Here is a 487,587-nt window from a genome sequence, read left to right as displayed (position 1 = left end):
ATTCGTGTTTCCCACCGTTTCACTATGTTTCCGGATGTTTGAGCAATAAAAGGAATCAGATGGGACCAAGTGTTGGTAATAAACAGTAGTATTTACCTTTGTTGAAGTGTGGGTTGCCCCCCGAGTTACAGGACCTGGCAATGTGTGGGGTCATAATCCTTCCTGCTGAAAGAGGCAGGGTGGACTCTGCTGAAGAGCCCTGTCCAAGGGTCCTCTGTGGGAAGAGTTTCTCCAAGGCTTGAATCCACTCTCAGGTCTAATTTTGTTCTAATTTATACCAGTGTAACACTTGAATTTCTGACTTCTATCAGGTTAAATGAAAAAGGTGTCTACTTGCTTTCTGAGCAGTTAATAATGAAGAATACTTCTGCTCTATCTGGGAAAAGTGCTTGCATGAAGTTATAGAAGTACTGTGGATAGCTTCCAGTTAGGCAAAAATTCACAAAGATCTGGGGGAATGCTCTGGTACTTTCTGTGGAAAGGACAGAGAGATGCAGGATTTCAGTACTCTGAACATGGCAGTGAGTTTTAAGACACTGATAACATTTCAGCTCTAATCTGTAGCTATCAGGCTGCAGCTGGGTTCACCAGTGTGCATAGAGCCAAGCACAGTATTTCCAGCATGCACAAGAATGATGTAACCCTCTGAGCCACTGGACACCCACTGCATTCCCTGTGCCATTGCCACTGCTGGGCACAGCACAAAAAGCCCATATTTGAGAGACAGTTGCTATTCAGAGCAGCTTAAGCACCTACTTAGCTCCTCTTAAGTCAAGATTAAATGTCAGGTACATGTTTTGGGACTTTCCTGAGTCACATCAAATATTGGGAGGGGAACTTGCCCACTGAATTAATTGCTAATCCTGGTCATTTTATCCATGCTTGCAACACCCCAATCTGCAACTGTTTGGACCTTCAGTATCTTTTTCTCTGAGACCTGAACATAAAAACAGACTAAGTATTCAATCTCCAGAAGTCAAAAAAGAAGCAAAGAAGTGACATTGAACTTGTGCAGGAGTGCGATCTTGCACAGTTTCCTGGTTTCTGCACAGATAAATCAGAGTGCTTCTTTTTTTGTTGCATATGGGTTTTGATCTTGGCTCCACTATAACTTCTCTGGCAAGGGAAACATCATACAGCAGTAACAAAGCCATCATTATTTATTTATTGAGCACTCTCTGTGTGATTGACATTTACAGTACCTAGAGGGAGACACAGGCCCTGTCTCAAGAGTCTTGCAGCCTAGAATAACAACACAGCTTAAAGTCATTGGCCAGACAATCAGAGCCAAATATGTGGACCTCAAGCAATTCACCATTTAAAAGTTTTGGGGATTTTTTTACAGACCGATACAAAAAGTCTTAGAAGATGAACAGTGTTGGGGAGAAAATGTAGACTGATTCCACTGCAAAGTAGAAAAAGCAGATAAATTCCTTTTTTTATTGCACCCAGAAAGGCGAAGGACGCCTGAAGAGCCAGGGGATGAAATCTTCAAGACTACTGGATGTTGGTGCCCCAAATAAGTAGAATTAAAAAAAAATATTGAAAATAACTGCATATCTCTGCAGTCTGAAGTAAGAATTAGAAACATATTAAATGTTGGTATGAAGTTGAAGCCACAAAAACTCTTCATGCTCTCTGCCTCTCTCCCTACCTATATTGTATTCTCCCAGGCAGGTAAATCCCATCTAAATCTAAATCTAAATCTAAATCTAAATCTAAATCTAAATCTAAATCTAAATCTAAATCTAAATCTAAATCTAAATCTAAATCTAAATCTAAATCTAAATCTAAATCTAAATCTAAATCTAAACTAGTTCTCTTGTTTTAACTCAAAGCCCAAAGAACACATTGCAGCACAAAGGGAGCAGGATTATCTCTGGGGTCTTTATGAAGTGGAAGGAAGCTGCTGCAGAGATTGCAGAGCAATCAGTTTTTTCTGAACTATTGTGCAGCCTGTCAAACTAGGGAAATAAAAGCCCCTATGTACTATCAGTAATCAGTTTCACCAGTGATGCTGCTTCAGTTCAAATATTATTTCAAATTTGAGACATCCTACTGGTTCTCCTCTTATATGATTGCCAGTAATGCTGTCATATTGTATACTGCTTCTGGTATTCCATGTGCTAATGGAAGAAAAAATAAATTCACTAAATCACACACTATCTTTTAAATTCTGAAAATAAGCTATCAGCTTTTTAGAAAATTATAATTTAAAAAATATTTAGTATTATTCCCTCCCATTTGTTGAAAATCAGTGCGTTTTCTAATTGAAATCCTTAAGAACTAATGACCTTGGCACATTAAATGTGAATCCTGGGATAGATTCATGTCCAAAGCTAGCAGGATCCTTCTTGGTAATGGCTCCTGCAGCTGGGAAATGCAAATGCCTGGAACTATTCTCAGAGGGCAGTTTATTTATGGTTCCCTCTGTGCTTGACTAGTTTTCTTCATGAATGCTTTTACTAGGGGAACAGTAAAATAAAATCTGTGAGCACAAGTTTCTCAGCTGCTCACAGGTCTCCAAGGAGTCAGAAAAAGAGGTCCCTCAAATTCTCTGTGTTCTCCACCCAACATGTACACGAAGGTTTTGGTCCTGTGACACAACACTGATGTATAGAAAGAAAACACTGTGCAACAAGAATAGAAGTCATCACAGCTACAGGAAGTTCACAGGATGAAATTTTGAACAGGAAGACTAAGTTTAACCCCAATTGCCCCGTTCATGTCTAGCCTAGAGCTGGAAAGAAAAAACACTTGTATGATGGCAGTCACTGCTTCCTGAACAGCTCCAGACTCCCGGGAGTGAACATGCGAGTACTCCCACTTTCAGAGACCTCAGAACATATCAGGTTAATTTATCTCCTGCAAACATAATCCCCCCCTCTCAGGAACTTGGGGAATAGGGCCTGTCCAGTTGGTTTTTCTGGCAGTATTTTGTCCTCAAAAACTACATAGGAACATATTCATATTCAGACATATATTTAACATCCTCAATCCAGAAGGCACTTAGTCACACGATTAACTTTGAACACGTGTTTCTAAAGCAGAAAATTTGTTTAAATAATAAAAGGAATTCAAGAAAATGGTTGATTTCATCATCTGGCCAGAATTAAAATAAATAAACAGATCTTTTGAGTCACCCTGATTCAAAAAAAAAGGTTTTTTGACATGAAGGAGAAAAAGGGTGATGGAATCTGAACTGAATATGAATAATTTCATTGTATTTCACATGCTACCAGTCCTTTCTTCGCCTTCCCTTATATTGCATTCTACAGCAGTCAAAATGATAAAGGAAGTACTTTTGAAACAGAAAATATTCAATCACATTTCTAAATGGTGTCAGGCCATAGCTGCTTACTTTGCAGGTAAATAAATAATTCGTCAGCAAGTGTTCATCTGCTCTAGAACCGATCCCAAAGTGGGATCTCAGTTACAATGAAAGCAATTTGGTAGAAGTCAGAAGAGGATTAAAAATGGAGAGGTCTCTCACTATGGACTGAGAAGCAGCAATGTCTTGCTGTCCCAAGTGATAGCAACCATCTACAGAAAAATAGTTTGCCTTATAAAATAATGCCATAGATTGTGTTACTTGTTCTTCTGTAAACAAAATGGTTCCCGTTTGTCCTTGCAGGTGTGATCTGCATCTGCGCTATTTCTAGTACAATGTGAAACCACACAGCACAAGCTGCTCTTAAAAGATAAGATGGCAGAGACCTACTTTCACTTCTTTTTAAAGCAAAAGCATCACATCAAAAGTAAATTGAACTTTGTGTATGAAAATTTACATTCTATGTTAGGAAAATATTTAGATGTAGACACTTTAATACTTAAAGGAAGTAATTGACTTTTATTGTTATTTTTATAATTTTGTGTTGTGGGATCATAAATGCTGCAGTCTTAGCAAAAGATGTGCTAAACAGAGGTGCTCACCCTACTGTTTCCTGTTTCAGTGAATTTGAAATTATAGTGTCACCATTTATTTCAACGGAAGTCAGTAGTGTAAAAATAGAAGGCGAATTTCACTCACTATGAAGAATGAAATTAAATTAGGAGGCAACAGCTGGGAACAAGCTACAAATAGGTAAAAAGCCACCGTTCAAAAAGCTCAAAGTAAGATTGAGCAGGTAAGGCTGTCAGAGCAACTATAAGCACAGAAGTATTTTTTTAGATGGGCAGTGTGCATGTCTGAAAAGATTATAAATAAACATGTCTTTCTCCATGAATACTCAGCTTGTGCTTGAAAATGAAACTGATCATCACTGTTTAATTTTTTCGTGCATATAATGTTATATGAATCAATCTGTACATTTTTTATTAATTACATTTACTTATTCCTCTGCACATTGTAAATCACTCTCCGGGTTCCCTTTGCTGAAAACAGTGCTACACTGTTACTCATGAAAATAGTTTGACCTTAAATAAGTAGTACTTGATGGAGGACTGCGACTGCAGAGGGAAAATACATCACTTTATATGATGCCTTTGAGTAATGTTTCTTCTACCAGTGTGGATCCAGCTTCATATGCTTCCTCCAGAGTTAACCTCGCAAGATGGCAAGGCAGTCAGTGCAGAATCTGGCCCTGGCCAACCACTGTCCATGATATTTAATTGTCATGACAATTTTCCCAAATATTGCCAAAACATCTTGTGAGAGGAATTTTTCAATTAGTTTCAGGGGACAGCAGTCTCTACATATAAGGATAGATTTAATTTCAGCTTCTTATGTTGTTTCAAATGTACACAGAAAACCAGAGTTTCTAAAGTGTTACTGTGAAGTCCTTGAGGTTTACAGCATTAAGCTGCTAATCCACAGCATGGTACTTTTAAGTGTGCTTCAGTGGTTTAATTATCTTCTATTTTAGTTTTGGATGGCTTGATCTACAGATCAGTGAGCCTATCTCATTGCCATCACTTATATGAGAAACCCTTTGAAGCCAAGGGCATTACCATATGACTGAGCTCCTTGGAACCTGTCATGTACATAAACAGTGGAGCCTGAGCAGTCAGATAATGTAGAGGAGGAACTGTGTCTTCTGGTTCGGTCCTTGGGTTTCTTACTCCCTATGTAAAGAAAGATACACCAGGGACAAGTGACATAGACATTCAGAAAAGCTATTTTTGGACCCAAGTTCCCATATTTGCAGCACGTTCCTGTTTTAGAAGTAACAGCAAGCTTTGCTTTGGGGGCAAGCGGCACATCTGCAGCCACAGGGGGAAGAAGGGAGCTCCTGTGGTTTATATGAGTCATTGTTTTGTCTTAATGGAAAACCTATAAAATATCAAACTGCCAGAGAGTAAAGATGTTTCGGGGGTTTATTAGTTTTACAGGCCTTATAAAAATTACTGGAAAAACATAGAATTTTAATAGCTGAAAACTGAAAAGGTTTCATTCTCTTAAACTCAGCCTGTTTGGATCACAGCGACACTACACCTCAACAGCTGGGATGTGGCACATTAGCTGCATAAATTCCCCAGACTCACTCGTTTTTGTTTAGCTGTCCCCCAAGTTCACATGAAAGCTTGTGGCTAGACTTCCCCTTTGAACATAATTTCCTGAAAATATTTAGATCTCTGGATATAGCTGAGGTTCTTCCCTAGTCAGAGCTTGCTTGATGATTTCTGAGTAGTGTCGTCATAGATTGAAGTTTGCAGCTGATGAAACCACTCAGGAATATTACAAGTCTAGATATAGATATATGTTTATCTACACTGTATACTCAAGAGGCTTACCAGGCATAATTGCCAATCAGGACCGCCAATTTAAGTGAGAATTTAAGTCATATATCCGTATTTGAAGAGGTATCACAGAAATTATAGACTAGACTGTGAACAGAGATGATACCCATCATTAGGGGTTACAGAATGGAACAGATACTCTGACTTTCAGACACAGGGGCCATAATGATTAGCTATATCCAGCAACTATCAGCTGTAGCAGGTAGTAGAGCTTTGCCTTTGTCCAAAGAAATCCCAGCCAGGTAGATCCTGCTGCTTTCTGAGCCTTTTCCATTACAGATATAAATACCCCCCCCCCCAAAAAAAAAAAACAAACAAACCAAAACCCAAACAAACAAAAAAACCAACCAACCAACCAAAACCAAACCACCCCACAAAACCAAACAAAACCAGCCAACCAAGAAAACAACCCCCCCAACCCCCCCCAACAACAACAAACCCAAAACAAGACAAAACCACAAAAAACCCAAAACCAAACCAAAACAAACACCCCAAAACACAAAAAATAAGTACAGCTCAGTCTTTTGTACCCAGCCGGAATACATGCCAGGTGCTTCAAATGGACAAAAGGAAGTCCTGCTCATCACTGAGACACAAAACTTCTCTGGACTTACCTGGATAATAAATAAACTACATGGAAAGTAAATCTATACTTGTGTGAGAAAGCTGCACGGTATCACAACTGATATCTCATTCTCTGTTATGTATTAGAAGTTTGAAAGATTTTTATTTAAAGTGGAGCATGACTACCCTGGGGCCTCTTCTACCAATTAGCCAGCTGCAAATGAAGTACAACATAGATCTCATCCGGTGGATGCAGGGATTTATCCTGCAGCCAGATGCAGAGGTCACCCAAGCAGAGGCACACTTTATAGTGACATCAAGAGTCTTGATTTGCCCTTCTCGTTCTGGAAAGCAATCACACTGCAGTGACTACAGGCAACTTACGCAAATACAATTATGTCAACACAATTGGAGAATTCTGATTGTGAAAACATGAAGCCCCATTATTTTGCACCAAAATGGCTCAGTTCCTGATAGAAATGCAGGACGATGATTAGAAATTTATTAGTGAGCCAGGGTGACTCACAGCTGTATTTTGTTGATGGAGATTATAAAAGCACCTAATTTTGTCATTCTCCTTCTGAAATGTATGACAAAGTGGAAGAAGCTTGGCTTAGTTATGTTAAAGCTCAAAATTATTTCTTACTCAGTTTATAATGATTTGTTCTCAGACTTCTATCCTTGCAAAAATAACTTTTTCCTTCTAGGTTTGGACATTTAATGCCTTTTTATCATATTATGGGTAACAAGATGCGTTTTCATATTTTGTTCTGCAAACTCAAATGGCAGAGGGGCTTTTTTTGCGTCATTGTTTCTTCCACCAGAGGTCAAAATAAATCTATCAGTAATTAAGCCTCATCAAGTGGCCGAAGAATTTATTACTCCTTAATAAGCTTGTTACTAGACTAAGTGGAAGCAATGGCCTAGGTGAGACAGCTCCTGTTATTTGTTGCATGGTAGCATTAACAGCAGACATTAATACTCATTTCTTACTAATGCTTTCAAATTCATTATAAATGAGGAAAACAAAATTAATGGGTTTGAGTTTACAGTGGATTTCCATTAGGGGCTTGTATTCTAACTGCCAACACATCTGGATTTCCTAGGAATTAATGGGTTTAACCACAGTGTCGTTGTTGTTTATGGAAAATAATTGATTAAGTTGTGTAAAAGGTTTTGTAAAAGCATTCAAAACAATGGGAAAATTCCCAGTTGCCTCCTCTTGCTTTTAGCACAATGATCTATAACTCCTTGTGCTTGATCATAAATTGATGTGTAATTTTCACAGATTGTGATATAGGATATATTTATAGTCTCACAGTAAAAAGAATTAGAGAAACGAGACTTTGGAAAGGGAAAACCTTTGTCAAAACACAGATTCACATGTGTTGCATGCTGTGACGAAATATAGTTGCAGTACAAAGAAGCAGTTACACATCTTATAAAACAGCACTGAAAATGAAAAGACAAACCAACTTGTTGTCCATATTTCTGAATTATTTTGGTGTCATGCATTCATTTCTCACAAGTATTTTGTGTGGGATGGAGAAGCATGGGTTACAAAGAAGGAAGAATAACTTTAAGAGCAGAATTTGTCAGCACAATATAGCCCTGGAAGGGATTTCAAGAGGTCACTTGCACCAAAGCTGGTTGACAATCTGACTCTCAAAATGTTTGTGCAACCCCTGTTAAGACTCCTTCAATTATGGCAATGTCACACTGTTCCCATGTCACTTAGTCCTTTAGTATCTTAAGATAATGTTTACTTTTTAATAGCTCACCTGAACATTGCTTCATTTTGAACCCATCATTTCTTGCCCTACCTTATTAGGTCATAAAGAAACTATGTCTTTCAGATATGGATCTACAATCCGTCAAAGGACTGATGGAGGCCTGTGCAAGACAACTCTACATAGTTTGATAGGCTGAGAAACTTTGAAATACAGCCAGTTCTTGCAGTACTAAAAGATGCCCTGCATGCTTTGTAATAACAGTAACAGAGCTGGACCATATGCTGAGCATATAGGCAAAGTAATTAAAAAAGTATTACAGCATTTAAGCATTACAGCAGACGTGTATAATAACTAGTAGGAAGAACAGCATCCAAACAGGGAAGGGACTGATCAAATTTATGTAACAAAGGTGACGCAGTGTTGTGGGACTTAGTGTTGACAATATGATCTCCAGTATATTATCCTGATTTCGACTTCTGTGCATAATTAATAAAATAACCTGAGCAATTAATTCAATCTTGAATAGTGTCTGAGCGAATGACAAGTGAATATAGGTGACAGAAACACACAAGCAGTCAAAATTAATATGGTTTAGTGTGTGATTGGCTATGGAAAGTGTTAAATTGAAGGGAGATCCTTTGTCAACAGTAGCCAGCAAGGGAGGATGTACTGGTTTTAATTGGGAATAGAGTTAATTTTCTTCACAGTAGCTGGTATGGGCTATGTTTTGTATTTTTGTTAGAAAAAGTGTTGATAAAACAGGGATGTTTTCATTATTGCTGATCAGTGCTTATACAGTATCAAGGCCTTTTCTGCTGCTCATACCACCCCACCAGCGAGGGGGTTGGGGGTGCACAAGAAGTTAGGAGGGGACACAGCTGGGACAGCTGACCCCAAGTCACCCAAGGGATATTCCATACCTTATGGAGTCATGCTCAGCATATAGAGATGGTGGGAGAAGAAGGAAGGGAGAGACTTTTGTCCCCTCCCCAAGTAGAAGCTTTCCTGGGGATGGCTGAACACCTGCCTGCCCATGGGAGTGGTGAAGGAGTTCCTTGTTTTACTTTGCCTGTGTGAGCAGCTTTTGCTTTGACTATTAAACTGTCTTTATCTCAACCCATGAGTTTTCTCACTTTTACTATTCCAATTCTCTCCCCCATCCCACTGGGATGGGGGGGGGGAGTGAGCGAGGGGCTATGTGGTGCTTACTTGTTGGTTGGGGTTAAACCATGGCAAGGGCTCTCCAACACTTGCCTTCCTGTTAAGAGAATGTCTACTATATATTCTGCACAGAAACTGAAAAGCCTTGCTTTATCTTGCCTCGCCCTTCCTTGTAAAGGCCTTTCTTCTCCTCATATATAGCATGTACCCACAGTGGAGAGGGAGAGAATACACAGCGTGCACTCCTAACAAAGAAAGAAAAGCCTTGTCTCAGGTCACCTCATCTCACTGAAGCTTTTCTGTCTGTACATAGAATAACTACAGAGAGTTTTCACCTCACCTTGTAAGGCCATTTCCCCTGTGCAGAGCACACGTTACCTCTATATGTTCCAGGATACATATATTCCTAAAATACCATATATTACCTATACAGATAGAAAACTCTTAGGCAAAATGATGGGAGGTGTGTGTATTCTACATGTACATGTCTGTGCCCTGAGTCAGGGACATGGAGCAGCCTCACAGAATGGGTCAGTTTGGAAGGGACCAGAGGGGGTCACCTGGTCCAACCTCCCTGCTCAAGCAGGGTCATCCTAGAGCACATTGTACAGGATTGCGCTCAGGGTCTTGAATATCTCCAGTGAGGGAGACTCCACAACCTCTCTGGGCAATCTGTTTCACAGTCACCTGCACAGTAATGAAATTCTTCCTCACATACAGGTGGAAGTTCGGGCCGGGCCGGGCTGTGCCGGGCGGGCCGCGGAGGCGCCGCCAGGGGGCGCTGTGGGCGGCGGCGCTCCGGGCCGCAGCGGCGCGCGCGGCGCTCGGGCCCTCCCGCGGCTCCCGGAGCCTCGCTCGGCGCCCGGCGGTGGATCGGGGCTCAGGAGGAGGAGGAGGAGGAAGAGGAAGGGGAAGGGAAGCGGGACGGAGTGAAGAGGCGCCGCGAGGAGACATGTCCGCGCCCGCCGGGCTGCCGCCGCGGCCCGCCGCCGCCGCGTTTTCCCCGGCCGGGCCCGGCGGGTCCCGGGAGGCCGCGGCCCCCGCGGGCGGCGCTCCCCGCTGCCACAACGGTGAGGGGCCGGCGCGGGCGGGAGCGGCCCCGGGGGGAGCGGCGCTGCGCCCGCACGGGGGGAGGCTCCGGGGGTGCCGGGGGGCTGCGCGCCCCTCCTTCCTCCCGGCGGGGCGGGAGGGGCCCGGACCCGGTGGATCCGGCCCGTAACGAAGCTCTTGGGATGAAAGGCGGCGAGACTCGCCGGGGCCGCTCGGGAAAGGCGCGTCCCCCTGCGGGGCCCGCGGCTGCGTGCGGGGAGAAGTCGGGAAGGCGCGGCCTCTCCCCGCCTCGCTACACGGAGTCGGGAGAGGGGATCCGCGCTTCGCTCTCCTCGCGGGTTCGGATCTGCCCTGTGCCGTGGCGCCTGCTTTGTGGCGTTTCAGGAATGCTCTGGAGGCCAAGGCACCTCCAGGCCTCGGCGCTGGCTGTAGAGCGTGAGAACGGGCAGAAAATCGCGTTATTTTGGGTGAGAGTACTCGCTTCCTAGCTGTTCATGAACTTAAAAGTAGTAGGTGGGTAGGCGTTCACACAACTGGATCCCGGAATTTGAGTTGAGCGAACAACATTAGGCCAGTGAAATGTGGGTCACTGAAAAACAAAGGCAAAATAGTTTAAAGTCACAAAATACTGACTCGCATTTCAGAAGGTGAGGTAGTGAGACTGGCTGTGCTATGAATGAGAGTAATGAGGATACACTTCCTCATTTTTAAATTGGTGCACTATAAGATCAGTTCTTTATTAATACACCACGTTAAGTCTTCAAAATCCCTGCATGATCATCTTCTCCATGTAATGTTGGTTTGGTATCTAAATTTGGCCTCTTGTTTGCAACAGAGATCTAGCTCATACTGTTAAATCCTTTATTTTGTAGCTTGGCTGTATTCTACACAGGTGTTTTTTCTGAACAGATCAGTGTGCAGGGTAAGGACCTACAGAATTTTTTACTCGTGAATTTTTCTCATCTCCAAAGGGGTAGCTAAGTGATAAGTACTTAAATGCCTATAAAAAAGGTGTTGGGGAGTTCACTGAAGTGAATGAAAAGGAAGGTAATTAAACGGTAGATTTTAAGATACTGGTGCCCGGTTGTGTCCACTGGTATTGTAATGCTGAGTTTTGTAAAAATGGTTCAGAAAATGCCAATTTATGAGGCTTTTAATCAAAAAACATACTGTTATCAGGATACAGCTACTACAGCATCAATAACCTGGAAGTGTGTTTTACAGAAACAAATAGAAGCTGACATACCTTCTTTTTGGGTTTTAAGCTTAATGAAACAGTAATTTTAAAGAGCCATCGTTACTGTTTGTTGTTTTAATTAATTAAACCCATGTTACTGCTATTATTTTTAGAAACAGCTTGTGTAAAACCAGAGAGTAGACATTTATTTACTTCAAAACACTTTTTCTTTAATTCTGAGACATTTATACATTCTTCAGTAATAGTCTTGAATTTTTATTGTATAACTTTGGCTTCTGTGGTTTTAAGATGTCTTAGTGGTGTGTGTTTGACTTGTAGTCAATAACTGAATTTTTCATTTTGTGCCATTTGGCAATAGCATTCCATGGTGTGTCTGTCTTCTTGTAGTACTAATCTTCTGGAGTTATAACACAAGATTTGAGGCTTTTTTTTTTTTTTAATTACAATAGGGCAGGCAGTAGAGGGGAATAGTAACAGAAGAAGACTGTAGTAGAATTTTCCATTCTGTCTGATAGAAACTAAATTTCACAAAGAAGATTGTCATTGCTTTTGAAATTTAATTTTACATCATTATAATGGAGTTTAAATGCAAAGTACTGAAGTGACTTGAGCTATTTCTGTATTGGCTGAAGGAAAATACTAGTGCATCCTCTTGGATGTTTGAATGTTTAATTTCATAAAATGTGAATTTTTCTTGTAAAGCCTTGTGTTTACTACAGTCTGATGGAAGAGGGTCTGCTTTTTGCAGAAAGCAAGTGACCTGTTGTACATACGGTGGTATTACAAAGGATGTTTTGTTATTAGGAAGTTTGCCTGGTTCAATGACCAAGTCCATTTGAGATCCTCAGAGACTTTAGGTTTAGTATAACTTAGAGGTCTTGTTGGGTTTTTTAAGTTATCTTTTTGTGTGTATTTTATTATTTTTTCCTTCTCTCTTACAACATTCTCAGTTTGATCCTGTACTGAAATCTTTGACTTTGGATCTTTTGGATAGTTTCATTAAATTTAATAAAGAGAATAGAGATGTGAAAGATAGGAAATCCCTGAATATTTTGTGGAAATGGGAAGCTGGGTGAATGAAGGAGTAGACATCAATTCGGTGACTGAGCTGTTGGGATAGCTCAGCAGTGGCTGAATTTGCTGCTTTGTTTGCCGGCAGTTGACAAGGGACAGCGGTGCTGCCCCCTCTCCACCGCTAAAGGACGTGTGAGGAAGCCGTGGGAGCCTTCTCTGGAGGTGGATAAAGGGATGTTAAAAGTTTCAGAAAGCCAACAGGTGTTCTTGGATAGAAAGGAAGTTGGTGCTCTAGGACACATAGACTACATGCAGGTAGGGTATGAGGCAGATGGCTAAATTATTCAGCTGAGGGAATGTGTGGATGTAAAAACCAGACATGACACTAGCAAGCAAAGATTTACTAATTCACATAGCAGTATAGCCATAGCACTGCTGCTTTTTTGTGGGGGTTTGGGGGGTTTTTGTGTGGTGGCTCTCCCCTCCCTTAAAAAATATTAAGGTTTTTGAGGTTCACCTGTTAATGTCAATGTAATTATACATTATAAGATTATATAAAGTATTCATTTGTCTGTAGCAGGAGAGGTTCACAGCTTTCGTTAAAGAGATGATGTTTCAGAAGTACACCTTCTGTATGCAGCTAGGTTTTTCAGCTTCTTTCATGGAGTTTTTTGAGATATTTGTCAGGTGTTTAGGGAGGAAGGTGGATTACCTGAGATGTCATGACGGATTGGGCAGTTAACCAGATTTCAAAATTATACTGAAGATGCGTCCCTATTTCCAGTGCTGAAAACTGACCAATTATCTAATCATCATTAGTAGCTTCAGCTACTAATTGCAGTACAAGAATTACTTTCTGCTCACATTCTTTATAATCAAATGGACAAAAAACTCACTTCAAATAAAGGGAGTAATCTATCATCTGTAATTGTAAAACTTGTTTCAAAGGACCAGCCGTTTGAAATCAGAAATATAATTTTTCAAATATTAGGCTCACCTGTCTTAGTGAGGTCTTTGTGGGATTTATACTCGTTTGTGCTTTTAACTGTATAGGTATTTCTTCACTTAAAAGTGTGAATAAAAAGGACTCTGCATTCTAGATGCAGAGACTGGTATCTTGTATTGATAATTCAATCTCAACTTATTGTGTGTGGAGTTAAACGAGAGCTAGATACTGGAAGACTCACAGTAGATGATTTGACATGCAACCTCTTATTAGAAGTCAGGTACTTCTAAACCAGTTTCTAAATTATACCCGCTCAGTTTATTCTGCATATTTTAGTAGAACAAATGCACAGACTCCTCAGATAAAATACCTTCTCTTGCCACCTTAATTGTCATAGCAGCTTAGAGCAGCAAGCCTTAGCAGACATAAGTTGTGTATTTTTGAGTTTGCTCTTTTGGACGTTAAAAAAGCAGGTCAAAAGTCAGGCAAAATTCATGTAGCCGTTAATGACCTGCTCACTCAAAATCATTATCCTTTAAAGGAGAAAAAACTAGGAGCTGTGTGGAGCAGCTCCCACTTTTTAAGAAAAAGGTGAATCAGAAGCATAGCTACATGGTCTCCTCAAAACTCTAAATGTAATTTTTTTTTTAAACTCCTTATACTTTCCCCCAAGTGCCTCTCTGTCTTTTTTAGCCAACAGTCCAAGTTACTGTTCTGCATTTTTTTAGTTCCTTTCTCTTAGCCCAACTTCCTGCATTGTCAATTATGAAAGGGCATTTTTAATTTTATCAGAAAGCAGTTTTGGGCAGTATGTTCCTTGCTTATAGGGGTCTGTTAACAAATTCATTATTAAAATTGCCTTGCAAGTTAATCATAGGACATCTGGGTGTTACTTGGACAACAGTGATTTTTCAGAATTTCCAGACAAGAGAAGTAATGCTTAAGGTTTGTAATCATTGTAAATATAAGGAGGTAGTCAACTATTCATTATTACCCCAACTGCTGTTTAATTTGTGAGTGGGCCAGTGCTGTGTTTGTGTTTTTATTGACCAAGGGGTGGGAAATAACCGTAGTCATTCGGCTTGATGTAAGCAATAAGGGTTGGTAATTTTCAGGAAGTAAGTTATCCAGATAAATGCATTTCTGGTTCTCCAGAAAATAAAAATAGCGTTAAGAAAAGAATATGAGGAAGAACTTCCAGATTTACCATTGATAACTTGGCATGAGAAAATCAGCTTGGACATAGTTAACATTTGGTCTTTAGGAAACAAGCACTTACTTGACCCTTGCTGGACCAGTATGTAATTAACCTGTAATGTTGCAGAATTAGCTGTAGAGGTAACAGAGGTCAGTGTCTCTGATATCAACATCTCTTATGCCTGATGTAAGTATCAGGCAATGAACTGAAATGACATGCTTTGTCAAATACTCTGTAGTTTCATAAAAATGACAGTCAGTTTTCCCAAAAGCGTAATACGTAAGAACATAAAAGACAAATATAACTGCCTTGCAGCACTTAGTCTTGGTCACTGTATTGAAGATTTGTAAGGAAGAATACCTCCATTGTTACATATTTACATACTGGTTTGATTGCAGCTTTTCATTTTCCATATTCAGGCAGTTTCTTTAAGGCATACCCTTGTATTCAGACACTTAGAAATATCAGTTTGGTGCTTACTGTTGCCCACTATTTGTTTAAGTATTAACCTCCTAAAAATATTAAAAATACAAGCAGGAGGCAAAAGAATCTTGGCATGGAAACCTCCTTTGCTAATGGAAGCAATCCATTCTACTGCTACTTCTGTGTGTGTTTGCAAATTATTTCAAATATTGTATCTGCATGTGTAATACTTGATTTATTCTCTTGCTGCTGATGGGAACTGATCTCAAAAATAGTGACAGAAAACAAAGAGAAACCAATTGTTTGTTAGTTCAAGTACAGAGTCCATTGGCACTACTAGCAGATGCACCTTTAATGCATTTTCTCTTCTTTCAGGTCCTGTGCAGAGTCAGATGCAGTTTCCCCCTGGCTATGGCTCACATCCTCCAAACTACAGTGCGCCTTCAGGACACTATTCCCAAGTGCCCAATAAAGCTGCTGCTTCACATCTGGATCATCAGTATAGAGCCAGTTACTACCCTGGTTACTATTCAGCACCAGCACAAAATGTTATGACACCTTCTGTGGGTAGCAATGTGTTGAATGCACAGGGATCGCAACAGTTGTACAACAAAACTCCTCCCCATACAGGGGGGTCAAGTGATGGACCTGTTCAAGGAGCAATATCATCTGCATCTTACTTACATATGAGTGCTCAGCAGTCATATTCAGCATTTGATAATCACTACAGCACTTCTGTCAGCTCTTCAGTTGCATCTCAGGGATTTCCCCTTAATTCCGATCACTATGCCATGCCCGTGGTTTCTGGTGCCATGTATCCTAATGTTCCCTATCCTCCTGCGGCTGCTGGCAGTGCGTATGGGCAGACATTTACCTCTCAGAGTCTACCTGCTGTTGGACAGTTCAAAGAGACAAATGCTTTTTCTAGCCAGAGTACATCTGTACCTCATTCACTTCAACAGCATGTTCCTGCGGGATATAATACAACTTTATCAACTGTTTCATCTGCCCAGTCTGTTCAAGACAACCTCTGCAGGAATCTCCCTGGATCCGTTGCAAAAGTAAACAACCAAATAAAACCAGGTATTGTATTATTTGAAGGATAGTGAACTTCTAGATTTGTCTGGGAGACATCAGTAATCATGTGCTTTTGTTGGCTTGTTCTTGTTCACTATGTGAAATTCTGTATTGTAATTTTGAGTTCTGTCCTTATTCATTCTTGAAGCTTTTCCGATTTGGTTGCCTCAGTCCTCACAATAGCAGCTACATGTTTCTATTGAGACTACATGTTTCTATTGAGAGATACAGAATTTATATAGATACACTATTTAGAGAATGCTTTTAGTTTGTTGGTGTATTTTTCATGTGAGTGGCCTCAGAAGGGAGTTTTTTCATGCAATTGTGAATGAGTGTATAATTTCTGAAATATGTCAGTTAATCACAAAGATACTTTTTTTCCTTTTCTGGCTAGATAATTTTTTTAAGTCATGATTTAAGTTGTTCCTTTAAATTTTGCCCAAGTGAACACACGTGCATTTTTCACAAAGTTCAGAAAAAAGTGGAACCCTACATGGGTTTGGAGGCAATTGGTTTTTTTTTTAATTAATATTTTTGATAAGCATTTGAACGAGGAAGTTGTAGCTGAGTGTTCTAAGCAACAACTTAATGGTATTAGTATGGATGAATAGAGAGATGCTATAGAGAATGAAGTTGTGAAGGTGCCAGCCAAGGGCAAGTACATTCAACCCTCGCTTCTGTTTATAGGAAAACTTAGTACAAGTTCATGAGGTAGGTAGTACTTAGTAGGAAGCATGGAAAAGAACAGAGATGTGGGAGTGCCTCCACGTTGAAACATCTTGGTCTGCAGCTGAGAGAGCAAGAGCACCTGCAGGAAGAATCTTGTTTTCTTTCTACGCTGGGAATTTTCTGACTTCATGCAGTTTTGACTTCTGTACTGTGCCAGACTATGGCTTGCTACTAAAAGAACTGTAGAATGTTTCCTTTTTGTGCTACATATTTCAGATTATAGTGTAACACTGAAATTGTTTTAGGAGTTCTTGTAGCTGAGGTTTTTCTAAGACCAAGGACTTAGGAAAGAACATGGCCTTGATGATGGTAAAGCTTTGTCTGGGAAAGCAATTAAGCTTGAATCAAGCTCATTCAATCCATAGCTGGAATTTGGTTTCAATATTACTTTCCCCTGCCCCAGACTAAGATGTAGAGTGTCATCCTTAGCTCAGTTTTATTACTTTGAATACTAGTAGATTTGAATTCTGTCTTGACGAGGGGCTCTGTCTGATCTTCTTCAATATTTTAAAACCATGAAACAAAATACGGATTAAAAAAGAAAAATAGGGAGCTCCTTGAAAAGCTTCTAAGTTAGTGGCATTTCATGACTGAGCATAAAAATTAATTCTTTCAAGGACAGGAGATGTAAAACTCTGGCCAAAAAAATTGAATCTTTGAATGTGGAATCTGCAACTGGACTTCACAGAATGCAGATATAATTCCAGAACAGTACAATTTGCAGTAGATATATGAAAACAACTTATTGTTTGTTCAAACTGTTAGTGTTTCATTTACAGAACTTTTTAATTTCAATGCTTATTAATTTTATTTCCTTTGGAGGTGTTTTGAAATCCGTGATTTGTTCATAGCAATATTTTTCTTGAGGAGGAACTGTTTTAAAGGTGGAACAGTGGAGCTGATCAGACCATGAAGAGAAATATGAGCAATAGATAGTCTTATTTCTGAACCACTCAGTGCTGCTTTCGACTGGGTGATTGAGTTAGTGCATGGCCTCAAGAAAATGTAGTAATATTACACTTGAATTTCAAAGAATTAATGATAAAATTGGCTGTGTTAGTGATGTGTAATGGATATACACTTTACATTATGAAAATAAACACTGACCCAGTGTTTGTTTTACTTGAATAACACTGCAGTATTCGGTTTGTTTGCCAGACCGTGGGCATCAATAGTTAAACCACGCTCAGACTCTTCCTGAGCTTGTAAAGCTGCTGATGCAAGCATGCCTGTGTGGACATAAAAGCTTGCACAGTGGACTGGATTGTGGAACTGATTTATCTGGAAAATAATTTTTTTTCTCTTCCCTCTGAATCCTGGTGCAACCTCAGCACACAAATGATTCTGTATTTACTGACTGTGAAAGAACAAGTAAAGATAGCAACTGATAGCTAGGCTGAAGGAAGAGCTGGGCAAGTTTATTACTACATTTTAAACACTTGAAAATGTTTTAAACCATCTGTCTGTGGCTAAACAAACTACCTCCCATGATATCTGACTTAAATATTTCCCAGAGCAGTCTTATTGTTCTCGGGTGGAGTAATTTTATATATAGTATTCTAATTGTTTGCAGCCTTTAAAAAAAAGGAGTTAGATCTTGAAAATTACTTGCCAGTTCTTGTACATCCTTGGAGAGTGTCCGAGTACAATACACAAGGAACATAAAGAAATCATGAATGAGTTGTCGGAAGGAATTTTTTTCTGAGTATTTCATCATCCCTGCTGTTCTCCAGGAAGGAAACAATGACGGAAAACAGTTGCTGTCTGTTTTTAGCAAAATTACTTGGAAAAAAAGAAAAGTTAACACTGAAATTCATAAATGTGCTGCCTGTGACTGTTTGTGTAAAGAAATTTTGATACAGTATCCTACTATTAATCAGGGTGCCAATAAAACAGTTTGCCATCATTTCTTCTATGCTGTGGAAGATGAACCCTTACAAGCCTTGAATTATAAATAAACAAATCACAGGAGGATTATCAGTCAGAATACTACTGTCTTAAGCTATTTTTCAGTAGCAGTTTTGTGCAATCAGTGAGCATTCTCATCTGTGATGAGAGTGAAACTTTCTTTACGTAGAAGAATGATGTGTTTTTAATAAAATCTGTGTGTTCAAACAGGACTTACTTAGGAAACTTAGGCTGGCAAGAGTTTTTCAGAAGTTGTTTGATTGCTGAATTATATTTTACCTGAATCAAAAAAGTCGTGAGCATTGGACTTTATTTCGTTGCTTTAATAATCCAGTTTTATGTATGGCCTTGCAAAGTCCCCAGAATGCTGAATCTGCTAAGATCAAACCCCTGAACTGCTGTGTGTCACGTACTAAGGACATACAACTGCAACAAAATCGTTTTCTAAAACTTTGACAACCCCTGTCTGAAATAGCTGAAGTATTTTCAGTGAAGCTTGCGGAGATTTCACTAGAAGAAAATAAATATATTTTAAGATTATTTTTTTCCTGGAATTTGACTGCTTTTGAGGAATAATAACCAGTGAGGATAATTTTCTTTGCTTTAGGAAGTATAAAGTAGAATATAAATATCTCTAATTTGAGATTTTTCTCCTCCTTGGAGATTTAAACTAGTTTCATCCTGCAGAATCATCCTCCTCTAGCTTTAAATTCTGTATTTCAGCAGAACAGTGTTGGTAACAATCTGTCCAGGAGTGTTGTTATGCTATGTAAATAACATACTTTGTATTTAGGCCTTTTGTCTTTCTAGGTCAGTAGCTTTCTTTAATGTTTTTTCCAGCTTATTTCAGCTAAAATCAGTGCACTTTGCTTATTCTTGGTACTTTCCAAGTCAGCATGGATGTCAGCCAGAATGCCTAAATTTTACTGGACTCCTCCCTGAGGAGAGGGAGATGGAGAACTCCTCCTGCAGGTGGCTGGTATGGGTTTCTTTGCGTCCTGGCACGGACAGTCTGCTTGAGCAGGAGACGCTCTTAATTTCATTATCTCGTGCGCATACTTCCCCTTATGTCAGAGCAGGATGTAAAGTCCTTGCTGCCCCAGTTTCTTAGGAATGCAGGCTATAATCCTGTAAATCTGCTAATACAGGTGTGGTTGAAAAAAGGGGAAGGACCGCAGCCAGTACAGAGTAAAGTCGAGGAAATAGAACACTGTTAAAAAACAAGCTGCAGGAAGGTGGTGCATCTCTCACTAGAAATTGTATGTTATGTTGGGTGCAGGAAATCAATATTGCAGCTGGAGCAACTCAAAAAGGATGACTTGCATCTCTTCTGAAAATTTGAGAAGATACTGTGGTGATAAGCTTTTTAGCTATGACCTGTAGGTCTCATGTGAGAAATTAAACAACTTTGTGATGATGTGTAGGGAAAAATGACGAATTGCACTGCTAATTTGCCCAGTTGTGCAGATTCTTTCTGTAACATAGCTTTTAGCTGTAGGTATTTATACTTGATCATTATTAGTGCAAGAGATGTTAATGGTTGAGAGGCATAAGGGGAAAACATAAGTGCACATTGAAGGGGAGAGGAGTTGAATGTGAAAAACAGAAAATACTGTGTCACTGAGAATGGATTTTATATTTATCACAACCTGACAAAACTCCTTGACTTCTCATGGTATCAGCTGGTGGGAATATTTTATGGCCTGATTGTGTTTGTCCTGGATAAGCTGATGGGAAACTTGTACTCTAAACTGGTGTTCAGTGTAGCTTTGTCTTGAGCTAAAATAAGGCATCCTAAATTGATCAGTACTTATATATGACAGACTTACATGCAATCGTCTTACTGACCAGAGGAAAAAAAATTGATAGCGTAATTTCTCTAACCATAGATTATTTCATGTGATGATAGTTACCAACAATGTATTTTTAAGTACTGACTTTGTCCGAGTGTTTCCTTGGTTACTTATGGCTTTCAAAAACTTCAGTCTTCAAATACTGTTTAACATGTAATTTTGCAAGTTGGATTTTTGTACAGAGAAAAGAATACATTTTTTTGCTTGGAGTTTAAAAACTTTTTTTTACAATACATTTAAAGATCCATGTACTTTTGAAGAATATTGGATAACCTTCGTTTGAGAATAGATAATAGTATTTGGCAGGAAGTTATTATTTGGCTTTGAACGTGTGACACAGATATTGTAGCATTTAGCATTGTTTACAGCAGTGCTGCAAGCACTGCTCTATTGACTTGAAGTATGGAAAATACCGTAACCCTACAGAAAACTCTCTGCTACAAAGCCTGGGTAAGCACGTTAATGTGGCAAAGAAATTCCCTTGTTTTAATTGCATATCTTGCTTGAGAAAGCTATGTAGTCACTCTAATAAGAACATTTCTGCTGACAGGTGTTGCTGCCGTTGAAAATCTGCAAGACAATGTGTAGAAACAGAGGTTATAGCAAGTACATTTCAATTAAAAAATACATTTAATAGAAAATTGTATGTGTGTTGGGAAAATACATAATTTTGATTTTGATAACACTTGTGAAAAGACTGCATGTGTGCTCAGCATTGTATTTGAAAATTGCAAAATATATAAAAGTTCCATTAAGATAGTGAAAATGTTTGCTGTTAATTTTGACTGTAAACAAGAAAAACAGAAGGATCATTTTAAGCCACTTCTTCACCCTCTAAAGGAGACCTCAACAACCTCAACCTGCCCATAAAGTTCTTCCAGATGTCACCTCCATTATTAAAGGAAAAGTCAGGGACTCGATGAACTACACAACTCTATGTGCAGAGGAAGCAAAGTTGATATTACCTCTGCATCCTCTAGTGAATTCTGTAACTTTAATGAGTACATGGTGAATTTTGTTCTTGCTTAATTTCTGTGTCTGTTTACTGAGTATTATTGGTCAAACCATTTCCTTTCTGTTCTTATTTTTAACAGCTTGGTCTGTCAGAGTTTTTCTAGAAAGAATCACATAATATGAGTTTTTTCAGTTTCTAAGCAAAGAACGACCCTTAGTTAAGAGATAACTTAATGAAGTATGTTGTCCTTACCTGATAGGAGTTTCAACCAAACTGTGTCAAATCTCTCAAAGCATTAATCTGACTTTTTTTAAAGCAGATTGTCTCTAGTCCAGATATCTAAAACACATCAGAAGTTTTTGGAGTACTCAGGGTTGATTGAAACAGACTGCTTGGAATCTGGGTCTCATAATTGAGTACCAAAGTTGCAAAATGCCAGCAATATGAAGGAGGCAGAGTACTGGTCTGCTGCACAACAGACTTTGAGGTTTCCTGTCTGTGGGAGGGATGTTGAGGGGGAGTTATTTCAGATAGACTACATTCTGCTTAACTGGGAAGAGTAACTTGTAAAAGCATAAAGTTGTGGGCATGTATCAAAAATTAGCTTCTGCTTAGTCTGGATCTTACTACATCATGCTTTCCTTTTTGCTGTTAGTTGACAGAGCAGTTTGTTCATTATAACGGAGTTTTAGCATTACAGATATTTAATTTTTAGAAGCAACCAACCTGTCCATATATAGTTTGAAGGCATCTCTCTTTGAAGTATTGTACTGTTTTTTGTAGTTACTGTGAAATCGAATATGATTGCTTGTGTTGTGTAGTTGTCTGTGCAAGTACATACAAAGGGTTCCTGCTCTCTGCTGTTGTTTTCAGGTGGCATTGATTCTTCACAGCCCGTGCACTCAGTGAGCCAGAGTGTTCCATTTACCAAGCCTGGGGTTGGAACATCTGCTTCCTCTGCTGTGGTCTCATCAGTAAGGTCACCTGCTCCAAGCCTCTCTTCACAGCCATCATCTTCACCATCTGTTACACAGCCACCAGAGCTGGCCCTTCAGGAAGGTACTAAATGGGAATGGGAAGTTAAAGTACAGACTTCTGCTCTGTTCCACATGCACACGTGAATGCTGGAAGTTTTATTGCTGCTTTTCTGTATTTGTCTGACTGGAGCACATCTCTTGCTTCTCATCAGGCTCCCCTAGTGTTCTTGTTCTACGTCACATTGGTTCTAGCTTCTCTTACCACTTAACGTTTGATTTTCTTTGTCCATATGTTGTCTTTGGCTTGTTTGTCTTGTTGGCAGTCTCACGTCTCCTGCTCAGAAAACCATTCTTTTAGTTCCCTTATTCTTCTAAAAAGCTGCTCGTTACTTTAACTTCTTAGAAGGTGGTCTTAAAAGTAGCTTTTGTCATTAGTCTGTATTGAAAAATGAAGTGTAAATTAGCAATTTGCACTGGGAAACAGTGAGTTTGAGTATTAAGTTCAAACTGATTGAATTGTTTTATTCCATAGCTGTAACTGCCCATGAAAAGATGCTGCAAGAGTTCTTGTGGGAAAACAGAGTTTTTGTACAAGCTCCTTCCTATTCTGATGTTGGTATCATCTTGACAAAGAATCAGTTGGGTGTTGACCCTTCTTCAGTCATTTTAATTTTAGACTGATGTTTTGACTTACCTCTTGATTGTTATGTTTCTGTATCTAGTATTCCAAATCTAATTTACTGCACATTTTTTGTCCATGTTTTCTCTTGATAATTTCAGAATTTGAAATTCTTATAGGTAAAGAACTCTGTGTGAGAGGTGGAAGCAGGCATTAGTTTTATCCAGAAAAATGTGATATGTCTAATGTTCAAAATAATTCTCAAAAGTACGATGTGTGATTGTCACAGCATATTTTTTTATTCTTAAATTTCAAAATCCTCTGACATAAATATCTAAATTACCCCTTTTATTCCATTTCCTTCTTTTTCTGGTGGAATGGAGAATATAAGTTTTCTGTGAATCATCGCTGTATATCTTACAGGCAAAAAAAATAATTGTTCATTGCTATAAAGTCCTATGTACAGTGTACCGTTCTAAGAAAAATAAATCAAATTCTGGAACTGTGGTTCTTGCACAGTTTTATGATTGATTTTGGTGATAGGTAGAATTTGTGTTGTAGGTGTGCTTGCTAGAAAAAATATACTGCTTCATCTTCCAAAGAAATAGCAGACCATGTTTCTAATGAGAAAAAGGATTTTAGCTGTTTAACTGTGATTGCCTTGGCCTGCAATGTGTATGTTCTTGCAGTGATTCCTGTAAAATGTGTGAACACCTGGTACAGTAACTACAGTTCACTGCGGTCACTGCTGAATTCTTCACTAAGTTCAAATGCTTCCATTTAAGTGAAGGTTAATGCAATACAGAGCTGAATGAGCACACTTTAAAACCAACAGTATGTCAACATTATAAAGATAAGTTGTCAGGAGTTTGTATTGATCTAGTTTTATTTACATCAGTATAATCAATAATAAATCCATTTACATGCCATTGCACACGTATCTTTCTATGTTTACGTATGGTTTTATGAGCATTGGAAGACTTCAGACTCTTCCTTAGTTTCATTTGAGGAGTCTGAAATACATACTGTGCTCCTGTAATATTTTTTAAACAGCAGTTAAACGTGGTAAATTTATTTGTGGAAATGAATGTACCGAAAAAATAGAACACACATACTGAATATTTTTCTGGGTTAGAATTCCAAGTGTCTTTCTCATGAAGAGATTAGACGGACTGATTTTTTTTTTTAATTACTATAGAATACTATTGTCTGCACAAAAGCATTCTGAAAAACCAATTGGAGTTAATTTTTAAAGTGGATTTCATTATTTTAGGCTCCTATCGGCGCATTCCTATACAGAATTTAAAAATTCTAGTTGTTTACTTGGCTGTGTCCTAACAGGTCATAAACCTTAAAATGTATTAAAGCCTGTTTAATCTTACATAACTATGCATACAAATTTGATGCAAATAAACTAATTTACTTGAAAACAGCATCGCAGACATAAACCTTGAGATTTTGTGTCCTCTCTGGATGTTATTTGTAGACTTCCTCAGGTTTTATGTTGATGAGTGGAGCTGATGAGTAAATGAAACTAATCTAAAACAAAGAGTTTAAGAACAGAGAAGAGGAGGGCTCATTTTGTATGAACTGCTGTTTCTAATATTAAGATCTTAATGCTGTAGTAAATTGGTTGAAAATATGAGGGCTATGAGTAGAGACAGTTAAAGAACTTCAAAATATAGTTTGTATTTGCATGTAGTTATTTCATTTGTTATTTTTGGTGGGACCTCCATTAAGAAACTTAAACCATATAAAATGTGCACTTTATGTTTTAAAGTCTTCTGTGACATGGGTGATTGAACTTTAAATATGTAAATAGTTGGGTTATTTCATGGGCAAATAAGTCATTATACCAGTTTATCTTCTGAGTCCTCTCACCTATATTTCTATGTGTCTGTAAATTGTAGTGGGATAAAGCCTTAGAGTACAAAATTGTTATATTACAGATACAGCGGTCTCAGGGTTTAGAAATTTCCAGTCCAAGAAATTTGTGATGATTTAAATTATGTGGTTGCATTTTGAGTCAGATTTATGGAATAACCTGACTCAAAATAAATAATGGTTTCAAAATTAGCTTTTGCAGTTTTAAAAGTGGGCGATTTTAACGTTATTGGCAAATATGTAAAAGATACTAAGCAGAACTGAGTTGTCACAACAGAAAATATGATTAGGCACATGATGGCACTTGGAACTGCTGTCTGCAGCCACCCGTTTTGCCCTTCAATTTGTTTTGTCCCCTGTGTTGATCTATTAGTAGCATTGCTGGGCAGTGAACTAGAATGGGTCATCCTCTCCACCTGAGAATGACTTTTTAAACTCAGGGTTGGTTTTTTTTTCTGGACAGTTGTACTAGCACAACATAGGAGTATCCTAAAGGCAGAAAATTGTGGTACTGTTGGCAATAAAAATAAATCTATGCAAACTCGTAAGGCTGATAAACCATCCCTGCCTCCAGAGGAATCACAGTGACATAGTTCATGATTCCTAAACTTCTGTGTCACTAGCATGTATTTTTAATCTCTTTTTTTTCTGTATTCTTTCTGAACACATGCTGCATCCTTTATGTTAGTGTACAGTAACTGGAAAAAGGGGAGTTTTAGAAATAGAAGGTTGTTTTGGTTTTTTCAAAGAAATAGTCTGAAGACTTCAAAGTAACATGAGTAGAATGACTAATTCAGTCCTTTTCTCTCATCTGCGCATGCTTGGAATTTTTGCATTGTCATGCACTTTCCAGGTAGATATCCTTTCTTTCTCCTTCCTATCTATGTGAGTGATATTTATTAGAGATCTGTCTTTGCATCCTCACGTTGTGTGCATCTTCTTTTAATTTGGCTCTCTCTGTTACACTGCATTTCTTCTTGTCATCCTGACATTTTTTCCCTTTTACTTGCATGTTAATTACTTCAACTTGTTTTTTTTCTCCTCCACAATAATGCAGTTGTTTTGTCTTATTCCTTGGTAGCTCTCCCAGGCCTGAGAAAAGACACAGTCTCCTTAGCTGTAGTCTGTTTTTGCACAGGGAATGATTTTCTTGTATTCTTCTTATCAAGTGCATCCAGTAAACTTCATAATAGATGAGACTAGAAATCAGTCAAATTATCCCTGTGTTTTAGCAGTATGGAAAAACTGAAACACTGTATGTCCTCAGTTCCACTTGAGATGATTTTGCCTTCACCATTGTGACTACTTGAATTATGGAAGAACTTTATTGGAATTGTATGAGTATTAATGCAGTAGATAAAGGAGTATGTCATTCTTTTCTTGCCCTAACTTCTCTATGAAAGTTCAGCTTCTCAAGAATATTGTTATATAGTTTTACTTTCTTTTCTTTTTACTTCAGGTGTTTAAATAGATACTCTTCACCTTGATTCTGTCTTTTTTTCTGTTTTGTTTTTTTCTTAAGTGAAATTGAAGTGCTCCTCTTGGGTTCATTTGCTAACCCTTTTAAAAAAAGCCATGAACCTAACAGCATTTATAGCCCACAGTTTAAACAAAATAAAGGTTGATATAGTTGATTTCAGTGGTGGATCGGGATATTGTTATTTACCAGGATGGTTTCAGATTATGCATAACATGGCACTTCTCTAGTGCTTTATAGTATTAATATCAAGAATTCTACTCAGTGGTACCACAGTGCTTTACAGGGGAAAAAAAACCTCAAACTCCTAAGAATCTGAAAAATTTTGAAGAGTTTTGAAGAATTAGGATATTTTTTTGCCATAGCAATCCATTAGATTGCTAAGAGACAAACAGTGATCACTTGCATTTTTTTAGGATATCACTGTCTGACTACAAGCATATTTAAAATCCTTACTAACGCTGCCTTTTTACAAGAGAAATTTAAGATTTCTTTGAGATGCTGAAATTGCATCAATAACATATAGGAAATTATAAGCCATTGCTGCATGCTTTACTCTGTTTTAAAATGGTATATTTGTGTGTTGGTTTTGTGTATTGTTCACATATGTTTAGAGTAGATATTATAAAAGCAAACAAATTAAAAAACACCAAAAAAATCTAATAGGTTGTGCTTTGAAGGTGACAGCAGTTAACTGTTGTTGCATTGTCTCCAGATATTAGAAGTGAATAGTGTATTTAGGTACTTAAATATGGGTCTGTAAGTCTGAATTTAGGCATTAATTTAAAAATAAGACAACCCAAATTTTCAGGTTTGCTTAGCTTAATTTTCACTGATTGTGTTGTGCTCTCTTTATGTGTGTTTGTACTCTTGCATGTGGCAACAGCAGTATATTTCATTCATTTCTGACAGTGTTCAGAATTCCAGCATGAAGTATTTTGGTCTTAAAAGGGGCAGGTGTACCAAGCAAAAGTTAATACTAAACATTTTCATGACATAATTTCAGTTTATTTGGAAATAACTCATTCATTTCTTTGTATTAATTTGTGAAAGTATCCCAGTGGACAAACTGATATTAAATAGATACATAGGAAGTCTGTTTGTGTTTAACTTCCTGATACACATGCACATACACACGTATAAAGTTTTCTGCCAACTTCCATGTGCTACTAATACTTTGCTGTACTAGCCCACTAAAAATTGCTTCTAGGGTTGTAGATTTAACTTTTTGCATGTTGGGATTTTCTGTAGAACAGCTAATTTCTCTTACTTTTAATGCAATGATTTGTGACTTTCGTTTCTCGTCTTTCCTGTCTGTCTGACTCTTATGTTTGTGCTTTCCACTTCACAGGCATGCAGTATGGTGGATATGTTAATAATCAAGCTAGCTCTGCACCAGCTCCCTTGTCATCAAGTTCAGATGATGAGGAAGAGGATGAGGAGGATGAGGAAGCAGGTTGGCTTTAGCTTTACACCAGTATCTTGTTCTCTTCTTACTCAAGGTTTTCTCCATATTTCCATCCCGTGAAACTTTTTCTTCCTTTAAGACAAAACATCACTCTGACTCATCATGTATCAAGTTAACTAGAAATTTCCCAACTGTTACTAGTGTAGTAAATGAAAAGGAGTTCAGTGGCCAACAAATGGGTCTTTTTTTTGGTCATATTAATATCTGATATTTTATTGATCTAACAAAGTAATATTCACAACTTGCAAGACTCACATTTTTAATATTTTGATTTGGAATGGGTTTTAAACTCTTAACTAGCTGTAGAACTTAGACTGATAATTGCTTATGTTAAGCAACGAGATACCATACATTAAACAAGTGTTTACCTTTTTTCTCATTTTATGCATAGGGAACTCTGACAATTAAGGTAGTAAAGTCAATACTGAAAGGTAGTAAGCATGCTTTATATGACAGTAAATTAATCTGTGCTGGATTTTTTTTCTCCTTCTAAGGTATATCTCCATGGTCAGGCATATAGGTTAAATTTTAATCTGCTTGCTTTGTAGGAAAACTTAAAAAAAAATCAAACTTTTTAAGAAGTTTGTGCTGATAGATTGAAATATATTACGTACTTGATTGCAAGGATTCTGCCTGTGCTTTGTCAGAATGGCTTGGTTTTGTGAGTTTGATATTTCTTCTCACCTTAGTTTCTTGAATTATGGTAACATTTTTTCTTTGAGCTTATAGAAGTCTTTACTGTCTATATGAGTGTAAAAAGCTTTTTGAGAGAAGCATTAGACTACTACCCTTGTTGATAGATTGAAGTAATAGCACATACCTTGTGTTGATATACTGCTCCTGTTTGTGTGTGCTGGCTTTTAGTATTGATTTGGAATAGCAAACTTTTGTAGCTTTTCCTATAAGCTTATAATTCATGTTGTAACTAGTCAGAAAACAAAATAAGTGTCATATTATTCAGAATTTTATTAAAATAATTAAATCATCAACTAGAATACTGTGAAAATAGCTTAGTGTACTCATACTAATTCTGTGAAGAATGGAGCAAAACAATTATGGCATTCAATCATAATTAAGAACAGTGTGCTGGGTTCCCATGCCAAGGTTTCTGTCAAAGAATGCGTCAATTGTGTTTTTTTTTTCTATTGATTTTAACCTTTCTCTTATTATGTTGTTCCCTAAACAAAGTTTCATACTCCCTACCATCTTTCTCTCTCAAGTTCTGTACTTCACTAAAACTTGTAGCCTTGGCAGTATCGTTGTATTTAAATTTATCTTTTGGAAAAGAGTGAAGGGGCACCCAGGTTCAATACATAGGCTACCTGATTAATAAGCATCCTGTCACCAGCAATTAATGTTAAGTCCTAAACAGATTCAGTAGACAGGTTTCTAGCTCAGTCTGTCACAGCGGTTTTATGAAAAATAGATGTAGGAAATTGGGTTGCTTATGATTGTGCAACTTCTCAAGTTTTTTGTTGACTTAACAAAGGTATGTTTTGGGTTTTCTGTAGTAGGACTTAGCAAAGTTTTAAAAGCCCTACTTTAAAAGTTCCTGCTCAGGGAACAAAGTAAGGAATCCTGTTTCCTTCAGTTTCTAGAATAGAAAGATAAAATCCTCCAGGATTTAAAAAAGAGGGAAAATCTGAAAACTAAGATTGTATCAATGTCACAGTGTTAAATTTTATTTTAAATAATATATTATTTTTAGTGTTATGGGGTTTTTTAATAGTATTGGGGTATTATTTTAATAGTATTTCTGTTTCTTAGCTAAGTGCTTTAAAGGCACTTAGCTAAGTGCTTGAAATGCTCAAAAATAATCTATACTGTCATGATGGTGCCATAGTATTGCTGTGTCCAAAATGTCAGTGATGTTATGTTTCATAGGTAGGAGTCTCTTGGAAATCTCAGTTGAAGGGCAATCGAATCTCAAATGTCCCACCACTGAAGTTCTCCCTTGAAATATTTTCAACTTTGCAATGGAATGCGTGGTCATGGTTGATCCTTCTGAGTAGAACAGTATCAGTGAATCTTTCAAGTCTGTTCTGCCACAAAAATTATACATGTGATTCTCTTTTTTTTTTTTTAAATTTTAATTCTTAAATAGACTCTTTCTTTCTGTCAGACTTCATGACTTCATGTGCTTTAAGGAGCAGATACATTTTATCTCCTCGGCCCTTTTTCTTTGGAAATGTGTCTGAAATGGCATTGGAAGAGATGTTTTCAAATATTCTTTTGTTTGCAATGTTTTACAATAAAATATTGAAGATCTATGCATAGGTCGAACTAAAAAGTAAGCAGTAAGAATTTCTTTAGTACTAACAGCTATGTATGTACTCATTGTGCTTTTTTTATATTGTCTAGTTAAATTTTGGTACTTACTTTTACATAGTTACTTTTACTTTTGGGTGAACGAAAAGTAATTGTTTATTCTGTCTGAAGCTGAGGCTTCTTGTCAATGATAATGGAAAATAGAAACTTTAGATTGAAAGGAAACCAAGCTGTGAATTACAACAGGACATAAAGGAGGGAAGAATTAAATACTTGACAGTTTGGCTTGAAGGTGGGGATGGTGCATAATCACTCTGAAGATGATGGGAATCTTCAGCTGTTTGCAGTTGTGAAGAAAGTCATGAATGGATATTTTTAAAATGTGCACGGCTTCAGTTGAGGTACTCTAGAAAGAGCTTTTGGTTTAATAGAAAAAAAATTTATTTCAAGAAAGAATTTTTTTCATTGTTTTTGTCCTTTTCCTGTCAATCTCTCTTGCTATTTGTTGAGTATGTCCTTGTTTGTTTTTTAATATCTTGTTAATTATATCTTCCTCCCTCTCCTTTTTGCAGTGGTAATAGTCTTCATGTATTAGGACTGAAGTGGTGGGGTTTTTTTCTAGGATCTTTCTTGTCAGTTTCTTATCAAAATTTTAAGAAAAAAATTCTCAGTCTCTTATTTATCAAAAGTTTGGCATTTCTGAAGTACCTAAAGTTAAACTGCTTTCCTCCCCCAGCACTTGATAGTTCTTCTACTACAAGCAGTGCCTCTCCTGTTCTGAACAATTATGATGCCCTGGAAGGAGGTGGCTATCCAGGTAAACTCTTCATTTTGAATTGTTTATTTAAATACTTAAACGTGGTTTTTTATTATTTCTGGTGTTGTTTATTGTTAGTTAACAAGCAGATGAAAGGAAATGCCTATGAAAGGAATGAGGGAAATCATCAGAGAAAACATACATGCCTTTTTTAGTCACTTCACAGTTTGAACGTTGAAGCTGACATAACCATTTAAGAAAAATTGCCTGAATCGTGTCATACTTTCCATTATAGTATTGAGGGTAGTACTGAAAACATGCTAAATGTGAAAGCAGCATCTTTCTCTAGATCATACTGTGTGCCTGATTGTGTTGACAGTAGGAGCTTCTAATAGTGACTCACACACCACAGAAGTCAACACACCACCACCAATATCAGCTTGCAGAGATGCTTGGACTAGGTTTTCTTCTTCTCTTTTTCTTCATTTAAAGAAAATGGCTGCTATTTTGCTAATTTTTAGCTCTAAAGATATCAGAACTGTCAGGTTGTTTCTAAAGGAACTTGCTAACTGACTGCCTTGGTCTTGAAATCTGTAGAGCTGCCATATTAAGAACAAGTGGAAAAGATGCTATTCAAAGTATGTTAGCCAGTATTTTAAATGATAATTGGATTAATTTGGAAGGCCTACCCCTCTGGCTCTTTTTTTTCTATATCCCGGTGCTGCAGGGATATACAGGACAAACTTTCATCAGAGTTATAAACTGCAAAAGAGACCAATTATGCATAATTTCTCCTCTACCACTTATAATACTGTGAAAACATAAGGCTCATCTGACCAAACTATTCTCTAAATGTAGATACAACTTTTAATGAAGTCACTGTAGAATTATAGAATGATTTTAGCCTTATGTTTGACAGTATTCAGAAGTGGTAGAGCAGAGACTAAGCATGAATGGTCTCTTGTGGTTTATATCAAATATATATGTTGTAATAAAATGTGGTTCTAAGAGGTTTTTTCTTTTTTTATTCAATTGAAGTACTTTTCAGGTTGCCTCTTTTTGTAAAGCAACATTTTGTTAGTAGTGACTATAAGTCTGTGGTCATTTTCCCATATATGTCATCTTTGTCACTGCAATTGCAGTAATCTTCCTTGCTAATTGCTTTTTTCAGTGCAGAAAAATAACTTGATAGGTAATGAAAACACTTACAAATGGAAATGTTGTTTGTAAAGCATTTAGGAATTTACGTTTAAATTAAGAAGGAAATAGTAAGTATATTCAATACCTTCTGTGTGATTTCTTTTGTCCATTCAGATACACGTTCTGTGACCAGCAGTCCAGTTCCTGCTCCATCAGTCCCGCAAACATCAAAAGCTTCAAAACCCTTTGGTTATGGATATCCAGCACTGCAGCCTGGCTACCAAAATGCAACACCAACTACTCCTGTGCAGCCCAGTAATCCAGGACACCATCCTGGTTTTCAACACTATCCACAGGTTTGTATTTTTAATTGAAAAGTTACGTCATCAAATAACTTCCTTGGAAAACATTTTTCTACGTGTTGTGTTTCTCCTTTTATTTTCATATTTTCTATTTTATTTTTATAATTTCTGAGACAACAAATGTTAAGTATAATATTGATGTCGTAGTTCTGGATCTAAACTCATTGGAAGGCTTTTGAACGAAAATTTTAAGTGTGCCTCGAAGTAGTTAAGCTGAACAAGTTTGTTTCACCAGTTATTAGCAGGTTTAAGGTTTGGTGTTTCAGAGAGCTGAACATCACTGATAGGAAACCATAAGGAAGTACTTGATCTGCATGTATTTGAGCACTACTATAGGCTATGATCTCAAGCATTAAATGACCTCATGAGCAAGGCATGGCAAAGGGTCCACATAAAAGAGCCCTGTAGAGTTTGTGCTGGCTGCGTGTGTGATGGGGCAGGCTGACTGCATCTGCTCTATTTTCCTGGCAAAGAGAGCACCAAACACCCAAGAAATCATGTACAATCACCTGACTCCTGTCATACATGTGAATCACCTGAGTGCAGTGAAATCTGAAGAAGAGACAAACACTGAGGAAAAATAGAAATGCTGAAGCAGTGCAAAGAAATGTATGTGTGAAGAGGTCAACAAAAAGAAATGTGCTGATTTACAAATCTTACTTTCTGAAATAAGGGCCAGCTGGCAAATAGAGTGAAACTGCTGTTGTAGGTGATCACAATTCCTTAGTGATCTGAGTGTAGTACCATTACTTACTATATAATATCCAGGAACATTACAGAGGTAATGTAAAATGTGACCTGAAAGAAATTATTCATTGTTGGGTTTTTTTTTAATTGAAAGGATTGGTTTCATCTTCACTATAATGTGAGATGCAGGTAGGCTCTTTTCAGGATCACATAGTAGAAGAACAGCAGTTGCAGCAAGTGAATTCTAGTTGGACACATAAAGAGAAAATTCTTCAGGAATGGAGTGGGGAAGCAATAGAACAGATTGTGTTGTGAAATTGTTAATCCTTAGATATTATCAAAACTCGACAAGTCTAAACTAACTTTCAAGTTTTTTTTAAACAACATAAGCTGACTTTTAAGATAGCCTTGTTTGAGTTAGAGATTAGACTACCAGACTGCAAAGGTGCCTTCCAACCTAACCTTTTCTCCTCTTCTATGGTTTTAGTTTAAAAATAAATATATAAAAGCAGTGTCTGTAACTTGAAAAAGTTACATTGCAACAAAAGTTACATTGCAGAGTCCAGGGACGGAAATTGTTTCAGCCTTTCTAGTAATTTGTTTTCTTATGCCTGGAGAGATGGAAGGATTATGTGTGACTGACTTCCTGTGTTGATTTGTGTCATGAATTTGAATTTTGTCCGATGATACATATTTAGAAGGTATGTCACATTTGTCTTAGCATCTTTAAATTTCTACCATACGACCCTCTTCTTGTTTGTTTGGGTTTGTTACTAAGTGCTGCTGTATCTTTTTTCAATATGTGTCTGGAAGAAAGGGGACTACAAGAGGGTTTAAGGTTGTTATTTAAACATGAATGTGTGTTTACCTGTTTGTCATGCTCTTACCTTTTTCAGCAATATCCAGGTGTGAACCAGCTGTCCTCTTCCTTAGGAAGCTTAAGTCTACAGCATTCTCAGCAGCCAGAAAGCTTGAGACCAGTAAACCTTACACATGATAGAAATATTTTGCCAGTGTCTTCAGTTCCAGCACCTGTGCCTAACTTGAATTCTGATCTTAGGAAATTAAACTGCAGTCCAGAGTGAGTGTACTGTGTCTAGAACAGTATCTTACATTTTTCAGTAGCTAACAATTAAAGTGTCAAAAAATGTATAAAGTGACTCCTGAATTTAAATCGTTGTGATGAGTTAATAAAAACTCTTTCACTTGAAAATGAGTTTATCCTCTGCATCCTTACACAAATGTTGAAACTGTCCTACCATCAGAATACATTATATGCAGCGGGAGTATAGCTTATTTCTTTATATTTTGAGAAGTCTGCTTAATCTTCACCTTGTTTTATCCATTTAAAAAAAAAAGTTTTAATAAATACCTTAACGTTATGCAGTAGAATATTTTTGTAATATTGCACGAGATTTTTTCTGGAAAAGTATTATGATCATGCCTGAATACACTGAATAATGTATCCTTTCACCTCTGATTAACATGCTGTTTAACAATAGAATTAATTAACAACTATCCCAAGTCAAGTCCAACCGGGTACAACGGCAAGTGCTATTCCCCAAAGATTTTATTTGTAATTCCAAAATAAGTATTCTCTGTTGCCCCAAAGTGACTCAGCGTCCTTACTGCTCTAGTGACAACACACAGTCCCACCAGAAAACAGAAATCGGAAAGCTGAGAGCCTAGAAATCATTCTTAAGTATGGATCACTTTGGAGAGCACTATTTCTGCATTGGGTTTTTTTAGTGTCCCTTAAATTATCTTGAAGTCTATCCTCCATGTTACACAAAAGAAAAGATTTTGACTCTACTCAGTATTTGGGATCCTTTTCTACCATTTTCTTATGTGAATATTGCTTTCTGAGAACTAGTAAATACTATATTCCTTCTGTAGTTCCTTCATTCGAAAAATTTTTATAATGAACAGAAAAATACATATTTTTACATTGAGTGTTGTACCCAAAGCAGTTCTGATTCTTTAGTGCAAGTTGGTATACTTGCACTGCTGAACTGCTAAACTGGGGAGTGGGGGACTGGGTTTTTTTGTTTCTTTAGGAGGCCTTTTTTTAAATCTCTTTGCATTTTGTTTTTTATTAAATCAGCTTTGTAAAACACAGGATTTCTTAAATTTCTAAGTTCTTTAAAATCTGGTGTTAACACAATGTTTTTAACATCTCTTAAAATTTAATTTTCAATATAATGTTTTTATTTCCTTTCAGCTCATTTCGATGTACATTGACAAATATTCCACAAACACAGGCTTTGTTAAACAAAGCTAAGCTTCCTTTGGGTTTGTTGCTGCATCCCTTCAGGGACCTAACGGTAAAGTTTTGTACTTCTTTTTTTTTAGAGTGTGTATTTAATACGTGCATTTGTCTTATTTTCATTCAAACGAAAAATGACAATGAACTGTAAATCCTAATTTAACAGAAATACCAAAAACTTGTTTGGGACTTAGGAGGAAGGGAAAAAAGCCTTGAAATTGCTACTTCATTGAAATTCATAAGGGAGAAGCTTTGGAGAAGTTTTTCCTTGTTGTTGGAAATCTTTGCTTGCCTGTGGTTCTCCGAAGCAGTGAATTACTGCTCTGTGTGTTGGGCTCACAACTGTCAGGTAGCTCTTGAAAAGGTGTTTACAGAGCCCTCTTGTGCTCATGTTGAGTGTATTACTGGCCTGATAAATGCTTTCAACAGAAAGTAAGCACAGTACAAGATTGAAGATGTATTTATAACTGTTAAGCATCTCCTCACCATCTGATTTATTAGTATTTATGTAAAAAGGTGAATGACTGTCTGGTCTAACTTCTTTTTATAAAATATGTGTTATTTGTGTAAAGTTTTCTATCTGTCATATTTAGTCACTCAAAGTGGTCCTGTCTTTCATAATTCTTCTTGCACAGTAGCTCTAATTTAAAATACTTTCATTTAAAATCTTAATACATCTTTGATTGTGATATTAGATTGAGACACTAATTAAATGTTATTTCTTTTGATTTTAATGGAGAAGTTATTTTTAGTAAGGCATCATAATTACTCTGTATGAAAATAAACTAAAAAGCTAAAAGGAAAGATGATAGAATACATAGTCTTATGAAGGTTTTATGAATTGTACTGCACATTTCCACGAAATGTATCATATACCTTTGTGACAGCTTTCCATTGTTTCTTTGTAGCAATTACCAGTAATAACATCAAGCACAATAGTAAGATGCAGATCCTGCAGGACGTATATCAACCCTTTTGTTTCTTTCATTGATCAAAGGAGGTGGAAATGCAATCTGTGCTATAGAGTTAATGATGGTAAGTTTCTGTAGCAGGAGATGCTTGCATATATAGTATCTCTTTCAAGCATTTGCATCATATCAGTCCATAGGAAACTTTAGATTAAAATGTAGATTAAAGTGTCAGTGTTCTTATGATCCAAAGATTTTAAAAAAACATCTTAAGTCAGATGTGTTGTGCATTCTTTTGAAGGAAAAGATTGTTTTGCAGTCTTGTGGGAGATGAAGAAAATGTATTCACATAATGCTGATTACTTGTATAATGAATTCAGCTTATTCCATTGACTGCTGTTGCAATATGCAAATGGAAACATGATGACAGCTACTACTGTCTGCAGTCCAGACCAGGGGTTATGAGAAGCAATACAGATTGCTGCTTGGTGTGAAATGCTCTATTTGCATTGGTGTTTTATAGTTGTGATGTAGTGCTATTTAAAATAAACTTTCTTTTCTTTCCAATTACTTCACTTGGATGTTGCTTGAAGTGTTCTTTGAAGTGTTCCTTCATTTTATGTATCCGTCACGTGAATTTTTTCCTGTTGTGATAATTGAAATGTGTCCACATTACTTTGCTTGTAGCTTCAATAATGTTTTTTATTTGCTGACAAAAATATAATCTGTATTACATTTTTTTTTATAGTTCCTGAAGAATTTATGTATAATCCTCTGACACGGTCTTATGGAGAGCCTCATAAACGGCCAGAGGTGCAAAATTCTACAGTGGAATTCATTGCTTCCTCAGACTATATGGTAAAAAACGTTTTTCATGGTAACTTGAGCAAGAGCAATTGCATTTTAATATGAAAGCATTTAAAATTAATGTTGCATATTGCTCCAGTGGTGTGTATTAATTTTCCTGTGAAGGTCCTCTTAACACTAAAGATTATTTAAAATTCATATTTTGAGGTTTTGCTAATGCAGACATTCAGAGGCTTGTCAGTTAAAGTCAGTTCAGTGTGTATTGTCATCCATTTTAGTTTAATGTGTCACAGTCAGATTTGAACCCAATGCAATGTAATTTCTGGCTTTCCCCATTGTTTTGAGGAGGTTTTGAAAGACCAGTAATGGAATAACAAACAAATTAATTTAGCTTCAAATTTTCAGTTAGTAATTGTGACAGAAATTATTCTTATCAGTAGTCAGCTTACAATTGCTGTGATAGTAGTCTTGTCTCCAAAAAAGTTAAACAACACCTGGGAAAAGGCCCTGTTCATAATTGACATTATTAACAGCAGCAAAAATAAATTGTTCTCTTGTCTTTTAATTGAAACATTGTAGCAGAGACATTTGGCAGTAAATAAACAGAACTCATTACAGAGTTGGGAAAAGGTTGTAGGTAGAATGTTTTAACCCTGTTTAATGCATCACAGTGAAAGAACAGTGGAGTATAGAAGGGTGAATTCCATATCTTTCATGAATGTCATGTCTGAGATGACTGTTGGAAGGAGGGACTAATACATCAAATTTTTTTTCTGAAGTATAACACTGTATATTTATTACAAATGGCAGTTATTAACCAGTGGGAATTGTGGTTAAGTCTGTCCACATGTTTCTTAGTAAATTGCTTTTATTGCATACTGTGTACTTTGCATTTTTCTAAGTATTCCCTTTTCCCACTTCCCTTTCTAATGATTAATCAATTTTACCATTTCTTTGAATATGATTTTTAAACATTCTTTTATTTATTTTTTTTTTTACTTTGTAGCTTCGTCCTCCTCAGCCTGCGGTATATTTATTTGTTTTAGATGTGTCACATAATGCAGTGGAGGCTGGATATTTGACAATAGTCTGCCAGTCATTACTGGAAAACCTAGACAAGTAAGAGTATAAACAGTTTTTTCAAATCAGCTGACATGTTGTTATGAACAATAGTAATTTACAGTTTTGAAAAAAACTTGCATATAGTGTCTAAACATCCTGTCCTCAAAGAGCAGAAGTTCAGTTGCCCGGAATTCTGAAATGCAGCTTACATCTCTAAAAAAACAAAACCAACCAAAGAACCCAAACCACCAAAAAACCAAAAAACCCCAGCTGCTGAAGCAATTTACATGGTGAGAGCTGTCTTCCCTGAATGTGATTAAAGATGTATCTGCATATAATTTACTTACTTATCTGCAAAAAATATTTAGCTGTAACTTCTAGCAGCATGTTAATTGTACAAAGATCTATGCACTGCAGTGTTCCCCTCTACCAAGAGCAACAAAAATGAACTAAATTACAGAGATTAAGTTGTCTGGTTCTTGTGCTGAAATAACTAAGGTGCTGCATGCTGGATCCACCTAGATCTACCTGTGCCGCTTTCTATCTGTTCACATTTTTGCACTGGGACAGCATGCATGGGGTTGTTGCTGGTGCTTTTTTAGTGAGGCCTAATAAGCTTCACTGTGTTCATGTCTTTTGACAACTAATCCTGTGAAGGCTCGAAAATTCCTTTCTACAAATTTTTCTTGGGGAACTTGATTTTAGTTTCTCAGGAAGAAACCAATATGTACAATAAAATTCTTCCATTTATTAGTTTAGTCCTTCTTTGTTCAGTTTTTTATGGGTATTTTGTTAACAGATCTCAGAAACACGCAAAGTCTATAGGAAAATCAGTACATCCAGTTCATTTATATACCTAGGTGGTAACAACAATAGTCACCTTTTTTGTTTTTGGTCACTGTCATGCTTTTCAGCACTTGCTGATGTTTTATATTCTATTTGAAAAGTTACTTTTAGTTTTTAATTTTATATTTTTAATGCCATTTACTGAAATATGGTCCCCATGAGCAATAAGTAAGTTGCATTGTAGAGACATTGGATTTTGGTTTAGAGTTGTAAGTACTCTGTAACTACATTAGTAAATGGGTTTTTTGAATTATGAAAGAGCAGAATGCACTGTTTTCTGTTGAAGAACTGCCTTCTTTCATGTATCAGTATAATGTTTAAATGAACCTATTAGGTTCTCTCTTGGAGCAAAATATCAGTATATTAGTGAGTGCTCATCTATAACATTGGTCTTGTAAACCGTACCATTATCTCAGCTTTTCAGAAAATACTGAGAGAATATTGCTTGTATTCATGTTTCAGATCTCCTTTCTTATGTTCTTCCTTCACTCCTGTACACTAGAGCTGAGTTTCTGCTAACATCAGCAGGAGCTCTGAGTATGTATATGTATTGAGAGAGAGATTTAGGGCTTAATAGTTTATTTTTCAATGCTTCAGGCTTCCTGGAGACTCAAGAACAAGAATAGGGTTCATAACGTTTGACAGCACTGTTCAGTTTTACAACTTGCAAGAAGGTTTATCTCAGCCTCAGATGCTGATTGTCTCAGATATTGATGGTAAGTAAAAAGAAAATGGAAGCTGAATTTTTGAGAATCTATTATTTATTTTTCCCAGAAGAAAGATTAGAATCTCTCAACTATTCTGGTGTTAGGTCAATGTTATTGAATGTATAGTGAATATATTTTTGAAAAGTAGTCTTACACTAACTATAGAGTAGGTGATGTTTAAAATGTGAAATTCAAAACTTAATTTTGCTTTGAATAAGACAAACTTTGTATAGACCGTGTTTTTTTCTCTAACACACCTATCAGAAAATTAGACTATTTCATGGTATGAATAGCAGTGGGCAATGAAATGTTTTGTTCTATTTTAATGTTATTTTTTTCTTTAATGTTATTTTCCATTCTCCCTGCAGATATTTTCCTGCCTACACCAGATAGTTTACTTGTAAATCTCCATGAAAGCAAAGAGGTATGATTGCTTAAAATATATAATTAAATTTAAAGAGTAAACATTCAAATTAGATGTTCCTGTTAAACTTTGAATTCAAACTTACCTTCATAATATGTAGTTCCAATGCTAATTTTTAATTATACAAGTATTACGTGTAGTTTGATACATCATAACTTCTAAATTTATGCCTTTATTTTCCTTAATGTGTTAAAACTAAACTGAAATATTTGGTACAGATTGTGTCACTTCAGTTATGGTAGTAGAGCTTTTTAGAAACAGCAGAAAATCTCAAGCTTGTAAAGTCTTATAAAACACCTTTCAATCTGTTCTGCAGCTGATAAAAGACCTATTGAATGCATTACCAAATATGTTCACTAATACAAGAGAAACACACAGTGCATTGGGCCCTGCTCTTCAGGCTGCATTTAAACTGATGTCTCCAACGGGTGGTCGGATATCTGTCTTTCAAACTCAGTTACCATCCTTGGGAGCGGGGCTTTTGCATTCCAGAGAAGATCCCAATCAAAGGTCAAGCACAAAGGTAAAAAACTTCCTTTAAAATTCTTTTCATGAGACTAAGTATTGACCATGTCTTTCTGACTTGTGTAGTTCTGCAGATCAATGCTTGCTTTTTGTTTATAGCAGTTCACTAAATTAAATTATGTTTATACATTTAAGATCACACATGTATGTGTGATGTTACTTGTTTCAAAGTGCACGAGCTGTCTTTTGGACCTTTGGTTCATAGTTTTCCTTGGCAAGGAAAAGAAGCTGCAAATATTTCTAACTTGGTTAATGTCAACCTGAGTTTTTGATCAGTGTGGATATTTAAATTGTAGACCTAAAACATGGTTTCTTGTTATTTTTATGGCCTTGTAGTTCACAGCATCCAATAAGTGGTACACAGTTGCATGAATGTTTATTTGTATGAGCATGTAAACTTCCTCGAAAGTAGGATCATAACTGGTTGTAAACGCAAACTTAAATAATACGGAACATAAGGAAAATAGTTTCTGAAGGTGGGAATACCTGTAAGTTACTATTTAAAGGAAACTTCCTTATGATACTTTGCTGCTGACTAGTATGTCTGTTGTTCCATGAACTCTTAAAAAGCACGATTGTTGTCTTAACTCTTCCCTGTATAATTTATTCACTAAAGGTGGTCCAGCATCTTGGTCCAGCAACGGACTTTTATAAGAAGTTGGCACTGGACTGTTCAGGCCAGCAGACTGCTGTGGATTTGTTTCTCTTAAGTTCACAATATTCTGATCTAGCTTCTCTGGGTAAGGAGTACCTCATTCCCTCTTTCTGCACTGTTGTCTTACTTTAGAAGCATAGGCTGCTTCAGGAATTTTTAAGTCATGTAAATATTTTTGCACTTTCAGAATTGCAGCTCATGCTGCAATGGAATTGACTTTGAAGTAGATAGCAGTAAAGAACAGAAATATTGTATTGGTGGTATCAGACAACTTATTCTAGGATTTCACAGTTTTAAATGAGAATGTTCTCTCCTGCTCAAGAACAGGAAACAGCCAGATGGCAAGGAATAAATAAAGTTTAATTATAGGGGTAAGACAGAGTTTTCATCTTTTGATATTAATCCAAGATTTGTGCACACACTTAATTTTGCCTCCACACCATTGACTTTTTCTGCAGGCACTTCAGTCTTAGCTGCCAAAGGAGGTGTTTATTGAGCTCAGTGTATAATTAGGTCATTGTGTATTGAGGTGGCTCGTGACTGTCTTCAGTGGCCTGAGGCTGGGCCAGTTCTCGTGTTCTTATAGGTGTGGGTCCTAGGAAGAAAAAGATGAATAGATGTGATTTGTGGAAGGCTGGACACAATTTTTGTGTCCGGACTTCATGTTACAATTTTACCTCTTAACCATATCTTTTCTTCCTTCACAGCTTGCATGTCCAAGTATTCTGCTGGATGCATCTATTACTATCCATCTTTCCATCGTACCCATAATCCTGCTCAGGCCGAAAAGTTGCAAAAAGACCTGAAAAGATACCTTACAAGAAAGATTGGATTTGAAGCAGTTATGCGCATAAGATGTACAAAAGGTATGTCTTAAATACATGGAAAAGTTGGTGTAAGCGTGTTAATGATCATTTTGAATGTGCTTAAGTCTTGAGCAACATCAAAGTTCATGTTATTTCTCTTTCTCTGAAGAGTAAGGTAGTTGCTTTCTCTATGTAAGTTACATTCGCTTTTGGCATTTGTTGCTTTGCTCTTTAGTTGATGGCACGATCTTGCTTTAAATTGACATGTGTAGTGTAAGGGCATCAATTTGGAGCGTTCAGAATCGAGCATGAACTCTACAGGATCGTGCTGAAATGTCTAATGATTCATGTAATTGATTTTGCATGATAGAATTTTTACTGTTTTCTTAAACCTAGCTTGAGGGCTGTGGATTTTAGTTATTGATAAGAGTTTTCCATGCTGTTTTAAATTCATTCTGAGTTATTTAATCTGCTTCTAGGTCTTTCAATACACACTTTTCATGGGAACTTTTTTGTACGATCTACTGATTTGTTGTCCCTTGCTAATGTCAATCCTGATGCTGGATTTGCAGTACAAATGTCCATTGAAGAAAGTCTAACTGACACATCATTGGTTTGTTTTCAAACAGCTCTTTTGTATACTTCCAGCAAAGGTAAATAAATTCAAATTAATTGACCAGTGGGCTTTTTCTATAATATAATGTTTGTGTAGTTGGTTCCACAGCCTTCTACCGTTCACTATACCCTAAGAGAATCTTTTCAAGGCTAGTGAGCCTACTTGGCAATTAATCACATAATGGGAATCCTTATAAAGTCTATTTTGATGGGATAATGTGATTTAATCTCCATCTTACATCTGATTCAGCAAGAATCCTTTACTTAACAAGTGGTACCATTGTTACACGCAGTAACATGTTGGCAGGTACTTTGTCCAAATTCACAGACTTATGATGAATTGGAACGAGTTGCTACTACATTGGGTGGGCATTAAAGAATAGCAGCTAATTTCTATAATGGAAGATTCCACCAAATTTTGGGATGGAAATCCATGTACTTCATTTGTAGGATCAAGACACTGGATGTTGTAAGTCAACTTGTGCTGCTTTAGAGCAGAATTTGAACAGGTTGAGACAGGAATGAGCGACAGTGTTAAATCAATTTCCTGACTGGTATGTTTTTATAAAATGGGTGCATCTTAGATGAGAGGAGATATGCAGTAAAGACTGCAGGAGATAATTCACGATGGTTTCCTCTGATTTCTCTTAGGTGAACGTCGCATTCGAGTGCACACACTTTGCTTGCCCGTAGTAAGTTCATTGGCTGATGTATATGCAGGAGCAGATGTACAAGCAGTTGTCTGCCTCTTAGCCAACATGGGTGAGTACAGACCAAGAAGATTCAAGTATTTCTTTGTATGTTCTTAATTTTTCCAGCCATTTAAATGAAATAGTAAATGAAGCCTGGGTATTAAACTGGAGCACACTGAAACCTGAGAATGCAAAAGATGACAAAATCAAAGTTATATCAAAACTGTGAACCTAAATATTCCTCCTTCTGAATACTTAGTTGACCTTAACCTTTTAAAAGGAACCTTGTGTTCTTTAGAGTTTATTAAAGAACAAAGAATACTTGGATCAAAACTCTCATTTTTGTATCATCATCATAATTGTTATCTCAAACTTAAGCATTCTAGGATTACTTAAGAGACAGTGATTCAGTTTAGTGAGTTGCTGGAGACTAAAAGGCAGCTTCTGAAACAGTGTATCCAAATACTAGTTTTGTGTCCTTCTGTTGTTGGTGGGTTGAGGATTCTTACTTGTCCCAACTTGCGGGTCATAAGTAGATGTTTCATAGACTGATCTCTGACACCGAATGTGTGTGACTCTGTGCAGCATTTTAGTATAAGCTATGTTGTAAATTAGTAGTGAAATCAATTAGAAGAAATAAATAGTACTTCTACATCTTTTGAGGCTGGAACTAGATGATCTGTAAGGTCCCTTCCAACCCAAACAGTTCTGTGATCTCCTCTTAAATGCGCATTCAGTCCAGCAGGTGGCTTCCTCCAATCAAAGAATTTGCAGCCCTTGCTCAACAGAGAAAAGTGAAGCTGCATTTACACTTATCACAATTATGCCACTGAAATAATGGAGAAAATAACGGGAAATTTCTTGGGGGGGGGGTGTGGAAATCAAAATTAATTGCTGCAAATCTTCTCTTGGAGGTTGGGCAGCAGAATTTCAGCAATAGCTAAGTTATTTGTATAAGATTTAAAACAGGATTTATATTTAGTTAACTGTATATGACAGCTTTAAAAATTTCTTTCAATTCTCCAAGACTAATAACTATGGAGCTGAAATTAGCCACACTGTATTTTTAAGAATTGTGAAAGTGAGTTCCAGTATGGACAGTCATCTGATTTGCTCCTAAAAAATTTAAGACCTCAGGTGTGGTTTTGGGTTGTTTTTTTTTTAACCTTTAAAGCATAACCCAGAAGCTCAACTAATATTTTCAAAATTCAAGGGAATGAATGAGGCCATGTCTAATAACTTCTTCTATCCTTCTGCCCCAAACAGCTGTGGATCGCTCCGTTTCATCTAGCCTTGCAGATGCGAGAGATGCCTTAGTTAATGCCGTGGTAGACTCCTTGGCAGCATACATGTCAACTGCCTCAAACCTGCAGCAGTCCATGCTGATAGCACCAAATTCCCTCAAGCTGTTTCCACTCTATATTTTGGCTCTTCTCAAACAGGTATGTATAATCTAGTGGATTAATGTTTGATATTTAATTCTTTGTTCCATTTGAGGAATTCTTCTGTTCTAGGTCAAGCAGTGTCTGCACTTTTCTAAAATTAATGAAAATTGTGTTGTTATCTTTATGCTTACAGGACTTTCATGTAGAAGATGACTATATTAGCTTATTTTAAATTACTGGTGTCTGAACCATTTGTTAGTTTATTTGATTTTGATTTTTTTATGTTTTGTTTTATATTGGTTTACAATGAAAATAAGGATATCTGTACTGTTACAGTTAGCATTTCTCAGATTTTTGGCAGCTCATTGGTGTAGATTGGTGAAAGCTGCTTATTAGTACTTCTTCAACTTTATTTTATGGAGGAAAAGTTAAATATTTTTCAATACATATACTTTGTACTTTAAAGTTCCAAAAAGAAAAACTAGTTTCCATGGAGATAAGGTGAAATTTATTACAGAAATTCAAGTGATATAAAGGTCACATAGAACTAGTTACTACTTTTTTTTTTGTGATATCTCTGGATTACCAAACATCATGCATAAAAAGAACTTACTGCAGAGTTTTGTTATGAATAAATCTCACAGCTCAAAGATTTTCATGTCTGAGAGTTGTTTGTTCTCTTATGATGAATAAACCTTTATGCAAGTTTGGTAAGAGATGTAATAATAATCACTTATTTTCTTTGGCTTAGTGATTACTTCAGCCTCTGATACACTGATTATGATCTTTTGGTACTTGCATAAGTAATGTAGTTAATGATGGGTAAAAAACAGACCATTTATTATAAAGAAGATCCATGTAAAAGACAGAAATAAGAGTGACTGAGAAAACAAGTTGTTTAGGGGTTGGTTTTTGGGGGTTTTTTTTGTTATCTTTTTTAACCCAAACCAAAGTACTTGTGGCAACCAAGGAGGACTGATGTACTTAGCTTTGCTGTAGAAGTGAATATGAACTTTGATTATAGGAATATTCTCCATTGAGTCAGAACATGATGTTTACTTGATTGTGTTGCTTCTCGCAGCAATCATTTAACAATTGCTTTTAAAGGGAATCAGAAGAATTCAGTAGGAAGGAGTTACAAAACAAATTTTATCCTTTGAGAGCCTAGTTTTCACTATAAAACATGAAAGTATATTTCCCTTCCAAAGTTTTCCCTTAACAATGAATTCTTACTACTGTAAAATCAGAGTTAATCTTATGCACATAAGTATCTTGCTTGGACTCTGCTCATCTCATATCTTTCCATAATAGGTTGCATTGGTGAGTTTCAGAGGGCAGTAGCATTTGTCAAGAGTGAAAATGAGAAATGCTGGCTCAATTTCATGCAAATTTTAGACAAATTGAGGGGGAAATTTAATCCCCTTTATCAGTAAGGAGGGAGAATGGATTACGTTTTAAACTTATTTTATTCAAGCTCTATGATTCAGATTCTGATCTATCTCACTAAGATACATTTCCTGTACAAAAGCTTTGCCATCTTTGCTTGAAGCTTTCAAAATTCTGAAATGCACTGTTTAGATGTGACATAAAATACAGGGTTTGTTTGAGTAGCAACACTGTTCTCTTACAGAAAGCGTTCAGGACAGGCACGAGCACTCGCTTGGATGATCGTGTATATGCAATGTGCCAGATGAAGAGCCAGCCTCTTGTTCATTTGATGAAAATGATACATCCCAACTTGTACAGAATAGACAAGTTGACTGATGAGGTAATGTATGAAGCCTGTTTGTAGCATTTTCTAGTTTTAGTGGCCTGTTAAACCCAATGTTGTGCTGCAATAATTTAAGTTGTTATTATAATATAAGTGGAGAATTTACCATAAACTATAAAAAATCAAGAAAAATATTTGTTTTCAAGTTTTGAGTTGCAAGTACAGTAGTGTGTTATGAGCAAAACTGTGGTTTTCCTTCATCTTGTTTCACTGACCACAATAATTCCATGTTTTTCTATTATACAAAGAAAGCAGAGAAGATTATGCATTGGAAACACCTTCAGTATGCTTTTGTGTTTTACACCTGTCTGGGGGAAATGGGTGAAGTATATCTGATGGATGAATCTAGGTTTCATATACTGAAATCAGATAAAGTTGCCTGCAATAACAACAGTGGTTTCTCAGACTAAAGTGGATAAAACAGAATTGTACTTCTCGTTAGTCATGATCAGACTGAGAAGGTATTTCATGTATGAAACCAGATTTTATTAATTCAGCTTTTACAGAGGTAGTCTGGGAAATGGATGCACTTTTTTAATAGTAAGAAGTAAGACGGGATTTTATTTGAGGTCAAAGTTGGTTATAATTGCAAAAATAAGGGATTTTTTTAGGTAAGTTTTTATGAGTTTGTAGTTGCTAGCTTTGGAAAAGTATGTGTGGGAGTTTGGTTTTAAGTGTTATACGATAAATTGAGTCGTTTCTCTGGCAGTGGTATTGTTCAGCACAGCCTCTGACCTATTTGTAGTCTCGGAGTTTCTTTTGAGGTATTTCATAAACTCAAATGGGTGAGTCTAAACTCAGTGCTCTTCAGAGGAATTGATTAGTTAGTCTTTTTATACTCCACCCTTCCAAACATTTGAGAAGCTAACTTCAACTAACTTTGTTAAGTTTTTTTTGAGGCACTTAGATTCAAATGCTCTATTGTGTGCATGTCCTGTAAAGAACCACCAGTGTCTTTAGCAGATCCTGTTTTATTAGCAGAGGCTTTCAGATCAGTTATTTTTAGTACTATAATACAAATAATAGGGCTTGTTTCACCTATTGAAATTAATTGACAAAACGCATTTTAAATCAAATAACAGAGTGCTAATCTGTCAGTATTACTTCAGTTTAAAGTATTGGTGACAGAGACTGCTCTTAAATTTCTTGTTTCTCTAGAATATTATATATATTACAGAATTATTTTTTAATGTTTTTGCTTGTTTTCCTTCCTCTTAACACTTGATTCTTGAGACCATTGAGTAAAGCCCAGAACTTGCCCAAGTGGAATTCAGTAGCTTGATTTTCATAATTATGCATAAATCCCCCAAAACGTGTAATCTATGGCATTACCGTATGAAATTTTTAAATAGGGATTTTAGTTTATTTAATTATCTTTTACTACAGGGAGATGTACTTAGTCTGTAGACTGTTTTTCCCTACATTATTTGTAAAATGCTTCACAGGTTCTTAAGATACCCATCCTATTTTTGTATTGGAGGGGGAAGCAGCTTTAATCTGAAAATACTGGGGATTTGGGTTGGGGGAGGATATTTTTTAATAATGTCAGTGCTGACAGCCAGATTGTTAAATCAGATCGGTCATAGTGCTCTGTGGAGGAACCTGTGGATCACTTCAAGCAGGATGTTAAATCAAGGAACTTGCTGTCAATTGAATGCAGTAAAATAGTGAAGCCTCATAAGGAAGTACCATTTGATGTTGTTCAGCTCTTGCAGCATTTCTAGTAAAGTTGAATGCAATGAAAAGAATCAGTTGACACTCAAGTGTCAACACTAGAATTCTTTTGAAATATTGACATCTGTAGCATCAGAAATGTTACATAAGCAACTTAAATGAACTTCCACTATTATTTTTTAGGTAATAAAGTAGGCTTTAGGTTAAGTAACATTCTGGAACTGCTTGGTGTACATAATCATTTTAAGATTAACATGGTATTTTGTTACATGAGAATCCTCAAAATTTTACTAGAGATTAACAGTGGTTTTCGTGTTTTGTTTTACCTGGTTAAAGGTAAAATTCTAGTGTTATTGAGTATTGGTTTTTGTTACAGAGTACAATACATGTAAATGACAGAGTTGTTCCTCAGCCACCTCTTCAGAAGTTGTCTGCAGAGAAGTTGACAAGAGAAGGAGCTTTTCTTATGGATTGTGGCTCAGTAAGTTAAAAAAGTTACAAGTTTTACACACTTTTTTTTTTAAAGAAAAAAGAGGCAATGCATGCACTCTTTATTAAAAGCAGTCAACTCTCAACAATAACAGTGTAGTGAATCAGCATTCCAGGTAACCTGACAGTAATCTGTGTTTCAGTGAAAGACTTTCATATTTTGATCCAAGGAGTATCTTTGAGGCTTCAGAGGCTGATTTGTTTTTTTCATGATAGACTGGTCAGAATATATCAAGAGTTCACATCAAGGTGTTTTTTCTGGAATTAATGTATTTTTATTTTCCAAAATCTCTTTTATGGTTATTAAAATGTATATACTACAGTCTTTAATAAAACACTTTTCCTTGATGCAGGAACCTTCCCAGCTACACACAAATAAAGTGGTTTTATACAAAAGTGAGGGAATTGTGGAAAGTGAACAAAATCTGTAGATACATTTTAAGGTATCCGTAGAAATTACACTAAAACATACTTAATTGGATAAAGCATTATGCTACTCAAATGACAATCTAGAAAGTGCTTGAAACCTTTTATGAGTTCAGGGCTGTGTGTGAATGTCAAACTATCATCTGTCTTCAGATGTCTGAAATAATTACTATAATATGTTTTGGTAATTGATGCTTTACTATGACTTGCTTAGATTGGGAAGTCAGTGTCTGACAGAATTTGAGGGGGTAACATGGGAAGTTATCGCATTAACTGATGTGTCCTGCATCCTCATTCTTTCAGTATTTGCATTCTACTTATATTTTTTTTATGTTTAATGATCTATTCTAAAAATTACCAATGTACTAATAAGTAAATGTGCAAATAATGAATATAGACATGTATACATGAAGTGCAACTGGAGTGCTCAAGTGATTCATTTGCATAAAAGTTATTATTCTGGTATTATTCCTATTACATGACCACTTGCCTCTAAAATGTATGCATGACCTTTACTAAAACTGATTCTGTTATCTTACAGATTTTTTACATTTGGATTGGAAAAAACTGTGATAACAGCTTCATAAAAGATGTCCTTGGATACCCAAACTATGCATCAGTTCCACAGAAAATGGTAGGCATTTGAGTTGAGCTGTATAGTGCTTGCTCTTGGAATTTATATTTAATCTCTTTATTTCTGCATTTTCAGTTTTTAATTACGTAACTGTGAATTAGGGGGGTTTTTTATTGGGTACCTTCTAACTTGACAGCTTCATAGGAGCCAAATAGAAGTTGTCAGATGTTTTTAAGGAAAGAATGTAAACATTTTAAGTTTGGTATTTGTGAAATTCCGGAGTTGCTCTATACATAACTCCTTTTATTTTTTTATGGAAATGCATGTGCATTCACAAGAATAGGAAGGAATTTCACAGAATGAATACAAAAATTATCTATTCGGATGTGTTAATGGTTTATATTAGAGTTACTTTATTGATACCATGGTTTTCAGAAGCCTTGTGTTCTCTGAATCTGGTGTCAGATACCAAATCTATGGTATGACACGATAGGCCTGTAAGTAAGGGTAAGAGTTAAGTTTTGCTCAGCTTCCAAGCCTTGAGTTAATGTTAAAAAATGCTTTTAGCTATTAGAACATCAAAGACCCTTGGATGTGCTTTTTGGTGGAGGGGGTTTTATGTTATAACCTATAGTCTAGTGAGTGAAACAGAGCAGCAAATAAAGAGAAGTCTCCTCTTCCATGAGAAGTGATTCCAAAATGTCAACAATTGGCAGGTAAGGAAGGACTCTTTTAAGACACTCTAGAAAAGTTCAGAATCAAGTAGTTATATTCACATAGTACCAAAAATGTGTTAGTTCAGAAACACAGGAAGATATTTTCTGCTTATAAAGCTTCCATAGTATCAAGGGGTGAAGTGACAAGTGGTAATTATAAGAACAGGTTAAGAGTGGTAAGCTAGAAACTACTGTAGAATTGGACTACTTATTTAGAGTTTTGTACTTTGCATGTATTGGCAATTTAAAACTGGCTCCTCTGGTGGTGGTAAGTATTAGTTAATAGAGTTTTCAGGAAGAACTTAGATAGGAGAAGGGGGATAATTTTTTTTCTAAAGGTTATATAGCATCTTTTATACTGAAAGTGAGACAAAAACTAACATAAAGTTATCTTTACTTTTAAATTATGTCCTCCATTCTACAAAGGTAGCAATGGAACTACTTTAATTCTGAAATAAAGTCTTTTATGTCATACTGATTGTCTTATATTGACTGAAGAGTTGGTTTTAATTCTGTTTTTCCACCTTATTCCCCAACCAAATAGTCCAGTATAATCTTTGCAATTCAGAAATTTACTTGCAATTCAGACTTCACTTCTTGTTTTGCTCATCTTTCCAGTGATGTATAGTACAACATGTAGGAACTTGATTGCCAGGGGAAGATAAAGGCAAGAAGACTGCAAAGCAACATTTTGAAAAGATGACTTCTCAAATGAACTTGCTTTCTCAAATCTTTTGCACTTAAAATGCGGTTTAAGTTAAAGGTGTACTTAAACACTAAAGCTGAAGAAAAAATCTGTATATATAAATCCGTGGTTGCTAATTTCTCAGTAGAAATTGTGGCTTGAGTCATGTTACGACTTTCAGGATCTATTTCTCTTAAATAGTTTTTTAAATAGTTTTGATAATAAAAGATGCTGACTTCTGTCCATTACCTTCAACCAGACGCAGCTTCCTGAGGTAGATGCACTTTCTTCAGAAAGGACACGATCTTTTATATCTTGGCTTAGAGACAGTAGACCTTTAAGTCCAGTTCTTCAAGTAATAAAGTAAGTATTTCTGTTAGATACTAAGTTGTTATTGGCAACTTGTATTTACAGTGTGTAATTAAAACTGATGAAAAGCGCGTTTATCTGAGTATCATCATCTTTCCAGTTGATATAATGCTGTTATCTGAAACTGCTTAGTGACAAAGGTCATCTTTGAATCTAGTGCAAATTCAATTACTAATAGTTTTATTGTTAGGAATTAGTTGCATATTTTTATATTAAGAATACACTAAAGCAATGGATATCCTTCTGATCAATGGAGTTAGCTGGGTTAATTTCTGTTATAGCTTTTATAATATGCATATAAAAAAAGAAGTAAAGTAAGTAATCTGTAGATGGGTAAGTAATTGTATGTATTTGTTACTGAGCTCCATAGGACAGCAGCTGATTTATGATAGATGAGGCAAGTTTTGAAGCCTTTTCAAGACACAACTCACTTAAAGAAGTTTAAATGCAATAAAATTATTATACTTGAGACTACATTTCACTTCTGGAATACTCAGTTTACTGAGCCGGACAGGAGATCACTTTTTAGAGGTCACTTTTAGAGAGTATGATGACTTGCTTAGAGAAATAATGCTGAAATACAGGACTGAAGCTCTTCAACTGTGGCATGATGGCTGCTGCTTGAATTGCAAGTAGTTCTGAGAGACCATAGTAAACAGGAGGAGCTTTGCTGCACACTGTACAATACCAGTACAGAGGATTGTGTCTCTGATAATTTTTATTGGGACAATAATTATGGATAATATAATTATGTTTACTTTCTCTGTTCTGTTTAGATTGAGATTACATGTAACCAGAGATGTAATTTTTTGCATTTTTTCATTGCCACCAGCAATATTTGTTAACTTCTGACTTCTAAAACAGAAGTATTTTTACATTTTCTTTTTTGTGTTTCTGCAAGATACTTTAAATGCTATATTTCACCTGCTTTTCTACCATTTTATATTCCTTAAAAAGATGCTGTTGTTTGATAGTGTATTGCAAACTTCAAGGTTTTTTCCTAGACTTTAGATTATTTACAATTTTAGTATCTTTGGACTGAATGTAGATTTCAAAGGACAGTAAGAAATTTTTTAGACCTTAGGCCTCTGTTTGAATTTTGCAGTGGATTTTTTGCTCAATGTTTGATTTTGCTCAATACCTTCCTCTCTTCTTTCAGAGATGAGAACCCTGCCAAAACAGATTTTTTTCAGCATTTAATTGAAGATCGGACAGAAGCAGCTTTCTCATATTATGAGTTCTTACTTAATATTCAACAGCAGGTTTGTAAGTGACCAAGGAATAAATAGAAGAAAAATTCTGACTTCAGACAGAAGCATGGGCTGAGAGAAGCATATGGGAAGTTACAGAAGTGGATGCTTGTTCTTCACAATATACAGTGACAGCACTGTTTTGGAAGCTTTACAGCTAAAGAAGTATACATTTCCAAAAGAATTTTGCAGATTTACTTCAGTCTCAAAGTGCTAGGAGTGATGAAGCTGTTTCACTAGTAAACTTTAAAATTGGTTTGTACACGTATCCAGTTGTGCAGCGGTATGGTGCTCTGTTTATTGCAAGCTGGTGAATTTATGTAGCTATGTGGGATGATATTTCTTAACAAAATGTACAATTAGGTAAAGCCTTTTTTCTTACATTTATTATAGTAGCCCTTCCAGATCCAAATCCTTAACAGAGATGTCAAAGGGCAGTGATGTATGTTGGTTGTTTATATGAATTTCTTTTTAAGAGGAATGATTCATATTTACTAAAGACTTCAGCAAATTCCCTGTGAAAGTTGTAGAGTTTCAGTAAAGTAAATCAATTGTAGAAATAAAATATATAATGTACATAAGTATTACATTTGTAAAGAAAATGTAAAAAAATGTAACTAAAAAAAAGACTTAGCTCAGTGTGCAGACTTGTTGAGTGCTCGATGATGATGAGTTGTTTTGTCCCAGGCTAGACAATGAAGTTGACTAATAAAAACATGCTAAAAAATGTATCATTGTAGAAGGAATACAGCTGCTTCTTCTGTTAATTTTAGGTGAATTTATTTATGATTGGCTTACTAATTAACAATATTTTGCTTTATCATGTGGTTTTATATTTATGTAAGTGTAACCATTTTGCAACTAAACTCTTACCGAAATGAATATTGAAGAGAACATGTTTACCACTTTATTTCACAGATCTGTGGAAGGGAGGAGAAAACACTGCATAATCTGAAATGAGCTTTTAATACAAAATTCCTAAACCCCTTCTTATGTATTATCCTCAAGAAGGCATATCTATTAACTTTGTTTTATGTTCTGTAACTACTGTAGTCTTGGTCGAGGTTTCTGTAAACTTATGTTGTCTGCCCTTTAGAGTTAGTGTGGGTAATCACTCACACTTGTTGGTTTGAATTCTGCTGTGATCTAAAGAAAAAGAAGAGGTGATGTAAAAATTAATTACCTTACATCAGTGAAAGTAAAGGCTTTAAAATGACAAAATTCAAAATGTAATCACACTTGCGTATTTCAGAAACCTTGTTCTTGCTAGGGTTTTGGTAACTCAACGGTTTGGGCTTTTCGATAGATTTATGTCACATTTTTTAATTTGATTGTTGAGATGGTTTTGTTAGGTTGTTTGTTTTTCTTTTTTAGAGACACATTAGAATTAATGCATAAAGCACAATCACTTATACTTAGTATTCTGAACTTTTATCTGTTTGTTTTAATGAAATGTGACTACAATTAAATAATTAAGTACGAAAAAAGTAAATTATGATTAGTATGATTACATTTTAATTTAATGTAACCTTGAAGATGCTAACGTATTTTAAGTGCTATAGCCCCTGAATCAGATAGTCAAGGAGAAAATGTACTAGCTATGGTTTGCAAATGCTTTAAAAGCTACAATAATTAAATTCCGCAAGTAGTGTTATTCTGCATGTTAGCACAAACTCATTGTTTGGAGAAGATACCTTATAAGTTATATTTGTGTGCTGTCCTTTACTAAATGTGTTTAAGTTACCCAAAGATTACAAAGAGAAACTTTCCATTTAGTAGATCAATATTGTGTAATAAATGTCTGCGGCAATGCTGAATGTTGTCCCTAAATGAGACCTCTAGGATCTCAGTGCTTGTTTGTAGATTAATTTGCATTGGGTGAAAGCTGAAGCGTGGGGCATCTTAAAAATCATTTATATTTGCAAAGACAAGAAGGACATGTTACAGTTTAAATGCTCCATGATAGATGCTTCTGATTTGTGAGTTTGGTATTGATATCTGGGAACACCGTATGCCATGATTAATTGCAACATATTCTGTAAAATCATTTCTTAAAGCTTTATTCTTCTATGGGGTTTTGTATATAAAAATTATGAAAAGTACATCTTGAGAGCTATTTGTTCAGTAAAATTATTACACAGCACAGAGAATATAGTTTTTTTATTATTAATTTTAGAGCATACCTCCATTGTGACTGATGTTTGGTTTAAATTTTAAAAAGACAGTCTCATGGAAATATCTTGATTTTGAAACATCTCAGGATTCAGGATACTGATTTTAGTGGTTTGATCAATAGAATATCTGTAGGCATGGCAAGAGTACCTCTCTGAGGAGGGCCTGGCGGTCGTGGTGGACAACAAACTGTCCCTGGTGGACAACAGTGTGCCCTTGTGCCCAGGAAGGCCAATGGTGTCCTGGGGTGTATTAGGAAAAGCATTGCCAGCAGGAAATGGGAAGTCATCCTGCCCCTCTACTCAGCCCTAGTGAGGCTGCATCTGCAGTGCTGTGTCCTGTTCTGGGCTCCTCAGTAAAAGAGAGACATGGAGGTCCTGGAGTGGGCCTGGTGGAGAGATACAAAGATGATGAAGGGACTGGAGCATCTCTTACAAGGAAAGGCTGAGGGAGCTGGGCCTGTTCAGCCTCGAGAAGAGATGACTGAGAGGGGACTGTGTCAATGTCTGTAGGTATCTCAAGGGAGGGTGTCAGGAGGATGGAACCAGGCTCTTCTCAGTGGTGCCAAGCAATAGGACAAGAGACGATGGGCAAAAACTGATGTACAGGAAGTTCCACCTGAATAGGAGGAGGAACTTCTTTACTACGGGAGTGAGCACGCACTGGAACAAATTGGCCAAAGAGGTTGTGGAGTCTTCCTCACTGGAGATACCCAAGAACCATCTGGATGCAATCCTGTGCAATGTGTTCTAGGATGACCCTGCTTGAGCAGGGAGGTTGGAGCACATGAGCCCACCATTTGGTCCCTCCCAACCCTCAGTACTTCGTGATCTAAAAGACAGTTTTTCTTACAATGACTTGGATCACAAGATATACATCAAAAGACTAATTCCTACCAAGGGATGTACTGTGAAGCTCAATAAGCTTATTGCCTACTGAGTAAGGTTTTGGAGAAGAGATAAGAGGTATGCTTTCATATCTGCTTAAATAAAGTGCTGAACTGTCCAAGGTAGCTCTCCAGCCATTTTAGGGATTGAACTTTTCCCAAAACGCCTTCTACACTGCAAATATAAATCATGCCTATTTGCCAGGGAAGATGTCCCCCAGCCCCAGCTAAGTCAGTCTTTGGGTGATCAGTTCAAATTCTCAGTATTTTAAATATTGACACTAGGTGTCCTTTCAATGTCTTAGTTCTAAAAGCAACATCTTGTACCTCTTTTACCAACTAAGTAGTATGGAAGTTCCTGTGGGAGAAATTAAGAACCCAGAAAGCTCTTACAATGGTAGGACACATAATGCAGCCTTCAAGAAGAGTTATTGATCTTGATTCTTTATTTTGTTCTTAAGCTTATCAGAAATAAACCCATTTATTAATCTTGCTTAACCTGGCAATGGAGAAAAGATGACCAGGTGCAAGTAGTTTTCTTTGGCTTTGGTTTTCTGTACTTTTTGTCATGTACTGAAAAGATGGTTTTGTCAAAGATCACTTGTTAGTAATACTGAGAGTCAAGAGCCTTTCAGTAATTTTAAATGTAGAGTCATGTTTTTTTAGGCCAAGTAGATCTTAAGAATTTGATGCTAAAGTTACAAGGTATGGGACACAAATGGGTTAATGAGAAAATAATTGCAACCTCAGTCAGTGATTTCTGTAGTTAGAAGTATTAGCTTATGTTTAAGAGTCTGGAAAGATCTCATTTTGATTTCAATTTTGGAGTATACTTTCTCCCTGTGCTGTATTCTGATAGTGGGCAGGATATAACCCTTAAAATACCATTTTCAGTGATGGGGAGCGTGGAGGTCTGAGGCTGAAAATGGCAACAAATGTGTCAGTTACTGTATAAAATTACTTGAGTGACTTCTTGCTTAAAAGCAGTTATTTGGATTTCAATGCATGTTAAATCTTTTATATGAAATTTTCTGGTAATTTGTTCTGAAAAATGGTGGAGGGATGTTTCCATACACTATTGCTTCTCAAATTTTCATAATTAGAATCAGAAATATTTCTGAGTTTTAACATACCAGGATTTTTGGTACAGTTGTGTTGGGAATTTTAAAAGGGGAATGGAGAGACTGTAATAATGTTTATTTCTTTACCTGTCAGCCTCTAGAATTAAAAAAAAGAAAATAATTTCTAGAAGTCTAGCATGTCTTTACTTAAACTGATGTTATGTAATATTCAAATGTAGGAATCTGGAAAAGTATGCTTACAACTATTGCAATGCACTGAGATTGAAGTCTCTATAGAATATTTTGGTTTTCCTCACAAGCTACTGATGATGCCTTTTCATGAAAAATCCAAAGGCATTCTACTTACTTGAGTGTAGCAAGAGAATTCTCACATGATTAGTGTTGTGTAAAAGATTATCACAAGAGCAATGAAAATTCAAATAACTACAAAATAGATCTTTCTTCAGTTTATGCCTCAGTCATGAATTCTTACTGTTTTCCACTTGCAGGGCCTTTGTGTTTTCCTTTACAATTTTGATAACTAGAAAAAAATTAAATACTTCACAGAATTTTTTCTTATTTTCCTTTGAGGGTCCTTAGCAAAACTGATGGAGCTGCCTAATTAGGAGTATCAGTCATGCACAAGATTTTAGCAGGTGCACACTACAGAAGATAAATAGAGGAGATGGCAGAACTCCTGGAAATGTTTCACAACCTGTTTTAAAAAAGCAATTTTGAAAAGGAGAATGAGTTTTAATCCTTTGTCTTGCACTTGTTCATGTTTATGATTATATGGTTTATATTTTCTTAAAGCTACTTGCAAGGGTTTTATTTGATTTTTCAGATGTTAAGAGGAACCTATCCTAGAGGCATCAGGAAATACGGATCTCCAGTTACACCCTTAATCATGTTACCATTCAAAGAAAAGCGAGAATTTTACAGAGGTCAGGAGTGTTGGAAGGAAGTACTGTTAGGCTAGCAATTAGTATAATACTATTTTTCTTGTGTTTATCAATGTGAGTAGAAAGCCTCTGCTTGCAAGACACTGAGCCTTTGTGGGATTCTTGAGTGAAGTGATTATTGACATAAGAATCCTCAAGCATGAGAAAGAGTTGGTGATAATTAACCATCTTGGTAATCTGTTAGCCATAGGAAATACTATTCTTATATTATTTGAAAATATGTTTAAAAATAACAAAATGTTTTAATGTTAGAAAATCATTTGGGGAGGGAAAGTAACATTTAGGAAAATACTTTTTATTGTTAACAACTTCTGTAGATATGATGCTTTCAAATATTTCTTCAGACTGTAAATTTCAGCTTTTACGAATATAAAATGTTACTAAAAGTTATCTGATCACCTAATGCAGAAGCAAAGAAAAAAAGTAAAATATGTAGCAGTCATCCGTAGCTAAGGAATTCTTTCTGCTCTTCTCTTTCTTTTTAGCAGCTGAATACAATGCCTTTGTTATCTGAAATAAAGCTTAGGAGAAGCCAGGACTAAAAGTAAAAGTAGAATCAGTGGTATACGTGCTGGATGTCTTCATCCAGCTTGCTGAGCATGTGCAGAGCTTCAGAAAGATTGGTGTTTTGACTGTCTATCAAGTTTAGCAATTTCTTGCAATATGGCTGTATTTCTAAGTGCCTTATATGTTTATTTAAAATAAAAAGCCATCTGAGTTTCCAAGCTTCCCCTTTTCCCTCATCGAAGCTAGTATTTCTAATTACCAAAACTATTTACATGAAAGAATAATTTATTCTTGAAGAGCGAGTGTGAAATCTTTCAGCCTTCTAAACACATTTTGAAATTTTTAAGTTCCTGGAAAAAGAGTGGAAACTGCCTCTGCAGCCATGACTCCGGCATCTCTAGCAGTGCACATGGATTGGTTCTGCAGGAGGAACTCAGCCACTGAGGAAAGCAGCGCACAAGGGCTCTGTCAGCTGCTCTATCACCATCATACCACAGCTGGATCATCGAGCAGAGTTGCCCATTCACCTTCTCTGACATCCTGTCTCCTTTAAGAGTAACCGGTATCCGATGGTCAGGGTGAAACTTGAGAAAGCCCTAGTGTGTAAGCTGTCCTATCCCAAGTCACGTCTCTACCGTATGTATTTAGAGATCACCTTGGTATGTAAAACCCTGTCAGCATTTTTGTTAATCGGAATAAGTGAGTATTGTTGACCATATATTGAATAATTTCTTCTAATGAAAGGTTTTGCAATCTAACTACGCAATCTGTGGAGAAAAATTTTTTTTCTTCTTTCTGAGAGATGCTGAATGCTCTGTAGCTTCTTGAGGTGGAGAGAACAGGAGGTAGTAAACTGCTCTATACCCTTCTTTCTTCAGTAAACTATGTTCTCTCCTTAATTTACTTTCTAAGGCTTTTTCTAAGGCTTTTCTAAGTTTCTCTCTGTGTTTAAATTTCTGATGGTGTTCATCTGTTCTTCCCACACCACTTGATAAAACTATACTTGAGATAAGGTGCATAGTGCTATGCAAGGTATCACAAATGGTATTGCATGAACTGATTTATGTAAAGGTAAATCACCAATCTTTTCCTTTTTCTACTCTTTTTCATCCTAACTTCTTGTTACCACAAACTTTGTTAACCAGTAATATCTGGGTCTTTAAATAAGTGTGTATGTGTTTGTGTTATGGCTTCCTAAAGAAGTTTAAAAAAACCAAAACAAACCAGGAACCTGTGAACTGTTGGCCCTCCTCAGTGGCAGTTTCCTAAATTCAGCGGAATTTTTCAGCTCCTTACTTCACAGTTTAGCACTTGCCTTTAAAAGACAACTGGAAGTAACCAAAATCACATAGAAACTATGCATGTTGTGGAAAAGGTCTAGGCAAGACTGCATGACTTCCTGAAGCAAGAGTTAGGACTTCTAGGAATGTCCTTCTGCTTTAACTTGTGAATTTTATGTGACTCAAATGTAAAATGACTTAGAAACAAGCCTTTTCTCCAATACATTGCTATGCTCCTGGCAGTTTTTCTTCTTTAGCCTAAAACAATAACAGGGCAGACAACATGATATCACCTCAAAGGAAAGGAGGACTATTATTCATCCGAAGAATATTACCACAAAACCCTTGCACAAACATACTCTGCAAAACAGGCAGATGGAGTACAATGTTCTGGGGAGGGATGAGGGTTGGAGTGGATGCTCAGATCCCTGAATGTCTACATAAAAAAGGATGTCAGAATTTTTAGAATGAATATGGTTGTGACTCATATTGTTTGTGCTCAGCTCTAGTGGTCATTTGCAATGCGTAATGTAAAATGACTTAAACTAAGAAAAAGAACTTGTGTATCAAGATGTGCATGACTTTCTGTAGTGTGGTGAATGTTTATGCTTGTTCTAGGAGTCATTTGTTAGTGTTATTTGCAGGTTTTGGACTGTATTTATTTCAGTTCCCCTCTTTCACTTTGATTGCACTCTTTTGATTACACTTCTTGATTATACTCTTCTGTGTATTTGAGTGAAGTGTGTCAAACTGTGCATAGCTATTACTAACTCTCAGATACTAGCACTGAGTTCTTAGGCAGAGGTTTCACTGAGGTGCTGTCACCAGAAGGATTGTGCTGTGTTCTGAACAGTTATTGCTTCCTATCCAACAATGATGACATTCAATTTGCATGTGCTCATATTTTAAGCCATCAGTCATGCAGAGGTGTAGTATAAGTCATTAAGGCTTCCTGAGTGAGGAAAGCCACTTTCTAAGCTTTCTTTTTAATACTGCAGGTGCCAAGCTGAAGGTTTGAGCTCAGTCTCTGACAGACTGATAAAAAAGGGAAAAGAGCCTGAAAATGGCTGAAGCTCTGTCCGGCTGGTGTATCAAGGGAAGAGGGAACAGCTGAACTTTGACATCGTGCTGCTGCTCTCTGATGACAGATTGCCCTGCCTTGAGCAGGAGCTGGGCCTGGAATGACTCCAGAATTGAAACTCTAAACGGGAGCTCTCCACCCATATCTTTCTCTTATGTTGGTTGTGTATTTCACTGGAGCTGTGGCTCCAGTGGCAGGTTAGGCTGATTTCCCTGCTTAGTGGTGCCCAAAGGGGAAGTTTCGCCTTGTCCCCCTACTCTCCCACCACCTCCATTTTGTCAGCGGCAACAGTTCATGCCACTGCTTGTCCTGAGACACAGGTATTTACAACTGGACAGCCAGATAAACTCAGCAAAGTTCAAAGTATGCCTGTGGCATTCACGTCTCCCTGTACAAACCATGCCTATTGTTTCAGCTGCCTGCAACGTTGTGAGTGCCCAGCACCTTGAGGGATGGGGAATATAAACTTCATTTTATCCGCCAGAAAAGATGTTAGTGATAGAGACCTAGAAACTAGCAGGACTCTGCTCTTTGGGATCCTGAGGTTGTAAGGAACGCTCTTCACTGAAAAGCTACATTGGTTTTCGTACCTGCTGCACAAAGGCCTAGTGGGCTGCTAAAGTTGTATTGGGAATACTTAATATTAATTAGCATACACAAACAGTAGTCTTTGCCACTGATGCTATTCTAAGTGAACTCCTAGTGAGTTGGCCTGTTGCCACCCTGAGGTCTATTTCCACGTCAGGCTGCAGCCTTTCCCTTTTAGGCCTGTTCTTTCTTCATCTGAATCTTTGGGGGAGGTGGGCTTTGAACTATATTCTATGTATTGATTTCCTGCCCAGTGCAAGCCATGTTTGTGTGTGCAATCCTAACCTGAATAATAGCTTACTGCTTAGCTGTGATTTTTTGAGGCTTTTGTGCCTATCAAGAAACAAGTGATCCTCTGTGTCATGCCTGTATTGTTTCTAAATGTGATAATTACTTTTGTAAGAATTTATGCATAAAAGAGATATTTACAAGCCAGAGGAAGCATATAAGAAAGTATAAGCAAATTCTAAGAGACACAGTAAAAAGACTTGGAAGAGGGAGGAAAAAATGTTGACCATGAATCCCCTTAATCACGACTCAGGCTTCTGCTCTACTGACTAAATACTCGAGTGCAATTTAGACAGATTGGCAACTCTGTAATAAGAGTGTAATTTATGATCCTCTGCCTGGCACTAGCACTAAGCACTTCTCATTCCTTGAGTAAGAATTTATCTCTGTAATTGGAATCCAGGTATTTCCCTATAGGGTATCATGCCTTCCAGCAATTTATCTAGAAAATCTTATGGGCATGATCCCCTGCTCTATGAAAAATACAGAGCTTTAATTTGTGTTCTGTGTGAGTTGGTGATAGGTCTCATTTCACTCTTTCTTTACTAGAGAAGGAGGATTACTATGTTAGTACTGGCAGAGCTAATATTTTGCAATGATCTCTTCTATACTTTGAAGAGAGATTTTTTTTTCCCTCTGTGCACGGGGAGGGAACATAGTTTTTCCTGGTGAAAAAGTTTGTCTTTAAATTAAGTGGCACAGTGTTGATACCATGTCCAAGAGGAGCAAAAAAACTTTATGAAAACACAGAAGTTTGGGGTTCATTCTTGTGTCTTTGGGGAAAATTCAGGCTGTTTACTAATGACTTGTAAAGGCAGTTCCTCAAGCAAGGCTTGAGATCTTAGCTCATGTTTGCTGCTGAAGGGGAGAGATTTTGCAGCAGCTTTTCATCACCAGATGCAAGATAAATCTTTCAGTATAGACATAGTTTTGAAAAGATGTATCAAATAATTTTATTCCATTCCATTTTCTATTTTGAACTGTGGTATGCAAGAGTTAAAAAACCTTTAGCTATTGGTTTTCAATTAAGATGCACTAAAAAATTTTGTTCCAGGAGTATGCTGGAAGTAGTAGTAGGAAATCCTGGTCACTGAAGGAGGACAGCCTTAGAGGGAGAACTTCAGAATATCTGCTGTAGATTTGGTATTACTGGGGAACTTTTAAGTTTTGTCATCAAAATTTGTCTGCTCTCTCTCCCTTACCCTCCAGCTCTGGAAAGGTACCTGTGAACAAAGAAGGAAACATTAAAAGTACTGTGATGGAGGAAACAAGTCAGAGGATGAGGAAAAGGGCTCTGGCTTCCCTGTAATCACATCTGAAGTTACATTTAAGCATACTTTTTTCCTTTAGTGGTGAGAACATCATTCTACAATTGGGGTCCTGATTAAGTGTTATCGGACTCCTATAGCTGGCTAATGAAGATGATTACCCTGCAATTATACTGTGTGCCTTTCCTTTCTGAACATATTCGAAATATAATGCATGGCAGTCGTATTCCTCCCTGTGGTGAGGGTAGAGCTCTCTGCTCTTGCATTTGTGTGCTTCTGACAATCCAGTTGATGAGGCATGCCTGGAGTTAGGGTGCTCTTCTAGAGCTTGATATCTGGCCCTGGGAAAATGTTTTCAATTCAGAAGATTATCCATGTCCTTTTCTCCTATCTTAGAGTTTATTTTGGTTTGGTTTTTTTTTTTACCTTGACAAAGACTTGATATGAATGCCCTGAGACTTATGAGACAGACCCTTTGCCCCTTGGAACCATTGTGACCAGAGTCCCTCTTATTCCCCCTTATTTTCATGCTTCCCTAGAACTTCATCTGGTTTTATTTTAGTAAACAGTTTTCTCTTTGGAAAATTCCCCTTAGAATATGAACTGAAACATAAGTCTCAAGTCTGTAATAATCTGCTTGTTTCCCTAGTCATTTTCTTGCTGGAACTGAGGCCAGTCATGTATGCATGATAGGAAGAGAACCCTGATGCTGTGCATGCATAAATCACTTCCCTTGAAGTGCTAGTTCCTATTGACAGAGCACATAGATACCAGAAGGGAAGAGATTAATTTGCATTTCATAGAACAAGAAAACTAAATCAAAGATAGTTTCAAGTTAATATAATCTGTTACCAACTACACTGTAAGCATGGCAGTGAAATGGGGGGAACAATAGGCAAAAATTGGGAACTAGCAAGTCATCCTAAAAGCTGTCCCCCTTGAATGCTTTGTAAGTCCAGACCCTGTTTTAGTGGTTGCACTCAAGAAACTTTGCCTTTCGCTCCTTTTTGTAGCTGTTTTAATGGTATCTGTGACCATAGTGATGTTTCACAGTATTTTTTTTATGTTTACTGTGTTCAGTGGTTATGAGCAGATAAATAAAATTACAGTTTTATGTAGAAATTTTTTGTCAATGTTATTATATATGATGTTAATTTAGATGTAAACTATGTTATAGATACATTTTGAGGTATAATTTGAAAAACCCACTAAATTACAGTGAACAGTGAGTACTTACAGTGGAAACTTTAGGACACAAAACACGTTGCTTATATAAGAAAGCAGGAGTTGCTTCATGAGATTATTGTACAGGTGTGAAAGTAAATTGTAGGACAGGTTTTTCAAAGTGTCAAAGTCATCTTTTTAAACTTGGCAGTGACTAATGTTCTCTTGGCATGAGAACGTTAGTAAAATGTTCTCTAGTTTCTCCTGCCTTTAGATAAAAACATGAGTCGTGATTCCCAGTCCCTGCCGAAGCTAACAGCTGCAAGTTGCCGTGAGCATCAGTGCTTCTTTGCTCCTTATCAACCTTTTAAAACAAAGTAAAAAAAAATAAATGTATCATTGAGCAATGACCAAAACTAAACGATCTGTTTTTTTAGTACTGACACTGAGTTTTACTCCCCAAAGATAATTTTGATAAAGCCATCACTATGTGGTAGAAGTATTAGGAAAAAAAAAAGAAAAGAAAAAGCCTATTGCCATGACCTAGTTACCTCTGCTCAATAATATCCATAAATATTATATCTCAAATTAATATATTTAACTATTTAATCCTTATTTCACCTTTGGCAACTTTGTGGATCTTAATATAATTTACATAGTAAGGTACCTAGGTTGAGAAATTAACTCTTACTTTTGCTAAAGAAAAAATGCTCCAATAAAATTTGGGTAAATAATTATGGTAAATGTTAACTGTGACTAGCACAAGTTGTTGTCTTTGGGAATCACTGCCTGTTAACACTGCAGCTGCTCTTCTGCTGTTTCCTGGGATCACATTCACTTTAATAGATCACAGTGACCCCAAAATGTGAATGAATGTCTGTGTGATTTTAGCTGCCTAAGGTTTCCCTCCCAGAGCTCAGGAGATGGACAGAAATGGGGTCTTATTTAGTCCCCCAGAGCCATCAAGCGTGCAATCAGATGTGGATTTTTTTCCCGTGATAGTGACACGCTTTCAGATCTGCAACAGCCCATTCGCTAAGATCCTTTTGTCATCATCAGGTAAAGGTGTTTTGTTTCGTGCAGCATTGCTCTGGAGGAACATCATAAAAGGCAGAGGAAACAGAGGAATGCACCACTTCCCTCTATGTTTCCCTGATCTGCTGCCAGGGGGCTGATGCACTTCCGTGGTTTGTACTGAACGTGAAAACCTGTGTTTGTGGGCATGTGGATGATATCAAACAGGTGAGCTCGAACGAATAGGAAAGGGTTAAGCCTTGCTAATTGTTTTACTGCTGTAAACAAAACTCTCATGTAAAATAGCAAACTCCGAGCGTCTTTTGTGCTTTGCCGTTCATTTTTGTGGCACCGGAATGCGTTCATTTCACTGAAACCCAGGAGTAGCGATAGTCGTGTTCTTGGAAAAAAAAAAGGCAATAACTCAGCAACAGAAAAGCCAGGTGTTCTGGTAGGACAGACATTTATGGGTATTTTAATCTCATTTACAGGAAGAGGGGGGACTGGCACCTGTAGCCGAGGGGCGGTGGGTTGGGCCCGGCGGGGCCGCCTCCTCGCCCACCGCGATAACAGCGGCAGCCCGGCACCCGCGGGCCGCTGCTGCCCGGGACCGCCCCGTCCGGCCCGGCCCGGCCCGGCCCCTCCGCGGTCGGGGCGGGAAGGAGCAGAGGAAAGGCGCAGAAGCCGCCTTGGCCGCTGGGGCAGACGCCCTCGGCTCCGGCTCGCCCACGCCCGGCGAGGAGCGGGCGCCGCCCGCCCCGAGGCTGAGCCGCTGCGGAGCGCGCCCGCGGGCGGCCCGCTCCCGGCCGGAGGAGGAGGAGGAGGAGGAGGAGGTGTAGGACCATGCTGGCGGGGCTGGGGCGGGCGGTGCGGAGCAAGTGGCTGCTCCCGGTGCCGCCGGGCAGGCGAACTGGCCGCTCGGCGGCTCAGGTAAGACGGGGTGCTGGGAGCGGGCGGCGGGCGATGTTCCCCGCGGGACAGCGGCTGGAAGAGGCGGAACTGCCCCTCGTGCCTGCTGGCCCCTCGCCCGCCTTCCCCCCGGGAAGAGGGACAAAACTTGGGGGGAGTGTCAGCCTTGCGGGGCTGGGGCCGGAGAGGCTCCGCCGCGGGGCCGTCCCGCCGCTGCCTCGCTCCCCGGGGCGGCGGTGACTCAGGCGGCGGGAGGAGCCGCAGCGCCGGCCGGGCTGGGGGCCCCTGCCCCGGGCTGGTTGGAGAGCAGTGGGTGACTCACAGGCTGCTGCTGTAAACAGCGGGAAATAAAACGGGAGCGCCAAAAAAAAGTTTTCCTTGCGGGCTGTCGTGCTGCTGCCGTGTACGCTGGAGTCCACCTGCCTCTGAGCTTCTCGTGGCTTTAGGAAGTCCCAGAGGTCCTGTGAATAGGAAGCAGGAAGACAATGACTTAAAAGATCTGCTGGCATTTAGAACGGTGCGGTGTTAATAGTCCTGAACGACTGCCTGGCGGGAGAGGAGGCAGTTTAATCGTTCATTATTGTTTTTACTGATGGAGATGCTAGGAAACATTTCTGTGATGAGACACAACAAAACCCTGTCCCTTGTCTGCCGCCCACCCATAGCAAGGAAGTGGCCTGGGTGTGGGGTGACATCCACACAAGGAAGCCCAGGGCGCTCTGGGGCGTGTTACTGAGCAGCTTCCACAGCCTGTGTCTCGACACCTGCGGTGGCGGGTGGAGCTGAGGAGTTGCGCAAAATGAACTATCTACTTTTTCCTAATATTTTTTCTCAAACTATTAAAAACCCCTTGTACTGAATTACCTTGCACTAATTTGCCTTTCTTCTGTTAATGCGAATAGCCCTTCTTTGCTTTGTCATGCGTGTATATGAGGACATTTAAGAAGGGAATTTAAGATAAATATTGATTTAGCCTCCTTGATCTTCTAAGGTTCTAACACGGCGTGCTAAAAACATCTTGCAGCTCACAGAGCATTTACACTCTTATTCAGCGCACACTGACATTACCTATTCAGTTTGTCGCCTCTGACTTCTCCAGGGTACTGCTTTGCAGACAAGCTTCGTGCTTTTCTAAGGCTCTAAAATGAGACTGAAAGCTGATAAAGCTTCAAGAAGAGACACCAAAAATGAGAGGAGGAGGAGGAGGAAAAGCTCTTGCTTTGGCAGTGCTGTCATTATAGGAAAGAGCAGAAAAATGATCGTCTGTTACTTCGTGGGATGGAACACGATAGTGATGTGACTTGGGAATTAAATTATTGCACCAAATAGATAAAGCAGAGAGATGTTGTAATGCTGAGGAAAAATTTAACTGGGAAAAGTGTTTAATCCAAGATTTGGTTTATTTCTTAATAAATTTTTGGAATAAATTAATATACACTTCTTTTTATAGATGCAGTTGATAGATCCAGTTTTCCTACACAGTTACTAGCATGATAGTTAATGAAGCATGTTTACTGATTTCCCCTTTACTCTTTTCAGGCAGTTAAAGTATTTGTTCTCGTAAACTTTAAATGAATGACCTGTAGATGTAATTTCAAGCTAGTAAAATTTTAAAAAAAAGTCCCAATTGTTATTGCAGTTATTTAGGTCTTTATATTTTGATGTGATGCAGAACATCAGACTGCATACATCTCATCCAGTGGAAGCACTGTTGCGATCGTTTCATTTTTTTACACCATTGCTGTTCAGTGTTGATATCTCTGCTGTTTGCCGCTGCTATTTCGTTAAACAAATATTTTGCCTCTAGCTCGGGAAGGAAAGGTTGGAGTGCTTGTGCGGGATTGAGGAAAGCAAGGCTTGGTCACTTGTTGCCTTAGTGTTTGGTGTGGTCTGGAGCCATCATGGGCTGCACTCTTCAACTTGTTTCATGCTGTATTCCATAATGGGAATCAGTCTGCCCATGTACATTTTGGGGCCTTGAGTGAAGGTTTCCATTTGTAAAGCTGGAGGTGGTACTTCAGTGGCTATGCAAGGTTACAGTAGTTCTTTGTGTACTTTGTCATCACATACTTTGAGATACTTAAGTATTGCTGTGTGGATGGGCAGGTGTGTAAGTACACAGGGTATTTGTGTGCTGTGTTTTCAACTAATAAATACAATGCTGTGGTGATAAACAAACCATTACTGCTAATTTGCTGTAATTTTTTTTCTGTAAAAGGAAGGATTGCTGTCCTAAGGAGCTGTATCTTAATTGTTAGCGTCTCAGCTCCACTTTTAAACAAAATCTACAACTCCTCCTATGGCTGTGATTAAATGCTTTGCCTTTGGAGTGATGCTTATACAAATTCTTCTTTATTTTGTAAAATTGAGTTTTCTGTTACGTGGATCTTTTTGTATATAAAGTGTTTAGTGCTTAGACAGACTCTAGTTACCTGGGATGTCCTGGGCTTGCTGCTTTGAAAAGAGTATGTTAGAAATCCAGACAGCAAGCTATATGCAAAAGAGAAAAGATTTAGGCAGTTTTTCAAACTAAATGAGGCATATTATGTTGTGTTCTTTGGACAGGCATTCTTGCTACACATAGCTTTGTTCCCAAGAGAGTGCAGTTCATTTTGCTGGAGTTGTAGATTTGTAATGCTGCAGTTATTTTGCATGTGATAAAACCTAAAGGTTGCCAGCTCTTTCGCTTCCTCTTCACTTGCACGTTTTAACTCCTTCAGCTCTTACTGAAAGAAATGCCCTGCTTGCACTGCTCTCTGTGAGAAAAATCTCCCTTTGCCATATCACAGTGGAGAATACATGTGTTAACACCAAATCAAAGCTTTTAATTGCTGGAATTTTGTTTTAATTCATAAACCTTCTAAGCCAGGAAACATTCAAGGGACTGGATTTAATTTATTTTTTTTCAGATGGTTCTAGTTAGTTTTTCTGTAGTGCTGAATCCTGCTGATGTAAAATTGTGTTTCTTTTTATGACTATTCATATGTGTGAGATTTTAAGTTTAGTCCACGGTATGGAGATCTCTGCCAGCATGCCCACATCGGTTGGGATGGGTGGCAGCCATGGAAAATGAAGTCTGGGTTACATGGTTTCTCTCAGCTTAAAACTAGGCTTCTCTGCAGTCACATAGCCCTGTGTCTACCTAAAACTCTTTCTATCCTGTGTGAAGGTGCTGGAGTGCTGACATTTCCTCTGCAAAAGGCAGGGCTTGCTTTGAACAAGTATTAATGATGGAAGTAAAACAGGAAAACTTGGTTTTCAAAATGTAAGTTTATTTAGCATCATTAATTCAGAATGCGTTCCATTTCTATGTGCAAAGTTCTCTTAAAACTGTGCCTCTAGCATACACTGTTAAGGGGAAAGATCATGTGTAAGCTGGCAGGATCAAATTGCAGAGGCTTCTATGAAAAGATTACGGATTTCCCTTCTTCCCCACTTGGGATATCACATATGCTTGTTGCTGAGGGGAATTTTTTTCCTAGTTGCAAATTGCAGCCAGTAGGAGACTCATTGAGTTTATCTGCAGAAAGCAGAGTAGAGGGGGTTTTATTTTTGGGTGCTTTTTGTCAGCTCCCAGTTTCATCCATATCTGTTGAAAATGTTTCTTTTAGTGCCTTCAGCTGATAAGTTTTTGACTACCAAGTTTTTTCCTCAGACTGGCTTGAACTTTTTCCTGTCCTTCCTGTTAGTTTTTATGGTTATTCTTACTCCCAAAGTACCGTAATTCTTCCAGCATTATACCTATCCAGTTTGTCCTTCAGTTTTATAGTCTTATACAGAATGATCTAAATGTGTCCTAATAGCCACAGGATTATTAGAAATGTGGTTTTTCATTTAGGTTTTTTATTTTGCCTCTTTCTCTCTTGCACATAGTCTGCTGCCGCGATTTCTAAGATTCTCTGTCCAAGGAGCAATCCCAGGATATCCCAGGCAGCTACACAGAAGCAGATTGTCATTGAGTGTCTTATTCAGCCGAATACTTCACACAAATGTGGTTTAAATCGCTGCTTTGTATTTTCAGCCTACATACGTCCTTTGGAAATTGATATCTAATTGGAGCCAAGAACTGGGCGTTATTTGTGGCCGCTGGACGTGTTTTCTCTTGTCTTTCCTTCCCTTTGAAAGTCTTGCACAACAAAAGTTAGCTAGTTGATCCAGGTCTTGTTTTCTAAAAGAAACCTCCTGCTTATGCTGGCATGTGTCAACAAACTGCTAATCTGTTTGTTTGTGGAAGTACTGTTCACTCTTACAAATACTAATTTATAAATGCTTTAAAAAAATATTTAGAAGATCTCTGACTCTTCTGCTATAGGAAATGTGCCTGTCTCAGCAAGTTCCTTTTTTTTGCTTTTGATACTGTGTCTGTGGCAGAATAGCAGGGTGGCATTGGGAACGGTCATTAGCTTTTGTCTCTTCCTCTGGCAGCTGGCTACATTTTCACTAATAAATACACTTTTGGAGAGAGATGTGATATAGCACAGAAGTTCATAATTTCTTTGTACTTCTACAGATAATCTCATGTACTGCTTTTCTGTGTCTTCTTTCTCTAGTACAGATGCTGTAGTGCCTTAGTGGGCTGTGAAATACCCTTGTATGTGCATGTACAATGCCTTGCAAAACACTTATTTCCTTAGAGGTTTATGAAATTTCTAATAACCAGCCTCAGTGTTTGAAACTGGCATCAACAGCATGACCTCTCAAAATTGTCAGTGTTGTTTTCCAGGGGGGCAAGTGACAGAAAAGTAGCAAATTGAGATGTGTAGATCAAATCAGCTGTCCTTGCATAGCATATTAGGATGCTCTTTGCCTACTCTGTCACCAGATGTGTGTCTTTTGTGGTTGTGTGAATATGGCAATTTCTAAGAAAAGGAAATGAAACCTGTTCCTGCAGGGCTGGAAAGAGTGTGGTCATACTCTTCAGAATAACAAGCTTAAAGAAGTTGGAGCTTTTGTGTGCTAAGTAGAGGCTGTGTGGTACTGCAGAAAATGCAAAGAAACCCTAAAACCGAAATGCTGGTCTAATGTTACTGTCTATAGCAGAATATGTATAATGTTTTAACAAACTTCTTGAGCTTTCTCATATGTGATATAGGAGTAACAGACTCTGCTTCCCAAAGGTTGGGAAGTACATTACTCCAGGTATATGCAACAGTCTTATAGTAAAGGAAAATAAAAATTTATGTAATTTCTTGTTGGTAACCATAGTGACAGTATTTGGGTTTTTTTAAATTTAGAATGGGAATTTAAATAGTGATACGATGAAGTAATAGCTGTATTGGGTGCTCTGTGGTTGAGAAGCAGATGGCAGAAAACAATATTGTGATTTCATTTGTAGTGGATGCCATGGTCATTCAAACAGTTCTGTAAGTGTGAGTAATTTTTTCGTTGCTCATGAGATGAAGAACATCTAAGTTTGGCTCTGTTCCTTCTAGCACTCTGAGCAAGGCTTTTGCTCACAGTCTTTACGTACCTGTAAAAAAACCCCGAAACTAAACCTCTAGAGGATGTCTGACGAAATTGCTTTGCAAGTATCTTAGATGCTCTGAAGATTTACCACAAATCACTGAAGTACTGAGTACTTAATGCTGTTGAGAAACCTATAGTATCTTTTAAGGATATGAGTCTCCTCTGTTTTTTTTTTCTTTTTACATTTTTATGTTTTAAAGCTTATAAGGCAAAAATGTAGACCCTATTTTAGAGTTTAAAATATCATAATTTCTGAAGGGGTGGGAGAGGAGGGGAACAGAAATAGAGATTTGGGGTTTTTTGGTTAGTTGGGTTTTGTTTTTTGTTTTCTTGTGGTGAGGGTTTCACCTTCTGAAGTACTTCTTACACAGTAATGTTTTTGGCATCGGAGAGGAAGCAAACAGTACACCTGTTCTCCTAGTTAAACAGTAAAATACTCATTTCCCACTTCCTCTGGAGGGGAAAGGAGCTGAAGGAAAACGAATGGAATATCTGGGTTTGAGTAAGGCTTGCTTTCTCTAGGGTCATCTTCACCCTGATGATGTACTTATAAAACAGCATCAAAGGTGAATTTCTCATTGGGTTGCTCGTTGGTGGGGCAGTTCCTACATCCATATGAGAAGGCAGGAAGCTCTTCTGAGCCTAGAGATGTTTCATGGTCACTTCTGTGCCTTTTTACATTATGATGTTAATTAAACGTCTCTTAAGGGCATGTAGCAGCAGCTCTTGCTGTGAGTTGGTTTTTCATCTCTTTTGCTCTTTTCCAGAAAGATGAAAGGGAGAGACAGGTTCTCTGTGTTGCTGCCTCATCCTCTGTCTTACTGTCAAGATATTGTGTAATAACCTGGTAATTAGGTTTGCATGGGCAATAGGTGGCCTTTCATGAGGTACCTTTTGCCACTCTTAAGACTGTTTACTGTGACATTACTGTATCCCAGGCTAATATGAGGAGCCGACAAAAATTGAACTAAACTGTTTGTTCTGTGAACTTGCATAGGGAGGCCAGGAGGAAGACAGTTTTCAGGCCCCTGCAAGTTATTTGTTGTGACTTTTTCCATTCTCAGCTGACACGAGTCCAGATCATCTTGAAATACCTGCCATCCAATGCAGGTATTCATACATGCTGTCCCAAATACACTTTGTGTTTGCCAGGAAGACTGGTCTTTTAATTCCTGCAGTGTGTGAAGAGTGGCTTGGTCTGTAACAGTACTGCTGTACACCCATTTGTGACTGATACAGTGCTTGAGGAATCTGGTGTGATCATGGTGAGGATAGATTGCTTATGGGGACTGCTTGACTCCAAGTCCATGATCCCCAAGTGCTGGGAAAGTGCGGATCTATACTCTGAAGGTCTGATCCATCACTGGTGAAATAAATCCCTCATATTGAAATGGCTCTGTAGCACAGCAGCTGAAGAAGGGAACAGAAGTTAAAATGAACATTGGTTGGCTGCGTGCCTACTAAGGATGGTAGCTTTTGTAGTCCATAAACTAATTCTCCTTTGTTCAAGTGAGGCTGAGGGTAAGCAGGTGGCTCTGTCAGGTGTCAGCAGTTTGTGCATGCATAAACAAATAGCTTTGTGCTTGTGTGATGAGGACTGGCAAGCACAACCTCCCCCCTTACTGATAAGGAAACATTCAGGAGTCCCTCAAACTGAAATGGAAAAAAGATGTTTACTCTAAAAATGTGAAAATTGTACCTTTAAAAAAATTGCATTTATCATCACAAGCACAGGCAGCACATCTTCAAAAGGACAGGAAAATGGAGTACATCATACACAGGCAAGAGATAATCTACCTTTCTCTTCTACCTCATAAACAATTTTGAAGCAATTATTTTCACATGTACTGTCTGGTCATTTTAGATCAAAATTAGTTCAGTCTTCACATTCTAGTCAGATGGAGAGAAATAAATTATCTTCTTTTAAGAAATATTTTGTTTATCTGCAAAGTAAGCAGTGATCTCATCTTCCCAGCATTGTTACCTAAAACTATTGATTTAGAGATCACAGAAGTCTCTTTAAATGTCTTGTATGTTTGCCAGAGTAGTGGAAAAATTACACTGCTTTTCTTCCTGGCATATCGAACTCAATATATCATGAGGGTATGACTTTGGCCGGAGTGCTGTGGTAAGGAGAAGATCACAGAATCACAAAATCAGTGAAGTTGGAAGGGTCATCTGGTCTAACCTCCCTGCCCAAGCAAGGTCATCCTAGAGCACATGGCAGAGGATTGCACTCAGATGGTTCTTGAATATCTCCAGTGAGGGAGACTCCACAACCTCTCTGGGCAACCTGTTCCAATCTTCCACTCCAAAATGAGTGTACGATGTAGTCACCGGTTATACTTGAAGAGTTTATGCCATACTGTTCAGAGAACAATGTTCCTATGGTTTTGTTTGCGGTTTCTTTTTTCTAGGGCCTGACCTGACCTTCTCTGTACCTTCTCATGGAAACTATTCTTTATTTATATTCTGTACTTGCTTTTTGAACCATCCACTCTCTGTCTGTGACAGCAGATCTGTGAACATTGTGCTATCTGTGGAAGAAAGACTTCTTTTATAAAACACCTTTATGCGTTTGTTTGAAATAGAATTATAAAGGTGCCAAGCTCCTTAGATGCAGCAGCACCTATGCTCCTAAGGACCTCTGTGGCCTCAGCTGCTCCTCTTCCAGCCCCTCTAAGCTAGAATCCCTGATATGAGACATAGTCATGACAGGATTCCTGATCCAAGGAGCAAACCTAGCACAAACATGGGTTTGCAGCTCGGACCCCTCTGAAGATTTCACTGACAGGGGTGGAGGGAGGATTTGTGTGGCTGTGGGCTAATCTCCAGGCTGAGCTACGTAGAGGCTGGGAGCTGAAGTGATGATTCGTCTGGGAGTGGGGCAGAGATTTTGACTAGCCTGGGGTATGTGGCAGTACATCTTCCTTTTCTACAGATACTATCTGTTTCTCCCTTGCCCTAGATAAGGAAATTAGATAAAAGAATTGTTTGCAATCAGTAAAATGAAAGTAATTACAAAAATAGAAGCCAAATTGAAGAAATATGTCTAATAAAAGTAATGCTGTGTGAGAAGTCAAAGTTAAGAGTCTTGCTGACCTGAATGCTGCACCCAAGGATGGCAATACTGAATCAACTGAGTGTTGGAAGACAAGGATCTCGATCAGTGGCTCGGGTAAATAATCAACACTATTAACATAGTTGAAACTTAAAGGCAGTTGCTTTTTGCAACTGTATTCTAAGAGCCATGTACCTGGTCTGTATGGGGAGTTTATCTTAGCTTCTCAGTGGATTGGCCCCTCTCCTCTCTATCTCTGCAACTTTTCAGAATTTTAAAATTCCAGATAAAACTACCAGAAAGTTGTTAACACACCAGTTTCTTAAAAGACAGTGTTAATTTTTAAAGTTTACACTGAGATCATGACTTCCCAGCTCTGTAAATACTTTTCCAGAGCAACACTCACTCATGCTAATATTTTTAACTAAAAGCAGGAAGTCTCTTAAATTTGGGGAGGGAGGGAATGGAAACACAGCAAATAGTGATCTTGAGCAATCTCTTTGCTGCCAGAGGCGAGAGGGTGAGTGTATCTCTTCTGCTTTCCCCTGTTTTGACTGCTGGATGACCACAAACTCTGTTGAAACAGGAAAACTGAATCAAGTCATTGAAGGTCTTTTGCGAGGAGGTTTTGTGCTCAGTAACCAAATACAGTATAGGGCTGAATCATGGCATCTGTGTTAGATGGGCCTTGGCTTTTAGTTTGCGCTTCCCTTTTAATCTTATATGCTGCTGGCAATATCCTGGATTCTTACTAGCACCTTCCCAAAGACTGCTTTTAAATGAGTCCTGAACTATTCAGGCATCATGTTACATATGTTTGTGGCACACCTTTTGGCAGTTTGCTTGTTGGTTTGGAAAAGTTTTTTAAAGCCATAACGTGTTTTCTGTAATATTGCAAAGCGTAAGCCTTGCCAAAGGTGCCACTCAAAGAGGCTGTGAAGGCTTGGAATAGGGAGTTTCCTGGGGGTTTTGCCCTCAGTTGACTTGGGAGATGACCTGCTGCAGGGTAAGTTGAAACTCATTTAAACAAAGAAAGTTCTAATAAAAATTTTGAGACAAGATTCCTACCAGAGCGTATTCCCAAGCACTGGCACCACAGTAGTTCCTTTGGCAGTCAGTTCTGCCTGGTACAGTTTCTCACCTAGTTGCAATGGCTCTCAGGCAAAAGCAGTTTTTTGTAAGGCAGGTAACACTATTTTTTTTTTTGTGGAGCTGGAGCTAGTCCCAATTTAATGTGCAGGGACTGAAACTGCTGTACTGAGTTGTCTACCTTTTTTCCACCCATTTTAATCTGTTGACTGTCAAGGCATTCTTCAGTCTTCTTTATTGTAGTAATTTTAAATAACATTATTTATCTGAAGCCATAGAGTTTGATATGCTATAGGATATGAAACTAAATTCATATTTACATCTGTGTGCTTTAATCAGAAGCCAAACACTCAGTGTTTGTAGCTTTTCTGGTATAATAAAACTAGGAATACTTAAAAGATTGCTGTTTGAAGATTGACTTTTCAGACTTGGTCTTGCAGTGCCCTGTGACTGTAAGCACACTGGAAATATGACTGAGCTGGAGTAATTTAAAGAGACATAAAATAAACCAGGCCCTATAACTGAGTTATAGGTGTTAAACTGTGCATGCTCCTTGGAGTACTTACCCCAAGCTGTTCTTCATGGCAGTGGAAGTGTAAACTGAGTATATTTTGCTATAAATCAGACCCTGATACAATTTTAATCTAAGCAAACCATCACAGTGGTGCTGGTCTTCAGCATTTCATAATGCAGCACATACTGTAGCTTGTTTTCTTGTGAGTTGTTTACCTTTCCTGCTGCAGTGGCCGTGTTACTTTTCTCATGAACGGGGATGCAACTGTCTTTGGGGATTCCCCCAAGCCAGCAGATGAAAACTGTAATCTCATTGGTATTCAAATACAAATACGGCTTTGGGTTGTTGGAAAGTAAGATCTTAAAACCATGCATTCTACCACTAACAATTATAGCTTATCTTGTCTCACTTGGTATTAACTATCAGTAGTTAATAGTTTTCTTGCCATATTACAAAAGCTTTTGTGCAAGTTATGAATATTCATAACTAATGAAAGAAGTAACTGCATACGGTAACGTAATAAGGTAGATACTATCAAAAGTTATTAAAAGGCTTAAACAAAAATGCTGATGCAGATATGCTGCTAAAAATTTTGAATGTTGTATAACATTTAGAATTCAAACCCCTAGGTACTGCTCTTGGCCTTTGTGGTGCTCCTAATAGCTTCTAGAGTTTAGGTGAGTCTCTGTGTGCATAATCCCACGACTTAAGGACTTGAGCTTTCAGAAAATGTACAGCACTTCATGGCAGCACTCAGACCAGCGAGATCTGCTAGAAGCCAGGAGCAATGTGCTGGTTCATAGGTCAGTGCATACTGCTATGGCACAAGCTGATCTTATCTGCAAGCATGCAAGAGAATATTGATGTATTTCTGTGGCACAAATTTGAAATACTCCATATGCACAAGCAATGCAAAGTTCTGGGAGCGACCATCATAAAAAATAGTCAGCCAGCGGCTATTCCTAGACCTGGAACATTCTCAGGGGATCCACTTCAGGGGGAAGCTGTAGTTGGAGGAACTTGTTTTTGTTTTGTTCCCCGATTTCATGCTCTCTACATGTCTGCCCTCCCGTGATGAAAGCAGAAAAATCCAGTGTCTCACTTCAGGGAAATTTGTCTGAAGCCCAACAGCACATAGGGAGTGAAATTACAGCATTTATTCCAAGGCAATGGTGAAAGCACAGATTTATGGACTCTTTTGTTTAGTCCAGGCTATCAATATTTAGTGGACAGTTTGTCTGTGTCTTCACTAGTTTGTTGTAGCATGCTCTGGCTGGTGTAACATGCACTCTGTAGTACTTATAACCCCTCATCAGCGAAGACCATTCAGGGTATCCATTTTTGTTTGAGTTAGTTTGATAGTGTTACTTAATGCCTCTGTTTCAGTGGTTTGCATGTAGCTTCAGAGACTGCAGCTGCAGTAGGTAAATATGGCAGACGGTAGGTTTTTAGCTGAACTTCATTCATCTTATTCTGAGAGTGAAAGACAATAAAAATATGGGGAAAACAACCTACAGAGACTAATTGGTCTCTGTATACTCTCTCTCTCTATATATAGATAGATATAGATATATAGATATAGATATATATACACTTTTTTGTGTAGCCACAGACAAGTGAGGAAAGAGTTTTTTCAGTATGTTTATTAATCCATATCAAATCCTCACTCTCGGAACTGGCACACTGACAAAGCATACCGCAGCAAAATCCTGTGGTGTCAAAGAGATTGTGACTGTATTTTTCCTTTGTACTTTTTCCAGGATAACACATTGCAAAGATTGTTATGATTCTCTATTACTTACTTGTTGTTAATCAGATATTTTTTAGAATTTTCTAGACTTTTAATAAGCCATCACTGGAAAAATTCAGACACTGTTTTGCACTCCAGGAAAATGCTTCTAATAAGGACCTTTAGGACTCAATAAGTTACTGCAGCTTCTCCAGACCGTATTTTTCTCAAGAAGTTTTATAATATGAGAAAGATTTACAAGAATCCTTTTAACTGTGTGACTGTAGGGAACTCAGCTCAGGTCCCACTGTCTTCCTTCCTGACAACAGAGCAACAGTCAGTTTGAGAGCCTGGCTGGTCCCATTTTCTCCATTTCTCTGAGAAGGATGGTGAGTTGTATAGTCCTGGGTGTCTGCATTTCATATTGCAGATGGTCTTGGATGCAGATTGGGCTCTGTGGGCATGATTATCTTTTCACTGTGGCTCATTCTGAGTGGGCTGCTATATCCAGAAAAAACTGTCCATATGGAGAGACTAGCTGGGAACCTGGAAGCAGCATATAGCTGCTCAGTGTGATGGTGCACCTGGACCAGAAAGCCTGTCTGTATTGTGTGCTGTGCATGTAGTGTGTACCTTCTCACCAGGCTGGGAAGAGAGCACTGATGCCAGAGCTTGTTTCAGGCTGTTGCCTCAGGATGCAGCTTTTTGTCCAAACGTCAAATGCACAAGATAACAGAAACAAAAAAAAAAATTCCTTAACTAAAGTAGGCTATAGGGTATAGAAAACTTTATCCTCTCTGTGTTTCTAGCAGTCAGTGTCCTCTGTGTCCCCTTCAGTCACTTGACAGCAAGCAGTTCTTGAATATTTTTGTGTGTGTGTATTTTTTTTTAAATGTCATTACTTCTCAGAAACATTAGGTACTTATTTTCTAAACAAAATATTACGGTTCTCTGTGCTTGTCTTCCATTGAGATTTGAGCCTTTGAGATGTATTTTAATAGAGGGTTTTTTCCAAGCTCTTTATACTCAAAGGGATAATACGTGCTTTTATAAAAAGTGAGATTCTTATCCTGTAGACAAGCAATTACAGATGGTCTGAAGTAAATAGCACAAGGATTTGGGACGTGTACCTGTCTGTGAATTGCTGATGGCTATGTTTTACTCTCTGGGATTGGACTTCTTAAATTTATTTTTTTTTTTAACTTGGTCAGCAGTATTGACCTAAGTTAAAGATTGACTTGACTGAACATGAATGGTGGTGTTTCAGAAGGGAATGGGTTTCAGCATCAAATTGATTTTATAATGAAGTTTGATTATTGCCTTGTTATTTTTTCAGATATTCTCTGTCCAAGAGTTTTTTGGTCTCATTCAAAAACTAAAAATACTTCCAGTTTTAGTATTCAACCTCTCCTACATAACAAAAGTCAGTGAATCGTACCACCATGATTTAACACAGAATAGCTTGAGCAGATATTGTTTTGTTAGTAGAATTTACAAACTCTGCTCGAATTAAGAAAGATGTATCAGTGAAAGTACTACTTCTGCTGATAAAAATCTATCAACTGTAGGAATTCTGCCTTTTCAAGCCTGTAACAAACAGCCCATGTCCCAGATTTGGTAAAAGCCAAGGAACTGGTGTTATCTTAGTTTAACATCTTTGAAGGAAAAGAATCAGTATAATTATTTACCTGTTTTGCGTATATGAGATGTTCCTATACTGAGAGGCTTTGTTGATGTAACTATACTATACTTTTTGGGACACTTTGACAAGCAGGAGACATAATATTTATAATCACATTTTAACTTAGAGCGGTTACTAGCTGTTTTCTGTTTGCTTTGAAAGTTCTAAGCTTAAAATAGCATACTGTCATCATGGAATCATAGAATGGTTTGAGTTGGAAAGATCATTTCTTTCCAAACACCCTGCCATGGGCAGAGACACCTTTCACTAGACCAGGTTACTCAAAGCCCCATCCAACCTGGCCTTGAACACTTTCAGGGCATCCACAGCTTCTCTGGGCAAGCTGTTCCAGTGCCTCACCACCCTCACAGTAAAGAATTTCTTCCAGACATCTAATCTCTTTCAGTTTGAAGCCACTCCCCTTTGTCCTGTCACTACAGTTCCTGATGAAGAGTCCCTCTCTGGCTTCCTTGTAGGACCTCTTCAGATCCTGAAAGGTTGCTTTGAGGTCTCCATGCAACTTTCTCTTCTCCAGACTGGACAACCCCAAGTCTCTCAGCCTGCCTTCATAGGGAAGGTGCTCTAGTCCCTGTATGATCTTTGTGGCCTGCTCTGGACCAGCTCCGACAGTTCCATGTCCTTCTTACACTGGGGGAAGCAGAACTGTGTGCCATATTCCCAGTGGGGTCTCTTGAGAGCAGAGTAGACGGGGAGAATCCCCTCCCTAGACCTGGTGGCCACAGTCCTTTTGATGCAGCCCAGGATATGGTTGGCATTCTGGACTGCGAGTGCACACTGCTGGCTTGTGTTGAGTTTTTCATTGATCATCACTCCCAAGTCTTTCTCCACAGGGCTGCTCTCCATCACTTCTCTCTCCAACCTGTAGGTATATCTGGGATGGCGACAACCCGGGTGTAGGACCTTGGGCTTCACTTTCTTGAACTTCATGAGATTTGCATCAGTCCCCTTCTCAAGCCTGTCCAAGTCCCTCTGGAAGGCATCCATTCCCTCTAGTGTGTCAACTGCACCACACAGCTTGGTGTCATCCGTGAACTTCCTGAGAGTGCCCTTGATCCCACTGTCCATGTCACGGACAAAGATGTTGAACAGTATTGGCCCCAGTACCAGTCCCTGAGGGACATCACTCGTCACTGTTCTCCACCTGGACAATGAGCCATTCATTGACCACAACTCTTTGCATGCAGCTATCCAGCCAGTTCTTTATCCACTGAGTAGTCCATCCATCAAATCCATGTCTCTCCAATTTAGAGATGAGGATGTTGTGGAACAGTGTTGAATGCTTTGCACAACTATAGGTAACCGAGGTAGATATGTCAGTTGCTTTGCCCCTATCCATCAATGCTGTGGCTTTGCCATAGGAAGACATCAAATTTGTCGGGCATGACTTGTCCTTAGTGAAACCATGTTGGTTGTTACCAATCATCTCTTTTTCCACGTGCCTTAGCATAGTTTTCAGGAGAATGTGCTCCGTGATCTTGCCTGGTACACAGGTGAGATGGACTGGTCTGTGGTTCCCTGGGTCTTCCACTTTCTCCTTTTTAAAAATGGGAGTTATATTTCCCTTTTTTCAGTTGTCGGGAACTTCACCCAAATGCCATGATTTTTCAAATATAATGGATAGTGGCTTAGCAACTTCATCTGCCAGCTCCCTCAGGACCATCAAATGAATTTCATCAGGTCCTGTTGCCTTAAGAGACTGCGAAAAACAGGACTTTGAGCCAACTTAGTGTATAAGATAAGATAAAGAGGGTAGATCCTTTAATTTCAGGCCTGAGGCCTACAGGAATACACATGATGTGCCTCCCGTGTCTATGGGGTTTCACAATTTAAGGTGTTAACCCATCCAATCTCAGATTTATCCACCCTCAGCACCTGCCCCCGGCACGTCCCTCTGGAAATGGAGGCAGGGGGCTCTGGGACCCCCTCTTCCTCAACCTCCTTTTCATCACAGCACATACAATCCTTGGAGCTTCTCCAAAGTTCTGGGCTTGAAGGTCACTGTGCCTTTGTGGTCTCTTTTTGTCCAGGCCAGGGTGCAGATGTTCTTAAGCAGAATGAAAGGCTGCCTCGAGGGAAGTCTAAACAAGCTAATGGAATTTTGAGAGAGTGATACGGGACGGGGTTTGGTATGTGCAGCCGTTAAGCTACTGCCATTACTTTTACTGGAAAATAACTGGTAAGGGATATAATACTGCTACTTCTAAAATCTACAAAAAGCTAAAAATCAAAAAATCCACAGGCATCATCCCATGGACTTGTGCACATTCAAGTTCTTTAGATCGTCTTGAACTTGATCCTCTCCTACAGCGGGCAATGGTTCTTCATTCTTCCAGTCCCTACATCCCTGCATTTGTCTTTCATGACTTGGCCAATATTTTACATATATATATGTTCTATATATACTTATATACTTACACATTTAATTTAGGGTACGGTACTTAAAATACTAAGAAATTGAAAAGAATGTTTGGAGTGATACTCTAATAAATGTTCTCTCAATATCTAGTTATGTAATTGACAGTAGATTTTGCTATTCATTGATCGTTTTCTGTATTGCAGCTGCTGACTTTTTATTAATGGGGAAGAAAAGTTGAGTGGAATTTTTTTTTTTTTTTAAATTAGGCACTTTAGAGCCAGTAGCAATAGCTAAGGTACTCCCATAGTTATATACCTGGTGTCTGTGTAGAGATGTTTCCTGATGATAGCTATATCAATAAGCTCTTTCTAGTGCTGAGAATGCCTTAGCAGAGCTAATGTGAAAACATATTAAAAATACATAACTCCATCTTTAAGATCTTAATTACAGTGAGACAGGAGCTATATCCAGTGTTGAGCCAGCTGGAAACTAATGACATCTCTTTGGTGATGCTGTGAATCAAGGTGAGCAGCTTGCCAAAAGTAACATGTCAAATTTTCTTTTGACACATCAAATTGTCTTTTTCTTTGCTAAAGCAGAGGTTAAGCATTCTGATAGGTATTCAGTGGAAGCCAGAGGTGCTGTCTCTCAAAGAAGCACAATGCTGGCAGCCAATTAATTGGCATATCTTGCCTCTAAGTGAGGCGGTGACTCTCAGTTTCTGTTCAGTGTGGAGCTCTGTGGGAGTCAGGAGCTGGGAGCTGATGACTATCAATGCACTGGGATGCCAGCCCTGTGCCAGCCTGCCAGGACAGTCTTCAGCACTAGCCATAGTGCTGCTTTTTGCACCAGCACCGTGGGATTCTGACGTCTAGTTTGTAGAAAGGACAGAGGCCAAACTGGAAGCTGTTTTTTCTTGCCCACTGCCAAATGCAACATAATCATCTGTTTTGTTGCTACCAATGCCAAAATAAATTGAACTCATGCTTGTAAAATATCTACAGCGTGATTCCTGTGTTCTTAGTGAAATACAGAAGTGAAACAGCTGATATAGTAATGAGATCTGCTTGCCATGGATCTGAAGGTATCTTTGGGAGTGCAGTCCTGGCATTACTCTTCTAATGGTGCTGGTGGCAGCTGGAGTTACAGAAATAAATGATACTTAAAATCCTCATCAAAATCCCCAGACATTTCTTCTGCTGAAAACAGTCCAACATACAGTTTTGCTGCAAATTGGAGTTATGAAAGAAAGCTGCTTTGTCCTATCTTTGCATTGGCACATAAAAGTAATAAAAATAAATTGCAGTGTTGTTTAGACCCACAGGTGTGTCCAGAACTGCACTTCAGATTAACGCTTTGGATTTGATACCTTTGTGACATTTTATTAATTATGAATGTACTTGATTTTCTTAGCAAATAAATTTACAGATTCAGACTCTGTAACTCCAGCACTTGGGTTTTTAGTGCCTGTTCTTTTCTGTGAGCTGGTCCAGGGATCCTCTTTCAGTTTTGAGTGCTGACAGGAGGAACAATTACTCTTTTTCCTAGAGAGGTCTGAAAATGCTGGATATGGTAAGTATAATTTTAACAGGCTGAAGATATAAGGAAAGAGGGAAAAGTGATAGTTGTAATGACAACCATTCGCTCCTTCAAACTCCTCAGAGAAGGAGATGACTAGGTCATGTAGTCCTTGCTGTGTGGAGCTTTGGGCACTGAAACAGAGAGTGGCCAGGACTTGTTTTGCATCCTCAGAAGGGTGCAAAGACTGGGGCTACTCTGTGCTTGCTACTGACCTTTCCCTGTAGCTGCTAGAGCCCGGAATTGTCTGATTCCTTTTTTTCATCATCTGCCCTTCCCCGCCCTGGTTCTGTGCTCAGCTGGAGAGCACTTGATCTCTGACTGTGAAGTGCCATCCTTTTGTCTCCTCTGAACAATTTCAGAGGCTAAGAATTGTTCTCTCACTCTCCTAATAGTTGAAAAAAGGAGTTTGTCTGATCTGTGCAGCTGAAGCTCATAAAGCAACAAGTGCAGAACCAACATTCAGATGATTCTTTATCTGAACAGATACGAGGAGTGACTGAAGTTCATCTCAGAGTAAATGCTACCGTAATATATTAGTAGGATCTATTAATGTCCTAGAGGAGGAGTATTCTTGCATTGCTAAATATGATATGCTCTCAGCTTCAGGCCGTGGGGGATGACAAAAGCATAATACTGAAGTAAAGTTAAGGAGAAGCAAGCTGAGAAGTACCTTGGCATGATTCTGGTAGTTAAAAATTTATCAGAAGCAGACAGCTCTTAGTCTCATTTTTCTTCAGCCATCCTTATTAATATAAGGTAATAAAGCATGCATAGAACATAGTTTTCCAGGGAAATGGCTGCAAAGGGTCTTGCTTCTTAAGCAAGGATGATTAATATCTAGTTCCTTTAAAAAAACACAACTAGAATACATTGAGTATTTATTGAGAGTCACTGGAAAACAAAGTTTCTGCTTGAGCTGTAGAGTTGATGTAGCACAGCATAAGAGTGTTCTGCTTCTGTGTTCATTTCTGCAATTTTCTGCTTGCCATAATAGGGTGGTTATGAAAGTGGACATGCATTTAGTGGTTTGACGTGGTTGGATTTTGCTGTTTATCAGCTGCAAGTTCAGCAGTCCATCTTATCTCTCTTCAGCCTTCTGTTTGTAAAAGAAGGAGTCCTGTGGACCTGATGTTAACTTGTGTTAGCATTGTATCTGTGGGTGCAGCGATTATGCAAGGCCTCTCCATATCTACATCACTTCTGCAGCCATGGTCATGAGTTTGCTGGCTTGATTTGCTGATGTTCTCCTTCACAGCCCCCTTCATGCTCACCCTGGTTTCTCCCTCTGGACTGCAATGCTTAATGTGCCTACAGAGGTCCAAAATGTCTGTTACATGGAAATGGAAGAGCAGCAGCAGTATAGCAACACCTGCTGCCTTCACACAGCTGCTAACGTGACCCTGCAGCTGCTGCTACTGAACAGAGACTGTGCTTATGTGTACCTTATGTTTTGCATATGCAGAATACAAGATGCATTTCTGAAGTGGCCAGTGGTTTGTTGCTTTGTTTTTTGTTCCCAGGCCTTGTTGTCTCACTGGTGCTGAAAACATAGAGCTGTTTGATAAAAGAGATTAATAACTACAAATTCCTCTTATGTCCCAGTGAAATCCAGTGGCACAGATGTTGAGAATCTCAAAGGCAGTTGAAGTCTCTATCCTGTGATGTTAAACACATGAGCTGTCAGCATTGTTTGAATCTAGTGTGGAGGACACACAACGCAACAAGAGGTAACTGTGCTGTCCTGGGTCCTACAGACAAATGCTGATTTATAAACCTGGCAAAGTCCTACCTCTCTCCTCATCCTTAAACAGCAGGCTGGGAGAAGGAGAGAGTTACAGTCCTTTTCAATCTCTCAAATTTACAGGACAATGTAGTCTATAAACTAAGCTTTATTTAATGAGCTCATTATGAAAGAAAGCAAACAAGTATGTCAGTTGAGCTCAATCCTCTTTGTACAGACTAGTCTAACATGATTTTACTAATTCATCATGATTTCATTTAATTCATGAGTGATTATCTTTTAGAGCCCTTACAGCTAATTTGATTAGACTTCTCTTCACAGTATAATTGAGCATCTCTGTCTCTGATTCTCAGACAATTGCTGCAGGCAGGGAAGAACAATTACTACTTTATGTACTTTGAAAAACCAACACAGTTAATATAATTTAAGTTACTTTAAAGACAACAAAGGTAACATTCACAAGTTCTCTGATTTGTAACTTGTGCACCTGTGAGCAAAGCAGTGACCTCACTGATAGCCCTCATCCTTCCTTCTCCCTCACAAAGTGGGCATCCCTGTGTCACACTGGGAAGCAAAAAAGTCTCAGCAGTCCAACTGCTGCCGGATCTGCTTCAGAAGTTGTTTGGAAGTTGGAGCTATACCATTTCCCTAGGATTCCCCAAAAATGCCAGGCAATCATAATGCAAGGATGGTGGCTGCAGGAGACAGCAAGCTACAGCTAATGACCTTCAGCCCTTCCTGCCCAAGGTGTCCTGTTAGGGCATTGCTCTTGCTTTATCCTAATGGCACTGCTCCTAGCATACATGAGGCCTTGGGGTGGGCTACTTGTCTGCCAAAATGTGAGCAGGAGCTGAGTGCAGGCAGAGAGAGACTTGCTCAGACCTGCCTCTCTCTCTCATGGTCAGGCTGAAGCTGTGTGGTCACAACAGAGTCCTTTGCCAGGGACTCTTTCTTAGAGCATTACTGCTCTTCCTTGGTATTATCCTTTGAGAATGTTGCATTTTCTGCTGGTTACAGTCACTGAAGTATGCAGGCATGACAGAAGTCTACCTGAAGCAGGCCAGAGTCCAAAGTTGAGTTGGCTGCAGTGTGTGCAGCCCCTGCACTTGTTTCTTCCGTTTGATGCAGCTGTTTTCTACGTTTAGGAAAATATCAGAAGTCTATGAAATTGGATCTGTTAAAACCAAGTTGCTGACTATCTTTCATACATTTGATCTTTGCAGTGATAGTTGTGAGACAAAGAAGAATCATAGTGTGCAAGGATGTTAAGCTGCTGTATTTTGTGAAACCCACATAAAAAGTATTTGTATTTTGGACTTTCAGAGAGGAGACATGTAAAATGTGCTGTGAAAGTGAATGAAAACATTCTTGCCCTATTCTCATTCCTCACTGGGCATCCCTAAGGGATTTGCCCACCCATGGTTGGGTGGGAGAATGTTGATCTAGCTGGACTATTGTTGGACCATGATGGCCATTTGTAGGGGTTAAGAAAACTTCTTGGTTTCAGTGTGGTTCTTTTTTCTTGACAGCTGATCTGCTATGCCATGAAAATACAGGCAGCAGATGTGACAACTCTCCAAAAGAACAAGGTCCTTTGATAAATATTAAAGTCAACAAATGCATGCACTTACAAAAGAAGTAGGATTTAGACACTACAGATTTAAAATTAAGAAGTTGTAGGTTGGTAGTTTGAAATGTAATGTTTATCTTGGTAGAATTTTTTTTCTGTTGAGTCCTAGGACAGGAAAGCACACAGCACTCTTTCACATATAATGCAGAGATGATACTCAGGTTTTCTTCTTTACTCCACCATAAGTTTTCTGTGTTACCTTAAGTAACTTAAATTATTTAAACTGTGTTGGTTTTTCAAAGTTGATAAAGAAATAATCGTTCTTCCCTGCCTGCAGCAATTGTCTGAGGATCAGAGATGCTCAATTATACTATGAAGAAGAGGCTTATAATCAAATTATCTGTAAGGGCTCTAAAAGATAAGAACATATTTCCTGCCTCCAACCTTTTCCTCTTCTGCAAAGCAGTTTTTTCAAAAACATCTTTTGGCACGCTCACTGCTTTATTATTGAGCAGCAAATACTGGCAGCTGTTATTTTCTGGGCAGAGGTGCTCTTTACTGTCTGTGCCCAAACACTCAGCAGTTGAAAATAAAACACTGGAAAGGATTAAGATGCCAGGTGTTCATTCTGTCTCATATTTAGGATGCCAACTGTGATTACCACGTAGAGTCAGGCAGTTGAATCGGAGGCTTCTTTCAGAGAATGTGAGGTGAGGAGGTGCCAAGGGCTGTCTCAGGGCACTCCCTTATGCTTTCTTGGCAGGTGTCAGTCAGCAGCTGTCTGTCACAGGCTGAAAGTGCAGGACCTATCACAGCAGCTGCTTCTCAGGCACTGGCTATAGTGAGACAGGAATGTGACCTTCTTTCTGTGATAGGAGCTAAACAGAAATATGGACTAAAGGTTTGGAGTAAAGAAGCAGCACCTCATGGAGACCTAGGAAATCTGGAGTCATATAAAAATATTTGCTCTTTTTGCCAGTTTAATTTTCAGAAACCTCTTGTGCTTTTCTACATTTGAGCTGTTTTGTTTTTGTTTAAATGCAGCTGTACTTTGAAGGGTTGAACTTAGGAAGCACATCATTAATTTAGTCTTCTAGTTTACAGTTATTTTATAAAATCCAAATGAATTACACAAATAATATGTAAAGAGCAAAGTTAATACAGGTTTTCAGCATTCTGACTCATATACAGGTATGCAATTAGCTATTGGACCCTGGCTAAATCTTCATGCTCCAAGCTGATGAGTATTGTTGGTAGTTGTTCCAGTTGAATCAACCATTAAATATTCACAGATTTACAGTCAGCATAGAAGTGAAACTGTCAAAACAACTTGCCTGATAATGACAAAGAAATAGCTATCAGAGAAGTGGCAGGCAGCTTCTGGGCTGAACTGTTTTGCTTCAGAAATTTCAGTACCATTTGCATTTTGTATCATTTCTGAGAAATGCATAATGCAAAATGTATTTTTGTTTTATTAAGAATTCTGAAGTGTTCAAACTTGTCAACTCTCTGTTGTTTTTCTTGCATTTTGACTATTTTTCCTTGCAAAAGAAAAAAGAGGAAATGGATGAATGACTCCATGTGTTATGAAAACATATGTGGTGATGGGTGAATTTATACAACTTAACTACCTGACCCCATGGTCTGCAGGCAAGTGACTGAATCTTATTTTTTTAAAGTTTTTAAAAGAGACTAATATTAATAATAGTATTGGATAAGTACGAGCAGGTAGAAACACAGCAGTTGAGGTCAGCCATTGTTAAACACAGATCTACTTTTCAGTTGAAAAAGACGAAAGGAAATGGTGCTATTATCTGATCTGCTTGACTCCATGTAGAAGGTCTTTTTTTCATGGTCCTGATAACAGGAACAGGATGTGGAAATTATCTCATCTGGAATACAAGTGGGAGCGTATTATGAAAGCAAGTGCAGACTAAAAAGGAGGGCAACTTAGAGAAATATGCCAAAGCTGCAAACTGTGCAGGAGGGATGGGAATTTTATGTCTTTGTCTGCCACTATGCACTGTCCACCTCAACAATAGCTGCTGACTGCTTTTCCTCTTCCATTGCAGTAGTTTTAATTTCCTTTGCTTGCTCACTGTAGCTTCAAATGAAAACCATAAAGATGAGAGAAGCAAGAGGCAGAGACACTAGAGAGAAAGCCCCAGCTCCTGAGGAAGCAGATAAATCAGGTGAGAAAGCAACAGATGGTCAGCATTCCCTATGCCATGCAGGTTGTGTCAGCTCTGCTGCTCTGGCATATTGCTCAGGTTTCTGTATTTGTGCATGTCCCAGCCCTCTAAGTCCTTGTCTGCAAACCTTCATTTGTGCTGGTCTGAGTGTTCGGGAAACTGGTAGCTGTTCAGCTGGTGACCTACCCAATGTCACCAGGCAGGGTTTTTCTTACTGGGGACATCTCTTACAGGGCATATGCAATTGCAGCGGCAGAGGAAGATTCAGGCACAGAAGGATGAAACAGAACTTGGACCTTGCCATTCCCTGGCCATCCTGCACTGTCTGCATGAGCTGTATGGGCATCTCAGTCCCTCAGTAGGCATGCTCCTGTCCCACAACTTTGCTGTTACACTGCTAGTGACCACTAAATTACTCTTGCATCTGTACTCCAGACGGAAGCCAATGCTTTCAAAAAGTTTAGAATACAGCATGGTTACAACTGCAGCAAAGTTCAGCAGTTTTTGTGGCTCTTCTTTTAGGATACAAATTGGTTTTTTTCTATTCAGAGGACTACTTCCTACTTGCTTTCTCTTTTTGGTTGGTTTTAGCTTTTTTCTGATCTGGTTCCTGAAAGAGACTTCCTTTCCTGGTTATTTTTTTTCTGCCGTTGTTTTGTGCTCAGATTACCGAGTGAATTCAGTTGAAATCTCTCCTGCCTCTCCCTCCTCCCTCTGCTCTATCCTTTCATTGGTTTTTCCTCTCTCTCTGGGCTCTTTTTCATTTGGCTGAGTTTCCTGTTTTGGTTGGTCAGCTGCTTGTAGTGATGAAGTTGGGCAAGCTCATCATGAAATTGTCTTGATGTTCCTGAATGCTCAACCAAGGAAATATGTTTGTGAGCACCTCCAGGCAAGCTAAGGGAGTTGGAAGAGTGTTGAAGATCGAGAGTTCCCAACAGCTTCCTTGAAACCTTTCTTTTCCTGCCCCAGGGGTCTGTCCCTCTTGCTCTGCAGAGCTCCAGCAGAAGGGTTGCTTACCCTTATTATGAAGGGCTACCTAGCATGGATTGCTCTTAACAGTCAAGTGTTAAGTCTAGAAACAAAGAAACTGAACCCTTAATTTGCAGAGATTTTTTTTTGACATCTCAGACACTGTTAGAGAAGATATAGGCTATATAGAATACCTGTAAAATTGAGGTGGTAATAGAAAAATATAGGTGAGATCTCTGGGATTATTGAAATGCAAATTGAGAGTGAGAGGGAGGTGTTATTATGGAAATGGTGTAATTGGTGTAGGATGCAAGACTAAGGTACATAAGAAGTCATGGAGAGAAAAGCAGCAAGTCTGTGGTGCTGTAGCTTGGTTTTGTGATGCCGATCACATCTGCCCTGCTGAGCTCCCCTCTGATAGACTTAAACAGTACAGAAAATCCAAACATCATTGCTGAAACAGCTTTACAACTAACATACTTCGATTTTCTACCTTTAGACCTGTAACGTGCTGTGAAAGCTTGAGCCATTTTATAGCTACAGCAACCCTCTTCTATCTACTAGGTTTTGCAGAATGTTTTGTTAAACCTACAAGTGTTTTGGATTGACTTTTTGGAATGTGAGGAAGTGAGATTTTCCTTATTTAAATTAATATCGGAGAAGTGGTTGATTGTTATACTTTCTCTGAAATGTCTACTTTGTTTTGGGCTGAATTGCTCTGGAACTCCAGGAAACATGAGTGTTGCCTTGTGGGAACTCTCTGTTCTATGTAAATTTAAGGTATGCACAAAACTGATGCAGAGTTAAAAGATCCCTTAACAGCCTTTCTTGATGTTTATATTCAGGTGGCCTGTAGTGATGTGATTATAGGTTGCATAGGGCAGGTTGTCATAGTTAGATGGCTCATAGACCTACATGACTATTTTTTCTGCAAACACGTGACAAATATTCTTCTGGTCATCCTTGTCCTTGCCCACAGGAAATGCCATGTTGAGCTGGGAGTGGGAAGTGTCAGTGAATCCCCAGCTGGTAGTGCAAGGACTGTCTGTGTGCCTGTCTCTGGGAGTGGGTGAGCCATTGCCTTTTCCTCCCTGGGGCTGTCAGTTTGCATCTCTCTTTTGTCCAGCCCCCAATTTTTCCATTCGATATACAAGAACATCGTAGCCTTCAGACCTGTACCATCTCAAGATTGAGTTGAAATTAGCTAGCAGGTTCAGGAGCTCCAAGGCTAAGGAGGACAAGCCCACTCTCCTACACAAATGTTGTTTCCTTACGAACCTGTGGTGCTTAGGTGCAGTGCAACACGTGGAAAAAGTGAATAATTTATCTTAAGAGATGCTACTGGAGGGGGTTTGACATTTTGTGGTCTGAGATGGTGGGTGGCTGGGAAAGGAGGAACAGGGATGTCTCTGCTCACACGTGTGCTTTGAAGACACATTTCTGGCTAGGCACAGGCAGTTCTGTGCTCTTAAATCTGTGTGTTTGAGCCGACCTTCCAGTGTCTCTTTGCATGGAGGAACTATTGCCTTGCTGATTTTATGAATCGAAGGAAACTTCATTAGCCAGAGGATTTTTGTTTGGTTTTAATCTCATAGGCAGAGAGGACAATCTGTTTTGCTTAGCGCAACAGTGTGCTGGAGAAGCAGAACAGATGACAAATGCAAATCTTTGTAATGCTATGTTTATATTTTTCCCCTCCTTTTGTCAACTTAATTGTTACTATTTTGATGACTTTGGTCAGGTGGATTTGGGTGATTGCTGGAATACATGATGGATCTCTCCCAATATGCAGCTGTTCACCATGCTGATAAGAGTGTAAGAGACTTCTTTTAAAGGAAAAAATTATCTTTAGGCTAATAAAGCCCTTTGGGAGAGCCATGAATGTGGCCTCAATGGCTGTGTTTGTATTCCTGGTTGGTATGAATAAATACTGTGCTAGTTTTTGATAACTGGGTGCCACATGTCCAGGAGTTACAGAAAGTTGAACAAAAGTAGCGTAACGTACAATTTAGCAATACCAAAAAAAAACCTGTATAGTTTGATATGTTGTGGAGATAAGACAAATGATAGGAAAGTGAGAATCTTCTGCAGGCGTAGCAGGCACTGAAAGACCACCTTGGAAACCAGGGAGGCTGAGTGGGGGGGAGAGCTTCTTCCTGTCACTATCAAAGTAGATGTTCAGCTGGCTAAAAACAAATTCCTAGACTGCTAAGCTCTTAGCTTGCTTATGAATCCTCTCTTGATACTGCTTAGTTTTACCCTCATGTAACAAACTCACATGCAAAGTTACTGGAAATCCAGGAAGTCTTGCTTGGGAGTCAGCTACTCTGACTGTTGAGAATCAGCAGCTCTGTGTGGCCACGTGTGGCCCTGTCCTGGTTGCCTCACTCTTAGTGGACCTAGAACAACACACAAGTTTTTCTCCTTGCTGTAGTCTTCAGGGTGTGATTCCAGATAGTGAGGATGGAATGCAAATTTTAATGTTCTGAAATAAGCAATGTTTAGCAGCAAAACAGAAATAGATCAAGTTGGATCAACCCAAAGTAATGTTATTGTTTCTTACCAGAAGAGAAATCTGAAATGAACTGGGGAGTTCAGTGACCACAATCCTCCTGGTTTTCAGGCTTTTCTAATTTAAGCTAAGGACAGGAAGGCTATACATATATATACACCCCCCCACCCCCCCTCTCTCTTTGGAATAGCTGCTAGCTGAAGTGCTTGTGATATTATTTTCCCATAGCTATGGGCTTGTTGTGCTTATCTTGACTCTAGGCAGAATAGGAGCATGAGTCTCTACAGTGTGACCTGTCATTTACCTTTGGCAGTTAACATGAAGCTCTGGATAATAACTATTACTTTGATTTGTTGCTTTAATCTCACAGAGTCTTTAATCTTAAGAATCTTACACTTAACTTTAGACTTTGCCTCCCTTTCCTTGGAAAAATAATTGAGTCATTAAGTCCCTTAGAACTTAGGAACTTTTGAACCTGTTTCATGTACATGTGAATGCTCTGGTCTTACTTGTAGGGCATTAATTATGAAAAAAAAAGTGAGAATTTTTTAAAAATTATGATGCTAGAGACATTTTACTGATTACCTTGGAAATTACCTGTGGCTTGGCAGCTTGGGACTTCAAAACAGAAAGGAAAGCAATTTAGCTATTTACCATTTGACAAAGGCTGGGCTCTGACTAGGATGCAGTTTTATAAGGAAATAGGTAATCACACATAATGTAATGGAAGTATGAGATGGCAGGTTAGCTTGGTCATAAGAAAGGAAAAAAACCTTTTTTTCTGGTTGCAGGGGATTCTTGAGCAGTCATTATGCTTGTGCTGTGTGAAACCTTTCGCTGTTGTGTCTATTGCATTTCATCTTTAATTTATATTCTTGAAGTCCTTGTCATTGACTTGAAAGCTGTCTTTCTCCTTTTTATACAAGGAGTATCTCTGGTGCTGTGAAAGGTACAGTAATCCATTTTAAATTCTGAAGTTTGGCAAACCAGAGGTGGGAATAAGTAAGGCTTAACTGAGCTATCAACATGCCAGTTAGTAATACCTACTAAAATGTAAATATCTTTAATTCATGAATAGGATGGCAATAAAGTGAGAACACAAAATTAACTGCAAATGCAGTGATGCCATGGGGTGACTGTGTAAGAGCTCTTACCTGCTGATCTTTTTAGTATCCTGAGCATCTAGAGCAAAGTACAATTACTGGTAAGATGTACAAGTTACCTAAACAATATGTTTTACAGTTTATTTTGCTGATTAATGGAGAGGTCAGTGGTAGGAGACTGTAGGTGCTTGCTGAAGTTGATTCCTTTTCATCCCTTATACTATGTAAAGCCTAGTAGAAGTTAGGGCAAGTCTCATTATTTCCATTTAAGGTACTCGGGTTTCAAGATATGGGGGACTGAGGTGCAGTAAAAAGTCCAAGGTTTTCCGGGAAGCTGTAACTCAGTAGTGTGATTTGATAACAGTTTGAAAAAAAAAAAAAAGGAAAGAAATTATAGGACATAAGAAATAAGGTCCATGATCTGGGAACAGAGAATGTAAATGACAGAGTACATCCTGTAAAGCAGCAGGATTGTAATGGCTGTATTTGAACATGGGGTTGTAGTCAAAAGATTTAGGGGCAGGTGAGGATGGGGAGAAAACCGGAAAGGTAGAGTTTTCTTGAAAGAAACTACAAGAATTGTTTCCAGAGGAAAAGAAATATTTTACAACAGAAACCTGAAGATTTTCAATCTAAGTAGCTTCTTGTAGTGTGCAGGTACCTACAAAGGAGAGACATTTCTGAGGCTACAGAGTGTTAATCTAAGCAAGTTATATAGCATCCTGCAGTTCCCCTCAGCTAGCCCTTAGCTGTGTATAAGATACTCATGCTATATATGTACATCTCACTGATGTAAAAACATGATGCACAAATGTATGCTTTCAGCTGAATCTCTTCATCCCATGACTCCTGCGTACCCTGATTAAACATAAATGTTGTAGATGATAAGTGTAGTACAAATTCCTGTAAAGGTCCATATGGAAATCCCCAGTTCTGATTGCTACAGCTTGCTCTGTGCTAGATCAAAACCCATGAGACAGGTCTTGTTAAATCTCATCCTCATAGAACAAGAGTATTGTTTAGGTTGGAAAAGACCTCTGAGATCATCATGTCCAGCCATTAAGTAGATACACATTACAGACTATGACAAGTTATGGTTGGCTCCATGGTCTGCGGAAGGTCTTACATTGAAGTACAGCTGTAAAGCTGAAGTTCAGAAACTGAAAACATTTTATGATGTACATGTGGATTTGGGGTGCTCAGTTGGAAGGCACGTGTGACTGAGGTTGAAGTCTGTCCTAACTTAAGGGTGCTTCATGCCAGGCTTAAACTCCTCAAGTGTGAAACACCTTGAGGTTAGTGTCCTACCTTAAAACTTGGATGTGGATGCCTTTTCTAAGTCTAGACAGTGAGACAGAACCTGGTCTTCAGTCTGACTGAACTTGGTCTGCCTTCCAGCTCACCTGCTTATATTGCCAGCAGGAAGAAAATTGCTGCACTGTCAAATGGCAGAGAATACATCAGCTTGGTTCTTTTGCTTTTACGGATGTTAAAATTGGTACCTTTACTGAGATAAGAAAGATACACTCCTATAATAGACTCTTGGAACAGCCTGTGCTGTCCTTGTCTGAGGGCAGATTAGATTGGGAAGAACTTGCAAAAGGACTCTAGGAAAAATGACTGAAAATTGAATAAAAGATGAAGAATGCATTAAGCAGTTTATAAAGCCATTTTCTCGCTGTAGATTGCATATCTTTTCTATTCTCCTGACAAAACCTTTGTTATAACTTGATTGTTCCAAGAAGGGCACATCTCTGAATGTGATACCCGCAATGCTCTTACCTTGCCAATATTCAGGCTTTGTGAGTGTGCACAGTGCACAGACTGTGCATGGTGTTATTTGCAATTCTCCAGGACATGTTCTGGACACTAAGCTGCTGCTGACCTGTATGGAAGATGACAATCTTTCCACATTGATAGAGAGAAACAGATGGAAAGTATTTTTTTGTTTGATTTTGGGTGGTTTTGTCCATATGCACAGAATAATATGTTAAAACTATTTTGTATACAAATTAATTGTTTTTAGAAGGTACAGGGTAAACACACCAAGGTGGAACAGCTCAGCCTTGCTCCTGAACAGCATTGCTCCTCTCTCTTGTTTTGGTGGTGTGGAGTGGCAGGTGTGCTGCCAGGGATGAGCAGATGTTTTTGAGTAACCTCTCTCTAATCATATTTAATTTAAAATTAACAGCACTCATACGCTAAAGGTTTGTGTCATAGTAGAGGCAGTGTAGGCCGTTGGATCGCTTCTTAAGCGTTTCTGACTGTGAGTGGCTGGTAGCTGTGTAATTAAATAATCTTAAAGCTTAGTGGAAACTAACTTTGGTAGACAGACATGCAGTGTGATTGTGTGTTTTATCCCTCTGGGAAGCCACACTACCAAAGCAAAAGAAAAATCCAGATCATCCAAAACTCTACAAGTTAATCCTAACTTGAAGTGGGATGTTAACTGATGGGGATTTTTCCCCTCTTCTTCTGTTGGCGGAGTCGTGGGTGTATATTGGGAGTTAGGAGAATAAATAGTGACCACAGACCATTCATTTTCTAGGACAGTGTTGTGGCTTTTTTGGAGTACAGGCTGTAAATGTGACAACCTGACATACAGGGCATTCCGTGAGATTTATTTACTTTATATTAGGGTTTTCCTTTACTAATACTTTCTCAGAATGATATACTTCCACTCAATTAGGAGCCAGTCTAGGGACAAAACTGGGCTTTAACTTTATTAATTAACAATATGAGCTGATTTACTGGAGGTAGCTTATAGAAAACTTACTGCCATAAAAGAGACTTCTGTTGGTGGTGGAGGCTAGAGATTCTGCTGTCATTGATGGTACCTCCATTTAAATGTATCCCAAAGTGCGGAGCAGGGTAAGAGATTCTGTGTTATAATCGTTGCATTATAGCAATCTGCTTGTGTTGGAAGACCAGATGACTACATCTATATTGATGTTACTATAGGCCTGAGGAGAAAAACAGCTTTTGGCTACTGGCTGCTTATTCTGCATGTCATTAAATTCTTGTTTACTTTAGCATTAAAGGGGTTCCTAAAAACACTTGGTAAACATTGCATTTAGAAAATCCAGGTTCTTGCCCTGTCTCTTGAATCAGTCTTTCAAATACATGTCCTGAGTGAATTAATAGAGGAAGAGGAAATAGAAGGGCACTTAATTAGCTGGAGTTCAAAGGCTTTGGGGTGAAAAGCAAGCAGCTAACCTGCAGATTTGCTAACTTGCACCCTGGGAGGCACGGCAGGCGCATTAGAACACAGGTGCTGGACCATCCAGGGTATACAGAGCCTTTCATCATCATCTACTGGTTGTAATTGTTTTTCTTGTGATAATAAGCCTTAGAAAAAAACATTGGAAACCTCTACAGGAAATCTTCATTTTTTTTCTACTTCCTTTACCTGCTCTATGGAAAGGTGTAAAATGTGCAGGCACATCGTACAGAGTAAGACTGAAGGGCAGAGTGATAGCTCAGTGTGTCACAGCCAGTATTGGTTGTTGATCTCAAAATATCATTGCTGTCTGTATGCTTTGTGCTTTTACTCCTGCAGGAAGAAGGTGAAAATCTGACTATGATTGATTTGATGAGGAATGTTGCAAATGAGTTCACTGAGTCACTGGTTCAGCTAAAGTGTGTTTTTAAAACACTGATGTCAACAGCTGAAACATGGAAGTGCGCAGCATCGGCAAAGCCACAGCCATTTGATGCTTTTTTATCAAAATAGCATCTTGAACAGTAGTAGGGGAACATAGACTTCCAAAAGAAAAACAGAAAATGAGGCAGAATTTTTTTTGTTCTTGACATCTGACAACACTTTGGTGTGTCTGCTTGGGGATGGCAGTGTTGAGATCTCTCTCCACAATAATATGAGAATGATAAGTCCTTGGACACAAGTCATAAAGTGCCAGGACATACATGCTTATTGGGACCTTTGCTGAACCACTGGGCTAACAGGGCTTTTGCACCCTCAACAGCATGTCAGTGTTTCCTGCCAGACTGGTTGGATTTTCTGGGCATCTCTCATGTGGCTACTCTTCTATCAAGAATACTGTTGAAGCTACTTCTCCCGGCAAAGCTCTCTTTCAGGAAAACAAATAGATGGGTCTAAGCTTGCCTGCTTACATGAGTTTCATGGTTTTAAAAATATTTATGTAGATCTCTGATAAGGGACTTTGTTCAAAGTTGTCTTCTTGAGTAAAGTGTTGCTGTGAAAAACAGCTTATTGCAAACTGTTCTGTAAAGTGTGCACGAAGGTGAGTTTGAGCAAAATTATTTTTTTTTTACTCTTTCTAAGACCCTTGTAGGAAAAGGTACAGCAAGTTAATTTTCTTATATGATGAAATATACTGTAAGTGTATTTTTGAAAGCAAAGTCACCTTGTTACCCTTAAAGTTTTGCAACATTTCCCAGATCAGGATGCCTGTCCCAAAAGGCACAGCACAAGAACAAAGATCTATTCTGTGGGGCAATTTAAAAATCCTGTGTGTGCTGACAAATTAGTCTTTTGATCTAGACTGTTTTGGGGAGCAGATGGCAGAGCTTTTGAATGCAGGCTTGTTTTTGATAAAGCACAAATACTTTTTCATGCTGTAATCCCTCCCTTTCAAATTCTTAGCCCTCTCTGACTTGTAAACTTCCTTCTGGGTGTTGCATCCCACCTTTCCTTCTGAAAATAAAAAAGTAGGTTGGGAAGAACAACAACTTTCAGACAAGCAGGCTTTATTGAAACCAGATGAAGACCCGAGATTTCCAATACTGTAAAACTTTGGACTCAGAGGAGATTTTAGTTCTATTTCTCTTTGTAGGAAGAGAAGAAGGTTTGATAAAATAATAAGACACAGTTCTTGGTGTCGCTCCTAAAAATGCCCTCAGTCTGCATAGCTGTCTTGTTTTTAGGTCTGTCCTTGCATTTGTTTGGAGGTCTGCTTGCTTTGGAAAGCAGGGATTATCTGTATATTTAGAGTAGTCCCCAGAAGACACTGCAAGCAGATGATGTCAGCTGGTGGTTCATCCTTCCAGTCTCCTCAGCACTTCTGGTGTTGCTTCTTTGCAGTGAGGGATCACTGCTACTGAAGTCATGCTTTTGGATAGAGGAGGGCGAGGCTTAATTTCAACCTGCTTTAAATGTTGGTGTTTTCAGCATCTGTTTTTATGCCTTGTAAAACTGATATGGATGCAAATCCTGATGCTTTCCTAGATACTTGGAGCTCTGCATCCGCAGGTGCCTGGTGGAGAGTCAGATAACCTTGGTGACACACAATGCAAAGAGGGTCTTTTACCCCTGTAATTATCCATGACTTGCAGAGGCTGCATGTTTTCTCTCCCCTGCGTGCACATGCTCAGTGGAGTGGAGTGTGCATGTGAGGAGGAAGAGTTTGGGCAGGGAGTGGGTGAGAGAGCACAAAGGAATAGTGAGCAGAAGTCAGATGGAGGATGCACTCTTGCTCAGTGGAAGTTGGGTGAAAGTCTCCTTAGCAAAAACCTTCTTCAGTGGTGGATTTGACCAGCTGGACCCTCATAAAAGAGGTTCTTGGTGACCAGTTACCTCAATGCATTTCTTATCACAGCTGTCATTTTGGTCACTGGTAGTGTCTGGCTGCTTAAATCTAGTGCCAGCTGCTCTTGGAACCTGAGCAGAGACAGGAAATGAAAGATCACCAGGGCTGATAAAGTCACAAAGAACAACAGGCACAGGAAACCAAAATTTTGATTGCTTTTGGGCGGTTTTATTTTATTAGTTTTTAACAGTGCTGTAAGGCAAATGAGTTTTGAAGAAAAGTTATGGCTGCTATATTGCTCTTGCTTCTTCAAGGTCACATGAATGTGCATACTCATGTTGAAACTACTGCTTTGCTGGAAGAGACATGCTGGTTACTTTTTTAAATGTTCTGAAGAAGGGGTTAAAAATATTACAGATTTTGAATTAGCTGAAGGATTGAAATGTAAATGTTGCAGTGCAGTTCTTACAGTGCCTTGTGGAACAAGGAGGAGAAGGCACATGGCCCATATCAAGACAGGAAAGCTGTGTCTCAGGAAAGTAAAATAACCTGTCAAATTTCTTTTGGCCTAGGAAAGAGACATATATCCTGAATGCTCCCATGTGTCAGAAGTATCTTCCCTGACTGAAACTGGTATATTGGTATAGGATGTTATGGCAGAATGAGTGATATGTCTGTTGCAGGGATTTTGTTTGTTTAACTTTAGTTGGGCTTCCAGCAGATGTTGCTAAATCTGAGCATGTACCTTGAATCTGCTGTTTGCATTAAGGCTGTTGTTCCATGATCATCTAAATCAGTTCTGGGACCAGTGTAGAAACAATGACAATCCTTTCAGTGTAAGCAAAGACAAATAAAAAATTAATGAGAGAGAAGATGTTTCTGTAGCTCAAACGGGCACTTGTAAGATGATTGTAGGCGGTTGTTAGAGCTCCTTATGTCTTATTTTCCTAATCATGTGGGATTGCATACAAAAACAGCACAGAAATTTAACAGCAGATATCTCCAAAATTACTTTAATGACTCATTTTAAAGAGGGAAATACCTTATGTGTACTTATTTTAAACTTGGCCTGAATACTGATTTTGGTAATCTTGGGTTGTGCGAGATCTGCAAACTAATTAGACTGTGACAGCACCTGGTTTTTTTTCCTCTTTTTCCTTGGTTTTAAACCATTCTGCAATGTCCATAGATAGTTTATTCTGAAATTACAGATTGTTAGTTCATAATTAATTAATCTGTTTCCCTTGAAGAATCAGATGGGAGTCAACATCATTCATATGCCAAGAACCTCTAAGCAGAAAAGCATATAAGTCAGTATAGAAAATATAAATAGCTGTTTCTAGTACATGCCTTCACTGAACAGTGGCTAAGACATACCTGCCCTTGTTTTCCTTCTGCTCCAGACAAGCAAGCAGCATCCAGAGAGGTGACTTTTCTTGCCCTCTTCTTCACAAACTGGGCAAGATCAGCATATGAGGAGAATGATGGATACACTGGGGATGTTGGCTCATGTAGTGACATTGGGAAAGAGAGGCCCTCAAATTCATTTTTAGTTTCCCCCGTGGTTTTTCTCCCTTCTGTTCCCCCAGTCCTTCAGCAGCTGTGTGGAGGGAGCTGTACCAGGTGTTGGACAAGGACTCCAAGAGATAACTGACCTCTCCTCTCCTGCCAAGGGAAAGACTGTAACACTATATTACTATTGAAAAGCACACTGCAAGATATGTTTTAATTAGAATGTGTTTTGCTGCAGTGTACTTAAGGGTAAAAAGCTTTGCTTACTGGAGTGTAGTGCATTTTCTTATTGTGCTTTGCTATATCAAATTTTTATCATTACCTTGGAGAGAAGGAAATGAGAATATTGGAGACCAGCATATAGCATTCACAGTAACAGTCTGCATGATTTTTTGTGAAGGCTGCTCCTGAGTTTGACTTGAGGCAGTCTTGACAGAACCTCATGCTGGAGGAATATAATACTTCAATTGTAATATTGCATGGCACTTAGAGAAGAGGGCACACAGAGTTGAGCTAACTCTTTTTTGACTGGGGTAAACAGCTTTCTACTAATAAATGCAAATTAATGGGGACTCAAATGTTGAAGAAGTGTTACAATATTTTTGCTGTTGAAATAACAAATGAAAACTACCATACCTTCCAAGATGTATATAAGCAAAGAAAACAATTTCAAATATGTGACTGTTGGCTAGCTGCACTTTGATTTAGATTTGTTACAACATTTTGGTATGGCAAGTCAAAAGTAAATAAACCAACTAAGGCAATAATTCAGTGTTCTCAGAAGGTGTCCTAATGACATCTTTTTGTAGAATTGATTTTTCAAAGTCACATCTTCATATAAAAAATATTTTTATTTCTTGCTCTCTCTCTTTCCACCCACATTACAGTCTTTACAGAACAAAAGTTATGGTTCCTGATGAGGTTACTATTTACATATGTAGTGCTGAGGAAGATCAGAGGCTTTCATGTCACCTCATGTACTGATAATGATATCAGCTTCTTACACACAACTGGTTACAAGTAAATTTGAGCTGAAATTTGCAGGAACAGTCACTCAACATCATAAGAGATTGCTTATTTGGAACAGCTAACTCCAGAAACTGCAACGTTGATAGGTTCAGTCATTTGCCACTGTCAAAAGCGAAAAATGCAGTATTTCTGTTCCTGTCTCTCCCACTCTTCATGTCTGGCTGCTTAGTTTTCCAGCTCAGCTATGCTGTTACAGTAGTCCCTAAAGCTGTGCTGGAAACCAGATTGTTGAAATTTCCCCTCAGACTTTAACAGTGGCAACTTCTCTGCTGTTAGAGACCGGAGGTACCCTTAACAGAGGAAGTACTTCTTTATACTGGGTATATATTTTCTGTTAAAAAATGCCAGTTGGTATAAAACAGAATATGTTGGATTATTTTTATCACAATTAACACTCTATGCCTTAAATTCCCGTGAATTTTCACTTGCTGGAGAGTCTATGCCTTGAACTGAGTCAAGAAATGTGGTGTGCTGTGGCTGAATGCTGATCCCAGGCACTTTGCATTAGGAAGCAAATATATCTGAGGTAAAAAGGGGGTTTCACAGCTAAATGCTGTTCATGAGCTTTCAGCTCGATTGCTGAATGTAACTGTGATTGTATTGGAGGTGTTTTATCCAGAAGTCCACATGAATGCCACATGTGCATTCAAGTTGCAGAAAGATGTGGAATAGCTTTCTTTAGCCTTTGCATGGTTAGGCAAATTAGGCAAGAGGTGCACGCAATGGCGTATAAAAGAGTTAGTATGCTGTCCTCCTTACAGTATCTCAGAGTTAAAGTTGTGCTGCAGTTAGTTCAGGTTACATATTCCTGTTACAGCTCTCACTGATGTTGCTGTGAGGGCAGTATCATTGTTTTGGTCCCATAGTTTGTGTTCCTTCTAGCTGTGGTGCTTGCTGACTAACATTTCTTTTCCAGTGGTTAGATAGGGGTCATTGCAAGTGAGGGGTCATCTCAAAAGGTGCATAATGATTTGGATATAGGGCACAAGCTAATGGTTTAGTAACTTCACTGGAACTGGAGATTTAAATCTTGAAACATAGGGAGAAAATTAACCCAGCCCTTCATGCTTCCCAGTTAATCAACCTAGAGCTTATATGGAAAGAGTTAATTGTTTGGAAATCACTTCAGCTCCATGGCTCTGTGGCTTTTGCTTTTCTGATACTTCACATATTCTTTGCAGATGATTTTAATGAATAGGCTGCATTAACAGACAATCTAAAATAGAAAAAAGAAAGCTCCAGTATATAGAGATTCTTTCAGTGGATCATGAATGGTAATGTCAAAGTCTAAAGAACAATAGAATGAATTACTTTAATGATCTAATTTCAATAAATATAGTTCAATTTAATAAGTATTTTTAACTTAATATATTAAATATACTTAGATATTTTAATATATATTAATTGTTAAATGCATAGTTTCTTCCATAAGTAAAATAAATACCCAAATTAACAACAAAAGAAATTAAGTAACCTTCAAATGCAGGCTGGCTGGGGCCCCATTGCCTGGGGCGTGTTGAATGATCAATACCCAGATATTGATTGCAAAGTTACACATCAAGAGTCTGTAAAAAATTAGTTTCTTATTATCCCTTGTATATCCCTCTGAAGAAACGACACATTTGCTGTTACATTCAAAGCTGTTGAGGTTTACTACAGACTGTTCTAATCTGTATGTTTCAGACTCTTGTGGAAAAGCAGATCATATGTTGAAAGTTGTCTCCCTGCTCTAGGCTGGGTGTTACTAAATGCTTTGGGGGTGTAGGTGTCCCTTGTAAATGGGGTGAGAACTGGCGAGCTGGGCTGTGAGTCCTGCTCTGCTCCAGGGAAAGTCTCTTGCTCTGCTGAAGAAATATTCAAGTTACCGCATGTCTCCTAGCCCTGAGTGGCATTCAGCTTTCCTGCACTCGTAATGCCTACCTTTCTTTGAATTAATGCACCTGTGTTTAAGGTATTTTGCTATTTTGTCGAGGTTTCTGACTGCCTTTGATACCTGAAGATTACAACACACAAATTTCTAAGTGTTGGAAACTCCTAGAATTATTTTCTTTAAAACCTGAAAAGCACTTGTTCCAGGTAAAAAGCTAGGGCAACATCATCATCATTTTACAGGTTTGTTTTACTGATGATTCTTTTATTTAACCTAGTACTGTATTCCTACCCAAACACTCAAGCTTGTGATTCTTTAAAAACAAATAAATCATGTGAACTGGTGAGCAGTGTTTGGCATACTGAATGGGCAGGGCCTCTTGCATTTGTTTTCCTGCCTTGTCAAAGGATATTATCTTGCAGACTCTGAAGTGCATTTACCTTCAGAAAGATGAGCTATAAAGCTCACTAGAGGGAGGATCAGTCCTTGTAATTTCTCTCCGCATTGTTTTCCACTTCCCCCAACTATCATATTTCAAATCCCAGGCCTTGGTCCAGCCCATGCACAATTTTTGTAACCATTTTAGCCAAGGATGTGATTTCCCTTCTATCTGTTACATTTAGTTTATGGCAGTAATGTCTGCTTTGTGGACTCACTGCAATAAAATTGTTCCCTCCCTATGCAGGGGGATTCGCTGTAGCAGCAAAGACTTTTGTTTTGCATGTTCCACAGTGTAGCTGGACTGCTTTAAGTAATGGGTCTAATCAGAGCAGTTTGTCTTCTGTGTTGTGATATGACTGTGTTGAAGTGTTGTGATGGTTCTCACCAGTGTCTCTGGAAGGGACAAGCCTGGGAGCTCAACTATGCAGGTTCAAAACCCTGCTGTCATCCCTGTCCCAGGGCATCTAGGATACTTATTGCATCTGAGTGTGCCTTCTTCAGTGTGGTACCAGAGGCTGGTGGTGGTGTTAGTTGCAGCAACAGCCATTCCTATTTAAAACATTTTAAAAATCTTCTGTACTTGGGCAAGCTGTATTTTAACAGCATGAATGTCAACAGCTAGCTTTTGGTGTATGGTATATAATTATGAAGCAAAGAGTAGTGACCTTGGTCCCTTATATTTTATTTGTGATTATGATTGAGGGGTAACAGACCACTGAAACCATACCCATGGCTGTTTTGGGTGGAGAGGAGAGGTTTTATCGTAGCATTTGCTTGAAGCCCTTCAGAAACACTGCAATTTTTTTTCCTTTCTTTCCTTCCCCTTCCCTTATTTCCTTGAGTTAGTTAAACCACACTAGACAAAAAGTTTATCTGTGGGTAATACCTTAATACCTTTGGCAATGATTGTGCTATCAGGATGGTTTAATTTTCTACATAGAACTGCTAAGTGAGGGTTTTTTTCTTCAGACGTATAGACATCTCTGTCAGATCACATAAAAGCAGATCACCGTGACAGGCTGGGTTACTGCTTTTAACCAGATATATCTTGCATCCTGACCTTTCTAAAGCAAGCTCTTCTGTGTCCATGCTGCAGGTGTGGCTTTGGAGGAACGCTGGAGCTTGGAGGAGCTGGGAAGGAGCACCTTACAGCACACTGGTGCCATCTGATGGTAAGCTTTCCCAGCAGATTTCCTCCCTTCCCATTAGTGTCAACAAGCTTTTGTTTGTTTTTTTTTTTTGTGAGGGTCAGGTGAGATGATGTTAGTTATGTGGTTTTATATATATCTCCCAGAAATAGAAGTACTCTATTGATTTAAAAAATCAAGAATGTTTTGTGTAATTTTCCTTAATTCATCCTGTGTTTTTAAAAACAGCTTTTAAATTAAACCACAACCTACAATATGACTTTTTCACTTAGTTTTCTTTTTTCTTTTATCCCCAGAAGTAACTATTAATTACAGACATGGTCTTCCTGTGATAACTCTTATGCTGCCCACAAGAAGTGAACGCTGTCAGTTCACCGTTAAGCCAGTGGTGACCACTGTAGGAGCATTCCTGCAGGATGTGCAAAGAGAAGATAAAGGAATTGAGAGGGCAGAAGTCTTTGCAACAGGTATCTTATATTTGTTATTCCCCAGAATAAATACATTGCTTTTCAAATGGACTTCCCCTCTGAAGCACAAGTTCAGTCTTCCATCAATTTTAGCGTTGTTGCTGTTGGGGGAGCTCTTGAATGCTTCTGGATTTTATTGTGTTTCAAATTTAATATTTGAGTCCTCTTGAAAAAGCTAATTAAAAATTAGAAGTTTAGCTTCTCTTTGTAATGCTGTCTTTAAATATGTATCACTCTTCTGATCTCCTTGATACCTTTTTCTTTCCTTATCCTCCATGATCCTTCATAAAGACAACCTGTTGGGCTTTTGAATGTGATGTCTACCAGTTGTTCAGTGTTACCCAGAGCTGAAAGAATCCATTTGCCTTACTACAAACTTGAACTCATATGAAAGAGCTAAGCAACCAGATAATGAGTGCAATAGTCAAGGGCAGCTTTTGGAGTCTTTGGGGACATTTCATTCATCAGCTGGAGTACAATGCTTTGGGGCCCTTGGGTTGAAAGGAAAGTGATTGCTAGGGTCAAAGGCTAACTAATATTTTTGCATTGATGTCCTCTTTCCTCCTTGTAGCATACTATTTATCCTGTTGTCTCAATTATCTCAAGCTCTACTCACTGTGTTCTTGTGTTCTGTCTCTTTGGTTTTCCTATTGATAAAAATTAACATCCAGTTAGTTCACCTGGTTCTCCATTTTATTTCCAAGACGATTTGTATTTTGGCGGTGCTTTGTAGTTTTTCCACAGCAGTTCTGAAGAGTCTTGCAATTCCTGTCTTGGTACTAGAGAAGGACTCAATCTCAAAAGTAGAATTGGGATATAGCTTTTTGGTCTGAATCTGGTAGAATAGGGACTTGAATTTGACTTACTAAAAGCATCTATTTTTCTCCTTCCCTGCTTATGCCTCTAGAGAGAAAGAAAAGGAAAAAAAAAAGGATAGCTGCATTCCTATGGAAAGATTTATATTCCATCAGGTAACACATAAGCAGAAGAAAGGATGGGGTCAAGGAAAGCTGGTTGAAAGTTTCGTGGCTGGGTGCATTCATAACATTCCTTTTCTTTCTGGTTGATACTACAGAGGGCTGCAGAGACTTTTAAGGGAACTGAAAATAGACTGATATTCCCAGAAGATCAGGAAGCCAGATATATAGGAGAAGCTGCTGTAGTTGCCTTTGAGAGCACATTTAGTAAAACAGGAAAATATCCCATAGAGCCATTTTTTTATATCCTCTGGAGCAATGGAGATGCGATGCGTGTGGATCCCAGTGTGTGCATGAGCTTCAGGAGCTTTGTGTACACAGGAACTTTGGTGGTGTTTTTTCAGGGTTTTTTTTAGGGTCTGTAAGGCAGCAGAAGTAGAAAATTCTCTTGAAAAAGATAATTTCCTAAAAGACTCTTATCTTCAGAAGCCACTGTAACAAATGGCTGTTTTCAGCAACTGGCCTTCCCCTTAAAATGGAGGTTTTCACTACAATGGATTTCTTAACTGGGGGGAGACAGTGCACATGGCAGCAAACAGTTAACCTCTGGGTACTGCTATTATGCAGAGACATCCAGGACAGGAGTATTTGTCATTTACTGTGGAATGGAATTCTTCTGTGAATTACATGCTTCATAAGTGACTGATGTTTGCACTGAAGCAGGAGTAGTTAGCTTTTGCTGACATACCACAGAAGAATGCGATTCAGCAGTGAATCACAAAGTCTAGCATGTTTGGCACAGACAGGCAGCAGATTCCAGAGTGAAGAGGAATTTGGGTTGTTTTCACCTGTCTCATCTGTTTAAACATGCACCTGTCCACCTCTGACTTTGGAATAGAAACATTGTCCAGTTTGATTAAAATAGTGACTGTCAAACAGTTCTCTTCTCTGTATTTGTCAAGTACTGGGCAATTGTAATGTTAGAGAACAGCTTAAATGTTTAATTTATTAGGAAACTGATACTGTAAAGAGAAACTATTGGTCAGGTACTGAGAGTTGATTTTAAACATTTATTATTAAAGACAAATTATGAAGCCTTGATTTAATGCAGACATTTCTGTGCCATTTAGCCATTAAATGAAAGCTAACCTTAACTGAAAGTATCAGTGCTGTGTATGATGACTTGCTTTCATTTTCTCTGGATTTGGTTTTGGTCCTGCAAAACTTAAGTAGACAAAAAATGGCCCTTTGTCCACATCGGAACACTTGTGTTTAGGTCTAGGATTGAAAGTAGCCTTTGCGAAAAGCCTGTGGGGAATTTTCTTAAATAAAATGCCTCCCTTTCCCCAAAACTTTTCTTCTTTTCAGTTAATAAAAGGTTGCACAGGTTAATAAATTGGTGGTGTTTCACATCCAGAACAAAGAGCCTGTCTGGCCCTTTTTTTGAAAAGCAATTTTTGCTTAAATGTCACTTCATAAATGTCACCTTAACGAGCTGTGATGCTTTATTACACTGTAAAAGAAAAAAGAAATGAGTGGATGGGCACATTAAAATTTCATATTTTGGATTGAAAGTGATAGCCTTCTGAGTTTGTTTTGCCCACACAGAGTGGACGGGCGAGCCAGCTGGTGCATTAGCTCGCAGAGCTCAGCAGTCTCAGCCTCAGCAGATGGGGCCTGAGGACAGAGGTCTGGTGAATAAATAATCAGAGGTGTGGAGTCATCTGTGGTGCCTTTCTGTAGTGGGCATGATAGGGAAGCTGGGGAAGTAGCACTGTGACAAATATTTACATACTAAAGTCTTGGTATTTTGTACCCTGTTCATTATTCATCTTGGGAGTAAAGCTGCTGTTTTGCACCGCTGCTTTAGCTCTTGACAGGGACAGGGGAAGATGCCCTTTTTTTGTATGGGAAATGAAAATCAGGTCAAACAGGTACTGTGGAGCAGCTGCTCCATGGGGGTTTTCAAACCCCCATACCACAGTGATGTGTCCAGCAGCAGTGGTGTGGGCTCTGCGGGTTCTTGGGCCATCTGAACCCTGGTGTGCTCTTGGCATCCACTGTTACGTGTTAGTGCTAATGAGTCCAGAAGTTCCTTTTCGGTAGGAGCTGTAAAATTGCATGTAAAGTTCATGGGGTACCATTCATATAATTTTTTGCATCAAAAAGAAGTAGAAAAGCATTCTCCAGAGCTATGCCTCTGTGGCTTCTGGTCTGCCTTTTACTGGACAGTGTAGCTATCTAGTTCTTACCTTCCAGTCTCTGATAGCAAAACAGAATGATTTTAAATACCATTAATAAAAATCTGTACACCACAATTGACGGGAATTGCTCCTTTTGACTTGAAGAGCCTGTTTAAGTAAAGACATAAATCTGTAACTGAAGATGAAGTCTTTGAAGGTCTTTTAATTGCCCAAAACCCCAGTAAAGATGCAAACTTGTGCGTGAGTGGAGAAACAAAAATGCAGATCCTTATGTTGCAATTTGTTGCTGGTTTATTCAGAACTTCTTTTTCTTCTGCCCTCACCAATGGGTCTGTTCTAGTCCTAATCACAGACAAGAAAATGCAAGTCTGCTTATAGTAGGGACAAGTCTGAATGATACCAGTAGAGAAAGCATTCAGGTACACTGCCTTGGTGTCGCAGAATCACTGAATATTGTGAATCGAAGGGACCCACAAGGATCATCAAAGTCCAGCTTCTGGCTCTGCACAGATCAAGCCCCAAGAATCACAACATGTGTTCCTCCTTAATGTTTAGTGTTAGTTACCAGTTTTTCTGAAAGTACAGTTCCCTTCCAAACATTATTAATGAAGAACTGTAGCACATTAACTCTCAAACATTAGCAGGGTTATCTGCTAATGTTTAAGACTTCTTATGGTAAGTGATCTAGAACTTAAATCTTTCTTCTGCAGATGGTAGCAAGGTCTCTCATGCAACCTTGATGGAGGTCTTACTGATGAATGACTTTAAACTTGTTATCAACAACACAGAGTACAGTGTGTCACCTCCTGTAAAAGGTAAGAGCAATCCTTAATAACGGATTATCTTTAGTGAAAGGCATAGGAAGTCTCAGAAAAGTGGAACCTGTCTGGAGAAAGGTATTTCTATTTGGGTTTGCTTTTTTACCATTGGATAGTCCTGCTTTTGGGGTTGGAGGTAGGGAGAGAATGAAGAAGGGTGAGTTCTTGAAATGGTTTATGTGACAAATATTTTCTTTCAGATAAGCTGAATAGTGAGCATGCTACTGAAATGGAAGATATCAAATCCTTGGTTCACAGACTGTTTGTAGCCCTACATTTAGAAGATCACCAGATCAGAAAAGAGAGAGAATTGCTACAGAAAGTGGATCACCTCAAAGAAGAGCTGTTGCCCCTTGAACAGGTTGGAAAGTGGGATTACTTCTTTTTTAAACTCAAAAGCATTTCCTTTCATCAAGAATAAGCTCTATAATAGAAGAAAATCAGCATGAATGGCTAGGGTGTATCTGGTTTGTTTGTTATATAAACAAATGTCAGCTCAAATAGAATTCAAATTATTTTCAATTCAGTTCTTTTCCCTCCTGTTTCAGACATTCACTGGGTAGAAATCACAACACCTGGAGAAAAAGTTGTCATGAACAAGCCTCAACATGGCTAGTATTGAGATTGAAAGGCCATTTAGTCACCTGTTGCTGTAGAAGTTCTGAGAGAAAATCCCAGTAGTGGGGTTGACATCATCTGTGGCTTAGGCTAGTGGACAAAAGGACTCCTGCTTTATGAGGACCAGCCTCAGTGTTACCCAGAACTGCCTAGAATGGTAAATGGAAATCCAGTAGACATAGATCCCTAGTAGTTGGAAGGACAAATTTAAAAGCAGAATTTCTTGGTGCACAAAGGCAAGAAGATCTGGTTGCTCTTGGATTTCAATTTTTTTATTTCTTAGCAGGGTAAGTCAGTAAGAGGTATCAGTAAGAAATCCTGAAAGAGGATCTAGCCCAGCAGGAGAAAACATAGTTGACGAGCTGCTTATCAGAGGAACACTCATGTTTGCTATATTTCTTTTCCTTAGATGAAAGCCAGAATCATAAACAGTGCAGATGCAAAGACCTCCAGGCTTCTATGGGTTGGCTTAGCTCTGATGTCAACTCAAGGGGGAGCGTTGGCATGGCTCACGTGGTGGGTCTATTCGTGGGACATCATGGAGCCAGTCACGTACTTCATCACCTATGGAACTGCCATGGCTTTCTATGCCTACTTTGTTCTTACTAAGCAAGTAAGTCCTTTTCTTGTAGTGTCTGGAATATTGAAAAGAAGGAAAACTGACTCTGAAAATCACAGTATTTGGGCTCTGATGAAAACAGAATTTAGTAAGTAGCCTTGACATCAGACAAGGACTTGTTTGATCCGTAATGGGGCTGGATACAAACATTACATGATGCAAAATCAATCCAGGTGCTGTTACACATGAACTGCAGACCAGCTGCAGAGCATAACTACTATCTGTAAGATTTCATAATCTAGGGAATAAGAAGTGATGAAAGAAGTCTCTCCTTTAAAATATTTGTGGACCACTTTGCATAGTAAATGGAACCTTGCTCATTGCTGTAAAGGGAGAGCAACTGCTAGTGCTGTGACAGTTTGTGAACGCTGCCTTACAGAAGAACATCACTGAACAGCAGCTTTTATTTGCTGGAGTTTATGTATAAACGGTGCAGGGTACCAAACCATTTGGAACTCTGGCAGTTGCATTACTAAAATATGCCTTATTTAGTGCCCGAAAAAAAGCTGTTGCTTTGTTCTTCATAATCTGACTGCTTTTCTGTGACTTTGAATGAATGGAGGTAAATCTAGGACAACTGAAGCGGAGCAGGAAGCAGCCATTGTGTAGAAGAAAAAAAGCTTGCTCAGATCTTAACTGAGCTTCACAATACAGACTTGTGAGTCTTCTGTGAGACTTTGAGAAATGTTTCTTTTTCCTATTTTAGCTCTCTACTTTACTCTCAAAGTAGGCATATTGATGTCGAACTTTCTGTGATGCAAACCTTTTATTGTGGAGGTATTGTGGAAGAGTAGCCAACGCTTTCTTCCATAATACCAGTGGATCTATAGACCTTGTAAGACACTAGGTTCATTGAGTGAGAAGGGGGGATATGTCTGTTTTTATGAAGAGCTGGCTCTAAATATGAGTTTTATTCCTTCTCACTGTGTTTTAAGAAGGGCTAAGGCATTCCTAATTTTTGTAAGTGAGTAGATAAAGAGATTACTACTTGGCTCTTTTGAAGAGCTGCTGGTACCGTAAGACTTTCAAATAAGTCTGTGAGAAACAGTACCTGAACTTCCTCTGACTCCCTGAAGGTTGTATCTATTTACTCCAGTGGCTCCAGTCATGAAGATCATGCTATGTCTTTATTACTATTGAAAATTCCTTCAGACGTGATAGAAATGATTCCAACCATGTGTCTAAAAAGCCCTTATGACCTGTAATAGCATAGCTTCATGTGTAGCCTCTTTACAGAACATAGGTGTGTGTTGAACTAGATAAATATTCCTGAAACAGGCTGAATTTCTAATCTTCTGATCTCTACTCAGTTTTCTTGATAACCCCAAATATATGTCCCCCTTCCTTCACCAGGACTACATTTACCCTCATGCCAAGGACAGGCAGTTTCTCCACTACTTCTATCGGAAATCCAAAAAACAGCATTTTAATGTGGAACGATACAACAAGCTCAAAGACGACCTAGCAGAGGTATTTAAACACAGTCCTTGAATAATGTGGTAGCTTCTGGCTTAAGACTTTCTCAGTAAACTCTTAGCTAACAGAAAATTGACCTCAAGGTTTGTTACTTACATTCAAAACAGTGTATTGTTTATCAGCCAGTTTCAGCTGTTCAGATAACCATACAGTGTTTGCCATTGACATATAAACTACTCCAGTAAATCATCAGAAAGGGAGACCTTCATTAATTTATTTTAAAACAAGTAAGTCAGTTCATCAGCCTATTTTCTGCATATTCTAATTAATGTTGCATTTTTTTAACCATTTTAATAGACTAACTGCATTGCTTCTGGACACAGTATTTTTGCTGCACTGCTGTGGTAACAGAGTCTCTTTCCTTCCTTGGAAGGAGATTGTCTTGCAGAGTTCAGCATTTGACATCATAATCCTATTCCTTAGGTAAAAGGCTTAGTTTTACAGAATATGAGCAACTGGATGGAAAGTGTGTGTACGTAGGAGAAACTTTTTGACCTTCATGACAAAGTCTAGCAGATCTCTCACTCCTCTGTTCTCACTCTTCCATCTCATCTTGCCAGCCCTGTGTTCAATGTCTTGTAAAAGAAAATGGGAACTAATTTTAGTTCAAAACCCATAGTTCAGGGTATAATTTCATGAGCCACATTTGACATAAAGCTAAAGTTAGATGCTTTTTCAGTGGGTTGTGAGTATGAACTTTGTAATTGTGATTTCAGGAAGATAATACTTTGGGGTGCGGGTGAGTTGGGTTGACGGCAGGATTCATGCTTCTCTCTGGAGACTGGCTGAATGCCCTCAGCATCCTCCCTTTGATTTGCTTGGTTTCTTGCCTAAGACCAGTGCCTTGTGAGAAAACAAATGTGTGAAAGAGGAGAAAACAGAGGGCTGCAGAAGGATGAACTCTCACTCTTTCAATAATAAACTCTCACTCTTCCTTGCATTGGCAGGCAGAAGAATCCCTGAGGCGTCTGCGCCAACCTCTGCACCTGAGGCTTCCCATCCAGGAAATCAATGACAAGGACTAACTTTGGTTTTGTATATATTGGAGTTGCCCTTTCAAAGCTGATATGAACATTTAATTGAAATTGAAACTGGGCATTTTTGACCACTATAGTTTTCAAAGTTGCATTAAATATCCATTAAAATGATGTGGTCACTTGATGATTTTAGTTTGTTTTATTTTGGTTTTTTTTTTTTTAAATCTTCAAGATATTTTTCAAATTTAATTAGTACAATGGAGGCATTCTGACTGCTGGTAAAGTGACAGAGATGCTTTACAGAACAAAGGCTGTCTTTTTAGTACCATGTACTATGAGCAGTAGTTCACAGAATTCTTCTTGCATTGAGTATTGAGGATTCTTTTCCTGCAACTACTGTTTCCTTTTCCCTAGCTCTTTGCATTGACTCTGTTGGTGTAACACCACTGATGAAGGTTAGACTTGATCTACAGGTAAGCTTTTTTTAGTAAATATTGCTGGAAGAACAAGGCATCTCAATATAAAATCATTTATGTTGCACTTTATTGAAAAAAATTATCAAAACATTCAAACATACATGATTTATGTAAAGCTTAAAAGTAGACATAGTAAGATGTAATATATGTGGTTCGGACCATAGAATGAACTAAAGCAGAGGCAGTAAATCAATTATTTTATCCCCAGGAAAGTGGATTAAGACATTTTGTTCAGTTTGAGTTCTCCATTGTCCCTCAGGGTTAAGTGTATGTACCAATAATATATAAAAAAAAACAACACCAAAGAACCAAAGAAAAGAAATATTCACTTCTAGGCAGTATCATAGTCAGTGTCACTGCAATTGCTGATGCAGCAGTAGTAACAATCCTATGGTGACTATCACTTGTATATACATGATGACAGAGTATGGCTGATCTTCTCCAGAGCCAAGAGGAGGAAGAAGCTGATCCAACACCAAGGTCTGAAGTATGGAGGTTTGCATAGGTTATATTCTGCAGAGCTGCCTAGAGATGTCTAGCAGCTTTAGCTTTAGAGGTACATACAAGGCAAGCTTACCCAAAGTCAAGCTAAGGTCTCATTTCACTACTGCTTGCTTTTCTCCTGAGGATTCAAAGCACCAGCAAGCTGTAATTGTGCCCCAAACGTAAATGATTGTTATAGGTTATAAACCCAGGAGTGGAATTTTTCTTCTGCTGCTCCAGCTGTGGGAAGAATGGAGTTCAAATAGGGAGGGGAAGGAGTTTGGGATTTCGGTAGCTGGCCCGGCTCATGGGGGGAGTTGCTGGCTGCCCTCACACAGGACAGGTCAGCTTTTGCTGAGCTCTCGCTCTGGGACAGAGACGGGGGAGGGTCTTGCGTGCGTGCTTTTGGAGAGGAGGCCTGGAGACCGGTGTTTCTGGCTTCCTGCCCTGGTCAGCCCTGACTGCTGGCCTCGACTTGCGGGCAGGCTGTCTTTGTCTCTGGCCCGGACCTGCTGCGTTCTCATCGGACAGTTTTTGTGCTCACCAGGAGAAGAAAGGAGTCGTCTTGGGACACCGTCATCTGAGGACAACAGTGAGTTTTGTGGGGGTGAACTGTTTTCCTTTCCCCCTTTCTTCCACTGGGGGAAGGGTCCCCATTTTCTTTTTGGCTTCTCCCGCGATCCGAGACCAACCCCCAGACCGCTAGAGCCCGACAGCGCCTCCTGCAGGCCAACACCGAGCACTGCAGGCTGTGCTCCTCCAGTGACCCAACAGCGCCCCCTGCCAACTGTGATCAGAACTGTGCTAAGGACAGAGAAGTATTCAGACTTTTTTTTTCTTTTGTTTGAAGGGGACTTCTGGGTACAGGACTATTGTTTAGTTGTTTCTATGTTCTGTTACTGTTCTTGCCAACATACATATATCTTTTAATAAAGGGGTGTTATTTCTTCCTTTTTTTCCACACTTCCTTGATTAAAGCCCCTTAATTTTTTGAATTTACAATTGCTGAGAGAGAGGAGTTTGGTCTGTCTCATAACTCATCCTCTTTAGCAAACACTGCAGTCTCTTCAAACTGAGACAATGATGTTCAAGTAAAAAGAAACCCTTTATTAATTAACCCTATGTTAATGGTACAACTGTACTCAAGGAATTAAATTCCTTTTTAGTGTTGAGAGAAAATAATAAAAAAATGTCCAAAAAGCTCAATAAAGCCACAAAAATTGCAATGTGGATGCTGCTTCCACAAATCTGAAAAGATACCCTACCAACTTATTCCCTATAAAGTGTGCTCTTGGAGCAAGATAAGTTAATCTAATGCAACATTAGAAATGTTTTGGAAGTAGTAAAATGTGCCATAGTTAGATGGCAATCAAGCAAAAGGCTTTTTACAAAAAAGTAATCTAGATACCAATTTCAGTAAAATCTGAGCACCTTCTTAGAGTTTTGGACCAGTCAGCTTTTCCCAAATTCCCTGAGCTGTAATACTAGCTTTAAAATTGCTTTAAGATTTTAGAATCTATTATGTATACAAACTATAATGTTTGATTCCAGTGATTTTGCGAACAATCTTGTAGAGTATTAGTTTCCCGAACTAAGATGGTGTTTTCATTTCTGCAGCAAGTAGTAGTTAATGGTCATCGTTAAAAAACAATCTACTTAGATTTTGGATGAAAATACAATTTTTTAGTTAACATTGAGGCAAAACAAGGGATCTGTTTTTTTCCTATGGCATTACTGTCTCTGCACACATCCACTTTGCGGTAAGATACTTTCCTGTTAACGACAGTAAGAAGCTCTGTGAACTCCAAGGAAGACCCGTGCTTCCGAAGCGTTTCACACAGATCTTGAATGTACCAGGAGCCATTTACAGTCTCACGATGAGAATAGTAGCCTAATGTAGAACAGAAATATAAAATAATATCTGAATGTAAGTAGTGATGACTCTGGGAAAAATATTTATGAGAGTCACTGTTCGCTACCATCCATAAGGGATTACTAATGGGTATAAATCTTACTTTGCCAATTATGTAACTTCACTGGAAACTGTAGATGGGAAATGGCTTTGAGATCACTTAATAGTGCTCAGCTAAGAGGAACATGATTCAGGGATTGGTAGCTTACGGGACTGTATCTGCACATTACAAGAGAGCAGATGGGAGTGAGGACAAGAGAGAACAGCCATATAGTGCAGGGAAAGTTATAAGCCACCAGAATCCTACAGTCGTGGAATAGAAGGGAATGCGTGCTATCAGCAGACAGCTCAGCAGGAAGATTGATGAGAATGTTTGTTTCTGTTTGGCAAATTAACTGCAACCTTGATAGTTTATTTTCACTTTTCCTTTAACACGTAAGGTTCTTTCAGACAAGTTGTCACTTATCAGACATGTAAAACAGATGACCTGGAACTGTTCTCATTTTTTTGACAGCAAAATGAAGAATGAATGAAGTTTTAGTCATTGGATGTAAAATATTAGAACTTACCCTGTGCTACAGAGTAGCACATGATAAAGTCTGCACCAGCGGGCAGAGTATAGACACCAGCTGCATCCACTTCAGTCTCATTGACAGTGGATTCGTTGCTACTGTCTGTTGAATCATGAGCAATAACTGGATCATCATGTTTATCACCTCGACATGCCTGTTGGTGAGAAGTATTTGTTAGGCTTCCACCTTTGCCAAAGTCACCCATGTTTAATGTGATACTTCTGAAGTTAACCAGAGGGGACTTCAGTTAGGTGTTCCACATTACCGTGAGTCTGGATCATAAAGACCCATTTACTTCTCTATCAGTTAAAATATTGGTGATGAAGTCCATTGAAAGCTCTGAGATGATCTCAGAATCACTAAGACTGGACTTAAAATCACCTAGTCCAACCGCCAAGGTTTGCTCTACAGCAGGCTATCCAGGACAATGTGCAGTCAGCTTTCAAGTATCTTCATAGATGGAGACTCCACAATCTGTCTGGGTGACTTCTTCCAGTGTTTGACCACCCTCACAGTGAAAAAGTGTTCTCTTGTGTTGAGATGGAATTTTGTATGTTTTAATTCATTCCGGTTGCCTCTTGTCCTGTCACTTGAGCACCACTGAAAAGAGCCTGTCTCCCTTTTATTTATTCCCTCCCACCAGATGTTTATAATATTGATAAGGTTCCCCTGAGGCATCTCCTCCAAAGCTGAACAGTCCCAGCTCTCTCAGCCTCTCTTCCTATGAGAGATACTCCAGTCTCTTAATCATCTTTGTGGCCTTTTGCAGGACTCACTTCAATAAGTCTGTATTTTTCTTGTACTGGAAAACCCAGAACTGGACACAACACTTAAGATGCAGCCTCACCAGTCCTGAGTAAAGAGGAAGAATTGCCTCTCTGAGACCTGCTGGCAAGCAGGCAGCACTGAATTAATGTTCTGAGCACAGCCGTCATTACATGCTGTTACACTTCTGCTCTTAGTTCAGTCTCAAATGTGTTAGATGAGGGAGGGTTTTTTTGTGAGAAGTCAGTAAGTGAGCCCAGTATTGTCAGTGATGCAGGAAGGCTACACATGGAGCATAAGGTGAGAACACGGTCAAAAGTAATGCTTCTTACTTACTTTTTAAGAACTACCACTAGAAAGAGAAAACACAAAAAAAATCTTTACAGTGATGAAGTTCCATATGGCTGTTTCCTCTAATTTCCAAAGGTAAATACTATGCCAGTTGTTCTATAAAAGAACTCAGCTGATGAACTAAGTTAATTAGCTTTTTGATGAGTATATGTTATAGATGTTTCCAAGTATTACTTAAAATTGAAATATGAAAATATTTTTCCATATTTGGTTCCGGGTTAAAAATAATAAAGGAAACCTGCATGACTCCTAATGAAAGATGAATTAATGATGTGCTGATTCTTGCAGCAGCCCTGTGCCTAAGGAAGCTTTCATTTGGAAAAAGAAAAAAGATAATACTTAGGATTACTCTGTAAACTGCTACAATTACAATCTGCTGAAGGCCAGGTTCATATATGAGTTTGCTAACTGTAATCTGGATAAGCCCTGCATGATCCCATGACTTTGCTTTGAACAAGAGGCTTGAACAGAGACCTTCTGAGGTGCCTCCCAGCTTGCATTATGCCGTGAACCAAGATATGACACAGGAGGTTACATATGGGCTTTATTTGACCACTTACCATAAAAAGTATTTTTGAGACAATAAATCCTTAAATTGATTCTTAGAGTCTACAGAGATGCCAGGTATTGGTCATAAACAAACAAAAAAAAAAATCACTACCACCACAAAAACCAACCAAGTAGTCCACAAAAAAAGAAAACAACCAAACAGAAAAACAAAACACAAACCCCAGCTTCAGTAAGGATCAGTTAAAGGGACTTGCCTTGAAGGAAGCAATGAAGATAGAGGTTTGATAGCCTTCTACAGTCTAGTGAGGTGTGAGCAGTAGGAACTGAGCTGAGACCTTCCCCAAAAATATGGCACTGCCTTCTCTGCCATTAAATATACAGTGACAGTCAATCTGACATGGGCTTGATTTGTGTTTCTCTTTATAAAATTACTTACTAAATACAGCTATAATCATGATATTAACACTACTGTACATACAGGTTTCTTAAAAAAGAAGACTCCTTGTCTGAAATATCTTTAAGGAAAAATTTCCCTTGTGGAAAGACTGCATCAGGAAAACTGACATCTCTATTGCAGAAAAACACAGGTCAGTGTTAAGTCCACTGAATTCAGAAACAGACATCTTACCTGAATGATAAATATCTTTGGTTTTCCTACTAGACTCCGGCACTTGTCTCCTCTGAACATGTCTGTGATTGTCTCAATTTTGATTTTGGCATCATATGCATAAACATGATCATTCTCGCCATGACTCAGGAACACACAAACAAAGCAGTCAGCATTACTGTGGTCATCCAGAGAGGCTGAAATAGTCAAAATGACTAAACAGTCATCCTGAGGTTTAAAAAACATTGTACATTTGTATCATTTTTAATCCCTGATCAGTCCTTTTCAAATGAAAGCTATTTTCAGATAGAAGAATAATGCAGATTTGAAGGTACATTGATTCAACATGGCTGAAGGGCCACTAAATGTAAAAAGAATGTTAACAACTTCTCCCAGCAGCAAGTACTTTCTTTCATCTTTTAGTGACTTCCTTAGTTCTTCCACAGAAGTTTCCCTTACACTGCAATAATCTGCAATCTAACCTTTAAGTCCTTCTAATATTAAAGAACTTCCTTGTGCACAAAAACTGTTTTAAGTTAGATAAATAGAGAGAATGGAAGAAAAGATACCTGGAAATTCTGCTACAAATAGTTAGACATAATCACTGTATAGTGTCCTACCTTCATAAATTTCCTGCAGCACGCCTTCTGCTTTCAGATCATCAAAAACTCTGACTTCAAATCCAAGGTCTGTCAAACTATTATTAAAACACATCAGTATTAGTACAAGTCTTGCTCAAATTATATGTCAGTTGCTTTCCCTCTCAGAGAATAAATATTCATGTTTATGCATTATTTATAAAAAAAAAAAAAACTAAAGTTGATTTTGAACTCAAACCAGTGTCAAGTACAGGTCTATTACCTCAAGTTACTTCAAAGAGTTTGCCCAAAGAAAGCTCTGGACTCACTGAAATCATAGCACTTGTGCCAGCAGTTTCTGTGATGTAGGGAATGTGCCCTAAAGCTTTTTCATTACAGCTTTCTGTACCAAAGTTGCAGAGATGCTTATGTCTACAAAATCTTTTGGTCTCTACTTAAAACACAAGATTTAGGTAACTGCTTATTTGACTATGATTTCTGAAGTTTAGATTTTTTTAAGGATGAGCAGAGAAACCAAGTTTCTTACCTGCGTTTCAGATTGTTTCTGTCTGCCAAAGTCCCACGTCTGTCTGGCATTTTTAAATGCCAAAAAAAGTGTTCATGATTGAAGATTAATGCAATTCCTCTTCTTTGATGGTTCATTTTGTACTGCACTGCAGGATCATGTGTTTGCCTGTTGCCAGAGATGGAAAACATTCTTGATACATGAGTCAGTGGCTAATTGAATTAACTTCCTGTATTTCCACAAGGTAAGAATTTTTAATTGACTAGAGATTTGGAGGAGCCAATTTCAGAAGACAAGACCTCAAAATGTAGAATATTTTAGGAAGACCCAAAATCGCTAGGTCTTTTTTAAAAGCTTGGGCATGTTAAGGGAATCAGTAAAAACAAGTGTTGGGTGTCTACTGTGACTCCACCAGATAGACTGAACAGTTTCTCTGCAAGGTATTTGTGTTTTCTCTCCTCAGGAGGCTGTCTCATTAGTAACACAGTAACATGTATAATGGTGCACTTTAGGCATGGCTCCAATTCTCCATGTTATGTGTTCTGCTAAATATTATTTTAGCATAATTGGATAGTACACATGTACTTATTTGGAATTGTAGCTGTCTGCGGTTTGCTTCAACTTATTCTAAGTCAATCAAGTGCTACATCATAAGTAATAGACTATAAACTGATGGTGATCAGGTGCTAAGAGTAGTGTATCTTGCAAAAGGAGAACAAATGTTTATTGTTTACCCTAAGAAAATGAAAACTATGGTAATACAACTGTTCATCTAAGTTTTTAGCAACCAGCCAACAAAATCTGAAGGCTGAAGGACAGAGGTGTTCTAGAGGACAGAATAAATGACCTACCCAGCTTCTAAGTAGAGGACTATATCATAGCAACAAAAGCATGGAGTACCTGTGTGTTTGGGAGTAGCATTCAACAATGTTACTGGTTTACGAGCAAAACACAATATAGAAGCGTGTAACAGCATGCTCTGGACTTGGTTGTGGACCCACAGTCATGCCAACACTTGGATCCAGAAGATCGTTTCCAAATGTTGACATGGCTGTATTTTGGGAGACAAAGCAGACCATCTTTCTGCTTCTGAAGACAGTAATTGGTGCAGAAAATGAAAACTAAAACACTTCTGGTGACACCACTGGTAATAGACAAGGACAGAACAGGTATACAGAATGACAGTCCAGGTTATGCTGCCCTAGGAATGGCTCTAGTCAGAGCCATTTTTGCCATGTTACTGTTTTTTTCCTGCTATAGAATATTCAGATTTGGTGCAATTAGTGGAAGAAATTGGCTAGAATATTTGCCTGCAGACACTACTTAAAGATCACAGTTTGTCAGCAAAATGCTTCATTTCACAACAAAGTTATAGTTATCCATAAACTATTTCTGTTTCTCCACTTCATTATGAGAAACTCCTTAATGAAACATCTTTTGGTAATGACTACATAAGAATTCAGAGAACAGGAATTTTGGATGACTGTTTAAAGTCTGGGGGTTTCAACAGTGTTGGTTGGATAACAAGTGTAAGAAGTTGGGTGCTTTATCACACTCTACCCAGTTTGAGTACTTAACATGATAAAATGCAAAGATTATAAACTTTAGCCTTGTAATTATGAATGGTATTTCACCTGTGCCAGTACCAGAATTTGTTCAGATTTTGGCAATTTCTCTTCCATAGGATTTGGCTAGATGCATGGCTGGTAGGGATTTTGGACAGTTAGGTCCCTGGATCCTGTGAATGACCATTAAAGGATGATTCCCTACATAGTTCTTTCTCTGCTCAGTTGTATTTACTGAATGGCTGAGGCAAATAGAGTTATCAGGCAGGCAGCTTACTGTTTCCAGGGCTAGAAGACGTTGCAAGGTGGAATAGGAAAAATCAATGGAATCGCTATCCCATGGTCTCTTTTCCCCTCCTTCTAGAGGAATATATTCTTGTGCTACATTCTATTACTTAGTCTGTCCATTTGTTCCTTAGATTGTGATGGTATTTTTGCCACAGTCTCTGCACATTGCCTACCATAAAACGAGTCCACTCCTAATAGTCCCTTCCACATGCCTTCACAATAAGGGCGCTTCTGCATCTGGTGTAGCTAAAACTAGAAATGTGTTCTGTAAGTTGGTGGAGTTGAATTGAATAATTCCATCATGTTCTTAAAAAAATCAGAAAACCCTGCATTCAATGATTTCAGTGCCATGGGCCATCTCTGTCTGCCACCAGAACTTTACCTTGTATCGAATGCATCTACTTCTGTGATGTTCTGATTTCCATCTGTTAGAGATCAAAAAGTGATTTAGCTGCAAAATCATTCATTGAACAGAAACAATTTGAATTTATGCATCCAGCCTTAAAGTTTAGCTGTTCATGTGAACCAAAAGCTCCTTTACACATCAGGTAAGTAGGCATGCAGTTAAACAGCTTCATTAGCATTTGTCCGCACCCACAGCTTTTGGAGGCTGTTCTGAAAGTTCTGACTCTCACAGTGTGAATTTTAGATGGTCAAGACGTGCGCATTTTCTATCTGTCTGTGCATCTGTACCTATATAGGCATAATTCAGAGATCATGATTTTATATAATTAACTTGCTGGCTGTATTTTTTAAAAGAGTCTCTAAATAGTTACAATGTTATATTATTTAAAAATACACTATTTATTAGTGTATTTTTATTAGCAATGCTGCTTTTATTAGTAATGCTGCTAATTCAAAGCTGAGCATTCTCTTAGAGGCTGGATGCAACACATGAGTCACAATAGTAGTGTAACAGTATGTATAGCTAATGCCAGCGGACATAAAGGTAACAGTGTGCGAACAATGGGGAATGTGCACATCTTGGGAGTGTGCAGAACTACAGACCTGCAGATGGTTAGGCCAAAATATTTATTCCTTTCGCTTAACCAGTGGGCTATAAAATTACAACTTCTACTGGTGGAGACTAACACATTATGAAAACTATATACTATACTATACCTGTGGTAGATAATATAGGTCTGCTATCCAACTGGACGTGGCCTGCAATTAGAAGAGGAGTCACATACACATATATTTTACAAACTGCTTTGTATATACAGCATTAGCTTTTCATATCTGTTTTTCACGTTATTAAAGTCCTTTGCAAAACTAACATAGCTCTGTGTTGATAGAGGAGAAAAGTTCATAAAGACACCAGAATAAACTTGCAGAAATCTGGACTTGGCTTTAGAAGCTTAATGTTGAAGACAACAGCACGGTAAAGTAGAGGGGTGGCTCAAAGGACTAAGTGTTACTCTTTACATTTGAGCTTCCCACTGGCAAATATCGATCAGCTGTGGTGTCTTACAGTTACCACTCCTATCCTGAATGCACAAAAAAAAGCTATTTCTTTTGCCTGAAACATAACATGGAGGTCAGACTAATGATAGAATTGCTAAAAAATGAGTGTTGATAGAACTGCAACAAAACCTGTGCCTGTGTTGATAACAGGAAGGCAGAAATCTTAGAGTGCATCTGCATGTTAAATTTACACTGTATTTTTGCATATGTAACTGAGATATGGTTTATGCTTTTGTCTTTACCTAAGGAGAGGGGGGCAAGGCACTCCCCCAAAAACAGATCATAAAATGTTATCAGACTATAACAGAAAATACTGTAATGTGGACAGAGGAAGAACAGAGGAAGAAGAGAATTCCTGGGCCGAAGAAAACTAGGGAAATACGGTTTTCCTGTTATTCAGATTCTGTGTAGTCAGTTCCTAGTCTGTAGCTTTTCAATGCCACTCTCATATTGCAGCTTCATTCAAGTAAACACTACTTGAATTACCATGATTCATGAAAAGTGTTCTGCTTGTCTTACACAGCCTTGTTCTAAAAGCTGATTGCTCTCAATGGGACTACTTGTCTTAGATCTCTCCTTGCTTCAAAGGAATCAAAAATCAGGTATGCACCCAACCCCCGCAGTTTTGCTGCCCTCTCTTCCCTCGAACTCCTCTTACACATCGGCGATCTTCCCCCTTCCCTCGACCTGCGGCGGGACTTCCCCCTCCGCAGGGCGCGCTAAACTTTACGTGCAGATCCATTTCCGTGCACATTTATTTCCTCGTCGGCCGCCGCCGTCTTTGGCTCCTCACGTCCCACCTTCCCCATTCCCTTCCTCCTCGGGACGGAAGGGAGCGAAGGCCCCGCTCCCCACGAGCGCCGGCAGAGCCCTCCGGGCGGCGCTGCCACGCCACGGTGCCCGTGGGACCCCTCTCCCCCAGCCCCTCGCAGGCACCCCGGCATCCCGCTGGCTCCGGCCGGAGCCCGCACCCACCCGCCGCGCCTTCCCCGCCGCCCACCCACCTGCCGGCCGCTCCGGCCCCGACATGACCGCGGACAAAGGAACTGCTGCTGGAGCCGAGTCGAGTCGTGTCGTGTCCTTCCTTCCCGTGCCGTGCCGGGGTCGGCCCGCCCCCTCCGTACGGGGGCGGGCGTTTGTCGCCCTTGGCTCCGGCCGCCGCCTCCGCAAGAAACGGGGCGAGTGACGGGGGAAGTGTCCGTCGGGCGGGACGCGGCCGGGAGAGCCGAAGGGTGATGTGTAAAAGTGTGCCCTGCGTTACCTGCGCTCCTGTGATGGGCACCTCAGCGGCCGTCCTTGGGTAACTGCACCGCCGTAGACAAAATTATCGTCCTGAAACGTGGTGAGAAGCTCCTTTATTTATTGAGGTTTTTCAAAACTGCCCTCAAGGCCCCCTTATGGGGAGCTTTCCTTTCCTGTAAAACTCCTGCTCCTCAAAATGCATTTTCTCTATTCTTACATCACCTCTCTGACGATTTCAGAACTGTGAGGAGTGTGACAAGATATTGAAGAGAATGCCGAGGTATCTTAACAAGTGCCGATATTCCCAACTAGTTAATTATATGGACTTACTGTTCGCTGGATCAGTTGCATAAGACACAAGTCTCTAAACCAAAGCCAATGACAAAAAAAAATTTCTTCTCTATAAGAGTTTTACAGTTCTGTACAGTGGAGGGAGTCTGAATTTTCTATCCAGCCTGTTTCTAGGCAGGGTCTAGGATAAACTCGTGTGAGAATATGCACTTAGATAGAGATTGCTGCTACAAGCACAAAAGCAGGCAGATCTAGAGTGGGATTTTAAGCATTTTTACCCAGTCCATTTGGTTTTATTTTCCACAGGTTTCTTGCATGGGTAAATCTTTTAGACAAGATGTGTCCCTTTTGGTTGAAGAAGCCATGGCTATTTCTAATTACCATTGCTTATTTTCCCCTTGTTTGGACTTGTTACCTTCAGTCTGCCAGGTAGGCAGCTGGATCAAGATAAAACAGTTGCTTAAATTGGCTTTGTGTTTACTTTAGTTAGAACATGATACTATTGTAAGAGTTTTGCATCTTCCACTGTGTAACATTTAGACTCCTATCAAGCAGATTCATTTTTTTTTTGCAATTTCTAATCCTAGCTCTCTCAGCCCATGCTAGAGAATCCTGTGTGAAGTAGCAGCTGTAGAACCTTAATCTAGGACTTTGTAAGAGCTTTGTGTTCAGCAGTTTGAACTCGTATCAGCCATGTTCCTCAGTCCAACAGTTTGCTCAGATTGTAACACCACAACCTTTTTCTCTGCTTTGTTTTGCTGCAGGCTAAGAGCCATCAGACACCACGTTCAGATGACTCACCAGTAACTCGATTGCAATGTATGAAGCCTCAGGTAGCGTTTGGCCGGTGTGCGTTATATGCAAGTTTTTTGTTATACATGCCTATGCGTGTTTTGAAACATGTTTTGAAACACTTTCACATTGTTGCAGTAGCTCCACCACAAGTGGGTAGTTTTTGGAAAAAGCGTTATGGATGGATTAGAACTGCAGTCGGAAGAAGGAAGTTGGATTGTGCTCACCACCCTCCGATGTATGCCCAGCCAGTTCCCAGGCAGTGATCAGTGCCGCTCCCTGGCCAACTGCCCCTGCCACCCCCCCCAGTTTTATCATTTAGCATGATTCCATATGGTGTGGGGATATCCCTTGGGTCAACTGGAGTCAGCTGTCCTGGCTGTGTCCCCTTCCAGCTTGTGCACTTCCAGCCTCCTCCCTGGCAGGGCAGTATGAGAAGCTGCGTGTTATCAACAATATTCTCATCCTAAATCCAAAACACAGCATTGTATCTGCCACTAGGAAGAAAATTAACTATTCCAGCCAAAATCAGGACAAGCATTACATTTTTTACATATATATATAAAAAACATATATATACATATATAAATATGTAAGTTAATTCTGGGGGTGATACCCCTAAAATGAAGGCTAGCTGTGGTCTGCAAAATGCATTTTGTATAATTTGCAGGTAAATATAATCCAGGATTTCTGCTACAGGAAAAATTTGCACAAAGTAAAGATTCCCTGGAAAAAGTTAAATGCTTTCTGTGGTTTGCAAACAGAATTATGAAAGTGCTATCCAGCAGGATTAAAGCTCTTTTTAGTGTTATACATGATTTGAAGGAAACTCTGGAATACTTTCATGGTACAGGTGAATACAGAAGGGAACAAAAACCAGCTCTTTCCAACACTGAAAATTTTCTGTATAGTCATGATTTAACCCCAGGCAGCAACTAAGTACACATGTACACACACACACACACACACAGGATGGGGAGGGGAATCAGAAAAAGTAAAACTCATAGGTTTAGATAAGAACACTTTAATAATTGAAATAAAGTAAAATAAATAAAAATAATAAAAATGAAAATAATAAAGAGGAACAAAACCCAGGACAGACAAGTGACACACAGTACAGTTGCTTACCACCCACTGATCGATGCCCAGGCAGTTCCCGAGCAGTGATCAGTGCCTCTCAGCTGACTGGGATATGAACTTCCCCCCATTTATGTAGTGAACATGACAGTCTATGGTATGGAATATCCCTTTGGACAGTGTGGGGCAGCTATCCTGGCCATGCTTCCTCCCTCCCTCTTGTGCACCTCCTCACTGGTAGAGCATAGGAAACTAAAAAGTCCTCGATTTAAGGTAAGCGCTGCTCAGAAACAACTAAATCATCAGTGTGTTATCCACATTATTCTCACACTACATCCAAACACAGCACTGCACCAGATACTAGGAAGAAAATTAGTTCTATCCCATCCAAAACCAGGACATTTAAGCATTTAGTTTAAGCCCATCTGTACCGAACTCAACAGCTATTTAGTTGAATTACAGCATTTTGGACTCAGTGTGGTACTTTTTTTCATTTTAAACAAGCAGTGCCATTACCATTCCCTGCTTTGGTGTTAAAAGATTTTTAGGGTTACAACCGTGGAATTCCAGAGTAATTCAGAGTTGTTTCAATTTTATGGTAGAAAATAAATTTCACCAAATTTAGAGGAACCACAAGTTCGTCAAGCACAGTACTGTAAAACTCTATAGTAATACTTCTCTTGCAGTGCTATTTCATATCCACAAATAAAAAAAAGAAACCTTGAAGCACGGCTAAAGAATTTTACCAGGAACTTTTTTAATGAGGCACATTCAATGTCATGTACAGTAAGCTCCAGTGACAAACCAACCAAAAATACAACTGGCCAAGAAAAAAACATATAAAAGTCCTTCCAGAGAAGAAATGACATTACAGTCCATCAGTCCAGTAAATTTTATGCATTTAGCATGGTTTCTATTCCCCGTTCACAGATGCAGTTATTTTAATTTTCACTCCTCTCCTGTGGATATCTAAAGCAGAATCAGGGCCGCATGAAAGCAAATCATTATAACAGAGAACCTGATGCAGCAGTTAAGGACTAACACCTGTAGATCGGCAATGAAAGCTGAGTACAGAAAACAAATCCCAAATAATTCAGATATCAAGTGATTTTAGCTAGAGAAGTCAGAGAGAGAACAGATGACAGAAGTACAGGCTCAGATGTTGCTCAGCCTCACAGAGGTCATGGGAACCGATGACAAAAATACAGGCTCAAATAACCATCAGCCTCACAGAGGACATCTTAAAAAGGCTTGCTGGGCTTACTGATCTTAACCATGGAACTTGCTTTTAGTTTTCATCAGAACATACTAAATGAAAGATGAATACAGTAGCCAAGTTGTGCCACAAGACAAATATAAATGAACATGTTGGAACACTATATCCTTTTCGTGCATATAATACACAAAATGTTGTATTTAAAAATAGACATTTGATGAATTTTTAAAAATAACATAAACTACATTTCACCATTTTGTCAAATCAAAAGTATATCCTTAGATTGCAAGCTGTTCATTTTACTAGTCAAGCCTTAAAAGGATCAACATATTTGGTCTGAAAAGTGCTGGAGAAGTAAGGTTGATACAGATTCAGGTAGAAATATGTAGTTCAGATGTATACAGGCTTGGGGTATTTTGGTTGCTTTTTTAAGAACAAACCCAGGACAGCATATATCAGAGAGAACTGAATGCAATTGTACCAGAAACATGGAAGTACAGGCTATTTAAGATGTCATACTGATGCACACAAAACACTCCTTCCTGTTGGATCCATCAGATGCATCTAGTAAACCTAAAATGTGACCTATATTAAAAATCATCTGAGAACTCAATATAACTCTTCAGTGCCTCTGATGTCCCCATTATGGAGTTTTCTTAAAAACTTTAAAATGGCACTAGTGTTGCATACTAGTGCTGTAGTTGTACACTAGTGCTGTAGTGTTGTACAATAACATGCCCTGAGCACGCATACGCCAAAAGAAACTAATTTCAGTTTCCAAGATTCTGGCATAAAATAGAAGAGAAAGAAGACTTGTTTCTTTTTTCCATTAATAAGAATATTGTAGTGATTTTCAAATCAGTATATTCATGTCAGTGTTTAATATATTACTATCTGAAAATCGTAAAGCTTTGTAACCAAAGACTTGCTTCAGTTCATCTGAATCTTCATTGTACACCATGAGAACTCAGTATCTTCTTTCAGAGATCTGTCTTATCCTCATAATGACACATACATGCAGCTCTCTGGCTGTCCAGGTATGGTTTACATCCTAAATGTATAACTGCATCAAACAACAGCTGAACAGTTGATTCACAAGCTGCAAGCAAAGAAGAATTCAGTTAAAAGTATGCTTTGAATGGAATATGAAACTAGCAGAAATAACTGGCAAAGTGAGAATGACTCTAAGAAAGAAGCAGTCTTCTCTGGGCATGGCAAACAGATTGTTAAATGAAAGACTGAACCAATACAGAACCATTTAAGTTTTGAATTAAGATTTTTCACATGCCAAACAAAATGAACAAGAAAATTCATTGCATATGGAATATTAACTGTGTTAGAATACTGAGTCTTGGGAAGATGAAAGAACTGGTTTACCCCCTCACTCTTTGCATCCCAGTTTATATAGAGGTTGCTATTTTTAATATCAGCTCAACAGAACTGAACAAATATTCACCAGTTCTGACACTAAAGACTAATGCGATGAGTTATTTGCAGTTAAATGAATTTGAGCAGTTCAAACACAGGCTTGTTCTAAAGCCTTACTGCTCTCAGTGGGATTACATACTGTGAAAGTGACAATGTCTAAGTTAAAAAGTAGTTGTCATATATCCATCGGATGCAGGCCAACAACCAGAAGGAGTATCATATCATCTGTTACTAAGAAACCTAACATTTATTCACTAAGGGACAGCATTAACTACATCCACTATGACAGTGTATTATTCTAAAATCTTATTTCATAAAAGGAAATTATTCCACATTTTCCTACAGTTTAGTAGCAATCATACGTAGTAGATGTTTAGAAATCACCCAGCAGAACAGTCAGTATTCAGCCATGTTACAGTAAATGCAAGAATTATATATGCATTTGGATCCAGTATGCCCATATTCTTAATTCTAAATGGGAAACATTTTTTTCCCTCTAAAGTTAAAACTAACCTTAACTGAAGGTTAGATTTAACCCAGATCATCTTCCTATGCTGTGTCCTTGCTGTGCTGTACAAGTGTCTGGGCTGCACAGCAGAGGGACAGAACAAGGTGTCTTTCAGTAACAGCATCAGCTTATGAAAATGTAGCCTTATTGTGCAGCACAAAGATTTTTTGCCAAATTAAGCTCAGTTAAACCTGAAAAAAAAAAAGAAAGGGTTTTTCACACTTACCCTGGACACTCTCTGAGATTCCAAGTGTTTTCTGCACATTTCTGCAAATTTTTGAGAGGCAGGACTGAAACTGCTCATCACAATCATTTTTTTTATTGCCACAAGTGTCATAGCATCTGTCGTGTTGATTGCAGCACTTTGTCATTGAAGGGATACCAATGTCAAACTGTGAAGAAAATCCACACACACACACGTACTCCACTGGTATTCCAGTTAAGAAAGATACAGCCTATGAATGGACTGTAACAGTTAGGAATTACAAACTAATGTGACCAATCCAGCTGTCCTTCACTTATCTGTTTTGCTGTTCACCTCTAGTAAGGTGTGGTGATTTGACCCCAGTCATTAGCCAAGCATGCAGAGAGATGCTTGCTCACCCCCTGCCCCACCTCATGGAATGGAGGGGAGAATAGGAAGAGCAAAAGCATGAAAACGTGTGGGTTGAGATAAAGACACTTTAATAGATGAATAAAGGCAGAAAAAGATGTCCCAAAATAAGCAGTCCAAAAGCAATCATTCACCACATCTGACAAACAGAGAGGATGCCAAGCCAGACTGTGAGCAACAGCCTCCACTGAAGTCATACGTAGGCTTTACCACCATCCCCTCCCCACCTTCTCTCACTACTCTAGTTTTTATTGCTGAGCACCACTGTGTAGTATGGAATATCCCTCTGTTCAGTTTGTGTCAGCTGTCCCAGCTGTGTCCCCTCCCAACCTCTTCCCCAGCCCCAGCCTACGCTCTGGGGTGGTGGATGAGCAGAGTGGGGTTGAAAAGACGAAGTCCCAAAGCTGTGCAATCACTGTTCAGCAACAGCCAAAACCATCAACACTGTTTTAGCCCAAAATCCCAAACAGTGCCATGCAGCCTGCTATGAAGAAAGTTAACTCCATCCTACCCAGACATGGTACTCAAGGGTTATGGTTTAACTCCAACTAGCAACTAAATACCATGCTGCTGCTTGATCACTCTTCCTGCCTCTTCCCCACTGCCCCCCAGTAAGATGAGGAGGAGAATCAGAAAAACACCCCTCAGAGGTTGAGATAAGGACAGTTTAATAATTGAAACAAAGTAAAATATAGTCAATAATAATGAGGAGGAGGAAAAGGAGAAAGAGAAACAAAACCCAAGACAGACAAGTGATGCACCATACAGTTGCTCACCACTCACTGACTGATGCCCAGCCTGTCCCCAAGCAGCAATCAGCCCCGCCTGGCCAACTTCCCCCAGTTTATATATGGAGCATCATGTTCTATCGTGTGAAGTATCCCTTTGGCCAGTTCAGGTCAGGTGTCCTGGCTGTGCTCCCTCTCAGCTTTTTGTGTACCTCCTCACTGCCAGAGAATGGGAAACTGGAAAGTCCTTCGCTTAGGGTAAGAACTACTGAGCAAAGGCCAAAAACATCAGTGTTTTATCAACACTATTCTCATACTGAACCTGCAACTCAACACTACACCAGCTATGAAGAAGAAAATTAGCTCTATCCCAGCCAAAAGCAGGAGAATAAGCTAACTCGTATTTTCTTTCTAGCATTAAGGAAAAAGGATTAGTGTCAGTAAGGACAGCGAGAGTCAGAGCCAAACCCTTGACTCTCACAGTTGTGGTTATTCAACGCTTTCAAGACTGCGTGAACAAAACACTAAATCAAACATCAAAACCTGAAAAATTAATCATCAATGTTACATTTTATGCTTATAATATTTGAAAATGTTTACACTATGTTCATTTACAATACTAACATTTTCCATCTGTTGTTACCAGAGCGCGTGTTGGAGCTGATAAGAGTAGGGACATTGTATATGGATCCATATGTATATGGATGCTGTCTCATTCTTGGAATGGAGGAGGGAAAAAATCATCTACGGTGAGGAAAATTGATGTATAAAAGACAAGTCCAAAAATGGAAGTACCTACCTGAACTCCAAATAGAGGGGATCCACAGCCATTTGGTGGTGATGGTTTATATCCATAGCGAGGAACGGGCCTTGATCCTGAAAAAGGTAATTTATCATGCCTCAAATAGACTTTTTGCATGTAATTTTTGTACTGTTAAAACTCGCCACAGGCATTTGTAGGGCTTAAGACAGTATCACTCATATTTTTAACTTAAACATATACTTAGGCATATCAACAATCCTTTCCAAATTACAACTTTAGTATAGTAGGCAATTTTTTTAAAAAACGGGGACAAGTCACCTGAGCAAGTGTCAATGTTAGCTTAAAAGTTAAAAAAAAAAAAAAAGAGGAAGAGCTTAAGTTACTAAAATTGCTGTGTCAGTTAAGTATGCAATATGTAGGATTATATTTAAGAACAGAGTACTTCATTGCCAGTTCATCAGTACTTCTATGCTTTATACACAATCAACAGTAGTGCTGATTTTTTTAGCTTAACCTTTAAAATTAACTGGAACAAAACATTTTTATTTCTACAGCTGTAATCTTAATACAGTTTAAATTAGTAGAGACTGCTAAAGTCCCAGCTCCCTGAATACTCATTAGTACAGCAAGCCAAGGAATTCTGCATTGCAAGTTAAGGAAAACCGTTAATTTGAAAAATGACCCTCCAACTTGTTTTGGTATTGGAAACAAACTGAGGCCACAATTAAAAGTGATGGAGAAGAAAAAACACATTTGAAAGGTTCATATTCTAGTACAGCAAGGAAATGTCACAGTGTCCTGGCCACTCTTGTGGAGCCAGCCAGGGTGCCACCATCGAACTCATTTCCTGACTTAAATCCAACATAGTAAAATGGGGGTGAGCAATTCCATGGACACAGGTTACAGTGAGCCTCCCGTTTCAAGAGCACCAGTGAAAAGCCTGGCAAGAAACCCCCTTTCTGGAGCATTGCCCACCTGGCCTTGGGATGGGATGGCTGGGGAGCCACTTTCAGGCAGTTTATCGCAGAATCACAGAGGTCAGGTTGGAAGGGACCACAGTGGGTGATCTGGTCCAACCTCTCTGCTCAAGCAGGGTTATCCTAATAATAATAGTCTCATATAATAATAGTGTAATATCCTAATAATAATCTATCAGGTCATGCCAACTTGAGCTGCCTCAATTAGATTTTAGGCAAATTAGGCAGCTAAAACGCAGGGAAGAAGCACAGATGTCCTCTGCTGGTAGCAGCAAGATTTACAAACAGCAGGATGCATTCCTTCGGCCGGCAAACGTGGCTGCCATTAAAAGCTGTTATTTAAACGTGACTCTGAAACAACGCATTCCACAGCTCACAGTTAGGCTTTTCTGTTCCAAACTGAAATGCTCAGGAGTGTTCGTAAATAACCCTTGGAGGGAGCAATCCTTTCCACTCCACGGTTTTTTTTTACTCTACACATCAGCTACGTATTTGACAGTTTGTCAAACGCAAACGTCGCTATTTAAAAGTCACACCGAGAGCACTGCTTACGTGTATGTATGTTTTTATATATGTTACACACGTATTTAAACATAAACACAAGCGTAAGAACTTGTTTGCTGAGGCTGACAGATATATTTATACACACAGACACCGGTAAGAACTTGCTGGCGAGGCTTCCCCTGGGAGCGGCGCTCGGGGCCGGCGGGAGCGCTGCCGCCCCATCCCCGCAGCCCCGGCCGCTCCGACCGGGGACAAGGGTCGCCGTCACTCTCTCTCCCCCTTCCCATCCGCTCACCGTCGCTGCACTTGTACTGGCAGAGCCCGTCCTCGCCGCCCAGCAGGTCGAGGGCCGCGTTGAGGTACACGTCGATCTTGTGCACCCCGTTGCGGATGGTCTTCAGCGTCATCCTCCAGTCGGGGGTCTGCGGCGCCTCCTGGCCCCGCGCCGGCCGCAGGGCACAGCCCGCCACCAGCAGGAGCAGCAGGAGCGGCGGCCCCGGTAGCAGCAGGGCGCGGGCCATCCCGAGCCGCGCCCCGCCGCCCGCCCGCCCGCTACGGCGCCTCCGCTGCCCGCCCGGCCCGGCCCGGGGCCACCGCCGCCATCGCCGCCACCGTCCCACAGGCACCGCCCGCGGGGCGGGCCTTCCCTCATCCGCCCGCCCAGGGCAGGAGGAGGTGCCGGCCCAGCGTCCGCCCCGCTGAAGTGTCGGATGCTTCGTCGGGGGAAGGTCAGGGTGGCCTGTGTGCAGTGCGGGGAGCTTTTCCGAAGCTGTCCAGGGTCAGGTGGCTGGATGCGCTTGTATGGTACCGTGGCGCTGCCTGAGCAGGGCCCTGGGAGGTACCGGTGCGATCCGGCAGTAGGGAACCGCGGGAGTCTGCTATTTGGGAAAACCTTTATTTGATGCCTGTGTTAGAAGTAGAGGACTTGGCTTTGCTCAGTGTGAAAGAGACAACAAGAGTCGTCCAGAGAAGGGCAACGAAGCTGGTGAAGGGACTGGAGCATTAGTCTTACGAGGAACAGCTGATGGAGCTGGGGGTGTTTAGCCTGGAGAAAAGGTGGAGAAGAGGAGGCTCAAGGGTGGTGTTATCGCTCTCCCAACTACCTAAAAGGTGGGGATCCGACTCTTCTCCCAGACAGCCAGTGGCAGGACAAGAGGAAATGGCCTCAAGCTGCACCAGGGGAGGTTTATGTTGGACACAGGGAGAATTTCTTCACTGAAAGGGTGATCAGACATTGGAATGGGCTGCTCGGGGAGGTGGTGGAGTCACTGTCCCTGGAGGTGTTTAAGGATAGACTGGACATATTAGTGCTATGGCCTAGTTTACAAAGGTGGTGTTGGATATGTTGGACTCGATGATCTCAGAGGTCTTTTCCAACCTGGTTGATTCTGTGATTCTGTGAAAGGCTGATTTTTGAGCCAGCCTTCGCGACCCTGCATGCGTAGGGTCGAAGGGAAGGTTTTGTGCCAGCCATGTTGGGGCTTGGAGCAAATGCTGCCTCTGGCAGCATCGTGCCCAGACCCACATACTGCTGTCCCTCTGTGTACTCACAGGGAGAACTTGGATTAGAGCAGCTAGAAAAACATGACCCTTTGGGAAGAAAAAAAAAAGAAAAAAGGCTTTAAAGACTATATGCTTGAAATGTTAAAATTTTAACCTAAGTTTATGATGATGTTCAATGTGGAGGAAACTGATCTGGTGATATTTCCACATGCAAGTGATTCAGTTTCTGGTAACATCATCATCAAAAGTGCAAGACAGGGTTGTAAAACAGAGCAAAATGAAAGTATATCTATTAAACATTAAAAGTCCAGTCTTGATTTGCTGAAAAAAAACCAACAGACCAAAATGAACTTGCTTGCCGAACATCCTGTTTGGTTTTGAGGATTTCTTTTTAATTAATTGTATATTTTAATTCTAGATGCTTCACAGATGAGCTGAAGTGGAACCACGAAAACTCTGATTTAAGCTGTGTGGAAGACCTCAGAAAATAGTAATATTTGGCCAAAAGTTAAATGTGAAAAAGAACAGGAAGTGGGAAGAAAACCAAGAGACTTTCAGATCAAGAGGCAGAGTATAAGGATACATATTCTATTTTTTTTTTTTATTTTCAGCCTCAACATTTAATATTATTTGTCGTTAACTGAAGATATTGGTCGAAAAAGTTCTTTGCAGAAATTAATTAAGTCAAACAAAAGAGGGAGCTCTTTGTACACCTGTCCAGCTTTATCCTATGATTACTTTACCAAGACCATGTGGTATATTCCTGTGTAGGAATATACTTAAATGCTTTTCTAAACAGGAAACCTTATTGAGGTTGTGTGTGTGTGTGTGTGTGTGTGAAGAGAATCAATTAATACCCATACTTTAGTTATTGATGATTGACAGTGCCTTTACGTGACAAATTCATGCTGATGTGCGGTTTTTACAAGACTGGAAGATGAAGAAAAGTCAGTGAAAATGTAAAAATGTTTGATTGTGCTGAATTATAGAAAAAACACACCAGAACAACTGTGTTGTGTGAACATATGCCATTAATTCGACAGGATAATTAATGGAGTGGAATAAAGTAAAATAAATATTAAAAGTATTTGTAATTAGAATACAGTGAGGAATGTTCTAAAACTATTGAATGGTTTGATACAACTTGCTGAGATAGTCCTGGAGCTATTTGAGTTCTGTGTCAAGGATACCAATCCATAAATCAAATTCTAATACTTTAAAAATCTTTTGCACACTTTCTGTATATAACTCTTGCTGGTTGTGAGGGTATTATGTATAGACTGATGTTTTGCTTATGACAGCAAAGATTTTAACTTTAGATCTGTAACTTGCTTTTGTAGAATTAATTCTATATAATATATTGACTTTTTATATATTTATATTATATAAAATGTGTGTGTGTATAAATATATATATACACAGAGAGTAAAACTATTTGGTGTTAAGACTTTGTTGGATACCTGAGATATATATATATATATATATATATATACACACATAGACAGAGAACTTAAGATAGTAAAGATGCTTTTTATTTAAGTTGAAGATTTAAGTTTTAAAATTCTTCTGGTTTTTGTGACCAGCTGTCAAATTAATAAAACTCAGAGCTACAAAAGTGCCCCAAGCTAGATGATCAGATGATATATATTAACTAGATATAAATTGTCTGAGACTGTAGATGAAAAAACACTACCACTAAGCAGATGTATTATTTGAGTAATTGTTGCATTACAACAAATCCCATGGTCATAGTCAATCTCTTGATTAACAGATGGTCTGAAGTCTACTTCCACAATAAGCCTAAAGAATCTTCCAAGCAGGGGCAGAAGGTTTCTAGTGACTTAGACCTCAGTGTGATGTAAGACCTTTAAAGTACTCTGGTTGCTGTCCTTTCTGCAAGTTCACATAAGGCCAGTGCACTCATTTCCCAACCACTGCTTCCAGTATGGTCAGTTTTAGCTAATTAAACAATGGCAATTGAAATGCAATGTGAAAAGTGGAAAAGAACCCAAAATAACAACAAGAAAAAGATATTTTAATATCCTTCTTTATTACAGACTTTTGCTGTGGACTTGTGTCTGTAGAATTCTCTTCCTACAGGCTCTGCAAAATTATGCTATTCGTAGACTGTAAAGAATTTTCAAAATATATTCTTTAAAGATTTGTAGTAATTGTTGCTAAGTTACATGACTGCTGATTGTGAAAAAGCACTGGTGTTTGGTTTTGCATGGGTGATATGAAGGAAGTATTGAATATAAGCTCAGATATTGTACCGTGCAATGAGACTCCGTGTCACATGGTGGCTAATCCAGTCATAGTAGCTGGCAACCTTTGTGTACACGCCAGGGTGACCAGCCTCCCCACAGTTCTCACCCCAACTCACAATACCCCAGACATACGCCACATTTTCTGCATCATAACAGACCAAGGGTCCTCCTGAATCACCTTTGCAGCTGTCTGTGGAGCCATCATAAGTACCTGAAGCAAAAGAGGAAATATAAAGCAAAAATAAGTTCCTATACAAGCTAGAGCACAAAGTAGAGCTCAGGAGAATTTTCAGGTGCGTGTCACTTCCTGACAGATATTTGCCTAATTGTCACCAGTAAAGGAGGTTCTGAACCTCTTCAGTCTATTATTTCTCATTTCTTTTTAAGTGCTGGATCTCTCTTTACATTTGTGGCCGGCCCAAATTCTCCTCATTTGCTTTGTTGTCAGTCATGTGAGTCTTGTTTCACCCTGTGCCAAAGAGAAGAATTCAGCCACATTGCCTATTGTGCTCTAGAACAGGCATTTGCTTAAATATGTTGCTGAATCAGAATCAAATGTAGTAAAGGTGGGAAGGTCAGTGCACTGTAAAGTGCTTGTGTGTCTAGAAAACACAACTCAAATTACATGCAGAAATTTTTCTACATAATTATAGAAACTTGTCACACTGTCATCTGAACTCTGTTTATAAATACATATATAATGGTGGATGCTGTAGCATTTTGCCAGTAGTGATACTGTGGTAATTGGGTTTTTGTCTTTCCCAAGTCTAGAAGATTCCCAGCCATTATGTCTGACCTTCTAAACTGTAAGTTTGATGATAGAGAGATTATAGTAAGAAAACTGATGCTTGCCTGCACATTCCATTTTTTTAAAAAATCGTCCTGGATACAATGCAGAACAATTCTGAAATATATTAACATTTCCCCACTTGAGGATAAATTGTTTGGTATAACCTAGAAGAAAAAAAGAATATAATTTTCTAAATTTAAAATGGTAGTACGTATGAGACACATTTAATATAATAAATTGAAAGTTACATATTTAATTATTTACAGAATATTATCTTCATTATTATAAACCAGAAACCTTAAACTGCCAGTAACATTTACCCCATATGAATTGCAGTACCTTGGTCATATGTTTCAAAATAAAAGCAGTGTGGTTCAATTGCGATGTTAACTACAGTAGTTTCATTTTGTGACATTTTCAACCCTATCCATTTCCATGTCTTCCTCAGGTATTTTTCCCTGTGTTTTCCATATCAAGGTTTTCTTGACACTTGGAAAATGGTATATTGTTTTGTGTGAAATGGAGATGTGGCTGTAATTCATTCTTGTTACATTTTTTCCAATCCGTCTCTGTCTTTTTGGGATGAGTGGAGCAGTTATTGAAGATACAGGTGAACTATGTATTCACAAGTCTAAGGAGATGCTCTGTTTTGTTCTCTGTCTCTGCTAGCAATTCCCAACATGGCATTTGCTGGCTGGACTGCTACTGAGTATGGACAGGAGAAACCTCACAACCAGAACGTGGTAGCCCCAGTGCCAGGCTGTAACGCTGTGATACAAAACAAGTGCTTCCCAAATCTTTGAAAGCATGATTACATTTGGCTTATGGGTCTCTGTGCAACTTCTCTGGGCTAAACTCAAACATGGTTGAGATGGGATATGCTGAGTTTCATAACTGTTGGCTGCAGATCAGATCCTCTTGGGACAGAGGACAGGCTGTGACTGTGGGCCCCTGAGAGCTACCAACCGCCACTTGATAATATCCTTAACAGGTCTCCACAGCTAATATAAATATTAGATGGAAAAAACGAAAATTTCTTATTGTTAAGATAGTTTTCATCCAGGAGTGTCCTCCATATCAATTTACTAAGTGCTGAAACAGCAGAGGAAGTAGTACAGAAAAGAGAACCAACAGTGATAGCTGAATGTCAAACCACAGCCTATGTTTTTTGTACTCAGCCTCTTCTGAGTGCTTTATGCACAACTATTCTTCAGCCTTTTCAAAATGAAAGCTCACCACAACTAGAAAAGGAGTGATACAAATAGTACATTCTTGTAGCAAGCACTAAAGCAAATACCTTTCTCTAGTCCCCATCCAGAAATCTTGCATCTGTCACCAGTCTTGAACATATACTCTGACCAGGGGATACAGGCAGGTATGCTGTTGTGGTCTGTGGAGCATTCTCCATTCCCAGAACCACTCAGCTCCAGCAGAGCAATGTCATTTTCATAAGTTGATGCATTGTAATTTTCATGAATTATCAGTCGTTTTAGTCTAAAAGTATGTGTCTCTTTGTCATACTGTATTGTATTCAACATTCCAACCCAGACACGGTAGAGATGGACTCGATTTGCCCTGGAAAAAAACAGAGAAATAAAATACAATTTGGTACTTAACACAAGCAGTATATGTCAACTAGTTTAAAGCTGTAAACTTATGCATTTTATCAAAGTGTCTCTAGAATAAAAGGTCATGTTATATGCATATATTTTCTTTCTGGGCTTGATGTCTAGATTTTTCTGAAGTATAGTAAATGCAGGACAGATGACCCATGCTGAGTACTGCAACTAATACAGAAAAAATGTTAAAACCCAGGCTCTGTGTTTAGTGCTGTGACAAAGAGAAACCAGGTGTTTATGCTGCTCTGAAAAAAGAGTGAGCAGATGTGGATGGGACTGGCAAATCTTCCCTGTCTGTTCTTGCTTGTTCTGGGGAATATATGACCCCAGGGACATTCTCAGGGAACAGATCCTGGACTTTCCCAAGGTAGAGATGGGGAAGAGAGGAGATCCCTTGTATTGCATTTCAGCCAGAATGGTTACCTTGAACCTTTCCTGCCTGCTTGCCATTTGACTGAAGTATGCTATGTCTCTCAAACTTATTACTTTTTAATCTTTCTATTCACTGTCAAAATACTTTGTTTTCTCTGAATATTCCTCATCATTAATGTGAGTGAGTCAGTTTTTTAAATTGTTCTATTCAATAGGCAAATAGAAATTAGCAAACAGGTAGCTGAAAAGGGCAATAATATCCAATTCAATCTTTCTGCCTTGCAATAAGAAAATAATTTCATAGCTTGTCGTTTTTACCTGACACAGTGTGCAGCAGTCAGAACCCAACAGCCACCAATATAAACCCCTCCACAGTACACTGTTGTACCTTCATTGCTGGTGTCTTTAATTGCCACTTGCCAGGGGAATTCACCCTATTTAAACAACAAACACAAATAATGAGAAATCATTATTTGTACTATTCTAGTGCATAAAGGGAAACACATCTCTTGATATCATCTCACCATCTTGACTATGCCTGATTGTAAATTATAGATCTGCTGTGCAGAAGTTGTAAATTGGGCTACATCAGATATAAAGGATATATATGATAAAATCCAGTAATTTTATTCAATCTCCTGACTTTGTGCGATGCCACCTTCTCTCCAACTTTCAGTCATGAAACCTCTTGTAGGCAGAGAAACAGAGGTAGAATCTGACTGCTTTGATCTAGTGCAGAATTTTTGCTGTATTCTGTTTCAAGGACGCAAATTTTAATGCCATTTTGCCAGAATTGTTATTTCTAGCTATAGTATTAAGTGTTTTTCTGATTAATTTTCAGTGTGTACAATGCTCAATTTTGCAGCTCCATATTTTACTTTACAAATTTTACTTCTCTTTACTTTTCATTCACTGTGATGCCACTACTGCTGCAAAACAAGAAATAAATGTTGTAGCTGATTTTGTTATTTCCATAAGTTTAACAGAAAGCAAATAATGCCCATTTAAATCAATGCTGAATGAACTCATATGAGGTAAGGTGTTTTTTTTACCTTTCTTGCAGTCTCTCCACCTATGATTCTTTTCCGTCGAGTTAATGTGTGATTTGTAACACCACAGTGTGCTTGGGGAAGAAATGTCTTTATCATTCTTCTTTCTTTGACAAAAAGGAAAAATGTACCTCAGATATACATTCTCTCTCTTTGGAGACAGGTTTATCTTTATCTTGAAAATCTGAGTGCTGTGAATATGCCAGTAGCTGAAATTGCAGGAAAGCAAAGACTAAAAATTTTGGCATCTCTTTTTGCTTTGAAAATTGCTTGTGTCTTAGCATCACATTACTTCTCTTCATTTTCCAATGCTGCTTGCATTCAGGCAAATAATTTTAAAGCTATTCCCCTAGATTTGCTGGGAGTGTACCTCCACCAGATGCCAAAACATACAGATGTGGGTCCTCAGCCAGGATGAATTATTATGGTTTTCTTGAATTTAGTGAAAAGCGAGACAAAGAGTAAGCCCCAGAGTGCATCTTACTAAATCACAAAGTCCAAATATCTGAGTGTTCTGGATCTGACCAGCTAGCTGGTAGCTGAAAGTCACTAATAAGAGGGTATGCTGTTGTTTTTGGAGGGCTAGTTACACTTACCTTTATCCATGCTGTCATTTTCAGCCCCTTTTTCTTTGTCTGCAGTAAAATAACAAAATATTAAAATTATTGGCAAACATTTACTTGAATATATGTTTGTGTGCCAAAATCACGGTACACTTTTTAAATGCATATGGAGAGCATATGCTTGAGCCTGGTGCTTGCTGTTTCCTTTCCTTCTAGACACTGTTTGGCTGCCTCAGCCTACAAATGACCTACAATAGCAGATACTCATTTGTAACTACATGACATCTACTCTGCTTGCCAAGTCTAGGGAGCCCATCTGCAAGGAAACCCTGAGAAATAGCCTTTTTTTGGTTTTTGATCTGTAAAGTGATATACCATTCTCCTCCACCAGGAAACAACATTCCTCCTCCTGCCCCTTATGAAGCTTTCTAGAGCCCAAAGGAGCATTAGATAACAGGTCTGGGGTTTTTTTTTTCCAGTTTAGATTATGGTGTTGTGTACTGTGTGCCTCCTTTAGCAGAGTAAGGGAGGGTATTCAACATGAGAGGTAAATTAAATGCTTCCTGAATCTGGTCTGTAAGGTTTTATCCAAAAAAAGTGCTCATTGAATTCGATTCCTAAATGGGGGCTGAGCATTGTGTCTGTTCTCATATCACTGACAGTAATGTTTACATTTAGAGTTCAGTTTACCTGTACTAATTACCATTTACCGGTAGTGTTTACTTTTTTGGCTTTAGACTTTGTCTCTTATCAGAGCAAAGAAAAACATTCTAATTTCAAAACAAAGCAAAATCTTTTCAACAGAGAGGGGAAGAGCACAGAAGAATTATTATATTGACAAACTAGTTGAATTCCTCATCTGTGAAGAAAATATTCCTGCTCCCCCTCTCAACACTTTCTTCACAAATAAGGGATACCAGTTTTATAGATGGCCACGTAAACAAAAGACATAATCTGCCTTAAGCCTCCCAAAACATCTGTTTCTTCCTTCCTTTAGTCTTCTTGCTATTTTCTAGAAGGAAGAGGAGGAAAATCACATAACCTTTTCTTCCTACTGTGCATAACATAACATTGGGAAGACTAATTCTTGCATGCATTTTGGTTCTGCCAATCTGATAAATAATTTAATAATATGCATTGTGTAGTCTCTAGTTATAATTGAGCAGAATTTAAAAAAAGAAACAAAAACACCTTTCAGAAGGAAACCTGCACAGCGAACTCGAGCTTCATCCTCTCCTGTGAGGCAATCAGTTTCTTGGTTGCAGACATTCTTATTTGGAATACAGATATTTGACCGACAGTGGAAGCTGTTGTCTCTGCACTCTGTAAAATAGGAGAATTACAAATGTAAATCACAGGATCATATGATTCAGCAACCTCACCTAGTCAGAGAGCTTTTTAAAATATAAACACAATATAATACCCATGTTGCAGGGGACTTGGCAGCTCATAAATAGATCACAAAAGCAGGCTCTGTACGTGTAAACAAAATGAGTACTTGGGTCTTCTCACTTTCTAATCTTGAAGTTTTAAAACTTGAAAAATGTGGATCTCTGTTACTGTTTCAGCCCTGTACTTCTGGACTTGGTGTCACTTCGTGCCAGTTTCATCCATAACACATGCCCACACTCAACCTCAGCCAAAGGACTTTCAGTTTTTGCAGCATTACTGATCATCTCGAATTAGGAACTGATGATGCTTGCGCCAAATCCCAAATCAGAGACCAAGCTGACTTTTGGTTGAGTGACCTAAATGCCTAAATGCAGGGTTAGGAATCAAGAATCCTATTATGAAGATACTGGATGTAATAACTCTAGTTCTTCTAAAATTCTTGATTACATGAAAAGGTATTATGAACCTGAGAACCCCCTTCCTTTTAATTTTTGTGATCACTTTAAAAGTTATCAAAAGCAAAGCAGTGCTTGAATTGATGTCAGGGGCTTTTGAGCTTCTTTAAAATCTTATGTCAATCTCCTATTTAAGGATATTTGTGTCTAATAGAAGATAAGGTAGTTCTCTAAATGTGTCCAGATATGGATTGTATGTTCCAAAGACCACTGAACTCAGTTGAAATATTTCTTCTGATTCCAAGAATAATTGTTTTCTGCCCATTCAGCTGAAGCACCACTATATTTGCCATGTGGAATCCAAATAAATGTCCTCCAAATAGATGAAATCACAGGTATTTATTACTTTTTTTCTAAATACCTGTGAATGTGTTTTCACAATTATCAGATTAAATTTACTTAAAACTGTAAAACTAGAAAATCAAGGTTGTGGAGGGATAATGATAGGATTTGTAAACCACATTACTGTTTGGCACGTGAAACCCAAATTTTGGGAGTATTCTCCTGCATTCAGGCCATGGTAGAGCCATTTCATGTTTCTAATCAGCATTTTTACAGCTGGAATTGCAGATGCTGAAAGAATGACTGTTCAGTGAACAAACAGTGTGATGGGAACTGTTCACAGATATTCTAAAGATAATCTCGCATTAATAATAAATTTAAGAGATATCTTACTTTGGTTTAAAATCAGTTCATTGGAAAAACAGTGTCTTTGTTTAATTACTACTGATTTTTCCCAACTAAAAATACATTTTCATTTTAACATGGCTCATTTTTTGTATCAGTATTTAACAGCCTCTTAAATAATCTCATTGTATTTCCTCATCCTCTGAGGAAATCTAGGTTCTCAGAGATCACTTGCCTGCTTCAAAAAAGTATATTATGCCTGCTTTTTTTTTGCACTTGCCTATACATAAACTGTGGTTTGATTGCTTTAATGTAGTGACTTATTGGAAGAGAGACTTAAGCTGTCACTGGAAAAATTCTTTGGCAGTGGTTTTCTGCTGAAATGATTTTGAAACACCTGAGAAAGGAAATCATTACCTCTACAGCACAGTTCATCACTTAGGTCTCCACAGTCATTGATTCCATCACAGGTTTTACTCAGAGAAATGCACTTCTTGTTGACACAATGAAACTCACCATCTGAACAAACTGTGCAGCAAAATGAAAATGAAATTAGTGTGGCATTGACCATAGGCTCACAATTGCCTAGAGAAATACTCTGCCTGCATATTTTATTCTGTCAGCAGTTTGGCCTATCAACAGTAGGCATGTTGGGGCCCAGTCACCTAAATAGGAATCTTTTTTTATTGTTTTGATTGCCTTCTCATCAAGGTTTCAGCGTGGCCACTTATTTTCCTCCTCCAACTTTCAGTAGCCTGGCAAAAGGGAATTTAATTTCTTCTAGGGAAAGACTAAACAAGAAACAATCAGTTCAAACCCACTGTAAATTATTCAAGTGATTAAGATGTTACCCCTGTAGAAAGAACTCAACAAGAGTCTGTGAATAACTCCTTTTGTAAGAAAAACTTGAGACGATTCATAGCCCTTCTAAGCAGCAGCATCTCAGGGTGATACTTATCAGTCCCAAAGAAAGCTCACTCCAGAGAATGAAAAGCTGTTAGAATTCAAAACAGGACCCTGATTCCCCGTTTATCTATGAGAAACTGAGGAGTCCCGAAACTCCCCAGAAGACACCAGCAGTTCCACTATAGTCATGCCTGTCTGGCTACAGTGCTACTCGTGTGATAATTGATCTCCCTCACAGAGAAAACAGTGAGTAGGAAGTCGTCACCTGTCTCCTCACCAGTTAAGCTGGGAGAGATAAGACTTGTGGGATACCTTGGTACCCTTGGAAGGGATGGGAGAACAAAGAGAACCATGGGTGACATACCTGTAAAAATATTTAAGGAGCAACAGTGACTCTCCAAACTCATAAACTCAAGACTGTCATGACTCAAGATTGCCTCAATTGTCTTAAAGACTGCAAAATGATTATTTCAAAAAAGTCAGAAGTTTTCAGTGCAGGTTTGCTGTGGCTGAGAGTTCGGCAAACTAGGTTCTCATTATATAAAATAAACTCAAAATGTAAGAACTCCATAAAGATATTAAACTAAAATATCTACTAACCTCTGAGATTTTCATAGCACTGGAGGCTAACAAGTCCCTCATTACTATCTCTTGATTTCATCTCTGTGTGACATTCAGCAAGACTTGTCTCTAGGCCCCTGCAAGTTATTTGCAGACAGTGCAATGAATTTAAAGCAGATTCTGTGATGCTGGAAATGGCTTGATAATATTCAGCACCTCTGTGGAGATATAAATAATAATAACAACAAATTATATAATTTCACAATGGATTGTCCACTGCTTTTATTGTTTAGAATTTATATTATTTTCCTCATTGCTAAAGAATTTTGGTCATGCCTAAGAACAAGAGCAGACTTCCCATGGAGTTGTCTCGAGGTAAATAGGAAATGTTTATTTTGGAAGAAAAAGTGAAGTGCTAATTTTTGCAGGTTGCTGCATAGAACTGTCCCCAAATGCATATGTAGCTCTATGACAGTCACTGTGTATCATGATGGATAGAAAAGTCTCCTTATGTAGCAGAAGTTGTAAGCTCAGATCTCTATCTCTGTGTGGACACAGGTGAGCCATAAATTGGAAACCATCCTGTATGGGGTTATCAAAACCAGTGCATATTGAGGAAGCTTAGGCCACTGCAAGGCTGAGATTAATAAATTTTATCTTTCTTGGTTTTAGCTGAGCAGTATCCTCCCAACAGTGTATGTGCACCCTTCCTTTCAGAAATATGGATTGAGTAAATAAGTAACTTGAGACACTTTCAACAGGACTCCAGGGTTGAATGCTCTGTCCCAGGGCACACCCTTCTCTGCTATCTAAAGAGATACTGATCAGGAGTAGGAAATACTTGCTTCTCACCTAGAACAGACAATTTAGGGCACTGCAATTGCATCTCTAGTGTTCGGGTAGAGTTGGGGAGACAGCTCTACCTGACTAAGTTAAATTAGTTGTACAGGTGTAGAATTATTATGTACAGGATATAGAATTGACTCTTTATAAGGAGCTGAATACGCAACTTGGGTCATCAGTGTGTTCACAGGAAAAAGAACAAGCTGTGTGTGGCTTTGGCCCTACCTGGGGCCAAAGCAACCTGTAGCAGCAGGGGCGAGGGGTGAAGGAAAAAACTCCATGTTCCATGTAGAGAGATCATTGCTCAAAGCTACTCTGTGATCCGTGCACTTTCCCTTACACAGACCTGAGAGAACACCTCCACATTGGTCTTCAGCTTTATTTTAGAAGTAAAACAGTTATGGTTTGTACAGTTGTAACCTGTAATAGAACACAGAAATCTGTGTTTTGGCTTTCACTCTGAGGTGTTAGTTTAAGAAGTTTTGTTAGAATATTGGAGCCAATACTCGCTCATGAGTTTTCTGTCTTAACTGCTGGCTGCATGTGACTGACAATTCTGTAAGCATCACTACTTTTTCAGATCCCTTGCAGTTATCCAGAGATAAATTCCCCAAACTTACAATTCAAAGCCAAGGTGCTTGCAAGCCACGTTTGCTTCGTTCATAGTCCATTCAGTAGCACATACAAAACTGTTGTCCTTTTGATTAACAGGTTTTACTTGAAGCAAGTTTAGATTTCCATGATCCAGAGAGACTAAAAATGTTTCTAAAAAAAATTCCCAAACAATATCATATTATATAGAAGTATCTAGTGGAAAGACAGCACAAAACCAAATCAGGACTAATTTTGTACTTACAGCCGAGGTTCATATGGAAAGAACAGTAGATTGGGAATCAGAAACTTCAGGTATTATTTGTGAATTTTCTGAGGATTGACTTTGTGTCTTTGAGCCTGCTATTTTTTCAAAATATACCAGTTTAAGGATAAATGAGGATAATGGACACTTAAGAGTAGCTGGAGGTCTACTGAGAACAGGCTGCATTTTAGTATAATGACCTTTTTTAGGGAACTTTCGATAACCAACCAGTAACACTTGAAGTGAGGTGGCCAGATCCTGTTTCTACTACCTGTGTATCAAAATGTCTGCTGTGTACAGTGAAGCTAAAGTCCTCAGCTTAACATAGTGAAGCCATATAGAGAGTGCACCAGGACCATATGGAGGTTCTCCAGACCTTTTCAGTAGAATAGACAGAATTGAATTTTGCCACCCTGAAGGTGATGGGCTGAGTTGCTACTTCTCTGAGGAAAGGGTGTGATGGTACTGGGACAGTACTAGCCCTGGCTTGACAAAAAACATTTCGTGGAGGTGAGGCTGGAGGATGGGCAGGAACTGCCTCTGCTAAAAGGTATCTGCCTCTGCTAAAAGAGGCACCTGCCCAGTTCACGGGAGCTGTTTTTCCCTGCACTCAGACAGATATTGAGCCAACAAAGCAGCTTGGTGCAACATAAAAAGCAGGTGAGAACAAACAGCTGATTGTCAGTGCAAAAACTGTTGGTGGTTTGAGGGACAACAGCTTTCTGTTTGGATGGAATCCACAGCATGAAGATGGCTGAGGTGAACGTGGCTTACCTTCCCCCATGCACTCCCACACACACCTCAGCAGCTTGACTCCATTCCTTGGACACTTACTCCTGTGAGGTTTGTCCCTCTTAAAAGATACCCTCTCTGTTAATGTTCACAGCAGGCCCTTTCCCACTGCCTCCCCCCATAGTCAGCACCCTGCTTAGAAACCTTTGGGCTCTTTCCCATGTCTATTTCTTCCCTTTCTACCTGGGCCTGTCAATCATTTTATTTTTTTATGAAAATCAACAGATACTGCCCATTTTCAATGACTTTTCATTTTCTGTTTCATGTTGTGGCTAGTGCAAGAAACGGAACAGACTTTCTGAGCTGTAAATAACAAGCATCTCCTTAACCACCAATGTTTGATAAATTTTGGAAAAGGAGGTGTTAATACCTTCAGGCATGCATTTTCCCTTGTGCAGAAACTTTGCTTTGGGTTGTTGACACTCATAGCTCTTTAGCTGACAGTAAGTATGGAAGTTCTTTCCATTGGTAGAACAAACAGAAGAGCCATTCTTTGGGCACTGGTAGGGAAGCTTACAGAGGCATTTTCCCTCCACGCATCGTTCCCATGGGTGACAAAAAACTTTCTTACAGGACTTGTGGGTGTACTGGTTGCTTAAGCATTCTCCTATGAGGTACGTGTCTTGCTCAGCTGGCTGGGTAGGTTCAACCTGCTGAAACTGGTTTTCTTCAGCATTAGATGCTGCATTCTGCAAGGCACAAAAACAATCTAATTAAAAGGGATTAAGATTAGGGACTGCACCAAGAGTTTTGCAGATCCCTCAACAAAGTGTCCATTCATAAACCTTTTCCTATCTAAGAACCACAAAGTTGCTAAATATCATTTATGGTGTTTTTTGTCTTTGGCCACCTCATCTTTCTCAGTTTCTCTGAACATTTTTTTCTTTTTGGATCATTTACCTGGTGTGATCTTCTCTCTTACTGGTCTCCCACAAACTTTATACTCTTTACTCTTCAAACATCAGCTGAAATGCACAGCTGATTATAAACATTTTTTAAGCCATTGGTTTATAACACATCCCAGCAATGGGACTGTAAGCAGATCAAAACATAGGGGGACTTAAACACCAGAGAAATAAAAAAAATAGAAATTTGATTTTTTTCTAAGACTTTTTTTATTGGCTTGGTTGACCTTGGATTTAAGTATCACCTGTAAATATTTATGAACTACAATTAATGATTTGTTTTACTCTGTGACTGCTCAAGTAACAAGTGTCTTAAAGAAATTTGAAAATTAAATGCCCTTTCTTATCAGCTTTTTTCCTGTATCTGGCACAGCAGTGGATTTGCAGTGTGGTTGGTGGTCATCATTGGACTGCAAGCACAGATTCTGACCCTCCCTCTGACAGCCTCTGTTTGAGTGGCTCTGCAACTGTGTTCATGCAGCTGTCTTGTGACTTCATTGCAAGCTGAGTGCTTTTGCTTACTAAGATCTGTGGGTAGGATGAATGATGAAACATGAAAAATATATATGGATGGACTCTGCATAAAAATGAGAGAGAACAGTGAGTCCTCCAATGTGATTTATCAGCTTCAGATGTGTCAACTGAATCAATATAGCTGAAGTTTAAAATTCTTGTGAAGAAATTCTGGCCACAGTAAAGTCAGTGATTATGTTGTTGGGGCAGAATTTAATCCAACAACCCTCCTTTTAATGGTTGTATAATCTTACTAAACTCTTCCTGCTGTTCTCAGGTGAGTAGAATCCAAAGTATGAGCCAGATCCGGCTTGGCATAACTCCCGTATTGTGCTTGGTGCTTCTCCTGAACGGGAACAACAGGTGCTGATTTTTATCTCAGGATTTCTCTAAAATACTCGGGTCATGCTGAATGCTCAGCTCAGCTCAGCTTTCCAGGACACTTCTGCCTGAAGACAATCCTCAGCAAACCTTCTGGCAGTAGGATGTACCATGCTGCCCTGTGACAAGACTGTAATCTTGTTTCTAAAAAAAATGGGGGGGGGGGGCAGGGGAAATAGCAGTACCTTTATGTGGTCAGCCATGCTTGCAAATTTGGTTTAGCGTAAGGTCATGATTAAAATCTTTCCCACAAGCCTGTTAGCATAAGCCCCAGATACAATCAGTACATGAAAGAGAAACAGCAAGCTTCAAACATTCAAGCTGGTCTAAAACTAATGTAGGAAACCCAAATACCATGAAAGGAAACTTAAAAAAGAAATCAACTGGTTTTGCTTTTGTAACAATAAACTGTTTTAAAACCTTTTTAATAAATTGCTGCTACCACAATAAAACATATCTTACCTCTGATCCACAAAGACAAAAGAGAGAGAAGAAAACCAAGCAAACTGGGAGCATTCGCATGATGAAATTTTATCTCCCTTTGTAGACAAATTCCTCTGGCTGGGATTCTTTAGAATATCAGCTGTTAGATTTGTGTTTAATTTTTAACCATTAGTAAAATATTTTAAAGTGCACTCAGAAATAAAGTACAGGAGCCGCAACTATTGACTGATAAATCTGATCTCTCCAAAGGATCCCGCCTCGGCTTGACTGGTTTTATGAGATAACAAAAACAAAGCTCTTGAAGTAAATGATTAAAAGGAAGCACTTGTTAAGGAGACACATTTCTTTTCTTTGGCCAGAGGAATCCGATCCAAACATTGCACTGGTTCTCCCGATTGTAGGCATTATTTACTATATAATATTTATTATATATTGTGAAGGACAAATGCTTTTATGTACAATGTGTATATGGAGAAGCCCTCCTATCCGTGTGATGCCCATTACACGCTCATCCGTGTCACAAGCCCCCTTACACGGTTAGTGTTGAGAATTTTCCAAGCGTTTGGCAGATGCTTTTGCGACAGTGTCGGTCGACCGGTGCCGCTCCACTTACGGCGGCAGCCGCGTTTCCGGCAGCGTGGGCGGTTTCCTGGCGGGGACGGTGCGCACGTGCAGGTACAGCCCGGTCCGTCTGTCTGTCTGTCTGTCTGTCAGTCATTCCTCAGGGAATGGCGCCAGGAGGGGCCCGCGCGGCCCCGCGCCCCGGCTGCAGGCCCTGTGAGGCGCTGCGGGTGCGCGCCCGAGCCCGAGCGACGGGGCCCGTGGGAACCTCTCGGAGTTTAAGGAGGCCGAGCGGAAGGGCCGGAGCGACCCCCGGTACCGCCACAGACTGGGGGGGTGGACAGAGAGAGAGCAGACCTGCCGAGGACTTGGGGGTGCCGGTGGATGAGAGGCTGGGCACGAGCCGGCAATATGCGCTCACAGCCCGGAAAGCCAAACACATCCTGGGCTGCATTAAAAGCAGCGTGGGCAGCAGGGCAAGGGAGGGCATTCTGCCCCTCTGTTGCGCTCTGCTGAAACCCCACCCGGAGCGCTGCATCTTGCTCTGGGGACCCCAGTACAGGAAAAACGTGGAGCTTTTGGAGCGGGTCCAGAGGAGGCCACCAAGATGTTCAGAGGACTGGAGCACCTCTCCTCTGCAGCCAGGCTGAGAGAGCTGGGGCTGTTCAGCCTGGAGGAGAGAAGCCTCCGGGGAGACCTTACAGCAGCCTCCCAGTGCCTGAAGGAGGCCACACCAGAGCTGGAGAGGGGCTTTTTACAAGGGCATGTAGGGGTACGATAAGGGGAAATGGCCATAAACTGAAGGAAGGTAGGTTTAGATTGGATATTAGGAAGAAATTCTTTACTGTGAGGGTGGTGAGACACTGGAACACGTTACCCAGAGAAGTTGTAGATGCCTCATCTCCAGAAATGTTCAAGGCCTGGTTGGATGCGGCCCTGAGCAATGTGGTCTAGTGGAAGGTGGGGTTAGAACTGGATGATTTTTAAGGTCCCTCCCAACCCAAACCATTCTATGATTCTATGATGTTCTCACTTTGTGCCACTCCTTTGTGGGGCTGGAGAGCTGCAGTTTTCTCCTGGGGCTGGAAAGTGTCATGTTCAACCCTCATACAGACCAGTGAAGAGCATGCTAATCACTGCTAGTCACTTTTTTGCAGATACATGTTGCAGTAGATGACATCTTAGTTGTAAACTTGATTTTTCACAGGCTAAAACCGTAGCACGTTTGTAGTGAGTATTGAAAAGGACTAACAACTAAATTAACAAACAAGGCTCACAGGAGGCTTGAGTTGGTACAGCAAATCAAACGTGAGATATCTTTTGCATTTAAAACAACTGATTTTTGTCCACAATTTAGGAGGCAGTAGAGGATGTCTTTTCGTGGCAGAGGAGGTGGAGGAGGAAGAGGAGGTGGTGGCTTCAACCGTGGAGGAGGTGGCGGTGACAGAGGTGGCTTTAATCGCGGTGGACGAGGTGGCTTTGGACGGGGAGGTGGAAGAGGAGGCTTCAACAGAGGAGGATATGACCAGGGCCCTCCAGAAAGGGTAGTGTGTAAGTTACATGGAGGGATTATATTTGTTTAATTTAGAATGACTGGTCCAAATCCTTAGCTTGTTTGTTCTTTATTTCAGTGTTGGGAGAGTTCATGCATCCCTGTGAAGATGACATTGTTTGTAAATGCAAAACAGAAGAAAACAAGGTGCCTTATTTCAATGCACCAGTGTACTTGGATAATAAAGAACAGATTGGCAAAGTGGATGAAATCTTTGGACAGCTGAGAGATTTTGTATCCTTCAAAAAATGTGTGATATGCAGTATTTATTTTTTTAAAAGTGAATTGGATATTAAATGAGATTTCTCTAGGATTTTAAAATCATTCAGAGCTTGGCTACCAGTTATATGTGGACAGACACAAGTCTGGCTGCAACTGTTAATGTCAATAGGTGCTCATTCACATTAAATGCCTGTCTTAAAGCCTTTTTGATATGACAGGGTGCTTTCAGTCAGGCAGAGGTTTTCGCTCCGTACCAGTACTGGGGCTGTGTTTTGGATCCATGGTGGTTTAAGTTGTTACTTTTTCTAGCTAACTGACCAAATTTTCTGCTATAGATTACTCACCCATAACAGAGTTGGATCAAGGGTGTGGATTTTTTTTCCCTCTGCATTAGGGGACCTTGGTCATACTCCAGCTCACTATTTAATTATAAAGTGAGTTTATGCTAGGATGTCCTGTTGCTCATTGTCCAGTTTATTACTAAAAGCGGGCTTGTGCTGGGATGTCCTCTGTCAAAGCAAGCTTGTTGACACAGGCACTGGGCCCATTCAGTTGTCACTGCTGGATTGACAGAATCCATGACAAAAGTGGGATGCCTGGGGGAGTAACCCTATAACATGGCAGTAAGACAGCCTGTGTTGGTTTGTTGAGCATCAGTCACCAGCTATATGCATTTTCCTCTCCCACATGAAATGTGAAGTAAAACATGCAGGTTTTAAAGCACTTTCATGCTCTGAATGTAATAACTAACAGATCTGCTTTTTGTATGACAATTGCTTGAATTGCAAAGACTTGCTTTCTTCCTACAATAACATATGAAGCAAATACATCGCTGGATTTTGCAGCTCCTTGCTTCCCCATTTAATCTTCACTTTTAATTAAGCAGAGTTGGCCAGCAGCTCTTTTTGATCTTAGGAACTGCATCCCTAAGTCCTTGCGTATTGGAGAGCCAAAGGATTTGTACAAGAGTCCTTGTGGGATTACACAGTCTGCCAGTTCCCTGTAGGATGAGGCTGGGCATGGGATTGGTCCAGCAGTCCCTGCTGGCTTTTACCTTCCCACAGGCAGGTATCCAGCAGCAGCAGCACTAGCAGAGCCCCTGCAGCATGTGAATTATTCTAGATAAGCCTTGAGGTCACCCTGAGGCTAAGGGGTTCATCACTTGCTATGCTGATTTGTTTTTTAAAATTATGATTTTATGACTCTTTGCACTGTTGTGTTCTTCCGTATGCCTTAATACATGGAAGGAAAAAATTATTTTACCACAAAATACCGTATTGGTAACTATTAAAAAATTTGAGAGAAATTGGTTACAGTTTCTGCAGATCTTTAAGTTACAATTGTGATGATTTTTAGCTTAATTTAGAAAATACTAATTTAGAAAATGTCTGAATATGCCTTCTGCATAATAATAAAAATCAAAATTTCTAATGTTTTATTACTGCTATGCTCCTTAAAGAAACTAACAGTATTTTTCAGTGAAACTGTCTGAGAACATGAAAGCCTCTTCATTTAAAAAAATGCAAAAGGTGAGCCAATCTCAATAACAGCATTTTACTGTATGTCATCAGTTAGATAAATCTTGTCTATGTCAGCAAATAATAAAAGCTTTATTAAATTTTTAATAACTTTAAAAACTGATTGGCCTTTGTAAACAGTCTTTTATTTCCTCTTACTTTTCAGTTTTGTGTCTGTCTTGTTCTTTTTCCCTGCCCCACAAGAAAAGATGTAACAAAAGAAAATCACACAAATATCTATATTTTAGTAACTTTATAACACTGTGATTTATTTCTTGTGTGCTTTCTGTATTTAGCTATTTGCAGAGGACAGTTTGACATAAAGGGGTAAGAGGAAATTGTGGGTATTTGTAAAGGGAGATATTAATGTGCTTTTTGGTCTTGGTATTTTGAAAGCCTAATGTAACTCTCTTCCTACAGTTTTACATTGATCCAGCAAAGCTACTACCTCTTCAGAGATTTTTGCCAAGGCCCCCTGGAGAAAAAGGTGCTCCCAGAGGAGGTGGTAGAGGAGGACGTGGTGGTGGACGTGGGGCAGGAAGAGGCGGTGGTAGAGGTAAGATCCCAAGAATGGAAGTTGCAGAATGTTTGAGTTATTTGGGATGGCATATCTTGTTTTCTTCATTTGTTTTGTGGGGTATTTGTGTTCTTTTGTTTTTTAAAGCTGCTGTTGAGTACCTGAATATCAACAGCTATATTGCAAAGAAAAATGTTACTCATGTTTCTGTTTGACTCAATAGAAAAGACAGTGATATCTTTCCAATGGCAAGACCAATGGCTAAATAACAGCTCCAATGCATGGGGAGGAGAGAATGCTGATTTATATCAAAGACAGAAAGTGTGACTACTAAGCAAACTTGTGGTAAAAGGTTGTAGATAATACACACTCAAAACTGTCAGTGAAATCTATACTTTTAGTATATTTAGAGTCATAGAACCATGGAATATTCTGCTTTGGAAGGCACGCACAAGGATCATCAAAGTCCAGCTCCTGGCCCTGCACAGGATAGCCCCAAGAATCACACAGTGTGCCTGAGAATGTTGTCCACATGCTTCTTGAACTCTTTCAGGCTTGGTGCTGTGACCACTTCCCTGGGGAGCCTTTTCCAGTGCCCAACCACCCTCTGGGTGAAGAACCTTTTTCTAATATTGAACCTAAACCTCCCCTGACACAACTTCAGACCATCCCCTTGGGTCGTGTCACTGGTCACCACAGAAGGTGCCTGCCCCTCCACTTCCCCTGAGGAAGTTGTAGAGGTCTCCCCTCTGTCTCCTCTCCTCCAAGCTGAACAGACCAAGTGCCCTCAGCTGTTCCTCATACAGCTTCCTCTCAAGGCCCTTCACCATCTTTGTTGCCCTCCTTTGGACACTGTGTAACAGCTTTTTATCCTTATGTTCTAAAAATCCAGTCTGGATATCAAAATACTTGAAATGCAGTGTTTGAGAGAGGAGTGAATCACCTGGTGAATCTCATCCTCTGCTTTTTGAACATCATCTGCCATGTACTTACTCTGCAGTTAAAGCTGGAGTTTATTTTTTCTTACATCACAGTTTCTTGTCTGTTCTCCCTACCCTACCCTTTGCAGCAGGGCACAAGTGTTTCAAAGTGGTTTGGTTTGTTTGTTTGAACTAATAAATAATAAGTATTAATAATTGTAATCAATTACTGGTTAATATATGTAGTTAGTTTTGTGCTCTTGTGAAAGAAGTTAATTGTGGAGTTTTGTTAGTGTCTTTAGTATTTTGGACATGGTATATCAGATATCAAACAATACCTAAAATGCTGCAGATGGTCCCTAGAAGAGACAATTGAACTGGTAACTGTCCAGCAACTGACAGTTTCTGTTTTTTGTTGTTGTTCATTCCCTTTCAGAAGCTGTCAATGAAATAAATTGTTATGCATAACAAAGAATATGCTTCTCAAAGGGTAATTTCTTTCTTATGTTTAGGAGGATTTGGAGGAGGGAGAGGTGGAGGAAGAGGAGGAGGAGGAGGATTCAGAGGAGGCAGAGGTGGAGGAGGAGGATTCAGAGGAGGAAGAGGTGGTGGAGGAGGCTTTCGGGGTGAGTGTGTGGTTTTTACTGTTCAGTAATAATAATGGCTCCTGATTTCTAAAGCTTATAAATATTAAACAGAATGTTGTAATTTTTAATGTATTGTAGATGTTTATAGTTTTATGTAAAATGTTTCAGTGCATCCCAGTGGCTTAAACCAAAGCACAGTATTCTGCATTTGTCGATGTGTGTATAAGAACATGTCAGATTTTTGCATTTAGATAGGGCTGTGAGAACAGACAACAATGATAAATTACTTTATTCTATCAACTCATTCAGTGTTACGTATATAACTAATTTGCTTTAAATGCAACTAAGATGTGAACTGTTTGGTGTATTTTTTCTTTCCTCTTAAAATAGGAAGAGGACATTAAAAATGGAGCCATGAATATCTCCCCGCTGTCTTACCATGTCATCTACAGAAGGGAAGAACCAGCAAAAATTTTTGTAAAGGACCCTGAAAAAGTTGTTTTTATAAAGAACTTGAAACTGTAAGATGATGATTATTTTTACAGCTAGTGACTGTTGATCAGCACATGAGGAGTGTAGCCCCAGGCGAAGAGCTGAAGACCACTCAGAATATATGGACACTTTTCTAACTAAGCCAGGATTCAATGTTATTCTTAAACTGTTTGTTTCTGACAAGCAGCAGTCAAAGCTTGACTTCGTGATGGAGTTTGGAGTAAACAGTCAATTGAAATAGGAAGACCCTACAGGTTCACTACATGCACATTCATCAGTGTGAACCTGTTACCTGTGCGTGACTGATCCCTGGTTCTCATCCTCCTTTTATATAGAATCTTCTGGGTTGCTCTGAAATGGACATGCTTTTTAAACAACCTTTGTGAACCTTTTTTTATAAACTAAACTTAAATATTTTGTGTTGATAGTTTTTTTTTAAATACATAATAACGTACAAAAGAAAAGGAAGATAGCAAAGTGTATTTTGTGATTTTTTTTTGGTACAAATCTCAATGAAAGCCAAAGGCGTTAAGATATGTGCTTCTTAGCAGCTGCTGTCTAACGAATAAGACAAGCTAGTACTATACTTGAGTCACCTAATTGTATATTAAAAAGCTAAGGGTTTTTAACTGTCGTTGCACACTCCCTTAGCTTTTTTCTTTTGAGGTTTTGATATCCTGGCACTGCACCTCTGTGGTGCTCTGAGCTTGTGTAGGGCTAAGATTAAATAGCCCATCATTGGGCTCCTCTGCACACAGTGCTTTTGGTTATGTATTGCTTAAAAAAAGGCATGAAAAAATCAGCATGAGTCTTTGGACTCTTGAAATGAATGCATTAGGATTTTTGGAAAGCTAGTGACTGTCTCTCCTTATGGACAGAGGAGACCAGGGTACCTCTCTACTCTTGAACTTTGGAAATAAAGTAAGGGGTAAAAAGTAGAATCTCTCTGGACTTCATCTGAAGCCAGGAGTATCTTCATAGACTCTCCTACCAAGCACTTCTGAAAAGGGATCTATAGAATAATGTATGTGCAAGTATTTTGAACATCTTGTTCCATGTGAAAAGAAATACATTTCAGAACTGATTGTACTGTTACACTTTTTAATTGATGAATGCAGTACCAGGCAGATGAATTATATTAGCCTTCTGCTTAACAAAAAGAAACAGGTAGTTTTTCAGCACTAGAATTGGACAGTTACTGGTCATTTTAACAAATGTGACTGTTAGTTTTAATAGTCTCTGGAACGAAACTTGAAACAAGGTGGAAAAAAAATATTAAAGAATTCACTTAAGTGGGAACAGATGCAGCATAGGATAATAGGTAATAATATTCTTCAGCTTAGAAAACCCCACAAACATTGAATTTCTGCTATATCTGGTTTTGTGAGAAGAACTGAGTCTAATGTTTAGCCACAGAACTATCTGGAACTGAAGGATTCCCATTATTTTCGGGGTATTGCTACAGTCTTAGCTTTAACCAGGTCAGTTAAATCCAGAATTCTCAGAATGTTCAGGCTTTTGTTGCTGTGCATTGCTAGGCCTAGGTGACCTAGGGCATTGACTGCCCTTCAACTGGACAGACTCCTATGTGAGGAGTTACCGGTTGCATTTCAGGCACACCACATTGCAGTTGAACAATAGGGACCAAGTCAGCTGCAGTTGTCAGTGCTTCTGTCGTTTGTAGCTGCATCTGCTGTGCTGTGTTCACTGATGTTTCAGTAGCTAGTTGTGGGCAGCTGACCCAGATTGTCTTTCCTTATTCATCTGACTTTGGAAGACTAACACAACACAGTCCTCACTCTTACACCCAAATTCATGCTCTGCTTTGCTATTCGCACTGCATGCTTTAGAGACGTGTTTTTTCCTGGGGTATCAAAACACTCCTGACATCCCTTTTGAATTGCATGTTGTGACAGCTGATGGTTTGGTTGCAGTCAGTGCCACCTTCCTGCAGCTCAGGACAAGATGTGTATGCTTTGAATCTCTCAGCAGATGGAGCAGTGAGTCAGCTTGAAGCACGGCGAGGCCAAAGCAAAGGCTTTGACATCTGTGTGCAGAGGGGCTACAGTGCAATATCCATTGCAGCTCTGGGGGAAGGTTGACCTCTTGATTATAGGGGACAGACTGCAGTCCCAACTGAGAAGTGCATGAGGATCATTATGGTATGGCCTATGCATACAAACAATGTTGGATGGATTTTATACAAATATACAGAGAAAATTTATAATCTTAGATCTTTTTGGAGGTTGTAGGATGTTAGGATATAAGAATGTCCTCAGTGATTGGGTGTGAATATGAGGAAACTAACTATTGTGTTTGTCATATTATGCCTTTTTTTTTTCTTCTCCACTGTGGGGAAGGATGGTGTTTGCCAGGCACATCCAGTCCCTCTTCTGCCTTGTCTTCTCTGTGCCATGACATGACCCTGTCCTCCTAATGTAAGGTGCTAACTGTAATGGATGAAAATTCAGTCTCTTAATAGACAGGTCTTGTCTGCAGTGTAATGCTGTAATGAACTAAAATACAGATTCTCTAATTTTATATGACACCTTCTCTCTTGTCTTGAATTTTTATTCAAATCCTATCCAATGATTTGGTCATTGTGCTCCTAATCCTAGTAAGTGGAATGTTCCAGTTTTATATAAGTGCTTACAATTATCCTAGGCTGCGTCTGCAGAGAATAGGAAGGGGGAAGGGGGTCTCACCAGTACCCTGACAGAAGTAAGTGTGTTGCAGAAGTGGGAAGTTTCAAGTAGCTGTGGTGTCTGGGGAAGAAAAGTCACAGTGCAGTCTGAAGTGAGAAGAGTGGGGTAAGGTGTTAGTGGTAGTGCAGGCTCTTCATGACTGATGTTCCCTGGGTTTTCCCTCACTGGCAGCATTTGGGACAAATGCCTGGATCATCTAAAGAGCTCGCCTGCCACCTGCTCCAGCAGTGCATAGAGGGTTGCTGTCCTGCAGTATTCCTCTGAAACTCAGGTGGGCTTCAGTACACTTCAGTGCTTGGCTGCCCACCCAGGACACAGCAGTAGTGTTGTCACCTGCCTGTCTCCTCCTCCACTTGTCAGTGTCTGCACATGCTTGCTGTTGGCAGGGGCAGAGCATCCAGTGACCAAGTCCTTTTTGTGGTCGCAAATGAATGTGTTGGCCACCTAGGCATAGGGTCTGGCTTTCAGCTGATTTTGAAAATAACAGCTGGTAAATCACTAGGATCTGATTGTTTAAAGGTATTCAGAAGACCTGGAACTTCTTGTCCTTGCCACACCAAAATTCTGGATTTATATTTTTCTCTGTCTTGGAGGGATGTTTATTCACCTTGTGTTTTCTGCAGTTGCTGGGATAGGATGGTTCAATGTTGTTCATAAGATCTGCTGTGTTACTTTGTCGGAGAAATTTGATGAAGTGCAGAAAATGATTGGGATATTTTGATTTAAGTCTGCGGCACTGACCATTATAGAACAGAAAGGATTCTCTCTGGGACTGACTCACAGCTATGGACATTTGCCTGAAGCAATGCTGGACTGTCACATACATACTGCAAGTTATTTGCAGTTGTGCAAAGCATCATCTTGGCAAAAACCAGTAGTGTCTCTAAGAAAAAAAGGCACAGCTACTGTGTGAAGGAGGGCAAGTAAAAAGCTTTGTGGAGTCACGTATTTTTCAGGGTGTTTTCTTCTGTCAGCTGAAAATCTCTTTTGAGTCAAGCTTTTCTGAACAAAAGTTTAAATCTAGTAAAAATCAGTGAGTGAGGGGAAAAAGTAAGTTATTAATTTGTTTTCCATGGGATTTGAACTATTTGCATCCATGAGAAAAGGGACGTTCTGCCTTAGAGAGCCCTCTAGCCATGGTTGCATAGTAAACGTGGGAGGGGTTGGGTTTGGGGTGGGTTTGTAGCCTGGTTATGTCCGAAAATAAGAAAGGTTTGGGGTTGGTTTAGGTTTCTAAATTTTTTTTTTTTTTTTAATGCAGAAGTTACATTTCTCCACTCTCATCAGTCATGGATTGAAATACATTTTACACAAAGCTGTAAGCAGCTTGCTAAACCCTTGATGAGTTTTGCATTGTCAAACATGTATATATATATAGAGATACCTACAAATTGAAGAATGGACTTAAATAGAAGTTGTGATTTTCTATTGATCTGAGACATGTGGGAAGGAAAAGCATCACTTGAGTTTATTAAGTGCCCCTCTGACACCAGTAATACTATCTGCTATTGGAGGATAAAACAACTTGAGGTTTTGGATTTTATTTTCTTATACCAGTATAAATAAGTAGTGTGGTAAGACATATTTTAACTGGCTTAGGAACTGGTTCCAACTTTCTGGATTATTTGTATACTTCAATATTTAATTCCTTTTTTTATCTTTTTGTCTTTGTTTCATGAACTACAGTTTTGTAGAAAAAAATACTTTTAGATTAATGATGTCTGCCTATAATTTTGACTTTTCTCTCAATTCCAGTTGCTGTAAAGTTAGTCAAATTTACAAAGAGATGGAGACAATGTGATGGTACATAGAATGGACTGCACATATCAGAAAGTTGTGTTTTAATCAACAAGTATAAAATTTCTATGGTCTCGTTAGGTGCTACTCTACGTCTAGAATCCTGTCTGAATAAAAATAGTGATGCTATGCTTTTCTGAGATATTCAGCATTGCAAACTGACTTCTGTGGAAGCTGCAAGATCTGAGGTGCTTTTGAAACTCTTGCCAAAGTGTCAGAGGAGGAAAGCAAAGATATCAGATTATCACTATGCTTTTATCTTTTGAGGCAGGACTGTGGTGCACTAGGGAAGTGGCTTCGTTGCCAAATGGATCATCATTCCTTTTAGATCTCTCCCACCTTGTTCCTGCCTCATCCTCTTCTGACAAGAAAAATACTGTAATAATACAAGTACCCTGAGAGCTGTAAGAGTGAGTGTAGATCTGGGGTATTAAAGAAAATGTTTGCTGGTAGAACTGTGGCGTGATCGTGTGTAGTAATGATGACTACATGTTGTGACTGCACAAGTTTTATATAAAAATGTTCTTTTATATTCAAATGGCTGAAAGATGCAGAATGTCTGTTTTGGAGAGCTGAGGAGTGGGAGGGAATGCTCTATGAGTGTTTGACAGGTTAGGGAAGGGAGAGTTATTCAGATATACTTCCTTTCTATAGGATGACTGTATTCCTCAATACTGCGTCTTTCACTGCTGCTCGGAAGTTACAGCTCTAGCCTGGGACCTGCTTGAACTGCCTGTGAACCACATACAACTGAAGAACTACTGGTTACTCATCCTTGTCACTTTTATACCCAGTATGAATACTAACTGGAGGCAAAAACTGTGTGAAGTGGGACTGATGGGAAACAGCTGGTTTCTGATACTGCATATGAACTCTTTGGGCAGGGATTTGTTGCAGCTAATATTTATGCAGGATTTTTTAAAAGGTCTTTAGTTTGGTGTGCTGGTACCTCATCATTGAAGAGAAAACAACATGAGCTTCTGCTGTTTAGGTGTTTGAAAAATGCCCAGTAATTTTCTGCCCAGTAACATGCCTTGGAAAATTTGCCCAAAGTAAGCTTACAGGCATTGCAATTAGGAGAGGGAGGGTGTTCTGGCTTGTAAGGCATATTCAACAATCATTTTCTACCTACCAGGCTATTTTAGAAGTGTAGTGATTGAATTTTCTGAAATGCTTCACTTTAGAAAATACTGGAATGTGTTTTTCTTGTGTCTGTGTCAGCTTGAGAGCTTAACTCAAACAAGGAATTTTGAAGAAGTGGGTCTTTAAAGATTTGAAGGGATGGGCTTTAGAGTAAAACGCATCCTGCTTTTTAAAGAAACTGACATTTGTGTCTTTGTGTCATACTGCAGTTTTTTGTGCTTTCTATGATGATGGGAATTAGTTCCAAACCAGGCTGATGATCAACTGAACTGAGTCAACTTTTGTTGAGATTTCCAAAGATTTTGTTGAGATTGCACAACAGGTTTGAGGGAAAAAGTTTGGGAGCATGTGACAGTTAATCTCTTTAGCAGTAAGAATGAAGTTTAAGCACACTGTTGGAAATTTATTCAGTTCTGTGCTGCTCTTTGTTTTAAATAACAATCTCCTGCTTAGATTGGGAGCGTAAACTTCTTTCCACTTTAGTCCAATTAAATCATGCTTGGAAGCTGTCAGTGGTGGGGAGAACTCCGCCCTACCCCCCTTCTTTTAATTGTTCAATGAGTCTGTTGAATAATGAAAGAATTTGCCTGACAGGGTTGTAGTGTTTCCTCGTCTTGATGAATTATTGCAGAGGATAAACGACACACTTTTGTCGAAAATGCATTGGAATGACTCATCCAATTCCTCAGAAAGTGACAATGAAGCTCATTCAGCCTTTACACAGACTGAGCACAACATAGTTGCAGCTTACTTAATAACAGCAGGTATGAGCATTGGCAAATTGTTGTATAACTTTTTAAAATAGAACTTGTAGATCTGAATGCTCATTTTGTATAGTAACAGTGATGGTATTTCATTTTGTATTAGACAACTGTCTGATGGCTTTTCTCCATATTTACTGACAAGTTAGCAATCAGCTGCCTGACTGAAATACGCAGAAACATCTGAAGTGTGCAGAAACATCTAAGTTTTCTGCTCTATATTTGAAGGCAGTGTTGTATCTCAAAAAGTATATTTTGTTGATATGTAATTATAGAAGAGAGTGAGAATTAATTTCTGCCAGCTTGCAAAAGAGATAAAAATAGGGCATAGCTGTCACATCTTGCATTTTTCTGCGATGTGCTCGAAGCTATCTTGAGATTTCTCCTGGGCCACATGTTCGTAGTAATATATGTGTAGTCTGAGCATGTGAGCGGGTGTCTGTTAGGGGGATGTAAGGGGAAGGGTTGGAATGTGACTTAGAGGGAGGGAACTGGTCATTAATCAGAGAAGAGCAGACTCCAGTTGCAGCTGTATTTTTCACCAATGACACATGTTAGAAAAACACACTGTGACTTCAGTGGTCTTTGGCTAAATGATTATAGAATTATTTTTTCTTTTCCACCTTGAAAACTTTCTCATTGTGTAACCACAACTGTTTCAATAGTGCTTTTCTGAAGCCTTGAGTGCTATAGCAATGAAATATCCACCTAACCAAAACCTGAAACCTACTGTGTTTAAAAATAGCCTTCTGTACCTTTGTTACAGCAAATCAAGGCAGTTTATCAATATTTTATTAATAGACTGTGCCATAAATTTTCTATGTTATAGTTAGATTTTAAAATACTTAAAAATATTAATTTAAATTTATATGAAATAATATTGCTGATGGTCACATTTTATTTAGCATATCTGTCTGAAGTCGTGAGTATAAAATTGCTGCTCTGGTAAGGAGGATATTTTTGGATGCAAAGACAATAATTTATTTCAGGTCTTTAGAGAAATTTGTAGAACAGCTACACATATCAGTAGACTTTTTTAAAGAAGCTGTAGAGATGGATAATGGTCAAATATTGGAAGGCTAAATATGCTCTGCAACACTGTCACACTATTTGCAGGTATTGGAACTATTTGGATCTATTAGGTGTTGCAAATAAGTATGATACCTGTTATATTTTGATTAAAATTTATTGTATTGTATGTAAGAAGATGATATTTTGAGATAGTTTTGACCACTCGGTGTTAGGGATCAAATCTAACATAGGTGATCATAGAGTGTCAATGGAATTGGCCAGAATCAACCCAGCTCTTCTTTCTTAATCTTGCATGGTAATTAAATGTCTTAAAAAAAAAAAAAAAGTTGGATTACTTTGTGGGTTTGGGTTGTTTTAATTTTTTTTTCTTATTATAATTGGGAGAGTCTAGTAAATCTTTCACTTTACTTTCTTAATGAGAAATGTTTTTGACAGTAAGGTCTATTACATATTTGCTTACCCCAGCAAATCTCACATCTGGAAAATTTAAACTGTGTTAATAAGCAGATGGCTAAAAATAAGAATGAAGTCCAGGTCCAGTTTTCATCATTATGCTACTTTTTAAAAGGTTTGAATGCCTCTCTTTTGTGTTCTAAGAGGGAAGTAATTGTTAAGTGTTGCATTCTACAGTGGTCAGTATGTAATTTTTGTGATGACAACGGGGATACCGGAAGCAATACTTCCTCATGGATATCTTTCTGCATATAGTGCTGAAATGCTCTGGTATAATTTAAAAATGCTAACTGGTAAATTCCGTGTTAAAAGTGGACCTAACCTTCATTGTTTTGATGCTACTATGTAGCATTGCCAAGTCCAATGCTAAACCATGTCCCTAAGCACCACATCTACACATCTTTTAAATATCTCCAAGGGATGGTGACTCAACCACTTCCCTGGGCAGCCAATTCCAATGCTTGATAACCCTTTCAGTGGAGAAATTTTTCCTGATATCCAAAATAACTCTTCCCTGATGCAACTTGAGGCCATTTCCTCTCACCCTATCATTTGTTATTTGGGAGAAGAGATCAACCCCCACCTTGCTACGCCCTTCCTTCGGGTAGTTGTGGAGAGCAATAAGGTCCCCCCTGAGCCTCCTCTTCTCCAGGCTAAACACCCCCAGCTCCCTCAGCCACTCCTCGTAAGACTTCTGCTCTGGTCCTTTCACCAGCTTCATGCCCTTCTAATGAGCACTGCTTAACTGTTTTGCAGAGAAACTTTGTTCAGTTACTTGACCTGATTCTCAGAAACACAGAAGAGAGCATTTCTTATATCTACATGTTTTTTCTCACTTTATTCAAGATGGAATCCATCCTCAGTCTTAAATTTTACTCCTCAAAAGCATTTTTTCCCTATTATTAATTTGATTAAATGATGCTAACATTTTAAGTGAATATAGGCTTAGCAATTTCCACTTTTCCCTATTTTGGCTTGGTTTGATTCCCTCCCCCTCCTTAAAATTAAGACTGGACTCTGAATCACTAAATTTAAGTGTGTCTAGCAGGATCTTTCCTTCACCCTGAGGATCTGAGTTTACAGTCCTGTTGTATGTCTGATTTCATTCTTGATAGCTGTAATATCTGTTAAAGCATGCCTCATAAGAAGCCTATACTATTTTATAAACTTGTAATTCCCTTTTGCTACCTCTCTCCCAAGAGATGACATACTGTCTGTGAGCAGAAGAGCTGACAGAACTGGCACTGTGAGTGTTTTTTCCTATGATGTTCATTTCAGTTCAGATCCTCAGCTCCTTGTTTTTGTTGATTTTAGGAGCACATAGCATCACAGTGTCATTCCTGAAATATGTGGATATATGAATATGATAGCTGATGGCATCTGTGTGGCCAAAAGATGTTGGACCTTCAACAGGAGGCCTGCACCTGAGAACAGACATGCTTGGTAGTTTTAAAAGAGATAGCCAAGAGTTAATTTTGCCTCATTTGATTTTAAAATTACTGAATCTGATGAGCGAATTTATTTAATGTAGGATTTTGGTACTGATTAATAAAATGTTGCAGTGAATATGAGTTTTAGGTATAATAAAAAAGGTACCAACATGACTGTGAAAGAAGATGGATCTGCTTATGGAAGTCCACATTCAGTATGACAGCCACTCAAGCTCCTTACAGAATTATGCCTCAGATTGGTGATGATGAAAACTATAGTGTTTCAATACATAGGTGAAACTTTTAAGGTAAAACCAAACCAAAACAAACAAGAAACTAAACCAAAACAAAAATTCAGAGAGGCATTGCCATGGATAATGTGTTATTAGACTTTTAGCAGTATAACATTCCACTATTCACTTGGCAATTTAAGGTGCCCAGGCTATACAAATGTTTGTAAGTTTAGGATTTGCTTCAGTGATACTGTAGCAGTTGCGCCAGTCTAGGGAATCTATGAACAACTTACAAATTCCTCTTACTATTTGCAAGTTATTTTTTTAATGTCTGTCTTTGCTTGAACATGTTTGAATTCCATTGTGTTGATATGGGCTGTGAGTCTGTCTCTGCTGAGGTGCAAGGTGGAGTATTTAACCTTACCGTTTATTAAAGCTTGTATTAATATTGGGTTAGTAAAAATTTAGAGGATGAGAATTTGCCCTGGATACCTCTAAAACAGGCTGGAGTCTGAAGATAATAAAACCACAACCATAAAGAAAAATGTTTTGTGGGAATGCCATGTAAACTACTCCAGGAGTCATGCAGTAGGATTTGGCTAGGAAAGGGGAATGACAGGAGAAAAGGAGGTTGTGGATGCTTTAATATAGGATCACCAGGATCAGAAAAAGCTTCCTGGTGCATGGAGTCCCGAAGAATGTCTTGGGCACCCTGAAGAGCATTACGTACAAGGCAAATTTCAGAGGGATGGAATGTGAAGGGAGGAGAATGTACATTTTAACTTTAGTACTGTTTTAGTACTTTGTTACAACTCTTTGGCTCCTGGACATTTTTTGTGTTGCCTAAGAATAGATTTCAGACACAGTTTGAGTCAAACCAGACCAAAAAGGTGTAAAAATACAGAGGTTAGGGAAGCAGAAGCAAGTTCAGTCCAGAGCTGGACTTTTCCCAGGGCTATGACACAGCCCTAGAGCTTGTCAGGTAGAGGAAACAACTCTGGTGCAGGCCCAGCCATGCCACTGTGACAGACTGTGCAGATCACCTAGACTGCTTGACAAAGCTTAGAAAATAAAATTTGCAGCAACCTGAGCCAACTCTGAGGCTGGAAAAGCTTTGGGACCTCATGAGCAGAGAGAGCAGTTAGTCTGGCTAGAATAGTGATACCAAAGTCAAACCTTCTACATCCCTTTTGCCCAGGATTATTGTCTGAATGCTGGTGAAAACTACCTGCTGAGAATGGAAGACCTCAGATGTTGGCAGGGGCCTCTTGCTAGATTAGGTGTATAATTTTTTTCCCCAAATTTTTTTTTGCCAATCACCAACTGTATTCTTTTTTATCATGGAAGTCAGCAATATGCTTGATGGGCCAGAGTGTTTGAAGTGTAATCCTAGATGCATTTGACATTGACCACAGCATTCTGCTGTGGTTTTTGTCATTGTATCGAAAGTCCCAAATTTGGCAAATGCTCCACTGTTGGCACTTAATGAATCCAAGTGAAAGGTGCTTAATTGGAAAAGCTTTTCTCTCCTTTTCAGGTGTCTATCCTCCTTGCAAAATTGCACTTGACTGACTTGCTTGTTTGGGACTTATATATTGCAATAGGCTGCATTTTCTTCTGCATGTGTATTACTGGCTGCTGTGTATCTTTTGTAAAGTTTCCCTTTTTCTGTTTTTACAGGAGTGATAAGCATTTTCAGTAACATTGTTGTGTTAGGCATCTTTGTTAAGTACAAAGAGCTTCGGACAGCAACCAATGCAATTATTATCAACTTGGCTTTTACTGACATTGGTGTTAGTAGCATTGGTTACCCCATGTCTGCTGCATCAGACCTGCATGGAAGCTGGAAATTTGGATATACTGGATGCCAGGTATTGCAATTCAGTGAGAGAAAAAATTTGAGCACTTAAAAGCGAACTGACAAATAAGTAGTAGCTCTACTTAGTGTTAGCTCATTTAAGAGGTAAAATGGAGATGCAGAATTTGAGTGTAGACCTGAAGTCGATGTTCTGTAATGTCAACAGTTTCTGGAGACAGTGTTTCATATGAATTTCACTTTAAACTTATAATCTGTAAACATTAAAGTAGGGACTTTGTAGTCCCTACTTTATTCTCAACTAGAGATTTTAAATTAGCTTTAAGAAGGCTCACAAACTCAATCCCAAGATGAAGATGGTTATAGAAGCACATGCACATTTGATGACTTACTTGACAGTTAAAAGACTTTGAATGTAGCTAATGTTTCAATGATGATCTTAACAGATCTAATGAGTTCTCCTTGGAAATACATGTTCTTTTGGACAGGACTATTAGGATATCCAAAATGAAGACCTGCAAGGCTATTAGTCTCCATTAAAGACTTATCCTAGTTTTAATAGCCATCTGCTTTTAAGAATAGACTGACTGGAAAAATTATACTTTCATAGCAGAGAGATGATGCCCTTCACTCACTGTGTACTGGGATTTAAATTTACATTATTGATAGGCTGTTTGGCTTAAGTGTCCAGGAAGATGGGTAGTAATGTGAAGGCATATGCTAAAAATGTGTCTCAAGGCAAACATTAGCAAGACTATACATTTTGGATGTTTATAACAATCTGACATCACTTGCCTCAGGAGACAGTTGCTTCAAGCTCAAAATTCAGTCACTGTTTGACAGGAGACTTCACTTTCAACATATTTGGATCTGGACTGACTTGTAGTGTGTTCATGTTGATGTGAATTCTCACTGCCAGTGCTCTGAGAGTTAAGATCACTTGAAGCACAACTCATGTCAACCTAAACCAAATGAATCCTGTGATCTGAGATCCCTGAATGTCATGTGATCCTATTATAACTGCTGGTTGCATGTGGTCTGGCTCAGGGCTCTGTATTTCTGGAGTGCCAGTGGTAACATAGCCTTCCCTGTCATCCTTCCTGGTCAGGCTTCCCATGGGATGATGGGGCAGATGCATATAGAGCATACTGGGATTGAAGCATGTGTCACTCTGCAATAGATCTGACACACGTAAAATGGGGGTAAGGGGGTAAATCAGCGTGCCATATCTGTGAAATAAGTGTAGTTATACAACAAATAAAAGAGTAATAATTCAGAACCTCATATTTGCTAAAGCTGTAACTCTTTTTGGTGAACCAAAAACTTTTTGGGTTTCCTTAACATATATTGAAAACACAAAGTTAACACTTCCAAACTCTGAATCTCAAAATTTACTTACTGAAGTATGGCGTTTCTTTGATTTTGAGACTTCTGCCTTTAGGATTTCTGATGTGCACACAAGCAGGTTGCTTTTGAATGCAGGTTTACTTTTTAATGGGCCAGCTTCGAATTACCTGCATAGAATTAATTCCTTCAAGATGCTGCTTATGGAAGAGAGCTCTGGCTGAATGTGATGTGTTGTAGTACCTTTGATTCAGTACACAAATTTGTGCTTTTACCTTTGAAAGATTTCTCAGGAAGGATTTTCTTGTTTGTTTGTTTTAATTCCAGATCTATGCTGCCTTAAATATCTTTTTTGGGATGGCGAGTATTGGTTTGCTCACTGTTGTTGCAGTTGACCGTTATCTGACAATCTGCAGGCCTGATATAGGTACTGTACTTATAGTCAAAAATCATTTGCTGTTGAGCTTCTAAGAAATCAAAATCTGATTTTATTTTATTATTTTCTCATGAATGACTCCATAGTCAGTGCTGGGCATAATTTGAACCTACAGCACTTAGTTAAGTAAGTTATCTAGTTGGCGTGGATGGTACTGCTTGTCAAAACAAAAAATTCACAATTAGGCTGTTATTCTGTTTATAAGTTATATTTTCACGGCTGTTTGCAGTCTTTAGAGGGCCACATCCTCATACAGAAGCACAAGAAAAGCCTCTAGCTTTGGGAGGTTTTGACCTCTGTCAAGCTGGTGTGTGTCTTTACTATTGTGTTAACACCACAGGGGGTGTTTTTCTCTCCTCTGCCACAGCTGTATTGTAACAGTTAATTCCTGCCTCTGCAATCTTCTAAGGATGTACTTGAATGCACTGTTGCATAATAAGCTTTTTGGCATGGGGTCAGGATCAGGTGTTGCCTGTATGCTGAGAGTTGGAATGGGTAATGGTATTTAAGTGGCTTTAAAGGCTGGAAAAATTGAGATGTCAGTCAGCAGTGTGAAACAGGTATGCTACAGTGTTTGGGAGTGTAAACCTTTGAAAGGGTCACTATTAACCCATTATGTGCTTACTGGAAGCCACTTATCAGTCTAGTTTGACATTGGAAAGAAGCAATAGATGACAACTGTTTGTGATTGTATGTGCTTGGCCACAGGAAGAAGAATGACTACCCGTAGCTATACAGCTCTAATCCTTGCTGCTTGGATAAATGCAGTCTTTTGGGCTTCCATGCCTATTCTAGGCTGGGCTAGCTACGCTCCCGATCCAACTGGAGCAACGTGCACAGTAAATTGGAGGAAGAATGATGTGTAAGATTCCCCTTCACTCTTTCTTTTAACTTTGCTGTTTTATTGAAGTCTAAGATTATTTAATTCACCACTATACGAGCATAACTTCTTTCTAAAGTATGAAGCCTAATTTTTAAAAATAATTTAAAACAATGAAATAACATAGAGCAAGTCTAGAAAAGAAAAGAAACCATAACAATTGAGCCATGCTTCATAACTGCAAGACTTGTAGTTGATAATAAAAACTAAAGACGAATTTCCTTATTATTTAAAAGCTTATTATAAAATTTCATAATCAAAGCAAAATACCAAATTCTTTAGCAACTTTTCCTGGATGGCTATTTGTAAGTTACTCTGTTTTGTTTTTCTGTCTTATCAGGTCCTTTGTTTCCTACACAATGAGTGTAATTGCTGTTAATTTTGTTGTGCCCTTAACAGTCATGTTTTACTGTTATTACAATGTTTCCCGGACAATGAAACAATATGCCAGCAGTAACTGCCTGGAGAGCATTAACATAGATTGGTCTGACCAAGTAGATGTGACAAAGGTAAATGACTGTGGGGGTTTCTTTAAACGTGTTCTTTTGTGTTAAAGTCTTAGGGGCAAAGGAGCAGTGCAGCCTTTTAAGCATTTCTGTTTCCTACGTTCTCCTTTTTCTTTCATACTAAATAACTGAAATTGAGCCTTGGTGTAAACTCTTGGCTTGACTTTTAACACTAGAGTCTCTACTTTTGGTCTAATACTCTTTCCAGATGAATAGCTACTTTAAAGGCTGGGAATATCGTGAATTTTTCTTGCCTGTGCCCTCTTGCCATTCCTCAGAAATATACCTCAGAGGTGCCCTAGAAGAATTTTTACTCTCTGTACCTGCAGAGTCCTTAAGCTTTCTGCTAGGTTCCCAGGTGTATTTGGTCTGAAAAGGATTGGTCAACTCTGATTTGAACTAGGAATGAAAGTGCATTTCTAGCATTCAAGCTGTGTGATTCCAGTCCCTTGTTCTTTTCAGTCTAGTGAGCTTATCTCTTTCTTATGTAAACAGAAGCAAATGTGAGTTATGACGTGAAATGAGGTATCCTGCCTGGAAGGTGGACATTCTTTTAATGTACAAGAGTCCTTGAGAAATCTTGAAGTTCACTAGCTCCTTTGATTTTGTGTAAAGATGTGATTGATGGTTGGGCATGATGAAAAAGTGAGAGAGAATTGGACAGAAGAGTATGTACCTATGTTTTTGAGTTCCTTATCAATGCAAACTTAACATTCTTTAGAAAACTTTATTATTGCTAAATTCTGAAAATAGTATTTTTACCTAAAAAGAATAAATTGAGCATTTTGCTTTTATGGAGAATTTTCAGAAAGCTTGAAACTGAGGATTCAGTTAAAAATTTAGACTCATGTTTGTGAAGAAAATACATTTTTCTGGGTTTGCATTTGAAGACACAAAGTTATGTTTAAAAAGAAAAAAAGATTGAAGCTATGGAGCTAAGCAGTATCCTTCTGTATATTTGGACTGCTTGCTTTTCACAAATTAACATCTTCTAAGCTTTCTGTGCACCAAACTTCTAAATAAAAGTGTTATTTCTAACATTATTATCAATGGGTATTACATTTGTATTTAAATAGGAATCTTCTGTGAGAGAGTCACTGCTTATTTGTTGGTTATTCTCTAGAACAGCTCATACAAACTAGCTGTTTACTTCTTGTTTCTCATTTTGTTCATCACCAAAAGGCTGAATTAACAGCACTAGGGAATCCTGTACGTAAAAAGAGCCCTGCAGTTTTGTTTGGTTTTCTACTGGTTTGTTTTGTCCTCTTGATTTGAGCTTTCCATTCCAGTTTCCATTATTGATTCGTGTCCATAACAAAAGCCAGAGAAGTCTGTCTCAGTTGATACCACGGTAGCCTCCTCCACTACCGCAGTTTGTCGCTGTTCAGGTTTAGCTGTGGCATGTTGTGTTCTGCTGTGTGAACCCCACCATGCCCAGATTGTTCCCTCTGACAGACAGGCAGAGAATATCAGATATCTCCTCAGTATGATACCTGAACATGGCTATAATTCTTCATTAAACCAAGCAGACACTTCTGGGTTCCTTCAGTATAGGTCCTAGAATATTTACTTTCTTTTATTTCACTGTACCATAGTTAAACCATATGAAATGTTTTTATTAACAGCCTAATTAAACATATGGCTTAGATTTTTCTCTCTGTTCATATTTATTGTTTGTAATAGCATCCCTGAGTGTCCTGCTATGGGGGTCATAATTCATGTGTGAAGTTGTCTCTGGTCATCTAAACTCCTGATGGAGAGATTTAACATAATCAGTAGCGCTGACTTTGAAGGAAGATTGTACGTAATGAAATGACTATGCCAGATACATGGCAGTGAAGTGTGCTATTAAATCCCCTACTATTAAAGTGAGATTTCATTGTAACCTGTCAAAATGTGTCAGGTGTGCTTATTCATATATTATTTCATTCAGGATAGATCTGTTTTCACACAGCTGCATGTGCTTTTGTTATGAAGTTATGTTATGAGGTCTTCATCTTGAGGTAATACTGGTTATATGTCTATTCCTCTTGTTTTACAGATGTCTGTTGTGATGATTGTAATGTTCTTGATGGCATGGTCTCCATATTCTATTGTGTGTTTGTGGTCTTCCTTTGGAGACCCAAAGAAAATTTCTCCTGCAATGGCCATAATAGCTCCTCTTTTTGCAAAATCTTCCACATTCTATAATCCCTGTATTTATGTCATTGCAAACAAAAAGTAAGTGTTCCTATAGTACCAGTCTATTTCATGATTTTAGCATATCATCTGACTATAGAAGGATCACCTGTAAAATATGAGAAATGATTAGTGAAGAGCAAAGGGTAAGCCACTGTTAATTTACCAAAGATGACCTTTTGGACAGGAAAGTCTAAAATAAATTGTTTTGATCATCCTCAGAACGTACTGAATTAATAAAATATTTTTGAGAAAACATTAACATAGCTTTTATAAGAGTTTTGAAAGTCCCTTTGTCTTTTCTCAAGAGGATGCATTATGGAATTTGGGTTGCATCAGTAGTAGACTGGTTTTAATGACTGTGGCCAAAATGTGTGTGGCTTAGTGACACGTTACTTACCAAATCAAACTACTTCTTGTTTGATTTGGAATGTATCATATTCTGAGTTATTAGGATGGATTGACCCTTTTCATTAAATTAAATAGGTTAAACCTATTCCAATTTGAGCAAGCATAACACATGCTCTAATCAAGCCAGTGCCTCTGACTGAGGAGTGGGTTTTGCAAAGAGGCATCCTTCCTTCCTCTGCTACCAACCTTCAAGCAGAGCCTGTGATCTCTGTCTGGGTGAACTTACCTGATCCTGCTGAATCGATGAAAAAACATCTGGGTTTCTTCCCTTTCTATAAGTTCATCTTTGTTGTGGATGTACCCTCTCCTGGGATAAGCAAAAGCTACTGTGATCCCTGTTGTAGAAGAAACACTGAAATTAATTGTATATTCCTGTACATGGAAGTGAAAAAGACCCAGAACCTTTTGAATTCCAAATACACAGTTTTTATTAAGTGAGTTTGAAAACTATTGTAATAATTAAGGCTATCTTATGCAGCTTTTCTTTGCATTTTGTTCTCCAGCTAATGATATTTCTGTTTTTCCTTTCTTGTCCTTTGCAGGTTTCGGAGGGCGATCCTGGCAATGGTGCGATGTCAGACAAGACAAGAGATAACTATAAACAATGCTTTGCCCATGAGTGTATCTCAAAGGGCATTGACATCATAGATCTCCTGTCATTTGCCTGCATAAATTATGTGGAAAGGAGTGAAATCTGGGTTAAAGCTAATTAATATTTTGGAATAATAATCTGTCCCAGCCAGCTGTTTTTTGTTAGTCACAGTAATCCTTTTACATAAGTTAAGAAGACAGAAAGACAAAACCGGCTAAGACTTTAGTTTTTGAGAGTGAGGTTTATTCGCCCAGTATATGTGTCCCAAATGAAAAAGGCCTCTGTGACTCTTACAGAGTTGGGCAAGGCGACAAAGGGGCAGGGAGAGACTGAAGCAGGAGGTGCTTAGGTTCAGTAGCCCTAGATTTTACATTTGTAATTCCTTTCATGAATTACTTTCCACCAACTTCCCTTGAAAGTTTTCCAGACTTGAAATATTCTGGATTCTCCCTATGGCTGTATATTTCCATACCAAGTGTCCATGTTGATATGCTTTGCAAAGGTCTGTGAATATGCTAGGATGTCAAAATATCTAGCCAAACGCTATAGAATCTTTTAACAGCTTTTAGGATTTTGAAGGAGTTTCAGGGTAACCAATTAATTTGTAGGAAAGAGAGCTTTTTTTTTTTTTTTAGTAGCATATTTCTAGTGCTTGTGACTGTACAGCAAATCCTGAAAATGAGACAAAATGTACCCTAAAGCTCCACACTTGGGAGGCACATAACACTGAGTAAATGTTGTAAATGTTTACGGTAATTTCTCATCACTTTTAAGTCAATCTTTTGGTTATATAGGTCTGATGTGTAATTTTCAAGAAATACCTTTGGCAATATGAGCAATGGATTTATTCAGGATGAAGAAAATGACTGTATAAACCTAGCTTCTGTGTGTGCATCTGAAGTTTGGCTTTGTAGTGTGTAACTTATTTAAATATATGTGTATTTTTGCCAAAAACCTGTTTTTATGGGATTTTTTAAAAGCTGTGGAATCCAGGCTTCCTATTAATTTGTAATTTTTAGTATTAAAGAAAATGCCTCACAATATCCTCATGGTGTACTAGACTTCCTCCAGGAACCTTGGAACACTTTATAGACAGTAACTAATGCACCTCCTCGTAGAAGAAGAAGAAAAGAGATATTTTATTACACACAAGCTCTACAAGCTACATATTAACATAGCCTTAAAACACACTGGATGTGATTTGAAGCAGCGTGTGTTCTGACAGAGTAAAGAACGAGCTGGTTTAACTGATCCCATTCAGGATACATTTGAAGGTTAAGCAACTACAGATCTCGGCTAATCTCTTGTAATCTGCTGTTACTAAATGGATGTCTACATGCACGTTCGTAGCACACTGCACATGAGTGCTTAGGAATAAAGTTTTCAAATTTTTTCATGTCAGTTCTGCTGGGAGGAAGCCATGTATCTGTTTATTTACTTCTACTTCCTAATGAGCTTTTTTGAAGAAGTTCTTGGGTTTTGTCCTTCACAATGCACTTGCGTTTACCATGGCAGAAGTGATGGCACTGGAACAAGGTATATATTTTATTATTTGTTATATAGGGCAATTTATAAGAAAAAGGGTTAAAGAAATTGGAGATAACATTCTCATACATTACCAAGTAATTCTAGAATAGTTGAAATAAACACATATTTTACACTGATGTTCTATGGCTAGCAGCATTCCTGAACAGGAGCAGATGGTGATTATGGCTTTGTACTTGGCAAATAGCTACTCTAAATCTTCATTTTTTGCAGAAGGCAATTTCTTTCTGCTCCTTGATTTTCCTGCTGTTGTAATGTCCTTTCCATTTCTACAAACTACTTAACTACTGTAAGGTGGCTCTGATTTAAATAAAATACAGTAGTTTGTTATTTTTTTAATCTAGAGTAAATAATGTAATTTTTGATAATAAGGAGGTTAATTTGAAATGTGGTGACCTGGTATTATCATGTCAATTTTAGGAGGTACTCTTTGTCATTGCTCCTTACTGTCACAGCCTATCTGGTATAAAGCTGCATGAGAAAAAAGTAAAATAGAGGAAGAATCTAGAGAAAAGGGGGAGAAAATTAGACTTACTGAGGGCAGGGGAATCTTCAGGCTAGTATGTGCAAACAATATACCCCAAAGAAATGAAAAAGTATACTGACACCTGAAAATGCTGAGAAATCCATTTCACTGAAATCAATTGGAGCAGAAAGTTCTTAGCATCTCTACAAAGCAAGTAATTCATAAGTAGACATCAGAAAGAGAGAGAGAAAGCTCTTCTTTACTCAAATATGCTTTGGTATGTTTTGAATTATCAGTCCATTCTGAAAGGTAAGTATAGAAAATGCTTTTAATCTTTATCATACAGAAAAATTAGATTAGTAATCCTATATTCTGAATTTTAGTAAATTAGATGGCATGCAGTTCCCACCTGAGATACATGCATGCATTATTCCTTATACAAGGGCTTCTGTTTTTCAGTTGTCAATAGAGCGAGGGATGCACAGAGGACGGTGCTTACATGCTTTAGAATAAAGCAAATCTAGATTTCATGGGAAAGAAGGATCTTTTCTGTTTTGTATTCTTTTTCTCTTTAGAGGCTCCATGTTTGTGGAGTTTGTTCAGCTTTTAAATGCAGAGGGTTGTCCTTCATTTCTGGTAGTAGTGTTGCAGAAAGTAATAGCATTTGCATTTAACTCTGAAATTCAAATTTCTGAGAAATAAATGCCAGTATCTCTCTCCTTTTCTTTTTACTTTCCCCCTGGTGCTAGGTCCGTACTCTGTAATGATCCTGACATGTATGAAATCCCTGTGAATGTTCCTGTGGATACTGTAAAACTTCGAATAGAGAAAACTGTCATACGAAGGATTCCAACTGAAGCCTTTTACTACCTAGTAGATCTCAAATACCTGTGGGTAACTTACAACTGTGTAGCCAACATTGATATCAGCAGCTTTTATAACTTGAAACTACTGCACGAGTTACGACTGGATGGTAATCTGCTCTCAACTTTCCCTTGGGAATCACTGGCAGAGATGCCCAACTTACGGACTCTTGATTTACACAACAATAAAATGACCAGCATTCCCGCTGATGCTGGCCGGTACCTGAGAAACCTCACCTACCTGGACATATCCAGCAACAAGCTAACCACCTTGCCATCAGACCTGATGGACATCTGGCCCCCCTTCTCAGGAACTGTCCTGTCCAAGAACACAGACATTCTGGTGACACAGAGAGTCATTTTGGGTATGTTAAACAGCCTCTCTTATTCCTTATTAAAATGTACCTAAACGTTAAATTGCAAGTGAGAGCAGATGGGGGACCAGCCTGGGATTCAGGAGAGTGGGTTTTATCCAGATCAGTCTTCTGGTTTGCTCTGTGATTATTTATTTATTTATTGTTGGTGACAGAAAACCATAAAACTAAGATAGTGACCTCCATGTATGTTGATATCTCACGATTATAAAACTTGAGAGAACCCAGTCTATGTGAATATGGGCCATATGGAGTATTCAGTAGCCATATAAATGCAGGACTTATACAGTGTTTCTGGTGACATTTCTGTCATCTCTGTATGTGTTCTCAACTGCGAGCATGTCCATTTGCGGCTGTTTTTTCCCAATGGCTCACAAGCCAAGCAAGTAGCTGGGAGCTGATGCTCATATAAAGCCTGTCCTGTGACACAGTGCTGCAGATAGTGTTGGTGGCTCAAAAAAGGGCAACTCTGCTCTCTCCAGGGCCCCCGTTGACCTTGCATTGTTTTAAAGGTAACTGATTATCCTGAAGTTTTTCCCAATTTACATATTGAATATGAGAGAGAGTAGGAAACTGATCCCTACAACTTCAAGGTACTTCTTAGAATTTTTAAGGCAAGTATATAAGAATGATTTGGTCACACTCTGACTTTTTTAATAATTTTATCCATCTCTCTATAGTACAATTATATCAGTTCTATTTGTGGCTTTCTGCTGTATCTTACACTTTCTCTCCACTTCTTAGTCTTACAGGTACTCCCTTTCTCTTCTGCAGTCTCAGAATGTAGCTGGAACAGTTCTATCAACAGTGTTCTTTTCTGTCACTGTTTACATATAAGTGCTTGTTTTGACTTTTTTTGTAGTGTAGCAAGCGGAAGGGAGGAAAACCAGCTGGCTGTCTCTACTGCAGTAGTTCTATAAGCACTGGTAAAGATCAGCTCTGTGTTGTACTGCCTAGTATTTCCAATTTCTTGATCGAAAGCCCCACTATTCAGTGCTCATTTGTTCAGCTGTTTTGTTTTACAGCAGAAGCTGCAGTTTGAAACTCTCATTTAAATGAGATTTTATATAAGTGACTTAATAGATGCAAGTGGGCTGAACAACTTATATGCATGCAAATTGTAGGTTTGCGGCATTAAAGGATCTTTGTTTATTCAGGATTAAGAAAAAAAAAGAGAGAAAGCTGTAAAAGTAAGTCCATCTCAGTACTCCTTTCCCTGTCCCCACACTGAAGGCTACAGGAGGCAGTAAAGTAAGAGCTGACTGTGCTAGATCTAATCCTCCTCGTGATCTGATGAGGGAGTCCCAGGGGTTAATTGGTTTCCTTGTCTTACACGGCCCTCACCACTTAAAAAATAAACCAAAAGAAACTAAAAAAAACCCTAAACACCACACCCTCCTAGCATCCCCTTCCCCCTCCCCCCCCCCCCCCCCGAAAAGAAAAACTAACAAACCAACAGAAAGAATAAACACCAAAAAATCCTAAAACCACACGCACACTTCTCTCTTCCCCTCACCCCTGGCAACCATCTGCATGCTTCCTTAGTGCAGGCACATTGCCAGCCTCCTCTAGTCCTGGAAAACCCTCTAGTGCCAGCATTGAGTTCTTTAGAGACCTGAGATGTGACCTTTGGACCATTTTCTGTTATGAACTACAAATGGGTTTTAACGCAGATCTTCAGAGGGACACACCCTGTGAGTTTAAACAGCACTTTGCTTCTCTTTTATTTTTTACTGTTAGGTGCTAAGGAAGGTGCTGTGCAGCCATCACAGATTTGTATCTGAGAATGCAAAATGCCAGGTAGTACTTTTATTGTGTTGCGTTGAATAAATCTACCTTATGTAAGCTATGAATTAATTAGCTGAATTTTTTTTTTGTCGTTGACATCATAGCTTTCTGATGAGTATATCCCAGTGAAGAGAGACAGTGCTTGCTACATAATAAACTCTGTTGTGAGTAAGACAGTCCCCTTCCTCTGGAGATTTGACAGTGCAAGGCTCTTTATGTCATGGGTTATTTTGACAAATTTACTTAGTCTTCACTGAGTGCTAGTTTTGTTATGTGTATTGCAAGTTGTAGTTACAGCACTCGCCCTCACTCGCACTGTTGATGGACTGCTACAAAGCAGTTGTTTTTCAGGAATGAATGGTTGATAGAAACTATCAGGCTAGAAAGATCACTTAGGAGTTGAGATGTCTCTGTAATGCTCCAACCATCTCTAAGGAGAAGTTGGCTTTGGCACTCCTGTCTCTATGTGGCTTGTTGGAGCATGAGGGAGAAGAAATGTATCCCATAGATACTCTCCGCCTCCTCTGAGTTGGAGATAAAGATCACAGAGGTATGTGATCAGGAAGGATCACATAGGATGCAGATCCAGAGGAACTGAGCCCTTCTGGTAAAGTCATAGCTGTTCTTAAAGCCTGTGTCCAGACCACCCCCATAGCCTCCTGTGGTAACTTCCTCCAATGCTTATCTATCAGGATAGTGAGAAAGTTTCTCTTAATATGTAACCTCAATCTCCCTTACTACAGACTAAGCTGATTACCTCTTGTCCTACAGGAGATGGACATACAAAAAACCTAATTACCATCTCTCATAGTAATCGTTCATGTTTTCCTTCCCTGTTTGCCATCCTAACTAATCACACAGATTTTTTTTCACCAGTTGCTAATATAGTTAAAATAATGTGAAGGATTTTTTGATTGGTGGGGGGTTTTTGTGGTTTTTTTTTTTTGGAGGAGGAGGTGGAGGGTGTTTCTCATTTTCTACCATAGCTATCGACTCCCTTTGGACTCTTTTGAGTTTTAAAAAAACATGTCTCCTAAAGTGTGATGCCCACAATTGCGTGCTTTCATGCTTTGATGCTCAAGACTGTCCTATGTAGTTCAGCTGTCCTCTGTGAGAGCATTCAACCTGACTTATGTACCTCCTTAGAATGGTAACTGCAGCCAGAACTCTGCTAGAAGATGGAACCCAGAACAAACAAATACTGTTTTTGTCTAGTCAGGGAAGCAGCAGATTCTAATTAGTGTAAGCAATTGTGTCTTGAGCTGTCATCTCTCCCGGTTCTGGCAAGATAAGATTGCCACTTGTATTTAGTTAACAAGATCAAAACCAGCAAAGCCCCAAATTCAGATGTTTGTGCATATGTGTTTTTTACCACCAGCAGGCAATTTTATCTTCAGTGTCTTCACTGAGCATCAAGAAGGTTGCAGGTAAGAAAAAGTTCAGGTTCCTCATGTTTTTTTCAAGGACTCTTGGAGGAGCCAAAGACTACTGCCAGCGGACTGACATGTTAGCATCTCCTTATTCCAGTTTATAATCTCTGCACTAAGAGGTTTGGATTTTTTAAATACCTCCCTCTGTATGATGTTCCTCCATGTGTGCACTGTGCTAAATGAAAGTGGGTTAGGGAATGATTCCTGGCCTTATGGCCAAGTGACCCACTCTGGTTCTCATCCAGTTTAGGGCCAGCTCTCTTTAAAGCTGGCTGTCCATTCCACACTTTGTAATACTTAGCCCTTGGTTCTCTGTGGGCTCTACAGGACACTGCAGTGACTCTGAAATGTAATTCCATGAATCAGGGGTGCTTTTCTCTCACTCTAACCTGCCTGAAGCAATGTGGGAATTGCCTTCAAACCATACAGCTGTGCTCTTGTAATAAAAATAGCAGGGGTATGTTGTATGCCTTATGGAATGATAGGGTGATAGAATAGTTAGGAGGTGCAAAGCCTACTGCACTGACACTGGGGGCAACAACAGGACAGAGAGAACCACCCTTGGTGTGGTGTCATCCCTAAGCCTTTCAGGGAGCAATCCTTGGAGTGCAAACTGTCCCTGGAGCTACGTCTGGCTTTGTCTTGGAAATGCCCTTTGGAACAGCTCAAAATAAAGCCGTGGAGTGAGCCGACAATTAAGCAGTGCAAATGATCGAGGGAGCAGTGTGTGAATTCTAGCCCTCTCTTGGTTACCTCTGGAGCCATAGCCTAATACTTTGATCCAAATCACAAATGAGTTTCAGCACTGGCTGCTGTAAGAGATTGACATTTCTGGCGTGAATGATGGCAGTAGCATTTTCCATACTGTGTACTCTGATGAGTCACTGAGAGGAACAGAGGAATCCAGGATTTAGTAGAGTAGCAGTTAGATGAGATCTTGCCTCTGTTGCACATAGAGGTGCCAAAAATTTGGAATGCTGCAGGTCCCTCAGGCTCCCAGCTGGGCCATTGGATAGATACTTCTTTTCCTGAATATACTCCCTAGCAATTGCCCTGTGCAGAAAACACTGCAACACAGTGTTGGATGTGGACTTTACTGTTTAGAACCATGGGCCAAAATTTGTAGCTTCAATGGGAAAGAGCCTTGGTTGGGTTGGCCTAAGCTGTGGTGAAAATGTCTATCAGCTCAAAACTTGAATATTTTGCATCTTGCCATTTTGCAGCAGCTGAAAAGCAGTTACACAAGTTAAAGTCTGAGTCTGGTTACTGATTTACAAAGTAAATTTTGCTCATAGCTATTTCAAACGCTAAAGTCCATATTGACACAGCACGGGGAAAACACTGCTTACTGAGAAGACTACAAAAATGTGCATGGACATATACATGTATTTGCTGTTGTACATGCAAGCATACATATAAAATGTGTGACAGTAAATATAAAATATGCTAAATCTAGAAAGAGAAAGGTTTTTAGAGCAATTTATATTTAATATTTAATGTTAAAATAACACTGCATTGGTATATTGCAATGCATAAATATTTATCAACATTTGTTTTGCCTTGTCTAGTATTTCTTTCTCAGATCAACAAGCTGCCTTAATATTTCTACAAAAGAATTCAGCGTTTATAAAGATTTTCATCAAAAACATGTGCCATTGGAGACTCATTATTTTTATTTTTGCTTCTTAAGTAATAAGGGGATTCCATCTTATTCCTTTATTAAAGTTTTCTATTCTTTTCCATTTTCTTATTTTTCCCCTTTTAAAACTTTTTCTTTATTCTTTCACATGTTTGTTCTCACTTCTACCATCTTGTAAACACAAACTGTTAAATTTCAGAATGCCCCTTGTAGTTTGGAAACTAGGTTTACATCCACATTTCTGTTCTCTTCAATATCTAACTGAAATATAATCAAATTCAGTGTTTATCTTTGCTTCCAACTCACTAGTGCTTTCGTCTTTGCATTTTGGGAATTCACATGACTTGATGCTTTACAATGGCTAAAAATAATGTGAATGCTGTCAGATATTGGCAAGACACAGGTAAATAGAAGGAATGTGCTGTGGAGGCAAGGAAGGAACTCCTGTAGCTGTATATGTTATCTGTATTTATGTAAGTCCTGCTTTTTAGCCAGTTCCACTGGGAAGCAAGATGGATGGGGGAGATGAGCTGGCTAACTGATGTAACACTCTCTTTGCACTACACGCAGAAGTGGAGCCGTCTGGGACTACAGCTTTACTCTGAAGTTAAAACCAGGATTTCAGAATGACCTGAGATGGCCAAAGCTGTGTCCCAGACTGGACTAATCAACCATCCAGTCTAAGGACTGTTCATCTTTTCTTCATCATTCCTTTTATTTTGTCAATTTCCGATACTTACTTTAACAACTTGGGTTTTCTTCAGGACACTGCAAGAATAAGAAAGCCATGTCTGTATAAAGGGTGGTCTGGGGAGTGGTGGAGTCACCAGCCCTGAAGGTATTTAAAAGACATGTAAACGTGGCACTTAAATACATGGTTTAGTGCTGGACTTGGCAGTAGTGGGTTAACAGTTGGACTTGATGGTTTAAAGGTCTTTTCTAACATAATCATTCCATGATTCTATTTCAATAACAACTTTCGAGTGCTTTGAGTAGGTTAGAAACAGTAATAAACCTCTTCCTTACCTGCAGTAAAGTTTGTAGGATGCAGAAAGCTGGCAGAAATATTTTCTATGGCGTTTAACATAATGGAGAATCCGCTGCCTAGTATGTGGGAGGGGAGCTCTGCTGATGCTGCAGATCTGTCCTGATTAATGCTGTGGGCCCAGAGTTCCTGCTCTGCTCCCTGCTTGAAGCACAGCTGACCCCTGCTTCTGTCCTCTAGATAGCACAGGGGCCATGCCAGGAGTTCACAAGCATTTTTCACATGCAGTGTTTGCTATGGAGGAACCTCAGCAGTTGAGGCCCCTCGTTTCATGGGAATCCTGCTTTCCCTCTTATACCTTAGGGGAGTTCAATATTCAAATGCTCATATAGTCTATTTCTAAACAGAGTGAGGAAAATTGACCTCTTATAAGCAAGTGAGAATGAAAAAAAATAAAGAATATTACAGGAGTATTTTCTCTAACTACAAGCTTCCCTAATTGAAAAGATGAGCAAAACTAATTACATGAATGTGCTCAATTGAGCAGAATTTTTATAAGCACAAACAGCTGATGTGCCTAGATATGGAAAACACACTTGGATGGCGTCTCTTTTCCTTGTGAATTTATGTGTGAAGATAATAGGTAAAATTTTTATATTTTGGAGGTGTTTGGGTTTTTTTTGTTTGTTTGGTTGGTTGGTTTTTTTTGGTTTTGTTTTTGTTTTTTAGGAAAAGCAGTTCTGATACAGTTTCGTTGACTTCTCCTTCTCTGTTCTAGCAAGCAATAAGTAGTGAATAGATATAAAATCTCTTCTGTCTGGAAGGAGTGAAATTGGATTGTGATGTCAAAGTCACGGAATCTCTTCAGGTCAAGTCTTGTTTTAAAGAGTGGGGATTAATTGAGATTCACCACAGTTTTAACCAATCACTACCATTGTGCTTAAAATAACCTAATCTTGGTCTGGTGATAAAAGGAAGCAGTAGTTAATTATTCATGTATTCTTTCATCTGTATGTTTTTTCAGAACAAAACAAAGCATTTTTCCATTAGGTGTTTTGATAATTCTTAACAATACACACAGCAGGTGTTTCAGGCTTTTTTTTTCTTTTAATATTGGTTTGACTTTTCTGTTGAGCTCATTAGTAAATTAAATAGGGAGGGGTTCTTACATACTATCCCTTGTTTCAGACTGTATTTATTATTAGTACTCAGATGAGAAAGGTATGCTCAAAAGTATAAGTCAAATGAGAAAATATTTGAATACATGAGTGACATGCTGTGTGGCATTTTACCTGGTGAAGTCACTGTTGGTCTATGAAGGTCAACATAGTGGAGTAGTAAATACCAGCTGAGAATTTAAACTGATATTCCTTAGAAATGGATATTTTCTTTCAGCACAGTACGTTCACAAAGGTGGAGAAGCCTCTCATTCAAAGACTGGAATCAAGAAGCAAATGTTATGGCCTCTAACAGAAGAGAAAGAGAGTTCTTGTATGCCCTCATAAAAATATTGTAGTCATCAGGGGGTTTTGTGGTCCTTCCTATTTTCTACCCCTCTGCTATTCTTTTTATGAATATATTGCAAAGGCTGTACTAAATTGCAGCCAGACTTCTAGCAATATTGTTATTTAGTTCAGAGCCAGATAAGAATTTTATTGGCCTAAAACTTTAGCTTTTATCCTTTTTTTTTTCAAGGGACAGAGATGTTGACGTAAGCTCTAAACCCTTAAATCATCATGTTCTCTGCAAGCATTGAGAAAAGGGTCCTAGAAGATCAAGATGTAAAAGCCCAAACAAGGACCAAGAGCAGAGGAGAGTGACAGGAAACAATAGTCCTGAGAAGCTGTCTTTCCAGAAGGCACAAGCAGGTTAAAATGTATTGTCAGTCTTAAGACATCTTTTCAAAGCATTTTTTCCTAGATAAATAGTAAAGTTAAGCAAAGGTAGTGCTACTACATTACTATGCTCCTGTAAACTTCAGTGAAGAAAAGGTCTAACTTAATAAACATTCACACTGTTCTTCCTCACCTCTGAAAATACTCCCCCACCAGTCAGCTGAACAAAAAAGACAAATTGAAAGATAAAAGATTAACTTAGAACAGGTCCACAATTGTCCTTGATTGTACTTTGCCGTAGTCATGCATCACACTGTAACCACAATATCCATGTATTGCCTGACAACATTTTTTTCTTCCCCCTCTTTCCTCCCTGCTTCAGGTTTTCAGGACAACCCATGGTTCTGTGACTGCCGCATTTCAAAGCTGATTGAATTTTCCAAAATCGTGGACAGCTCAGTTGTGCTTCTTGATCCATTGATTTCGTGTAGTGGACCTGAGAGCCTGGCGGGAATCTTGTTCCAGAGAGCTGAGTTAGAGCAGTGTCTTAAACCATCTGTGATGACATCAGCAACAAAAATCACTTCCCCTCTGGGAAGCAACGTTCTGCTGCGCTGTGATGCGACTGGGTACCCAACACCGCAGCTTACCTGGACTAGGTCAGACAATATACCAGTGAACTATACAGGTACAATTACTCTTTTATAGGAAATGGGAGAGCCAAACATTTTTGGGTTGCTTGTGCTTTGAGATCATTGTAATGAGTAACAATGGACCTTGCATTGCATCAAGTTGGCAATTTTATCTGTGCAACAGCTGTTATGAAATTCTTTGTCTAGTTCTTGGTCTTAACAGGTCCATCAGGCTGTTTTGATTCTGGATGTGGTGTATAATAACAATGCATATGGAAGGGAGAAATGCATGAAGCAGGGGAAGGATAAAGAAAAATGGAGATTGGGTTAGTTGGGCCCTAACTCAGAAGCTGAAAAGCAGAAAGGAGAATTTGTTGCTGAAATTTCTGTTGTGTTTCAAAATGTTCTTGTTAAAAAATCCATAGCTAAGCCACTTAAATCTCAGCTTTGTAAACACAGGATTTTCCAAATTCATGTTTTCTACGTTATTTGCAAATTTTTCAAGGCTGTCATTATCTGATATCATTCTAGCTGCTGTGACAGGTATTTATGTAGTAACTTAAAAGTAAAAATTATTTCTTGCTAATGCCAAGTGGTTAGCAGTTATCATAGGTCTGAAGAAGGTAATAGTCCAGAGTACTGAAATATCTTAAGATAAAGGTAATTTCCAACAGTGTTCTAAATGGCCAGTATGGTCAGTGCCACTTGAAGTCAGTGAGATGTATTTAAGAGTCAATAGCAGCTTTAAGACATTTGATTTTACTTTATGTACTTGTGTTTTACTTAGTGAAACTGCAAATTATGTTGTAATTACTCCAAACATTCATTTTCATTTTGACCCAAGCTGATCACTTTTATTTAATAATATAATATGACTGGGAATTCCATAGTTTGTGTTGGGAGTTTGGTTTGGTTTTGGGCTTTTTGTTGTTGGTGCTGGGGTTTTTTTTTTGTTTGTGTTTTGTTTTTAAAAGTTTAGTATATGTGATTCCTTTTGGCAGAAATAACTTAGGGGAAGAAATAGTCTAATAATGTTTACTTTCTCTTTAACTCCCATTCATAATACTCTTTGCATCTTTCTGTAGTAATTCAAGAAACTCCTGGAGAGGGTGTCAGATGGTCCATAATAAGCTTGACAGGAATTTCATACAAGGATGCAGGAGAATACAGATGTAAAGCCAAGAACTTGGCAGGAATGTCAGAAGCTGCTGTTACTGTCACAGTGGTTGGTGTAGTTACTACAACTGTGTCACCACAGAAGTATGGAAGGAAGCAAGAGGCTGAGAGACAGAATACAACTCAGGAGGAATCCAAGCAGGAACTCGAGATGACAACCACACCCCTTGCCACTACACAGAGCACAACCACAGCACTGGTTAGCACTGAAAGATCAACAAGCATCATGTTTGCTGACAAGAAGCAACCCAGGCCCATGTTTGATGGAAAGAAAAATTCAAAGGCTGTGACAAATGGAAACAAAAAGCAGACTGGGGAGATAGGCAAGAAAGGTGAGGACACTCCATTGAATACAGCAGGTATGCCTGAGCAAAACATCACTGTGAAGAATCTAAGAGTGATCAGTGAAACTGATGAAAGAGTGACCTTAACCTGGAAAACTGTCAATGCCACAGGCAACTCCGCAGTGACTGTATTGTACTCCAAATATGGTGAGAAAGATATGTTGCCTCTGAGCACTGATTCTAACAAAAACAGAGTCACAATTGATGGTTTGCAACCTAGTACTCAATATATGGCATGTGTCTCACCCAAAGGCGTGCCTCCTACAAAAGAACAATGTGTTATTTTCTCCACTGATGGGTTGAATGATGAAAGCAGTTCTGAGTTTTCTATTCTGATAGTGGCTAGCAGTGCAGCATGCGTGGTTGTTTTACCTTTGATATTTTTTTTACTCTACAAAGTTTTAAAACTTCATATGAAACCAAAAAGTGCAAAGGAAGCTGACCTTGCAAAAGAAACCTATGTGAAATTTGAAACACTCTCTCTGAAACCTCGAACAGTGAGTGCAGGAGAGCAGCTCTGGGCACGGAGGTACACCGATGAGTCGGAAAGACTTCTACTTTGCTCTAGGTCAAGCATGGATTCTCAAATGACCTTCAAAAGTGAGGGTTCTAGGTCAGAGTATCTGTGTTGAACATGAGTGAGGGTGGAAATGGAATAAACAATAGGTAAAATTATTCCAAAATGATGATACTGCATCTGGAAGCAGGTTGATGCTAAGTCGTGGTCAGAATATGATATCTGATATAATACAGTCTACTGGATGTGTAGAGTGGTGAGTAGGAGGGAGAATAGAAGAAAAATATTACCTGTTTATTTTCTTTTTTAATGTTTGTGACTTTGGATGTGAAGGCATGATGTTCTTCAAAAGATAGATACAACTTTGAAATGGTTTCCTGGTTAAAAATATTCTATTTCTTGTTTTTATTAAAATGTTCTGTTTTCTCTTCTCTCATTTTAACATATGATATCCCAATTGCATGTATCAAACACTAATCACAATCTTCATGAAAGTGATGTACTTAAAAATAGAAGGAAAATAGTTTAAACTACTTCTATTGTGGTCAAAACTTTATTTGAAAATACAAGTTTTTTCTGACATCAGCTTGTGCTTTGAGATGTCATACAGGTCTGTTTGTACAGTATCTTGGATTGAAAGTGTTCTCAGGTCAGTGAAGACTGAAGCTACGTAGCCACAGTGTATGGGCTCTTGAGAGGTACAATACACATCATGTTGTCATTTTGCAGATGCTGTTGCAAAGGGCAAAGAAACTTCTTTAGTATTCTGAAGCTCAGATAAGATATTGTGAGTAACTCTGAGAGAGGCACTAGATAATCATGTTATTTTACATCAGATGATCTTTTTGCAAAATCTCAGCCTTAGAATTTTCTTGGATGCACCTGTCTATATACCTCAATTTTAGAAATCTGTCCAGAAAATTTCGTGGTAGTGTGTAATGCCACACACACTCTTATAGGACTATATATTACACAGATATTGCACAATATTATGTACTATGCTTCAGTAATATAATACATTTTGAGATACAGTATGAGGAGGTTTTTTCCCCAGGTCATGCTGGGTGTGAGTTTCAATGAGCACAGTGAAAGTTAATTGTGAGTGTGCTTCCTAATGTTTAAAAAATCAGGAATTAACAGTAATAATGAATTCAGAGTTGCCTATTAATGATAATAAGGAATTGTCTATTCTGAGGCTACTTTTTTGATGCCTGAAGTAAATAACAGAATTTTATTGTTTTAGATTCAGATATTATGGTTAGAAGTATGTATGAATTGTGAACCACAGTTTTTCCTAAAAATTACAACTGTGTTGTTTTCTTGGACCTTTCTATGCCTAGAGGAACTGTTTGTTTTGCTAGGAAATAGGGAATTGTCATTTTCCAGAGGGAGAAATATTACTCAAAGCTACAAACCAAAGCTTAGTTTGTCAACTTCAAAACAATGGCATTTTTCAATGTCACTAGTGTAGGATTAAATTTTGCCTGCTGGAATGCTGATGAGCTTATCTTGTAAGGCATAGATTAGTGAGAGGAAAACACTTTGTCAAAAAGCGTCCAACATAAAATCATGGCAGGAAATGAACACACTGAAAAACCTCCATAGTATCTACATAATGGTGTTCAATGACCAGGACTAGCAGGATGAGTATTTGAGGCTTTGGGAGCTGTGGTAAGGAAGCAGATGAGATGTTCAAAAGTGCAAAATTAGCTTACCTGCTTAGAATTCACCTTGGTGTTCCTTTCCATGGTACTAGTATGTGTGAATTTTGACTGCAGTGAAAATGGTTTTAGTCTTCTAAGTGGAACATTTTACTTTGACTTTTTTTTTTTTTTAATTTAGGTTTTTTTAGGGAAAGCAGATTCTTTTTGTGTCAAAATCAAGGTTCGTCTGACAAGCAGTTAATGATAAACTGAGATTTTAACAGGATCTGAAGTGTTTAAATATTTGCCTTCTTTCTTCCTTACAGATAGTATAGCTGGTAGTTGTTGAAGATGTTTCCAATTAAAAACACCATGTTTGTCATTAAGGAGAGCAATTGTATTAACATTTATTTTTTAATTCCTGAAGAATATTTGATTTCAGGTTTCAAAGCTCTGCAAGAAACCTGCATCTAGTTCTGGAGTTCAAAAGTGCTATTCACCTGACTTGTAGGTGACACATCAATATATAGAACTGAGGTGGTGTGCAGTTTGTTTGAGAGAGCTCACTTGTGAATGTAAACCTTTTGGTTTGACTAATCCTGGTGGAATTAGCATGTCCTAAAGTTAGAAGTTAATCATGGACTATCAATATATCAAAGATGGAGTTTATTATAAAGGGCATGTTCTTTGAAGAAAACATGAGATAGGTGGTTTTTCCACAGTTCTTGAGACAAAAGAGTTACATAACCCATATGCTTCTGTACCTCATGTCAAAACAGCAAATTTGCTGAGGATTTTGGGCAGGAATTTGATACAAAGGCCAAATCACACAATAAAAGCATGTGCACTGCATTACCCAGGATTGGTTTAACTAAAGAGCTGATGAAATACTTCTTTTAACAGATGCAATTTTTTATATTGTCAGTTGTTAATGATGTGATATAGTTTTTGTCACCCATAATAATTTGTATAATATCTTCTGAAATGCAATACTGAATCAATCATCACTATGAATAATGATGACTATAGTCTATATTTGCCTGGTAGGAGAATTTGTGGAGGATTTAATCAATGTTTATGTATCGCCTTTCATATATTTTGCACTTTGTTAGCTCAGTTCATCCTGCTTTTCACCAAAAAGGTTAGACCTCTTTTTATACATTACCTACAATGGGTGTGTCAAAATTGGATGGCAAATGAAATAACTGAGTAATGTGAGCTGAATTCTAAATAGAGCTCACTTTTACTTGGGGCTTTAGTGGGCCTTAGTACTTAGCATACTTATCCATAATCTTGGCTTCAATGTGCACTTACTAAGCTAAACTTAAGGCATCCATGCATCTATTTTAGTCCTTGCCATTGCTCACAGTGGATTTTGTCTTCCTTGCACTATTATCAGATTCTCATACTTTTCTCAGACAGGAAATTAATTTCATGGATCCCTTGAAAATATCTGTAATAGCAAAACCATTCAGACTTGGACTACATCTAAGAGGCTAAACAAAGGACATTTTAAACTCATTACCTTTTCAAAGAAGTAATTAAAATAGAAGCTGTTTTGATGTGAAAATAAAAAATTGTTTTTATACAAGACACTGTGTTTGCCTGACCCTTTTGTCTTTGTTTATAGCTTTAGAAAATATGTGATGAGTGTAGCTGTGGGGACAAGAAGAAATTTAAAAAGAAATGAGAATACAAAAAGAAGGCTGAGAAACAACAGAATGGTAATATCCTAAAGAATGCTGTGACTGTGTGCCACAAAGTCTTTTGCTTGCAATTCTGCTGTGTACATGGCAAGGGTACTGGGGCATCTGCAGACAGGTCTAGCTATAAAAGGATGGATGATGATACTGCCAGCTTATTGCAATGATTGGAGCCCTACATGTGCCCAATTTCAGCAAGGTGGGGGGGCAGCTATAAAATTGGAGTGTGGAACAAAGGCACCAGGGGAATTTGAAAAATGTACTTGAAGCTGTTCCTAAAGTCTGCCTGTGTCTCAGTGAAAGCTGTGAAAGCTTTTCGGAGGACATTGTCTTTAAACTGAAAAAAGGGAAGCAAGTAGCTTACAAAGGTATTGCATCAACAGCAATTCCGGCTAGGCTGTGAAACCTAGATATAATATACTGTCATCCATTGTGATCTATGATTTTCTTTTGAAAATAACCAATTTGTTAGATTTGTGGCTAGGAGGTAGACCAATTTGAATTTCCTTCATGGTCCCAGATAAGATTTCAAAATTAACCTTTTTAAAATTATTTTATTGGGTGTAGACTGGAAACATGCTGACCTGGGTGCCTTCTGTCACAGAATTCATTGCATTGTTCTAGGTGTAGAAAGCCACAGAAGCTTCAGGTTAGCACTGTCACTTCCCTTTGTCGAATATGAGAAATTTTCAGTAGAATAGATGCTTTCTCTTTTCTTTACAAATCACTGAAATTTTTTTCCTCTGAATTTCAAAGGATCAAAGTTCCCTTCAGAGTGGAGGCATGATTGTGTCATTTTTATATATCTGAAAGACTCTCTTGCTAAACAGTGGGAAAATCAAGCTGAAATGTCAGTCTGAAATATCCTGTAGCAAGGAGAGATTTTTTTTTTTTTTGCAAAGCTGTATTAATAATCAGTATTCAAGATAGTAATCTTTTCAATCAAAAAACCAGAAAGCAGCTATGAAGAAAGGGATGTAATATTTCCCAACATAGAAGTAAAAAATCTGCACTTTTCCCCAATTGTCTATTTTTTATAAAGTAACATCCTAATCTTGTGTTTGGAAAGAATGTGGAATTGCTCAAATTATTGCAGCAAGTTCGGTAGCACCTGTCAGGTATATATTTTAAGTATATTGTTCTAACTTCAGGTCTGGTATTTTTGAAAGACACTTGATTGGCTTAAGAGTATTATGAAAGGATCACTGTACAAACAACTATAACCAACCTCTCATACTAGTGGAATACCAGTTTACTGATGATGTGTGAATATCTACATTTTGCAGAAGATGCTCTGACAAGAAAATACTTTATTCTAAGATATGGTGAGCAATCAAATATTCGGCACATCTTTTTTAAGGAAGTGTCAAAGGAATTCAGTCATGGTGTGAGTTTTCTTTTTTTTAATTAATGTTCTTTTATGGAAGTGACTCAGGTGGCTGAGAGAGGACTTGGTGGAATGCTTATGCCTAGAAAAGCATGTTGTTGAAATGTGTTGTCTTACTCTCTTTTAATACAGGAGAAAGGAGCTTTATGTGTGTGTGTATGTGTATTGAGGGCAGGAATAGAATATTCCAGGGTTGTTGCCTCAGACAGAATTCAAGCAGTTTCTTCTAAGGCTTTTGGTATGGACAGCTGGTACTTGAGAATGCTACTGGACTTGATGGAAAGTAAGAACAATCCAAAATGACAATTACTAGTAGACTCAATGCAACTATAATTTGTTGCTTGCTCAGTCAAGTAAACAAATGCTCTGTTGATATATTTTTAGTCTTTTCATTCATTTAGACACGCAGTTGTAGGAAACCTTTGGCATCCTCAATCAAATTTTCTAATACTTCAAAAAGTAAATTTATAAACAAATCTCCAGATCATGTTCCTGCTTTACTCTTTCTCACTTATTCTTTTCAGTTCAATATTGTTTTGGAAAAGAGGAACAATATGTATTTGTATTATTTTCCAATCTCTAAAACAATGACACCCTTGTCAAAGGAAAAGGAAATTAAATCCAATACTTGTAAGTACCTTTTTCTCTAAGAACCTGATTTAATTAATGATGCTGAAGTCTAATGCCATGGGCTGGTCAGATGGACTTCTGAGTCATGTGTCTTGAATTTTATCTTGCTAATATTTTGCCAAATGTTTGAGCCTCCAAAAATAACTTGTACCAATTATATTTTTTGTTTCATAGCCCAGTCTCTTGTGTTTAAGAGCAGCCATCTATATAGAGCGTGGCAAACTAAATTCACAATAATATTACTTTCTCTTTTGACATTACTTTTCTCTTTTCTTTGTATTTTAAATTTATCCTTATTTGACTTCAGTGTTAAACTAAACTTGCGGTGTACTGCTAGCTTCAGATTGCACATGAATGGCATTATCCATGGATATTTTTCCAGGGCATGCTCTCAGATCTTGAGTGACCTGTCCTGGTTTCTCACTGATTGGTTTGAAAAAGAATACTGCTTGGTGTATCTTGTTCTCTAGCATAGAAGTGACATGGTGGAGTGATTTCCTTCTTGGTGAAGCAGGAATGTGAAAACAGGAATCAGAACGCTCTTGCTTGTTCTGAGCATCATGCTTCATAGCTGAGGATCAGAGAAAACAATATTCTGAATTTAATTTGCCATGCTCTATAGCTACCTGCTTGCCATACTCTTATATTGTCCTCTTTCTCCTTCTGTGATTTAACTTCCACATGAACTTAAGCACTGCATTTTGCAATTGTGGTGTTTGCTATTGTTTCAATATTGCATCAATATCCCCAAAGCACTCAATTCTTGGAGTTCTATGTCAATCATTCTGAGTTCAGCCAAAAATCTGAGCATAGCATTTTTCAGTAGAAGATTGTGCAAAATTACTTCTCAGCATTAGGAGAGGAACTCTCTAGAATGGCGGAGGCATATTTTCAGGCACAAAAGTGCTGCTTATTTGTTCCTTAGCTTACTTGAACATTCTTTACTCTTTGACAGAGGAGCAGACATTCCCTTTGGATCGGGTAATTAGGAGCAGAAACAATGCAAACAACGTTTTTCTCAAGCCAGAAAAATAACGGTCTTTGTTCTGGTCAGGCACAATGATTGAATAGACATTATGTCCAGTAGCTATATGAACTATTTCTTTCAAACTGTAACGGGGACTTCATGAGGAGAGGTAACTAATAAAGTCCCTTGTTTATTGATAGAAAAAAGTGACATTTTTCTCATGTCTTTGTCAATGACTTAACTCTAGAGATTGCCTGAATGTGAATTGATATAGACAAAAGTTTGACCTGTCACAAGCTGATTAAGTTTTCAGTTTCTCACTACTGAAGATTCATGTAGAAATGAAATCTGAATCAAATTCTAGGAGAGAAAAAATGGTGATTCGTAGAGCTCATTGACTATCATAAGGAAACTAGAAGAATGGTCATGAAAGTTCTTTTAAGGGGTGATCAGCCCAAAAATATGCCAAAAAAAGGAATAATGGTTAAACAATTGTTCTTTTTAAAATAAAAGACTGGAGAAGCCCAGAATCAGCAGATGAACATTTAGAAAGGTGGTCACTACAAGCACAACATAAATGATAATTTGGTGGCTGGAACAAGAAAGAATAATTTTTAGTGTAATTATCTGTATCTGCCTTGAAAGAGAGCACTAACTTGGCACCTGATCAAACACAGATTCTAAACTAAGGAAAAGGCTGTGGTGGAGGGGAAAGCAGGAGTAACGAAGAAGAAATTCCTGCAGAAAACATGCAAATAAGATTAAGTAAAACTTTCCTGAACAGTGCACAGTTCCCTGAGTGGAAGGATCTCATTCACTATCCTTGGGCTTATAAAATCATGGGTAAGAACTGCAAGGAGAAAGAATAGTGAAAATTCACCAGTTCCAATAATGGATCCAGGAAAGATCTTCAGTAGAGTTTAGAGAAATCTGGTCTGGAGGACAAAAGACTGTATTGTTGTACGTGATTTTTTCCATTATATTTGATATTAATTCAGAAGCTGAGGTAACTGCTTTGCAACAAGAGTTGTGGATGGGAAAAACCTGGACTTAGGGTGAAGGAAGGAAAAAGGTTGGCTTTCTGAGTCTGATGAGTCTACACAGGAAAGAAGCCATTAGATTGACACCTTTGCCATTAACAGATGCTAACTGAACTGTAAAAGTTAGATGGGCCACATGTTAAATGGGAAAAGCTAGAACAGAATTTGATGACAGGTGCCAGCTAGAAACGTAGTTGGAGTGAACTTGGACAGCGCTGTCTAAATGATTTTCAGTCTTACTGAGTAGAATACTGAAACAGAAGAAAGAAATAAGATGTGGAGGTGATGTACTTTTATTGGATCTGTTATACTCAAAACATATCCTTGCATGTCTTTCTGATGCTTCCCAGTTATAGTAAGCCCTGGGCAGAATGAGTTGACAAAACTTTAGCTATAGGAAGCCCATTACAGTACAAATAACTTATGATTCACCAAAAGGGCAGGGGAACAGGCTTGGAGGAAGTCAAAGTCAAATGTCACCACCTAAAAATATAACTGAAATGATGAGATTTCTTCCTCTGAATGTCTGGAGTAAATTCCACAAAAGGCCATGCTCTTTATGAACTGCATGATGCCAACCTTGTGTGGGCTGGGGATAAAACATAGGAATAGGTTCTGAAAAGATGCTCTAAAAGATTTATTGACCACATCTTGGGAACTGACATTTGACAGTGTTTCTGAGCCCACAGCCATTTCAGCAAATGCCAATAGCTCAAGATTTAGTGGGGCAGTACTCCAGTTACAGTGAGATGAATCCTGTCACACGTTGTTTCAGGCAGTGTTCAGACACCAAGAATAAGTTTGCATAAATAGCGAGAGTGTCTGGTGAGAGGTTGGGAATGCAAGAGATTCAGAAGATGCTTCCACATCTTGATAATTTCAGCAATGTGACAGGTAGATCATAAGCCACTTGTGGTATTGATAAAATAGTAATAGACAAAGTGCCCTTTATTAATGTTTTGAATCTATCCCCAAAAATATTATACCAGAAAAGTCTGTAAGGCTGATTGACTGTCTCTTCAGAAAACCATAGATGACTGAGATTTTCAGCATAGTAAAGGAGCCTGTGGAGATGCAACTGAATGGTCTCCTTTTGTCACTGTATGAATCAGGTGTGTATAAGTAACCACTGATGACCACAGACAAATGAAAACTATTTGTGATTTTTTGAATTGGCCTCAGTAGCCATCAGGGACTCGTGTTCTGCCCAGCACTTTTCTGCAAGATAGAGGAGCTTTTTGTCTATGTGCAGGAGTTTCATAGCAGTTCCACCATCCTCAAAGTTCAGCAGCTTATGAGAAACAACCCTGTCAGCTGCCATAAAGTCTCCAGTCACAGAACTTAACATATACACTGCCTAAGTAATGATGCTGCAAAAAGCAAAGTGACTGTCATTCACAATGTAGCACAACAATTCCTTCTTTGGTGCTGGCTGACTCCTTTTTCTAGTTTTGTAGAAATACTGCTTCTTGGTAACTCTGCAATTCAGCTGGTCACAGAAAATTGCTTTGGGTTCAGTGCTCCAATCTCAAGAGTGTTACTTCAAGCCCTAACCACATTGTCTGAGTGCTGACTTCCAAGAGCTTTGTTGTATCAAAAAGACTTTTTTTCCCCTAAGCTACTGAATAGTGACATTACTTCTATGAAAACTTCAGTGGGTCAGTCGGGAGAAATCCGGACAACTTTGGAGGTAAGTTCTCACGGTAAATTAATCTATATTAAACACATGAAGCTAAGATATGGCAGTATTTTCCTGCTTGCACATTTGTCTGAATTAAACAGTATGTTTAAGTGATGGATCCTGGTAAAACCAGAGTGATGTGAAAGAAGAATGTTGTCATTTATTCGTAGTGGGTGCAGCTGTAGCAAAAATTCTCAGTAGCCAAACAGCAGTATAGGCAAACCATTCAACCTTAAATGCTTATAACAGTTTCCTCTCTTGAATTGTTCTGCACTTAATAGATTGTTTTTCATCTTATTATTAAAGCATTAGTAGTAGCTGAATACTTGATCCACAGAACACTATGACTTGAAGAATCTTTAATAACTGATAATTTTTGAAGGTATCATTTCTTTATTGATACTAGTGGACAGATGCCTGTTCTTGGCAGCAGCAGAGAAGGAAAGCTAATGTCAATTGTTAGTTAATGTTTGCTACTGGAACCTCTTTTAGACTTTAGATTGAGAAATGTCCATGTCATATGCTCACGCAGTGGCAACTTGTGTTTGGGATAGGTGTAGAAGCGCATGGCATGAAAACCATATCCTGAAGCCTTAATCAGATTGTCCTCTTATTTTGCTGTTGTGTTTACGAATGTTTTCTAAGATCTTAGAAATATTTTTCATTTTTTCTCTTATTTCTTAGTATCAGGCCTAATTTAAATTATATATGTTTTTAAAAAATAATTAAGTAGGCCCTGGAGAGCATATGATAGAGATATTCTCTTACCAAAGGACCTAATCTCTTTTGATTTCTGTGGGATAAAAAAGAAATATTTAAGCTGTGTTGATTGTTAAGACCAGAATCTGTTGTTTCCTTAAAATAGGCCTAGTCCAATGTTTTTCATGTAGTCAGTGGAGTTTGATACTGACTTCAGTGAGTTCAAGATCAGTTCCTCCTTCATGTATGGAAGCAAAGAGTTGTTACTCTGGGTATTTCATCCTGGAATGTGAAGATAAGCCTGTGATGCAGCAACATTTGAGGAGAGTCCCTGCCATTGGTTTTGCAGCAATTAATGGCTGTGAGCACTGAGAAGATATGCAGGAATGAGTGTCTTTGACTTCTGTGCCAACATACATGAGATAGGTTCTTCTGTAAGTCTCTCTAGAGATATATAGATTGTATTAGAATTTTACTGTTTGCCCCAGATATTTTAGATAGTTAGGTTTATTCTTATGACATGTTCTGCCTTGCTTGCCAGCCCAGTTCTAAATAAGGCAGTCAAACGCAAACATGCAAATGGAGAAGTCTCTTTACCATTGGGAAACACATGCAGACTCTCAGAATAGATTTCCTGTGCCCCTCTCCACTTACTAGAGTCTTATTTCATTTTGGAAAACTGGGCACCTCTGGCTAATTTTCAAAGCACTGCCCAGGAGGTACATTAAACCCTCTCCCACGGGCATTCCTGATGAGGATTTGGGTGGATGCTCCTTTTTAGAATTTTGTCCTAATGCCCAGTTGTAATATTATTACTTTAAGCTAGCTGGTGTATTCCTACTGATGGTAGTCTCTAGTTCTAGTAAAGTCACAGAAGCCTTCTCTGTATTTTATCACCTACCACTAATAGGAATTTTATTATAAAAAACTTAGCTTGCACTTTGAAAAATAAAAGTTTCTACAGTATAGTTCAATGAGTTTTGGCATAAAAGCAGTAAAAATATTAACGTATCTCCTCTGAAGGAAACATATTTTTATTGTGCCTTCCTGTATAGAAATAAACATATATTTCATTTTGAGAATAACAAATGATACTTAAAAGTTTCCAGTGCTTTGCAACACCACATGGGAAGAAGACTGGGTTTTTATTTCCAATGTAGCAAGCCTACAATTCCAGATAATTTTCTTTTTTCCTTCTATTTTGTGACCTAATTTGTTCTCTCTATGTGATCTTAGCAGGAATAAATAACAATTACTTTGCAATTTTGAATATGACCTTACATCCAAGAGTCTCAGTACACTTTATAACAGCTATTAAATTAAATAACCCTCCTTTAGGCAATAGGAACTATTGGCCCTTTTGTGCTGTATGCCAAGGTCATGCAGGAGATCTGTACCAGGGATATAGATGGAATGAAGTAATCTTTTAATACACTGTGCATATGGCTATAGCATCCACAGAATTTGTCTATGCATTCATAGACATTTTATTTTACAAGTCTAATCACTGTTGCTTTTCCTAGCCTAGTGTAAGGCAAAGGCTACGCCTGCCAGTACGTGCCAGCAACTCCAAAGGAGGTAGCTATAGCTTCCAGGAATCTGTTCATTCACCCTTCAGCTGGGCAGACATTACTTGCTGCAAGCAGCCAAGGGGACATTTTGTAAGAATGTATGTGAGCATTAGTGAGCACTTTGCTCGCTGTTTGTTTGTTTCTTATACAATCACTTGTATGCTGCTCTGTTACAAAGTGGTTTTCCCTTGTCTTTAATGCTTAATGCACTTGCTTGATCAGTCCCTGGGAACAACCCTTTGTTAGGTCATTCTGTTTTCTTCGAAACTACCATAGGAATAATACTGTTTCTGACTCCTGCAGGTAATCTCAGGGGATTCCTGTAAAGCAGCAGTTTTTTACAGGGCTCCAGAGGTAAAATGATTACTGCAAGAAACTGTTTCTCCCCTTTCTGAAATAACCACTATCAGTTGAGTCTGACCTGAGTCTCTGTATTCACCAGCAATATGGGATCAGTTTGAAGCTTTGAAGCATTATCTAAAAGCTAAATATAATTTGGGCTATTGCTTGTGCTTAGTACGCCTGCCTTTTTCCCTACTGCTCTTCTCTCCTTGTCCCTGTTTACATGGAGAATTGACAGCTGTGGCCTCAAGCAGGGTGTGTTTGGTAGCTGCAAGATTTGGATGCCAAGTTCTGGGATATCACTCACAGCGGCATTTGGGTCTGTGATAGGCTCTGGCATTGCACTGCCTGCAGCTGTGAGGCTCTCTGAGGTGGTGTCAGGTCAAGCTGCCTCCTCCATGGCAGAGCCCCTTGCTGATCACTTGCCACTTTCTGTGCCAAATGCTTCCTGATACGGTATAGGAAATCCACACCCAGGATTCTTATGGCCACTGTGGGTGGAGTCTGACCTGCATATATTGTTTTGCTTTAGTTCTGTACTGCACCTGTAAAATTGCCTCACACCGGAAATGACATTACATCAAAATCTTGCACTTCCAGTGCAAGCTTACTTTCAGAGGGCTCTGAGTAAATTCTTCAGGCGATCCTCAATGCTCAAATATATTTTAATCAGGACAAAGTTGCTTCTGGAGATCTCCTGAATCTGTTCTACAAACTGTAGGAAAATCAACATTCCCAGCAGTTTGCCATGTATTTTATTACACCTGCTCTTGATTGCCACCAAGTTACTGACGAATCCCTCTGGCACCAACTGCATGGCCATGTACAGGAAAATAACAAACTTCCACAAAGAAAATGTGGCTTACAACGTGCTCAGGAGATCATCACCTCCTTCAGAGTGTTTGAGTCTGGCAGCAACTGGGAGCATCCTGCAGCCTGCTTGCGGGAGCTCAGTACTGGGCACTGAAAACACTTCTGGTAATTCCAGACTTTTGAGTTCACCTCAGGTGCTTTTGCTGTGGAAAGCTGACTATAATAATGCCTATTTCTTCTTCTACTTCTATTTATTGTCCACCTTTTTGATTCTGCCTTTGAGATAAGCTTATGCAGATATGTGTTTCTGTAGGTATGCCACACTGGTGTAATAGATGCATCAGGTCAAATGGGGTTAACTGGACAAAGTGAATTGAATTGGTAAATGCAGTGATTCTCTTCCATATAGCCAGCAAAACAGCCATAAAACAAAACCATAAAATGTTTTTCTTGGTGTTTATTTTCTAAAGAGCATCATGGTCACAAGAAGAATGAAATCTGAAAAGGTGATAAGGAGAAAAAAGTTGACTGAGAAAGTAATTTTAATTATTCACCTACCCAGACTAAAACTAACAGGATAAAAAAAAGTAAAAATTACAATATCTGTGATAGATGAATTTCAAATAAGAACCTGTGGACTAACAGATAAATTCCTAATCTTTTACCTGTATCAGTGTAAATGATGACTGCTCAGGAACTCTAAAAAGCAGTGAAATCAGATTTCAGCCTTTGTTCTGCTAGAGCAGCTGTTCTAGAACATGCACTAGAAATTGTTTTGCTGTGAGGGAAACAGAGCTACTCTTGGGATGGAAACACTGAAAAGAGATGGGGAATATACATTTTTTGACCCTGATAGTGAAGTAATGTTACTAAGATCCTTTCTTAAATGTTCTCACATAGCAAGCTGCAAAGACCTTATGGTAACAAATGACTAACTTTATCACCAGTTTTATCTCCCCTTCAGAGAGCCAACTGACTGTTTCAACGTGCTATTTTAGCTACTCCTTTATGTCTGTTAAGATAGAGGCTTAATGTAGTCATTTAACACTGATAAATGTCATAAGTCAGTAATGTGTTATGTGGCTTCCCCAGAATGTTTCACTCTTGTTCTGGCTATCTGGATACAAGGGAGAGCATATCTAACTTTCTTTCTGGATCCTTCTGTGGATTGCAGTGTGGTCTAGCTGATGAAATAAGTGTTCACTGTATAGCAGCTGGTGAAAGGTGCCCATTAAAATATTAAATGTAAAACTGCTTAAAAAAGATAGTATCAGGTATGATTAAAAGTATGGTTTAAACATGGATTTTTTTTTTCCTTTTCTTTTACTTAAGATCAGTTTGCAATAGGAAAAAAAAAGGTAACTGTTGCAGGAAAAAATATGGGACTCAGACTACCAAAAAAACACCCATAGATGTTTGTTGTAATTGCTACTGTGAAACAGAGATTACTTACAATAACACTAGGTTTTAAAAAAACTTTCATGATTTAAAGCCCCACTCTTTGATTAATTTTACTAGTAAATTAAATTAAAACATTCTGCTAGCCAAGTATCATCTCCAAACTGTTGAAGTGATGAGTAACATCCTTGAGGACAAAACTAGAATGGCCATCATTCCTCAGGAGGAGATTTCAGGCATTCCTGGCTTTGAGGGACCACTGGAATATGCCCCTCTCTCATGCTGTACTTTGCCCTGCTCTGTCTGACAGGCAATTTAGTATTGCATAATGTCTCCTTCATCAGAATTATAGACGATGCAGGCTGAACCTGCTGAAATGATATTAACAGTACTGAATCAAGCACTGTCCTGTCACAGGAAGTATGGTGATCAGTCAGTTATCCCCACACCAACCCTCAGATCAGGCTTCAGCAAGTAGGTGTAAGGCATGGCGTTCACCAATGCTGGGTGTTTTTTCCCAAAGGCTGTCAGAAATCCTCAGGATCATCTCAAAAGTTGCTTATGTCGATCAGCTACTGCTCTGGTGGTGACACTTTTTCTGTCAGAATGACATATACATCAGCATGTAGTCCCAGGGGCTGGCAGATTTCCTTGGGCCATCAGAGAGGTTCTGGAAGCTGTTTTGTGGGATCTGAGTGTTCCTCTCTGTGCTATTTGTACTAGAGATAGCCACTATACATTTCCTTTGCTATATCAGTGAACTCTCACATTTAATGATTAACCTGTATTGGTGGTAATTGGGATTATGATGACTATAAATATAACTTTAACCAGATTAGAACATGCCTAAGGCCAGAATTAGACTTTCAGAGGCTGACAGAAAAAGGAGTCCAAGTGCTGACAAGCTAGTGTAATGTGTAGTAAGCAAGTTTAAAAACAAAAACATGATTTAAGGAATGTGCTAATTAATACAATATAGATACTGAAAGCCATGGGAAACTGTGAGAGGGCTCTGTTTCCTTCAAAGTTTAGAAGTAGCCAGAATATTCTATGCTTGAACTAGATAACAGCAGCTGTTTGCCAAGGTAGGGGAGAAGACCCGCTCCATTTGAATCACAAGCTGATCTTTACCATCTTAGGCAAAGAAAGCCTTCCAAAGCTAACCAAGATAGTGTTAAACCCAAGAGAAAGGAATAAAATCTTTATTTGTTATTAGTTCATCAGTCTCACAATTCAGCAGGTCAAATTCAACTAAGTTCTTCACATTTGATGAACTGGTATAATTTTTTGGACTGATTTGGCAGTGAGCTCTACAAATGAGACTGCTGTGCTATTTTTGTCTAATATATCATATGAGTGCTAGACCAATGTAAATTACTGTACTTAATACCTGTAGGTGAGCACAACAGTCCACTTTGTAGAAATGCATTTGAACAACTTCTCCAATGCTAAATGATTGGAAATTTAAAGGAATTATTCTGTATGTTATGCTGAATGACTTGGTGAAAAATAGTTTGAAAAGTGTATTTCATAATTTATTGAGAACTTCATGGTTTGATGTAAGGGGAGATGATTTCTTCTATCCACTTCCAAATGGATATTTACATCCCTAGTCCTAGATCATGTAATATCATATTGTGTGTCTGGTAGCTGGTTCTGATCTGAGTTATATTTGGGCTTTGAGGGTAAAAAAAATGTAATCCCACTATTAAGAGATTTTTCTTCCTGTTTTTAGCCATTCTTGTACTTCTAGGGTAGTAAAATGAATGACTTTATTAACTACTCTTTAGCTGACTGAAGTGAAGGGATCTCTTTCAGAAAAGATCACTGTGATATTGGCATCAGACAGTTCTGTATTCACTTTTACTTTAGAGAAAAAAAAGAAAAAGAAATTCTGGGATGTGCCTTTGACCGTATTTTGTGTAAAGGCAAAAAGTGGAAATGGAGCGGGGGGAAGATTGAGGGAGATGTTCAGAAAAGATAATGTGTGTAAATGAGAGGCCAAAAGAAAGTGAGTCAGACAGAAATTGTTTCTGGGTTTAAAAGGAAAGGCAGAGCTTATTCATTTTGTCTCCTTCAGTGAGTTTGTCTGAGTCTGCCCTAGAAGAGGTCAGGGATGTGCTTGGATGGCCACTCTCATGGTCTGGCAAACACTCTGCTGGTGGCTGCTCACAAAGAAGTGACACATTCCTTTTAAACTGGTTAGGTTGCCTGCTCCCAGCTTGAGCAGTGATGAAAGTTGTGTGAGGAGGAACCAATGGCTGCACAATTAGTAAAAGATGTTCATGTGGAACATAACACATTTCTTGGGCAGGGTCCTGTAATCTTAGATGGGATGGCATTATACTGTGCTTTCACATTGTTTGCCCTTTTATATACCAGGGGACTATTTGGAGAAGCAAATGGTGTTTGGCATGAGTCTGGCTCTGCATAATTTACATCACTGTTATTGTATTTTATAGCATGCGGGTAAAGACTGGGTTCTGAACAGAGTGTATGGAAGTGTGACTGCCATTTGTCAGTCTGGATTTAACTAGTTGCATTAGCTGTAACAGTGGAGACTGAGCGACCTGGATGTGCCTGCATGCAGACAGAAACATCGAGAAACAGTTACTTTATTGGAGAGTGGCCCAATTTATAACAGGTTTCATGCTTCCTATTTTCTGACAGTGCAAGTCTGGACTCTTATCGATTCAGATAAGTATGGGGAGAGAAAGGGAGGGAAGGGGAAGAATTCCCACAGACGGCACTTGTACAGCTGTAGGTTACCATCTGATGCTGCTGCTGTATCCAACTGTTGTGTTAGTATTTATTCTAGCACAATGCTGCAGAAATAAAATTTAAAAAATCAAAGGAAAGAAAAAAATGACAAACCTAGAATGCCTCACAGCAGTTAGCTTGACAAAGCCTGGCTCAGTCAACCATTTAAACACCTGCTTAAATCTCAGGACATTCAAAATTCAGCAACTCTTATAAGCACAAACTTATGCTTATGCTCTAGAGCTTTGCTGGTCTAGGTTGATGGACTGGGAAAAAGGAGATTTTTTTCAATACTGAAGAATTATGAGCTTAATGCAGTGGTAATTTGTCTAGTTTTTATACCTCAGTGGAACAGGTGTAAAAGAGCATTGCATCCCAACAGTAGAGTTGTGCAGCACTAGTGTACATACAAATGACTGCAACATCCGTGAGATATGCAGGGTCAAAACACGTTGCCCTGGTCTCTGACAGCAGGTATTTCCCTGGAAACACACAAAGGCCAAATTGAGACCTGAGAGAGATGGCTTCAACTTTGGAATGACAAACACATACCCTAGATTTGAACGTGACCTTAAGCTGATTTGAGTTTCCAGTTGAAATATATCAGAGAAACCAGAGGGGTTCTTCCCCCCCCACCCCCTCCTTTTTACGTGAAATATTTTGATGACAAAATTTGTTTCTGGTGGTACAACACATGATGATATTAAAATGAATGCAACTAATCATGACTGAACAGGAATCATATAAACCTGCTTAAAATCTCTGAGGAAAAAAACTTAGCTGAAAGCTACAGGTACTTCTCAAGCAGGAGGGGCTGCTTTTCTAAAGAGACTGTATTTATAACGGGTGGCTGGATATCTGCATGCTGGCTCAGTTCCCTGTAGTAAGGAACTGACCACATTACTATTTGCAAACACAGGGTTCACTCAAGTGGTACTAAAAAGAGAAGAGGTGGGGCAAGCAGAGCTTTAAAAAGAAAAGAGGAGTCTGTCCAAGTTTGAATGTAAAAAGCAACTGCGTTTCTGAGAAGGACAGTACCTGGAGATCTCGCTGCCTGTACTCCACTGAGAGATGTGGTGAAGAGTTTTCCAATTTTTAGGACTTATACAGCAGTTTTGCTTGTTGCAAGGAAATTTGCAATGATCCTTGCGAGCATTGCTTTTAAGCTGTGTTAAATTTGTGGCAGGAGGGTCAGGCATTTCATACTTGGCTTCCAAAAGAGAAAAAAAAAAGAAACTAGAGAGACAGAGAAAAAAAGCCCTGATGTGTGCAGGGAAGAAATCTCCCAGGAATTTATTCAAGGTTGTAGTCAGACGCAGTAAGGTCTAAAGTGACAAGAAAAACAAGGCAAAGATAAAACTTGGTATTGTGATAAGATGTCTGAGTGTAAAGTGGGAGATTGCAGAAACCTTTTGGGATTGCACATGTTCATCTTCTCCTGGATATGACTGAATACAAGCTAGTTTTTCTTTAGTGACGGCTCAAAAAAACCCTCAAGATTATGTTTCCCTTCCTTGTTGCTTTTTTGCCGGTGGTTTTTAAAATTGGTTTTGTCAACCTCTCAGCTCTGCAGCACTGGAACTGTCCTAATGGATACAGATTAAAGCCTGAAAACTCTGCTTGTGTAGGTAAGTTGCTGAACATTCCCAGATAAAGAAAACTGCATTTGTATTCTCTCAATTTAGCTTTATAATTTTCAAAGAGTTTTTTTACAGATTGCTTGTGTGTTGTACTGGCAGAACTGATAAATCAGCTTCTCAATATCTGTTGCTTCTCAAAATGAACAGAGCTCATTTTTTTTCCCAGAAATCAGCACTTGTCTGTCAGTTTAAGTATTAGAAAGCAGGATACATTTTCATATGATCGTTAAGAAATCTGAACTGTTCTCTAGTGCACAAAACTCCTTGCTGTAGCTTTCAGTGTCTCTGTAGTTTCAGTACACGTACATGCATGTATTCATGCTTCTATATATGTAAAATTTGTGTACAAATGTGGTTTTTTATTTCTATATGCATATAGAAAGAGTATTTTATTGATTATGCATTAGTATACACTTAGATGCGGGTTAGATAACTTCAAAAACTATTCTTCCTATGCTGATTGGTGCATGTAGATGTGTTCATATTAGTACGTCTCATACAATACATGAATTGCAGATGTGTTTGATACTGTAGTACTGAAGTCTGGGCGAAATGTATGACACTGATATTACTATAATCACCTCCAATGATTTAGAGCATGTAAAATGCAGGTTCCTATTCTTTACGAAGTTCAAGACAAAAAATGACAGAACCCTTCTCCCTCCCCTGCTACCTTGAGGTCCAATTTTTTTAAGAAATCCAGAGCCAATGAAGTTGTGGGTTTTGCAGTAAGGAGATAAGGAAATTCTCTGTAAGGATTCAAACAAACAGACATAATACTTGGATTTAATGCTTTTGCCTTAGATTCCTTGGGCTTCTCTTGGCCCTTGGGCTCTGACTCAGTTCTTGTCGTGATTCTAGTGATGTAATAACAGGTGCCTCCTCTGTGCATTCTGCCAAGAAATACAATCTTGTAAGCAGAAAATAGAAGTATGCATGTTAAATGATGTCATACTGAGAGAGGAGGAGCTAGGAATTTTTTGTGTACAAATTATAAACCTGACTGAAGGTTTATCTGAGAGCCAAACACACCTAGGGTGCTTCCACACTGATGCTTCAATTTAAATAAGAAGCATACTTCTGAAATTGATCTCCGTATTACCACCTCTTACTATGCTTGCTTCACATTAAAAAGCACTCAAAATACACAAACTGGATTCCCTTTAGGCAAGCTTAAACCAGGGGGTGTTCCTGTAGAAAAGCACCTACCCTCTCTGCTGTTAATGGCTGTTCAGTCCATGGGACCAGACTAGACCTGGTTGTCTGAAACCTCAATCTGAAATATATGCAGTGTATATACCATATCCTTAGCAACTGTTGCACTTTACACAACCTCTCCTGCAGATGATACTATTCATTAATAGGTACTTTGCTTCCACAAGGGAATTAGGATGTTCATTAGTTATGACTTCTGTATTACGGAATTGCCCAATTAAGAGCTCACATATGATGGGAGAATCCTGCTGAGATGAAGGGTATTGATTGGCAATTGTTTAGAGCCAAAAAAGGGCTCTAAATATTAACATGAAAAGTGCTGCAAAGACATATTTTTTTATTTCAGTGAACGTATTTTGCATATTGGTCCACATTGCTATTTCATTAATGAAGACATAACCTGCCCTGCATGTCTTTTATGTTGAAAATTAGCTGCTGTATGAATGGAGGACTCTAGGTAAAGCACCAAAACAGATTGACCAGTAGCTCAGCAAACTCTCAAAGAAATAGTAATAGAAGAAATCTTCTGCATAAAAGCTAACATCACTATGACATACTCTGAGCAATTCCATGACATAGAATAAGTGAAAAATGAGATATGTTAGGGTAATTTTTCAATTACAGACCACTGGATTACAGGGGATCAAACGAAGGTGAAATTCTGACATGAACTGTAAGACTGAAGGATGCTTTGGTGTAAGGGTTTCCCTGGCTCTTTCCTCTGTGTATTGGATACACAACTGGTGTTCTGACCAGAAGACTGGACGTATGACATTCTGGTTCAATAACTATGTGAGACAGAGGGTGCAGTGAAAGCAAGTGGGAGGAAGCTGGAGGCAGGCTTTGAAGGTAATACTAGGGATAAAAGTGGTGAGTGGGAGATGTGACTCATACCACTGACTTCTGAACAATGACAGCAAGCTGAATCGTGGCTTGGCGACCGTTCTGGGTGAGCTGTAATAGATATACCAATTGTAAAATATTCTTAATCATCTGTGACTCTGGTGGCAACCTGCCAGCCATAAGGACTACCCTGAACTGAGGAGGTGTCTGCTCTCTGTTACCGGTGACTTACCAGAAAGTGTGTAGGCTTTTCTAGATTTGTTTTCCACACTGCCACTACTGACAAAGGTCTGGGCTGGGCTCTTCTTACATTGCTAAATAGCTCACTTCTTAATTAGTTCCTTTTATTTCTCTGGATATTCAAAGATCAAAGACCTCCTCATCCTGTGGAAGTATAATGAAACCTAACCCTAAATGTCACACAGTTTTATACAGTTATTTTAAGAGAGATTATTTGAATCCTGACTTCGTATGTCAAGAGAGGAGAGACTTTTCAGAGGGGCTGTGTCCTACAACAGCAAGGTTGACAGGAGAGAAAGTATGGAAGAAGAGATCACAAGGTCAGAACAACACTAGTCTGGTGAATGAATGCATCAATTTATTGACAAGTTATGGTAGAATTGGAAGCATTTCTACATTTTTTGGCATTGCCATTTTAAATTAATAATTTATTTTAAGCTGATATCAGGACTGGGGACTCAGTCACCTTTAAATAACTCGCTTCGTTAGACCCCAGTAAAAACATAGAACCTTCTACCGCTGAAGAAAAATGGTCTGACCTACAAAGGAGCCTACAAAATAAAAACATATGCATAGTGGATCCCAGGAGAGCTTTGATTTCCAACATACTTGACAACATAAGCATACGTGGTACACCAGGGGATGGGCCTGTACCTGTTGGAATCTGTTGCCTGTGCCCTCCTGAAATACCACTTTAACAACAGTATTTTTTATTCTGTCACGTTGTATAGACTCTTTCCCTACTCAAGACCAAAAAAGTTTTCCACATGTCACTGTTTATCTGAAGAAGACCCTAGAACAGCCCCTTGCATTATCAATTTTAGAGTAGATACTAACCCCTGTTAGTCTTGGGATACTCTAGGTAAGTATATTTTCTTCTGGATGCTGCAACACTGGAGGTGTACTTTGGTTTCAGGGCTAACATTAAATACTCACTACGTAAGTTTTAAAAGTGAAGAAAGATAGTTATTTTAAAAAACCCAACAGTATTGTAAAAAAGTCTCGGAAGAAGGCAAACCAAAACCCACAGTACTGAAGTTTTACCTAATCATAGGTTCTTAAACTCTGCAGATCCTGACATTAACTGCTCAGTCCTTGTCACTTCTTCAGGACTAACATGCTGCACATTCCAACAGAGCTAGAGCCTGCAATTGAAGGTGACAACTGCAGCTATCTAGGTCAGCTCTTTTGGTCAGACACTTCTTTCTGTGTCTCAAGTTTTCCTCTTTTCTTTCTTACTGTTCACCTCTCTCCTGCCATGGAGCACTGGAGATGAGTAATATTAAGTTATTACTCTTTGTTTTACATCTTTAAATTTACTCTAATTAGCTAAATCCTGGCTTCACTTTGCTCCATACAGCCTTCTGAAGACATGCTGTTAAAACTTCTTGGCTGTATTCTGAGAAATATGAAATGCCAAAACCTTATGAGTTCACAGCTCTCCTTTCTTTGCAAGCATCTCATAAGAAACAGTAAGAGCCAATGAAATGGGGAACTGCTTTTTCTCCCCCTGTTGTGGCAGGGATAAACCTGCTAAGTTGCCACTGTTTCCCTCTGTGTCTCAGAAGAGCAGCAGTCAAGGCGTGTTTGTTTCCTTGTTTTCAGTAGTTATCTTCCAGCTAGCTCACTTCACATAATACTGCCTTGGGGAAAGATGCTCGTATTTTTACCAAATAGTATTCAGGAGTTCTTGAGCAGGGGTCTGAACCCAGAGACCAATTCATGAGAAGATTCACACTGAATTATCTGGAAATTAGATCCAGCTGAATGTGGAAAAATACTGTCTTCAGCTGTAAAAACTCAGATCAAAATAGGAAAGAGGCAAATATATTACAAGAAAGGACAGAAATGGCATCACACATCACATGATGCTTAATACTGAAAAGGGCTAAGGGGCAGACTCCAGGGCCAATAACTAATACTACAAGACTCATTGTTTTTTCAGGAGAAAATGGCAGTTATTCTCTTTAAAAACAAACTGATTATTTTCTAGAATCTAATTTGAAATCTGATTTTAAAGGGAGCTGGATGACAGCATTTGATGGATGCCTCATGAACTTGCTCTTTGAAAGGCAAGCCAATAATAGTCTGTTGAAAGTTGCATGATCCGGGAAGTAGAGGTCCATACTGCAGTTAGTAATTTACGCATAGAATTTATTTTGAAGATAAAACCTTTTTTTTTCATTCTAGTGAGCAAACTCTTGAGATCGGAGTCCAGAAAGTAAAAAAAAAAAAAGATATTGTAGTTCCTGAAAATCTTTTTTGCCCTTTCTCTTTGAGATATCTATGAGTGGTTACTAAATTCCATTTAAATTCTAAATTTGATTCTATTTTATACTTGATAAATAATAAGCTTGCTCTTGCTGTCATATCTGTGATATGATCATCTCTGTGGCTCTGGGCTGAAAGAGTCTGGGAGTTGATAACCACCTTATTGTATTCATATTGTATTTCTTACCATAGTATGGGAGCACTTCACCACCTCTCTCCTCTCAAAAATTGTGAATGATAAGGTTGCATTTTAAGACTCATTTAAAAGTGGAGAGAAAAGATACTGAGCTATGCATCATCTATTTTATTGTGGTCTGCTGGTAGCTGGAGTATCTTTTTCCATTTCTAGCTATTTTCTGTTCTTTGAGCTGTATGCTTTAAACAAAATAGATAAAAAGAATGGGCTGCTTTTTTCGTCACCCAGATAAAATTTCATTTTCAACTTTGTTGAAAAGATTATGGTGCTGCTAGATATAGTGGATTGAATTAATCCCCAGTCCAACTTGACAGGAACTAAATTTGTGTGAGGTTATTTGAGTGGATGTATCTGCACATATATATGTATATAATGTAAGTATTTGGGGCCATAATGAAATGCAAGTTCTAGCTCACTGTGGTTTCTCTGTATCCCTGACATGCATACTAATGGTTCAACCTTCTGCAACCAGAGCCTTTCTCAGGACTCTCAATAAAGTAGTATATTTGTATGCAAAGTCATTGAGAGCTGCCAACATCGTGATGACATGATTCATCGTTTTTGCTGATTCTCAAGGCATTTTTTGCATAAAGAAGCCTTTGAGAACTAAGCAGAACCTCATTCTTTCTTTCAGAGCTGGCTGTCAGGGCACTGCAGACAGCTTTTGTGTTCACTAAGCCGATTTCTTTCACAGGGTAAAGTTCCCACTGGGGGATGTGGTTGCCAGGACGCGTAAAACAGCTACAGCAGGATGCAACTCCATGCTTTCCTTTGGCACTAAAAGTGCAGATGAAAGCACTGCTAGTTACACCTGATGGATGATTTTGTGATCGAGTTCTCTTAAATCTTAAGAAACAGCTTTGTTCTGTTTCTTTTTTTCGTTTGTTTTGGGGTTAGTGTTTTTGGTTGATTGGGTTGGGTTTTGTTTGTTTGTTTGTACTTTAAGCAAAGAAGAGAGTGTGTTAAGCATAGGATTCCCTTCTGTTGTTAATTCCATAAAAACCAAACATTCACAGTGCTGCTGTGTGTTTCACAATAGCACTGTGTCTCTTGGTTCCTCCTGTTTACCACTGGAAGCGGCATTCTCCGGTGGCCGACCTGCCACTGTGTCCCTGGCCTTTTATCGGGCAGTTATTATTCTTCCATGATAGCTGTTCTTCAGCTAGAGGGATGGCTTGCTTTTCAGTATGTGTGGGATTTGCTTGATTATGTGAGTTTTGGTGATGATGAAAATGGACAGGTCAATAACCCTGAAATCTTCAAGTACAGTTGCTGGGGAGACAGTGTAAATTCTTGTAGCCTGATCAATGAGTATGCTCTTTCCTGTTTTGTACACTCATATAAAGCTGGAAAATCCATCCTGTAAATAAAAGGTCATTGTCCTCTTACCTTGGTATGTAGTTCAGTAACCTGTGCTTGGTTAAAGCATGTCTTCCCAGTCTGATCCTGACTTTAGAGTATCCTGTGATGTTTTCCATGCCTTCAGGGTTTTTCTGAATAGCTAGTTGCCTTAGTGAATTCCCTTCCTGTTAAAATTTGAATTTAATATCTGAATTTGAATTCCCTGGCTTCAGTTCTGCGCCATCAGTCATTGTTTAATGGTTCCTGATTAGAGTATCTTTTAGAAAATATCCTACTTTTTCTTTGTAAAGGTATTTATTTATGGTGATCAATCTTCTTCCAAATTTCTTTCTGATATTCTAAGCATTCTGAACTCTTTAAGTGTCTCACAGAAAAGCACTTTTCCATACATTCAAATCAGGCTTTTTATCCTTGTTGTATATACCTTCTAATTTTTTGAGTTCCTTTAACAACCTATATCTGAGAAATACAAACAGCATACCAATATAATCTGACCACTGCCATTTACAGAAGTAATTTTTTTTCCCCACGTCAGTATTTTTTCCTGTGTTTATAGGTGTTTCATGCCCACTAACATGGTAAGAGGTCACCTTTCTATCCTGTATGAACACAAATCCTTCTCAGAGAAAGCAGTTCCATATACAATCTGTAGGTCAGGCCTACCTTTTTTTATTCTTATTTAATGTGCTCTTTATTGTGATTGAATAATAGCTCAGCAGTGTTTCACATAGCTTAATCAAAAAACTTCTCTCTTTAGCAGTCTTACATCCAAACAGTTGCCTTTGTCACCTATACTTATGATTTCCACAGAGGAATAACATCAAGTTCATTTAAAAGCTACTATTGTCATAAAAGTATTTTGACTAACATAAACTACATTATAGCCTTTATCGACACAGTCTTGCACCTGCTGCGGCACTGGTGACTAGATCAGGTTAACTCTCTGGCTTAATCAGTCAGGTACGTGGTTTGAAAACTAGTGTTCAGCAAGAGAGAGACAACTGGTCTTTGTGTCTTGTACCAACAGCAGCTGGACAATGATCTGAGGTCACCAAAGCCCCCCCATATGGGCTATCACAGAGGTCTTTAGTTTTAATGCCATCCAGACAACGTTTGCTAGGAATATCTAATTTTAAAATGGTGACCTGGAGCTTGTGGTTTCTGTAGCCCATTAACACTTCTAAGCCAGTCAAACCTTTCTAGAGGGGATTTGGGGGAGTTACTCCCTAAATGCTGTGGAGAATGGAATGTACAATCCTAGTACATGAGGGAAAATATTCTCCTGAAAGCTGATTGTTTGAAGAAAATTGTGGGTTAGAATTAGAGTACTTCATAGAATTACATTGCTGAAAATATTTCTGCTTTACCTTCATAATCCGTTAAACAGAAATCGGTTGCACGTGCTCTGACTACATTTCATGCACTGCCAAATTAGTTCATCTGCTATTTGGAACATAAGGTTGTGGGAAAACTCTAAAAACAATATGAAACTTTCCCTAGTCTGTACAGACACATTCGGTGACTGTAAAGCATTTACATTATTTTTTAACAACTTTGATACTTGACAGAGAAGAAACCCCTAAACACTTCAGATACATATAGTTTCTTAAATCAGTTAAAGGATACAGGACCCAGAACCATGGTATATCAGAGATCTAGTTGGTTAGCTCTCCCTAAGTTACTGAGAATTTTTCTTTTAAAGTTCTGTGAGTTGATTAAATTGCTGTTCCTTGTAGTTAAGGTGCCATTTCTGCTCTTCTTTAAACTAAGAGAATTCTCACATGACACTCACAGTCCTAGTTTTGGTTATGAATCAATGTCCTTTAGTAACTTAATCAAGTGTGTCTTGTTAAAACAAAATTTGTTGAGTCTTTTATTCCTGCATATGCAAAGTCAGCTGATAAAACCCAGAACAAAAGCCACTGACATCTAATAGTATTTGGGCAAGGAAGCAGCTGCTCCTTATAGCAGCCCTCACAACAGTTGAAGAAAGTATACAAGAAACATGCCAGCATATGGTACTGCCAGACGTCAAGTACCTTGGAAAACTGCATCTGTTTTCAGTAGGCACTAAAATTTATCTCAATTTTGTGGGACAATTATCCGTGATATTGCCAAAGGGATTAATTTCTTTTCCCCTTACTGTAAACAATGCTCCTCAGTAGTAATATTTTTTTTTTGAAAAATAAATTCCTTAATTTAGGACTTAATTAACAGTTACTGCCTCAACCCTGATAAAACACCATAAATACGTCAAATATCTTTTAATTTCTGAAGGCTCTAGCTTAATCTGCCAGTTAAAAGTCCAGTTTCTAATTAGTTTGCTTGTTGCCTTGGTTTGGGCTTGTGGCTGTCAGAATATAGTGGGAGTTTTAGTGTTTTGTATGTGTGTTTGAGATTTGACTCAAACCAAAATGAGCTCAGCGTTGAACTCAGTGCTCTGGCAGACTGCTGCTTTGCTGTTTTGCAAAGTCTGTTAATTTGTTGGCAAAATTATTATTGTTGATAAAGGGATAAAGATTGACGGAAGCAGCTGCGAGCAGCATTTGCCTAGCAAATAATAACACAAATCAAGACAAGTCTGTTCCCTGTGTTTGGGCAATTAGAGACCAGAGTGCCCAAACACAAGGGAGAAGGGTAATTTCCCTAGACGTCAAAGGAAACTCAGAAAAACCCCAACACCCTCCAGAATCACTATGAGCATGACAATGGACAAAACAATAATTCAGAAACCAGTGCATGAAGGAATACAGCCATCCTCATCTTGCTTTTTTAATGATGGGATATTAAATTTTGTGACCAATTTATTATTAGATAACTATGTCAAAGGTACTCTTTCTCCTTGCTCATGCTGCTCTTCCAAGCTGAATTTTCCTGATCTTTTTCAAATGCCTGTTTCAGATATTGATGAGTGCCTTGAAGGTGGTTTGGGAACCTGCGGCCAAACCTGTATCAATATTCCAGGATCCTACGTCTGCTCTTGTTTGCCTGGCTACTCTTTGGATATTGACAAACGGTCTTGCTATGTGAATGGTAAGGTCACTTTCTTTTTTGATGACTGAAAAAGAGATTTAGAGATTTAGTTAGCTTTATTTTTCAAAGTGAACCATGCCTGCTGGTCCCTGCTGGACAGCGACTGGGGTGCTCTGGTTCACTGATAAAAAAACCTGTCTCTTCTATTCTGTGGGTAAGTGGCAAGGCCAAGAGTGGGTGCCACAGAAGAGTGATGCTGAAGAATGAAAAGTATAGTGGTGAAAAGATGAATGAAAATATGAAAATATGGAAACAAATAAAACTAAACAATTATTTCCTGTTTAGCCTTCTCTGCGTGCTCAGAACTGTAAACTCTCTTATCCCATTCTAACTACTTCCAGGAAGATGTGTCAGTACAAAAGATTTTGCTACCTTAGCCTCTTTCAGTCTAGTGGTGTTGATGTCTTTCCAGTGTGTCTAGGTTTTAGGGACAGTGCTGTGAAACTGTAAGCAGGAAGCCCTTATTTTTGGTTTCATCCATTAGCAGTGTCTTAAAAAACGAGTGCTACTATAAGTTATCTCTCTCCCTTGCTCTGTCCTTAACTATTTAAAAATAAATTGATTTTTAAATGTGGAAGATGCATTTAAATTTAACAGGTTTTAGCTCTTCTAAGAGAAAAATATTCACAGTTGTGGCCTTTGAATAACTTTCATTGTGCCTTCAACTAATGTTACCCTGGGAAAAAAATCAAGTTGGATTTTACTGATTGGTTTAACCCTATATTTGCATCTAGAGTATGAGGTGGGAGTGCTCTGGAGTACACTTCTCACCTCTCCACTTTCGTTTCCCAAATGCCTGGCTTTGATTCATGTCTGGGTTATGCCACAGCTCCCTCCTGATCCAGAATCTCAGGTTTTTTTTTTTTGACTAATATTTACCTGGGACTCTTGCTAATGCAGAGATGGGATGTGATAAGGCATTTTTCTGACTCGAGAAGTAGGAGATAGACTTGAGTCCCTATGCACGTAGCCTTTGGGACCATGAACATAACCAAAAATATTCCATATAGCTCCCAAACTGCCACCAACACAATAACTTTAGTTACCCCTAGAATCTTCATAATTATCAACTACATGTGACTCGCAAAAACCCAAACTGGATTTTTTATAGTCCTGCCTAAACATCTCTGGTCCCTTAAATAGAATGTTCCTATTTTTAAAAATCAGATCTTTTGTGAACTCTTCACTTCTGAACTGAAGAGATGTGAAAACAAACATGTTACTTAACTGCACAGGTATCTTTCAAAGAAAAATCCTACCTTCATATTGGAGGACTTCAACTTTTTAACACGTTATTACTAATATTTATAGTAACATTAGAAAGTGACTGATGGAAATATGGTGATGGATAAGGAGCCCTTATGCTAGGTATAAACCCTTCTGGGGGATGCACCAAGTGAAATACCGTTGTGTTTTAAAGATAGGAAGCTCTTTGGTGCAGATATTGTTTACCTGATCATTAAATCGCAAATCTGCAATAAAAAAAATTTGTTTCAATTCCTGTTCCACTGACAACCCTCATTGATAGTCACCTGATAGGAAATTCAGAGAATGTAAAGGACAAAACCAAAGTGTATAAATGCTCTTGATCAACTAATTGGCAAAAATGCAGGCACGGCAGCTGCCAAATTCCTTAGATAAATCGACCTCACTACACTTTACTGTTCATTTACCATTTATGTGAAGTAAATCTTCATAATTCAAATATGGTCACATGGGGTTGCTCAGTGCAAATAACAGCAGAAAAAAGGGAGTCATTAAAATCCTAGAAGCAGCTGCTATAATTGGGTGATAGCTTTAAACTTGACATACAAACCACTCTGTTAGTATAGGAACAATGTGCTGATCATCTTCACTGGGTTCCCCTCTGGGAACAAAAGAAAATTACATCTTGGGTGCTTGTCAGAACTTTGTTCACTTGAAGAAATCAAAATTGGTCTCAGTCCTCTGCTTTGAAAGGAGTTGTCAAACAACTTTGCAACTATGATGAAGGCAGAGCATCTGTCTAATATTTGTGAAGTGCTACTTGTTGAGTTTAAAGCATCGGGTTTTATGCTAACAGTAAAGATATTTAGTTAAAAAAGATACGAACCTGGTCAATAAAAACAGTTTAATTTTCAAAAATTTATGTGCAAGAAAACTGGTGATAGGGCAGTCTTGGTGATATGGTGCTCTATGGTGATACCCTAAAAATAACAAAGGATTTGACAAAACTTGGAGTGGTGTAATCAGCAGCCCCAATCATTATGCCACAGTAATTGTATTTCTATACATATCACCTGGTTTAAGGATGCGTCAAGGGTATTGGGACCATCCTAGTTGCTCATCACTTTCAACCTTAATTGGTTTTCTAGAATTTGGGGCATAATTGGAGCACTTTTTATTTTAATGTATTTTAAGTTACCCTTCACTCAGTATGAATACAGTTTTTGTCTGGAAGGAGTTGATGCTGTTGAGTTTTAAGTACAAGTCTTTTGTTTTCCTTCAGCCCTCTGTATGCATGAGAAACATCTACAACCTTTAGCTTTTTCCTTTGCCCTGTATTGGAATCTTTAATTTTCCTTTTTGAATAGTTAAAGTGAGACTCCAGGCCACCTCTATGTGATAAATTCTTGCTATAGCACAATAATTTGAAGTGGTTTTCTACCTGGAGACACATCCTTGACAAAACTCTTCCAACCTCAGCTGGCAAGCATGCAGTGATTGTTCTGACCTCTGACTAGGCTGTAGGATTTGGGATTAGTGGTAACAACCATTGCACTCTCAGTTTCCTAACTCAGATTTTGGACCTAATTTTCAATATTACATATAAAAGGATCATTACATTTATATCTTATTGGTTCTCTGTGATACACCTATCTTTGTAATAGAAAGCTATTATTAAAATATGAGATAGGTAGATCCTGAAGTTTCTCTTTGACTAGTATATTACTGATGAGAACTTAATGCAGCAAAAATGCAATTCTTATCAATTAATTGGTTTCTTTTTGTTTTCTCCACACCAGACCCTGCACCATTCCTGCTTTTTAGCCATGGAAATGCCATCTTTAGAATTGACACTGAAGGGACCAATCATGAAAGATTGGTTGCTGATACTGGTCCATCAACACTTATGGATTTTCATTATGTAGAAGAGAAAGTGTATTGGGTAGACTCTGAAAGGAGACTACTTCAAAGAATTCACCTGAATGGCACAAAACAAGAGGTAGAGTACTCAGTTCTCTGGAATTCTTCAAGTTAATGGGCGTAAAACCCCACTTGCTCTTTAGGTACAATTCTGCCTTTACTGTTCATTGATTAGCACTTTATTTTTGCTGTGTAATATTTCTGATCCTAAATCTAGGCTGTTTTACTGGCATTCACATTTAGTACATTCAGTATTTTCTCTGGATCAAGAGAAGGAGAGTTAAAAATGAAGGAAAGACAATTCAGACAAACTAAGGCTTTGTAGACATTAATATTTCTATCAGTTTTAAATTAATCTCTGGCATTATGGAAATTGTCCTCCAACAAAAGCTGACACAAATGCTATGAGAAGAATGTGCTTCAATTCCTACTCATTTTTTTCTCAAACCTTTCATTGGTTTCTATGGTTGCATAAATGCTTCTTTTGGCACTTCATCCTTTGTTCAGAAAAAACCATGCAGTTCATTGCATCTGATTAAGAAGGGCAGACAGGCTGTTGTGGCTGAACTTTAATGGTGTAAGGGCCTTCTTTTGTTTGAGAGAGATTGCCTGTGTTCGCGTACTCATGCGGAGTCTTCATTGATGTATTTTCACTGACTTTTAAGGATCAGAGACCAGCAACAGTGTGTTAGGAAGTCTTCCATATGTAACAGTACAGGTCTGGGTGCTTCTCAGTGTGTGAAATGCAAAAAGTTGTAGCGAAAAGATTACTCCAGTGTATTTCTTGAACAGAGCAGTTTCTCCTTTTGCAGGGTGTCTCTCTGTTCAGAGGGTGTATGTGTAAGTACAAAGACCAAATGAAAGTGATGAAAGAATAAGAAATAGCTACAGGTCTGAAAGAAAATGAAGCGAGCAAAGGAAGGAAATAGAAAGTTTCAGTCTGGCATTTTATTCCCTATAATGAAAGCCAAGTTTGGAGTAGTCATCAGGATACCTCTTGTCAACTCTTTTTTTTTTTGTTGTTTACAGAGACTATGCTACATAGACAAAGGCATTTCAGGATTTGCTATTGACTGGATAAATCAAGACATTCTCTGGGCCAATAGACAGAAAGGAACCATAGAAGCGACAGACATGAATGGGAAGAAACGCCGAGTTCTTCTAAGAGATGTTGGTCATCCCACAAGGATTATCATTGATGCTGAACAAAGGTAATTTTAAATGGATTAGTAATTTCATTGAAATGGACTCCAAATATGCAAGGTACTATGATTGCAGTTTCATGGAATCACAGAAATGGATTGTAAGGGGACAAAAAGATCATCTAGTTCAACCCCTCTGCCATGGGCAGGGAAACCCTTCACTAGACCAAGTCACTCAAAGTCCCATACAATCTGGTTTTGGAACACTTCCAGGGATGAGCATCCACAGCTTCTCTGGACAATGTGTTCCAGTGTCTCACCACCCTCTCAATAAAGAATTTCTTCCTAATATTCAATCTAAACCCACCCTCTTTCAGTTTAAAGCCATTCTTCCTTGTCCTGTCACAACATGTCCTTGCAAAAAGTCCCTCTCCATCTTTCCTGTAAGCCCCCTTTAGCTACTGGAAGGATGCTATAAGGTTTCCCTTGAGCCTTCTCTTTTCCAGGCTGAACAACCCGAAACCTCTTAGCCTTTCTTCATAAGAGACCTCTGATCATCCCTCTGATCATCTCTGTGGCCCTCCTCTGGGATCAGTCCAATAAGTCTATGTTCTTCTTAGGTGGGGTCTCAAAAGAGCAGAGGGGGAGAATCATGTCCCTCGATCTCCTGGTCACACTTCTTTTCATGCAGCCGAGGTTGGCTTTCAGTGCTGTAAGTGTACATTGCTGAGTCTCGTCGAGCTTCTTATTCACCAGCATCCCAAGTCCTTCTCCTCAGGGCTGCTCTCTACCCACTCTCCGCCCAGACTGTATTTGTGCTTGGGATTGTCCTGACCCAGGTGTAAGACCTTGCACTTGGCCTTGTTGAACTTCATCAGGTTCACACAAGCTCACCTCTCAAGACTGTCAGGGTCCCTCTGGATGGTATCCCTTCCCTACAGCGTGTTGACTGCACTACACAGCTTGGTGTTTGTTGTCAGCAAGCTATCTGAGGGTGCACTCAATCCCACTGTCCATTACACTGACAAAGATGGTCCCAATACCAATCCCTGAGAAATGTCACTTGCCACTGGTCTCCACTTGGACATTGAGTTTTGACTACAGCTCTCTGAGTGCAACCATTCAGCCAATTCCTTATCAACTGAGTGTTCCATCTGTTAAATCCACGTCTCTCCAGTTTAGAGAGAAGGATGTTGTGCTGGATAGTGTCAAATGCTTTGCACAAATCCAGGTAGATGACATAGAACACTCTTCCTCCTCCTCTGTCCCTTGGAGTAGGAAGTTATCATCAATATATTCCAGGAACCTCCTTGATTGCTTATGCCCTGCTGTGTTGTCCCTCCAACAGATATCAGGGTGCCTGAAGTCCCCCATGAGGACCGGGGCTTGTGGATGTGAGGCTGCTCCTATTTGCCTATAGAGGACCACATCCACTCAGTCTTCCCAGTCAGGTAGCTTGTAGCAATAATGTAACCTGATCCTCTACACCTTTTAATCCTGACCCATAAACTCTGCATTGGCTCCTCATCCATCCCCAATTTGAGCTCCATACACTCCAGCTGGTTGCTGACACAGAGTCAGTCTCCCCTGTCTGTCCTTCCTAAAGATCCTGGATCCTTACATTCAACACTCCAGTCTTAGGAACCATCCTACCATATCTCCATGATGCCAATATCACAACCCTTCAGGCATGTGCCCATGGTGATAGCATTGCTAATATTCTTCAGAGTCTTGCCATTTGAATGGGATTTAAGGCCTGGACATCAGCCTGTGTATTTTTTTTTCCTGATTTACTTTTCAATGTAGCATTTATCTATCTTGGAAATATTCATAGTCCTCACACCCACTCTCAAACGCCGTTGAAACACGTTACAAATGGCATTATAGGGATGTATTTCCTGAATATATGTGAAAGTTTGGGGAGACTCAAGTGTGGATATTCACCTAGGTGTGATTCGCTGTGCATAAAAGTTATACTCATGGGCTAACAGGGAGACCACTAAGACATTAAGAAACTGTAAAGAAAGTAGAGTCCAAGAAATCTAACATCATTTTTATGCCCTATGGCAATTTGCTTGTATGAAAACTATTGAGGGCTCTATTTTTATTGTGAAGTGAAAGAAAATCCCTAGTATGTTTACATGCACAGGCCTTAACGTGGACTAAATCTGACATTAGCAATGTCTTTCTCCAAACATGTTCAACTCTCAAGTAATGAAGGTCAATGTGATACAGTAATAACAGAGTTTTTCTTAGAATATGTGTCTGGCTATTACCAGTGATAGGATTTTTGTTTTAGGAGAAATAATGTAACTATTGCTATAGATTGTTTTACATTTTTGATGGTGTTTAGAAATGCCAAAAAATAAGGATTAAGTCTAAAGATGGCAAATACAATAAAGGCTGGCAATTACTCAAACTGTTTTCTAATCTTAATTTTTCTTCTCTTTCTATTTGCAAAAACTGTGAACAGAGACTATAACTTCCTTTGTTTCTTAATTTCCTTATCTGTAAAAAGCGAATCCTCACATTTGTCCAAACTTTCAGAGTAGTGACATTTCTTAAATGACAGGTGCTAGAGAAATGCAAGTAAATATTAGTAAACTGTTTAAAAATGGCAGAATAAAATTGGGCTGACCTGGAAATGTGTTTTCACTTATACATTAATACCTGTCATTACTATAGACTGTGTAACAGTGAGGAAAAGCTGTAAGGCAGAGGCTGATTCTTTCTACTGGTTTAATACAGTCCTTTACCAGATCTAATATATTTGGGGCCCTTAAAAAATTATAAATATAAACACAGTAAAGGTGGTTTTATGCTACATTGTTTTGTGCATATAAATCCTGCAATTTTATGATGATAGGTCAAAACAATATTGTTTCTCAGAATTTTTGTCCACGAGAAACCCAAGGAAAGAATCTAAACCCAAACATTAAAAAATAAAATACACGTGAATTAAGGACAAGTTGCTATTTTGGAAGAACTGCTGTTACCCTTAATCACATCAGTAAATCTGAGTTCTGATCTATGAATATCTTGACAAACAATTAGCTTCGGTGCATAACTGGTTTTAGTATTGGAGCTGTATTTTGACTGCGTTATAATTTAATAACAGCATAGTCTGGCTGCTATAACCAGCAGGAAGATAGAAATGAGAACACAAGAAATTGTTTTTAAGTTAAGTACTTAAGTGGTGTGTTCAACTAGAAATTCCAGAGGTAGATTCCTCCCCTGGGGCAGAGGGCAATGCAGACCTGCCTCAAAGACCTCCCTCTCCTCAAGTTTGCAGGTGTTCCCCATAGACTTGAGAGGTTATTCCAGTTTCCCTGTCTGAGTGCATGGCTGAACAAAGCAGAGAGACAGACAATAGTGGTTAAGCTGGGCTGATTCCTGCTTGACCTACATGAGAGAATTCTAGTATCTCTAGTAGTACTAGTAGTTCTAGTACCACACTGAGAAATTTTGTACACAGGAGCAACTAAACAATGAGTGCGTAGAAGAGATGTGGTTGTGCAAATGTAAGTTTTGTGGTTTTGTGTTCTGTATTCTTAACATGTCTCTCTCACCCACAGGCTGTTATTTTGGTCTTCAGATGGTACAGTTTCTAGCATACACCGGGTGTCCCTCAGTGGAAGCGATACGATAAATGTTTTAAGAACCACAGAAAAAATAAAGGCCATCTCATTAGATTTGGTTGACACAAGGCTCTACTGGATCCAACACGACCACCGGAAAGAGATTTCCCATATTGGATCATGCAACTATGATGGCAGAGATGTTCGTTTGCTCAAAAGTTCTGTTCGGTGAGTTTTCCTCAGCTTGTCAGAAATAAAACACTCATTTCAGGAGTGCTGTTAAGTTCTCTTCCTCAATCTTCCTTTTATTGTGTCAGTTCATAACATGAGGAGTATGAAGTGTAGTGCAAATGGCATGTAACTGTAAATTTAAAATTAATCATAGGAAAATGAAAAAAGTCACAGTTGTAAGGATAACACTGCCACTCAATACTCTCCATCTTCCAATCTTAAATGATAACTACTTAATCCTTAGAAATCCTCTCTGAGTGTTTATTAGTGGCCTTTTTCTGCAGATAGAAGAGCCAAAAGGAGAGATTAAATGATTTATCCAAGGTCACAGTGGGTGAGCTCAGGTGTCTGAGCTGTGCTGAAGAGACTGAACTAGATCAGGTCTTTCTCTTCCTCCTCTGAGTCTGTTGTCATCCTTAGCTGCTGGGTGGGGAGGCTCAGCTCTGTGCTCAGACTCTCCAGCAAGCATCAGCAGATGTGTTGGAAACTGTCCTGTGCAAGAGAATTGTCCCCCTCTGATCCCGAATGCTGGGGCTAAGCACAACTGAGGGGGCTGTTAGACCATGTGCTTTTGACTTCCATGCTCTGCAGGGGTACAGGGGCTCTGTGCTGGTCATGTGTTCAGTGAGGTGCTTGGGAAAGGTTACCCTGTGTCACTGCAGTGTCAGTTGGTAGGGCTGGATAGGCACATGTGTAGCAGGGATTGTCAACAGCAGAATGAGAAAAATATGTGGTTTAGCTGGCCTGCTGATTTAAACATGCAGCACTCTGTTTGCATATGATGAATACAAAGCTGGTTTCTCCCTACATTGACAGCAATCACATTGGATTTTTCCTTATCCTCTTCCCCTTTCTCCCTTGAATTGGCTGTTGTTCACTAGGGCATCAGCACTTTCCCTTTAGCCTGGATGATATAGATTCTCAGTTTTCCACCTGGATTATGTGCTGGAAAGCGGAAGACAGAATTACTTCTTTCAGTATCTTTTCTGCTCTCTCTCTTATTTAAAACTGGGCCTTCTTGTGGTTTCTGCTCGCTGCTATAACTGACCAGTGAATGGAAACTACATTCCTGCAATAGGAGAAGCAGCAGAAGATGGATTTCAGAACACCCTACTCTTACTTCTCCATCTCCACCTTGATTTCCTTGGACAGTCAGAATTGTCAGAGCAGGCACTGTGTATTGGGAAGAGGTGGAACTTATCTGACCTACATCCTTCAAGAAAGCGTCTATTTTAGTTGCTGGGTTCACCAGAAGTGGGGTGATACTTAAGCTTTCTCTTCCAATTGAGTCAGTCCTGAACAATAGCTCATAAAACCCGTGAGAAATGCAGGTTATCCATTTTGTGTTTATTTTTTGCAAATTTGCTGGAGTATGAGTGCTGCATTATTTTGGGAATGTCTCTGCACCTCATCTGATTCTCATATATAGAAGATAATACTATATATATATATAAGAATACAAAGAAAGGTTATTTACAGTGAATTTGACTGAACTAGATGCTCAGAAAATGTTTGAGTGAGTAAATATATAGTAATGTGCCACTCTGTGTTATCTTCTCTTGTTATAGACATCAACTGCTTGGTATGTCCCTCTTCGCTGAGCACCTGTACTACTCAGAGTTGAAATCTGGCATGATATGGAGAGCCAACAAATACACTGGAAAAGTTGTAGTCACAATTAGCCTGAAGCCATCATTTTTTCCACCAGTGGAGATAAAAATAGTACATCCTTTTAAACAGCCAGGTGCAAGAACTGATTCTCAGGATTTGGGTAAGTAAAATGAAATGGTACAGTTGTATTTGTGAGAATAACTATGTCATACACTCTGATTCTCTACAGTAATAATTTTCTTTGGCAAAATTCCATGCTTAATTGAAGTAAAGGAAAAAGTTTCCTTTAACTTCAGTGATCCACAGTTCCATTTGGTGTGTGTAAATCCAGCTGAGTATCAGGCTGGAGGTGTACCAAACATGAACCACTGATTTCATTATTCTATATACATATGCAGAGATATGTGGCTTTCTCCTTCTCATCCATCTGTTTACACAAAAGTATTTTTATGCTGTCCTGCTAAATGCAAAAACCATACAGCTTTTTAATCCTCCACCTATATCTTTGTCAAATGTCTGCTTAATTCTGAAAGTTTTAATCTAATATGCATTTAAACACCTCTGATTATTATGGCATTGAAGGATTTTAAGCACGAAGTATGTCCTACAAGTGATACTGTGGATGTCTCACCTTTGCTGTGAAATGGCTCAGTTAAGAGTCAGTCTGTCTTAGAAAGACTTGAAGTTGCTACAATAGCTATGGAATAAGAGCCTCAAGTCTCTTTAATTGATATAAATTCCAATATGAGTTGGTCATCTTGCTGCCTTTCGCTGTGGATCCAAAAATGAAGGTAGTTGACTATCAAGAGCTCACCTCACACGAGGATTCCTGCTGAGACAGTAGGAAGTGAGGGATGTCCAGGGGAAATAATGTCTTGTTCTCTGCTCTTTGGAAAGCAGACAGAGCACTCTTACTTCAGTGGAATAGCTTTTGTCACCAGTTTTGATTGGATAAGAAAGACAGGAAAACAGCATAGAGACATTTCTTTGTTGAGCAATGGTTGCAGAACTCCCAAGGGAAGATGTCCAGGGGTTCCCAGAGGCTGAAGTGATATAAAGACATGAGGATAATGTAGTGTTCATTTTTGTTTGTAATGAAAATGAAACTGTAAATATCTCTCTTGAACTATTTTAAAATATCTACTATAAAACAGGCTTTGTCTTTTTGCATGCCAGCCAACAGCTTCATATGGTACCATGCCATCTCTCATTTTGAAGACTGATCTGAGTGGAAAAATCAAAACTTCAAGGGAATTTTCCCTTTCAAATGTTTTGTTTTCAGTGCAAAGAGCTGTTGAGATGCAGAAGATAAAGTGTTCCTGGAAATCAAGTTTACACTTGTAAGGACAGGGAACATCAATTCAGAGACAATATCTGTTGTGTGCTTACTTTGAGGAAAATGGTCATCCTGGCAAACAGAAGCACTTTCTTTAACTGACACATCTGGTGCTCTCATACAGAGCAACTAGGGCAGGATATGTTTGTGGTGCAGACAGCAGCATCTCCACACATCACAGGGTTGTTACACAGATTCAGAAGGTCTTATGAGGTCTCCTTGGGTGTCTGTCACAATGTTTACCTATGCAGGAAGATAGAGGGGAAGAGACCATGACCAAGAAAGGTAGTCTCTTGAACCTCAGGGACTGTCAGTTGTGTTACGTGTCCTCTCCACAAGAATGTGCAGCATAATTTCATTGAAAATTTTCATTGACTGTGGGCACTTAGCTTCTATTCTTCTCTCGAAAGATTAACTCCACTTCTTCCACCAGAACATTCTGCGCTCTGGTGTTTATCTTTCCACTGCAAAAAGGCTTTCCCCGCTTTTATTTATATATAAACCACACACAGATACATATATATATAATATGTATACCAGCATTTTCAAATGCCTTGCAGTATATACCCCTATATTTCCAATGTTCAGTAAATTTTTGTATGACAGTAAGTGTTGTCAACAGTAGGCCTTTCTTTAAATTCCAAATAACTTCTTGTAAAAATGTCTGGGAAGTGATGGAGTAGAAAGAAGCTTAACAGGCTGAATCCAGATGAACTTTTGGATTTTGCATGTATGTTGCTTGGCTTATCCAGTGCAAGAACGGGGATGAAAGGAGGACTAATGAGCCTGGAGTTCAAATGAGATTTATAGCTGATCTTACAACAGAGAAACGTGGAGATAAAAGCATACCTAGACTAATTGGATGCTCTGTACAAGCTAAGAAAACGTATGTTGCAGTGTAGTGTCTGCTGTGAGTTATCAAACCTTCTTTAAAGCAGATAACTAGTGCATTCCTTCAGATGAAAAGGGAACTAATGAGAAGTGTGCAAGTGAGATGATTTGATTTTTTTACTGCAATTTGAATTATTTACTTTGCTACTGAAATTCCTCATGTACCCTCTTCCCTTTCTCTTTCAAATGATTTCCCTGGATTGGTCAGCGCCCATAAGTACAGAGAAGAGCATTAATTCAGCTATGGGTTTGCTGTAACCCCACTGAACAACTTTGTTATGGCAGCATCACACTTTTATTAACAGCTAATAAAATATTTTAATTGTCTCAAAATCTCAAAGACTGCCTCTGGAATTCTTTAGAGTATCTTTTCTGACACATTAATGATATTCAGTACACTTCCTTCCCATGACAAAGGATACTCGAGCAGCTTTGTCTGTGAAGCAGAAGTAGGAAGGCTTATGGGGATCTCTTGGGCACTTTTTTCTGCTTTCTTTGAAGAAACTTTGAGAATATCTTCTTGGAAATCAGAAAGATTCTGAGTTTTAAATCTGAGTTCAGCATTTATAACACTTGTATTTCTCACAGATCCATTCTGGTACAAAGATTTTCTAGACCGTGCTACTATTTTTTGTCCAAATGAAACATATGGTCATTATGATCTGTCCAGCTATTCTTTTTGTTAAATAATGTGAGTAAAAATGTGGTAATAATTCTCAGTCTTCATATGCTATCTGTCTTTTAAAAATCTCTCTCGTCTCTCTTTTTTTTTTTTTTTTCGCACGTGTGCTCTCTCTGTCATTCTCTTATTTCTGAGTATTTTATGGAGCAATATATACTACTGTGCAGGTCTGGTGGCACATGAAACCTGCTACACAGTTTTCCCTTTCATAGTCACTATAGGTATGCACCCAAATCAAACCATCCCTTACTTTAGGCTCTCTCTAGATCTTGTGCTGATGTAGAGCTGGAAATGATCATTTGCACAGACCTACTCTTAGTCTTCCAAGGACTTTAATTTTTACAGTGATTTTTTTGGCCTGATTTTAGCAACAGAAAATAATAGAAGTTATTTTCTGTTGATAAGAAGTTCCTCAGGTTGAGCAAGCAGATGTTGAGAAGAAAATACATCCGTGATCATCATTCTACTTGAAGGTTGATATGGTAAGAACTCCATTATGCTTACACTCTATTTGTTCTTTCAGAAAAAGGAACCTGTGATTTAAGTAAAGAAAAATGCAGAAGAAGAATCTGCAGGCCAGACTCAAGGACTCATCGGTGTAAATGTCCTACTGGCTTTATTTTAAGTAGAAATAAACAGTTTTGTGAAGGTAATATGTGAATCTCTCATCAGCTTTATTCCATCAGATGAAAGAAAATTCTTCTGTTCTTTTACTTATTGAGTATGAAAAAACACGAGATTTTAAAAATTCCAGTTGCGCCATTTAAGTTTTGTGTCCTTCCATGTTGTGAAATAGTCTAAAAGAGACTTATGAATGTGTCACAGGTGCCATTCTTTCGAGAAATTTTGATCTTAACCTGGGTAGGTAAAGCAGCTTCAGATAAGTAGACATGCTTCTATACGCTATTTTAATTTTTAAATAAAAATGAAAACACATATATCACCAAAGGTGAAACACTGAGCAATCCTGCAACAAGAATATTACCACTTTCAAAAAGGGCAGAAATTCTTAACATGCTTCTAATTGTTTTAATCTGGGTTGTAATTAAAAATCTAAAATTACTACTGATAATAGACAATAATTTTGGAAGCATCTTTTTCACTACGTGACCAGATTTTATAAGATGTAAAGACATCAAAATTCCTAGCTTACAGGATTTACAAACCTGCCTGAGCAGCAGCATTCTAATTCTCAGGAAATTCACCAGGATTGCTTTCTGAATTTTGACTTCTAATACACTTCTGTGTTTTGAGATTTCTACTTAAGTCATGTTTAAGCCCAATTTTTTAAAAGAATTTTTGTCTGAAGAAGGTGTCTAATGTAATTTTTTTTGGGTACAGGATTTAAATGGCATTAAAATCTGTACAGAAAGGCAGAACTTTCGAAAGTTGTTTAGGCACCTATGCTGGACACATGCAGCCTGAGTAAGTTTTGCTAGAAGTTTTTTAATGCTGATTTGAAGGAAGTCTGCAAACTTGCGTTTTTGTAATATATTAGGAAAAACATATTTTTGTAAAATGAATGCAAAAAAGGAGGTACTTCTTGCAGAGTGTTTCTTTGTTTCATTAATCTGCTCCCTGACACAGGTTGATGTTATTCGGATGCAACAAGTGTTTCTTTTGGCAGATATTAATGAATGTGGCTTTTGGAATCACGGCTGTACTTTGGGCTGTGTGAACATCCCTGGTTCCTATTACTGCACCTGCCCGAGGGGTTTTGTTCTGCTGCCTGATAGGAAAACCTGTCATGGTAAGGAACCGTAATACATAAACACTTGAAGCATCACATTGGAGGGAGTCCTCATTTAACACTGGAACTGCTGAAAGTTTTGTATGTTGTGTTGCTCACTTCTGATCCCTTATTATGTAAGTCGGATCAGCTTAAACTGGGTGAACCAATTTCAGATGTCATGTTTAAGGAAGTGTAAGCTACACGTGAGTAATCGTATAGGCCTCTTCGGGGTGGTGAGGGGGGGAAATTCAGATCTCCAGAGAGACCTCTTCGCTCACATTGGGCTCTGTGACACGTTCCAGGTGGATAAGCAGTTATATCTTTTGAAATATGGTCTCTGAATTTGACTCACTTTGGTTATCCTGCACAAGAATTTTCCCACTCTCTGAATGAGCAGCTTTAGCATCATCTTTTTTCTTTTCAGCTCAGGGCCGATAGCATTGCTAATGTGTATGACATTAATGGAATTAAATGTGTATACTCAGCTTACAAATTAGGCTTTCTAAATTAAGTCTAGAACACCAAGTGTGAAAAGGATCCAAGTTTTGAGGTTTTGGGATATTCCCAGTCACTTTTGAAGCAAAATTTATGCGTAGACAAAGGTCCTTCTACCTTGTTTCCTTGGAAATAAAATACTGGTATAAGCTCCAAGTAGGAGTGCCAGTGCACACCAGTGAGTTCAGTCTGCATCATGGCAGGATCAGGACCTAGGGTATATTAAATATCACTACTCTAGTAGTCAGTCAGTCTATCTCTTTTAGACTTCCAAGAATCACTTCTTCCTCTCTACTAAGTGGGAGCCAGGAGCAGTTTTCAGTGACCCAAATGTGGGGGTCCAGGGTGTGTGTGACAGCTGCAGAAGGCAGCCAGCTGTGACAGACGACTTGTGAGTGCTGCAGCCCGAGGCTTTTGGGAGGTGGGATACCCTTTTGTGTCCAAAACAACACTTAGACACCATGCAGCTCTGTCCTACTTTGGATGACCCTCTTGAACTATATGCCTACATTTTGAGTGGCTCAAATTAGACAGTTTTTCCAACACAGGTTAGGGATGCAGCACAGACAGTGTAACTTCTTAACTACTGCAGCACAAGACAGGTGTATCACCAACTACACAGCTTGAGAGAGAGAGATATTTTGATGTTTTTTTCTTCAAATTCTTTACAAAGCTCTTCATCTAAAGCCACAAGCTCTGGTCAGAAAGAAACTCAAGATAGTTTCTTGACCATATTCTCTGCGCTTAAGCAGTTACAACAGTCCAGTCCAAATTGGAGTTGCCCTGGAGAAGCAATATTTGCAACAGCTATGCATCATTTAAGCCAGTGTATGCAGCTGATTCAAAGAAGCAGCTGTGAGAAACTTTCCTTAGTTCCAGTCTTCCAGTGGGTGTTGCCATATGGCACCAGAACTGGGATAATGCGATGGAGCACTGCAACATGGAAGGGGGAAGGAGCATATCCTGTGAAATTGCATGAAAGAAATACTCAAAAAAAATGTTGGCACTGCAACAATTCTAATGGAAAGTAAAGGAAAGCTATTGCCAGGTCCTTAGATGATTTTACCCTTACAGCTTCTAAAATTAAAACTAAGGAATATAGTTTTGTTTCAGGAAGGTTCATCTCCTGGTTTCATTGATTCTAGCTCTGTTACACCCGGAGTAGTAGGAAAGTAGTTTTTCCTCATTCACTTTGTATTTTATACTTATTTTTTCAGTATAAATTCCTTTTCAAAACCCGATCTATTTTTGATGAACTGTAAGAAAGAAAGTTTTCAAAATTACCTCTATTTTGATAACACCTCTTCATAGAATTTTGGAAAATGTAAGTCTGATAATGGCTTCAGGACTCAGCAATTTTGGCTTTCTTCTGTCCTATAATTAGGAGAGGGTGTGGAAAAAAAACTTGGAAAAAAAGAGAAACAATGGAAAACAAACCTCAGAAACACTGCAGAGGTGTTTTATTTATTTATTTATTTATTTATTTATTTATTGTTTTATTGTTTTATTTATTTCATTTTTCCCCCCTTCTTTTACTATTTAAGAAAGTGTTAATATCTCTTTCTGGGGGCTTAGTAAAATTTTTTATCATAATTTTATATTTTTTCCCCTCTTTAAATTACTGTAGAGCTAATTTCCTGTACAAGTAATGACACTGAATGTAGCCATGGTTGCCTTCAAACATCTAAAGGCCCTGTTTGCTTTTGTCCGGAAGGATCTATACTCAAAGTGGATGGCAAAGCATGCACGGGTAAGTAACATTTTTTCTAGCTGTAGTGACTGCCAAACTCTATTTATTCTTAGCACTGAGAGCCAGAAGTGAATGAAGGCATTTTATATTCATTTTGCACAGCTGTAAATGATTGTACAAGATAGGAGGCAATAGAATGTCAGGTGCTTTGAGTGCTGAGATGAACAATATTCATCTTCATTTTTTAATAGATTTTTATTAGGGGCAGCATCCAATGTTTGCAGGCCAAATTCCTCTGTTGTCAGCACAGATCAAGGCATGTTACAGATTACTATTGCAAGAGACATCTAAAGTTTATATTTGAGGGGAAATATATGTACAAAATTAAGGCTTGGTTGAAATCTGAAGATGACTTTTTGACATCATGCAGCCCAGGTTCACAGTCATTTACCCAAAAATGGAATTTTTGTAGTCAGAATACTTGAAGCTGCTATGTTCACTAATATGTCATTCCCCATCCTAGCATTTTTCCAAATTCAGGGGACTGTAATTTTTCAAATGTATATTTTTAGTCTTAGGGATCAAGATAGCTCCATTACTGCCAGCCTCCTGCCTTGAAAAAAAGACCACCTTTTCCCTTTTAATCCCTTTCATACATGGACTGTGCTATATGCAAAGTTTCAGTCATTATTGCTGTTTTGCTAGGAACACTCCACTGAGTAAGCTCAGGTTGGCATTGAGAATATAATAGAAAAAATAAGAAAAGAATAGTTTCTTTTTATATGAAATCTTGGTTTGCTGTATCAGAAAGTATCAATTTTCCATCCTAGCATAATTAAGTTCAGGGGAGAGAATTGCATTAATTTGCTGTTTCTTTGCATGGTGTGCACAGTCTGATAAAATTTATTACTCTGCTGTAGATGGGATGATATTTGTATGGGAGAAAAATGAAAAAATGAACACATGGAAGACCTCTCTCTTCATGTGTCCCACCCTTCCATCTCCTATCTTGTGTCGTAAATTTTCAGGAAAAACTCAGTAACAAGTTACTACTAATTTGTTAACTCTTCACTGGACTTCTGCTTTCAGCAGGAGGCCTTTTGGTAAATCTGCCAGTTACTGAGATGATTTGGACTGTAGAAATCCTGAGCAGAGTGAATCATTCTCTTATACCTCTGATTATGTTGTATTTTATTTTTTTTTAGAACGGCACAATAAAATTTTACAAATGCTCTGTTTAAGGTTGTACATCTCCAGATAATGGTGGCTGCAGTCAGATATGCTCTTCTTTAAGCCCATCCTCCTGGGAGTGTGCTTGTTTTCCTGGATATAAGCTTCAGCGAGACAGAAAGCACTGCACAGCTATAGGTTGGTGTCTTGGTGTGCCTGTATATTTCTGCCAATAAAAGCAAAATCATTTTTGAGTCCTTTAAAGTGGATGGCAAATCTAGGATCCCTTTTTGTACTGGTTTTAGGTTACTTTGTGAAACTTGTGAAGTATTAGTTGTTAGGAAAGATAACCTGTTTTGGAAATAAACCAGAACAAGCACCACTATATGGTTCAGTCTCCCTCACAGAGGGTTCAGTATATGATCCAACTTCAACATTTCACTCTGGGCTCCCACACTGCAGGGATTTGTCCGGAATATGCAGGTTTTTGTGCCTTCAAATAAATGTGGGCATAGTTCCTGCCCAGTTTTACAGGACTGGGGCTGAGGTCCCTACATTTGGAAAAGAGGATAGCAAATAGCCTGTTGAAGGACTTTTCCTACAAGGATATTTCTCCTCCACTAGCCCCAAGAAGCCCAGGTATTTGCTGTGCACATTTGGATTTCAGACCCTTCTGTTCCTTCTAAGAAAAGGGCAGACCTTGGTGAGCAGCAAGGTATAAGCAACCGCCTAAGAGAGAGGAGGAAAAAGAAGTTTGTGATTTTTTTCAGGAATAAGGGAAAAGCATTATTTTTTGGAGGACATTTTTCTTGCTTTTAGTGTGAAAGACTTCTCATGTGCAAAAGTCAAGTATTCTGGCATTTATAGTGATGCTGTGAAATGCAGAGAGATGATTTTGAGGCTAATTCACTCAGTGTGAAACACAGTGGGGCTAGTCACTGCCTTTATCAAAAATTTTGAGGCTGATGCTGAGAACTTATATTCACATTTATCTTAAATTTCTGAGGCAAGTGGAATGTAGGAAAATTGCCATAATTTCTTTGTGCTTCTGTTCCTTATTTTGTCTTTTACCCTTATCTACTTTCAATGCTACCTAGGTAGTAACGCAAGTTAGAGATCACTTTGAACCTAGTGCAATTAACATACTGGCAAATTTTCATCAACAGGTCCTAAGCCATTTTTGTTATTCGCAAATGGCCAAGATATCCGCCAGATCAGTTTTGATGGAACAGATTATACAAGTTTACTTGACTGGCAGATGGGAATAGTCTTAGCACTAGACTCTGACCCAGTGGAAAATAAGGTAAGGCATTAAAAATGAGAGGATTTCGAAGTGTTGCAAGGACAAATGGCTTGAGCTTTCATGTGCCTTAACCTTTCTGCTGTCAGTGATCTGGATTACATGTTGTGCTGCTCGTTGTTCTATTGCCTGTCTAGGAACATAATAGCTACAAGCTGCCAAAAACTAACTGAACAGTTTCATCTTTTACTCACTAATTGAATGTGCTCTGTACATTGACAATGATAATTCACAGAGAATTTGGATTTCTAAATTCACTTTGGGCGTGATTTCAATTTCAAAGAACTATTGTGTGATTGATAAATTTTCTCCATTAAGATTGCAGTGTTGTTTTCTGGAAATACATTGTGGGGTTTTATTTGCTGTGTAGCGGTAAAAGCAATAGTATCTTTTTTTCTGTACAGCTAAATCTCACAACCCCTACTAAATGTAGGAGTAATCTTAACACAGATTACTTCCCGTGTCCTGACATTATTCAGCAAAACTGCTGAATGCTCACTGAGTTTATTACTCTTACAAAATATATTCCTCATGTGTAAGATATTGCTGTTGGGAAACAGGAGTCTTCTCTGCAGAAAGAACTGTTTGTCTGTGTGGCTGTATCTTTCCACCCTATTCCTTGCCTTCAGAGTTGAGAATAATAGGAGTTCAGCTGTGCTTTGCTAAACCTCCTCTGGCAGATAGTTATATTTGCCTGTGATGAGATTTATTTACATCTAAAAGCGTTGCAAAGAAGTACTGGTTGGTACAGTGAAAGTTGATGATGAGCTCAGTTAAGTTGTTGGAAGCATCTCAAGGCCCAGATGGACACAGTCAAACAAATGTAAATGTTACCAGATCTGCATTTACAGGAGGAGCATTTCAGGCCCTTCTGGAACATCGCCACTTGCTCCTGAAATAGGGCCCTGCTGGAGAACTGGCAGTTGTTCTGTGCTGTGCCAAATGTAAATCAGCTGCGCCAGTGACGCTGGGTGTGCACCCGTGTTCTTCTCCTGTGGGGAGCTCAGCGTGGCATTGGGGTGGGCAGTACAGAGGTAAGGGGACATGCAAGAGAGTTGCCAGGCTGCAGCAGCCTGGTCTGGTCAGTGCAGAGCAGAGTAGCAAGGAAGCATCCCTTTGTGCTCCCATGGTATTGAACTAGCTGATTTAATGCTAGAGGCTCCCCTCTGTTTTGTTTGACCTTGTGGTTAGCATCAAAACAAAGTTATTTGTTTTGCTGTTACCATTTCCAAGGAAAGCCTCAGCATTGTTTTTCATATGGTTCTGCCATACAGTGTATAGCTCCCTCTGGGTATTGAATACAAGACAAATTTTCTTTCCTCATCCTTGGAAACCACAAGCCTAGTTTCCCCACTAGCAGAGAACTTTTCTTTCAACCCAAAACTGAGAAGCCTCTTCTGAAAATTTTAGAACCTTACAGAATAGACACCTGGTAAAAAATTAAGGTAACCGCAGGCTGAAAGAGAGAAAAAAATAGGAACAAATTATATAACTCCTTTTCCCCTTCCCAGCTCCTTGACACACATAGACTGCTACTATCTTCTCTCTGCTTCTCCCTTTTCAATATGAGCAGCCAGTGAAATAACATTTCTTTTTGCTTCCTTAGCTGTGCTTCATGTGAGGGAGCTGCTTGCTGAAACAAAACCACAGGATATTCAGAGGGCTGTATATAGGGCAACTAGGATTTACAGCTAAGTACAAGCTGCCTGTAGAAGTCATCTTGGTTGAAGGACAAGTGCCTTTTTATTTGGTCAGGGATCACAGGTTACCTGTGCAGCTTTTTGTAAATAAGCAGTTTAGGAAACTTACAAGATGAAAAAGTTGGTTTAGAAGTGCGACTATTAGACAAGGGGAGTAGAGTAGAAAGTGAGATGGGAACTAATAACACCTCACCTGTTATTTATTTACAGATTTACTTTGCTCACACTGCCTTGAAATGGATAGAACGAGCTAATCTGGATGGCTCAAATCGTGAAAAAGTTGTTCATGAAGCTATAGATACACCCGAAGGCCTCGCTGTGGACTGGATTAACCGTAAATTGTATTGGACAGACAGAGGGTACATGCTCCACAGTGAATTTATGTTGAAGCATGCCATAGAATATTTGGAATAAATGACTGGTGATACAGAAATAGCTGAGATATCACTCTAATTCAGTAGTGCTTCACATTCTGATTGGTTAGTTTTAATCTCAAGTATATACAGTTGGAAGGTTCTTCAAAACTGAAATGCTGGAAGTTCCCTTTGAGTCTGCTATTGTATTTTTATCTTTGTCTTTCCAAGAAGCAAGGGTTTGGACTCAGTTGCAAGGAATCTAAAGCATGTACCACATATATACATATACGCATGTGCGCATGTGCATGTGAATATATGTTTACACTCATTTATATACACACACTCTGTGTGTGTGTGTGCACATATAGGTATGTCTTCACATATACATATAAAAAAAGAATATTACTGTATCGAGTATGTCTTGGGCAGAAGTCAGTGTTGTTGGCAGCCCCTTTAAACTATTGGAGGGTCTTTGTCAATTATCTCTGCTTTTAGCAGAGGAATGACAATATGACTTTAATTTCAGCTGATACCTAAAATTACATGCTGAGAGAAACAAAACTGACCTTTGCTGAAAAGGCAATGCCAGATCAAAACACACAATGAAGACTCCTTGAAGAGTGGTCATGATGTTTCAGTATGATCCATAATTCATTACTCAATAGAAAGTAATTTTGAATGTTCAGATCACCCTCCTTCTCCCTTATAAAAATGCTGCTAGTCCATTTCCTTGCTAATAGGTGCAATCTTGTCTACCTGATCGTGTTCCTGTAGAAATATGCCAATGTTTCTTGTGAAATAGAAAATTATGGTGTTTCTCTGTAGGACAACAGTCCAGGGGTAATCTGAGAAATGGAATTGGCTTTCTTTTCAATCACTGCATTTATCTGTTTGTATTGCATATTTGAAGGAATATATTTCTCCTTCCATCTCTGTGTGGCCTTTCTTTGAAGTTTTAGATAGGCACGGAAGGCTGTAGGCTTTCAGGTAGAGGCTGGTATTTGTTTGGCAAAGTGAAGATTGCAGCAATAAAATTAGTTTTCTGGAAAAAGGCTGAATTTGAAGACTGGCAAACTAGATTCTATACTTGACTTGGCCCCATGTTTTATGAGTGATCTTAAGAACTTTATTCTCTTTCTTTCCTGAAAAATAGATGTAAAATGATTGGGGATTTCTGGATGAAAAATGCTGCACAAAAGTACTATTTAGAAAAATTCTTTTTACATTTGATAATGGTATTTGGTTAGGAGCTGGTTTTCCTCCTGAATCCCTTTAGAACTAACATTTATCTGTTAGTGATCATACTTCCAACTCATTATTTGCCCAGAGAAGGAGAACTTAATGTCTTCTGCAGAGCAGCAGGTATTTTATCATCATGCCTTGGACCAAATAATGAGGCTGTAACTTGAATTACTGGTTGATAAAACAACTGGACTCCCCACACCAGCGGGATTATTTTCTGTCATTGTAAATTTATTTATTACAGCTAAACTAAATTGATGTAAAATCTTAGTACATTCTGCCCGAGAAGGTAATTAAAAAGATAGCGGGGAGGACTTAACTGTGCCCTGTGTATTGCAGGAAGGCGTGCATCGAAAGGAGCAATCTGAATGGAATGCAAAGAAAAATGATCATCTGGGAGGATATCTCCCAGCCCCGAGGGATTGCCATTCACCCATTTGCTAAGTAAGGAGTGAAAAATGCAGTTAATCATGAAATACTTAGGGAGGGTTTTTAAAAATGACCATGCCAGCCTTGCCCTTTTGAGAGTCAAAATGTACATTAGTCTCCTGGTAGGTTAGTCATTGCATTGCAGAGCTGTGTGAACTGCATTGTTTCATTGCTGGATTTCTCTTTTGAGTTGAGACATGTTCATTTCTCATACAGATTTAAAAGAAAATACCAGAAGTATTAATGATATTGTATGCAGTTTAAGCTAAAGCTGCATGAGCAACTAAAGTCACTCTGACAGTTTGTAAGCACCACACTACAAACTTCGATGGTTCCATATCTAATAGTGTAAAGAAGGTAGTCACTTTTAACCAATAGTATTTACAAAGTAGTTTTTTGACCATGGTTCAGTTTCTTAGGAAACTAAACCTAATCTACTATTGTGGAGATTTGTTGATTTAAATGCACCTTATAGCTTCTTAACTAGTGTCGAGATGATCACAGGAGATTTGGGTGTTTAAACTCTTGATGCAATTCTGTCCATCTTAATCAATGGCAAAGTCCATGGATTTCAGTCAATATGTCTGTAGTAGGAGCATTTTAAATCTGTTGATTTTTTAAATTATTTTTTTGATGTTCATATCCTGCTATAACTAAGCACCCATGAATCAAAGAATGAAGCAAAGTTGGGGAGGGTGTTTTGTTAGTTTCCCTTTGGGCATAAAAGACCTGAAAGAATTTTTCGACAGAGGTTGAATATGATAGAGACATTTTGCAGGAAAACTTTGTAGAATGAGTAGGTTCTGAAGGATTGTTTATTAGAATTATTGGTAGATGCAAAGTGTACAAGAGGAAAGGGAAGAAAAGACATCACTAAAATCTTCATTTTTTAAAAAGTTAATGGCAAAAGGATGAACAGACATTATGGTAATGTCCATAGTTGTAAATATTGAAGAGAGATCTGAAACACAATTAAGACTATTGAAAATACTGATCCCTGCATTGGCTACAGCAAAACTACTTCAGTAAATAAAGCTAAATGAATCTGTGGGTTATTTCAGTAAACCTGACAGAGGCAACTTATGCCTGGGAAGACTAGAGCTCAAACTTCAGAAGTAATTTGTGATTTTGGTATCCTCATTTTTAAGTTGCCATCTAACACTCTCTGTTGAAAAACAGTGAGTAACACATAGGACTTTAGAGGGAGATCCTGAAAATCACGATTTTATTAAAAGAAGAAAATATACTGGTTTATTTTTTAAAACCAAAATAACCTGTGTACTCTTGCTTGTTTTCCATGGGTAGTGGGTAATTTTGGTTCCACTTGTGTATTATTACGCCATTTTTTAGACAAGGTGATGGCTAATGAATTGTCTTCTATTGTCTGGGTTTGCTAAACCACTATCAACTGTCATGTGGAAAATCAAAAAGCAGATATAAAGATCTGGCAATTAGCATAGGCAGGAGTTATTTTTCAAAGGTTTTGTGCCAGTGAATAGAGGATTCTGCATAAGTCCCAGTGTAATCACCTGGAGTCTTATGGCAAGTGTGAAAAGACCAGAAGCCAATATGTTTGCTCGAAGCATGCACTTTTTCTCCTGTGACTTGGGGCTGTATTGCTCTGATCTGACCTTTCTGCTTTGAAAGAACTCCATGGAGAGGAGGACAAACATTTGCTTACTGACTTCCCGTATTCATTTTGTTTTCTAAAGGAGATTATTCTGGACTGACATGGGGGTCAATCCCAGGATTGACAGCTCTTCATTAGAAGGCATCGATCGTCGGGTTATAGCCAGCACTGGTCTGGTGTGGCCCAGTGGAATAGCTCTTGACTACTTAGCAGACAAAGTGTACTGGTGTGATGCTAAGCAGTCAGTGGTTGAGAGCGCAAATCTGGATGGTTCTGGTCGTCAAATTCTTGCACAGAATGATGTAGGTGAGGTTTTGGCATTGATAATTACCTACTGCTGCTTGTCAATCTGTGTGTGTACCTGCACATGTGCATGCAAATTACTGGCCAGCAGCTGTGCTGTAGATCCCATACAACTCTGTGTTGAGGTTAATGGCCTCACTTTCATTCTTTATTCTGTTACCCAGCTGACCTTTGTCCAGTTTAGCAAAAGTATGTCCTTCTAACACTCTCTGCTTTTACTAATCAGTTGCTTTGCATTGCACAGAGGACTTCTCTGCCTTCACAGAAAAATGAAAATTAGGAAAAAAGTTAAAAATGTGGTTTGCTTGTTTCATGCATGGCTGCTTAGTTTAATTCAGGTTTTGCTGTGTTTATGATATCAGTGAGTTATTTTGACATAAACTGAAAGACAGTTAATCTTTATTGTTAAGGTTCTAGAGCAGCAAACCTGCATCTGCAATATTGAACACTGGAATGATTCTAAACACATTAGATATCAAATGAAAAATGATTTATACACTTTGCTGGTAGTTGTTATGGCTTGAGCAGAGTGAGGTCTTGGAGGAATCATTGTTCTCCAGTTCAGAAGACATCAAAGGGCCTCAGCAGAGTGACTTTCCTTCGTCTCTTTCGTCTGCTGCGCATATTCTGCTGTGCACTCCACCTTGCAACTGATCTGCAAAGAAGGACTTTGAAGCCTGAACAAAGTTTCACGTCGTTCCTCCACAAGGAATGGGACAATGTCTTACAGGGAGAAAACAGAGAAGGAAAGCTAGGAGCACTGTAGAAACATGGGCTATGAGAAAAGAGATAGGCCTGGAGCAGTGTTACGGCAGTTTGGAGGTGGGAGAAAAGGACATCAACACTGTATGCAAAGAAGTGAAAGAATTGAAGGCCTATGGGGTATGAATTTAGAGAAGCAGAGAGACTTGATATCCTGATGTTTTGCTAATGCTTTTAGTGAGACCAGAATTCAGCTTTTTTTCTTGGACAGCTGTACACTGGAGGATGGGAAGGTGGCACCTCTTCATAGGCGTTCTGCTGTAACATGAATTTTTATTACACCAGCTCCCTCTAGTGCTCCGGTACTGAGAGCTCATTCAGCACTGCCGCATGCAAAATAGGTAAATTACTTCTGCTCTTCTGCTAACGCCGTTTTCAGCTGTAAGTAAAACAGCCCGTTAGCACCTGCCCAAGGCAACAAACAACACAACCACTCCTTTTGTTTATGCAACCATTTAGGTTTGCACTGCTCTGGGAAAGGTTCATGAGATTATTAATTTTTTTTGTTCTTGCCTATCTCCATCGATTGACACTACCTTTCTAATTTTAATCTTTAATGTACTTGTAAATTAAGAGGTTAAGGAATTGCTGATCAAAGCACAGTGCTGTTTGTGGATAGTGCAAGCTATAGATCCTAAAACTATAAGCAAATATTTGGGTGGGGACAGCATCTAGATCTTGGGCTAGTTGCTCAAATTTAATGGAAAGAAAAGCTAAGAACCAAGGCTGGTGATTAAGCGTGGCTCAGTGGAGGTAGTGAAGTGACAACAATATGCTCTTCAACTTAACACATAAGAACACTTAAACAGTGTCTTAGAATTTTTTTTATATAGGAGTGGGTTTTTTCACTTTATTTGCAAGGTGTATTTAAGATATACCAACACATACTCCTTCTCCAAGGTTCTAATTTATCTGTTGTTTTGTTTGCCTGTTTGCTTAGCTTTGATTTTTTTATTTTTATTTTTTTTAAACTAATACATTTTGGGATCCCAATTTCATTACTGAAATTAAACATCATCCAGTTGAGGTCTACATCAAAAAGCAAAAACACAGATCATAAAAATCAGGTGCCTACAAAACATACCTTTCAGAGAGGCTCAGACTGCAGCAGTACAGTGTTGCACACATGCAGGCTGTGAGGAAGGACCAGCACCAAGCAAACCTGCTTAAGCCATGAAGCACCCACTCTGAAACCTAGCGGACATACATGGAAGAATAGTATGTGTTCTTACATTCCATTGCAAAAAGTTTTCCCAAAGTCTAATTTGAAATCAGGAGATTTCTAAGTGTACAGAATGTTTAGTCCTATATGGACTAATGACAATTTTCTATCATGAGAGAGATATTAAAAAGAGTCAGAATCATTTTTAAAAGATCTTTATGTCTGCCCTTATATATGAAAGTGTCCTTTGGATCCTGAATTGCTGAGCTTATCTCTGGGGATCTGAGTTTTCCTAGTACAGATAATGTGCTACCAAGGAAAAGTTCCTGTACTCTGAACTTGGGGTGGAATTTCTCACACCTACTGCTAGTCATGTAAGTGTTAGATGCCTGGTTGAAGCTGTTGTCTAGCATACTGTTGTCATCAGTGAAAAAAGAGGAAGCTACCCGGATGATCCATTGCCTCCTGTGGTTTGTGTTAGCTGTTTCTGTTAGTTAGCTGGCTACATGCACATGTGGCCCACTGTATTGCACTTGTGTGTACTTTTGGCGCTTGCAGAGACCACACACTGGGTTTGGGGTCCTGCTGTGGATCTGTGGATACAGTGTCTGTAACTCCCAGGCTGCTCTGTATCAGTACACTTATGCAAGATGACAGATGACATGAGTTCCTCTCTTCCTTGTGTGAAGACTGAAAAAGGAGCTGTGTACCTCAGCAGCTCTGTGCTGGGCCACTTACTGGCAGAGGAGGGAGTCACTTCAATTCTGAAAGGCTGGTCCCAATGCTGCCTCAAGAAATAATGGTATCTGAGGTAGAAGGATTTTGCGAACTTCATCTTTTTGGAGATCACCTGAAGTATACAGACTGTACTGAGCCAGGCAATTGTCATAACCTCCTTCGCTAAGAGCATAAGTAACATGTGCCCATGGTCCATCGTTCACAGACACTTATCCCTGCCCATGAGCAAACAAAGTGAAGAACTGGCTATGGCTATGCCCAATGTTAGAAGTTGACCTGTATGAAGACTGCTTTTGTTTTCATGGTTTCTTGTGTATGTTCTGCAGATGTGGAAATGATAAATCTAATGTCTTTGTAGGCCACCCTTTTGCTGTAGCGGTGTTTGAGGACCACCTTTGGTTTTCTGACTGGGCTAGGCCATCACTAATGAGGGTGGATAAGAAGACCGGCCAAAACAGGGTACGTCTTCGAGGCAGCATGCTGAGACCCTCATCAATGGTTGTAGTGCATCCTTTGGCGAAACCAGGTATACTGCAAAAACTAAGCAGTCATTCCCTTCCAGCCTCTTCTTGTTCACTGATGTCGGTAGAATAGATATCCTTGGGGAGATGATTATCTTCTCAGAAATCATCTCTTTTAAAAGCCTTACATAGTCAGACTGGTATTTATTGAAAGCATCATCCGGGCATGTGTCCCAGGAATGCTGACAGTTTTTGTAAGTTTATGTTCATGCCCAGGAATAGATGCTGGTCAATTGCCATGAGGCCTCAGTCTTTAAATTCCTATTTATCCTAGTTTATTAGCACTCCTCACACACACAAATAATAACAAATGACATGGAGAAAGATTTTGTAATATCCATTAGTTTTGGATCAAATAATTTGATTTTCTCTTTGGAACAATTCACCTGTAAGAGAAAAAAGTAATTTAGTAGACTAGGATTGAGAGAAGGTAATCACAGGTTCCCTATGCTCTTGTAATGTTCTTTCAGGGAATGTTAGGACTCTAAATATTAAAGGAGAAATAATAAAGTGAATAAACTAATAACAAATGTGGTACATATATTAGATACAGAATATGCGAATCTGATTTCCTGCCCGAGACTAAGTGATAATATCTACGCTCTACTATATGGATCTGTTGTTAAATAAAGAATTTTAAAAAGTGTTATAGTTTTTGTCAGTCCTTTTCTCAGCTTTGCACATCTACATGAAGATGTTGACTAAAGAAGTAGCTTGTTAAGTTTCCTGTTTTTCTGCATTAGGGGCAAATCCTTGCCTTTATCAGAATGGAGGCTGTGATCAGATCTGTGAAAACAATTTTGGAATTGTACGTTGCAAGTGCCATCCAGGATTTGGGAAAACTCAAGATGGAAAAACCTGTCACGCTCTGGATTCTTCCAACTCAACAGAAGGTACAATCTTCCAGTTCCAAAAAAGACCCTCCTCAAACCTTTGAGGATCCTGACAGATAGCATTGAAAAAATTGCCCTTGCTTTAACATAAGGAATGATGGTGTGTTGTCCTGGGACAAGTCTGACCACAGTAATTTTTTCCCTTGGCATTTTAGCAGTGAAAGAGAAGTGTGCAGTGCTGACAACTATTGTGAGCAATATGTCACATTCCTCCTCTTTTGTATTTGAGGAAACCCACCAGTGAGTGGTTTTAGGAATGACTTGAGGTCAGAAACAGGCTAGTCTGGGAGGGTACCAATGTTTATTTTAAAAGGAAACCACCATGATTATTGGAAAGTAGACAAGGGATAAAAAATCAGAAGGTTAATTCAGTAGATTTAAATAGTCTGTGTCACTTTTTTCTTGTCTTTTTCAGGAAGTGTCTCTGTGCACAAGGATGTAGTGCCAATGCCACCACCAGAGATCATGCTCCAGAGCACACAGAGCAATGGGATTTTTAAGGATATGGACAGTGGGCAAAAGCAGAAAATAATTTTTTTGATGGCTGAAATCATGGTATCAGGTAGAGTCTGATGATTGTCTTCCTTATATTTACTGTGAGGCTCTGAACAGGTTTATAGAACAGAAAGAAATCATAGACCTCAAATTAAGAAAAACAATGTCAAGACTGGTGGCATTCATGCTCTTAACGTTCTTACAAGAAGTTGGGTCTATGCAGTTATGCCAGGTAGGACTGCTTTGCTTTTTTTGTTTGTTTGTCTCCATGTTCCTTTGCTATGTCAAAAAAAATTGATAATATTATCCTGGAGTAGAGAAAAAAGATTCTAATTTGGAACACTTGGGAAAGTGTCTCCCTTAGACATTTCAAGTCTATTAAGTACCTCTGAACAAAGCTGAAATAAAACCATTGAATTCTACCTATGTTTGATGACACTAGATCATTAAATTTTCTAGGTTTTGAATACATTATTCAGAAATCCTTATACTAAATGACATGTCAACAACATCTAGACAAAGTGAACAGCCCTAATGCTTGTCATCAATAATCCTGGAGAGCTAAGTTTCAAACTTTGACTGTATGTTCTGGTTTTCTTAGGTTTTTCTTGTTTAGTTGGGGGAGGGTGTTTTTGGTTTTTTTTTTCTTTGATATATACACAGTACCTCTTTTGATCTTTCCAAATACATCTAGTGGATTGGGTTTTTTTTGCTTTGTCTATGCTATAGATCAAGATGACTGCACTGCACTCGAATGTTACGTCAATGCAGAGTGTGTTTTGCTGGAAGATGGTGCCGTGTGCCAGTGTTTGAAAGGATTTACCAGGAAGGGGAACTCATGCTATGGTAACAAAAGACATTAATATAACTTTCGGAAAACTGTCGACTGTGGGAGAGGAAGAAAATCTATCTTCTTTCACATTGGCAGCTCTGCTGTGTGAGCCATGACAGAAAGGTCAATAGTATGAAAGGGATGATGAGCAGAGAGCATGAGTTGAAATGGCTAATTGTCACATGCCTGATTTGCCCCTGAGTCATGAGAGTTAATCCTAATGATATTAACAAGACATAATGGGGATAATAGGAATAAAAACATCATGTATTCTTTTTAAAAAATTACCCAATTATAAAAGCTCAGTCCATAGACATGATAGACAGTGTATAATTTAGAAGTTTGTATTAAGGAATCTCTTAAAAAATTAGTATTCCTGATGTAATGTTTATGTAAAAGTGCTGCTCTTTTTTCTTTCCAGCATTAGAGACTAACAACCATGCAACACATTGCTTAGGATGGTCTTTAAATTTTTGGACTTGCATGCACATAAATGGAAGAACTTTGTCCTCTCATAAAGGGCAGGACAGGAAGGTGTTAGAAAGAGAAAAAAATAACATTTGATGGCTAAGCATGAAGACTAGAGGAGTTTATGTTGCAATAGAAAGGGAAAAAAAATTGTAAGCTTATGTGTTCTTTCACAAAACAAACTTTCTCACTAGTCTTAAAGGTCTTTTCCATCCTGAAGGATTCTATGATTCTTTAATGTAAGGCTTTGTTTTGAATTTCTTTCAAACAGATTTTTTTTTTTTAAAGAAAGTGGTATTTGTGGAGCCTCTAGGTCTCCAGTTGACTCTCTTAGGTTCTTTAGAACATCCCCCTCGAATTTCATACCAAAAAAGACCACAAAGTCCTTCTCTTTTGATTTGCTTCAGATGCATAAATGACAAGTGACAGCACAGTCTGAGGGAGATTCACGATGTAGATGTTTCTTTTAATTGATTTCCTTGATGGTTTCATGACCCATGTGTTCCGTCTCCTTGTTTTATCTCACAGATGTTGATGAGTGTGCTGTAAATATGGACCACTGTGATCGAAATGTGTCGGGCTGCATCAATACAGAAGGGAGCTATGTCTGTAAATGCCTGGAGGGCTACACTGGGGATGGAGTCCATTGCTATGGTATGGGCATGTGTGAGGGCTGTGCTGTGTCTGGAAGGCTGGGACAGGATGAATGAGCAAGAGACATATTTTATGATTTGGGCTAGCCTTCCAACAAGCTGTGAAGCTGTCGTCTGAGCTGTTCTGGTTCATTTTAAATAATTTGGTAGGGGCATGGATACTAACAGTGGCTTCTCCAGACAGCTGACATGTATCATTTCTGCCTTTTAGATTTTTTCCTCCCTGTTTGAAGTGTGGTAACCTCAGCAACTGATCAATATGCAAAGCCTGTAGTTGTCAGTGAATATCTTCTCTCATTGTTTGTACTCTTTTTAGTAGTTATAGAAAGAGAGAGAGGAAGAGTGAAGGGGAGGAGGGAAGTGGAGGTGAAGCAGTAGAGCTTTATTGGAAATCGTTGCCATGAATATAAACGAAAGCAGGTATTGAGTGTGTCATAATACTCATCAAATAATTCCAGGTCTGTTTAATAGGCATGAGGCTCAAGGTGTGACACTGACAACTTGAGTACATTTAGAGTCCTGTTAATAATCAGACCCACTGATTTTCCCATCCAACTCTAATGCCAGGTCTCTAGTTCATTCCTTTACATCTCTTAAATTCTTAATCCATTTTAGCGGTAAATATGAACAGGAAGCCTTATCTCTCCAGTATTTGATTAGCACACAGTTTGTTCAGAGCTGTATGAGAGTCTTGGCTTCTCTTCTGTCCTTTTCTTTTTCCTTTTTTCCTTTTTTCCCTTATGGCCTAATTCAAAACCATTAAATTTGAACCAATTCTTATATAATCTTTGCTGGACTTTGGTTCTTCAACACTGGTTAGGATGGCTAAAAAATTAAGAACAATATCATTATTATTGGCAGGGTTTGGAAAGTATCAGAGGCCGAAGATTCAAGAAAGCCTTTTGCCTACAATGGTCAGAGACAGAGGTCATGTCTTTGAGAATGTTTGGAAGTGGAGATGAAAGTGCACACAGAAGTGACAAACTCCTCTTTCTTTCCCAGCACCCTATAGAAGGCACGCCCTCAGGCAGCCCTGGAATCTTTCTGTCTGTGGTATAGTTGCACAGCTAGAAGGATTGTGTTACCTTCCACTATTATTGAAAAACAATCTATTATCTTCCTGAAGTCTTGAAATCCAGAAAATAGTAAGATTCATAGCATTTTATAAAAACTACAATATTATTATGATGTAAACAGAACTGGAACTTATTTTGTGTTTGATGACTTGAAATGTATTATGAAAGCCAGAAACTGGTAAGTGCCTTGGTACTTCAATTTTAGATGCCTTCCTGCATTCACAATGCATTCCTGCATTCCATTTCTATACTGTTTTGAGCCATATAATGTTAATTTTACTGTAGAAAAAGTCCCAGTGGTTTAAGCAATCATTTCACAAAAACTGGGGTAGTAGATCTGTGATTCCTCAAAGTAGATCTGGCACATATATTCTGCTAACAGTTCATAAAATGAATCAGAGGCTGACAAACTCTGGTATGCGAACCCTTTCAAAGGTCCCACCTTTGAGGGGTGTGCTTAGGCGCTTAGGAACATGCAGGTGCCAACCTGGCAGGAGCTACTGCCGTGGGTTTTGCTAGAGAAGGCGTGGAGGCAGGGTGAGGGTATGCAGTAGGATGGAGGTGAGAGGTATATATGAGCCTAACACTGGCTCTGAGCCTGGAAACTCTTGTAATCAGGGAGCCTCTTCACAGTAATTCAGATCCTCACGCACTGAAGTGTTCACACAAACTGAATAAATCTGTAGGTTTCTAGACCTTTTCCTTCTGCCTAAACTTTTTGTTTAGGCTGAACTAAGTGGATAGTACAGGGGGCAGCTCCCCACCCCCAAACCCTTCTGCTGTCCTTTTAACTGATACTCTGAGTCATTTCATTCTTCTAACTGCAGACTGTTTGGGTGACAGATATTGATGAGTGCAAGACGGGGTCCCACACCTGTGGAGAGAACATGACCTGCACAAATACAGAAGGAAACTTCACTTGCTCGTGTGCTGATCATGCTTCTGGAACTGGCATCAGTTGCAGTGAGTAAATGGAGTGAGCAAATAAAATGAAGTGACCCTTCATTAAGAACAGCGTTCTTGGATAAATCGTTATACTTGGAAACAAGATATCCCTGTACAGTGACGTACCGACCAGATTGTGGATGCATCTAGCATTGCTTTAGGAGGCTGTTTTGAGGTGGACTAAGGAGACTAGATCTGAGTTTAGTTTGGAAATATCTACATTAAAGTTCAGTGTCTGAATGTAACAACCAATCTATCTAATGGCCTTTACAATCAAAAGCAGAAGTAAATGCTCCTTGGAAGTAATATTTTTGGAGGTAATTTCAGTCTGTGTCATTTTTCAAACGCTCTGTGCCTTCCTTCCCACTGCAGAAGTCTAGCTCAGAAACTGCACATTATTTAAGTCTCACTTGATTCTTCAGAAAAAACTTGTCTTTCAGATCCTGTCACTAATTTTTCAAAAGGGCTCTGAAACTCTTTAGAAAATCTGATTACCTGTTTGCTGAAGAGAGCTGCAGAAGGTTCAGCGCTAGTGACTATCTGACCCTCATTTCAGTGCCTCAGTTCTTGGAAAATGTGGAGCTAAGTGACTCATTGTATTACTCTGTGTCATCCCCCCTGGTCAGGGTGAATTTTACTCCAAATCAAGTGGCTATCTGATGATGGAGGGACACTGTGTGATTTTCACAGATCTATTTCTGCAGAAAAACAGAAGGAAATTATGGCTTTCTTAAATAGAACATCTTTTCAGTTACTTAAGCTTTCAGTAGTTTCAGATGTCACTCAGAAAATGGTGATTTTAAATGATGCATGACTTGGAAGTAATGCTTTCTAGGTCCCTCATCTGTCAACCTGATTGCATGTCTTCATAGGTGTTAACACACTGGTTTTACTCTTTTAGCAATTTTAGCAAGATGCAATTTTCTTTGCAGAATGCACACACACCTGGGGTTCACTCATCCCTTTCCACTGAGGCTCTTTGCCACGGCAGTTCTCCCTCCACTGAAATTTTAAAAAACAAATGTCATTGAAGGTCATGTTGCAATACAAATGGTGTGCAGCATAAAACTGATCCCATAATAGTATGAAAGCAATTAGGTGTGTTTCTTCTAAGCCATAGTGCCAGAAATTCTTTGCCATGTATCTGTTTTGTTCTGACCTATAGATTTGATACAGCATCAATGTAGGCAAGAAAACACTCCTTTTCTGTAAGAGTATGTCTGCACTGTAGGTCATGCTGTGCAGAGGTATTAGTGCTACTTTTAAAACCAGCTAGTTTGGATAGCTGTGTAGATGACAGCGTGTGCTATTCAGAGCAGGCTACAGAATCCTTTAGAGAACTGGGTCCATAGGGTTCCCTACTTCCCCAGTTATGTTGCTATCTGTATGTGAGCTAGCTCTCTGACTGGTCTTTATGCATGGTAGAGATTTACCATACCCCACAGCTGCGTAAGTAGCAAAAATCATTTGAGTGTAAGCACCTAGACAATTAATGCAGTTTCTCCTCAGAGCTGGACTCACACATCTAAATAGACAGAACTCAGTCTGTGGCTCTTTCATTGCAAATCTAAAATCAAGCATATTTAGTAATTTGATCTTAATTTATGTGTGTCTAAATTTGATAACAACATAAGCAAATAATTAAAACACAAGTAATTAATTGAAATTAGATATTTTTACCTACTTTTGTACCTTGAAGTTCTGGAACTCTTTTGTAAGATCACATTGCCAATGTGGCCAAAAGCTTGAGATGTCCTTGTGAAATCCTCTGTTTCAGAAACTACTGTTCCCCCAACTGTTGTCAACAATGAATACTCTACACACGCTGTGCAAGGTGATATTGTAGGATGCCCTCCTTCGTACGAGTCATATTGCCTTCATGGTGGAGTGTGCAATTATGTTTCTGATCTACAAGATTATGCCTGCAAGTAAGTACAGAAATTTGTAGTTTTTGTTCTAATGAATGGCACCCTTATGGTGTTACCCTTAATTAAGTGCAGGCAATGAAGAGTATGTCCGTATTATCTGTTCATGCTAGCAATTAGAATTAGACTTTCCTCTTTTCTGTAAGTGATCACTGTAAGTTTCAGTATGTGGCCATTCTGTTCACACCCATTGCAATTAATAGTAGGATTGGATTTGTTCCCTAAGGACTAGATTCTTTGCTTTGGAAATGGGAGGTAAGCTGTTAAGTGATTAGTGCTCATGGCATTATAAAAGAGGTGCTTGCTGTCTCTCCTGTACATATTGTGCTGTTGGTCTTGCTGTTCATGTGTAGCATTCAGTGGGGTGGAAGAAGACATCTCTGACTTGTCTTCTCTGATTGAGATGGGGGACCAGAAGTGGTGTCAGCATCTTCCCTTACAGTTTGAAGAGTCTTGGTCCTTGGTAGAAAGGATACAACATAACAGCCTTCTTAAAATCAGGGAGAGTAGCAATGAGACCTCAAAAATGAGACCTCCTTCTCCTCTCAATATTTTTGTGAAGCCTAAGTCTAGGTTCCCCAATTGCAGGCACTGATAAAAGGAAGGAGAATAATCTCAACTCTCTGGAAATCAGCCTTAGCCTGTTCAGTGTGGCAGCCTAGTCCTATGGGCTAATAATTTCTTCAAAACCTTTCATGCTGCCGTTCAAGTCTGTAACTTGACTATATTTGAATCTGTGCTGTATCTTTCTTCAAAATCAAGCATAAACATGTTTACAGTGGGACAAATCCAATGCCTGCCTCCTCCCTTCAGGTCTCATCTGGTAAGTGAGGACCTGTGCAGGGGATGGATGCTGTTCCATAGTAGGCAAATCTCCCTCTGTGTCTCAGTAATTCAGGTGGTCCTGGTATAACTGGAGTGAGGAGAGCAAGCTTTGTGTTGAAGGGTTTCTTTGACCCACCATTCCCCCAGGTCTTCCTTGTACTGCACTGCAGGAACCCCTGTACCAGTCCATTCCTGCAAGCAATGTCACATCCTAGGCTTTCTTATTTTTAAATATGAGTGCTCTCCACTGCCTAGAGACCTCTGTACCTGCAGAAATATGAAAATAATGTATCTCATGTACATACAACGGAATGAAGTAGGTGCTTTGTGCCATGGATTTCCTAAGCTCACCAAAGACATTACATGAGATGGACTCATGGTCATCCCAAGTATCTGTTGTGAATTTTTAGTGTAAATTTTAGAGGCATTGAAAACTATCTCCTTTTTTTTCCACCTCGTTTCTTCTGTTGAAACTAAAGACTACAAAACTGCAGGACTTTCAAATTGGATCACATATTCTTTTCTTTTTTTGTTAGATGTTAGAGCATAGTAAGAATCCAAATACACATATTATTCAGTTCTAGAAGTGGAAGCAGTTAAAAAAATTAAGGAGTGACCATACTTAGCCATGCTCTTGGGGGCCAGGCTTTGTATGTGGACCTTGCTGGCTTCCGACCTTGCTGAATTCTCACTAGATGGCAGCATTCATTCATGTAGGCTCTCATATACTAACTAGCAAAAGGAAGTAATGGGAAAATGTTATTTAGCAAAAATATCTAGCAGAAATCACATACCAAATGTGATTTGTATTTTTATTAACAAAAGATCTTACACTAGAAAGTAGATCTTCCATCATATTTGGAATTCATTGTGATATAATGTTAAAAACTTAGCATTTTTTCTGCCTTCCAGCATGTATGCATTCTAAATTGTGACAGAATGAGAGTACTTGTGATTTAATAATGAATGAAGACATAATAATTTCAGAATATTAGGTAAAAGCTACTGCTGGTTAAATCCTGTTTCTCTTGCTTGTTTGACTAGCCCTTGAACTTAAGTAAAATTAGACCAGTAAGAATTGCGAGAAGGAGTTGAGCCCATATTGCTCAGAGATTGTTACAAATTTAGTAGACTTTTAATTTTTTTTCCATTTATTATTTATGTGCCTCGTCTTGCACAGTAAAACTAGGCTGGAATTCTTTTTGATGTATTTCTCACTTTCTAGTAATTTTGATTTGAGGGTTTCATGCATTGATATTTCTATGTTGTGTTTTACAATGGTAAAATTAATCAGATAAACAAAAATTACCTGCAGAAGAACCTTGTAGTAAAACTAAATTTCTAACCCATATGAGGGATTTTTAAAAACACTTTAGTTTATTTTTCATTTTAAAGATTCAGATTAAAATTCAATTCCTTTAACCAAATCACACTGAAAATATGAGTAAGTCCTATATTGCCTACTTGAAAGAAAAGAGAGCTTGCTGCTGGAAGCAGTCAAATGGAAAATCTTAGGGAAACACTAACCACACAGTAGGATTTAAGAGAAAATTATTTTTTTCCTATTTTTTACCCATTGGAATCTGAAAATTGTAATCTCTCTGTATAATTCTGTAGGTGATTCAATAACAGTAAAAAAAACATACTTGTAATATTGAATTATACTGGTTTTGACAGCATTCCTTCAGTGTCTTTTTGTCTTCACCGCTACTAAATTCAACCAGATATTTCTATAGCAGTTGCCAATGTTAAATCAATATGCAAGGTCACTGAAGTGATGATGTGGGGTTTTTCCACTGCCACCAGTTACAAAGTGTGCTCATTTCCTTTGGCAGCTGTGTGACAGGCTACGTTGGGGAGCGGTGCCAGTTCAGTGACCTGGAGTGGTGGGAGCAGCAGCACGCTGAGAGGGTGAAGATGCGGAATATCACCATCACAGTGTGTGTAGCTGTGCTGGTCCTTCTGCTGCTGCTGGGGTTCCTGGCTGCCTACTGCCACAGGTAGTGCTTCCAAACACGTGCTGTGATCGTGTGGCACACGGGCTGAGTTGCTGCTGCCTTTCACAGAGTGCTCATGGTGAAGAACGTGAGCTGTTCCTCAGCTGATGGAAAGCACCATATCAAGCTTGCTATTACTTTGCTTTGCAGTTATTGTTTGTATGAACAGTGCAGAAAGTTCTGGCACGTCCTTGCCTGCAGAACCCACATTGGTGTTAGTGAGCAACATGGGTCTGGAGGGAAGAGGAATAGACCTTATTAGGTTTGCAGAAGAGCCATAATTTGTGTTGATGAGAGAGTTCAGGAACATGCTATCTGCTTCTTCCTTGGTTTCCCTTAAGAGCTCTAGATGTCTGAAACTGTCATGATAGGGTTTGGCTCTTAACTGCCACCTATCCCATTAGTTTGCTTTGGTTTCCCTTTCAGTGTAGAGTGGCACCTGAAAGTTTCCTTGCCATTGAGAAAAGTAGCTTATTAACCTTCCAAAGCAATCTTCCACACTGATTATTCCACCAATGAACATGAAAACAATCTTCCTGGTAGTAGAAAGAGTAAAATCGAGGATGTGAGCCTAAGCACATCTGTTGTAAAAGTACTCCCTTGCATTTTCCATGGCTGTTATGAATTGTGCAGGTTTAGGATTCTTCTTGTGATAAAAGAATCCCTACAGTCACTATTTAAGAACTCGCTCTGATGTGAAATTAAATGTCATCGATGTCCCTTAGACTGGAAAGTGTTAAGCATTTAATAAGTTACAGTCTTTTGGCCATGACCTTGGCAGACAGCTGTTCTCTGAGGCTTGCTTAAATGCATATTTATATTTAAAAGTAAACACTAAAAAAACCAGAAGGCAACCAAATCAAGAGTCTCCTGCTGCATGCTGACCTGCCATCCGTGGCAGGATTTTTGTTTGTGGTTTAGATCAATTTTAAAATTAGACTTTCCTAGACATAAAAAGTTAAGCGACAAAAGAAGTTAACTATGGAAGCTAATGTTTTTCATTCTTAATTAATGGTTCTTGACATATTTAGTCCATAAAAGTAGAGAAGCTGCCAATGTTTCTTATTTTCTATTAACTAGTGATAGAGGTTCAGAATTAAAGCTAAGTGCAGCCTGGTTTGTTCTCATAACCTGGAACTCACATTTGAATCAGTGGATACATATAGAACAGAAAAATTGTGAGATTCTTATATTTCCCATATATTTCATATATTCCATCATGACAAATAGCCAGAATATGACTCATTTTAAGGTGTGAAGATATAAAATTTCTTCCTTCCTCTCTCTTCCTGATTTATGTTTCTTTCTTGCCAAATGCTTTTGATCAATATAACTATTTACCACAACAACAACTTTTTAATTACACGCTCGACTGAATTTGAACTGCAGCTTTTATTAGCATAACTAGATCAAAATTAAACCACTGATCTAAAATCCCTATTTAACTGGAGTCTGGAAGCCAGTATTGGGGTTGAAATTGCTATATCACTTTTTCACATAATCTACTGTATTTTGAAATGTAGTGATTAAGTCTGTAATAGTCCTATTCCTTCCCCTGTAAAATGGAGATGCCTATCTCCTTTTAATTGAAGGAAATGAAGCTGGAGGTCCACACCTGCCAATTTGAAAAATGTGTGACCTGAAGGCTGAGTATTACTGAATTATTGTGTTGGTTTGTTCAATGACTATTGTCTACCGAACAGCATCGTGTTTTTCTTAATATTAGATTTATGTAGTCTGACCGTATAATACACCAAGTTTCTTATCTTCCTTGGGAAGCAAGGAAACAACACTTCCTCTCCCCCCCCCAAAAAAAAATCTGAATCACAGATTTAACATTGACAATTCCTCCACCTCAATTGGCCAAGGCTACACAAAAATTGACAGTAGGACTGGGATTAGGATTGAGAAATTCTCTGCCTCTTGCCCATGCTCAGTTAACTAGATTTCACTGCCCCATCTGCTTGTGCTCAGTTGAACCCGAAGACACCCATGCCCACCAAGTCTATCTGGCATCTGTTACTCTGGGCACTCTGCAGTAAAATGCAGAATTAGTGATCCTCTTGAGCCGAGCACCCTGTCAAGACTGTGCCTATGTGTGAGCTCTGTGCAATGGATTTTACAATTCTTGAGTAACAAATTTTGTAAGCACTGTGAGCTGCAATGCAGAATCCAAGCATCAAAACATGCACAACAGCCTTACCACGATGTCAGGAAAAGTCAAAATGGACTAATTTGCCCTATTTCTCAGCATTCTGCTCTGTAGATACACCCTCAGCTCTGACACCTGTTTGGTTTCATATCAACAGTCCCTGTCTTATCCTCTACAGGAGACAATTACCTTTTTTTTTATGTTTGAATATACAGAGATATGTTATAGAGAATCTGGGGGAATATCAAGGTTGGAAACAGGCCTTTCATATTTCCAGTAAAAAAGCAAAATACATTTACATAGTATTTTCATGAAGGGAGCAACATATGACGTATGCCCTTTCCCAGTTAGTATATAAAAGTTATATAGACAGAAAAGGAAAATTCCTAAAGAAAAAGAAAATTCCTATTTTCTTTGGTGCATGTCTATGTGATTTTATTAAAAATAGATCAAGTAAAAGGATATTGCAACCTAAGACTTCCAGAGTCTGAAGAATGTAACATTAATTTTGTTAGCTGATTCTTAGGAGGACAAAAAACATGTTTGCAAACTGAGCAAAGATGTACTGATTTGGATCTTAAGCAGTGTAAAACAAAATTTTATGTTTGGGCCTATATGGGCTTTTAATACTGTCTTATAAGTGATTGCTGTCTAACTGGAAAAATAACGATGTTTGAATTTCTGGAACTAGCCACTTAGAGCTTACTGTTCTCACCTTTTCCATCTCCAAATTGTACTCATGGATTTTTTCCTTTGCACTAATTCTGTTGGTCATGCATTTTTTCTGGAAGGTCTTAGTTCCAAACTTTTTGAGACTTTCAGTTTGTTTATTTCACAGTAACATCTGATACTGTTGCTTTTCATGAATGGTGCAGATGAATACAGAAGCGACTTTCATAACTGTAACTACCAATAGTGTACGAAAATACAGTCCAATTTTTATTTCTGAGCTTCACCCACAAATTCTCTTCATTGTATTGGTTGAAACAAATCTTAATAAGAAGAATGTGTTATAGATAGAATAATATAAGAAAATGGAAGGGTCTAGTTAAAATTATCAGGCCTATTGTTCATTCTAATGAATGATCCTTTACAGATGGCACATTAGAACAAATATTTGTTCATTTCTTACTGACTTTTGTTTTTGACAAGCTGTTTGTTTCAACCACTGTGTGGTAATTAAAATTGTGGTAAGAGTAATGCAGCCTTTCAAACCAATAAAAGAAAACAAAATATATGTCCCTTCTGTAAATACTGATAGAATAACGTGACAAAAAGCATCTTCTGTTCCTCCCAAAGCAAAATAACTTACTTCATCTTTTGTTCTGTTGCAGAAGTCAAAATTTGTATAAGAAGAATCTCTATGCAGAAGCGATAAGAGATGCCAGCAGCCGTGCTGACAATGAGAACGTGACACCTACTAGCAACAAGTCTCTGGTAACTATATTAATGTGGAGTGGAAAGGGAATCAGGAAGGATCAAAGAGTGTTAGGGATCCACTTGAGATTATCCATCAAATAATTCACATCTTAAATACATTAAATAACTGCTAGAGTCATCAAGTGCTTTGCTGTGAACCCTAGTTCATCTTACCTCATTGTTATCCCTCAAAGTTCACAGCTGCCTGGATGTATTGCAACCATTAGCCAGTGTTATTGTTAGCTTTGAATACAACAGTTGGGGAACTGTGTTCTAAATTAAGGAAATGGCAATGTGATGACATGGCGTATCACAGAGTTATTTTCACAGGAAAGTATGCCCTCTGTAAAAAAGGCTTCTTGGAAGCCAAGTATTGTTTGTGCTACATGAGATGTTGAACTTTATTTTGGAGGTTGATGAAATTAAATGTTCTGTATTAGAAGCTGCTGCCTTGTGGAGAAAATCAACCAGGATTTTATTGGATAGTTTGGAAGGATATATGAAATACTAATTTTACACTGGTGTAGCTAAAAATGCCACCATGCTCTGGTTGTACACGACTCTTTCTTTTGTCATTTTTAAGCTGCATTTGGCCCCATAAAATCTGGTCTAAGGACATGATTCTCACTGGCATTAGAATGATATTACACTGCTGGGTGATTGCAATTGGAACTTGAAGTTGACAAGTGACATAACTTGCATCTGTGGCCACTTCTATGCCTGGTCTGAGACTCCTTTCTCAGAATGGTCTCACAAGCAGTTTAGGTAGTTTCTGGCAGGAATTGTGACTGGGTAGCCACTGGAAGACACTGTCAAACATATGTCAGTAGCGCTGAATTGACTTGAACCTGATTATGACATATTGTTCCTTAGCTGGTCAACTGCATACTCTGGTGGATCTTTTATTATTAGTATTTTTCCTCCAGGTACTGGATAGCAAATGTGCTGAATCATGGCAATGTCATCATTTGTTCACAGCAGAGGCAATATGCACAGCTTGCAAAATACCTGAGGTTGGGAAAATCAGAAACATTTGTTGGGTCTGAGAACACGTTGCCTGGGAGCAGTGCTTTAGGAGGCCTGCTGCCCATCAGCTCTGTCCCCACCTGCTGTTGACCCTGTAGTTAATGCAAGTTGCCAGTGACATTTTTGCTGATGTCCACAGCTAAGCAATGGACTGAATCAACAAAAACAAATCTAACCTAGTCATCTATTACACACTCGTGTTATATTTCAGCATGCACTGGGAGATATCAAATCCATTAATAAAGTAATTTATTGCAAATGGCTTCTGTCAGACTGGAAGAGGAAATCACTGACCCCTTGCTGATTATTGCTGCTTACACAGTAATGGATTCCTCTGGTTTCATGCGTGTGATTTTCTCTGTGCTGATATGGCCATTAATTGTTAAGTTCACCAGGGCTTCATACATGAATGCACTCAGGTTAGAAACTGTAGGGTTGCCAAAAAGCAGTGGAAGCAGGGAAGTTGTCCATTTCTACTGTTCACATCAAGTGGATTACTGGAGAACTTTATGTAAAAAAAGAGATTATACTGCATCAGGGACAGAAAACCCTATATGTCCTCAACTCCTAAGGTGCTGGAATAGTTTTTTGGGTGCTATTGATCTACTCAAAGTTAATGATCTTAACGGAGGACTTCATATTGGGACTGGATGATGTGTATGCAGTAACTGTGAAGAACTCATGAATTTCACTCATTTGGTAGTCCACAGTGCTGCTGCTCCTTTGTGAGGCTGGTGAGAGAGGGTGAAAAGACTTTCTTGTTCTTGTCCATCTAGGTTAATGTAGAGCTGTTGTGCTATCACACATATCAAGTGTTAGGTACCGTGATACTGAAACTATACCTATAAATTGTCCAGGTGTCATTCACTTTTCTGTTCACTTCTGTTCTGCCAGGGGAGAGTACATTTAGCTAGGGGTACGCCTACGTATATTTTCCACGTTCATATTAAAGTTCCATAAGCCAGGGTAGTCCTACTGATATATAAACCTCGGTAAACTTCTGCATGTGCCTGGATTTTGGTGCTGTTCACAGACTTTTCATCCAAGTGTTTTATGCTGCACAGCCAAAGATATTTTGCAGAGCTCAGTGTAGCTGAATTTCCTCTGGGGGTCTGTCATATGCGGGTTAGCAGCTGTAAGCCTACAGATTTTATGTAAATGAACTGACGCCTAAATAGGCGTACCTGCTACATCTATACTCTATCCACATAAATCCACCAGTTGTCCACCAGGACCCCCAAATCCGTCTTCTGTTGGAACATCTTATTTATAGATATTTTCTCTTCCTTGTCTCTGCTCTTTAAACATCACTCCTTTACTGGGTTTTCCTCTTTCCCCCTGAACAATTTCAGCACAGTGCTTCACATTTTTTTCCTCTACCTCTGTTTTTTCTGTTTTCCCCCTGGTCTTTTCAGCATGTTTCCCCAGAGGGTCTCGTCTTCTGATTTCCACGGTCACTGTGGGATGATGGAGGGAGACTCGCTTCTTTCTCTCTGTTTGATGATTTCCGGCTGTCTGGATTCCTGCAGATCTTTTCAATACTTTAAAAATGACCCTCAGTACTATGGAGAGGGTTGATTTTCATGAGCTTTTGTTCTTGCACCTGGAAGTGTTGATTTGAAAGGCAAGAGAGTTGGTAGTTCTTTACTGGACTGGGACTGTGTGCTTACCAAAGAAAGACTGAGGTTGTCATCAACTCAAATGTTTAATTATCTGCAGGGGAAGGGCCATCCCAGAAGCCAGGATGACCTTTTTCCCTGTTCTGTGGTTGGGTGTGTGGCCCTTCCAGTTTGCCTCTTGGGTTTCAGAAAACCAATGCATTTTATATTAATTTGGGCTCTGCATATTTTGTGCATATTGTATGTATTTGCAGTTTGCGGTTGTTAAGGAGTGTAACAGTTCTCTGGAGACTAAAGTGGTTGATCTAATTGAGTGTGAGACAGCAGATCCTCATCCTGCCTGTCCTTCAGAATCTGGTGAGTAGGATTACCTACCTTATTAGGTCTCTCCTCACCTTGTACCAGCAGGACCAATGGCAGATAAAGGAGATGGAGAAATCAAAATTTTATTTCTGGCCTGTTTAAAGCTGCTGTGCACAGCAGGTGCTATGTTCATATTGCTGTTAAGGACTATTCAGTCCTTCACTTTGCAGATTAGTCATGAGAAACTACACTACAACAGTGCTTTCACACTCAGAAGAAGCCAGACGCCTCTTGTGATAGAATAATATTGGATTTTTGCATCTTTATAGACCTTCACAGGTTTGCAAGTGAAGTTAAGCCCGTTTTACTGTTGGGTAATGTATATCTGTGAAACAGTATACTTTGACAGTCCTTATTAATTCAGGCAGGATAACTGAAAATGTATGAGGAGTCCACGTCGACTCCTGTGGCAGCAACTGCAGTTCTGCTTTTTGTGTTAAACAGATGTTTGACTGCTTGGGGTGTGTTTGGTGCTTAAACAAAGATGAGATGAATGAACAACATGTGCCTCCCATCCCTCATCCAGAGACAGCAGGTAGCATGAAGCACACAACAGGCTTCCATGGCCCAGAAGTTACCAGGTGGACCATTCTGAATTTTAGGAAATATTGCCTTATAGGTGGCAACTGAATCACTTAATGCTCAAATGGTGAGAACTGATGGAGAAAGACTGATATCCTTAACCCTTTATCTTATTTACCATATATATCTCCCAAGTGCAGAAGTTACTAGAGAAGCCAGTTTACCTCAGTCACTTAGAAATACACAAAGACAAATGTTTGAGGATACTTGAATGGGCAGACATTTTGCAAGATTTTCAAAATTCCCAATCCTGTCCTTAAACATTGGGTAGTCCCTTTATTCATCAGTAGAAAATATGCCTCACATTTACTTAGTTGGACTAATATTGTGAACATGTTTAGAACTGTACTGTCCAGAACAGGAAGACTGATGTTTCCTGTTAGGAGACTGTTTTCATTTATAGTTCTATCAGATGCAGCTATTGGAACAGAAATTTCCCATGACAGGTGTCTGATTTTTACCTGAAAATTTTAGCAAAAGCGGTTCAACCACCTTAGACAAAAAGACTGGTGAATGATCTGGATTTTTTTCTTACATGTTAAAGGAAGTTCTTATACCACGCCAGAGAATAATTCTAAGATCTTTTGACTTTGAAGCAGGGACTTTAATTGTGCCAGGTGGGTAGTCTTCCTGTTATGGGCATGCCTTTCCCTGTTATGAATTAAAAGGGAAAACCACGAAAACCTAGGACAAGTAATTTCTTAAAATCAGAAGCAAGTTCTTAACTTTACCTGTTTTTATGTTCTTTGACATGAGTTAGTATTGCAATTTTCTGGACCTGATCCTGTGCTTTCTTTCGTAGCTTTCTTCTCTCAAAGCTATCATTACTTTTCTTTTAGCTTAATTGTGGTGAATCTTCTCAAATGGCTTTCAGTAACACATATCCATCTTTTCTCCAGCGGAAGAACAGCCTATAACATATGACAAAGCAGCAGAGACTTTGACTGAAGAGAAGAGAGAACAAGGACATCAGAAAGAGGTTCCTGTTGGTGAGAAATCATGCCAGACCCTGGGAGTGGCGAAGGGCCCTCCACAGGTTCCCTGGAGCATCCATCCCAAGCCCCTACTGGAAAGGGAGCCCTGCACTCTTGCCCCAGCCAGCCTGCTGATGCAGCCAGACTAGAAGAAGCCTGGGTTTGAGTGGGAAAAGAAGGAAGTCAGCAGAGAATGGGAACTCACAAAACACTGAAACAATACTCATTTTTTCACTAAAATTTAATTTTGAAAAAACCCCATAAATCAAAACCAACTAGAGAAGTCCTTGCCACTCCTTCCCTGTCATCTCTGCTTGGAAGAGTTACTATGAGCAACGTGTTGGCAATGAGTACTCTATAAATATCACTGCTGCTAACTTCATTAACTGCCTGCTACAAGGACACTGAGGGGAAAATAGACAAGTGGGTGATTTATGAGTGATAAATATTTTCTTAATGGAGCTTGTTGTGAGTAGTGGTCTTCATACACACACGGAATCTAGAAACTGCCTAGAAAATGGGTCACAAGGACAGCTGCAGAGAAACAGGAACGGAAGATGATGCAGAAAAATTAGTTCAAAATGAATGTTTTTATTAAAATACTGTTCATGGACACTATATTCCTCTCCCCAGTACTGCTGACAGGCCAGTGTAACTTCTTGGACTTCACCTGAGATGTTCTTGTATCCGCTTCCGTGAGCAAGCACCAAATGGGATCTTGCATTTCTCAGGTTTGGTGTGCTGTAGGATGATTTGTGGGAATATGTTATTAATGGTGGACGACATTTGAGGGAAAAGGTGATTCTTCCATTTTATTTCCCAGTATACACTGGTCCCTCAGAACGTAACAGGATTGTCTCTGGACCGAGGAGGTGGGTCCGTGTCTGCTTTCAGCCCTGTGAAGAGGAAAGTGCTGGAGATGTCCTGGCCTCACAGAAGTGTGTCTGGCACCAAAACCTGGTCCATTATGTAGGACAGTGCAAGGACAGAAGTGCAGCCAGTTGCTGTTCCAAAACAACAGGAGGAGTGGGTTAAAAAACCAAAAAAGCCACCTCAGTTTGGACTGACTTCCACACAGCTGATTTTTACTGCCTGTTAAATTCAAGGGAACAACTGGAAATCTAAACCAATTTTTCTTGTAATTGTCTTTCTAACAGCTACTGTTCCCTTCCAGTTATTTACTAAGAACTAACTCTCTTATAAAGCTCTGTTGTATACAGAGTTGTAGCTTAACTGTTTAACATAAGATTAGCTCAGTTGGTCAGAGCATGGTGCTAAGAATGCCAAGGTTGTGGTTTTGATCCCTGTACGGGCCATTCACGTAAGAGTTGGACTCTATGATCATGGTGGGTCCTTTCCAACTCAGAATATTCTGTGATGTTAAGTGATTTTCAGCACTTGTCTTGAATTCCTGTGCCGTTTTCAGAACATTTTGGAAGACATCTGGAAATCAGCTAAATTACTAATAATGTTTTTATTATTTGTATGGTACCTCTCAGTCCTCTGTCTTTGAAGCCTACTACTGTAACTATTGGACACCTCCTTTAAACTCTGCTACAGTGCCTACCATTAGTGTTCCTTGTAATTCATTAGCTGGTTAATAGTGGCAAATGTTATTAATTTTTGTGTTTGCTATCCTGCTTTTCTGGGTTTTTTTGAATCCTGCCAGAAGGGTTTGGGATGTTGTAATTTTTCTACCAGCTCTGTAGGCCAACATGGGAAAGAGTATTGAAAGACTTACCTCTTATCTAAAACAGTTACACACTTGAGTAACTTTGTGAAGTTAGTTCTGATTTATGTTGGTGTAAACAGTAAGAACATTGAGTCCAAGGTGTCAGAATTACAAAAATTATAATACTCTGTTGTGTAGATGGTTGTCATTTGTCTTCTAAAGTGATTTTTGCAGGTGGTTTTGAATTGTTGAGTCTGTTTTCTAATCACATTCGTTCTGAATTTAGAATAAACTTGTAAAATAGGCATTTCCAGAGTTTAGTTGGAACTAACAGCTATGAAGACTCGTTCTCCTGTGTGAATGGCAACAAGGGTATTTCCACGGAAAGAGAAATGGTTTAGAAGTGTTGGCACACTAAACTGTGTTCAGGAGCAGGAAACCACCGTGTTGAATCATTAGTATTTGGTAGATTTGATTTTAAGTTCAGTATAGTTTAATTTAATTAACATTGTTAAAAGAATCTAGTTTGGATTCCCGTCCTTTGGTTCATTGATCTTGTGTATTTTGACGGGAAAAGAGTCCAGCTGTAAAGGCCCCAGTTCAGAAAAGCATTTTGTTTCCATAAAAGTTACACAGTAAAAAGACTTTGATCCATGCACTTTGAGTTTCTCTGGTGAAGTATGTTTGTGAGCTTAAAATCCAAGTAGTGTGTTGAATGACAGTCAACATTTAGTTGGAAGTTTCCCCAATCAAAGGAAATAAAGATTTGTAACTTTGAAACCTGACTAAATAAAGATGTTTCAGATTCCTTAAAAATTAGTTTACTATTCTATCCTGGGTTTTTGTTTACTTTGCTTTCCTTCAGTCCAAGGATCTAATTTTAAGTTGATTGTATTCTTTAAAGAATAAGATTGGGAAACCTATTTTTTGTAATTATACTGTTTGGACTTTTATATGTTTCCTAAATTCAGCTCTAAATTGAAAATAATCTTTAATGTAGAACCTTGAAATGATATTTCAACACAAATATAATATATTTGGTTTATTTGTATGTTTATAAAGCTATTGATTTATAAAATAAAACAAACAAACGAACAAAATCCCTGATGTCCCTCTTTCTTTAAGAGAAGAGAACGCACAGTTCTGGTTTCAGTTAACTGATATGTATGTTGATAGATCCACTGGTTTCATGAAGTCACAGTGCATAATGTGTTGGCTCAGCATTGCAGATATGGGGTTCTTGTTCTCCACTCAGAGAATCTGTTCTAATGAAGATTATCTGCTGTAGCTCACAGGTAGATCCAACCTTGAATACAGTAAGTTTTTATGTATTGTTTTAGTTATACATTCCCACAAACCAGTTCTCCTTTTTGTGCACATTTAAATGACTGTTATGAATGTTGCTGCTTGTTTGTATAGAAATATTAACCATGGCTTCACTATGTTTTTAAATTGGTTGCCAAGATGTTATTCTCAGGCTTTACATGCAGGTGTGTTGAACTAAAATAGTTGAATCCTTGAGGTTTTTTAGGCTAAACTTTCCTTACCAAAAAAACTTTTTAAATTATTAGAATTTCTGGGTCTGTAGCAAACTTAGTATTGACCTTAAATTGGTGTACTCTGACTTTTAAAAATGAAATTAACTTGTGATATATTAAACTGTAAAAGAGGAACTTAGAAACATAGTGGGAGAAAAGCTTGACAAGTCCAAAGTAAGAAAACTATGGGCAATTTTAAAGATCAAGGGAGAAAATGAATTTGTTTAGTTCAGTAAATCCTGACTTTATTGAAGTTTACATTTCAATTCTCTAAAGCCGTATTTTCATTGTAAGCAAGTGAGGAATGATTCATTTTAATTCATAATGGACACAGGCGATGCAATGTTCTCCAGTCATAGAACTGCATGACACATCTAATTTTAAGTCCCTTTTGCAGAAACTTGCAACTTTGCAGAGGTTTATCTTTCAGGCAAAAATTTTTCACTCTTTCAGAATGAAAACATTTTTAAAAATTATGGAAAAAATAAAAAGTTATCCAGAATGGGATTAATTAGGGGAAACCTATGCCTTCTTAACATATATTGTGTTTTTGTCTTATTGAGAGTAATGTTATCTCATTATTTCAGGGTGATGCCTACACTGTTCCATTAGTCTTCAGGACACACTTGGTGTTATTGCTTCATTCTCTGATAACTTGCCATCTTTATCTCTGTGCATGTGAAAAGGAAAGAAGCTAGTGGCATTAGAAGCCTCCCCCAGAGCCTCAGGAATGCACCCCAAACACAATCTGCAAGGGCGATAGCCTAAGTTGGCTCTGATCTTTTATTGAGACTGCTGTTTAATGCCAATTTTGATGTGGACCAGAACCAGCCAACTTTGTGAAGACCATTCATCATGGGATTAACTTTCAGGCACTCCTCAGTACTAAGGTGGACTGGATTCAGACCAGTGAAAAGCCTTAGTCCCTTTTCACCAGCCTTAGGGATCCTTAATATCCTGCAATTTCAAGACTTTGGAACTTGACTTTTGAGGCAACTGCTGCGATAGTCATGTATAAAGATGCAGAAGCCCTTTTGTACTGGGACCCTGGCCACTATCATGTCTTCCTCCTCAAGCCTAGGTGTTACAACCAAAATGTCTTCTCCCTGTCTACTTTCTTGCTGGAGGGGATGGTTATGGTTCTCCCATTCTATAAGACGCAAGCTGAAGCTAAACCAAGGCTGTCAAGGAACTTCTACACTTCATAGATCAAGAACCAGTAGTCTGGCAGCTGTCTATTTTCCAGGTAAGAAGTTAGGATACAATCTCAATTTTAATTTTAAGCACATCTGAGTCCTAGACCCATGTTTTTGCTTGCACTCACTGCTGCGTGACACTATTACCTTTCCAGTATCCAGTATTATATCACATACATTCCAGGAGCTTCAGTTCACAGACAGTCTTGTCCATGTTACCCCTAATCTGTCCCTATCAGTCCGACCCCCACCGTATGCTCATTACAGGTTTTGGGATCCTGTCAATTTTCAGTCCATGGAGCAATATTGGCCTCACCCATGTGGTCTTTTTCCAAACCAGTTTGGATTGGTTTTGCAAGTAAGTCAAAGACACCACGTAAGGGAATTACTCACTTTTATGTGAGCAGCTACTGGCAACAGAACAGCTGAAGTCCTGGTCCATTAATAAGTTCCCTAGGTATTAATAGGATGCAAACAATGAAAACAACACTTAATAATTTATAAAATAATTAGCTTCTCTGGGCTTTCTATTTATTAAAGCCAACAAATTTTATGTGCTCTATTCAGTCTACACAACAGTGTGCATATTTAAATAGACATGATCTTTGTTAATATTGATTGCACAAAACAATACATTTGATTGTGATGTAATAAACAGAAAGAATGTCCAGCTGATATTTCATTGGTCTATTAACAGTAGTTAATCATAATATAGTAGGAGTAGTGTGTTATGTATAAATTTATAATTTTTTCACTCAAGAAAGAAATAGAAATATTTACATTAAGATTATAAAGACCATTTTGCTGTTTACTTCTTGTTTGCAAAAGAAAGTTGGACCCAGCTCTGTGCAACCTTTGTTCAGTGTGTGTGCCTGTACATAGTAGGTTAAGAAGAAGAAACGTGTTTTAAATGGCTCTTGAAAGACAACCATTTAAAAAAGAAATCAATAAACTAATACAGCCAGATGCTGAACATCTCACTGGAGACCAAAACCACTAATAATTATAGGAGATTGAAGAATCCCTACAGCATTTGTATGAAATAATAATAAAGTTCAAACATTTCCGCTGACCTTAGTGTTGCTCATTAAAGCTTTTAGCAGAGACCTGGATACAGTCGCATTCAAGTGAGGTGTTTGGAATTAAAATACAGATAAAAGGAAAAAGGTTAATCCAGGTCAAGGGAACAGACCAAAACTGGGATTGCATAAGATTATATTATCTTTCCTCATTTCTCCAATGGTCAACAGCAGTTAGTTTTAAGTAACACTTCTCCACAAAATCTCCTAAATGAGAGCCTAAACATGCTATTAAATGCCCATTTTTTGGCTTTGTCTGTATCTTTAATCACTGTACTATGATTTTTGACCTCTAAGAGAGTTTCGTTTGTCTAAATGCAGAAATGTGCTTAGCACCACCTTCAGAAGACAGATGTATTGCACTCACTACCGCTTACTGTATGTTGTAATTACAAGAGTCCTTTTGTCTTTTCTATACCTAATAATCTGTATGAACTACAAGAAGTACATCAAAACACACTATGAGCCCAATTTTGTAATAGAGGGGTGACCGTGACCCCAGAACTGAACACTATCAAATGTTAAGGCAGTTGGATCTGTATCTGACCTACCTTGAGGCTTAATGTAATAATAAACCAAACCTAAAATCTTCATCCAGACAGTGGCTCACTACTCTTCTTCTGCATCCCATATATCATTTACTCAAAATGCAAATTCAGGGCTTTGTGGCTGAGGATGCTGCTACCTTAGAGAGTGGTAGTGAGCACTCAGGAGCTCTTGATTCTTTTCCTCACTCCACTACTCATGGGATGACATAAGGCAAGTAACAGGTCCTTGCAAGCTTTTCCACTCTCTCCACTAGAAGAAAAAAAGAGAAGGAAAGAAAGATAGAGAGACAGAGAGAGAGAGAGAGCAGGGCATAAGAATTGTTACGTATATTCTAATAACTCTTAGTGTGACAGGGTTTTTTTGATTTTTGAAAGAAGTAACAACAGAAGGGCTACTCTTATAAACAAAGCTAACATTAAAATCAGTGGACTTGGAATCAAGCTGACTGAGATTTATATTTCTTTCTGCTCCAGAGACAGACCTGTTTGAAGTGGGTGCAGCTTTAGCAATGTGTTGGCATATTTTACATCAAATCTGAATCTTACCCCATTGTCACATTATTATATGAAAAGAGTGAGTATTGTACACCCTAACTTATTCAATATTTAATTTTTCAATGGTGTTAATTAATCTTTTTTTTTGGTAAAACTCAACCCTTTGTCTAGAGCCTGTTCACCATAGAGTCCATCTTTAACAGTTAAACTGTGCTAATCTTTTTGTGCAGAGGTGAATTCACCCTCTGTTTATATGTGTAACGATAAGCAGATCCAGATCTAAGATTTTAGAAATGCTTTACAGAGCAGAAGTACTGAAGCTCTGCATCAGCAGCTTCAATAAGCAAAACACAGGTATGTTTGCTTCACTGTGTATTTTAGGACAAAGGGAGCATTAGAATCACTAGAATGTATTGGTGCAGGGTCTTCTGATCTACAATAACACAGGGCATGCAGTGTGAAGTCTGGTTCAAGAACCTTTGCAATTAAAGATTTCAGCCAAGCTCGTGGTGTGTAAGCCAGGGTGTGTGAATGCACTGTGTACCACCCAGCTTGCTCTAAGCAAGGGAGGGAAGGGTGGCTGGGTTCTTTAAACAGTTAGACCTAACAAATGACTCGTTTTGAAGTCTTAGGAAAGAATGTGTGCTAGAGTGCACTAATACTGGCAAACAACAGAAGAGAAACGGATACGGCCAAAAGTTGGCAGATGTTCTCTTGGAATGTAAAGGAGGTGTGGGGGGGAAGCCAACAATAAAAAGCCTAGGTGTTATTCTTTCCACATGTGTTTATAGAAAAGGGATAGATTTCACACTTCACCTTTTTCCAGTTTAATGTGTATTTTTTCTTCTGGTTTCTTTTTGGCTACTTTTTTTTCCACCATCTATTGTTCTATTACAGTTCATTCAGCCTTACATTTAGATGGCTTTGTAACCTGGGTAGTATCCCTCTGCTTCCCATCTGCAAAAACAAAGGGTCATATTTGGTACACCATCAAGCATTTGCATTTATCCTGCATGCTGTGCATAGCTAACAAGCATCCATAGTCTGCTTCTTCAAATACATAAAAGCCAAATAAATGCCCACGAGGACAGGAAGCATCTTAAATGATGATTTAAGAAACAGCTGGCACATTTTGAATTTCCTCATCATAAAGATGAAATGGGAGTTTATTTATCCTGTTAATGGTCTAGAAGAGACAGAGGGAATGAAGAAACAGTGGTTAAAGGCAATGGTTCATCAGAATAACCTTTCCTGAAGACAAATTTAGATCATAGCTCATATGACATAAATTAATGTAAGTTCTTCCTTACAGATTTCTCCTCCTATTACTTCCACGTGTTTTGAGGCTCTTCTGGATGCATGTTTGTGTGTTTCCATCTTTACAGTAGCATATTTTGAATTAAAGAATTAAAGATTTAATAGAATAGATTACGTTATTAAACTATTGAATAACGAATATATAAAAAAAATACTACAAAGCTGGTTTGTTCAGAGGAACAAAACTCTTTCCAAGGGCACAGAGCCTCACTTTTGCCCCAGTCCATGGATGAATGAGGTCTGAGCTACCTCTGTGGGTGAGGTTCTGTTCAGTACTTTTGGGCAGAGAGATGATAGAGTCAATCTGCAACATGTATTCACACTGGGTTGTGCTTTACACACATGCCCACTCAAGCCAATAGGGAATCTGGATCAAATACCAACATCATCTTGTTGATTACCTGACTGAACTGTATTGACTTATCACACACTCTCTGTCTTACTGAGTGACCACCTAGCCCCATTGAAACACACAGATTTGTGCAGGCAGACCATTCATCTACTTCGCCACCACAACTAAGAAGCAATGTCCATTGACACTTTGTCAAAAAGGAATTTAGATATTCCTGGAAATGTGTAGCTTAAAATTTTCCATCCTATCAGGTGAAAGGGACACAACAGTGAATTGCTTGTTAGATGAAAGTGACATCCATCTACTGGTACTCTGAGCAGGATGATATATTTATCTTTAAAACTCTAAGAGCTAAATATAATTGTGAGTGTATGATTTGCCTTGTTGGCTGCTGGATAAAAAAGGAATTGTGAGCTTGAGGTAGCATGTCCCTACTGATGTACATCTATGATCAGTGTTGAGAAAATTGAGAGGCTGGCTAATTCTCTGCAAGATTTCCAGTCACAGCTTCAATCCTGCAGGTCATGAGATGGTTAGGGGGTTTTTTCACGTAGTGGGTTGTGTTTGTTTTGGTGGTTTTTTGCCCCCTTCAAGCCTTTCTGGTTTTTTCTTGCAGAACTTTGCAGATCACAAGAGTTTGGCTAAGCTTCAGAAGAGTCATGTGAATGTATAGAATCACAGGTGAAAAGAACCTTTCACCGGTTTGGTGAATGCTGCTGGAGCATCTGGTTTTGTAGAACTCTCAGTCTGGTTTTAGATTTTAAGAGTGTTTGCATTCATTCAGCTTTCTTCCTATACTTTGATAACTCCATTTATTTTCTTGGGAAGGGCTTTGGGGCCCAATTTTTAATCAAACTTATAGCTGAGGGCATGACTTAGCTGTAGGAGCAGAGAAAAGCCTCAAAAACAAAGATTGAAATGATCAAGAGAATACTAGATATATTGTAGAACTCTTACAAACCCCCCATAAATGAAAATCCATTTATTTGCTAGCAAAGCTGATCAATTGAAAATTATTAAATAGTACATTCAAAACTGTTTGTACAACATTAATTCAACCACTTTGTTTATGTGCATTACACTAATTTATTTTCTTTCCTCCTATGGATTTTTGTTTTAATCAAGAGCAAAATAATTTAGAAAAGATTTACACTAAAAAAATAATTTTGGTGCTCAATCCTGATTGTAGTTTGTTGGCAAAATCCCTAATGTAGTTTTAGAGAAAGGAAGCACTAAATTCATTTAAACAGAATCCCAAAAGTATTGAACCATTTTCAGATAGAGCTTAAATTCAAAAGTTGAGTTCAAACGTACCTGGTTCACAGCACTAACACCATTATGTAGACTATTAGCAATGATGTTCTGTGTTGTCCCTTTGTCCTACTTCACTATCGCTGTTCGAGCTGCTCCATCAGAAATACTCAAAAAGTAGAAATGCCCCTGATAATGTCACTTAACTCCAAAGCCATATGCCTGTTGTGCTTATCTTTCAGTAGGGGCAGCAAGACTTTTATGAAACCTGTTCACATCTGAGATGCATGCAGAAGTTAAACTCAGTGAGTTTAGGAAAGGATGGAGTTCCAACTAGAACAGTGAATTTCCTGACTTCTGATTAAAACCAGATGCTCAATACTGTTATAACACAGAGTTTTATGGGTGAATACAGCAATATTTTGTTTCATAAATGTGTGCTTTACAACAAATCTAATGGGAATTGTAAAGTAGTACCTCACAATATCAATGTTTAAATGTCCCAGCATAGTATATTAAAACCATAGCAATTCTTTGCTCATGACACAGCTGAGGTGCAAATCCATATGCTGATACCCTCTGTAAAATGTGTCAGATGGAAGATAGAAACACAGTCTCTCAGGACAATATTTCAGGGCCAAATGCAGTCTCTCATGGGAGGTCTTTATAGATCGATTTCTTGAGGTTATGAAAAATAAATGTAAACATTCTTGCAAATGTCTGTCAGCATTTAGGGCTTTGCATTATGTATAACTTCTGTCCATTTATGTCAGAAAGAAACATCACAGTGTGTCATACAGACTTTCCTATATTACATACTAAATGTATTGGTGTGTCAATGGGATTTTGAAGACAATCTTGTCTAGCTCAATGTTTGCCTTCCTGGAAAAAATTAATTGCATATCTACATCCTTCTCCAATGGAAAACTTCCATGTAAAGCTTCCCCCCCCCCCCCCCCCCCCCCCGCTTCCTTGCTCTGGAAAGGTATCCAGGCATGTAGAAAGAAAAGCAGAAGTATTGAGAGATGTACTCTTGGGCCAGAAAGGGGTGGAGCCAAGTGGGCAGCTGTCATTCCAGTTGCTGTTTCCCCTGCCTGACCTGTTAGTGCCAGTGCCACAGACCCATTCATGCCAGTGCCAGACCCAGGAAATAAGAAGGCTTTGGTTGTGTCAAGGCTACTCAAGCTTGGTGCCCCACGTTTTCACCCTATATTACATTTTATAGCAGAGGAAACTTGCCTCTGGAGTAAGGTAAGGGTTGGACTTACTGTACAGACAGTGTCCAGAGTACTGAGGTTTGATTTGTGACTGAAACAGCTGTACTGACAAAAATTCCTCATGTGAATGGATATACACAGATTAAATTTTCCTTTAATTAGGGTTGGAGGTGTGGTGTGGTGCTGGCTTTCTATGTCCACCTTTGGGTTTTTTTCTGTTTTGCTGTAGTCACTTCCTCTGCTTTCATTGATATTTCCCCAAATCTAGTATGAACATGAACCCATGAAGGCAGATTTCAGATGCACAAGGTTTCATTAAGTAGCAGATATTAGAGCGATAGTGTTTCTTCTATAGTGCTCATTCCAAAATATTGGAGGAAAAGAGCTGTCACAAAACATTAAACATAATTTTTCTTTAGAAATGTGAGTCAGGACAAAACACTACCATGGAGTGGTTACCTCATTTCAGAGTTACAGTGGTCAAATTGTTGCAGTGGTTCACCTGTAAAGATCAATTCCTAAATAAGGCATTATGCTTTTGTTCCAGTTACTGCTGGTATGGCTGAGATCAGTAGTGCTGGAACGGGTTGGTATCTTCAATCTTTCTCCTGATTTCTGTGCCAGGGTGTCTGTATTTCCATAGGGAGTACAAATGAAGGCATTATATGGATGAAAGTCTGGATCATACTGGGCAAGGTCCATCACTATAACTTTTTGATCTATGGGGGAAAAACATGTCCTTTTACTTTAGATCTATTTGGTGTTTGTGAAGACATATGGAGTGAGAATACTGGAAACCACATGCCTGCATTTATCTGAAGGTTGGGGATTACCTTCCTGACGGGTGAGAAAGAAGTTGTCTCAAATCTCATTCAAATGTTTCCTTTGTTTCAGTAAATCCTGGAAGAGCGACAAAGTATAGCAAATATGTAATTTTGACATGAAAAACAGTCTTAAAGGGCCTGAAATGAAACCACAAATTCCCTTCAGCTAGGCACAGAGATTGAGTGTGACTCTTGCAAATGATCTGTTCTCGCATGTTGAAATTCCAAAGGTTGGTCTCGCTCCTTCTTTTTCTATTTTTAATTGAAAAAAAAAGATCATTGCTCCCCCATCTCATTAATTTTGCCAAGTCTCCAGGGGTATTGAATCTCTCTTCAAAGTAACTTAAAGCAGCTCTTGTACATTATCTTAAACATGCATCACTGTCAGCTCTTTGAGGGTCCTGCATCCGGGTATCAAGCTGGGGTGCTGGTAAGAGAAGGACCTCAAGGAGAGGATCTTCATGTTCGATCAGACTCCTTCTCACTTTGACCTTTGCAGATCAAATATGACCTGAGGGACTTCATGAATCAATGCATTGTATCAACTTTCTGTTCTGATTCCAGGTTCACCACTTAACTGCTCTTTGAGGTTGGTCAATGTGGTACTTTATTTCTGTGTCTCCACTTTGTACATCTTGAGACAGACAATCAGCTCTTTGGACACATGAGACATCTCTACTGTGCAAAGCCTGCTTATGCTATGTCCTGCAGTCCCGTGCCCAGAGACTTGCCCACATCTACTCAAGTCAAGGCCAGAGCAAGATCACCTATTTAGTCTGGCAGGCTGAGCATGAGGCTGGACGATGCCATTGCTGGGCTGGAAGCAGAGCAGAAGAGTCTGGATGCTGCTGCAACACGATGTGGCTTAATAATGCTCACAATGATCCACAAATGGTAATAATAAAAATACAAATTATGGTACTGCTGTAGGATGCAGCCCTATTGTCTATGTAGAAAGTAGAACATGTGGGGTTTTTTTCCACTCATCTTCCACTGCAACTGGCAGATACGTTCTTGTTAGGAAAAAAGTGTACCACTGAAAGACCCATGAAAATTACTTTTCTGAATGATCATTTGCACCAGCTCAGTAGTCATTTTGCAAATTCTAATGTTAAATATTAATATATTTCAGTGGGTGTCAGCTGCCAACATATTTTTTTATTAGTATATAGGCTGTCACATCATTGCTTTCAGCAGTAGAAAGTGATGGCATTCTGAGAAACATAGAAAGCTGCTGTTAACTTTGTCATCCTCTCCTTCCCCACAGAAGGTCCCTCTCCATTGCATGGTATCATTTGAATTTGAGAGCAGTGTTTTACCTTTCTATAGATTTACTTAAGGCAAATATTGGTGTGATGGGAATCTGTAACAGACTTTCTGCTCACAATTGTGATGTCACATCAACTTTGTGACCACTTCACTTCTGTTTTCAACTTCTCTGGCATCACCCTTTAGGGCATGATGGAGAAAAATAAACCAAACCCAACTATAAAGTTCCTATATAAGCAAAATAAAATGCTGGATTAAACTGTCTGCTAGATCTGACTGAAAGCTCTGTAATAAGTGGCAAGCTGCTTGTTAGAGGGGGTTGGAAATGGTGCAAGGAGGAATTTGCAAAACAAGGCTGTACATCTGTGCAGGCCTCTGGAGAAACAGAGGGAGGAAGGCAGGGAGGTCTCCTCTTTTATTATCTGATGAACATCAGTCCCTTTGGTCAGACTGCTAGGCGCCTACTGGAGCTTAACCTCAGATTAACATCTGCTTCATTTCAGTGTCTGTCTGATAGTGATATCAATAAACATCATCATCTTACAGTAAAAGCTGATAATTAAATCTGTGCCTGCTGACTCACTATCTATTGTGCCCTGGGGAATAATTGCAGATAGTGAAGATTTAATAGATAAAAAAATATTTTGTATATCACTGAGTAATGAATATGAAGGTCTTGTAAGCGCGATTAACTACTTACAACGTGTATCTATAGATCATATGAAGAGCAGCCAAAGGCAGGCTGAACTTCCCTGTGTTTTTGTAGACTTGCTGTAAATGGGTAATTCCTGTTAACCAGATCTGGACCCATTACCCCAGGATGGTACCTGCAGGTTTGATCCCTGTCTCTTTCGGCTTTGCAAATATCTGTGACAACTGAAAAGAGTGCATTGGAGGAAAAACACAGGTGAGCACAGTGTCACATTGCACATACATTTGCAATGAAGAGCTCTTGCACTCTCTAGTAGGCAAATCTACTGTCAGGCTTTAGTTGGACAGACCCACTTTTGAGCTACAAAAATTAATTTTTCATGATTTTCCTCTAGACTGCCCCATGGTGTCTGGTAAACAGTCTCTTGAAGTGGTGGGGCTGCACCTACCACCAGTGACAAGGAGTAAGAAACATCCTGAAGGAAAGTGTGAGGCATGAAACACTTTGAGCAAGGCAAGGGCTGACAAGCACTTTCTAGGGTTACATGTGAGGCCCTGTTAAGAACAGAGTGTCATTCAGCAGGGAGACTCCCGGCCAGCAGAAACAGCTCTCCAAGGGCCTTCTGCACAGTAGTGGCTGAGCATCCTGCTGAAACCAGTGCACAGCCCCCAGCAAAGTGATGGAGAGATGCTCTTGTCAGCCTCCATTAATCACTCGCCTTGCCTCTTACTGTCACTGCCAGGCTGAGCTGTAGAAGACAGGAGCTGCAGAGAGCTCAGTCCCCAGCCCTGGAGAGGTTTATGTGGGTGTTCAACTCTCTGGGCTGTCAGAGTTCCTTCAGTGGTGCTGCAGGCAGGTTCAGAGTCTTAATTTGAGGGGTTTTGGTTGGTCTATTGAGAAGACAGAATGGGAAAAAGAGAGAGAAAGGCAAAAGTTGATTCCAACTCAGTATATTTTATGATTCTATGATTTCATTTTTCTAAACAGCTAGGCTACATATTTGTATATTCAGAAAAAGTCACTGTCAAGAAATGAAAATGTGAAGACTGCATTGAAAGAAGAGTACAACAGTGTAGCTCTGCCATAAGCAAGAGAAAAGAGACTTCTTTCTTGCATTTTAAATCAAATTTTGTCCTGCTGGTTTGGAAAAAAAGATAGAGCCAGGTGTAAAATCACTTGCATAAACACTAATTTAAAAATAAGTTTTTAGTGGGTAAAAGAGTAAAAATCAGTTAAAATATTTCAATTATGTGCACATTTATCTTCTTCAATCTACCTGTTCAAGACCCATTGGTGTAACTCACCTAATATCATTTCTTCTGGAGATGGACCAAGGGACACATTTTGATCCTTCTGTGATTGCGGCACTGTATCATCAAATCTACGTGAGGATTTGAGCTCACTTCTGAAATAGTGTGTGCAAGGTATTTGGGGTGCTGCTAGCAAGTGATGTATTCAGGTACGTAGAAATTCTACCTCTGCATTTGGGATCTGCTCTGCAGGATAGGTCATGGAACCAACCAAAACTGAAATTGTCCCTGGAATCATTCAGGGTTTAATTTGAAGGTCTGAATTTAGTGCAGCTTGAATTGTTTATGAGTGAGGATATTTAAATATCTTTTCTAGACATTCGTAGATTGTAATACAGTTAAAATTTATTTAGATATAATTAAAAAGCCCAAACACTGACAATCGTTCATCCCAAAACCTCACAGTACTACACTATATGGACTGTCAGAAGATTAAAGCAGAGGGAGGTGAAATATCACAGTGTTCTAAATGTGAGAACACACAAAACAGGAACCTGGGGACTCATATTTAAGGAATCTTTAGAGATCTCAGATATGCTGTTCCTACTTTAGTGGATTTCTTTCATTAAAACATGCACCGTTATCATGGATTAACACATATCATGTCATGAAGGCCTGATCCTGTGAATAGCAAAGGTAATTTGGCCCTTGATCTTGATGGGCTTTCAATTCAATTATTGAAACAATTTCTATTTAAAAGAAAAAAAAATAAATCTGTAGCTCTATGTGTGTATTTGATGCAGGGACCCAACCAGAGATCAGTGACTTGCACCAATATTTTATGCAATGCTTCAAACTGATGCCCATTTGGCAGGGAAATGGCAAACTGAGGAAAGACAATAGGACACATTTGTCAAAGTTTTCATTGGCAGGACAAATCTCCTTTGCCAAGATTCAGGCTAAAATCTTTTGCTTTCACTTTTCCCATGGGGACAGTCCCTGTGGTTCAGCCATGTGCATTAAACCACTTAGCTGCCCAAAAGTGTCTACTGAGAGAAGGGAGAAACCTTCACTCTTACCCTCTCCACAGAGGAGGGGACACTTGAGCTTTGTTTGGCTTAGCCTCTTTGTGATTGTACTTGCATTAGGAAAAGAAACTTTGTGTTTAGTGATAGATGAGAGTGGCAAAAGCCTCTGGGAGATTGTGGGTGGTCTCATAAAGTCTGAATTTCAAATCATGCTTTGCGGGATATTCAAGGGTCTTCCATACTCCAGCGAGGCCCTGGGCAACTTGGAGGGAACCAGGCGTTCCTCCACTGCTTCGAGCACATGGGGGCCCCTTGCAGTTTTGGGTCTCAGAGGCATCTTCACCTGTAAACTGGGCACTGGGAGACACACAGCCCCATCCTGCCCTGCTTGCTGAGCCTGAGGCTTGGACAAAGGTTTGCCCTTTTTCTGGGAAAACCTTTCTCTGGTCTGGGTCCTGCAAGCTGCTGTTGAGCTTAGCTACAGTGCTGCTTTGCAGCCCCGAGAGGGGCAGGTTCTGGTAGGTGCCTGTGACTGGAAAAACTTGCTAGGAAAGGTGGTCTGTGGCTCGATGGAATACCATGGGTGGCCAGGTGGGGTCAAGGCAGCCGGCCAGCATACACAAGGCTGTATCATCCATCTTCCCCCTGGCATGGGCTGCTGAGCCGTGCAGGTGGGCATGGACCTGGCCAGTGCAATGGAGCAAGAGAATCCCAGGGAGCTGGGATTAATTGGGTAACTTGTGCATGTTGCTTTGAACATATGAAAAGGTATAAAATGCTAATTATTATTAAGAGGTGTCTAACAGCCCTTTTTAATTTACTGGTTGCTGTTTTCTTTAGTGTGCACTTATAAAGGGCTTTTGGCAAAAGGGACTGTTATTGTTAAAGTTCAGAAAGTAAAATTTTGGGTCACATGTCCAGTGCTGTCTTGGAAAAATTATATAACTTGTCCAACTAAAGTGAGACCAAAATTAATGGAGCAGGACTTACATAAATGGAGCAGAGCCAGCTCATAGCCTTCGCTCTCTAATGTATACAGATCCCCCAGAAGCCTTTCTACATGACTAAATGTATTTCAGTTGTGTTTCTTGAAGGAATGGTAGCTCAGTGTGTAATAATATTGGTCATATCTATAGAGAAAACACTTTCATCCGAACTCTTAAATGCTTCGCTGACATTAATGAATCCTGGCTGGAGAGAAACATTATTTGTATTTCTGAATAGGGCACCTGAGGCATGGAGAGGCTAAGTTTCATGAGTGAGAAAGGCACTTACATCCACCTGTGCAACATGATCTCTGTGGTTGCATTTACTAATGCTGGGTGGATGCTGACACCTGTGGCTCAGCAGCACCCTCATGGACGGTGTCAGCATTAACCCACCTCTGTCTTTCTCTCATTGCCCTTAGTGTTCTCACACCTAGAGTTAAAATGCCAAACACTTTCAAAGATCTTGCAGATTTCCCGGTGCACGTTTTCACTGCTTTCAGTGGTTTCTGGTTGGGCTGGAGCTTCCATAAATTGACACAGTACAAAAAAAGTAACTCATGATACTGGGATTTGTGTCTGAACTGGGATCACTTCCCAGCTCCCAGGTTATCTGCTTGCCTTGGCCAAACGTGTCATCGTTGCTGAACGACACCTGCACATATCTCTTCTGCTGGCACCTGGTATCTGAGTGATGGAAACCTAGGTGCACAGGAAAAAAGGAGCTGTGACAGCCTCCACCAGCTCCCTGCATGAATCATCAGGGCAACATGATACCCAGACCACGCAAGCAGCACATGTGCCAGAGAGCATGAGCAAAGATACAGAGTTCAGCAGCACCTCACTGAATCTGAGCGGGGTTCTCCAAGCCGCCAACTCCTTTCAGCTCCTTGAAGCATATCTGAAGAAGCTGATGGGGTGGAATGGCAGAATCACAGCCTGTGGGGGACTGTTTGGCAAGGGAATTGTACAGGCTGTCTTCCAGCAGGTGGTTTTCTATGAGCTTGGTGAATCAGAAGGAAAATAATTTGTAAACTCCTGTTATTGAGAAGGTATCTATTTATTTTCTAGATCCTGTTGCTGGTTCCTGGGTTACCTCTCTAATTTTTGCATCTGGTACACAGCTCAAGCATGAGAAGCATTGTTCCAAGACAGCAGATGGATGAACCACTATAAAGGTAGTGGAATCTCAGGTGAGTTTCCCATTGGCTTTACACTACGCATTGTTTCCTCCCTTGTTTTCTCTTTAATTTTTCCCAATAAGTATTCCTGGTATTGACAACTATCATGTTGCAACAAATGCAAGTTGCAAACCCAGGGAACTCACTTTTCTTCTGGAGCTGTAAAATAAGGTATTATTAAAAGCCCAAGCTGTACTGTTGCCAGACAGTGCCATTAAAAAGAGGTGTGAAATAATTTGTATGCAGTTAAAAACCTATGCAGTGTTTCTCCCAAAGCTCATATCAAGGCTTTTGGGGGCGTGTTGGGAGGATTTGACAATGATGACTATATGTTTGAGAAAATGCACAGCAACAGTCTTGAATATGTTAGGGAATTTGTGCGTATTTTTTTCCTTTTTGGGAAAGGAGTTATCTACAGCAAATTGTTTTGCATTATTTTCTCCCTAAACTATCAATTGGGAAGAAATTTGATAAAATGTGCACAAGAGGAATAGAAACTAGAACTATTGTTTTGATGTGACAGGTATGAAGATGAAGAGATAGAGAACTGATTTAATTTCTATACAGAAATGTGTAACTGAAGAAAAAAGGGAATTGGAGGAGTTTGGTTTAGAAAGAAGTTCTTTTCTTTTGCAGGAAAATTCGAAGGTTCGTGCTGGGCTCTGTGTGGTGACCAAAGGCTTTTTTGGGAAAGCAGGACGCCACTGAGCTGCAACCTGTATAATTTGTCCACAGACAACCAGGAGTTAAATGTAACTCTGATTAAACTAACTTTTTAAATTGCCAAGGGGTTCAGTGTCCTTGGATTTCAGAGTATCTTGCAGACAGATCAGGAATTGGGCTCTAAACTCCATTGGAGTCATGTCATGTAGTTTTTATTTGTAAGAGAATTGTGTGCTGGAGTTTGGTTTTGGGCATTTGTACTCAGTGTTAACATCTTCTTTCATTTAATTTTATTGTTCAAACCCTTTAGATGTGGGGTTTTACACGGATTAAATCAGGATATAACAGTTATTGTTTAGACTTCCATTCAAAAGTAAGTACATTTAAAGAAAAGAAGCTGTAGCATTTAAGTAAAGGACAGTAAGGAGTGTATACCCAGAGGGGCTGTCACTTTAGATAAGTACAACTGCAAGTTCTGTAGCATGCTAACATGGAGAGCTGGTTTCTTCATGTGTTAGTTTTGTTCACTACTTGATATAATCAGGAATCCAGGAACTGTTTAACCTGACTCAGAAGAATAAAAGCTATATTGAAGCAGAATGCTGATAGGTTTTCAGGATCTATTATATATCCCATAGTATATAGGGGAAAGAATACTCCAGTCTGTATTCAGCACGTAACAGTAAACACTAATCTTGTTATTTACCATGTTCTAAAAACATATATTTTCAGTAATGACATATATGCCTGGATGACTGGGTTAATCTTTACACCTTGATTTATGAACCTGTTAACAAGCCTTCCTATTCTCTCTGAAGGAGAGTGCTATAAACACTGTAATTTAATCATAAAGCTTTTGACCTTAGCACTATCAATGGGAGGCCTTGTTGCTGGTTTAGCTTGTATAGGACTGTGAAAGTTGGTATTCCAAAAACACGTTTGCTATGAATTAACATTTGAGTGAATTTTGGCAGCTACTTTTATGTCTGGTTTTGTCTGTTCTCTGGTAAAAAACTTTATCTGGAGAATATCTGAGAGGAGTTACATTCAGACTCTAAATGCAAAAGTATTCAGTGATACAGAAATGTATATAAGCTACACAGTTATTTTTGCTCTCTCAGCCAAGGGCTGGAACCAGTCCCAGTCATGACCAATAATAGCTGAGCAAAGCTCAGTCTGGAACATTAAGTATTTCTTTACAAACTGACTTGGTAGATAATTATATATGTGCTTATTGAAATAATTGGTAAATTAAACAGTTGCAGATGTTTGCAGGATGGAGTTTGCAACTAGAGTTCTACAGAACAAAATAATTCATTTGACAATGGTAGAAAGCAAAATGCATTTGAGGAAATTACAACTGGTTTTAGATATTCTGCAGATGGAAAGAGACTCTTACATCATGGGATGTGTTATTTATTGAGAAACAGTTGTTCCAGCTCCAGTTGTGGATGAAAGACAAAATTTAAAGTGATCAAAAATTACACAGAGCAGTAAGTGTGAGATTTAAAATTCAAGTAGGAAATGGGAAAGAGCTATTTCCCCATGGTTGAATTGAGATAGTGACTTGGGATGAGATCCTTTTGACGCAGTTTTGCTTCAAGGAAGAAATGGTCTGGAGGGGAAGAAAGAGCCAAATTTATAGAGTGCATAGGGAGAAGGAGAAGACAACAGGATAAAGTTAACTTCACTGTTTCAGACCTCAGCAAATCCTCTGGATGTCAAGGAAATGTATTGTGAAAGCTTTGGTCATACCCTCTTCTGCCTGATTTTTCTTTTGTCTCCTGTTTCAAGGAATTTAAAGAGGAAACTTGGGAAATGTTTTGTTAGCTAACACTACTGACCAAGACCTGTGGGGGTTTTTTGGTTAAAAAGTCAGTGAGCTTTAAAAGTACACTTTGAAACTGGTCTGTTTGATTTCCATGTGGATTCAAAGACTGACCATCAGGAAGAGGCAGTGACTACAATAGCAGAGCAGCAAACAGTGCTACTTCCTTTGTCTCAGAGGGGTAGGATGTTCATGTTTGGAGCACAAGGCCTGAAAAGAGTGCCCTGTGTTCCTCTCTTTCAGGTTATCACTGTACCTGTGCTCTCGCAATCTCAGAGCATTTATCCTTGAGAAGGTCTGATAAAGCAAGATAGTAATATTATTCTCATTTTTCAGGTTGTGGAATCAGGAAGAGAATGTAACTTTTGCCCACTGTGACAGAAGCATATTTGAAGCAGAAAAATGAGTCTCAGTATCTCACAGTTTACTCACAATGGAACACAAATTCCAGAAAATAAGTAATTTGAGGACTCAGATTAATATACTGATAACTGTTTTCCAAAATAAAGGAATGTTATTTATTTTTATTGCTTTTCAAGTGTAATGGTTCACAGCAAATAGTATGGACTGCTCCTCCTCCAACCCTGTGATGCTCTTCCATGAAACTGTGCCACCTCTTCTACACCAATGTCTTTCCCTTCTCCCACAGCTTGATGCCCCTCTGCCATTTTTACCTGCACTGAAAATGTTGGTTAAATTTATTGTTATAATAATTACTCCATTTACAAAAGTACAGTTGTAAGCCTTTCCTTGAGTACCTTGCCTTACATGCTTTTCACTTAAGTCCTCACAAAATTACAAGTCTTCTTTCTCCTTAATCATGCGTTTCAGCATCTTTTTACTCTCACTCTTCAGTGGTTTGTGGATCTTTTCTTTCCAGTTCTTCCCTTTGCTCACTGGAGATGCTTCCTCTTTTGTCTTTGTGAGATGCTGTCACATAGCTCCAGCAAGCCACATGTAGGAGAGATTTATTGCAAACTAATGATAGCCCCTGTGTTTATTTGAGCTGCTGTCATGTTTAGTCTCCATCAAGGCGCAGTGAGTGTCTGCATCACTGCCTCTCACTTACAGGTTTTTTTAAATGCCACTTTCAGCACATGTTGTAAAACACTGCATGGTGAAGATAATCCATTTTGTTAGTTCTGAAACACAAAACTCCTCTCACCAGCCATCAGAAAGAACCTCACATAGGTTGTATAAATGACTTTGTTATGGCCAGGCTAGATACTGAACTCATAGATTTTTGCTGTCATTACCTGCTTAAGTGGAAGTGCTGACAGGAAAATTCACACTGACAGTATAGCATAACTTGGTTTACTATGAAGTCAGCATCCAGTTTTCTCCAGCAAGCATCTACAGCTATTCCACTTCTTGCATGTTAAAAGTTACTCTTGCTGAAGGCAGCAGCTCATTGAAAAAAGCCATAATAACTGATGTCTTAATCCTTTAATGAGCACCTGGAGAGGAGTTATCTCTAGGTGCAGCTTTTATGCTGGGTGTGACACCAGTGAGGAGAAGGGGCAATTGGGAAGCTTTCCTGGGAGTCAAGATCAACCTGGAAGAAGGCAGCTCATAATGATGGAGCTTGTCTAAAGAATCAGATACCCATGAGAACATATCAAATATAACTGTGGAGTTGCTTTGTCTACAGTGGCTCTTGAATGAAGGGAACATACACAACATAGCTAAATCAGAGAAAGGAAGCTATGGATTTATTTCTCTGTAGCTCTCTCAGAACAGAGTAACTAACTCTTCAACATCATGTTTAGGAAAATAATAATCTTTACTTTTACTCTAGGACTTCTCTGATGCTGAGTGATTTTAAGTTGTCAGAGTAGCCTGCTCAACTCACTGGGACACTTCGTTTTTATTCTCCACCTTTCCGACATTTTGCCCAGTTTAGACATTCCTCAGTATTGGGAGGATCATCTACACAAAGACGAAATGACTGGCAATACAAGATATCTCTTGGGGGCTGGCATCTTCCTTCACCACATAAGAACTTCCTTGGCATGCAGAAGGATATCAGGAAACAGCCTGAAACTTGGGAGTCCTCTACACTTTGGAGAAAAGACCTTCTGTCCACCTCATGTGTGGGATAGATAAAGTATGTGTTCATCAAATCATGATGTGTTTTAGAAAACCACTTCTGTGACTCATATTGCATCAGTCGGGAAAAGGGCTCCCTACAAAAGGGACAACTGACAGAGAGTTGCTTCACTGACTTGTCCATTTTCTGGGGAGGAAGTGGGACGATCTGCTAGTTTTATGTGTTAGGCTGGTCCAGCAGAGGGGGCTTTTACACAGACGAGAGACAGCTTTGTGTGTGCAGTTACCAACACCCAGGTGCAAATGCTCCTGCAGCAGGAAACAGCAGTCTGACCAGAATCCAATTACAGCATTTAGGATGTAAACACAGTGAAGGGTTTATTGGATTAAATTTGTGATGCAGGAGACATTTCATATTTTATTTGTGCCTGGACCAGTGGACTGAAGACAGCTGGTGCAGTATTGTTATTGTCCATTAAAAAAATGTTCCCTTGTTGTCACTCCACCTTCCCAATCACAGGATGTTTCAATAATTGCTATAAAATGTGCTCATGCTGATGAAACGTAGTAGCAGCTATATGATCTTGGAGGAAACAATGATATAAAACCTCAAAATATTTTAGAACTACATGCAGCACCTAGAATTATGCAGCACCTAGAATTGACCCTCTATAACATAGAAAATGCTCTATTTGTGGCTCTGAAATGTCTTGTTTGATTGTTAAGCTAGTTCCCTACACATGGAAAATTAAAACTCCATAAAATAAAACTTGGTCATTTGTGCAAGCAGGGCCTCAATGAATAAGAGAAGCTTATGACCTTATTTTTGACCACTAAGCCCCACTCCTTGCAGCCAGCCACACTGTGGGTACATTACCTTTCTCAGATTTCATTTATACATCCCAAAATCATGCTTTACAGCAGCTTCTGGCTCTGTCTCTAGTCAGATAGTGTTGCTATTTTCTTTCATGCAGAGGCATATCTGAGTTGTGACCAAAAATATTAAATAATGTATTTTCAGTTATTTCCAGCATGGTTGAAGGTTTGATATAAATAATCTTAGGTGCAGAATGAGAAATGAAAGTTCTGTTAAGGTGGCTTCTACTGTGGAGCAACCCTAGCTGTTGAAATCCAGACTTCCACTGGCTTTGTATGTCCCTGTGCAATGTATATTTTAATCTGCTACTGTTTGTAAGCTATTCATCTTCTAAGATTTCTATATGCTACTGCATATACAACAGTAAGCACTCTGGCAGACTCATCTCAACATCTTAATTGTGTTAATTTTTTTGTACTTGCTGGTTTGGTTTTGCGGGTTTTTTTCTTCCTGTAAATGCAGCCTTTTAATTTGAACTGGTTTGCAACCTGCACTGCATCCTCAAATAGAATATTGTCAAATAATATTCAAGAAGAAGAAAGTATAATTTAACAGACAAGGGTTAAGAAAAATGTATTTTAGCAACCAAATAGGAGGAAAAGAAGGAGAAAGGTGTGGGAAGAGCACCGTAGGAAGGACATGGCTGCTGCGATGTTTAAGAGTTGATAGGAAGGTGAAATCTGCATTTCATGAGAATGTCTCCTGGCAACTCTCTTTCAGAGTGACCATTTTTTCCTGAACATTTCTGCAAATTGGATTTATTTTCAGTTTGGCAAAAATTTTCATCACGAGGTCCATATACTAATGGAAAAATCCAGGAAACTATCTGAGACTTTGGACCCAGGACTCTGCAGGGCAGAGGGATTTATGCAAGGCAATGCAGGTGATACAGTTTGAGTTTGTGATCTGCTTTCATGGTAGAGAAAGGATATGATGTCTGAATGAAGAGATAATGTGCTTGCTTGGGAAAAACACATGAGCAATTTGAATTCTTTGGCATCTTTTTAAGCATTTGACTCCCCGTGGCAGAGTGGAATCCATATTTGTATGAATTAAAACCCAGCCAAAAAGAATAACAAGTTAGCATAGCATAGTTGATTCAAGTAATTAAAATCTGACAGTGCTTCTCTCAGCTTCTTTTTTCTGACTCAAATTTTTCCTACCTTCTCAGGCATGTCCAATAACAAGTAGCATAACTCCAAAACCTCCTGTGTGACTAAGTAAATGAGCTTTATTCATTAAGTATGCTTTTTTAATACAGTGAATTTTCGGTGATGCACAAAGACCATGCATGGTAATTGAATATTGGAACCTATTCTTCAAGCATAGTCCCATGCTATCTAAATTGTGGTAGTGGTTTAATCCTTTGTCTCTAGGCTAAATCTCAGTGGGAAGACAAAAGATACTCCATTATGCTAAAAAAATAAAGACACCTAATCCTATACTTTAAAACTTGCTGTTGAAAATCCACATAAATTCTGCCACCATCACTGGCCAAGCGTGACCACTGAAAAAACACCAGTTGATTTTTATAGAGTTACAGTTTTTCTATTATAATTTCCTATGTATGACAGAAAGATTGATTGTGCTTTTAATACCATTTTGCCTAGTAGCTGCTTGAGAACTTCTTTTGGCTGTTTTCTGCAAGTTGAGTTCACTTACTTGATCACATCTAATCCTCTGGAATAAACCCCATCTGTTCATTTTTAGAAAGTGAACTTTTACAGCTTTATTACTGACCATACAAATTGGTAGTCATGAGTTTTATGTTTCCTAGTTGCACTTTGTACAACTCTAGCTTTGTACAACTCTGAGCAAGTGTTGAGCAGCTGAAGTTCTTCCTCCATCAGAGGAAAACCCATTGAGGGTTGCAATAAAAATCATGGAAGCAGAGGGTTGAAAGGCAATCCAATAGCTTGTCTGGTTCTTTCTGTTCCAGGATAAGAACAACTACCTTTATACTAATGTTGTATTCTGTTATCGTATCTCCCTAATACATTCTTCAATACTTGTGGAAACACCACATCACAGCCTTGCCTGCAGTACACTGCCCTACCACTTACCACTACCGTATTTCTAACCTTGAAACAGTGCGTACTATTATAAATCCTTCACTCATTCTGTGAAAGCTTTGAAATATAATAGATGAGCCCAAAAAGGTCAAACCACATGTCTGTTTCAGAACAAAACTTTCTGAATGACCTTCCTCAAAACGGCAGTTTTGCGAAACCAGCATCACTGAAACGGTCAGGGCTTTCTGCTTTATGAATAATGAGGACTATGATCAAGAAACATGACATGAGTGTGAGTAGTGAAAAATGTCCCCTAAAGAAAAGCCTTTGTACATGGCATGAGATGAAAAACAACATTGCAACTTGCATATATGTGTGTGTTTAAAACAGGATTAGTTTCCTATTCATCTCCAGAAAAGGAGATGCTCTGTGGTTTGCATAGTTCAGAAGAAGCTCTGTGAATGATATTTCATGAAGTTTTGAAATTACTTAATAGCATGGAACAACATGTCCCACTGTGCCAAATCATTTTGAATGAAAGTCACTGGAATATAATAAAAATTATTGCTGCCTCTGCAAAATTTCTGCCTATCCCCAGAACACGTTTATAAAGAATTAAAGGAAGGAGATCACTATGAAAAAGAATTAAAATCTCAACTGATACATAAATAGCTAATCGTACAGAACTAATTTGTAACTTGGGAAGAGCAGCAAAACACTGACCCTTGTTTGCTCTTTATCACATTGAATAGTTGCTGTGTTTGGACAAATGGGAATAACTTTGCCAAGATTTCCTATAAGCTGTTTTTGTGGTTTGATACTCTAAGGGAAAAATTATACCACAGTGAATTAACAGAAGAGCTCAGGTTGTGTTACAGCTTGGTACGCTGACAAGGGGTAAAAATATGTTCAAAGTATACCTGTTATACGACTATGAGAATAGCCTACCCTTAAAATCTGATGGAAAACCAGACAGCCTATAGTTAGGGAGTGGGCAACTAAAGACCTGACCATCTCAAAGCAAAGCCCAACCAGCTCTACAGCTTAGGCGAGGCTTGCAAATGTTAGTTCAATGCAGATATTTACTATGCAGGCACGCACAAGGCATCTCCAGCACCTCAAGGTTTTCTAGGCAGACCGTGCCTAGGGCCAGACAGTCCCTACTGACTAAAACTCCACCAGCCTGGCACTGAGAGCAAAGAAACTGATGGAGGAAGAACTTCAGCTGCTCAACACTTGCTCAGAACCTGGCTGAGCTGGTGCAGCACTGTTGTGTAGCATTTCTGCGCATGTTATCCTGGCTGGATTAAAACCAAGGAGAAGCTCCCACTGCCACTGTCCCAGATTATCCACTGAGCTCCTACTCCAGTGTACTGCAAAACCCACATGCTAGGGGTATTAGCAGGATAGTGGATAGGCCCAGGAGTCAGATCTCCTCCTCTTCTTCACTATTTTGTCTCTGGATTAAAAATAAAATTGTAACAAAGCACATCTAATTTGCAGTGTTTTACACATAGATATTGTAGCTAATGCAATTAATTTAATTCTAGTGATGATCTTTGGTCTTGCTCCATGGCAAGATCTTTACAGTGTAAACAATAATTGAGTGAATAGTCTTAGAATAAGGATTCTTTCATCATTTTTCAGCATTATCATTTTAAGCTATTTTTTGGATCAATAATATAGCCTTTTTTTTTTTTTAAAGTAGGTGCTGAAATTCCATGTGGTAGTCAGGCTATTAGGAAAGACATATTTGCTTCAATATTCTTTATGTCAGATTCATGGAAAATTAATAACTGCATCATAAGAAAGAAAAAGAGTGGTTTCTATTCCCAAACAAGAGTCTGCCTTGTTGAAACCTCTGACCATCCACTTCACTTTGATTGCGTATGTTCATTCTTTCTTTGATCACCTCATTAAAAATGGAGAAATGATTGATTTGCTCTACTTTGTTCTGGCCTTAACAACTTTGCAAGCTGTGTGAGACAAACAAAGACTCCTCAGAAAAGAGGAGAAGGAAAATGAGAAGGAAAGAAAATGCTGAAAGGTCTCCTGGCACTGTGAGTTGAAGCAAAAAAAATTGATTATGACAGTTCTTTTAGTGGCAAAGCACAGACCTGCAGAAATCAAGTGTTTAACTTCTCAGGAGGTTGGTCTCTTGGTTGATGTATTGCCTAACAGCAATGCAAGCCATTCATGCTACTCTGCAGACACATTACCGTGCTTTTGCTGATCATTTCTGCAGAGGGAAGGATCAAAGATCACTCTCTCGATTCAGAAAAAAATTACTTAATCCTGCTAAAATTGGAATGATGCTCTGCTCTGCTCTGCCATGGAAAGCAATGCGAAGCACTGGGTAGCAATTTGTGCTAGTTGGTTCCCTGCTGTGAGATGAACTCATGCTCACTTGAAGACCAAGTTCTAGTTAGAGCCTCTGTTTGCTCCTCACACAACCATCTCCATATTCATTCTAGTCTTGGTGCATCCGTCTTGCCTCTGCATGAGCAGGGTTACAGTCTCGGAGTTTTAGGCCACTTCTGGCTTTACCATTTCTTAAGGGCTAATCCGTCCCTTTGGGCTGCTGACTTTCTGGACAGCTCCTTCAAGCCAAAGTTTCATAAGACCTTATTAACAGCAGTATGTAATATCGATCCATGGAATATCAAAAAGTTTTGCTTTATAAAATTTCCAAGAGAAAAAGTGACACCGGAGCACTTAGTCCTTAGTGAATTGAAAGAAATGGACTTTTTTGCCTCAGTGTAATTTTCTGAATCTTCTCAAGGGGATGCTGCCATCTTTGCCAGTTTGCAATGTGTGAGTAGTTCCCCACTGACTTGCTGGCTGGCCTCCATTATTTATTTGAGTACTTCCTATGCCATTACACACTCCCCCAAATCACATAAACACCACATTTAATGTAGAGAGAACCTTGGGGCTAGCTCATATTTTGTAGATGTAGAGGATTAATTCAAAAGCACAAGTCATGTCTGAAATGTTTTGTGCATCAGATGAAAGATGAGAACCAGTGGGTTGACCCATCTACCACGTATGTGCAATCACCTCCTGGTCTGCATTCCTGGGACAATGGACAAGAGGAGTGAGGAAGAAGTTAGGATGAAAGGGACAACAGGTGGAAGTGAGGATGTGCATCTGAAATACACAGTATTAGTAGGAGTCATGGAGGGACCTGACTGACACACCTGCAGATCAGCTGAGAGAATGTTGTCATTCCATGCTGCCAGCTCTAAGCTGATACAGGTTACCTTGTCCCTCTGGTGCTCTGAATGCTGCCAAAGAAATCATAAAGCCATTATTGTCTCTGGAGAATGGTTTTGTCCATCCCATTATGGGCAAGTAGCCCATGCTTGCATCCGTATCATACTGCCCTCTTCCATAATGGGCCAAGGATGCACTAGAGTTGCTTCCCACTGCTAGGGCTATGCCAGGTGATCCAGCTTCTCAGAGGCACCAGCAGAGAGAAATTCATCATACTCCCACCTGTCTGCTCCCTCTGTCAAAGAAAGGCAACACAGGGCTGCTAGATGTAGCCACATAGGGCGAGAGCAGGAGCGAGACACCACGGCTGTTGGGCAGGGCTTTCCCGGAGGTGTGGGAAATGCCGCTTCCAGATCCTGCTCTACTTGATTCATATCAGGATTGGTAAGAGAAGGCTTTTCTCATCAGTCAGACAAACCTCCAGTCTACTAATTGAAGAGACAGTGGGCAGAGTGGGTTTTCTTCACAGCTTCTGCATGCACAGTCCTTCCCTTTTATATACAAAATATTATTATGGAAGCAGGAATGTGAACTGTGGTCATTTATGCAGGAAAAACAGATCCTTAATCCAGACCACTGAGTGAGTCGCTCCATTGCAAATTCTCTCTGGTTTTCCAAGAAACAAATATTAACTATCCAGCAGGAAGTGTGTGTAAAAAAATTGAAATCGAAAGTGCTAGGGAAACTGTAGGAAAAGTGGCACTGAGCCAGCACTTAGGTAATTCCCTTTCTCTGGATTTGTCACGTTCAGTGCCTGTCACCTTTTTCTGCTACATGAGCATTTAGAGAGGAAAATCAGTTTAGTTAATTTTTTTTTCAGCAGAATGTCTGAGAACTCCATTCATAAAAGTCTGCAGGCAGGAGAAGAAACATGACCTTTTTTTTTTTTAATTTGAGGACTGTAAATTTTTATTCAAGGGACTGATGTTTTACTAGGTAATGAAGCAGCCTGATTAACAAATTCAGGAGTCTTTCATTTGTGCAAAGCAAAACAGACCAGCAGTCACTTTCCAGACCCACATTACTTTTAGCAGGATCTCTGCACTCAGGTTGGTGTCCCGTGGAGTATTCAAATTGCTGTTGTGATTTCTTTTGCATGTAGCAGTATGACATGGCACGACCTCTGTAACAGAGCAGGGCTGTGGCCCAGCTTTGTCCAGCAATCAGCTGGGCAGGTTCTGGGAATGCTGTGCAGCCTGACTCCACAGCAGGTCCTGCTTCTGATGCAGGGCTCCGTCTGCACCACTTGTGAGAGTCCGTGTTGAAACAGAGAGATGCAGCTTAGATAAGTGCTTCCCACCTTCCTTGGGGAGAGCCTTCAGCTGCCCCATGTAACTTCTTCTGTCACTGCTTGCCTAACTCTTATCTCACTAGGAAAGAAAGGAAGCCTATTGGCTGGTTCTTGTTTTTAATTTTCATGGTAAGATAAAATAAAGATTCCTTGTCTCTCAAAATAACTGCTGTGCTCCTCTTAAGGGGTACATGAAAGGATGATTAAAGAACGCCCCAGAGACATTCACTTTCTTCCAATGATATATGTGTTGGCATATTTGTTAGTCACTCATTTGCAGTCACTTTCTAATTCCTGCCTGATTTCAGCTCTCTTGTCTAGAAAGCAGGAATTTTTGGGAATGTGTGCTTTTTTCCTTATTAGATTGAATGAGAAGGTTGTCAAACAGGTATTTTTCCTCTGGAAGCTATGCAACTTTAAGAAGTCAGGTACTCTCCCAGTCATTTTCTCTCCCAGGTTTTGCACATCCCTAACTGTAGGCTTTGCTCATGGATCACAGAATGATCCATGGTGGACACATGCTCAGAATTACATCTTGTCCACACCCTCCATAGTACAGGTTCATCACCACACAGTCCTCCTGATGGGAACTTGTTTTTTTTCTTTTCCTTCAAATTTCAGAAAACCTCAAATAGGCTTACATGTGAAGGAAGAAAAACAATATGAAAGACAAAACACCCCTTCCTCCCTGTTGTGTTCCCAGTGAGTATCTGCATGTTTCCTTCCACCAGGGTTAACTTTGCACGTGAATATCCCTTTATGTACTTGAAAGCTTGTACAAATACAAACATACGACAATCCCCTTCCAGAGCATGAGGAAATCTTGTATGTATCCGACTATCATGAGGGAGAATAAGAAATTACATCAGGGCAGGCAAATTAAAGCCCATTTGTTACCTACTCCAGAGGCTTGTGCACTGGCTTGGTTGATCTCCCTTTGCAGGCTGGCCTGCTCAAGCTACTAATTTCCCCCTCTAGGTGCACTTCCCAGCCTCCTGTCTCCTCTGAAATAACTAACTCCCGAGTCTGGCTGGAGCACTTGCTTCTTCCCCTCCTGAGTTGCAACAGCAAAACTCTAGGTACGCTGTGATTTTAGGGTTGGTGCTCTCTGCTTTTAGCCAAGAGTTTAATAACAAATGTATTGCTAGGAAGAAAAGGTACTGGCTGTTAAACCTGAGGGTTGCTATTCCAGCCTGCAGCTGCCCTCATGGCCATCAGGGGCCCAGCTGCTGCTGCTCCTGCTCCTCTTCACTCAGGGACTCTGGGACATGGGTTCTGCTTGTGGGCAATGGACAGTCCCCCAGCACGCATTGCCTTGGCAGCAAGAAGCAAGGTTTTCCAAATGTGTGTCCTGCTCATCCTGGTCAATACAATCCATGTACTGCTGACAGGTGATGGGAGGCTGGTATGGAGGTTTCACCTTCATGCTGTGTGGCAAAAAGGAAGTTGACGCTGGAAAGGGCATGGCATTTCTTAGTTGGAAAGCAACTCAGAAAAAAAAGTGCCAGAGGCCAACTTCTTCCACACACTTTGCATTTGAAGTCAGTGCTTTTGTCTACAGATCTGTCATCCTACTCGTTACCTTCTCACCCAGTCATGCTCTCTCTTGGCAAGGCAGCAACTACTTGATGGCTCCCTGCATGGGAATAAAGTTTCTTCCAAGCAGGAGTAGAGACCTTTTTCCCTTCAATTTTAAACAAAGATTATTTTTTCAAAGTTTCCTTTAAATCCTGGTACCAGAGGAATGGGAAGAGGAGTTAACACAAGAACAAAATTAAGCTTCCCTTTAAGTTCAAGCCCAGAAAGTTGAAAACTTGGTATCTTAGGATCCAAGCTTGTGATAAAAGCTCTGAAGTATTTTTCCTGAAAAGGCAGATTACAGAAAGTTTTAAGGAGAAAAAAATGCTTTTACCGTTTCCAGGACCAAATAACAGAAGGAAGTCAAATACCCCCTCATTCTCCAAAACACCATCTTCAGAGAGAAGGAACTTGTGAAGAGCAACAGTCACTGGTCAGCCAGGTGCAATCCAGATGTAGGATTGCAGGCCATTGCAGAGCCCACTCTCCCCTTTGCTCAGCGTGTGAAAATGCAGATGACAACTTACACAGTGCCTTTGCCTCTCAAATCCCATTTTTTGAAGGACTGGAAGAAACAGAGAAAGGCAGGTCAGTAGATAATCTGCACATGGACTGTGCATCTGTGGTAATTTTGTACTGCAGAGCAGAACCTGATAATACCAGCATGGTCTCTCTTAAACCAAGAGAGGTCTTCAAGGCATTTCTTGTACCTTGTGCCATCTTCTATCTTGTCTCCAAATGGAGAGCTGCCAGGCTAAGTGAGGACATCCATATTCAAGTGAAACATGAGTAAAGTAATGAGTGGCAAGAACTCTGTTAGAAGATGGTTCATGCCTAGAGAGTAGGTCACACAAATCTCATAATTATGTACTACCCTATAATTACAACAGATTTTAATTTTCTGTCTTTGAAAACAACTTCAAGAAGCCTTGATGCAATAATTACTCCAAATTTAGGATTTGTGACAGTCCTGCTGGTGAAATATCTATTTCTAAGAAAAACATTGGCTCCCATTCATGATCATTGACATGACCACTGTAGAGACTAGCTTTAGTTAAAATACAAAAATATTTTCTTATGGATTTCTTTATATTTGTTTTGGAAGCATTCCCAGTTAATAATAATTATAACAGTACTCAAGCTATAAATGTAGAAGATACTTAAAGAACTGATAAGTCACTCTTTAATGATTGCTTCTTCCTACAGTTAAAGTTTTATAGTTTAACTTAACTTTTTTATTCTAACTATTCCTCTCTCTACAGAGTTGCAATCCCTGTAAGGTATATATTACTTAACAGTATAAACAGTCTCTGTGAAATAAAGAAGGACTATTTGTACTACTCTTGCACAATTTATGACTACTGCCATTGGTAGGCACAGGCAGGGAAGCGTAACTTGGAATAGCTCAACAAAACAGCAAGCAGGACTGGATGTTTCGCGCTGCAGCTCTTGTAAAGAATTATGAAAGTGGATAATATTATGTTACTCTTTGGAACCATGCCAAGAAAAAGAGCAACAAATGATGAAACGAGGAGGTATCTTGTAGATACCTGGAGTGTCTGCCATACTGTAGCATTAAGCTTATCAGTAGGAGTAAAGAACAGTTTGCTTCCAGCATTATTGCTTAACTTCAAAACTAAAAAGTGACAGCTGCAAAATTACCAACTCGTTGATGTCTGATACCACACTTTGCTCTGCAGGCATCTGACCAGCGCTGTGGCTTTTTAACTACTGAGAACTTTCCCACTAGAATGAATTCATGAAGGACTGACAAATGCATGCTGCATATGGAATCATACAAGCCCTTTTTGAAGGCAGCATCAGGAATAAAAACATATTCTGTAAACTTGCTTTATAGTTGGTTGCCATTTCACAACACTGCAAGTTCAAAGTTTGCATAGGATACTTCAAGCAGTGAGCTGTTATTCATAATGAAAATTATATGTTCTTTTAAAAATCTCTGATTTTAAAAAGAAATTCATTTGCTACCTTGTAAGAAAATAACTTCAAGAAGTTCTATACATCAAATATTCACCTATGAGACCTCTGCATTTAAAATATTGATATTTTATATATATAAATGCACACATACTTTTGATGAGTTTTCTAGATTTTGACAGAATTTAAGCAGCCAAGTTAGCTCCTTGTGCCTCGTACTATCACTATCATACACAGAGGAGCATGAGAAAGTGGAAAAAAAAAAAGGAGAGAAAATTAGGAAAAAAAGTTTTCTAGAGGCCCTTGTACAGTTTGGACTTACTGAAGCTGCACACAATTGAAGTTCACTCCTTTGAAAGATGGGATGCCAAGGAGCAATGCATGTCCAGCAGCTCTGGGCAGCCAGGGAGATCAGGACAGGCGCTGCTCAGCCCCTCTGGGGTTTGGAGGTGAGCAGATGGCTCTGGCTGTAGCAGTGTAGGGTACTAGAGACACCACAGCATGTGCTGGTTTTCCAAGCTGTGGCAGAGACTTTTGGTCAGAAGTGCAGTATCTGCAGTTATACAAAGGCAGGCTTAGGAAAGTCTTTCTGGGTAATGTAACAATCAATTTGTCCTCTCCAAATACCAGCAACCTTTTCTTTCTGTTTTACATCTCAAGATGTTTAATTTTTTAGAAGTTTAGTGCTTTTATCTCCCAGCATAAGACCCTCAAGCTTGTTATCCTGACTCTGTTGAGGGAGGTTGAAAGGAAAGGAAAGGAGCCTTTTTCTTGCCCAGCCTTTGCTGGCTCCTTCACTCAATCCTCCCCGTGGTGTTATATGATGTTAGGAGACAGAGATGTCTTTGTTTCTGAGTCTCCCATGCAGTATTGTCTTGTCAAGCTTGCTTTCTGTGAGCTGTGCCATTTTGTGCATGTGTCCTGGAGCCTAAAACAGTGCCACAGGTAGCTTAGAGGACCTGCTACTGGCATTCCTGCTGCCCTGCAGGGCAGCACACAGCTTTAACACAGCAGCTACCTCCTTGCCTGCTACAAATGAATCATTTCCTCTGCTCAGAGCAAAGCCCTTAGTCTCACTCACTGATGCACAGAGAGAGGCCACACCCTGGGGTTGCAGAGTAGGGAGCAAGTAATATTTTGTCAAGGCAGTGCAAGAAGTGAGCAATCCCTGGGTGCCAGAGTGCTCCTACAGCAGCAGGGATGGGTAATTTAGCAAAGGAAGGTCAAAACTGCTTACAGCTGCATGGAAGAAAGCAACCCAATGCTAAAGCTGTGTAAGACCTTGGTAGTTATCTGCCAGGGATTTCTATCTGACTTCCTCACACTGAGCAAGCCAGAGGTTCCCAGCCTCTGTATGCAAATCTGAACAAGCCACCAACATTATATGCTGCGTGGAGTGCTCCTGGACAGCTGCCACATCTCATTTCTTGTGTTCTTCTTTTGCTTGAAGGAACAGGTTTTACCTGATTTAATTCAAACAAGTCTAGGATCAAGCAGAGAAATATCAGCTCAAAGGTGGCCTCTCAAAGAGACATATATTGCATAGGACCAGATATTCTGGGAGTTTGTTCCCTGGGTGTAGTGCACACTTTAAAATGTTTAACTCATGCAAATTTTTCTCCTGGTCCCTATGATTTATTGCACTGGATTGTTTTCTACTGACAAGGCTGGCTGTGAAAATGGGGTGGTACCTCAGCTAGGACTAAGACTTTAGGCTGGAGTCTCTGAGATTTTCCGAGTTTTCTCTTGAATGTCCCATCAGTTAAAAGCAGCAGAACAGAAGCCAAGTTGCCTGTATATACCATCCTTTTCTGTTTTAAATTAGCCCTGTGAAGAATATGACTATCTATCCTACACTCAACATCATACGAGCATTAGCAGCCACCCATTCAAATTGCATGTAATAGCTTCAGGTACTCTGTGTGGGTGGGTCAAGGTTCTCTTCTGCCAATCTAAAACACCAGCTGCATGGGGTAAGTCAAGGGGCAGAAGGCCCATAAAGTGTCACCCCCAGACTGCATTTTGCAGTCAGACCACTGGCCAAGGCTGACTAGGTCTTCTCCAAGCTCCCTGGGAGCACTGGCATCCCCTCTGAGGGAGACTCGTTGCCCACAGACAGGGCCAGGGGCCCCTGGGTCAAGCATTTCTTACAACTGCAGGATGCCAGGCCCAGCACATCTGCAGATGCTCACTCTCTAGCTTTTGCATATGGGCACAGTCATGCTGGGTGATATTTGCTTGGGGCTTGCAAAAGCTCTACCTGAAGCAACAGTTTCATGAGCTATGCTGGAAGTTATTTAACGTACTTCCAGCCTAAAAGTCTTGGATGCCAATAGTTGTGAGTTAAATTCTGAAATGGCACGGAGTTGCCTTTATGAAATGCATAACTCTTTGAAGTGATAACAGGCCTGAACTGCTTTTATCTCCCTCGACAGGGACTCCATTATAAAACAGCAATAATGTTCCCAAGCAGACAGCATGCCCCCAAACAGCTGTGATCTTACCTATCTTACAGATAGAGGCCTTGAATGATCATCAGCCTTTGTGAGCTCAGTTTATCTTATAAAGCCATGTTGAAAGAAAAAAGCAGAGGAGGTGAACAGCAAAGCCTTTGCCAACTGTATTTCACTGTCTAATGAATACTTAGGAAAAAACATTTAAATGCTCTTAACAGTTCTAGTGACACCATTTGTATGCAAGTGCCGTCATCGTACTGAACAAACTTGGGATCCCTGGTATTTCTAGAAAAATTTTAAAGGAAAAAATACTGACCAAAAAAATTGTTTATGTGTGACCTTTAAGCCCCTTTTAGCAAAAGTAAATTATTCTATATAACATTCCAAAATTGATATTTTCTATTACTGATTCCTTTATTATAACTTGAGTTACTAGCATTTCTATGGTTAGATGAGTTAGATGCAAAATACACAAGAAGCCTCATGGCTCATTTTTAACAGGTAAAACTAAATTTCTGCATCATTTGATACTGCAGCTGACACAGTTAAGTGTTAGCACTTCATTAATATTTTTACTTGGAAGTGCAGTATTTCTATTAATGGTGAGTCGCATTAACATTCCTAAACCAGCCTGATCTGAACAGGTGGCACTACATTCTGCAATTTCATTCCTACTAGAGGTGCAAAACAGGGTGTGGAAAGCTTAGTGCCATTTTTTAATTTGTCATCTGGGCTGTGGAGGTGCTGCTTGTGCTGAAGCAAGGGTTTGCTCCCTACCGAGCTCTTAGGCTTCTGAAGGGCTGGAAGGTGGCAGAGCAGGTACAGATGAAGGCATTTATGTGAGTTTTTCTGCCAGTGATTTTGTGGGCACATCACCCAGAGGGAGCACAGAGATCACCATGCTGCTTGGAAGAGAATGGATAAAGAATGTTTATTCAGCATTTTCACATTAGGCAATGTGGCAAACACTCAAGAAACTTCTTGGCCAAGTCCAGCATCACTATAGGATCTGTGCTTGCTTGCACAGACTTACTGTCAGCTTTGTCAAGCATTTCAGCTTTGCCTTTGAGGCAATTGCTATGCATGAGGGACAAAGTGTAGCTGAAGGTAAGGCTGTACTGTACTCCCTGGACAAGCTGGCAGGAGAGTGTAAGCTATGGCTCTGCTGCTCCCCACCACTGTGGCTGTGTTCCTGCATGGGGTCAACTTAGGTCATTTATGCCTAGCATCTTCTCTGGACCCAAAACGTTTCTTCTTGCAGGGATAGCAACAGACTGTTGCTGGAGTGACGTGGTGATGGATATGTACCTGGCCACATAGTGCTAAAGGACAAGCATCACACAGTTTCTTTCATCTGATATCATCTTTCTGGGTAAGCAGCAGCCCATGCTCTGTGGGATGTCAGGATGATCAATTCTGCTGGGGACTTCTAGCACAAGGTCATTGCAAGTCATGGCAGCTTGGCAAAGGAAACTAGAAAGAAGAGTTAATTTCTCTGCTTGGGGCATAGACAGTGACTCTCCCTACTCACAACCTTGCCAAAGTTACTAGCATTGTGCAGTACATTCACAAAACCTGTACTCCTTTGCTTTCCACAGAATCTTAATAAAATAAGGATTTATTTACATGCTTAATCTCCACTCCTACCTCAACTATAGCTGTAAGCTAGCCTGGGTCACAGGTAGCTGCCAGAAGCATAGAGAGGTGTGTAGTGGAGCCAAGGAAATATAGTTTCTGCTATAAGCCTCAAAAAATCCTATACTCCCCACATTCTACTTTTTTTTTCTCCCTAGTTACTGGAATTCTTCCCAACAGCAGAGCTGTACCTACCTTGGAAATCCCCCTCTGCTGGGCTACACTCTCTTGGAAATCCCCCTCTTCCACTCTCCCTGGGATAATACTGAAGATGGTAGGCAGCACTTCCTGGGATGTATATCCAATTTCCTCTTCTTGCTTCTCCACTTCGAGGCTGCTCCTTGGCCCAGTTCCCAAACCAGGCCTCAGGAAGGTCACCAGGGTCTCTCACAGCCCCATGCATCCCCACTGTGGGCTTCCCACTCTGCTTTACCCTCTTCCCTCTGCCTCCAGCTTGTGCTCTCTTTGCTCAGAAACCTGTTATTTGTTGTGGGGCTGTAAGCCTGTCCATGGGGAGAGTGGTGGGGTTTCAGCAGGGATATGCTGCAGTCCAAACATTTACACTTTGGGTTCCTCCTCTATTATACAGGTGCCTGTGACATACACAGAAAGAAAAAACCATGTGATGCTTCTGTGTGGTACACAAAAATATGAACTTTGGTAGAGATTTGCTGGGAAGTGACGTGTCACGCTGTAGTCTCATACCTGGAGAACCGCTTCTCTTTTTCAATAGCTGACTTGGTAGCAATATAGAGAATGAAATGGATGTTATGGATTAATAAAACACAGAGACATTTTATTTGAACCAAAAGTTAAAATTTTATTTGGAATATCAATATACCCCAAAAAAATAAAAATAAAAATTTCCTTTTATGTAATGAAATAGCCATTTGAAAATGGTAAAATAAAGATATTTATCATACTATTTCTTCTAGTTATTGTACACATATTTAAGGTTTTTTTTTCTGAATATAAATCTAGCTTAAGCTTTAAGGCTCCAAAAAGCCTCAAGCATGTAGTGGCCCTTTTGAGAAAGCAGATAAGTCAATCAGAGCTGGGTTTTTTCAGCAGACAGGCCTTTTTGAAGCTGTCCAGGACTGGACAGATGTGAGATTTCTCAGGAAGGTCACTCTTTCAGGGGAGTATTACTTTGTACCCATTGGGAAATACACTCTAACCCCTCTTCATGCAGCATTTTACATTATGATGTCCTGGGGAGGGCCCTGGTTCCCCTTAGCTGTCAAAATAATGTGCAGATCCAATGTTATTTCTGTTGGTACAGTTGATTTAATTTAAGAAATCAAATGCTACCCTGTGATGTCTGCTCTGCTAGAAATTAAGTCAGTAATAAGATCCTGGTCCTGCCTTTACCCCTGTAAGCAAAAGGTTTCTGTGCCCATGTATTGCTGCATGGACTGCAGTGAAGCGTTGACGATTGCAGGATCAGGGACTTGTCTTTTGCTTGCTTTTAATAAAATAAATGGAATGGAAAATGTATTGAAATAAAACAGTGAAAACCCACCAACAATTCTGAGTTGTAATTCTTCCTTTTTATAGGGTTCATTGACGCTAGGCTGGAAAATATGACTGAAGACCCATGTCAGTGCCTGAGTAATGCCCCGGATGGTTCATGTCACAACTAAGCAAACAAGGGAATTTAGGTCTTGCATCACTGTCTGCAAGTGGTCTCCAGTGGGCTGAAGTAAAGCTCCCTGAAGTCACTGGACATCTCACCAACAATCTCACTTTCAGTAGGCACTGGAACAAGTCCTGAACTTAGGCAGTATAGTCTGAAATCTGCTTTGATTTATTCCTCGATCAAAGCCATCTTTATTACTTGAAGTATGAGTGTGTATATGATTTGTATATAAAGCTGTTATACTTCTGCTACTGGTTCTGAACCACAGGATAGACTCCAACTACTAAAGCTATTACAGCATTAATGCAGTATATCTCGCACTGCTTACAATGCTCTTTCGTGGTCATAATAACTGGTCTCTTATGCTCTTTGTTGCCTGAAGCCACCTGAATATTGATCCCTGAGGTACCACTGCTTTCAACTAAAATGTCACAGATTTTTACTTTCAGGAGAGAAAAATAAAATACACTCAGGACTTGAAAAAATTATTAGATGATGGATGTTCCTACAAACAAATCCATAGACCCACGTTTGCACTGAAGGAGCCACTTCCTAATTAACTTCTGCAGTAGGAATCCCTACACACAAGCCTTATTCCTCCAGCCACCTCATCCGGGGCACCTGGTGCTATGCAGCCCACTCTTTTTCCATGTTGCCTTTCCTCATCTCGGAAAGGAGTGAGCATTCAGCCTGGAAATACTTTGTCCTGGCATATGGAATGTCTCCCTCCTTGCCTCTCCTGCAACTTGTGCTCAATATTTTATGCCTACTACCCTGCTTGGCTGTTTCGAGTGATTCCTTTTGCCCTTATCTTGTATTATTTTAATGTGAGATTCTGGTGAGAGGTCTCTTTTGGAGCCAGCTGTTCCTAGTTGTGTGTTATCAGTGAGCCCAGACATAAATAATTTTTGACTGAGTTACAGAAGGTCTGCAAGAACAAGGGGTTTCCTTCTCATCACAGGCACAATCTAAAGAGGCAGCAGAATTACCCAAGTTTTTGTTCTTTTGCTAACTAGCTTAAAATATTTTCCTTAAAGTGTTCACTACACAGAAGCAGTGTTAAGGAAGGGCCAAATTCAGCTGGCAGCTGCCTAAGCATAAATCCATACCGGCCTTTCTGGTTTTATTTCAGTACGTTAAATTAATGCATCAAAACATAAAACACAGAGTTCGACACTGGCAGAGTGACCTTACCACCAGTGTAACTTTCCTGACTTCAATAGTGGATCCCATAACAGCATTTCCAGCGTCTCTTGTGGCTGTCACAGGTCCCATAATGCTTGGTAAATTTATATAAAGTTTGAGTTCCCCGTGGCATGTGTGCAAGCAACAGAATTACAACTTTCTTTAAAACAATTAGAGAAAAAAGGGTTCTGGTACTGGGCAAAAAACCTTAAAAGCATGACTCCAAGGCTCAAATCAGCAGAAATAAATAAGACCCAATTATCTTGTGGCTCATAGGTTGGAACAGCTGGAGAATTGCTGAGGTGTCACTACATTAGGGTTGACTGGCTCAGTGTTTGTACATGTGAGTGGGTTAAATGTGATGTCTAAATATTATGCATGTATGTTTTTTTGTGGGGGAAGTAAGAAAAACAATGTAACTTGCTTTTGTCTTATCCTCAAATTCTTTAATGCCAGTTACACCTTTGACTTCAGTGGAAAACCTCAGAGGAAAAGCCTAATGGAATAGTAAGGCCATAGGACCTGTGTAAATGCATGTGTGATGTCATCTCCTGAGGGAAATGGCATTGTGACAGCCAATTCCCAGAGTGACAATAAATGTACCCTAATTTACCACTGTACCTTACGTGTCTGATCTTGCTGCCCCTTCCCTACAGGTATGCTTGTCTGCAGCCTAGTCCTCCTCCAGGGTGCCCACTGAATTTGTGCTGAGTAACCCCTGCACACCAGGGGTACATGTACACTGTCTGTTGAGGAGGTCACTTGGGGTGGTGTCTGCGCTGGAGCCGCTTCCCAGGCAGCAAGGAAGCTGGCCCTTGCCCACCCAGCCTTGGCTAGTAGGGTAGTGGGCACATCGAGGAGCAGGTGCTGGGAATGGTGCAGAGGTACCTACGAGGGCTTTGGGAGGGTGGGGAAGGAGCAAGTGAAATTCTTGCTCCACTGAAGTCAGTGTCAGCATTTGCCAGCATTGCCATCCAGCACAGAGAGGTGTGGGGTTTTTTTATACCATTAAGGAAAACAGAGTATGAAACATGGTAGGTGGTTGTTTGCAACCCATCCTGTTTTCTGCTTTTGTTACACTGAGGCCACAAGTCCCTGCCATGCTGCGATATCACTTCTTATAGATAAAGTTTATGGGGTTTTTAAGTCATGAGTCATAAGCCTCAAAGTAGCAGGAGATGTGCACAGTTCCTTCCCCTCTGCTCAGACAAAAGGCAGTCAGGCACGCCAGCTCTGTTCAAAGCAAAGCAAAGCCTCCACTGACTTCACAGAGTCCAAGACTTCTGCTCCAGCTTCAGCTCCAGACACTGGACCAGTTCCATCCCCTCTTGCTCTATTTGAAGAACTCAAGACACACAGGACTGAGGGTCTAAATGGCACCATGGTGGACTTCTACCAATGCTTATCAGCTAATTGCAGCTTGACTTTAATTTTGCCTTTTCCACTTTTAATCGGTCTTTTTAACCTGCTTTTTAGCCAGGGCAAAACTAAACATGAGGAAAAAGGCTTATTTAGCATTATAATTATCTACTCCCAAGCTGTATAACAAAATGGTTTACACATTTAATTGGTTTTGTCTAATATTTCCACGTATACAGTAGTCCTATTAATGAATATCATAGCTTCATTACTGCATATCACATTTTGCTATGTTTTGTACGATAAAATAACGTCAGCACATCAATAACTTAAATAACACAAATGTAAACTCATTTTCTGCTTGTTATAATTATGATTTTAGCCTGAATAGGCTTTTGATTTGTAAGACCATTCACATAATATGGAATGTAACTTTATTTGTTTTTCTTTTGTATATAATGAGACACCGAAAGCCCTTGTCATCTCTTAACAGGATACTAAAGCAGCTCTGTTTCATGAATGACAGCACAATTAAAGCTAAAAATCATAATTAAGAAAACCCTTTTGTACTGTACAATCTCAAATTAAAGCAAGAAAGATAATGACAATCTTATGCATTAGCCAGGAAACGTGATTCTCTGCCACTGGGCTGCTTTTTCTTGTTGACAATTCACAGAATGTGTATATGGGTGTAGTTATAGGTGTGTGTATATCCTATGCAGAACAGCAGTCCCTATTTTGTTGATCTAGTTCTTCTAATTTTTTAGTTAAACTACCTAGCTGTTACAATTTAGAATACTACATTAACACATTTAACATCAAGTTTACATACTTGCGTCTTTGAAATACTAGGAACTTTTACACATTTTATTTGGCTTTGTAAGGACTGAAATATCACAGATAATGCAACCTACTTGTCTTTGAAAGAATATGGCTGTTCTCAACTAACTCTCTAAGGTTCAGAGTGAAATATGTTTCTCCTTATATCTGTAGCTGACTTCATAGAAGAAAGGATGTCCTCTTAAGTGGTCAGTTACAGTACAGATTCTGCAGAGATACATATATGTTTAATGAAGGATAATTCTCTCTGGACTTTAGAGTCAAGCTGTTGCAGCAAAATTACTTCGTTTAGACTAATTTTTCCTATACAAATCTCAAGAAAAACCTATTCCAAGTATGTTTTGTAGTAGTATCTCCACATGACCAGAGGAGGGCACTTTAAACATCTTTGCACTGCCCGGGAGGCAGATGCAGAAGCACAGTGATACCCAATGTCGTGCAGTCCTGCCACCTCTTCTAACCCAGGCAGGCACCCTTGCGTCCACAAAAACACGGAATCCATGTTGTACCACAGGGCTCTGTTCTGAAAACAGTGGGCAGATATATCACTCTCTTCTCACTAACTAGGATTTCTTCCGATTTCCCCCATTTAATTCAGTGTTGCTGCAGGCTAAATTAAGAGTAACGGATAATTCCTAAAAATCACATTAGGGGAGTTGTCTCCCTCTCCTTCCTGAACATCCCTCTGCTATTAGCCCCTGTTAATTTAGCAAATATTGATTGATTGATTTAACCCTCTATGACTTATCCTGCTGTAGAAATTCCTTGCCTTTAACTGAAAAATGCACTTGGAAAATGCACTCTCTGAGATATGTATTGCAACAGTGCATCTTTTCACATTAAACTCTTGTAAAAGTACTGCTCCTTTCCACCTTCTGAGGGAGGTGACTCTGTGTCCCAGATCTGCTCTCCTGACAGAGTACACAGCAGAGAAATCAATCTCTTCTCTTTTTCATTCATGACCACAGTGTGGAGTTCAGTAAGTTTCCATGCAGGAAACATCCTTTTCAGCTTCATTTTGGCTAAAGGTATCAACCTTCTATGGAAAAGATTTTAATTCTGCAATCTTACTGCTATCATAGACAGATTTTTTTTGTCACTTCTGCTTTGTTTTGTTCAAGTTTATGCTGAGAAATTATTAGAAAGGATTTAGAAATCTTTTTTTTTTTAAAATAAAAGTCTCTCCTCCACCCTGGGGAAACACACTGCTTATTTAACATACTTTCCCCCCCCTCAACATTATTCCATTTCTCTTTTCTTCTCTTTTCTTTTCTTTCTTCTTTCCTTTTTTCTTTTCTTTTTTTCCCCCTTCTTTCTTTCCACCTTTCTTTTCTAGAGCAGACAGGTACAAGAAGGAAGTTGTCTTTCATCAGCAGTCCTTTGAGATAGAGTAGAATTCAGTGAGTCCTCACCATGATAGGATCATAAACTTACTGGGTTAAACCAAGCTAACTTTCCCTAAGCTGCCAAGTTTTAGCTGCACCATACATATATGTTTCCTTGTGCCTTTTTTTTTCTTATAATTTTTTTTTTCTTGATGACCCTGAGCTATGGCTTCTCGTTTCTAGCACTAGTCAACCTTCCTTTCTTTTCTGGTTTTGCCAATATAGGCCTCAAAGAAAAAATGGCAGAAGAGCACAAAGTAGCTGAGGTACATGAGAGAGGACCAGATGATGTTCTGCACGTGGGAATGGCACTGGCCCTGCTGCATCCAGGAGAAGACCAGGTAATTGATCACGCAACCGATCAACATCTGAGTGATCTGCGACAAGGTGATGAACATGGCAAACTTGCGTGAGACTCTGAAGCCAGCAGCCCGCAAGGCGTAGTAAGAGTACATAACAGCGTGTACTCCATAGTTCATGGTCATGAACCAGCCGCCGCCAGCCACCATGTCCTTGTAGGAATACCAAGAATAAAGTAACACAGTAATGTGATGGTACCAGTGTAAGAAGATGAGCTTCTGTTTCCTAAGAATAATGAATATAGTATCACCTGTAACAAAACAAAAAAAAAAAAGGGGGGGGGGAAGAATGGAGAAACATATTAAACAATTCTACAATTAATGCAGTGCTCTCTTCCCTTTGCTGTTGCTGTAGTATATACTACCTTGGAGGAAGAAAAAACACCTCAGCTCTAGATCTGAGAGCTTGTCTGATCCGAGAGCCAGTTTGGCTCCTAATCTCTATGCAATTTTTAGAAAACCAGAGTATCTACATTTTCCAGAGTGAATAATCCCCATTTGAAAACTCCATAGGTTTACATGGCAGCCCTTTGCTGCAAACGTAATCCATGAAAATCTGAGGTGAGGTAGGCTGATGTATGTGTATCATCTCTGACTGTGAGACTGTCCATTATATACAGTCACTGGAAGAGAAATACAGTTCAATAGAGAGCAGAAAATCTGAAGAGGAAGCAGCACACTGTCCTCTGATTCAAATGTCTACATGGAAACTTAACCCAGTTAAAATCAGTAGAGCCTTTTGAGCTAATATGCAAAAGGTTATTGCATACACAACCCACAATACTGAAAGGTATGTTATTGTGAGGCAGACAATAACATAAATTTCTTATAGAAAGAAATTTGGGTTTTGTTGAAATGCACATCCTCTTCAGGCAAATTTATCTTACTATCGTAGAAAAGTAAATTTTATTCCTCTTTCCTGCTTTTTTTCTTCCTTCTGCTTTTTGTGATTGCAATGAGTATCTCAATTAGATATACGGATATATGCATGTTACTTGTTTTCCATTGTTATAGGCACAGTGTTTCCAAAAAGATCCCTGAGATTTGAATCTGGGGACTTATTTTGATTTATATGGAATAGATTTATATAGGATAGATTTAAGGAAATCTATATCATGAATATTAGTCATGGGTGGAAGCAGAGCTGCACCATCTGCACAAGGTCTATAATGAGCCATAATGCTACTGTTTACTTCATTAGCTTGAAGATGTTGATTCACATTTTAATAAGTAATCATATGTTCGATTTATTGTTGCTGTGTAGTTCTAGCTGATGTCTCCCAGTTTTAACAACTACATTTCTTTGGGTTTGCAGTAATTTAAGCAGCAGGAAAACAAGGGATTCTGACATAGCAAGGCAACTGGTGTCTGTCTCTTTCTAGTTTTCATGCTGATGAATTTCTTTGCTCTAATTTTCTGAATCAAATTATCCACTGAAAGGTAAAGTCTTATTTTTGCTGTACACCTGAACACAGTGATAGCTGCAGCCCTTTGAGGTTTAGTGAGAACATCCTCCAAAATGAAAGCTGGAGGGCTGCTAAATCATTGCCTCCTCCTTTCCATTAAAGCAATCCTTTCTTACACTAATAAGCTGTGAATGAGAACACATTAAGACTATTAAGTTGCCTTTGGCACGTTTATCATAAATATCCTTACCAGAAAAGCTGTTGGAAAGATAGAAGTTCATAAGAATCAGGACTGGAAAAGCTAGAGATATTATGGGAAATTTGTTTCTACTCAGAGGAAGCAGACAGCCCCAGCTTTCAATGCTTAGGGAGGAAGCACCTTACTGCTCCTAATTGTATACTTAGATGTGTATTAAAGAATGAATGCTACAGAATGGAGGCAGAACCTGACTCAAAGCTTCTTGCTGACATAGCTGCTATAGCCCAGCCTTCATTTCTGTACCCGTGGGGTCAGTGACTGACGATTATGCTACTCTTATTTACCTACAAGCAGCTCAGGAAGAAGTATGTACCAGGTTGCTTTTACCTCTTGACTGCCCTGCTATGTATAATCACTGCAGTTTATTCCTGGGCTGGGAATGGTCTTATTCAACTGCACATTGCTCTAACTTAGCCAGGCTGGAATTAATCTCTAGAGACTAAAACATGCAGTTTGGGCTTCGTTTATGTTTACTGAGTTTTTCTAAGACTTAAATGAGATTTTGACAGCACTGAGACCCTTCTTGTGCTTCCTGCATGGACATTTCTGCTCTAAATATGCACAGTGAGAGAAAGAGAGAGAGGGTACTCACCTAGTTCGGGTGCTTTGCTTAGCACAAATGCATATGCCCAGAATTTGCTGACAGGTCCAATGTAAAAACTCTGGTCACACACTGACTGTTTCAGGCCTTTGGTCATCAAAATGTACAGCATATAAGCACCAGTTCGAACAGCACCGAATATACTTTAAAACAAAAAGAGAAAATAAGACAATTAAGTGGACATTTGAAATCTATGTGCCATCACTTCAAATTATTAAGGGAAAAAGGTCATAAATGTGATGAAATAATAAGTTTGAGACAGCCTAAAAGCTGAAGCAACTCTGCTGGCTTCTAGGAATTTATTTTGAACTCAGACTTGTAAACTGGACTGCAGCTGTATCCCCTGGTGAAAGTCTGGAATGGTTTTTATTTCATTACTACAGGAATGATCCTTCAGTTTTCAGGAGCAGGGAAACATCTACTTTAGCTCAAAGCAACATGCAGAGTTTTGCTGCTGATGGCCGGGAAACTAGACAAAATGAGTTGATAAAGAGCTGTATCATCATGATAATCAGGACAAATTCCCTCTTCTGGTTTTCTCAGAGTTTTCTCTTGTCTCTCCCTGTGTTTGTTATACCCACAGGCAAACCCAGGCAGGACACACAGATTTTGATGGAGTGTCTCAGTCAGGGCTGGTGTTTTGGTGCACATGCTTGACTTCATCTCTTAATGGGTCACTGCTAACAGAGGGAACCACCAGTTGAATCAAGCCGTAAACAGCAGATTCACCCTCACTTCATCAAAGTGAGATGCAAGGTAACAGTGTTCTGTAAATTAGAAACATTGAGAGATTTGCAACTATATTAATTTAGTGCAATTACAGAGGGCATAGGTTGACATCCAGCTGATATAAGGAACAAAGGCTTCTTTCACAGCAGCAAGGAGCTCTGCAGAAGAAACTGACTCACTTTTACAGCAAGAACATGCTTGCCCCTTGTCTACCATTGTAGCTTGTTGGCCCTTTATAAGTGTTGATGAATACTAGGTGAAGGAAGTAGCTTTCAAGAAAAAGGAAGAAAAACAGACCCAATCTCATTTGAGGTTAAGTATATCTTACTTTATGCCTATATCGTATGTTCTCGTCCCTCTACCCAGCTCCATCTTATCTTCCCTCTAACTTCTTTGTGACCTTGACCTACCCTGGTTCCTGCTCTGCCTTGTTGTCTTTCATGACTATAGCCTAGCAGCAGGCAAAAGAAGCCACCTAAAACTGAAGTATAAACACATGTGGGCAATGCACGCTACCATTTATGCAAAGTATGTGAAATAAGGAACAGTTCCTCTGAAGTTATAGATTCTCTGTTATTTGTCCTTGTCTTCTGAAGTCAGTATTTAAAAAACATGTATTAAAATCACCAAGGCAGCCTCAAAAGTTGAGGTCTACGGCAGTCCTTATGGCACTTGGTCTGACCAGATGGTTCTAGTAAGCCTGCTGAACACAAATACTGCTTACTTAAACTTTTATGTGATTTGCATAAAGTATTTAGATTTTCAAATCTGCAGCATTGACATACCCAGTCAAATCTGTCTGCTGCTAAGCAACAGTGCAACTTGCTCTCCCCTGTCCACTGCAACCAAGTGGAGTACCACACTGTCTGGTGCTCCTCAGGCTGTCAGTGGCATCACAGATGGGGCTCTACAGCCAGGTCATGCCCAGGGAGAAATGCTACATCTTGGCTCTCCTACCATTATCTTCTGAGGCAACCATTGCATGTGGTTTCAACTGTGCCATCAGGAAATTCATACAAATGTGAGCACTTATGAAGCTACTATTATTATTTGCTATTTGCATAGTGGTATTTGCTCATGGGCTCTATTGCCAGATGAGTCCTCTTGAGCTATGTGCGAATTAACAACCCTCCTGCTGTGGTACAGGTATGCTGAAAAAGTTCAGCTGAGCCTGGGTTTCCCATTAGCACTGCCCAAAGCAATGCCTGCATTCCCAGGCTTAGGCAGGACAGCTACTGCAGTCTCTTGTGTTCATCCACTCCTGTGTGCAGAAAAGACAGCACAGTATTCTTAGCATCTATGCAGCCCATAGCGTATCCTCTCCATGAAGGGTTGTTTCCTCCCAGAAATGCTCTCTCAGCACACTTCTTACGTCTTTCAAGCATCAGTCCTTTTAAGTCAGCAGACTGCCAAAACCTGCAGGAGGAGTTTTGAAATGAGGTGCAACTCATTCTGTGTCTTCTCTTTGGCATTTAACATATGCACTTTTTTTTTTTTCAGGAGTTGCATTTCTCATTCCCAAGAAGACAGGAGATCCTGACAGAGATGTGATCTGATCACCTCCTGAGGCAGTGAACTCCTCAGGCTAGCCACGGCATGCTGCTGCTTGCTACTATGTTTTAGGTGGTGGCAAAACTGGGTGGAGGAAGATCAGACAGAATACCTAACGATATGCTGATTCTTCCATTAGCAAATACCTCACTGCTGACATTAAAATGTGGAGAAAAAGGAAATTTTAAATTATAAAATCAAATAGCTGCAAGCAATATGCCTTTTCTTGTAAAGAAGCTACACTGCCTTTTTAAAAAATAATTTATTAATAAAGTTTTAAACCCAAAGAGAATTCTGTGTCTTGAACACAATCCCAGATGAGAAGAGCGCTTGTTCAAGCAACAGGAAAACATTGCTTTAACTGTGATTGAGTATGGACACCCAGAGATCTAATCTGGACTGATAACAGAGCCAAAGAGTCTCCCTTTGCTGTGCTTGAGATTATATTGATGTAGTTCTTCCTGTCTTTCTGTTTAGCAAGTACTGCAGAGCTCTCCCTGGAGTGCACTTGCACACACACATTCGTTCACACTCACACACTTACTTTTCTATAATTCCAGAGGATGGTGGCTTCCTCTAGTTCTATGACTCTAGAAGTGACTCCAGATACTGCTCTACACAGTGTGAGTCAGACTAATCTGAATTTTCATCAGTAGAAACCAAGTTACATTTTTGTGTAACTCACAAGGGAAGGTCTTATGAGTAAGGAGGATAGCAAACTAGAAGTAACAGATTCAATTACCTAACTATTTAGGAAATTGAATCAGTTAATAGACACTGTGAGCAGGTAGCTGATACGAGATGTGCTGCATGCCAAAACACTACCTTGAGAACAAGTGCACGCCATCGGAGACAGAAAAAGGTCTAATGCACAATTGCAAACATGTCTTGGACCCAGAGAGCCAGGACTGCTTTTTGTGCCTCTACCACTTAATCTTGTTTTTTCTGTAAGGTAAGATCAACCAATGAATTTCTATCTTGCAAAGACATGATGTGCAGCAGAGTGATGACACTGCTTGCTCAGTAAATCACTTCTGCTTCATTCTGTCCTCGCCCTGGTCTCTGCTGTAGCTTTTGTGAAGCATTGAAATGAACTGCTTACCAAAGCAGTCTGTCTGGTGGGAATCATCTGCAGGGATTTTAGAAATAAGGTAGCAGTGATTTACTGTACAATTACAGTCTTTTGCAACTAGAGAGACCGATCAGAAACAAACTGCACCAGCTAATGCAGTGTTCTCATCTATTCAGACTCAAAATGTCCTACATTGTCCTCCCTTCAGGCAGTGACTTCTCTTGTAGATTAACAAATGTCCAATTGATATTTTTAGTGTCCATAGTATGATCAAAATATATCCATGAGTAAAATAAAAACTAATACTTTTCCCTCTCAAACTTATTTTCAAGCAAGGGTTGGTGGCTTGACTGTAGCTGGACGCCAGGTGCCCACCAAAGATGCTCTATTAGTCTCTCCCCTGGGCAGGGGAGAGTCAATATATCAAAAGGCTCCTGAGTCAGGATACGGGCAGGGAGGGATCACTCACCAGTTACCATCACGGGTAAAAGAGAGTTGACTTGGGGAAATGATTTTATTACCAAACAAATCATGGTAGGGTAATGAGAAATAAAAACTAAACCTTAAAAACACACCCTCTCTTCTCTTCTTCCTGGGTGTAACTTTACTCCTGAATTCTCTACCTCCTCTCCCCAGAGGCTCAGGGAGCAGGGGATGAGGAACAGGGGTTGTGGTCAGTTTTTTCATGCGTTGTCACTGCTGCTTCTTCCTGATATGAGATGTGCTGCCACTTCCCCTGTTCCAGCATGGGATCCTTCCCACAGGTGACAATCCTCCACAAACTTCTCCAACGTGAGTCCTTCCTGGGAGCCGCAGCTCTTCATGAACTGCTCCAGTGTGGGTCCTTTCTGTGGGGTGCAGTCCTTCAGGAACACACTGCTCCAGTGTGGTTCCCCTGTGCGGTCCTAAGTCCTGACAGCAAACCTGCTCCAGTGTGGGCTCCTCTCTCCACAGGTCTACAGGTCCAGCTGGGAGTTTGCTCCAGCACAGGCTTCCCACAGGGTTATAGCCTCCTTTGGGCTTCCACCTGCTCTGCTGGGGTCTTCCATGGGTTACAAGTGGATTTCTGCTCCACCATGGCCCTCCATGGTGGAGGGGGCACAGCTGCCTTACCACAGGCTACAGGGTAATCTCTGCTCCAGCGCCTGGAGCACCTCCTCCTGCTCCTGCATTGACCTTGGTGTCTGCAGGGCTGTTTCTCCCACATATTCTCACTCCTCTCTCCATCTGCAACCACTCTCAAGCAGTAACTTTTGTGGTTCTTAAATATGTTATCCCAGAGGTGCTACCACCATTGCTGATAGGTTGGCCTTGGCCAGCCCTGGGTCTGTCTTGGAGCTGGCTGGCATTCACTGAGGAAGCTTTTAGCAATTTCTCACAGAAGACACTCCTGTTGTGCTGCTACCAAAACCTGGCCACACAAACACAAAACAGAGGACCTCAAAACACATTCCATGCACAGGTTAGGCACAGCATTAAGGAGGGAAACTGAGGGCTGGGGAGTGGCTGATGGAAGACAATGCAGGCATTGAATACTGAAGACAATGCAGGTGTTGAATGCTGAAGCTGCTTTCTGCTGTCTCCATCGTAATTGTCAGGAAGGAATGAAGTACTTGTTTCTCAAAAGCCCAAGAGGGCAGCAGGTAGCTCAAGACCTCAGTCCAACCCCAGCTGCCATTGTAGCAGGCTCAGCTCCTCCTCACAGTGGAGGTCACTGCCCATTTTTGCTAGAGCTGCTTTCTATGCAGACCCATCTCTGCACTTGGCTCCTGACACCTCTGGACATCCCAGTCCAGGATCAACACTGTGGAACTGTGCAGAGAATGGGACTTCCACATAAAAACAAATTTAAAAGTTCAGCACAGAATATAGTAACATGTCCTAAAGGCTAATCACAGTGGGAAGTCTCTGCTCTGGTTTGCATCTTTTAAAAGAACTTGACCAAACAAACCATGCAATCTGTATATGCAGAACTAGATAAAGATGGCATTGAAGGGGATAAAAGTCTTGACTAGAGCTATGGTGAATGAAAAATATGTTAGCTACAAACTAGAGATCAGAAGTGGAGTATCTATTCAAAAGCATGCCATCCTGGGTACCCATCACCAGCAGAGAGCAGCAGGGAGTCTGCAGACAGCAAGACCCAGCTGAGCTGCACAAAATTAAGGGCTAGTTGGGACTTCAAGCAGAGCCCTCCTAACCCAGGCCCACAGGCTGTTCAACATGGCCCAAACCACCTGCACCCAGCTGTTTAACTAGTCTCTGAGGTGTCTGACTATCCTCTGCCTTGGGCGTGCTGGGCTAGTCCAGCAGTCAGCTGGCCATACACCGAGCCAGAGCTCCCACAGGTCTGGCTCCAGCTCCCAGCCTGGGGTCCAGTTGCAAAAGAGAAGAAATCTTAATTCTGTCCCAACCTACTTACATGGCGACTCACGGGAGTCCCAGCAGGTGAGTCTGTGCCCTGGGAGCACAAGGAGGTGGCAAAAACATGGTCCTCCTCTGTGAAAGCCACATTGAGCAGCTGAGATGACCACACATGCAAGTCACATCCCTCTGACTGCATCCAGCTTATACTGGAATGGCAATAAGGAAGCAGGTTCTTTAGTTTTTGTTGACTCTTCTTTTTTTTTCATTTTAGTATGTGAAAGATTTACAGAGGAAGCACTCTGAATTCAAAAGAAACTTCTAAAGGGCAACAGAAGAAAGTGGAGCTTCCTACAACCTTCCTTCATGACAAATCAAACCACGTTCAACTTCTCGTTCTGTTCAGCAGAAGTGTTTTGGTGGACATACCAAGTTTCCCTTCTGCCACTAAAGAGCTGGTCTCTTAACGTAATAAAATGACCTTTCTGTGCCCTTCTGATTTAAAACCCACAGTCCTCATGAAAGAGGAATGAGTTGTGCTGCTAATGCTGAGGCACAGGAGCACAGGAAGCACAGCAACCCCTTGGTCTGACAGGCCCGAGCGGCAGGGTAGTCCAAGAGCACACCTAGAGACAGCAGTTACTGTAAAAAGGGGCAGCAGAATATTTCTGTGCTCAGCCAGGCAACAGAAAACATGTAAAATATGAACTGATACTGAGGAAACGCAGGGAAGAAGCACATGTAAGACAACTATCAGAACTAAGTTTCTTGAAAAGAAATGCAGCTTCATCAAACATCACTGAACTTCCCAACAAGACAGTTGTCAAACCTGTAAATAAACTCCCATGAGCAAAGAAACTCAGAAATTCCCAGTATTACAAAGCAGCATGTACTAATGTGAAAGAAACATCTCACATCCTTCAACCATTCCCTTGCTGTTCTTTTCAACTCATTCCTAAAAATAAGTTTGTAACAAAGTAATTTTTCAACATGAGTGGTAGGTTTGTTTTGCAGTTCTCTAGAAGTATTTATAGAGTTTTTCCTCTCTACCTGGTACAAGTAAGCTTTTTGCCACTCACTCTTACCTGGACCCAGAGGACCAGCCCATCAATGAAGTGCAGCACGCAGATAACATTGCAGGGACAGGGCTAGATGACCAATTTCTTTAGAAACTGATGTATTTTGTTGCTGCAAATTAAGTTGTTTGTGGGAGATTTCTATCTGTCTCCCATAAAACCCTGCTTTGGCCACATGAGAAGGAATGATAGTTTTTGGTTGACTCAACAGATACCAAGGCAACTCTGGAGGATGCAGGCATTTGAGGGGCCACTTGCCTTGCAAACCAGCACAGGGAATGGTTTTTTCCATGCTTGCCACAGTATTACTTTCTCGTAGGTGACTTCAGATAAAGTTGGCAGACCAGTGTTGGGAAATGGCCCGTTCCAGGGAGGAAGCATACAAGAATAGGTCCTACCTAGCAAACAGAGCAGGAGTTCTGGGAACATGCATTTGTATGGTGACCACACACTAAATACATATGAATACATACATATAATGCCACTGTATTATAGGAAGAGATACCTAAACTATTATCTATGTAGACAGGTGAGGTAGTCAGATCACAGTGTGCTTGCTGCGTTGCTATTTCTGCAGTGATTATCAAACCAGTGGGAAAGATGGAAGATTTAATGAACCATTGGCCTGCTCCCAATCTAGAATCTGTCCTTACATTTTGTGGTGGTTTAAGGTCCCCTAGGAGCAGAGTACTCTGGGAAACTGCTAACCTTTATGGCAAAAAGAAAGACTGTCAAACAAAACTTTAGCAGCTAAACAGAAGGTTTATGGGAGTCTGCCCTCATCATCTGTAAAAAAAGAGATGAAACTGCATTTTTTCCAGTTCTCCCAGGATATGGCTATAGAGAGGGTAGTTTCTTTTTAAAGTTGAGCCAAACCAGAAGGGAATGTCCAGGTTAAAGTGTTTATCTGGGTGGTATCAAATGAGAAAAGAATATTAGAGTCTGGTTTCTGCTGACCAGAATTAACTTTTCCTGGTGCTTATTCAAAGCTTCTTGTTCCAAAATCTTTTGTGGGTAGACATGCCAGACTGTTTTGAGGCTGGGAAGTGAATTAAAACCATGAGAGTAGCCTCCTTAAGAGCCTGCCTGACAGAGACAGCACTCCTTCCACCGCAGGCAGAGGACTGGTGAAACCTGGTCACACACCAGCCTTCCAGAACACTGAAGCAAAGGGCGAGTGATAAATATGTTTCCTGCCTAATTAAGTTTCCTTAAACTTGCACGTCTACAGGCACATGTTTACAGGGTATCACAGACAGCGAATGTGGGTCCTCTGGGCCCCACTTTCTGGGGGTTTTGACATGAGAAGGAACGTAGTGAAGGAGCAGCACAACCCACCAGAATTTGCAATTGTTTTGATCTGCTTTCTGATACCTAAGCTGCTCTGGGAGGTGTTTGTGGAGTGGCTAGATTTAATTGCAGCTGTTCCACTCCTTCTTTCTTTTTTTTTTTAAATGAATCACCTCTTAACTCTTCTTGTGATTTTTTTCCAGTGATGTACACTTTCATCCACACTTAGCCAGCTCTGCAGGGGGAGGGGAGGAGCAGTACCACCTTCACTGGGTAATGTGCAATACATGATGATACAGTATTAAAAAAAGAGTTGTATTTTCCAGATGGAATAAATTTTCTGAAAGAAAGGAGGAATCAATTAAGCCTATGAAAATCTTAATATATAGTTTCACTAAAAAGGTTGTCAGACTACTTAAACGTTAGCTTAGATGTGACTCCTGTCTTAGTTTTCCTTGATGATATTCAAGAGGATTGAAGTTATGTAAGTTCCATGAATTACCATAAAATCCTGCATCTTCTTGTACTTAGATAGGTGTAGAAACTATGAAGTTGCTTTAGGCTTATCTTTGATTGCTAAATCATGATATTTGCACTGTACAGTGAGAAACCATACACTAAGAAGCCAATCATTAAGTATAAATGAAATATAGGTAATGACTGAAAGCTATCATTTGGTTGTTGTTCAGTAATCTACATGGAATTAATGGCTCTTATTTTGATTTCACAGAGTCAATGAGACCTGTGGCTACATGTCATGCAATTTGACATGCCCTCTGATCTCACAGAAAAGCAACCCGGGAAAGGATCTGGCACCCAGCATCCTAAATGGTCAATGTGACACAAGGACAGTCTATATGAAATATTCATTTGCATTAATAACTGACTAGAAGAACCAGCTTTGTAAGTCTGCACCTGGTTATTAAGAATATTTTGCTAGGTTTGTGGAAGAGGGTTTCATTTCCCAAATTAAATTAAGCAGTCTCTTGGTGAGTGAAGGATACACAGCGATACAGTATTCATGTAAGTGATGAAGTCTGAAAAAGAATAGTACTGACTATGGATTTGGTCCCTCTTAAATCTAAATGTAATATTTTTTAATTATTATATAAGCATTTAAAGAAAGGACTTCTTAACAGTGAGGTACCTTGAAATCCTAGAGAGACACTTGTTCAAATTACAGCTCATGAACTCAACCTAACTGTTATTTTCATAAGACACGGCAAAGAAAATTAATGTAATTAGGCTGTTGTTTCATCATCTTTCAACATTTCTGAAGTGCTTTCAAGCAACGACAAGGTTAGTGATGGAACGGGAGACCTCTTCCTGCAGAAAGACTGTTGTTACAAGACACTTCTCTGTTTTACCTCCTAGAACCAATTCACGGACCTCCCCAGAAGACTCTGTCTCCTCACTGAATCCACCTAAGATGAAAAGGTCATCTCCATTCTCTCCCCATAGCAGACCTTCTTGTTGCCACACCAAAATTTTGGTCTCCTCTGCTTTCCAACAGCCAAGTGACCTACCACCTCCAGCTTGGGCTGTCCCAGAGTTACCAACGTCTTAATAATATTCAGGCCAGCAACTGCTTTAGGCCAGATGTTCCTGTGTGAAGAACTGCTAAGTACAAAGCTGTTTATAAGATGGGGTCTCTTCAGGTTCAGACCTAACTTCCTTCACACTTCTGTCTGTGTTGATATCTTCAAGGCCCTTAGCATTGTATTTGTGAATACCTCATAGAACCTAAAGGCCTTTTTACTCGTGACAGCCTCATAAGGTGGTTAAGCATAAGAGCCATTTCAAAGACAGAGAGGCAAGGTAAACTGAAATTTAATTGTCCTGTCAAAAATCTGTGTCTGAGTCATGATGAGAAATGATGTGCAACGTCATGAGCTGTGGTTCAGTGCCCTACCATGAGGTCTGTTTGATGTAAGCAGAAAGAGGTCTGGCCTCATCAGTGAAAATAGTATTACTGAATTAACAGTAAATACGCTCCAGTAGGAGGAATTTTCTCCAAGAGGAATAGTTTTGACCTGCTACAGATTTTCTTTTCACTTTTTAAAGCTGCTTTCTAAACCTTCAAGTCCCAGACTCTCCATCCTAATTACCTGGGGTACACCTATATCTTTCAAGATAAATAGTTTATAGGCTTAAAAGCTATTGGTACACTTCTTAACAACAGACTTCATTGTCTGCACATTTGATAATCTGGTAGCACACTTTCAAGACCTAAAAATACAGGTTGATAGGCAGAGACATATAGACAAGTTTACAAACTTGTGCTGTCCTAGAAACACAAAGAGCTCAAAAAGTTTTTGACCTAACCAGAAGACTAGTCCTAACACTCACTCAGATCCTTGCTTTCTTGCTCTTTTCCCTTGATATGTTAGGCAAATACCAGTGTGGATTTGGCCTGATACAGCTGGACAAAAGCCACAGAGAATGTGAACCTATGGAGTCAGTTTTAGGAGCATCCCTGCTTGTATCTCCCCTCAACTGTCACACCTCTTGAGTTTGCGCAGGACCAGACCACAGCAGCTGACCCTAACCGCAGGAGAAAATATTTGGATTTTCTCCCTTGTGGAATTTTTGCAGTTGTTCTAAGCATTCTAATTGCTTGCATTAATGTTCCTTGCCAATCCCCCTACTCGCACCAGTGGACTACAGAAGAAAAGCAGGCACAGACTGGAATCCATGATGGGGGGGTGCCTAACTCCTTGCAATATGAACAGGTACAAAAGCCATGCTAGTGAGGTGAAAAATTCAATGCCAATATTCTGAAAAACTCCTGTTCTCTTTTACTAATGCCTTCAGTTGATAAAACTACAAAAATGCACTTTTAATACAGCAATTGATTCTGTGGGAAATTTATTTTGAAAGGCTTCTATCCACCCAAGTGTTTGAAGGAAAAGCCTGAAGACATAACCAGTGAGTCAACTTGGACAAAAACAAACCCCTAAATTCTCACTGTAAAATGAAAAAATCTAACGATTTCTAAGTCAGTCTTGCAGAGGACTGCAATGATTGTTTTTATACGGATTTAGGACTATCATAACATTACTGAGAACCTAAGCTGAACTTCTTTCTGCTCTATACTGTTTGCATTTCACTGGGGAAAAAAAATCACACTGGCTACAATTTTCTCATCTTTTCCTTTTAGAAAACTAATTTCAGGCACAGATGTGGAAACGTTACTGAGTCTTCTCTGGTGCTGCTAAACTATGGTAACTATTTACATGCTCATTCTATATTTAGCAATTTTAGTGTAAAACTGCAAAAGCAGAGAAGGAGGTTTGTACTAACATATTTTACCCCTTGTTAACTGTGTTTAGACAACCACGTGCTCAGTTACTACAATTCAGTTGTTAGCAGATATTTGAAAGAACTCCCTGTGTTCTCCCCAGTTTAGTATATACATGAACTTATTTGGGACCATTATTTATTCTCTTGCAATGGGCAGGGACAAGAAAAAATTATGGAAAAAGCACCTTGGTCTCATGATATACTTTTTTCCTATGGTAACTGAGCACCTTTAAAAGCACGTTTTCAAAAATTAACAGTCATTTAAGAGCACTTATGTTAATCTCATTCTTTAAAAAGAATACAGAACTCATCCTCTTCAGCCCATGTGTCTGAAAGGTTGCAAGGTATCTATATTCTTCATAATGCCTAAACCATTGTAATTAAGAACACAATTTTCACAAATGTTTTAGACTAGGAAATGTTTCTAACTTCCCAAACTCCCTTAAAGCTTGTAATGACTAACGCCTTTGTTCCCACTTGCAATTTTACCTCTCCAGCTGAGAAAGGAGAGGGAATGCATTATTTGAAAATGGTCACTTTCTTTGAGGAGGTATAACTAGCAATGGGCACCCTCTGTGGCACTTCTCTCTCTCTGAGCTCCTGTACCCATGCATCCCACAGTGAGCTCTGCTGGCCCTCTTGCACTGGAGCTACTTCACCACTCACCCTGCAGGCAGGGTGCTGCCTCCACTGCCCTGCTGCCTGCCCAGCTGTGCTGCTCTGGCTGGTTGCATGGCCATGCCGTTTAACTAGACTGGTGAATGATGCAGATAAAATAGTCTCTCCTCTACTTTTTTTTTTATAACATTATTTCTTTGCTCTTAGTCACAGTGGGGAAAACGAAGACCACGGAAGACAGGAACTTTTCCAGCCAGTCTTGGCACTAGAAAGTTCAAATTGTGGCACATGCTCTGAGCAGCTACTCTGCTCTGGGAACCATTGAAAAGGCATTTAAGACAGTGGTTTGCATCTCTGCTGGATCGTGTTTCAAACATGGTTCCTTTACAGAGTGACAGAAAATTTCAGGACTGACTAAAAATCTTGGAAATACACTTATGCTACAGTCAAGAATGCAGCATACCAATGCTGTATTAATTACCATTATTTTTACTACAAATTCTGTCTCTATAATTCACTGCTCTGAATAACAAAACTGGGTTCCTCCAAAACATACTTACACAAATAGTTGCCATCTCTGCAAGGGCACTAGAACACCAAGAATTTAACAAGCCCCATCCTTCTGATGCCTTACTGCCCAGCTGCTCCTCAGCCTCTTCCACTGCCCATTTCCTAACTGGGAAGGAGAACAGATGGATATTGCAGCTCACCCACACAGTCCTCCTTTGCCCTCCTTGAAGGTGATGGAGACTCTTTCAAGGTGGAGTCCAAGCCACAGCATTGTCAAAAAAAAGGTAAGAAAAGGGGAAGATGAGCAATAATATGTTCTTTTCAGTGTGGTTCTTGCTTATCCTAAATCTGATAGTTAGCAGTAGTGGATGTGTTTTATAATGAGGTGCTCTGGCTCTCAGTACCATGAATGTGAGCAGAATTCATGCTGATCTTTGCAGTTTTTATCACTCTTTTTGGCAGAAGACTTTTCTTTGCATAAATTCATGCATACTTTGAGGTTTGGGTTCAGTCCTATCAAAATCCCAAAGTAAAATTTGAGAGAATTCCCCTTCCATCTCTAAAAAAGACTCCCATCACTGAACCAAGCACACAAGCCTTACTTTTCAGACCTCTACCGTATCTGACCCAGATGCCTTTCTAGCAACTTTTTCAATGCAAATAATTTGAGTTTTCAGTTGGGACCAAAACCTGATGTCAGGCCAGCTCAGAGTGATTTAAAAATTGTGCAAATATTTTACATGGCTCTAAGAAATAATATACCATTTGTGCAGGTTTATATACCCATAAGCATATGCATACATGCCTGGGTGGTGTTTAGTATCCTATGCAATAAATTTTGGGGAGGGTAATGAGGTCCATTAAAGTGACAGCTTGCTCTGTGGTTTCTGAGTGAGGCCACATACTGTGTGCCTTGCATCAGCCTTTTTTTTCTCCTCAGCAATAAATCCTTCCATGTGGGTCCACTCCCTTCAGCCCTTCCCTCTCATCGGCAGATTTCTTAGTCACAACTCACCTGGCTCCCAAAACCATTTCTTTGTCTGTTTTATTGACAAAAGTGGAAAGAAAACTAGACTTAACTTATTTCCTCCTTTCCCCAGGGACCTCAGTAAGCATACTCAAACAGTGACATGTCTGCAGGGCCCTCGATCAATGGACACTGTCATCTGGAGATTTTAATCACATTAACACCACAGTAGAAGAAAATCCATCTGATATTCCCTTGCTAAAGTGGCAAGCTCAACAAATTCTGCCAATTGCTGCAACTACTACTCGTAAGGCTTATTTATATGTGTGGATAAAAATCAATCTACCACAGCCACTGCCTTCCAGTCCCTTCTCACAGAGCCTGAATTCCCTCTCCAGGAAATGCAATTTGATCCCCTAGACCTGCCTTCCCTATGACTGCAAATAGCTATATTCAGACAATCCTGAGAGCAGAGTACAAAAAAAGTCAATAAAGTGAAGTTTTGTGAGCTGGTGGAAGAACCTGCACTGCTTACAAAGCATAGTAGAAAAACAAATGCGAGGGCTAGATCTCTACCAGTAGTCTGTGTAACAGAGGAGAATACGATTGGTGAAGGTAATAGGAGTTATACTTGCATGGAGAGTCTTGCAGACTACTTGGTAGCTACACAAGGTCCTTTGGGTTTTGCTAGAGATAAGCAAGGAGCAATGGTCATGCTGAAGGGCAGCTGCACTCAATCATTACCCTAGGAACATGAGAGCATAGCATAAGCTGCTTACAGGGACACCCTTGTAATCATACACTGCTGAAAAACATATAACTGTTTTCTTAAGTGAATGAAAAACAGTTTTTCGATTCTACCCATGTATCCCTGCATCTCCTCTGACTTCCAAAGAGTCACTTATAAGTTAATCAATAGTTATCACCTATCATCTGGTCTTGCCAGTGTGCTGCTACCTGACACTGCGCCCTGATTATCTGGTTCATGGAGGTTAGGAACTTGCAGGAACAGTTTCTTGATGAAAGCTGTTACTTCTTGAGCAATAAGTCACTATTCCATCACAAAATAATAATTATTGGACTTTGGTTGTAGCGAAGTTCCCGAGAACCCTGTGAAGGCTGTATACCTGGTGAGATGATTTTCTGTCAAGAAACATTTTCTAGTTCTTAGATATTTATTTCAGCAAGTTTGGACTGTGGCTAAATGACTAAAAAGGAAAAAAAATCAATTTTCAACTTAAGCCTTGTATGTGGTGCAAAATCTCATATGAATTAAGGAATCCATCTGAGGATTTCTAAAGTAGCCCATGAGGATTCATAAGCACAGTGTACCTCTTAAGCAATCCTTAATGAATGCTTCAGGGGCATTTGCACTTGTTCCTGTGTCGCTACTGAAATTATTCTCAGCATCCAACATTATCTCAAGGCAATTTTAGAATAAGTGTAGTATTGCAGAGATTTAAATGATAATCCGAAAAAAGTGGCATTATCTAGTTCTGCAGGATAAATTAAAGATACTTATGGGATCAAATGTATCAAGTTGGCAGAGTAACTGTCATGTATTGCACTGAAATATATGTATTCAGGAGTTTGAAATTATCCTATGCAAATAAAGCCAAACAGTAATAAAGTAAAAGATTTAGCAGAGAATCAAGCCAACCAGTGGAGCCAGCCATCAGTAAAGCTGTAAAACTGGCAGATAACAAAGTAAGCAAAATCTAAGTTACAAGAAAAGACTAGCATTTGACAGAATAAAGAAGGCTTGAAGAAGCTAAAAGTTATAATATAGCTGTAATGAGCTGCTCAGATCCACAAATTTAATACCAATTGCAGGCCTGGAGCCACTGACCTTTTTCACTCTCCAGGGCAGTACTCCTGCAAGCACCTAGAGAGGTTCAGATCTCAGGGATCTGCCTAGAGTTGGTAAATAATATAGTTTTCTTATTCAGCAACCTAAGGAAGATGCTGAATGGTACAGACACGAGGACACACATTTGTTTAGAAGAAGTCAAACTTGTCAGAAAACAGTGACTCTCCTTAACCACAGCTCGACACCCGCATGCAGCCAAGCCCTGCACGCAAGCACTGTTGGGTTTGGCAGTGTTTATTAACAGCTCGTCCGCACATGAAGTGTTGGATTTGATAGGTCATGCAAGTTAACACCTCTCAGTGTTTTATTCCCACTGTCTCCAACAAGCACAAGCTGTTGGGGACTTACTCAGAAGAAAAACACACAGGGATTTCAGTTCCCTGGGGATTTCTGCACGGAGGAGGTCCTTGGTTGCTCACGAACCAAGTATTGAGGCTGAGTAAAATGCAGAAGTGCTGCCACAGGGAGACAGTAGGAAAGTTTGATTCCTTTTGAATTAATTAACTACTTTATCTCTAGTGCAGTTCCACTTTTAAGCCACCAGACAGATGTTCTTTGTTCCTCAAATACACTTTTCAGTCTGCTCCCCATTTAAAATTGAGAGACAAATCTCACTCCCAGGGGCTCTGCTTTGAGTACCATTCATACTAAGTGGTGGCCTGCAAGGGCTCATGTGGGCTGGGACAGGATGATCTCATGAGGAAGGTGTAATTCAAGGTGACAACACCAAGTGTCAACACACCCACTGATGTAAGAGAGGGGAAGGAACAGGGGCAAAGCGAGCACAGTGGTTTTCCAAATAATGTACTGAATTCACTTTGCTAAGATGTTCATTTTCCAGCAATAAAGATAAGCAAGCTAAGTCAGAGAAAAGAAAGTTTTAAAGAAAGGAAGCCCAGCTTAGCACTGAAAAAAAGAGATTTTCATAATCATTTTTAGCCAGTCCTATCCATATCTCCTGTAAACTGGAATCAGCCAGGACTCATGGTGACTCCTTGGCTCACTTTCAGTTAGGCCTGATTAGGTAAAAACAGAAAAACCAGTTTACGTTAAAAATTACTTTGATGGACACAACAGAGTCCACAGCAATAAAAGCAGAGGTAATGAAGGAGTGAGATTTTAGAAGAGAATGGGCACAGCATTTTGTCACATGGCATCAGTTACAATTCTGGATATAAGGATAGTTAGAATAAATAAGGTAGATACTGGAGATACATCTTCTTGACAGTACTTTATTGGTCTTGTCTATATATTTTTTTTATTTTAGTCTTTATATTTTTATCACCTCTATACTATTTTTTTAATGCCAGCTAGCACTTGTTTTCCACTGTATGAATTCACTCTACATAGCACTGTTTGTTCTCCTACTGGGATTACAGTTAAGTTTACGAAAAAGAAACTTTTCTTCTTCAACTGTTAAATCTCATACAAGGGATTTTTGTCTTCTCTCCAATCATTCTGAATTTCTTCTGTTCACCCAACTTTCAACTTCTGCTCCAAAATGGTAATTAAAAAGATGTTTCTTTATCTGTTACATAAGAAAATCAGGTAAGTATATAAAGATGAACATGGTCCTATAGAAATAAATTGTTAAGTATGTATACATTAAGCCTTTTACTGATTTGGGTTCTGAGAAATGTCCTACTGAGCATATACATTAATGCTTCACAAATATAGCGAATATTTCACTTGGAGTTCATTTGTTTTTAAATTTATAAGCGAGAAGATTATTAATTCACCTGAAATGCTGCTTATTTTAATGTTATCTGGTAAACATTCCTCTTTTCAGTAATTAATCTTTGAATGTGCTGTCAGGACCTTATAAAATTTCAGAGTATTTTAAGATTTTGATGAGTTGCTCAGCAACACATGAAATTAAGTTGTGTTTAATCTCCATGGCAAGTATCTGTGAACAGCAGCTCTTGCAACAGGACATAAATCTCAAACATCTTTCATCACTTTTCCTAGTTATAAGCACGATAACTAGAATGTATTTGAGAGTCACAAATCCAAGCAACTGAAATAGTTTCTTTAAGCATATATGTAGTCTTTTCCATTCAATTCAGCTCAGAACTGAATTCCTCACACAAAGACGTGTCTCAGACTGCCTTGTCAGGAGCCCTCTGTGAAACAAGGCAAACCCTTTACAGCATGGTTTTGTGCTTCCAGTAACGAAATAGTTAATACCAGTCCCATAAAAGCAAAGTGAGTCACCTTCTTTTAGTGACACTCTTTGGTTTTGTCTTTCAAGACCTGTTGCTGTGGGAAAACTTTGCTTTTGGGGCTCTGGTTAGCTTTGTGGCAGGCAGGTAAACACTTTCAAAGTTGTAGAAATTATATCAAATGTAGCTAAAAGGTGTTTACCAGGAAGACAGACATTTGGAAACTCTGTATTGACACCAACTCACTTCAACCACTGCTACAAAGCATAGCTGGGTTTGAATTAGAATCTCAGCGATCTCAGGTGATGATAATTGCTTTGTGGTAGTGTAGTTTGGCTAGATGAAGAGATATTCCTCCTCTCACTACACCCACCAGCCATGGTCAGGCTTAGCCTCTGCCTACAAATTATTGCATCACATTAGATGTTTTAGCTTCTTTGCCTCACGTATTGATATGACAGTACTCCTGAGGGAAAACAACCTTTTACTATTATTAGTTAGTGCCTTGACCCTGAAACTTCTGTTGTCAGCCCCTTAAGGATGGAGAGCACATGAAAATGCTGCCATGCTGCTGGTCTTGTATGACGATGAGGCGATCAAACATGTTTAAGCTCCCTAATAGAGATGCTACACACACAGACTCCATGGTCTATAAAAGGAATTACAAAAATCCATCCGAGATGTAATGTAATGAAAACATGAATAATTTTATATTCTTCCATGAATCCTGGCCTCAGCTTTGCTGATTTCTACAGATGTCAGAATGACATTTTTGATACACTCCAAGTAAAACATTCAATGAATGGCCTTAACTTTATGTTCAAAATGTCATGAATATAAAACTGGCAATTCAGGTTTCATGTGTTTTGCAGATTTTTAACCCCAGGAAATATTCAGAAATACAGGACTGACTGCCACTTTGATTATGCAGGTAAATCAGCAATGGTTTCCTTGGGGTTTTATGGGACTGAAGAGAGATCTTTTGTGTCAGCTTTCTAACAGGGGATTCCCATTGACACAGAGCAGCACAGGACTGCTCCCCCACAACCCTGGTACATAACCAGGCTGGGCAAAATCACTCAAATAAAGTGTAGAAAACAAAATGAAACTGAACAAAACGAAAGACTGGAAACATTTCAGACAACAAATCTTCAATGCCTGAAACAAGTCAACAAACCTGCTAAGGAATAAAAAACCAAACCAACCCCACAACCCAAGAGAAATATATGAAACTAATTTCTCAGCAAAAGATCCCAGCAGATCATGTTTTCACAGTGGTTTCCAAGTCAAAAACAAGATTTACGGTCATTGCTCCTACAGAAGTTTTCACTGAGAAGTGGAAACCTATTCCAGAGACAAAATGTTCAAAACTAGTCAACACTTTCAAAGGGAAATAAAGTTGCTTTTTTTTTCCTCAGAAGTCCTGCTGGTTGCCAGTGTTGACACAAAAATCACTCTTGACTGGGCTCCTGAATGCTCAGCAAGCTCAGCAGGGTGGTGTAGTTGTTTTGTTTATTTATAAGCGTGGCAAGTTTCCTACTGTAGCTGCTACCACATTTAAATGATCTTGGCAAGAGCAAAGCATACAGGATACTTCTGAAGAAGGACCATGTGATTGCCTGGCAGGCAATTTCCTCTTTTTTTTTCAAGACCAAAACACATCTTTTCAGCCTCTGCTAAGTGTTACTATTTCTGAGGACATTTGAAGCAGGTAAAATGGTAGGAGTGCTAGAAGGGAGACAAACAAGTAGTCCAGAAAAAAGCCTCACACTGACCTTGAGGCAGAATATTGAGGGCTCTCCAGGCAGGTTTTTCTTTCCTCAGTACAATCACTTATGGTAAATAAATAAATTACTTAGAATTTCTGCAAGGTATTTTAAAAGTCTTACTATTTTAGCATCCCAGAAAGCCAAAGAGGAAGTCTTTTTAGAGTTAAGGACCATTTTCCTGGATCTGTAGTAAGTCTACAGGCAGAACACTGGCATCTAAATTTATCTGAATTGACCTTTGGAGGAAGCAGGAATGTCTTTCAAGCCAAGCATATATAAATGAAACACCTAGTTATGCAAGGAGCCAGAAAAAAACCAGATCCAAGTTACCTGGAAAGTTTACAGCATTCAAAGTCCTTCTTCCTAAGAGAGTCTGTAAGGCTGGGAGTGACAAATGGTCCTAGAAAGCACAGTGGTGCTGAAGCACCAGGTAATGGATCTTCCAGTGAACACTTATAAGAAGTCTTCATCTCAGGTTTTAATGATTTCTTTGGCATTTCCTCTGTTTTCTAGGCAAAAAGTCAAGGGGATTTGTATGGGATTGCATGTTGCTATGAAGTTACAAAGGTTTCAGCCTCTGTCTTACTGCAAGCATTTGGAGTTGTTTTTCCCCCTTCCCTATTTCACTCTTCTTCACACTATTCAGCGCCTCAAAAGAGAAAAGCATAGTTGTAATCAACTGATGTCCACTAGCAAATTCAACAGGTTAAATGCACAGTGCTTCTGTGTAGGCCAAACATCTCACACTCCTGTTCAGCTCTTCCCTCTCCACTCTGCTGTCTGATTTCCTGACACAGAGGAAAGTGTAAGTTCTGCAGTGCTCGGGGAACGTTTGTCCCCAAAATGTGTTATTTGAGCTGATGGAGGAAGCGAACCCTGCCGTGTTGAATCTTCTCTAACTGTGCCCTTCTGGCCAGTTCTTCTCATCTGCACACGTAGAGCTTAACTCGAGTGCCCGCACTGAGGTGGTCTCTGTGGCAGATTCATCCTGGCAACTTGTAGCTTTAAAACCTGAAGTCCACAGTTTTTATATCACCCAGCATCACTCAGCAGCTTATGCTGACCATGAGTTAGCTATTTCATATGATTATGATGGGAACCTACAATTAGAAAGCAACGAATATGTTGATTTCAAAGTCATCTAAACAGTGTAGTGTAAATTCATGCTATTCCTTGATTGCTGCATTGATCACTTATGATTTTGGGATGAAATTAACTAGTGAAATTGCTTTAAAAACCCCAACATGCAAATGTCAGCCACAGACCCACTTCAAAATAATGTGATTTTTAAGTTTGCTCTATACATCTTACGCAAAGGACAGTTCTGAAATCATGCTTCACCCCCCCAGACTGGGAGCTAAACTACAAAGCCAGTGTAAGCCAGCTAGTTTCTAGTGTCTACATGCAATAAGAAAGTGCAATGAGAATGTGCATTCTGGGACCCTGCTGGCTACAAACCACTTCAAAAACTGATCCTCAAATGAAATGCTATCTAGGAACCAATTCAACAGCTGTTGAAATTCAGCCATTACTGTAACAAAGGATGACAGTTGCTTACAGGACCTTAACGTAAAATGATGTTAAACACAGCCAGAAGTACAGCACCAAATGCAACCAGATGAAAATTGTAAATTTTCACAGTGTTAGAACTTGCTCTCAAAGTTATCTAGACTGCTAAATATTTTGTCTGCTCTGAGATATTTTTAAGGTGTTGAGAAACAATTAAAACCAAGTCAAAATAAAATTCTTCTGTTAGCATGCCCTAGTTGTTAGAAATACAACTTATTTTCCCCTGCCAGAGTTTTGGGAAGTCTCAAGGTGATATAATTTTGGAGACAAAAAGGAAAAGCCATGAAAAAAGCCAAACTTCTCCATTCCTGCTTTATTTCACTTTGTATAACCTCTCAGCTAAAACTGTTCCCATGCTGTGAAAAATCATGCACCATTCACAGCTGCTCAGTAAGCAAACCTGTTTTATGTACTTGTGAATTAATACAAGCAGTAATTACTATATTGAAATTAGAAAAAGATACAGGTGTTTGATAATGGTTTGTAAATGGTCTCTATGCTGTTGAGCGATCTACAATTTACAGTCCCAATAGGCACTGAAATGGAGAATAATCCTTGGGTCATCTCTGTACTGTTACTAGTAAATTGTACCAAAAGTTCATTTGTTTGCAAGGGCTATTTTTATAAGCATTTGTTTTTTTCATTCATTTATCTTCAGCCTCATTAAAAATTAGCATATTCAGCAGCTAAAATGGAATTAAGGTTGGTCAGTTGTATTCCTGACTTCAACAACTATCCAGAATCTGAACCTGACATTGCCCAGACTCAGTGATACAGTATCACAGCCAGACAGAGTGACACACAGCCAGAGAGATGTGCATCACTAAAAACCAGCCTTTCCCTGTGGAGCCACCTTTTTGCTGCACTCACAAGCAATTTGTGATGGAATAACCAGAAGCCAGATCCTGATTTCAATTACAGTGGCCTAATATGCCTGTCATCAAAGCAGTGACTTTAGGTTTACCTCACTGTAATGGAGAGCAGAGTCTTGACTAAATATTCCATATATGCACACATAAAATTGTAATACGACTAGTAAGTGAGAACAAGACTAACATCTTAATGTGCTTATTTCCACTTGTAGCTTGCATGGTATATTGCAATGATAAGCGTTTTTTTCTCGTGCACTCCTTTATTTTCACCTTTGTTCTTCAGGAGGGTTATTGATTTCTCTCCTCTTCAAATGCTGTATGATCTGGCAAGTCAACGGGGAACCATTTCACCGGTGAGGAGTGGATCAGGATACAACCCTGAACAGCAGAACTAAAGAAATGCCATTTTTGGGAGAGCCTGTTGTTGCACCAGCAGTGCTCATGTATGTAAAGAACCCCAAAGCCCCTTGGTGGAGTGATGTCAAAGGCAGTTGGTGTGAAGAAGTGCCTACCTGAAGACGGCGAGGCTGAGAGACCAGAGCACTAGCGGTTTCCTCAGTTCAAATTTTGCTCGTTTGTTCATTAGGTGCCGACCACCAAATATAAAGGCAGCATACAGAGCTGAAAACAGGAACGATTTCTTCCTGCAAAACAAAACCAAAAAACACCTGTCAAGAGCAGAATCACCTATGGACATCACCACTAAGGGCTTGTGTATTTCCTCAAAAGAAAACTCTTTTGAAGATGTTCCTGCATCCTAGCTGAGTTTATAATTTCTGTATGAATCTACATCCCTACACATAGTGTTAGGGCCAGGTGCAGGCAAAACTGACCCTGGGGAAGTTCTGAAAAAGAAGACCCAAATTTGGTTTCCATTCTTCCCCAGTTTCTGAAGACTGAACTTCTGTGAGGAATAGAACAGATATTGCAGAGCCCAGACACCCTTCTGCAAATCCAACATGGCTGATATTTGAACCACCTGATCACATTTTGTGCCTCAATTATCTTTTTCATATAAATTCTTGTTTCCTGCAGGATCCTTGCTAGCTGGCAATTTAGTTACACATTGTTCCCTCCAAGAAGACACTTAAAGATCATGAGCACTGCAACACAACATGATGAGCCTCATGAAAAGCAGAGAACCAACAAGGAGAGGTCAATAGCTCCATAAAGCAGCAGCGACCATGCTGGGTAGCATTGCCCTGTGGCAAAAAGCCCTGCCTGTGAGTGCCAGTTCAGGAAATCCAGTGCACTTGCTGAAAGGTCAGGCAGGGTTTTGTTAAGGAACTCCAATGATACTATTCAAATTGCAAGTTTTATTTTTAAAACTGCCTGATAGTAGTCCAGCTCAGCAATAATCACCAAACATTTGAACTCTGCTGCTATAACTCATTGTAAATCAACCAGTAGAGGTCAAAAATAGATTCGGCCTGGGATTCCTTCCCACACAGCACAGTATTACACTGACTAAGACTTAATTTATGTACAGCATTAATGGTAGCCTAACTGGATGGGCATCTATTCAAGCACAGAATTTTCTCCACAAAATCTATAATTACATTTACAAATATCAATGGACTACGATTTTGCAGCAGGAGGTTCTGGTTCTTTCTGGACCCCAAAAAGAAAATGACAAACACTCTCAAGAAAGGTAACTACTTCATTAACATCCCAGAAAAGGCATCAGCAAGGTACAAGACCTTTTGTTCCTTCTGATGCTGGAACCCCAAGATACAGGAGTAGCAGACAGACCTATGATCAGGTCATGGCATGCTACCCATGATTCCTGTTGGTAGCTAGGCTCACCCACATTGTGGTCTTGAGAATTTTTATAGGATTTTCAACTGGATGTTTAAATGAAAGTGTGTTGCTTCACCTCAAGACAAAGACAAGTACATGCTGTGATGTCACTACTGGTTCCAAGTAGGTGCCACCTCCAGGTTCTTCCATTATGATTAGCCAGCTGAGGGTACCCCACAGCCAGTAATACATACAGCACAACACAGTCCTGAAGGCCAAGCAATACGTGCAGCACAGTGTGGCAAAGCACAGCGTGTGCCTGCACCTGCTCAAGGGAACTGGTACATGGAACACAAGACCCTCCCTCAATGGACATGGGTCTTCCTGCCAGGTTCAGAAAAACACATCTCTTTGGAAATACAAAGAAAGCACATGAGCCTTCACTCAAGAGAAATGAATTTTATATAAGTTTGAAAGCTAAGTGAAAACTAAGTCCAAGGAGATGGAGGCATACCAGTATGGATTCAGCAGCATGCCATTTTCTGCCCAGTTCGAAACTCCTCAGTTTCTGCTGATGTATTTATAGCTCTGTGTTGCAAGACAAAGGTAACTGCATGAAAATCCACCCAGTTCTCTGCACTGAGAAGGGAGGACCTGGTGCCTGTGGCTTCCTGGGTGAGCTTTACCATTCACGCTGGCAAAACCCCCAGAAAGACCAGGACAACCACAGGTCCAGCAACCTCTTACCTTGCACATTGAGAGAGTCTAATTGCTATGGCAATGGTTATTACAACCAGATTCTGAAAACCACAAAGCCCTTATTCATCTCATAATACAGAAAAAAACCATTAATATTCACTTCTCTGGGCTTGGATTTCACAGTCAGGGAAGGGGCAGAATCATCACATTTGATCGTATGATTGCAGTTTAGCTTGTCTGGACATCAGTAAATATTTGTTAACTAGTCTGGGTAATGACGAACCACCTCAAACCTGCTGGTATCAAACCGCCTAAATGTTTAGATAATATTTATGGGTTACAAGATAGAAGCAGGCTGTCAGTGTGAGGATGGACTGCATTCTCAGCTTCTTCCCTCTGCAATTTTATCAGCAGCAGTGTGCAGAGCAGCCCATTGTCAACCTGGGCAGGGGTGAGGGAAGGCAAAGGGAGTCTGATGGGCTGTACCCGCAGTCTGCAGTCCTGTCCTGGCTGCCCCTGGGCATCAGGAGAGATGTCTGCTCTGCATGCTTCTGCCCCTTAAATCCCCCAAAAGGCTGGGCTTACAGTCAGTGCAGACAGACAGCAATGCACATGACAAGGTATGGAGATATGCATACACACGTACAGCCACTTGAGCCAGGTCACAAGCAGGGGCTCCACAGGAGGGACCTTGCAGCCCCATGCCATGAGGGAGGTGTAAACCCCCCACCTCACAACACTGCAGTGGGAGTCCCTCATGCCAGAGGCATGATTCATGCAGGGAGCTCCAAAGCAACCAAGAGCAGTGAAGGATGCCAGCTCGAGTAGTGCAGGATGACATCCCTGTTAGTGCAGGATGACATCTCGAGTAGAGCAGGGGAAAAGACTGCAATACAGTGCTGCCATGCAACTGCCAACAGGGAACAGGCTACACAGGCTGGCATGGGAGGGCATCAGGCTTCAAGAGGAGTAGCTAGAGATAACTTTGCAGAAAGGCAGGCAAGAAGCAATTCATTTCTGGATCATATACAGCCAAGACTTCAAAGTAATGGTTTGATTTCAGTTCTAGTTCAAGAAAAAAAGATCAGTTTGATTGAGTTAGTAGCTCAGGTCTGTGTTCTGTTTGACTTCCTTCTTCCTGAGTCAGTCAGATAATCTATATATTTACAGCAAGTAACATTTCTTTTTGCTTCTTATTACTGAAACTATTTTTTGTGAGTTCAGTCAGTTTGTTGAGGTCAATAGTTACATTACACTAATTTGAACAGATGAATTTTAGATCACTTTTAACAGTTTTGTAATGAGTTCAGCATTATTTACAATGATGGTAAATTGTATTCCCCCAGTATACAGTTTTGTATCAGCAGTGGCAGACGAGAACATTTGAATGCATGCCTGATCTGAACCACTGAGAGCAGCTGCAGAGTAAGCAGTTTCAGACAAGGAAGGACACAGTAGTATCCATCACTCTGTTTTGACACCTGTTGATAACTTTTGCTAACTTTTTGCATTCAAAGGACTTTGAATTTTCCCCTCTTTGCAGCATAAAAATGGTTGAAAGAACTGGGCAGGCCAGATAATAGAGTTACAAAGGGGTTGCAAAGGTATGTACTCTCAAGATATCTGATTAACTGCATTAGATTGGTATTAACCAGTTTCCTACCAGAGTTTTTATGATTGATTTTCCCAAAGGTTCATGACTATACTCTGGTTCTTGGGCTGATGACACAAAGCAATGGTGATCTGGCAGCACTGAACTATATCTGATAAGATTTTAGCCAAAGGAGAGTAATGTCAAACAAGCATTTTGAAAGACAGAGGTTTGTAGTTGTTCTCGAGCACTGTAAATTTTCATTTCTATTATTTGAAGAGAAACTAAATAGAGCAGAACAATGACAAAAAAATTAACCTTGAGACTAAAAGAATAAAATCCCCCAAAGTAATTCAGTAGCAGACTCGCATCCAGCAATTCATATGTTTGTCTTCAATTCTGTTCTGTAGGGTAACACAGTAGACATAAAGACAGGGCTGCCAAATCCTCCACATTTTTCTGGCATTTCTGCTTCTCACAGTTGTCTCCCACCTTCCTACATTTTCAGACTTCAGGGACTAAGTACTATCTCTACTGAATACAACTCTGTGTTTCCCTGATGAAAGTTGCCAGCTCTTTCCCCCTTTATAGGTTTCTGGAGAACTTATAGAAGACTCTACTTGGGCTGCAGGTTACTACTAGAAAGGGAGGCAAGAGCCTGGGCCTATAGGCTGAAGATAAGAGACAGCTCTTCCAGGTCAGTAGCACAAAGGTGGCTATATCATGAGGCAAAGGGACAGGCAGAAGCAGTTGACATGATGGGAGAAAGAAGAGGAAGGACAAATGGCAAGCATGGCACAAATGAGGGCAGATGGCAGCCACGACACAGATGTGAAGCTGGGACAGCATGGAAGGGAAGGAGGCTTGAAGTCCTTTCTCTCCTGAAGCCCCTGGAAGGATGCTTCCTGTGTCCATGGGCACACCTATGGCAGAGGAACTGAGACAGGAAAGAAGAAAAAGAAAAGAAGTATAACTGAGAAGAAGAAGGCAGAAACTGGGGTTGATAAAGTAAGACAGAGGAAACACAACCCACCAGGAACAAAGCTTCTCCTCATTTCCAGACAGGGAGTCCCACCCACGAAAGCCCAGTCAGGCACAAAGGAGTGACAGGGACAGGTCAGCCACCCAAGCCTCAGGCAGGAAAACACAACAGTGGTAATAATCCAAAGAGGAAAACAAATAGCTCAGGAGTAAGAAATTCTGACTGCCCCAGCAGTACGTTATTTATAAAATACTGAAAATACAAAAATTACTACAGAATCCTAAAATAAGAGGCCTGAGGGTGAGCCTCATGTGCAGCAGTGTGAGACATCCCCATGCCTCTGATGCAAAGTGAAATAGCCCTGAATATTGCAGTGCTGTTGAAGGAGGTGGTTTCAGCCCAGATGCACTGTTGCCATTTTCCCCATGAAAATCGCAGACTGAGTCATTATTGTAGAGTTCTCTGATGTTAATGAGTAAACTGAAACAGACATATGTATATGTTATAAAACTGACTATTTCCATAGGTTTTTCCTTAATAGTTAAGGAAAAAATCCTTATGGAAATGCTCAAAGGATAACCTTGTCACAGATCTTTTAACTGTCTTCTCTCACGTAATACAGGATTATCTGTGTAAGAGACAATCTACATTTAGTAGAGGAGTAGTCAAATGAAGCAGTATTAGCCCCTTCTTTTTACATTTTATAGGATTTTTTAAACTTTTTTTTTTAATCAAGAATGCACATGCAAAGCTCATTTTTTAAATTCACTACAACTTCTCCATATGCTGTAAAGGGAGAACAACAGGTAAAAAAAAATCCTCTGCAATTGCCAGAGCAGAGTGCTTCTGGTAAGTAATCATGCAATTTCAGGTTCCTGATGTTCTTTTGGCCTTCTCCATCACCATTTTACTGATGTAAAAAAATAGGCTTACTGAAAAAAAAGAAGAAAAAGGAATGTTTGGTTCTATGAAATATAAGGGAATTTTCCTACTGGTTTCTTCCAGCTTTCAAGAGAATATAAGAACAATCACTTGTGTTTATAATTGAAACTGCTAACTTGAGAGCCTATAACTAAAGTGTTTTAACCTGAACCCATGTGAATCACACAGCATATCCATGTCTGCAGATCACAGGCACGGCTGGTAGCCTTGCAAAGTTACTTTCTCTCTGGTGCTTATTTAAAAATAACACATTCTGTATAAAAAAAAGGGTGTGAAAATGCTTCTCAGTCTCTCGGTGTTTCTACCTCAGAAATGCTGTCAAAACAAACCTTTCTCTCTCTCTACACTACATAATTTTGACAGAACCAGCAAAAAGAGATCCAATGTGTGGATATGTCAGATCTGCATATGAAAATATAATCTGTACTCCTGGTTTTGATTTGAGTTTCTGCAGCTATTTCCCATTGACCATACCAGCCCTAATAATGGAGAGAGAAGGACACACAGAAGAGGATATACACATGCCTACTGATTTATTCCTACAGCCCAATATCCTTTGACATTTATATTTAGCACAGCAATGATGACAGTCACACACACGTGTAGGTGACTCACTGATGATGGTCTTTGACGTAACAAGCCATCAGAGAGTAAACAGGGATGTATCTCATACCGATCATCTGATCCCTTGATTTCTAAAGACTGCCTCTCAAAAGACCATTTCAGCCTCCTCATGGCAGGTACTGTTGGATGCGCAGGTCTGTGCTTCCCCCAGTGCCAGAGCAGCTCTCCAGGCACCTCTCTCCCTGCTGGGAGCAAGGGAAGAGGAGTCAGGGCCCTTGGAAGACATACCTATCAGGGACTGTTATTCCCCCACATCTGCCTTCTCTCTAAAATCCTGTTCCTCTCACCCAAGTCATGTCATAACTGACAGACGGTACTTGTGTCATTGCCCCAACTCCTTAACCCACAGAAAAGAAAGCAACACAGTGCTGTTAGGCTGCCAGAATGACTGTTGTGGGAACTGTCCCAAGCTTGACTTGGCTGAAAAGGATGGAGGATGAGCAAGACTTGTGTGTGCACTCCTTGCTCCATAAGGGCTAACAGCTGAGCTGAGGCACAGCCTAAATTCCAGGTCCCTCATTGCCCACGTCTGAGAGGGAAGGATGAGAGCTGCAGGGACAATGACCTCTGAAGAGCAGAGTAACTATTTTTTTGTGGTATATCACCAGATCATAGCCCGCTCTGGTCCAGTGGAGGTAGCATCAGTTCCCCACCAGTCACCTTGCTGCCCTCCCAGGGAAACAAGCAGCTGTGCCCACCTGAACCTCTGCCCACATTGCATTGAATCAGATCCAGGAGCAGAGAAGCAGTCTTGCGTTGGCAGGACAGGAAACAACCCTAAAATTACAGAGGAGAAACAAGGGCACGGCAGAGTGGAGGCATGGGAGAAGGTGGCTCATGTCCTGCACCTCCCTGATGGTTGACTTTGTTTTGTTGAAATGTTTGCCAGTAGTTTGTAACACTCATTGTTCATAGAAAATACCTGTTACAGAGTACTAGCCATATACTTAAAATGTGTGCAGCTAGGGACAAAAACAGCAGCAAATTTTTCTTGCTTTTTCTGTGAGTGGGAAAATGTAAGAGAAGCATAAGGGTGAGAAAAGAAAGTTAAAATTCAGGAACTTTTTTTTCAGAGGCAAACTCAGCTCTGAAGCACATGAAGTCCCTCATTCTTTATAAGCCTTATATAGGCTTGATGGAACAAACCATAAACCCATAAAAACCTCATAAGCTACAATCCCAAATGTAAAAAACATCACAAGAGAAAAGAATCTCTTAAATAGAAAGCACTTCAGAAAACAAAAAAAAAACAAAACAAGCTCCAGAACTCTGGGTTTTGAAACCAAGTTGCCAAAATTCTGTTATCACTAGAAGGAAAATCAGCTTCATCTCTGGCTCTGCCCCACATTTCCTCCACTTTTAAATTATGCTTTGAATGGGGATACACCCAGTGGAGATAGCAGATGATAGTGTGCTTGCAGTGACAACAGCCACCCCTGAGTTTTCACCTTGCACAGACAGCAGTGGGTTGGATTGCTGGGATGAGCCCTACCATACCCTCCTACCCAGTTGGCATCCCAGATGACACGGTTCAGCCTGAGTCAAAGCCTACGTCATCCCACCTTCAATGCCCCCACTCATCCCCAGGGATGGGCCACTATCTGACCTCACTGTTCCTGACACTGATCATATGTAACAAGCACTTTTGCACAACCCTCCCAAGATTTATATTGCCAGAGGTAGGAGTTGAATCTAGCCCGAGAAGAGTCATAGGAGCCTACTGGGAAAATTATGACCATTCCTGTCCCTGTTAATAGCCTTTACAGCAGGTCAGTGTAGTCTGAGAAACTCTTAAAATTCTTAAAAAACTCTTAAAAAAACCTCTTCTAAATCCATTCATATCACTCTGACAACAGATCTATTTCTTAAGACAAAGGCTTGGGATTATAACAGTGACGAAGTAGGATGTCCCAATGTCCCCTTGGACCCACCATGGGTTTTTCCAGGCTTTGCTGAGGCTTTCAGGCAGTCAGTGGAGAGATGGCAGAAAGCAGAGAAGCTAATGTAGGTCATGGGCACTGGAGGTCTGATGAAAAGCTACAGTACTTTCACTTCTAATTTCATCAATGTAAATGTAAACCTCTGGCCTCCACAGTAAAAACTAGTAAACACAACTGCAAGTGAACTTAGGGACTACTAACCTACATCTCTCCAAGTTGAAGTCATTCTGTTTGTTCCTACATCTCATTTGAAAGCAGTTAATGAAGATGCTAGTGTAAGTATGTCATACAGACATAGCACGAAAATAACTCATCTCCAACCACCTTAGTTCTTTGATCTGCTTTATCTAATCAAATCAATCAATGATTGCAACATTTAATAACTTTACACTTAAGGGAGTGTAAAGTCCTTCAGCTCCAGGAAGCTCCCTGAAGAAACTCATAAGTGTTATTTATATAGACAAGTGCTGCTTTTTTAAACCGCTTAGCAGATATGTATTTGTTTGTTTAAGAGGACACAACACAACAAAAGTAACAGATCAATAAGAATACTTTACTGAATTTACCTTTGCACTTACAGAAAGCCTATCCATCACAGTGGCATGATCAGGTTTCTCTATTGCAAATGCAACTTGTAAACAGCCTTGGAAATAATGTCTGTTGGATCTCAAAAAACATTTAAGTAAAAAAAAAAAGTAGTCATTCAAAATGAAACATGGAAAATGCAGGGATTGCAACCAATGTGTTATTCTTCCACCTGTCTGCCCTAAAAGGCATTCCAGCAGACATTGCTTCTTTCCAGCCTTCTGCAATACAACCTCAGAAAATGATGTTCCTACAACTGTCAGTGGTTTGCCAAACACAAACAAATAAAAACTGTTCTGATTTTCCTGGGAGTGTTCACAGCCAAAATAGACATGTATGATTTTCCTGTGGAGCAGAGCACAATTTTAGAAACAGGGCATCAAAAAGTAATGTATAAATAAGCCCTTACAGTTAGGGTTTGGTGACCACCTGGAAAACATCACTCCATAACACTTTCAGTGCTGGAAAACAATTAAATTATCCTGGAGGAAAACAAACTGAGGGAGTGCCTGAAAAGCATAATAATTTACAATATATACCTACCACCCTTCTCTTACCCATCTAAAGACCTAAAACCATACAGACAGATCAGAGCAAGCCAGGAATACAATTGGTGGCCTATTTGATTAAAAGGGGATGCTGGTACTAGTGACATTGCAGTAATGGAGCTGTGGAATCAAATGTCTTGCTTTCAAACCCTGTGAATGCTCAGGTGCCCTGTGGAAGAGAAGGAAGCAAATTGAACTTATAGAAAAAGACATTTTGGTAGAGAAGCAAATGAAAGAATATCTTCCGGCATCCCTTACTGAAGAAAAATCAGGTCATCTGGAGAACAACTGCTCTGATTGGTCCCACAGTACGTTTTGATGCATGATGTCAAGCACTGTTTGATGTATCCAATAAAATCTTCAAGGACATCTGACCTTTGTCTATTGCTGAGAGAGCAAGTGACAAAGGATGCAAATGGAAATGCTGTAGTGAACCTGGACCTAACTCTTGACTGATAGGAAACCAGAAAAAAATAGGGCAATCTTGTCATAATCTTTTCAACTACCTCTCTAAAACAAAGAGCTCTACCCAACAGCCATTTTCCTTCTTAATCAACTGGGAATCAGGTAAGAACAGATACAAAGGTGTTTCAGTGGAGCTCTAAACTTGCAACAGGAAGCAGTTCAGAGTAGCTAGGGGGTAGGTTTATGTGCTGCTACCTCCTTTCAACATGATGCTTTGCCACTTGTCCAACAAGTCCACTGGCAGAGAGGGTAGCATATGCTGACTAAGTTATCATTAACAAATGGCAATTTCATGAACTAAACCTTACCACTGCTTACGTAAGAATTTTTTGCTTTTCATTCCCAGGAGGCTTCAGTCCCCAGAATAATCTACTAATAAATTTCCCAGTACTTTCAACCTGTCACAATTCCCATGTCATTGATCATAATTTACAGCTTCTCCATTAAATCCAGAATTGTCTCACTTGAAATCAGTCACGGCAGTACCTTTAAAGCAGACCCTTTCAAAGGTGAAGGAAGAGGCAAACTGGCCTGAATCCGACTAAAATTCTTTGAGGAGTACATTAAACACAATGAGAAATTCTGCAAGCAATAAACTAGTATGAGTAATTTTCTAATTACTGTCAGAATTTTCAGGATCTGACATAGACAAAATGTAAGAGGCAGGATGACATTCCTAAACCTGTAGTAGAAAAAATGAGAGCAAGGAACATAGTAAAAACTACACAATCACCAACACCCATTCCTCAGTTAAATATCACAGCCTGGTTGTTTCCTGCAGACATCCCACTTGCAGTCCTGAACCAGCCTGAAACAATCAGAATAAACCATCAGGAGTGGCACAAAGCAGTACAAAGTACATGGCATTAAAGTAGCTTATCTCTATCCTGTCAGCAATATGTTTGTGACAGCTTGTCCTGGCTTTCCATATCTGCCTACAGCTTCATGCTTGGCATAGGCCCCTTCGTCCCTCTCTCGAGGTGGTAGGACCTGCCAGCTCTCCAAACTAAAGAGTTTTGGTCCTTTTGCTTCCAGCTCTGAAGGTTTGGCTGACTGCATTCTGCCCTCAGGCACCCCCTCACCTAATCAGATGGGATCCTAAACTGCTTAGCAGTATTTCACTTTCCATCGCAGTATAAGAAGACTAGGTTACTAAAAGATTAGCAAGTATAACATTAAAGTGTTATATATACAAGAGAGTTGCCTGTCCTAGTCTCTACTAAATCTTGGTCACGGGGGACCTGTTAAAAGATAGGAGATGCCAAAAGGAAAGAAATCACAGACAAACAAGGTGATGAATCTTGACTATGGTGGAAGTGGCTGCACACACGACCTCATGAGAAGGAAAAGGAGCATTACCAGGAACACATTTTTAAAAAATTCACATATATCAACAGTCAGAACTTAATAGCTGTGATCATTAAGGGGCAAAAAGGAGAAAAATATTATCTCAAACGAATAAGAAAGCCTGTTAGCATGTCACTGATACTGCTTCAGATTCTTTTCAAACAGGACGTAGCCTCTCATGAAGGCAGAGAAATCAAGCAAGTTACCTGACCTTTGTTTGCTCCCAAAGGTCACATAACCAAAATCTGTTTTACATCTCCAAACATATTCCATTTGCTATTCTTTTTCTTAATTGGATTGTCTGCCACTGATTACCTCTGTAACTTGTGGATTTTGCTCAAATTTCTCTCCATGGTAGATTTACTAACTTATGGTTGGCCTATAAAGAGGTAAAAAAAAATAAAATCTGTTCTAGCACAAAGCCAGGCTACTCCTAAATTAATTTCTGTATCACATAGTTAATATAGTAGAATACCCTCTATCCTCATGACCTATGCTCAGCAGCTTTTTTTTCCAGTGGCTGTTGTAAGATCAGCAGTAAATCTGCCTCTTGTATCTGCCCACTATTTCTGCCGTGTTATGATCAGATGACACACGAACATGTTTACATCAGTATCTGGTTAAAGGATGCTCTATTCCCTTTGCAAAGCGAATACAAGAGTCCTTTGGCCCCTGTGTGCAGGATCTGGTAGGCAAAAGAGGAGGGAAGAAAGTGATCTTCCCAAAAATACTGTTTTCTCAGAGAATGCGCTGAGGTGCTGCAGTGCTTTGCAACTCTCCCACCAAAGCCCCCGCCAGTTGCTAAACCAAAAGAATGCTGACACACTGGGCACTCTCACTGCACCTGGTGGCTCCATCACACAACTCATGCATACCAAGACTGGCCATCTTTGATGCCTTCTTGCTAAGCTCACATGATCCAAGTGCCTACCACAGTCTGCACAGGCAGAGCACTCCAGTTCTGGGCATTAAGTACATACTAACAATAGCTTGCTTTTACAAGCCTCTCTCCTGGGGGAAGGTAAATGCTGTCTCTTTGAGGGTGGTAATGATAATCACAATGGCATATTTGCCACCCAGTTAACCTAAGTGCCCAGAGAAAAAGTTGTAATGCTGTGTATTCAACAAGTTCTTCCACTTCCATGATACTCTAGAGCAAATGGCCATTTACTAATGTTTACTGCTTTAGTTTTGTTTCTTTAGTTGTAGCCTGCTTTGAGATTAATGAGTGTAAGCACACTATAAATGCATATCAGAGACTTCAAGAATTACTCTGCATCTGGACCAACATTTCACTCCAGCATGTTTTCCAAATGGCAAACAGTCTTGGTATTGAAAACATCAAGAGACAAGAGTTTACTTATGTTTTAGGGACCTACGCCAGTGATTCCCCTCCTGTCCCACTGCAAGGGATTTAGTACTTTATTTGATTTCCCCAGCTCACTGGGAGTCCTGCCCACTGAAAACAAAAATATTTAGAGACCTCGACCTGCACAAACAACTGACAAACGCAGCCAACTGACAAACACAGCCCCTGTGTTTGCCTGCATCCTGGTTGCAGTATTGCTGTGTTGAGGTCAATTTGTCCCAGCACTGAGAGCCAGGGTAATGGTCTTGGGCATGACCTCTGCTTCTTTGGGTCTCCGAGCTTCTATCTCCACGTGGTCAGCACAGTGCAAAGGTGCACCGGCTCACGTGGATGCCCAGTGCAGCACTTCATTTTGGTCCTTCCCACTAGCCTGAATCACAGAGGTGACTGCAAGTGCAGAGAGATGAGTGGCAGAGAAACCTCTGAAGAAAAATAGTCCAGTCCTTTGTCTTTTGCCAAGAAGGCACAACGTCCATGTTCAAAATACATTTCAGCTCTGGAGTTTCAGTCCCATTGGTACAACAGCCTTGGTCAAACAAAAACACATTTGGTTTGTGATTCTTTGCAAATTATTCAATTCAGCCTACAGTTTATGTTTTTGTTCCTCTACCCATCTACTCTACCAGCCAAAAGAATCAGCATTTCCCCACCTTAGATGTTTAGCAATCTCACAGGACACTGGTGACTTGTTCAAAGATTTATAAACCTGCAGTTGCAGAAGTTCGTTCTTTTGGGGTACTGAATTCTTATAAATACAGCTTTGCACTTCTCATCCACACTTCTGAAAAATACTGGTTCTGTGTTACAGCTGCCACTCCACCCATCCTGCCCCACCCCTGGCAGCTTTTACCCTGAATAAAACAAGGATATTAACATGGCTACAAAGCAGACCATGGACCTAACTAGACTTTAGTCACAACAGTACCAGTTGCTACTATTTAAATTGGCTTGTGCTTCTTTCTTCTTCTATTTAAGCATTGTGCTGATATACACCAAACTTCCTATAGCACTGTAACACACTTTATTCATGTCTCAGATGTGCTCGTTTGCTTAGATGGCAGAAGAATAAATCCCACTTCTACTCCCCACTCACTCCTGTTAAATAATACCAGCACCACAGATAACAACCAAATACTACTGATAATACCACTACTGGTAACATGCAAATGATCCTCTTAAATAATAATTAAAGAAAACAGCTGATAATGTGGCACCATGTAATTTAAATTTAACCCAACCACAGTGCTGCATTTGCATTTACAGAAATACCATAAACTTTGAGTAAAACTACATTCAAATTATTTGAGGAAATTTGTTGCTCACAGACTTTCTGAGAAAGCTCATGAATTGGTTCTATTAGACCTCCTAAAACCTACTAATGACAGTATATATCAATAAGCAAGAGTTTGGGAGCTCCTTGAGACCAAGAAAAAGCTGCTAATGATGGGCCTATGTGAATTTAGTGGCTGCAGTTATCCAAAAGAGCAATGCAAAAATGTTCTCAAGCAACTCCTCCTCTTCCTCACCATGGTATTCTGAAGCATTTTAAACCATGCAGTCGTTTAAACTATAGGGGTGGCACACTGAAAAGCCTCCTGGCATATATCCTGCAGCCAAAATGAAAATGTGAAATTTCTGGTACTAAACTTAATCATCCTGCAGTCAATATAACTGAAAAGTGACAGAATACTGTCTTCATGTCCTAGCATGGCTTATTCTTGTATGCTAATCCATTTTGGGCAGCATGAGCAGTCCTGGAAAACTCTTGACATCCGAGGTTCCATGAACCCACCAGGACTAGGGCTCCTTCACACAAGGAAGGCTTCTTCACTGTTTAGTTGGTTTCCCAGCAAACGTTGTGAACTTTCTAAATTGTTGTTTCTATGGTGTGCCTGGGGACAAAATAAAAGGCTCTGCTGTCCCTTCTGAAGCTGTCAATACTGGACCAAAAAAAATAGAGGAAAAATGTGGCAACAAAAAACTGAAGTAAACTAAATTCAGATATAAATACAGAAAGAAGGTAGGTCCTTTTCTTTCTTTCTCTCCTCAATGCCAGACTTGCTTAACAAGACTCCCTTTAGTGAATTTTCCGTTATAATTAACAAATGAAAAGGAAATATGCTTCCCTTCATTAAAAAAAACCAAAACAACAAAAACCCCAAACCAAAACGCAGCTGCCTTTTGTAATTCATTTTCATTTTTAATACTGGGAAAAGGTTTTGCCTTCTCTGCTTAAGTAGTCTTACTTTTCAGCCATCTTTAATTTGGGAGGGAGAAGGCGAACAAGCGTCTTAAATGATTCAGGATTTCTGCATTCATATTAAATGATAAACACTAACAAAACAACAGTGAGAAACAGTCTCTTAGCATGCAGGCTGGGGCAAATTTATCACAACAAACACAGTGGGTGGCTGATCTCACAAGGTCGGAAAGACTATCTTGATCCTCAGCCTGTGCTAACCACACATGCATTAATTTTTATTTTTTTTTTAAAGATCTTTTGATGCCTTACATAGGCTCACACAACTCTGCCCTGCTACATGCGTATTAGAAGAACCCGGCAGGTTGAGTCTGCTCTCATGTAAGGGGGAAGGTGAGGAAGGTATAAAATTGCTCCACTTTTCTTGGCACCAGAACAAACCCACAGACGCCAGCCCTAAGTGTAGGCAGGAAGATGATTCCCAGTCATTAGGACATCCAAACTCTGTGAGACTCTGCTTTCTGAGCGCAAAAAACATTTGCCTGCTTCAAAGATGGAGTTTGGCAAGTTTGGGGAAAAAAATAATTAAAGACTAGGTGAGGGGCTACACGACCCTTCAGGTCCCTCACAAAATAAAACTGGGCTTAGGCACTCCTGCCTGCAGCCCATCACTTCCTGGATGACTGTACTGAAAGCGATCCCTGAGAACACAGATCCAGGAGAGGAAAAGCTCAGTGGTGCTTGGTACAGGAGGGTGTGACACATGAAGGTGGCAGACAAGTTTCACCTCTACCCTACAACAGATTAGATGCAAACAGAAGCACACAAACCTGGCACCTTTAATTTGCAAAAGCTTCTCCCTTGCCTTTCCAATAAATATGTCACTTATAATAAGAGCACGTTGCAGTGCCAGTGCAAACCCCCCCAGGTTGCAAGGCTGGGAGGTGTTGAGCAAGATGTACACAGTGAAACTCTGACTGAGCCTCCTGCTCAGCACCACAGCAATGAAATAACAATATACAGCCATCCTCTGAACAGGCAACTTTCTACAAACCACCTCCTGAGGAGAGCTGCAGAGTTATGAGTAAGGAAGGGAAATTCAGAGAAGGAATGAAGGAAAAGTAAGTTGGCAAGCATTAAGAGGCAGAGAGATTTGCTCTTGCACAGCCATATAGTGAGAGTCAACCCGGCCCAGCTGCTATATCCTCTTTTGCATCACTTCTGCATCCTTGCAGCCCAGTGGCAAAGGATGGTCCCTGCCCCAGGGCCCCTGAAGACCAGGCCTGTCTAAACCCCCTCCGACTCAGTGACCAGGAGCTGTGAGGTGGCTTGGGAAATGTCTCATTATTCTGGACCCTGAGATGGGCTGGAGTGGCTGTAGCTGCTCTGGCAGTGGGATCAGTAGGGATCCCAAAGTGGTCCCTGTCAAGGTATCCAGCCTTCCTCCAGCACAGTGCTCTGTAAACCCAGGGGTTTTGGCTGCACCGATAAAAGCTGGCAGCTCAACCCAAAACAAATAAATTAAAATTAAGATTCCTTTGGGGCTGACTCATAGCAGACGTGTAGTCTTTTACTGGCCTATGCTTCCCTTCCCCCATGTGCTTGCCTCCCTTGCAGCAGAACGATGAAGAACTGCAGTTTACCAGGCTCCCACACCTCCCCAAGCCAAGCCCAGCTTTACTCAGCGCTCCACATCCCTGTAGCTACACAGTTTAAAGGGTTCCAGTTCAGAAGGCAACTCAGAGCCAAATGTTTAAACACCTCACTCAAAAAAGCTCACCAAGCAGCACCCATGCACAGATTCCTCTTCCTTCTTTTCATCTGTTTTACTGAAATGCTTTGCAGCATCAGTGTGTTGATTTGGCTGACAATAGTGTGTTCCTGGGAACTAAAAAGTAACCTATTTGCTAGCCCATTTCCAGTAAATATGTCACTTATAATAAGAGCACGTTTTTTCCTGGCTTGGTTTGGATCAGTGGCATTATTCTGTAGTGGTATCACTACAGAATAAGATGAGGATAAAGATTTCAGGATTTGGCCCTACACTGTGTGTGCAGAAAGGAGAGAGAAAGGGAGCCTGGCTCTTAGAGATAACAATATTTATCTGAGCTTAAGTCCTGGTAATGAGAAGTTTTTACCAGCTGATGCTGACAAGTCTTTTGTAGTTTCAATCCCCTTTCCAAGAGACCTCCTGAAGGACAGCACTGCACTGCACTGAGTGCACTTGGCAGCTCAGCTATTGTTGCAGCAGACGCCAAAAGGGCTGAAGGGGAATTAACTGAGTCACTCTCCCACTCCAAGTCAAGTCAGCCCAGGTCACAGCTGAGGTGACGTGGAGAGACCTGCACTAATCAACCTTTAAGGGTGGACAAAGGGCTGCCACGCTGGTGTTTGCTCCCAGTTGTAAATGTGCAAGGGCTGCCAAGCTAGTGTTTGCTCCCAATTGTAAATATGCTTTTCCACATAATTCTCTAGCTGTGGCCATGCATGCATCAAGAAAAAACAGAATCATAGAACCTTTTAGGTCAGAAAAGACCTTTAAGACCATCAAGTTGACCCAGCACTGCCAAGTTCACCACTAAACTGTATCTTTAAGTGCCACATCTACACATCTTTTAAAAGCCACTAAGGACAGTGACTTGACCACTCCCCTGGGCAGCCTGCTCCAGTGCCTGACAACCCTTTCCATGAAGAAATTTTTCCTAATATCCAATCTAAATCTCCCCTGGCACAACTTGAGGTCATTTTGTCTTGTCCTATCAATTGTTACTTGGAAAGGATATCAAGTGGATGGAGCCAGACTCCTCTTGGTGGTGTCAAGCAATAGGATGAGAGACAGTGGGCAGAAACTGGAACACATGTTCCATCTGAACATGAGAAAGAACTTCTTTAGAGAGGGACTGAACACTGGAACAGGTTGGCCAGAGAGGTTGTGGAGTCTCCTCTGGAGATACTCAAAAGCCATCTGGATACAGCCCTCAGTAATGTGTGCCAGGGGACCCTGCTTGAGCACAGAGGTCGGACTAGATGATTTCCCAGGGTCCCTTCCAATGCAACGCATTCTGTGATTCTGTGAAAAAAGACCACCCCACACTTCACTACAACCTTCTTTCACGTAGTTGTAGAGAGTGAGAAGATCCATTCCTGAACCTCTTTTTCTCTAGGCTAAACAACCTCACCTCCCTCAACCTTCCTCACAGGACTCGTGCTCTAGACCCATCACCAGCTTCACTACCCTTCTTTGGACACACTCTTAAGTTAGTGCAACTTACTGGGCAGTGAGGGCAGGGAACAACCCTTGCTTAGGGCATAAGCTGGCAGAAAGCATCTATTTGTACAGTTGAGAAATACAGCTCAGCAACTCCAAGCCAAACATAAATTCTGCAGGCAAAGCTGCTCTACTGCCTGTAAAATAACAAACATAGTTGTATCCTGTCCTCTTTATCTGCACAGGTCCAGTGGGAAATAACAGAGTGAGGAGGCCAAACACTGCCAAAATATGTGGTGAAGCTGCATAGATGCAAGGAGAGACTGCACTTCTCTCTCACTGCCAGAGAAACACCTAGGTCTCAGCCAGAGCTCAAAGGCATTAATGGAAAATTCCCTAAATTTCAGAGCACTTTGGAGAGGTTGCATATTAATTGGTAAACTCTTGTTTTTGTCATTTTCCACCCCCAAGTCAAATAGCAAAACTCAACAGTTTTAATAATGTTACTTTATTTCTTGCTCCCCTAAGGCCCTCATCCAATATTTTTTTCTTGATTAAGCAACCTTTCTTAGGGGACAGATCAGCTTTCAGTGATCTCTCCTTCTCTGCGACCTCTTCACAGGCACAGGTGCACTGAATGTCTGCTCCCCTTCCCTGGGGTTCCCTGCAGTACCTCCAAGGTGTTCAACTCTGCCTTTTTCTGACTCGGTTGGCAAGAGTACCACTCCCCATATGGATGTGTTGACTATATCACTATCGCTTACTAAGTGAAAAAGAAACATTTCAAAAAGCTATTCCTCATCTAAAAAATTCACGTGGCCCAGTTTCCAAGAGTGAGTTAAACAAAGGCATCTCAAGAGCGGAACTACGTGTCTGACTGTGTTCCTGCTGTGGCCAACCGCAGGAGTCAATTCAAGACATTTACAACCTCTGCATCCTCACAACAGACATTAGCTGGGAGTCAGAGGGGGAGAGATGTCACTGCAGGCTTGCCTTCCTGCTTCCTGGGGATTATCCTTTTGTGACTACCACTCACTGAACACAGGTGGTGACATCCCTGGTCCCTCTGCAGCTTCACTTCTTCTCAAGACAAACTGAGAAGTCCGCAAGCTGCTGAGGAACATTCCATATAAAGTAAGAGCAAGTTGCACTCTACTAAACAAAAAACCCAAGTTGTCTCCTTCTATTAATTTTTGGCCTGTCCAACCCATCTGAGCCCATTACAGGTCATTTCATTGGCATTTGTGGCAATACTACATGACGGTATTTGCACTGGTGCCAGGTTGTCTGCATTGTGAATTTGCATTGTACAACCCCGTTACACTTACTCTAGTGCAGGTTTCTCTGAGTATGTCTGAAGAACAGAAATAAAACCAGAACTTACTGGAGCAAAGGTAACTGAGCTTCATCTTTGGTTTATAATAGCTCATTGGATACAGCATGTATGTTACATATGAAAGTACCACCTCATGAACTTCATTTTAAGTAATTTGAAGTATCTCAGTTTAGTTGTTCAGATATAAAATAAATATATAATTATAAATAAAATAAATATATATTTTCTATGTCTGCATCGTTGTCTTAAACTTTGGAGACTCCCACCTCCTGCAATGCATCTGTAACACAACTGGGTTTGCTAGAGCCTAGAACAACACAAAGATCAGAGATAATAAAGCCATGAGGGAAAACTATCCTTTTTCCCTAACTTCTTATACCTGTGAAAAATACCACAGCATTATGAGTCACATAAAGACATGTTAATATGCATAGATTCACAGTAATAACCACCCATATGCAGTATATTTCCTAACAGTGGACTGTTGGTAAATGCAGCTGACTTCAGGCCATAAATTACTATATAAAGTGGTTCATCTACCTTAAATGCCTGTGTAACCTTGTTATTGCTCACACCCTTCTCACACTCTTTTACTTCACTCCAGAACAGGCCAGGGACATTTTACAGACAAAAGACTGTGCTTCAAAAATAGACTTGGCCATATTCCTGTCCTTTCTTTTGAGTCGCTTCTATGAGGGAATGCTGTCCAATGGCAAGAATTAGCAGAAACAGATTTAAGGTTTCTTCCCTTTTCTCTCCCCTCCTCAACTTGCTCACTCTAGGAAAGAGAAAAACATATCTTGGACTTCTCATAGGGTCTAGGATCATACATACAGTGCTCTTGGATGATCCTTAGCAAAGGACTCTCTCTTTGGGGTCAAAACAGCCAGTTCCCATTCTGTGACTGTAGGGGAACCATAAATGACCACATGATAAGGACAACTTTGTTTTTCATTCTTGAAGATAGCAGATACCTCCAAGTGTGTGCTTGGACCTTCACACCTCCATGCTGTCTGTGGAGCACGTTCAGGTTCAGGCAGACATGGGAAAGGACCTGACCTGACCTACTATACTGGGTAGGGGAATTATGCAGTAGACAAATTCACATACTCTGAGCAAACTAGAATCATTGCAGTGTTGGGTTGCTAGGTTAGAACTCGGGAAACTAGAGCTGCTCAGTCACAAACTTTCCTGTGATCTTGAGCAAAGAAAAACTGACCGTGTCCTTAGTCACAATCAGATGCCAAATTCCTACTGAAATCACTTGAACCTTGTGGGCTCTGGTCAGAATTCCTTGGTATGCTCAGGTCTCATCTCTACATAACCAAGCTAGTCTTGATACTGGATTGTGTTTGATTTTATCCAAGTCAATGACAACCCTCCTTTCCTACAACCTTTCTTATCTTGCAGAGTTTTTGGTGCCTGAGGGACGAAAAAAGGCACAAAATATCACCCAAGACCCTTTCTCTACTCAAACACACTTTTGATTATTCATTTCATTAATTGATTGTATTAGGGAACTGCAGCATCAAGCACATAACATTTAGGACACATTTGCATTCTCCTTTTTAATACCTCTTCATGATTTGCAATGTATTTCTCTCATTTAGAACAGAATAACATTTCCTAACACAGACTGAATTTATTCAGAAGCACAGAAGTCAGTTGCCTTTACCACTGACAGATGCACTTCAGTGTAATTAGTTTCATGACTATTAATGAAATAACTCATTTGAACTTTTGCCACTAAAATGTTAATGAGTAAGACCAGGTAGTGGTTCGGTAATGGGATATAGATCCTTTTACAGTTTGTTAGTTCAGATCTGGCCCATGTCCACCATGACCAAAGGTCATTACTACCTGAAGACTATTTGATAATCTGCGTGAGACAAGTTGGTAGCATTAAGCCCACGCTTAGCAAGAAACAGCCTTATAATTTGCTCTCAGCAGAAAAGCAAAGCAGAGAAAGGTCACTGCAGTGTGCTACTTTTACACAGCTGCAGTGAGAAAATTCCAGTTATTAGAACTGTTCACCCATCATCTTTTGCCAGCAATGAATTCAATGAAGGTAGATGGGAAATAATTCGAGTTGAAAAAGCTGGGGGATTTTCTGTGCAAGATACAATTAGCCTCTCTGACTCACTGTCGCAGATTGTTTGCTTTTAGCACACTCGTAAAGAGAACAGGAAAAATAAATAAATACTAAACCCATAAAAGATCATACTTGGTCTTTCTAGGTTTTAGCCAGTCCTTCATTAGGTTCAGAAAAGCATTTCAAAGGTGAACCATGTTATTCCTGGTATATTGTTCACTCTTACCAGTCCAGCAAACCAAAAGGTTAAACATGACCTTCAGTAGTGGCCAACATATTGCATCCACTCTTTTAAAAAATTATGCACTGATATAATTGGGCACTGATATAATTCAGCCCATACATAAGCACATCCAAAATTAATAAATTCATCCTGACATCACACCAGTGCAAGCCTTAAAAAATATTGCTACCTCTTCACAGACAGTAAATAATGTGACATGCACATGCAATAAAATTATTTACTCAAGGACTTAAAAGAACTAGGACTTATTAAGTTTTCACAGGGAACTTTAGGAAGGGTAGGCACAACATAATTACTCAAACAGAAATTCAATCACTGCACTCAAGCTGGCAACCCTTCTCTTATGACTGCACATGGGCTTGACTGAGGTTATGTGTCTCACTAACAGGATGATACCTTCAGAACCACATTCTCTCGCATTGCCATCTACCTCATGCCTTTACGTTGAGTCACAACACAGATCCATAATGAATCCTGAAAAAGCACCCTCCTAAAGCACTGATTTTGAAAAAAATAGGCAACATATGCAATAAAAGCAATTCCCTAGCTTACCTTAGCTTTCTCCTTTTTTAGTCTCCTAAGAATATAGTTTTATTTGGAGTAGATTATTTTCTGCAAGAGATTACTGGTGGGAGATCTCACAAACCCTCACCATTTTTTGGCCATGGAAAATGAAATTAAAACTGCTCTGTGGTACCCAGGCCTCTATGGACTTGACACTCTGATGGGTGCACTCGTTCAGTTGTAGTTATGGGCTATGGTCTTCAAATGTCCATATGTGCAAATGTAGGATAAATGAAATGCTTGCAGGGACCTGTTATTCCTTTAATTTTTAAAAATAATGATCAAGACTTAGCTTTCAGTCATATCATATAAGATACTAATTCTAGCTTACACTTTTTTTAAAGGATTGCAGCTTCGGTAAAAATCAGTCACTCATCTAACTGGGCAGTTGTCACATATTTACATTTACATGTATATGTGACTGGGCATCAGCAATTGACAATACATGAAACAGCCAAGAACAATTTATTGAGTAGTGTTGTCTTAGATGTCACAGGGGACAGTGACTATACCTGCCTGCAGCTTTCAGATGCCAAGATCTTGGCAGTCAGTCTGGCTTTTAGAGTGGAGCTGCTCAGTACCTTTTGCAGACTCTCATATGGTGCTTCTGACTAGGAACCTACTGGGGAGATATAACCATTAGTCACTTTGAAAATCTCCAGACCCAGTAGTTATCCAAGGTTAATCATCTCACTTCATGCATGTTTCAAAGGAAAACTTTCACATTGTATCCTGTAGCCTTAACTCCATAGTTACTGGTCCGCTCACAAATACTCTTTTCCCAACGTTTCCAGTTTTCATACAAATACGTGCAGCAGAGTAATGAATGTCATGCATAAGATTCAAACAAATAATTAATTAACTAGTTAAGAACCCTCCAAAACCCACACCACATAAACAAACAGAGCTTTTGCCCAAGTTACACGTGCAACCTTCAGTTGTTCTGTGCTTTCACTTGTTCTTCTCCAGTTGGGATATGGAGTCACCCCTGCGGTCCTTGTGTAAACGGACTGCACATGGACAACCTCTCTCAGTAAAACCCTCAACACTAAAAAAGGTTCCAACCGAAAAAACCTTTGACAAACTGCAGTTTCTTGATGTAGCTAGTACTTTTATCTAAGAAGCCACACCATCAGTTTTGTCATCTTAACTACAATCACATTCAAATTACTTGTTTATTGGCTTTAATACTTAATCTAAACAGATTGGATGGCAGCTATTGATATTACAAGGCAAAGGCAACAGAAGGATTACCTCAATGTAGCAAAACCAATTCTGTCTGAATTCAGAGACTCGACAGGAAACAGGTGCACTTCTAATAACACTGCTTGAATACAAAGCTTTGATTCGCTAGAAATGGGGCACTTTATTCTGTATTTATAGTCTCCCTCAAACAGCAAGCTATGGCACTGTTGTACCATTGACAGATCTTTTTACTGGTTGCAATAATTTCTTTTTTTTTTTCAAGTATTTGTGATTCTTCTGAAGTGGGATCTTGTGCATTTCACAGTGACATTCCTGAAATAACTTAGAAGAAGAAATAATGAGCCTCCCCTTACTTTACAGGTTCTCTAATACAATGTAAGCAGCTTTACAAGGCTTAGATAGTCTCTGCTGACCTAACGGCACATTTTACTCCTACAATAAACTAAAATAAGCAGCCTGCTTCCACAACAATTGACTAATTAACATAGTGATTTTGTTAGTTTATTAAAAAAGCAAGTATCAGTGGAGGAGATTACTAGAAAGAGAGACAGAGAGACACACAGAGACATCTCTAAGTAAGCAAATCAATGTAGTGCTAAGGTTATTGTGTGGGATTTGGTTTTGGTTGCTGGTTGTTTGGTTTTCTTTTTAGTTTCCAGCACTTCAGGGTAGTTTTTTTCTTTGCCTCTGATTCCTTTTCTCAAGTGCAGACACTATGTTCAAATCCCTGTTGGCTGCTGTGTTTGAGCGCTCGCCAATCAGCGCTGTGGTGTTTATATGGGATCTGTCTGCTACTGAGTCACTGTGTCCCTGCAGAGAGCATGAGGTCACTTGCTGCTAGATCAGAGCACCCGCAGGGACGGCCCGGAGCTGAGTCGGACTATGGCAATGTCTTTTACATAAGAGGCAGGCTCCTCTGCCCAACATGAACTGTTCTGCCTCTACTCCAGAAGAAGCCAATAATGGGCTTTCTAATAACATATGCATTTAGGAAAGACAAGCTAGCAAAATTTACTATCCGGACCGTCTATGTCTCTTGCACTGTGCAAAAACAATACCTACATTCTGTATACACACTGTGTGCATACTGGTATTGGGAAGTTCTAGGAGGAGAGGGCATTTACTTGTAACAAACTCAAAAACTGTTTTCTCAGACTCAGCCTATCGCACCTTTGATGGCAGGCAGCATTCAGTTTTGATGACCCCAGTGTACTTCTTTTGTGTTTGCCCACAAAGGAATCAGCAAATTATGCATTTAAATTGCTATGATTAAACTCTCAGAGCTGGTGCCTTATGGAAAAGAAACTAGGCAACACTCAATTCAGTTTAAGCTATGAGGCAGAAAATTACATGTTGACGCAAACTTAGTTTGCAAGTGTTTAATCATTTTCTTTTCAAGTATTTAGTTCTATCTTATCTGAAAATTTGGTTTCTGAAATCCAAGTGGCAACTCTGAGCAGCAGTATTTGATCAAATATTCTGTCATCCTCTGTCTTTACTCACTGCCAGCACCTTTTGCTTTCAGAAAAAAAATTAGTTTGCTACCCATAACCAAAGCTCAGTGCCCTCAGTATTTTTGGATTCCTCATTTTCAGAGTTCCACTTTCTGGGTGATTAATTTGGTCAAAGGTATAAGTAAATGAACATAATAATCCAGTGGGAAATGAAAGGCAATGGTATTTATAAGTATTGTTACATCCACAGCATGTAATAAAACTATGCAGGTAAGAGACTGAACATACATTTAAGCTGATCCTATGAGCTCAGGAGCAAAAGTAAAGAAAAGGATCCACCTTGTCTCCAGGAGCTGTGTATGTGACAAAGAGCCTTACCTCCCAGAGATGCCCCTATCAACACTGGTAACATATGAAGTGGTACAAATGAAGAACTAAATATGGCAGTTAGAGTAATACAAGGTTTTAGCCTTGTTTCACTACTGAAATTCCAGAAACTCTACATTGAAGCTTCTACCTAGGGACTGATAACAATATATGCTTTTTTCTAAAGATGTAACTATCTCAAGAAGAACTAACAGAAAATATTTAAGAAAAGAGCAAAATCTTCTTAGGTGCCAAAAGGTTTTACAGTAGTCTCATTATGTAGGTTACTAATTTGTTCTAATGCAGAATCAGACTTATTACTACCCACAATTGCTGTGCACAGGGTTTAACCTCTCAGGCACAGACCTTTGTTCATCCTCCCTTTACAAGATGGAAGAACTTTTCAGTGCTCAGTTATTTCCTTTCCTTTCTGGTGTTAACATGATTTTGGATTAAATCACCAGATAAGTGTTTGAAGTTTTCCTCAGAGGGCATCTTCTGCCGCCCTTGCATCGTCTTCGAGTTCTTTCACAACTTTTCCGATCTTCACAATAACACTGTCCATGTTGGATACACGCATAAAATTTTTTTCAATATTCAAAATATTTTTTTGCCTTTATTCCATGTTTGTCTCTTTGGACATGCACTCATGTTTCTTTGGACATGTTCTGTGCAAGGAAATACCTGACCTGTCTATAACAGTAACAGCTGATGCACCAGCACATTCTCCAAAAGAGCTGTTTGAAATCATTGGACCTCCAAACACACTGGACGTACCATTAAACACTGGCTGTGTGCACTTGATTTCTCTACAAGGCACTTTTCCAAAGATTAGAAATGATCAAGAGAAGCTGGAATTTCCTCCTTCTTGGCTATAAAAAACAAATACCAAAGCACTCAGAGGCTGAGCAGCAAAAGACAAACTGCAAAATGGTTAGGCTCCCCACAAAGGTTTGACTGGAGGTCATTCCCAGCCGTTGGGAAGAAATATCAAAGAGAAAAAACTTAGGATGGCTACAACTAAAAGCACCACCTAAGACCTTAACTACTGCCTCATCAGAAGTAAGCACCAAGGCCCAGAAGTGCTCCAAACAAACTGCAGCTCAGCACCTGCTTAACACATGTTTTACATGTCCTTCTTGGGATAAGATGGCTGAAGAATCAAAGGAAGTGCTATGCAAACAACTCACTACGCAGTTTTGAGGTGAAATTTTAATTGCACAAAAGTGAAGGCCTTTGGCGTTATCATTACAAAACCAAGTTTATCATTGTCCTCTTGTGTGTTTGAATTGCTCTTGATTGTGCAAGTGAACAAATCACCTGGTTGCGCAAGTTCCACCGAGGTGACATTTATGCAGCAAATATATTTCAGAAACTGAACTTCTAAAATACTAGATGCATAAATGTAATTGTCTGGTTTCCTGTAATTACTCTAGGCTGCAATTTAAATACCATCCCTCCAATACAACTTTGTAAAAACATGAATCTGTACCATGTGCGTAGATTCAAAAGGCATTCTTTCCTATAGCTATTGATATATTATCAATCCAATCTCATGTTTCATGTTGGATGATCATAAAATTCTTTTTAATGAAAATTTATGGTGCAGAAGTAAAGTAGCACTTCACACAGAAACTTCTAAGCCCAATCCCTGTATCTTCACACACGTATCAATCATACCAAGAAAAATCATCTTACCGAAGAGTACACGTATCACCAGCCAAACAAACAAACACAAAACCCCTGATTTTAAGTTACAACATGTATTTATTTCTTATTTAACTTTCTGTGGCTTATCAAGAATGTTTCGGCAGTCATCCCCCTATTGTGTCTTTTCATTGTTTCTCCATAAAAATTGCTTTTCAAAAGTTTTCATGCAGGCATGCATCCATTCATACAGCACAGTCACATATTCTGGATAATCCAGACAAATAATCCAGCAAGTATCACAAAAACCTATAGTTTTTAATTGCAGACTTACAGGGGTACTTTGAGAACAATTGCCTGTGCCTTGTTCTCAACTAGCACTAAACAGTTCTGGAAAGATCTTGGTCATCTTGGGCAATTCCAGAAGCATTCAGGTTTCTGTATATGCAGTCAAAGTCTTCCACTGGATGCCTTAGAGGTAACGCATCTCTGAGGTCAAATGAAAGTACGATACAATTTTGGGACCTTCACCAGTAATAAAACTTAGCAGTGGCATCTTGAGTAGAGTTTGATAGCACTGAAACCTGCATCTGGTCTCACTTCTTCTCAGTCAAGGGAAGGGACATATATTTGCCAAAAGAAAACCAAGACCAATGTTCACCTGCTGCTCTGCTTTGGTTACTGCCATTAATTATGCACAAATTCATTGAACTTTCAAGGGTTTATGGATACCCCGATGTTCTGGTTTCATTTTGTTGGCACTTATTAAACTTTCAAAGGACTTGCCTGCCTCAAGTGGTCTTTTCCTCTTCTGATTTGATGGTACATCATTACTACAGTGACATGGCAACAAACAGGAAGCCCCAAGGCAAGCAGTGCAGCTCATCCCACAGAGCTCAGAGGATTATACATGGTAATGTTTATTTGTGCAACATACATAACTTCATGTGTGACCAAAGGGCAGGGGCGGACAGCTTGCATTCCCCAACCACAAAGTGTGGCTACCTGCAACCAGGAAAAGCCATAATCATGACGATACTACCCTCGGAATGCCTGAAAGGAAGATGGTGCCAAGATCATACCATGCCATCTTCCTCCCACAGCTAGCAAGAGGGGTACAATCTCTGCAACTCCTCTTGCATAACTGAGGACTGAATTCAGCCCTAAGGGTTTTTTTGAGCAAACTGAGTTGAAACACCTTTCATTACACAAGGCAATTTGCCTGAATCAGTTCCTGGCAGGTGCGTGTGTGCGGGCATCAGGTAAAGTCAATCATGGGATTACAGAATCAATTAGGTTGGAAAAGACCTCTGAGACCATCGAGTCCAACCTTTGACCAAACACCACCACGTCAACTAGACCATGGGATAAAGTGCCACGTCCAGTCTTTTCTTAAACACTTACAGGGATGGTGACTCCACCACCTCTCTGTGCAGCCTGTTCCAATGCTTGACAACCCTTTCTGTGAAGAAATTCCTCCTGATTTCCAACCTGAACCTTCCCTGACGCAGCTTGAGACCATTTCCTCTCATCCTGTCACTGGTTGCCTGTGAGAAGAGGCCAACCCCCCACCTGGCTATGACCTCTGTTCAGGTGGTTGCAGAGAGCGATAAGGTCACCCCTGAACCTCCTTTTCTGCAGGCTAAACAACCCCAGCTCCCTCAGCCACTCCTCATGTGACTTACTCTCTAGACCTGTCACCAGTTCTGTTGCCTTTCTCTGGACTCGCTCCAGCACCTCAATGTCTTTCTTTTAGTGAGGGGGCCCAGAACGGGAAGCAGCACTTGAGGTGCAGTCTCACCGGTGCCGAGCACAGAGGGACAATCACTACCTTGGTCCTGCTGGCCACACTATTGCTGATCCAAGCCAGGAAGCCAATGGCCTTCTTGGCCACCTGGGCACACTGCCGGCTCATGTTCAGCTGCTGTCAACCAGCACCCACAGGTCATTTTTTACTGGGCCACTTTCCAACCAATCGTCCTTCCCAGTCTGTAGTGCTGCATGGGGTTGTTGTGGCTGAAGTGTAGGATCCAGTGTTTGGTCTCGTTGAACCTCAATCAACACAGCTCTTACAACCAAGGGTGTAATTAAGAGGGAAATTCCCAAATGGCTCAGCCCACAGTTTTGCACAGGAAATGCAATGAAAATAGAGCATGATATTTCTTCTCCAATTGTTTCCTGTTTACATGAAACCCAGCACTGAAAGGACCCTATAAAGGCAAACCCTATAATTGCTAAGAGCTCCCCAGGTTAATCAGGTCTTCAAAGAAAGGTCCAGACCATGCTGTTCTCTTTCAAATTTTCTCCATCCTGGACTCCAAGGAAGAAGTTTAAAAATACAAGGTCCTTTTCCACTGACCATTAAGCAAATTTAGGCTTAGCCACCTTTACACTTGGGAGCTATGAGGAGTGATCCAGAAAGATTAGACAGAATACAGCAAATTCCTTTTGGCCTTACAGGAAATGGCAGCTTGAAGTTCCTTGCAAAGAAGCTAATTTTCTAAGCCTTTGAGATGTTGACGAGGAAGTTTCAATGATTTTTTTTTTTCTCCTGGACTCATTCTCCAGTCTTTTTGCTTATTTCCCAGCTATTTTAACTACCTAAACTCTACTGAATTAAACTAAATCTAATACACAATTATGTGATCATCCTAAGAACAACTATAAGTACAGGGCAGGCTGATTTATTGATTATGATCTTCTAAAATGACTTCAAAATACGCCTTCTGGGAGGACTGTGACTGCAGCCTACTGGATAAACATTTGGTGGAGTCCAAATATAGTTATTTGTCTAACCTGGATTAGAAATAAGATTCCCATTTCAATGTCTACTGGGATACGCTATTTCACTTAACAGTGCCTAATGGCACAACAGGACAACTCTCTCTACAAAGCCCTAGACACCTTACAGAACTGTTTATTGCCTTTGTTTACAAGCCAAAGATCAAAAGGTGTCAAGCTAAACAGATCACAACATGAAAAAGTGAGAGGCAAGCCATGAAGGCCCTATGGACGGAGCACTGACACCAGGAACCAAAGACTACAGCTTTGGTAATATGGGTTTCATCATACATGCTTAACCACTGAATTTAACCAAAGTGCTGTGTAGCCCTTCATGAACTAATAAGCAGTCAAGAAGAATTTAGAGGAATGCTAATTAAAGTGTACTTGTAAAAAAACCCAGAAACCCACTACAAAAAAATTGTGTGAATATTTGCAGGTTAAGTACAACTTCTGCAAAAAATGCACTTACCTGATGGAAAATCATAGCATCACAGAATGGTTTGGGTGGGAAGGAACATTAAAAATCATCTATTTACAATGCCCCTGCCATGGGCAGGGACACGTTCTACTAGACTGTGTTGCTCAGAGCCCCATCCAGTACGGCCTTGAACAACTCTAAGGATGGGGCATCCACAACTTCTCTGGGCAACCTGTTCCAGTGCCTCACCACTCTCAGAGTGAAGAATGTCTTTCTTATATCCAATCTAAATCTACACTCAGTTTGAAGTCATTCCATCTTGTCCTATCACTATAGACCCTTGTAAAAAGTTCCTCTCCATCTTTCTTAAATGCCTCCTTTAGGTACTGGAAGGTGCTATTAAGTCTGACCAGAGCCTTCTCTTCTCTAGGCTGAACAACCCTAACTCTCTCAGCCTCTCTTCACAGGAGAGGTGCTCCAGCATTCTGATCATCTTTGTGGTCTTGTCTGGACTCACTCCAACAGGTCCACGTCCTTCTTATGTACTCAAATCAGTGCTCCTACTTGGTACTTTTTCATAATTGGAGAAGAGTTAATAAATAAAATTTGTCATGTCCAAGTACCTGCAATATAACTGCAACACATCTGTAGGGTATCAACATCAGCATTGCTTTAGGTTGAGGCAGATTTAAACAGACATTGAGACGGATTTACTCATAAATCAGTCAAATATATAAATTCCAGGATTTGCACACATTATCTTGAGTTATTAAACAGTGAAGGTTGATGCAAGAAAGGTCAGCAGACATTTGGTGACAACATGCACCAAAGAAAACAACAGACAGAAAAGACTGACCAAATATTTAAGAAAATTGCATAAGGATAATCTCTGTAAGAGAATCAAGTATTTATATACCTTTGAATCTCCTCTCTTTTTACGTTAGCATTCTTTTACAGCTGTTCATGGTATAGGAAAAAACTTGTCCTACGGCATTAGTGGAAGCTTTGCCTCAGCAAAACATGGCAGAGCTGGGTTTGCTTCCTGAAACACAACAGCAAAAACGTAGCAGGCACAGGTAGAGACTCAAAAACTGCTTAAGCACATTTCTGATATTGGCCACAAAAGGTGCCCCTTTGAAGAGATGAATAGTCAATTGGAAGATGCTCACTCATTGTGTAGCTACAGTTATACATCCTCAATTCTGAATAAACCAGGAAATCATCAATAGTCTTTACATTAAAAATGAAACATTGAATGAAACTTTTTTAAAATAAAGCAGGTATACATATAATGTGCGTTTAGTTTAAAACCTGACTTACAAGAAAAAAGTGCCTGAATCCTGGAGTACCACCAAATCCTAGCTAGATTACTTTTTAATCACTGCAAATCAGGATAGAAATTGTCAGCTAGTAGAAGGCAGATTAAACACTATTGTAGGCAAGAAACTCTGAAATTTAAAACTGAATTGCTGGAGAAGCACTTTTATGACAAAAGAAAAGATGTTCAAACAACACAGAAAAACGTGGTGGCTGATACTTATTCTATTGTGCTGTAGCCAGCAGGATGTTTTTCCCAGGGAATCTGAAGAGGGCTGAAAGCATCCTGTGCTAGGCTTCACTTCAGTGAACAAGGTCGCATGGTCTGTTGGGCAGCTTCTCAGACCTCCTTGGCTGGTGCAATGTTTTATGCCTCATTTGAACCAAACCAAATCTATTTCTTTCTCTCTCCATCAGCCTTCCACCCAATGCCTCTGCCTGGCAGACGCAAATAGGCACAATTTTCAAAATCAGTCAGTGATGCTGCTTACAATGACAGCATCAGGCTCCTTTCTGCAGATGGCTTTAAATTTCAGTTCAAATGCAGAAATTAAGTCTATGCTGTTTAACAGCAACAGAAAGAAAACCCTCCAAGTATCTGGGAAATACAAGTACTCTTTCAGAGTCCTGCCAAATCTGAAGCTTTAAAAAGTATCAACATACCGTGCAGGCCAATAAGTAGCATTGGATTAAACATGAATGCTAAAGGTCTACTAAAGTAATTAAAATTAACTTAACAACTTGGACTTAATAACCTCTAACTGCACTGAGATGTCTCAACATGCTTATAAAATAAACAGCTGGAAAATTCTGATCCAACTATCCATATAACTAATATATGGTATTTCCTTGACTGCCCGCAGCCCAAAGCATCTTCCAGTGGATATAAACCTCTTTCTATACCTTACAGAAAAAGTCAAGTGGCCAGCTTTGGGCTGGGTAGAGGATATGGTTCAAAGCTGAAGGGTCAGCAGTTTGAGGGCCAACCACGGTGGGAGTAGGCTTAGGGTTTCCAGCCTACAGGGTACTCTGGTAAGGCAGTGAAGCCTTCTCCTCAACTCTCTGATAAAGGACATTTGAAAGCTGGGTGGCAAAGTCCTGGTTTCCAGTTTAAAATCTGCACTAAAGCAGCTTTTCATCCCAGAAATTCATTATCCAGTTGCACAAGGGACATAAAAATGTTACTGGGAGCAGGTGCTGCAGTCTGGAGGTGGAGAAGAGTTCATCTGTTCCAGTGCCAGTGCTCACCCAGTCCTGTGAGAGTGTATCAGGTTGAAGAAAAAGCTTATTGCTCACCTTCATTTCAACAGAAATGAAAAAATATTTCAGTAGAGGATATCTCAACAGAATACATGCTACCACTGATAAAGATCAGGCCTCTTTATTAAAGTTCTCTTATTATTGTCTGTTATGTGACTGATTTCTGTTCACTTGGGTAAAATAAATCAGTAAGTTCTCACTGTATGGGTTCAAGGTGCCAGGTACTGCTTTTAAGAGTCAATAACAATTAGTGGCTTTCAGAAGGATTTGGACAGTTTTCTTCCCTCTCTCCAAAACTTCTTCAGCTGTATTGCCCCACACAATATCATCAATGTACTGCAGGTGTTCCAGAGATTCATCCTGCTCCAGTGCAGTCTAGGTAAGTCCACGGCAGAGGGTAGGGCTGTATTTCTACCACTGGGGCAGTCGATTTCAGGTGTACTGCATGCCCCTCCAAGTGAAAGCAAATTGTAGCCAGCACTCTGCTGCCAAAGGGATTGATAAAAATACATTAACAAGTGTACAAAAATGTGTGTACAAGCACACATAGTCCTGATATTGGTTGAATATATATTTGGTCCATTATCTATTCAGAATCAATAACAAAAATGTAAACCCTAAAGTGAGTAAAGCTGGTCGCAAGTCCTTAGCATTGCCACTGAAATGCCTGGAGGGCTTTCAGAGCTTGATTCAAGAAGCTGACAGTTATCTCCACTATGAAGAAACCGCTAACAGAAGACACAAGAGAAGCTGCAGGTTTAATACCCTCCAGCACTTACAAAAGTCACAGTCAAAAATGCCAAGATTTTTCTGAAATTTCTGTTTGCAAATGCTAAATATCACTGATCTCACTGAATGTGGAATATTGAAACCTGCAATAAGAAATCCTATAAATACTGTTTAACTTGAAAAAAAGCAATGATGCCTAAAAAGAACCAAAAAGGCAGCCTTTTCCAGGCTGAAGTTCCCTGAAGTGTCCAGACACTCAGAAGATTGCCTCTTTTCAGCTGCTGCTGTGCAGAACTAGCACATGGAGGCTGTAGTTTCAACACAGGGAGGGTTTTGAAGGCACCATCGAAGCTGGATTCTGCTTGGTGATGTCGGGGAGCGCTGTCTGTCTGCTCCCCATCTAACCCAATGGTAATAAGCATGAAAAGGCACAGAGGGGAAAAAGCATATTTCGTTTACAGCAATGCTGCTACAAGGTGATTCTGTGTGGTATGATTTCCTGGGAATGCATACATAATGCTCTTTGAACCATGAGGGAAGGAACTGTCTGCTAATTAGTTCCCTGGTAGTTAGCCATACAGTGTTATTCCTCACATGAAGACTACTGTGAAAATATTGGACATCATCTGATTAAAACAGGAGACAGGAGTGTTATGTGATAGCAACTTAACGAGATGGGCTTCAAACTAGACCTAAACAAGCTGGACAAGAAAAATAAATGGTGGTCTGTTCAGAACACAAGATAGATGCAACCATACTCATACACAAAGTTTAGGAGCCTGGGCTGTAAAGGAAAAAAAACCTGAAGACATAATTGTCCTTGCATACCAGCCTGGATCTTCAAACATTTTAGGACCATCGCTTAGGATCACTAGTATTTGAAAAGATATCTCTGAAATGAGCTGTGCCTCCAGAAGTACACGAGCACTGCACATCAAGAACAGGCATTCTTTGAAGTGGCAAGATACTTAATGGCTCCGGGTGAAAGATCAAAGTGGGAAAGCAAGCTGGGCTGTGAGGACGGAGGGCTGCTGCAGCACAGCCATAGAGGAGCTGCCAAAGAAGCCCTTTCAGGAGCACCCTACAACCAGTGTAATTGGAAAGCAGGACCTTTAAACACCCACACTTCCCCTAGGAAATCAGGACAGAGGGGACCCAGCAGCTCTGCTGTGGTTCTCAGCCATGGTCAGGTATGGCTTCCACTTTGAAAGCTCTTCCAGACACAGGCTGCTCATGTTAGTATCTTCTACAGGTGAAAGCACTAAGCTGCCTACCAGCCATTCACTTAAGAGTTGGATTTGATGATCTTTGTGGCTCCCTTCCAATTCAGAATATTTTAAGAGTCTGAATTTAAATTAATCAGTCAAAACCGTATTGGGGAGCAGAACCTGAAGAGACAGCAAGACTGAACACAGGTGGTGGTGCAAAATGCCAGGCAACGATTCTGGGGATGGCCCTGCCCCAAAAGCAGTGTGTCACTAACCTCCCTCCCACGCCAGGGGGGTTCAGACCTCTGTATTTTGTACCTATTATTCACTTGCGGGTGAATTATATTAACATTTGTATCCAAATGCAGATACCTCCCACCCACATGGGAGCCAAACACAAACACGCTGATTATACAGTGTCTGGGGCACAGCCCTAGTAACAGAGATAAAAATCAACACATCCAGGGAACAAGAAAGAAAAAGGCAGTGCAAGAGTGAGTCAGCAAATGTAAGCAATATGTTAGTCAGGCAAGCATTTCTGAATGTACCACGAGGCTGCTCACACTGCAGACAAAGTCACAGCCTCAGTAACCTGAACGACGCACCACCCTGGTGTTAGCGTCCCTTCCTTTTACAATGAGACCCCTGCATTTTCATACTGGTTTTGGGAAGGCTTAATGTCGATTTCTTCCACTGCTGCCCAGCCCCCCCCTCCCCGCTCCCCACCTTAAGCCTGAGAAAGGAAAAAATCTGTGCCATGTTTAGAAAGACGGAGACGTGACCATGGAAATCCGGTAAATCAGAGCCAGCCGGCTGTGCTGCTGTGTCAGGTGTCATGATAAAGGCTGCAGGTTTCCAGGATTAACCTGGTCACTTTGCAGGCCATGAAATGCTCCACCGAGCCTCTTTACAAATTAGCCTGTGTTCTGGCTCTTCCTCCTGCCAGCCTGCATTTCTCTGCAAAACAAGTCACTGAGTGCCTCTGAGTAGTGCTGTGACATCCCACCAGCCGGTGAACCTGCCCCTCTGCAAACAGCCACTGCACAGTGGGGCTGCACCACTCCTCTCTGGAGTCACACAGATCACAAACCACTACACCAAGTCCAATGGACACAGCTGCAGAAAGCAGCGAGGGAGAAGAAAAAGCAAGGGATGAGGCCAGGAAGTTTTGCAAAAATCACCGGATTTCAAGTCACTAGCAAACTTATTTGCAGTTCCTCTGATCTAAATCCAGTTGTTCCGCTGCTTTGAAAATGCAGACTCTAATTAACTCATATTCTTATACACTCTGGTGCCCTGAAGGATACTTGCTTTTGTAAATGATATTTATAAAGCAAGGGCTATTTAATACCTGCTTAACATATATCCATAACCTTCAGAATGTCTCCTATGAGTCAACACAGCCTGACTTAAAATGACATCTTTCTCCCTCCTGTTCTGTAAGGCTTTCTGAAATGTGCAGCCACTACCTCAGAGAAGGCTTACCCACTGCTAACATTAACTAGTTCAACACTGGATAATGGGTAGTTTTATTCTGGAAGAGGAGCACTTGCAGAGAAAGGATTGCATGTAAGCCAGTCTCTGGGAAACAAGTCCTTTTCAGTTTAATCTTCATGCTGAAGAAGTGACCCCCCCATTTACTCCACAGCCAAATCTTGCAGCTACATCCTCTTCACCAGTATTTCTGTGGGAAGCCTGCAGAATGCTGGCTTATTCCAACTTCAGCAGCACTCATATCTCTGTCCACACCAAAGCTACAGGTAAGGGTAGAGCCATCTCGTACTCAGACACAAAAACTCACACCCACTTCCCATTTACATCACAGATGTCTCCCACTGAATTGGAAGAATCCAGACCCCAATTTTAATAATGAAGGTCCTTGAAAGTCTATAGTTCTCCAGATGGGTGCCTTATCCACTCTTTGAATGAAGTAGGTCGAGCAGAATAGTCTAAGGACCACACCACAGGTTGTTATCATAGCAGACTGCGAGATCCAGTTAGAGAGGGATGTTTGTCCAATTCACAACTTAAGAATCCCTACTCATGCAGCTAGAAGGAAACAGCTCTGACTGCATGGGTGCAACATTTTGGGCACATGAGCCATGAATACCTCTGTATATAAGCCATCATGGGTACTATTTAGGACACATCACCTCCATGCTGTGCTGTGTCTGGGACTGCTCTCAGGAACCTCCAGGCAAGGCAGGTGGAGCAGTGTGACAATTTTCTGCCTTCTGCCTTTCTGCTCCACTGCAGGAGATCATGGTCCCAGGAGAAGCCATGACAGGCAGCTCAGTTTACCCAGCTGTAGCATTGGTTGCATCTGCGTGGCATGGGGCAAAAGTTCAGCCCTGGGAAGCTCCTCCAGTGCCAGCAAACCCAAGGCAACCCACCCTGACATCACCCCCTTGTGCAACCTGGGTGACAGGGAGGCTGCTCCTCTTGCCTCATACGCTGGCTGACATTCAAGATGTAGCATTGATCCAGCAGCTTGGAAAAATGCACGATGGTACCAAGTTTATGTCTGTATATGCAATGAGAGACTCTCAACAGTGTTAGGAACCAAAGTCTTGCTTTCTTTAAATGTCATATAGGACCTGGGCACTAAGAAGAGAGACTTCAGCTGAAAGTCAGAGAAATTGGCCATTTTCATTCGGCAAGACTTCCATTTGAAATTACTTCAGGCAGCTCTCAGAGCAGCCCTGGTAGTGCAGATTCACCACTTTCAAGGCATCCCTCCTGTTCTTAGAAATATTACATTATAGAGCTTCTGTCATTAAAGCATCTAACTCACCAAGAATGTGACTCTGGAATTCTGTCTGGACCTTAGCAAAGTGAAAAAAGATACTAAAATGCTGTAACTCTCCATGGTAATACAGTGAATACAAGTGTCCCTCTTTCAAGATGTACAGCTATTTTAACAACAGAAGAGCTATGTGAAACTCCACCAAGCCTCATTCTTGAAAATTTAAACAAGGTAAATGGGCTAAAGATGTCCAAAGTCAAATTCATGTCCCCTGTAAACAGCTACAACACTATCTAGTTTAATGGAAAGGGGCCTAACTCTGTCAGCAATAAATATGGATAGTAACTAAGGTCATCAGGACACAGCCTATGAAGACAAAATGCTGGAACATAATCGTAGGCAAGATACCTGTGGTCTGTCAAAAGCCTCCCTCAATCCTATATGCCACTTTAAGGGAAGCAGTTGAAAACTGCTCACAGTACTTGTAACAGTTCACTGAGGTTCACCAGTATCTTACATACTTGGCATGCCCACCCTGAAGCCACCAGCATTTCATCAGGGAAGATGCTCCACGACACTACAACAGCTGAAGTCATGGGGACTGCCAAGGCAAGAAGAGTATTTGGAAAGCCTGAGGTCAAAATCTGCATTCCCAGCTTTAATGCTGACACATGATAGATTCTAACAGATCTTTTTTGTTACCCTAGTCCATTTTTCTTCTCAGTCAAGGGCATGCTACGACAGAAAGCACAGGGAAGAGCTCTGCTTGTTCACCCCACAATGAAAACCTGTGGTAGCTCTTACGATTTCTCTCTAATCTCTAGATTGCCCATATTATCAGCCTGGTGTGTATTTCTCCAAAATGCAGACACAATTTCTTTTCTCTTCATTTTCTTCTAGCATCTTTCCTAATTATTCCATTTACAGTAATGACCATTTCAAAATATGTGAATTGTCATAATCATTTTACATACCAGATGCTACATTACATTTAGCCAACACATACAAGTTTAGGAACAAAATCTCTTACATTGAAGGCAACAGAATTTTTACTGTAGACTTTATTCAGGATTTTTCCATTTGGTGACTGAAAAGTGGTTTTTAAAATAGATGGCCCTTTTATATCAGGATATGATGGGCGCTGTGGAAAGCTACAAACAAGCACTCTTCTTTGGTTATTATTGTCCTTTTCCAGAAATCAAGGACGAAGTGACTTAATCAAAAGGTGCAGTCCTCTTTCTGTTCATCCAGAGACAGCTCAGGGCCTGGTCTGTACTGCCCAGCTCCACCAGCCCAACACCAAAACATGTGCCAGCTGTGTTCCACCCTGCAAGTTGTTTTACAGAAGCATACAGTCACCCGTGCTGCTGACCTGACTGGTCCTAAATGGGAAGAAGATATACAGAAAACGAAAGAGGGAGGAGCAAAGGGTGATAACAAGTAAAAATCAAATAGGTATCTGAAAAAAGAAGAAAAAGCATGGTGGGGAAGGAAGGAAGAAGGATTGTGAGAAATAGCTATGGTTCAGTTAGCTCCCTGGAGTCTCTCTACATTTGTTAAAGAGAAGGGAGTGGTTTTAGAACACAACTTATTTCTCTCAGCTCCCTATTTCCATATGAGATGACTCAAGACACCTTACACAGCAGGCATCCATGGTCAAACAAATCCCATCACCATGCCTGCAAGGTGCTCCAAGGACTGGATGAGTGAACACTAACATAAACTGCCCACAATCACCAAATACCAGGATCTCAGACACACAAACATCCTGAGCAGGATCAAAACACATACATGAAGGAATCTGGGAAAGGGTATCCACTGTAACTACCCTCTTTCTGCAGGGGAAACATACACAAGGACCACCTCTCATGAACATCGAGGGACAGGTTTTCAAAATGTTTCTTTCAGCAGTTTTCTTCCATTTCTAACAAGCATCCTGAGTACAACAGCCTTGTGACAGTCTGGCTCCAAGTGTTGCAACAGGAATATCTGGTGTTGATCCTATCTTTCAAACTAAATTTTTAAATTTGTCCATGGTCCAAGTGCTGATATAGGAGGGAAGTTCTTGGAAAATGCTGGAAAGCTCAAGTGAATTTGTTAAAAATAAAAAACATGCATTTCAGACACAATACCAGAAGTCAGTGAACAAGGACACATTAGCTGAGGATTCCTTCCAGTGCTATACCATTACTTTTCTTCATGGTGTTTGGCTGTCTAGAGCCATCCTCTCCCTGCTGGGACAGAAGCAAAACTCCCAATTGGGTCACAGAGATGGTGGCAATGTAGCTGCACAGATCTGGCTCTCATAGTACATGCAATAATTTATCTAAACCTTCTCGAAAGTAGTAAGTTTTGTCTGCCTGGGCTACTAGTCTTAAACTAAACCCACAAGCTGTTAGGGGCAAGAGAAGAGTTTTTTACTGTGTCCACAGACAGTGCCTTGCCCAGAAGGAATCTTGCCAAGCATTAGACTCCCAAGCAAGATTTAAAAATAACGTATTTAACTCCACAGTATTTACAGAGTTCTAAAATAACAAATAATGATGTAACAAAATAAACTGATTGTCCGTGTACACTGCCATTGCAAGATAGAATGTCACTTTATCAGACATATGATCAAAAAAGGATATTTAAGTACAGAGGAGAGATCAGATCAGATCAAAGGTTGAATTAGGCCAGTATCTTGTTTCAGACAGTGGCCAACAGCAATATCTTATGAAAAACCATGATTGGGAAATGCCCTCACAAAATAATATAAAGACAACATTATGCACCTTGAAATACTTCTACCTGTTAAATAACCTGTTTCATCATGAGTCTGCAATCAATGCTGCACACACTCATCAGCAGTTCCACTTAGCACATCCTCACAGCTTCTGCTTTTGCCTAGGAAAGGCAGTGAAATCACCAGCGGGCTTTGCTGGGTTTGGGTCAGTTGCCCGAGCACAGAAGACGCCTGAGCACACGGGCAGGATCCCTGTACACCCAGGAGAGGGGCAGAGATGTAACATGGGCTGGGGCAGCCGGCAGCCCCAGAGCTACCATGTCAACAGAGCAAAATTCCTTGTGAAAATGGAGGTAGACAAGAAGATCTAGACATCAATGTTGTGTACAAAATAGCTTGGAGTTTTCCGCTTGGCTGCCAAGACCAGGAGGATGAAGAACCAAGAAGGAAGGAATTGAAATGTAAGGTGTCTACATAATTTCCTCCTAATAACCAATGTTTCACTTGGTCGTGACCTGCAAAGACGTGGAAAAGGAGTTGGACAGCCAGATCCTCAAGGGAGAAAAAAAAGGAAGAAAACCCAGGGCTTTCAGCTGCCTGGAGATGTCATATGTTGGAAACAACAAAATTCCCAGTAATGTTTACAGGGGACCTGCATTCAGAAGATGCACACCAGGAGACCTAGAGGGGAAATTCCCAATTAAAGCTAAAAGGAAAATTACATAAGGAAAAAGCCAGACTTCATAAACATTTGTTAATAAACCCAGTATTTGAAAGGTACAGTGCAAGAACTTTGGCATCCTGCTTTTGTTTATACTTAAGGGATTTTACTGTCATCTTAAGTAGCTCTTAATTACTGTAAATAAACTAAAAAAAAAAAGGGAAGAAAAAAATAAAAAAAGAAAACTGAAAACCATCTTTACTAGTCAGAAGATCAGACTCCTCAATAATAGCATTCTGGTACTTTTTCTGAAATTAGCTTGGCCCACTGTTTCTTCCCCTTGAAATATTAATTGGCACTCCTTGGGATTGCTCTTTCCAGGCGTATTTATACTACTGATGGCTCAAGACATATAGGGCAGACATTTGTCCTTAATAACACTCTTGACTGACCTCAAGTTCCATGTCCAGGGGTAACCGAGGCCATCAGACATCAAAATCAACACATTCAATTTGAGGAGCTCACAACCTGGATGATGTCAAATTCATTTTTCACTCTTTCTGCAGACTTCATATACTGAAACTAATTACCAACAAATTTTAAAAATTCTATTTAAAAGTTATCATTGAATGTTGAATAGTCTGAAGTTTTCTTGGACTATTTGAAGGACAATTCCTTTCATAAATCTGCAATTAAAACTTTTGCAGTTTAACCACATGGTGCCAACACTAAACTGCCTTGCCTCTAATATTACAGCAGCTCTTCTCAGTCCTCAGTTACCCCAATGAAGGAGACAAACTTTGTCCTACATCCTTAGCAAGAATAAAGTATTCTTCAGTGCTAGTACAAGCCTCATAGTAATAGTGTAAGACAGTTATGTTTTCTGTATTGTTTTAATGTACTTATTCATATGGGTCTTACCACATCAGGATCACTTTTTTGACATGGTAGAAAACCAATTCTGAATATCCCCCGAGAGGAATTTTACCTATGTTACAACTGAGGAACTGAGGCACAAAAAGACCTTTTCAGAGATGACACAGGCCCTTGATTTCCATTGAAATCATGGGACTCAAGCACCTGACTGATGTCCAGCTTCTACAAGGTGGCTATAGCTGCATTCAGTTTGAAGTCAGACTCCCCACATCCTCAGAGGTGTATCTGTCCCCTGCATACCATGCGCTGAATAAACCATTACGCGTGCTCTGCAAAGTCCCAAGTCCACTGGCATGAGGCAAACAACTGACTTGCATCTGCCCCTTTTCTTCCCTACTCCAAATATCAGCTCGTCCCCACAGGAGGTCAAGGACTGCTCACCATGTAAGATCTGCCCACCACTTCATGCCATGTCCGCTCTGTAAGACCTGGGTCCCTTCTCTAGCCAAACTGAGGTTATGTTGCTTTTGGAATACTTCCACCTTGCTCCTAGTTCCTGTAATTAGAACTCTCAGCAATCAAAGGGTAAGACCTCCTCACAAAAGTCAACAAGATTTGCAATGGATGGTTTGCAATGAAGCCCATAGTACAGGGCACACCATGAAGGGCAGTATCACGTACCATTGCTACTTTAAAAGGCTCCTACTGAAAGCCTTAATAACCACCCACGAGAACTGATGCAATTTTCTCCTTTTATTAGCCTGGTCTGACCACAGCCTGGTTGTTTCCCGTTCTGTTACCAGCTTGCAAAACGCTAACCTGGGTGTCCCTGCAGAGCTCCCCAACAGGCTGCACCAGCCTTACCCAGCAAGCCAAGGGAGTCCCAGGGGATGTGATGCTGTGACATGAACAGGAACAGCGTGGCTTGTAGTAGGAGCAGGCTAGGGTGCTTTGCTCAGGGACAGGGCAGCACAACAAACCCCTTCTGCTCCAACCCAGGACAGGGCTCAAGTGGGCTGACAAAATGGTTGGCAAGAAAAAAGGTACTGGGTAGCAGTATGTGGGTAATGTGGTTACACAAACATCTCACATGTTGATATAGTCTGAGTCAGTGAAGTTTATTTTATATTTTAGATTATGCTAATTTACATTTAAAAATAATAATATCTTTTAACCTCTGCCCATTTCCAATAAAAAAGAAGTATCTAAATTCTTAATTAAGCTTTCCAAAAAGTGTTTTACATCATCTTGCCTTGTGCAGTCCCAGTGGACCCTGTGCTACGGAATCATTCTCAAATCTGTGAAAAGCTCCATGAACACCAACAAAAGTTCACTCTCAAAGCAAAAAAAGAAACCCCAGTTCTGTACCCTCCAACACTTCCAGCTCTGTAAGCCTTTCCCTTAAAATTTTTTCCCCTTTTTTATCTCCATATTTATTCCTAAGAGTCAGAACATCAAAGTCAGCTGAAAAGGGCTTGGGATAGACTCTTCAGCAAGGGGCAGAGACATGATGGAAGAAAAAAGTACAAACCATTCTTTTATTCAGAGTACCACTATAGGCAGCTGTGGAGAAGAGATCGACAGCAAAACACAGTGCATAAACTTGAGAGTTAAATAGTCTGACAGACCTTTCTCTGCTGAGACCAGTGGGAATGTGACCACATTTGACTTTTTAAAGGAGCAGTAGATGTACTGGACATGAATGCTCATTGCATTTTTACAGGGGGGTCAGGGAAAAGGCCAGCTACATAAGGCGTTGCAGATCACACTATGAGTTACAAGTAGCGATCTCCTGCTTTCCCTAAGCCCATTTAAAGGCAGCAACTACCAGCATGGAGTCCATTAAAAGAACAGGATCTAACAAGTTATTGTAGCCTGTCTACAGCACTTCTTTTACCAGACTACAGACAACCAGACTGTGCCCATTTGGGGGAGGAGAAGAACATGGAAGCCATGTAGATTTTACTCACTGCTTTTAAAGGAAACATTTTTTTAAATGTCTCTAAGTTGCAAGGGACAACAAACATGTAACTAGCAGGAGGAAAAAAACATCAACTTAATAACAGTGGCTCATCATCAAGATACGACTAAAACTTGGTAATTGGGACAGGAATGCTGCTGTGGTGCTCAGGAAAGGCTTAGAAGCATATGCAACCTGAGAGCAGAACAGCCAACAGCAACTCACGTGCTGGCACATAAACTGCTGTTTCCTCAAGGTGAGGCAAAAAACTCTCTTCAGATTCAAAAGGGCCAGGGCGTTCAGAGGAGGAAGGAGAGAGCTGGGCACTCTGCACTCCAGTCTCTAGAGGAAATCAGTTTCTTCTCATCGCTCCTCTGCCCACTCACAAAAAGCACACTGCTTCCAAGGGTTCACACCACCACTTGCTACTCAGCCCATGCTTATCACAAACACCCTTCTGTTTTCACAGTGTACGCTTAGTTGAGGATATGAGCTACTTTTTCAAAAGAGCTAAAATAAATCAGAATCCTACATCTCATCCTAAACTAAAATGTTCCCGAATGTCCACATTTACTTCTGAAAATTATGACAAGCTCCTAGATTACTCCTTGCTCCATTCTTACAAAATTATTATTCCCAGAAGCACATGGTGTTTCACGTAGTAGAAGAGACGTCTTCACTCTCAGAGGCTTACAGTTACTGAAGCTACATGATGACAGATGTGTTCATACCCTAGGGAAAGGGTAAGCAAAAGGCCAAGGCCTATGCTTTAGTAATAGGCTGAATCCAAAAGACATTGATGTACTTATCTTCAGGATGACATTTTGGTGCCCACCATATTTTTTTTTCTCCCCAGGCCCACACATAGACTGAAAATACCTGAACTCTGAAAGGACACCTACTGTTATTCCACACAGACTCCATCCTTGTACTTTCAAGGAGCCAAAGCCCTGCGATACTCCATCAGTCTTTTGCTCAGACAGGCCTGTGGGATGAAGGCAAAGAGGTGGGTAATCTCTGCAGCACCAAAGCTGCCATGCACTGGTGGCCCTGTCAGTTCTATGGCCAGTTTGCACAAGAGAGCAGCAAAAATCCCCTCTGGAGAATGACATGTGGAGGCAAGCTAAATTCTTGGGCCACCTGAATTCTGCTCAAATAAAACAGTCTCTCTGTTGAAAAGAGTAACTCATACATCTTCCCTTTGAGTCCTTGCTGCAGCACAGAGAAAAGGACAGGGTGACTGCAGCATCCCTCTCCACATCCTTCACTTGGCATCTAGCAAGAGCTCAGGGAAAAAAAAAAAAAAAGTAATTTACATCAGTTTTTGGCCGCTACACACATATGCCTGGAGAGATATGCTCACAGCCTCTCACTCTTGATTTCTGCATGAAGTAAGAGCAGCTTAAGTGGATGAGGAGAGCTTGTTCTGCATTTAGGAAACAAACCTGTCTAGGACGATGGTGCTTGTGTGAATTATTAAAAGGCAACTGCATTTACAAATCCAAATTAGCTGACCATCTGCCCTTCCACATCTATCTGCAGTTTTGACTTGAAAGAGAATCACACCAAAGGATAAATTTCTCTCAGCACTGGCTGCACTTTCTGCCTCTACCACATAAAAGTTTTGGTAACAAAACGTTAAAAATAACCTCCTGCACGGATGTTTTCTTTCAAATACACAAACGTTTATACTCACCTAAGGTTCACAAAGTTAATTTCAGAATCGAGTTTGAGTTGCTAGAGCCCTTTAAAAAGCAAAACATGTCCAGCAGTCCTAATGCAGTGCTTCTCTCCTTATTGAATCATTACTTTTGTTAATGATAACAAAACCAGCCTGTTTCTGCAGCAGAGCCCCACAGCATCTTTAAGGAACAACCAGTTTCGCTTTCACCCTGCTCATCCTCCTCCACTCCTACTCAGCTCCTGCTACTATCTGCAAGCACACTGCTGGCTGCCAAGGGTTAAACCGCGGCTTTTCAGGGAGAAAAACAGGAGAGGCAGAAGAGAGAGGAGCGAGGAGAGCCTGCCCAGGGCAGCAGCTGGCTGGAGGGCATCGGTGCCAGGGCAGGGATGGCCCAACCGCTGCAGCAGCCGGCGGAGCAGCAAAGTTTCTGTGATTTTAGGCAAGCCCCAGCGTGACGTCACCTCGCCCAGATAATCTCGGTGCAGTCAGCACAGGCCTCCTGGCTCCCCATTGGCGAGCCCCTCGTCAGCAGACATCTGAAGATAATTATTATTGGCCAGACAATTATAACAGGAACGACTGTCACTTCGTGCTGATGCCCGAACCTGGTGCTCTGCAGCAGGATGGAGGACTCCAGCAGTCACCACTCCATCCAGGCATTTCTGTCATTTCGGCTTTCCTAAGCACCAGACAGTTTTTGCTGCCTCACTGGCTGCAGCTGGGAATCAGGATCTTGGCACTACAACCCTCTTTGCTGCATGTCTGACAGAACTGTGAATTTTCAAAAATAATAATATACTTACCTATGAGAGATAAAGAACTAGAACTGCATTAATTCTCATACAGCAGTTTAAGGGGAAAAAAATCCTCTGCAGAGTACTTACTTCATACCACTTCCCTGTTTGAAGAAGCTGGGGAGGAGGTGCTGGGAGAGTTTGATTTGAGAAATTATTTTAAGCAATTACTTTATAAACATTTGACTTAACCCTGGTCATGCTTAAATCAAACCTCCCATGGTTTCAGCACAATATGATAGTGTATCTTAAAGTGATATTGTATTTTATATTCAAAGCTACATGATGGCACTATACTTAAACTTATACGAACAACAGCTTTCCCGCAACATAAAGTCTAAGAAGTTTCATGACAGTAAATGGACCTGTTAGTTCTTTAACCTCCTGAAAACCTGCCATTGCTTGTTTAGCGAAGACAACTAATTGGCAGCTCTTACCATCAGAGACCAGCAGGCTGGAGGTCTGTCTTTGCAGCCTCCAACTTTGCTCAGCCTCTCCTGCCTCCATGCAAAAGAACCAGGCAGGCTGGGGGCTATACCATTACGGTGTACATAAACATAAAGCCAAGCACTCAGGGAGGCATGAAATGCATCAGCTTATAAGTATCAGGAAACAGACTATTAATTTTTCCTCTGTGTCAAAAGAGTACCCTCTTTACAGCTCTGCTAATCCAGGCCCATGGTTTAAAGAGGTCTCAGAGTGATGCATGTTGCAGGATGGGGTCCTCCATACAGTGAAACAGAAACATCTGGAATAAAGCAAGGAGGTCCTCATTCGGTGCCATTAGACCAATATGCCATCAGATGGGTTCCATTCATGTCGGACTCAGAGGGATGATTTCCAGGGGCAGATGGCAGTGAGGAAACAAGCCCTAGGATGTGGGTGTGCTGAAGAAAAGCCTGGGTGCCAGCGACTGGAGAGGGCAGAGGACATGCACTTTCCCCAGGCAGTGATGGAGCTTGAAGTAGACTCAAGAGGACTGAGGAAAAGGAGTGGCAAGCCTTGGCTGACCCAGACACTTCATTCCTTGCACCATGATCCTTCCCAACCAACCATACCAGTACCTAGGGGTATGCCACTACCCCAGGCTTTGCATTCAAGCTTTTCCAGCTTTAGCCTTACGCAGTTTTAATTAAAAGCTGCTTTAACCAGCTCAGAAGTCAGAAGGTATGTAAAAGAACTCATGTCCATCCTCAAACTAGGCTACGTTTTCATATGCAACATAGTCAGACTCCAAAGATGCATCTAATAATCCAAAAGTCAGGTCAACTCCTTAGACCCACTTCATCCTCCCTAACACCTCACAGCCTTTTTTTTTGTTTTATAAGGTATCAGGAAATATTTTTGAGATTAAGTAAAATAACAAATGCCACACCTAAAGAATTTATTTCCCTCCATGCTGGACATTGTAATAGTATTGCATCCTAATTTAAATAGTGATTACAGTTTAAAATCCTGCCATAGTGTTTCCTTAGTCTGTCTTGCTGCCCAAAGAATGAAAAAACATGTTTATCCCTGCAAACTACTACTTAACAACCTCATCTTAGAACGCTCTTACGTTAATGATGTGTACATTAAGGCTACTCCTACAAAGTGTAGAAGCCATGTACTGCCATTGATGTCTGCATACACAAACCTATTGAGTCACCCTGATAAGTAAAAAAGCCTCCTTGTGTAGCCCTTAGCTGCTGTATTTCACCAGTTAAGCTCCCTGCAAAACTCAAGTGCTTGAACAGGACCTGTATCCCTAAGCAAGTGCATTTCTTGAAGATAAAAATGCACAATTTAACCTGAAACTCAGAAGTCATCCTCAGCATTTTCAGGAAAAGCCTGCCATGACAGAGACCTCACAGGGCACAGCTTCATTTCATTTCCAGAAACATTCCCAGGCCCCCAAGCAGATCACTCTCCTTTACTTTAATGTGAATCAAAGGTATTAATTCATCAGTTCCCTTAGAGAAGGGGAAACTAGATCAGAAAGCTCATGCACATGGATGATCATGTCTCTTTAGCTGTACAGCAGCAGCGTAATACTGATGGTCTCTTCCTCTGAACCTGGGAAGTGGGAGCCCAGCATTACAGAGTCCAGCTGGTGACTTCTGCAGCACATGAAACTGCCAGGGATATTTTAATAACACTGCTTAGCATTTATATAGTACCTGACATCTTCAAGGCACTCGGCAAACATTATGTAAGTCATTAAAACATCTCATATGGGCATTTCAGCATTATTATCCCCAACTCCCCTGGTCTTTCCCTGCTGGGGAAACTGAGGCCTGGAAGAAGTTATGTAATATTCCCAAGGTCATATCATGAGGCACAGGAGAGCCAAGAAGAAGATGCAGGAATGGTGGTTGCTAGTCACGTTCCTTATTCTAAACTGCATCTCTCCTGGCTTATTTGGCTTTTATATACACTCATGTATCACCCTCTCCATCCTCTTTTACCAGCTTGTCCTATTCTGATGCCAATTTTCTTCTGGAACATGGACAGAATGGGAAGCATCCAACACTCCCAGCCCAAGAATATCTATGTGGTCTCCTTTTTCCTGAAACATGAGTGACACTAAGCACTCTTCAAGAGCTAATGAGCTCACCTGGAGGAGAACAGAGGGAGACATACATGCACTTAAGTGGTCATTTTAATTATGCTGCCCTTAAAAGTTCCCAGACCAGTCACTAGAGTATTCTAGCAAATCCCTGGCTGACATCCATCTACAATCTGGGACCATTCTGCCCTGAAAATGTAGACACCAAAGCCTGGGCCCAGAGACAGTCTTATCCTGCCATTGTCACATCAGGGTGGTATGGATAGGGTCCTCACTTGAAAGCCCAAAAGGGCAGGCAGCACTGCCAAGGGAGGGCATGCCAGCAATGAGAAAGTTGTGGGGTAGCTCGGGAGACAGACCACAGGAGCAGCAGAAAGGGCAAGACTGGGTACCAGGCGAGGGTGGTCAGTGATGGTGCAGCAGCAGGGCACAGGTGAGCCTGGGCAAGCCTTGAACACAAGGGTAGTGCAAGTGGACAAAGCTAGGGCGAGGACTGGGGCACAGTGTGGGTAGGTGTGATGGAGAGGGGAATCCTCTCCCGAGGGCAGGCCAGTGGATCCCGCGGAGGGGGCAGGAGCAGCTGGGGCGCTCCCTCCATCCCTATCTCCATGCTGCCGGCCAGGGCCCAGGGATGCTCCCGCGGCAGTGCCGGGCAGAAAGCAGGCTCCCGGTACAGCCACTCCCCTTCGGCGGACCGGGCTGTGAGCGTGCGTGTGTCCCTTTGCGGGTCCGTCAGGCTCCGGCTCGCCGCGACCCGGGAAGCCCCGACAGGTCTCTGCGCACCCCCGGTCCCGCCGCGGCTCGGCTCGGCTCGCCCCGGCTCCCCAGCCACACGCACACGCCGGGAAAGTTAATAGCCGCATGGCTGCAAATGAAGTTTTATTAGGAGCTGGGGGAGGGGAAGGGGAAGAGAAAGGGGCTCCACGGGGAACACGGGCAAACGCGCAACTTGTTTGAATGGGGGCGTAGTGCGGGGAGCGGGAGGGACGGGCAGGGATGGAGGCAGGGATGGAGGCAGGGGAGGCCGAGGGCAGAGCCGGGGCACGTGTGCGGCTCTGCGCCGCCGGGCCGGGGCGGCGGCGGGGCTCAGGGCCCGCATCGCACCGCGCCGGCGGCGGGATGCCCCGGCCTTGTGTAACCCGGCGGGTCAGTCTCCGCCCGGGCGCGCAGGTAGCGCCGGCGGCAGCACCCGTGTGCCCGCGCACGGCGGCGCAGAGCCGAGCCCAGCCGAGCCCAGCCGAGCCCAGCCGCGCCGCGCCGGCCGGGCGCAACCCGCGCACCCGGATGGGCTCAGCGCCTTCCCGATCCGGGCGGGCGGCGGGGCCCGAGGGCGGCACTCACCAGTTTTCCTGCATCCACTGGATGGCCGCATGCTCGTTGAACTGCTTCTCGAATTCGTATTCCTGCAAAGTCAACACTGACATGTTCATTGGCCCGGTGGCTGCGGAGCCGCTCCCCGCGCCGAGATGCTGCCTGCCGCCGCCTCGGGAGCCGGGCCCCTGCGCGCCCGCCGCCGGAGAGCCCCCGCCTCTGGCCTGGCCCGCCCCGCCTCAGCGGTACCCCGGGTTTAGCATAGCTCCGCTCCCCTCCGCGCCTCTCCTCCCGGGCCCGCCGGTCTCCTCCTCTTCTGCGGCCGCCGCGCAGCGCCCGGGGGCGGTGCGGTCTTAGTGCCCGCCCGCCGCCGCCGCCGCCGCCGCCCGGGACACCCGCCCCCCTCCGCCCCGCGCACATCTCGCAGCGCTCCTCGGGGCGTCCGCTGCGGGGCTGCGCTCCTGGCGGGGAGGGACCCCCCCGTGCCACCCCAAGCCGTCAAAAAAATAACTACAAAAATAGGAAGCCCCCATCCCCGGGCTGAATCCATGCCGCAACGACCTGCGCGCCCTCCCCGGCCACCCGGGAACTAAAGAAGGACGAGTTAAGATTTGGGCAGAAGGGCAGACACATATACTCCCCCAGAAGAAGCCTACACACACCCCCCCCACACGTCCTTTTTGCATTTAGATCCCAGTGCACCTGCTGTGGCTGCTGCCACCCCGCGGGACTGGGCCCTCTGCCCCATGCCCGGCATGCTGCAGGGGAATGGTTTGCGGCTAGGTGTCCCCATGCGGGGGGCACTGTCCCGCAGACAAGCTACCCCGAGCTCCCTGCTGTGCACAGACACACTTTTGGATGTTACAGTATGCATGGAGCTGGTGGAACATGGGGCAGAGACCCCTAGTCTAACTATCGCCTGCTGAGCTCATCTCACAGCTGGGTCACATGTTTACGTAGCCTTAACTTTGCCTTCCTGTCTCGTTTGCCACTTGCTGATGTCTCCAGCTGAGTTCTTCCGACTCCAGCAGCACCCTGGATGTGCGTTACAGTACGAGCTGACCTAAAATAGTGGTCCCAGCCTCCACTGAGCTTGCAGTCTGAAGACAGAAGGTGAAATGCTTTCATGTCAGAAAAGCCAGCTGTAATTGAGCAGATCTGGCACAGGTCAGCATGCTCTTTACTCTCCTGGATTTTAGTTCTCATTGACATAGAAGTCTTTAATATTAAAGCCAAGCATTCAGAAAATAAAAAAAAAAAAAAAAAAAAGAGGGCCCTAAAGCTGTAGGACATCAGCAGGTAATCAGTCTGGTGATCCTGCTTGCATTTTTGCTACAATGCTCTTCTGAGTCATGTTTTTCAGCACATTAGCCAGGTCGGAGACCAGCTCTCTTACACTGGTGGCTTCATAAAGTTGGTGCCAGAGCTGGTGAGGTTTACAGGATGAAGCTGAACGTTATAAGGGCTCCTTTAGGGTTAGGATGGCTATAGGGTTTCAGATGAGTTTGACGATTGCCCCCAGGGTTTCTGTCTACCTAGGAGTTCAGCTGCCATCCAGACTCACAAATCATCCATGTGGCATTCAGTGTTCATTCTGGAGTGCTGACTGTGCAAGACATGACGTAGAGGTTAAGTCACAGCAACACTTGAAAATCAACTGTAACAGTTTCAAGAAATACAATTATAACCTGGAAACGCTAAACCCTACTGGGATTCATGTGAGTCTCAAAAGCTCACCAGGGACTTTTGCAGGTATTCTGTAGCTCACAGGACTTCTACATAGGTTAAACAATCTCTAACGAATCCTACCTCCCTGCCTGTCCTGGTCTTATGGTGTCTATCTGAAAATTTTCCCTAACATGTGTCTATCTGCAAGCTAATGCCTAAGCTTGGGGTTACTGTCAAAATCTGCATGAACAATGGAAGAACATATAAAACCTTGTTGGCCTTGAGGAGTCTGTAAGGTGTGCTTCTAGTTGATTATATCAATTGCAGTCCAGAACAATAAACAAAAATTTATGGTCTATTTTAAGGGGAAATAACTTTTATGTAACCATTTTGAAGTATTTTAGTTAATTCTCACATAAAAGCATGAACTTGAAGTAGTGAATACCTCTCAGGAGAAAGCATGTGGGGAGAATGATACATTTTCAAGAGACAATCTTAGTCCCTCTGTGCACATTCATGTGCATACCTCTATATTGTTGTGGGTTTTTATGGGGTGCCCATCTCCATCTAATTCAGTAAGTGGATAGTTATTGAGCATTACTTTTTATTCTCTTTATTTAGCATCTCTCCTAAGGCTCTGTAAAAAGCATAGCAGCTCAATGGTACATTTTCTACCAGATATATGTTAGTGCTGTTTCCATTTACCAAAAGCCCTTTGGTTGAATAATGCAAGCAGGTTCATTCAGGATTTACAAATAACTCTCTAACCAGGTTGGGCACCTTACCATTATCATTTCTGCTACTAAGCTAATACTTTTCCCTCCCTGTCATAGTGTTAATTTATTGCAAAAACCATTAGGCTTCTATTGCTGTAAGAAGTAATTTTGAATAGTTTGTTGTACTGATGTATAGCTGAGTCTCAGCTAAACTCTTAGCAGCTGCTGGAAAATGAGATGCTATACTGCTGACAAGTCAACATAAGGTATAGTAAGTGGCAATGAGAGTTGACATTGTGATTTAAACATAACAACAATTACTAAAAATACACAAGGACTTGAAGGAGGCCGGTGTGCTCAAAACCTTATTTCCAGCTGTATCAATTAATGGATTAAAGGATTTAATATCTCTCTCTGTGATTTTGCCATACTTGAAAGCAAACTAACATACAAGTAATGGAAGGCATGGAAAACTGGGTTCTCTGATATACTCTGTAATCTAGAAGCAATTGGGTGATGCTCTTGGATAAGATAATGGGAGTTATATCAAGAATGAATAGTAGACTCCCTAGGACTACTAGCCGGTCCTGACTGGTCCTAACAAAGAGAGAGGTTTCATCAATAAACAGACAATAAACAAAAAATAGCCAAGGCCTGGTTATTGGCAGCCCAACTCCATGTGGCAACTCAGGCCTGCAAATCATCTGTGCCACTGCATAGAACCCAGACTCAACCACGGGTAGCTGGAAAGCTACTTGAGTGGATGCTGTGGTAAGTCTAAGCAAACCCTATGAAGAAGTTGTTGTTCTCATCAAGTGTCATCTTATAATCAATAGTTAACACTAATCCAAAATAAAATGTTACAAGGAAATTTAAAGTAGAATTATTGTGTCATCTTTCAGCTCTATAAAATAATCCATGTCTCAATGTACTCTTGTTCTGTTGTGCTACATTACCCAGGGACTTCAGCTTGATCATGCACCTAGAAATCACCTGTGTGCTCTGAAACCACCTAGATCTAAGCTCTTCTGAAATATTTTTAGTGCAGCTCATGCCAGTTACAGCAGAAAAGACAATGGACAGGAACAAACTGCAGAGTGCACTACCAGGGCCAGGCAGCAGCTCCAGGGTGCAGTCCTTGTGGGTAGCTGAGATGGAAATCTACTCCTCCTCATTGTCAGGGCTATGGTTTAGATTGGCTTGATAAAAGCTCACTGTTGTAAGTGGGGTAATTCTCTCCTTGTCTTCATATGGTTCACCTCCTCAGCCCCTCTCAGTATTTCCTTCACAGCCATAAGAAGCAGAAGCATTCTTCAATTGGTGCAGAAGCTCTAGGTCATGGTTTTTGACAAGAAGCAGAAAATATCTGTGGTTTTGGAGCAAATGAAGTCTTGTGTATAAAGTGCTATCCAAGAACTCCCTCATTATAGCCATTTTCATATAAATCACAGAGTTTGTATTTGCTATGTTTGCACACACTAGTAGCAGTTCAAAGCATATCGCAGATGGTATTCATTCATAGGCAAAAGACACTAGTCTTTTTCTACTTTGTCTGCCAGCACATCTGCAGACCTGTGGAGCACTTCATCCCTAGAAGCTGGGGAGAGCACGACACGAACAGCATCCTTCCTTCCCTACCACCTTGAGTACGATATCAGTAAATGCGAGAGAAAATAAATTGACTTTCATTGCTCAGAACTCAACAAAAATAATTTGTTTTGTAAGACAAGGAGGTGAGATGCTGAAGTGAAAGGCAGAATAGTTCATGTACAGGCACATCATTTTGGAACTGGATGCCTATGCTGAACTGTCTGAGTTTACATGCTGAGGTCATGCTAAAGGTCTGTAGTAGAGGTTGGAATAGGAACTGACTTATGGTATTTGATGCTAATCCATATATTTTCATGATGTTACTATGTATTATTTTTTAATTGAATTAAGTTAAAAATTGAAAAGGTGGCTGAAATAATGGGGTTTGTGCAATCACGTTCTAAAGACTATTTTAATTTTACATTACAGTACAAAAGAGCTACAGAAGCAGAAAGCTTCATGTGTTTAGTGCTGTTATTACAGGTGTCTATTATGCGTGGGTATGTGTATATTTCGGGTGATGAGTGGAAAGATATAAACATAGCAACAAGTGTGTGTACTTCAACCTTACCTTTACATGCTTTTTATACTTTAGATTTCTTGAAAGCCTGTTTCTGCATATTCCATGATCTTGGAAAGTGGGCAAAAAGCTGACAGGTGCTTTGGTAAAGTGGCTGTAGAGCCAAGTGCTGGGCACCCTGAAAATCATGTAGTTGGGTTTTTCTCTTCTCGATTTCACCCTCTAGCAGTGAGATTGCCTGCCAACTGTGATTAGGAAAGTGTCATCAAGCAGGCCTGGACTCTTCACCTGCTTCTGCTCTGTGCAGGTTTAGCTGCTTCCAGAGCCAACACAACTGATACTGCTATCTCTCCTGAACGAATCAGTTCACTCCCTTCTTAAAAAAAAACCTGGTAATGCAACAGTGGTATTGCCAAATGGCTTATGGGCTCTATCCCAAAGCTTGCACTACATACAGACAGTGATTCTGTTGCAGGATTTTGTGCTGTATCTTGCAGTGGCTCTGGAAAGTCCTGCTGACCTCAGCAGGGACTAGATGTGGTGGCACACTTGCTGTCTGAGGTGATGGAGTCAGTGATAGGATTTTGAAAGAGTGCTCAGCCCACTTGCTGCCTATTTGAAGATGTAAACCATCACTTGGGCACTTCCTTCACAGCAGGAAGGCAATAACAGGATTAATTTCTGTTAATTATTGCTTAACTATTCAGTTAAAGTTACTATTACTTTCTACGGTTATTAAATTGAATGTGAATGTGTTACACAAATGCCATGCAGAAAAATGAAGGACAGGACTCAGTCATCAGTTATGTTTCATAATCTTCCTGCTGCTGACGAGATCATACAGATATGCACAGAGGCTCACTGATTAGAAAGGGGAAAAAGAAGGTCTCACTCTTCCATGTAACAATGGTGCATTTAACCATACAAATAATGACTGTATTCTCTTTTAGGGATTTATCAAAAAAATAAATCCCTCAAATGATGCCTAGGCTGATTCTTCAAGACTGAAAATGGGAAATGATTGCTGAGCTTTTCTCTTGTTCATTCACTTTATCAGTGAGACTAAATCCTGCAGTCAGTGAGGAAGGGGAAACAAAAGCTGAGTAAATCTTTATAGTCACCTCCTCTAAAATCTTTAGCTCTGTATGGCAAAATCACTTGCTCTGTGCCATCTGGAATCTGTGCAAAAATAGTATATAAAAGAACTTTACTTTGCAATTTAGAGATGCATGCACTTTAGAGTACAAGAAAGAAATGTTTTATAGAAAATTAGTTTCACAGTTGCACAGAGGATATGTTTTTAAAGGGCTGCCTTTAATTTTTAAATATATCTTTGAACATCTTCTGCACAGGTATTTTTTGGCTTCATAAGTGCTTTTTGTTGGCATAAAAAGTGGTCTATGATAGCATTAGGTTGAATACATGAAGAAAGAGGAACAAATTAAGACGATAATAAAACTACCCGGATTTTTGCAGGAACTCAGTGGGGTCAACAGGAAACTTTTCTACCTACCTGTATATAAAATCTGCTGTCACTATTTCAGAGGTATGGGGAAGTCTGTGAGCAGGCTCTACCACTGCTACTCAAGCTTTGGAGCACCCCATTTTCCAGACAGTTTTATCAGTGTAGTTGGAGCTGTGTTGTGTCACTGATAAGGATTCTAACATTAGTCAGTTCAGTTTCAACTCATTTTCAGAGATGGATGTGTGGTACTGCTATTTCAGATGTCCTCCAATACTCTTCCTGGCCTCCAGCAGCTGTTCCCCTAAATCCCATGTCCCCTCTACCAGCCCCAGGAATGGGGGATACCCTAGCCCACCAACTGGTGGAAGCAGACACCTGCAGTTGGGTACATAACCATGCCTGTGTGCCACAAGCGGTTTGCATTCCAACAGAAGAGCCACAGGAATGCCAGTTGTTTGGAGGATGAATGCTATCTGGGGAGTGTTCCAAAATAACTGGTCTTCCTGCTCTCTGCGCTCCAACTGATTGCCACACTAACAGGGAGAGACTTCCTGGGTGGAAGGGCTGTACCAGCCTAGTTGCCACAGAAAGGGAGTTTCTGCTCCCTGCTCTCCAGCTGGTCATGCACTCGCCCTGCCTCTGCACCACTGGCATTCTCCTGGTCCCTTCATCAACTGATTCAGCTCACTACAGTGGATGTGTAAGTCATCAAAAAAAAAAAAGGTAAATAGCTTGTGTAGTGAATTGTGTTGGCTCCCTGAAGGGTCAGGTCTGGCTCATGGAGAGGGTGAGTAGCGTGGCTGGTGTTGGAGCTGGAGCTGGGATGCTCCCTTCCACTTTCTCAAAGGGTCCAAGCAAGCCAGCGGGTTGTGGTGGCCAACTCTTTAAATGGTGCATTTGTCCCAGGGGAAGAAAGACCACCTGCTGAGTATGGTAAGGGTGCTAAAGTGTGAAGTGTTAGTTCTCTTTGGGTTTTATATATTCTTGAGCAGACAGGTTGCTTCTTGGTTTCAGCTACCTGCTTGTTTTTTTCTTGTTTTACTGCTTCAGTAGTCATCTATCTACCAATCTGTAACCCGGGAAATGCATATTGTTACAGCCAGGTGTTGTCTGAGGGTAAACCCACGGCAGTGTAAGCTTACAGCAGAAACAACTTCTCACTAATAGAAGCGGAGTGCATGAAATAGGTTATTGTATGGCCAGCTATTCTGACCAGAAAGGGACAAGTTCAGGTTTCCTCCGGTTGGATGACTCGTGCTCGATGTGGAAGAGGGCTCTGCTTGAAGTGAGGTTTGGCTCCTGGTTTGGAAATGAGAGGTTTCATATTTCTGGTATTAGGGCCATACGTAAGTTGTCATATGGACATAAGGAAGGATGGGAATATATCTGTGTAAGTATTATTGACTATCAAAAAAAAAGGGTGATAAAATCTAGAACTATAATTTTTTTTCAGCCTTTTAAAATGTACAGATATTGGGAAAGTTCTTTCCAGGGATAAGAATTGCCTTCCCACAGGAAGATACAGAAATATAGCACTGTCTTTGATCTCATACTTCTTTTCCCAGTCATTTCCCTCTCCCTTTTCCAGGATAATCCAAAAAAGAAAGATCAGTTTTTCCAGCATGCTCATATGATATGAAGGTTTGAATACACATAGGTCAGGTATGACCACTGATCCCCATGGAGAACTGACCAGAAGAAAATTCTTTGCTCTTCATGAGCTTCCTTAGGAAGGACAGTGCATCGGTGCATTTCTTATCTGAGCACCTCATCTGTTCAAACCAGCACTTAGAAGACAGGAAATTTCATCACTTACTTCCCATGCGTATAATGTGTGTCACCAGAAATTCATGGCATAGGCTCCAGAAGTTCAAGTGCTGATTCTTAATTACAGAAATCAACAGAATATTTGTTGGACTTCAGTCAGGCCCCAGAAGCAGGCATGTACAAATACAATTTATGGTTATACCCCAAAACTGTGAACTTAGAGGTTTTTATTCATTGACCTTAAATGGGTCAATGACAGAGTTTCCAACATGCTTCTGACTAGTCACTTCTCTGCTTCATTTTCTCTCTGAAGAGCAAAATTAACAACTCTCCCATCACAGCAGATACAGCAAGGCTGAATTCATCACTTAGTGTTAAAAGTTAGGAGAGCCTTAGAAGAAAAGTGTTATTTTATGTACAAAGCATAATTGTTATGTTGCTTCTCTGTTATATACATAGTCCACAAAATTAAAATGTGCCATATCCATATTGTTCACAGTATAAATGCTTGTCTGTGATTTGTGTGTGAAGAAAGACCTAGATGCCATAGTGCTGTAACTAGGTGTTAATTGCTTTCATGTTGTATAATATGAGAATTGCACTTGCCGTGATGATCTACTGAGACAAACAGAAAACTCAAGTGTGCTTTTAGTCATGCCACAGAGGGAGAGCCCTGACTGGGGAGAACACAGAGCTAAATGAACATTGGGAGGCTTCATAGGAAGAAGGGGTCCCTGAACTCTCCCTTGCATAAGGAAGGCACATCTCCTGATTTGTAACTCCCTGAAGGATCTATATCAGCTTCTCTGCATGTGTTGGCTCAAAAGGAGGAATGCCCTTCCTTTGCTTGGGCCCTTTGAAATGCTGCACAGGCTAAGTGGGGGGAAAGGGACCTGAGCTGTCTCAGCCCAGAAGAAAGATCTCCATGCCCCCGTCTCCACCTCTGCCCCACGGCTCACTGTTGAACTAGGCACAAAAGCTAGACAAAAATTATCAGCTTATGGGTGAGAGCCAATGGGTTTCCTGTTTCTTGCAAAGCAAGCACACTGCTCACCAGATAACCCCCAAAATAGTGGAAGGTTTTTTGCAAATAGAGAATGAGGGCCAAATTCTCATCTCAGTTATAAATTCTAACCTTGCATCTGTTACCTCTAAATCCAGTACCATATCAGTAGGAAGAAATGGTAACCCTTAGCTGCTAGCTTAGGAAGCCTGCCTGATGCATATATCCAATATAAGATCATTAAACATAATATTGCAAAAAAAGCAACATTCTGGCTGTGCTAGCTTCCTTTCACTTGCCCAGACTAGACACTCATGTGCTCTGGTGCCAGAAGTGGACGCTGCACCTCTCTTGTAAGTGGCAGGGACCAGGGTGTTTTTAAAGGACCCCAGCTTCTTTTAGGATGCAGCTGGGGTCGGCAGGAACTACCCCTGCTGAGTGCTGGGGCATCTTGTCTCCCAGGAACATCCTCGGACTGATGCTGTCTCTGCCGCTGCCCCAACTCCCTGCTTCTGCTGGGTGGCTGTGCCCTCTGCTGGAGCCTGCGTTTTGGACATTGCTGGGTAAGGACCAGACCCAAAACCAGGCTTTGGCAAAGGGGCCAGACAGTGCTAAAATCCAAGTAAGCCATCCACAGGCACCCTCCCACTAGTGTGTGCCCTTGAGGGTAGGCTGTGCCCTGGTAGGCTGTGATTCTCCAGTCTGCTGTCTCAGGGATGGGGCTCTCCCATGCAGGTTTTAAGGCCCCGTTGGTTGCAAAGGTGTCACCATTGGATGTTGGATGGATGCTGAAAAAACCCTAGGGTCAGGCACCTGAGCTCTGGTGTTGTGCTCCCAGGTTAATTTTAGGTGCAGGGCGCAGGAAATCTCACTGTTGGTTCCTCTCTGCTCCAGTGGGAGTTTAATTAATTCCTGTGGTCTATGCAGGATTTTCCAGCCTGTTAGCAGGCTTTCTTCCCCAATGCCCACTCCATCTCTCTCCTGCACTGAATATAGAGGGATTCCAGTCTTGGGACTGGGAGACCCTGATAAGTGGGTCTAGCTGCTGACCTAGCTTTTAGTGTTGCTTCCTCCTCTGTTTGGCAGGGAGAATCAAGACTGTTGCACCAAGAGGTAATTTGGAGGTTGGGTCTGTAAGCTGTGGTCTGTGGAAGGCTTTTGTCACAGCTTCCCCGGATGTTTGAGCTATGCTGAGTTCATTACTCAGTACCATCTTTTGTACTGTCCTGAGTATTGTTAGGTACTTCCAAGCTATTTCCTTCTGTGCAGGGAAATACAACTCATATGGAGTTATATGAAGCAGATACAGTAAATAAGATGCTCTGCTTATGCTACTTATTATTTATAAACCTTAGGGGAATTAACCTAGTGAAATGTGTTCTACTGAAGGATGTCCTACTCTGGAGAATGATTAGGTAGGAAGATAGGCACAAGATGGATGAAGGTATTTTATGAAACTCATTTGCTAATAAGACACAGATCTGTGGAAAGACCAGAATTACTGGGGCAGATTTTTACTGAGGGTCAACCACTTTAGCTGGGTGGAAGTCAGCAGAGGTAGGGCAGTTGACGTCAGCTGGTTCAAGTCTGCTATGAACTCCATCACAGCTTTTTCCTCTGCTGACAGCAACGTAGGGAAGGACTCTATTTCACCTTCACATCCAGTGCAAACATCCCAAATCATGTTTTCATTAAATGCTTTTGCAAAGACCCCCTAGAGACCAAAATGAATACTAAAACATGTGCTACTGACTTATTCTTTCTGAGACGCCTTCACTGACAGACGCGATCTGCATTTTGGGGATAGTTTCTTCTCTTGCATACAAGAAGGGTTATGGGATCACCTTGATTTTACCTTAGAATAGCTAAGCATTTTTGAGGGGAGTCTCCTAGGCTGGGAAATTGTGCTCCAACAAAGTTAATATTCATGCACACACACAATTACTATGGTCTACGCATAGAGATGGGAGAGATTTCAATCCAATTGCAGAGCAATACTGGAAAATCCTCCCATATTATTAGCATTCTGGCATCTATAAACAAAAGCTTCCACACTGACTTGCTGTGGACCACCTAAAATGTTCCCTCGGGAGCCCTGAAGAAAGTGCTGTATGTGTCCGTACCGTGGTTGGTGTCTAGACAAACATATCTTGTCCTGTTCACAGCTTATGTAGGTCACAGTCACTGTTTTGCTCAGATAAATGGCAAATTTTTTCCATATTTGTTCTTAAATCCTCTGATAATAGCACTCCTTTAGGAGTTTTTCCTGGTGGTTTACTTCTACAGGCTTTCCAGTTTAATTTAATTTCCTGATCTATTGACCTAAAACTTGTCACCTCTCAATTCACCCAAAACCAGTAAACCTCGATTTTGGAATAGTTGAGGGAATAAAGATGACAAACAGCACTACACACTGCATAGAATAAATTGCTACTCCAAAAATTTAATTGAATAAAAAACAAATACCAAGCAGAGCAGAAAGAAATCACATCTTTCTACCCATCTGCACACACATGCCCCAAAACCTTTCAATTGCGCTTGGCATTTTGTACTTCTACACCACAGATTTTTCTAAGCACATTGGCATAAATACATCCTTGCTATAACTCCAGTGATATTAATGACTGGCTTTCACATGGGCTACCTTTAACCTCAAAGGCCTGGTGCACTTGTTGGGATCAGCACTGCTCAAAGGAGATCCTCATCATTTTCAGTCACAGGCAAAGTGGTCAGACTGGCTGTGAGACTGTACTTTTGATTTTTATCATCTGGTTTAGCCTTTGGAAATTTCCTGTGAAATGCTACACCTGAATGCACTTAGAATAAAGCCCTGGATTTCCATAAAAGCTCCCAGACTTTGTGTTTCAGACTTTACTCTTCTGTTGTGATGGCCAGGAAGTCGATCTCGAGTCAAATCAAGTCCCTTTTAAAATCAATGGCAAAACTCTTGTCACCTGTGTTTTCTCTGCAGGGAAGCCATGCTCTGAACTAGAAGACAAATACCAGGGACAAAAACTACTGAGATCTATGAAGAGAGGTGAGAAAGGAAACTGAAGTAAAAGGGGAATTATTCTCGGGAGAGTGTTAAAAAATTATATTCATTCATCTTTGTCACCACTGGTTTTGTGTATAGAAATACTTAATGAAAAAGTAAATTGCTTTTCTATGCCTGTGTTTTAAACAACTATGCAACTTACTTTACCATATACCTTATTAAAGGTAAACAACATTAGCCTTCAATGTAAAATATCTCCTAGGTATTTTGTAAAATGCAATGTAATGCACAACAAAATAGCATTTTGTATATTGTAACCTGTTTGTAACACTGAAATGAAGTAGGATCAGAGATAATTCAACACTGTATATACCTACATATATCATGACTGGCATAGACAGGCTTTTCATTTTTGACAGCTGAAACTAAGGACAGTTTTCCTCCTGCCTTTCCAAAGGCCTGCAGTTCCAGCCTGGAAAGTCACCGCCCTTCTTTTCTAACAGGACAAACCCTCTACAAAAAGCTGTGCTGTAGCTCAAGCTGCAGGGAAGACTGAGTCAAAGTACAGAGGACTGTGATGATGAAAATGTAGGATTCAGACTTCTATAGCACATTTGTAGCCCCTGTCCTCCTGCTGGCTGTAACAATCACCTTCTTACTCCAACATCTGTTTCTTCACTGTGTTCACATTTTCAGAGCCTGGCTGACAAATACTGACAAATACCTAAGTCAGATGTTAAGGAACTGGTTGATATCTCCTTTATTCAAATAATTCATAAATACAAGTGGCATAAGGACCTTAACTGCGGAAAACATTTTAAGGGCAAATCCTGCTCTATAGATTATAAGCATCTCTCACAGCCTAGATAAAAATATTTCAGGGATCTTCTGACAAGATTTGTTTAATTTGTCCAAACCCATGTGTACCTACTGAAATCGAATCTTCAAACATGCAATATATCATTTTTATAACACCTTTTCTTCATCATCCAGAAGTATTTCAGATCAGAAACAATTTTCATTTAAATAGTAAGAAATAAAAAATGGAAAAGAGTGCAAATTTATTAGAAATAACATTATAGCAGGCATAGACATGTGGTAACTACCCAGGCCACAGCATGAGCACAATTGTACCATAAACTCTAATTATTAAACAAAAAAGAAAAGAACAAGTCCCGATTAAATTTTGTTAGCAAATGCAGTTAAGTATAATAAAGAATTCAGTCTCAGGTGTGCTCACATGCATTCAGCTGAATTAGGTTGGATCCCATGCTCCTCTCTGCCCCTGATAACATATTTTAGGATAAGCCAAAATTTCATCTCAATGCCTTTGAAACCTAAAGGTTCAAATTTTCATTCTGAAAAGGTTTTTTTTAATTGCTTTTTTCAGCTCAAGAGTAAAATTAAAGGCCTCAGTTACCAGAAAACTAGAGAAATATTAATTTATTGTTCCATTTGATTTGGGGAGTGGGAAAAAGGAAAAAAACCCAACAAACAGATGATTAAAGACCAACTTCAAGCTCGTTGCTTCTGTTACCAACTTCTCTCTGGCCTTATAGGTCTGGCCTGAGTTCCTCATGATGCCACTGGCACTCCTGTTCTGCTTTCCCATTTGCCTGTGCACGTCTCAGGCCCCTGGTACTAACCTGGATCTTTCAGCCTGTGCTGTAGATAATACAGTGGGAGGCACTGACTACATTTACTGTAGGTTTCCTTTCTGGCTGTTCTGCTTTCTCTTGTGAGTCCTTTTACTCTTTCTTTCCACGTCAGAGTGCTGGGAATAGATACTGCCAGAGCCAGCACTGAAATGGCTCAGCTCCCCTGTACACGAACGTACATAATTGAACCTGCATACAGGTACAGCTATAATTTGTGAGATGTGCACTGAAGCATGCAGGCAATGATCTCAGCATTGCAGTTGACAAGCAGAGTAATAAGGTGTTCTCCTGTGCAGCTTGGATACCAACAACTCTCTCAGCTCTGACTGAAAAACAGCAGCTCAGATTTTACGGAACAGGGGTTTGCTGCTGAAGGTGCCAGGCTTTTAAAAGCGACCTGAAAACACCTGGGAACTGACAGAGTTTAGATAGTCTTCTATTCCTACTTCATTATTTTGGGATACTCAGTCTGTAAAGGTTATGGTTATAAGGAGTCAGAGTTAAAAGAGTGTGTGGGAAAACATGCTTTTCTATTGCACCAGCAATTCCCCTTCAGCGAGGCACTAAGGTGTCTTTGAGAGCCTCCAGATAAGAAATATCAAAAGCCGTGTGCATGATCATATTGGCCTCCAGAAGTGGAAATCAGCTACAACCCTTCCTTGCAAATGCAAGCAAAGCCAGTTATGGTGATCTCTGGGATCTGGACATTTGTATCACCAAGCAGCTGTCACACAGTGATGGTCACTAGCAACTGGGATTATATTTAAACCAACAACTTACAATGGCAAGATTTTCCCTTCTATTGTCTCCTAAAATAACCTGAGAAACTTGAAGTTTAGTAAGAGACTTTACTGACATTATCAAAGCTTATCAAAGGTGAAGTTGAGGCAGCCACCTTCAGTCGTTAGATTTTATTACTCGATGGAAGCTGGTCACTGTGGTAAGCCCTCCCTACTCCTGTACTTTGCACTGTGCACTAACTGTTCTGTGTGACTCTGTAAGGGACAATCAGTGTGTTGCTGAAATGCTTTTTTAAAATTTTAATTTCTTTAAGGTATTCTGGTAACATTTCTAATCTATTTTCTGTATGTGTTATCTTTGCACTCCCAGGTAATTTATTTACAGCAACACCACTAAGAAGAAAAAGATCAACCCTTTGAAATCAGCTTCTTTTATCAGACTTGGAAATACATATCCTTTCTAACCTGCCTCTTAGAACAAAACAATAGCAATTAAAGGTAGAAATCGCAGTCCAAGATGTCCTCTGTCCCATCATCATCTCAGTGGGGAGAGGGGAGGTCTACTCACCACAGTCCCTATTTCAGTACAGATAACGCTGTTATGTACTGGTTTTAGCAACAGCAACAACAACAAAAAAGTGTAGTACTTCTATTATACAAATACATTATCCACATAACTTTGGTGATAAAGCCTAGCATGTGTCCTTATGCTAATTATGGACGATCCCTAATAAATAATTTAAGTTGAAGTCTGATGGCTAGGCATAGGATATTATTCTTCTGAGGGAGAATTATGTGGTTTTTAACATACCTAAGTCTCAGCATCTGGGTGACTACTAAATCTATCTGATTGTGCAGGCAAGAAATTGTGTCTGTGCTCTTAGGCAAAACCAGGATTTTGCTTCTTTTTGAATTCAGCCCGTCCAATATCTAGTAAAAGCTGAATGGAAACAGTTGGTAAAGGAGGATGTCTGCCAAGAAATGTGGAGAGCAGCAGCACCTTTAATATTGTAAGAACCCATGTTCTAGATTTAGTATCTCTGAATTTTGCACAATCCTTACTTGTGGCTTTAATTATTACACCTAGAGAGCAAGCTAGCAAGGTGCACAGTGCTTCCCTAGGAGCAATGGTAGCTGCAATCTCACAGACACAATTTATGCACTTTATGCATTTGCAAAAACCTTTCAGTGATCCTGACAGGAGACAAGCACTTGGATTCCATAATGAGGTGGCAGCTGACGAATATTTATTTTTTCCTTTGGTACCTATCTTGTCTGCTTTAATTGGCTGCTTGGGAATGCACTTGGAAACCTGACACAGAGTGCTGACACACTGTCTCCTTTACTGTGCCACTCTGAGATGTGGGTGGGTGCCATCAAAAACATTTGCTTTTTAAACTCAAGTGGCAGTGGGGGAAAGTTAGATGACCGATAAGAAATGATAAGGCCTATACCCATGATTCTATGCAAGAACTTCAATTTCCCTCATCTCCTTTCCATTCCTTTCCTTGCTTTGCTCTTGTCTGCTTAGGATATACCTTCTTTGAGGCAGGGGATATTTTTTCTTAAGTACTTTTGCATTACACAGCATGGTGGGACTGCCATACAGAATTAAGGAAAATAACAACAATGACAACAACAACAATAATGATACAAGATTTCCTGGAAAAAAACCCACTGACCTGCAGCAGCAGCAGCAACAACAACAACAACAACAACAACAACAATAATAATAATTATAATAATAATAATACAAGCTTTCCTGGGAAAAAAACACTGACCTCCCAGAAACCTGAATTCTCCTGCAATAAATACAATTACTTCCTCCCAAGCTGAATTTGGTCTATTTTGGAAGATACTGAAACAGGAAAATAACCTAATTTCTTTAAGAATGTGCACTTCAGAGGGAGAGTTTGCAGTCATTACCTTTTAAAAATTAGGCTAAGAATTTTTCTCTTTGACATTTTCTAATGAGAGTTAATATTCAGTAATTTTAGCCATCTTCTGGTGAGATTAGAACCACTGCAGGAAGGCAGAACAGAGAAAATTATTTTTTCACTACAAGTTACTGAATTAACTGAACCTGAAATGCTTTGCAAATATATCTGTACCAGTGAAATTTAGAAAGAAAGAAAGAAAACAAACAAGATCTCTTCAGCAGGTTTCTTGCCTGTCCCACTTCCCAGCCACTTGGCAGCTCTCTTCCCTGGGGAAAAGATGCCAGGTAAGCTAGTCTGCCTGGCATACAGATCTCTGGCAGGCAAAAATTTTGTATACTTCTAGGACTGAAGGCTCTAGCAATGTTTGCTATGCAGACAACATTAGTCAAGAGTAAAGATGCCTTCAAGTGCTGACATGAGGGACTCAAATTGTTTTTTCCACTTGAATTAGGGCAAAACCAAAATGTGTAATCTCCAAATCCTCAAAGGCATAGAAATGTGTTTCTATACATAGATTTGTAGTTTTGGACAAGTCACTCCTTACATTAATAAGGGATTTCTGAATGATGGTCAGAAAGACAATTAGAAATATTCTCCAATGGTAAAAGCTTGGCTTTCACTATGAAAGCTTCCTTTGCTTGTCAGCAATCCCCTACATTCAGCATGTTGCATATGAAAACACAGAGTGCTTGTATAGGCCTGATTTCCCCCCCACCCCTATTTAAAGGTTATTCAACCACAGCAAAAGAGACTTTCACCTCCATAACAATGACAACAAGATGAAAAAATCAGTTCATTTTCCCTTATTATTTTCTTCCAGTAGCAATGCTGTTAGCACTGTCAGGACAATAAAATACCGGGATTTATTAAACTAGTACTTTAAAAAAACCCTAATAGTTACAGGAAAATTGCTCAGTGAGTAGCAAGACCACACAAATATTACTGTTAATGGAATTTTCTAACTGTTGGACAATTTTTTTAGAAAAGAGGTAGAATTGCTTTATGCTGCCTCTGGGCAATGGCTAATTGCATGCTGTAGTTACAAGCATGTTTCCTTAGCTAGTCCCGAGCGCAGGTACATCAGGATGTGTCTGTCTGCTTCAGCAGCTGCAAACAATCCAGGGGCAGCACACAGAGGCCTGTGTAGCTATGAATATTATCGTACTGTGGCTGAATCTGTGAATAATAGCTCCCGTAACTGTTTGTGGCAGATCTGAAAACTGATGAAATTGTGACTGATGATGCGATAGAAGTTACCACTATGGAGGGAGCAGCAATTTGGTCTTGTGGTCCCATGACAAGTTTGTGGCCTCATCAGTACGTAGGGCAAAGCAGCTGCTGTAATCACAAATGACGGCTTGGGGTTCCTGGGCTCCTGAGGTCTCTGAGAAGACTTGCAATTCACAGGCTGGCCTAGTTTCCCCCTCTACCAGAAGGATGGAGCCTCATATGCCAATGCTTGCCTCAGCAATGGTGGGGAATATCAATCCTCAAGCCCCTAAGTGATGAGGAAACTCCTCTCAAGCACTGCTTACCCCAACCAGGGTGACACATTAGTAATGTTCAGAAAGGCTAGGGGGAACCCGAGCAGTGCATTGTGCTGCTAGGAGTCACATTTGTACCAAACCAGCACAGGAGGGCTGCCTGCAGCCTCTCACAGAAGGAAACAATGCTCCTACGTGCAATTACCACAACCTCAAATCACACATTCTCCTGCTTTTCCCTTCCTGAAATCAGTCTATGTATCATATATTTTTTCAACTATTAAGCATTGTGAATAGTTTGAAAATGTCTAGTTAATTTGTTTTTCAAAGCACCTGCTGCATTTTCTCGCATGTATTAGACAGGCATTAGGTGGCAGTATGGACTGGAGACTTCAGCATGGGGCAATGGGCAAGATATTCATATTCCTGACTCCAGTTGTAACATGGAAAGATTCTCTAAACCTTCTCTTTCATCTAAAAAATGGAGGTGTGAGTAATGATCCCCTGACATCCTGTGATGATTAATTAGCTAACGTCTTCACAGAGCTCTGTGTATGAAAAATGCACTCTGTGAGTACAGAAATAGTCAAGTAGTTTTTCTTTTACATCAGTTTAATGTCACACATTTTGTCCTTGGTTTCAGCAGTGACACATTTGATCCATAATTCAGCCTGTACATTCTCAACTATTCTATTTTTAGATTTCAGAGAGGCTCAGATTGGAATTTATAGCGAAATCTAACTTCCCAAACCATAGTCTGACAAGACAGATCAGACCTAAGTACACAGTAGTTAGTGAAGGGCTGACAAAGTGCTTTCATAAAGTCATCACAAGTTAAAGATGGAAAATGCCTAGTGGGTCATCTAATCCATCTCCTTGCCTTTGAAACATTTTTCTTTATGCTACAGTTGTGCTAGTGCTGTATCTAAGCCGGTGAAAATGTTGTTAGAAGGTTTCTAGGGAAATCCCCAGTCTGACAACCAAGGAAGACCCAGATTTCCAGATCAGCTTCAGATTAATTTTCTCCAAGTTTCAGCCCATAACTTCCTGAGCAATGTGCCTCAATCCAATCTGCATCACTTTTCAATATGCAAACAGGAGTTTGGCTGAAGCCTGACAGGTGCCAAAATACCTCAGCTAAACTCTGATCCAAACATACTTTGACCCACATCTGGATCCTTCTTGAACTAATTTCAATGACTCCCAAATTGCCTTGTATTATTGATATTTCAACTTGCAGCATGGTATTTTTCTTTCAGGAGAGCTGAACCTTAGCAGGGCATCTTCACCTGATGCTGTGCTTGGAAACTGGCAGCAGACCTTCCTACAGGTAGAGTTTAGACTCCAAACTTGTGTTTTTACATCTGAAATCCAGAACTAATGTCATCTTCCAAGCTACCACGTCACACTGCAGACTCATTTCACTGGCTCTGTACTCCCATCTTTACACGTTTTTTATCTTTCAGCATAGCTGCTCTGTATGATTCTTCCTTTGTTCAGATTATTTCCATCATTTCCTCTGCCTCAATGAGTTAGTTTATATATTTTTACCCCGAATCTCATGCTGTTATTCTGTGCCCATGTTGTTATCCTTTACAGCCTTTGTCTCTTATTTTCCATTTCCTCCAGGGCAGTTACTTATATTTTCACATCATCTGCAGTTTTCCTTACTTTCACATCATCTGCAGTTTTCCTTACTCTCACATAAATGCGAACACCTGCATAAGAAACGAGCCTAGCACAAATCCCTACCTCATCCATTTTCCTTTTAGTATTCTTTTCACCCTCATGTGTTTGTGTAAAACTCCACTCTTCTCAGGCCTCCCTGCCTGGCAGGGAGTTACTTGGGTTCTCTGCTACTCTCATTTCTCCATGCCTTACACACGTTATTTGCGCAACCAAACCTTTTCACTTGCAATATTGGATTCCTTTTTCATTTCAGCCTCAAACACTGGAACTGTCTTACATCTCTCTTGTCAGCCAGTGTTCTGTAAGGTGCCTGTTTTCTATGTACCTGTGAGCAATCTAGAACAATTATCTCAATATTCAAAGCAGTGTAAAGATTTGATTTTAGGTAAGACCCTGACCTCATGCTTGTATTTGTGTCAGTGTAGATGATCATGCAATTTTAACTCACTTATTGTTTGAGATACTCTCAATAGTTTTCTCAGATTTGTGGCTCTTGATCAGCAGTCCCCCATGTTTAGTCTCATTACAGTGTAGCTGTAAGAAAAAAAGATGAAAAAAATAGTTTTAACAATTGCTACTGTAAATTTTAGTGAAAGCCTCACTGTTCAATCCTGTGCCTTATTTCTAGTCCCATTTCTCTGGCTTCAAGACTGCAGAAAGCCATCACCAAAGCTTTCCTCCCTTGTAAGCTCTTACGGATTGCAAATAAGTTACCCTTTAACTTTCTTTTTATAAAATACATACTAGCTCCTAAATCGTGGATTTTCTGCCCATAATAAATATTCCCAGCTTCTTAACTGTTCTCTTAACTCTTTTCTGAAGCCATTTCAGTTTACCAATATCCTTCTCAAATTGCAGATGACAGAACTGGACACAGGATTCCATTAGTGCTCTCTCCAGTGCCAAACACAAATATCATCTCTCCATTGCTATTTGAGCTACCTCTGTTTATACATCCAAGAACTGCATTAGACGCTACCCTGTCAGGGAGAAGCTTATTACCCCACCAGCTCAAATTACCCTTCAAATCCTTTACAGAGATGCTGCTTTCTGGGGTACAGGAAGATTTCCTTGCCTCACTTTTATTATAAATTGCACCCAGATCATGTAATAAATGTCAGTTTAAGACATACATTGTCTAGCTTATTCTCAGTTTGTTCAGAGAACCACGTTGTTCTGTATGGCTTTTAAGCCCAGTGTTGCTGTCACTGTAAACCTCTTTGGTTTCTGGCACTTAATGACCAAGAAGCAGTTACCAGCTGACCACTCTAAAAGCACATATGCTTGCTCATGGTTACCTGCTTATGTGTACTGAAGACCTGGTACCCATCTTATTTTTTAGATGGCTATGGTAATTTTGTTGCAATCTTATTTACTTAAAAATATCACATAAGATCTAATCAAATTCTTACCAGATGTCTGAGCACATTATATCCTTAATGCTAGCCAAATTTATCCCATCTTTATCTAGCAATCTATATGAAAGCATCCATTTAAGCTCTTTAATAAAGAGTAAGAAATAATAATTATAAGCCCATTGATTTTTCTCCTCTATTTTCTTATTATATCCCATTTAAAATATTTTACCGAGAATGAATGTCAGAATGAGAAATGGCAGTCGAAAGCATGTGAGTCATGCCATCTTCTGATTGTAAACATTGGCACAGCATGGGAGAGGCCTCTGTCTCTAAAGAGTTATTTAAAATTCATCCTACAAATACCGAGGTCCTCAACCAGCTCATTTAAAACTCTTGTTGTTGAGGAAGCAAAATAGCTTCTTTCTCTCATTTTAATGGATATTTTTAACAAAGTTTTTGTATAAAGTGTCTCAGACTTGTTTGTGAACACAGTGAGGTTGTCTAACAAAACTGTCAGTAATGACTTCCTGTTTCAGGTAGGTGCCCTCAAGATTTCTCTCGGCTGCCACCTAGCCCTGGAAGCAGTAGTATCTCAATTGCATCTGTATTTCTCTTTCTGGAACTAATCCCCTCTGAAACAATCAAACTGGTACTTTTGCTTGTTTATCATACGCCCTTTCCAAGAGGGGACCTGCAGTGTGAAAGGCAGAGGCACCCACTCCTTGGGGATTCGGTGAGATGGGAGGTAGTTGTGGCCATTATCTTCGGAGGATATTCCTGCTTGGAGTGTGTCAAATGGTTTACCACCAACCTGGATTTAAAATGAGGTGAAGGCTTCAAGCTGTGCTCCCTAAAGCATTCATCTACGCAGCTAGGGCCAAGGCCTAGGAAGGACCCTCATCTATCCTAGCAAGGACCCTCTTCCAGCTGCTTATGGCCCAGCTCTCCCTGCAGCCAAGGATGTGTGGAGCCCTGCATCAGCCTGCTCTAGGCAGAGCCTGTAAAACACATCCTAGAAATTCAGCCTTTTTAGAGGGCACTTTTCCACACTTGAACTGCCTCATTTAGTGCATATTTCCTGGTGGAATGCACAACCAAAGGATGAAAAAAAGATATAGATTTTTAAGTTTATGGCTCCAGTTAAAAGAAAAAAAAAAAAGGTTCAGATCCTGTTTCATACCTGACCTGGCCTCTGGCTTTATTCAGCAGCTTCTGTGTTAAGAAAATGTTCAGCAGGCCAAGGAAGAGGAGAAGAGGGTTAGGAGCTTAAAGCTGTTTTGCTGCTACAGAAAAGATGGGTGAGAATAAATTATATAAAAATAATCCACATAAAAAATAAGTAGAAAAATAACGCTAATGCTATTTAGACGTGGTGATTCTCACTATATGTATTATTTATGAAACTGTAATCCTAGAACAGTAAATAGTGCTATTCTTTATTCTCCCATGAAGATAATGGGGTAGAAAGGTATGTAGTATGCAAAAAAGCACACTAAAGGAAGAAATTGATCACATAATTAGAAGAGACTTTTTTTCATGGAACTTAGGAATGTTTTAAAACAGCATTGTGTAATGGAGATTTATAAGGGATTGCTTTCACATAACCTACAGTACACTGAAAATGAGGGAAAAAAATTACCAAAACATGTTACATTTCAACTATTTGACATTGCACAAACACCCTTTGTCCACTAGAGAACCAGATGGTTTCTGCTGAGACTTGTTAGTAGGAACAACTTCAGCTACTACAACTGAGAACAGGCTTGTGTGTGCCTGTGTGAACGCGAGCCACACAGATTCCTCATTTGCTCCTCAATTATTCTTTCTGCACTAGTTCCCAAGGACTATTTATCAGTTCTGGTCGCTCAACAATCCCCCATGGTTTCACACTGAGCGAAATGCTGTCATGTGGGGCCCGAGTCTCTGCCCATAATGCGCTAATTGAAACTTGGCTTCGAGAAGGAAACAAAATGAGAACTGTGGCTGGGTCAGAAACCAAAGGTGAATTTTCCTGGCTGGCCAAAGATTTGAATTAGGTATGTTCTAATTTTGTGCCAAAACAGGGCTCCAAGTTGAGCTGGGAAAAAACATAAACACCTCCCATGGTTTCGATCTGTCACCTAGCAAAAAGCGCGTGATTGCTTTGTATAAGTAAAATCCCTGTTCTTGGCTTTATTCATCCAAAGCTTGATTGCACCCTATGAGGCAACAATTAGTGATGGCACAGAATTCAGCAGACTTGGCCCGTGAATTCAGCCATTGCAATAGCTCCTGCTCAGGACTCCCACTTTTATCCATTTAATAGTCATGATTTTGGTTTGACATCTCAACTTGTGTGGTAAGGAATACTGTAAAAACACTTCCTCTTATAACATGTGCCATAACCCTCTCCTTTGCTGGAATGGTGGTATTCTGGGAGAAGGACTTCTTGCACTCTTCCTGGTTCTGCAGGAGACCACTGGCAGCTTCTCCATAGTCTTCTGTCCCCACCTTTTTTAGAGGGTATATTCAATGACACCATCAGCCATGACTGCCTTGCTTGGCCTGCTGTGCCACTTAGGCACACAAGTCTATGGGTCCAGATGGGATCCAACTGAGGGTACTGAAAGAGCAGCTGATCTCAGTACCAGTTATGGAACAGATCATCTTGAGTGGGATCATGCAGCACGTACAGGACAACCAGGGGATCAGGCCCATCCAGCATGGGTTCAAGAAAGGCAGGTCGTGCTTGGCCAACCTGATCTCCTTTTATGACCAGGTGACCTGGTCACCCATAGATGAGGGAAAGGCTTTGGATGTTGTTTACCTGGACTTCAGTAAAGCCTTTGATACTGCCTCCCACAGCATTCTCCTGGAAAAGCTGGCAGCTCACAGCTTGAACAGGTGCACTCTTTGCTGGGTTAAAAACTGGTTGTGTGGCTGGGGTCAGAGAGTGGTGGTGAGTGGAGTTACATCTAGCTGGCAGCCAGTCACTAGGCTCAGTGTTGGGGCCAGTCCTGTTTAAAATCTTTACTGATGAGCTGGACAAGGAGGTTGTGTGCTCCCTCAGTAAGTTCGCAAACTACACTAAGTCTGGTTGATATGGTGCTGTTCGGTCAAAGGTTGGATTCAATGATCTTGGAGATCTTTTCCAACTCTAATGGTTCCATGATGCTATGTGTGTAAGTGACTCCTTCCAGTGTAGTCCTGTATACACTCCTATTTTCCACATACAGCAGAGGTAAAGGTTGAGGTGTAGCATCATTATCATTACCAATGCACAGCTCAGTTTTTAGCTTCCTGACAGTGACTCAGAAGAGCTGATTTTTACTTCCACCCCTGCCATTTGAGCAGGCACCACTGCCGCAATGACAGAACAGTGCAGATGTACCTAAGTTAGAAACTCTTTAGGTTAGCTACTGCTGCAGCACTAAAACTCAGTTTGGAAGTAACCACTCTGTTGCTCATTCAGCTTCTCCAACCCATTTTGCAGCACTTTCTGCAGTCCCTGATGTTGTGTGTACAACAGACAGATGTTATCTGCTCTTTTGCAAACTAAGCTGTCCTGAGCCAGCTGGAAGCACCACTACCCTGCAATGCCTGTTGGGAATGAATGGAGAACCTGTGTGATTAAGAATTCATGTCTTTATTTCGTCCATCTAGACGAAGGATACTGAGGATTGTTGCTTACCTTTGTAGTGCTTTGAGGATAATAACATAAGCAATTTTCTGCACATCTAAATACATTATGCCTTAGGAAATCAGCTGGTGCACAGAGAATCTGATTATGTGGGACTGGAAACAGTGTCTACCTTCAAATCAGAAATAAAAATCTTGACCTTAACTTCTTGCTTCTGCAAAGGCCATCTGGTGGTCAATTGGGCATTGACTATGCAAGTGATGATGTGCACACACTACAGAGAGGTTTTAGAGAAGAGCACAGCACTCCAGCCCTGCTTCACAGCTTCTGATAGAGTAGAGCAGAAGTCAACTCCCCAGACAGCAGTAAAGTGGACACTGACAATATTTTCTTGCACGCATATATGTGAACTTCTGTCAGCCATTTTCCAAAATTATCTGTTCTATTACTTTAAAATTTGTATTTCAATGGGGACCAAAATACTGCCTGCAGTCATTAGAAGGACTGCAAGCAGAAAGGAAAGGGTCTGGGATTTGCTTTTAGGCTGGCCCTGGCATACATGATGCTTGGGGAAGAGAGAGGGCTGTCCAAATTCAAAGGAGAAAACCTCTTTAAAAAAAAAAAAAAACAGAACAGAATTGAATTAACCTGTGTGCTTGAATTCCAACTAATCCCAGTTTCCATGCACTTTTTCATATTGTAACCAGCCGTAACAGTTTGCAAACAACACTAAAACATTAGAAAAAAACTGAGACTCCAGAATAACATATAAAAAAATAGGCTGCAATTCAGTTTTCATGGGGCATGTATTGGCTACTTTTGAACTACTGCACATTTCAGTGCCACTATATGGCAGTCAACTTCTCTAATCACAGCCAGTGAAGACATCAGTATCAGTCCCTGCCGATAAAACCTCTTCTTCCCTTTCTACATGCTGGGCTGTTGCTCCTGGCTGGGTCTCTGCACTGCAGAACAGACATTAAAAATCATTTTTCTGGAAACTGGGTGGCACAGGGAAATGTCAATGAGTGGCTGCCTTTTCTATTCTAGCACTAGTAAGACTCCAGCTGGTCCCTTTCATCTCCTAGTTAAAGGCAACTGAAAACAGCTGCCATCTGCTTGCATAATGTTTCTCTCTGAAGACTTGGTATCACCAGTCAGTCATAAATGCCTGTGTCCATACAGAGTACATATTTCATTTTCAGCAAACCTTTTAAGGAATCTAAGGGGCATGAAGATCCCCAAGTTACAGTTCTAGTCTAAGAAGTAGCGACTTCGCCTTGGCAGTAGCTATATGGGAAAAACATGGTGATAGTTACACAACATAATGCTGACAGTGCTGCATCTCCTGTGTGAGTAGGTAGAGAGAGAGGACTGTGCTCTGGGCAGAAGACTGCATGTACCACCGAACTGAATTTGTCTTTGGAGCTGTCTAGGCACAGCAAGAATAACACTTTGGATTTACCAAGGACTTGTCCTATCTTTCCAGCAGAACAAGGAAGCTGAGTCATGGAGCTCCATCTGTGCCTTGCCAAGAGCAGTATGCCAAGGGCAATCCCAGCCCCTTCTTACATGCTCTTTCAAGCACACTTCCTTAGCAATTTAGAAATATATATGCCCAGCACTTTACACCTCCATTTATAGCAATTTCTTACACAAAAAGCTGACTTTTGTTGTTATTTGCTCCATTTCCATAAAAAAATTTAAAGTGAATATCACAGGGCAGATATTGTACTCCAGCTTGCACTCAAAATCTCACAGTTAATGCAGACAGCTGAATTTAACAGTCAGAATTAGGGCTGCAATTGAATTAGCTGCTCTTGTAGGACAGTGCCTATAGCTGTCCCTGAGAGTGCTGATTATCCCTGGGTAATACCAAATAAATGGTGTCTGGAACTCAACATTGCTGCTGATTACAGATGGGCATTTTGGAGCCGATCCAAATATTTGCTTGTGTTTTAAAGACAGAATATGATACTAACTGAATTTAAAATATATTACAAGATTCAGTAATGAAAGAGAAATTACATTGCTGGAATTTTTGACCACTTTTCCTCTCCCAAATTGAACACTTATATTTAAAAATTCCAAGTTTACAGCTGGACACTGTATACAGCTGAAGAATATCATATTAGATCACTGTATACTAGGCACAGCTAAATGGTGTTTCATTCCAATGTCTCCTATAGTGTTTTAAGTGTACTGTAATTAACTGTTAGCTATTGGTCAGTTAAAGTTTTTTAGTTGAAATTAAATCAGTGACAGTTTTCTTCTTTTCCCAGAATGAACATACTCTGTGGTATGAGGGAATACCTTCTTTGCTTTAGGTCATTTGGATATTTTCAACTTGCTTCAAGTATGTGAAGGGCTCTTTTGCTCATACAATTCCTACTCCACTGTCCTGACAAAACCATGTCTTGGCTCTTATTGCATAGTCCCAGTGGGGAACATGGATTTTGCCCATGTGCATAGTATTGTAAATTAAGGAATAAAGTCGTAATACTTTGGAACTAATAGTATCTTCTCTTTCCATTATGGAACTTGGCATCAAAGCTGGTGTGACTAAGCCAGCTCTTTCCATTTAAAAGTTGACTATCAATCCTATTCTTTAAAAAAAACTTCAGAGATGATTATCATAACATTTTATCCATAATCAGTTAGAAGGTGCATTTGCTTTTTCCAGGTCACAGATATTTGGGGCTAAGCAACTTCCAGGTTTCATTTTTAAAAAAGTCTGCAAAGTATGATGGAAATTTGAACCAAGGTTAATTCCTTGCACACTTCCATCGGTATGACTGACAGAGAACCTGGAAGGTCAATGGTCTCAAAAAAAGTGCAAGTACCTCATGTCTTCCCCTCTGTATAACTGCTTGTTTCAAAAGCTTATCTGAGAAACAGACACTTCTGCCATGGCAGAAATGAATGGGATTAAAAGTAACATAAAACTAATTTTGTGTTCAAAGCACCTTGACTGACAGTCTGTGCAAGTCACTGGAAATGTACAAACTTCCTCCCACACTTTCCCATAAATATGCCTCAACCCTTGACAGACTGCACAAGCAAAGGGTGGATTTGTGACCTTGACTATCTCAGCTTTAAATCAGTGCCTAGCAGTACTACCAAGCTTGGTTTATATAAATCAGATAAAAATAGGTGGCAAATTCTATTTACTATTAGACAACTAAGTGCAAAAGGTATGAAAAGTTACATCTGGTCTACTGTTTCCTTGAACAGGTTTATAGGACTGGCTAAATGCATGGGTGATTTCAGCAACCACACTATATCAAACCTGTTAAAAAAGCAATGGGAAATAGTGTGGTAAAATATTTGACATTGTTTCATCCTGCCTTCTTCTAACACAAAACTACAGCCCTCCTTTGTGACCAAAACCATGCCACTGTCTGGATGGAAGCACAATCAAAATTTAAAGATTGTTTTCTGATCAAAACTGCAGGGCTGTGTTTTGAATATTTAAATTGTGGGGATTACTTTTCTTCCCAGCAGCATCTCATGACTACCAACTAACTTATTGCTCTTTCAGATTGCTGAAGTTTCTCATGAGACTGTTTCCCATTTGAAAACCCAACTCAAAATAGAAAGGTACTGCTCAGCTGCTAAAAATGGACATAGACAGGTAGCAATGACCTTCTGGTACAATCACTGGGCACAAGATGCAGAATAAAATGTATGAATTTATTTGGGTGAAGCAGTAAAATAGTGCTAAAGGACCTGCAGAAGCATTCCCTTCCAGTTTCTGCAATCTTAATGAATGTTTCAAAGCCATCTTAGCAATTCTTCTATTGTACTTGCCTGACAGACGTGCTGCCTTTCTGCTAAATCAGTGGAAGGAAGAGGATGGCATTTACAACTACCACTGTCTGCCTGCAGTTCTGCTGTCCATGAGACAGAGAAAAGATGGAATTACCTAAAATAAACCATTTTCTCCAGTAAAGCAACTTAATAAAAAAGGGGCTAGTAATATGATGTCTGTAGTCTTTTTTTGCCTGTATTTCTTCAGATTTTATCCTACAGCCTGCCTATAAACCTTGCCAGAATATCTGGACTCCCTTTTTATTTGGCAGCAGATAAGGCAGAGAGGCCCTTAGATTTAATATAGCTTAGAGATAAGAGGTGATAATGCCCCTAAATGAAAGTGCTAGAGTTGAAGTTTGCTTACCTACCCTGACTTCCTCCAAAACTCCAGATGTGTCGCAGTTGTGTCTCTAACAGTCCCATAGCGTGGGACAGCCACAGTGCATGAGCCACTGTCCCAAAGCAGGCAGGACAGGGTGGATGAGAGGAGGATTTGGCAGACGTGCTCTAGGAAGGCCCCAGAGCAGGGCAGCAGGAGCTGCTATGGTCAGCTCTGCAGACATCAGTGTCTGATACTGCTACATCTGCCTTTGCAGAGCCTGCAAAAGACCCCGATATGTGTTTTGAATATCTGCTTTCTGGCACTTGCCTTGAACTTTTGATGCTAACACTTGAAAAGTAGCTGCAGGTCTGCTAAAAAAAGTAATGCTTTGACAGTGCTGAAATTCAAACCATACACTGAACATTCACTTTTACTACTATCTTGTAAATAAGATTATCAAAGACGTTGATAAGAAGAAAGTTCTGTGATGACAAAGTTGATCACATCATGCAGCACCAGGATTCTCTCCTTCTCTCATCTACTTTTTGAAAACTCTGAGAATTTTAGTATCCAAAAATAGTATCTCGGAGTTGACACTATAGCTATTTCCTACAATGACCTATTTTTACTGTAAGCTTCAAACAAACTCCACTTGCATGAGCCTGGTAAAACATAGGAGAAAGTAACTTTGCACTCAGTGGAAGGGAAGTCACTCATTCCAGCACACCCAGGGTCACACACTGCTGCACAGTTCCTTTTGCCACCCTTGAGGGGCAGAGGCAGGAAACACAACAGCAACTCTTTGACATGGAGGCAGCTGCCACTGCCAGCTGGGCTGTCCCCAGCAGCAGATATGAATTGGTACAGCAAGGGATGATGCACAACAGCTTTTCTGCTTTCTCCCTCATGTCTTTAAAGGCCACTGCTGATGCCAATAGCAGGCTGCCTTTCACAGCTTGAGCGTATTTCTCAAGCTGCTGTGTAGTCAGCTGAATGGGTGGAGGCCTCCTTCCCTCCTTTTGCTGCTGCATAATTCACTTTTCTTTCCTATCTCTTTTCACCTTTACTCTTTTTTCCTTCAGCTTTCTGGTCATATGTCACTCCTCTTTGTCTCGCTGAGCCCTCTTGATAATGAAATAACAATTTAGATAGCTGTAAATTGCAAAGATAGTTCAGAATATCCTTGCCAGATGTGTTGCTAATTTAATGTTGTATATTACACTTGGCAATTCCTTCTCTGTTTCATTTAATTAAAGTTTAATTCTCGCTAGTTGTAAAAAATACTATTTTTCTAACTCAGCTTATGTTCTAGCACTAAACTATGTTTTCAGGAACAGTTTTATTCTATTTGCAGAAATACCAAATCTCCCTCTGTCTGTCCAAAAGAATCCATCTTAGAATGGAACTTAAGTTCCAGTTGTAAAAATGCACTGTACTATCATATTTTAAGAGAAAGGGAATGGTTCTTTATGGAACAAAAGTACAGTCGATATGTTTTAGGTATTTTAATGAACTTCATGAGGTTCAACAGGGCCAAGTGCAAGATGCTGCACCTGGGTTGGGATGACCCCTGGAATCAATACAGGTTGGGAGATGAAGGGATTGAGAGCAGCTTCAGGTTCTCCCTCCAATAGGGAGTTGGATGTGGAAGAGCAAAAAGCTCAGCAGTGTGCAGGCTCAGCTATTTCAGGCAAATAGAAAAAGAGGAAATTTGTTGTGTTTGTTTTTAAAGGAAATTGGTTTGGAATGGACTCCCACATGGCACAGTTTGCTCTGCACTTACTTTTCCTTAGAATTCCTTTTTCTTTTGCCTGTTCCAGACAGATGCTCACACTATGCAGATACTACTGAAAACATACAGTAAGAAATATTTAACCCCTATGGTCAGCTTTTGCTTTGCAGTGAGCTACCTGTAGGCAGACCCCCACAAAACTGAAGAGAGGTTAATGCAAAAAAAATCAACAAAATACTGCCAAGCACTCTGTATTAGCTATTCCCAGAAACACATCTATCCGCAACAAGGGAAACACAAGTGGCTGAACAAAGTAGTTTGAAATCCTACCCCAAAACTGCACATATGAAATGACTATATGGTTGTAATAAAGGTGGCAGCACCATTTATCTGGCAGCGAGTTACTGTGCCCATAAACAAGTCTACTGCTGAAAGGAGAGATCTGTGCCTCAAGATACTATAGTGACAAGTGGCAATTAAGAGTAGGTAGCACATTGCCCTCCTTATGATAAACACAATTATATAACATTGTTATGCAGTGGTATTTTTCACTGTCTGCTTTTGCATATATGCCATTTTAGAAACAGGATAAATAACTGGAGATGTTCTTCCCAATAGATAGGACTGCCTGAGGTTATTCACATGCTAGAGATTCAGTGCTCAGAAAGCTTTAAATAAACTGAGCCCAAATAAAGGAAATCAAATGAACCATTAGAGAACTGGAAGAGGATTTATTTTCTCAAGACAGTGGTCTATAGGAACTGTACATCATCTGCAGATGTAAGTACAAAATGAACACAGTTTCTTCCAAACTAAAGTGTGCTGTTAAATGGGAACTGTTAGCAGTAGGCTAGATACACATTGCTTCCCACCTGCTTCTCTGTCCTCCACCAAGTAAAAAGGGATAGCTTTTCTTCTCAGTTCTTCTCAGTGTCCCAACCTTTTTGCTTTTCCATGCTAAGAACAGAAACAAGGGTAATGGAAAGAAAGACAACAATTACTAGCACTGAGTTTCTTTCCCTCATCTCTGTTGTGCTATCTGATGACAGGAATACAAAGGGTGTGGGTAGACTGATAAAGGAAATTGATTAGTTTTGGGAATCAGAATTAAAATGTTGGCAACTATTAATGAAAGTTTCCTTCTTGATTTGTAAACTAGGGAAAGGATAAAAAGTCATGAAAAGCTTGCAAGAGAATTTTCAAGAAGAGTGTGTTGGTCTAGTCAACTATACTAAATCAAAACAATTGTAGATCTTCAAAGAGCAAAGGAAAATATATGATTAGTGCCTTCAAAATAGACATTTACAATGAAGATATTTCAGATATATCCTGAGGATTTACTTTTTATTCTCCTTCAATAAATTCACAATTAACATCAGATTCTTCATCTCTCAGTCTTATCTGAGACTTTAAGTTTAGACTGCAAACACTTAACCAGTTTTCAGGAAACTGAGTGTCATTTTCTATACAAACTCTAAAGCAGTATTCCTTAAACCTTTTGCAGATGCATCTCCTTTTGCAGTACCTTCCTTTCTAAGTGTTTACAGGCCAGGATAAGAGCTACTTTTAACTGCTGACAGGACATCAGTCACACCAAGGTGGATACTAGACTCAATTCAGACTCCTCCTCTTTGATCCCCCATGACCACAACACACTGTCTGAGACACATTGACTCCGAATATAAGAAATAAGAGGGTTATTAGTGCAGCTGCTGTTTTTTTCTGCCATTCATAGAACAATATTTTCCACATGAAATCTGTCATTTCAAGATAGCTATAAAGAAGATGTAAACCATAACTATAACCCATGAGAAAGTCAAATGTATCTGAGACTACAGTGAACAAACCTGAACTCCCAGACAATTCTACACAAATTTATGGTGCTTCATTGGCAGAAAACAGTTATCTTCAGTACCAGTGCTAGACCAGACACAATCCTGTTTAGCAGGAAAGCAGGAGAGAGATTCTGTAACCTAGGGAAAAGTATTAAAGAAAACAGTCCCCATCTTTGCAGAAGCTCTCATAATACAAACAATCCAGAGCAGTAGTGCTTAGAGGGAAGACACTGCAGTATTTAAAGGGTGTTATTGTACAGTTCACCCTAGACTGTAGATAAGATCTACAGTTGGATACATTATAAATGAGAATTTTTAAAACAAGAAGCAAATGTTTACAGATGGGAAAAAAGTGTCACTGAACTACTCTTCAATATGGAGGTTGTTTAATGAGCTGGGCGAAGGGATTTTCAGCTTTATACAAGACATTTTTATGGTTGGACTATGTTTGTTAAACTTGCATTAAATTCATCACTGGTGTAATCCCAATGACATTAGGCACAGGAATCAACCATTGGTTGAGGCTATACAACCTCAGTTAGACTAATTTCCTCTCCCTGAGACAAATCAAGAAAGCACACAGACACAGGTCTCAAAGAGGGAAAAAATCAGATAAAATTGAGTGAAGAGAGAAGTGTCATGTAGATGTCTACACCAAATTAAAGTCCTGAATTTGCAGTTAGGTATTAATGTTGGAGGCACTTTTTGTCCATAGATATTTCAGTGTCCCTCCCCTCTTGACATAGCTGAGCAGAACAGCTCTAGACAGTGCCCAAGTGGAATCAGGGTCCAGAAGTAAGCAGGTTTTTGCTAAATTTCAGTGCAGTAGATATTTCTAGATTGACACAGAAATCCTGAAATCAGCCTCCATAACAGAATCTGACTGAAGAACATGTCTATATTCTGTCCCATTAAAACAGCAAGAAAAAACATCTGTGGTTTAGTCATATAGATGAATGATAAAGCTTGAACACCTATGGACAATCTTCAGGTTATATATGGAGGAGAGAAAATATTATGTGTAGAGACATTTTTGGGAGTTACACCAACATGTAAATATATGTTATTTATACAATCCAAATAGTGGCTACCGTATAAATCCTTTATACAAAACAGGCATTAAATCCAAGTATACATTTAGTGCTCTCCATTCACATTTGTATCTTTACCTTGATTTCACTTGTGTTCAATCCATTGATTGCCTCTACCTTTTATCTAGAGGATTATTGCGTCACATGTATCATGCCATTCATCTTTACTGTATTTAACAACAAGTTTTACAATTAAAAATAAATGTTTTACGACAAATACTGAGCATATGAAGTTCACCTGAGGTTAATGAACACTCACCTAGGAGAAACAATACAGATGGGGGTTTTTTTCAGCTTAAGTAGCTGGAAAAAAAACTTTCCCAAGCCAAATATTAAGATTTATGTTTGTACAGATGAACAAAAACATTTTTGTAAACTAGTTGCAGTGATAAGAGATTTGTTCTTATTTCTTCTTCATATAATAGAAAAAAAATCACCTGACAAATAGGATTCTAAATCTAACATAAAATTCTAATTCTGGCACCAAATTCTGATTTCACCACTTTAAAAGAGCTTCAGTAACTTAAATGACTTCAACAGAACCTTAAATTGCCTTCACAATTCTCTCTTAGTTTCTTTAATCACATTTCAATCATTTATATTATGAGAACTGCTGAAGTATGTTCCATGTAAATTCAGACTTGGCCTTTTGTACAGATTTTAATCGGAGATGAACATTTAGGAGTGATATAAATAGCCATCAGAACCTAATTGAGGACAACCTCAGTGTAAAGAACTGAGAGATAAGAATGAGACTACACAGAAATGCTCAAACTTATGATTTAAAAACTAATTAATACAATTTATTTTGAAAGAAAGAAGAGAGTGATAAGAAAGAAAAAGGTCTTCTGAAACAATTTCAAGGATTGCAGCTGAGAGAACGATGTCACCAAGACAAAACAAATTGGGTTCTACAGGCAGGAGAGGAATTCAGTAAACATGAGGAGCATGTGTCATTTGGCCAGTTAGATCAGCCCAAACGGTAAAATCTCAAAGATCATGCCAATTATAATGACAGTGCTAGGATAATTAATGAGAATTGATTTCCTCAAAGAAGCAAAAAGTGAAGAAAAGACGAGAAAGAAATAACAATCAGGAGACAAAGATGTACAAAGTTTTAGGGAAGAGGAAAAAAAAGAGGACAGATTAAATGTAAAATGCACACATAAACTGATAGAAATAGAGGAAACCCCAAAGAGTTCTGGAAATCCACACTGACTTTGTAAGAGAGATTCATGACTTACTTCTTTGACATCAAAGCCTTATCTGGCCTGAGGATGATACTCCTGAGGAATTAATCTTAGGGTCAATGAAAACTTAGCTATTTTAAAAGACAGAACACAGACTAGAAGAAAATTTAATTCCAGCTCCTTACAAATAAAGTTCAAACTCAGAAAGGGAGAAAGTCCCCATAACCATTAAGGATTACACACATGGAGGTTGCTATTGATGTAGAAAGTGATAAGCCACTAAGGTGAAATGTTGCAATGAGGGAGTATGAGACAGGTGGATTTGATCTAATAGATTCACAAAGGTAATTTTTTTAAAAGAACATTATCTTTTAAATTAAAACTAGGTTTGTTAGCTCTCTGTATCTTTAATGACTTTTAAGATATGGTTCACAATTCTTAACTATTTGTACTTGTGAGGAATATGAAAAGTTGCAGTGTGATATTTTTTGTGCTGGCACCATAGATGTTCACTAGTTCCATATAAAAACTTCTATCTGGTACAGCTAATCAGGATATTTGGGTGTTGAACTCTGGCAGCAACCAGTGGATGAACTCTGGAGATCTACATCACTGCTTGCCTTTTAAGAGTCTGGCAATTAGGTTATTAGATATTTGAATAAGATTTTTTAAGACAATCAAAGTGACTTCATAAAGAAATCAAATGCACTCTGAGAGCACACTGAGGTTATGTTCCAAATTCGTCCCTGGGAAGCCTAGTGGAAGCCAGCACTTTTATTGCCAACAGAGAACTCTAGATAAGCTTAGGAGGTGATGCTGAGAAGGTTAAGCACAACAATGAGGAGATATAAAACAAGAGTAGCCAAAAGACAATTATACCACATCCTTCATATGTCAATGAAAAAAATTTGCACTGGTTTCAGTAAGTCATGATCAAAATTTACTGGAAGAAATACTTCAGGATGAGGGGTTTTTTCCTAGATTTTATAGAATCTCCCAGAATTTCCTGTTCAAAATGAATCATGCATAGCTCTAGTTGAAGCAATTGCTTCTGAAGGCACCATACATTTGTAAGACATGTATTAAACTCCACCATTTTTTGTAAGATGAAGCAAAGAACAGAGCAGTATCAAAACTCAGAGGTAATTTCAACTTCCTAATTACATCAGCTCAACTGAGTCAATATAATCGTAATGGGTCGAGAAGGGAAACAGAGATCTGGCAAATGAGATAACATTTTTCTCAGTTTCATGATTTTCAATGTTCCTATCAGAACAAACAAAAGGTAAAGAGTCCCTAGCCAGACAGAATTGCAGGAGAATATCTCAACATATTTGTCTCTACCTGACCTACGTACTGTGCTAAACCTTCCTGGAGTTAAGCAGCAAACATAGATACTTCAGAGATTTTCTCTCAGATGGAACATTCCCAGCAAATGCACCATACCGGTATAACTGGAAGGTGGACTTTTTTAGTATGGAGTAGCATTAAAATTTACTAGTGAGGCATGAGCCTGAGCTTCACTGCATGCTTATATGTCAATGAAGATAAAAAGTTCCTATTTCTTTTAGAAAACCAGCTAACCTTAAAGGCTTTTAACCAGGGCAACAAGTTGTGGCATTCCATAAATGCACCATTCTGACATGAGGGGGTAAACCTGTTGATTGAAGGTGCAGAAAAACAAGATTTTGCATCCATTTTCACTGAAAAGATCAACCATGGGTTCTTTTTTTTCAAGAACAGTAGGCATTTCTGGAGTTTTCTTTCTCCCCTAATAAACCTTATGGAGGAAGAAGAAAAGGTCAGGAGCACTGGTGTAGAAAAGGCTACTGCAGCAGACTGAAAAAAGAGCACTGAAGAATGAGCATGAGAGTAGCCTCTGAGTATGTAAATGGTCCTCATCTGCTCCCAGTTCCTCAGAAGCTGCACAAAAGGCACTGAGCTTACACAGATTTAGGAGGGTGGATTAGTTAACCTCTCAACCCTCAGCCCTATTATTTTCCATGAATCAGCAGAAAGAGAAACTCCCTTCTTATACAAATCTCAGTTCTTGAGGCTCCAAACTCCCATTTTTCTTTTCAGGTGTCTAAATTATATAAACACAGGAATCTTATCATTAGACATAAACCAGACCCAACAAAATTACAACACGCATCAGTTATCAGTGGATTCTTGGTCCTGCCCCTATTGACTTTCTTAGAAGAGAAGTGCAAACATAAAATACACGATGCAGATCTTGACATGCATACAAAAAATAGGAATAATCACTGTGATGATTCTGCTTATTGGATTTGATAATCTGTAATTTTGCCCATTTTTGTCATCAAGGAAATTCCATTCTGTTCATACATTACCATTGGGAACTAGGACACTTTCAAGGTATCTAACAACTACTGCAAGTGTCTACCATTTATTTCTTGCCTAACATCATCTTTATTCATCACAGAGTACCCTATAATTACACATATTCAGAGACTTTAATAAACATATTTTTTTCTCCCACAGCCATCTTCACCATAAAACAGATGTTTAGTCAGGCTGGCAAGCTTCCCTTTCCTTAGAACTGTTTTTATTGGGTATCGAAAAAGAGATCATAGGACATGAAAATGAGGTGAAATGGACTCTTGCTGAACCAAACATAAGGGTTTGCTCCATTTTTCCTGACATTACCAGCTTTCCTCCGGCTGCATAATGTGATCATTCATGCAAGTCACTTTGCGATCATTTCTGGTAGTCCCAAATTAGTTTCTGCTGTTTGGTGCTGGAAGACAACATGTCAGTTCCTTGGAGAAGCAAACCAGCAGCACTAGAAATTATAAGCTTTCTGAGGTCAGACATATACATGATTCTTGTTTCAGCCTTGTCAGACAAGCTACAGAGATCTTTAACTTCAATTATTTGTAACTGCCTGGAAATCAGCATAAACTGTCCATATGGGAAGCTTGACAAAGCTGTCAGTAATGCCTATTTCACTGCATATCTATGCCAAAGAACCTTCTGTTCGTACAAAATTAGACAATGATCTTAATTTTTCTTTTCAGTTCCCTACTAAGTATTTTAGGAAGAAAGAAAGGAGTCTACAGTTAGGTAAAAATGTAAGTCAAGGATGTATGCCCAAAGGAAGCACAGACAGCAGTAAATGGGCAAGTGTAATGTTGTATCCACTACTGAGCACATAACCCCCAGGCACGTATTTGACCGAAGCTACTTTCCGCAGCTTGCACATTTTTGCACACAATTTATAGTTGAATTACGTGTCACTTGTTTGGGAGTTTAGGCAGATTAAGTTTGGCATCTGATTTTCAGTAACATGTAGGAAACACTAGAATAATTTACACTTCCATAGCATTACTATACACCCAGAGTAGTGCAATTTAAACCAGTAAAATGTACGAGTTTGCATCTGGAATGCTGACTTAATTTATTGCATAGCTCTGCAGTTGATTTCTGAAGTAAAACCCAGGCTCTGTTGAAGTCAATAGGAATTTTACCACCTGCTTCAGCACAGCCCAGATTTCATCCTTATGATATGGGCTTGCACAGCAGAGGGAAAGAAACAAAAAAGAGATCAATAGGATTTTTTCAGTTTCATACTCTTGGCTGAAATGGTCAGAGCTGGAAGAAGGAGTATCTATTTGACACTGCTAGTTTTTAAATTTGGTCAGGAGGTCTAGTTTGGTCCTCTGCAATTGTGGCTACAGAGGGAGGTCCTCTGTGGCCCGGGAAAGCTCCAGCAGCATAGGAAAAGCGTTGCTGCCTTGGGAGCAGTTGCTGCAAGGGCTCCTTCAGGCTATGAAGAGCTCGGCACATCCTACCAAAAGAGGGAGAAGGGAGGCATTGCCAGACCAGCCTCAGGCATCTGCAGGCCTGGAAGTGGCAGGTTGTGGTGTTTTCTAAGCAGACTGAGGTCTGTTTCTCACAGCCCAGATTTGGCGCCAACTGGGTGTTGTTCCTTGGCAGTGTCCATACCGATTAAGATCACTGAAGCAAACAGGGAAAACAGCCCTCTCCTCCTTGAAAGCAGTTTCTGCAGTGCTACGGGTTAAGCAATGCAGAGAAGTTGGATACCATGTGCTTTCATCTGGGAATTACCAACACAGCTGCCTGAGTCCTGTGCCAATTTGTGACTTCTCACCAACACGTGAATAGCATAAATGGTGTGGAAATGCTCCTCCCCATGCCATCACAGCCATTTTAATCACTGTGATACAAGCACTTCTACGCAGAAAGCACTGGAAAAGATGGTTTTACCTAGAAATTTTCTGAGCAAAAGTCAGCCATGAAAGCTAAACCACAAATTTTGTCCAGAACTTGATGTATTTTCCTTTTCAGTCTCTAACATCCACTTAAGACTACAGAACATATGTAGTTGTTTTAACTGGACTATTGTACCTCTAGGAGCTTGTGATCCATGCGCTGGTTAGCGGCAGGCACAGGCACATGCTGTGCTGCACATATTTCTTAGCCTTCAAGACCATGCTGTGCTCTATATATCCCTTAAAGCTAAACTCAACTGGTTAATCATAATGGAAAAGCCTGATGATCACTCTCACCTGGCACCAGCGATGATGCCACCAGGATGTCCTTGTCTTTATCTTGAAAGGAAGCAGCTTATTTTATTTCTAAGAAAGTCCTATAAAAACTTTGAAGACCTCAATGCCAGTGAATCTCACCCTTGACAGGAAGTCTGAGCAGCATGTCATGCCCTGACCATAGGTCAGTCTGATGCCACACCTATCTTGAGGTTCCCAGCATCAGAAGGGACACAAGATTTTATACCTTGCTACTAGCTTTGGTGCTGAACCAGCACTCTGGTGCAAGACAATGTAGAGAAGTGATTTTAACATCCTTGTTTTTTCCTTCTACCCAAATACTCCTGAAGGCATATTAGGGAAGCTAATTAGTGCTATTCAGCAGAAGCAAGGACAGGAGGATTTAACCCTAAACACTGCAGAATAACTGAGCTTCCAAACTGTTTTCTCTCTTTACACTGCATTTCCATCTGCTGCTTTAGAAACTCACATGTTTATTGCCAACCAACCAATAATCCCACCCTGCACTTTGAGAGCCAAATTTACTGGGTAACTCAGGTACTCAGGTGGCTCATAGTTCACTGAGATCAGGTTTGATGCCAAAGCTTTTCATGGAGTCAGATTGCAGGCTGCAGCTAGGAGAGCTATCCTCTTGTGAAATACATCCCACTGAATTTAGCAATGATAAGAAATACAATGCCAGAATGATAAACTCCTAGTCAACTCTGAACTTGTGTGGGATTTGCTGCTCCAGTTTGAACTCTGTAAGTCTATAGGGCCTCATCAGATTCATCCAAGGGTATGCAAAGAGCTGGCTGATGTCATTGCAAGACCTCTCTCAATGATTTTTGAACAGTCTTGGGAATCTGGACATGTCCCAGTGGACTGGAAGCTGGCAAATATTGTCCCAGTTTTCAAGAAGGCCAAGAGGGATGACCCTGGAAATTACGGGCCTGACATTCTCACCTCAGTGACTGGTAAAATTATGGAGAAGATTATTTTGAGAGGTACTGAAGTGGCAGGCACTGATGTCTTCTCTCTGGTGACCAGTGACAGGACCCAAGGGAATGGCATGAAGCTGTGTCAGGGGGAGGTTTAAGTTGGATATTAGGAAAAAGTTCTTCACCCGGGGGTAGTTGGGCACTGGAACAGGTTCCCCAGGGAAGTGGTCACAGCACAAACCCTGATGGAATTCAAGCATTTTGTCAACACTCTCAGACACATGGTGTGATTTTTGAGGTTGTCCTGTGCAGAGTCAGTAGTTGACTTGATGACCCTTCCCACTCAGGATATTCCATGATATTTCCTATGTCCTATGAAATAGGACTTTCATGCTGAGGAGCACAGACAATCCTTTGTGTTTGTTGAAGTTGTCACTTGCAATGTGGAGGAGAAATGCCTGTGAGCTCATAAGAAGAAAGGAAAAGTCAGAAAAAATACATCAGTATTTGTAAAATTAACAGTAGGTATGTACACATGGTAAACACGTATTTTAGAATCATATAATATCCTGAGTTAGAAGGGACCAACTTCACTTCCTGGAAATCTGATGTCACCCCTAGTTGTAGATCACTTTAGTCTACTGCAATTAAAATGCTTCCCTTCTACTTGCAAAGGTTATCTGAGTCCCTAGTTCAGAAAAGACCCTGAAATATCTTGAGAAGAGAAATTCTTGATTCCTCATCTGGGAAATGTGGAAATTCAGGCATTTGTAGATGAGTTCCTGTGTTGTGCCATCCCTCCAGTCCCTGCAGGCTGTGATCTGGAGAGCTGGCAGGATACTGCAGCTGGCAGAGATCCTGCTCCCTGAGCATGCGAGTGAGCAAGGCACACACTGTCAGCTTCAACACCTGCTAAATGGGAACAAAACTCACCACAATGATGCAATATCCATCCTATCACTTGCAAAAATATTCACATCTATATCCATGATAAGGCTGAAATGTTGGGCTTCTTTTAGTTGGTTTTCCAGTGACGGCTAATGCTGCTTATCATCGCTTTACACCTCATGCCCTAAAAGTTCTCTGAGCAGCAGTAAACTGCAAATTCTCTATTGCAAATACACTGTGAATAACTTGCTGAAGACCTCATTAAAGAATATTACTTATGGTGAGAGTGGTATCAATTTTGAGAAATCTCCTTTGTGATAATGGGTTTTCAGATGTGCTTTAAAGCAAAATCTAAGATTATTACTTCAAAACATATGTGTATATATATTATTACTGCTTGGTTTTTATTTATGCTTTTGGCATGGAAGTGCTATGTCACAATCTGCACAGAATCCTATTTTTGTCAAAAAAGAGCCTGAGCAATAGCTAACACTTCTCAGCAAATAGGCCCATACACCAGTCCTGACTATAAAACCAGCCATGAACAGCAAGCAGTTGGCCTTAGTTTATTGTTCTTCAATAGATTTTATCTTGGAACAAATTGCTTTTCAAAAAGCAGGAGCTTCAGGAAACTTGAAAAGCTTTTAAAGCAGACATTTCTATTTTACATCTTAAACACAGAACTGCATTCCTACCCAAAAACCTGTTAGCACAGCTGAGAAAAAAATGCTTGATAGAAAGGCATAAGCCATCAACTCTAAAGATGGGATCAGCTCTTAGCATATGGAACAGAAAAAAAAAAGCTTCCAAAAATATTTGTGGGAGACACTGACTTTCTGTTTCTACTCTTCTTTCAAGGATTATCATGACTCTTTTCTTTCTTGCTTATTTGCATGTCTTTCAGTAAGTAGCTTTTTCCATCATTTTGTTTACTACTAAGCTCCCTATTATTTGACATACTTTCCCCTTATTAGTCACTTAGTTTTTCTTCTTTTATTTTCACCTTCTCCTTGCATTTTTATGTTTCTTTAAGACTCCTTGAGGGTTATTCTTCCAGGCTGCTCACACCCTGAAAAGTAAGACCTGACAGTTCAGTGTGCCTGTGATCATCCTTGTCTGAGAGAAGACGGCTTTCCTTTTCTTATCCTCATCCTCCCAATTTCCCCACAGATGCAGAACATAGTGGGCCTTTTCTTATTCCCCTTCAGAGAAGGAGCAAAACAGAGTGTTTTGGTGGGTTTTTTTTGAGAAAGATAGAGTGAGAGAGCTAACAGGTACCTTTTGGGTTTCTTCTGCAGTGGCTCCAGTAGCCCCAAGTCTTTGTCATTTCTCTTGTGGTCTCTACTACCTGCTAAATCTTCCCTCACTTCAGCACTGAGGGAAGAAATACTTCTGTTCACAGATGGTCAGAGGAAAAAAAACCAAAACACAGTGGGATTAAATCTACTGCTTCTGACTTAATTATTTTAAGATTTGAGCAGTTGGTACTGCAAGAAATCAGCCATATGACCTCTTGCCTCTTGCTTTCAAAAGAGTTTCCGCTTGGGTGCTGAGCACAACTCCATCTTCAAGCAGGAGTCTGAATTGTCAGGTTTCGGTGGAAAAGAAGCACTTTAAAAGTCTACCTTCTGCCTGCTGTCAGGTAACAGCATTTTGCAGAGGTAGGTGCAGAAACAAGCAAAACAAGCAGACATTGGGTGGCTTTGTACTGCACTGTTGTGGATGAACAGCTTTTTTCAAACAGACTTCCTAATCTATTAGTCTCTCTTGCCACACACAGACACACATGAGAAATACCTGTAGGCTAACATCACTCCTAGTAACACAAGGCAAATGTATTTATGCATCGACTGTTGAACAGTGTTTTATGCAATGTGACACCACACACATGCCTGAGAGAAGTTCAGAGCAATAAGCATTTTGCTATTGCGTTTGTTTCAGCTGAAGTGGTGGAGCAGAGAGATCAGCAGAGTAGCGCTGTTGGATGTAGCTGCCAGAGATTAATTGTGACCCCTGTGACTGGCCAGTCAGGCAAATTCCTGCAGCACTTCTCACCAAGGGACAGGCACCACATCTTGTGCAATTCATAGCAAAGAAGCATTTTGTTACAGTGATAGTGCAGCTCCTTTTTGGTGTAACATGCTCCCCATCTACTCCAATCACAGACATCACTGGATGTGTTTACATAGAGATACATGTTCTCTCACACCTTGCATTCTACTTAATTTCCCCACTAATATCAACCTGGAGACTTTCTGTTCATAGGCACATATATTCCAGGTCCAGAAGAAGTCTTAGAGCTAAAACTTTGTCATATACAAGATTAAACCACTGAAGTGATCAGGCTGAGATGAAAGAAACCAGTCCAAAAGTCCTATGTAGCATCTCAACCCAAATTTTCAGTTTAATAGTAAACTGTGCAAAAGACCAGGATTTAACAACATTATTGTGGTGGGAAAATGCAGGAAAAGTTTAAAGTGGAAGAAGAGCTCAGGGCACAGGCCAGAAAACACATATACTTATTTTAAAGCCATTCCCATCTTAAGCATACTGAAATATATGTTACTTAATATAGTGTCATGCAGCTGGATGCACACCTAACTCCTTCCGGACTCTTAGCATCCTGTTGCTAGCTCGTTACTTATCATTAAAGACAAAATACATTAACAGTATTTGCAATGCAATACAGTCATGATCTATTAAATGAGGCAGGGTTCTGGGCTGTTCTGCTGGCTTTGCAGTTGTCACAGTGTCACTGACTCCTCACTGTACCTTTGGTCTAACTGCAGTTGGAGACTGTTGACAAAAACGATGACCCAGGACTTTGTCTCTCATCAGCTGCTCTCTATCTAACACAGTGTAGGCCATCTCTTACTTGAGAACTCCTGGTACTCCTGGAGAAAATTGAATCAGAAATATTTATAATTCTAAAAATCTCCAGGCTTCAGGACTGGTTTTCCTGGTTTCAGAACTGTGGGATTTAGGCAGACCTAGCACGGGAACGAAACTAGCAGCGTACTGACTGAAGAGTATGTTTTACATCATCTCTGAAATTGAGGATTATGAAACTGACAGGAGAGGGAGATCCCTGGTGTTAAAAATAGGATATTAACATGTATTTGAAAAACCAAAAAACCTCTAAGCTCATTATTTGCCTCTTCATCTGTAATTCCTATTGTTGATGGAGTATTTTATTTTCCTGGAAGTGAGGTTGACATTTTTCCCTATGTGATAGATACCAACAATTATCTTTGAGAGAAAGATTGTTTTGTGGTTAAAAGTGCGGCCCAGGACTCTGAAAATCTGCTTTTGTATTCTGCTCTACTACAGGTGATCCTTATGATGTTTGGCAATTCATTTGATCTTGTCTTGGCCCATTTTCTCTTTACTAAACTGAAGAAAATAATTTTTCCATACTTCATAGAAGAGTTATGGGCATAAATTAATTCATATTTATGAGGTACTAAAGGGATTCTGATGAGTACCATAAAAAGGCTGACTTACAAATAAAACTCTCTCTGTGTTCTGCTTTTCCACTGATATAGCTGTTTTTCTCTACTTCTTAAAGCAAGGACCTTTTTATTTAGAGTAATATTTTTTACTTGTGACACTTCTTGATTTTACCTCAGAACGATAAGTACTTGTACATTGCAGTTGCAGCAATTATTTTTATGCATGATATGCTGTATATGAAACTTTCAGTGTCCTTTATAGCCAAACAGAACAGAATAGTTTCTTTAAAGATTTATTTTTAAAGCCTGTGACAGAGCACCAGACTTGCAGCTGACAAGGCAGAAGCATTGCAACTTTACACATAAAGCAGAGGGAGGATGGGAAACAGAGAGAAGAATATCACTTATGATTACCCCACAGTCCTCAGGAGGGCTGACTCACGGGAGAGACAGCAGAATAACCTCCAATATGTATAAACTCTGCCTTCTTACTCCGCCTGTAAAACAGAAGTTTGTAGAGTGTCACTCAAGCTATTTTCAAACTTAGGGTGACAACCAAAAAATAAACAAATCAGGGTAAAGTCTCTTGGAAGAAAGCAGAGGAGACTATTCTTCTGTCCTTGACCATTCACAGGTAAACTTGAACCACTTTTTTGATATTAAACCCAGGAAACCTTTAGCAGAATCTATCACACAAATATTAGACCCTGCTGAGAATTTTAACACCAGCTTTGCCAATAAAATCATGTGCACAAATTAAGTTTCTTTTGTGGACTGAATGTACTTATTTCTCTATGTATATTTATGATGATACCCAAGCATTATGTAGAAATTAGCTATGCAGCCCTACTCTAAAATTCACGTAGGAAATAAAAACTTTCAAAATATGCCGAGAAAGAAATCTTTTGACTACTACAAAAAACAGCTCTAAAAACTCGAGAAAAGAAAGCAATTAAAAATCTTTTCCTATGCTTGAGCAGCATCAGGAATAATAGAAAGCTATGTGACATCATTCAGACAAACAGGTTGTTTAAAGTAAACTCCTAATCAGGAGAATTCAGTCAGTCCTCCAATTATCCTTCCCTTCAAATGTCATTGAGTTGGACAAGAAAGCCAATAGAAGAAGGAAGCATTTTAAGCCACATACTGCCACTTGCAGGTCAAAAGAAGTCCATGACAGCTAAATACGGTAAGGATGGAAGCACACAAATTCATAACCATGTAATGCAGGGTTTCAGAGAAATTTCTTAGAGGCACCTGGAAGAATTTAATTGACATCCTCAAGAGAGAGCAAGTTCGAACAAAGCTAGCTTTGTCACCAAGAAGGAAGTGCCTAGCAGCAGTCATATCTCTTAGAGTAACTGGGATTGTATATTCTGGTGACTGGTGGCACAGCAGGATGTCCTGGTTTCCACAACACAGGCACAAGTGCATGGAGACATTAGCATGTTGAGAAAATGCTCTTGGACACAGCACGTTGTCAGCTTGGGACTGCACCAGGGTGAGTCCTGGGCTTGGGGAAAGACAATGTGCTTTTAAACCATCTCAATCTCTCCTCAGGGCCTCTCTGACTCTTGGTGTCAGTCCATGCTGCCTTGGGACAGGTCTACACTGCACTAACAGCAGCATTTCCTGTGGGGTGGCTCTGCTGCCTTGGTGTTGTGCCCTGTTCTTCCCCTTCGCTGAGGGAGAGTGTAGATTTGACCATTTAGGTTTCTGCTCTGAGCTACTTTTCTGTAAAAAAGGTGTCTGTGAGGCTACTCATGCCAAGGGCTTGACTCCTCACCAGGAGAAAAAGCAGCAGTTGAGGCTATGGGTTTCTCCAGGCATGATGTACAGAGGAAGTAAGAGAGGACCAGCGGTCAGGAGGGGAAGGAGGGCAGTAGGCCTGCCATTCCCTGCCCACCATGGTGCCTCAGAAGCAGGCAGATGGGCTGGGAGGCTGCAGAGCCAGGGTGACACTAGTTCAGTGTGTCCCACTTGGCATGCTCCCGAGGCTGAGGTCCAGCAGAGTTCCATCTCAGGTGGCACTTTGAAGCTGCTGGTTGCATTTGAGCAGCCCGCAAGGGCCCCTGTGCTCTCCTGGGCTTGAGAAACAAAATACAGCAATGTTGGCCTCTGGGTCTACATCACAATTTATATTTGAAGGGAATTCACAGACTTTCTGCTGAGTTTGGAGGAGGCAGGGAGAGAAGAAAAATGAGGTCAACACATATGTAAGAGGTGGCCCCCATCTCACAGCAGGATGCATTCCTGCTGACGTTTAAAATTAATAACTTGTCAATGACACCTCAATTTCTCCATAAATAATATATTCTGGCACATCCATATTATGTCTGCATGATTACATCACAGTATCATCCTAGCCATAATTTGGGCTGACGTAAAAAGTAGTAAGAAGTATGAGATTATGAAAATATTAATTTATTTCCAGTTAGTAGGGTGATTGAGCACTGTACCACTTCAGTGAGAGAAGACAACCTGGGATCTGTGCCCTGGCTCACGTGCTGCTGTATTCTGACCTGCTCAGACAAATGGGAAAGAGAATTTTTTGTCTTGTTGAAAAGGTGACTGAACCTTCTTGGCTTTGGTTTTTAAGTGCAAGGTGAGTTTATTGAACTGTTTCCCCAAAGTATTTCAAGTAGATGAGAAGTAAGGAAGCTTAAATAATGGTATTCACTAAAATAAGTAGAAGTAAGAAAAATTCTGTGGAATTAACAGAACATATTACTTGATGTAAAACTTTATTTCTCCATTTTAGTAGTAGATTATACACATTTCGCTCACTGACAGAGAGATAATAATCATACAACTTAAGCTCAATGTCACTACTCAGTATTTTCAGATCATTTCATTCTTGCAATCTTTGTAATTAAGTATTTTGTCTTAAGCATTTTAGAGCAGTTATAAATGGTTTACATTTGATAGGATTCTCCCTTTGGTAGAAATTTGCTCATTTGTAACATGACTTAAAATTCTGCTGAAACGGTCTGAAATTAAATTATTAAAAAAAGAAAATATGTTAAATGTACAAGCATACAACATTAATTTGAAGACTCAAAGTATTGTGTAGCTCCAGATTTATTTTGTTTATTTATTATGACTGTAGTACAGTATTTAAATTTCAAAGAATTTTGGCAAGTCTATATTAGTACAAGTACAACAGCATCTTAGGCAAAACAACAGTGTATTGGGCTTTTCATCATTTTCTACCATTAACCTTTCCAGAAAAAATACTTACAATCTTGATATTTAAATGGAATAAATGTATTAAATTATTGGGTTTTTTTAAAGTCTTGCAAGAGTGGATGAAAATTATATTTGAATTTTTATGTTTTTCAAGCTAGGCCTCATTTCTACTTCCATATCAGTCAGCTACTCAAAGGTATAGACACCTGTCACTCAAGCAATTAAAGGAAAGATAAACCACATCCTCACAATCTTGCCTGAAGTGCTGTACATTGCCTGGCTGTTTGTAACTCTCTGGTTAAGAGGGACACATTTGTTCTGCACACCACAAAGTTCCATTAGTGAGCTTCGATTGCTCTCAGATACCTCAGACCATGTCTGGTTTGATGCCGCAGGCATCAGAGAACTGCGTCAGATTTCTGTGACCAAAGGGTGTGGGAAAATAATGACAGTCAATTAAACAAAACCTTGCTCTGTAACCTCAGCATAAATTTGCTTCCCAGAGCACGGCTGAGCCATTCAATTCTCTAGAACCTACATCTGATGAAATTGCTTTCCACTTTCCTCATGTTACAATTCAGGTCCTTCCCGTATCTTCTCTTTTGGGGTCTACATATTAGATGGCACTAATACTGACCCTACAAATGAAACAAAAGAAAAACTTTCCAAGTAAAAAAAAAAACCAAAACAAAACAAGGACTTTGATCCCCTACAAAGAAAAGCTAATAAGGAAATCTAGGATAATAAGAGAGAAGCCCTGAGCACCTGGAATTCTTCTGTCAGGTTCTTAGGTTGCTAACACAAACAAAGAACAATTGAATCAGAGCAGGCTACCTTCTGGTTTTGGACAGCAGTTACCACATGTTCTTTAAAAATGTACTGTGTGCATCTAAGTCTGGGCCCTGTCCCATTTCATACATGTTCAGATCATACTCTCAGCCGCCCACCCCCACAAAGAGTCAATTGTTAACCTCTATGGACACATCAGGGTCCACTGTGCAGAGCTCATCCTCACACTTTCTTCTCCTTTCATGCCATTCATTCTTCATCTGTAGCTTAGTATGCTGCATTATATATGCAAATATTCGGCTTCAGTGGTCCAACACTGTGAGCCAAAGAGGCCAGAGATTCTTTTTGTGAGGTTAAATTTCACAGAATTTTTGTGCCATGAGGGGAGAACCTGCTACTGACTAAACAATCTGAAGTAAATGTGCTCTGCACAAAGTAATTGGACAGATTTTGGCAGAAGTTTTCTCTGAAGCCCTAAGACACAATGCTGTAAAAATAAGCTGAACCCCTGGAAGTATTGATATTTCTTTATCCATTTTCAAGTCAAAGCTGTCACATAGCCTCCTTTGGAGGATTATAGAAATACTGGATTATAGAAACAAGTCCCAGATGATCAAGATGCTTGTCTGCGATGTGAAAGAGGTGAAAACTTGGACCCAGGATTCCTCCACCACCGAGGAAGCTGGAAGCTGTCAATTACATCTGGAGAGGAGAAGGTTTTGTAGAAAAGATGTCTGAGGGCTTACAGCAAAAGAGGAAATTAAAGTTGAAAGTTGGACACTTCGCAGAAAGAACAGAAAAAGTTCCCACCCTATTGCACGACCCCTGTTGCAGGATGCACCTGCTTTCAGGTGCCAAATTTCTACAATTACATCTTTTCCTCCCCTATGGAGATTGTAGCTGGCCCCAGTCCAGAACTGAGAAATCATTCTGAGTTTTTACGCAGATTAGTAAAAGTCGATTTTTTTTTTATCATTCTGAGTTTTTACACAGATTAGTAAAAGTCGATTTTTTTTTTAATGGAGGAAACGCAGAGAAGACCATGAAGTTTCAGTTTGAGCTATAGAGGACACAAACCAAAACATTGTATTTCATAAACTCAGACTAAGATTTTAAAGGTTATGTCAATTTTCCAGCTTAAATGTATGTTCAAACCCTAGGCCACTGCATCTGTATTAGGAAAACTAATTTGGTTCCAAAGGAAGATTTAAAAACAACAATAAGACAGGCTCATAGTGTGAATATGGCAACAAATGAGAAATGCCTTAAGCCCAGAAAAGTGTTTAAGAGGCAATTATAATAACCTCAGGAAGTTCAGTAAACTCATAACCTAATAATCAATAATCTCATGAAGTTCAACAAGGCCAGGTGCAAGGTGCTGCACCTGGGTGAGGGCAGTCTCATCCCCTAATACAGGCTAGATGGAGAATGGATCAAGACTAGCCCTGGGGAGATGGACTTGGGGGTTTGTTTGTGGACAAAAAGCTCAATATGACTTGGCAATGAATGCTCACAGCCCAGAATTCCAACCACATTCTGGGCTGCATCAAAAGAGGGGTGACCAGCAGGTTGAGGGTCATGATTTTCCCCCTCTACTCTGCTCTAGTAAGACCCCACCTGTAGTGCTGCATCCATGTCTGGGGGTCCCAACAAAAGAAAGATACTGACCTGTTGGAGCAAGTTCAGAGGAGGCCACTAAGTTGTTTCAGAGGGCTGGAACACCTCTCCTATGAAGACAGACTGAGAGACTTGTGGTTGTTCAGCCTGGAGAAGAGAAGGCTTTGGGGAGACTTTATAGCACCTTCCAGTACCTAAAGAGGGCCTGAGAAAGCAGGAGAGGGACTTTTTACAAGGGCGTGTAGGGCTAGGACAAGGAGGAATGGCCTTAAGTTGAAGGAAGGTAGGTTTAGATTGGATATTATGAAGAAATCCTTTACTGTGAGGGTGGTGAGGCACTGGAACAGGTTGCCCAGAGAAGCTGTGGATTCCTCATGGCTGGAGGCGTTCAAGACCAGGTTGGATGTCACTCTGAGTAACCTGGTCTAGTGGAAGGTTCCCTGCCCATGGTAGGATGGTTGGAATTAGACAGTCTTTAAGGTCCCATCCAACCCCAAACATGCTATGATTCTATGAATTATATGCAATTTCATAGGCACCATTTAAAGATAAAAATATAGTGGTGTAGTGTGCAACTGTCAAGAGCACTTAAAAACCCTATTAGCCAGGAAAGGAAGAATAAAATTTTAGGATGTTTCATAGGCAACAGAATAGTTTAAGACAAATATAATATATTCTTGTATAGAAAAGAACTAATGCTTCACTTAGACTTGGCTAGAGTGGCTAGAATGACTTAGTTTAATTTATTTTAAAAAAAAATCATGAAAGAAAGGAATTTTTTAAGTGTTTGGGGCCAAGAAGCAGCTTTATTCTTCTATGTATTTAATACAAAGACATTTTTCACAGTTCAGTTATCCACTTCTAGGACATTTTGAGTTCATTGTTACTTTGAAGGCCACTATTCTGAATGGGGAAGAATACTTAACAATATAATTTTAAATGTTAGAGAGTGAAGGTGAAATGATCAATCATCTCAGTTTAGCATAGAGGCTGGTACAAATAAACCCCCTAAATAAGAATGTTTTTCTGAAGTAGTTTAATGACAAAGAAGCATTTCTGATTATATCACACCTCCTGTATTAATAGAGCAAGGTATTTTGATAACTATCTTTGACCTATCTAGTTAAAGGTGTCTTATAAATGTTTCAAGACAACCAGTAGAGCATGCAGTCTGGGTTTATGCAGGCCTATCAGTTCAGAAGTGTGTGGTGCTAGTTTGATTCCAAGTCTCATAGATACTGATGCATTACTTAGCACCCCAGTTCCTGGTAACAGAACATCAAGTTTGTTTGCATGACAAGGAAACCCGTAGCCTTCCTAGTCTGGAATTTCATCAAGTACACCTGGAAGTTTCCAAAGACAAAGAGAACCTAACATATCTCAAAACACTAGTCTGAACCCTGATATTTGAACATTTGCCTCTTCAGGCTAATCCTTCAAATTCAGTTTCTTTTTGCAGTTACATAAAGAGTCACTTTCCTTCTGCATCCAGCGGGACTCAGCAAGACTGAGTTGCAGAAAGTGCCCCACTGCTTCACTTTTTGGACTGTCAGGGAGCCAAGTGCTCTGACTTTTTCTCCTGTGCAGTTAACACAAGAGCACAGGCCAAAGACTCTGAATCTCTCTGAAGGAACAGCTGAGAGCTCCAATCATGCCAACATGGCCGGCTCCAACCTAGACATATTAAATCAATCTGGACTTGTCCTGGCTTCTGCAGAGCTCTTTGGCTATAGCTCCACCATCTTTCCCCAGGTTTGAGATTATGGTCCCTCAAAGCCAGCTTTGGGCCAGTGATGCTTCATTTGATCTCTATTGAGGCTAAGCTAATAAGCCCAGTGGGACCTTAACTGCTCTGCACAGGTTTCCAGTTTTTCAGTCAATGGTTTAACAGTTACAATGGAGAGATGAGTGTCCTGGTACTAAATCTAGTCAGGTACTCAGCACCTCCTCTTTCAGACACTGTTTTTGAGGCCCCAAATGTCCAGCCCTTTAAAGAACAGAACAATGTCCCATTTATTTTGTTTTTCTTGTTTTAAATCCTGTATTAATGCTGTACTTGTTACTTGGCCAGCCAAATAAGACTGTGACTATTATAAGTCAACGGTTTGGAAGCCTGGGGTTTAATACTTCATATAAATTCTGGCACCACTCAATTTCCTCAACAACATGTTCTCAGAGTTGACTGAAATTCCAGGGGGGAAAGAAGAGTTTCCCATACATTAATGGGATATGGAAAATGCCAGCTCTGCCTCTGAAAGTTTTTTTAACCAGATGTATAGTTTTTCTCACCAGTAAACTGAAGAGGTATGCATTTTCTGTTGCAGATGCAAATGCAACATTTGTATGGATCAGTAAATACTTTTCCACTGCAATGTAAATACACTTGACAGTTTGAATCTGCCATGAATTTCAGTGATAATTATGCAAATGTCATGCAAAACCAAAGAAAAGCAGTTTCTTAAATATTCATGTGGAAACGTTTATGTTACAATTATAGCAAGATACATAATATTCAAAGTATACTGACCATAAAACGTCTATGACAGCTCTGTTCTGCATGAACAGTTAGGAATACTCAGTGCCATCCTTCATACTTGTGGCCACAATAATTATTACAAATAATTATTGTTAATCAGTCTCCAGGGGTACGGCTGTGTAGCCCATTCCCATGAGCTCCAACAGCTAAATATGTATTGCCACATAGACTTCCAGAATGTTACTATATATGTGTCACCACTACTGTATGCCATAGAGGGTTGCTTGAGGACATGCTTAATCTGAAGGAAAAGGCATTATCCGTGATAAAAGTATCTTGCATTTTCTGAGCCTTTCAGAGTTCTTGGGAAAATTCTCGTATCATTTGTATGTTTGCAGATTTCAGACACACAGGTCTCCCATCACTGAAACAGCTTTTGTTCTTGGGATACAGACCTCTCTGAACAAGAGTTTCTTGACTCTTTCTCTTCAAGTCAATGTGACTGTTGTTGCCGAATTTTTGGCAACCTTGTTAAAAAAAATCAGCAACAATGCACCGTCAGTTTTTGGCTCCTCTTCGTTGTTTAGAGGACCTGGTTGTTTCTTAGCAAGGTGTCAGTGCTGTTTCAATAAGATCTCACTATGAGTCCATCTGGAATACCCACTAAAGATGTGGAAGACTAGCAAGTACTAAAAACCCCTCTAAAAATAAGGAGAGTGTTTTTCACTGAGGCCCCTGGAAACAAGAATATTTACCTTGTAATTTATTCTCTGTCCCTTTCATACCCCTGTGATCAGGATTCCAGGTTTTTAGATTAACCCACGATTGATGATCAGAAGCCTGGCCTCTACACCAGGCCATTACCACAAAGAAAGTGGCTGTATACTGAGAGTGATGTGAACTAAACTTGTGTGAGCCCTGACACTGCAAAATCGGAGATTGGAAAGAAGAAAGTGGATTGACAAAGAAATAGACCCTTGCCTCAGAAAGTTTCATGCAATCTTCCTCTTTTATTTAAATTGGTCTTCACCAGGGGAAGTTAGTTCAAGGTTGTCACATTAGGGAAGAAGAGTAATAAATACCATATACATGATGTAATATTTACTGCACATGAGGGGAAGAGTAATAAAATATCATAAAAATGGTATAATCTTTACTAATCCTGTTAATGATTCTCTCCCTGCCAACTGATGTCAGCACCAAATTACAGTATAGACAGAATCTCTAACCTCATCTCACCATTCCCTCCATATTTCAGTACTGCAATAGTAGAGGCTATTCCTGAGATGAACTTCTAGCACTTCTGTTAAAGTTTTTGTGTCTGTGTTAAATTTTGTAAGACTGACCTGTATTAGCAATAATACTGATCTTTAACATGAGAATATCTAAGAAACAGGACATACTCTGACTAAATTAAACATCATTGCATCCTTTCAACCTAGACTATATGTCTTCAAAGTATGAAAGAAATAAATGGAATTTTCTGATATAAATATGTACTATATGAATATTACTTGGTTTAGACAGTACAGAAAAACTGACTTGATGCTATGAGTATATATCTTCTTTTGTAACATATAGGAAATATCCTTCTGCATCTGCAAATATCTCTGTATTTGTTGTGCTGTAAGAGTGTCTAAAGAATCTAACAATAAGCTTTAGTATGACAACAACTGTACAAACTCAAAGCTCTGCCTCCAGAAGATTTTCTTGCTACCCTTATGTTTGGATTCAGGGTTAACACATCCCTCAGCTAGTCTAGTATAAGACAGAGGGCAGTGTTCAAGAGTTCTAGTTTCTAGATCTGCAAAGGTGGCAAGGCTACACTGAAGGAATCCTGAATTCTTATTGCCATTGACACATTTCTCCACTGTTGTCCCACACAGGTGAATAATCAAGGTAGTTCATTAGAAACAGGACAATACAGCATATTAGGTAGGTGACTCTGCCTACCAGGTTGTTCAGTGTCCCTATGCAGCTGTGTGCAGTGCTGTATAGGCCAATCCACCACAAAATATCACTCAAGTGGGAATGCAAGGTTCCTGATTCACACTGTTGTTAAGGAGTTGAATCCTTTTCTGATTCATATATATTCCACATACACAATAGCCATGCAGAATTTGCTATAACAATCATACAGTTTTCAAATAGCTATCAAAGTAATTTGCATATCATACTTTTTCCTGCCCTTGCATTTTCTTATCTCTGGTGCATGTTCCATCTGTAATTTAGATCTTGGCAGCTGTTGCATGGCTAGAGGTACTTTATATTTCTTAAGGGAATCTCTTGCTAAGCACATTCCTTTTTGCAACTTGACTTTTCCCTTCATTGTTTTGAAATCATTGCTGCTGATCACGGTAATCAGCACTTTGGCAAAGTTTCTCTTTCTATTCCTCCTCAAAGTCCTCATTTAAGATCTCTTGGCAGCGTTAGAAATGTGGAATCTCACCTACCCTCCCCTGCCTCAACAGACAGTAGCCATTTCAACGCTTTTCAATAAACACAAGCCATTTTTTCACCTTTGTGTGAAGCCTTGAGTGCACTAACTGGTCTTTATGGCCCTGACTAGGCTCACCTGGTACCCCCACCCACATCCCTACCTGTTGGATATTATATAGGGTCAGGGTGGGCTTTTACTCCCTTCTTCAAACTCTGTCACAGGCTGTACCTGGTCAAGGACTCTCACACTGTGGACTGACTTTTCCACTAGACCTGAGCCCTGCCTCACCACTGTTAGCACCCATTTGGTGTCCTGGTGCTCTGTTAGAAATCTCCCTTTTAAGGGTGGGGACTTTCCTCAAGGGGTGTTTAAGTTTTTGGGGCTATAACAAGGAAGTCTATGGCTTTCTCTCTGAGGAATGGTAGCTTCTTCCTTGACGTCAAAACCAGCCTACTATGAAGTCCAGAATTGTAGCCAAGGAAGTTATTAGGGTTTGAGGAAAAACCTGCCAGTCCTTTTGAGCATTTTAATGGAGTAGGTTCTTTTTTCATTACAGAGAAGTAACTCAGTAGCTATCAGGCGCAAGCAATGGAACAGTTTAAGTTATGTAGTAATGAAACACAGTCTAGCTCTAAAAATGACTAGGTAAAAAGAAGTACCACAGTTCATAAAAAGTACATTTGGGAACTGGAATGATTGAGTGCACCTTAAGTATTAGCAAGATTGCACATCTAACTTCAGAACAGGATGGCAGAGAAATATCATTCTGCTGCTTACATGAGCAACGTGAGTTACATAAGAGGTCATAAGAGTAAGAGCTTGTCCTTTTAGTCTTTTGGTGCTTTTTTAGCAAAAACCACCACTGAAGGATGTACCTAAAGCACAGAATTTAACAGTCACAATGCTGGACAATCTCGCCAACAAAACAGCATTTGAAACTTAGGGCCTTGTTTATACAACTTTGAGGTTATTTAGCTGAAGGTCTCTTTTCAAAATCTTTCTGTGGTAATAAGCATTCATATAAGTCTATTTTTTATGCTAGCTCCACTTTTCATATGTGAGAACACTAATGCTATTTCTGTGCAATTTGACAACTATTAGAGCCACTCCTGGTGAAAGAATGAAGTTCAGCTACATGTAATAAGATAGAACCATTTCTAGCATTTCAAAATGTACTGGTGAGTCCTGAGTAAACTATTAACTCGTTTAGCTGGAAGACTAATTGCAATACTATAGTACAGGAATCCCCTTGAAAATGAGTACTCAGTTTCCACTTCAGCAATATGCTGCACTTAGAACCAACAGCTGTGACTACCTGTACTCAAAATACTGCAAATCTATCAGCACAAGTCTAAAACATGACAGTTTGCATAGCCAGGCACATTGATTATGGCTTGCTCACTGCCACCTTCATACAGCTGCAAAATCATCTGCTTTATGCTTCTAGGCAATGAAGAGAAAAGGAGTGTTAAATCCAGATGTTTTCAGGGCAATATGGGTGGGAGGGAGCACAGCCTGGCTTTTTCACTCCAGTCTGAGTGACTGGCCAACAGGGGAGTGGATTATCTTCTCAGAGAAGCTAGTGTGAAGAAAGGGAAACAATACTAAATCAGGAGGAAATAATTTTATTCTCCACACCTGTTCTTTCTTATATAAGTGAAACATCTGTTCCTATTTTTGAATGGGCAATGAAGTTGTCGCAGAGTAAGACAATGGAAGCTTGTCCTCGTGAGAATAGCAAAAGTACCTTTTCAAGATAGGCAATTCAGGAAAGCAGCATGGGATTCCATATTCTGGAACAGGAAGGTAAATAATAATCTGATACTAAAGTTCCACGGCACCACATTTCCAATGCTGCTGGGTAACTTTAGCTCACAACTTTTGGAATTTGATTGTGCAGAGTGTAGAAATAATCACACAGCTTTGGGGACAGGCATAAGCACAGGTCTGGTCCTGTGGCTGCTCTTACATTGACGGGAGATGCACATGAGAGGCTGAACGTGTAAGAGGAAATTGAATCTGAAGTGTTACATATCTGTCATGGAGTCACACAGGTGCCAAAAATAGACCAACCAAAACCAACCAGGTTGCCTCATTAACTGCCCAATCAGGGAAATATTTTTACATATATCCAACCTCCACAGCACATACATAGAAATCTCAGTCATCAAGTTCCTTTAGCCATCACCTCCTTTGACCACTCTCTTCCCAGTGCTTTTATTCAGAGCAGTTGAGGCCATTTCCTCTGCTCCCTGGTCATTGCCTGGCTTCACCTCTTGCTTTCTGGGTGAGGTCGTAAATCCCAGCAGATCAAAGGATTTAGAACTGTAATTAAGAGACTAGTTCATGCTGTTCCCAGGGGAAGGCGGCTTTAGTGATTTGCTGAATAAAAGTACTTTCTTTCCCTTGTTACAACTGTTTCTAACACTCCTAAAACTGTGGATGTGTGCTGGAAAACACCCGAGAAGCTGAATTTTATAGTTTTCCCCCTGGAAGAAGGCATTGATGTGTGAGGGTCTTTACTGACCCCAAAAGAAGAGTGCAAAGGCTTGAGGAGACATTATATTTAGCATTGCAGAAACGAATCAGGGACAGTAGAAATGATGGTCTGTCTGAATCGAGCTAATTCCCAAGGACTTGTTTAACAGACAGTATTGACAGACAGCATCCCTTATTGGGACAGACAGTACTCAATTTAGCTACTCAGAGGGGCTATGATACAGGCCTGAATGTGGGATACACCGCTTGGGAGAATCGCTGGTGCCCTGGCCTGGATGAGGCTGTGGGATTAGTGCTGAATTTTATTTTCCAGAGGAATGATGGAGTCAGATAGCAGAGTGATCCTCTGAGCCCTACACGTACAGTTATCAAATAAAAGGCACTAATAGTCCATAGAGATAATTTGCTTGGACACCACTACTGATCACGTGCAAGACCTGAAGTAACATAACAACTTTCCTGTCAGCAGGACTTTTTCAGTATATTGCAGGAGACAGAAAGTCCTGAGTCTTGCTATATACTGTAGGGAAGGGCTGGTACAAGGGGAGTGCAGACAACCAGCACAATGTGGCAGTGGCAATGATCCAAATGATCAGGGAAGCATAACCAGAATCTTTCTGTTAAAATGAGGCTGTGTTTCTGTCTGCAAGCCTAGATATAGTCAGGGGTATGATACTAGTTTTGATAGGATTTCAGGAGTGCAGAACTGCAACATGTAATAATAGAAGCTTTCAGGATAACTATGAAAAGCAGGTGCTGACTTTTTACTGCTTACATTTTATTGCTTTTTCTTTGCAAAAATATTAAATTAAATTATAATTCTGGTGTTTTGGTTTTGTGGTTTGTTTGGTTTGGTATTTTTTAGTTATTCAATTTTTTTCTGGAGATTCAGCATTAAATTAGATGCTTGAGTTCACTAGGAAGCACGTGAAAAACTGGGCTGCTTGTTAAAATGTTTCATGTGAATCTGGGTGCCTCAGCTGAGTGTGTGCCAAAATATTGCCACAGGACGGTAGGGAACAGCTTGTGCAGCAAGTTAAACTATAGTGAGTCTGTCCGAAGATAAGGCTCTGAACTCTTCTTTCCAGTACTAATGTGCAGCTTTCTCTTAGAGGAGGATAAGTAAGAAAACCAAGTAGAAAAAGGCCTATTTCTGTAATTAGAACATTTAGGGGGTTTCACCTGGTAGGTAAAACAGCACTGTTAAAATGTTCCATATAATCAGAAGCAATTTGGATATCTGTCCTGGACTGGGACAATTGACAATCAGAAAAGTAAGAAGGAAGGACTGCGGGATGGAAATAGATTTCAGTGTCCTTTTACATTAACAACTTTGTTACAAAGACAGTATCGTTTTGAGTCACTCCATAACTTGTGATTAGCTTTAGTTCCTTTTCCCATTTTTTCCCTCCTACAGTCCATATCTGAATAGTTGAACATCTCCATCAATAACAGAAGTATTACAGACCAAACTACATGGAAGGAAGAGGGTAGCAAAGCTTTAAAAAAAACAGATGACCCTCCAGCTGGAGTAGACAGCCTCAGATCTTGTACAGAGGTGCCCTTATATCATAGTCAACTTGATGTACAAATTTTTACATTACCTTAAGAAAATTATTAAATTTCTGGCTCTGAGATAGCTTTTTGTTGACATGTATCCCTTTAGGAATGTGTTGTCCTCCAAAAAATCGTTATTTCCATTATAAAAGTCACGTTGAACTTAAAGGTACGAGAAGGAGTTCAATACATTGCACTTTGTTTTGTTGTTATCCTAAGTATATGATTCAGAAACAACTTTCTAATCTTGGAAAAGTAAGGTATGACTATTGTAAAACTATGCTGAGCAGTTTGTCCTTTGACTTTTTAATCTTTACGCTAACTCATCAGAATTGAAAAACATTGTTGACTGCACCATAGATATGAGTTCTGGTAATTCAGTTGGCAATTGCTTTGTCTGAGAGTTCAAGAAGTGCTCTTCTCTACTGAGCAGATATTTTAATGGAATTATTTAATTTAAAAGAACTTCATTTAAAGTCGTGTCATTATGAGAAGGAAGACGACAGAATGAGAGCTTGTCATGTAATATGAATTACACGTAGTGCGAATTACACATAATACAAATTACATGTGTTGGATTGCAAACAATCAAGATGAATAGCATAATGGTCCTATCACTTAATTTCATACTCCCCTTCCACTTTTTAGTGACCAACTTTTTTCTTGCATTCAATACTGGTAGATACAGTCTCTGGGCAAGGATCAAGCCTCTACTCTGTCTAAAACCATCAGGCTGCTCTCGAATGTATGTATACAAATAGAAAAAAAGTTCTGTGAGGAAGAAGCATCAAACACCCTATGTCTGAACACAGCCCTCAGATGCAGTAATAAATGTAGGCCTGCACTTCTTGGTCTCTCTGCAATGGATAGAAGTGGTATTATTGACTTCAGAAGGAACCAGAAATAGCCTGAGAACAGCATATACAAGTTGTTGTGTCTGTTTCTAAAAGACACCAGGATACAGGCTGAAAAGAATGTCTTTTATATTCATATATATCAAGGATATATATCACAGATGTATATCTGTGGCTTGTATTGCCAGAAGTTCTTGGAATAAAGTTCTTTTTAGTAAAGGAAGTTTCCTGTTAAAGTCTATCATTGAGGTTTAGGGAAAAGGAAAATAAAAAAGTGAATTAAATTGAGAAAGGAAAGAAGGCTCTGCAGGAAATACCTGGCTGTACAGTATCCCTCCTGTAGCTTATCCTGTAAAACATCTGTACTTAAACTTCTCCAGGCATAGCAGAGGCAGTGATCCTACAAAATTAAAAGTGAATTGGTGCATAAGATTCAATCTCATTTGACATCTGATTATCAGTGGAGAAGGTTTTGAACAAGGAGTTAAAACCTTGAACTTGATCCAGATAGCCCAAGATGCTATTTGATTATTTCCCTAACTGTAAGCTTCTTTGGCTCCATTTGGTGTTGGATATAAAGGATGTGACTCATTTGGTTTTAGAAGGAAGATGAAATATTGCTTTGATCATCTGTAAGGTCTGAAATTCCTGTGTTTCTTTGATTTTGCCTACGCTGCTTTTTTTTCAGTGCTAAATTTTGCTGTTTATTTATGTCCTTGGTAACCTGTACTGCTGCACACAAGCTCAAAATAACATATTATATACCTGAAGAATAAAGATGTCCTCATCCTTGTGTGGAAACACCTATTATTTTGGTTGCTGCTGGTCATAATAAAAATTAATTTAGATATGAGGACTGACTATGGGCCAAAAAATCCTACTCCCAGATCAGCTTGGGCTTGCTAAAATAGGAAAAAATATTTTATAGTATTATCTCTGTGTGAAAACATTTGGCTGATTCTTGCTCTGAAGGACTGCTTTCTCCTTTAAAAGCAGGGGGTAGTTCGGAGGTCAAAAATGAAAATTAAGTATTAGTCATCCAGTGACGGTGTCTGCTCAGCATTCAGTGAAGGACGTGAATCCCAAATAACATTAAATAAATATTGCTCATTTCAGAGCCCTCTTCCTAATGCAGCACCTCTTTCAGGCAAACTTGCTAACTGGTACTCCAGTGTATATACCTTGCCACCCCTGACACACACACCTGTTTATGAAAGTGTGTGCAGTGAGCAATTTAGGAACTTGCCTGGGAATCAGTCCACTCCTCTCTGTCTATCTCCTGCTCTACCCAACCACTGCAGCACCTGCTGGCAGAGGGTGTGGGGAGGTAAGGACTGATGAAAGCAGAGCTAGTCCTCAAAAGAGACACATGTTGCATGAAGGGTAAAACAGATGAAGTAAATGTGGTGGAATTCCCAAAGACATAGCTTGTTCTATTCCTGTTTTGCAGCCAAAGAGATTCAATTGGGAGAGTGGAAGGGAAGGAAGACAGACCTATAATTTTTGATTTTCATTCATTCCCCAATCTCTTGATTAATTTTGAAATGTTTTAATATAACTACAATCCTGTTTGCAAAGGAGGGGAAAGAGGATTTTTTATATATATGTAATAGTAAATGAAAGAGTTTATGCAACTGCAATTGTTTTTGTTTTTTCATCTTCATCACCCTGGTCAAGAAAATTAAAAAGATAACAGACTTGGAAGTAACCTAAATACACATTGACAGAAAATTGCCCTGAGATTTCGTCTCTAATTGAGCAAAAATATTTAACTGTTGTATCCTCTTCCATTAACTTGGTTTCATTTAAGAGACTTTTTTAGTGCTGGAAATCACACCAACAATTATTTTTCTGTGACTTGGAATGATTTCTGATTCACCTTCGACAGCAAAGGACCACAAGAATTTATACAGCAGAACAGATCAGAAATCTTCTTGGTCCACTGTTTTGCATCTCAATGGCTTGCATTAGATGCTTCATGAACAGAATCAATGGCCTCTCACTATGAATGAAATATATGTGAAACTAAGATGAAAGGTTTTTTAATCTGTGCCAAATTTATTGCCTTTGAAAGTCCAGTGAGTTTCCTTGGTATTACATTATGACATAGGCAAACTATCTTAACCTAAACTAGTCATTATTTTTACTCTGTAATCATATGCTATTGCTCTTTTTTCAGATTCTCAAGCACTTTACTATTGACTCCTGTGAAATTGCTCCCAGTACACACAATTTTAAGAGTGCGAGATCCGGTGTCTTAATCTCTTTTAGTGATTAAAAGGATGATTGATCCTACCATTCTGTTTGCCTTGCTAGTTAGTTTGATGACCTTTTTATTTCCACTGCATCTTTTTGAGTAGTATGAGAAACCCAAATTTTGCTGTAAGTGAAAACATCAACTGAAAATGCTGTTTTCCACAGTAATCTCCATTACCTGCTCAATGAAGGTAGTATCATGCTTGGATGATGTACTGTCTGCTGCATGTTGAGCAGACACCATTACTGGACTGACTAATGATTCATTTTCACTCGCTTGGCTTCTGAACTTCCCCCTGCTTCTAAAGCAGAGAGCAAATACAAATAAGCCTGCCCTGAAAGTTAAGTTTCAGGTAGGTGCTAGTTAAGGTAGGAAGGAAATTTTACACCTCTTCTCCATCAAAATGCCTTTCTTCTTGTGCTCTGCTATCTAGACATAGAAATGGATCAATATAACTGCATACCAAATGACACAGCAGTGCTCAAGGGCAGAGGTGGCACCTCAGGGAACTGCAACTCATATCAGATAGATTAAAAGTTGTGCCCTGAGTTGCAAGTGGAGAGAGGAGGTCCTGTAAGATATCACCCTTGCTCACAAAACAAAGTGAAGAGAGTGGAAAGCAAGTTTTTTCATTTTAAGAGGATAAAATGCGTCCCAAAGTTCACCAAGGAATTTCATGTGGAATTTCTCAACTGCAGTATTTGGTTTTCCTGTGGGCCAGCTGGTGTTCCAACATATCCTGGAAGTTACACTGTAAGAACTTGTTGCTTTTCTTACTTTCATTGAGGAAGTTGTTAAATATGATTTGTGCTGAGTGAGTTTGAAAGAAGTGTCTGTATAAGTAAAATTGTATTTGGTCAATACAGTAGAACTCTCATCAGGCATGTTTTTAAAGACAAAAGGGAAATTTCACACTGGAAGCTGAAGAGTGCAGAGCCATAAACTGTAACTATTTTAATGACCTCTGTTGACAAGAAAAAGGATATGAAAACATAAAATAATAAAGCATGATAGAACTGGAAAGTTGGAACTCTGTTCACCAGGATTCAGACTATTCTGGTTTTTTATTAAAGGTTAATGATTAGAATGAAAGAACACAAGTATCTTGATAGCACTGCAGTGGAAGATGAAATGATATGATTGATATGATATGATATGACATCAAACCATATTATCATGATTAAGCTGCAAAGGAACTTCTTACAAGGGCCTGTAGGGATAGGGCAAGTGGTAATGGTTTTAAACTGACAGGATAGGTTTAGATTAGATATTAAGAAGAAGTTCTTCACTATGAGGGTGGTAAGACATGCCCTATCCCTGGAACTGTTCAAAGCCAGGTTGTAAGGGCCTTTGAGCAACCTGGTCTGTTATGTCCCTTATCATAACAAGAGGGTTGTGACTAGATTATCCTTCCAACTCAAACCATTTTATAATTTTATTATAAGAGTTCATTTGATTTGATATATGATATCATATCATATCATGGACATGATATAACACAGTAAAACAAATGAATACAGTTTGTCTTGCTTTGTTTACATAAATAGTACAAGAGATGACATTCACATTTCAAAGTACAGAATCTACATCCAGGAACTTGAAACAGGAAAAAAAGGAAAGAAATAATGCCTCTACTACAGGTAACTCACGATACTTCTTTGAGATCAGCCTTTGAGGTAACTCCCTTCAGCCTCGACCCTAGTGATAAATAAAACATCTAGCACTGACCTGCTGGGAACACAGCAGAACCCACAGTAAGTGGTGGGACTGCACTGCACTTCTACTAGTGTGTTACAGACGGAGCTTGTCAGTCTGCAGCAGGAAATAACACAGTCCTCCCAAGGCACTGCAGCCAACGGTATCCCACAGCTGAGTCCAGATTTTAAAGATCTAAATGGGTAAACAATTATGACTGAAGAAGTCCTGACTGTCTTTCTCAAATCGGTTCAAAACATTTGCACTTCCAAAAAAGACAAACCCAAAATAACTTCTTTTGGAGAAAAAAACTGTCATAGAAAAGATTGTGAGTGGAACAAGTACCACTGAAAGTCAGTAATTACTAAGACTTGTGAACTCCAGGGGATTAATGATTCCTAGAGGATGATCAAAGCCAAAAGACGGAGACAAAATCAGTCATTACAGACATAGGAAAACACTGGACAAGGGAATTTGTTCTGACACTGTTCATTTGTGACCTGGTGGAACAACAGCCTAACCAGTTTCCTGTTTCTCAAATTAATGTCCTAAAGATTTTTTTTTTTTCAGGGAGCCACAAGGGAGAAATCTGCAAGTGCAGCTCTGCCAGAAAGCAGTCACTACAATGGATTGCTTCATGCCTTCTTTTTTTCATTTCTTGCAATGAAAAATCTAGCAAGGAGTGTTATTTTAGCATAAAGAGAGACAAATTCCTCCTGATGGAGGCAGAGGGAATCCATTTATTATCCCTAGGTCTTGTTGCAAGGGCAGCTCAGAGAGTAGAAGGGAATCAGATGTCCTCAGATTCTGCTGCCCTCATGTTGCCTTAAAGTCCCTGGGCACAGCTAGACAAAGACCTCCTTGGCATAAGCTTGGTAAGTGTTTCATGTTATTCCAAAGATGACTTGGCTCATAGGAGTTTCATTTGTTGTGAGTTGCAGCAGAGTTTTTTCTTTTCTTCTCTCTCTCTTTTTTTTTAATATACTTCATTTATTTTCATGTCTTTGATGCTTTCCAGAGCAGCTCTTTTCTCATTGTCATCTTCAATTGAGGATATCCTGGGAGTATGTGACATCTTCCTGCATGCCTAGAGCAGGCCTTTGCTAATGTTGATCCTGGCTGCAGAAATTTTATTCTGTTTTGCATACTTAAAGTTGGAATTATATCAGAGTTGGAAATTATATCAGAAATGAATGACTGACAATTTGTGAATAAAAATTAGGATTCATCACACTCCTGGTTGTTATCTAAAAGGATACCTGTATTGCTTCTACAGGCATGTACATGTCCCCACCAGCAATGTCATGACAGAGCGGGGTGACTCCACACCCCCCCTCCTTTTTAGTTAGCTGAAGGGGAAGGGTTAAGCCAGTATGGTAACTTGGTGCATACTGAAAACTAAATCCTAACTTCAGATGAAATTTGCTTCAGTTAAAAATCAACACCAAACAAATAATATCAGGTGTTATCATTGGCCAGATGACTGCTAGAAGTGTTTAAATCTCTTTTCAGTTTTCGAAATCAAACTAAAGCAATCTAAACCTGTCCAAGCTTGGCCAGCACTTGCCTGCAGTCACGGTTGTGGTTTGTGCTGGAGCAGCTTGGGGTGGGCTTTTTTCCGTTTCCCTTCCTTCTGGAGATTCATCATCTTATTCTTGAGGGGAAAGGGAAACAAAGTATCTATATCTTGTTGATGAAGGCCATGGTGCTGTCTTCCCTGGAGAGGTAGATCCTGTTCCCTGCCCCTTTCTGCCTGGAGAGGGCCAAGCAGAGAGAACACTGGCACTGTGTTGGGGAGCTCTGCCCTCCTTCATTGCTCCTGTGCAGAGGCAGTAATAGTTTGATGCCTGCTTGCCCTTGGACATCTATATTGGGTCATTGGCAGCTGGGCCGCTTCTTAGCACTGCTTAGCACTGACTCCATTAGTGTCAGCTAGCAACAAAGCACATTTCTGATTTGGGAGAAGTAAGTCTGCTCATAGCTACCACTGTTAGAAATATACCTAGTTTTGGCTGCAACTAGATTTGAACTTTGGCTATACAGAGGTCAATGCTAAAGCTTGTGCACACTACTCCCTTGACTGACACTTTGTAATGGATTTTTCTGCTAGTGTTGTTTTCGAGGCTTAGGATAAGAAATACATAGATATTTGCTTTTAGGACCAGCTCATCTACATATGTTTTCTAGATCTTCCTGAAGGAAGTAATTGTTACCGATGAAAAAATCTGCAAGTCTTTCAAAACTACAGTAAATAACCCGCTCTTCAGTCTCTCAACTGAAACAGCATTTTTCATCTTCAGGTTAAAAATGTTATAGAAAAGCTCATGGCTAAGAAGAGTGCAAATGGAAGTGATGCAAAAAGCATGTCTGAAATCAAGACATATTTACTGTCTCATCACTTATGGTCTGTGCTGGCTAAAGATGTCCTATTTAAAATCTATTGTAGCTCTTTTTCCTTGTCCTGTCCAATCGGAACAAAAGAAAAGATGAAGTGGTTTTTAATGTTAAGACCATGATTTTCAGTGCTGGCTCTGTTGCTAGAAGTTGAATTCTTACCCAATCCATTAAAGGGCACTGGTTTCCCATGTCATATCTAGTTTTGATCACAGCAGAGAAATGGGAAACAATAAAAACAGACGTAATGTGAAACAGATTTTTAGCTTTCTGCTTGATTTTTTTTTTTACATTAGTTTCTCACTTTTGAAAATATCTGAGTAAGAGTTAACTTGATGCTCTGCAAAAAAACTCCAAAACTTTTCTTTTCTCAGTTCCTGTAGGAAATCCTTGCCTTTAAAACAAGATGCTATATAAATAACAGTGTGCTGGAAGAATGCTGATGCAAACTGGGTGACTTAAGTTCCCTGTGGTGGCTGACAATATTTCAAAGTGAGACTTATGAGAAGATCTAAACAGACTGGGTGAAGTCTTTTCTAGAAAACTTTCTTCCCCGATTCAGTGCATCTCACTCGGAGTATGCGTTAACTAATTCTAAGGCCTAAGTTAAACCATCCAGGTGAAACTTCATCTATCTCAAAAAAAAAAAAATATTAAAAATGTCAAGACTAATTAGTCAGAGTTGTAACTAATGTAAAGGGTGATAATAATCTGTCTCCTTATAAACCAAAACAGGAGGCGTGAAGCCAAACTGATGTGCCTGATTAAAAATCTACTCAAGTGGGCTACATAAGTGGAGTAAAAGGGTTGAGTGATCCAGGGACTAAGGTTTATATTCTATACTATCTTCCTTTAGCCCAGTAACAACAAGGCCAAGACTACTGCTGTGCTCAGTTTCATACTGCATTAGCAACATCTTGCTTGCAGGCTTAGTAAGGCCTTACTTACAATAAGTTCCCTCGAGCAGAATCAGGCTCTATTCACTTAATTTGTTTCAATGAAGTGCCACATTGTGATGACAAGCAATAAACGCTAAATTAGATCCTCAGTGCTCAAATCATATAATAGCATATTTAGAAGTGTCCCTCACAGCAAGGGTTCACAGGCAGCACTGTAATTGTGCTGACCCACAAAGCAATGCTATCTGAGGCTACCAGCTTGCATGCATGGTTATGATCAATCTCCTGGAAAACTGGCCCTATGAGGGGAAGAGGAATTAGACATCTTTTAAAATTTGAAGTCAGTGATCAAAATTTATCATTCCACTGTGCATTCATCTGTCCGTGACTGCCTTGAATTACTTGGCAAAGGTAAATGAGCCTAGAAAAGAGGGGAAACAATTGAAAGATGTATGTGATTTTTCCTGGATTTTTGAGAGTTTGGAGATGTCATTTCACAACATATAGGGTGGAAGTTCAAGGAAATCTTTATTAATAAGAGGGAAAAAAAAACCAACCCAAACCTCAAAACCCTAAACAAGACATAGCAGAGAAAAAAAGGAAGAGGTAGTGGTGAAGGTTGAGGATTTGGAGCAGTTACACCTCTATCTGCAAACTCTTTCTGAAAGCTGCTGACAGAGCTTTGGCATCTGATCATGTCCTGACTGCTGATTAACATAGCACTGTTTTATATTTAACTCAGGCCAGAACAGGAGGGGCTGGGGGTGGGGTTGCACTGCTTATAAGGGTAGCACGGCAGGAACAATGTTCTTCTGTGTCAGTTCCCTCCTTCTCTCAGCCCAGCTGCACTTCTTTTGATCACTAACATTTCCTCCAAGAGCATGTTGTCTTTAATTAATTGAGTGTCTTGTGGAAAGCGAGGTGCAGGAGACAGGCAGAGAACAGCTATAGCTACACAATTAAAATACAAACCAAGACTACTGAGTTTACTGAATACAAGTGTTGGAGTGACTAATAACCTTTTTTGTAGTTAATGTTTTGCTCTGAAAGCGGACCCAGGAGCAGAGATGGAGGGCATGAATTTTGAGGATGAGAAGTCCAAGAGGTACTGCATGAAGACAAAGCATGTGGCTATCATCTGTGGTGTTGTGGTTATTGTAGGTCTTGCCGTGGGGCTTGGTGTGGGACTGAGCAGACCTAAATCTCAGAAAACTCCAGAGGGAACAGATCAACCAACAACAGATCAACCAACAACAGATCAGCCTCGTCCTCCAGTGGATTTGGGATCCTGTCCTCCCAAAGATGAGACTGGAGAGTGGACAGAATTTAGGCTGCCCACTTATGTCAAACCTGTCCACTACGATCTGGAAATCAAGCCTGAAATGGAGGCAGACATTTACAGTGGGACAGTCAATATTTCTATTATTTTGGAAAAACCTACCAGCTCCCTGTGGCTTCACCTGCGAGAGACCAAGATTACAGAAATGCCCACACTCCAGAAATCTTCAGGACAGCAGATTGCTCTGAATGATTGCTTTGCATACGACCCACAGGAATACATAGTGATGAAGGCAGCAGCAGAGCTCTCTGTCACTGATGAAAGTGATCCCTATGTGCTCACCCTGAAGTTTCAAGGCTGGCTGAATGGTTCGCTGGTTGGGTTTTATAGGACCACCTATACTGAGAACGGAGAGATCAAGTAAAGCAGTTTTTCTTTTATTTATTAAACTTTCTTTATTTCTACTTGTTCAGGCCTGCTCTATTCCTGTTTCAGCTTTTCAGTCTTGCTTCTCACCAATTTGCTGACATTTCTGGGCTGTTCTTTAGTTTTCTCATTCCCCTAAGGAAGATCCTGTATTCAAAACCCTTTGGCTGCTGACTAGTGAATCTGGGCTGGAGAGACAAGGGTTTGTTATTATTTTTCTGAAAAACCTTTTCAAATTCTACTGGTCCCAGATTACCTTTGAACTTTATGAATTGCTCTGTCGGAGAGCTGAAAGGATTGAGGCCTGTTTTTATCTCTGTAGTACAATAAATAGCATACAACTATTACCACCCTCTTCCTGTCACTCCCCAAGGTAACAGTTTTGGTGTAAAATACTCTTCTGATATGTTTCCTGATATGATGCCTCCGTGATGTTGTAAGCCTGAGGAATATTCAAACCAGAACTTCTCTGTCCCTCCTGCAGATGGTTTAAATTATATAGGAAAATCCAAACAATTAAGGTTATATTTGACTTGGGTTTTTTGTGCTCCATCTCTTCCTTATTAATATATCAATAGTTATTGAAAGCCTCTGCCAGTTCAGCTAACCCATTCCATTTGCCAGATTTGCACTACAGTGAAAGCTTGAAAAAGCCATTGCCCACCATTCAAAGGCTTTTCTTCACAGTTAATGTATGGAGAGGACACTCATCCATTTTCCAATATTTACATTTCTGAAGTGACTCATTCCAGCCTTTACAGCCAAAAGATAAACTTAGCTAGACTTTTACAAGGCCCTGTAGCAGGAACGTGAAGACAAGCACCGATGTGTTGTCATGTCACTTGTTTGCCCTCCTGGGACAATGGTGTCATGAGTGAGAATCACATCAGTTCCATTCAACCACTGACAGAAAATGCCAGGAGTAGCAGCAGTGACTGGCACTGACACCAGCAAATCCAAGAGGCAGAGGATAAAGCAAGCATTGATTTTTCCTAGTTAAACACAGTTATCTGATCTGTGAAGAATCTATGTAGTGAACAGCTTGAACACCAGACGGCTCTTTCTCCCTTCTTTTCCTCCGTCTCTGACCTCAGTATTGCTCTGACTTGAAAGGTGCTTTGATTTTATACTTTGAGTATCTGACATCTCCACAACAGTTTTAAAGTGCAACCTCTTATGATACATCCGAGTTGAGGTATGTTACTTCCTTTTTATTGGTGAAGGATACCTAGATATTAAAGTAATAGCTCCAGACCTGTCACAATACCAGAACAGCTGGACCAGAATACAGGTCTCCTGAGTTGCAGAGCACAAGAGGTGAGTGCCCTTCCCTCAGATCCAGACAGTAGAGGTAGACAAGGGCCAAGCATCTGATGTCAGGAGAAAAGGAGAACTTCAAAAACTGAAGAAAATATGAAATGTGGGCTCACTTTGACTGTTGCTACTTCTTGGCTGGAAGCTACAGTTGCAGGGATGATCCTAGCCAGCAGTCTGAAAACTCTCAGTACAGAAAGGAACTTGAGCATGGGAGTTTGTTTGTTAGACCTGAGAAGGGCTTTAATAAGAATGAGTGAATGGTGACTTCTGAAATGTTTTGCATGTAGTTGAGTTTGGGCAGATTGTTTGTGGGGGTGGAATAGGTGATGTACATCATAGTGATAAGTACGGCTTTGAAATTAAAACAACCACCAGCCAAGCTGCTGCTCTGTGGCATGAGGGGAAGTGATAGGATGGAGTGAGAAAGAATGACAAGAGAAAGGTTTTATTATTTAGTAAAACTGCATTTTCCCCCTGGCTTTCCATTCAGAGCAATGCTGACTGGAATTGGCTTTTTTGTCTTTGCCTGAGGTAGACATCACTCTTGAAAAATTTCGACCCAAATAGTTCCATTCTTATCATGTTGCAAGTAAATAAAAATCAGATTAGGTAAGAACAATGATCAAGTCTATTAATAGGGAGTGTTAAATTGAAGAGGGCTGAGGTGAAAATGCAATCCAACATGTAATTAACCTACTCAACCTTCCCTTCCGTGCAGTGTTAGAAGCAATAGGACCTTTTGAGAGAATTAAGAACAACTGGAAAGTCAGCTCCCAGAACTGAGCTGCTCCCCAGCTATCTATCTGTGAAGGCAAAAGTTTGCCAAAACATTTCTATAATGCCTTTTGTTTACAAACTGGGCACATATCCAGGCTCTGCTGCTGCTTACATTCAAATCTCCCACTACATTTTGTGGAAAACAGGTAGACATGTGCTGAACATGCCTATAAGTCTGGGATCCTTGAGAGGCTTAGGAGAAGAACACCTCATTTGGGAATCCTGTTAAGACAGATCACACAATTCCCATCAGGGCAAAGGTGCTTTTGGACATACCCTAAAGCAGATCTTGAGATACTTTGGAACACAACTATTTAAATTGATGTGCACATGCAGGTAGGGAACAGGAAAGCAGAAACTTTAAGAATGTAGGTTTTGGACATAGACCTGCCTAGATTGTCCTGTGGGTTCCTGAATCCAGCAGTAAGCACATAAGTCCTTTGGTGAAACTATTCCTTGTGTATTCCATTTCCCCATTGATGAAAAGTGAATAACAGTTCTTCCTTATTTTGCATGACGCAGTGAGCATAACTACATCACAACTGTGTTATTTTCAGATATTAGGGAAAGAAGTATAAGAAGAGTCCTTGCCTGGTGTAATGGGTTATTTCAACTCACTAATTTCTTACAAGAAATGTGCTAAAGCCCTCTTGTATTTTATCCTTAATATTACAAATAATACAAATGTCACAGCAGCTGGCTTGGATTTTGCACAACTATTAGTGATAAGGTATGGCTTCCCTTTTATAGGAATTCTGTTTTCTATAAGAAAAGAACAAGAGGTCTGGCACATGGCTAACAGGGACACTTGCATTTAGGATTTTGTTAAATAGTGAAAGACAAAATTTTTAGTGTACGGAAGTAACACTCCTAGTTTTCTTCCTCAAGGAGAAAGTTTCCTCAGAAGAAACAATGAATCTGAATTTTAGGAAAGACTAAGAGAAAAATGCTTTAAATGGCTTAAGGGGAAGAGAGGTTTTTCACTAACGCCGTGTACTTTGTGGGGGGGTGGGGAGGAAAATCCATCATGGTTCTTAAATGCATCACTATTTTATTTTGAGAACAGCTGGATGCAGTCTCAGTCACATTTTCACTTCTTATTAGGTATGATTTACAACTGTCACCTCTAGTTCACATTTAAAGATCTGGACATCAACAGCAAGTAGAAGAGCAGAAGCCACCAAAGACTGAAGAAAATCTTAGCTAAAAACTACATTATGAAACTTGAAAGGAAATGACAACATTTTGAGTTTCTGATGCCACTTTTATGCATGCCATAGTCTGGAGCTGTCATTGTCTAGCCTATAGAAAAAGCAGCGCTAAGGTTTTGCACTTGTAATGTCTGTATGCCTCTACAAGCATATGAGGATAGATGGATTATCATCTCATAAATCAACAGAGATATCACAGTGTTATCAGTCTGTAGGAACAAGACATAAATGTGTCAAAATATATAGCCAATTTTTTAAGCAATAGCTGTGAAGCATTGCCCTGGAGGCTTGGAGTTAATTTAATTGTGAAATAGCTTTCAAATCCTGCAGAAATAGAGAGTGAAAGCAAACAATGCACCAAGCAAAAGAAACTCTATTGAGTCTGAAATTATGTTAAGGTGAATGTTCATTATGCTTTCTGCCCATGAACTTTTGAGTTACTATTCCAAAGAACATGAATGGAGGGAACCCAGATATATTACCTCCATCAGACTGGTAAATGACTCTTGCTGCTACAAGTTCCTAATGACCAGTTTAGCATTTAACCGTCACAGGGAAATGCCAAGGGCAACAGAAACATTGAAAAATTGATTGTCAAGTGAGCTTGTAGGATTGCTGCAGATTTGTAATTTATGGTGTACACTTTTAATTACTTTTTGGAAAGAAAAACTACCTTAATATAGTTGGAGCAGCTGTAGAAGTGCTGTCAGAAAATGCTCGACATTCCAGATTAATTGAAGAAGCATCTGTGATCCCTTTCACCATCAATCACTTGAGAATACACCCTGCCACTGTATGGTTCGTTAATGGGAAAGCCCAATGTCACTGCAAGAAGCAAGCACATGATATGAACATTCACAACCTTCACCTTATGTTTTTATGTGACCCCTACTGTTCAGCACTTCCAGCTGTTTTTGCACAGCTGAGATGGCTTTCTAAACCCCCAATACAGCTTGCATAGCATCAGTTATATACTAGGATATTCATCTGAACTTTCCATGCTTTCTCCAGCAGTTTCACTAATGGAGTCAGGGAAGCATAACAGCACCAACAGAAAGCTGTATGTGGTAAATGCAAAAAAAGAAACACATAGGCAGGATGAGATTTTAGTGGCATTTACACAATTTCAAGGTGGTGTCTCAGGATATGTTCAAAACTCTGATCCCAAGATATGCTGTAGTGGGTAAATAATGCATGGAGTGACTTGATTTCCTTTCAGGTGATATCATCAGTATTTTATTTTAGGTGTATTTTCAGTGGAAAAGCTCATTAGGAAGGTAAGCAAAATTTTTACCATCCATGAGGGGTCATGCCTATCTTACTGCCTGGCTCCTAAAAATATTTGATGATAAGCAATTTGCTTTAGCTTTTGCTCTGAAACCTAGAGGATGCTGATGACAGACTTTGATTTATGTTACATATACCTATGTGATGTCAGCTTGTGCATTTCTGCTGTCACTTGGTTTTATGAATGGACAAGTACACACAAATACTTGTAGTTGAATTTAGTTTGTGAAATTGCTAAAAAAAATGTTTAGAAATTACAGACAAGATTTCAAAGCTCTATAATGAAGACTTGCCAATGTGTTGTTTGTCTAAGGAGCATTGCAGCTACTGATCATGAGCCAACAGATGCACGGAAGTCATTTCCCTGCTTTGACGAGCCAAACAAAAAGGCAACTTACAACATATCTATCATCCATCAAGATACATATCAAGCACTTTCAAACATGCCTGTACAGGTATGTATTTCCCAGCTCTGCTGCCTAAGTGAAATGGTTCTATAAAGCCACTGGAATAGTAGTGTGGATTGCAAGGTCCTTGCGTGTTCACAGACTCTAGCACCTGGACACTGTAAAACTAATGGTTAATAAATATTCCATAGAACAGGACTAGTTGGTTGTTAGGACTCATGGTGGTCCGCCAGGACACAACATGGCAATACAAAATCAAATCCAAAGCAGAAATGAAATGTATTTCTGTCTTTAGCTAGCTGATCCTGTATTCAGATATTCTAGGTGAGTGTCCTCTAGTAACTATAAATAGATAATGGCAGGTTCTTCAGCCAAACTGGGTGGACTCTGAGAAGGAATACTCTGGAAGACAGCTTATTCCTAGGTGGAAAGCCTAAAATAATCACTAAAACTAAATAAGGTCCAAAGCAAGGGTCTGCTGATCACAATCTAATGGCAAAGAATCCTTCTAGCAAGGAAGTCTAGGATTATTATTTTTAATAATACAGGATCTGAAATCCCATCTGTCAATTCATGGGTGTGGGCACTTGTCATTCCATCATGTCTATAATTTCGTAAATAATCCATTTCTGGACCAAGTGTGTCAAATTCCAAGTTTTGTATGAAATTCAACAGCATCAATTATCTACCTCTGGGCTTTCTGGAAGAAGATTGAATGGCTTTCAGATAAGAGACTTTCTAATGAATAGTTCAGCTGAATGTGTAGTCCATTGTGTAATTTCTAATAATATGTTCTGTAGTGGGAGATGAAGTGCCAAGTTAAAAAAAAAAAAAAAAAAAAGAAAGAAAAAAAGAAAAAAGCCTCTAGGCTTTTGGCATTTTCATCTTCCCAAATTGCTCCCCCACCCAGAAAACAAAGGTCTACTTTACTGTGTACTGTTTTATTTAGAGTCCCCTAAACTTTTTCCCCTAGCAATGCAGTGGAGAAAACTATTACCATTCTAGTACAGATGCCTTCTATACCCTCTGCAAATTTAAAGATCTGACCCATTGTTATTAAAGATATTTCTGTGATACCTAAAAGAGACCAAGCACTTTGATGAATAACACATGAAAGGAGAGTGCTGTACCTTTCCTCACAGACCTCAGATAAGGGAGGGTACCAGCAAGGAAGGTAAGGGGATAAGACTAGATAGTATGAAGATTTAGTGGGTTTTGAGATTTACTTTACACCTTGACATGTGGCCCTTGCCTCTAGAATGGACATACAAAAATAAGCTTTTTAAAGGCTAGCTACAGCTTCTTAATTAATTTACTAAAAAACAAGTACAGATAAGAAAATGCAGATTATGCTGAGTTCATACTCAAGTTTGATGGAGGGATTATAGTAGGGCACTGTTATATCTGATATGTTCACAAGGTAAGTAGCTCTGGTCTTAGTAGTGAAAGATCTTTGGGAAACATCCTTTCAACAGATGGAAATGTAGTAGTTTGTAAATGCAAGGCATGTTGTGTGTTACGTGTCTTGTAGCAGTTTTCATGATGTGGAGCTATAAAATCAGCATGGCAAAATCAGATCAGCAAAACTGAAACTTGTGCATTTCATTTGCATTTTTCACTGGATTTGATTTTTTAAAAAAATTTTTTCCGCTTAAGTCCTGAGTTTGTTGAAAGAAAAAGAGATGTTAAGATAAGTCAAATAATGTAAAAGTAGACTGTGAATATCTCTGTCGAAAGTGGGTTATGAATATCTGTGAAAAGGGTTTTTTCTCATGGAATCATATTACCTGTAACATTCACTGTCTGAGCTTTATTTGTATTGTGTTTATAACAAAAAAATCTCATGAAGTATTGTATCTCTAGGAAGCTAATGTCTTTTATATTCTTTTTGCTTTTTTCCTCTTTAAGTTAGTCATCCAGTCAGAAGCACAAAAGATTATCAGACAATAGCACAAAATGAGTAACAGAAATAAATATTTATGGGATAAATCACATACAACAGGACGAAAGTTTGGTCATATGGTTCATTTGAGAGTTAAGGACATTTGGGAAAATCAAGAAAGCACTACATTTTATGTAAACTGAAGCAACCCACCAGTTAACAGTGTTCATTTATATTTGAATGAATTCAGGATAGATTCATTACATTGGTCTTTATCCCAAGTAGCGTCTCTACAATGCCTGACTCATCCATGATGTATATATTTAAAAGAGGAGAGAATTCAGTCTCTTCTCTGATCTGTCCAAAGTGATGTTATTTTATGCAAGTATTGCAAGAACAAAACACAGTAGCATACACTGGAAAAATTCCTGTGCATGTGAATGATTTCAAATCTCTGATGAAAATTACAATTAAGTAAACTTACTTAGTGCAGAAAAACAAAGTCCCACTTCATGTAGGGCAGTATCGCAGAAGAATCCATGTCTGTTCTCATGCCTTCAGCAATGAGATGTCAGAAGCGGTGAACCTGAAGAGGTGGTTTATCATTCCTGTGTAGTTGCAGCCTTCATATAAATATTGTACCCTCTTCTGCATGTGTTTGCAATTCCAAAAATCAAACTGATTATTTTTCCATTTCTGCAGCAAACTGTACAACTCGGCGATGGCTGGAATCGAACAACTTTTGAGAAGTCAGTTCCCATGAGCACTTACTTGGTATGCTTTGCAGTGCACCAGTTTTCCTATGAAGAGAGAATATCCCGTAGTGGAAAACCTGTAAGTCCTGCTGCAACCTGAACATGCTTCAGATGACAGATGTACCTTGATTTGCATTTAAAACAAAAAAATCTCAATTTATAAAAACAGGAACATATTTTTCCATTTCCCATAGCCTATTATATGCAGCCTATTTTATCAGATTAGGTGTTCACAGTGGTCCCTCTGACCTTAACTACATATAGTGTTTTGCAGTCCTTCCCTGTCTCCCATCTTTGTGAGATCTCAGTCAGTACCTCCCATATGGGCACACAGGTGAGGAAGAAGCACTATTTCTCTAACCTTGTCCCTGACTTGAAGCTCAGTGTCTGAAGGATTGTACAAGTCAAGGGGTGCAGGAGAGTCACAGGCCATGGATACAAATACCTTATAGTTTTCTGTGGGTTAAAAGATATGAATCCATGCATTTGATATTATCACAGCCATGGAGACATAGGACTACAGTGCTATGTGCCATTATGTGTTGGCCTTAATATTCTTTATTTTACAATAAAGAATTACTGGGCTGCTGCAGGCAACTGCCCAGTGTAAGTTCTTTACAAATAAGTATAGAAGTGATAGTGTCTGCCTAAAGAGCTAGCTATTTGGTAGGTGCCCTAATGAAGTGCATGGGTTTGAATCTGAATCCATAAAGTTAAAATAGCTCCTTTATTTAGATGCAGTAGGCAGTCCCATCCAGTTCTTGCTTAGATTCAAATCTCCTGAAGGTACAGCTGATTAGAGATAAAGAAATAACAAGACACTACATTGATTCACAAACTGGAATCCTAAATATAATTTGCCCCTCAACATAAACTCCTCATTTAGCCTAAACCTAGACTGGGATGCTCAACCTGCTGTAAATTAGTTATTGGATTAGATTTTTCCTTCATCTGACACAGAGGATGATCCCAGGGCTGTATGCTATTGCTGCTTCCCCTTCCTTTCCCCTTATGTGAAATGTGGTCTTGTGGTTCACCTGAGCCAGCAGTGCTTCCCTCCTTTTCTGGAGATAGTGACACAAATGGACAAGGAATCTATAACAAAGCCCCAGCTGGGCCACCATTAACCTAGCAAGTTAGCTCTTCCTGAGTTTCCCTATCCAAAAAAGCTCAGCAAATCCTTGCCTACTTAGGGTTGTTCACTGATGTGAAAATCTGTCTTGTAGAAATCTCCAAGGTTCAGATTCAGTTCTTAGCAAAGACGTCCCGGCATAGTGCTGTGCTGAGACCTCTCTCCTCTGTGCCCTAACTATTATCATGCTGTATGCTTGTATTGTTTCTTGACAGATAGCTAAGGTTAAATTACACTTCGACAAGCAAATGGAGCTTGGTTTGAGATAGAGATGTAATATGCTTAGTTCCCTGCTGTTTGGCTAAATAATTTGCAAAACAGGAGCACATTTTTAAGCCACCCAGTCACACAATTTTGTTAACCAGTTGCTCTTCAATGCAGCTGATCCACTTACTATCAGGGACAGGACTTTAACTATTTGGCCTCAATAGATGTTCTCTAGAGTTTAGTTATTTTAAGAAGCAGAATTTGTGTAGCTTTTTGTGCAGAAAATAATGTGGTAGGTTAAAGAAAAGAAGTGTTTTACACTATTTTCTAGTTGCAAAAGTTAATATTCTCTGCTTGTCCATGCCACGCTCCAGAGTACGGCTCTGAGGTCAATATTTGTTTTTTTTCCCCAAGCAAAACAGTAAAGCCCACAATGTTCCCGACTGGTTGTAGCTTTTCTAAATAGAAGGGAGTGCTCACTGAAACATGGTAATTAAAGCGTGTGTGTGTAGAAGCAGGGGTATTCGTGTCAGTACAGAGGTTGCCTGAAGAAACATCTTCTAATTCAGGCCTCGGTTACTACATATTTTATTAATGTTGCTCACTAAACAATGTTTGAGGACTTGCCTGCACTAGAAAACTTGGGGTTTAAGCGAGGTTAATATCACAACTGTTTCCTTTCTCTTAACATGGACATAGTTTTACCAATAAAAAGTACATGTGTAAGATTGTTTTTAATAAAGGGAATCATAAGCTCTATCAAGAAAAATTACCTTTTACCTAGGAAAACCAGACTATCTTTAGAGTTTTAAATTAGATATTTAGAAAGTCATTCTTCTAACCTTTCCAAGATGTCCAAGAACTTTGAAGCCCAGCTGAACAATGAGGAATTTAGATTCACCAGCAGCTGAAAAGAAAATTCCATAGTTTGCTGTGTCAATTTCTAGCAACAGAAAAGTCCAACAAAAAGTATCATTGTGATCCTTAAATTGCTTTCATAAACAACAGCAAGAACATACAGCTCATGGTAAATTATTTAAATGGTAAATTATTTAAAAACTCTGCTGTTCACTCTGAAAGCTCTAATGAAGACGTTAATGGAATCAATGGTGGGAAATGTGCCTATAGCTGGAAACAGTGCTCCTGAGCTGATTACCTGTCAGGTACCAAATGTCTGGTTTGGAAAATCACAGAGGAGGTTATACAAATAAACCCAGAGTCAGTTCTAGTGCATGCTGAAGGTTTTGGAAACCATTAATATGGATCAGCTAGGGGACTGAAGGCTGCTAAATTGGGTAAAGAGCTTACAGAAGTGGAAATTGCAAATTGTAAATTGTAATTGCAAACTGACCCTGGGGGAAATCCCCTGCCTAGAATGGATTCCCAATTGAATCCCATAAGCTTTTTTTGGTTTTGTTTTTTTTTCATTCCAGCTTTATTTCTGACCACTTTGCCACCCTCCCCTCTCATTGGAGGAAATGTAATTTCATGGTATTGAAATCAATGTGCAGTCAGGCTCCAAGAGAGCTCTTAAAATAGACCAGCTCCTTTGCTCAGCTTGGGCCCTAAATGCCTGGCTGTAAGACAGCACTGAGGAGTAAACAAGCCACACCGACATAGCCAGATGAATGTGGCCCATTCATAAGAGTCACAGAGCTGGCAAAATGAGATGGATCGTTTTTCCTAAAACCAGAAACTTCGCTCCATATAGAGATCTCTTACTTTCCACAGTGGAAATATTTAGGGCCAGTGAAGAGAACAGCCTAGAGCTCCTGCAAGCTTTGGGACAAAGAGATTGAGGGAAAGACCCTCAAGAAATTCCGTAATTCTTAATTGAAACTTTGTCTTCAAAATGTGGAGGTAACATCCCAAAAGGTTTTTTCAAGCTGTAGGTAGGCCTCCTCATCATGGATATGGGTGCCATAAGGTCTCTAGTTCTACAGAGTTTGAGGTTTTCTATTGCTTGACAGCAATAGCCAAAGTAGTCCCAGGCACCAAGCCTCAGGGATTGAAAGGTCAACATACAACACACCATTTTTTTGCATTCAGATATACAAGAGGAGAACAGAAATGGTCGCTCATCACACACAGGGCTACCAAACATGCCAGTTTTCCTGGATTTGCCTGTTGGGAAAAGAAAGAGCTGATTTTTGGCTATGTTCTCCTGGGGCACAGCAACTCAGCGAGCACCACAGCTGTGACTGGGGGGCTGTATGGCCCAAGGTCCTGCATGGGCCAGAATCTGGGAAGAATGACAGGTCTGGTAAACACACTATCTTCAGAGGATTTGAGATCTTCAAACATACAAGGCCAAGAGGAAACTGTGATGATAGTAGGTAGAAAAGATAGGAAGAAGTTGAAGAAAATAAGGTGGTATGGGTTTCAGACACATTTCAATACAAATGTGCTTCTAAAGATTGGTCTGATGGGATCGGTGAAGATGAATTAACTGCTCAGAAAAAGTGGATCCCTTTTTACTGTGCTTGCCCAGGTTTCCTTCTGGAGAAAACCAGCCTTTGGGGGAGTAGGGATTGGTATGCATCCAGGCCCTGCTCCAAGCTAGGCCACTCTGAGCTTCTGGACATGAGTCTTGACAGTTTTACAATTTAGGTATACTGTGGAAAGCGTGCACAGATTATGTTGGCTTGGTCTCTCTTCTGTACAACATTTGAAAAACTGTTGAATAAACGTGTTAGGGAACAGAATTCAGAAAACCTCCTGTGTTATAGGTATGTACTCTAAATGCCTTTTCAATTGACACCTTCTGGCTTCTTTTAACTGAAAGCTGCTCTAATTGTCTCTATTTTACAGCTGAGAGTTTATGCCCAGCCACAGCAACTACACACGGCACAATATGCAGCAAATGTAACAAAAGTTGTATTTGACTTCTTTGAAGAGTACTTTAATTTGAGCTATTCTCTTCCAAAACTAGGTAATTATTAATATTTATATTTTTCATTCTGTTAATTCAGTGTCATGGTTATGTTGCTCCTACAGGTCTCTGTGCTTTTAGTGGAAAACAGCATGAAAGCATTTGGTTGCTAACTGCTTATATTATGTCAGGATATTTTAAAACTGTAGCAATGTAGTCCAAGATGCTCCTAAATGTCACGATGGAAGAGTTGCTCAGTTTACTGAACTGAAGCACTGGTCTTGGCATGGTTATTTTAAAGTGTCTTGTGGAAAGACAGGGCAAGCATTGGTGTCATCAGCAAAGGAACATCATGAGTTAAAACAGAGCCAGAAATTTCATAAAAATATGTACCACTTCCATGGGAACTTCTGGACAAAACTCAGCTGTGAGATAAGTGAAGATGTAAACTGCCAGAGAGTATGTCATATTATTTATTAACCTTAGTGCAAAGTGGGTGTGTATCAACCTCTTAGAAAGATGAATGTGGTCCAGCATTTAATTTGTAGCTTCTACTGCTGGGCTAAATAAAGACCCAGAAATAAACAAGACCAGGCACACTCTCAAATTTTGCCCATGGTTACAAAATAAGCAGAGAGAAAGTAGTGCATTTGGGCATCCTTTAGCTTGGAATATCTGGAGTATGGATCTGATTTGTGCAATTTGAACTAATAAAGTTGGGAATGTAATCAGCATTTTGGAAATGCCCCTTCCTAAGACCTTCAAAGAGGTAATTTAGTTAGGTTCATGAACTTAAAAGGATGGAAAAATACTAACTGCAAAAAAGTCAAGCGAATGTAATGAGGAAAAAAAATACCCAAAACTTTGAAGACAAGTAATAGTGCTATGCAAACTTTTTATTGGCCACTCGTGTTGTACCTATCAGGCTAACCTATATTACTTTAACAAAAGATTTTTACCTCTTCCTTTCAAAACATTATGAGTTTACTGTAAATATCTTTTTGCATTTCAATGACAACTGAATAGGGAAACCAGTACAATATATTGCTCTTTCACACACTGGTCCCCAATAATTATGGGAACTATATCTCACCTATGCTTCATATTCAAACTTTCATTTCCATGAAAGCCTGATGACTTTGCCAGGCAACATATGTATAAGGGCCTGTCTGCACTACAGGGTGGACTGGTATCCCCAGGTCAGCAGTATCAGAAGTATCAGAAGATAGATACCTTTGTACTGTTTTCCTCAGTGTCTATTTGTTGGATCACAAATCTTGACTTACCATGCCATTTGCTCATTATTAGAAGTCATCTGGGTCAAAATTGATGAATCAAATATGTTTCTGCATAATGTTTTATTTAAATATTGTGTTTCACATTGATTTATGGCTTCTGGCATTGCCAGTCTCCTTGTGATCCTCATTTTGACTACCACTGAAGCCCTTGCCAGACTATCAGCTTTGACTGTGTAATCAAGTTGTTTAATTTATAGTAAGTAATTCCTATCTTCTCTTATGGTGGGGTGAGAGTTGTTCATTCTATTCAGTTTTAAATTCATATGTACTTTTTCACCAACCCACATAGAAAGGTTCTGGTCATTACTTGTAGAAGAAAATACCAGTCCAGTTGAGTCTGCAATTCTCATTTAAATCGCTATTGATTACTGACCATAAATGAGTGACCCCTACAAATTACCAGGCATAGAAACAGATGCTGTTCACAACATGGGGGATTTACTTCAGTTAAAATGTCAATAAATACTTTTAATACAAGAATGTGACAAACAATGTCCTGCCTCATTATGCTACAAATAGTTTTAGGAGGTTTACTGCCTACAGCACATCCCCAGACACTAGTATGATTTCTAGAGCCAAAAGTAAGTAATGAGTGATGCACACGTTCACAGAAGTTGGCATAGCATCACCTCACAGGACAGATCCTCAGCTAGGGCAACTGATCTCAGCTCTATGAATCTCAGCAGAGCCAGGGCACTTGCTATCAGCTCCTGTAGGCCAGTTCCCTGCTTCTGAAACACAGACTGTAGCCTGCAGTCCATAGTAGTAAGCCAGAATCAGAAATGGTAAGCAACACAGGCTGTAAATACACAGAGAGAGGACGAGCTACATGGCTTAAGGGTACAGTGGTAATCATGTTATCTTTCTTTCAATGCAGATAAAATAGCTATTCCAGATTTTGGGACGGGTGCTATGGAGAACTGGGGGCTGATCACATACAGAGAAACAAACCTGCTGTATGATCCTGAGGAGTCAGCCTCTTCCAACCAACAGAGAGTAGCTGCTGTGATAGCCCATGAGCTCGTTCATCAGGTACATTTTAAGACATGATTAATTTTTAAAGTGTTTCAAATACATAGTCACAATATTTAATCTTGAAAATACTGTTTTTAACTCCATCTCAGGATCTTTTATGTGTGCTCACAGTCTGCTTGCAAAATATCATGTTAAAACAGATCCCCATTAGAGCTTTAAAATACAATTACTGCCTTGGAATTTTTCTCAGGAAGTTAGATGCTTGGGCCCAGACTGTCAGCCAGCTTATGAAAATCTGTTTGAAATATCTTAAAGGAACTCATTTACATGTGCAGATGTCTCTTTTGGGCAAGCAAATAGGGACAACTGTATACTGTGGAGGCTGTCTGAAAACATATCCTTACAAGCACAAATCATCAAATCAAGAGGCAAAACCTAAAAATATTTTCAGTGGCACATGAATCATTAGCAATCTTCCTAGTAATATGCAATTTTATAATAAAAGTGATGTTTTAACACAAGGCAAGTGTGTTAATTCCTATTTAAGGAATTCCTATTTAAGCCTCAGAGTTATGATAATTTTCATCTGGCAACCAGAAAAAAGTAAGCAAATGACTATTCTGTGTAGAGATGTGAGATACTGAAATGTACATTTACTATTTAACTAACACTACATCTTTATGTTTATAATTGTAGTGGTTTGGAAATATCGTAACCATGGACTGGTGGGATGACTTGTGGTTAAATGAAGGATTTGCCAGTTATTTTGAGTTCCTGGGAGTAAATGAAACAGAACCAGATTGGCAAATGGTAATTATTTCTGTCTTGTAGAGGGTTGGCAGGACTGGGAGGAGTATTTCGGAAGGGAATAAAAATGAAACAAGGTTAAGGAAGATAGAAAGTGTGTTTGTAGAAAACTAACACAGTGCAGTGCAACATAAAGAAAACATTGGTTTAAACCTTTTCTCTTACCTAATCAAAGTAAACTTAGTAAAGTTTTAGTCTGCAGGGAAGAGTAATTATTTTTTAATAAGTGAGTCAAGCGTTTAGTTATGATTACGGCAAATAACACCTAGATGGATTCTGGAGCCTTAGCAACTTTGCAAGATTGTTTAAAGGTTTAACTCTGAAAGGAGATTTAGTTCTTCATGGGACTTATGACTGTTATCTGATCTGGTCAGGGTTGAGAACCTGGGCCTGTCTCCATAGCTTGGGCTACTTGTCAAGGAAAATATCAGACTCCCATTCAGCTTCTGCCAACATTTTAAGTGTCATTTCAAATGCTCCAACTCAGACAATCTTTATTCTGTGCAGTGCAAAAATAGGTAGTGAGATGGCCTACAGTCACACTGTGCAGCAGAACCAACTCCAGACACTTTAAGGGGGTTGCAAAGAGAGTAGCCTTAAGCATGCATTAGATTCTGAGGAACGATAGAAGTGTGTGAATAAAGGGAGGCTTCTTGCTCTTTCCTTCCTCCCCTCCCAAACAGATGTGATGGCACATAGCATGCATAGTTCCCCCAGGTGTCCAGGTGTAATGAGATTCTGGCTACTAAGAAATATACACCATATGCCAGTGGAAGGAAAGAGGGAAGATTTTGCATAGCTTGAGTCTGTTTTGTAATCTACTATCCCCTTAGCCTAGTGACTTCAGAAGCAGGCAGTGCCTATTTGGTGCTTTCCCTGCACCCCTTGCTCCTCCTCATAAATATCTCTTGTGATCCATGTTATATGAGGCTGAGAAAAAAATCATTCCTGGGTCACTTTTATACTTTGAAGTAGAGGACCTGTTATCCTAACTACATGAGAAACATTTTTATTACTGAGTTTAAAATTTAAAAGCCCTTTTTTGTATCTGAATGACATATTAATTTAAGATCTAGAGACAATTCAATGTTATCATCCTCATGAGTATTAGAAGAGGAAAACCAAACTGAAATTTAGCCTTTTTTGGTCAATATTTATTAGATAGTACAGGTATTTTGACTGCTGACCACCAAATATTAAAAAAAATGAAAATCACTTTAAAAATAATTACAAGCTTTGGGATGGGGAACCCTGCCTCCTTCTTTCCTCTTTCCTTCCTACCTAGCTCTATTTTTGCAAGAGAAGCCCATAATGTTTTACAAATATTGTCACACTGCTGAAATTGGTAACACAGCCTACTTTTTTTGCTTACTGGGAGTGGAGGGAGAGTGGGCTGGGTGTGTTTGTGTTGTGTGTGTTCCCTGTGTTGATACACACAGGAAAACAGGATTTGCAAAAGGCAGTTTATCTTAGCTAGGGAAAAACTTTATCCCTCCCCACTCAGATGTAAAGCAGGAGTTTGCAAGTCCCTCTTTAGAGGGCATGAAATCTCATTCTATTTCCAAATGCCTCTCCCTAAAAAAGTTGCAGTTCAAGCTACCTATTTGAGAAGTTAGACATATATTCCCGCCTTTGTTTCTATTCTAATGTCTTCTCTTTCTCAGCTTGACCAGGTTTTAATTGACGATGTGCTTCCTGTACTGAAGGATGACTCTTTGCTGTCTTCCCACGCAATTGTGGTCGATGTGTCATCTCCAGCTGAAATCACCTCTGTGTTTGATGGGATATCCTACAGTAAGGTAGGAAATCCTCCTATTGTGACTTTGGATGTAAAAGAAAGTGGAGGCTTTGCAGAGGAGATAAAAGTCAGATATAATCATGACTCCTGATTCACTTGAGCTGTGTCTGTGCAAACCTTTCTTCTGGGACATTCCCAGCTGTTGTCGGTGTTGATGCAGTTAAAAGCAACTGTTGAGAGAAGCAGCGCAGCCAGAGCCTTGGTCAGCCACTGTGCAGACCTGCTCACAGCATGCAGAGTTGCAAGAAAATCACAGTATCCGCAGCTTCTGCCACTAGAGTTGTTGGTTTTAAAATGAAACTAAACCAGCTTGTTGCTTTCCCTCCAAGCTCCAATTATCAGCTAAACATAGAGTACATATTGCATTGACTTTCGCTTTAGCTGTGCTACAGTCTGTAAACGTAGTTACTACTTTTATTAACTAGATTTGATCCATCCATTTCCATCAGTTTTGTGTTCTCAGTTGTTAAATCCTCTATCCAACAATACAACCAGTATTTATTGCATCATAAATGCTTCACAGTCAAATCATAAACCATGTGAAAACCTGCATTGTGTAACACTGTTTTTAAATCAAACTAGCAAAAGTCATGAAACATACAGAGCTAAATCAAATACTCTGAACCAAAATGTTTTTCAGTGTTGAGCTAAGCAAGACATACACTTCTGCAGGGTCTGAAAAAACAATTGAAGAAAAAAAAATCCTAGCTTTTACTCATCTCTTTGTGCCTAGAGAATTGCTACATTAACTCATTTTTTTTTAAGCGAAAACACTTGAGGACTTGTGCATTGTTTGGGAACAGTTTGCTTGGGATATAATTTGGCTTGGGATATAATTTGGCTTGAAAGAGAAGTATTTGCATAGATTTAGCTCAAATTACTGTTGGTATTTATATATAAATGCGTGACAAAATTAACTTGTTTCTTTTTAGCTTTATTTTGGCTTCTCTTTCACATTTTTCTTATAAAAACAATCTTCTCTTGATAATATTCATCACTAAACAAATAAAGAATAATTTGGAATGCTCTCTGTTAGTCTTACCAGAACAATTACAAGGCTTATACAATCCTAAAACTCTAATGAATTGCCTAAGGGTCTATGGAGCCATTGCAGTGTATTCTGTAAAGGAGCCTCTAACTGCTGTATGATCCATAGAGCATTGTATGCTTAGGAAATCTCTACTAGAGTAGAGCTCGTGACTAAACAATTAATGTATATAATTTTTTTAATCTGGTCTTAAAAAGTAATTGCATCTCACCTTTTTTCCAGTCTAATCTTCTCCTTTAGTTTGAAAGATTTTATTGAAGTAACAATGAGAATTTCTGTCTTTGGAGTTCAAACTTTGCAAATCTTTTCAGCAAACAGATACTTAAGTAAGTTGTGCTAGAAATTTGCTCTTGGACCTCCATATTTTCTGAGTCTCCCAGCTAAAGAAGTTTAGGATTCATGTTCCATATTTCTGCCAAAAACAAATCTTGTCATATACTTGGCAATTACTATGACTCTCTAGAAGTTCTGTGGGTGTTGATAAAGACTGCCCCTTACATCCCCGTCAGAGTAGGTCACTTTCCGGAGCCTCCCCAAATAGTTGAAAGAAAGAAAAGTTATTAAAACACTGGAGTTCCTATAATCAGTGATTTTGTTAGGATGAGTTTTTCTCAAACACACTTCATCATGGACTACAGAGGAGTGACAAGAGTAGGGGAAAGACACGATGGAAAGAAAGAAAGGAATGACAGTAGTAGAAAATGCAAGGAACTAACTATACATTACAATTTGAAGCAAAAGAAATCTCCAATGTTTCCAAATGCATGCATAAGTGTGACTTTTAATATAAATGGGAGGGGACGGTTTATGAGAGGTGATTTCAGATGAGAAGTGACTGACAGACAAAGCTGAGGAACTGAGGTACCCTAGTACATACACATGGCCTTATGATCACCATTAATCATAAGCAGCCTTATAATTACCATTAATAGATATCCGTTCTAAATTTTACTGAATTATTTTTGAACATGTTCCATGGTAAACACATTAAATTTCTATATCAGAAAACAGTCCTCTGCTGACCACCTTGACTCTGCAACAATAGCCTGGAAAGCAGTTTGAGGCATATCTGTTCAAACAGTCCCTCTGCCATGACTCGTGCAGTAGTTATTCTCAGACACGTAAAGAGAGGAAACAGGATTTACTGAGAATTCATATAACATTCTTGTTTTCATAGGACAACTAGATTTTTAAACTATTTGTAGCACTAGGGTCTCAGCTGCCCTTTAATTTTGTTCAGAAAATGAAAACATGCTAATCCTCAAATCATATTTTGTATTTTAGACTGGGTTTGCACTGCTTTTTTTTCCCGTCATTTTGTGCCTACTCTGTTCTTTGTTCTACATGAGTGTTCTACTTCCCTCTCCTGTCTTCCTTTTGTTTCTCTCTTCTTTCAAAGCCCTAATTTTTTCAGGGTTTTTCTGTGACATCCAAGTAACTTCCCTGTTCACAATTCTACCCTGCTAAAGAGGCCAAAGCTCTTGCACCAGTCCTCAGAAAAATCTCCTTCTTATTCTTGAAATGGCATCCCCAACATGTAAAGCCCCAGACTTGCAGCATTTTTGGAGTTTCCTACTTGTTGGATGTTCAGCAGAAGTGTCTGCCTCGGTCAGGCTGTTCCCCTGACAGGGCTACTTCCCCAGCTGCCCTCACCCCTGTCCTGTTCAAAATGAAACAGGGAGCCCTGCTCACAGAAACTGGCAGAGTGGCAGGACTGTAACCCCCAGCAGAAGGGCTTAGTAGCCCTTCCACCAAACACAGCTGAACTTAGAAACAAGTATCTGATCAAAACTGAAGACCAATTCCCACATCCAGAATTAAACTCCACCAGGCAGGTACATGCCATGCCACAAAAGAAGTAGAAAACACACTTCTTTAGTGTCATGGGTGGTTTCTATTTTTGCCTTATAGAACACTCATTCACATGTTGCTTTTTAGGTGAACGGAAATCCAGTGTTAGAGCAGTGTGGAATAACCTTCTCCCCTTTCCCTTTGTCCATAGGGTGCATCTATCCTCAGAATGCTTCAAGACTGGATTACACCAGAGGTCTTCCAGAAAGGCTGTCAGGTAAGGCTGTCACCAAAACCTGCTGGACATACAGCCCATTATTCAAAATACCCACTACCAAAGCCATTATTCAAAAGCTGAGTATCAGAGATCCTGGTATTAGTAGCAAAAGTATTTAATGCATTTCAGTACTGAGTACATGGAGGGGAAGAAGTTCCATGCTCCCACAGAAGCAGGAATGTGAACTGCATTGAGATTTGGTAGCCTGCCATCAAGGACCTAAATTCATGACAGCTTTTAGTGGAGAAACCTACTCCACCCCACTGTTACCCTGTTGTCAGCCAGGATCCCCTCATTCAGCTGTAAAGCACGTCTGCAGCTTCATATGGCCAGTATCCTCCAACCCACACAAGCCTGCTATGTAGGGACACACTATAACAGGCATAAGCTCATCTGTGCCCTGATGCAGGGACACTACCAGCCCTAGAAAGCCAAGGTAACAGGGAGTAGAAAAGGGTTGCACAATTCATAGTCCTTTCTTTTGGAGTGAAAATGTGTTGCTACAAAATTAGGGAAAGAAGAAATGGGAGAAAGGAGCCCTCACAGAAGGAGGAAGTTTATCTGTCCTTTCCTCCCAACCAGCATCTGTTGTCTCTACAGAGTTTTGCAGGTTTACCACATTTGTTCTTACTTCCGCCCCTTCAGGACAGCACATTTATAGGGTGCTACAAGACAGCTGTATTTTGCTTTATTTCCGCTTTTATATATTCAATCGGGACAGTTACACGGGATAGGAAAATACAGCCACCTTGTCCCCAAGAGCCTAACACTTCCCCTTCTACCTTCACGAGCATTAACGTAGGCAGCTGTGGCTAACAGCGAAACTAACAGCACCATCTACTGACTGAACTTCGCCAGGGTCGGGTAACAGCGTAGGAGAACACTAAGCAGCCAGGTAAGACGTAGGACAGGAATAGAGTTTAGGAGGTGCAAACACTTCGTTGGATACAATTGTTCCTTGTAATAGTTGTTTCGATCACAACTTAAAGGTGATCTTTAAGGTGACTTTCGTACTTCCACTCCAAGTGCACAGCTAGGGAAATCTCCTGAATTAGCTTCCTTCTGCTAAACAACCTCTTACATTAGACAGAAATTTGCAACAGGGTATGTTCGTGTCCCTTCAAACAAAATACAAACAGCTCTTCAATTACAAATTTATTTTGTATTAACAAGTCACACCGGAAAAGGCTGACCTTTAACGTTCTGAGATGCATTGCAGAGCAAAGGATCTTCATCAGCTGAATATTAATCCATTTAACCTTCTACTCACTATACTACCACCCATGGGTACTCTGTACAACTGATTGGAACTCTCTGTACAACTGAATATGTGTACTGTTTTCATAGGCAAAAAAGAAAGACCTGGTAGTACTTTCACAGCCTTCTGCTTCTATCTAGGCATATTTGAAGACCTACCATTTCCAGAATGCCAAGACACAACAATTTTGGGAAGCTCTGGAAGAGGTATGTTTTGCATCAATCCAAACCCTTGCTAATAAATAAAAATAAATAAATAAATAAATAAATAAATAAATAAATAAATAAATAAATAAAATCACACCCACTGATTTCAGTTTCCCAAACTTTTTGTATTCTGTACCTCTCCTGTCACTAAGAGATCACAATAGAGGTAGCCTCCTACTGTATTCCAGTATATCTTAGTTCCACCAAATATATATAACTTTCTCTTTTTTTTTTTTTTTTGCATAAGATCGTGGGAGTGGAATAAGAAACAAGAAAGGAGGCCTTGTTTACAAACAGCCTGCAACTGAAACATTTCCCCCACAACTTGAACTCATTTCATTTTGTGAAAACACCATTCATCCACCAGACACGTGCACCCCATACTCTCCCTTTTCTCTAACCAGATTCAGCTGTTTGAAAGCTCTCAGTAGTATCGATTCCCAAGTAATTTTGGTGCTTATCTGCCTCTCTAGCTTTTGAGTCCCATCTGGGTCATTGTCAGTGCCACCATTTTCTGATCTTTGCTTTTCTTTGAGACTGGGCTATTTCTTTCCATCTATCTCATTACCCCCAAACCCCACCTACATACTACCAAGTTCTTCCTTGATATTATTTCCTTTCTTTCCACCACTGTGGACACTCACACTGCCCAAGTCATACTTTTGTGTCTCTTTTCTAGCTCCCATCTTCTCCTTAGCCCCAGACTTCTTCCTGCTCAGCAGGACTTCTTCCTACTTTTTCTCTGGTGCTCTGCATCTCCATATCATCTACCTCATCTTGAGAAGGAAACAGTGACCGTAGCTCCCTTTCCTCACAGGTGGCATCCTGGGGAAGCAGTGGCAGCTTTCTCCAGCTCCAGTTCCTAGGACAGACGTTCACAGTCCACATAATGAATCAAATGGATCAAATTTTACATAAGTGCAGCTGCTGGTGGTTAATACTGGCTGTTCCTTCACACTGAAAACAGGACACACTGCAAAGAGACTTCTGGCTTGGAAAAATCTCACTGTGTCTTTTTTGTCCTGTTCAGTTATTCCCTCAGAAAAAAAGGAGAGATCTTAGAGCATGCAAGGGGCCTCAAAGGTTCCTCAGTATTTCTTGTCCATGTTATTGACCAGTCTTCCGTCCACGCACTTCTCATTTCTTGTCTGTGTTTAAGTTTCCAACTCACTCTTTCAATGACACCATAAAAGGATTTAATGGAGCATTTTTTGTACTGAACCCGTTCTTTCCTCTGCCCCTTTCTGCTCTTCTTTTTCCCAATACCAGAGATATTTAATTTTTTTTCGTCTTTGTACTGAATTTGCATTTTCACCGCAACCTTCTTCCATCATTCATAGGCAAGTAATAAACCTGTGAAGGAAGTCATGGACACATGGACTAGACAGATGGGCTACCCTGTTCTGGAAATGGGGGATAATTCAGTATTCACACAGAAACGTTTTCTCTTGGATCCCGGGGCGAATGCTTCTCATCCTCCATCTGATCTTGGGTAAGTTCCTGCTGTAAATGTCTGTTCAAAACAGGTAGAAATACTGTGCATATACCCTTTTCATCTGACTTATATGTAGGTTGTGTTTTGCTCATTCTTGCTAAACTTACTCTCAGCATTTATTTTAAAAGGAAGACAGGAGGAAGTTAGATACAAATATTTCAAATTTAGGACAATATCAGTCCTTTGTCTCGAGGTTTTTCTTTCTCAAATGCAGCAGGATAAAATTGGACAAGATCTCTCAGAAAATCTTATTTGCACACAGACAGCTCAGATTATTGCAAATTGTCTGTTGAATCACTGCAAATTATAATCTCTCAGACTAAGAAAACCAATACAAAATTGTCTCTGTTCAGAAATCAGATACTATGACCCAAGTATTTTACATGACAGTAGTTTATTGCCTTTCCTATATGGTGTAGGATCTATAATATATCACAGGATCTTCACATACAATACAGGGTCTTCTCTGCATGTCTTAAAAACATGATTTAATGTGAAGTAGCTGGTCATGTATAAATTTCATTAATCCTAATCAGGAGATATTTTTTTTATATTTTCCTTAGGATGTATTGCTTAATTTTACTCATTTAAAATGTAGTTGTCTAGTCAAAGTTAGCCATCTTGGGCTCTTATGTGACCAGACAGACATCTGCAGACATCTGCAGACATCTACATGTTCAAGACAGGTGGGATACTGTATTTGAGCATATTTTTTAAATAACAGGTGATTGACCTGGAGGGAAATGAACTCTATCTGTGGGTTGATGGACCTGTACAGGACAATGGCGTGGCTGCACCATGGCATTAAGCAGATGAATAATTTTTCAGATCTGACATTGTGTAATTTCATAGCCAGCCCCAGTTCTGAGGCAGTACTTCATTAACCTTTGAGTGAAAGAGATTCAAATTAATCCGTGTTAGGAAGGTTTTGTTCCTTGAACTGGATCCTGGACCAATCAATTAAATCAGTAAAACTTGCCAGTATGAAGCAGGACTAAATATACCCAAATGCATTTTTTCCATTAACTTCTACTAGCTCTTTTAATTCAAAGGACAAGAACAAGGACCCTGAGATTAGCTCAGCTGGTTAGAGCATGGCGCTAATAACACCAAGGCTCTGGATTTGATTCCCCTATGGACCATTCATTTAAGAGTTGGACTTGATGATCCTTGTGGGTCCCTTCCAACTCAGAATATTCTATGATTCTGTGAAGGAGAAAATGAAGAAACAGAAGAAACGGTTGTGACCACTCTATTTCCTTCTGATTAAAAAGAAAAAAACTTGAGCAATGAGAAGGCCCATGCTATTGGCAGTTTTGGATAGGTATCAAAAGAGTTGGAATGAGATAACTAACTACCTGTGTATTTGCAACATTACATTTCTCCCAACCTAAGCAGAAGATTTCATAGACTCAAAGTACAGCACTGTGCCATCCAAAGGGTGGTGTTACAGACTATTCAGGCAAAAATACTTCTTTGTATTAAAAAATTTGACTTACTGCACTATGCTCTGAAGTAGCAGACTCTGGAATCCTACTTTTGCTTGACTTCAGTGTTTACAGTACATTACAATTTGCCATTTCTAAAGTAGAAATCCTAGCACTGTTCCTACCTTAATCTGTTGAGAAGCTGAGATGTGTATTGTCCCTGCTATCCCCAAAGTGAAAGGGGAAGGTTTTTTCCGAATATGTTATTTTTATAAATTAATTTTAAAAACTCCCCATAATATATATTATAATGCTGATATTACCTATGCTGTGACAGACTGACTCCCTCGCCTAAGGTCAATTCACCAAAAAATCAAAACCTCTTCCTTCCACCATCACAGATGGGGATGAGAGGCTCCTGAAGAGATCCTACCCCAGATGGAACTGGCCTGTTTCATGTGCAGGTGCAGGGTTTCATTTAAGCAGAGAAAACTCCAGGTCTTGTGTATGCTTTATTCTCTGAACTCTGCAGGAATAAAATTCCGAGCTGCTGGCTTGTTCCAAGCTTGTTTGGCTTGAAAAAGTCCTCTCCTGCGTGTTGGCACTCCAAAGAAATGGAAGTTCAAAAACTAGTACTCTCAAAGTAGTGCTGCTGGGCAAATACATAGCTTCAGCACAGCGTGTTAGGAACACATAAGGACACAGCTGATATATCAAAAGTACTTACGTACGTAATCTCAAGAACATGAAAACTAAATAAAATCCTTCCTGTAAAGGGTGGATCATCACACACCCTCATTAAATGCATTTACAAAAATCGAGTTTGTATTAAAAAAAATCATATATGGGCTTTCTCTTGGGGAAACACAGTACTGGAGCTTCTGGCCAAACAATGACAACTCTAAATTCCATTGCAGTAAGCTCCATAAGAGAACTAGTAAAACCCAGAAGTGTATTAAATCTGTTAACATATTTTGTTTAGCAGATACAAAACAATAGATCTTTCTATCAAGAGGAGATACCATAACTTTCATTTTTGTATTTTCTGGGAGTTAATGACCATTCACTTAACCCAGGGTTGTTAAGATGACTTAGATTTTCCCATAGCACTTGTCACCAAGGGATTTAAGGTGGAAGAAAAATCTCCCTGGGATGAACTATAATATGTTAACATGGAACAGCAGCTGGCTGCTCAAAAGGGCTCAGTAATTTTAGCAGGCCTATGCAGAGGGCTGTGCAGGTGTGCTCAAAGCATGCTCTGCTGTTCTTCCCTGACTCTGCTGTCCCACTTTCCTGACTGCCAGGCCACAGTCTTGGTCAGGCTGTGCTGTGGCTCCATCCCACATATTGGGCATACTGGAGAGGGTTTTTCACCATTTGGTTTCAAATGTCATTTGATTTTTCTTTCTCTTTAAATAATTTCAGTTACAAATGGAATATACCAGTGAAATGGAGACTTGGGAGTTCAACAAATTATACTTTGTACAATGCATCAGATTCTACAGGTAAACTTCATATTCTCTTTTAATTGTCCTTTACAAGAAATATAACACAGAATTACTTTCATACTTTTCACTTTTCAGATCCAGGAACCAGCACACAGCTTGGTTGGGCTGAAGTTGGTAGTAATTTCTGTGATAAGATTACTATTCCCCCTGTACACACATTATGTCAATTTAGGCACAGTACGGTATGGTTCTTAAGCATCTGTTTAAATACAGTCCTATTCACAGAAGCATCTAAGCATACTCTTAATTATAATGTGCTAAAATCAATTGGACTTAGATATGCCCTTTGTTGAGTCTAGGAAAAGAGGTGAAGTGGAAGGCTGATGAATGCATCTGTGGCATGGTAAACTGGAAATTTTAATTCAGTCAAAGATCTACAAGTTATTAAACATCTTTTCTAATGCTGATTTCAGGACTGAGAAAATACCTGTGTGGGTAATTTTGATCATTGTTCTATTATGCAGTCATATCTGTATTTCTCATTCTGTAGCTGTAGTGGACAAAAATGGGGGGGGAAACTTTGTTTAGTTTTTCAGTAACATCACATGTTGGAATTTCAGAAATATTACAATCAGCTCATCTTTTCTTCAATTTTTTTGAATGTTACCTATTTAAATGTAATTTGTCTTTTGCTCTGTTTTTTTTGGGGGGGGGGGGTCGTTATTTTTTTTGCCTGGTTGCTTTTATTATACATGCAAAAGCAAACAAAAAAAAGTTTTATGTCATGATACAAGTCAGAAGTTTACACAAAGGAATTTTCTTTCTCCAATTTCCACATGACATTGCAGTGGACTGCAAGGGGCTATTGACTTGAAAAAGCCTGCAAAGGCATGATTACGTGCTTACTTCTACATCCATCAAATTCTTGGCTAGTAAGGCAAACAGCAACTGTAAGGAAAAAATACCTTTAGAAACACTTGTTTCGGGTCACCCAAAGAGAAATGTGCTTTTAACTACAGCCACACTCAAACTGCAGATTGAAGACCACTGTTTTCAATGAGCAATAGAAAAACTTTCATAACTACCATCATCAACTGGACCAGCCCAAGATTCTGAAAAAGGAACATTTTTCAAGTATTCATTTTAAACAGGAAAATCCCTAAGCATGAGTGCTTGAGGAAAGTCTCAACTAATTCGTAATTCCTTTGTCTATAACTGCAAAAAATGAATTAGTAAAGAATACAGAGAAGAAAACCCTTAAAAAGTTGGTTGAAGCAAACTTAAAAATTAAACTAATGGAGGATAAAATATGATAACTTTGAAACTAACAGTAAACATGAGGATGAAAAACTTTTTAAAAATACATTTGCAAGAACTGTTTCTTTGCAATTTTTTACTTCTTACAATGACACTAAATCTCACTGTCCTCACCCTAGTCACAATGATCTCCATTTTAAATTTAACAAACTAGCTGGCCCAAGTAATTACCACAATTCCTTGTTCTAATACAGATGCTGGCATTCATTAAAGTCTATAATAACTCATCTTTCCTCACAGCCATTTAAAAATAAGTAAATAAATAAAATTAATGTTTGGATCTTATTTTGATATTCATTAAAACCAAATAATACTCTTGGAGTCAAGGAATTTCCAATGAGTTCTGTGTCATACAAGAGGCACAAACTGATCCCTGTTTGTTGGTTTGTTTTGCAGGAATTACAATATCAGCTTCTTCTGATACTTTTTTAAACATCAATCCAGACCACATTGGATTCTATCGGGTGAATTATGATGGTCAAAACTGGGCCAAGCTAAGCTCTCTTCTGCTCCTAGACCACAAAGTGAGTATCATAATGTTAACCTGTCTGGTGGATCTCTTAGAAGAGATCTGTAAAGGCTGTTTTTATCCTGCAAATAATCTATATACTCTTGATGCCTCTTTTCATACAGAACTTTTCAACTGCTGATCGTGCAGGGATTTTGGATGATGCCTTTTCTTTAGCAAGGTAAACTAACTCCCTGCAGAGATTTCAACACAAATTTTTCACCTTCCATTGCTAATAATTAGAATTAACACGGGTGGTTGAAAGAAGTTTTCTGAATTTGTTACAAGTCTTATTTCTTTGTTGCTTTACCTTGTCCTCCAAAAGGAGTGACCTAATTTTACATTGCCAGCTTGCATTACCAATGCAATCAAGAGAAATGCTCCCTTTCAGTTACATGATAAGAAAAAAGCAGGCTTTAATTGCACAGGTCTTAGAAGGGGGTGTTTTTATCATGTAAATAACAATAATAGGAGCACTCCAGAAGAAGTTAGGTATCCAGAAAGCCAGAGGCATGCCCACAATGCATACCAAGGCATTAGGTATCTACCACCTCAGCTATCTTATTCAGAAACTTGATCAGAAACTTCTAGCTCTTGTACGCAGCCATGCTGACACAGATGAATTTTAAGCGACATTCTGTAGCAGCCTCTAAGTCTAAGTCTCCTCAGCCTTTCAGGATGTCTACAGTCATCAATTCCTTTTTGTGTGGTGTTAATGTAGTCACTTAAGAGCTACCCACTTCTGGGCACACTGGGCTGCTGCACAATGTGAGCAGTCTTATAACAGTGACAGTTCCTACAGTTTGGCATTGATCAACATTGATCCTCAGTATCTCTTTGGAAAACCTTCCAAGTTACATTCTAGACTACTTTTCCCCTCACAGACTTTACTATTTCAGGCCTTCTAGAGTAAATAGTAAATCTAATATCTTTGAAGAAGCAAGTTCTTCAAATTCATTAAAATAACAGACGTTATGTTTTTTCTTTCCACAGGCCTGGACTCGTGGATTACTCTGTTCCCCTGAACCTCACAAAATACCTGAGAAATGAAACAGAGTATTTGCCTTGGAATAGAGCTATATCAGCTGTAACCTACCTTGCAAACATGCTTGAAGATGATACAAATATCTATCCCCTCTTTCAGGTGATGAAACAATAAAAAAACCCATTCCTGCATGGGACCATTGCATCTGACAGTTCAGGATTTGTAACAAGAATAATGTTGAAGTTCAAGTGATTTTCAGTGGTGCTGAATTATCAGTATTTACTTTTTGTAATCTTAAAAAAAAAAAAAAGCTAAAAACTGCTCAGTAGTGATATCTGAATCATCTGGATTTTGCATTCAGGACTATGAACCTGAATAAAAGAATTTATGGGTAATTATTTCTATAATCCATCACCGTAATACATAATAATCCAGAGTACAGACATTTATTAGTCAAAGCTGTCCTGCATTTGATAAAGAAGCATGTATAGGGCCGCAAAATCTCTGACATCTGTCCTCAGCACAAAGTATGGCTATACCTCAGTATGGCAGGGAGCAGGTTTGTTAATTGGCCTAACATACTGAACATGATTTAATGGTCACTAAAACAATTATGTCCTGAACTTGGCATCATCTATGGAAAACAGTTGTGGCAGTGTGTCCTTGCTGTACCTCAGGAGAATAAACTGTGAACACAAGTATATTATTCTTTAAAGAAATCTACAAAAGTAACCAACCCCCTTTTTCTACCTCAGCGTTATTTTCGCTCTCTGGTAAAACCCATTGTGGATGAACTGAGCTGGAATGATTCTGGAAGCCATTTGCAGAGGTGGAACAATCTTATTTTTTCCTTCTCATATTATTGATGGATTCAAACAATGGTAAGCAGTAGGAAAATGTCTCTCCCTCTCTCTCTCTTTTCAAGGCTTCTTCGTGCTTCTGTTCTAGACTTTGCCTGCAGTATGGGTGACACAGACTCTTTGAACAATGCTTCTCAACTCTTCGATAGATGGTTACAAGGAGAACCGTGAGTGCTTACAGCTTTTATCGTGGTGAAGAACACAGCATGTGACTTTGTCACTGATTTCAAGCAGGAAAGGGAGAAGAATATTTAAGCACTGTTTCTTTATTTTAGTATTGCTGCAAATCTCCGACTCATAGTATATCGCTATGGGATGCAGAACTCAGGCAATGAGTCATCGTGGACTTACATGTTCAACAAATACCAAGAAACAACATTAGCCCAAGAAAAAGAAAAGCTGCTATATGGCCTGGCATCAGTGAAGAACATTACCCTTTTGGACAGGTGATTTAAGCATACGAAGATTTCTCTTTTCCCGCAGAAGCAACTGGTTTGTTCATTCCCTTCTCATCTCCTCTGTCCTGTCATTTTTGTCAGATTACAGCATGAGGAAATGCAACACATTTTCAAGACCAGTTATCTAACACCCTCCTCTGAGACTGTACTATAGCAGAAAAAAAGCTTTTTTCATTTTGTGGAAAGATATTGAACATATGGTAGTTCCTGCAACCAGTCAACAGACTTCAGCTCGTCCACCTTCACTGTGCACAATTTTAGCTGCCTAATAGTAAAGCATCAGGAGAAAATTAGTCATCTGTTTCCTCTATAATCAGTGAAGGGAGGAAGGACCTCCAGAGCACTGCTTATCCCAGACCAGGAAAGGTGCTTAAAATCAATTGCCTTTGGGTGTTCTCAGTCACCATCCATTGACTCCAGAGGGAGTTTACTTAGCCTAGATGTCTACCTTCTCAGTAGGCAAAATTAAGCAAACAACCTTGAGTTATTGTTACTAACTGTCCTGTGTGAACCTGCAATGCTCCCTGAGGTGCCGTGCAGAGGTACTTGAGCTAGAAACAAAAATATCATATTCATGCTGCCGTGGCACTGATGAGGAGTCTGGATACTGCTCCAGGCCAGTCCAGCTGTCAGACGGGGCAAGCATCTCACCAGGCTGTTGCTCTGCATAGACACACCTGCTACTTTCAGCTTATCTGATAACTATGCATGTAGTTGTATAACATAGCTGAGATGCAGGCAAACATCTTCACCAGGGCCGTTCACCATTGTGCTGGAGCCCTGTCTAAATACCATAAGATGGAGCAATCTCTGCCTAAAAGAGTTCCAAGTTTAAATGAGATGAAATCAGGAAGTGTAGGAGGTTCACGAAGAGTAAATATAAGAGTTAGAGTAATTAAAATAGTGATAGGAAGCAGGTGTATTCCTAAATTCTTTTGACCACAACAGCCATAATCTAAGCCATTCAATAAATAATAACTGACATGATTAAGACATGAATTAATTAGCTAGATCAGCCTGTATTTGCAGAAAATAAAAAATCCCCCCTAAACCAGGGAAAATTTGTCACTTAATTTAATACTGAAATAACAAGTAAGGAGAAAAGAGCAAACAGATTGAACAAAATTGCCCCTTGTGCATAGGAAAAAGGAAGACAATCCTTAATCCCAGCACATGACACTTTAAACCGGTGTTGTTCTTCTGCAGCTGCTGCTGTGAAGCCATGATCAGGTTATTCCTGCAAACGTGCATGCTGGGGGAATCCCTCCACTTTGTCAGTCAAAAACATTTATGCTATAATTGGAATTATAATTGCAGTACTTGCAGGCATGCTCTGCCTGAATGAATTTTAATTTTGTATGGATAAAAGTATCCAAACAAACAGCACGGATGTCAGTGTGAGCAAGCCACTTGTGTGTGTACTCATGGTCCTGTAAGATCATTATAGCCTGGACTACTACTTTTTTGGCTCTTGGCTGCCCAAACGGGCTGAACTACTGACTGATCCAATCTTGTTTTCCCTACTTGATTAAAATATAGGAATAATAATGGCATTTGGCTATTTGCAAGTAGAAACATAAACCCTACCTACTTTCTAAAGAGACTCCTAACTGCCTAGATTTCTTTCAATACAATTATCTCTTGACACAGTAATGTTTTAGATCCATGTACTTCACCTTTAAAATGCTGTAGAAAAAACCCTAATATTCCTGTTTGGAAATGGCTCTCATCAATTCTTATGGTGTTTCCCTTAGGTATCTGAAATATATTTACGACACTAACCTCATCAAAAGCCAAGATGTGTTCACAGTCCTGAGATACATCTCATATAACACCTATGGGAAAACAATGGCCTGGGACTGGATACGACTGAACTGGCAATACTTAGTCGACAGGTACTCTAATGAACTCACTGGAAACTACATCCATCTATAAATCTTGTTACAGGCATGTTTTTTTATAGCTGTGTTTTACTATACAGCTATAATCACTGGCCTTTGCAAAATGAAAACTGAAAGCGTATTCAACACAATTATATCCATCTGCTGTGAAAAAGTTTGTTGCTAACTTGAAAACCATTCTTTCCGTAAATGATCACTACCAGTAAATCGTGATGAAGAAGTATAGAAAGTTCTACCAGGGCCGTAGAGATCTGGTTATTGCATGGAAATTAGTCAGCCTTGTCTCCACTCTTGCTGCTGATTTCATAACAAGATGACAGTGTCCAGAATTTTTTTAAAAATTTTCATCTAATGGTAATAGCAGGCAGCAGACATACAGGTGAGCAGTAGAAGTAATAGCAAACCCTTTAGCTTTGCTCCTCCCTATTTGAGGGACTTCACTCTCTTTAGGTTTCCTTTCTAAGTGCTTGGTAGGGGCATGGAAACAGCACATACCAGCAAGTCTAGAGCTGTGAACTGTATTTGTATTGCTGGGCAGCAATATACCTAATTTCCAGCTTGAGACAATAAGTCATTATTTAAAAAGGAAAAAAATCCACCATAAGAGATCATTCCATTAGTAAACATATTAAAGAACAGCACAGATATTTTATAGGAGTACTATTTTTCAAGAATTTCAAAAAATATTGAAATTTCAATGTATCTGTTTTATTGCAGCACAATTATGAGTTTAAGCTTCAGATAATTAGTTGTGCCTTTTCTCTTTCAATAGTTTTGCATGAAGTATCATTTATTAAATTATTTTTCTAGATTCACTATCAATGACAGAACCCTCGGTCGAATAGTAACTATTACCCAAACCTTCAACACTGAGCTCCAGCTTTGGCAGGTATGGTGACAGCACTTTTCTTGGCTTTAAGTCAATATCTTTAATATTCTTCTGGCCCAGAAACTTAGCTTTTTATCCTCTCACTGTGTAAAGCAGCAGGAGTTACTGTAAAACTATTTCAGTGCTACTAACATGAGCTTAAATATCTCTCCCAGCCAAAATTGTCCTTGACCATGTCCTTGTAAAGAGTCACTTGTCCAATAACAGAATTATTTACTTCACATCAATACTTTTTCTCTTTTCCAGATGGAAAATTTCTTTGAAAAATATCCTAATGCTGGGGCAGGAGAGTTGCCCAGGAGTCAGTCACTTGAGCAGGTGAAGAGCAATATTGAATGGGTAAAAGAAAACAAGGAGGAAATACAAATGTGGCTAGAAGCACAGTAAGACTTCAATGTCTTACTTTGTCAAAAAGACCAGGCAGTCGGATCTTCAAAGATTTTTAGCAATGTGGATTTCTCACCTAGGTACCTCAGAGGACCAAGGCCTAATATTTTTTTCTCCAAACACTCAGCAGACCATTGCCAGAACAATATTTGTGTAGTTGCTTAGCAGGAATAGCTTTAGATTCTGAAAGCCGAATTTGCCTGAACAAATAGGACAAACGTTTAAAGTTACTCAAGGCAGAAGCGATGGCAGAACTGAAGTCCTTGCTGATCACTCTGATCTCACTCCTTACACATACCACTCTGAAAAGTTACTCTTGGTTCACACAGAAGTATATCTAGTACTCTCAGGGATTCCTTTCCAAGTGCACCTCATAAGAGCTTTCTCCTGAAGGAAAGGGAATTAAACCGTAATTTTAACATTGTCTGAAAATCATCCCCTATATTTATAGCTGTAAAAATTTTACATTTGGGATTTAGATTTGCTTTCTGACACTTCAGAAAGGCCAGTTAAGCTTTCCTCTCCATTGATTTTTTAAGTTTAACTACCAGTACACAAAGGATCAATACTACCAGCTTCTTTTTCAATGTTATTATTTGGGATTCCGTAGCTTAGGGTAAGGGTTGTCTTGGTTATTTTTGTCTTATTTCTAAATCTTCTCAAAAAAAAAAAAAAAGAAGGTCATGGGGTAGCCAATACTGCAAACAAGATATACTTTACTCACTGTCTCTTTTCTTATGGAAAAATAAAATTAAAAAATCTACCTGAAGTCTCAGTCTTTTTCTAATGAAGTGATAAAATGGCCTGATATATAGAAAAGCGGCTGTTACATAGCCCAGCTATGCTGTACAGAGAGCTTCAGGAACTTTTGAGGGGAAACATCTATTATCTTCTCTGAGAAAACAGAAAAAATGGTAAATGCAGTCAGAGGGAGCAGATGAGTCCCACTGCTGCAATTCAATCGATTGCAGAAGTACAGACACAAAGAAACAACTCTCAGTCCCAAATCCCTGTGCTGTTGTGATGCTGGAGAAGGGCGTGGGGCTGCTGTCTGTCCCTCCCAAGCCGGAAGCTGGGGCGCTTTGGAGTTCCCAGATTTCCATGTACTGTGTCCTGACATTGTATGGGCAGCAAAAGTGAGCGCCTCCTTGCCTTCTCCCTGGTCTCCTGAGTGGAAAGGTGCAGCAGAACATAACCAGCTAGAGCCAGTGCCTGGATGTCCTGGGAGCAGGATCACAGAGCATCTCACAGTAGGTAGCCCCGGGAGAGATTAGGCACAGCTGTCAGGAAACTCTGTAGTTGGATGGGAGGACAGAAGTGGCGAAAAACACTTCTCTTCATCCTGCAGTGCTATTCAAGGGGTAGAGGAGATAGCCCTAAGGTACAGAAATTCCAGGGTACAGGCTCTGCCTGCCTCTGGGCCTTGGTACAGCACAGAAGGCTCCAGAGGAGCTTATACAGTCCCAGATGGAAACATTTTATCCCACTCCCACAGGAGATTCAGAGTTGGTACTGTTTTGGCCCTCTCCCTAGACACCCAATTAGCTGCCCAGACAAGCCCAGACAAATCTGATGACCAAGTCAGTAGTCCTGTTGTGCTGGTTTTGGCTGGGACAGATTCAAGTTTCTTCACAGTTGCTGGTATGGGCTATTTTTTAGGTTTGTTCTAGAAACAGTGTTGATAAAACAGGGATGTTTTCCTTATTGCTTAGCAGTACTTACACAAAGTTAAGGCCTTTCCTGCCTCTCATCCCACTCCACCAGTGAGGAAGCTAGGGGTGCACAAGCTAGGAGGGGACACAGCTGGAACAGCTGACCTGAACGCACCCAAGGGATAGTCCATATGGCATCATGCTCAGCATATGGAGATGCAGGGGACAAGAAGGAAGGGAGGGACTTTCAGAGAGATGGTGTTTGTGTTCCCAAGTAACCATTATATGTGATGGAGCCCTGCTTTCCAGGGGATGGCCGAATACCTGCTGGCCCATGGGAAGTGGTGAAGGAATTCCTTGTTTTGCTTTGCTTGCATGTGTGGTTTTTGCTTTAGTTATTAAACTGCTTTTATTTCAACCCACAAGTTTTCTCAATTTTGCTTTTTCAATTCTCTCCCCCATCCAACTGAGGGGTAGTGAGCAAGTGGCTGTGTGGGGCTGAGTTGCCAACTGGGGTTAAAACACAAGACCTGTCAAAATGTCAGTCATTTGCCTTCTACAAACAAAATATGGTAGGATTTTGACTAACAGTGGTTACAACTTGCTAGAGATACCAGCTGCTCTTTAAGGTGAGGGAGTGGCAAAGGGTCAGGCAATTTCTTCCAGTTTTTCTTGTCGCTCAGATTCACACACAGAGGACAGTGAAAATGAAGCAGCTGACCACATCCAAACTACTGTCAGCACACAGGGAGCAGACTGTCCTTGGGCAGCTGCCTACTCAGTACAACATATGACAACTCACCTTCACCACTTTACAGTTTCAATGAGTGAACTGAAGGAGTAGAAGTCAAATAACAACTTGGTTTCAAGGTCACAAACTGGTTTGGTAGCATCACACCGTAATACTATCAACACACTATATCACTTTGACTATACAATAGTACAATCATGTCAATAAATTTTCTGTGCACTGTCAGTATGTTTTGATTGAAAGTTTTTAACTCCAGGTGGCTGTGATGTGCAACAATGCAAAACCAATATGAAAATATCCAGGCACATAGCTCAGTTGTTTTCCCTTTCAGAGATGATTTAATGAAATTTGGCAAAAAGAACTGATATTTTAATTATTCATACACATCTGCCATAATTTGTTGTAGAAAGAAAAGTATGACTAGTGTGGGAGTGATACAAGATTAGGTAGTTACCTTAAGAGATTTTTATCCTTTGTTACATGTAGTCCCTACTACCACTGAGCGGGCCCTGGCTGGCCAATATTGTTGGCTACAATAGTAGGCTTTCGTCAAAGAAACAGAGCAAGTAATAAAGGTTTTCTATGATGCTAGAAAGCTATAGCTAAAACAGCCTTCATCCAAATCACGCAGTGATTGGACATACCACTGTTTCAGACAAGATGCATATTGGTAGCACTGTGCATGGCTGTAGTAGAGAAAAGGTCGACCAGAGAGAGGGAACAGAAACATACCACTGAGGCAAAGAGAGAACGAGAAGCAGAGGGCAAACCTGAACAACTACAGGACTCATGATCCTGAGTAAATGAGGGAGAGAAAGGGATTTAAATGGTGAACCAAGCAATTGCCACTTGTCATTTGATTTTCATTCTATTAAGGAAAGTGGGACCAAGGGCAGTCTTTGTGCATGAGCCACACCGGATCAGAGAGACTTTTTACTAGTTCTTGGATACTTTTGGTGTTACAGAAAGGTTAGCTGGATTTCCACACTGATCTTAAGTGGGTAGGTGAACGTGGAATTAAGTCCAAAAGCCCCAGAAGGCAGCTGCTTTTATGGTAGGGTAAAGGTTCTGTCAATTTTAAATAATATTCTCTAGATTATGCAGTGCTCTTGCTACCTTTAAATGGCTCATGGAGAATGTACTGTATGGCATGTGCCTCTTTCAGACTGTTTGTCCTAGACGGATAACAAATCTGGTACATGCTAAATCTTTCGGTCAGGAACTAGTGCTTTTACAAATGGTCTGTGATAAGCTTAAGAATGCCAATTTGAAACTGAATCCAAAGAAATGTGAACTGTTTTAAAAAGAGATAATTTTCCCTCGGTCATTCGATCAGCGAGGAAGGAATTTCTACTGATAAAGCCAAGTGAGGGAGTGCAGAACCATCTGGCCCCTTAGATCCCCACAGCTTTTTGAGGCTCTGCTGTTCCTATTGTACCACAGCAAAAGCTATTGCACACAGTGAGGCAGAGAAACACTTTGAGTAATTGAAGTGCAATGTGGTGAAGTTAGAGGGGCCACTTCTAACTGTAGCAGTGTTGCCTTACGCCAGTTCTGTAAATCCTTCTCATATCAGCCACAGCTGTGCGTCCTATAGAGCCTGAGCCCATGGGCCTCAGGAGGCTGTAAGCCTGATAGGCACATGAAAATGCTTTATCTTGATAATTCAGGTAAAGAAACAACTGAAAACATTGTATTACTGCACAGAGCAAAAAATTAATAGCACCAAGGCGTCTACAACTCGCCAACTAACTCAGTTCCTAAAACAGAAGCTAAGATCCCTACACAGTATGCAGACATAAGAAATGACCCCTACCTTATACATATGGTATGTCTGTTGAAATAAGACATGACTAAGTACCCCACAGTAACCAGTGCCATTTCTTGACATTTTGGATGGCATCTTCTAGCAGCTTTTGGGACTCAAGGTGAAAGGGAAAAAGCTAGCCTGTGATGGGCACAGGAAAGCCTATGTGTTTTAAACAGAGTCTAAAGGATAGGACCTTATCCTGTTGCTAGCAGCAGCAATACCATACTGCCAGATGAAAAATTTGTTTTGTGCTATATGCATCCAATTATGAAAATTAGTCAAATTAGGTAGTGTTTGCTTTCCCAAGTGTTTAGACAGAAGCGAGTTGACCTGGAGGTATTTTGCTTTCAAATCCACACCTACGGCAGCTGGATGTAGGCCTGTATGTAGAAAACTGGTACAGAAAGATATAGCTACATGAGACTAAGGAAATGTTCTGCAGCTCACAGGGACTACAGTGGTTCATAAGGCTGCCCAAATATCTGAGCTTTTCTGGGATGCATTTCAGAAACCCCCCCGCCCAAATATATTTATAAAAGCATCTAAAACGTATATGGTTCAGATAAGTCTGAGAGTTTCTGGCTTCCCTCTATTCTAAAGAGTCACAAGGGAAGAGCAAATTCTGAAAAATTTGACCATGACACGGTATCTGAGAGACACCATTTGTAAGTAGCAATCACTAGTTCTTTCAGTAATCCCTCACCTGCAGAAAACCTTTCCATATTCTCTTCACAAAGAGATGACCAGATACCAAGCTGGTATCTGCTTGCTAGCGGTTTAACGATGCTGAAACAATGTGTATGGATGGTCTCAAAAACCAGGAAATCCGGGAAAGGAAGAGATCCAGGCATGAGACAGGACTGAAGCCTAACTCTTCAAAAGGAAGGCTGGGGATACAGGGTCATTATTCTTAGTAAGAATCAAAATTTGAAATAGATGTTACAGTTATATATGTGATATCCACCATAAAACCTTCATCCAGCTTAAACCATCAACGTTAATTTCCTTTTGGACATTAATGAAATGGCCAGGTGACTTCTAAATATCCTTTCCAACACTTCTGAATTTTTTTCAACAGTTTGCAATGGACAAGGGACTGGTCATCCCTATGATTTCTTCCAAGAAGTGCAAGGCGAAGCATGGATGATGAGGTTCTGCCATTCCAGATTTCCCATTCTGTTTTGCCTGCTGTCAAATCCATTTGTGCACCACAGGTCAGCAAAGAAGCCTCTCCAAGCAGGAACTGCATACCACTGAGCTACAGAGCTCATACCTGTAGCAGCTCTGCAACTTGGGGCTATTTTTCATGTCTTTCTCTAAGAGGGAGCCTGAAACCAAACAACTGCAGGATGCTCTCTGGAGGGTAGCTAACATAGTTAGTAGCCAGAGCAAAAGCTGCGGAACATCATGGCAAAAAAAGGTGTTAAGCTGTAGGTCAAGCTTTCATAAGCCAAAGGCGTTGCTGTGGCAGTCTGAGAGGCAGATTTTCCAGGTGTCTGGTGAGTAGCTAGCCAAAACCTGATTGGATTCATTTATTTTAGCAAACAGTCACTTTCAGCAAACTGAAATTATGGCCCACCCAGGTTCCTTAAGCAAATTCAGCCGGAGAAAACACTATGGACCTGAAGTTACATAAACCCTGATGAAAAGTCATCATCCCCACTTTTTCTTGAGCTGAAACACTTGCAAAGAAAGCAAACAGATCAAGGCTCAGCTCTGCCTCCCCCACAGAAATGCACATGAACTCTTCCACATGACTATACTGGGACTGGTCTTTCACATTCTCTCGTGGTACTTAAACAACAACCACAATCAAAAGCACATTAGTAACTTCCTAGTTTGGTGCTTCACATGAGCATCTGAAAACACAGGATTGCCAGACTATTTTATTAACACTTTATAACAGAATATTTTATTATTACTTTAATTAAAGATGGATATCTTCAACAGAGGCTGCTAATAAGCTGAGATCTGAATCAATAGGCCCTAAGTATTTAGAAGTGTAGGGGAGCACCACTCAATAGTACAGTGGTTTGAGTAATAGCCTAAAAGGGCAGACATGTGGTTTAAAATTCTTTCCAGCAGAAACAATAATTCACCAAGTCTTCCACTTCCCACACAAGGTCTCCAACCACCGCATGTAAGGGGCACTCCTCTCTCCAGTGCT

General features: G+C 39.7%; 11 protein-coding genes and 2 long non-coding RNA genes across 22 annotated transcripts; 9 read left to right on the top strand and 4 right to left on the bottom strand.

Moving 5' to 3' along the window:
* Positions 1-10,037: 10,037 nt before the first annotated feature.
* Positions 10,038-53,570, top strand: SEC24B (SEC24 homolog B, COPII coat complex component). Of its 3 annotated transcripts, none has more exons than XM_051789627.1 (24): positions 10,038-10,267; positions 15,402-16,109; positions 22,422-22,607; positions 27,857-27,961; positions 30,978-31,058; positions 32,313-32,494; positions 34,084-34,268; positions 35,409-35,511; positions 36,362-36,488; positions 37,110-37,219; positions 38,175-38,287; positions 39,674-39,792; positions 40,152-40,207; positions 40,524-40,730; positions 41,349-41,472; positions 42,095-42,253; positions 42,673-42,846; positions 43,460-43,570; positions 44,767-44,942; positions 46,516-46,653; positions 48,707-48,811; positions 49,787-49,879; positions 51,480-51,583; positions 52,749-53,570. In XM_051789627.1, the coding sequence occupies exons 1-24, from the start codon at positions 10,150-10,152 to the stop codon at positions 52,861-52,863; spliced, it is 3,699 nt and encodes a 1,232-aa protein (XP_051645587.1). In that variant the 5' UTR covers positions 10,038-10,149; the 3' UTR covers positions 52,864-53,570. The 3 variants fall into 3 exon arrangements, with proteins under 3 accessions (XP_051645587.1, XP_051645588.1, XP_051645589.1); XM_051789629.1 differs by lacking the exon at positions 10,038-10,267 and adding an exon at positions 10,315-10,714; XM_051789628.1 differs by lacking the exon at positions 27,857-27,961.
* A 12,170-nt stretch (positions 53,571-65,740) lies between these two features.
* On the top strand, positions 65,741-113,991 carry MCUB (mitochondrial calcium uniporter dominant negative subunit beta). Of its 2 annotated transcripts, XM_051789694.1 has the most exons (8): positions 65,744-66,040; positions 105,060-105,135; positions 105,408-105,578; positions 109,410-109,514; positions 109,718-109,878; positions 110,545-110,748; positions 112,108-112,224; positions 113,178-113,991. In XM_051789694.1, exons 1-8 carry the CDS (start codon positions 65,954-65,956, stop codon positions 113,253-113,255), a joined length of 999 nt encoding a protein of 332 aa, XP_051645654.1. In that variant the 5' UTR covers positions 65,744-65,953; the 3' UTR covers positions 113,256-113,991. The 2 variants fall into 2 exon arrangements, with proteins under 2 accessions (XP_051645655.1, XP_051645654.1); XM_051789695.1 differs by lacking the exon at positions 109,410-109,514 and having other exon boundaries at positions 65,741-66,040.
* On the bottom strand, positions 113,737-124,433 carry CASP6 (caspase 6). Of its 2 annotated transcripts, XM_051789702.1 has the most exons (8): positions 124,309-124,433; positions 122,963-123,004; positions 122,223-122,265; positions 120,009-120,155; positions 119,504-119,580; positions 118,905-119,080; positions 116,648-116,804; positions 113,737-116,057 (listed from the first exon to the last, which is right to left on the bottom strand). In XM_051789702.1, exons 1-8 carry the CDS (start codon positions 124,331-124,333, stop codon positions 115,819-115,821), a joined length of 906 nt encoding a protein of 301 aa, XP_051645662.1. In that variant the 5' UTR covers positions 124,334-124,433; the 3' UTR covers positions 113,737-115,818. The 2 variants fall into 2 exon arrangements, with proteins under 2 accessions (XP_051645662.1, XP_051645663.1); XM_051789703.1 differs by lacking the exon at positions 122,223-122,265 and having other exon boundaries at positions 124,309-124,380.
* Positions 124,434-127,439: 3,006 nt separating this feature from the next.
* On the bottom strand, positions 127,440-135,807 carry PLA2G12A (phospholipase A2 group XIIA). The gene is made up of 5 exons (XM_051790132.1): positions 135,804-135,807; positions 133,739-134,182; positions 131,999-132,075; positions 130,085-130,250; positions 127,440-129,021 (listed from the first exon to the last, which is right to left on the bottom strand). The coding sequence occupies exons 1-5, from the start codon at positions 135,805-135,807 to the stop codon at positions 128,903-128,905; spliced, it is 810 nt and encodes a 269-aa protein (XP_051646092.1). The 3' UTR covers positions 127,440-128,902.
* Positions 135,808-136,977: 1,170 nt separating this feature from the next.
* Positions 136,978-150,525, bottom strand: CFI (complement factor I). Of its 3 annotated transcripts, none has more exons than XM_051789655.1 (12): positions 150,300-150,525; positions 148,409-148,727; positions 147,011-147,155; positions 145,587-145,765; positions 144,498-144,608; positions 142,813-142,929; positions 141,640-141,678; positions 141,047-141,150; positions 140,313-140,428; positions 139,301-139,578; positions 138,066-138,167; positions 136,978-137,424 (listed from the first exon to the last, which is right to left on the bottom strand). In XM_051789655.1, exons 1-12 carry the CDS (start codon positions 150,357-150,359, stop codon positions 137,207-137,209), a joined length of 1,788 nt encoding a protein of 595 aa, XP_051645615.1. In that variant the 5' UTR covers positions 150,360-150,525; the 3' UTR covers positions 136,978-137,206. The 3 variants fall into 3 exon arrangements, with proteins under 3 accessions (XP_051645615.1, XP_051645614.1, XP_051645616.1); XM_051789654.1 differs by having other exon boundaries at positions 142,798-142,929; positions 150,300-150,523; XM_051789656.1 differs by lacking the exons at positions 145,587-145,765; positions 147,011-147,155 and having other exon boundaries at positions 142,798-142,929; positions 150,300-150,523.
* Positions 150,526-150,889: 364 nt separating this feature from the next.
* GAR1 (GAR1 ribonucleoprotein) lies at positions 150,890-159,195 on the top strand. 2 transcript variants are annotated; one of them, XM_051789711.1, is made up of 7 exons: positions 150,890-150,956; positions 152,200-152,393; positions 152,474-152,628; positions 154,086-154,145; positions 154,554-154,689; positions 156,083-156,196; positions 156,548-159,195. In XM_051789711.1, exons 2-7 carry the CDS (start codon positions 152,213-152,215, stop codon positions 156,559-156,561), a joined length of 660 nt encoding a protein of 219 aa, XP_051645671.1. In that variant the 5' UTR covers positions 150,890-150,956; positions 152,200-152,212; the 3' UTR covers positions 156,562-159,195. The 2 variants fall into 2 exon arrangements, with proteins under 2 accessions (XP_051645671.1, XP_051645672.1); XM_051789712.1 differs by lacking the exon at positions 150,890-150,956 and adding an exon at positions 151,571-152,072.
* A 1,319-nt stretch (positions 159,196-160,514) lies between these two features.
* RRH (retinal pigment epithelium-derived rhodopsin homolog) lies at positions 160,515-174,551 on the top strand. The gene is made up of 7 exons (XM_051789720.1): positions 160,515-163,058; positions 167,884-168,074; positions 169,691-169,790; positions 170,508-170,661; positions 171,020-171,188; positions 173,227-173,405; positions 174,317-174,551. The coding sequence occupies exons 1-7, from the start codon at positions 162,953-162,955 to the stop codon at positions 174,420-174,422; spliced, it is 1,005 nt and encodes a 334-aa protein (XP_051645680.1). The 5' UTR covers positions 160,515-162,952; the 3' UTR covers positions 174,423-174,551.
* Positions 174,552-177,129: 2,578 nt separating this feature from the next.
* On the top strand, positions 177,130-191,147 carry LRIT3 (leucine rich repeat, Ig-like and transmembrane domains 3). Its single transcript, XM_051789719.1, has 3 exons — positions 177,130-177,605; positions 185,674-185,979; positions 187,009-191,147. The coding sequence occupies exons 1-3, from the start codon at positions 177,152-177,154 to the stop codon at positions 188,073-188,075; spliced, it is 1,827 nt and encodes a 608-aa protein (XP_051645679.1). The 5' UTR covers positions 177,130-177,151; the 3' UTR covers positions 188,076-191,147.
* Positions 191,148-205,566: 14,419 nt separating this feature from the next.
* On the top strand, positions 205,567-263,956 carry EGF (epidermal growth factor). Of its 2 annotated transcripts, XM_051789624.1 has the most exons (25): positions 205,568-206,222; positions 215,263-215,394; positions 218,400-218,599; positions 219,550-219,731; positions 223,238-223,468; positions 225,040-225,242; positions 228,515-228,640; positions 229,619-229,741; positions 231,846-231,968; positions 233,151-233,276; positions 234,245-234,381; positions 236,289-236,437; positions 238,016-238,120; positions 239,818-240,041; positions 243,059-243,226; positions 243,965-244,114; positions 244,530-244,676; positions 245,339-245,455; positions 246,438-246,563; positions 248,482-248,601; positions 250,361-250,511; positions 253,169-253,333; positions 256,817-256,919; positions 259,801-259,903; positions 261,391-263,956. In XM_051789624.1, exons 1-25 carry the CDS (start codon positions 206,096-206,098, stop codon positions 261,612-261,614), a joined length of 3,762 nt encoding a protein of 1,253 aa, XP_051645584.1. In that variant the 5' UTR covers positions 205,568-206,095; the 3' UTR covers positions 261,615-263,956. The 2 variants fall into 2 exon arrangements, with proteins under 2 accessions (XP_051645585.1, XP_051645584.1); XM_051789625.1 differs by lacking the exon at positions 259,801-259,903 and having other exon boundaries at positions 205,567-206,222; positions 261,391-261,518.
* A 15,002-nt stretch (positions 263,957-278,958) lies between these two features.
* Positions 278,959-283,600, top strand: LOC127472071 (uncharacterized). The gene is made up of 3 exons (XR_007904850.1): positions 278,959-279,127; positions 279,211-279,332; positions 282,148-283,600. It is a non-coding gene; the product is annotated as an uncharacterized LOC127472071 (long non-coding RNA).
* Positions 283,601-303,523: 19,923 nt separating this feature from the next.
* Positions 303,524-380,133, bottom strand: ELOVL6 (ELOVL fatty acid elongase 6). Of its 2 annotated transcripts, none has more exons than XM_051789705.1 (4): positions 379,879-380,133; positions 330,191-330,322; positions 307,948-308,099; positions 303,524-305,941 (listed from the first exon to the last, which is right to left on the bottom strand). In XM_051789705.1, the coding sequence occupies exons 1-4, from the start codon at positions 379,965-379,967 to the stop codon at positions 305,517-305,519; spliced, it is 798 nt and encodes a 265-aa protein (XP_051645665.1). In that variant the 5' UTR covers positions 379,968-380,133; the 3' UTR covers positions 303,524-305,516. The 2 variants fall into 2 exon arrangements, with proteins under 2 accessions (XP_051645665.1, XP_051645666.1); XM_051789706.1 differs by lacking the exon at positions 379,879-380,133 and adding an exon at positions 336,306-336,382.
* A 14,309-nt stretch (positions 380,134-394,442) lies between these two features.
* Positions 394,443-395,587, top strand: LOC127472079 (uncharacterized). Its single transcript, XR_007904861.1, has 3 exons — positions 394,443-394,468; positions 394,889-394,980; positions 395,559-395,587. It is a non-coding gene; the product is annotated as an uncharacterized LOC127472079 (long non-coding RNA).
* A 51,733-nt stretch (positions 395,588-447,320) lies between these two features.
* Positions 447,321-481,928, top strand: ENPEP (glutamyl aminopeptidase). The gene is made up of 20 exons (XM_051789630.1): positions 447,321-448,221; positions 453,133-453,274; positions 455,811-455,942; positions 460,014-460,134; positions 462,250-462,404; positions 463,044-463,157; positions 464,819-464,953; positions 468,003-468,068; positions 469,467-469,532; positions 470,873-471,024; positions 473,880-473,959; positions 475,616-475,743; positions 475,853-475,908; positions 476,721-476,871; positions 477,468-477,541; positions 477,638-477,739; positions 477,848-478,018; positions 479,785-479,925; positions 480,742-480,820; positions 481,067-481,928. The coding sequence occupies exons 1-20, from the start codon at positions 447,590-447,592 to the stop codon at positions 481,205-481,207; spliced, it is 2,838 nt and encodes a 945-aa protein (XP_051645590.1). The 5' UTR covers positions 447,321-447,589; the 3' UTR covers positions 481,208-481,928.
* The last annotated feature ends 5,659 nt before the right edge of the window (positions 481,929-487,587 follow it).

This window comes from Manacus candei, unplaced genomic scaffold, assembly GCF_025592945.1.
Source record: "Manacus candei isolate 608988 ecotype Guabito, Panama unplaced genomic scaffold, ASM2559294v1 h1tg000028l, whole genome shotgun sequence".
Lineage (NCBI taxonomy): Eukaryota > Metazoa > Chordata > Aves > Passeriformes > Pipridae > Manacus > Manacus candei.
This window is presented reverse-complemented; position numbering and strand designations above follow the sequence as displayed.

What these genes read in the sequence shown, in the direction of transcription:
- SEC24B (XM_051789627.1), top strand. Translation starts at nt 10,150, where the DNA reads ATGTCCGCGCCCGCCGGGCTGCCGCCGCGGCCCGCCGCCGCCGCGTTT. An exon ending in TTACTGGAAAACCTAGACAA is followed by an intron (nt 38,288 to 39,673) that starts GTAAGAGTATAA and finishes TCAATGCTTCAG; the next exon opens with GCTTCCTGGAGACTCAAGAA. An exon ending in ATCTCCATGAAAGCAAAGAG is followed by an intron (nt 40,208 to 40,523) that starts GTATGATTGCTT and finishes TCTGTTCTGCAG; the next exon opens with CTGATAAAAGACCTATTGAA.
- MCUB (XM_051789694.1), top strand. Translation starts at nt 65,954, where the DNA reads ATGCTGGCGGGGCTGGGGCGGGCGGTGCGGAGCAAGTGGCTGCTCCCG. An exon ending in GGCAGAAGTCTTTGCAACAG is followed by an intron (nt 105,579 to 109,409) that starts GTATCTTATATT and finishes TTTCTTCTGCAG; the next exon opens with ATGGTAGCAAGGTCTCTCAT. An exon ending in TGTGTCACCTCCTGTAAAAG is followed by an intron (nt 109,515 to 109,717) that starts GTAAGAGCAATC and finishes ATTTTCTTTCAG; the next exon opens with ATAAGCTGAATAGTGAGCAT.
- CASP6 (XM_051789702.1), bottom strand. Translation starts at nt 124,333, where the DNA reads ATGTCGGGGCCGGAGCGGCCGGCAG. An exon ending in GTAGATGCATTCGATACAAG is followed by an intron (nt 120,156 to 122,222) that starts GTAAAGTTCTGG and finishes CTCTGGCAACAG; the next exon opens with GCAAACACATGATCCTGCAG. An exon ending in GTGCTACTCTGTAGCACAGG is followed by an intron (nt 116,058 to 116,647) that starts GTAAGTTCTAAT and finishes GTTCTACATTAG; the next exon opens with GCTACTATTCTCATCGTGAG.
- PLA2G12A (XM_051790132.1), bottom strand. An exon ending in CCAGTACAAGTGCAGCGACG is followed by an intron (nt 132,076 to 133,738) that starts GTGAGCGGATGG and finishes TACCTTTTTCAG; the next exon opens with GATCAAGGCCCGTTCCTCGC. An exon ending in CCCCTCTATTTGGAGTTCAG is followed by an intron (nt 130,251 to 131,998) that starts GTAGGTACTTCC and finishes TTTTCTTCACAG; the next exon opens with TTTGACATTGGTATCCCTTC.
- CFI (XM_051789654.1), bottom strand. Translation starts at nt 150,359, where the DNA reads ATGCGAATGCTCCCAGTTTGCTTGGTTTTCTTCTCTCTCTTTTGTCTT. An exon ending in TTTGTCTTTGTGGATCAGAG is followed by an intron (nt 148,728 to 150,299) that starts GTAAGATATGTT and finishes TGTGCCTTGCAG; the next exon opens with AATGCAGCATCTAATGCTGA. An exon ending in TAAAAAAATGGAATGTGCAG is followed by an intron (nt 137,425 to 138,065) that starts GCAAGCATCAGT and finishes CTTTTGCTTCAG; the next exon opens with GTACTTATGATGGCTCCACA.
- GAR1 (XM_051789711.1), top strand. Translation starts at nt 152,213, where the DNA reads ATGTCTTTTCGTGGCAGAGGAGGTGGAGGAGGAAGAGGAGGTGGTGGC. An exon ending in CCCTCCAGAAAGGGTAGTGT is followed by an intron (nt 152,394 to 152,473) that starts GTAAGTTACATG and finishes TCTTTATTTCAG; the next exon opens with TGTTGGGAGAGTTCATGCAT. An exon ending in TTGGACAGCTGAGAGATTTT is followed by an intron (nt 152,629 to 154,085) that starts GTATCCTTCAAA and finishes AGAAACTAACAG; the next exon opens with TATTTTTCAGTGAAACTGTC.
- RRH (XM_051789720.1), top strand. Translation starts at nt 162,953, where the DNA reads ATGCATTGGAATGACTCATCCAATTCCTCAGAAAGTGACAATGAAGCT. An exon ending in TTGGATATACTGGATGCCAG is followed by an intron (nt 168,075 to 169,690) that starts GTATTGCAATTC and finishes TTTTAATTCCAG; the next exon opens with ATCTATGCTGCCTTAAATAT. An exon ending in ACCAAGTAGATGTGACAAAG is followed by an intron (nt 171,189 to 173,226) that starts GTAAATGACTGT and finishes CTTGTTTTACAG; the next exon opens with ATGTCTGTTGTGATGATTGT.
- LRIT3 (XM_051789719.1), top strand. Translation starts at nt 177,152, where the DNA reads ATGTATGAAATCCCTGTGAATGTTCCTGTGGATACTGTAAAACTTCGA. An exon ending in GACACAGAGAGTCATTTTGG is followed by an intron (nt 177,606 to 185,673) that starts GTATGTTAAACA and finishes TCCCTGCTTCAG; the next exon opens with GTTTTCAGGACAACCCATGG. An exon ending in TATACCAGTGAACTATACAG is followed by an intron (nt 185,980 to 187,008) that starts GTACAATTACTC and finishes ATCTTTCTGTAG; the next exon opens with TAATTCAAGAAACTCCTGGA.
- EGF (XM_051789624.1), top strand. Translation starts at nt 206,096, where the DNA reads ATGTTTCCCTTCCTTGTTGCTTTTTTGCCGGTGGTTTTTAAAATTGGT. An exon ending in GCCATTCACCCATTTGCTAA is followed by an intron (nt 238,121 to 239,817) that starts GTAAGGAGTGAA and finishes TGTTTTCTAAAG; the next exon opens with GAGATTATTCTGGACTGACA. An exon ending in TGCCTGTCCTTCAGAATCTG is followed by an intron (nt 259,904 to 261,390) that starts GTGAGTAGGATT and finishes TCTTTTCTCCAG; the next exon opens with CGGAAGAACAGCCTATAACA.
- ELOVL6 (XM_051789705.1), bottom strand. Translation starts at nt 379,967, where the DNA reads ATGAACATGTCAGTGTTGACTTTGCAGGAATACGAATTCGAGAAGCAG. An exon ending in CAGTGGATGCAGGAAAACTG is followed by an intron (nt 330,323 to 379,878) that starts GTGAGTGCCGCC and finishes TTTGTTTTGCAG; the next exon opens with GAAGAAATCGTTCCTGTTTT. An exon ending in CTCAGCCTCGCCGTCTTCAG is followed by an intron (nt 308,100 to 330,190) that starts GTAGGCACTTCT and finishes TTTGTTTTAAAG; the next exon opens with TATATTCGGTGCTGTTCGAA.
- ENPEP (XM_051789630.1), top strand. Translation starts at nt 447,590, where the DNA reads ATGGAGGGCATGAATTTTGAGGATGAGAAGTCCAAGAGGTACTGCATG. An exon ending in TCTTCCAGAAAGGCTGTCAG is followed by an intron (nt 468,069 to 469,466) that starts GTAAGGCTGTCA and finishes GCTTCTATCTAG; the next exon opens with GCATATTTGAAGACCTACCA. An exon ending in TTCTGCTCCTAGACCACAAA is followed by an intron (nt 475,744 to 475,852) that starts GTGAGTATCATA and finishes CTTTTCATACAG; the next exon opens with AACTTTTCAACTGCTGATCG.